The sequence below is a fragment of the Amblyomma americanum genome, chromosome 2 (genome assembly GCF_052857255.1).
Source record: "Amblyomma americanum isolate KBUSLIRL-KWMA chromosome 2, ASM5285725v1, whole genome shotgun sequence".
Lineage (NCBI taxonomy): Eukaryota > Metazoa > Arthropoda > Arachnida > Ixodida > Ixodidae > Amblyomma > Amblyomma americanum.
The window spans coordinates 39716591-40171569 of record NC_135498.1 but is presented as its reverse complement, the minus strand read 5'-3'; the positions used below and the strand labels follow the sequence as shown (position 1 = coordinate 40171569).

General features: G+C 46.7%; 14 protein-coding genes, 1 non-coding gene and 1 pseudogene across 22 annotated transcripts; 7 read left to right on the top strand and 9 right to left on the bottom strand.

Annotated features, from left to right (window-relative positions):
* Window positions 1–1758: 1758 nt before the first annotated feature.
* LOC144121067 (methionine synthase reductase-like) lies at window positions 1759–7965 on the bottom strand. Its single transcript, XM_077654001.1, has one exon. The coding sequence runs from the start codon at window positions 7809–7811 to the stop codon at window positions 5664–5666; it is 2148 nt and encodes a 715-aa protein (XP_077510127.1). The 5' UTR covers window positions 7812–7965; the 3' UTR covers window positions 1759–5663.
* Window positions 7966–8169: 204 nt separating this feature from the next.
* On the top strand, window positions 8170–10212 carry Ctu2 (Cytosolic thiouridylase subunit 2). Its single transcript, XM_077653999.1, has one exon. It carries the CDS (start codon window positions 8265–8267, stop codon window positions 9528–9530), a length of 1266 nt encoding a protein of 421 aa, XP_077510125.1. The 5' UTR covers window positions 8170–8264; the 3' UTR covers window positions 9531–10212.
* A 7542-nt stretch (window positions 10213–17754) lies between these two features.
* Window positions 17755–23104, bottom strand: LOC144121065 (uncharacterized). Of its 3 annotated transcripts, XM_077653998.1 has the most exons (5): window positions 21645–23102; window positions 20760–21569; window positions 20507–20614; window positions 20191–20326; window positions 17755–19670 (listed from the first exon to the last, which is right to left on the bottom strand). In XM_077653998.1, the coding sequence occupies exons 1-5, from the start codon at window positions 22218–22220 to the stop codon at window positions 19633–19635; spliced, it is 1668 nt and encodes a 555-aa protein (XP_077510124.1). In that variant the 5' UTR covers window positions 22221–23102; the 3' UTR covers window positions 17755–19632. The 3 variants fall into 3 exon arrangements, with proteins under 3 accessions (XP_077510124.1, XP_077510123.1, XP_077510122.1); XM_077653997.1 differs by having other exon boundaries at window positions 20516–20614; window positions 20760–23104; XM_077653996.1 differs by having other exon boundaries at window positions 20760–23100.
* A 1355-nt stretch (window positions 23105–24459) lies between these two features.
* Window positions 24460–31312, bottom strand: BCAS2 (BCAS2 pre-mRNA processing factor). The gene is made up of 6 exons (XM_077653995.1): window positions 31173–31312; window positions 30905–30997; window positions 30699–30769; window positions 29988–30200; window positions 26166–26246; window positions 24460–24777 (listed from the first exon to the last, which is right to left on the bottom strand). The coding sequence occupies exons 1-6, from the start codon at window positions 31245–31247 to the stop codon at window positions 24522–24524; spliced, it is 789 nt and encodes a 262-aa protein (XP_077510121.1). The 5' UTR covers window positions 31248–31312; the 3' UTR covers window positions 24460–24521.
* Window positions 31313–44151: 12839 nt separating this feature from the next.
* Window positions 44152–254137, top strand: LOC144121061 (uncharacterized). Of its 2 annotated transcripts, none has more exons than XM_077653993.1 (12): window positions 44152–44341; window positions 145101–145173; window positions 217968–218146; window positions 236947–237183; window positions 239453–239671; window positions 241411–241628; window positions 242806–242996; window positions 243680–243834; window positions 246856–246998; window positions 247845–248063; window positions 250091–250964; window positions 252002–254137. In XM_077653993.1, the coding sequence occupies exons 3-11, from the start codon at window positions 218021–218023 to the stop codon at window positions 250206–250208; spliced, it is 1626 nt and encodes a 541-aa protein (XP_077510119.1). In that variant the 5' UTR covers window positions 44152–44341; window positions 145101–145173; window positions 217968–218020; the 3' UTR covers window positions 250209–250964; window positions 252002–254137. The 2 variants fall into 2 exon arrangements, with proteins under 2 accessions (XP_077510119.1, XP_077510118.1); XM_077653992.1 differs by having other exon boundaries at window positions 246802–246998; window positions 252002–253368.
* Window positions 96072–96143, top strand: TRNAT-CGU (transfer RNA threonine (anticodon CGU)). Its single transcript has one exon. It is a non-coding gene; the product is annotated as a tRNA-Thr (tRNA).
* Window positions 254138–256984: 2847 nt separating the features above from the next.
* Window positions 256985–275561, bottom strand: LOC144121060 (tRNA (uracil-5-)-methyltransferase homolog A). Its single transcript, XM_077653991.1, has 13 exons — window positions 275135–275561; window positions 274958–275049; window positions 274820–274895; window positions 274582–274688; window positions 271790–271939; window positions 269793–270012; window positions 267204–267350; window positions 266642–266794; window positions 264306–264488; window positions 262797–262872; window positions 262194–262313; window positions 261966–262062; window positions 256985–261428 (listed from the first exon to the last, which is right to left on the bottom strand). The coding sequence occupies exons 1-13, from the start codon at window positions 275420–275422 to the stop codon at window positions 261299–261301; spliced, it is 1839 nt and encodes a 612-aa protein (XP_077510117.1). The 5' UTR covers window positions 275423–275561; the 3' UTR covers window positions 256985–261298.
* A 192-nt stretch (window positions 275562–275753) lies between these two features.
* Window positions 275754–288682, top strand: LOC144121062 (ran-specific GTPase-activating protein-like). Its single transcript, XM_077653994.1, has 7 exons — window positions 275754–275897; window positions 276360–276410; window positions 278444–278550; window positions 278928–279085; window positions 283293–283421; window positions 284336–284407; window positions 286312–288682. Exons 1-7 carry the CDS (start codon window positions 275883–275885, stop codon window positions 286461–286463), a joined length of 684 nt encoding a protein of 227 aa, XP_077510120.1. The 5' UTR covers window positions 275754–275882; the 3' UTR covers window positions 286464–288682.
* A 4356-nt stretch (window positions 288683–293038) lies between these two features.
* Window positions 293039–295170, bottom strand: LOC144121059 (endoplasmic reticulum resident protein 29-like). The gene is made up of 4 exons (XM_077653990.1): window positions 294939–295170; window positions 294617–294755; window positions 294338–294499; window positions 293039–293721 (listed from the first exon to the last, which is right to left on the bottom strand). Exons 1-4 carry the CDS (start codon window positions 295038–295040, stop codon window positions 293396–293398), a joined length of 729 nt encoding a protein of 242 aa, XP_077510116.1. The 5' UTR covers window positions 295041–295170; the 3' UTR covers window positions 293039–293395.
* A 460-nt stretch (window positions 295171–295630) lies between these two features.
* On the top strand, window positions 295631–322983 carry LOC144121058 (uncharacterized). Of its 3 annotated transcripts, none has more exons than XM_077653986.1 (7): window positions 295631–295795; window positions 304533–304856; window positions 305149–305586; window positions 313612–313654; window positions 313924–315531; window positions 318102–318134; window positions 319758–322983. In XM_077653986.1, exons 1-7 carry the CDS (start codon window positions 295637–295639, stop codon window positions 319835–319837), a joined length of 2685 nt encoding a protein of 894 aa, XP_077510112.1. In that variant the 5' UTR covers window positions 295631–295636; the 3' UTR covers window positions 319838–322983. The 3 variants fall into 3 exon arrangements, with proteins under 3 accessions (XP_077510112.1, XP_077510114.1, XP_077510115.1); XM_077653989.1 differs by lacking the exon at window positions 295631–295795 and adding an exon at window positions 296171–296529; XM_077653988.1 differs by lacking the exon at window positions 304533–304856.
* Window positions 322984–331370: 8387 nt separating this feature from the next.
* Window positions 331371–341704, bottom strand: LOC144119639 (neprilysin-1-like). The gene is made up of 3 exons (XM_077652209.1): window positions 341498–341704; window positions 339803–340033; window positions 331371–333335 (listed from the first exon to the last, which is right to left on the bottom strand). Exons 1-3 carry the CDS (start codon window positions 341702–341704, stop codon window positions 331371–331373), a joined length of 2403 nt encoding a protein of 800 aa, XP_077508335.1.
* A 3336-nt stretch (window positions 341705–345040) lies between these two features.
* LOC144118495 (neprilysin-1-like) lies at window positions 345041–350438 on the bottom strand. The gene is made up of 3 exons (XM_077651420.1): window positions 350100–350438; window positions 348655–348875; window positions 345041–347489 (listed from the first exon to the last, which is right to left on the bottom strand). Exons 1-3 carry the CDS (start codon window positions 350286–350288, stop codon window positions 345740–345742), a joined length of 2160 nt encoding a protein of 719 aa, XP_077507546.1. The 5' UTR covers window positions 350289–350438; the 3' UTR covers window positions 345041–345739.
* A 4950-nt stretch (window positions 350439–355388) lies between these two features.
* On the bottom strand, window positions 355389–362819 carry LOC144121057 (uncharacterized). Its single transcript, XM_077653985.1, has 3 exons — window positions 362682–362819; window positions 360502–360799; window positions 355389–355574 (listed from the first exon to the last, which is right to left on the bottom strand). Exons 2-3 carry the CDS (start codon window positions 360770–360772, stop codon window positions 355486–355488), a joined length of 360 nt encoding a protein of 119 aa, XP_077510111.1. The 5' UTR covers window positions 360773–360799; window positions 362682–362819; the 3' UTR covers window positions 355389–355485.
* Window positions 362820–368234: 5415 nt separating this feature from the next.
* On the bottom strand, window positions 368235–395813 carry LOC144121055 (uncharacterized). Of its 3 annotated transcripts, none has more exons than XM_077653983.1 (3): window positions 395663–395755; window positions 370537–370997; window positions 368235–368605 (listed from the first exon to the last, which is right to left on the bottom strand). In XM_077653983.1, exons 2-3 carry the CDS (start codon window positions 370958–370960, stop codon window positions 368415–368417), a joined length of 615 nt encoding a protein of 204 aa, XP_077510109.1. In that variant the 5' UTR covers window positions 370961–370997; window positions 395663–395755; the 3' UTR covers window positions 368235–368414. The 3 variants fall into 3 exon arrangements, with proteins under 3 accessions (XP_077510109.1, XP_077510108.1, XP_077510110.1); XM_077653982.1 differs by lacking the exon at window positions 395663–395755 and adding an exon at window positions 376220–376350; XM_077653984.1 differs by lacking the exons at window positions 368235–368605; window positions 370537–370997 and adding exons at window positions 386648–387036; window positions 388471–388900 and having other exon boundaries at window positions 395663–395813.
* Window positions 379000–379112, top strand: LOC144122284 (U5 spliceosomal RNA; annotated as a pseudogene).
* A 16026-nt stretch (window positions 395814–411839) lies between the features above and the next one.
* Window positions 411840–431641, top strand: LOC144119638 (uncharacterized). Its single transcript, XM_077652208.1, has 6 exons — window positions 411840–411976; window positions 413802–414236; window positions 415870–415932; window positions 416558–416667; window positions 427979–428160; window positions 430853–431641. The coding sequence occupies exons 2-6, from the start codon at window positions 413816–413818 to the stop codon at window positions 431247–431249; spliced, it is 1173 nt and encodes a 390-aa protein (XP_077508334.1). The 5' UTR covers window positions 411840–411976; window positions 413802–413815; the 3' UTR covers window positions 431250–431641.
* Window positions 431642–454979: the final 23338 nt, after the last annotated feature.

Below are 454979 nucleotides of genomic sequence, written 5' to 3'. Positions count from 1 at the left end.
CGAGGTCCATTCGCACAGTATGCACTGCTCACACATTGCATTTCCATGGCCTGCGCCTTATCACCTCCAGTCCTCGTTATCAGTGGTAGCCCGATATGAAAACAGCCGCGCTTGGTCCCAATAATTGCACGCCGCGATTGTGCTGCAAGCTGAAAGCAAAAAGCAAACCGAAAGCTACAGGCCAAAAAAGAAAAATATTGCCCGACGTTGGCGTCCTACGTCAGCGACTCCAGCTGTTTACGTTGCAAATACAGGAGTGCTATTAGAACAGTGAAATTGGGTTTTACTTAAGATAAGAAAATATTGGTCAGATCGACAACAGCCACTCTTAATATTACAGGGATAAGTGGAACGAGACACTAGATCAGTTTCCGCTGCACCGCGGTTGAATAGCACCGTGTCTCATATTCAGCACCCATATCTCTCTCAGACCGCAGAGATGTTTATTTAAAACTTTCTCGATTGAAGCATCATTGAAAGATATGACACAGATTCAACAGTACTTGACCAATAGCACATAGCAGCGTAGGTACTGGATGTGGCGATGTTGTTGTTGTCCTCTGTTGGAGTTGCACATACCCATAGTGAGGGTGAATTTCCCTGCTTATGCTCCCTCGGTGTTATTCTTCTTTCATGTCAAAAATACACTACGTGACTGTCAGTTGTTAGTTCTAGGTTGTTAACTATACATGCATCACCACGACTGACCACAGCCAAACTCAATGTATACGCATGCAGTCTGGTTACAAACACATACACACGCGTGTTGTGGACAGAAAGAATGAAAAATCTGGCACGAATACAGGGCGCTTCACGGAACTTGAACCAAGGAATGGATTAAAAAAAGGCGGCGCACCAGAGCTGGGTGAGACCAACGACATATTTTTTTTCTTGTCGTGTGGCGCTCCCTGGAGTATTTTTTTTAATTACACATAGTTAATTTATTAGCTAAGATAATTATTCAATGTATTTAATATTCACTTTAGGGTCACTTGCGTTTCGCTCAGTTGTAGAGAGGGTTACGAAACAACCGATCCAGTTTATTTTTCTTTGCAAAAACGTATCTTTTACACGGCGTTTTTTTTTTTAGAATTGAAAGAAAGCCCGCGAAATTTGAAAGCAACGACGTGATTGTGCTCTTGCACGTTACCTTGTTATATAGAAATTGAAAATCGGTTTTTGAGGAAAGGAAATGACGCAGTATCTGTCTCACATCTCGGCGGACACCCGAATGCGCTAGCAAACCCCCCCCCCTCCCCCCCGACGACACTCTTGCCAGCTCCCTCGGCGGAGGAATGGGACAAGCTCCTGGCCAGGTCAAGAAAAACCACGCAGCTGGCCCTCATCACGCGAGCTCAAGAGGTCGCCCCCGGCTGGAGGCCACCCTTGACTCGCCCCAGCCCCAACAAATCCCTTCCATTTTGTGGCATTAAAGTTGCAACCACCACCACCCGCGCCGTAAGGGAAGGGATAAAGGAGAGAGTGGAGACGAAAGGAAGAAAGAGGTATCGCAGTGTAGGGCTCCGGAAAAATTTCGGCCACCTGGTGATCTTTAAAGTGAACTCACATCGCACAGCACAAGCGCTGCCAAATGCGCTTTCAGTGAGCAAAGCGGGCGGGCTCACAGCCTCAAAGTGAGCGGCCTATGCAGCTCTCAGCAAGGAGGAAGCAAAAATCCTCAGCGGTGCATCAGCACATCCTTACGAAACATGGAAAGCGGGCGCCGTGATCAGCAATGAGCGATGGTAGGCGACCGACAACCAATTCAAACGGAGCTTTTATTGAATCCTCATACAGACGGAACAAAAAAAAAAAAATGAAGGGAAATCAGCGAAGCCGCGTATTTAAAAGCATTCTTAGTTTTCTTTGTGTCATTATGCGTGCACGTTTCGTTCGTTCAAAACACGCTTGGGAGGGCTAGAATACGGTAGCGCAGTCACGTTTTTTTTTAAAATATTTCGCGGGCTTTCTTTAAATGACGGGAAAAAGGATTATGCTGGAGATACTTTTCCACAAAAAAACTGCATTGGTTGTTTCTTGACGCCCTCTACAACCTAACGAAACGAACGTTACGGTAAAGTGAATAATAAAAATTTTGCATAATTAAACTCAGGTAATTACCTAATTAAGCAAATTATAAAAATATACTCTAAGGAGCGCCGCACTACGGAAAACAATATGTCGTTCTATTTACCCAACTGAGGTGAGCCAGTTTTCTAAAAATCATTGGTTCAAGTTACATGAAACACACTGTACATACCGAAAATGGCTCATGTGTCTAAAGTCAGCTTTTAAAGAAAATGTGCTACGATCTGCAAGGAAAAACTCAAAACTGTTACTGTTTTGCAGTCTTCAAAGCACGGCAGTAATTTATGTTTGTATAGTTGCCGAATGAACTGAAACAATTTTTTTTTAATTCCACTTGTATTGATGCTGGTTTGAATAATTTAATTGACGTCTCAATGCTGCACGCGTGCATGAAAGACGCCATAGTGGAGGGCTACGCGTGACATCGCACAACACAAGGGCGTGCTTGCATTTCGAGATGCGACCACCGCGGCTGAAACCCAGTCGAACTGGCGACGACCTTTGGCTCAGCAGCCAAACTGTATCCTGCCGAGCTCCCGCTGCAGGTTAAACCACTGCCAATGCGTGAAAAGCTTCGAGCTCTACTACTTCATCAGAAATAACGCTATCATTTCCAGGCAACTTTGTTTCAAACACTTCAACACGGCCCAAAGAACAACCGTGAAAATTCCTGGCAAGGAAGTGCCCTGGAGCGTGTGCCTAATTTGCAGTCTCGAGCTCTTTCCTTTGTGGGAAAAGCATTCAGATCCAAGCTACGGTTTTATAAATCTTGGCTGCTTCGTTTCTTTCCAAACATGAAATCATAAAATGCTGGAAATGAAAATATTGCGAATATTAAAGAGAAACTAAGAACAACTCAATCCAGTTTCCGTTCACCGTTGAAATCTGTTGCATGGCTTTTTCTATGTGAAAGGAGTAGAGAAGCTTAATTTTAGTTGCGTTATAGTGCTCACTGTAGTTGCGTGTTTTCTTCTTTCAAATGATGTGCTAGACATTAGGATGCATGGATCACCGCATGGTATTCGCCTACGGCCACTGGATAGTATATAATTGAATTTCTTCTATCGTGCTGTTTCGCTTTCATCAACCGAACACTCGCTGCGATGAGAGTTGAACTTCAGGTGACATGAGACACGAAAAAACCTGCAATTTAGACACTGATACGCAGTTTTAATTCAAATTTAAACAAGCCTGCTTCAAGAGCTGGAATGACAACAAAACGATGTATCAGCAGTTATACTGCCGTTTCCTTCATGCCTCAGATGACCTAAAGGACAACTGCACTTAACGGCCATCATTGGGTTGATGAAACTGAAACCGAAACAGCGTCAAGAAATTCCATCATAAATTATTTAACGGTTGTACGCAAATATTACGCGGCGATTCATCCAAATTAAATCTCTTTGAAAGAAGGAAACACGCAAGCAAAGGTTTAGGCGGCAGCAAAAGAATGTACTGCTGAGAAAATTTAACTCAATGTCCAGAATTTTTTTAAGCCACTCGATTAAACTCATGGCGTTAAGAGCGAAAAGGGCTCCGTGATCCCTGCTCGTAAGTGAATGGCAGCAGAGTCTAGACTCGAGGTTTTTCACACAAAAAAAACTGTCTTGACGTCACCACAATTTCCGTTTAAGAGCCAATGGTGGCAAAACCTGTGATTAGTCTTTTGACCATTTCGAGGTTATGACCTATAAAAGCTCAGTTTTCAGTGAGTGTCGGCTCTTCGTTATTAGAATGCGGCAATTTATTGATACAGTTCACGAAAAGGGATGCGAGGACGCAAAGAAGGAACAAAAGGTCATGTTATCTGTGAAGAAATCAAGAGGACATGAATTCGGGCAGAGAACTTAACGCATGGAAGAAATAAGCGGTGATCTGTAAGGGTAGCAAAGAAGATTCCAAAAGAAGGGAAACGTAGCTGAGCACAACAGAGTCTGGTGGAGGTAGAACATCAAGAAATCTTCTGGAATAGGGTGATCGCAACTGGAGTAGCCGGGGCTGAATCGGCATCAATGTAAGAGCCCTTTACTTTGTAGTGGGTGTGTTTAACTTGTTACAACATTAACTAAAACATTTCGCTACCTCCAGCAGTTCATATGTAGCAGGTATCACCTATTGTTTAATTATTAGAAAAAAGAGCCCTTCCCGAGTTCAGCAACTTTCATAATACTGCTCAAATTCTATTCATATGCATTCCAGTAATTTCTGTGCACACAATACTTCAGTACATAAAAGGTTGCACTTCAAATGCAAGATATGTACAAAATGTTTCGCAATAATGTTTATAATATACTCCCCTGTCTAATGAAAATGTGAAATCACCTCGGAATTGCCATGCTGACTGAACCCAATGACTCATCAGCTGGCTTCTGTAGAAACAAGCAGTGGATACTCCTATGAACAGTGGCAAAAACTTGCGATTGCAACAAACATTTTTTATTTTAATAAGCGGAGCTGTTGCTAGATATAAAGAGAAAAGTAGAGCATTAGGTAAAGGTTAACACACATTTAGTGCACAAAATTTAGTGCCAAAACAAATAAGACCATTGAATCAGACAGTGAACAAAAAGGAAAAAGAGTGGACTTCTATCTTAGTATAATTAAAACAGTACAAGAGAATGTCTGGAACAACAAAGCCTAGCACTTATGTGACAACTACAGTAGCGGTGGCCTAGTGGTTTCATCATCCGCCTCGCATGTGGGAGGTGCGGGGCTCAATCCCCAATGTCGCTGAGTACCCACCGGTGATTCAATGGGTACAAGCTTTCTTCTAGCCTGGTGCTGAATTTATCTGGGGTGAAATGCTTAGGAAATTGGTCTCTGACCCCACCTTGAGTAGACAAAAATACCTTGTGCCATGCCACTCTTTGGCAAAAACTGTTCTTGCACCATTAAAACATATCATCATCATCATCATCACTTCTCTTGAAAAATATATTTTCAATGCTGGATGCTGTCTGTCATAGCTGCAGGGCCAACTAACAATGCATGGCGAGTGCTTTCACATTATGCTAGAATAGACTGTTATATTTATGCCACTAACTTAGTAACAAATGCTCTAGAAAAAGATGTGCACTCATCACAAAGAGATCACAGTACACTTCAATGTTTACTGACTACTCAATAAATATTATGTATTTTATCCCCTGCTCTCACCAGCTATTTCAATCTCAAAAACCAAATTAACTTTTGCAGATATTTAGACACTAACAAGGCAGCGCTGATTCAACGGCTCCTTGGCAAAAAAAAAAAATGTAAAAGGCATAGTAGAAACGGCTAACACTGCATAAAATGTTCAACAACACAACATGAAAATGGCAACATGACAGTCATATCAAAACAATACAAAAGCAAGCATCCATCTTTGTGCTTACATGCTAACAACTCATTTCCACTCTGCAATTTTGCAATGACAAGTGAGCCATGCTGCACTGTCTGAACAGCTAGTTAAAAATCAACAGAAGAGATAGCCCTAGAGCCTTCTTCATTGTCCAGTACAAAAAAAAAAACCCCACAAAAGTCCTACAAAATAAAAATAACAGATAATGAAGAACTGCAGCATTGCTCCAGGAATTTCATGCTGTCCAGATGTCTTCCAAATACCGTCCTTGTTTTTGCAGTTCTTTTACAAACACAACACCATCTTCCTTCGTTGCTACTGTGCCTTCATTCACTAGAATTTCTACAATTGTGTCTCTCACGCTAGTTGCCATGCTGACTGCATCCCCACACACACAAACATAGGAACTGGGCAAAGAAATAAGCTGAGCTATATTATGACGCCAGAGACGCATGCTGTCTTGAACATATTTTCCACCAGTGATCCAATTTGACACAGCTGAATCATTTTCTTTCGTTTTGCAATCTTCAGTTCTTATTACATTGACAGCGTTCACATGAGACCCAGAATCAGTGCCTGCATCACCAGAGGAGCATGAAGCTTTGTTCTCCTCTGTTTTGTCTGCATCCTCTGATTTATCCGTTGCATTTCCGCATTCAACATCTCTTGAAAATGAAACAATTAGCTTTGATAATGCACCTTGCTTGAGTAATTGGTTCAGCTCATCTTCGTACAGAAAGTCCAAGTGGCGGTGCCGACAGCCTGTAAACAGCCATGTTTCTGAAATATCAGCTTTATCGCTTTGCGACATGGCCTCTCTTCGCCACTGTAGGTACGAAAGAAATGGGGCCACACCAGTGCCTGGCCCAATCATAATGATTGGTACATTCAATGATTCTGGGAAGCGAAAAGTTGTATTTTTCCTCAGGTAAACAGGAACCTTCTGCCACTGCATCTCATTCAATGACAAAGATGTCATGCTTGACACAAGATCTTGTTCTGCAGACCATTTCTTAGCAAGCTCTGTTAGCCAGCCAGTACAAAGACCCTCTTCATTGCTTCCTGGTATGGGGCATCGTTTGTAGAGGATCTTGAACCGACGAGGAATGTTGCTGTCCTCTTGGGGTGACCAGTTGCATACCGAATAATAGCGTGGCAGTAGCCGGGGTAAATGCTCGAGTAACACAATGAGAGGAGGCTTGCAGCTGGAGAAAGCCCTCAGGATGTCAAGAAAGGTATTCCTTGCTTCGAGGATGAAATGAATGTAGTCCTTGCTGCCTTCCCTGGAACTTAGCTCCAGTAGGCGCCTTTTCTCACTAGCATCGGAAGTATATTCTGCAAGTGTCCGCAGAAATATCTTTTTGGGGATGCCTCTAACATCACAACAGGTCGTCAACAACCTTCTCACGGCCAGTGGTTGTTTAGGCAGGTGTTCCATGTTTCGAGCAGTCTTAGAGTGAGTCACAGAAACCAGCTGGCTATCTAGCACACCAAGCCTTTTAATTACGTAATCTACTTCGGCGAGCCGATTTATACATAGAAAGCCGAAGGAGTCGCCCGGTTTGATGCTGACCTCCGATCTAGAGTTCGCTGGAAGTTCAAATTCTAGTTCCCAGGCTTCTTTAACCGCTTCTGATGAGGTCAGACATTTCGCAGATGTGAGAACGGCACAAATTATTCGTGACTCTTGAAAAGGCAGTGGTTGACCCCCTTGCCAGACGTCAGTGTGCGAAATTCTATCCGTTTCCGAAACGTCGAATTGCACAGATACCAGCGGGTCTTTCATCAACGGGAGCGTGAGCTCCGTTGACAACGGTAGACTACATCTCGTCAGACTTTTTTCCTCCATAATTTGTTCCGACAAGCACTGCTGGATCTGAGCCGGGTTGGCAGTGGGGGAAGACAAAATGCGGTGCAACGCTGGCCACAGATCAGCGATCCACGGTTCAATGACAATCTCCAAGCCTACGGCGTCGTCGGCGTAGCCCGTTTCGTAGAATCTCACGGCACCCAAAGCTTCAAAGTGAGTGTCGAAGGTTCTGGCACCGTTGCAAAAATTGTTGTAGTTAGTGTCGCCAAGACCAAGCACGGCGTACTTAGATCTGTTGAGGAGGCCAGCCGGCGCCTTGCGTAAGTAGCGGAGAAAGCGGCGCGCCTTTTCGGGTACTAGTCCTTCGTCTGTGGTCGACGTAACAAGAACAAAACAGTTCTCCTTGACAATGTCAAATTCACGGTCGAAAGTGCTCACGCAGTGCAGATCGGGCAGAAATCCTTGCTCGATGGCAGTGATGTTGAGTCGGCGTGCTACTGCCTCTGCCTGTCCAGTTTGCGAAGCATAGAGAAGAAGAAACCGCATACTGTCTGCCCGTTCGTCCGAACACATTGCTCCATGGCTTGCGCAGACATCGACGGGTACCGGAGTTTTATCACAGCACTAAAGTAGCGGATAGATAAGAAAAGGAAACAAGGCTACAAAGGCGTGAAAAACGCACGTGGACTTGTTTGTGAATCACGAATCCAATGACTCCGGCTCGCTTCGACCACCGTCAGCTGGCTTTGGCTACAGTACAAATGACATCCAAAGTCAGCAAAATTAATGCCTGCAAGAACTTAATCGTATGCTACTTTAATGTTTTTAGTGTTAAACAATTGTTACTATTTGTAATAATTCTAGAAACATCAAACCAAATAATTCTAAAATTATCTCACGACTTGTCAAGTCAAGTCAAGCCGTAATGAGTTCATGATGGCGGCGGTGTGAGTTGTCGCGTGTTTAGTTTAGCACATGTTTAGTACCAATTGCGCGCTACCGGCGTCTTCTGCATAAACAAATACAATGTGCTCTAATTCGTGCGATTGCGAAGAGCTTAGTCAGCCTGACCTACTAGCGAATGGTACAGCAGAAGTTACTGCGAGCGGCAACACATGCAAGGCCTGTGGAGAGTCTGCTCACCTGGTGCTTCGCAAGAAGGATCCGTATTGCAAGACATGTTTCATTGCGAACTGTACGCACAAGTTTCGGTCAACTTTGGGAAAATCCAAGTTGTTAAAGCCTAGAGACAAAGTGCTGGTTGCGTTTTCCGGTGGTCCTTCTTCGGCTGCCATGCTTCAGCTTCTCCGCGATGGATTCTCGGAAGATGCCCACAAGCGACTTCTTTTCGACCCTAGTCTCGTCTACGTTGAAGATTCAGATGTGCTGGATACCCAGAACCCTGAAGTCGCGCTTAGGGAGTCTATCGACCTCATGAAGGACTCTGGCTTCCCGTACTACGCGTGCCCCCTGCACATGGTATATTCGGCGGAGCGCTTGAAGCTAGATGCATCGTCTCATAGCACCCAGGTAACGGACGCCGAAACGTCGCGGTCCGCCTTTACGGCAGCCTACCAGGCGTTCAAGACGCTAACAGACCGCGAGTCATTTTACAAGCTGTCCATGCGTCGCTTGCTCGTTAAATTGGCCAAAGACAACGGCTTTGTCAAGGTCTTTACTGCCGAGACCGGCACCTTGTTGGCCGCCACGCTGTTGTCAACTATCGCTCTAGGACGCGGAGCGCAGCTGAGGGAAGAGGCTGGCTTTCTCGATGACCGCGATCGTGCAGTGCTTCTCCTGCGTCCCATGCGGGAGTTCACCAGCAAGGAGGTCGCGTTGTTCAACGTGCATCGCAGCGTGCCCTTTCGCGTGCAGACCACGCCAAGCACAGCCCGTGAGGCGCGCGCGAGCATCTCCAGGCTAACGGGAAACTTCGTGAATGGTCTGCAAGAGGACTTTCCGGCGACGGTGTCGACTGTGTGGCGAACGGGCGACAAGATCGGATCGCGTCCACGTGCGCGAGGCGCTTCCAACTCCTGCCGGCTGTGTTTGTCGTCGCTTGATACCGTGGATGTGGCACCCTGCTCGGCGGTGGCAGCGCTGCAACTCACGCGAGACGTATCGAGGCTGCGAGTAGAGGATGCAGAAACGTCATGTGGTGTTGCCAGCGACAGCGCTGATGTCAGTTTAGTCTTTTGTTACGCTTGCCAGGCCCTCGTTACGCAGGGCGATTCCACTGTTCTTTCAGTGTTGTGTGACATCACTGGGACGAGTAGTAAGAGTAGCAGTTGATTCAGGAGTGCATTTTCGCGTGTCTTAGGATTGTGCCTCTATACTGTGGCCGTGAAACTGTACAGTGGTGTTGAGCTTTTTGCTGGACTAGTTGGTGCATGTCGCAGAAAGAAGCCCAACATGAACAAACACAATAGATTGACATGGACAATTGCTTTCCATGTCACTCTTCAGGATTTGTTCTTGTTGGCACTTCTTTCTGTTACTTTGTTGTGTCGACCTTGTTGCTATATGGCTCCCACAGTCTTTGTAGTCCGGAACAGAAGTGCGAACCTAGTAGACTGCAGTGTGCAGCACAACAAGGACAGGCATAAAATTGGAGGGAACCGATGTGCTGACTCCCAACTGTAATGCAGCTTAGTGTTGATCTACAACAATCATGTCAAACCAACTAGACCCTGCATCTATCTTGCAGGACTAGTTCGGCGCACAAGAGGCTTGGATAGCAACTCAGTTTATGCATCACAACATAGAGCATGTACTGTCAGCATCAGATGAAATGCGAACGAGACAATTGAAGTGGTGAAAGCAAAACGAAGATTTTGCCGCTACGGTGGCTCAGTGGTTATGGTGCTCGGCTGCTGACCTGAAAGATGCGGGTTCGATCCCAGCCGTGACGATCGCAATTCGACAGAGGCGAAATGCTGGAGGCCTGTGCATTGTGCGATATCGGTGTACAGTACTCACGGATTGAAATAGGACATTCGAAGCCAAGCCTTGCAGTGCCACGCAGGCATGTGGTAAACCACAGGCCGGCTCGTTGGCGGCTGGAAGGAACAATTCTGCTTTGTAGATGTTCTCCCCCTCGCGCCATACCACAATGCACCACCTTGGTTCCATGAGCATCTACGGGCGGCGCTCCATGAAGCGACGGCCACGCGCTCCGAATGTCCTATTTCAATCCGTGAGTACTGTACATTAAAGAACCCCAGGTAGTAATGCAAAAGTATCGGAAAATTTACTATCGATGGTATCGATAGTTTTTTTCAAGCTGTTGATAGTGTAAAAAAACTATCGATAGTGATACTATTAATAGTGCGACCCTTGATTGTAAGACTATCGATAGTAACACTATCAACATTCTGCATTCGTTGCCCAGCGATATTGCCAAAACATTTGCGATACGTTGTTGATTTCATGGTTTTATGAGGCTTAATGCCCGAAAGAGACTCAGGCTATGAGGGGTGCGTTGTGCAGTTCTCCGAATGATTTCGACCAGCTGTGGTTCTTATGCGAACGTATGCGCTAAGAGCGACACAAGAAGACAATACACACACGACACAAGCGCAATGTTTGCGCTTGTGTCGTCTGTGTATTGTCTTCTTGTGTCGCTCTTAGCGCATACGTTCGCATATTGATCAACCAACTGGCCCCGGTATTAGCTTTGCTGGCTTTGTGGTTCTTTAATGTGCAACGAAGAATGCAACAAGACGATGCAAGAAGAAGAATGAACGTTAATTGCTGTGGCCTCATGATAGCATGGCACATGCACTGTGCAAGCCTATAGTGCATTTTTCTTCTACACGCTGAGCTGTATACAAGTTAACCAAATTTAAAGATAACTGTCGGGGTTGTGAGAGCTTGCTAGAGTTAAAATGACTACCGCTTGAAATTGAGACACAAAAGTGGGGCAATTCAGCTTAAAAGGTTGCTGGGACAGGTCAGAAGTATTATCAATAGTAGTATCATACTATTGATAGTTTCTTTTTACCATCGATAGTTCAATAGTCGCACAACTATCGATAGTCTTCCATCACTAACCCCAGGTGGTCGAAATTTCCGGAGCCTTCCACTGCCACGTTCTTCATAGCCTGAACTACTTTGGGACATTAAACCCCATAAAACCAAAACAAAAGTTTTAGTTGAGGGAGGCTGAACACTAGCACACTTTATTTTTACTTTGATGGCACGAAAACTGATGCATGGATGTATTGATGAAACCTGTCTGTACATTTCTTCTTTAGCAGCTAACATTTTTGCAATCGTGTTCACATTACAGTTGTCCTGTTTGTGTTTCATCATGACATTGATATTATATGCATGCTTATGTATGAGATGCCATCTCATCATGTCAAGTTCACTTGCCACTTGCAGCCATATGCAATGGTGCACTCTTTTTCACAGGGGTTGATTGAAAATAACTCATTGTCAAAAATACACAGCCTGCCTTAAAACTGGCCTGAACACTTTCTAGCCTGCCTTATTTCAGCATTGCCTGTGGCTTCTTGAAACTAGATGTAGTGAGCTAAAGTATTCCCTCTTTGTACAGTCCGGGAGCAAAAACATTGCTCAGGAACTTCAGATCAAGGCACAGCAACTTTCTGGCCAGCTCTCAATGTGGACCGAGTATTTTTTAATGAAACTGTAAGCTTGCACATGCGATCTATGCTAATTGTTGATGCCCATTATATTTACTCATTTTGTTGTCAGAGTGACTCTTCCTTCCTTTATTTACATCATCAAAAAGTGCACTGCAGTGTTGATTGCTACCTTGAAAACTCAAATCTTAGAAGCGGCATACTTTACAACCTTACTGATCAGGCACCTTTCAGAGTTTCAATATGTCTGTTGTTTTATGCACAATGATAATCTGTCACTGATCTTGCCATTGGGGAGTGCATCTCCCTTATGTGCTTAAAATGATGCCTCAAGTATGCTGATCCATGTTCATGATGATGGTACATTGTACAAGTTCTGTTTGGGGCCACATATGTTCAAGGTCTACCTGGAAAAGATATATCTCTAAAAACTAGGGATGTGCTGATATTATAAATTTTCGTATACCAAATTGAGTAAATCCTATTCGATTCATCAAACAAATCAAATAGTTCATATTAAAAATCTGAAATGAATTGAGTGTGTTCCAAGTTTTAAAATACTTTTGGAATAATTGGCATAAAGTTCGAATAAGGCCTGCTGTAATTTTCGACGGCCGTTTCAAGAACAGGGTACACACCAATGCTGCACAGAGCGCAGGATGAAAGGTTGAGCGATGGCTCTCAAGATGAGACATGACAGCTTGGGCAGGCTAGACAATGCCAGTCTTGATCCCCGATCTCAGAGGCCATGGCTAATACATACCTTGCACACCTTCATCTACTGAGATGTGGTCCTAGATTATTTGCTGCCACCAGCAGCAAACGGTCATTGCCCTAAACATACAGCATGACCACTTAAAGGGGTCATGACACCACTTTTCAGGCTCAAGCTGTTTATTGCTTGTTGTTTGCTATGCGTCTCGGAACAACTGGGCAAACTATGAGGTCATTTGATGCACTCAGTAACTTGCAATCGAATTTTTTAAAAGGTTTCCTGAACCTTGTGGCAGTCGGGCAACACTGGCGAGCAGGCAAGTAGGCTGCTCGTTCAGGCTAGGGGTGCGGAGTGGTGACGAGGGGAAGTAATGACAGGGGAACAAAGGCCTCTGTCCTCCCCTTCTGTGTAGCGTGTTGCCACACATGCACGCAAGGTGCTCGTAAGCATGGCATGAGATGGAGAATCCTCAACTGCGCACCGACAACAAGCTCTCCTATGGCGCTGTTGAGCCTGCTCACAGCCAGGAGCGTGCCGAGTGCGGTGCGGTGGCCACTCACGAAACATCAAAAATACAGCCATCCGCTCAAACATAATCAGAATAATGACTGCATGCTCGGGTAATCCTATCTTAGGAATGAAAATGTGGTTCAGCAGTTAACGTGCCTGTGCCCTGTGCCACCAGTGGGGCTCTTGAGACCGAGGTTGCTTTAACCGAGCAACCTCGAGGTCACCGAGGGAGCCTTCGGACAAACATCAGTGAAATCTGAGAGTGGAAGGGGTTTTAATGGTAGCACGAAGTTGGGTAGAGTTGTCTTAAGTGTTCCTTAAAGGGGCTCTGAAACACCTTCCGAGGAGAGCACATTAACTCGCATAATCACTGCATTGTGTTGTCACGAAAACTTGAGCCAAATAATACACTTCTACACGTAGCAGAGCACCCACAATCACGCGCGAAAGTTGAGGAGGCCTTCCCGGCGGCTTTTTCATGCTCGCACCCTCCTCCGTCGCTCGCATCTACATATACATGTTGAGAAGTGGCTACTGGTTAGATTTTTTCAGACGTTTGGCAGCTACCAAGGCCGCGGGCAATGAGCCGCGTAGCTCCGGCGGGTGAAGAGGCTCCGCTCCCGGAGGTGGGGCCGGCAAAGTACCGCCGACCTTCTAGCATGCAAAAAGTGACGAGAGGAGAGGGAAAGGCGCGAAGACGTTGAAATTCAAATTTTTACTACAGACAACTCACCTTCTAGAAAGCGCATTAGAAAACTTTTTGTTGAACAGTATTCGTGAAGAGGCGTGCTTTAACATCCCAGCCATACTGCAACTTTATTAGAGCCCAATTCAGAGCCCCTTTAACATCTATACAAATCTAGGCCTCTACCTCGAGATTTGTGCCTGGAACATGCAGAGAGATGCGACCGGCGCTGCATGGGACATTCTCGCATCTTGATTAGCGCCAACTTGGCAGCAGGACTATGCCATTTAATTCCGAAGATGCAGTTTCATGGCGCTGCAGTATTGTATATGCACACCAAAACGCAAGGTAAGGCAATAATTTATGAGTTCTGTGTTCACTCTGCAGCAATATATGGCTCCTATTGGCCACATGCAGCAGCTCGCACCACATGCAACCTTTGTTGTCACGGGGTGGGATTTGCAGTCTTAAAGCATTGCCAAATGTTTCGCACTGCCTTATGGATGCTCCTTGCATCTGTGTAGAGGCTATAAGTGGTGGAGAAAAAAGGTGCGGTAGCAATCCTACAGTTGGTGAACAACTGGACCACACTGTGAAGAAAGGGATATAGAAAGGGTGGAACAGATAGACACATTAAAAAAAAGATGTTAACGCTTTCTTTTTGCAAAACCTTGTGCAGTCTGGAGCAAAATGTCGGCACACTGCACTTGTGCATTAGTAAGCTTCAGCGCAGCAAAGGCCTGCTGTCATTTTTTTTTAACTTCACATTCATTAGAAATCGAAATGTGGTTACTGCAGCTGGAATTGGACCTGCCAGCTCGTGCAGCAAAGTTCCAAATCCACTCAATCTTTACAGTGTGTGCAGCTCGCTAAGAGAAGCAGTGACATATATGATGGCATACACACGTTACATCAGGGGTGTTACGAAAGTGCACCGCACATAGCTTCCACCAAGCATTCACACAACTGGTGCGACTGGTGGGAATAAGCACATCAGACAAATGAACAGGTTTCTGCTGTGCTCCTGGCCCAGCAACAAGGCAACCAGAGTGAGGTCAATAGAAGTAATCTATTACATAAGGCTAGTACTGCCATAAACAGCGCTGGGTTAAGCATGTCAATTTCCAAGAGGGTTGCTTGAAAAAAAAGCAACAAATTTACCTTGCTTGCCTGCTTCCTATAAGACAGACATTTCCTGAACAGGCCTTGTTTCAGTGGAATTTATGGTGATGATGGTTTTTTATGGCGCAGAGGCATCTGTGGCCAAAGATGCGCCATGGCACAAGGTATTTTTCTTCTTCTGAAGGAGGGGGGTCAACAACCCATTTCCCAAACGATTCACCCTAAATAAGCCAAGCACCAGGCCAAGGGAGAGCTAATACTGATTTTATCACTGGTGGGTACCCGGCGGCACTGGGGATTGAACCCCGCACGTCCCGCATGCAAGGCAGATGCTCTGACCACAAGGCCACCGCTGCATTTTTCAGCGGAATTTAGTGGTTTGATGCAATAAACGTGTTTGTTTCATGACAGTGGTATTTGAGAGTTTCCTGCAAGTTTTTACTCTTAAAGCTTACCTACAAAGCAGTCGGCTTGTAGTAGCCACCTATAAGTTCCATTTTACGAGTGGAGCAGTTGTCAGAAATTTTCATTCTACCCATTTATACTAAAATTAATGTCTTCATTGCTTCATTTTTCCAGCCTTCTTTCAAAGTCATATCATCGTGCATTACATCATGAATTTAAATATTGAATGCTACATGAAACATAACTGCACCATCTGTGATACTGCAGCTTTTACCTAGCACCTATGTAGGGTTCAGTGTCTTCCATTAACGCTACACCTTTCGCAGTTTTTATCTGATAAGCAAAATTCTTGACTAACTTTATCACCACATAATTTCATCACAATAAAGCATAGCAGGTTTTTCAATAAACATCAGAGTCCCACTTGTGTACAGCAACATTTACAGTATTATTATACATTGAAAGCCAGACTGTACAAAGAGCTACACTGGTCGCACTCACCGTGGTGCTATCGTTTTCTGCTGCTAATACAAATTTACGGCTGCAGCAGTTGCATTTCGAAAAGGCAAATGCAAGAAAATGGCAGCAAATTCCGTGCGTGGTCGACTGCCATTGGCTTGCCCTGCCCTGGAGTAGTGAAGTAAAGGTGAGAGGGGCTATGTGTTGCCTGCACTTGTGCATTCACTGAACTGTTATCACTGAACAATCATTGTCAGGGCAAAAACTATAGTACGTGCACTCACCCCCCCCCTCCATATCTCAAGCCAGTAAATTCACCAAAGTAAAATAGCCACCCATCATACACACTGAAGTCTTGCGAGCACAGAAACACACCCACTGTTACAGATATCAGTTCAATTACCCATGCTTAGCTATTCTAACCTTTTTAATTCAAACAAAACTTCAGAAGTTCTTCAGCTTCAACTGCAAGTGCTCATTCTTGGATACATGGAACTAGATTATCAGGTTTTTGCAGTGCACCAAGCTTTGAGCATGTCATCACTGCTTTCAAAAATTTACTTTGTGAGCATACGTGTATGTCTACTGCCAACAATTTTGACACCTCGGCTGATAGCATTGTCATCGCCAGAGTCCCGAGTTAAGTACAGAATAAAAAGGCCAAACATGCATATTTATTCTATAGCAAGCATAGGCATTCTAGAATCATTCGAGCTCTGCTATGCAATAACTGAAAAAACTGGGACTGACCAGATACTGAGAGTAGTGCCATATCTGGTGCAGTGGACACTACAGAATATCCATATTCACTTTGACCACCAATGCTTGCATGGTTTTTATTAACTAAAAAAATAAATGGAACTTGCCAGTGCACTTTTTATTTCACCATACTCATATAATTTGCCAACACTGATCTTTAGACTTTAAAAAAAAAACAAAATCGTTTTCATAACTTGTTTTTAATATGGTAATGCTCAGCTGTAAAGTCCTTCACCCATAGTTTAAGCAGCACAAGTCGCAGCACACAGCCATGCAAAACTTGGAGAAGTTATTTGCACTGGTATGCTGCTACCAAAAATGTCGCACCATATCTTACAGGTGATTTTAGCAGCGGTTAGTATCATGACATACACATCCAGCAATGCAATGAAGTGCCTCTAGAACCACACGTTTGTACCTGCGGTGAAGAAGTGCATTTATAACAACCTTCATTTACTTTTGTGTAGGTGAAGCTGGAAACGATGTGAGAAACAGCTATTTGCCCTATTATGTCGATAATCAAGGACAGCAACATTCTATATTTATCTGATTTATTTATATGCGCTGGAGCCCCTAGTAAGACTATACCAAGTGTAGGAAATATGAGTGGAATGCACACAATAAAACAGGATGCAATGCAGGAAATAAAAATAACACTAAGAAATATAATATATACAGTATAAAAAAAGGTGCAGTAATATCAAATACAACATGACACAATAAATACAGCACAACTCTCTACATCACACATCATGGCCATCAATTGCCAATAAAAATGAGTACAATGATAGTGAGCAGATTGTTCGGGGAATTGTTTTTCAGTGCTCAATTATGCACGGAAAAGTGATGTATTACTAACCCTAGCTCTAAAAAAATACTGGATAATAATAACAGCCATTCACTTTCAACTTCCACAATGGGAAAGTTTCTGCCAGAAAATTAAAGATGGTCATGGAGCCCACTGCAAGTTCCTGGAAAAGTTACATGAGGTGTTAACTTTGCCAACCAACAGACAGCTAGGCAGAGGCAATCAAAAGTGTGTGCAGTCACCTTGGATACTACAGCTTCTGCCCCTCATTAATGTTGGTCACCATATCCACAAATGCTGTGTGCAGCTGCAGTCTCCACACAGACAGGAAGCAAGATATCGATCTCATCTGGTTCTGTATTCAGTCATCACTTTGCAATCAATTTGCTTCCGCTATCCATATCTACCGGTGCTTATGTATTTGCTACCTCTTCCTTTCATTGTTTACTGCATTTATTCAATACCTTTACCAAATACCCTGTAAAGCATCCTTATGGGCTCAACAAATCGTGAAGACTTTGACGCATGAAAATTAATATGCCAGAAAATCTGAGCTGTAGCCAGGTCGAGTTAAGTGTTTGTCCCTACACTGTTCCATGTAACTGTTGGCTAGAGATGTTGGCAGTTTTTTGGGGGGTTTTCTTTTTAGATCACCTCAGATCATATTGTGTGTCAACGCTGCAGTCAAAATTTTGTCTTTTCTTTCTCCTTGACCAAAGTACGATAAGCCAGTTTATTCATTCCAACATTCTGCAAACCTTGCATACCTTGGAACTGTGAGTTCATTTACATTGCGCCTGAATTTGAAAGGCCCAGAAAGACCCAGCTGAATTTATATTTCCTGAAGAATAGTTTACACTAGTTGCAAGGACATTGGACACACGTGTGTGGCTGCGTAACTAAGTTTAAACAGTTTACTTTCCTTATTCATGACTGTTATAAACAGGAATTTAGCTCAGCGAAAAATGGCAGGTTGTCTGCTATGCTGACAGCAGGGAAAATGTGCTCCTTCAGATAATAAAAACTGGAGGGGACACTTAATAGCATTAATGGGCAAACCCCCATAAATGCAGAATAGGTCATTCTCCACTTTACATTCATAGATTGCTAGGAGACTTCATACCACTTCTGGCGCACTGGTGCAGTGGTTAAGCGATGCACTTCTGGCCCGGCAAGAGCTTTTTCAAACACAGGCACCTGTAGGGTTTGTGAGACCCAAGTTGCTCTTCCCGAGCAACCTCGCGACCAATCATTAATTTAACTGCCACCTGCCACAGTCGACAGTTCACTCACAATCCCGCGGGCAGGTTGTGATGTCACGAGGTCACGTGACCCACATGGCAGGTAGGCCACCTGCTTCTCTGGGGAGTTCCTGCTCACGCTGCCACAGGCGCAGATGCCAGGTTTTCTGCTGAATGGGACCCTTAACGTTACCGCTTTAAAACCCAATGGCTCTAATTTTCATCGTCTAAACCATCATCGTCTACACCACCCTGCGAGTTTTTCAAGAGCTGACATCAGAAAAAGCAGGGCAGTAGCAATCGTTGTGTTTTGGCTTCCTTCAAACCAGAATGACTAGCTTGATCAGGTATCCATGTGACCACTGGAGCATCCAGTTCATGTAGCAGTGCTTGCTCCACAGCCAACTTGCTTCACTTGGTAGCAGCAGAAGAGACATCATGTGCACTTTGAGCAGCAACATGAGGTAAGTGGGAAGACAAGGTGGTAGCTGCTGTCCTCTGTGTATCCATTAACAATGCTATCCCTGCAAATGTAATGCTCTTTGTGGAGCCAAAAACTTAATGACCCAATGGTGCACCCTCGAGAACTGTTCCTTTATGCGAGTTGACATACAATGATCAGCGCTGTTAACATGAACAAACTGCCCACAGAGTGTTAACAGCACCATGTGCTACCATTATTGTTTTGAAAGCTTCGAGAGCTTGTCCTTGCATTCAGTGCAGTTGTTTAGAGGTAACACCTACTGGCATTATCACAAGCAGCCATAAAGGAATATCTGTGACAGGCGCACAGGTTTCTGAAACAGTTGTCTTTTTAGGCAGACAACAGCAGAACCCAAATAGGCGTCTAAAATGGTATGTCTTCCTTTGGGACAGCTTACTGTACTTACTAATCATCCAGTGCCTCATCCATTGCCCAACATGAGTCATTTAGAGCACACTTGAGGGCACAGTCATTACTTCAATGCACAGGCTAGACATAAGGTGGCATGAAATATAGCTACATTCCTCCTGAATGTGTAGGGCATGGGCTTGACATGTGTTGATGCGAGTTGCACCTCTTGAACAGCAGCTCGGAGTCTAACTTGTGTCCTTCAGCAAAAGGTTCACCTGTACTCCTGAAATATTAAAATGATAACAAAGATTACCAGAGGAACACAAAAGACACCAAGCAGCATATGATTAGCAAATGCCAAATGCATTATGTGGTGTGGTAGTTCATGCTTCTAGTGAAGAACAGACTAGACTACAGTGATACTACGCACATACAATCAATAATATTTTTGCTAGTATAGAATTGACTTCGGCTTGTGAGTATGCATGCAATGGAGTGCTAACTCAAACGTGTGGGCACTTGCATGCATTTATCCTACCTCACCTGCCTTAACCCTTCGTTCTTCATTCATTAAACATTTAGGCCATTCTTAAATGAAACCTCCAGGCCAATCATGGTAACACCAAAGCAAGTCTGCGGTGTAGTGTACTTTGTATAGTAATGGTGTTCTGCTCAGTGCAGTAACCTCACAGCTGTCTGCTATACATCTGTAACAACATAAATACAAAATAATAAGCATACATAGCAAAAGCCCAGCTTGCATCTGATAACGCCATTTCACTTTTATAAGCACCCGAGCTTACCCATATTCCGGCCACGGAGACAGACTTGCACTGATACATCACGCCCAATTCTAAAAATGGATGTCTGCGTTGCAGCCTCTTTTGAAACATCAACCTCTGTCTGCGTTCCAAAGCTTTGCACGGCATTTGTGGGCACCTGTAGGATGTAACAACACCTTGTGAAATTGCAGTTCCGCTTCACTTTCGTTAAGCACAATTTTTAAAAGTAGAATGCACGACTTGGCAAAAGCGAACGAATGATGACGCCTGGTAATGCTCAAGCAGTAAACTGCGCATCATGACAAGTTTAATTAATGACACACCACCTAGTACATACCGTGCACACCTTTACAAGCCTTGCAACAAATATGCGAGCTTCGTCTGTTTTGTCAACGTTTTTCTGGTTGGAAGAGGCGCTATCTTGGAAAGCCGAAGAAGCCACGTCCTACGAGAGCAACAAAATTCACATCATAAAAAGTTTTACGAATGAGAATGATACACGAGCTGCGGAAATCAGACCAGCAGCGCCAGCCGGATCCATGCCACTGGTATGTTCTTTATAGCCAAAGAAATAGCAGTAGAGCACTCACAGGGCTGCTGCCTTCTTGCTGCAGCGACAGCTGTGGCTCACTCGTCTCCCTTACTGGCAGTATGGATGGCACCGCATCGCGAGATAACTTCCGAATCTTCCAGGAAATGCCGAACGACTCGGACAAGGATGCATTTGTCACGTAGTCACCAGGATGAAAGTGGAGCGAGCACACTTGCGCGTACTGAGATATCCTGCCTTTTGCTTTTCGCAGCGGCACAGCATCCAACCAAGCTGTCCGCCGGGGCCCATTTGGCGGCACTTTGTGATAAAATATCTTAGCACCAGCAGTACTGCCGTCCTGTGACTCCGCTCGGCTGTTAGGACAGCCCAGGACATCACATCGTCTTGAGAATTTCTTTGCATTAATTGCAGTTGCTGCAGTGTTGGGGTGTGTCACGTATGATCGGCTGCCGCCCGCTTCGGGCTCGGGGCCCGATGCCCCATCGAACACACCAGCAACCAAGACCAGAGGAAGCGATGGCAGCGGTGTCTCGACCTTCGTTGGTGTTGCAGGGCTGGATTGTTTTTGCAGTAGTATACATCGAGGAGGAAGCGATGGCAGCGGTGTCTCGACCTTCGTTGGTGTTGCAGGGCTGGACTGTTTTTGCAGTAGTATACATCGAGGAGGAGGCGATGGCAGTGGTGTCTCGACCTTCGTTGGTGTTGCAGGGCTGGACTGTTTTTGCAGTAGTATACATCGAGGAGGAGGCGATGGCAGCGGTGTCTCGACCTTCGTTGGTGTTGCAGGGCTGGACTGTTTTTGCAGTAGTATATATCGAGGAGGAGGCGATGGCAGCGGTGTCTCGACCTTCGTTGGTGTTGCAGGGCTAGACTGTTTTTGCAGTAGTATACATCGAGGAGGCGATGGCAGCGGTGTCTCGACCTTCGTTGGTGTTGCAGGGCTGGACTGTTTTTGCAGTAGTATACATCGAGGAGGAGGCGATGGCAGCGGTGTCTCGACCTTCGTTGGTGTTGCAGGGCTGGACTGTTTTTGAAGTAGTATACATCGAGGAGGAGGCGATGGCAGTGGTGTCTCGACCTTCGTTGGTGTTGCAGGGCTGGACTGTTTTTGCAGTTGTATACATCGAGGAGGAGGCGATGGCAGCGGTGTCTCGACCTTCGTTGGTGTTGCAGGGCTGGACTGTTTTTGCAGTAGTATACATCGAGGAGGAGCCGATGTCAGCGGTGTCTCGACCTTCGTTGGTGTTGCGGGGCTGGACTGTTTTTGCAGTTGTATACATCGAGTAGGAGGCGATGGCAGCGGTGTCTCGACCTTCGTTGGTATTGCGGGGCTGGACTGTGTTTGCAATTGTATACACCGAGTAGGAGGCGATGCCAGCGGTGTCTCGTCCTCTGTTGGTGCTGCGGGTCTGAACCGTTTTTTCCGTTGTCCTACAGGAGATGGGACTGACCGGATAAGGCAGTAGGTCTGAGTACCACGGCTGTGACTGGCGCACATGAGGCTGAACGTAGCAAATAAGCGTCGTCTAACTTCACCCGGAAAACCGTGTTAACTTGAATATCCTGTTATGCTCCGCACAAAAAATACAAAGCACATCAAGAAACGAGAGTCCTCGGGCACGATAAGCTGTACCAGCGTCTTTCAAGTACGACTGCACAACAACGGCCCAACCGTGATGATGATGATCCAAGCAACAAATGGCGCATACCCACCCGAAAACTAACTGGTCCCCTTCTCACCCTTGTGGCGTCGGCAAGCGCGGACTAATTTATTTTCAAGGTTTAGCGACCACTCTGTTCTTTCTTGTTTCGCATCAGTGCACCAGCGGTTGCTACACAAAACTTACCATAACGTCCAGGAACGCGTACTACATACATAAGTACACGACTGCGCTTTAGTTGCAGGAGCGCGTTGCAAAATTGTTACGTTAGCATGCAGCACATTAAAATGAAGCTAAATGAATGCGAAATTTCATAATGTGCATTTCTAATAGTGACGCTGGGCAGCAATGTGAAATTTTACTAGTGTAATCATGAGGCGATGCAGATTATGGTAAATATATTTAATCATTTTAGATTTATAGCACAAAAAGTCAATCCTTTATAATTTCGAAATTCAATAAAAAAAGTTGCTTGTTTACCACAAACTAATACTCCGAGCTACAAAAATCCTTTCCTACCTGATAGCAGGAAAAAAAGCAGCTGTTTCAAGAGGTATTACAAAAGGTTGTTTTTCTCCACATTTATACAGGAAAATGCCAGGAAGTACAAAGACACCTACTAAAATAATGTTCTTCTAAATGATATACACTATTGTGCGTTTTTATCGTGAAGACTTTCAAAAGTTTCCCCGCCTCAACCGCTAGCTCATTTGCGATGAAACCACACACAGAGCTTGCGTATTATGGTAACTTTTGTATCGTAGGAAGTTTGACAATGGTACTTACTTAGTTGAGCCGTGCATGATGCGAAAACATAATCGTCTACGTAGAGATCGGCAACCAAAACCCGCAGACGACGCTTTTTCACTGAAGGGCGGCAGTGGCGCCATCTGTTTGCCATAGCGCAAAGCGTCACGACAAGGCCGTCGAGGAGAACAACGTTGCAAGGAGCGCGGGCCGTTTGAATATGCCGTTCCTGTCGTTTCGTCTGCTTCTACTGAAGCGCTTACAACATTTTCGACTAATTAAGCGGAAAAATATCAGAACAAATGATTTAACGAGGCTTTACCTTTTAAAGAATATTGTTTGCAATGCTCGTCTCGGCGGCCTTGTCGTGACGGTTTCCACTGCCCAAAACAGATGGCGCCACTGCCGCCCTTCAGCGAAAAAGCGTCGTCTGTGGGTTTTGGTTGCCGATCTCTACGTAGACGATTACGTTTTCGCATCATGCACGGCTCAACTAAGTAAGCACCGTTGTGAAACTTGCTACGATACAAAAGTTATCATAATACGCATGCTCTGTGTGCAGTTTCACGGCAAATGAGCCAGCGGTTGAGGCGGGGAAATTTTTTAAAGTGTTAACGATAAAAACGCACAACACTGTACATATGAAGCAAGCTTTAACGAGCCCCTCAATTTTGTTTCCCTTGCCATCTGAATGAGAGACATTTATTACAGTGCTATAATTCACAAGGAAATTTCACACTACACAGATTTAGTGAAAATAACAGCAAAACTTCAAATACTATGATGGTTTATGTTTTCGGTTGGTTTTGTGGTCTTCATTGTAAAAAATAAAGGCGGACTATCTGACATCCTCCCGAGGCACACTGTTACTATTAGCAACAAAAAATAAGTAGCTCAAAGGCAAAAGAAAAAATGCACAACCAAGGTCCTTTGCAAGACTGTCTGGGTGACGGAATTTTTCCATGCTAAGAAAAGTTGTGCGTCGCATTCTTCACTCCTGAGAATGGGGAGCACTAGACTCTAGACAAGAATCTAGCGCTCCCCAGTCTCAGTATGTATGACCAACTAGCCCCCTACAAAGCTTTATTGACGAATTCTTCAGTTCGGCACCAAAATTCACTGCTGCATAGCAAAGAAAAAAATTATTTCAACACTGAACGTTTACTTCTTGGACTATATAACTAACAACATAGCAAGTCGGAATGTGCATTGGTAGCTTTGAAATAGCATGCCATATTTTTGGGGCACCGACGACCCATGCTTAATGGGCACAGTAGGGAAACTAAATTGTCCGTTAAAAGTTGGTGACAGAGAACGCTCAATGACACGTTATCAGTGGATGAAAGTGATGTTTATTACAGAGCCTGATGCCGTGGAAGCAAAAACTCAATTCAATCAACTTCTGTTACATCTCGCTGCGTCTCTCCATTCACTTGCTGTTGGTCAGCATCGTCCATCCGCTCCTCTTTAGGCTGTTCTTTATCCTTACGATCTTGCGTGTGGGCAGCCTCACTCTGCGCTTGTGCCTGCTGGTTCTGCAGTGCTTTCCTCTTCAAGTCATAGTCAGCTTCCAAGACGGCGATCTCCTTCTCCAGCTCCACACAAGCCCGTTCGATTTCGAAGTTTTTACTCACCAAACTGACCCAGCTGAAAAGACACAAAATATTGTGTTTTTGTTATGATTATACGGACAGTGTGTTTAAATGACACGGAAAACATGCCATTACTGATGCCATAATGAGACTGCTAACATTTCTGAAGACTCATTTGAAACTCCAAAATTTGCAGAAAACTGCACTCTAAAGAGATTCTCGCGTGTTGAAGACCTCGTGTGTAGTAGTGAGTTGGATTTAACATCTCAAAGGAGCACATAGGCTGTGAAGGGGATGGCTCCGGATTAATTTTGACCACCTGGGGTTCTTTAACACGCATTGATGTTACACAGTACACTGGAGTCTTGAGCTTCGCCTCCATTGAAACAAGCCAATCGTGACCAAAACTGAACCTGTGTCCTTGGGCTTGGCAGCTGAGCACCCAACCACTGAGCCACCACAGCAGGTGTTCTTGAAGGGTAACAGTTCAAGGGTTATTGAAAATGACACTTAAAAGTTACAACTCACAAACTTATGTTCTCGTTTACAATGACCGAAACAAATCAAATATCATTGCTTAGGACAGATTTGTAGACAAACGTGTTAGAATTTTAATAGGGACACTGAAGACAAATTGATGTCGGCCTGTATTAAAAGATTGCGGCACTCTAATGACAAAGAGATGATTTTACCAAAACGGAGCTTTTATAAACTAGAAAAGACCAAAAAAACAAAATGCAGGTGTCCATATCACCGGCTAATTTTGGAAGTAAACTGCATGCGCCAACACCGAATTTCTCGCGCAAGTCCCAGAGGTTATGCTACACTAACATTCACTTGAAAATGGCAGCGACCAGACCTTCCTAGTGCGCATGTCACGAATTTGGATCAACTGGTGGGAAGATAATTAAACCCAATTTTCTTTGCGATAAACAGGTTTCTCGCTGACGGCCAAATCTTAACATACCCAGAGAGAGTCGGAGAGTCAAGTTTTACTGAGGACTATAATAAGACAGGGTTATCCTCAGTGTCCCTAGTGAAAGTCTATACAGTCTACCACCAAGCACATGCACTTCCAAAAGAACTTCTCTTCATACACGAACTCTCCATACACATTTTTTGCATGTATCATCTGTCACAAAACTTCCGAGGCAATTGTGCCAATGACTGGCAATGCTATAGTCACTAGTACTCACTACTTTTCCAGGTTAAAGAGTGCGAGGAACAATTCTGCCAGTGCTCTCAAGCCTGTCCACACAAACTGACGCTGCTATTTTGTCTACATACATGTGCACACCTGCTCTAGCCACAAGCACGTTGACTAGGAAACATTTGTGAAAGATGAAAACTCTACAATGAGAATATGAACAAGAGAATTTTGCACCCCTCCCAACCTTTGTTTCAGAGATGAGGCACTGCTTTTTCCCCAAACAAGTTATTTACCTTGCCTCCAGGTGCTTTAGCTTCTCACCGGCCTCTGTCTGGGTTGTCTTCCGCTGCCAGTTCACTTCCTGAATTTGCTTTCTGAAAGGGACACATGCAAAAGAGTTAGAATACTAGACTACACTAATGAGAGCAAATAATGGCGATTCCAACACTTCCTGAAAAACACGACACTACACTAATAACAAATAATGGCGGTGCCAACACTTTCTGAAACAGCATTAAAGAAAAACAGACTAATATGGGTTGCTAATAGAAAGGAAAATTACTAACACAGCGCTCACTACAAGCATGTTGAGTGGTTCTGTTTGGTGGGAAAAATTTGTGTGCAGGGCTTGCAACTGTCTCTTTTTGAGAACACCTTTGCTGCACTGCACGGGGGTGGAGGAGGGGGATTAAAGAGATAGAGTAGAGTACAGGTACGGATGCGGATGGGGCGGCAGGAGCACGGCACAATGTGGCACAAAGAGCGTGAAAGACGGGCACGAGATACTGCGGGCACACACAGCAGAGCGAGCGCTGGTGGAAGTCAGAAGACGCACATGCACTGCACGCAATGCACACAATGTGTCTGAATGCAGGAGGAGGGGAAGTGGAGACGCAAAACTAGTCTCTGGAGGGAGTTATGAGGGCGTTATGCGGGCACTCACAATGCAGCACGCGCTGGTGAAAATTCAGCACACATGGGCGCAATGCACGGAAGGTGTGTGTTCACAGCACAAAGCAGCGGGATGACACTAGATGCCCCTGCGGATGCCCGCCTTGTCCATGAATGAGACTAGAGCGGACAGGGCGGTTTTTCTTTTGTGCGGCGATGCATCAGGAAAGACTAGGCCGCCAACAGTGGCAGATGGCAGGCCGAGCTTGTTGTATTTGGCGCGCATGTTGGAGCGCTCATTGGCGGGGCGGTCACAAAGCAAGTGTTCAACTGTTTCTGTGTCGCCGCAGTCAATACTGTTTGTGTCGGCCTCTCCCATGAGGCGGTGGCGTCAGTTTTCTGCCCAGACGCATCCAATCCTGATGCGCAGGAGAAGGGAGTATGCCTCGCGTCCGAAGGCAAGATACGGGACAGGCCTTGGGAACTTGTCGAATGCGATGCGGGGATCTGGGTGGCATAGGGCAACCTTGTAGCGCAGAATGTGACACTCTACGTCAAAGGCCGAGATGGCCTCACAAACTGGAGCTGTTGGGTTGGAGTGAGCTGCCTTGGCAAGTCGGTCAGCAGCCTCGTTTCCTGGCACTCCCACATGGAATAGGACTCACTGCAGCAAGATATCACAGCCGCGTGCACTGAGAGTACATAGTTTGTGGTGCAACCACTGTACACACGTCGCACTGTGATCCGAATGGAGGAGTTGCAAAAGAGCAGCACGAGAATCACTAAAAATAGAGACTTTGGTGAAGTTAGTTTGTTAAAAGATTACATCAGTGGCGAGGTGTAATGCGGCTATTTCGGCGGTGGTAGGCAAGGTGAAATATTGCAGTCGACATTGCTTCTCGATGACCAGGGAGGGGACTATGCACGTGGCGGCGGCCTTGTTCCCGTCCTGTGTGACTGACTCATCTGTGTACAGGTGGGTCCTTTGTGCGTAATTCTTGTGACTGAGGAGCTCTGTTTCTTGCCGTAACGTGCATTGTGGCGTGCGGAGCTTTGAGCGGAGGCCGGGAGTGCTCAGGTTGATGGTGAGAAAAGGCTCTTGATGTAGCGGTGGCACTGGTGGAGCTGCGACAGGATCAGCTTGGACGACAAATTTGAAGTTGTGCGGGGCCTGTGCCATGCGCGAGTGGGGCGAGGCGCGTAGGTCGGCTAGGAGCTGAGTGGTGCCGGGCGCACAGTGGAGGCGTTCAATGTGCTCACTACGAGCAGCCTGCAGTGAAGTTTCCCCCTCCTGATCACAGTCTTGTAACACGAAGCCCAGCGAGAGGACGAAGATTACGTTATTTCAGGTGCATACGCAGAGCTTCGCCATGCCATTGGCTGCACTTATCCCTTTCAGGCATCGCTTATTGTTTCTATTGAAAACATATTTCTCCACCTAAATATTATATCGAGGACACAGTGACTGTTATTTTTTTTAGGCATGTGTTTATTCTGCTCTTGAAGCAGTTTACAACATCATAGATGTTTCAAGAGCAAAAGAAGTTCAAAAGAACCAATTTAAAAATGTTCTTATAGAGAAAATGAATGTGTTAAAAGTGGCAAAAAACGTATTAAAAATGGCCGAGAGAAAAACAAATGGCAGAAGCGCAAAGCCGTGTTTACGGTCCCTTTTAAGAGTTTGAATGTGTGTTCAAGGACACATGAAAAGCAGTGTGACACCCTGGCATATAGTGACAGTTTCTGAAATGAAATGAACAGTGCCATTAGTGCCCATGGACAATTTAACGGAGCAATGCTGTCTGTTAGATCTACCTGCTTAACATTATTTCAACTGCTCTTTTACCTGCTGGGCTCCGATTTCTCCTGCAGAAAGGATCTAAGTATCCCTTGCTACACTGCACAATAGGGAACTGTTGATGATGAATTTTGGGGGGACACTAAATGGAAACAGCAAGATTAGAAGCATGAATAGCATGTCCTTCGAAAACACTGCCAACACTTTTTCTCAGTGGAAAGGTGGCCACATTTCTTAGACAATTTCATTCGAAAATGAAATTCCCAAAATCTTTCCACTTTCCACATTCGAATTTCCCTAAAAATGTCCTCACGCTGACATGACGCCTGGCAGCTATCGTGACGCTGACAGGTAGATCTCCGCTGGATCGCATTTCGCGGCACGTGTCAATCCTTTTATGTTCAGTGTTTTTCTGTGTTTAGGCATGATCCGCCATCACTGTGGATTTTATCGATGCATCAGTGTTCTGTGCACACGTGGAGATCACCAGGTTGGTGGTTTCGATGATAAAAACCACACGGCAAGAGAGTGAACCAATGTGGTGGTAGGCCTATTTCTGCATCAAGAGAAAGTAGGGATGCAATCTTCTGCAGTGTTTTCTGCATTGTTTAGCATGACTCACCAAGTGTGATCTTTGCAACTGGCTAATGAGTGTACCGTGCGTCTATGGCTGCACTCTCGTTGCTGTTTTTAGTGAGGGACATCGCACAGCAAGCAAGTGAAGTGGTTTGTTTTTGGACTTGTTTCTGCATCAAGCACAGGCAGTTCACCGTTTGTGCACATCAGTGGCTGTTAAACTCAAGAACAAGAGTGCCTGCTTGCTCATCCGCATACCAACCTCTCGCACAATGCATTAAAAAAAAGTTTCTACAAATGCACGGCCAATAAGACATGGACAATTCTCCAATGGTACTTCCCCACAGCCATCAAAATAGCACTGCATCATAAAGTGATAACCAACTGCGGCCGGCAGAGAACCAGCTGGGCCACGAGCAGTTGCAGGAATCCAGAAGTGGCGACACCTTGCGTAGTTCACTTTTACGCACTTTTACACAACTTTCTTACTTATTATCAGTGCTCTGTTTTTTTGGCAACAATTACATATTTGCTATCACGTGACACCAGCCTATTAATACAGCTTGACTTAGTATTCCATTTTAGTGTCCCATTAATCGCGCAAGGGAAGCTCGGCCGAAGAGCGCCACAGCACAATGTCCTTTTGTCTCCACAACGTGGGGTCACCGACCCCTTTTTGAAGTGTTTCACCCAAGAGAGGCAGAGCACCAGGTCAAGTGAAAGCTTGTAACGACTGGAAACTGCTGGGCACCTGGTGGCACTGGTGTTCAAGCCTCCAAAACTCCGGCATACAAGCACCAGGAAACTCTGGTTTCCTTAAAATGTTATGTTCATCAGTAATTATGCTCACCGCAAGTCTTGCAGCTGCCGCTGGAGTTGGTGCAGCATACGAACGAGCGCTGCATTATAGGCTTTCCAAGCCTCAGCACCGTATCGGGCCATGAGCTCCAGGTTTGCAATACGAGTGGCCTGATGTTCCAACTGTGCTGATGAGTTGTCAACACATTCAGCCCATGAGGCAACATCCGTTGTTTTGCCAGCAGGAGGCTGTGGAAGCTCATACCTAATAAAGGATGTAAATAGAAAAATGCAAGTCAAGAGTATATTCTAGACGGCAGTGTTTTCTATCTAGTTAAGATAGGCACCTCAAGATAGGCATCACTTCGCTTCAAACATGGCGGTCATTTTTAAATGACAAGCTATTAAGACGACACGGACCAAAATTGATGCCTAACAGCAGCGAATATGCCTGACTCCTGGTGAAAATCTTTGGCACTCCGATTGGTTTATGAAACAGTTCCCAGTTGATTACAATTGAAACCAATTGGGAATTCAACTGGTCTTAGTTGTAACCAACTGCAAGCAACTGGGAATTGTTCCTTAAATCAGTTGGACTGGGAAAGAGTTTCAGCAGACGTCGGTTGGGTCTGGCCGTAGTAAGCTAGAATTTAAATGTCACGGTTGTCAACTCGCACCCTAAAATTGGTGGGCGCATACCCATCACCTTACTAGGCTTAAACACAAGATATGCAGATGACACAGCGTAGACGACGCAACTCACCGCTTCATGCTCATCATTTCCATAGGCAATCTTGACTGGAGACGTTCGAACTCTGTCTTCATGATTTCCGACTGCAAATAACAGATATACATGATCACTCTTCAAACCATGTACAACACCAGCAGGGCAAACTCGAAACACTGGCCAATCCCCCGTCGTGGGTATGTGCCATGTCACGAAAGCGACAACAAACGCGTCTTCCTCACCTCGAACTGATGAAGTGAAAGCTGTGGCAAATGTTCCAGATAGTTCTTAGTTGGTCTGTACCTCCTTGTTTCTTCTTCGACCATAGCCATGACCTGAAACGGAGAAGCTTAATTACGTTAATGATAAACAAAACTTCGGCATCGGCGCCCCGGAGGCAATCAACAATGACGACGTTATCGGTAAGGCACAAGCACAACTCGTAGAGAGCTGAAGCAAAGTTAATGCAAAGTGCTGGCTTGTTATTAAAGGTAAAAGCTAGTAACTTACGGCTTCACGAATTCCAGGCTCATCATAACCTTGATCAATGTACGGTAAAGCGTCAACAAGAACTTCGCCAGCCATGTCGCTGTCTGTTTCGCGTGTGTTCTAGAAACTCGACTACTTTCTTACGCGGAGGATTGATATCGGATTCAGCGAAGCCAAAACACTGCTTGAACCGAAACAAAAATGTGCTACAAAAACTACCTTATTTTAAAGTAATAATTTAAACTAAAAGGTTTTTAATAAAGTTTATTAACAAAATGTTTTAGTCTCTTTTCAGTACTACGTAAAGGGAACAGATGAATCGTATTTTCTGCCAACGCCGCTCCGAGGCAGCACTAATAAGAAGAAAGAAGGCGGCAAATTTGAACGCAAGACGCGCAACTAGCAATTCTTGGCCGATCCCCAATGGGGGTATGTGCGATCTTTTGTAAAGCCAACAGCAACAACAGCTAGAGAGAAATGACTAAGGAGCGAGAATTCGCTAAGCCCATTGCACCCCAGCGGTCACGTGTGGCCGCAACGTAAGACCAGATTACTGATCATGCATCAGGTGTAGAGGTGTGGAATATGATTATTGTGTATGTGACAGCAGCGACGTGGCAGCAGTATTTGCATTTTATTTCCCAGCATCACTGCACATACGGTCAGTTTTTCGGTTACACTTTTTGCCACGTACACGAAAGATATGATGAAGAGGCTTAATAAGACGCAGAAGGATAAAGCAAATGCGGCAATGGCAACAGGAAAGCTGCTGTAAAGATTCCCTTGCGCCTCCATGAAGCTATTCCTGTCACAAGAACTTCTGCCAAAAAGCTTTCTGGCTGCTTTTCTTTGGCTGCCAGGAGCGTTGTAGAAGCTGTGCACCAAAGGTATAGTTTACGGTACGTGGGGTTTAATAAGGTGGTGATAATAATAATAATAATAATAATAATAATAATAATAATAATAATAATAATAATAATAATAATAATAATAATAATAATAATAATAATAATAATTGGTTTTTTGGGGAAAGGAAATGGCGCAGTATCTGTCTCATATATCGGCGGACACCTGAACCGCACCGTAAGGGAAGAGACAAAAAAGGGAGTGAAAGAAGGAAGGAGGAAAGAGGTGCCGTAGTAGAGGGCTCCAGAATAATTTCGACCACCTAAGGATCTTTAACGTGCACTGACATCGCACAGCACACGGGCGCCTTAGCGTTTTGCCTCCATAAAAACGCAGCCGCCGCGGTCGGGTTCGAACCTGGGAACTCCGGATCAGTAGTCGAGCGCCCTAATCACTTATCATGAGCCACCTCGGCGGGGCTTTTAATAAGGTGCCAAAGCTGGGCATGGGATTTGAGAGATGCAAAAGTGCAGGCCTCCGGTTCAATTTTTGCTTACGCACATCGGAAAACATTCAAGCCCCGGTGCTGAGGATGTGCGTATGATTGCAAAAATGCACCTCTGTCCACTGCCCAATAGAGTAAAATCGCGTCTGCCCTGTGTAGGCCTATTTATCGCACAAACCATTTCGAGTGTATTTAGGCCTGCTGACTCGACCCTACCGTTACCCACTGTCGATGCGAAAAAATTTCGAGGAGTTTCTCAACTGCTGTTCGACGCTTTGAATACTATATACCACAAGGTTTTGCTCTACCAAATCATATCATCAAGCAACGGTGGATGATGTCTAATCATGGCTAAACCTTTGGTAAGCTTGCGTGTTATTGGCATACCAAAAAAACCGTTGCTACCAGTCTCCAGAACAAACCAGTCTACTCTGGTGTACATCTCGTCAAGATTATGAACTGTATCCACGTTTATGGCGACAAGTCTGTGACAGGGGTAGATGAATGGATCACACTTGAAAGCGGCGGCTGTGGAAGGGGGGGGGGGGGGGGGTGTTGGAGGAGGGAGGGGCCATTTTTGAACCACGTATTTCTTGGCCTTTTTTCGTGAAAAAAAATAATTTCTGCTGGTTTTACAATGTAAAATTACGCGCCTAGGGAGTAGGCTTTTTGGTTTCAGAGCGCAATAATAGATAGAGAAATTTTACGTCATCAACATTCAAGGCGAGCCCAGTTTTTAAGCTTTCTGAATCGACATTGTGGTTCGAAATATCGAGCGCCGAAAATGCGCTCGTGAAAGCACGCTGAGTTTCCTTCCTGCGTTTCTCATTTACAAAATGGTGTCGCTGCGCGTGGTATCGTCTCCGAAATCATGTTAATTTCTTCTATGCCATAAAATACACAAACTGCGTCTGTATTTACAGCATTATAAGTTTGAAGGACGCCATTTATGAACGTGCAACGCCACAAAGAAAATTTAACTATCTCTGAAAGGCGCATTATCATGTTCAGTATTTTGAACCATGACATTTTGATAATTCGAAAACCGCGGACGTCTGGACACGTGGACCCGTCGCGGTGGCTCAGGCGCTCGTCTACTGAGCCGGAGTACTTGGGTTCGAACCCTACCGCGGTGGCCGCATTTCGATGGAGGCGAAAAGCAAAAGGTGTCCGTGTGCTGTGCAATGTCAGTGCACATTAAAGACCCATCCTTCCCTTACGGCGCGGTTCGGGTGTCCGCCGAGATATGTGAGACAGTTACTGCTTCATTTCCTTTCCTCAAGACTAATTTTCAATTTTTATTTTCCTGCACATGGTGCACCTTATAATCAACTAAAAAATATATATTTTTTTGCTGGATTGCATTCCTAGGACAGACATACCAGCCGCGGTGGCTCAGTGGTTAGGGCGCTCGACTACTGATCCGGAGTTCCCGGGTTCGAACCCGACCGCGGCGGCTGCGTTTTTATGGAGGAAAAACGCTAAGGCGCCCGTGTGCTGTGCGATGTCAGTGCACGTTAAAGATCCCCAGGTGGTCGAAATTATCCCGGAGCCCTACACTACGGCACCTCTTCTTCCTTTCTTCTTTCACTCCCTCCTTTATCCCTTCCCTTACGGCGCGGTTCAGGTGTCCAACGATATATGAGAGAGATACTGCGCCATTTGCTTTCCCCCAAAAAACCAATTATTATTATTAGGACAGACATGATTCCCCGATTAAAAATTCGCTGTTGAGCCGCTCCCTGTCACGCGCGTGCCGGAGACGGAAAGCAGCGTAAGGAAACCGGCTGCGTGACGTCAGAGCTGCGGCTGGGCTGCGGTGCCTCGCTTCCGCACCTCCGCCAGCCGCGCTTGCTTCTATGCATCTCTCGCTCAACCTAAAGGGACTTCAGTCCAACCCAGCCCGGCATCGGCTGCGATGGACTCCGCTTTCCTCGTTTTTTTCATCAAACGAGCGGATAATGTCGGTGGTCGGCGCAGCCTTCCGCTGTACGACAACCAGCGGCCGGCATGAAGCCGTCTTTCACTGCTACCCGCCAGAGAACAGGCTAGCAGAGTAAACCTTAAACAAATTCTCACCCTTAAGGGTGCAAATCAGTTGTCCCCAGACGAACACCCTTTTGGGTGTTAAAAAGGGTGCAGAGATCAGCACCCTTAAGAAAGGGTGCACAGCATGAAAGTTTAGAGGGCGCGCATCAGTCGAAGGATTTTGCTTCATAGGTGGATCAATGTGGAGCACCCTTCCAACATGCATTCGTAGAGGTGTTATGGAAAAATAGTACCCTTTAACGAGGGTGAAACACCATTACATCCTCTAAAGTATCATGAAGTGCACCCTTCTTTAAGGGTGCTGGTCTCTGCACCCTTTTATAGCACCGAACAATTCGAAAAGGGTGCTCGTCTGGGGACAGCTGATTTGCACCCTTAAGGGTTAGAAATTGTTTAGTGTGTAGCCGCTCGCGGCTTTGAAAGGGAACAATTTCAAACTCTCGATCGCTAGCAGAGCGAAGCCCGATCCGTCACTGAAGTGATAATGAAACGTATCATCAGACCTTCTAGATAATGCTCGGTTTATGATTTATGGGGTTTAATGTCACAAAGCGACTCAGGTTATGAAGGACGCCGTAGTGGAGGGCTCCGGATAATTTCTGCCACCTGGGGTGCCCTGACATCGCATAGTACACGGGTCTGCAGCCTATCGCCTCCATATAAATGCGACTGCCGTGGCAAGGATCGAGCCAGCGACTTTCGGGTCAGCAGTCGAGCGCCATAACCACTGAGCCACTGCGGTCGGCTTTTCTAGTTAATTCGCCACTCCGTTTATTAGCAAAGTCGGACACGGACGTCAGATGCACTTCGCCTCGCGAATTCCGTGTCAGTTTGGTGGCATGTTGCTATACGGGGAAGAAAACTGTCGTTCATTATAGAACTTTTCTAGTAACGTACTGCAAGAGGGCGCAGGACAGCGTGATGACGATGCCCGATATGGAGGCCCCGACGTCGGACGCCAGCAGCAGCGAGGGGAGGAATGCCACCACCACGCCACACAGCACCAGAAGGCCGGCCACCATCTCGCGGGGCCCGCACCGCTCCTCCAGGATGGCGCAGCCTGCGGATCGTCAACGAAGCCGAGGAGCGTCAATCAGTTTCGCGTCGTGGTGCTCGAATAATAATAATAATAATAATAATAATAATAATAATAATAATAATAATAATAATAATAATAATAATAATAATAATAATAATAATAATAATAATAATAATTGGTTTTGGGGGGAAAGGAAATGGCGCAGTATCTGTCTCATATATCGTTGGACACCTGAACCGCGCCGTAAGGGAAGGGATAAGGAGGGAGTGAAAGAAGAATGGAAGAATGAGGTGCCGTAGTGGAGGGCTCCGGAATAATTTCGACCACCTGGGGATCTTTAACGTGCACTGACATCGCACAGCACACGGGCGCCTTAGCGTTTTTCCTCCATAAAAACGCAGCCGCCGCGGTCGGGTTCGAACCCGGGTCCTCCTCGCTACAGTTCTCGTAAGACGGAGCCGCCGCACTTGTTCGCCCACGACAGGAGTTTCTTCGAGCACTTGAGCAACGAAACGACTAACTTCGGGATGATATATTAGGCGTAGTACTAGCATCTTCTAGGCTGAGTTGAGTTGAGGTGTTGAATGCCACAGGTGGGGTTAGCCTTGCTTTATCTGCCGGCAATTTCTCCACCGTAGCGTCCCTTCTATATTAACAATGTCCTAAAACCTGTTGCATCTATCCCGCTATGCGCACAGTCTCTTATAATAGCACACATTCTCTCCCGCAGTCATCATCTTAGCATCTTCTAGGCTCACACCGATGTACACGTAATTTACGCACCGACATCAGTCGACAAAAATTAGGTCTGGTGCGACAGCGTCATTAGAGTCGGAGAAAAGCGGACCAAGTGCCACCCTGTGAACGCAGACACCGTTAAGTGTGTTTAAGCCGAAGCGTAGTGAATTCGCCCAACTCACTTTGCGCCGAGTACATTCTGCAGCGAATATTCCTGAACTGCATCGCGTGAAACTGCGCAGATGACACTTAAGACGAGTGTCACACGTTGAAAGTGACACTGGACTTGCCCGCGTGACAAGGATTGCAATATTAAAGGCCCCGCTTACAAAAAGAGTTTGTAACTGACTCTGTTAGGCGCTTTCGCGAAGAGTAGTACACGAAAAAGAGGAGAACATGAAGTCATAGTTAATCGCTGTTTTTACATCTCGCCTCTATGGATATGCGATCGCCGCGGCCGGTATTGAGCCCATGTACTTATGGTGAGCAGAATGATGCAATAGCCTCTGATACACTGCGGCGGGTCATGTGTTCATTGCACCACCGGCTTAAACATTGCAATTTGTGGGGGATATTGCCCCGCTTCGTCTCTTTTAGTTTGCTTTCCCGCAGTGCGCCTTCCCCAGTTAGTTACATTAAAGAGACACTGAGGAGAACCCTATCAAAATTTTTTTGTTAGCAATATATGATAGTTCGGCATTTCATGGTTTTGTTGATGCTTGTCCGGGAGCGAAAGATGCATTTATTTCAAAGAAATTTGGATTCGAAGTTGAAAAATTTTTTCCCGCCGCTCCGATTCAAACTCGAGAACTCTTATGACGACACGGAGAACTCTTATGACGACACAGAACGGAGTGACGTGAAACGTGACGTAAACGGAGACTCCGTGATTTCTGGAGGCTAGCGGTGCGGTGCGCAACCTTCCTTTGCAAGCCTCAGAGATTCGTGACATCGATGAAGTATGGAAAATTCCTCCATGGTGGCGCCTCTTGTCCTAGGAAGTCATCACGCTTGTACTTGCGAGATTGGCCTGTGGCGGCGATACCTGTATTTTGGTTCTTGCTATTTTCTACATTACAAGAGCTTTGTTTTCAGGAAGAGTGGCGTTTTTGTGATCAGGAGCTGGTATTCTATGGATACAGGCCAACTTCAATTTCTCCTCAGTGTCCCTTTAACTAACAAGAAAGAGAGCCTGCGTCTCAGCGACACGAGCGCCACGGACGACGTGACTGCTGCGCGCTGACGTTTCTGCGTGACGCTCCGCTCTTCGCGGGGGGGGGGGGGGGGGGGGGGGACGTTTTCCCGCATCTTGTCCCGTCCGGCCGTGGCGTATCTCCCAGCCCTAGCGTGGGCGAACATTTGCTCGAAACCTTGCTGGTGAGTCGGAGTCGGACGACCCCGATTCCTTAGCGTATTTTGTTGCCAGCCGGCGTTATTGTAGTTGTAGCAATAAATGCCTTGTTTGTGTCAGCCAGTGTCGTTTCTTTGTTTCTCTCAGAGTAAGGCCCGCCGTGGTCGGCGTGCGCTCGCTAGCGCCGGCGATCACGTGGTAGGGTCGGTGGTTTTGAACTGTGTCAGCCGCGGTTAAGCGGGGAAAGCGTGTATTTATCCCCCCCCCCCCCCTTGCACAACCCCATAAGTTCCGTCACAGAAACGCCTAAAGAGTAAAAGTAATTGAAAGAAAAAAAAATGAGCGACATGCGACGAGAGTCGCTTCGTCCCTGCGCGTCTCCGATTGGTGTATTATTTCCGGCCCCGTTGCTTGGCCGCCATATGACATCTCTCTAATGCAGGCTTTTCCTCCAATCTTGCATAAAAGCTATGAAACGCAAGCACAGGTGCTAACTTCCTACCAACGTGCAACAGTATTTCACATCCAAGCGCCTCGGGGCATCAGAAGCGGTCCATAACCGGAGAGGTTGTTGTCAGGATGGCCACGAGTGGCCACGGCTGCAATCTGGAGCAGACCCCAGTTCTGACGTCACGGCTGTCGTGGCCAAGCGCAGGCGGCAACCAGATCCGCTGTCTGGGTGGGGCCACGCGCGCTCATTTTTAGAGAATTAAATCTGTTTCCGCGTAGTTTTGGCGTGTTTGTGCATTCTCTTCGCGTTGGAGAGGAAAAAATAGATCGAATGAAAGTTTTAACTAGATCATTTTTTTAGAACTCTTCAGTACACCTTTAAAGCCGCTGGCGCCAGGCTTTATCGCCTTATTTGTGACGTAAGATGCCTCCAGATTTAGCTGCGTGATTGCAGCCACTTGCAGCTGCTTCTTGGCTGTTCTTTTCTGCTATTTCGCTTCCATCGAAATGCGACCGCCGTGGCCGGGATCGAACCCACATCTTTCGGGTCAGCAGTCGAGTACCACAACTACTGAGCCACTGCGGCGGCCGTTGCGTTCATGATGACCACAAATAATTTTTATTCAGTCCAACGGCAATGACCTTGTCGTGCTAGCGCTGTTACTATATACAAGCAGACTCATACAAGACGGTGAATGGACAGGGTCAACGGGGACTCTTACCAATTGCTTCAGTTCTCGGCCGAATCTCTGTACACGGAGAAGTATGCAGATGTTTATTTCAGTTACATTGAATTATTTCCCTTTTATTAAAGAATGAGGCCACTTATAATCAATCCACTCATTGTCTAGCTTAACAAGTTGGAAGCCTGGCTCCGAGAGGCTATAGCATTCTTAGAAGGAGCCAGGACACTTTGCCTAAAGAGGAGTTAGAAGTTAATTGCTTCAAGGAAAGAAGCACGAACTGCAAAAGTGACAAGCTTGTTCCGATCTAACGAAATTGACTGCTGTTTCCTTTAATTTACGCTGTGAATATGGCTCGCACATAGACATGCTTCGTTACGCGCTGAAAACATCACTTGGGAAATAAATAAAATCGTGGCCAAAACCCTGCCGTGGGTATATGCCATGTCAGCAGAAGCCAACAATAAGAAATATTTCAGTAGGATAACAGCGCCCGTCCATACCGTTCATTTCATTTCTAGTTCACGTCCGAGTAATAACGCTTAGGTGGTTTCTTGAGCAGCATGGTGCATGAGAGCCCGCATCACCAGCACAAAAGATGCCCTCAAAGCTCATCTAGGAAGCAATCACTTTGTGAATAATTCACTGAGTGATTGATTGACTGATTGATTGATTGATGTTTGATTTTAATGGCGCAAAGACAGCCAGGTTAAAGAGCGCCATGGCTGGCTAAGATTGATTGATTGATTCGTGTTTGATTTTAATGGCGCAAAGAAAGCCAGGTTAAAGAGCGCCATGGCTGGCTAACCTGTCTGGTCTACACCGCCATTTTCCTAGGCCTTACACCAAAAACAAACAGTACCGGTCCGAGAAAAGGCTTGCACCCATGGGAAACCGGTGGATACCGGTGCCAGTGGTGCTCGAACCCGCACCTCTCGCGTAAGGGGGTGGATGCTCAAAACACTAGACGCCACCGCTGCTTTCCTCATTTGTTTATTTAATTTGATGTGCCGAATAAACGACGCGAGCTCTGAGGGAAGCCGTAGTGGAGTTCTCCGGATTACCTTCGACCACCTGCGCTTCTTCAGCGGCGGCGAAATTTGAGCACACTGATGATCCTGCATTACACCACCACCCATGTGCAACCGCCGTGTTTGGGATGAGACCCGCTATTTTTCGCATAATGAGCCGAACGCCATAGACATTCCGTTATCGAGGCGGTTGCTTCGCGAGTCAGGTGCCTGTGTAATGCTGCTTATTGTATAGTAAGACCCACTGGGCAGAAGAACCTCGAGAGGGCGCCGTTTTCAACGGCCGTTACCCAATATCCCTTGCGCGGCTCGGGATCTTCTTTTCATTCAAGCAGTCAAGCAACAAAGCCGGAGTAGGCACTGCCGTCGCAGTGCTCGTTCCCGAATGCTTCCTGTGCGCTATTATATAACAATCGTAACGCCTTTATGTACCGATACGGCATTCGAGATCGAGGCTTTATGCCAGACGGCAACACTAACTGCTACACTGAAACTACTGTAACCACCCTGACGTAAAGATGAAAAAAAGAAGAAAAAGAACAAGTAACTCCCGAAAATTTCGCCTTCCTTCTTCAGCGTTAGATCCTCCCCACTCCACCCCGCTTTTGCAGTTTATTTCTATGTATGCTATAAAATTTTTTTAATTGGTTTTTGAAGAAAGGAAATGGCGCAGTATCTGTCTCATATATCGTTGGACACCTGAACCGCGCCGTAAGGGAAGGGTAAAGTAGGGAGTGAAAGAAGAAAGGAAGAAAGGGGTGCCGTAGTGGAGGGCTCCGGGATAATTTCGACCACCTGTGGATCTTTAACGTGCACTGACATCGCACAGCACACGGGCGCCTTAGCGTTTTTCCTCCATAAAAACGCAACTGGATTCGTACCCAGAGGCTTGTGGGGTCCAAACATAAGATGCATACAGGCAGTGATGCAGAACTGAAATGAAATGAAAAATGAAAACAGAAATACAGGCACAAGGCCAAAAGAAGGCAAACAGAGGACATGAGTATGGCCGTTGTAGTACAGACAAATATGCAAGAAATAAAAAAGTGGAAAAGACCATTGGTCGCACGTCTTCAGTACATTAGAGGTGTGATGGGACTGTTTTATCTCTGGCGGTAAACTATGCCAAATCTTAGTTCCGGCATATAGTGTCAACCGTTCTCGATAATTATTAATATGTGGCAGATTAGAGCTGCCGCATGTGAGCTTCCTCATGACTCGAGAAGAAAAGCGAAATAGAGACATATTAAACTCAGGTGGCACTGAACATTGAATAATGTTATAAAAGAGTTGTGTAAATTCAAATAACGTACATCACATGTTAGACTGGGACCCTATACTAATGTTAAAAATTAACAATTAACGTTACATGTTGCAGTGTAAACATTAAAGTCAACTGTAGGCTCTACGTTAATGCTGTGTCCAAAATGTTGTTTTAATATTCAATTAATTACAAATCAAAACAAGATTAAAATTCTACTGTTGTCAATACAGTGGCGTCACTAGGGGACGCAAGAGGTGTGGTTCGCACCGGGTGCACCGCTGGGGGAGTGCAGTTCCAGTGTATGGTGGAGGGGGGGAGGACGCAGTGACCGTGGCGTTGACACTGTACTTGTCGAAGAGCCGTAATTAATTTGGAATGAGTTCAATGTTCTAATTTCGAAACTCGCAGCCTCCTATAACTAGTTGTCTGAGAGCGCATTTTTCTTTGAAAGAACTTGTCATAGAGGCAACTCAAAGACACAGGCATTGACCTCGAACCGGCCAAGCAAATTGGTCCGCACTGGACTTCGTCACATTATTTACGCATTAGGGTTTTATTGTCTACGCACCTGCAGATGTTCCTGAGGATACTCAGTCTGTGGTGTCACATAGGGGGGGTTCTTACTTTGAAGCCTGTCAGAAACTGCTTGACATCTAGAGTATAAACGTGTGGGTACTCAGTCCTTGCACTATTATCTGTTGAAAACGAACTGACAAAAAGCATCACCTCATTAAGAGAAGTAAAAATTTGATTCCCACGGCTCTTTTCATGCTCCATGCACACTCCCAGTGAATGACTGTGTTCATCAGGTGCTTCTACAATGTGTACATCAGTTAGTTCCTGACAAGGGTAAGACGAGGGGTGTTAAATTAGTTGTCTACCTCACAAAGAAAACGAAAATTTCGGAGAAAAATTTAACTTGCTACTAACCAACTTTACAATATCAAAGCATTAATTCCTCTATGCTTCCTACGGTTGCCCTAACAAGTGGAGACTTTTTGATGCTGAAGGAAGCATGTTACCGCTTCTTTGACTGCAGGACATTGTTGCACACGCAGAATTCTTTTTTTGTAGCGATAGCTACATTACGGTAGCATTTCGAGCCTTCAGTGTGGCGGTGGCACGTGACCGTGGCGGCGCCGTCACCGCCACGTGGTTGGTCACGGGACTAGCCACGTGGTGCGGAGCAGCTGGTGCTGCCGGCGGCGCGGCGCGCCGGCGAAACCGAGTTGCAACAGCTGTGCGCATGCGCCGTGCCAAGTGGGACGGAGATGAAGAAGGAACTCCCAGCGAAACGGAGCGGTGAAATACTTACTTTCCAATTCAACTGAGCAAGTTCCACTCGGCCAGCTGTAGCTATCGCGTCACTCCAGGTTTAACCAGAGCTAAACCACCGCCAATTTTTTTAGGCTACAAAAGGTAAAGTACTCCTCGTGGCCCAGGTCGAATAGTTAAGCTTCATAAAGCTGCATTCCCAAATAGCAGCTTGTGATATGCGAGACTTGTGAGTGCGCGCTCTGTCGCGAAGCAACAGCAAATTTGTCGACGAGTTCCCTACGAAGTCGCGCTTTAAATGCCCACGTGATATTTTAATTACTGAAATTGTCGCCATTCATTGCCTTTGGTGGCATGAATTTATTAATATAGCGCCTCCTGTACCCAAAAAAAATCTGTTCCTTTAATCCTTACAGATGATAATAAATCACGACATTTCTTTGCATTTGGTGACCTTTGTGCTTTTATTGCACGGATTTTTGTTAGGACTGTGGATCGTGGTGGTGGACTAATGTTTCTTCACCACTAAAAATTCGACAATAGAAGTCTTCTATATTTTTTGTCTAAACATGGCTTAATTTTCTTTGCTATATCAACACGAGATTAATTGGGACGAAGCAAAGATAGTGGCAACAGAAAAGAATGCATGAGCCCGCCGAGACCTTGAATAACTTATCATCCAGGCAACGCCTAACACACTGCACCAGAACGGTGGCACCCTGCATCTTATCTACTCAACATCACTAAAAACACTACTAAGTGCTACAAAAACGGGAGGCGTCCAGTCAGTTGCTCTATTGTGAACAAAGGAGCCGTAGGGCTCCCGAAACGTCATTTGTATTTGACCTTGGTCAGCGGCCAGTGAACTTCATCAGCCATGATTCCTGACCAAACGGCATGCTTTCAAACCATCGACTAGACACATGGCTTGCTTAGTGACGGGCACCAGTGAACGAAAGCAATAACGTCCTCCACGAGGAATCACTCAAACCTGTCATGCAGCCCACCGAAGCGAGGATTCCACCTCGCTTCACCTCACAAACGGTTAGAATCTGAGGACAGCTTAATTTAGAGGCGAGCCCAGGCTAACTCCTACATCTCGCCCAAACACGTGCGCATTTTTCATCCCACATTTCCAGCAGATTGTAGCTAATGCCAGCATCTGGGAGCGGATCTGTGTCACTACGTATGGGCATGCCCAGCATCCAGGGCTGCCCCGCACACACAGTCTAAACAGAAGGGAGTAAAAAGAGAGTGCGCTAGAGGTGAGCTTACTCCCTTTTTACTCCCAGACAGGCGTCTTTCTGTTTAGAGTGCATTCTTCCCTTTTACCTCATTCACCTGGAAGGAGGCCATGCGAGCCGCGGACCTCAAGAGCCAGACCACCCAGGTTTAAAGGATCCGATCCGAGGCTGCCTCCAGAGAGCTGCTAGACTAGGAGGCCCTCCTACACAGGACAGCTTCGTCACTTTCTTTCCTAAAAAAGAAGTTATTCTCTCTCTCTCTCTTTCTCTCTCTCTCTCACACACACACACATCAAAGCGAACCGGTTTTCTTTTTTTCCTCCTCCACCGTCATCCCTCCCTCATCCCTGACTTTGCTTCCCTGACACCACGCGGCACCAGTCGCGCTACACACATTTCCTAGCCCCAAACTTAGCATCGCTCCGTTTCACGACCCGGTCTCCAGATGGCGCCAGCGGCGCGCCACAGCCGCGGGCCCGGCTCAGAACCGCGCGGTGCCGGCGCGCGCTATGTTTTTGCCTGGCCAGTGGCCGATCCCATCTCGCCCCGCGCTCGTTTCCCGTTCCCTCTCCTCCCAGAGCGAAGACCCCGGAGCCGGTCGCTGCTGTCGGTCGGGGCGCCGCGGGTGGGAGAGACGCCGAGAAGCCGTCAATGGCAGACGCCTTCCGAGCCGCCGCCGCGACCGCCGGTCGCTCAAGACCGTCCCGACATGAAGGTGAGCGGCCCCTTCTTTGCACCACTTGGACGCCTTCTTCTCCTCCGCGAACCCTCCTGCGCGCGTGGCGGGTTGAACAACCCTGCGTCCAGAACATCGACGCTAGAACAGCCCTGCAGCAGCGACGGCCTCGCGGTGGGTAGGGCAGCCGGGGAAAGCTGCTCGACGAAGCAGACGACAGCCTAAGCTCGATTAGAGTACAGCGCAGCGACGGGGCTTGGAAACCTGTTTCGATCGCGCCGCACTTGAGAGGACCGCGCTCGCGCTGTCTCTTGCCATGCACGCACGCAAAGCAAGCACGCTTGTGTAGCGAAGCGGCCGGATTTTGGTCCACGTTTTCTCAGCTTTTTTTTTCTCTCTTTCATTCTTTTCCGTGTTCACGACTCTTAGTTTCTTACTTTGCTCCGTTCGCCTCGTCCGTTCTTGAGGCTTCTTCTTTCGCTTCGCTCTGCTTCCTTCGCTCGTTTCGCGTTCCCGTTAAGTCGTTGCCCGCGGATAAGCCGACCAACCGCGCCAACCTGTGGCCATGCCCCGGCGTGGCTTTGGCGCACGCGGGAAGTGGGGCAGGTTTCCTGTTTTTTTTTTTCAGTTTTTGTATTTTTCTCCCTCGTTTCGTTGGCCTCCAGCAGGCGTGGATTCTTTACCAGAAGGGCGCAGCAACAAACGTCTTGCTCTTTGCAAGGCGCGCGGTTTGGAACGAACCAAAAGCGAGAGGTTGTTTACGACCTTCTGTTACAGACTTGTGTGTAACAAGATGTGCCGCGTTTTGAATTGCTCCCCCCTCCCTTCCTTCCAACCCTACATGCAAAATAATCGCATGCTTTTCCACACACGCGCCGTACTTCTCTGGTTTCACTCAACGGCTTCTGTTTAACTTGGCGTTGAAAGCATCGCGAGGAACGTAACACTTAACAATACCACAAGCAAGAGAAAGGTGTCAATGTACCTTTCGCTTTCCTGTTATTTTAGTTACTCGGTTCTCACTCTATAGCAGACCGCTCTATAGCGGTTTTATTTATAGCAGGCCGCTCGAAACAGTCGCGAGCGTGATTGTGTGCAGGCGCCAGCCTGCCGACAGCACCGCGTTGCCTCCGAAGCGTGGGGGCATACAGCCTGTTGCGCGTGTCATACTAGGCCAGACGGGCGGGCGGCACAGCGTTTCGCCACGCTGCGCTAACAGGACTAACGAGGCTCTCGGAATGGATTTTTCTTCTCTTCTCTTCTGTTTTTTATTTCTTTTCTTCTTAGAAGCGGGAAGCTGCAACCAGCGCGCGCACATGCGTACGAAGCGTTCGATGAACTTAGCCTTTCCAACGACCAGGTCAAGTCTGTTTCGAAATTTCGTGAGTCGCCGACGCAAGAACGCGAAAAATTTCGCTGGAACTACACGGCGTCTTCTCCGAGTTCAAGAGAGGAAAGAAGAACGTGCATACGGTATGCCGCGTGGATGTTAACCTCGTCGCAGTTAAGAGCAGAAAAAAAAAAGAGAACTGGCAGTGGACGCTGGCTCACGCGTCGCTGCCCAGTTCACGGGGAACGCCATGATCACAGCGCCCGCAAAAAACATAGCGCTTTATATCCAAGGTTGAAAGGAAACCTTGCGTAAACCTTGTGAAACCTTGTATGGGTTCAGATCGCGTGACTGATGGCGGCGGCGTCGGTCATCTCATCCTTTTCTTCAGCTGAACACACAGATACTCTGCCGCTGAACATATTTGCAATGCGTGTTGCCAACTTTACAGGCGGCAAAATATTCCGCACACGCGCGTTTGACGCTCAGGTAAATGCGAATAAACGGAAACTGTAATGTCTCTCCTACCCAAACACTCCTTTATTATATTCTGTGTTTCTTTTGTTATTCAGTTAAAAGTGTATGTTAGCGTGCAGAACCAGTGATCGTCGTGTACACGACACGATACCGAAATCGACAGGTCGCTGACAGAAAAAGAATAATCAGTCACAATATTAAAGTTGTCATTTTGAAATTCTTGTCTAACGGAGCACAAACTTTGCTGTACATTAATGATGCAACAGGTTCCAGCCTCTCTTTAATGTTGTTACACGCTTACTTGGCGTTCGGCTGTCGTGAGAAAGCACGCAGAGATGTGTGCACTGTCAGTTCTTGTTTCCATATGCGCATTGACCACTGAGTTTCGGCGTTGCCATTTCAATCCTTCTCCATTGGTGATGCAGATATAAACGCACGGTTTTTTTATCATTTTCTGTAGTGTTAGAACTTTTCCTTCCATTCATTGCACAGGTCAAATTCCATGTAAATAAAGCATATGCTTACGTGATGCCTGGTAGCCGGTATCTAAAATTACAACAAAAACGTTGCGAGAACGCAATGCTAAAGCTTCACGATGACATTATTGTACGCAAACAAATACCACTTCTTTACATTAAATTACTGTTAAATATAAAGAGCTGCAAGAAAATATTTGAATCGAGGCAACCAAATGCCACAAAATTAACAAGCAACCAGTTGAGTGAAAGCCAAAGTTCGTAGTGCGGTGTGATAGAAAGCTAGAAACTGCACTAATGGTTTCCCGTTGAATTTCCAATAGCCTAATAGAGAAAGAAAAAATAGAAAAATACCTGGAATAGCGTGCTAACATAGTATAAAGATACCGTGAACGGAAACTGACTAAGCATTTCTGTTTTTGCAAAATCTTGTGCAATGAAGTATATGCATCTGCTTCCCATTTTCGTATTATTTCTTTAATGCATCCTGCCACGCTGCATAGTTGAAAGAAGCATAGAAAAATGTGAGAGAAAAATAAAACAAAAACATTGATCTTCGTGGAATGTCAGTGCTGAATTAGGTGCTTTGTAAACATGGTTATCGCTTGCATTTTCGTTTTTTTTATACATACACTCCGAGGCATCTTCTTTTTCTGCCTTGTTCTGGAGGGAACCTGCGTCAACAAGTAACGAAAGCGGTAAAAGAGTGAAGCAACTGCGTTGAAACCGACAGAAAATGTAATAATTAATCTGACTTCGCAATAATGAAAACTGTCGAACGTCATTTCCTGTCACGCTGCAGCCTCCTGAGTTGTTCAATAAAATATAATGATTACTGAAAACAGCCTAAAAGGGGCAACCATCGCCGATTTAATTAAAACACCTGTCGCTCTTTGGGTACCTAATGAGATATTACGCAGAAATATTGCGATGGCCTGAAAGGAGGCGGGAGCCACGTGGGCAGCTGGTGTGTGCGACGAATTTTGCGGGAAATTTATAAGGCTCTCACCTCTCGCGCAAACTTTCGCAAATGAGCTTTGTTGTTTTTATTCAGTGTTTTTTTTTTATTTCTTCTGCCTCCTAACGGCGTCAATTACAAAGAAAAACACAGGCTGTTTCGCCGTAGCGCCTTATTGTCTTCTTTTTCTTCGTGATAGCCGTCTTTCCGGAATGAGTGGAAGTTTTAAAAAGCTTTCCGCGCGTTGTGAAAAAATCGATTCCCGGTGACATAGTTGTCGGTAATGCGCAATGAAAAGCTGTGTATAACATCGCTATGCCTAAGAGTGTCTTACACTTTATTCTCATGCAAGTGAAGATGCGTAAAAGTGGAGAAGGTTTGAAATATAACGTTCGACTAAATTTCTTCTTATCGGTTAGTAAGTTCATTTAAGCAGAAAAATAGGCAACGCCGACCAATGGTTTTGGTCAAAAGAAGACGTTCTGGGTCAAGAGAAGACGCTGCAGTGAAAAAGACTTCCGTGCGGAAGCCAAAACGTCTTCTTTTGAACCAAACCATTGGTTAGCTTTGTCCCTTTTTTCTGTTGAAAGGAGAGGGTGTTTGTTCACAAGCAAAGGGCAAATATGTTGAGCTTTGTGAACCTGTTTGGTGACCTAAGCCATCATTTTTTTTCAGGCAATTAATCAGCTCAAGTTCTTTCAACACGTGTTGTAAGCGACATGGAGTGTTCTGGTTTTCAAAAAAAAAAAAGGAAGCCACGAAAGCAACCGCTTGTCGTTGCAAATTTTTTTTAGTGCTGAGATGAGATAATACAGAAAGTAGTCCCGGAAAAGAAGTGCACTTTGTTCCAGCGCAACGCACCGGTAAAAAGCTCATGAAACCCGTGTGAACCGATCAATGTTTTCCATATGTCGCGCAGGACTAGCTGGGGCTATTAAGGTAAACAATGTGCTTTCTGCACCGGAACAGATGCAAGTGCTTTTGTGGAACCCAGTAATAACGCAGCAGACTCATGTTACTTAAAAATCGGTACGTCGCTCATATTACTCAGGTGCGGTGATGTTTATTGCATACGAGTTAGATGTCAGGCACGAACAAGCCCGTGCAAATATACAGAGGTGCGTATTTTACCTGTATTTTTTCAGACGTATAAACCTGCCAGGAGCAATTGGAATGACTTTAGTGAGTTCTAAGACCATTTCGCCAAGTCCAATCTTTTAAGCCGCGCAGTGCCCAAATACGGAAATCAATCGAGATTTACCCACTGTTTTGCAGTGTCGTGCGGATGTATTTCATCACCCTCCCTGTAAAAATTAAGAGTAAAAAACATGTACGATTAAGTACCCTAGATTAGAACAGCGGACCTTTTGATTTGCAGAATGGTGCGCTGGCCACTAAGTCATAAGCATTTTGCTTTTCTGATTTAAGGAAAAAACACAGAAACATGAGTTTCATTTGCAAGTCCATACATTGCTTACACTGATTGGCTGTCCACATCAAAACCTAACGGCGGTAGTACACTTCGATCAAGAATGTGCGCCCAGTCGGTAAGATGACTTTGCGCCATATACATGCTACAAGCCAAAGCACATTGGTGGTAACAAAAATAAGGCTGCATCGAACATGAACGTTTTACATATAGATCTATCGTGCGACTCTTCCTAAGTCCGAAGAGTCTAGTATACGTGCAAAAGCCACACGAGATACTAGAACAGAGTTTTCCTTCAATGGGAGGAACCAAACGCTGCGATTTGTGACAACGACATCACTTTTCTTTCTGTACTTCGCTGGAAACTGTTTCCAAAGACACAATTTTACAAGAAAACAAAGAATAGTGGTGAACAGACTCGGCCTGATTGCACAAGCGTCCGTTCACAGACCACGGCGCCAACATTCCCCATATACACCGATCCAATTAGGTTGCAACAGATAAGATGGATGTACGTAACCCGACCAAATCGGCAATAACCACTAGGAAGAGGTCTCGATGCGGGTTTCTGCATTAGAAGGAAGCAGACGGCACTCGGATTTTGTGGTAGGAAAGAGAACGAAGACAAAGCCACTATCTTTAGCATAAATTAAGATATCTGACGATGATGATGATGTCGAGTGCAATGGTGATGAGAAAAGACGACAGCCAGCATGCACTAGTTCCACTGGAACCCAGTCTGCTTCCGGTTGCGAGGCAGGCTCTAAGGTTCCCTATTTCCGTTCGGTTACTGCGCGGTGACTTCAGCGGGAGCAATATTTCCAGAGCGCAGAGCTTGGAGAATGCATTTAAAGATGTCAAGAAGTGGTCAGTAGTGGTTATGTCCGCGCAGGTTTAAAGTTTAGGCGCGTTCCACGTGGTTAATTTCTTCAGTCTTAGCATGAAGCAAGATAGGAGTAGCCCGTCCAGTACAATTAAGCGCAGCCGTAGTGAATTTTAGTCGTTCGGAGGGACGGGAAATCTGCTGTTTCTTTTCACGAAGCCGAAGTCAATTTGAAGAAGTTGGAAGTAGAAGATTGAAGAGGTTTGCTTTTTAAAATAACGCAACTCACATAAATTGTACATACTGCTGGGCGCAGAGTGAATCGCAGAGACCCATTGAAACATGGAGTACTTGTTTGAAGCTTCACCTCAGCGAGAAAAACTTATATAACCAAGAACCAAGAGCACGCTCGGCAGTAGAAGCTGTACACAGTTCTGGATGCTTACTGAGTCCGTGTACAAATGCCCACCTCCTCCCCCTCACGAAAGGAGAAATAACAAACAGGAGTTCTCAAATTTGCTAAGACAAGAAGAACTGCGCACAGATGGCGCTGGACCAGCAACTATAACGGTTACTTTGAAACAATTCTTCCGGAAACTCTCCGGAAAATTCTTCCGAAAAAAAAAAGCACAGGAATAGAAAGCGCCCGAGTCTGTCTGTCTTTATTGTCCTGTGTTTTTTTGTGCTGTTTTCCTACAGAATGTCTCACCAACTTGCCCAACAATACACCTTGATGCACTTCCGGAAACCATCAAAATCTCATCGCGCGCGTGCTTCCTGCGATGATTTCTAGTGAACGTGTTTCGAAGTCGAACGTTTTGGCTTTAGTACAGTGCTTTCTTAAACCTACTCACACATTCTTCCATTGTGCGAACTAAAAAAAAAACAAAAAAAATCGAGGGTCTGTTTCTATTTCTTTTTTCCCCCAATTGTTCGCCCATTCGTCCCTCGAACGCAGCGCAGTACTGCGACTCAGCGATGCAAAACCCGCACGGCACGGCTTCCCACGAAACATTCTCGGCTGGTAAAAACCAGTACTAAGCATAAGCGTACACACGCAACGCGAAACTGTTTGGGAGAACGCGAAAAGGGTGCGAAGTTTCAAAATTTCTCCAGAACTGGGCGAACGTATGTACGCGTTGTCAAAGTATATTGCCTGGCGCTGTTTAAATTGGAACAACATTAGCGCAGATGTGGGCTGTTGCGCGAGTCCTTTGAAACCTTGCTACATTTTTTTTCCTACTCTGTTTTTCGTTTCTCCTGTCCGCATCACGAAAGCGCCAGGCTCCCGTTCGAAGTCTAAAACTGTTCCCTCCCCTTTTATTACTCATTTCCCTTTCCTTGCGGCATAAGGACCCTCAAAAGGACGTACAATTTGTGCAAATTTTAAGGAGCAATATTCCCGTCTAGTACGCGGCAGAAGTTTCGACATCGACGTTTGCGTGCATTTTTTTTTTTTCTTGGGGCCTCTTTCTCTCGCCTTGAAGCGAGCTTTCGAGCGAGTAATCTGCATGCTCGCGAAAAAAATTTAAACGGGCGCTTTTGGACTTGGCGCATATTTATGAACAGACAGCGGAAGAAGCTTTTCCGCAGGTGTTATATTTCTTGAACTTCCAAGTAAACTGGCGATTGGGCACAAATACGCCTGTATGGGAGTAAAAAGGTAGTAAGCTGTCCGCTATCGTACGCCTTTTTATAAAGCAGAGTGCGCTAGACGACAGTTAACTCCCTTTTTACTGCTTCATGGTTAGAGTGTATTGGACGAAACATTTCCAAAAGAGTGGCAGTCAATGCATATGGTCAGAATCAATTTCAACGACACGCTGCTATTTAGTGCGCAAAGATATCTAAGTACACGGGTTTCTTTTTTTTTTTTTAGATTGCGTCTCCATGAATATCGTCTGCCACTGCTAGATTCGAGCTCACGACCTTGTGCACCGCACAAGTATATACGCCATAGGCAGTTAGTAACCATGCGCTGTGAACCGTTTGACTCCCTTAAATATCTCGCTCGTGATGTTGATTATCAGCTGAAGTACGTGAAGTTGAGAAATCAGATTCTTACTCAATACGCGTTCACAAAGACGTTGAAAGATGAAATAACCTCAGCCTGCGTCTGCGCAGCATTAAACTCGCTTCTTTTAAACGGCGGTTTAAAAGGTGCGTTTGGATCCCGTTGCAGAACTCCTTCCACTCCTCGCATATCGGCAGAGGAAACTGAATGGAATAGAAAAGAAGAGAAAAAATTCGGCAGAGGCACTTACGACTGCTTACGTGTGGAAATGCGGAAGCATTGCAAAGGCTGTCGTACTTCTTTGGCGTTTGCGTATTTGCGCGGACGACCACGTTTCACTTCGGGTGGTGCCGATGTCGAAGCTGCATACGTTTATGGTTCCCTTGCTCACTGCGCAAGCACACACGCACACGCGTATGACCCCACCAGGAATGCTCTACGACAAACGGTAGCATCACAATTTTGATACGAAAGTCTGGAAAGGCACACAACTGAATGCTCATATGTCCTCGGTTCGAATCCCTGCAGCAAGCTAGCCACCAAGTAGACTAGCACATGTAAGCTATATACAACGAGAAATCGTATAACACCTCCCGGGACGCTGTGCGAGAAACGGTTGCGTCACAATTGCGGTACGAATGTCGAGAAAACAGGCGCCACATGGAGGTCGGCCAGAGGTGAGTGTATGTGGACGCGCGAGTCGACGGCTTTTTTTTTTTTTTAATGGGTCAAGTAATGCTTTCGAACTAAAAAATGCCCCGCCGCGGTGGCTCAGTGGTTAGGGCGCTCGACTACTGAACCGAAGTTCCCGGGTTCGAACCCGACCACGGCGGCTGCGTTTTTATGGAGGAAAAACGCTAAGGCGCCCGTGTGCTGTGCGATGTCAGTGCACGTTAAAGATCCCCAGATGGTGGAAATTATTCCGGAGCCCTCCAATACGGCACCTCTCTCTTCCTTTCCTCTTTCACTCCTCCTTTATCCCTTTCCTTACGGCGCGGTTCAGGTGTCCAACGATATATGAGACAGATACTGCGCCATTTCCTTTCCCCCCCCCCCCAAAAAAAAACCAATTATTAACTAAAAAAATATAGTTGGATCAAAACTTAGAGCTTTTCAAATTCTCGTATCATCTGTAGGCGAAGTAGCTGAATCCAGAGCGGAAGTTTGCTGAGCACTGTGGGCGAGTATACGCACCTCCAGCGCATTGTTGCAAAAATCTGGTCGCAGGGAATGGTCGGATACTGTGGTGGTCGTATCGCAGCCAACGGTTTTAATTAAAACCGAACGCATGCGGAAACGGGCACGCACTGGTGGCATTTTCAGCGCGGGGTCGTGAGCTACAATGTGCGGACACCCGCGTGCATTAGACAAGCGTGCGTTTCTAAGAAGCCTTCGTTGAAACATGCCATTATTTAATGCTTTCCGTTCAGTTATAACTTCCGCGAGATTCCTCGACCGGAAGAGAATTGGGACGCTTCCGACAACAAGCCTGGTAAGATGTTACCGAGAGTTTCACCCGTATCTTTCCACTCCGCCCGCATCAGTCTGCGCGTTTGGGACGGCGCTAGAATTGTCTGTTCGCAATAAACTGTTACATGTAGCACAGAAAGTACACTCTAAACAGGACAGCTTACTCCCTTTTTACTCCTTTCTGTTCAGAGTACAGAGTTAGAACGTATCATGGAAAACCACACGTATTGTTCTCGCATTGTGTCTCTGTGCATTTAATTCCATCTGCGTTGAAAAAATGACAAGTGTAACGTCAATAAGCAGGAAGAGGGCACAGTGGGTGAGGGAACATACGCGGATTAATGACATCCTAGTCGAAATCAAGAAGAAAGGGGCATGACAGGTCATGCAATGCGATGGCAAGATAACTGGTGGTCGTTAAGAATAACGGACTGGATTGCAAGAGAAGGAAGCGTAGCAGGGAACGGCATAGAGTTAGGTGGGCGGATGAGATTAGGAAGTTTGCAGGGATAAGGTGGCCGCGGCTGGCACAGGACTGAGTTTTTAATTAGGGAGATATGGGAAAAGCCTTCGTTCTGCGGTGGGCATAGTCAGTTTGATGATGATGATGATTATGCATTGCTCCTGTGAATTAAAGTAAAGTGTACTCGTGACACTGAAAGCCCGATACACCGTGCCAGACCCAGGTGTAGAAAAAAGAAAACGTATCGAACTTGAACACACAGTTGAATCTTGCAAGAAAAAAGCCAAAGCACGCCTTAATATTTCCGGGTTCGAACCCGACCGCGGCGGCTGCGTTTTTATGGAGGCAAAACGCGAAAGGAGCCCGTGTGCTGTGCGATGTCGGTGCACGTTAAAGATCCCCAGGTGGTCGAAATTATTCCGGAGCCCTCCACTACGGCACCTCTTTCTTGCTTTATTCTTTCACTCCTCCTTTATCCCTTCCCTTACGGCGCGGTTCAGGTGTCCTCCGATTTATGAGACAGATACTGCGTCATTTCCCTCCCCCCCCATAAAAACAATTATTATTCCCTCCAATACGGCACCTCTTTCTTCCTTTCTTCTTTCACTCCTCCTTTATCCCTTCTCTTACGGCGCGGTTCAGCTGTCCACCGATATATGAGACAGATACTGCGTCATTTCCCTCCCCCCCCCCCAAAAAAAAAAAACAATTATTATTATTAATATTTCCGTTGTAACGGCTGTTTCCTCGCAATCGTTATATCCATATGTGCTGTGACGACCATACACGACCTTTTCTTCGGATGTATGCTATATCACAGGTTCAACCTCGTTCCAACGTGTGAACAGAGGTCGACACAGCAATATGTACGACATATCTAAGACAGCATTCACGATAAAACTGTACTGACGCCAGGTTGTACACACCGCACGAACACACAAGAGCAGGAAGTGAAGAAGACGACAGCCATTACTTTACTAGGGTGACCTTGCACTCGTTCTACTGATATGTCTGTTGTTCTTCGCGTCGTATTTCACCGTGACGGCATCCGTAATCATTCTCAGCTGCTGCTTCTCCTCGAAACAAGAAGAAAAAACGAGAAAATAAAACTAATTTCGCAGCGCCAGGCGCTGTACTTCGCCAAGACCATTTCCTCCGCTTTTATGTGCCCCGCAGCTGTTTCCCAGCAGATAGCGCACGTAGTTTGTGAATTTAGCGCCTGTGACGACGTTGGCACGTCTGACGTGGGATCGTACGGTCGTCTCACAGTACTCAACCCTGCCCTTTCGGGCGCTCACATTAGATGGTCTGCTGTTATTTTTTTCTTTTCCGGCTTCTCTTAGTCCCCGCGGTCACCCCGTTCATCCACTTCTCCCTTGTGGAAACAGTGACTCGAGTTATACAACAATGCGCCGACGCCGTTAAAACTGTACACCACGAAGAAACAATCGTAGCGCCTTCGTACAAGACTGCCACGCAACTGTGACGGACTGTCGCAATAGACGTGCTTGTTAGCGCCCTCCAACAAATCAAACTCTGCGGCAGCTACAGCACACCACACGCCACAACAGAGCGACTGAACGGACGAGTTACAACGAGCAGCATAGTCAGTTTCTCTCCTTAGTTAACTTATTCATTCATATTTTTTTATTCATACACCGTAGTGTACAGGAGGCCAAGGTAAAAGCCGTTCTACGACGGCTTGAGGGGTCCCTGGCTCCCAAATACAGTTGTAGCGTAAAGCATAAACATATCAAGAAGAAAAGATTACAGCCTTATGCTACTTGTATGTGAGCATGTGTAAACATAGAAAGATTATACGGAGAGATAATACACACAGAGATTATGCAGATTTATACAGATTATACAGAGAGGATCTATGAAGTATATACATGTATGGACAAAAAACAAGAACAGAAACATCCATGATGACAATCAGTTTGTAAATAGCTGTTTAAACTCAGACAACTTCTTGTGTGAGTGAGAGTCGTTTGCGAGCTGTGCGATTGGGTAAAAAAGGATTTTTTTTTTTGCAGTAGTTTACGAAGATCAATTTGCTGAGAAGATCCGTGAAGTGATTTTTCGAACAGTTAAAAGGAATCGGGTTAGGTGCAAGCAAAAGGCAATCGCGTTACTGCAGTTTCAATCTCTAATGATTGGCGAAAAAAAAAGTGAAAGAATTAAGCTGAATCCTCCGTGCTAGTTACGCTATTTTCCTAGGGAAATTAGCCTTCTCCACAGTGGACAACGTATTGGCCATAACACACGGGCATTATTTTGAGGCGGTTTCACTGTGTTTTACTATGCGCATGTACGCAGGATTGGTGTATGTGTTTAAACTGACTTGCTTACTTCCAATAAAATTCGGTTGTAAGTTCAGCGCCGTGTGTCTGTGTCCCTTCTCGTTCTATGTCCTGGTTCCGAAGCACTATTTGAAATATTATAATATTTTGATTCCATTTCAATTCCATTCTCATTCCATTCAGATTTCGTTCTCACCATGATTCCATTCTGTTTTTTGTATTTCCCGCCTTTCGTCATTTTCTGAAGCGAAGCCACACCCCTGTGATCGCTGGGCTTGAGCAATGCCACCTAAATGACTGGAGTGCCATCTAGGCTAAAGGTATTGGGGTGCGATCAGCTTGATACAACAACGCGAGAAGCCAGTGAGGTGCGCGGCGTCGCTTCAACAATAGGGAATTTTAGCTAAGCGTGCACCATCAGCGCTACCGCTTACCGCGTATGCGAGAATCCAGTGCGCATGCGCGGACGATCCCGACGAAGAAGCTGCGCGCGCATCTGGCCTGAACCTGAGACCATCTGCCAAGGTGCATTGCATGACGGCTCAAGGTAAATGATGGCGCTGGCTGTACACGTTACGCTAAAGTTCTCTAATGTTGGAGGACGGGCAAATACAGAAATTGAATGGCATCGGAATGAAATTTATATTATTCCGGCCCGCCTCCTTGCGAGCGATCTAGGCAGAGTTAATATAATGATTAATTTCCATTTAGCCGTAATTTTTTTCGGTATCCGTTCAAAACTGAAGCGACACCATACAGCTGTTACCACCCAGATCTTACAGTCGGGTCAGCTGATGAAGGGACCCCGTAGAATATCTGATACGGGTCCCAATTGGACTTATTTTTGGAAATGTGGCGGAGAGTTTGAAGGTTGCTTCACTACCGCCACCGGCTGGCCCGGTATTGCACTGCCTCCGGGATTGGCCTTGGTCTTTATACCGCGCGTCTTTACTATCTTGTCTTTCTATCCCATCGAAATTTCAACTCTCCTACTATCTACACGTGGCAGCGATTGTGGCTCGGCTTGAGCCAGGGAGCAGGCCTGTGCACTTTCCTTTTCTTTCTTCCTGGCAACAGCAGACAGACAGACAGCTGATGAAGAAAGAAATAGGAAGAGCATCAAAAGAAAACAACGCCTGCCTTTTCGGGCTTTGGTATCGTCTAGAGAACTTCCGCAGCCTAACTCACCTTGCGTTACTAACAAAAAGAAAAACATCACTTCGTGCGCCAGCGGCGATAAATAAAACAAATAATAATTGATTCGAGAAGTAAACAAGCTTCGGGGTACAGGGTGCCACGGTCAGCGCCGCTGGCCTTGGCGATTCCAAACGCGCCGCATGATATATATGGCGCGTCTCTTCGCTGGCTTGGCGCTCTGCCAAACTGCGCGCAAGGCGCGGGAATATTGAACTGCCGCGTCTACTGACGGCGTCTTGCATGGCCGCCGCTATTTATGGCCAAAGGTGGCACTGATGGACACTGCCAAGCTTAGGCAACACGCAGATACATTCCACAGTAGAAGGCGAGACAGGCGCCGATGCAGCTCAATTGGTAGAGCACGGCACGTGGCATGCGGAGGTCGAGGGTTCGGGTCGGACCGGAGATAAGTGATTATCGTTTCATTTAATTTGTGTAATATTACCTGGTATCTAAAACTGTGACGCCAATAATTTCTCAATAAAATCAATACCACCGAAACAAATAACACTCCCCGACGCTTTCCTTGGTTTTACTGACCGTTTTCTCCTTTCGCGTTACTGTAATGGGCATGTCATCTCCATTCTCTTGCCTGCTCTGTGGCGTCTTGCAGTACTGCGCATCATTTCTTGGCACATTGTCAACTCAAAGCGATTGGTTATTTCCTGCTTTAAGAGAAGAACGCGCTTGGCCAACGTCCACAGGCGACAAATTTCGCTTCCTTGATAAATATATGTATTGAACTGACGGGGCTTCAATTGGTACTTTCGAAAATAATATTCGAAAATAATATTGTTACCTTCGTTGTATCGGACCGTTTAGTTACAGCGAGTTTCAACCGTCACGCATCCTGCGGTCTTTGCTTCCCATTTGCCAAGTGTTTAAGAGGTGCTCTTATTATTGAGTGTTCGCTGTGGTGCAATGCTGCAACTCGATTTAAACAGTTGTTACGAACATGTTCCCCTTTTCCCATCGCGCATGGCATGAAAAAGAAATATATGTTGCTGACGGAAAGCTCCCGCTGTCGAAGAACTGCAAGCTTTGCTGTTGCCCGAATAAATATTCTGTGATGTTAAAGTTCCCGAGGAACCTATAATCAGGATTCTATAACGTAAACCGCGCGGTCACAACATACGATTGTTTCTTTGCTTCGCCTCCATCGAAATGCGTCCGTGCGATGGCCGGGAATCGAACCCGCGACTTTATTTTCTCCTGCAAAGCGCCCATGCCCAGTTTTCCTGGAGTTCAGGAACTATCCTCATTCGTTGGCTACCAGCAGCGATCACCGCGTAATTGAGTGGAAATATTTAAAATTTTTAATTTTGAGAAAGTTGGAGAGCCGCGAGAGATTCTGCGCGAACATGGTGATTATCGTTGCCGAATGTTTCTCCTCGCTGCTAAAACTGACCGACAAAAAATACCTGCGCTCTCACCAACTATTTCCGACGGCCATGGAAAATCAATGGGACGTACGCAACATTCAAAATTCCCACGGTAAAGAACGGATGGATGGATAAGACTGAACCCTTTAAATCTGGCGGTGGTTCAAGCCACCTAGCCATGACTTGCGAAATTTTACTCTTGTCTTGATTTTAGCCACCAATCAGATAACCTTCGCTTGGTTACTTCTACCCGATTAAAATCTACTTTCCCTTCACTATCCCTAAACCCCAATGCCTTGGGTAAGTCAGCCCCGCTGCTTTCCACTGTAGGGTGAAGGCCTTTACAGAAAAGTATCAAGTGTACAGCCGTTTCCTCCTCCTCTCCGCACGCAACGCACAACGTGTCTATCTCGCGATACCTGACTAAATATGTCTTAGTCCGCAAAACTCCCGTCCTGGCCTCAAACAACAAAGAGCTTCCCCTACAATTATTATAGACATTTTCTTTGGCAATTTCCTGCTTAAAGACTCCTGAGTGTTCAGCGCCACGCGGCACTTGGTGGCAGCCGTATGAACTAGAAGCGTTTGTCCAGACTCCCATGGGCACCACACAGCGGCTGAACTACCATATACCACTGAGCCAAGGCAGGAATATGGGTATATTTAGTAGAGGTATAGTACCCCATTTTCTTTCGTTGTCATTACGGGACTTTTTGCATGACCTACAGCACACCCATTACCGGGTGGCAAGGACAGCTGTCGCTTATGAAACGTGAACGGTTACGTAAATGTTTTCGGCTCTGTGCTGTGTCGTCATACCTGTCTGGTTTTTGCTAGGCTACAATCACGGGATTTGCCTCGCGCGTGTGCGTGGATGCTCCAGCACGCCGAAAATCCCTTCAAGCTCGTAAACACGCGCGGTCGTGTATCATCAAAACGATTTTTTAACGAGCGGATGAGCCCTGGCACTCACAGGCTGTTAGAGGATCACCATCCTTCAGTTCTTAATCCCCTCGTCGGTGCACGTAGCATCTAGGACGCCACATGGCAAAATCCTCTTTCGACATCAGGATTAACGATGTGACGAAGGGAAAAATAATTGCCTTCCTACTTGTTTCGGGCAAAATGCGCTGCATAGCGACTGGCTCTTAAAGTCGTTTGCTTGCATAAATCCTGTCGACAGCGCCGTGCGACGCTTTCACCCACCATGTCACTTTAAAAAGTTTTTGTTTTCGTTCCCATAAAAGCCGGTTCCTGTATTAAACGACATTACCCCGTCCCTTTTCGCGCCATAATTTGTATTTTATTCTTCCCTTCAGCTAACGCTGTTATTTTATTTCAATAAGAGAAGGCCGCAGGTGCGCTTGTTGCGAAGTAATTTTCGCGCAAGCTTCCAACTCAGCGAGATAAATTTCATCGTACTATATTTTTTATGCATAAACTTCTCGTTATATATATATATATATATATATATATATATATATATATATATATATATATATATATATATATATATATATATATATATATATATATATATATACGTATGTATGAATGTATGTATTGACCATCTCCCAGTCTCCAGGTTGGGCTCAGGAGTCCGGTTGGTGGATTTCAGGCACTAGTTGTTGTGCGTCGTGGTCTATCCAGTTGGTCATCTGTGGGTGTTGAAAATGTATAAAGGACAATGAGCATTTACTAAATGTAATTTTGGTTATACTATCTCAGGTTGTATTTGGTGCCTTTCTTTGGTTTGCCGCCACACTGTTCTGACACCAGAAGTTTTGTAATTAGTGGGCGTGACTGGATGCGTGCGACAAATATGGCAAGAGTTCTGCGACAGGTTTAATTGCACATTAGATATCAAAGAAACCCGAAGTCCAGGGTAGCTAAAAAAATTTGGAGGGGACATTTCAGCTCCGCCTTAAGGATATGACGCGGTAGCTAATGGGTTAATGCTCATATATGCAGAAATGGTCATTTTCTACTTTGCATTCATAGATCCCTGGGAGTCATCATACCCCTCCTGGCACAGTGGTGCAGCGGTTAAGCGATGCGCCACTGCCCTGCGATGGCAGGTGCTGTCACCGGTGGGACTAGTGCGATCCAGGTTGCTCTCCCCAGCAAACTCTCACGACCGACCATTAATTTAACTTTAACTGCCACCTGCCACGGCGCGCAGTTTGATCACAATCCGGTGGGCAGGTTGTGATGACGCCGCGAGGTCACGTGACCTACGTGGCCCACCTACCTGCCAGGTTGCTTCTCCAGTGGGCGTGTAAGCACTTTGAGAGAGAGAGAGAGCGTATGAAAGATCCAGTAGCAATAATGCCGCTCTGTTAGGAGGCTGAGCAAGTTGCTATAGAAACAGGCGGGTCGAGCTGCGCGTAATGCTGCTGGCAAATGCTCCACCCTGGCGACATTTATATGACAAATTCAGGCCTACCATTTGTGGTACACATCTGAGACCTAGCAGACCATTCGCGTAATCGCCCAGGAAAGTCTCTAGCTACCACTGTCACTACTTGTAGTCTGCAGTTTAGTGACATGGCGGTGTTTTAGAAGCAGCTGTGTAATCCGGGTTTTTTGCTCGCCTACTGTACTTACTATTCACCGAGCAACCTCAATCTCGTTTCCGCACAAAGAGCCTCCCCCACATTTATAGTCTGCTTCTAATTTAGTCAAGCCATCACTCCTCAAGCTACGTCACCGTTCACATGTGCCTGACGACACCACTCACGCGCCTGTTTGTATGAGTGCGTGCATGCGTGCACGCGTGCATTTGCTCGCACGCGTGCGGGCTCGTGTTCCTGTGAAAATACAAATTGAACTGCTTTATGAGAAAAAGAAATGCACGGCAATCAACTCTCACTCGGTTGACACCTCGACCACGCGATAAAAATCGTCTTTGAGGAAAAGAAACAGTGGTTAGGGCGCTCGGCTACTGATCCGGAGTTCCCGGGCTCGAACCCGACCACGGCGGCTGCGTTTTTATGGAGGAAAAACGCTAAGGCGCCCGTGTGCTGTGCGATATCAGTGCACGTTAAAGATCCCCAGGTGGTTGAAATTATTCCGGAGCCCTCCACTACGGACCTATTTGTTACTCTCTTCTTTCACTCCCTCCTTTATCCCTTCCCTTACGGCGCGGTTAAGGTGTCCAACGATATATGAGACAGATACTGCGCCATTTTCTTTCCCCCAAAACCAATTATTATTAGGAAAAGAAAGGCGCAATAACTGTCACTGCAACGCGGACACCACCACCGCGCCGTCGGGGACATGGGAACGAAAGAGGAAGGACAGAAAAAGGCGCCCGCCTTGAGGGAAGGGATGAAGGAGGGAGTAAAAGAACGAAGAAAGAAAAGATGCGCCGCAACGGGGGGCTCGAGACTAACTCCGCCCCCTGGGTTCCTCAACTTGGGCTGATATCACACAGTGCAGAAGCGTTTCCGCATTCCGCCAACGTCGAAATTCGAGGCCACCGCAGCCGGGATTCGACCCCACGACTTCGTATACTCAGCAGCCGGACGTCTCTACCACACAGCTAGCCACCGCGACGTATACGCGTACTAAGGGATACGGCGTGCTGTTCATCTCAATGTTCGGTGTGCTCCCACTGACTACACCATCGCGCACAGACACAGAGAGAAGAGATAGCGTTCGCGGAATCCGGTTCTTATCTTATTTACCGAGTGAATAAGTGGCAGTATATACGCAGGTGGGTGTCCACACTCGTTTGCCGCTGACGTGACGCAGCAGCCTGCGTACTTACGTCCACTAGCGTGCTTCGCGTAAACAGCCAACCGACGACGAACGAAGCAGGCGGTCTCTGTTAACGTTCATTAGCGCGGCAGAGTCCCTTAACACGCTGCAGCCACTGCGTGTGCTCCGACCGAAGCGTCTGTTTTTTGTTTCCTTTATCGTCTATTACGCGCTTCGTGGGCCGACGCGAAAGCCAGACCGGTCGAGAGACAAGCTGATCGGATTAAGCCAATCCGAAGAGAGCTGCGAAAGTTGGGCCTTCAACTTCACTCTCTCTGGCGAGGACGACAGAGCGATAATGAGCAGAAACGCGCAGCGATGCATGACGATTATCTGCACAAGGCGCTGCCTGGACGCTGACAGCTGTAGAAGTAAGGATCAGATGAAACTACTGCGGCGGGAGAGAGAATGAATGAATGAATGAGTTTAGGGTTTATGGGGGTTCAACGTCCCAAAGCAACTCAGGCTGTTAGGGACGCCGTAGTGAAGGGCTCCGGAACTTTCGACTGCCTTGGGTTCTCTAACGTGCACTGACATCGCACAGTACACGGGCCTCTAGAATTTCATCTCCATCGCAATTCGAATGAATGAATGAATGAATGAATGAATGAATGAATGAATGAATGAATGAATGAATGAATGAATGAGTTTAGGGTTTATTGGGGTTCAACGTCCCAAAGCAACTCAGGCTATTAGGGACGCCGTAGTGAAGGGCTCCGGAACTTTCGACTGCCTTGGGTTCTTTAACGTGCACTGACATCGCACAGTACACGGGCCTCTAGAATTTCATCTCCATCGCAATTCGAATCAATGAATGAATCAATGAATGAATGAATGAATGAGATCAGGGTTTATGGGTTTTTTTAACGTCCCAAAGCAACTCAGGCTATTAGGGACGCCGTAGTGAAGGGCTCCGGAACTTTCGACTGCCTTGGGTTCTTTAACGTGCACTGACATCGCACAGTACACGGGCCTCTAGAATTTCACCTCCATCGCAATTCAAATCAATGAATGAATCAATGAATGAATGAATGAATGAATGAATGAATGAATGAATGAATGAGATCAGGGTTTATGGGTTTTTTTAACGTCCCAAAGCAACTCAGGCTATTAGGGACGCCGTAGTGAAGGGCTCCGGAAATTTTGACTGCCTGGGGTTCTTAAACGTTCACTGACATCGCACAGTACACGGGCCTCTAGAATTTCATCTCCATCGAAATTCGAATGAATGAATGAATGAATGAATGAATGAATGAATGAATGAATGAATGAATGTAGGGCCGCCGCAAACTTCCTAGGTGAGGCGAAAAGATGCTACTGCCATCTTCATAGATATTAATGGAATTGTCACTGCCTGCGACTTTCTTTTTTTTGCAGAATGTCGCTCTAAAAAAGACATTACACAGAGGAGTTATATCAGTGCCTTCCTAAAACCCAAGGAAAGCGTCACAAGTGGGCTACAAAGGCCGTTTTCTATAAGCTCTCCATTTTCCGTTGTCCATTCGCCGTCCGTTCGGTCTTCTGCCAGTGGTTACTCAGATATACACGCGGCTTTCAAGCGTCGGTGGCAAGCGACCCCGCCATTGGGTGGTTGGCGACTGAACGTCACCATTGGCTGCGTACTCCTTACTCCCCCCCCCCCCCCTCCCCCTCCTTTTCTTTTCTCTTCGTCACCGTCTTCCCTCAAGAGATTTGTGATGTAATGCAGCAAATTACACACTCCTAAAGCGCTCGAGGTTAAGCTCAGTACTTATCTTGCAATAGCGCGTTTACCTTTTTTTTATTTCTTTTCGTAATATTACAGTGAAATGTTTTCGTAGACCTTTTTCTTCAAAAACTTAATTTGTGCTCGACGGTTATTCGTAAATCTCTCGAGTGGTCCTGGCTCTTGAGACGTCCCTGGTGTAAAGTTTCGCCGTAAGTCTGGTGCGTTCTGCTTCGGTAGACGGAGGACCTCCCGGGGGCCAAATAACAGGGTTAAGCTCGGTTTATGCTTAAGACTGGTAACGCTAATGCCGGGACAGGCTGCGTTACTGCTCTACGAAAATGTGCTGCGCGTGGCTTTACATTGTTATTTATCACGTCAGGGACTAAACTTCTCGCAACCACAGGTCAGTTTTAACCGTTGTTTGAGAAGAGAATTCTCTGCTTTTCAGCTGAAGTTGCTATTTCGGGATGTTTTTTTTTTTTTTGTCAAGACGGTTTTACCTCAGGCTGCTGAAAGATGATTTGTGCCATGGGGAGGGGGGGGGGGGGGGGGGAAGCTTGCAATCTTCCCTGAGAAGAGAATTATTCTCTGCTTTTCAATGTCCTCTGCTGAAGTAGTTATTTTGGGATTTTTGGTTTTGTCAAAACGGTTTTGCCTCACGCTGCTGAAAGATGATTTGTTCCATGGAGGGAGGGAGCTTGTAATTTTCCCTCTTTGTGTATTAGTCAGGAACAGCAACATGGCCTTTTCTTACCGTGGTTTCGCGATGCATAATTCAGCCACTGTTATGACTGTGCCGATATTTGCAATATAACTAGACGCGTTTGTTAAGTCAGATTTTTTTATTCTGAGTGTCAGTGGCTCGCCTGCTGTCCTCATTTTTTCGCATCAATCCCACCTATCCTACTCTCTCTCTCGGCACAAATTACCCCATTGTATTCTTAACGCTAACGTAGTCCCGGCAGTTTAATCACAGACACTAATCCAACCGAATGCAGTGGCTACACACGGCCGCACTGAAGTCCCGATGCGGCATGGCTGCATGCATCTAGAAGGAATGGATATCCATCCGCTCACAAAACACAGATCAGCCGTCGCTGCTGACTGATGACACCGAGCGCGATGCTAATGACTAAATAATTAGATGCTACTGGCAAACACACGCATCTCAGCTGCCGGATGAAATGAAACCCGATAGGATCAAGTTAATCCAATTCCGGGTTAATACTGCCATACTGCTAAACCTTCGACCGCAGCTAGCCAGAAAGCACGGTGCGTGCGGGCTCGTTTCATTCAGGCCCTGAAGACGTGCCTTGCGTATACAGGCAGCGTTGAAGCGTATAGGAGGCGCTGACGTTTGTAACGTCACCGGCTAAATATCCGCTGAGACTTCGCCCCCTTTCCCCGCTCCTCCTCTTTTCTTGGGCGTTGCGCAGTGCTGAAGGTGGGGAATAAAGCTGGCGCCCGCGAAGAGGCCCTCTCGCACCCACCGGGCGAGTCAGAATGCAAATTAGCGGGGACTCAATTAGCCTCGCAGCAGCGAGTCGCATTGCTTTGCATGCAAGCTGGGTTTCGAGGCAGGGTATCAGAGGCCATGCACTTACGCCCTGTTGCCTTCGGCACCGCGCTTCTCTTGGTTGTTGTTCCTCCGCTTTGAGCTTGCTTTTGTTGCTGGCTCACCAGGCAGAAATCCTTTCATCAGCTATTCGATTCCTCTGTTTCTATGAAAGCTTCTTTTATTCGCCATGCATTAAAGTATATCCTTGGTTTTGTTAGTTTCTGGGCCTGTTTCTTTAACTGTTTGTGCAAGTGTCGAAAAGCCGGAGGCGTCAATGCAAGCGTCGCAGTATACGTTAAATTGCTAAGAGAGCATTAATGTCAAGTCTAAGCGAGTGCGTTAAAGAAGTAATAAAAGTGTGGTATAGAGGGTTAGGTGGTCTCGCAACGACGACTCTTATGCTAAAATATTAAAACGGGGGCTCTAAAGTCACCTCAACCTGCACCAGCGAGATATCGCAAGTGAAAGGAGTCAGTAAAATCACGAACAAAGAAAGCATACGAACAAAACAAAATATGATATGGCATGAGAAAAAAAACGAATATATAAAACCCGCGTGCAAGGCCGGGATGACCAGAATTATCGATGTGACCAGGGTGTGGACGGAGTGTAAAATTCATTGATTGCTTCTCTGTTTACAAGCTGTGCGTTTTTCTCTCATCGAATGTATTTGCAATGTGTGCAATATAGACTATAGTATGTAATATGGTTGCGTTCACTTGCTTGAATTGTAAGCAACTTGAATAGTTTTAACAATGGGATTTTCGGAGGTCTCGGAAGCTTAGATCGATATAATATGTAACACGCCTTGCGTGAAGTAAAATGCTGATCATGGCAGCTTTTGGAGCGGCAGTTGGGTTATGAGTAAAATAGTGTGTATGCCATCAAGAAGTTAATTTTTTTAAAATTTAATTTAATTGATTTTTGGGGAAAAGAAATGACGCAGTATCTGTCTCATATATCGTTGGACACCTGAACCACGCCGTAAGGGAAGGGATAAAGGAGGGAGTGAAAGAAGAAAGGAAGAAGAGGTGCCGTAGTGGAGGGCTCCGGAATAATTTCGACTACCTGGGGATCTTTAACGTGCACTGACATCGCACAGCACACGGGCGACTTAGCGTTTTGCCTCCATAAAAACGCAGCCGCCGCGGTCGGGTTCGAACCCGGGAACTCCGGATCAGTAGTCGAGCGCCCTAACCACTGAGCCACCGCGACGGGTATGCCATCAGGAAAAGGCGACGTTCTGGAACGAGTCGCGCATTTAGATTTAGGGTGTGCCGCAGCAGCTCAAAACCGCGCATAGTTTTCTGCCGTTCATATATGTATCTCGCGACGGAAGCATCGTTTTCGCGACAGACGATTCGTTCTCGCGAACCCGAGTCTAACCTATTCTAACGCAACTCTGCATATATCTTTGTACAGCCGCAGGCAGCAGCAGGCCTTTAGAGTTCCACGTAATCATTAGAGCATATCCTGCTACTTATACGCATAATTGGTTTTTATACAGCAACTTTTCCACATGGTAGTTCAACTCATCAAGAATCCGCCATATTCAGGCCTTGGAACTAGTCACCTGCTCTTTAAGGCCGCTAGTCTGAAAATCTGTATAACTTTATATCGGTGATAGGTCTGTGTATGATTGTAATCCCTTCTAGCCTTCACCACAAGTGACGAGCTCTCTCAGACTGCAAGTCTGCAAGAGTCAGACTCCCACTCTGAAAGAGTATGTAAGTTTATATGAGTTTATACGACTGAATATAGATATAGTGCATTGTAAGCCGTAGCACATGTTACGTGCTCTCCAAAACTGCCTGTGCATATCGGCTACATCTACTTCATTATATAATTACGGATGAAAGCGGGAAAAGACGGAACGATATTTAAAGCCCTTCAGATAGCTTAGTTTTTTTAGGAATGCTTACCATCAGTATTCCCTGTTTTCAGCAAAATGGGGCAGAGGGAAATCCTTCTCTCCACTTGTATGGTAAGTGCGGTCGTGCATGGAAGCTCACAAAGAGGTTCACTTGCTTTCGCATTGCCACTGCCAAAGGTAATTAGGTGTCCTCAAAGTTTTCGGTTACGTCGACCCTCTTTCGTGCTTCTTGGTCAGCACATGCGCATTTGCATCAGGATCAAAGCGGTCGTTCCTAGTGCTGACAAAAAAAAAGCCACTTCGTTATTTTCGATTTGCGAACAAGTACACGTACTATTTGTTTACTTGTTTGTTTACTACGGTTGTCGTCAACATTTTTTTTTCTTTTTGCAGTGTGAACTGTTGTTATAGCCAGTGCCTCACCTCCCGAGATCTCAAGGTCGTCGTTCGCACGAATGACGTCATCATATAGCGAGATCGCATGGTTCATTGTCATTAGTGAAATGACGGATGTGCCAAAATACCCACTTTAATGGCAATGTGACCCATTAATTCCCATGCGACGAATTAATTGTCAGTCGTCACTTTAACTACAGTTGTTGCTATTAAATAATCTCGCAATTGAACTCCCAAACACATTCTATTTTCACATTATTTCTTGCACTACATCCCCCCTAAAACATATATTTTATGATGGAGCTCGCGTCACATTAGATGAACACGCTTTCTCCTGTTTTTTTAATTATTATTTTATCAACAGCGGTGGCTTAGACCGCGTACATATTAGCTGCAGGACCGACAAAAATAGCCTCGTTCACCGCCTGTCTCTAGTTACACAGGCCGCCTGGCCCATGCCACGTGTCATTCTGACGAATTGGGGAGCACTGCCGAAACGCCGTCCGCCCACCACCAACGGCAGCACTATGGAGACGCCGGCAGAGAAAAAAAAAAAAGAGCCCCGTAATAATGCCATGTTTGCCCTGCGCTCTTCGTTCCACCATTTTTCTTCATCTTCTCATCTCTTTTTTTTTCTTTTCTCCGTCTCACCACTTAAGCGCAAGTGGTGGGGAGTTTTGTTGACACGTCTCGGCTTACCTCCCCTCCCCGCGTATGCACGGCGGTGATTCGAGCTGCAGCCTGCTTTGCTAATGCGCCTGCGTAACCGCCACCAAGTGCGGCTGTTGTTGCTGCCACCGCTCGAATTGCGCAACGCGCTGCGGGAGCCCGTTCCATTTCATTGCCCCCCCACAGATTGAGAGAGAGAGAGATGGAGGAGGGGGAGCACCAATTATACCACAACCAACCGCAGTAACCGTCTGCACACGCCATCATTTCATGGTCATCGTCTGCGTAGACGAAAGAAACTCGAACACACAGACCTCTTGTCAGCGCGTCGAACCCGATTCGCTCTGGGACAAGCATAAACATGGCCGATGTCAATTTATGCACGTGGAGCCAGAATGAAGGGGGCTGTCCCCTTTAACAGTACAGTTTTTCCTACGCAGCTACGTACGCAGCATTCTTTCCCTCTACACACGTGTGTGTATGAATGGTTGCTAACGGGGGGGTGCTTACGCAATGAGGCAGCCTTACGAAGGAGGCCTTTCATGAGCATAGCTCTCTGCCTGCATGCGCCTTTCGTCTTCGGCTTGTTAGGTATGGCCTCGGCTTATGGTGGTGCAAGTGGAGGTCCAGAAGGACTGCGTAGATTGTCCTCACGCCATGCACACTGCTTCAGAGAGGACGAGATTGGGTTTGACCGTGACCGTGGCACATTGTACTTACTCGGGCGAGAGACACTTAGGACCTCCTGAACCCCCCTCCCCCCCATTTCCACCCTGCGCGCTTTCAAGGTCGGAGGAATGAGAGTCGTATCTCTTCACATGACAGGGAGCTAAGCCCAATGATGATGATGATGATGATTATGATAATGTCCTTAGGCTGAATGGCACGTACCCACGGCGCGGGACTGGCCAGCTAAGCCCGTTGGTAAACTTCAGCTTCCTCATGGCCAGCGCAACTACGTCATCTGCAAGGCAAACGCCCCTCCTTTATCATCTGCAGTTAATCCCGTAGTGCACCAGCGGCTGCCATCTTATCCCCTAAAACTTCCTAACCTCATTCTCCCGCCTGACTCAGAGGCTCCCCGCTCTGTTGACATTTTTTTGGAATTCATTCAGTTGGTTATTTTGTTCCATCGTGAACACAAGTGCAGAAGAAGGATATATTTGCATTATACTAGTTCTGCCCATGTGGGCGTAATTGCAATTAGGATGGGGGAAACGAACCGTACACTCGGGGAAGAATAATTAGATAGAAACGACTGGTGACGAAACAAGCGGACGTCGGCGTAGGTGTATACATACGCTTAATAAGCATGCGCTGTGGTAAAAAAAAAAAAGCACCGAGAACTTTTTCCAGACTGATTAGTGTGCACCATGCGCATCGGATAATGTGTAACTTGCTATTCGATTATCTCAAAGACAAGGTGCAGACGTAATACTGATTTTTGGTTTTGTGGGGAAAAGAAATGGCGCAGTAATTGTCTCAGATCGCGGTAGATAGCCGACCGAGCCGTAAGGGAAGGAAAGAAGGTGGGAGTGAAAGAAGAAAGGAAGAAAGAGGCGTGGGACCCACCGCGGTGGCTCAGTAGTTAGGGCGCTCGGCTACTGATCCGGAGTTCCCGTGCTCGAACCCGACCGCGGCGGCTGCATTTTTATGGAGGCAAAATGCTAAGGCGCCCATGTGCTGTGCGATGTCAGTGCACGTTAAAGACCCCCAGGTGGTCGAAATTATTCCGGAGCCCTCCACTACGGCACCCCTTTCTTCCTTTATTCTTTCACTTCCTCCTTTATCCCTTCTCTTACGGCGCGGTTCAGGTGTCCAACGATATGTGAGGCAGATACTGCGCCATTTCCTTTCCCCCCAAAACAATTATTATTATTAAAAAAGAGGTGCCGTAGTGGAAGGCTCCGGAATAATTTCGACCACCTGTGTGGGGATCTATAACGTGCACTGACTTTGAACAGCACACGGGCGCCTAATATCGACGCATATATCGAGTGACATGGATCGCCCAAGAATCGAGTGGTGATGGCGTAGTGCTCGAAACGAAGAACTTGTAAAATTGCGTGTGGCAGCTTGTAAAATGGAAACAAATTCGTGAGACAAGTAACTGAATAATGGCAGAGGACTTCGGGAAGATCAGATTATGAAAAATAGAAGGAGTGACGCGCGGACATGGGGAGTAATTAGGGGGAGCAAGAGTGAGAGCGAAATTTTACTGCCTCTCCAAACTCTGCATGGCAGAGCAGATTTTCCAGTGTCCAAATAAGGAAGCTATACGGACTGGATAGTTAAGTAGGCGGAAGGGATTAAGATGTCTGCCGGGATAGGGTGGCCGCTGCTGGCACAGGAACAGGGTTAATTGGAGAAATATGGGAGAGGCCTTTGCGCTGGAGTGAGAGCAGTTAGGCTTATGATGATGATGATGATGATGATGATGATGAAGTGAACGATATACACTTACCAATATATATTGGCGTCTGGTTTCTCCTGACGTATTTTCTTTCAGCTTTCTGTGACTGTTCCTCCAATTTCTTAGCCACTCATCATCACTAATGTTCTTTTATGTTATTTGGTTTTGAAATGTGAAGAGGGGAACAGAAACACACATGTGCACGTTATTACTCTATGCGATGGCAATGCGATGGCATCAGAAGCTGTGGGTGCCTTTACCAGAAGTGATGTCATTTCCTTACAGCCAGTGGAAATTATCCGCTCTTGTGACGTCACATTTTTTTCACGATGACGTTCTTAGAAGTGGAAAATAGCACGGCGGTGTAGCTTCCACCAGTAGCAACGCAACGCGCGTCATGTCCAGAAAGTTGGGGTCCGGAAAATTATACGGAGGAAGTAAAAACAGCGACAAAAGGAAATAGGCAGGCACATTACAGACGTGCAACACGCTCCAAGAGGCTAAACTCGCTGCACGAAAAATGCAGAATGATAAACTGCATTTAGCATCGCCAGCAGAGCCTACGCGTGACAAAAAAAAAATGAGGAAAAAAAAAGATTGTGTACCGCTGCATCATTTTTATTTTTAACGTTTAACGTTTCAATCCCTTCAAGGCAGCCGCGCGAGTTTTAGCAGAGCCACACGAGACCGGTCACTTAACTCATCTTTCTTTTCGCGCTTATCGGCATCTTTCATTCTTCCGACCCGCGAAGCTATAATGAGACGTTGAAAAGTAAATAAACAAAGCAACGACAACTACAACACCGAGGCGTACAGACACACCAGAGAGCACACAGGGAACATTACTAATATATAAAGCAGCAGCAGCTGTTATACACCCATAACCCTCCTCAGAGATCAAGAAAGAAACATAATCCCCATGGATCATCGGACCGCTTAATGGATCTAGTGGGATTAACTTTTTTTTCTCCTTAGGGACAAAGCAATCGGAGGTGGTCGCCGCGGTTGTTGCGCAACCCACAACACGCACAACAAACAAACAAACAAACAAACAAACAAACAAACGCACGAGGCTTCCTCGACTGGAGGCCGTGAGGCGGCGTATTAAGCCGCGGCTACAGTGTATAAGTAGAAATCTGCGGCTCGCGCTCTCGGACGATTGAGTTTTTGGCTTTGGAGAATTGTTTCGTCATGCTCGTCGTGCGCGGTCCAAGGGCGGTGGCGCCAGCCTTTTGGGCGCCGCGAATCGATTAATCGAAGGAACGGGTCGCAGTACACTATACACGGGCTCTGACTTTTCCTTTTCCCTCAGCACCGCCCCGGTAAAGCGCGTGGCTCTGCAACGATCGTGGTCGGGTATCGGCCCACTGCGCGGTTTCAGTGGCCACGCCAGGAGAAACTGCACCGATGATCTAAAAAAAAATGTTGAATAGAAGTAGCTCCTGAGAAAGCTTGGGCTGCTTTTAGAGCCGGGACCGTGGATGTATAGAGTGGAAGCCATTACTCCCGTTTTAATCCCTGGAGCTCAGACTCAGTAAGCACAGCGCCGATTAAAAAAAAAAAGTAGTAGTGAGCAGAATCTGCGCACGGAAACAGCATTTAAGCTGAGCGTGCGACGTACAAGTTTTACAACTGCGCTTTGCGGTCGGCTTATACTAAGAGGAGAAGTAATAAACATGCCGAAGATCTTGGCAGTGGTTGAGTGCACTGGAAGCGGTCTGCGTAAAGACGCGCGGTAGGAAGCTTTACTTGTCAGGCTTATTGTGATACACTCTAAACGCAAAGGAGTAAAAAGGAGTAAGCTATCTTCTAATGAACTCTCTTATATGAAAGCGAGTGCGCTAGAGGACAGTTTACTCCCTTTTTCTACTCCCATAGAGGCGTATTCGTTTTGGAGTGTGCGCAGAAATCCCCAGCGTGAACGCAGCGAAAATAACCAAGTTGTTTATACAGTCAGGAATTAGAAAAAGGTAGCGTTAGGAGCAAAACACGGTCTCCACCCAAAACACTGGATTTAAAAGTTGAGCTCGAGTCGGACATATTTGGCGCAGCTTTATGCACTTGGGCTAGTAAGTGAGGTAGAAAGGAACACGGAAAATTTGAGAGCCGCGAAAGTGCCCCGAAAGCATGTTTCTTAAAATATATATAAAAGAACTTTAAACACCCGAGCAATCTCCCAATCATCCTTGTAGTCTGAAAGCGCGTGTTAGCCTAAACCGGGTGCTTTATTGAAGATGTTATGGAATTTTTAAATATAGGCGTTTTGAGTTACTAGGCTGGTCAAAAAATAGAGTTGTTAACTTTCGGATGTTACTGTTAGTCTATTCACTGAGAGGCCTGTAGTCCACCGTAACTAACATCTATATCAGTCTCTAGAAATAAGAAAATGCAGTAAACCACGGCACTATGGCCCAACAAATATTGGTTACATCGCGCCAACATACAGGTACTTTCGAGAAGCTTGCCGGCAACGCGACCTCTCCAGAGCACGTAACTCTTCGGAAGGCCAAAATTTGTCGGCCACAGCACTGGTGGCAACTGCGTTTTCGAAATCCCAGAAATTGATATGGAAATTACCTACGGCTGGCTACACGGCTCTTAATAATTATAGAGAGACTAACAGTAATAGTTAAAAAGTTAACTATTCATACTAGTTAACCAGCCTACTAGTCAGTACGCCTTAGATGTATTCAGATGCGGTGCACCACTGACAATGCTGTGCCGAAAAAAGCGGCCTCCTAACTCAAAAATCTTATTTTTAAAAATTGCAAAACATCTATATAGGTGAAAAGCCCAGTATATGGACTGCGTTTATGGATGCGTACTGAGTTGAGAAACGCCGACTGCATGCTACATTCTTTCTCGGAAGCGGAAATGACCACTCCGTGTGACAACTGCCATTCGCAACCTTCGTCCAGCACGTGGAGTCAGCGTACCTGCAAAAATGTACACCTGATACTTTCTTCTCGTTACAAAGTGCAAGCGCGTATGCGAGTATTGTCCATGGTTCCGCTCGTTTCTTCTCTCATTCCCTTCGTTGTGATCGTCCGGATGAGGACGCCACAAGGCGCAGATTACACCAACAGCTGACTGACGATAGCCGTGCTTGCTTCTCTGCATCGGGTTTCTGTATCTGCGCTGTTGAGTGATTTCAGGGCACCTGGGAAGGGGCACAATGGTGCAAGGTTAGGTTAGAGCAGGCTGAAGGTGCCACTGGGTTTGCTGTGTCCTCTGGCCATGTTTAATGACATGCCAGCACACTCAAATAAATTATTCCGGAGCCCTCCACTACGGCACCTATTCTTCCTTTCTTCTTTCACCCCCTCCTTTATCCCTTCCCTTACGGCGCGGTTCAGGTGTCCAACGATATATGAGACAGATACTGCGCCATTTCCTTTCCCCAAAAAACCAATTATTATTATTACTGTTGAGTGATAAGCAAGCCGTACAACAGTGCTCTCTCCACGTCTCTGGTTTATATTTAATATACTTATCGCAGGCTAAACACGAGTAAGCCAATATGGGAGTAAAAAGGGAGTAAGTAAACTGTCCTTTAGCGCGCTACCTTTCGGGGCCAGGACAAGCTGCCCAAGTTCCGGAGTTGATTTCTATCACTAAATATACGGAATGCTTACTCTTGGCAACGGAGGCATATCCATGCCCAACAATTCTAGACAAAAGCAGTTTTGAGCGGGAAACCGTTTATGAACGCAATTTTTTCATATAATGTAAGATTTCACTATAACAATCAATATATCCGCAGATCACCCGACGGCAATCTTGTTTTTTTTTTCATTAACGTTTTTGCTATCGTCAAAATAATTCACCATTGGTTTTCTATAGCAGTCTTAACTGTTCGATGTGATCGATTGAAACAGTTTAAAAGAAAAGTTTTGCTACGTATCAAAAGAGTAGACCGTTATCTTCAATAATTCAATAACAGTATGGTACAATTTCCCGATTTCCAAAATTTTTGTCCAAGAATGTTGGACATTCCCCCAGCACAGCTTCGTAACTTAATGCAGTTAGCAATGGGAGGAAGCCTTTAAGCACGGCGCCGGAGGTCTTGACGCTAGCACATAGAGAGGATTTAAACCTCGATCACAATCTTCTTAAATGCTAGAACTTCGCATGTTTTGGAACCCCGCCGCGGTGGCTCAGTGGTTACGGCGCTCGACTACTGATCCGGAGACCCCGGGTTCGAACCCGACCGCGGCGGCTGCGTTTTTATGAAGGAAGAACGCTAAGGCGCCCGTGTGCTGTGCGATGTCAGTGCACGTTAAAGATCCTCAGGTGGTCGAAATTATTCCGGAGCCCTCCACTACGGCACCTCTCTCTTCCTTTCTTCTTTCACTCCCTCCTTTATCCCTTCCCTTACGGCGCGGTTCAGGTGTCCAATGATATACGAGACAGATACTGCGCCATTTCCTTTCCCCCCAAAAAACCAATTATATAATTATATATCCTGTCTTTCTATCCCATCTTTCAACTCTCCTACTATCTGCACGTGGTAGCGATTGTGGCTAGGCTTGAGCCAGTGAGCAGGCCTGTGCAGTTTCCTCTTCCTTCTTCCTGGCAACGACAGACAGACAGATAATACAAACGTGAGTGGATGGGTTCGAAGCCCGTGGGCCGTTTTCGGTTATAGAATATCTGATACGGGTCCCATTTAAACCCAACATATTCAACTTATTTTTGGAAATGTGGCGGAGTGCTTGAAGGTTGCTTCACTTCCGCCACCGGTTGGCCCGATATTGCACTGCCTCCGGGATCGGCCTGGGACATTATACCGCGCGTCTTTACTATCCTGTCTTTCTATCCTTTCTTTAAACTCTCCTACTTTCTGCACGTGGTAGCGATTGTGGCTCAGCTTGAGCCAGTGGGCAGGCCTGTGAACTTTCCTTTTCTTTCTTCCTGGCAACAACAGAAGAAGAAGAAGAATAATAATCCCTGGCTCACATACTTGTTGGTCAGCAGGTGAGCGAGGGAGTTTTGGGAGATTATATGCCTCGCCGACGGTGCTGACAATGGTATAAACTCCAGGGAAAGTCCCTCGACAAGATATCGCAGCAAAAATAAGCGTACGAGTCTTGGTGATAGTCCAGCGCGTTTAGGGGAATCTCTCAATTAATAAGCAGTAGATTTCAGTCACAGGAGTAATTAATTACTCATTAGCAGCCACCTGAGCACCACTTCAGCCGCATGGCTGCTCTAAGGTAGATGCTGATGTGTAATTACTCCCTCGATTGGATGTGCTATCACTGTAAGAAAAACTTAGAACATGCGCGTTAAAGGGGCGTGATTAATTAACAAGAACGCCCGTAACGAAGGCAGCATCCAGTGTCATTTATTTCATCTAACAAAAATGAATACACAAAATCATTTCGCGAAACAAAAATAACGAACAGCTACTTCATCTCCCTGGAGATATTTCGCCGTTGAAACGAAGGTCGCCGGGTCAATATTCCACTGCGATTATATGCAGTACCATCGGATGTCACTAGGTGGCGATATCAGTGGAAGTGAAAGCATCGAGGCACGCCATAGATAATGAAACACAAAAGTGGCCTCGTATTCCGGGTTTCCGATTTCTCACATTAAAGTATGGCTGCACTAATAATTGAAGGTGGTCAGTTCAATTTTGTTTATAGCCGGTGCCCGACTAGCAATGCCCCCAGCTTGCAAAAAGTTTACCCTTTGTGGAGTGTTGAGCGTTGACACCACGTTGCAAACCACAGCCGTTATGTTCAGGAAAGAAAAGACACAGTACAGCGCAGAGGCGCAGCAGAGCATTTAGTGTGCTCCTGCCTCAGTCTTGTGCTCCACAGACGACACAGACGTTTGAGCAAGCAAAAGAGGAAGTGCTGAATGGAGCGAGCGCGAGAGAGGAAGCAAAAGGAAGGAAAGAAGAAAAGAAAATGAGAACGAAGGAAAGAAAGGCAGGAAGAAGCAATACTGTTAAGAAAGAAAGAAAGAAAGAAAGAAAGAAAGAAAGAAAAAGAAAGGAAGAAAGGAAGAAAGGAAGACAGAAAGGAAGAAAGAAGGAAGGAAGGAAGGAAGGAAGGAAGGAAGGAAGGAAGGAAGGAAGGAAAGAAAGAAAGAAAGAAAGAAAGGAAAAGAAAGAAAGAAGGAAGGAAAGAAAGGAAGAAAGAAAGAAGGAAGGAAAGAAAGGAAAAGAAAGGAAGAAAGAAAGGAAGGAAGAAGGAAGGAAGGAAGGAAGGAAGGAAGGAAAGAAAGAAAGAAAGAAAGGAGAAGAAAGAAAGAAGGAAAGAAAGGAAGAAAGAAAGAAAGAAGGAAAGAAAGGAAGAAAGAAAGAAAGAAGGAAAGAAAGAAAGGAAGAACGAAAGAAAGGAAGAAAGAAAGAAAAAGAAAGAAAGAAAGAAAGAAGGAAGGAAGGAAGAAAGGAAGGAAGGAAAGAAAGAAAGAAAGAAAGAAAGGAAAAGAAAGAAAGAAGGAAGGAAGGAAGGAAGGAAGGAAGGAAGGAAGGAAGGAAGGAAAGAAAGAAAGAAAGAAAGGAAAAGAAAGAAAGAAAGAAAGAAAGAAAGAAAGGAAGGAAGGAAGATAGAAAGAAAGAAAGAAAGAAAGAAAGGAAAGAAGAACGAAAGAAAGGAAGAAAGAAAGAAAAAGAAAGAAAGAAAGAAAGAAGGAAGGAAGGAAGAAAGGAAGGAAAGAAAGAAAGAAATAAAGAAAGGAAAAGAAAGAAAAAAGGAAGGAAGGAAGGAAGGAAGGAAAGAAAGAAAGAAAGGAAAAGAAAGAAAGAAAGAAAGGAAGGAAGGAAGAAAGAAAGAAAGGAAGAAAGAAAGAAAGAAAGAACTTCTTCCGATTGTTCATCAGACATGTCCCCGGTTTTCACACTCAAAGGTCACCGCGGTCGAAAACGCACTGAGAAACACGTTCCAAAACTACAGCTTATTAGGTGAAGTTAAGCTCTGTCTTGTGCAGAGTAGGGAGAAACCAAGGCGGACGACGCTTCTGTAAAAGCGAATTCCTGTCTCTCTCTCTATCTCTTTGTTTTGAGAGAAATAGCCGAAAGAGAACGGAAAGTAAAATGGGCTAATAAGGCTTTTACACGCTCCCAGTTCCACGGAAAAAGACCCCCGCTATTCGATTTGTCGCTCCACTCGCGAAGCGTATAGAACGGATTCCCACTCGGCCTCTTCATTTGTTCGCCCACTGGGGAGAGCGAAAAGGGAGACCGCGACCGACCGAAAGCGGTGCGATAGAGCTCCCCCTCCCTGATTCGTCGGCGCGCCTACGCGCGGAGATCGGCTGTCGCGGCAACCAACGCTCTCGCTGGCGCCACCGAAGACTCCAATTTCGGGCTCGCGGCGTCCCGTCTCGCAATCCCGCCGCTTCTTTCCAACTCCTTTTGCGTCTTTTTTTCTTTGCCGCTAAGCGGTTGCAAAGAACGACCGCGTTCGGAGAATGCCCCGCAGTAAAGCCTCCAATCCCTCCGCTCCTATTTTCTCAAAGAATCCTTGTTTCGTTTCGCCTCTCTCCGACTCTCGGTTTAAATGGAAACAGACGCATAGCCAATCAACGCGCTGTATTAGGCGTTCTACGTGAAAACTGGGCCGCTCATTTGCGCGTTGTACGGGCGCTCACTCTAACAAGGTGGCTTATTCTACGGTCAGGGTTTTCTTTTTGGTGCCTCGGACGTGAGTTTTCTCTAACGAGCGCGATTCAAAACGCGCAGTTTAAACGAATAACACTTCAATTAAAGTATTAACGAGGCCAGCAGTCTTTGAGACCAAGCAAACCATTGAAGAATGTGTTGTTTTTTAATTTGTAGTTTTTGAATACTGGGAAAATAGCAGTGGCTTAATGGCTGAAGATTAATTTATCAGTCATTAGAAGGAGAAACAACCACATGCTGCCGAAGTGATCCGAACCCACGAGCTTCGTATAAAAAGTCGTACGATTATACGACTGTCTGCGCAGTGCAGGAATAAAGGTGAGTCTCATGACGGGAGGTCGAATGACAGCCGTGGTCAGCGCGGCACACAACCACGAAACGAAGGCCACGGTGTCGGTAAGCTCTATAGTGAGATACAACTCAAGAACGCAGCGGCGAATGGCCCTGAAAAGACGCCCTCCAGCCAATGACGGCGATTGGTTCCTATTACGTAGCGGTTAATCCCCGTGGCGCGAAATCGCTTATGACTGACAGGTGCGTGAAATGCAATTAACCGCTACGGCACGACAAGCGGTCGACGCCATTGGCTTGAGGGCCTCCGTGCATGGTACTTGCCGCTTTGCTCACAAATTGTATCGCACCATAGTTATGTCGTCCATAATTTCATTGCGCTCACTATGCCTTTTAATCAAGCGCCTAAATGAACTCCATGTCACCGGCGTCTCAGACGAGATGTGAGGGCACATTCTCAGAGAGTTGCTGCACGTATGTCACCTCCTGTGCTCTGTTTGTGTTTGAACAAGACCGCTTCAAGGCGACAGTTGCGAAGGGCCGTAGTCACTGCCTCACAAAGAAAGACGGACGAATGGAAAAGTAGGTATAAATTTCGATAAAAAAAAGCGATGAAAAAAAAATGCTTTCCGTTCGACGAGCGAAGTGTGTTAACGCTCTTCGAATTCTGTAAGTGCCCCTTTGTCGACGGATTGCTGGAGCGAACAACTTTCTGAAAAGGGCACGAGACTCTTTCTCGAAGTGGCCGTTGGACGGCTCTACCGAACGTTGTAGCCAAACAGAGACGTTGCGCTTTCCGCCATCCTATTTGTCGATGCTCCTCCAGAGTACTTCTCTCTTTTCGATTCCTGTACTCTTTGACATCGCACTCGAATCACCGAGGCTGAGGAAGCGGTCCGAGTCCTCCATTTTGTGTTGCTTCTATTATTATTAGTATTTGATAACAAGGGGGAAGCAGCGTCTGTCACTCTAGGAGGGGCGTGCGCACTTACCCCAGACCTTTACTTGAAACTTGGAGCCGTGACTCGACTTTCCTGCTTGGTTCCTGCCTCCTTCGGGCTTGTATACTGCGTGCTTGTTGTATACCCTTTTTGGCTGCCTTTCTACAAGCTCCGTTCTCATTGCGTTCTTTCTTTCGCCTGTTCTTAATTTTGTTTTCTTCGGAGCACTTTGACGTCAGGCAACCCGAAAACATCACATTCGAAAAGGAAGTACAGCGGGCTGCTATAGAACTTTTTTTAATATTAAGTACACGGTCACAACGCGGAAGAGGCGAGCCGTGACAGCAAAAGCGCTGCTTTTCCTACCATCTTCGCTATTATTATTTTTAGGTCGCGACATCAGAGTGTCGAGCAGCTTTTCTGATCTTCTTCTTCTTCTTCTTCTTCTTCTTCTTCTTCTTCTTCTTCTTCTTCTTCTTCTTCTTCTTCTTCTTCTTCTTCTTCTTCTTCTTCTTCTTCTTCTTCTTCTTCTTCTTCTTCTTCTTCTTCTTCTTCTTCTTCTTCTTCTTCTTCTTCTTCTTCTTCTTCTTCTTCTTCTTCACCCCAGGTATATGGCACATACCTGATCTTTTTCGCCGCCCACTGCTTCTTCTTCGGAACAGTCTCATCCGTGTTAGGCCTTCAAACCTTCTCCCTTTTCATCCTTGCCTTCTCCTTTTACCACCTATAAGTCAGAACACGACGAGTTTCCCGGAGGCACAGATATTGCGTTTCACGCTCTAAGAATTCCCCTACACCTCGACCACTGCTGGAAGCCCTCCGGCTCTTTCCGCTCCATCCTAAATCCGAGCGATTTTGCCGATATTTTTCGGCTAAACGAACACAACACGTGTCCCGGTTTGGGGAGCTCTCCCTTTATTAGGTTGCTCCTTAAATCCTTGTAAGATTTCCCCCGCACGGTCAGGATCAACGCCGCACACACACACAAACGAGGTTTTTCGTGTTTGCTAGCAGTGTAAATAGAAAGAAATCTTGACCCCAGTGTTCGGCGGCAGAATACATGTTTGCCCTCGACACGACAGGGCCGAGTAGAGCTTCGCTGTTTTTCATTTCTTTTTATTTTGCTTCAATGCAGTCCTCTGCGGCCTGGTTTCGTTTCCGAGGCGTCTCGCGGGAACGAGCGGGTGTGCAGTCACATTGCCACCCCAGTCTGAGGAAAGATGTCCCCACTGCCTGGTTTCTTTTTCCCCATTTCCCCATCCCTCTGGAACTTTTCGTGGTACGTGTGCAACGAATGTAATACCGGGAAAAAAGAAGCGCGCATCCGCTTTATATTTAAACGTCTTCGCAAAATCCATCTCTCCGAAGCCATGGGCACCCGGCGTTTTTCCAATCAAGCTGCCGGCGAACCATTACGGTATAGACTTCCTCCCCTTATCTCCTTTTTTCCCCATTTGATTGGAACAGAGATAGGGTGCAATGTCATGTTCCCTTTCGCTGTGTTATTATACCTTGATGGGGTCCTTTTTCTTGTCCCGTAACCTTTTGTAGAGGTCACATGCAGTGTCGATGCTTATTCCATTTGGCCACTTTGCCGCGCTTACAAAAAAAAAAACGTTTCTATTTTTTACCCTGGATCCGGACTTTGTTTTTGTTTTCTTGTTCCAATTTGCGCGCTCGTAATTTTTCTCGCTCTGCTATGGGCAATCTTGAGCACTGATTTCGCAATGTTTATTTTTCCGCGCATTCCTTCCTAATTACCCCGCGCAGTTCACGCTTGTTTTATGCTCGCTTGTTTAGTCGTTGGTCTACGTTACTGTCGCGGCTTCTTCCAAACTGATAACCTTTCTCCTCGTCCGTCTCATGGCCTTCGCGTGAACTTCATCTCAAAAAAAAAAAAAAAAACAGCGGGCTGATGAGAGGTCAAACAAGTTTTCATTTTTACTAGATTTAAGTTCTGATTTTAATGCGCTGCGGCCTTCTTAAGTTTTTGTGTTTGCTTGCTTTTAAATTTAAAAATAAGAGCGTTTTTTTTCGGTGACAGTCCATTTCCCTTTCATTTTTTTTTACACTTAGTTCCTTTCTTTCTGAACCAAAAGCGTGAGTAAAAATTCGAAGGGACACCTAATTCCCTTAGGGGCTGGCAATGCGACAGAATTAGCAGCTATTGATGCCTTTACCGGAAGTGACCTCACTTACAGTCTAATGACGTCACTTTCCTCCAGCGAATGGGCGAAGTTTATGACCGACGACACATTTGGGCCCCATGGGACTTCTAATGAGGTTGCATTAAAAGAAAGTATTGTGCTATAGACGGGGCAGATTAAAAGAAAGAGCGACGCTGAAAGCGGAGAGCTAATACTGGCTGTTTGCAGACCATCCATCCCGAGCGAAGCCTCTTAGCGAATTAAGAAGCAGCAACCGACGTATTTTTATTAACAAAATTGCTAACTACAGTTGAAACTCGTTAGAACGAAGTTCAAGGGACCCGGCGATTACTTCGTTAAAGCCGTAGCTTCGTTATAGCCCGTGCAGACCAAGCTTCCAAGGGGAATCGTCATTCCCTCGTTCAATTCAATTCAATTCACCTTTATTTTCAACATTTCCCAATGTTGACGGTCTTCCAGGCAGAAAGCTGTGGGGACACCTTGACGAGGCCTGAAAGCCGGCGGCAGGCAACAGTGACAGCAGTAAAAAAAATCATTATTCGTTATAAGCCGTTTTGCTATAACGAGGTTTGACTAAATAAGGTTACTAGATTAGTAAAGCTCTGGGTTATACCCCTGTCACACAGGCACCGTGAAGGACTTTGAGAATCGGGTCCTTATATCCAAAGGCGTAAGGTGTGCAGCTACACGACACAAATGTTGCGCCTTTGCCGCTAAAGGCCATGGAGGCGAAGGCCACCTGTCCGAGACCTTTGGAGCCCAAAGGCGCGGCCTTGAGAACCTGCGATCGCAGTGCCACCCAATGTCAAGAAGTAAAAGCAATGAAAAAAAAGATAGATGCAGCCAACAGTGTTTGAAAACATCTTTTAAAAATACGAAAGGTGTGTCTGGCTTTGCTTTTTCTACGGGTGTAAATATTGTACAAATGCCCAGATTTTAAGACAGTAAAGTGTTGCAGCAACACCGAGTGCCTTTGGTGGCTAAGGCAATACACAAAACCTACTGCTGATGATGAGAGCAGCTGTTGCAGTTCTTTCAAGGAAGCAATTAGAATAAAAAAACTGCCTGAGATCAACGAATGAACAGAATTCTCCACATTAATTTTAAAACACTCACTTCAGTCGCCTCGGCCACAGCAGCGGGTGCTAAGTCTCTACGACTCTTTTACCTTTGGGCTGCAGCGTGTAGCAGCGTCGCTGCTCCTTTAAGCTTTCGCTCCTTTGGTGAAAAAGGTGCCTTTGCTGGAAGGTTCTTAGAGGAATGCCGTGTGACAGAGGTTTTAGACGGGTAAGACAAATTTTCACTAGTGCACGAGGAACCCCGACATGCAGGCGCTCAAGCCTGCTCACTACAACCGTAAGACGGCTATGTCCCGCCACCATGCATCCGAAAGAAAACACACTCCAGGAGTGGTTTCATTTTTTAACTCTCAGCCGTTGCTTACCTTATACTTCTCGCACCATTTAATAGTTATGTTTGTTATGTTTACACACACGTTAAAGCTAGCAGCCATACTGCGTCTCTGTTCCCACGTACGTTTCCGTCCTTTAAGCGACATTTTCTTCATTTTGTTAGCCTGCCATATGCACGACACCCTAAGCGCTTCGTGTGTTCAGTATTTCATGTTTCATGGTTTTTGAAACAACAGAGCACACCCTGAGCGTCTCCAATACTCCCTGAAAGCTCGCACTTGCGCAACCGCTTGGACAACAGAGAACCAATAAGGAGGGTCACGATTTTTTTAGCTTTCTGTCTTGTACTGTTACAGCTTCTTACATATCTCATTGCAGCTGACCGAACATAAAGCGAGTATACAGCTGGTGTCGGGAACAGACACAGGCACCTCCTTTCTTATAAGTTCAATTAGAAAGACGGAGAGGAAGTCCAGCAGCGAAATATAAGGGAAGCAAACTAAAGAGAAGGATTTGGGGGAACACAAAGGGAAAATTAAATGAAAGCCGCGGCCCAACTTTCATTTTTCTACCTTTTCATCGTCTGCTCCTTTTTCAGCTCCACTTCAACCCATCCCGTCCCCTTTCCGGATCCATCTCTCTGCTCCCTTTCCGCGCCAAGCGTGTCCCTTCCCCCGCCACAGCTCCCCATCCTCCCTAAATCGATCCCGCACGCCGGGAAAGGAAAAAGAGAGGAAAACGCGCGACCCGCCTCCTTCGAGCTCAGCGGGAAGAGGAAAATGAGGCCAAGGTCCTCTGCTCGATCCCAACCTCCTCCTCTTCCCCATTCCACCACTCCCCATCCCCATCCGCCGTCCTCTCCTTCCCTGTGGCGCTCCCAAATTCTCCCCCACATCCCCACCTTGCGCTCCCCGTGACCGGAGATTAATAACCGCAGCGTCAGGCGCCTGCAAGAAAGGAGCAACACAATGCTACGCCAGCAGCGGCGCCGGACACATTGCGACTGTGAGGAGAGGAAGAAAAAAGGGAATAAGGGAAGGAAATCAGGAAAAAGGGTAGAGCCGTCGGCGGGCCTGCGCAGTGCGCGCCGCTGTCGCATGGCTGGCCCTGGCCGGCTACTCCGAAAGAAAAAAAAAGTATTTGGAAGGAGCGCAGCAAGAAGGCAGAATGTTGTGGCCCGTGGTATATACATACGAGCGGCTGCGGCACATCTGCGAAGACGTACCTCTCCTCTATCTATCTCTCTTTCACTTGATGCGGGGAGGGGGCTAAAAAAACATGGAAATGGCGGTTATATCCCTTCCCACTCCCCACGAACTCTGTCTGGTATTGGCGACTGGCGATGCTTGTCCCGCAGGGCGCTCTGTATTTCTCACTCTCCTGCCATTATTTCGCTATTTAAATGCTACTGCGAACAATCGCAGCTTCCACTCCCCTACTCCACCCTGGCTCACGTGATAACGCTATATAGGTTCGCCAGCGAGGGCAATCGGTCTTTAAAGTGCGTTTCACAGTTACTTTTGTGTCCACCATCGGCCCGACCAAGATTTAAATGGCCACCGGCTTGTATAGAATAATAATAATAATAATTGGTTTTGGGGGGAAAGGAAATGGCGCAGTATCTGTCTCATATATCGTTGGACACCTGAACCGCGCCGTAAGGGAAGGGATAAAGGAGGGAGTGAAAGAAGAAAGGAAGGAAGAGGTGCCGTAGTGGAGGGCTCCGGAATAATTTCCACCACCTGGGGATCTTTAACGTGCACTGACATCGCACAGCACACGGGCGCCTTAGCGTTTTGCCTCCATAAAAACGCAGCCGCCGCGGTCGGGTTCGAGCCCGGGTACACCGGATCAGTAGCCGAGCGCCCTAACCACAGAGCCACCGCGGCGGGTATTGTATAGAATGGAAGGATAAAAAAAAGAGGGAAAGAATGAGAAGTGAACGAGACTGGGTGCGCGAGCCTTCATTATCTCTAATTGCCTAGGTTTCCTTCAACTTTTTCCATTCAATTTCTGAGCCCGGATTTTTTTTCAGTTTCTTTTTGTTTGAAATGTGCGCATTTTTCAGAAATAACTCCCAAAAAAAATCTAACGGCTATCTAGGATTTGCTGACCTTGCAGTCAGCTGTCGAGGCGCGAAGGTTTGAGCTTTTACTGTGTGTGACAACATCGCTTCTCTATAGGAGATGCGGCGCTATGGAGAGGACATTTTTTATTATTTATTTATTTATTTGTTTATTTTGTAAGACGCGGATTTATTTAAAGGAACTGGGAGGACTGGAGCAGCGGCGAAAACAGTCCGAGGTCAGCCAGGTCGAGCACAGACATTCGTGGCGATAGCAATACGGCTGAAGCGAAGGGCCATCTTCTTCTTTACAATTTATTTATTTATTTATTCTTGTTGTGGGTGCGTGCATTGTTCATTTTATTTGTATCAAGCAGTAGTTTCCGGCGCTCAATTCCTGAAATTAAGTCATTCATTCAGCCAAGGAAGTTTTATAGCGAAAGCTCTACTTCGCGACCAAAGCCGCAAAAGCCATTTTTATCGCTGAAGCCTGACCTTGCATAAAGAAATAAATATTGCCACGACTAAGTTTCGAACCCGCGACGGCGCGAACAGATCAGCTTCCAAGGTTAGAAGGTGAGGGTAGTTGGCTATAGCGCTGTGTGCGTCCCACTCTGTCCGCGTCCGTGTCTTTCGAGCTGTTTTAAGCAGATCAGATTCGCTGGCAGCTGCACGAGAGCACTACGATATCACCGTAGACGATCGCGCCTCGTGTTAAAATGCAGACACCCGCCGCGGTGGCTCAGTGGTTAGGACGCTCGGCTAATAATAATAATAATTGGTTTTGGAGGGAAAGGAAATGGCGCAGTATCTGCCTCATATATCGTTGGACACCTGAACCGCGCCGTAAGGGAAGGGTAACTGATCCGGAGTTCCCGGCTTCGAACCCGACCACGGCTGCTGCGTTTTTATGGAGGCAAAACGCTAAGGCGCCCATGTGCTGTGCGATGTCAGTGCACGTTAAAGATACCCAGGTGGTCGAAATTATTCCGCAGCCCTCCACTATGAAACCTCTTTCTTCCTTTATTCTTTCACTCCCTCCTTTATCCCTTCCCTCAAGGCGCGGTTCAGGTGTCCAACGATATATGAGACAGATACTGCGCCATTTACTTTCCCCAAAAACCAATTTTTATTATTATTTTTAAAATGCCGCACACTCTCGCGCTGTGCGCTGCAGGTCGTCCTCTTCATCAACTAATACCACTATCGAACTAATATCGTCGCCAGACGTGCCGACTACCGAGCAAAGCAAAAGCACGAGGCAACCAGGCTAAACACACGCTTTCGCACGTCTACTCGGTTTAACTTTGTTAACAAACCTTACCGCTTTTATTTTTCCTGTTTATCTTTAGCTGGCTGTGGATGGCTATAAATATGGCATTAGGTGAAAACCGAACAGAAAAAGTAAAAACAAACAATCCATCACTCTGTGGTGGCTGCGTCTCGATGGAGGCGAACTGCACAAGATGCCCGTGCAGTGTGAGATGTCAGTGCACGTTAAAGATCCCAAGGTGGTCGAAATTATTCCGGAGCCCTCTACTACGGCACCTCTATCTTCCTTTCTTCTTTCACTCCCTCCTTTATCCCTCCCCCTTACGGCGCGGTTCAGGTGTCCAACGATAGATGAGACAGATCCTGCGCCGTTTCATTTTCCCCCAAACCAATATTCAATTCCTCATCGCTCCCAGTGGACCACTTAAAATTGCCATTCGACGACTGCAGTGACTCGGGCGGATGCCATTTAGGCCTGGGACTGTGTGCAGCAAAAAATACAGTTCAAAAGTAAAGTCCATCATGTCAGTTGGGGCCGGGGATGTGATGAGTAGTTTCTTGGATGCGCTAGTATCAGGAGTAAACAAAAATAAAAAAATTACAACCAAATAACAGCCGGTAATCGGAGGCTAGTTTTTGGGAGTATGAATCGAATTTTCTTTGCGCTGGAACTTCTGTAAAAAAATACAAGGCATAGCACATCGAAGCACTGATTCCAAAATCAATACTACACGAGTTGATACAAAACTGGCGGAGTGCATCAAAAATAAAATGAAAACGGTCAACAGAAGCATGGTAAACACTGCGTGTGATGCAAAAGAGTAACCCTGAAGTATGGTGTTGGTACCAAGTACTTTCAAATTTTCTACAGGTTTCCTATAATTCTTTTACTTGGCATTTTAACAGGCTTATTGGCGGGTAAACACACGGGCAGCCGAATGGGTCTGTGCCCCTGGAAGGCAAAAGCAGAGATAAGCTAGTTCTTTTTGTTAATGAGCGGAGCAAAGAGCTTCTCACAGATAAAAACTGCAGATCCGCAACCGTGGAGCGGCTACTCCCGCATACACATGAACACCACCACCACCCCACCAGCCACGCCGGATTGTTTAGGAAGAAGGCTTTTAAGGAAGGCAGGGACGCGAGAAACGTTTGTGCCGAGCTCTCAAATCTTAAACAAAATAATACCTCTTTTAATGCAAACAAGAGCAAGCTATAGCTACACACTGAGCGAGGCTCATAAAAAGACACCGGCGCCTAAACACCGTATACAAGACACAGTAACACGGGAAGAACTTCTGAAAAAGATATCAAAGAAGTATTATGATTTTGGTTCGAGCTTGGGTAATGGATCAAGGGGTGCAGGTTAACCAGAAAGCAGGGAGGAAGAAGTTGCAATACGAAGAAGATAAACGCGCCACATTCGGGTAAAGAAGGGAGGCGATACGAGGGAAAATATGACAGCTAACAAAAATCTTGAAGGATGTGGGAAAAAAAGGCGGTGGTAGTGGCTTTATTAAAATAATAGCAAAAAGGAAGGAAAAGATTTTTGCTAGCCCCGGCATCTGCCATCGGTACTGAAGCACCTGAGCTGGGGCAGCGGAAATAAAGGACAGCAGGCAGAATGGAGAGATGAAATGAAAGAGGTGAGGGGACAGGAAGAGAGGATAGGGGGAGCAGTAAAATGTACAAACTATTTACACAATAAGAAATGTGTCCAGGTTGTGCGCGTGATTAGTTCATTTTAGAGGAATTAAATCACACACGCGCACAGCACTGTGTAGGTTACAACTGGAGTGGGGCGTCCAGTTATTAATCGTTCAAGGTAGAACTCGCGGAGCGTTCGGTGACTGCGTGTAACTACCTGACGGAGAACAGACGGGACGTCAAGCCCGTGTGTTCGAGGAATGCACAGAGGCTCACCAAAGTTCGCTCACGAGTGCGCGCACTGCCCTGCGGCCACAATAGCGTCTTGATGGAGTCTGGTAGTATGCCCTGCGCCCTATAGGCCGCGAGCATATCGCGACGAGCATCGGCGAACGCGGCACAGTGAAGGAGCAGGTGTTCTAGTGTTTCCACTGCACCGCATCCGTCACACACATCACTCGTCGCGATTCCGTGACGCACCGAAAAAAAAGCCAAGAACTGGAAAATGTAGGACATTCAAAGTTGCTCTCAAAGACAGGAAAATCTTGCGCAATAAGCATTCTTTCCCATTCTTTCCCTCGGAGCTACTTTTATTTCCTTTTCTCCACCTTCTCAGTATCGCGTGAGTCTCCCACTAAAGAATCCTTTTCCTCAATTTTCCCGCGTGCTTCCGGGGGATGCGTGGTTGTCCGTTTACCCCTTAATTTCTCATTTATTTTCAGACAACCCGTCCGTCTCCTCTTGTTTACGATCCACCTTCGCTGTGCCACTTTCACGGGATAGACGTCGTTTATCCCTGTCGTTCCTCTTTTACCCAAACTGCCGGACTGTCTTCCTCCCTCCTTTCCCCCCTTCAGCGCCATCGCAACGGTCACAAGCGGGGCTGCTGCGAATACAACCTCTTTCCGCACACTACCGGCTCTTGCGTGCACACATTTGAAGAGAGTAGCGCACAGCGACCTTACACAATGCAAAAAAAAAGTTGTCGGAAGCGGGATAAAGGAGGAGGGCAGAGCGTCAACATCGAGAGCACCAAAAGCAACAACACCAAGCACGCAGGCAGCAGCGGCAGCTACGAGGGTAGGACCCAAAAAGACACGTCGTCCTTCATCCACGACAACGCACGCGACGAAGGGTGCGCGCTCCTAATGGAGTCGCTGTATGGTCCCGACCCGCTTGCGTGAACCTCCGCCGCTTCCCTGTCTTCTCCCCTTTCCGGGACGACGAGGAGGAGATACTCCGTTCCTATTTTTTTTTTCCCCTCGGCGCGCTCTCGTGTGCTGGCGCTCCTTGTGTGCGTGTGTGTCTCTGTGTGTACCTAGGAAACGACCGTCCGCTGCCTGCCTGGCTGGCCTTGTTGGGAGACGCCGAAGGGATATATTTCCCAGTCCTGCTCCTCCCTATGCATACTTGGACTACGACTATGCGGAGAGTGAGACGCGACAGAAGCAGCAGCCGCTTATTGCTTCTCCCTTCTTCGATTCCAAATCACGATCCTCTCTCCTCCCTCCTCCTCTCGCCGACTACTCCTTCTTCCCCTTCTTCCCAATTTCCCTCTACTCTCGCGAATCTCGCTGCTGCCCTTTCTTGCGCCTGCAAGTGGACGCGCGCTTTGGGAACGCGTGCAAGACGTGTGAGGAAGGCCTGCGTGCAGGCAACCATTTCTCCACCCCCCCCCCCTTACTCCTGTCTCTTCCCCAGATCCCTGCTTTTTTCCCTATTTGTGAAATCTTGGTCGCCAGCTTGTGAATAGCTGCGACGCCCCAAGCCCTTCGCTTAGTGGTCTTGCCAGTGTTTTGAAGAAGGCCGTGGATTTCTGAACCTCAGCTGATCGAAAACACAAAGGTCCTGTTGCTAAGGGAAGGCAAACAGCACGAAAGGAGATGGAGGCGGTGGAGTAATGTAGGGAAAGAGGGACTAAATCATGCATGAGAGCGCAAGTGACGGGAGGAAAAAAAAGCGTTCAAACAGCGATCGGTACATGCAGCTTCGGATTGTGTTTGCGGCGCTTTCTCGCCACTCTGAGCAACTCTGTTGACCTTTCATGCTGTGAGCGCCGGCGAACTCCTTGCTTTGATTCTATCTTTGCCATCGAACTTTGGCTGCCGAAGGGCCTTTGTTATTGCATAACCGACGCTCGTGTCGACGCACGTTCGCGCCACAGAGCATGAGCGCGCAGAATGTGTTCGCGCTTACACCGCGTCGCGAGACTTGCATATTGAATTTGGTTAGCCTGTCAAAAAAAAGTACGATACAAGCCAGGTGGCATGACCTTTCGGGAGCTTTCGTATCCGCCGTGACAGCCGAAAGGTCACCTATGCATCTGTGCTTGCGTATGAGAGCAAAACCAGCTGGCCCTCATTCCCACCGAATAATCGGGTCGTCCATGGCTGTATATAGATGTATTGAAAATAAAAAAAAAAAATCCAGCCTATACGCATATTGCACACGGTTAAATGGACGACCTCTTCGGAGCTACTAATGAGAACTTAAACGCTCTTTAGAAACCTTTTAGGCGTCACAGACACGTGCTTTTAATTCCTCATGGTTGTAGTTAAACTGAGTAATTTGAATAAAGCTCATGTGAACGCTTTACAATCTATATGTATACGTATCTCACAAACATGTCACAGGGACATAGTTTAAATAGCAGTCGTAATGATGACTCTTATGCGGTAGTTAGAATGCACTCTTGCTGACGCCTTCTTAAAATAGTCGCTCATCTATATACTATAGAGCTCAACGCGGAGGCGGCGTGGCTTTAGAAACAAAAAAACAACGAATGACTGAACGAATGGAAAGAAAAATGGGCTCTGTCCTTCTTGTGTCGTAAAGACGTTCTAAATAGTCGGCATTCATAGGGACTCCGGAAGCAGTACCTACCGGTGAAACTATCGGATGAGGTTTAGGTGTACAGAAGAGAATAATTCAGAGCATATACTACAACCACACATATTATTGTGCTGCCTTCTGCCTGCATTCTACACGTCGCCCTGCTCTGCTTCGTATTGTTACGTGACGGCAAGCCGATGAAGATATGACTACATGACAGATTAATTTTTTATTTATTTATTTTAAAATACTGCAGCCCCATTCTAGGCGCTATAGCAGGAGTGGTTACATATGATGTGGTACAATTCCACGCATAAAAGTGTACATGACAAGAATTTACAGATATAAACGCTGCACACAACACCATACATTGCTACGACTCAATTGCCGACTCAAAATCCGAAATTGGTAATGCACGAATATTGCCATGCAACATTCGTGCATTGCCAATTTCGTTCCAACTCTCCACGATGGCGATGGAACGATTTAATGGCGGTGGGCCTAACGCCAGCACTCCGTTCCGCGCAATTGCCCACTTTGCCGTCTTCTAGTCCGTAACACTACCCGGGTCTGCCGAGCGATGGTGCCGATCGTGCGAACAAGGAGAATGCAGTGACGATGAAACCTAAGACGTGGCGATGGGCGTAGTAGAAGGTATGAACAGAGAAGACTATGGGCTTGCCGTCACGATGAAAGAGATGAGCAGATGATGAGCGGCTGAAACCAGGTCCACGAAGACTGAGTAGCCACCGGTCTCAAGAAGTGAACGCCGAGGCCCGTGGACGCACCCAACAGCAGGGGCTGGGGTACTGTGTTCTCATGTGTGGGAGGGCGGTCAGTGGAGTGTCTGGTCAGTAGCGGCGGTCTCGGTTCAGTAGGCTCGTAGGTCGTCGGTTCTCATGTGTGGGCGAGCAGTGGGGTCTCAGGTCAATGGCGGCGGTCGTCGTGTCTTCTGGTCGGGGCGTGGGGCGGGGCGGGGCCGAGGAGAGCGGCGGCGTCGGGGCATGCCTGGCAGGCTGGTGAAAGGTCGGAAGATGCGAAGCCACGAGCACTCCACAGAAGACCTCGGTGGAGAGCAGGCTCCTGAGCTCCGGGACCGGGAACGGGAATCTCGGCGCTCACACAGCTGCCAAAGCCCTTGTACCCCGGGCTCCTCACATACCCGGCAATTCTGGACAAAAGCATTTTTGAGCTGGAAACCGTTTATGAAGGCAGTTTTTTCATATAATGTAAGATTTCGCTCTAACAGTCAACATATCTGGAGATCACCCCGACAACAGCCTTGTATTTTTCCTATTCACGTTTTTGCTATCGTCAAAAGCGTTCCCCATTGGTTTTCTATGGCAGTCTTAACTGCTCGATGCGATCGCTGGAAACGCTCTAATAGAAATATTTTGCTACATATCAGAATAATAGACCATTACCTTCAATATTTCCATAACAGTGTCTTAGAATTTATCGATTTTCAAAATTTTTGCCCGAGAAAACTGGACTTTATATACAGAACACAACTATACGCCAATGCACTCATCGCCTTATCTAATGCGTATCAGCAATATAGACTTTGGAGGAGGGAACTGGCCCCACGAGGAAGTGATTAAATAAAAAAATAAGAAATTATTTGGCACAGGCTGTGAACCAACTCGCGCTTAAACCCCAGATGGCTACACGCAATGTGCCCTGAAGAATACGGACTCAACTGAGTTCATTGCACGATCACTGAATACCTGTGCCACACCGTGCGATCCAGACAAAACAACTCGAGGCTGTCCCATATACTGTTGAACCTATAGTTTTAACGAAAATAATGAGTACAATGAACAAATTAGGATTCCTCTTGGAAGCTCGGGCAACCCGGGATATAACGAAGTTACGGCTATAACGAAGTAATCACTGGGCCCCTTCCTACTGAGACAGCATCCGCCTCGCATTCTGGGGGTGCTGGTCTCGATCCCCAGTGCCGCCGGATACCCACCTGTTTTCTAATGGGCTCATGATTTCGCCCAGCCTGATGCTCGGCTTTTCTGGGGTTTTCTGCTTGGGAAAAGGGTCTTCGACCAAACCGTTGCGTTTACGGGCCAACGTTTCGTTCCGCCGTCAAGCAACCCTAAATCCTAAACCGTTATTGTGAGCAAACCAGCGTGGGAGGTGGTAGTTAAACTAACGATGCCAAAGGTTGCTTAAGGAGGGCAACCTGGGTCTCACAAGCCCCACCGGTAGCTGTGTTTGAAACAGTAACTCGTCGGGGCAGGGGTGCATCCCTTAACTGCTGCACTACTGCGCCAGGAGTAGTATGAGGTCTCCCCGTGATATATGAATGTAAAGTAGAGAATATCATTGTCTGCGAAGTGATAAGCTGACCGTACGCCAGGTCACTGAGGGTCCGGACCCATTAACGCTATCACGTCATACCGTTAAGGCGGAGCTTCCCACGTCGTCAACCTTTGTCTTGTATATCTGGCAGTGCTACTGCGCAGCACCATGCGATCGCCTCGATCGCTTATTTTTCTGCTTCTTACTCCCGTTCTTGTTCTTGTTGATATTTTTGTATTTACGCTGGCAGCATTGTTTGGTTTGGTTTATGGCGTTTTGACGTCCCAAAGCTACTCAGGCTATGAGAGACGCCGTAGTGAAGGGCTCCGGGAATTTCGACCACATGGGGTTCTTTAACGTGCACTGACATCGCACAGTACACGGGTCTCTAGAATGTCGCCTCCATCGAAATTCGACCGTCGCGGCAGGGATCGAGCCCGCGTCTTTCGGGCCAGCAGCCGAGCGCCATAACCCCACAGCCACCGCGGCGGCTCTGGAGTCAACATGTTTTTTGCCGATCTCTACAGTAGAAAACCTACCACTTCGCGCGCATTGTAGACCTCGCAAAGTCTAGCAAAATGTCTTTGGGAGGTTACTGGACATCGAGGCTATGTTTTCGAAGACTGTCCAGTCTCGCAAAGCTTCGCGGCTAGCCGCCGAAGGAGGAGCGAACACTCCACTTTCCATGTGGCCGGAACTTTGCAGGGAGCGCTAATTTGTGAGATTGCTATTAGTGGGACTAATCTACAGAAGCGTAACCGAACCCCTTCTTCCAGACACCATATAGACCTCGGGCCAACGTTTAACAATTCGTATACTCTTCAATACACTCTTCCTATAAACAACACACCAGGTGTGTTGCATTCTTCGAGTGGCGGTATATAGGACATTGGTTGGTTTTTTTTCGGGGGGGGGGGGGGGAGGAAATGGCGCAGTATCTGTCTCATATATCGTTGGACACCTGAACCGCGCCGTAAGGGAAGGGATAAAGGAGGGAGTGAAAGAAGAGAGGAAGAAAGAGGTGCCGTAGTGGAGGGCTCCGGAATAATTTCGACCGCCTGGGGATCTTTAACGTGCACTGACATCGCACAGCACACGGGCCCCTAGAATTTCCCCTCTATCGAAATTCGACCGCCGCGGCCGGGATCGAACCCGCGTCTTTCGGGCCAGCAGCTGAGCGCCATAACCACTCAGCCACCGCACGGTCTGCTGGCAGCATTGTGTTATATCAAGACCCAGTTGAACTGAACCTATTAAAAGGCACCTCTTGGTTTTTATTTTAAAACTCAATTGTTTTTTCTGAAAGTATTCAACCAAAAGGTTGAATAAATATTGCAACTTAGAGTATTCAGCCGTGCACTTCGTAAAGTCGCTGCAAAACATGCGCGAGAAGAAAGCTTAATTTTGCTTCAAAATAAGGGCGCAGCAAAAACTGCGGCGAGGGGAAAGATCACCAGTTTACCAGGTGTGTCAGGAAAGACCGCCACTGATATTTAAAAATGCGTTGTTTTTTTTTTTTTGAGGTAATGAGAACCTCTATGCGACATGAGAATACCAGTCTCGGCGGACTTTAGGAAAGAGGCGAATCGTATCGAATAACAAAGTGATTAACTAAATTTAATACTTTTTTCTAACTATTACTGATGAGCACTTGACTGAAATTAGATATCTGTAGCAGGCCGTTAGCAATAACCATGCCCGTTTTTAGAATGTCGAAAACGCGATTATCCCCGCCGCCGTGGCACAATAAGTAAGGGCCATTTTTCATACCGTTCGAAAACCGCGCGCCTGAGGAAAGCGCACAGCGACGCCCACAACAAATCGCGTCACACCGTGACGCACATGCCACGTGACATTATGAGCCCCGCCCTCGTTGGAGCAGCGAATTGGCGAACAGCGGTGAGCACTGCAGCGCAGGCGGGGCAGAGATTGTCACGTGTCACGTGCGTCACAGAGTGACGTGTTTGGTGGACGTCGCTTTGCGCTTTCCGCAGGGGCGGTTTCCAAAAGTGAGTTTGGCTTCCATGTTGGCCAAGTCACTACACGAGAGGAATTTACGTGAATCGGACTGAAATGCAGTGGGTCATCTTTTCGGGTAGCAAGAGGTTAGTTCAGTTCATACGAACGCTTGCGGAACGTTGGGCCGAGGCGCAGTAGCCTAATGGCTTGGGTCAGTGCCTCCGCAAGGATTATCTTTACACACTGAAACTTCTTGCAGATGTATGCGAACACTACCAAGTTGGTGCTGGGGTCAATCTGGCTCGCGTTGGTATCGTGCTGAGCAAAGGACAAAAAAAAAACTTACAATCGTACTCTCGGCTGTTAGGCAAAACAACTGGTCTTTCACTGCGGATTTCACAAACATCACCGAATACCTTGAACACTGCCGCCCCCCCCCCCCCCCCCCCCTCAATATACATTCCTCAAGAACAAGCAAAAAGAAAACAACAACATGCGTTCTTGTATGCCGCTGGGAAGAACATTGCCAACGTCCGCCGCTATAGCTCAGCGGTAGAGCACTGGTCTCGTAAACCAGGGGTCGTGAGTTCGATCCTCACTGGCGGCACTATTTTTTTTTAACGGTCCGAGTACTCGGAAGGGGAAAGACGGAAACAGTGCTCGTGCAACAAAGAAGAGCCGCTCTTGCATTTTTCAAGGAAATCTTATTCTCGCGTGAACGATGTTTCTACTTTCGACGGAGCCAATATTGGGCGCAGTATTGTACCGTGCCGCCATCAAACGCCAACGCGCCCTTGGCCTAGTATGTCGTACAACGTGAAGGAAGAAACGGAGAGAAAATGAGAACTGAAAACAACAATGGCTTTGTAATCTCAGTTTCGAAGCGGATACTAGCCGTACTTGCTGCAGGTATAGCGTAGTGCGCATAGCGTCGCTACCTCGTCGTGCTTATTGCAGGTATTGCTGTGCGCTGGCTTCGGCAACGATTGTGGTAACCTCCGAGTATTGTGCTGGCAAGAATGGAAAGGTGAATCCTCTCCACCAACACTCCTTTATCCTAGAAGTGTCTCTCACGTCAGCCGCGCAACGTCCGCACGTTAATTGCGTCTTTCGATAGAGTCACACCAGATTATGTTGTCTTCTGATCTGGTACGCGGCTATGTTGGTATACTGTGTCAATATTCTTCCCACGGTGGCTATGGCGTTGCCATTTAGCACGAAGTCGCAGGTTTCAAGTCGGCTGCGGCAGCCGCATTTCGGTGCAGTTGAAGTGTAAGGACTCCCGTGTTCCAACATTTCAGTGAAGGTGAGACAACTCTAGATGGCCGAAATTATATCCCGAGCTCTCCATTACAATGCATCTAGTCCACAAGCCAGTCCTCGCAGATTCAATGTAGTCCCATTCAATGCAGTGCCGAAAACGAAGCAACAAATTTGTGGAGCAGCACGCGGGGCTGCGTCATTAACTCTGAGTACGAGTGACGATGGGCGAGTGAGCAGACTTTTCATCACTGGGAATTTTGGACAGGCGCGTCTAGTTCCCTAGGCTGCCGCACCATGGTGCATGGGTCTGATCGTTAAAAAGAGTGCGCTGCCATCCTCCGAGACACAAGAAAGGAAAGACAGAATAAGTGGCTGCACAACAGAACGTGACAGGCAGCATGGCTTAGCGGCTCTGCCTGGGTGCAGCTCCGAATTTCTCGCAAAGGTGTCTTGAAGCAGAGGGGTTTATAGCGCAAAGGCAAGGACAAGAAAGGCCCTCTTGTCCTTGCCTTTGCGCAATTAACCCCTCTACTTCAAGATGAGATACCAACTCGCCCAACAGGAAGTTTTAATCTCGTAAAGGTGGTAAACAAATTTCAGCGACGACTCCGGTGCAGCGAAGTGCTGCTGACAGTCGGGGTGGTCAGTAATTGACCATGGATGGATGGATGGATGGATGGATACGGCTGAACCCTTTACATCGGGCGGTGGCTCAAGCCACCTAGCCATGTCTTGTGAAATTTTACTCCTGTCTTGCTTTTAGCCACCAATCAGATAACCTTCGCTTGGTTACTTCTAACCTCTTAAAATCCACTTTCCCTTCACTATCCCTAAACCCCAATGCCTTGGGTAAGTCAGCCCCGCTGCCTTCCACTGTAGGGTGACGGCCTTTACAGAAAAGTATCAAGTGTTCAGCCGTTTCCTCCTCCTCTCCGCACGCAATGCACAAAGTGTCTATCTCCTGGTACCTGACTCTATACTTCTTAGTCCGCAAAACTCCAGTCCTGGCCTCAAACAACAAAGAACTTCCCCTACAATTATCATAGATATTTTCTTTGACAATTTCCTGTTTAAAGGTCCGGTATGTTCATAGTGCCGAATTCGTCAGCATCCCTGTTTTCCACAAAGCTCTCTCTGTTCCTTTAACCTTTTTCTTAACCGATAATTGCTGATTTGCCCCCTTACTGCTGTCCAGATATTTGCTTGTCAATTTTCTAGTTCGCTTTCTCCATTTCGTGTCAACATTCTTTATATACAGGTATCTGAAAAGCGAGCGCCGCCTGTCGTGCAAACAGAGAAGCTCCGCCGGCACTTATGGTTGGAAAGGGGCTCTCGAGCAAGCATGCGCAAGGCAGCGTTCAGCAGTTCACGTGCGCTTGCTTTGTTGTTTTAGTGTTGTTTATTTGCCGGAAATGTGTGTCTGATAACGAAAGAGTATGATGGAACAGGAGAACAACCCATTTCCGTTTTTAGAAACGGAGTGGGGCGAAGAGTTTGCGCGTTGTAGCCTGAAAAACGATCATGTGCGGCAATACCTGCACTCTGCTACCTCACCGGAACGCCGAATGACCAAGTGAAAATATGCGTGAATGTGCGCCTATGCGCGGGCGAGTGTGACATTATAATGGGATGCACTTTCCTAATGCGCACAGACGTTTACGTTTGCGCTTCCTTGATAGGGCCGGAGTTTCTGCTAGCTTAACACAACACCTTTTGCCTCAGGGCACACTTAGCTAATTAGTAAACGACCCGTTGTACTATCTCAATCCCGGCTCGTGCTGATACGGCAAAGCGTTGCTTTGCGTGCTAACGGGCCGCGGGAGCGTTAGAATGAGCGGATTAAGGCGAGGCTGCGCTCGGCCGTGCTCCCGCTGTTCAGGTAGCACATTGTAGCATTAATGGTGAATGTTCATACTAACATATATAATTCGGTTTTCCTGCGTCGGTGGAAAAACTCTTCTAGAACGACCGAGCAGTGTGTACTTGGCAGTAAGCGCGAAATAAAGCAGCAACACCCGTTTCGAAACGTGCTGGATGTGCGCATTACTGGTCCCATCAACGGGTTCGTCTTTTGCGCCTTGTATCTCGTCGGGGCCTTTATTACGTACAAGTCTCGCTGTTGCAAAACGCGTGGTTTGCTTAGATAAAACGCGTTGCAGTTACATGTCAGTTACGTGACAGTTACAGCTCACATCAGTCGTCGCACTACAGCGCAGGAATGCACGGCCGGCTCATGTTTACCAACCAAAAACCAAACCACCTATAGAGGGCGCTGCCTGCGCCTTCACCACGCATGCGCAGAAACTTTTCCGCAAATGGTCAATTCTGAGTCGGGGTGTCGGGTGAGGAATAGGGTTGACACGCGCTGTCACGTATGGTCGCTGCTTCACGGCACGCTGCACGTGTCGTATCTCTCACCATGACGTCACTAGTGACGAAAGTGTTCCGACCAGTCAGCGTGGGGCACCACAACTCTTACCTCCACCCCTCCCCTTTCTTCATTTCATTCCTTTGAGTTACGACGCCAACAATGCGCTACCGGGAAACGTGGCCTTAACAGCTATCGCTGTAAAAAAAAAAAAAAACGCGAGCACATTTGCGCTGTCGCGTAGTGTGTATACCAAAGCAAAAGCTGTCGGGTCGCCGTGCATTCGCCAACGCCGGTAAATCGACCAAATTATGTGCGTGGCGTGAGGGTGGCATGAGTGCTTTGAGCTGGACTTCACAGTCAGCACTGGACCTCTTCATCTCAATGTCGTTTAAAGTGGCACCCACAAGAAAAAAAAAACATTTACAACTAACGCGTAGTTCTCACTGAACGACCCGCATCAATCAGGAAACCGAGAAGAAGATCCTCAAGGAAAGCAAAAATTTGAAGTTTCAAACCCCGAATCAAGGGACGTGATATCAGCCATGCTTGCCAAGTCTGCCTCTCTATCCAGTGGCTCTACCTCTCGACGGGGTGTAGCGCCCTCACATTCGACAGCACCTCCAGCGTCCCCATTTGTTCAGTTGGTGCTAAATAGGAGCTGCACTGTGAGTGCGCGCGCGTGCGTGTTTGTGTGCCTCCTTGATCTTCTTGCCTGTGATGTGATGCGTTGGTAATGCGTTCGTAAATCCCGACGAGCACAGGAAGTACCGTTTGATCCGCACGGGGAAAGGCGGGAACAGAGCATTGTAAGCGAAATGCATGCGATATATGGGCAAAAGAGCGCTAAATAATTCGGATGCACATGCAGACGCACCCACACGCAGTTATGAAAACGGAAATGTGGCCTGAATCTCGTCTGACGCGTAGTACATGCTCGACGCGCGAACACGACAAAGGGGCGAGCGCTGGTTGGTCCTACAGCGGCGTGTTTCGAGGCCAGCGAGCCTTTTGTTCGCGGCGAAGCTCTCTACGGGTTCCATCACCGCCTGTAATAACCCGACGCGCGCGCGGGCGACGGCGACCTAGGGGTAGAAAGAAGACCCCCCCCCCCCCCCCCCCCCCCCGCTCTCTATCTGACGCGTGATTACGAAAGCCAGCGCTTTCTTTCCGCCTTCACCTCCTCTTCGTGTCTGCGGAACAAACACGCCTGTCTTTCTCTATTATTCGCTCTCTATCTCACGAAGACGCGCTTAGCACGGAGAACACAGTAGCGAGCCTCGCTCGCTTCATCCCGGTCGCGCACGACAAAAAAAAAAAAAAACAAGATGCGCTCCCTTGACGCCCCGAGCGAGAGCCCCACGCCTCTTGGCTTGGGCAGTGTGGGCATCAGGCGAGGACGAACGAACAAGCGAAGCGTGGAAAAGAAAACAGAAATGAAGTGACGAGGCGCGAGACGTATTTCTCGCGAGGGACGGTAATTAACGGGACCTAGAACGACCGGCCGGCTGCGGTGCAAGAGACTTTTGAAGCTGGCTAGAGCTGCAAAGACAATGAGACATGGGGTCGTCTTTGAGGTGTACAGTGCGTTGCACCGTGCAGATAGCTATAGCTAGCTAAACGCGCTGCCTCACCCTGCAGGCTGCAGCGTTCTGCGAACGGAAGCGTCGTTTGCTGCGGTTGCGAGCGCGGTTACGCGACGAAAGAGCTCACTGGCTGGCCAAGCCAGGCCGGGTCGGGCCGGGCCAGACTGTCTGGCTTGCCTAACCGCGGGCTAATCACACCGAACCGCGGGAGGTCGTTCTTGCGGTCGCAAGCTGCAAGTCGACGACTGTAGCAAAAGGCGGCTCTTCTCGTGAAGTGCAGAAAAACTGCCACGCGAGCGTGAAAAGGCGGTGACAGATAGCTATAGCTAGCTAAACGCGCTGCCTCACCCTGCAGTCTGCAGCGTTCTGCGAACGGAAGCGTCGTTTGCTGCGGTTGCGAGCGCGGTTACGCGACGAAAGAGCTCACTGGCTGGCCAAGCCAGGCCGGGTCGGGCCGGGCCAGACTGTCTGGCTTGCCTAACCGCGGGCTAATCACACCGAACCGCGGGAGGTCGTTCTTGCGGTCGCAAGCTGCAAGTCGACGACTGTAGCAAAAGGCGGCTCTTCTCGTGAAGTGCAGAAAAACTGCCACGCGAGCGTGAAAAGGCGGTGACAAAATGACAGGTACAGGAAAGAGCGAAAGAGAGAGACAGTGGTTCGGTTTTCTTTCTTGGATGTCTTTCTTGTTCTTACTAGCAGAAGGCGCAGAAGTATGGGAGAGGGGCGACAGACGTAAATGGAAACGCTCGACTTTCTTTCCGGAAAGCGTCGTTTCCCACTTGAGGGCGCCGATTTTACGCCCGCGAGAACACTGGCGCCTCTCTGTGGAGAATGCGGTCTGCAGCGTCGAGCGCAGAGCGTCGAATTCGTCGCGCACCAACTGTGACGATGGAAGAGTGAGGAAGCGCGTAAAATTGGGCTCCCTAAGCGCGGTTTCTTGTCGCCTGCCTCGCAAGCTTCCAGAGCGCCCTCTAAGCACCAACTATAGAGCAAGGAATTCGGTTTTTAAGTCAGACGATTTTGAGATCTCCTCGCTTTTTTCGAAAAGAAGTTTATTTTTAGAAGTCAGAGCAGGATGGAGCGTAAAATTGGAGAGAAGGGTCAGGCTGCATTCCTGAAACGTGCTTATGAGGTCATTTTGTCTTGAATTTTCTTTTAAGGATATAACGGGCAAACTTTTATGCGCCTCACTCACACACTGCACGTAAGCAGACAGAGCCGACGTTAAAGTGAAAGGGTCCAATTACTCTCATACGTCGAGCGGGGCTATGCGTTTTACGCGACCTGTCCTCGTTTTACAAATGTTCTAACGGTTTCCTTACAACACTCATAAATTTTCACTCTCCGGATCTGTCCCACTGGCGCGTACAGTCAATCCATACCTAACAATTATATATATATATATATATATATATATATATATATATATATATATATATATATATATATATATATATATATATATATAATTGTTTCTTTTTGAGGAAAGGAAATGGCGCAGTATCTGTCTCATGCATCGTTGGACACCTCAACCGCGCAGTAAGGGAAGGGATAAAGGAGGGAGCGAAAGGTGAAAGGAAGAAAGGGGTGTCGTAGTGGAGGGCTCCGGAATAATTTCGACCACCTGGGAATCTTTAACGTGCACTGACATCGCACAGCATACTGGTGCCTTAGCGTTTTGCCTCCATGAAAACAAAGCTGCCGTGGTCGGGTTCGAACCCGGGAACTCCCGGATCAGTAGCCGAGCGCCCTAACCACTGAGCCACCGCGGCGGGTCTAACAATTCTGGACAAAAGCATTTTTGAGCGTGAAACCGTGTATGTACGCCAGTTTTTCCTGCAATGTAAGATTTGACCATACCAATTAATATATCCGCAGATCACGCTACGGCCGTCTTGAATTTTTGTTATATTAAAGTTTTTGCTATCGTCAAAAGCGTTCCTCATTGGTTTTCTACGGCAGTATTAACTGTTCGATGCGATCAATGGAAACACTTTAAAAAAAAGATCTTGCTGCATAAACTTCAATATTTCCATAAGAGTATCTTATAATTTTCCAAGTTTCAAAAATTTTGTCCGAGAATGTTGGACATGGATATTCTTTGGTAGTATTTGTATACCATGCGGCTTTTCAATTTATCCAGCTTCTATTCAGCTAGCACTTGGGGTCCAGTTTCTTAACTTCTTTTTTTAATTCTGTGGTAATTACAATGGATCACAATAAACATAGTTTACATTGCCTAATCGAGCAAGGTAAACAAGTCGCTGGCATGCTTGAACGATATGTTTGTACTGTTGTGCGATCATTTAATGATTTGAAGATGAATTACCTTAAACTTCAATCGCATTCTGCATTACATTTGACAATTACTCTACTAATTATGAATATCCGGCTCAGAGTATCTGCAGCAATTTCGCGATGTGCGGTTGCAGTGAACCAATTATAGCATTTTGTTTTGCTTTTAAATTTCGTTTTAAATATCACATTTAAACGTCAACTTGGAGGCACATTCAGATTTAAGCATCCCGAAGAAACGTTTTATGGAGGCTATTTTGTCCCTGGCATCGCACCACCTACAGAAAATTACACGGCCGCGCAGAGCCTGGTATCTGAGCGAATCAATTTAAACGTTCATTTCGTGACCTCATTTGAAGATAATTTGTATCGACGTCCATGAGAATTTGCTGCGCGAAACCCAGCCGCACAGTGATGCCCGCTCGACGCTTGCTAAAGGAAAGCTTTGTTGGCTAGTTTTGAGACGTCATCGCTACTCATTGCAAATGACTGACTTCTGATGTATGGCATAGTTCCGGCCGTCGTCGTTTTAATTTGTCTGGGCGACACAGAATTCCTTCCCTTCAGGCAGAACCAAAATTAGGGGGGCACTTAAGCTCCGCCTTAAGGGTACGACGCGACAGCGTTAATGGTTATTCACTACTTTTTCTGAATTAGTAGATCTTTCTAATTACTCACAATCATTAATATGAATCAGTAGGCATACCATACCACGTGAAATACCACAAGACACACAAATCCCCCCTTTAAAGAAGCTCTCGAACCCGGGAACTCCGGCTCGACTACTGATCCAGAGTTCCCGGGTTCGAACCCGACCGCGGCGGCTGCGTTTTTATGGAGGCAAAACGCTAAGGCGCCCGTGTGCTGTGCGATGTCAGTGCAGGTTAAAGATCCCCAGGTGGTCGAAATTATTCCGGAGCCCTCCACTACGGCACCTCTTCTTCCTTTCTTCTTTCACTCCCTCCCTTATCCCTTCCCTTACGGCGCGGTTAGGGTGTCCAACGATAAATGAGACAGATACTGCGCCATTTCCTTTCCCCAAAAACCAATTATTATCATTATTAAGAAGCTCAACGAACGTGCCTCAGTGGCCTAAGGGCCGCGTGTCTGACTCGGGACCCAAGAGTCGTGGGCTCGATTCCCAGCTAATTACTCCAGCTTTCCTTGAACGTAAATACATAACTTTACGCCCTTATATATGCTGCGACATTATAGTTGCAATTTGACTCGAGTTTCATTCAATTGCACATCTTCACGTGTGACGTCACAACCCTCTCGACCAATCCTGAATTAGCGTGACAACGCGTACGGCTTTCCATTCGAATGTCCGCTCTAACGCTGTCGCGTTAAAAGGCTCTGTATTGGTCCTCTTTTCAGAGGGTACGCGCAGCAATAGTAATAATAATAATAATAATTGGTTTTGGGGGAAAGGAAATGGAGCACTATCTGTCTCGTATATCGTTGGACACCTGAACCGCACCGTAAGAGAAGGGATAAGGAAGGGATTGAAAGAAGAAAGGAAGAAGGAGGTGCCGTAGTGGAGGACTCCGGAATAATTTCGACCACCTGGGGATCTTTAACGTGCACTGACATCGCACAGCATACGGGCGCCTTAGCGTTTTTCCTCCATAAAGACGCAGCCGCCGCGGTCGGGTTCGAACCCGGGAACTCCGGATCAGTAGTCGAGCGCCCTAACCACTCAGCCACCGCGGCGGGGAGCAATAGTAATGCAGCAGCAGTTTCCATCACAGAACAGTACTAATGTAACAAAACAACAGAAACAAATATGCGTGTATAACAACGCCCGCCGCGGTGGCTCAGTGGTTAGAGCGCTCGGCTACTCATCCGGAGTTCCCGGATTCAAACCCGATCACAACGGCTGCGTTTTTATGGAGGCAAAACGCTAAGGCGCCCGTGTGCTGTCCGATGTCAGTGCACGTTAACGATCCCCAGGTGGTCGATATTATTCCGGAGCCCTCCACTACGGCACCTATTTCTTCTTCTTTCACTCTCTCCTTTATCCCTTCCCTTACGGCGCGGTTCAGGTGTCCAACGATATATGAGACAGATACTGCGCAATTTCCTTTCCCCAAAAACCAATTATTATAATTATATAACAACACATTTCACAGTTCGGAACTTTAATTCACACAAAATTATTCTAACAGTGGTGGGCTAAAAGAAAATGTTTTCGGTTCAATGATTTCTTTTAGTTGATTTAAGATAATTTCATTGGGTGTCTTGAATAACTATTCTTGCGAAGATGAGACGGGGCTCCAAGAAATACAACGCAGCGATCAACGCGCAATATTAAAATAGTACGTGTAGCATTGCAGTTTAGAAAGGTTACGTTAGAGCGAGCGCACTGCAAGTGTTTAAGTGCGCCTGGTTGTCGGCTGCGCTTTGTGGTTTCATTTCGCTCCCCTATATATAACGCGTTTTGCGAGACATAAATGAAATTTGTACGCTGTTAACTTCTCCAGAATTCCTGGTAAAGCTTAATTATAGAAAGAGGTTTTGCGAAAGCATTTTATTGCGCATTCAGAAAAAAAAAACGCGCACAAAAAATGCTAGTTGAGAGATTGTCACGTTCCTTTACTCTTAGGCGGAGCTCTGAAAATTGGTTCACGGGAGCAGGAAAGTGGTGCAAGTGGGGCGTTTCTGATGCATGAGCATCTATGAACGATCACCTCGTCGACATGGAACGTATAGTCACCCAACTGCTGCTTGCACGGGTCAGCGGTACAGCGTACAGGCACTTGTGAGTTGGCAATGCCCGGGGAAACAATCAATTTCTCCGCTTAATGCGTCTATAATGTGATCTAACTTACATGAAAACGTTTACACGCCGTCACTTCAACAGGGCAGACAATCTGGCCATTACATTCAAACAAATCACCGATTACTACAAGGAGGAGCACCGGCGCTACCCGGCCCCTTGTAAGGGTCTGGATCGCGCTGACGAGCGCCTCCTCATCAAAATTCTAACACTGTACTGTGCCCGGCGGTGCTTAAACACTTCAATACATCCTTTGATGGCACGTGCCAGTTCTGTGGGGAGGTGTCTGACACCTTCCACATGGTTTGGGCGTGTCAATCTAACCCATCTATCCCCCCCAACCCCAACCCCACCAGAGAGGACTGGGAGGCGGCCCTGCTCGGCTGTCAAGACCTGAAGAGCCAAAAGGCCTCTGTTCAACGGACGCGGGCGGCGTTGCTTGCCAATGGGGCCCCGGAATAGGGGCTCCACCTAGTATTGTGAGGGGAACGGGCCAATAGGGTCCTACCCCAATCACCTTTCTGTAAAAATTTAATTGCTTATAAATGTTTTTCACCACCATCAACAGGGCATTTATCCAAGACTGAAAAATAAGAAAAAAGAGGAAAGAGGAACTATTCAAAATAAACTCCGAGAACATCAGATCTGCGCAGGGTATGTGAGCTAGGACGTGTGAGAAAAGACGAGATCAATAATAGAGAGTTTTAGTTTCTTTTCTTCTTACACTCCCTCCTTTACCCTTGCCTTACGGCGCGGTTCAGGTGTCCAACGATATATGAGACAGATACTGCGCCATTTCCTTTCCCCCCCAAAAACCAATTAATTTTATTATTATTATTATTATTATTATTATTATTATTATTATTATTATTATTATTATTATTATTTAGTTTCACGTACGTAAAGGCTTCACGTACGTAGAGCTCTTACGGGTGACCAGTGCGCATGCGCAGAACGCAAAGGGTATGAGCGAGTCTCACGTACGTACGTGAGATTCGGATTCTTACGTTGCGGTCTTTGCGTTGCTTGCGCACGTAGCGTTGACAAACACGGCGGCACCCTGCCCGCCGCTTCACGGCGATAACAGCTTCGTCGCTAATCCCTCGAGGCGGTATGGTGTTCTAAACTGCTGTATTCGCCTTCAATTTGCCCATTCTTACCCTCGCATAAGGCTTCAAGCGACAAATGGCTTTTGTTTTTCAGACAGAAGGGCGATTTTTCAGCTGCTAAGCCTGACGAAGTAGCGTTGGTCGTCGTCATAGCAACGGTCTCGCTATGAATGGCTTCGCTTAATGACTTGTCTTGGATGATTTTGGCTACAACCAGTGTCTGTGTTTCTTAGTAGATGGCGCTAGGCGTAACGCGCGGCGTGTTTCGCGTACGTGTAACTATAAGGGTTTCAAACCACCTGCGTGCAGGCTACGTAGACTTCTCACGTTTGCGTACGTGAACCCTCTGCGTACGTGAAACTAAAACTCTGTAATAAACCCAGGACGTCGCGTGGCGCTTAATGATTCAGTGACTAGAATTAAAAATTTTTGCGTGACACACACACACACACACACACACACACACACACACACACACACACACACACACACACACACACACACACACACACACACACACACACACACACACACACACACACACACACACACACACACACACACACACACACACACACACACACACACACACACACACACACACACACACACACACACACACACACACACACACACACACACACACACACACACACACACACACACACACACACACACACACACACACACACACACACACACACACACACACACACACACACACACACACACACACACACACACACACACACACACACACACACACACACACACACACACACACACACACACACACACACACACACACACACACACACACACACACACACACACACACACACACACACACACACACACACACACACACACACACACACACACACACACACACACACACACACACACACACACACACACACACACACACACACACACACACACACACACACACACACACACACACACACACACACACACACACACACACACACACACACACACACACACACACACACACACACACACACACACACACACACACACACACACACACACACACACACACACACACACACACACACACACACACACACACACACACACACACACACACACACACACACACACACACACACACACACACACACACACACACACACACACACACACACACACACACACACACACACACACACACACACACACACACACACACACACACACACACACACACACACACACACACACACACACACACACACACACACACACACACACACACACACACACACACACACACACACACACACACACACACACACACACACACACACACACACACACACACACACACACACACAGTTCGGCGAGCGTCATTAATAAACCTAACAGTGCGGCCCAATTATAAGACTCCCGTCACGCGTCAACGCAATTAAGGGCAGCCGAGTTGACGCGCAGACTCCGATATGCAGAGTGTAAGAGCCTCCATGCACGCCCTCTTCCTTCTGCCGTTAACAGAAGGATAGAACGAAGGCGGGGAAGAGGCCACAAGGGAGGGTGCGGTGATGAGCGAACGAAGAGAGAAGGGCTGATAAGCGAATGAAATAAGTGGAAGCTAAAAGTTGCATCGCCCGATGGCCTCGTGCCGGCCATTAGGAAGAGAGCGCCTGCCGGCGCGGATTTATAATTTAGGGCATTTTTAATAACGTCTCGTCGCCCCTCGGAGAAGGCTCGGGCGGGTTCCTCCCTGAGGCGACAACTGGCACGGGGCATAATTATTTGCCGCTTAGCGCCGACACCGCTGCGCGATATCGCCCTTCGATCACGCGCCACAGGACTCCCCGTAAGGCTGCGTTGTTAAATGAGAAAACGGAAATAATGAACTAGCTTCGATTCGCGTTCGAAGCTTATACAATAAAAAAGAAGAAGAAAAACTCGGATGAAACATGTCTTTTTCTGGATACTTTTTTTTCTTGTTGCTCGCACGCCAGAGATAATGGCGTGAGAATAGCTTTAGAAAATAAATTTTCTTTTTTGCATAGAATCGCAGCTCTCATAAGATGACTCCTCCAACTTATGGCTTATGGGGGCTTAACGTCCCAAAGCGACACAGGCTATGAGGGACGCCGTAGTGAAGGGCTCCGGAAATTTCGACCATCTGAGCTTCTTTAACGTGCGCTGACATCGCACTACACACGGGCCTCTAGAATTTCGCATCCATCGAAATTCGACCGCCGTGACCGGGATCGAACCCGCGTCTTTAGGGCCAGCAGCCGAGCGCCATAACCACTCAGCCACCGCGGCGGCTCCTCCAACTTAGCCGCGCACGGCACAGAACTACTCCACGCACAAAGGTTATCGCTGTAAAAGAACGGTAGCAACAGTGTTACAAGATTAATCGAGAGATCGATCGGTCAATGAATGAATATGTCACTCACTCACTCACTCGCTCACTCACTCACTCAATCAATCAATCAATCAATCAATCAATCAATCAATCAATCAATGAGCAGTCAATTAGTCAGTCAGTGAATAAATCTATGAATCAATCAGCCAGTCAGTCCGTGACTCAATCAGTCAGTCGGTCAGTCAATCGACCAATCAATTAATCAACCAGCCAATTAGTCAGTCAGTCAGTCAATCAATCAATCAGTCAGTCCGTCAGTCAATAGACCAGTCAATTAATCAACCGACCAACCAATCAGCCAGTCTGTCAGTCGATCAATCAATAAACGAAGTCGATTTTTCTGCCTGTCAGTCGACTACATTTTGTCTACGCTGCCTGCTAGCGCCACATTTCCTGCTCGAATCTGTCTATACCGACATAAGCTAAAGAAACGCCGCCGGTGCCGAGAAGAGAGACCGCTATGCACCGGCAATGTGTAGCACGTGTGCCGTCCCATTGGCGTTGCAAGCTATGAATCCGAACGACTACGGACGGCGCGATCAATGATCGGCGTACCGGCATTCACAGGCATAAAGAAAATAATGAAACAGATGAGTTAGACAGTGACCTCGGGCGATCGGTGTTGCACAGGGCTGAGCCACGCAGCGCTAATTGGAGGGCCCAAAAATGACGCAGTGCATAGGCGCACGGTGAGGCAATGCCAAACTGCCGTGCACAATGGAATGGAGCAGCGCGCGGGCCGGGATTGCGGGCAGTCAGAAACTGCGCCTGCAGCTGCGGCAGCTCGATGAGCTGCCGTTGCGGGTTACAATGGGGGCAGTCGAAAACGCAGCCGGCTGGCAAGGCCACGAGCGAATTATTTCGTTCGAGCTCGTACAGGAACTGAGGGCTTGTTCTGGTTAAGCGGTCCGTTAGTGCCATTAGCAGCCTTTCAGGGCGACTTCGCGTAACGAATTTTTTTGCTTGAGAGTGACTTTATTCCTCTTACTCTCCACCCGCGCGCGGTGTTTTTGCAGGAAGCCCGCGTGCTGCTACAAGTGATACAATGAATCTGACTGACTGATGCTCCCATCTAAGTGGGATATATAAAAGGGGCCGGCATCTGGAGTCGATACTCGAAGTAATATGAGTTACTCCTTATCCAGTTTCACCTAATTAGTTCCCATTACTTGTAGTCACTATATCCACAAATAATTCAGGCAAACTCATCTGTAAAATGATCAATCAGACGGTCGGTCAGTCGGTCGTTCAGGCAAACAATGAATGGGTCGCTCGATAAGTCCGTCGGTCGTTCAGGCAATCAATGAATAGGTCGGTTGATCAGTCAGTTGGTAAACGATTAAGGGAATCATTCAATCGATGCACTGATCAACCAATAAATTAAACAGTCATTAAATCAGATGATCATTGGAACCGTCGATCAATCAGTCAACACTACACTATCGGACTCACTCACCCAATCAATCAATCAATCAATCACAGTCAGTCGGTCAGCAATTAAGATAATCATCCAGTCGAAGGACTTAACAGTGAATAAACCAATCAATCAATAAATATACCGATCAGTCGTTCAATCAGACAGTCATTGAATCGGTAGATAAGTCAGTCAGTCACTCAGCCTTACTCACTCACTCACTCGCTCGCTCGCTCGCTCGCTCAATCAATCAATCAATCAATCAATCAATCAATCAATCAATCAATCAATCAATCAATCGCACGTCTCGCAGTGTAGGAAACGTGTAAGAGAATACTCGCGAAATGATAGTTTGCAGTGTTGTGCCACCGCGTGTACAGGAAATACGGCGTTGCGTTTCCGATCGCACGTCCGATGGCCGCCACCCCACATAAGGCATCATCCGCGGAATGGCTCGCACCGACAAATTGCTGGGCGCCCTAATGCTCCCCGCCGGAGACGGCCGCTCCGGCGGTCTGAACTGGAGCAGCCGGCCACGTACATATATATACCATAACCCGCCGCGCCCCTCCGCACATACACCGACGAAGCCTGCCCGTCCTTGCCGTTAACGACCTCCAGGCTTTCTTTTCCCTTTTTTGCAGCCCGCATATCTTCTTGCTTCACCCCCATTCTCTCGTTCCCTCACTCCGGCCCCCTACCCGCGCAGAAAGAGGAGGTCACACCCTGTTGTTCCTCTCGCGTCTTCGTTCGCGCTTCGTCCTATTGCGTCTAAACGGATGCTTGGCCACTCCGTTCGTGCCCGTGGGTATCGTGTGGCTCAATCGCTGCCTCCGCCGCTGATATCGCTGCGGGCGTATTGAGGATCAATAACGAAGCGTTCGCGCATCTATCTCTATTTTCTCGGCTCCCTTCCTTTTGTACCACGCCTTCTGGTTCCTTTTTCTTCTTCTTCTCGTTAGCCCCTCCCGGGAAAACAACATCCTCCGAGCTCGACCGCACTTCCGCAGTCAGCGTGTGGGTCGGCTGGCCGGGCAAACAGTGCGGCCAGCAGCGTGGATGCATTACAAGCGACGAAAGAAGCTTACGATTGATACGGAGTAGGCGACTGAAACCGCCTTACGTACGAAAGATGCAGAAAGGAGCTGGGAGGGAGACGAGAACGAATAAGGGAAAGTAAAGGGCAACCCGAAAGGGAAACGTAGGGACATATGTCAATGAAGAAATGGGGAACGCAAGGCAAGACCGAAGGGAAAACGAAGGGTTTCCCTTTCCTTGGCTTCATTTCGAACAGAAAGGAAGAAAGGGTAGAAAAGAATTTCCCTTTCCTCCTTTATTTCTCTTCCAGCGAAGGGAAACTAATAAGGGAGAGGGAAGCCTTTCCCACGTCATCCCTCATTTTCCTTTCAGCTTCTTTCTGCACTCTTCACTGGTTTCTTCGCCTGGAATGGTTTTTGAAAACAGTGGGCTCTGTGTGCGCTCATGGATAAACTGCTGCTTGTGGTCCTCTCGACAAGCTTGCTTCGTGCCGGTCCATGAATCTCCGGGAATCTGACAATGGAACTATCGCTTCCCGTGTCCCCAAAGGCGAAGTGGCTCCCTTGGTTGTTTGTACACGACAATAGGCCACGCTACCAGAGGGTCGACGCTGATTTCCTTTTAGCTCCGAACTCTGCCGCTTTGACCGAGTTTGGAATCGAGCCAGAAGATGATGAGCGCAGAGGGGCAAGAGCCAATCAGGGACAAGCCACACGGCTGCACGCGGAGTCCACTTGTAAACAAGTGTGTGCTTGGGCATTATAGTTCAGTTCGAGAAGATGCTTGACTCTCAGACTTCGGAAACGTCAGCAAAATACGCGTTACAAAGTCAGCGTCGAGAGTTGCAGCTACATTATAGGGGGAGAGGCAAAGCGAATAGACCAGAGCAAACAAGAAACAGCAAAAGTTGTACCGCGATAGCGCTAAGTAGCCTGCGTAGCAGAAACGCCGGCGTCTTCTGTTGTCTGCGTCGTTGGCCGTCAGCGAAAAATCGGCGAAAAATCCCCAGAGAAGCAACCTAAGGCGCAGGTGGGCCACCGAGGGCACGTGAACTTGTGGCGTCATTCCGAAACGGCCACCGGATGGTGAGCAAACTGCCCGCCGTGGCTGGTGGTTGCAAGGGTTGCTCAGTATCAAGAGCAACGTGGGTTGCACAAGGCCCACCACTGGGACCACCTGCTATCGCAGGGCTGTGGCGCAGTGCTTAACAGCTGCACCACTGCGCCAGGAGGGGTATGAGGACTCACAAGGATATTAGAATGCCAAATCAGCATTAACCCAATAAAGCTATCACGCCATATCCTTTAGGCCGCACTTAAGTGTCCCCTCCAAACTTTTGTCATCTCTTCGCGCAGCCTTTTTCTGTCATGCAAGACTATCAACCCCGAAGTAAGATTCAAATACATTAGTGTGTCGCTTTATGTCTGCAGTGGCGAGGCTTCCACTTCGCAAACGAGAAACAAAGTCGTGTCTTCCACCCAAAAGCCGACGTGGTGTTCCTCGTAAACATTTGGCAATCTCGGCAATCTGCACGCATCTAAAGCTATAGTGAATAACTCAGGAGGTGAGCCGACACAGCAAGTGTAACGGCACAGTTGACGTATATGTGTAAAAAAATCCGTATTGTTATGAACTTCTTTCCTCATGGAAGTTAATACGGAAGTGTACGTCACACGGAAACAAATTTACTGGTTCTATCCCACGTAGACATCGCCCGCTTCATCCGTAAAAATACGTTGAGCCAGTACAATCCGACAGACCATTTGCGAGCAGAGTATACGACAGCTGAACGTGCTTTTTCCCAGTAAATCATTGAGCCTTGAATAATTCTACAAACAACGCGTCTCCTGCATATACTCTCGGCCGGAGAAGTAAACGGACCACGGAAGCGGATTTTAAAATTGTTAAACGCCATTAGCGCAAAAAGTGTCTCACGTTGGCAACGTGTGCAGCCTTTGGGAAGAGGAGACAAAGCGGAGAGAAGAAGAGAAAGGAGAGGGCAGGAGAAAGTGTTGGTGGTGGTAGTTGTTTTTTATTAAAATAATAGTAAAAAGGAAGGAAAAGATTTTTGCTAGCTCTGGCATCTGCAATCGATACTGAAGCACCTGAGCTGGGGCAGCGGAAGCAAAGGATAGCAGGCAGAATGGAGAAATGAAATGAAAGAGGTGAGGGACAGGAAGAGAGGAAAGGGGGAGAGGTGAAAGTGGAAATAGTGTGAATTGGTGGGAGGTCATTAATGGCGAGAGGAAAACCTCGGTCGCCAATCAGAGTCGAGGATTAGAGAGAGTGACCAGAGGGTACGGAGTGGACACATAGTGACTGCTGGATTGGAAACGGGCGAGTGGAGAGGGCGTACGAAGTGTAACACTGCGATTGGTGAACCGGATCACGCCATCCGCTACCGCCGGAGGGAGCACTAATGCTAACGCATACTCTGCTGCGTGAATTTCACCGCCTGTGACTTTTTTTTCTTGAAAAATGGAAAAGCAATAAAGGTTCGCTCTGTCGTTAGATAATAAGCATTTCAGAGCGTGGTTACCACACTGACCATTTTCCGACTTTAGTAATGCGGTTTTCTTGATTTTTACCTTACAGACACTTTCGAGGACCATTAATTTTTGCTGCCGCCTGTACAGCCACGCTCATATGCCCATATGCGCGCGAAAACGAGGTATGCTTTAATTAATTTTCATGTCGTAAGCACCTGGGGAAGATGCCGCGAAACGAGTGCTGCAAAATTAATTACTGTTCTGGCTGTCGTGATCCAAGCGAACCTCGGCTGAAGGCCAGCAATGCTCGTACGGAAAATTGGAGCTGGCGGCACGATCTCAGCGTTCCGCTTTTTCCTTCAGGCGCACAGCGGACTGAAATCACCGCTAGGCAGTACTAACCTTCGCTTTTCTTTACATTTGCTCTCTTTTTTGTTTTTCGAAGCGGGAGCGGGTGATCAAACCTGCGAACTATACAGATACCACCGCGTCGGCTCCGCTATACAAGAAATAAATGTTTCTGCTAGTACTACTACTGTACTATTAGCCCGTGCGCCAGTTGCTCATACGGAGTCAGATCAGGTTCTCATCTGGGCCGACCTGATGCGCGAGGTACTTGGGAAGATTGAAACGAGCGAAAACACGGTTCCGATGCAACCGACACACACAACAGCTGACTTACAAACGATGTGTTTATTGTCGGACCACCACACTAGCGATGCACTCCCAAGGAAGCTAAAACTACGCCCTTTTTCCGTCTAAATCGGTGCAGCGTTTAAGATGCAATACAGGCGGCTTCAGCTGCAATCAGGCCATGCACATTCGAAAGCTTTTTCGCCCGTAAAAAAACGGCTCATAAGTGACTGGTGTGAAGCAGTTCCTGCCAATCATGACAGCAAGCGATTTTGTCTAAACCTCAGACGTAAATACGTGCGGTTAGCTTGGCGATTGCGGCCGTGATTGGCTTACTGAAACTGCGGCTTCTAACGGCGTTGCACTGTTTGATAGTTAGGAGGAGTGCAGAGGGGCTACAGGGAACGCTGTACAGGCATGTAAAGGCACCGGAGTGGACAAGCTGTAGCTTCTTATATATGGCTGCTTCGTGTATAAAGGAACGCGGGAGGAACAACCCCGGCGGACACGGCTCCTACTTGCTGATGAATAATGTATAAATCTCTCGTGTAGATCTGGAGCTCCAACCCCCTGCCCGCCTCCGATCGCGTCGATAACCTCCAGCCCCTGCAAGAGAGGTCGGTTGCAATCAAGCAGCGAGAGGTGATGTTGCGTTGCTGTTATGTTTTCTCGTTGCTTCTAAGCAGGGAAACAAGAGAAAACACGCATATATAAGCAGCACAGAAACGAACGAGCGAACCTGAAGGAATTCGTCCTGACGTATTCTGGTCTTAAAGGGGGAGAAAAAAAAACACCCCGCGAGGTTGATTTATTTATTTTCATGTTTAATGCAGTAAGTACGCCGTGCCCGCAGTTAAACAGCCCCTTTTCTTTGACCTTTGACACGCTCCGACCTCACATGAGGTCACAGCAGTGACAGTGGCAGTTGAGTAATTCACCAAGTGAAAAAAAAAACTAATAAAATTTACAGAAATAGTGCAACAGCAGCAGCAGCAGCAGTTTTTTTTTTTGCAGTTCCGTGCAATCAATTCCACGACAAGAGAGAATGCATAGGATGTCGCACTTATACGAGCTCAGAGAGCGCTGGCCTGTCTTTCCAGTCGACAATGCAAAAAAAAAAACAATACAGTTGGCTATGAAAACTCAGTCAACTTCACCAAGCTCCGAGTGACGAGATTAACTGATTCCAGGGATGTTGATTCAAACATACGCCCACCTTGATATTCCTGTTTCTTGAACGCGGCTTAATTGACAGGAGTGAAGCCCATCTTCATTGCTCAAGAGGCAGCAGGGTGGTATTATGGGGCTACATATTTGTAAGTGGTTCACACTGACATCGATGTCGCATGCACCAGAAAACGTTGCTCGGAGAGGCGGCATCCACAACACAACAAACAAAATGAAAGAAAGACCTCTGAGATTTTTAGCGTTCTTCATGGTGTGAGCAAGTGGACGTGACAGATATCGTTTCTCGAAGGAAAGCTCTATTTCACGACAAAAGCTGCAAAAGATGTTTGATCGCTGAAGCCTGACCAAGCTTGAATAAAAAATAAAATGAATATTGCCGAAACTCGGTTTCGAATGCGCAGCGGCGGCCTGTGCACGAGAGCACTATGCTGTCGCCGCTGCCTATAACGCCTCGTGTTAAACTGTAACGTACTCTCGCACTGTGCATTGCACGTCGTCGTCTTGGTGCCTCTCGTCTCCTCAAGGGAAACTTCATACGTTTAGTGTCTCTCTAGTCCCTTCCCTTTCTCGTGATTCACTTGTTGTTCATCTCGTGCTCCCTCGCTTTTTCCCACCTCTCCCCCACACTAAGACAACATCAGACAAGTTACGACACAGTGCTAGTTTAGAAGAACCGAAAATACCGTCCAAACAAGAAAACGGGGCACAACCACACGCAAAATAAGTTAATAATCCAACATAACTCGAGATAGAGAGACAGGGAGAGAGAGAGAGAGAGAGAGAGAGAGAGAGAGAGAGAGAGATAGATAGATAGATAGATAGATAGATAGATAGATAGATAGATAGATAGATAGATAGATAGACAGACAGACAGACAGACAGACAGACAGACAGACAGACAGACAGACAGACAGACAGACAGACAGACAGACAGACAGACAGACAGACAGACAGACAGATAGATAGATAGATAGATAGATAGATAGATAGATAGATAGATAGATAGATAGATAGATAGATAGATAGATAGATAGATAGATAGATAGATAGATAGATAGATAGATAGATAGATAGATAGATAGATAGATAGATAGATAGATAGATAGATAGATAGATAGATAGATAGATAGATAGATAGATAGATAGATAGATAGATAGATAGATAGATAGATAGATAGATAGATAGATAGATAGATAGATAGATAGATAGATAGATAGATAGATAGATAGATAGATAGATAGATAGATAGATAGATAGATAGATAGATAGATAGATAGATAGATAGATAGATAGATAGATAGATAGATAGATAGATAGATAGATAGATAGATAGATAGATAGATAGATAGATAGATAGATAGATAGATAGATAGATAGATAGATAGATAGATAGATAGATAGATAGATAGATAGATAGATAGATAGATAGATAGATAGATAGATAGATAGATAGATAGATAGATAGATAGATAGATAGATAGATAGATAGATAGATAGATAGATAGATAGATAGATAGATAGATAGATAGATAGATAGATAGATAGATAGATAGATAGATAGATAGATAGATAGATAGATAGATAGATAGATAGATAGATAGATAGATAGATAGATAGATAGATAGAGAGAGAGAGAGAGAGAGGATGTAAAAGAGTCGAGGGATAATTGAAGGAGACTCCGGTTTATTCCCTTGCTCATGTCTACCATTCACGCTTTTTATCCTTATTTCATCTTCTTTTTTGCTCTTTCCCCATTCCCCCCCCCCCCCCCTTCTTTACCTTCCGCCATTGTAAGTTTGCACTATAATGTAGGGGAATGCTACAGAAGTATGAGCATTCGAGCTGTATACCTAGCTGAAGCAAGTTGACTTTTACTGTGGTCTCAGGTGTGTTTTTTCTTTGTCCTCTGTTGCTTACTTGTTTTCTTAAGCTATGCCGGAAAAAATGGTTGAAAAATTACGGACACACTTAAGACTGCTCACGTGCTGTGAAGGCTAAAGCATTTGTGTCCTCGTGGGCTTCCAGTTAACTATATTTTTTAGCAGTTAGCACTAGCAACTAGTACTAATGACTCAAACGAATTTAGGGTGAAAGCCTTTGGGTTGAAGGTCTTTACGGTAAAGGCCTCTAGGTTGAAGACATTTCGGGTGAAGGCCTGTAGTTTGAAGGCCTTTACGTTAAGGCCTTTAAGCTCTGTTTACTCTCTTACGGTTGCTATGGCAGCTGCGCTGATGACGTCATTAGACTTCTCGAACCATTTCGTCTGGACAACGATGCGTGGTTTCGCTGTCGATGACCCATACAATGCTTCCGCATATTAATGCAAACACAGTACTAATGTCTGATTACCGCCTAACCAAGCAGACAGAAATAAGAATATCGTTTCTCTGTGTACGCCAAAGGCTTAAGTGGCACTCTTGTGTTCACCACACGGTGCATTTCGGCTTCACTTCAAACTCCTTTTCTAAATGTAGTGCGCTGTACGGCGTATGTAACGGCAACAACGTCCACAAAGAGGCACGGCACAGCATATCTTCGTACCAAGCGAACACAGAAAGGAAAAAAAAAACACTGCAAGAACAAGAGCAGTGCTGAATGCACAATAAAGAAAGAACAAAGGGGGAAACCGCGCCTAGCAGGTCAACAACAAAAATTAAAAAGAATGTCTCCACTCGCGGTCTTTCATCTCCCGCGGAGCGCGTGTAGCGGCGTTTTTCACGGAAAGGAATGCGGTACGGTTTCCATCCGCGGCGACAGATGGAGAGGGGAAAAAGATGAAGACGAAGCGGCGGTGGGTCCCTTTTGACGGCCGGCGCACCTGATCCTATTCAAAAGCTCTGCGCAGCGTACAAGCCCCTCGGAAAGAAGAGAAAAAAGGGATGGTATAAGGACGAAAACAGCAAGAGAAACAACGCCGTGTTCCCTCCACAGAGGGGGAACTGGCACGTGCCGGAGGTCGTTTTCAACGTGGGTGACCCCAGATATTAAGGCTGATCCCGTCGGCTCCGTTGTCTCTTGGCAGCTCAGGGCTGCGCCACGTGCGTCTACTTCGGAATAACAGCCAGGTGAGCTTGCCTGTTAACGCCGGTCCTTTTCAGAGCAGTTCGACCGGGCAGCAAATTGACTTAGCTGAACCGACACAAGGGAGGAATGAAAAGCAACAAGGAAAAAAGACTCCCCTTTTTTCCACCGGCCCTGGGAGTCGTTTTTATTACGTTCCTTTATTCCGAATAACAATTAGCTGCCAATTGAATTCCGCTTTCAGTTTGCTTTTAATTCTTTCCTCGGTGTCCGAATGACTTCTATCGTACCACACGCATTTAATTAACTGGATTGTTTGTCTCTTGTCGGAACGCATTAAGGGCTCCTTTTTGACTGCGCAGAAATACGGCGCGGCAAAAACACGAGGTTCAATGCACGCTCAGAGGCCGCCGCCTGTGTGTTGTTTTTGTTTTTTTTCTTGAATTCGTACCCGTTTGATCTGATCGTTGTTACTGTATTTGGTTTATTGTGGTTTAACGTCCCAAATACAGTAGACACGGCACCGTTTCCAAAGGTCATGACATCATTTTTCAATGGCTGCCAGGACACTGTGGTATTAACGGTAATCACCAGGCCGATGCGGCTGCGCGTTCCGCTCACAACGACGGACTTCCAGTGAGGATCCCAATATCAAGACCTGACGCTGCGTGTGGGCTTCGCCCTTTGGCGCTGGAGCTCACACTTTCAGCGTGGAACACGGGAGAGTTTTGCAACCTCCGCCTTAAGGCACTGGACCCTGGACTGCGCCTTCGTCTTCCACGTAACTTAGCACGTCGCGACGCAACATTGTTATGCCGTTTATGGATCGGCGTTGCTTTTACCAACCACTATGCTTTCCGGATGGGGATGGCCGACAGCCCTGCCTGTGAGAGCTGCGGTTGTGAGGAGACCATCGTTCATCTTCTCTGTGAGTGCCCTGCATTTGCGAGTGCAAGACATACACTGTGTTGTGCCCTGGACCGCCTCGATCCTCGCCCATTAACAGAGCAAAAGATCCTCGGTCCGTGGCCACATCAGTCGATTGCCCTCAAGACATACAAGGCACTCTTTGCCTACTTGAGAGCGACTGGATTGAGTGACAAATTGTGACAGCGTTGTGCGTGTGTGTGTGTTATGCCTTTTTCCCCTTCTCTCTTCCTCCTTTTAGTCCCCTAATCCCTCTTCCCCAGTGCAGGGTAGCCAACCAGAACCCCTTCCTGGTTAACATCCCTGTCTTTCCCTCCTCCTCTTTATCTATCTAACGTCCCAAATAAACTCAGGCTGCGAGAGACGCCGTAGTGAAGGGCTCCGGGAATTTCGGCCACCTGGGGTTCTTTAACGTGCACTGACATCGCACAGTACACGGACCTCTAGAATTTCGCCTCCATCGAAATTCGACCGCCGCGGACGGGATCGAACCTGCGACTTTCGGGTCAGCAGCCGAGTGCCATAACCACTGAGCCACCGTGGCGGCGCCGTTGTTACTGTAGTGTATTCGGCTTTCTAGTTTGTATCTTCTTGCCTACCTGTGCTGTATTAAAGATGGAGCTTGCTAGGGCCTTTGGGCACCCAGATAAAAAAAAATAGCGGCAAATTCTTGCGTTAAAAATGAATCTACTCGGACTTCATACAACGTCTGTGACATGTCCAAAATTCTTGGACAAAAATTTTGAATATCGGAGTATCGTTTGTTTTTGTTATGAAAATATTGAAGTTAATGGTCCATTCTTCTAATGCGTAGCAAAATCTTTCTTTTACAGTGTTTGCATCACTCGCATGAAGCTGTTAAGACTGCCACAGAAAACCAACGGGGAACAGTTTTGACTACAACAAAAACTTGAATAGCGAAAAATTGCAAGCCTGCCACCGGGAGGTATGCGGATATATTGATTGTCATAGTGAAATCTTACAATATATGAAAAATATCGCGTTCATAAAGTGGTTCCTACTCATACATGCTTCTGTCCAGAATTGTTGGGCATGAGGTAATGAAATTCCCGTAAACACTGATATGGTAAAAGCGCACGGCTATAGGATGAAGACTGGCAGCGTTGATGAGATTAAAGCGAGAGACTGACGCATGTCAGGCGCAGGTTTGTAAGAACAAACTCTAAGCCGACACGTGTGCCGTCTCTTTGTTAAGCGCTCCTTAATTTACAAAGTACTGCTACATGAGTTAAGTAATATCTGAGACTATTGTTCATCTCATCTACATTGCGTCACAGTTTCGGCGCGTGCATGGAACTCTGCCCTTAACGCACTGGCACAGTCCGTTAACAGTCTCTGGCCATTGTAAAGAATCGGGATGACGGATCAATAAGCAGACGCGCTAACCACCCCTGGGGAAATGGGATCCTGCAATTATGCCTACTGAAACCTTTGTGACGCTAAATTACAGTGCCGAGTGCCATACGTGATTTACATATATGTATTGTGACGCTTACGCACAATGCATGGGCCACCATTTCTGAGGCAATTGTCTGTGACACCACCAGCGCAAAACTGGTCGGCTGAAGAGGACACCCGCACTTAAACTCACTCGTACAGTTATAATAGTCGGAAACAAGTGATGAAAAGCGCGGCTTTTTCCCGTTAAAAGACTCCCTTCCAGGCAACGGCGTCTGCTGATTCTCTGAACCTGCTCGCGTGACAATGAGGAGAGTGGCGTGACAATGCAGGGAGGGCCTATATCCGACAGTGCACAGAGGGGATTTCACCTCCCACTTCATACACTGTCACGCTATAAGCTCACGAGAATCGGCCGACGCCATTGGCTGGAATGGGGTCCTTTGACCGGGAAAAGCCGAATTTTTCTTTACTTTTGTCCGACATAGAAAGACCAGGCTACTGGAGATAATTAGAAATTGTTGGCGCTCTCTAACACGTGGTATGCCACTGTGCGGACAATGTAAACGCAGCCAGTACATTTGTCAGATACTGTAAACTACTTTCTTGCTTTTTGTTTGTATTGGCAAGCTCGATTTTCGGCGATTTAGAAAGTTCGGAATAATTTAGAAATTTACAGAATTTCTGAAGTCTCGCTACGGTTAGTAGGAACTGAATTGTACGAGGTGGCCGGAGAGGATTTCGACAGATAACCACAAGTTGCGCAAAACTCGGGACCATCAGGAAGACAAACTGCGTCTCTATCGCAGCTAGCTCACCGTAGCTCAAAATTATCAGAACATTGAAACAGCAAAGATGAACCATCTTATATGCACTGATATATGCTGTACACGTATGGAAAACCCTGAAGGAGGGACAGAGCAAGTCGATGTCAAGTTTTAATTACAAGCCGGTAAAATGTATTCTGTGCTCATGTCATACCCGCCGCGGTGGCTCAGTGGTTAGGGCGCTCGACTACTGATCCGGAGTTCCCGGGTTCGAACCCGACTGCGGCGGCTGCGTTTTTATGGAGGAAAAACGCTAAGGCGCCCGTGTGCTGTGCGATGTCAGTGCACGTTAAAGATCCCCAGGTGGTCGACATTATTCCGGAGCCCTCCACTACGGCACCTCCTCCTTCCTTTCATCTTTCACTCCCTCCTTTATCCCTTCCCTTACGGCGCGGTTCAGGTGTCCAACGATGTATGAGACAGATACTGCGCCATTTCCTTTCCCCAAAAACCAATTATTATTATTACTCATGTCATGACTTATTATGTGTAACTGATTGTCCGGGCCCTTGAAGACACGGTTGGTATTTGTTACGCTTCGGCGGAGGTTGTATGAACGCGTCCACTTGCAAACTTGTCACATACAAACATTAACATGCCGTGGAACCGTACATTTTCATTTTTGTCACTACTTCAAAAATTTTAGTTACAAGAAATGATTTAACACAGTAAATAATATTACGAACGGTCTTTCAGAAAGCAAATTTAAAATCCTTCTAAACAAGAGGACAGCGGGCGTATATTCGAAGATTATTTATGTGACTGCGGGACATGTTCGAGGAGAAAAATTTTCGCAAGTGCCAAATGTTTTTTCATGCCTTCAAAAAAGAAAAGAAAAAGGCAAAGGTTTTACGAGTGAGTGCACACTTGAGGGCCTCGAGTTAGTTTTGAGCGTACGCATTTCACCCCCTGCACCACACACGCCATTTCAATTAAAACCTATATCCTCACCGCGATGTGTCTAAACAAGCGCCGAGAACTTACGAGTGTGCATCGCAAGAATTATTAAAGAACCGTTTCAATTTTTTTTGCTTTTTTTGCAAGGGATCGTCTCACAACTTGGCCAGGCCGACTCGCTTGCTATCCTAATCCGCGGAGCTGCCGAAACCTTTCGAGCGAATAACGGGGTTCCTCTTCCGAATTCCTTCCCTACGTCTCTTCCCTCGAAATTGATCTCATCAGTGCTGTTTATCCACCGCGCTGCGAGACCGAATCGCCGGCGAAATTTATAAACGAGCCCGAAAACGGATTCCAGAAGTGCGCCCGCATTTGATTCGCTCGGGCAGACTAGAGGATTGGGAATAGAGAGAAAAACGAATCGCACTTTTTGCCCGCGGTCTGTTGGCGGCGCCTCGAGCGCTGCTGTGGCTGCGACGCGTACCATCATTCCGGCGTCCGCCCGTGTGCGCAACACCGCACAGGAAAAATCGTTGGCGGCACATCTGCATCTTGGCACCGCGCCAACAAACGCTTGGCTTTGACGTAGCCGGAGGCGCGCCGCTCAGGGGGAAGAACGGATGTGGAGTGGCACTTGCGTTCGACCAATGGAAAAACAAAGAAAGAAATAGCGGGGTGTAGGAGGGGGTGGGAAGAGGAAATGCATGTTTCAGGCCAAAACATCGACGACGTTTAGAGAATCGAACAACACATTCATAAATTCTCAGTGGCGCAGTCGCGCGAAATTCTTGTCCTGTTTTGCGTAGAAAAGTATGGAGAACACGTTTTAAAACATGAAATGTAGCTTTCGCAATCTCCGTTACACGTCTTTTCTACCGCCTTGATTTGCCTTTCAATTTGCGCGCGCTTTGTTACTGCTTTGTTACACAATGCATCGCTGTGCCGAGTATTTACTATACAAGATGCTGGCCTTGTCGTGCCACCTTGGATACGAACATGTATACGACGTTTGCCCTTATACGCGAAAACACCGCAAAGAGACACTTAACAAGCTACAAACACAAGGCTTATGCGTACCTATGAGAACAGAATATACGTTGGAAAGATGCTTTCTTTGCTCGTCACGAATGTGCTGCTGGCAGCAACACGCGAGATGTTAAGTCATCGCAGAATATAAGATGTGGTCAGAGAACAAACGCGGTCTGACCCGCCATTGTTGTTGACATGTGCCGTACTTTATCAGAAAGGCGATCCCGTAATCGAAATGAAGCCAAAAAGCGGTTATTTGTGCATCGGAACGTGTTACGTGAGTTAAAATGCAGGAGGAGGTCCCATAGCTCATGGCTTCATCAGGGTCTTCTGTTAGTGTGAACGTGATAAAAAGGAAAAGAAGCCGTTACAGAAGCCATCTTCTGCAATATTTATGTTCTGGGTCTGTTCTATTGTTATTCTACGATTACTAGTTAGCAGCTATATGGTTACCCGGTTGATAGTGATCATGCGACGTGAGGCGTCGTAGCAATACACACCCACACAGAGTTACTGTACAAGTACCTGGAGTTGCGCGTATATCTGCCTCGATGCCGCAGAAAGCATCCAAGTTATGCACAAAGCCGAACTTCGCATTTGCAGGCGACGCTGTACGGTGCACCTCAGACGGGAAAATCACCGAGCGATTACCTTCGGCAATCACATTCCGCATATTTTACAATGGGCACTGCTTATTTATATACGTATACAGAGCAAAAGGCTCGGAAAGCTTGTCTGTAGGTACTTATACGATAAATCTACGCCCACATAATTTCGTATTCCAATATATAAAGCCAGCGCCACCTCGTGGTGTCGTCATTTCCTTCAGCGCTTGCCTCGTCTTCTTTCTATTTTGTTCATCACCATCTTCTTCCGCTCGAATGAAATACGGAGAGAAATAGTAAGAGCGAGAACTCTGTGGGGGCGCTGCAATCTCTACTTCGTTCTACCTCCGGGTCATTGAGGCAGCATTAACGCGCTCTGCCAAGCAAACGAAGTCAAGCGAACGACACCAGAAGGGGTCGTTAAGAGGTGCTCGCACGACTTCAAATGTCGGTTGGCGGCGCAAAAGAAACAAAGTTAGTGCACAGCTCTCCGAAGAGAAGAGGCCTTTGGAATGAAAGATGACTGCCGTAAGGAGGTAACAGATAGGCATTAAGGTTATTTATGGTCCCCCGCGTATCCCAGTGTGTAGTATATGATGCGTCCGTGCGGTGCACTATTAAGGAGGGGGTGGGGGGGGGGGGGGGGGGGGGGCTACACGTGCTGAGAGCGTTCTGGATTCAAGAAAAGAGGGGAAGAGAAAATAATGTTACCGTTATATAAATTGTATCTCTCTCTCTCTCTCTCTCTCTCTCTCTCTCATTTTCTTCTTTCTATGCAGAGCATGTAAATTTTCTAAAGTGCGACTCAGTAGCGGATTATGTTAATTACCCTGCTACAATGCTGACGTACACTGTCGCGCATGAAATTTTGATTCAAATGCATTAATAACAGACGCTGGTTTCTTTCAATGAGTTCAGACGCGCCAGTACTGAGATGTTAAAGCTCTTCGTTTCAGTTAACAAAGGTAACCTTTCTTTTTCTGCTTGTGTTTTTTCGACGGTTGATTCACTGTAAGGACGCGTGCGTGATGCATTACAAAATGCACGGCTCACGTGTCATTCGAGTGGTCCAAGTGCTTAAGAAATGTCAAGTACATAGCGTCGCGCAACTTCCATTGCGTCAGTTAATAGTAATGGCGTGCACTGCAGTGTACATAGTGATACCATGCAAAATTGAGAGCAGTCGGGTTCGGCCAAGGCGTTATGTTATTTAAGCCGGGAGGCATTTTTCGCGGTCGATCCTAACGCCGTCAAAGGCGATTGAGACATGGAAACAGCGCAAAAGACAAGAACATGACACGACCACGCTGGCGTTCCCTATGTATGAGTTGAGCATACGAAACTAAGGCATGCAATGAAATAGAAACACTGAAATCTGCACGCTTTCCATATGCTTTCTGTATAGTTCTACGTCTTTTTCATAAGGTTTCCATATGATGAGGAATCACAATACTAGGAGTCAAGCCATGCAGAGTCCGTATATATTGCGACCTTTCGGAATGCGTTGCCAACATAGTCGATATGAGCCGCACGGAAAAAAAAAATTACGGGAATTTTCATACGAAGCAATGGTTAGATATAGGTGTATTGAGCGTTAGAAATCCAACTTTCAGTGACAGCAGAGTCACGTATCGAGGTGTACAGGTTAGAGTATTCATGATCATCATCATCATCAACCTGACTACGCCCACTGCACGGCAAAGGCCTCTCTCATATCTATCCAATTAACCCTGTCCTTTACAGACAAACATAAAACAAACAAACTGGAAGGATGTCTTTGTTGGACTCTATGTGTGCTTGTGTGCGTATCTCGTTCTCTTTTGTTTACGTCTTCAGTTTAGCATGGGTCGCAAGGTTATGAGATTTTTTATGCTGTTTTATGTGCACTTATGCCTATATACATAAATTTACACGCATATAATCGCTGAGGTGCTCACATTAAGACACACCTGCAGCAATCTGAACAAGATTTACGGTTTTAGGAGGAAAAGTTACGAGTACGGAAATAACATCTATATGAGCCTTCAATGTTTATAAACTATTTTAAGATTGAGAACTCAGAACTTTCAGTTTGTCACGCGCGCAGTTCCGTAACGCAAACAATTACTACAACCAAACAACTTACAGACAGCGACTGAAACACACAAAACTTACGTCGCAAAATCGTTGCGTGTCAAACCATTATTTCGTTTAAAAAGAGATAAAATGACAGTTTTGAAAACGTTTTAATAACACCGTGGACCACAGTACCAAATTTGAGACTTCAGTTTTGTCCCCATTAAAAACTTTATTAGCTATTATCGAAGCAACACATGCATGTTTACATTATGGAGCAACAAACCTTCAAGAACGGAATATAAAACATATCAGATCCAGCTATCTTCGACTCACTGTTAAAGAAGCGTAAAGCCCGAGTTGGAAATTACGCATCCATCAGTCAATGGAGGTTAAAATTTAAGCTCCTAATTCTTTTGAACGCAGCAGATTTAATCTGACTCGCCACATCGGCTCCGGACAAAACCGCTTCTTTGCTCACGCATGTTTACATAGGAACACCGAGCCAGAGCGTTTGTCTTAACCAAGGACGACCGGAAGTTAGTGCAGATTTATCAACAAAGCGTAAACAATAAATGAATCGCGAAAAACGCTTTCTTCCGATGTCACTGTTCGTGTTTTGTCCTTTTGTTCGCGAGTGCTTCTATTTGCCTTTCTTCGCTTCCTGTTGGAAAATTCGCCGCGGCTTTAACTAAAGTCGATCGGAGGAAACATGTTCAAACGCTATACGAGGAGGATACAGCGCGCTTCCTTTACGCAAACATGCCGCGCGGCGCAAAACATTTGCATTCCCGGCGCTGCACAAGCGAATAATGAACAAAACGGTCACGGTCCTCTCCTCTCAACTCCGAGAGCCGAAGTTGCTTGCGTAGAGCCCGCAGACGTCGCCAGTGCGGACAGAATCAAAAGCGAGCTCTTAGGCTGAAACACTGCCGAGTGCTATCGCAGCTGACGCCCCCCCCCCCCCCCCCCCCCTCCCCCCCCTTTCGAAGAGAAATCTCCTCTTCGGGACCCCCTGTCTTACGCCCTTTATTCTTCTTCTTATCGCAGGCGAACTACTCGAATCTCTTCGTCAGATAGGCTCGAGCTCTCGAAGCAAGCGCGCCAAAACGTAACGCTTATCTAAGAGAGACACTCGCCTGCGGCCCACTTATGAAAAAGAAGAAAAGACGAAGTAAAAAAAAAAAAAACAAGCGCGAGCGGGACGTCGGAGAAAGATTTGTCGCTGCATTTTATGGCGGGAAGTTTCTCGCTGGTCTTTTTTTTTTTCATTTTAGACGCGGTTCGAACTGATTTGTCCTTGAAGTGTCTGCTATAGGCTGCGTCGGCTGCCACTCTTACTTTTTCCTTCTCAAGATATCTCTCGTTGAAAAAAGGATAAAGAACAGAGAGAAAGATAGAAAGAGAGTAAGAACGGAAGGAAAATACAGGAACAAAGAAGAGGGAAGGAAAACACAGGAACAAAAAAGAGGAAGGAAACAAAAGGAAAAAGGTAGAGTCGAAAGGTAGAGAGGTGAAAAGTACAGTCGAGAAAGAAAATAGAGATGTAAGGAAGAAGAAAGGAAAGAGATAGAGAACCAAGGAAACGACGAAACAACTATAAGGAAAGAAACGAAAGAAAGAAAAAGTAGAAAAGAAAGAGAGATAAAGGAAGCAGTATATGAATATATGAAAAACAAAAGTGGACATATTCCGCGCAGCTTTTCTCCACACCGCGAGATCTCGCAGATGGAAGAAAGAGCTTTTATTTCACTGCTCGCGCAGAAAACGCCGCTGCCGGAGCTTCGCACACGCACCGGCCGGGGGAAGAAGCTTCGCACGCGCGCAGCGTCGCATTCCTCCCGCGGAGCTCATTTTTCTCCGCGGGCTTGAATGCAGCTTTCAGCTCCGTTTGCGACGTGAAAAGGAGCGAGCGGCGGCGAGCGCCTCGGTTCGGGAAACGCAAAACGACTCGCACGAAAGAGCGTGCAGGCATTTGTTTTGTCCGCGTTGTTCCGAATAACTCTTGAGCCCAGCCAGCTGTCGCACTGCTCCTTTTCTCTCTCTATTCCCGTCAAATCTCCTTCTTCCCTCGTCCTTCCTTCCTTCCTTCCTTCCTTCCTTCCTTCCTTCCTTCCTTCCTTCCTTCCTTCCTTCCTTCCTTCTTACACCTCTCTTCCGGTCGAATCTATTTCTTTCTTCCCTTTTCTTTCTCTTTCTTTCTTCCTTTCTTTCGTTTTCCTTCCTTCCTTCCTTCCTTCCTTCCTTCCTTCCTTCCTTCCTTTCTTCCTTCCTTTATGTCCTTCTTTCCTTTCGCTTTCTTTATACCTTCCTTCCTTCCTTCCTTCCTTCCTTCCTTCCTTCCTTCCTTCCTTCCTTCCTTCCTTCCTTCCTCCCTTCCTTCCTTCCTTCCTTTCTTCCTTCCTTCCTTCCTTCCTTCTGTCCTATCTATCCTTTCTCTTTTCCCTTTGTTCACTTCTTCCTATTCTTCCTTTTTGTCATTTATTTCTCTTCTTTCTATCCTTTCTCTCTCTCCTTGGTTTCTCTTATTTCCTTCTCGTTACATCCCGTTAGAGTAATACCTCCCGAATTACGAGCGCCGCTACTCCGCGCTCGAGCTCATGTTTTAATAAATAAAGACCCGAAACGAAAGTTTCTCTCAAATGTAAATAGAAAAAAAAAGTGATTCGATTGAAGATCGCGACGGGAAATGGAGAACTTACGCATGAAAAGGCAGAGAGGCTAACCACAAAGGGATTCCGGTTGGACGGCCTTGCAGCGTTTTCATCTGGAACGATGGTAGTGAAAAAAGAATGGGGCATCGACGTTGAGCACGCATGCCTGCCGTCTTGGTATTGAATAGTGGTTAAATTAAGAGAGATCAAAAGGCTAACTCAGCCCCGCATCTGAAAAGCTAAGACCGAAGTAAATCGGTTTCTGATATTCAAGGAAAAAAAAAATACTTTAGAGAGACCTAAAGGAAATGGCGTTTTCATCTCAAAGGAGACGTTGAAACGTGCGCCAGATGATACGACTTCCGGCTCGGTACGTAGGGTTGCGGATTGTTTGATTTAAATTTAGAGGGAAAATGATGCGCGTCTCGCGGAAACGTAGCCCGAAAATATAGCGTCCGTGGCGAAAGCCACAAGAACAATAAAAGGTATGTGCTAGAAAAGATGACGCAAAAGTTTCCAACTTGCTTCAATGCCAATGGCGCTCCAAAAGCAATGCACGCAGGCCCACATGCACGCATAGAGATGAACTTCACCGTTGTTATTATAGTAAAGTTTACCTGCTGTATGCGCTCCAGCGCCAACCCTTTTGAGTCTTGGCACGACGGGCAGGTAGATTCTGTACATGGGCTCGCAAACAGCAGTAGCAGAAACTAGGTTCAGAGGCTTCTACATATAGAGCTGGAATATGAATGGTATTCGCATGAGTATAGTTAACAGCCACCCCGTTATTCAGCGAAAATTTGGTCAAAAATGATGTGAAATAACAGTGTTTTCACACATGTATACTCACTCCGCACGGTATGAGTCACTCCAACTGGAGAGCTCCAAGTTCATTTAGAACAGCTGGCCTTTTTTTTTTTGCTTTGATTTCTTGCGTATTGACTTATCAACCTTCGAGCGTTTTTGCTTTTCGTTTCCATTTAAACGCGGGTGCATCGTGGCCAGCGTCGAACCCAGGACCTCGTGGCTAATAGCGAAACACCACAGACACCGAGCCGCTACGGCGGTGAGTGAACCGCAAACAAAGAAACAAATAAACAAAGCCAGAACAAAGGCACCAAGCTGAACCGGCACTGTGTGCATAACACAGCGTGCAGAATCAGCTGACCGCTAATTGAATTTAGCGTCAGTGGCGCCCACCGCGAAGCAATGAAGCAGAAGACCGCTGGGTTAATGCGTTGTTTGCGCACGCCTGCCGGCGGGGAAAGCCTCGCCAAACGGATGCCGGCAAACGTCGTGGACGATTACTGGCCCAAAGCACGGCTGTTTTAAGGCAGGAACAAGTGGGAGGAGAGGTAATTAACTAAAAATTATTTGCTGGCATTCTTTTTTTTTTTCAACTAAAATCACTAAAACACGATCCCTTCGGCTACAATCACAACGCCTTGTTGGGGCCTGCAGGACATCGCATGCCCTTGCTGCAGCCCAGGCCAGTCCCTACCTTTGCCTAGACGGTGAAGTCTGAGCTGAGCCGCATGGCAGTGTAGCTGTAGAGTGCGTGAACTGTCTTGGAATAGCCAAATCATCATGTAAGATTGCCTTCTGCCCACATGTGTTACAAGTGGTTGTGTGGCGTGCCGGACACATTTTACTCATAAGTGTTGCGTGTGGGAAGCTATTAGTTTGTAGCTGCCTGCAAGGCCACTTCTGTGACCTTGGAGAGAGTCTTGCGTGCTCCCGGATATTTAGTTCTTTGTATTCTGTACCGTTGTAATAATTCCCTGAAAGCGTTTAGATGCTCACATCCGTAACTATCTTCCTCACCATGCGATCGGTCGGTGAAAGTTCGAGCGCCAGCGTGTGCGCTGTCATTACCTTGTTGGGAAGCGTGAGCCGGAGCCTAAGCAATCGTAGTCGCCTGTACGGCAAAAATTACGCAGAGAACTCCTAATTTCATTATGTGTTGGGAAAGTTGTAGCATAGGCAGCTGTTGATGCCTTTACCGAAAGTGGCGCCACTTCAGGTCTGATGACGTCACTTCCCTCAAGCCAATGGGGATGTTCCGGTCTTGTGACGTCACTTCCACCAGCCAATGAGAATACTCCGGTCGGGTGACGCCACTTCTCTCCAACGAATAGGCAAATTTTATGAGCGACTACGCATTTTGGCCTCATGGAGCTTGAAATGCCACCACTTTAAAAACGAACCTGTCGTCACCTTGCTGCTACCACTGCGGCATAACCGTGATATAATAACCACATTACCCAATGTTACCCCTGGGTAAAGATGCAATTGCTGATATGTCTTGTGTTTTTAGGGCTTTAAGAGAGCATGTTTTCTCGACAAACTATAATTTTTTAACCACTGCCTGGCTTCATTTTTTAATGCACCTCAGCCGCCTTCTAATTCGTGAGAAGGCTAAGGTTTTTATTTAGCTGGTTGGGAGGGTAAATATCCTTGCCCAGCCAAGGATGGCTGCTGAGGCTACCTGACCTTCTTTAAAGCTTTCACTATTAACCACTTATAAAATTCCGTTCCTATGTCAACACTACGTAATGCATACCAAGGTTATGGACCCTCTACACCCCCGCTGATTTTAATACTTCTATAAAAATCTGCACAAAACAACTTCCTTATACCTTGAGCTTGGCGCATGATGGTCTTAGTTGCCTATGCGCGATAAAACACAACACAACAAAACACATAACCGTGAGAATGCCAACAATTTTTTGGCGCACTTTATTTGCACTGAACCGCCGATGCAACCAATATTTCTGGACCCCTTTAAGTATACCTGTCAACGGGTTGACTGTCTCTAAGCACTTCGTTCTCGTGCCAACCAAACAGCAACCTCAAGGCACCCATTGTAAAGCCGCCGCGGTGGCTCAGTGGTTATGGCGCTCGGCTGCTGACCCGAAGGACGCGGGTTCGATCCCGGCCGCGGCGGTCGAATTTCGATGGAGGCGAAATTCTAGAGGCCCACGTATTGTGCGATGTCAGTCTACGTCAAAGAATAATAATAATAATTGGTTGTTTGGGGAAAGGAAATGGCGCAGTATATCTCATATATCGTTGGACACCTGAACCGCGCCGTAAGGGAAGGAATAAGGGAGGGAGTGAAAGAAGAAAAGAAGAAGAGGTGCCGTAGTGGAGGGCTCCAGAATAATTTCGACCACCTGGGGATCTTTAACGTCCCCAGGTGGTCGAAATTATTCCGGAGCCCTCCACCAGGTGGCCGAAATCTCCGGAGCCCTTCACAACGGCGTCCCTCATAGCCCGAGTCACTTTGGGACGTTAAAAACCCATAGACCAAACCAGCATCCACTGTACGCCCTTCTTTACTTTGTTTTGAGTCGTGCTGTATCTTTTCTTTCCTCAGTTTCTCTTTTCCTCCTATCTTTTCTCTCCTTTTATCCCTACCACATTCCATCGTCATCATCACCCTCATCATGGTTGCCTCCACTGCTTGACAAACGCATCTGCAGATGCCTCCGATTAATGTCCAAGCGGCACAGTTCTTCGCAAGCCGCGGCCTCCCTATACCACAAAGTTTATTTTATAATAGTAATTAGAAATAACAATTGATTCCTTTGATTTCTTCCCAAGAGAGATATGAGGATGTCTAAGCCACTTTTGGTGCTTTTTCTGTGCCAACAAACAGCAGCAGCAGAAAAAAGGACAACGAAAAAAAAAGATAAGTTGGTGATGTACGTCACTGCTCATACGTGATACACCGGTGCACAATATTTGAAAGAGGGACAATATATACACGTCCTCCTGTTATTCAGCCGTCCTTCATGGTGCAGAATGGCAGTTCTAAGTTCTTTTCTATAGGTAATCCCTGCGATCCGTAAGAGGTTTGCGCTGCCACCGCCTTAGCCAGATGACCATAACTTGCCGCTTCTCTACGATGACCAACCCGCTTCGTGGAGCGCCTTCACAATGTGGCACAACGATACCGACCTAGCTACTAGAAACGCATAGTACCGGATAGCAATCGATGCTATGGTATGGTACGGTGCGGTCCGGTACGGTATGGGAACGTACCGTAAAGCACGGTATAGTGTGGTACGGTATGATGCGGTATGGTACGGTACAGTACGGTCCGGTAGGTATGGTATGTCGTGTTTAACTTCTATAAGCTGCACATAGGCTAATTTACGAGAGACGGCTCCTGATAACCTTCGACCAAGTGGAGTTCTCTAGCGCGCACTGACATCGCAAAGAACGCGGGTGTGACCTTCGGCAGAAACTTAATGTGTCTATCTTTTTAGCCCAAAGTTATTACCACGGGCACATCGGCATAAAAGTAAAAAAATCGCAATCTTCAGCCTTCATCAGCGCTGTTCCTTTTAACGACCTTAGTAGCGAACGGACAATAGTCACCGAGTGGCCTTGCTTTTGGATTCATTTGCGATTACGACACGGCCATTTAAGACGCCCTTTCGCGCTTCAGCAAGACAAAGAAAAATGGTCGAGACTTCTAGTCCTGTTTTATTCCTTTTCTTTCCTTTCGTTCTTCTTACTTTCCTCAAGTTGCAGCTTATTAGTTTCTTGGTTCGCTTCCTTATCTTTGTTTCTTATCTCCAACCCTCCTCTCTTTAGGAGCCTCTCTTTATCACTTCCTTGTTGTCTTGTTCTTATTTCCCTCCTGTTTTTATTCCCTCCAAGAATACGACGCTCTCCCTAGGGTCGGCCTTTTGTCTGCAAAGCCCTCTCGCCATGTCGCTGGGCTACTTTTTTTCTCTCGCTAGCGGCTCTTGCTTTTCCGGCATAGCCGGGTCATCATTTCCTTTCACTTAGCCCCGGTTCCGGCCACGTGCTTCCGGCGTTTGCTACCTCACCTCACGGACTGTCTCCGGTTCTTCGTCTTCTGTTCCCCTTTTTTTCGTTTATCTACGTCTTCCTCTTTTCCCGCCCTCGGCGACCTCATCAAAGGAAGAACAGCACCTCTGGTGCCCTCTAGTGGCTAGAGTGATTTTTTATTTGTGGCTCCACATGGCCCTTAATGCTTGGTCGACACGACTGAGATAGACTTGAACTTCAAGGTCAGAGCATTTCTCTGTGGCCGCACGCTCATTATAGTTTGTCTTGCGTGCCACAACGCCTTCCTTCAGGCTTTTGTTCGAGTTTCCCGCTGGATGGCGCACCTGTAGGTGGCATGCGCCGCCGGCACATTGGCCGCCATATTGGTGGACCTGGAGCACTGCAATAGTCGGCTCCTTCGTATGATACTCTTATCGTCCCTTGGCCCGTGGAAGCTTGGTGTAAGCTATTGGTGGAGCATCATGACGGCGCCCTTGACGTCATGTGCAAGCCCTCTGCACCAAGCGTGATCGCTAAAGACACTGGAGGAAAGGCTACGATACTCTGTGAGGGTCACAGGAATGCAGTTCGCGCGCATGTGCACATTATTAATGTGTTAGCATTAGAAGCGTCTGTGCAAGCGGAAATGCCGAGCGCCATCTGTCGGTAGCCAGTGAGAGGTGGCCCACTGAACACATGCTCACCGGGCTACGAACGAACGTTGTATACTAAGTATACGTGATTAGTATATATCTACCTGATATATAACGAACCTTAATATGGCATCTGGGATATAACCACCTTTCATGTATTATAACGGATATAACGAACCTTAGTACGTTACCTCGGATACAACGAACGTTTGGCAGCTAACACATCCAAGCGATCCAGCGAAAATGCGTAAGAGCTTTCTTGCTTCTTCGTGAAAGTGTTAGAAAGCTGGAAGGAGAGATATAAGAGGGCTAATGAGTCAATGAACGAGAAAGCGGGTGAACGAATGTGTGAGTAACACCCACTAAAAAAGTTATCGGGTGACTGGGTAAGCAACTGCTGTATCGTCAGTCTAAAATCAGTCTACTGCTGGGCAAATGTCTCCGCTGTGGTGTCCGATATTCCTGAGCTTTAAATTACTGCTGTTTTGCGCCAGCTGCAGACGCAGTAATTCTTGAAACTCTGGCTAGTTCTCACTCCGTCTCGTTCGCGACAGCTATCGATTACGATTCAGTTCTCATCTCTCCATTCTGTCACTCCGCGTAACTCCGATTGAGTGAGTGAGTGAGTGAGTGAGTGAGTGAGTGAGTGAGTGAGTGAGTGAGTGAGTGAGTGAGTGAGTGAGTGAGTGAGTGAGTGAGTGAGTGAGTGAAGTAATGAGCGATTGACGGAAAGGATGGAATGAAAGAATTAGTGAGTGATTGATAGTAAGTGTAATGACCGGATGATCGAGTGCGCATGCGCGTCGAATATACGCAACCACCGCGGAGAGATGTCGTGATGCGGCTCCCGATAACTCCAGTCTTATTTTCGCGTTCAAAGTGGGCGGCTCCGAATCACCACTCGTTTGCAAATTTCCCGCTTCCGAACCGGCGAATAATAATAATAATAATAATAATTGGTTTTTGGGAAAGGAAATGGCGCAGTGCCTGTCTCATATATCGTTGGACACCTGTACCGCGCCGTAAGGGAAGGGATAAAGGAGGGAGTGAAAGAAGAAAGGAAGAGAGAGGTGCCGTAGTGGAGGGCTCCGGAATAATTTCGACCACCTGGGGATCTTTGACGTGCACTGACATCGCACAGCACACGGGCGCCTTAGCGTTCTGCCTCCATAAAAACGCAGCCGCCGCGGTCGGGTTCGAACCCGGGAACTCCGGATCAGTAGTCGAGCGCCCTAACCACTGAGCCACCGCGGCGGGTCGAACCGGCGAAGCCAGAACGTGCACCTGCGCTCGTGAACAGACGCACCCACTTTGCCAAAAGTAACCGGGCAACGGTGGTTCCTTCCTTAGCCGCGTAGCGAATCACTTATGGCAGCCCTTAAGCTCTGAATCTGTGCAAAGTAAGCTGAACCTTTGTCTTCAGTTTATCACACCTTTCGGTCGGTCTTTAGGGGTGCCGTAAAGGCTCAATTATACAGCTGAGAAGCAAAAACCTGCGCTCAGCTAGTCTTGGCAAAGGGGGTACATGGAGCCCATTTTATGGTCCGCGTCGTGGTTATTCACCTACAGATGGTGATTTTCTGGCAGCACACCTTCACTAATAATTGAGGCTAATCACCTCTGCACTTTTATCATTCACGAAACAATTCAATGCCTGCGTGGGCTTTCCAGACAAATAAAAGAAACTTCAGCCAACGGTGATATTTATTGCCAGTCTTTCAGATACATTAAAATAAATCCTCTCATCCTACTCTATACTGCTATTTTAATTGGTTTTTGGGGAAAGGAAATGGCGCAGTATCTGTCTCATATATCGTTGGACACCTGAACCGCGCCGTAAGGGAAGGGATAAGGGAGGGAGTGAAAGAAGAAAGGAAGGAGAGGTCCCGTAGTGGAGGGCTCCGGAATAATTTCGACCACCTGGGGATCTTTAACGTGCACTGACATCGCACAGCACACGGGCGCCTTAGCGTTTTTCCTCCATAAAAACGCAGCCGCCGCGGTCGGGTTCGAACCCGGGAACTCCGGATCAGTAGTCGAGCGCCCTAACCACTGAGCCACCGCGGCGGGTCGCACGGAAAAACGGCAATATACATGACTGCTTACACGCCGTTTGTTATAATTCTAGCTTTGAAGCAGGCTGGTTTAAGCGCTGTAGTGAGTTAAAGCTCCGTACCCGCGCTTATGCTGCAGTTTTTCCGTGCCTCACGTGACCCAAAGTTCAACTAACTACACGGCACAGCCATCGTTCAGTAGATGAAACCAAAAGGGAAATAGCAGGAGAGAAGGTACACAATTACAAATTATTTAGCGTAAGAGAATACCACGTGGTGATCCATGTCATATAATGTATAACGCATTATTTGAGAGAAGAAAACACGCAATAAAATTAGGTGTCTATATTTCTTTTAACTCCGCGTTAAGAGCATGACGCGACAGCGTTAATGGGTCAATGTCCATTAACGCGGAAGTGGTCATTCTCTGATTTACGTTCATAACTCATTGGGAGGCCTCATACCACTCTTCGTGCAGTGGTGCAGCGGTTAAGCGGTACGCCAAAACCGATCCTGCATCTTCACATAGCAGCCCAAGAGGCATGCGGCTCGAACACACGGGACACAGTTTAACAGTTTACACTTGTGTCTGCGAACACTGGGCTCTTAACTTCGGGCTTGGCGCCGGGATCCCCTACCGTACAGATTTGTCGAGACATCGAAATTGCAAACACATTTTTTTTAAAACGTAATGAGAATTACCGTGGGTTGATCGCAGTTCCTTTTCTGCTCACTGCCGCCTAATAAGATTGGGTTGCTTGGGTTTGATAAAGTAAAAAAAAAAGTAAACATGGTGACGACGAAAAGAGCTGCTATCATAGGAAATAAATAGTCTTGAAGACCAAATCAGCGAACGACTCAAGTAAGGGCGTTATAGTTCGACAAGAAAAAGCTGACGGGAAGTTTCTTCTCGATCTGTTTCAGTTCTTTCTTGTTTCGTCGTTCGTCGTTTTTTTTTTTTCTTAGACTGGGGGAGGGGGAGGGGGTCTGCTAAGTTTTCATTGCAGGTCTTCTCTACAGCTCTCTGCTTGCTTCGTACCCTTCAGCTTACAAGTTCTTTGCTCACGCTCCCTCGCTGTCTCGGAGTCTAATTTGCCGTATTTTTTCTGCACCACTGACTTCTCTGCGCGGCTGCCTGTTTTGCTCGTACGCTCTCAGAGCTTTTTACCCTTATTTATTTTCATCGCACTGTCGTCTGGGTCATTAGGGTCGTCCAGAAAAATGCCTTCCGCTGTTCCCTCTTCTTATTTTGATCCGGAATGGCTTTTCACATTTCCTTACCCTCCTTTCTCATTCACGACTGCTTTGTCTCACTTTTTTTTCTTATGCTGAAGAGTCACGCTATATATGATAATGGTCGTCTTTACCGCATACGTCTCTTCCTTAATTGTGTGCAGTGTTCCTGTTGCTTGCATCATTAACCAACTTTTTTTTTCTTTTATCCTACGTATTGTCTTCGTGGACAGGCCAAGGTCTCCGCTCGCTAATTTTTATTAGCGCTAAAACCAGCGTCGTCAAAGAGAATGGGAACAGAAAAAAAAAACTGCCCCTGATTTACTCGGTTACACTAAATGCGACATAGGTGGGCTAGCAGGTTTGCCCCCGTTTGGCTTTGTTTATTTTTCTTTAGCTTTTTACGAGCTCGAACATTCGAGTTGCACCCAAATGCCGTTGCAGTTGTTCCTCGGCTTCCATCTTGCGATAAACCGCCCGAGCTGCATATTGCGATTCGAGTCGCCGTTCCCTCTTTTAAGCAGTCTCTAAAGCCACTTGTACACGCTTCTCTACTGCACGTTTCTCCGGCGCCTTCATCATTCGCCTCTTATTTCTTGATCTTCATCTTTCCGCATCCCGTTGAGCAAGGTTATGCTGTCTTCTCTGCTTCGTCTTGCCGCATCGCTTTATCTCCAGGATCGGTTGAGTCACAGTGGCGCCCTCTTCCTTTGCTTCGCTGTTCAGCTCGCCGTGCATGTCGTTCGGCTTCGGAATCAGTCGAAGGAGCGGCTTCGTCCATGACTTACCGTTCGCTGCACTGCACGGTACTCCGACGACTTCAATCTTCGCCTCTTCTTTCTGGCATCTGCATGTGCACGCAATCGCGTTTCTCCCTCTTCATCTCCACACCCTCTCTCCACACGGCTGCAGCTGGCGCGACGCTCTTCCGAGCTTACCCGATCTAGACCCGAACTTCCTCACTTTGGCTGCAGCTGGCGCGACGCTCTTCCGAGCTTACCCGATCTAGACACGAACTTCCTCACGTTGGCTGCAGCTGGCGCGACGCTCTTCCGAGCTTACCCGATCTAGACACGAACTTCCTCACGTTGGCTGCAGCTGGCGCGACGCTCTTCCGAGCTTACCCGATCTAGACACGAACTTCCTCCCATTGGCTGCAGCTGGCGCGACGCTCTTCCGAGCTTACCCGATCTAGACACGAACTTCCTCACGTTGGCTGCAGCTGGCGCGACGCTCTTCCGAGCTTACCTGATCTAGACACGAACTTCCTCACGTTGGCTGCAGCTGGCGCGACGCTCTTCCGAGCTTACCCGATCTAGACACGAACTTCCTCCCATTGGCTGCAGCTGGCGCGACGCTCTTCCGAGCTTATCCGAGCTAGACCAGAACTTCCTTCCAATGGCTGCAGCTGGCGCGACGCTCCTCCGTGTTTACCCGAGTTGCTTCGAGGCTTCAACATGACGAGCGTCGGCTTTTTCACTAGTGATCCATCTAGTGCACTAGAAAAGAAGGCAAATGATCAGTGCATAAAGCACGCACCGCTGATGGCAGGAATAATAATAATAATAATAATAATAATAATAATAATAATAATAATAATAATAATAATAATAATAATAATAATAATAATAATAATAATAATAATTTGTTTTTGTGGAAAGGAAATGGGGTAGTATCTGCTTCACATATCGGCGTACATCTGAACCGCGCCGTAAGGGAAGGAATAAAGGAGGGAGTGAAAGCAGAAAGGAAGAAAGAAGTGCCGTAGTGGAGGGCTCCGGAATACTTTCGACCACCTGGGGATCTTTAACGTGCACTGAGGAGCCGCATCAAAATACAGGCTCTAAGCTCCTCCACATGTGGGAAGCGCACGCCAGCCTGCTAAATCGCTGGAAGAAACAGAGACACAACTGAAACTTACGCAAGCGTATGGCGCAAATAGAGCGCCAAATCGAAACATACACGCTAGAACTGCAAGAAAAACAATGGGGCCAAATTTGTGATGATATGAATGGGAAAATGGGATGCAAAAAGATATGGCTCTTTCTCAGCTACCTGCTCGACCCAACACACACAAAATCCACACAATGCGACCAACTCACGAGACTAATTCACCAGTATCAGGGTACAGACGCAGAGCTACTCGCCGAACTGCAAAAACGCTACCTGAACACGTCGCATACAGACCCCCTACCCGCATACGAGGGCCTCCCCAATGAGACCCTGGACGCGGACGTAGTAGATGCCGAGGTCTGGTTTGGTCTGGGTCAGCTCCGTACCACCTCCGCGGCGGGATCAGACGGAGTGTCGAACAAGACGCTCAGAAACCTAGACCCCAAGTCTGTCGCGGCTCTGACAGACCTAATGAACACCTACTGGAGAGAAGGCGAGATCCCTCAGGAATGGAGGCATGCACGGGTGACTTTCATCCCGAAACCAGGAAAGAAACTCTCCGTGGCCCATCTCCCTCACGTCTTGCATCGGAAAACTCATGGAGCATGTTATCCTTAACCGATTGCAAATTTACGCGGAAGACCGCGACCTACTTCCTCCCACAATGATTGGCTTTACGGCTAGCCTGTCCACGCAGGACGTGATGCTCCAGCTTAAGAAGGACGTGCTGGATCCTCCACGCGGGACCGGGACGAATGCAGTGCTCGGGCTAGACCTGAACAAGGTCTTCGACAACGTCTCGCATGCGGCCATGCTCACGAACCTCTCTCAAATAGACCCGGGAGAACGGACATTCAATTACGTCCGATCATTCCTATCCGAGCGGACCGCAGAGCTTGAATTAGGTGGCCTCAAATCGGAGCCCATTCCTTTGGGAAGCCGAGGCACGCCAGAAGGCTCGGTACTCTCGCCTTTCCTCTTTAACCTTGCACTCATTACACTACCCCCCAAACTCGCCGCCTTGCCGGGGCTGCAGCACACCTTATACGCGGACGACATCACCCTGTGGATAACCACTGAGAATGACGACCAAATAGAAGATACACTGCAGCAGGCGGTTGCCATCATTGAAACTTACGCGTCGGGAGCGGGCCTTGAATGCTCGCGCTCGAAATCGGAACTGCTGGTTCTTAGGGCCAAGCCACGCGGTAGAAACGCAAACCAGACCCTGCCCACCCCTCTGAATGTATATGTGCAAAAACTTCCGGTCAAGAAGGTCCAAACCATACGCATACTGGGCATGCACATAAAGAGCAATCGCAAAAACACCGAAACAATCAGCAGGCTCACGACCACGGTCAATCAGACTGTGCGGCTAATCAGACGGATCTCCAATAAAAGACGATGCATGAAAGAGAAAGATCTATGTCGACTTGTGCAGGCTTTCGTGCTGAGCAGGATCGTCTACTCCCTCCCTTACCTGCAACTGCAGCTCGCGGAAAGGAACAAGGTCGACGCTGCAATCCGGCAGGCCTACAATGCGGCCCTTGGGCTCCCGCACAGTACGTCCACGGAAAGGTTGCTGGCCCTTGGGGTACAAAACACACTCTCGGAGCTGTGCGATGCCCACCTCGTTTCCCAGCTCGGACGACTCACTCGTACGAGCGCGGGAAGGGCCATCCCATACAGACTAAAGATGTGCGAACAGCTTCCAGAAAGGGACTCGGAAACGCAATTACCCACGCACATCAGGAAAGCTCTTTTGGTTAAACCCGTACCCAAGAACATGCACCCCACGCACCACGAAGGCCGACGCACAGCGAGGGCTAGCGCCCTACACGCCAAATACGGCCGGAACGACAATGTGGCGTACGAGGACGCAACTGAATACCGGCAAACCCAGAGAAAAGCGTTTGCACTTGTCGCGGTGAGCGGGAACGGCGCCCCGTTGGCGGCCGCGTCGATAGAAACCACCTCCTCTGAGACGGCGGAAGAAGCGGCAATAGCCTTAGCTATTGCGAACACGCGTGCTGGTATTATATTCAGCGACTCCAAAACAGCCATTCGCAATTTTGCGAGGGGCCGTATCACATCTATCTCACTCCGCATCCTTCAAAACACCCCCCTTCCGATTAGAGAAGCTGAATTGATCTGGGTCCCTGCCCACTCGTCTAATCCATGGAACGAGGCGGCTCATGCGCAAGGCCGAGGTTTAGTCGACCGGGCAGTGAGCGCGCCCTCCGACCCGAATTTCACGAGGGACGGGTTGATCTCATTTCATTACATCACCCATCACTTTAGGCTGTAGAGGCGCGCATATCCCCCTCCCCACAAATCGTTAACAAAAGCCCAGGAAGTTACCTGGCGCCGACTGCAAACACGCACCCTTCTGAATCCGGCAGTGCTTGCCCTCATGTACCCTGGCCAGTACGACCCAAACTGCCATAAATGGGGTGAAAAGGCCACATACGACCACATGATGTGGAAATGCGCAAATGATCCGCCTCCGGCGGAGTTGATACCACTCCCTTCGCCCTAGCGGTGGGAAGCCGTGCTGGTCAGCTCGGACCCTAAAATTCAAGTACGGGCAATCGAGTGGGCCAATGAGGTCGCCGCCAGCCATGGGCTAGCGGCCATCTAGTATGTGTCTCCTGCAACCTGCTCTCGAGGCAATAAATGTTTTACAATCCAATTAACGTGCACTGACATCGCACAGCACACGGGCGCCTTAGCGTTTTTCCTCCATAAAAACGCAGCCGCCGCGGTCGGGTTCGAACCCGGGAACTCCGGATCAGTAGTCGAGCGCCCTAACCACTGAGCCACCGCGGCGGGTGATGCCAGGGACCTGAGCACATTTCGGGGCGTTCGCCGAAGTGAAAAAAATTGAAGAAACCAAACTGTAACCGCCAGCTTCGTTCTCCTACTACTATTTACTACTACCATCAGTACCACTACTACTACTACTGCCACTATCACTACTAATAATATTAATAAAAGCAATAATAATGCAATAAACTTGTTCGCAAATCAATGGTTGCGAAGAATAGCGGGAGGACGCAGATACCGAGGAGTTCCATAGGTTGCGCCTCACCGTTGTGTTCTGGTGGCTGCTCAGTGCAGAACAGTACGTAATGTCGACGCTTGCGCTGTTGCTAAAACGACGCACACTTAATACACTAAACTTATCCCCGTTCCCATTTCTACGTAAGCGAATTTCAATGCAGGAGAAATTCTAGAGGCCCGTGTACTGTGCGATGTCTCTGCTCGTTAAAGAACCCCAGGTGGTCGAAATTTCCGGAGCACCTCACTCATAGCCTGAGTCGCTTTGGGACATTAGACCTTCATAAACCAAACCATTTCTACGTAAAAACGACGGGGCAAGACATACTTTTACTAGAGTGTAAAGTTCACAGCGTGCCCTGGATCATGTTATTTATACCCAGCAACTACTATACGGGCCTCTTGGCCGCTATGGTCCGAACTGTGACTTCCGCATGCTGTATTGCCTTGACAAACGTGGTCGTGCTCGCCTAAGATGTATTAAATTCAACTTAGCTTACGCTAACCGGTTTTTAATAATAGTGACTAGCTGAGCATTAGGTTGTACCCGGCACGCAAATAATACACGAACGAACCTCCATGTGCTGTCAGTGTGCGCCATCACTGAGGTGTTTCATGATATCACTGCGAATGCGCAGAGACTCAAGCGTGGATGTTCAAATCGCTCTTGGACTTTTGGGCAACGTCAAGTGTGCTTTACATGAGGCGAAGGCACTGCCAATTTTTCTTATGGGTACAAGAGTACTCTGTGCCCGTGTACAGCCCGTGAAAATATTTGTGTGTGTCTGTATCATCTTCCATAGTTATCACTTGGAATAACAAGCCAGGAGAAAAGGCAGGCTAACATCTCCAGCTGAAGTGCAAAGTGCCTCTCTATCACTCTCTGTCGACGACCTCAAATAACTGTTCATGTGCTTACAAATCTATACATTCAGTTATGCGATCAGATGTAATTTTTGTCTCTGGCTGCCGGGCTTGTAAGAAATTAAAATTTAACCACCTTGCAATACATTTAAGTATAAATTGGACATCTTAAAAACATGCTCCACTTTCAAGGCTAATTCATTCATTCATTCATTCATTCATTCATTCATTCATTCATTCATTCATTCATTCAAATCAGTGGCTTTGCATTCTGCGTTTCATATTTGCTATTAACCACTGCATCGCTATTAACCCACGCGTCATGGAGAAAAAGTGGGAAGTAGACACAGTACGATTAAACTCCGGAAAAGAGCGCTTGTCTTACACTCTTCCGTCCCTCCTCAATCACTATGACCTTAACAATTTTGACTTATTTGATTGTTCATATCAGGATATCCGCAAGCTATACACAGTGATGTATAGCTCTGATATTTCCACTACTTAACACTGTTTATACTGCAAACTTTGTCTCGTTTATCAAATCCATAACCGTATTGAATTGTTTCATCTGGTTGTATGTGATTATCTGTAACAAACTGATTTATATATTGTATTTTCCTGTACATTCAGTGTATTTATTCTACACATTTTGTAATTTGATAGCATTTCAGATGTTCATTTTTCTAAGAAACTGTTTTGTATTCATTTTTGACGATTGTAAAAACTGCCTTCTGTATTACCTTAGCATTTCCTTTACTTAGTGTGTGCCCTATAGTCTGTTAAGTTTCAATTTTTGATTTATTTTACGGTAGTGCTGTTAACGCTCCGAAATTTTTCCATGGGGCTGTGGCCTAGTCAAGCTGTTCTGAAAAACAGCTTTTTGTCACAGTCCTTCTTTCTGTATCACTGACAGAATGAAAATAAAGATTGATTGATTGATTGATTGATTGATTGATTGATTGATTGATTGATTGATTGATTGATTTTGGGCTTGCAGGAAAGCTCCCTTCACGGCCTCGCATTTCGCTCGTACCTGCATTCCCGTGACTGTGGCTGCGCCCTTGAAAGAGGTAAGGCACGCTCTTTGTTCTGCACTGGTCTCCTTAGACGCAAACAATACGGCAATATTTAGAACTATCGATCAGCACGGAGCGCTCGCAACGAAAAATGCGCACAAGAACGAGTCGCGTTGCTATGAGCGGTCATAATCCACTACTCTGCAATCATAGCAGTTTATAGCGTCTAGATCTTGGCCAAAGATAAATTATCCCGCCCCTATTGCGCCGAAGTATATTTAGCCTCGGGATCGATTCTCGCGTCTCTTGAAATTTTCTAACAATGTCCGGTGACATTTGCACTGTGTGACGAGTTTCATTTCCAGGCATTATCGATATATTTTGTTCCGTTGTGCTACTGATCGTTTTCTATTCAGCCACTCGGTGCTTTTGTTCCAGCTGCTTCGTTCCTATTTCTTACCTCTTGTTTCCTTGCCTGTTTTTCGTGTTGTTTCTTCCTTTGTGAAATCTTCCACCACTCAGTAGGTATTCATACACAGGGCACTTATGCCACAATATTTAGGAGTAGTTCTATAAAAGATATTCATTCGAAAATGCTGACACGAACACCAAAGTGCGCGCACTAACGACTGCAAATATAGGCCATCTAATGAAGTGAACAAGCTGAATCAATCAATCAATCAATAAATAAATCAATCGATCAATCGACTTGCTGATTTAGTCATTGTGTTTGAAAGAGCGAGTGAAAGGAGCTTTGAACGACGCTTCGACAAACACTTGCTGCGGGCCTCCGCCTCTTCAAGAAGCCGTCAGTGCGGTGGCGAATATCATTTACTATATCCACGTCAATTTAAAACCAACGTGAAATCGTTTTCATGTTACCAACGTCTGGAAGAAGTTTCGCATCAGCGTGAAATTTTGGGAGCTCTGCCTGGCGACCTGCAAAGTCCGGTTCGAGGTAAAAAGCGCCAGGTAAAGGTTATAACCTAAGCGAACAGCGTGGAAAGGAACGACCATTCCTTACCAGCGCACACGGCCTCCAAGCAGAGTTACAAAGCGTACAAGAAAAAGCGATTTAAGCGCTGCGCGACAGTTCCTACTTGACCCCTGCAAGCGAGGCCACGTGTCGGGATTTGTAACACACAGACGCGGAGCGGGCGATGCTCTCGCAATGGCGCCATCTTGTGGCGTTCAGCTAAAGTGCCTCCAGAATGGGCTTGACCAGACGCTAGCGACCGCAAAGCCGCATACCTGTCATACTGTCTGTCAACGCTGACTGCGAGCGCATTCCATTCCTCGGGTTCAACACACGCGTGTTGCAACAACGCAGTCTTGCTGGAATTCGTGGCATTCTATATGGTCACATCGCACACCAGTGTTTCTCTGCCCCGCTGATGGAACTGCCTTAGGCCTGTCGCTTTTTCCTTTGACGGACGGCTAGCATCTGCACTTGGACTCTTCAATTCTGAATGACGTCACCACTCGACAAATCGCGCCTACCTGATGCACAGCCAGATGCAGTCTTTAACTCTGGACCCACAGGAACAATGAGAGCATGGGCGAGTCAACTCCTGAACTCTGTGAATTGTGGAGATGGAAATGACGCGCATGTTTACGCAGCGCTGGAGAGCTGGCGTTTATCAAAATGACATATGAATGTTAATGACGGGTGAATGCACGCTATCATCATGAGCAGTTCAAGCTGGAGCACTTTTGTTACGTTGACAACTTAACAACGGGTACTCCCTTTAACTTGGTGTCACCCCGACTCCGCGCCAGCAGCTACGGCTTCTTCATCCCAGCAAATTTCGCAATATCATCTTCCAACACTACTCTCTACCGGGCCCGGTTACTTTGCTCTTCCATTGGAATTTACTATGTTACCACAACGTTACCAGCACGATACCGTAGCGTACCATCGATCCACATTTAATCGCAAAACGAAATAACTTTTTGCCTAAAAAAAAGCTCTAAAAATCTGGATAGTGCGTTTATCACACGAAGTAAAAAAAAATCAGAACAATTGTACATTTAGAGAACCAAAGCAGGGGGCGCGTTCAATAAACGAGTGCGTCCATTATGTGTGCAAATACGGTATCTATCCTACCCATTACATCAATAGCCCAACTTCACTTCCCCCATTTTATGTCAGCCGTGTACTGTGTATTGTCACTGCACGTTGAAGAACCCCAGGTGATCGAAATTTCCGGAGCCCTCCACTACGGCGTCCCTCATAGCCTGAGTCGCTTTGGTACGTTAAACTCTCAAAAATCAAATCAAATAATTTTATTTCAGCCAGGATACCTGCGATCTTTAAGCCTTTGTAGCCAACCTCAGATGTTTCGTTTCAACTGACAGTGCCTGGAAGAACAAGAAAAACATACGTGGTAAAAGACAGAAAGTTGGCTAGACAAAACGCAAACCACGCTTGTCCGTATTCGTCGTTTCAGGAACTATTTGCTGAGCAGTGAACTAGCACTCACGTTTACCGCAGTGCCTGTATCGCTCTCGTTTTTAACTCTTCGAGTCGAAACCGATGAGCGCGCAGCTTGTCGAGAAAGAGGGAGAGAAGGCGCCGTTTACCCTACCATAAGTCTGAGGGCTATTTGGAAGTTCAGGCAGCGCCACCTAGACATAGCTGCGGGACCAAAAACATGCGCTTCAACTCCTGGTGGTTTCGCCAGTGACGTCAGCACCAAACGTGAAAGGTTCCGCCTGACTCGCGCAGTCTTGAAAACGGGGACAGCCTTCGGTGACGCTCTGGGTTAAGAAACCGCGGCTATTGAGAACTTCCGCGGTCGCTCTTGTACTGCACGCGCCCACACGCGAACCCTTTGGACACCAGGGGAGAGTTAGTTTCCTTTAACTTGATCTTGAGGATGGCTGAAAATGAGAGAGAGAGAGAGAGAGAGAGAGAGAGAGAGTGAGAGAGAGAGTGTGTGTGTGTGTGTGTGTGTGTGTGTGTGAGAGAGAGAGAGAGAGAGAGAGTGTGTGTGTGTGTGAGAGAGAGAGAGAGAGAGAGAGAGAGTGTGTGTGTGTGTGTGTGTGTGAGAGAGAGAGAGAGAGAGAGTGTGTGTGTGTGAGAGAGAGAGAGAGAGTGTGTGTAGTCGAGGGTTTGACGGCATACCGTCTGGTCAGGAATCATGTTGATGCAGTTTGCTGATAGTGAACAAGGGAGCCGTAGTGCTCCCGAAACGTCTTTTCATCTTTTGACTTTGGCCACTGACCAGCAATCTGCATCAGAGAGAGAGAGAGAGAGAGTGTGTGTGTGTGTGTGTGTGTGTGTGTGTGTGTGTGTGTGTGTGTGTGTGTGTGTGTGTGTGTGTGTGTGTGTGTGTGTGTGTGTGTGTGTGTGTGTGTGTGTGTGTGTGTGTGTGTGTGTGTGTGTGTGTGTGTGTGTGTGTGTGTGTGTGTGTGTGTGTGTGTGTGTGTGTGTGTGTGTGTGTGTGTGTTTGCATGCACGTTGTGAAAGCGCGTGTCAACGCAAGCTGACGCTCTCTGCTGCCTCGAAAATAACTGGCTTTACGCGCGCACTCTGCCTGCGCACTCTGACTTCGCGTACCGCGCCGACGCGAAGCCGCCACCGGTGCTTCGGTGATTTCTCAACTACTGTCGGTCCCTTTGTGCGCAAATAGCCCGCAACTCGGGGAGTGAGAGCGCTTTCAGCACGAGGGGACACTGCAGCAGCCAAGCAAGACTTGAGTCGCGGTTGCACATCGCGCTTGGGAGGCCGTGTAATAGCTCGGATGAATTTCGATCCAGCCTTCCTCCGCACTGGTGCTCTTATGAACCAAATAAAATACCCCTACATAATGGTGCTTTCAGCCTGCCTCATGCTTAATGGAACTGTCCAGGTCAGAGATCACGCCTGGGATTGCGGGCTCAGTAATTGAGCTCGCGATACCTAATTACTAGCGACCGAATGACGGCTTCAAAAGGTCGTCATGCATCGCGTAGCGCACGTAAAATAAAGAGATTTTCAGAAATTGGCACCGTACTGCGAGGACAACGGAGCGTTGCGGCAGGACCCTATGAGCAGAAAGGTTCAGAGGCTGTCTGACATCTGGGAAGTGAGACAACCTTGGGCGCGTGTGTAACACGTGTACAAATTTTGGATACCACAGAAGTGTATTATGGCAACAGTAGGTTACGATATTCAGTCGGAGAGAGATACAAGCACAAATTGAGCCAGCAAAAAAAAAAAATAAATTACCGCTTATGTCACGACTATCGCCGCTCCGGTTTGAACGTGGAGATAGTAATGTAATCTTATCTATCTTTCTGCGCAAAGATTGCACTGTAATTAAACTATCGAGGACAGTTTTTGTGTAAGCAATTAGCATTGTTTAAACATTACGTGCAGTTTAACTTTATTTGAGTAGCTCCTGCTTTGTTTCCAAGTCGTCTCATTCCTATTCTAGACACAAGTCATAACAGACTGTAGTTTCGCAATCCTCGTTTCCATTTCTTGTTATTAACTTTTTTCTCTTAACGGTTCGACTCACGGCTGGCCCAAAGGCAACGCAAGGTTTTCTTCGTTTTATACAATGACCCTTGAGTCCAAAGGGTATGCTAATATCACTTCTTCTAAACCGAATAGAATACGGGCAGTGTAGATAAAACAATACAAATCGAACAGTGGTGACCCGCCCGAATACGAATCGAATAGTGGTCGGACCGAGTCAAATTCGAGTCAGATATTTTTATGAATATACTGGGTGCTCGCGCTAATATTCGCCCAAAACGACTAATCGTGCGACACCGCTTAGCACTAGCGGAGGAGCTGTACTATAGCTTATGGAGTTTTAACTGTAGCTGTCAATTAAAAGACTCAACAATAATATTCACTAAGCTGTACACAACACTGAAAAAATTCGCGTTTGTTACTGGTGACAACACCGGATGATGATGATGATGATGATGATGATAATAATAATAATAATAATAATAATAATAATAATAATAATAATAATAATAATAATAATAATAATAATAATAATAATAATAGGCTTTTTGGGGAAAGGAAATGGCGCACTATCTTTCTCATATATCGGCGGACATTTGAACTGCGCCGTAAGGGAAGGGATAAAGGACGGAATGAAAGAAGAAAGGAAGAATTAGAGGTGCCGTAGTGGAGGGCTCCGGAATAATTTCGACCACCTGGGGATCTTTAACGCGCACTGACATCGCACAGCACACGGGCGCCTTAGCGTTTTGCCTGCATAAAAACGCAGCCGCCGCGGTCGGGTTCGAACCCGAGAACTCCGGATCAGTAGTCGGAGTTCCCAGCGCCACATATCCGTGGATTAGGTGGCGGGGGGGGGGGGGGGGGGGGGGGGGAGGAAGAGGCAGCTACGAATGAGTCATGGATTCCCAGATCGGGAGTCAAAGAAGGATTTGCTAAACCAACACCCGTCTTGCCAGGTTTACAGGCTCAATTTTCGATGCAACGTGGTAGCATTATGACCACCGCCACACAAATGCACCACGTCGGGGCGCTGATTCCTCTATCCTGCACAGACCGATTGCGGCAACGCGCTGTGCGGCGCCGGAGTGGACCAAGTTTTTGAGATAATGGTGGAAGAAAACCACGTTCAGCTTTATTGGAGCTTCGTGTCAATTATTCGAAACTTGAAATCATGTTTGATTAATTTAAAATAACTTTGAAAGTGCACGACTTGATTTGTTCAACGAATCGATAACGGTAGGACCTTGCAAAGGCTTTGAAGAGGCCTTGTTGATTCTCTGTGTAAGCTATAAATCCATGCTTAAGAAGGTCAGGAGGAGTGGGATACAACCAGAAGGAACCCTTAGCGCCCACATCTCGAGGGTCGAATTCGTGTTTTCGCTCCTATGGGCGCCTGTTGCATGGCTTGTTTACGGAGCGATTTCTTATTCTTGGCAGCGCAGGGCCATTCGTGTAGCGAGCTCGCATAATCTAATCTGTTGCCAGAGAAGTTGACGGAACCCGCGTCCACAAACATGGTCGTCGTCTGGGCGCCCGAAAAACAGGAACCGCTGGCGAACAGCAAGCGTGTGGGAAAAATTACGCCCTTGTTTCCACTATATATACTCCGTCCTCGCTAGAACCGTGCAGTACTGTGGAAAACGTAGAGAGGGGGTTTAGCCAATCACGGCTGCCTAATTCACGCTAGGACGCTTCGCGATTTGCCCACGGCTTGGGCGTTGTGACGTTGCGCATTGTGACTGGCCAGCCACCGCTGTCACCAGCCAATCACGGGCTGTTCTAGTGTAAGAAAAGAGAGAAGAGGACGTTTGGGATGGGGGGGGGGGGGGACGAAAAATTTGAAGTCAGGAAGGCTGGTGAGATCTACGTCTATGGAGATTGTGTCTCCAGTCTACTACGTCACACTAGAGGAAGGGAAAGAATAACGATAAAAAAAGGAGCGAGTGAAGATGTAAGATAATGAGGTCATACTACAATGAGTTGCATATGCGGTGTCCGACCCAATGCACATGTTTACGCACACATGCCCTACAACTCACACATCACGCATTTCCCAGCCTTAACACATGCATCAGTGACGGGCTCTCTGTAAACACACGGGACAGCCGCGCTGCTTGCCGTTGCATTTCTCGAGATTCCTTGTTCATGGAGTCCCATTTTCGTTCGCTCTCGCATATACAAACCGCTCCATGAATGCGGCCTCCCCAGAAACCGCGCAGCTCCTACAAACATCCCACAGACATCCACAGCGCACTCCCAAGACGGTGAGGCCTCCCATAATGCTGCACGGTTTTTGGGCGAGACGGAGTATGTTGTGGTGGTCCCCTCCCGGGTCAGAGCTGCCTCCTCACGCGCGGAGTTTGATTTATGCACTCGCGTTTCCTGTTTACGCCGCGGCTCAGGCGTGTCTTGGAAGAACACACATCGCGAAGGGGAGATTCGAAGGAGATGGGAGGAGCTTAAGCGTTGCTGAAGAATAGAAAGTAAAAGTAAAAAATAAGCCCTCCCACCCCCCCCCCCCCCCCCCCCCCCCCTCTAGCCTTTTCTCCTTTTCCCCTTTTCTATCCTCGCCTACGGACAACACCCTACCTTAACACTTCGACGTTTTACTTATGTGCGCACTTCAAGCTCGATAAAGTAAGCTCAATAATCAGAATCTGCGGAGTGGTTAAGATTTAAAACAAATGATGACGATGGTGATTTGATTTTAATGGCGCAAATATAGCTTGGACATTGAGTGTCATGGCTAACATGGCTTGAAAGAGGCAGGAGCACGCGCGCAATTCGAAAAAAAATCATCAACAAACAAACAAACAAATAATAATAATAATAATAATAATAATAATAATAATAATAATAATAATAATAATAATAATAATAATAATAATAATAATAATAATAATAATAATAATAAAGTAGGTACGAAGGAAATAAGACCAGCATGATCAAAAACTTACATGAATCCGCGGCATATTCCATTTGCAGTGCCAACATTAGCAGGAAGAAACAGCAGACAGACCTAACCACGTCAACAGGTTCGTGAGGTAATTGTAACCAATGCAGGCAAGGGAAAAGAAAAAAGCTCGTTATGACTTACAGGACGGAAGCCAACAGTCGCAGAAACCAAAGAGCTTAGGGGATGTTTTTTTTCTGTTCATCAGTGGCATATGAATGTAATTATTAGTTTTTTAAAATCATAATTGATTAGAAAGCAGAAGAAAAACTATCAAATGCCTCCGGTGGGATCCGAGCCCACGACCTCCGAAACGACGACCCTGAGGTCGTGGGTTCGGATCCCACCGGTGACATGTTGTTTTTCTGCTTTCTAATCAGTTATCTTAAATAATGATAATAATAATTACCCCATTCATATGCCACTAACAGAAAAAAAAAACATCTCCTATGCTCTTTGGTTTATGTGAGTGTTGGCTATCACCAATGCACCTCGTTAAAAACCTTGTAATGCTTTGTTTGCCGTGTGTGTTCGTTCTTGTGTGTGCGTGCGTGTGTGTGTGTGGGGTGGGGGAGTCTTCAAGCTACCTTTGAAGCTTTGAAGACAGAAACTAATGGAAGGAGTCTCCGAGTGCATCACATCTAGTGTTGTCTAATGAATGAATGAATGAATGAATGAATGAATGAATGAATGAATGAATGAATGAATGAATGTCAATAAGCCTCAATCGCCGTGGCAGTGAATAGCAAAATCCGCAGTTATCAAAACCAAACAACGCACAACTTAGAGCGCTGCACTAAACTATCCTGTGACGCAACAATAACAGCTTATACCTATCTGCGCTCGGAAAAAAAAAAGATTGCCCCTGCATTACTCACCACACTGCTCCATGCCATTCGATTGGGTAACACCGGCGCCCTCTTCTCGCCTTTCGTGATGCAAAAGTCGAAAATGGGTGCGCTGTTCCCTCGCATACTGAGAAAACTTCTCTCGGCACACAGGCGTATATACCAGGGAGAAAAAAAGAAAAATCTAGAAAACATTAAACGCAACACTCAAATAGGAAACGTCGGAAAGCATTTTCGCAGCAGGCTTTTTGCATCGGTTCGAGCCGAGCTCGCTTCCACGGTAGAAGTGGCAGCGACAAAAAAAAAAAAAAAGACAGTGGCGCAGTGGGGCACACTCAACGCCGTGTGAGACAGCCCGTCTGTCGCTCTCAACCAACGAAACAACAACAAAAAAAGGAAAACCGCGGTGGAGGATGTTATACGGAGAGGGGGGGGGGGGGGGGGGGGGCATGTTTTACCAGCTGTTCAGGTGCGCGCACGCACATAAAAAAGAAAGGTGGTATGTTATACTAGTGCGAGAGCTCTGTCTGTTTGGATTCGTTCACTGCTGTAGTGGGTTGGACGTCCCCTTTAACACGAGCTTCACTGGTCTGCGTGTCTGTTTCTACACGCGGCGGAGTCGCACACGGACTGCTGCCGAGAAGTAAGGGAAGGAAGAGAGAGGGAAGGGGGCGGAAGGAGTGAAGAGCAGAAAAAAAAAAACGAGAGGCAAGGAACTAAGGAAGGAAACAAATAAAGAATGAAAGAACAAAAAAGGGAATAGAAAGAAGGGAGGACGAGAGTAAAGAAAAAATAAACGAGGAAAGAAGAAAATGAAGGAAATAAATAAAGAAAGAAGGAAGGAAAGAAAGAAAGAAAGAGAAAAGAAGAAAGGAAGCAAGGGTAGAAAAATGAAAGACAGAAAGAAAGAAAGAAAGAAAGAAAGGAATAAAGAAAGAAAGAAAGAAAGAAGGGAAGAAAGGGAGAAAGAAGGAAAGAAAGGAAGAAAGAAAGAAAGGAAGGAAGAAAGAAGGAAAGAGAAAAGAAGAAAGGAAGCAAGGGTAGAAAAATGAAAGAAAGAAAGAAAGAAGGAAGGAAAGAAGGAAGAAGAAAGAAAAAAGAAAGAAAGGAAGAAAGAAAGAAAGAAAGGAAGAAAGAAAGAAAGAAAGAAAAAGAAAGAAAGAAAGAAGGAAGAAGGAAAGAAAGAAAGCAAGAAAGGAGGAAAGGAAGAAAGAAAGAAAGAAAGAAAGAGAAAAGAAGAAAGGAAGCAAGGGTAGAAAAATGAAAGAAAGAAAGAAGGAAAGAAAGAAAGGAAGAAAGAAAGAAAGAAGGAAAGAAAGGGAGAAAGAAGGAAAGAAAGGAAGAAGGAAAGAAGGAAAGAGAGAAAGAAAGAAGGAAAGAAAGAGAGAAAGAAGGAAGGAAGAAAGAAAGAAGGAAAGAAAGGGAGAAAGAAGGAAAGAAAGGAAGAAAGAAAGAAGGAAAGAAAGAAGGAAGGAAGAAAGAAAGAAGGGAAGAAAGGGAGAAAGAAGGAAAGAAAGGAAGAAAGAAAGAAGGAAAGAAATAAAGAGAAAAGAGGAGGAAAAAAGACTGCAGCGGTGACGTGCAACGCACTTTTTGGGCATGCTTCGAGCCGTGTTGTGTCCCAGATTTCTGCACCCTTCGCCCTGGTATGTTTCCCTTTTCCTCTCACCTCCCTGTTCTGTCAAGAGAGAGGTCACAGGATACTCTCATGCATCCCGAGCTGCATCAACACGAACCGGAGGAAAACGGGGCGCAGGAGTATCAGGAGAAAAGAGGAACAATTCTGGCGGTGTTGTCGTTCGCGCTCAAAGTTCTCTTCTTTCTCTTCACGAAAAATAAGAGACAAGACGTGACTGGGATCGTGTTCATTTCCGACGACGTATACACGAAAAAAAGTGGCGTATAAGACCGAAGAAAAATGCGCCGGGGCAGGCGTGGCATCGGGTTTCTCGAGTATTAAAAGCGCGCACCTCGTAAGCTTCGTTCTGTTTTCTGAACCAATCGTTCATTGGACACCGGGAGCCCGGAAACTTTGGTTGACGTCGCACGTTAAGCGCACAAACAAATGCGCGCTTTAAATCTCAGCGATGGCTTAAACTCCTTAAAGTACCACAGATACAGAACACTGTCTAAAAATAAGACTCATGTCGAGAACAATTGGCGCCGTAGTTCGACGCTTCTTTGTTTCCTGTTTGATTTGAAGTCCCTAATTTTGAAGCGAAAAGCTTCACTACGTTAGGTAAAGCAGTCTTCGGGTATGCAGCACAACGACCTTGAACGACCTTCAGCCCAACCAAAGATAGCCGTGTATGACCATATGTGGTACAGTTATGGTGTCAAACCCTTCACCCCTGTCCTTGACCCATGACCTTTAGTTGACCTTTGGGCTTTAACATTGGGTGACCTTCGGGTTGACCTCTGACATTAAGAACATCCGATGGGGTGATGTGAAGCCACGTGATGACATCCGATGGGGGTGTCGTGAGACCATGTGATACCATGTCACAGTCACGTGGTCGTGTTTATACATATATAGAACGGCTGTTGCGAGCGTGTAGCGGAGCTGCCATGGACGAGCCTCAGACGCTTAGCAAGCGTGCTTGCTACTCGCGGAATTCCAGGGTTGGCCAAGTTAAGCCACTGCCATTTTTTTCTACTCTTGCTATTGCCGTCGGTGTCTCTTCTTCGACACGAGTAACAACGAAAATTCCGGGACCTTTTTGTATTTCTATGCTGAACAAAAAGTCACATGTACTGAGCGCTGAGAAACTCAAAATAATGAGAGTAACTTGCGCCATCGATGAGAATAAAGAGCACGCCGAATGCATTCACGCGCACGGAACAAAATATCGCAGACCATCAGAAACGTGCGTACAGCCGCATTCTATAGCATAGGCTGCTTCGTGTATATTTATGCAGCCCCGTGGCATTGATGTCCGCGAAATGTATGTCGCTTTGTGTACGCCCGCCGAACGACGCTTCGCGAGCAAATGCGCAATATTTATGCCGGATGTCGACAGCGCTCTGGAAGCGGGCGCCCACACGATGCGTGCATGCAATATGGGAGCCGTCACCGCGAGCCGTCGAAACGCATTTCCCGTCGTGCGCAGCGCGCGGTCTACTCATCGCGCGTTGTCAGTCTCTCCGATGACGTATGGCGAGAAGTTGCATGATTTATAATACTCCAGCAGGAAAAGGTAATTTCGGTTATCGCGCCCTGCACCAGCCGCTTCTCATCCCGACAAGACAGGGATATATGTAACCCTGGAACATGTGAGAAATTCGTAAGGTGCGCCTTTTCTCCGTGAGCGGTCGACTACTGATCCGGAGTTCCCGGGTTCGAACCCGACCGCGGCGGCTGCTTTTTTTATGGAGGCAAAAAGCATAGGCACCCGTGTGCTGTGCGATGTCAGTGCACGTTAAAGGTCCCCAGGTGGTCGAAATTATTCCGGAGCCCTCCACTACGGCACCTCTTCTTCCTTTATTCTTTCACTCCCTCCTTTATCCCTTCCCTTACGGCGCGGTTCAGGTGTCCAACGATATATGAGACAGATACTGTGTCATTAAATAGATGGAGTGCTGTTCCGGTGAGCTTGTAAAGAGGGGAAAATGAAGACAATGGAGTGGTAGACTAGCGAGAAGACAGGACATAACAGCAGCAACATGGGTTTTTATGTAAGCTTCAGTAAGAAGGTATAGAGCAGGGGAAATATGCGGCAATCCATCAGCAAATCAAACACAAGCGCAATCGATGGGAAACCAATCCATTTCTGTGAGTGTAGCACTCAGCGTTTCGTTGGTTCATCTGCAATGTTTTCTTCTCTTTTTTCTCACGCTCTTCATCGCCTCTCTCCAACTTGCAGAGCAGAGCATAACGCTTAGCTCAGCGAGCCAATTATTAACACGTCGTCTCAGGCCAACTATCCCTCCCCCTACCCCTTTCCACCCCACTCGTAAACAGGGTATATCTTCGCGCCCGAGCCTTCACGGCAAAGCACCGGCCGACAAGAGCCTTCCACGCGGCTGCTTGCAACACGTTCTCGACCGAGCAACGCCTCGAAGCTAACCGGAAGAACGACTTCCGCGGCCCACAGCCACACACCCACAACACGGTTAAGCAAGCCAGATCCCCACGCGCGCTTCTGGTCTGGCTCGGCACGTGGAAAAAGCTTCGTCACCTCAGAGAGCTGGCTGCAGATAGCGCCCCTAGCGGGAACCCGGTGAACCCGAGAGTGGGCGTAGGAGACAGGAAGGTAAAGGCATTCAACGGAAAGTGCGCGTATGTGCCTGGTTGCTGTAGTCAGCGCGTGGAGAAGGGAAAGAGGAAAGGAGGTGTAAGGGTGGAGAGTGGACGGTCGGCCCTTTATAGTACACGCCAAGAAAGGGGGACTCTGAGAGGAGGATGGGGGTGTGGCTGCGAGGTCGGTAAACCTGGGGCCCGAGTGGAAACTTTTTCTGCGCTTTGTTGTCACTGGGTCGACTAACAGCGCGCGCATAACACTAGCCAGACAGGCAAGCTGGCACGCTGTCGGCGCTGGGAGGATGCTTGGCGCCTCGAAAGGCAGGCGAGCGGCTGGGAGCCCGAAACACTTGCGACGTTGGAAGAACCGTTGAGGCGGGGAAAGTGAACGCGTAGGTGAGAGGAAGCAGGAAAAGTCCGATAAACAGAAAGAAACGAACGCCGAATCAAGAAAAAGAAGAAAAGAAAAAAAAACGAGAGAAACTTTCGGCCTCGGTCTGTCTGTTCGTATGTACGTCTGTCTGCCTCCCTCACTCTCTCTTCCTCCCCCTTTCTGGAGAAGGCAAGTGGGGAAAGAAGCATGAAATGAAGCTTGCCGGCGGTTTTCCCCGTTAAGATTTGAAACACAGCGAGATAAATAATAGCGTTCCAGCGCCGTGCCCATCGCCTTCAGCTCGTCTCTTAACCGCTGCTGCTTCCTTCGTTCTATACGTTGCTTGCTATTTTTTTTTCATTTCGACGTTTTTTTTCTCGGCTCGGGGCGGCGTGGAGCGGGCCCGGGTGGGAGGCGAGCGTTTTCCGAAAATAAACGCGTTTCTCGCGGCTTCCCGGGAGGTAAAGACAACAAACAAAACGGGCGAAAATTTCGAGCCTCAAGAGCGATCAGTAGCGCGCTCCAAAAAGAAAATTCGTGCTTCTCAGTGTGCACGTTCTCCCAGCTTCGCACTCTTGCTCTCAGTGTTGTTATTTTATTTTTTTTTCTGACTTAACTCGGGGCTATTTGTAGAATGCCTTGACGGAGCGAGGCCTATTATATACGCTTTGGTGTTTCGCAAAAATATCGCCTATTATCCCTGAAAATGGTGGAGTGTGGTTTCGGCCCCCAAAACAGTAAAAAAGTAAAGTAACGTTTCCACGCAGTCCAATGCCTAAGCTCAGCCGCACTTTCCGAGTCGGTATGCACTTGAAAGCGGGCATTTCAAGGAGGGCGATTTTAGAGTAGCTTTCAGACGTTCCAGGAAGGCTAAACATGCCTAAGCAGTGAGTGTAAAAATATGCCCCCCCCCCCCCCCCCCCCGCAACCTGCACATTTCCGCATCTTATCGTAAGCACTTCCGTTTGCCCTGCCGTGCGGAAGAAAGTGTTAAAAATTAATGTTGTACTGTTCATTTGGCATCGAAGCTTCTGAGCACTTTTGCATCCTAAACCGGCGTCAATTCATCCTTTAGTCACCCTACCTGGAGAAGCTGCTGGAAATAACTACGAAATGCGTTCAAGCTATAACAACTCCGGTTTAATAATAATAATAATAATAATAATAATAATAATAATAATAATAATAATAATAATAATAATAATAATAATAATAATAATAATAATAATAATAATAATAAATTGCAAATTCGGAAAGCTCCAAGTGAACTTCATATTTCGTCATAACCAGTCGGCAAGGTGACATTTTTTCACAGTGGTAATGCCACGACTGCTTGAGTGCTGCAAACGCTTCTTTAGGGGTTTGTTTCAGCCACTGTAATATCACTCATGCGGGATCAGAACGGCTAGAAAATGTGAGACCGCATAGAGAGTCGTTAGGTGTGGGGGAAAATTCAAGATCCGAAGGTGAACGAAGCCGTGGAGAAACCCTCAAAGTAGTTTGAAGACAAGCAACCCGATGAGCCGCAACGTTGTCTTGATGGTAGCGGCCAGGAGAAATCCTTTCTTACGGAGCTTCTTCGAATGATAGAACTATAGATCTTCGATCGCAGAATGGTCTGCATAGAATTCAACCGTTAGTCCTGCACCTTCGTGAACGCAGTGAGTAATTCTAACGCTTTCGTTATATATATTTGCTTTTATAATTGCTTTTTTTTTGGGGGGGGGAAGGAAATGACGCAGTATGTCTCATATATCTGAGGACACCTGAACCGCGCCGTAAGGGAAGGGATAAAGGAGGGAGTGAAAGAAGAAAGGAAGAGAGAGGTGCCGTAGTGGAGGCTTTCGTTATGCACAAAAAAAATGGCGACCACTATTTTCGCAGCACCAGGGGTAAACCGAAATTTCTGAGATGGTGATGAGCATTCGCCTGCTTGCGCAGAGCCGATTGTCCTTGGTTTGGGCACTGAAAAAAAAACGGAATCCACGCCTCACCCATGGTGACCATGAATGGAATAAGAGCCCTCTTCACACCGCCTCTGTGTGTCAGCGTTACCTGGCAACCGGCCAGGCGCTAAACCCAGTGTTCATCGCTCAGCGTTCGCGGAACCCGGATGGAAGAAATGCTAAGGCGCCCGTGTACTGTGCGGATGTCAGTGCACGTTAAAGATCCCCAGGTGGTCGAAATTATTCCGGAGCCGTAGTGGAGGTCTCCGAGAATAATTTCGACTGCTTGGGGACCTTTAACGTACCCGCCGCGGTGGCTTAGTGGTTAGGGCGCTCGACTACTGATCCGGAGTTCCCGGGTTCGAACCCGACCGCGGCGGCTGCGTTTTCATGGAGGCAAAACGCTAAGGCGCCCGTGTGCTGTGCGATGTCAGTACACGTTAAAGATCCCCAGGTGGTCTAAATCATTCCGGAGCCCTCCACTACGGCACCTCTTTCTTGCTTTCTTCTTTCGCTTCCTAGCTCCCTTATCCCTTCCGTTGCGGCGCGGTTCAGGTGCCCAACGATATATGAGACAGATACTGCGCCATTTCCTTTCCCCCCAAAAAACTAATCATTATTAGTTTATTTATCGGATATATGGGGAAGACCGCAGAATAAAGCTGCGCAGGGAGCTTGACTAGACTATCAGTCTATTCTACACTCGAAGCAATCGGCAGCAAATGCACACAACACTACACAATAGTCCTATTGCTACAAGCAAAACAATGATTGCTACAAGAATCAAGCAACAGATATGCATTCACACAATGGTAAAAAAAACTGCTGAAAACTCGATAAAAGAACTCGTAAACTGGGCTACGGCTTAGAACATTCGGCGAAAGCCGCCATGTCTCTTCATTTTTTCTCCCTTCTTCTTCCCTTCCTACACTCTTCTTTCATTGGGCCCCCTTGGTTTTTCTCTTCTTCAACTTTCTTTTCTTGTTCTTTAGCCTCTCCTTAATTTATTCTTTCTATTCTTATTTTCGACCTCGGCTACGATTGGCTTGCTGAAGCAGTTTGCCACGGCTTGCGGATTCCTACAACTACTCCTACAACGGCCTTCAGTTACGCTACGACTCAGAGTTGGGTCCCAGTAACGGCTTTCGCCGTATTATGTGTATTATGATGATACTCCTAATTTAACGAGAGCACATCAGAAATGAAAGTGCACTCAGAACGAATGAACAACGCAACCTCGGATATGCGAGACATAATACAAATGCATTCAAAATTAAAGGCAGACTAAAACGAACTGATTACACTGAGCTACTTTTATATCAAACACTGCACAGACGTATACTAATTTCATCGATATAATTCCAAATGGAGATAAAGGGTCGCGGCATCCTATAATGACGATAACAGGCGCTGACATCAGTACCGATGCGTGTGCTCTCTCTGATCTCGCACTGAGTCTTCTTTTCTCTGGTTCCACCAGCGTCATTTCATTTTGCTGGGCATAAGATTTGAGATGTTGACGCATATGTCTTACATATCCAATGAAGATGCTAGTCGCGCTGACGCCTACGTGTTCTACGGTTCTCAATATCTGTTTCTTTCACTCCAAAAAACCATCGACTACCATAGACTAGTATAGACTCGACTACCATAGACTCCATCGATTACCATAGACTGACGCCACAGGCGTGGCGTTATCGCCGTAAGGTAAAGCCCCTTTTCGTGGGTGGCAGGCACCGCGGCTGCGGCGTCTTTATCGCCCATAGCAACACATGAGTCGAAAATGAAAGATGAAGGAAGGAGAGATGTTCGGTTCACGTTCGCTCTTTGCGCGCCACTATGTCGCCATGGTAACAGCACGGCCGAAAAAAAGAGGCGGTAAGGTCTCCTACTCGGCTTTATTTGTGCTTTTGCCCGCCTTGTCGTTGCTACTGCGGCATGTGCGGCTGCAGGCCATCCTTTGTAACCGCACTGGTGGAGAAATTTGTAAGAGCAGTAAGAACAAGTTTTCCTGCCTTCCGCTTTCGACTATCTGTAGCAGAGAAATATTCTTTTTAAAATAAAATAAAGAAATATGAAAACGTTTCGATGCACCATAAGCAATTTATAAAACTGCGTCTAAAGCATGAGCACAGACAGCAGCCGGCATGTTAACGGACACAACTGTGCTACACTGAGTGCTTATAATTTAATACTTGCTCAGTTTACTTACATATTGTGGTTAATCTACGAGAACTGTTCGGACTTTTAAACTTTGGATATAAATAAAGATTACGAAACACTGTCACTTGTATCCTGATTGCAGACATCTTAATGTATACAACTGCAGTAGCATTTCTTTTTTTTTTAAAGGTACACTAAAGAGGATTCTGAACTGGTCTTTTTATCGCGGAAACTCGAGGTACACGCTGCAAGCCTTCTTAGAAACTTCGAATTATTGTCCTGTGCGGTTGACTCCCATGTTAAATCAAATTAAACGTCCCGGCTCCCCCCCCCCCCCCCGCCTTTTTTTTTTAAATTCACCTCCGGAAGTGGGCGCAGTCAAGCAACACGTAGACTGCCTCCCAGCCAGTCGCGCGGCGGCTTGCCGCACTACCATCAGCGGAGTGATACGTATCGCAAAGAGCCCACGCGTATTTTTATTTCTGTGGGCCTAATTTGCGGCTATGTAGTATGCGACTGAAACTATTTATTCAGAGAAACCTAAAAAAAAAGCGCAAGCGAAGCCGCCACGCGAGTGGCTGAAAGGCGCTGCACGCGTTGGTTGACTGTATTCTCGGAGGTGAGTTGAAAAAGAAAAAAAAAAGGCGGCAGCCGGGACGTTTAATTCGATTTAACAGAGGAATCGGACGCAGGGGATGATAATTCGAAGTTTCTAAGAACTCTTGGAGCGTGTACATCGAGTTCCCGTGGTAAAAAGACGAGCTCAGAACCCTCTTAAGTTCACCTTTAACATACGGCATTCCATCAGTTCCCGCTGTGCGTCCAATTTTATGCTGATTAAATGTTGATAACTGCACCGTCGGAAAGAGCTATGATGCGTTAAAGGGCAACTGCATAGGTTTGAAACTTGCTGGTAAAGCACGCGAAGTGTTTTTTGGGCTAGCACTTGAAACAGTGTAGTAATCGATGATTAAAATCGCGGCGCCTTTCAAGCTTCTCCGCAGCGCACAACGCCAATTGGGGGGGCATTATTACGTCATCGAAGGTATCGGTACATTTCCAACGCATAAACGCCTGCTTTGAACGAAAAAAACCAACGCCATCGAAGAGAAATTCCGCAGAGCGCTGTTTGACAGCTTTCAAAGAGGTACGGCAGGGTGTGGCTGACGATAGTGGTAATTTGAAATCATGCCCGGGTTCGAACCCGACCGCGGCGGCTGCGTTTTTATGGAGGAAAAACGCTAAGGCGCCCGTGTGCTGTGCGATGTCAGTGCACGTTAAAGATCCCCCAGGTGGTCGAAATTAATCCGGAGCCCTCCACTACGGCACCTATTTCTTCCTTTCTTCTTTCACTCCCTCCCTTATCCCTTCCCATACGGCGCGGTTCAGGTGTCCAACGATATATGAGACAGATACTGCGCCATTTCCTTTCCCCCAAAACCAATTATTATTATTACATTCGGTGACGTCACACTAAACTTCCCCGCGCTCCTCCGGTGCTTCGAGGAGAAGCTCAAAATTCATTCGTCGATTACGTCGCTATTCAAAATGCTAGTGCAAAAACATTTGTCATGCTTTACCTACAGCCTATATATATTTGAATCCTTGTATATAGTGAAATTCTCAAAAAGTTGTGCAGTTGACCTTTAAGCTGTGAAGACGCTACTTGAAATTGGCTCCTTTCGCTGAAAAGCCAGCACTATGAAGCCGATCCATGGTGAGCCGATGTTGGATGTTACAGTCCGGCACAGCTGTTAGCCATATAGCGAAGGTCGCCAACCCCGAAAGCGAACACCTTCGTAATTGACTCCGCACCGACTCAGCCAGCACACAAAGGATTAAGGGTTTACGACCTCAAAACGGCCGTTGCCAAGCAACACCGCCGCCAGAATACCCCGAGGCAGCGGTTTCCGCTGGTCAAACATTCAAGAGTCGAACGCAAAAGGCGTTTGTTCGGAAAGGAAAAAGTAGTACGGGCCCCCAAGCTTAACGGCCCTAACTGCCTGTGTCGCAAGCGATAGTTCGGCTTTCTCTTTCCGATGGTTCGACGTTGTTTGAATTGTCGTACCTAGGAGCGAGCATTTCTCACGTCCGTGACGCCATCACCGCCTGAATCTCTCATTCAAGTGGCGGTCGAATTAAGTGAGTTGTGACGCTCCACGCGAGCATAAATGTCGTGAATCACCACTCGCTATCTTGAGTGGGAAACAGCTGCCATTTTCAGTGTCTATAAATCGCTCCCAGCCGCCGCGGTGGCAGAGTGGTTGCGGCGCTCGGCTGCTGGCCCAAAAGACGCGGGTTCGATCCCGGTCGCGGCTGTCGAATTTCGATGGAGGCGAAATTCTAGAGGCCCGTGTGCTGTACGATGTCAGTGCACGTTAAAGAACCCCAGGTGGTCGAAATTTCCGGAGCCCTTCACTACGGCGTCTCTCATAGCCTGAGTCGCTTTGGGACGTTAAGCCCTCATGAACCATAAATCGCTCCCGGCGCTAGAAACAGTCGTGCGGCTTCTACTAACTCAAAACGGTGCTTCCATCTAGCTGACCAAGTCTGGCGAGTTGCCGCGTCCTTTAGAATCAGCCGCAGTATAATAACTACGTGCTTTCATTGAAGAAGAAAAAAAGTCAAGAGACCATATACGTTGAATTCCCGAGTGTTGTGCCGGGGTATCACCTATAAACCGGGCAAGCACGGCGCAATTCTAAATGCGTGGAGGAAGACTCGTTAGCTATAAAAGGCTAGCATCGAGAGTTCCCCAGAAGAAGGCTGCAGTAATGAAGCCAGAGTGTGCACGGCCCCGGCATCGTAGAAACTGACGCTCTTTTAGCAGTAGCAGACATACACCTGGAAACAGCGGTGCGTTTGCAAAAAAAGGGGCGAAGGTTGTGTTCAATAATGGCTGCATTTGGACGAGTTGGTTTTCCATTCTGAACGTAAAAGCGCAAAAACACAAGGACACAGACTAAGGCAGACAACACGAGCGCTTACTTCCAACCGATTTTATTTCATGCAAGAAGCGAAATTTATACTCTTGATAAGTGTCTGCGCATGCTTACAGGGCAATTACCACAGAGTTATGACTGATACTAGTTATCATGTAACACATATGAAAAATGTCAGATATGCCATCTCTTTTTGTGACAGCAGAATTGATGGAGCACTTAAGCAATCATCCCCAGCTCGCGCTATCTCCAAAGCTTCAACAATTTCTCGGGTAATTTGGCATTTGTGCACGTAAAGGACTTTGCACTTGTGAAAGAGAGGACGACAACTCTCTTTACTTTTTCTTTTGCACTTTAAACAATGAATGCTCATGTGCCCCCCTCTCATGTGTGTTCGCCATGTGTGTTCATGTGTGTTCGCCAGGCTTTGTCTCTTCTCTTCCTGTACCAACACTTTGGCAGCGATTGTATAAACAAGTCCAAGCTTCCTGCATTGCAACTATGTTTCACAAGAATGAGGACCGCTAGATAAGGCGAAAAAGAAATGCTATCAGGATGCAGAAACACCCAGTCATAAGAGGTCTGGGCGCAGTACATATAGGAACCAGAATGAAAAACGAAAACACTTATAACGACATATGTACCCCAGGTATCATTCATTTCGATCGTTTTCTACTGATGCTAGTCAAGTTTGCGTTGCGCTAAAGGATCTTATAGGGTGCAGAACCAACTAGCACAATAACGCGCAGATTCTGGCCAGTCGGTTATCCCTTCTACTGTCCTCTGTATATTACATCACCACTAGTCCCGCGTGTCCTTTCTGTTCGGCTTTTCCAATGAGACGTCTTGAATGACACTAAACTATCCCATCGACTTCTTCAAAGACATCTATGCCGTTCGTGAACCGTTTCTGCAGACACATCCCACTCATCACCGTGTCTGCGAATTATCGATCGGTACAGCGAATCTCGCCAACGGAAGACCACAGAGCGAGAAGCACGTTCACGCTGTCTCCCACGCTCTGTGTACCCGGCTGATTTTCTCATGCCAGCGAGCGCGCATCAGCCTCCTCGGCCAAAGCGCCATCTCGCCCCAGAACCCCGCGGCAAAGTGCAGGGTCCCATGGAACCAAACAGCGAGCAGAAAGCGATTCGAGATGGGGCTGGCAGAACATAAGTGCCTCCTTCACGCAGCTGTTCGTGCATGATGATACGGTAAGTGCAGACGCGGGAAAAAAAAGAAAATAGAACGGTGCGAGAATAGAGCAGGGAGAGGAAGGTGTGGTCCGTTCACCGGTCTCCGGCCGCGTGAAGGATCGCCTCCTTCCATGGGCCGCAGGCCTCGGACGCCCGCCGCGGCGCTGATGATCTCGTTAGCTATTCCGCGGGTCCCCCATTACCATATATCGACTATCCCGGCCGCCAACAAGGCTCGCTTCGGCTTTGGAGGGCCGATGCGTCCTTGTGGAAGTGGTGTATATAGGTGAAGACATATACGCCAGTGGCGGCGGTGGTATTTCGCGCGGGAACATGGTGGCCGGGCGAGAACACGGTGGGGATTCTGACGAAGCTTCATCCTCCCTAACAAGGCACCTGAGGCCTAGCGAGGCCCAGGTATAGGGCTAGGAAGGTCTCGTGGCGGCCTCAACGGCGGCGGGAGACGAAGGTCGACATTGCATCGCCTCACATCACGCAGCCCTTAGCGGCGGCCGCCGTGTCGGCCTTGAGGAGAACTCTATAGGCCCCGAGGCACGCGAGCCATGCATGCATCGCCTTCTCTTCCGGGCCTCGCCTCCTGAGCGTAGGAAACCGGGTCCGCTCTTAACAAGGCGCGGATATCGCCTGGAGCAATATGTCTTCGGCGGTAATCTCATTTGCATAATTCAAGCGGACTCCACTAACTCCTCCGTTGCTGCCATAGTTATCGCGTGCGTACTCGCTGCTCTCGCCCCGCTACTGCGGTGTAAGTACTGTAGAGGATATGTGGTAAGTGCTGCAGAAGTATTAGTGGGGGAAGAGTGCGCAGTGTATGGTATAAAAGCGTCATAGTGGTAGCAGTAATAACAGCCGGGCACCTAACCGACAGCGCTTGCCTCCGGCTGCCTTTTGTTTGCTGTTTAATGTCTAAACGTGTCTGCAAATGGAACATCCCTTTGCATTAAAAAAAAAAAAACCAGCAGTACGGTCTGTGCCGCTTTTTCATGCCGTATATTTTTTTCGTTCGGTTGGTTCCTTACGGTTTATTACATTTGCAAAACGTTTTCGAGGTTACTTTGTTTAATCGTGATGTAATGTAAGCACGCCGCATGGAAATGCTTGCAAACGAAGAAAAAAGGGGTTTCTTACTTTCTTATAGACATTATGCTAGAAGCGTAAACACGAAATGGCGACATCCTTACTGGTTGCAGTGAAACCGAGAATATTTGGATTTTATAGTCAGCCGTGGAATGCAATTCTCTCGTAGGTTCTGACGAGCTGCGGTCAAAAGTGGATTGGGAGGGGAGGATGAATACTGACGGCTTAAATAACGCGGCCAGTAATGAATGTTCCACTCACTCACTCACTCACTCACTCACTCACTCATTCACTCACCCGCCCGCCCGCCCGCCCGCCCGCCCACCTACTCACTCACTCACTCACTCACTCACTCACTCACTCACTCACTCACTCACTCACTCACTCACTCACTCACTCACTCACTCACTCACTCACTCACTCACTCACTCACTCACTCACTCACTCACTCACTCACTCACTCACTCACTCACTCACTCACTCACTCACTTGCTCGCAAAAGTAGCAGAAGAGCAGACGCTCATTGTCTAAGCCGCCGTAAAGTACAGAAGATGGAATGTGCGTAACGAACACCGGCTACAGGTCGACATAAACTTCCGGATTACCAAGAAAGAAGTCGAGGCCATTATTATTGCGGTTGTTATCGTCTTTCCTAGTTGGTAACCACCTTTGGACACATTCATTCCTCCACTGCTGACACTCTCTGCTGTCCAGCCATAACGAGATGCAAATTCCAGCCTTGAATACCAAACGCGAGCAATGAAGCTAATTTGCATGTCTTCCTCGAGCGCCAGGCACGTGATGAAAATTGGCCGTAACGTGGCCTTTCAATCTCGAGCGTTTTTCACGCAGGCGCACAAAGAGGCAGAATAAACTGACGCCGCAGTGACCGAGTTTCGAGAGAACACTTCTTGGACCGCCGTTCACATCGCCTAGCTACTTCATTAGCGTTACTTTTCAGAACATTCAAGATACTTTTATTTTTTTAGCGTAGCGTAAAAGTTTCTTCGAAGCGCCTCTTCCAAAATTAACGCCTTTTTCCATCTCAACAGAGCTTATCTACAAGGTCACACGCTCGAATTGAGTCATTAGCATGTACATCCTGCTCGCCTTTGCAAGCACTCACTGCGGATGTACTGTTTTCCCGATCTTGAGATTCAGGTCTACGCGGGCAGATGCTTTCAGAAGATGCTTAGCATCTGCATTGCTAAGTCACATGAAGCCGAAGCAGAACAAATGGTCAAAAATTGTCCCGCTATATTTATTGCATTAGCCAGCTGTCAAAGAGGGTCACACTGTTTTGACGAAGAAATAATAGGAGAAACTTACAACTTGGTAACTGCATGTGCGACGGCTGTATACGCACTATGCTTTCCGTTGGCTTTCTTAAGGTACAGTCATAGAATTTTGCGGGATGTGGATTCGCAGAAAAAAAAAATTATTTCTGCGTTTCCTAGCTAGGCAGTCAGATAGAATCCGTATAGCAGATGGAGCACGAATGTATCCTCATTCTCCTATGCATTTCATTGAACGTCTTTGAGTGAGCGCTCCAAAATAATTTTTTTTCCCGCGAATCTGCATCCAGCAAACTTTTGTTCATGACTGTACCTTAAGAAAGCCAACGGAAAGCATAGTGCGTATACAGCCGTCGCACATGCAGTTACAAAGTTGTAAGGTTCTCCTCTTATTTCTTCGACAAAACAGTTTGCATCAGTCTTTTCTGTAGTGCCTTCGGGTCCTGCAGCTTCCAAAATGAATGAATGAATGAATGAATCAATCAATCAACGAGAGCCAGGGATGATAACCAGGTAAAATATCCGGTTGACTCCGCTATATGCACTTGCGAATAATTAAATACTGACCCTTTGAAGGCGCTTTGTACACAATGTGCATGTTGCGAAATCGCAGTTTGTTCTCAGTTTCGTGTGAATTTAGCATCCATCATATTTCAAACTGGGCGCTTTTTTATGCCAACTAGCGAACGCAGCAAATAATATTTCTCAAAACATCCTCCATCCTCCACCTTGCCACTAGCACTAAAGCGAATATATATATATATATATATATATATATATATATATATATATATATATATATATATCTGAATTTCCAGTCATATGCACCTTCGAAAAAGAAATTGACTGCACGATCCTCCGGGAGTTCATTTCACAATTCCTGATGTTTTAATGTTACCGTTTCCAACTATTTGAAAATTTCTTCGAAATTTTGTACATTCGTTTGAGAAATAATGAATTGTCTTTCTTGATGCCTCGATATACTGTTTAGGCAGAAAAATATTTACCTTCAGCTCAAATGATAAATGGCGCCTGAAAGGGTTAGGTTAAGAAATACAGAGGTACAACAAGGGTACCGAAAAAAATAAAACCCCGAACGAGAGAAGAAGCAGCCTAAACAAATATTACCATGGTTCGTCATAGCGTCCATCAAAATCTCCACGTGCGCAGCGAATTACGCACAAAAATAGCCGACGTGCTTACTTCTGCATGCGCACTGACACGAATAGACGCAAGGACGTCTCATCTAGAAAACCGTTAGAAACAGGAAGAGAAAAATCCTTTGAAAAAATTTGCCCGATATACATAGTAACAAAAGCCTTTCTCGCGCACTGAATCTGCGCCCACGTTTCCCGCCTTGGTGGCGTTCGCGGTTCTTTGAAGCAGTTCAGATCGGCGCTTATATAGAAGCACACACCAGGGATGAATTCGTTTCAACCGTCCCTAATTAATTCGGTTTCTCGATAGCCACACTTCCCCCAGCTTCAAAAGTTGTACACCAAACGGAAGAACGCAGAAAATGTATTTAAAAAAAACAAAGAAAGTGAAGCGCCTTCGGCACGTGGCGGGAAAGCAACACAACCCTAAAACGAACAACCCTTTACAACGGGATCACCCAGAAACACGTGCCGCTCATGCAAAGCCGAAGCTTCGTCTCTTTTCCACTTTTGATTTCTCATCGCGAACGTTTCAGCCTCGTAGATTTCGGTGCCCGGGGCCTTTTCATCTTCCGAGTCCGCAAGAAGCTAGTTTAATTTTATCCGACCATAAGACCGGCCGCCCCCGTACTTCTATTCAAAGGGCACATAACGCACGTGGAGAAGGCAGTCCTAGGGACAAAGCGAGTCTTCTTCACCTTGCATTTCATTATTTTTTTTTTTGGCAGCTTCCCGAATTTCGCTTAGAAGAGAGCATCCGATTGCCCGGAGCTGTCTTGAATTCTTAAAGGTGGCACGACTTGAATCCCTGCGGGAAAGGTCACTGAAGGAAGTAATAATATGTGGATCGCGCCGAAACGAGACAGCACCGTCGGTTGGAGTCCAATTCGACTGAAAACTACGTGGGTGAGGCTGCGAGCCCACACGCCCACAACGACTTCGCAGTTCGGAGGATTCGGCGGTCACTTTTCAAGTCTGCGAGCGACACCCAGGTAATCAGGCGTTCTTGTACCGCTTATTTATTGCTTGCAGGCGGGTGCTTTCCCTTCCAGCGGCCGAAGCAGGAGCGGTCACACGATTTAAAACAGGTACATGAGCGTACAGTCTTCGTTGAAGTTAAGCAGGCCACGACACTACGTATAGGTGACCACAGGTCAGCGTTCGCTATATAAAGTGAGCTGGACAATCTCCTCCGCCCCTAAAAAGGGTCCCAGGGTTCTATTAATTTGGAGCGCACCGGAATTCCATGATTTCGATAGTGTTTACAGCCCGGTCAGTTATACATGATGATTCATGAGGTTTAACGTCCAAAGGCGGCTCAGGCTATAAGGGACGCCGTAGTGGAGGGCTCCGGATAATCTCGACCACCTGGGATTCCTCAACGTGCACTGACGTCGACAGTATACACGGGCCTCTAGCATTTCGCCCCCATCGAAATAAGACCTTCGCAGCCGGGATCGAACCCGCGTCTTTCGGGTACCGCAGCCTAGCTCCATAACCACTGAGCCACCGCAGTGGCTGCAAGTCACAGATGAACGGAATCATTTCGTTAATATGCAACTAACGATATCTATTCACGTGCGTGTGAAAAGCTACACCCCTTCTTTTCACTAAGTATATTTCGTCCGGACGAATGAGCCTCCGCCAAGTGCGACGCAGAAACCCATTTGAATCCGGACCTTCAAGCGTTCCCTTTTATATTTGCACCAGACTGTACATAACAACAAGGATGTAAGGAACAGAGAGAGATCAGATGGAAAACAAAGGGAGGAAGGGCGGTGGATGAACGAAAGAAAGCATAAGGAGTCAAAATATGGAAACTTGAATTGCAGGGCTGTAAATATATAATAAAATTGTAAAATACGAAGCGCGGTGAGGTTATTACGTAGTTCAGAGACGTTGTGACTTCAGTGCGGAGCCCGTCAGAGCGATGATGAGGCTAGTGCGGGTTAATTTTGAGTTATCGTTTTGACGGAAACTGAGCGGGTGCGTTTTTCTGGTAAAAGAAGATAAACACCATACAATTTTCCGGGGTAGCTGATGATTAAGCACTCAGCTAAACCTCCTTCATTTTATTTTGGTTGCAGAACTATGCGGCAGTACAGCTAATAACTGGAGTTGTTTGCAAAAGCAATAATCCTCTTCGGTGTCGAACGCTTCAGGCTTTAGCATGATGCACTTGCGTGAGAGACTAGTGCTTGTAAAAGGATAAAATATAAGCTCGGATGGGAACGGGGGGGCGGGGGGAGGCGGAATACGAGGCGGACGCGAGTTGAGGACTTTCAGCGACTGAATTCCTCTCTGCTTCCTCATTTACCGCCTCGCGACTGGGAGACCGAGGCCACGACAAATTACTTGGCACAAAGTCCGCAAGCTTCCCTCAGTGAAAGCTGCGCCTTGCTCGCATACACTATCCCCCGTCCTTGAGCTTATTTCTGCAATCTTCAATTTTTCTATTTATCCTGTTGTCCAAAATAATTTTCGTCTCATTTGTTTCATTAACATCTTCCTTCATTTACTCGTTTCATGCCAGCGCCTTGAGTGCTATGCCTTCTCAAGCCAATATGCGGTGTTTGTATACGAAGACGACGGTGTTGAAAGCGGACACGGTGCTCTTTTCTGTCCTCCGTCCTATCTGCCAACTTTTTTTTCATTCCGCCTATCTCTTTATATTTTTCTTCAAGCGTTCCTTTCTTTTTGGTCGGCCGTTGTTTGGGTTCCTGCCATGCATAGGAGACTGTTAACGCAGCCAGCGCCCCCTACATTCTTCTTTTCCCATTATAGCTATATCAACACCAGCACCGCACGATGCACTGCTACCACAGTGAACCGTTTTACCTCTCTATAGAAATTGATACCTCACACGTATTCTGAACAGCGTAATCCGTCTCACGCTAATCGTCTTGGACAGATTTAGCCAAGCTTTCAAGGAACACCGAGTACACTTAATGTCCCAGCTCTTCGGACGAAGCAAAGAAAGGCATCCCCTGACCTCCTCAGCCGGGAAGAAAAGAGCGGGCCGTAAAAGGGCGGGCGCAAATTGCATCTGACGCGGTTGCACATAAACTTTACGACGCCATGAAACCTGGGACGATCCAGCTGTTGCCGAAAAGGGTTGCGCTCCCCTTTTTATCATCTCCTTTTCATCTTTGGCCTAACTGTTGAGATGACCGCGTGGCCCGCCACCCTGCGGGCTCTGTGTGCGTAATCCATAATACGCAGAGACGTCCCGAGTTGCGCCTTCTTCTTCCGTGCGAAAATCAATCATTCTCTCAATCGATACAGCCACGCCACGACAGTCCCGCGCGCTCCGGGCGGCATGACGCTGTTCCATCATCCCTCGCTGCCATAATTGGAGGAGGGAAACGGATGTTGTTGGCGATAAGGAATAATTTAAAACCGCCGCGCACTTTTCCCCCAGCTTCTTCTTTCGAGAGTTGCTGTATGTTGTTTGAAATAAATTACGCATCCACGCAGCCAATGAATAAAGTGCTTTCCTTTATTACTCCGAGCGAGTAACGAATTTTGGAAGCCAAGAAAACTATTAACGCTATCAGTCTCTCGTAATGGGCGCCTTGGGGGCAGAGAAGACTTCATTTTTTTATCTACTGTCCGCCATGATATACAGAAGAAGAAAAGAGAAAAAAAAGGGCGTCGGGCGAAGAAGGCCAACCTTGACATCGTTTCAAGCTCTACAAAACATCCGTACGTACACTGAAGCGTCCATACCATCGTCCATGACCCGATCAATGGTTTAATGCAGTTCTTTGTACCCATAATGACAGCTAAGCCGTCGCAGTGGCTCAGTGGTTATGGTACTCGACTGCTGACCCGAAAGACGCGGGTTCGATCCCGGCCGCGGCGGTTGCATTTCAACGGAGGCGAAATTCTAGAGTCCCGTGTACTGTGTGATGTCAGTGCACGTTAAAGAACCCCAGGGGGTCGAAATTTTAGGAGCCCTTCACTACGGCCTCCCTCATAGCCTGAGTCGCTTTGGGACCTTAAATCATATAAAACCAAACCAAACCATTACGAAAACTGAACAAACGAAATTTCGCCGAAGTGCAGACTGTATTTTAGCTACGAACGTATGTGTTTTGTGTCCTTCCAAGCTAATGATAATTAAAATATTTGCATTTTGTAAAGCTTCAGCGAGTCCTAATACGAATAAGTTAGTGTTTCTGGCGTTCAACTGCTGGTCTATAGGTCGCAGATTCGACACTAGTCATGCTGGCCATATTTCTATGGAGACGAAATACAAAAAATGTTCGTGTTCTATGCGATGTCGGTGCACGTTAAAGGGCCCCATATCGTCTAAATTAATCTGTATCCCTCCACTAAGCCGTCCCTCATACCATATATATGTCTTTTCGGGACGTTAAACCCCATAATTTGCAGTTTACAGTTTAATCTGGATAGCTGTGACTGTACATATATCTGTACTTTCTGTAGGCAAGGATTCCTGCCCTTACATATGTGTAGTGCTACCCATGTTGCTGTCGCTTGTCAGTCGTTGTGTTTCCGTGCCGAAAGTCCTAAGAGGAAACCAGTCTTCCTTTCGCCTCATCTCACGGACACTATGGCATCCAATATATACCTAATAATTTTAACGCGACAGCGTTAAGGGCCTCGTGTCGCAGAAAAGCCGGTGTCTTCGGCGTCGGCGGCGTTGGCCGTGAGCGAAAAATCCCTCCTCTCCCTCCTCCTTGCAAGGTACGCCACTGCCCCAACCGATAGCGCGCGACTGCAGCGCCTCCCGCTCGTCTCGTTCGGGCGCAGTGGGGCCGTGCGGGCACGCAGGAATCAAGCGGTGAGCGGCGAACAACGCAGCGCACATACAAAGCTTGCGGCTTGCTGCCCGTTCGTTCGGAGCGGAAGCTGTGCTGGCGTTCGTGGCATCGGGTTTGTCGAGAACGATGTGCCGACAAACTACGCCTGCAACTTGAGTCCCGCGCGTTTCGGCAAGGCGCCTGGCAGCGCTTCTACGTGGTTTGCCGCTCCGCGCGTCCGTTTCACCTTACGTAGCAGAGCGATTTTTCTAACGGGCAAGGCGTCGCGCCGAACGGGCGATGGCGTTCCATGAACTCACTGGCAGTGCTGCAACACGCTGTCGCGTTCGATCCACTCTTAAAGGCGAAGCTTAAGCGTGCTACATTTTTTTTTAATTTGTAAAAAATTATCACTTTTCTTTTTGTTTGCCTGCTATCCACTGGACTACGTCCACATGGCAGCCTGTTGCAAATATAATGCTATACCAGATTGTCAAAGGAACACAATGGTCGGGTCCGACAAAGCTGTACACAGCGCATGCCCCGTTTATCATCACTGACAAATTATGCAGCATGCGCCGGACACGGCAGTGGTTCGCGATCCAGCCAGCGTGCCGACGATAAGCTTCATTCCGGTCTCGTTCTCATTATACTTAGCGAATTGACCTCACTACCGTTTCCAACTGGCCAGAAAGCCGGCAGGTATATTATTTGCTCGTTTGCGCGACTCAACAACAAAATGCGTCCACGCGCGCTGCATTTTTCAGCAGAGCGGAAACAGGGGGCTGTCTAGAACAAAAGGGAAAACTATCCTTTTTTTTCCCTCTGGCGGGCGCCCTGTTTCGTTATTGTTGTACTCGCCCGAGCCCGAATGAAGGGCGTTGCTCACGTAGAAAAGACCGTAAGCACGTTGTACGCGTATTACTGTACTACGAGAATACACACAGACGTGTACGCGCACTTCATAACCAGTACATAGTAAATATAGGCCGTCAAAGGCGGTGTAGAACACGGGGTTTATAGGGTCGCTAGGGAAGAGCGACTGCCTTTTTTCGGGGCGGGGCCTGCAGCGGGCAGTGCCGTCGTGTGTACGGGTAGGGGGTATCGAGCCTCTCTCTGCGGATACCTATACATGCTGGGGTTCTGGATGTAGCCGTTCTCGAGTACGTATACCACCACATCGTTAGCGCTCCCTTTATTTCCTAAACGGGCGCGGTTGGCACTGCCTCCCTGAGCCTGGTACCAAGGGCGCGGGAAAGAAAGGGTTAAGCTAGGAAGAGCCGCGGAAAGAAAAAAAAAACCAAGTGCACAGAAACGTGCAAAGAGTAGATAGATAAGCAGGAGGAACTGGATGGAACACGGAGAGAAAAGGGGGAATATATCAAGGTAGGGAGAATGAGGAAAGAAGGACTGCGTGCCAGCTGAAAGAGGGGAAGAAAAGGAAGAACAAGGTTAATGATTAACTTTCAACGTATGTAGTTCTGTGTACGCACGTGCATGTAGGTACTACACCGGCCTCGTCGCGCAAAACGTTCGCGGTACGGCCATGGCCCTTAGGGATGTTTCCCCTTTTTTTTGCGCGCGGAGAGTTCCCGGCGTGCGTGAAAAATGACTGATAAGAATTTCGCTGGCACAGTACACACGAGCAGGCTAGGAAGATGTGCAGAGGCGTGAGCGAGGCCATCATCTCTCCCTCCATTTCTTTGCGCACGGCAGAGGGAGATAAGACCTTTTTTCCATAATTTTTTAAATACGAATGCGCGCGCATTTCGCACCCACGCAGAGCAGTTTTCAGGGGACGAACGCTAGCCGCGAGAGAGGATAGACGCACTGCAATTGCGCATCTACGCATGTGTTTTTGTATGCGCGCGTGAGCACGCGTGCATTTTTGCGACAGCTGAAACTGCAGCCATGCAAAGCCTTTGGCGCGGCACTGTGTAAAGTTGGCGTCTGTGCGCAGCGTGGATATAGCGGCCATTAATGACGAGTCGTTTGTTCCAATCGAGGAATATCTGCTCTTCGTTCGTGGGAGGGCTCCTTTTATCAGCTGGCTGCATTTATGCGCTGAGCCTCCCTCCGCAGGCAACCGCTATCGTCGGCCCTATAATGTGGGAGTGGGTTTCGTTGGAAGCTCTTGGCGTCTCGTTTATGGCCCCCTATATCGCGGGTCATGAGAGAATGATTCTCAGTTTGGTGTTCGTTTTCAAGGGGAACGATTCAAAGGAAAAAAAAAGGTGATCTATATAGTGATATTAAGTTGAGTTCTCACATTAATGCATACCTTCGCAAGGTTTACAAGATCGGTTGTTTAAACCACCAGGGTTATTAAAATATTTACGGCGAAATTCTGGACGCTCCGTTTTTGGGAGAGGCGTATAATTAAATAAACGGTGCGATAAAAATCAAAATACGCACAACTTGAACGAAGTATCGAAACGTAGCGTATAGATAAGTCTACACGTGCTTTTATTGAGGTATGCGTACTATTCGAGCAATAAAGGTCATCCTGCCACGACCTCAGCGGCTATTTCTGCATTCCGCTGTTGATCAGGTGATCATGCACGTTCGTTGCCGGCAGGCGGCAGCACTGGATTGACGATCACGTCGAAATTACAAAAATATCCTTGTACTCACATTCCGCCGAACGTCGAAAAAAAAAAGGACAGTAAAATTCCTTCTGGTGTGCAGAACGGCCACAAGAGGGCGCAGCTGGTCCTCATCAGCATGCACACGCTTGTCTGTTCCCTTTCACGTTGTTTGCGGCTGTACAAACGAGCATTATAATAAGAGCAGATAAGGCAAGCGTTTAAAAGCACTTGCGAGTTCCTTACAATAGTGTAGAATCGTAGAGCCCGCGCATGCTATATTTTTACTTACTTGCGCAACCGACCTTCTGCGTCCGCACTAAAGAGCTCGGCTGGATGACCAAGCTAACTCATGTCTTAGAAAATACAATAGAATAAGTCCCAAAATGCGGCACAAATTTTTCTGTCGGTCTGTTCACAGAATGTTCTGTTGTATTGTGTCACTCGTCTGTCGTAGCAACAAAACTTGGTTGGCTGTGACAAGTGACTGCTGAATATTACAAAAGGCGCTGCTGTTCCGACAGGAATTTCTTTTGTTACGACAAGAATTTCTGCTGTCCCGACAGAACTTTCTGTTGTACTGCGCAATCGCCATTCGGCGCAACAGAGCTGGGTGTGTTGTGACAAATGACTGTTGAGTATCACAGAAGGCATTGCTGTTACGAAAGACATTTCTTTTGCTACGACAAGAATTTCTCTTGTCAGCATAACGTCGGGTCCCAAACTACTATTAGAATTCCTGTTGTAATAACAACAAAAAAATTCTGTCTGTCATGCTTTTGTATCTGTCAGGAAGATATGTTATGCCGTGTTGTCCAAGTTATCCAAGTGTTGCAGGCAACCCGTAGGAATGCATTTCTACGGCAGTTGCGCAAGCGTTTCGTGTATGCGTGTCCTGTAATCGTCGTAACCATCAGGCAGGAACGCGCCATTGGCGTAGATTTATCAAAAAATGTTGCTGCCGTCAATGAGTAACCTGTGGGACACAGTTTCCCTCGAGAGACGAGCTGTTATTGTCCGGAGAATGCGATAGATACGCACCGTTTTAAAGTTTGCCCAAGTAATGATCAATGAAATATCCACGCAGTAAGCAAAGACCTACAATGCGTCTATCCAAGCGGCTCCACATCGCGCGAAGCGTTTACGATTTCATACTCGCCAATATAGTTTACTTTCGTTAGACGTCACGGCAGTGGAAGGCGCCGAGCAGATACAGTCGGACCCTATTATAACGAAATAATGGATATAACGAAGGAATGACGATTCCCTTTGGAAGCTCCGTCAGCACGGCCTATAACGAAGTAATCACCGGGCCTCTTGAACTCTGTTATAACGTGGTGCAACTGAATTAATAAAAAGGGCGTGACCGGGTGCATCCAAAGTTTGAGGAATGAAGACGAGAGAGGCATTAAGAAATAAGGTGTAATTAACGCCGACTACGCTCCCGGTCGCCTTCTACAATCTACACCCTAAACGAAAAGGAGTAAGAGGGAGTAAACTGTCCACTAGCGCACACCCTTTTATCAAAAGGGAGTGCTCTAAAGGACAGCTTACTCCCTTTTTAGTCCCATATAGGCGTATTCGGGTTTTGAGCATAAGGTTGTTCAAGGCGATCCGATATGCCAACCTGTAGCAGTGTATCTGCATTTTGCATTCGTTTAAACAAAGCAGGGTATCGAACTTGCGACCTCTAGCGGGACAGCAGAATGTCGAGGCCTCTCGGGCATCTCATCCGGTGCCTAAAAAGATGAAGCAGCATGTATGTAAGAAACGAAATATGATTGCGCGTCTTTCTTAAAGGAACAGTGAGGACGACTCCATGCAATTAATTTTCTCATAAAAAAAAAAGTGATTTTTCTGCCTCTTTATGGCTATGTTGACGTTTGTACGGCAACGGACGATGAACTTATTGGCGAAGAAATTGAATACAAAAACATTCCCAACAGTCGACTGGAACTCGTAGTCCTCAGCGAAAAAGATGAACTGCCACTGTTTTGAAGCGAATGACGATGCAGCGTGCACTCTCAACAGGAGTGCGACTATATGGGAGTAAAAAGGGTGTAAGCTCTAAGGGGTGAGCTAGAGGACAGCTTACTCCGTTTTTACTCTTTTATCTTTAGAGTGTAGCCTTTGGAATCCACGCACAAAACTCGGTGTCGATGCACGTATTGTACTTGCATAATCTGCCGCTGATGGCGACTCCAGCGTTTTTTTTTTGTTTTACACCTTATAAAATCACCATTTTGGCAAAAGTGGTCTCTTTGTTATTAGGACGCGGTATCCCATTGATATATGAAAACTTTAATTTTTCCTCAGTGTTTTTTTTAAAGGAGAAAAAAAGGGTAGTGATTTGCAGATTTTTTTCTTAGTTCTTTTGTCCGTATAGTATTGCCTTTCAGCTCCTCTGACGTCACCGAAGTTCTAGCAAGAAAGTCAGACCATCATCTAGCTGGCTCCGCTGTCAAAAGCGGCGCTGACCAATTGAGGCGAAGTAAGACAATTATTTGGGCAAAATTGCTTACAAATCAAATGGCACCATGTTGCAATTTTTTTTGCACTTCTAAGCGAGTTGACACTAATAAGAGAAAACGCTGCGCAAGAAAATTTTCGAGACATTTTGTAGCAATTAGTGTGGGCCAAGCCGTAGATGCAATAATCCTTTACGACGTGTGCGTTCTACACTTCCAAACTGTCATCACATAGTCCTTCTCGGTCTTGAGACACGGGTGTGAATCGCGCGGCGTAGGAAATATTACATTTGGAAATTCACTTTTCCACGAAATAAATGCTTTTGCTTGTTTGTTTGTTTGTGGGGGGGGGGGGGGGGCTGCGACCACTCCGATGGGAGACCTGTCAACGGGATGCTGGCAGAAAATAATTACGCTTTCGTAACGTACACCAATTCTCCCTTGTTTTAAAGTACCTCTCTAACGTGCGCCACAGTTAAGGCACACGCACTGAACACGGGATGCTTGATCCGTCAGATTTTTTCTAAAAAGATTACACCGTAAGCTGACCCACTATTGTACAGGGCTCGACCCCCCACGTGAAGAAACTGCATTATTATTTCAGCACCGATCAAAATTCAACAACGGCTTGCTGGTAGTATCTCAACCAAAAACGAAAACACTTCTATTTCGAAATGTCCCGCACTGCAGCTCCCTCTTGTGTACAGCACTTACAATAGAGAATATGTTAAAGAATATATTAGCCGCACAAGCATGCGCCTCTGCCGATACGACGTAAAACCCGCTCTAAATGCTCCCGGATCGGCTTCTTTTCCGAACCGCTTCCGTGACGCAATACACCCCCCCCCCCCCCCCCCCCCCCCCCGCCCTTTCTCTCCGCAAACCTTCCTTCTAGGCTTCCTCCCTCCGCACGTTTCGCGCTGCATTCATCGCGTTTCCCATTGCGTCACGTAGATCTCCCACACTTCTTGCAGCCGGGATTACGATTTGCCCATAGCATAGCTGTCGTTCCCAAGGCACCGGTTGCTCAACGTATATAAGAGAGCCTAAGGGGAGCGCGTAGAGATATCGGCATTCCCACCAGCTGAATGACCCTCTATGCCGCATAGCACTTGACGCTGTCGCGCTATATATGCTTCCATCTTTTTCCGGCTTGGGATCGCAGTTGGTAATTACTCAATCGCTTGTGTATATAGATCGCAGCTCTGCGTGTGTTTAGATGCCTTTTGAAGCACAGGGGCTAACAGTCAGTGGAACTAAAGATTGGGACATTCGTGGTACATTATGAGATATGGTATGCGGCGTTAAGGCTCTGATGTCGCCCGTACGCTATGAGGGGCCGCCGTAGTGAATGGCTTAGAATTCATTTCGACGCATGGGGTTCTTTAATGTGCAACGATGGTCCACCATGCACGGGCATTTTAGTACCGTGCCTCCATCTAAATGCGCCCTCCAAGACGCTATTCGATCTCGCGACAACGGACTCAGTACACTAATGCCAAAACCCACTACTTTCCGGGGTCGGCTTGCTATACTTGTGGAGCATTCCGATCAAACGTCTATTCAGCGTTTATTCCTTATTTCTATCCTGCAGAAACGTCCTCACATACGCAGTTGCCGCCGCAATAAAGAGGCCATATGGGCGAACTCTAGTCGTAGCACCACTGTCAACATACACGCCGACACGCACGGCTCACATCTCTGCACTTACCAAGTAACGCCATCTGGCAGCGACGAGGGGAGTGACACGAATGCGGTCGTGGCCTCCTGTATGGGAAGCAATATAGGCGGCTATGATGCGGCGAAGGCACTCGACGGCAGGCAGAGACGTGGCTTGCTGCGGCAAACACGGAGCACCGCAAACAGGAGGAGAAACAAAAGGGAAGGAAGTGGGGAAGCGTAGTGAAAAGAGGAGGTGCTCAGGCGGTAAAAGGATGTGCTTAGGGGTGTAAGGGCCTTCCCCCCTGCGCCCCTCCTGTTCTATGACAATGCTGCTAGTGTGCGCATACATGGACGGAAACGAAAGAACAAGCGTCGAAAGAGGGTTGCAGACGAAGCCGTGAGAGCCGCAATACAAGAGGTGGGCACGCAACGGGGAGGAAAAAGGAAAGGCTTTGGGAAAAGCAACTCGGAGAAGGAATAAGGTGAGTGTGTAAAAAGCCTGCTTCGCGTGCAGGAAACAGTGAGCTCACACACAGGTACGCACACACAACACGAAGTGGTCGGGAAAATAAGCTGTAGCAACTGTGTGCCAAATGTGAAAATTTGTCGAAAAGAAAGGAAGGAAGGAAGGAAGGAAGGAAGGAAGGAAGGAAGGAAGGGAGGGAGGGAGGGAGGGAGGGAGGGAAAGGAAGGAAGGAAGGGAGGGAGGGAGGAAGAGAAAGGAAGGAAGGAAGGAAGGAAGGAAGGGAGGGAGGGAGGGAGGGAAAGGAAGGAAGGAAGGGAGGGAGGGAAAGGAAGGAAGGAAGGAAGGAAGGGAGGGAGGGAGGAAGAGAAAGGAAGGAAGGAAGGGAGGGAGGGAGGGAGGGAGGGAAAGGAAGGAAGGAAGGGAGGGAGGGAGGGAGGGAGGAAGAGAAAGGAAGGAAGGAAGGAAAGAAGGAAGGAAGGAAGGAAGAAAGAAGGAAGGAAGGAAGGAAAGAAGGAAGGAAGGAAGGAAGGGAGGGAAAGAGGGAGGGAGGGAGGGAGGGAAAGGAAGGAAGGGAGGAGGAAGGAAGGAAGGAAGGAAGGAAGGAAGGAAGGAAGGAAGGAAGGAAGGAAGGAAGGAAGGAAGGAAGGAAGGAAGGGAGTTGGATTTATGGAGCTTACCGTCCCAAAGCAAGACAGGCTATGAACGACTCAGTAGCGGTGAACTCCGGAATAATTTCGACCACGTGAGTATCATTAACGTGCACTGGCATCGCACAGCACACGGGCACCTTTTGCGTTCCGCCGCCATATAAATTCGGGCCCCGCGGCAGGTCTTCAAAACCAGTCTTACACGATGCGGTTGTTGTGCCTACCGAGATTGAATCAATGACTGCGCATTTCCTTTTCTCGTAACCAGTTTTCAATTTACGCTACACTGCTGTAAGCGTAATGGAAATTTAATTTTATGATAATTTAATTTTCGTCGCTTGACTTCTTCGGTAAACTTAAGCAAAGGGAATCAATAATGCAGTCCAGCATATATCACGCCGATGTCATCATCTAACGCAAACAATCGCATGTCCACTGTTCAGCTGTAAGTTGCGTAAGCGTAGAGTTTTTTAAGCTTAATAATAATAATAATAATTGGTTTTGGAGGGAAAGGAAATGGCGCAGTATCTGTCTCATATATCGTTGGACACCTGAACCGCGCCGTAAGGGAAGGGTAAAGGAGGGAGTGAAAGAAGAAAGGAAGAGAGAGGTGCCGTAGTGGAGGGCTCCGGAATAATTTCGACCACCTGGGGATCTTTAACGTGCACTGACATCGCACAGCACACGGGCGCCTTAGCGTTTTTCCTCCATAAAAACGCAGCCGCCGCGGTCGGGTTCGAACCCGGGAACTCCGGATCAGTTCCCGGGTTCGAACCCGACCGCGGCGGCTGCGTTTTTATGGAGGAAACCAGTTCCCGGGTTCGAACCCGACCGCGGCGGCTGCGTTTTTATGGAGGAAAAACGCTAAGGCGCCCGTGTGCTGTGCGATGTCAGTGCACGTTAAAGATCCCCAGGTGGTCGAAATTATTCCGAAGCCCTCCACTACGGCACCTCACAAAATGAGCAATTTGAAACACAAAGTGGCCAGCTGATTTCAATGTTCACCGTAATCCTTCTGACCAACAGTCTTAGAAGTTAATCTGTGATTAAAGCTAATCATAGATTCAATTTGTATTTATATTTTAAAATTATTCTTAAGATTTTTTTTAATCCATGATTACATCTATGATTATCTACGATTAAACTTGATTAAATCTAAAGAAACGGAGATAAAAGACGGGTGAAAGTCTAATCAGCTACAAAAGTGGTAATTATAATCGTCGCCCTCCTTGGCGGGTTGCCATTCGTACCTCATAACGCGGGGACGGCAAAAACGGGCGGTGGCCAAACAACAGTCGTTTTCGCCTTGAACCTTGACGACTGGCTGATCGCAAAGTCTGTTTGCAGGAATGTCATTTCCAGCCTGTGCAGAGATGAGAACACTACTTTCGGCGCCGGTGCGTGGCACGAATACAAATTATACAAACGCGACGAAATAAAAAAAAAATCAACTAAAAGACGTCAAGAAAAACGCCCGTCGTACTTTTTAACAAAACTGTCTTTCTCACTTTCATTTCGCCCTCGTTTAAGGCGCAGCAAAAGAGCTTTTCTTATCTTCTGCTGCCGAGCTAGTTTTGCGCGCCACCTGTCAGTCGAGAAACGTGCCACTAGATGTCTTCCCTCCCTCCTCTCTCTAGAGTGGATGAAACGGGCTTCGAGTCGGTCGTTCCTTTTCCTTTTGATTTTTTTTTTGCTGCTTCCGGTTCTATTTGTTTCGAGTACCGCCCACCACGTCGCCACCGCTTTGTCAGCACCGACGGAACGTGCCCTGGGTTCACCGCCGCGTGGCGCGTTTGCCGCCAGGGCGCGCTCGCGAGGAGCGGAGAAAGGCGGCGAGGCGAGACGGCACCGTTACACTCCGTCGCCGTAATTCTGTGCAACACTGCGCAGTGTAATGCATGGGCTCGAGCGTGCCGTTGCTGCCAATCTTGAAAATATTTGTCCATCAGCATTATTCCATCAGCATTGTCCATCAGCATTATGCTTATAGTTTGCTTCGTATCTCGAAAATTCAACTTTATGATCTCCGTTAAGAGCGAAATATCTTCACGGGTACGAAACACTTCACGTTGTAAGTCATCAATGAAACCTATAGCTGTTTTGTTGCGATGTTGTTTATAGTATTTAAAAAGAAAAAAAACTAATGTGCGCTGAGCTTACTAGTAGAACGGTAGGATTGCTAGCTATGGCTATCACGAGCGCGGTGTCAGAGCATCAAAAAAAAAAAAGAACGATTACGAGCGTGTAGCGCGAATTTTTGAGCGTTAACAAAGCTGTTACAGCAATAAATTTTTTACAGACACTTTCTGTCTTCATCGCGAAGTCAGACAGCCGGACGTGAGTCAGGACTTGACCAGGAATACAACGATACTCTGCAGTGGGTTTCGGCCGGTTTTCCGCCTCACCCTCCTCAGGTGCATTCCGAATTTGCTCGGGTGGGGGGGTAAAGCAGCTGAATGGGCTAGTTGGTTTTGCATCTTAGTGAAAAACAGCGCACAAGCAAACACAGACTGAAAGAAGGGGACAAGCGCTTGTCCCCTTCTTTCTGTCTGTGTGTGCTTGTGCGCTGTTTTTCACTAAAGGGGGGGGGGGGGGAATGAAAAAAAAAGTGGTGGCACAAGTTAAAACCACCAGCGGCGCCTCACAAGAACGTTTCTTTAGAGCAAATAAGAGATCGCGGACACTGTCCCAGAGAGCAGACGAAGCCGCCAACCCTGTTGTTTTCTAACTTCTTTTTGTGATGTACACCTCTGCTGTGCGATGCCAGTTCCTGGTTAGCGCAGACGAATTAAGTTTGGAGCAAGCAAAGCTACAGGAACCGGCGTTTTGCTATGGCACTGCTGCTCAAGAAGCGAGCTGCAGTCCGACTCTGTAAGAAGAGTTCAGTATCAGAAGCTTCGAGAATTCTCCACAGTCCTCCACAATTCCGAAGTAATCAAGAAAACAAACAAACAGAAAAGTAAACTGAAAACATGTTCGAATAAACCGGCACAGATTGCAACAACGCTCACGTATTTATAACAGCTTGCAGTGAGCACGTTCAGCTCTTGCCTTCTAAACTATACCCATGTCATTGTTCCAAACTTAGCTGTCGGGCTAGTTGGTATAAATGTTGAGAAATATTAACACCAACCAGTAATTTATTTTCAACCCAGCATTTCTAGACCAAGCCGGTGCCTTCTTCAGAGGCGACTGAAATGCGGGCCAGCTGCAGCTTTCGCTTTCGCCTTGGCATTTTTTCATGAGTTTTTCTCTCAGCACAGCGCATCAACACAAGGACTACTTGACTGAAGTACTATTTCTCAATTATACGGCCGCCCTAATTCAGTGCATAAAAAGAAAAAGTTATAACAACAATGCCTGAAAAAAAAAAGGTACTTTCTAACCCGTACAGCAGGAGCACATGTGTCCCCCCATAGCTTCGCGCAGCACTGCACGGAACTAGTGGAGCGGGACGTATCGGCTCGCATGTTGCTTCCGGTTTTGTCGTATCCAGACACATCGTTGCGTTAAAATGGGCGCGCCAGTTCAGCGAACACCCCTGCTGTTTTGTATGAGGGGTAAAATGTTCCTTTTTACCCCTCTAAAATGTTCCTTTTTACCCCTCCCACTATTTGCGCCAGTCACGCCACGTTGAGACAAACAGGCAAGTCGTGTAGCGTCATTTTCTGGTCGAAATAGCTCCGCTATTTGCCCCGCAAAAGCAACAAGGGAAACTCCAATGTCTATTGGCTTTTCTTCGTGTATGTACCCCGTATTTTTGAGAATCGAGCTAGTTGTATACACCTTAATGTCTTCGCGCTATCCTACACCATAAACCCGAATACGCATTTATGGGAGTAAAAAGGAAGTAAGGGGCAGCTTACTCCCTTTTTACTCCTTTCTGTTTAGAGCGTTTTTTTAAGTATACGTATAACGCGCCTCTACACACGCGACAAAATTACTACTTCATGAAAGTCTCATTCCGAATTTGTAACTGCACGCGGTTTACAGTTTTTTTTTTATGAAGACATGTTTGTTTCAAAACTCTTTAGTTTAGGGCACGCAAAGTGGGACCGCTTCGTCTGACTCGCCTTCGGCAAAAAATTAAATTGGATGCGCGCGCTTTCAGTTTGCGAAAACTTCGAGCGTGAAATTGAAGAACTTCCGGGGACAACTTGGACGAGTCTGTTTTCGATTTTCCCTTCTATCCCAGCGAATCTCTGCAGGATCATATAGACATATCTGACTTTGCATTTTGTTGACGCACCGCTGTTGGTAAAAACCAGACCTTCCAGCTCCCTTTCCTAAGAATTGCAGTTTGTTTTCAAAACAAGTTGAACGAAGTGAAAGAGAAGGTCGTAAGAGAAGGAGCATTGTCATTACGAGTGAGGTGTGCGAGCTCTCTAAAAAAAAGAGGAAATTGTCCTGAAGCCTAACGTAGTGTTGGTTAGGAGGCGATCGCAGAATTGTATGTATTGTCACATCAAGGGACGCTTGTTTAGTGCACTTTCGACCACGAACTTTCTGCCATCAGATTTCATTTTTTTATGCCAGTGTTCTTTATGTTTGCGTTTATTACAATTTTATTGCTTTATATCGCTCTGAAAAGGTGAAAAAATGCCATCTCAGAGGCCTCTCAATTTAGCCAGAAAACAAACGAACCCCGAAATCTCCTAGCGTAACTTGATATAGACATAAAAACAAAGCGAAGTGAGAATAAGCGGACCCATCATGAGACGATGCACAAACAAAGAAAGGCAGCACGCAACTTGAAAAAAAAAGTAAAGTAATAGTAATAACGTACCGAGTAAAAGCACTTCAGTTAAGAACTTCCGCGCTAAAGATGCGGGGAAGACGCGAAGAGGAAGCGTTATCGTCTCCCTCCAGCTCGAGCAAATCAGAAACGATGGAAGCAGTTAGTGCGAAAGGCCGGTCATCCATCCACTTTGTGCTAGATTGACGGCGCTGGCACTCGAGTTGGGCGTCTCCGACAAACTCCTGCCAACGAAGGAGGGAACGGAAGAGCAAGAAAAGATGAAGGGCATCTCTTTTTGCCGACGCACCGGCGACGCTAAAAAAGAAGAAAACTGAAGGAGCGTTTACGTAGTGTTAAAGAGTTGCGGCGTCAGCTGCTAAGGCGGTTACGTTGTGCAAGGAAATCATGGTGGCCATGTGTAAGTGGTTTGATGGGTCATTTAATATGACCTATAAATCGATATATATGACCCACTGACAATTAATGGGTCACACGACTCACGAACGTAACCAATTGATCACCACTGATCACGTTACACAGTGACAAGACATTTATTGAATGGGTCATATGTATTAATGCGACTAGTCGATCATGTTGCATCCTTAAGGTGGCCAATAATTAAGGGTCATGTGACGTTGATAGCGATTACGTCATCACATGCGTAGGACAACTACGAAACTACCGAGGGGGATGGAAACGGAGTCATTAACAAGTGACATTCAGCGATTAACAAGCATGATTGCCAGCGGTGTCGGGATTAATTGGTTGGTTTACAACGCTGGTCCCGCGAAATGCAGAGGCGACACAGTTTTGTGACCTAGTTGAGTTGGCGTTCCGAAGTTTTGGAAATTCCGGTTCGTAAAGTACCTAACCGCACAAATGTGGCATTGAAGTACTGATTAGTTCAAGCATAGTATGTTTGCTAAGATGCGCTACTATGTCGCTCGTCAGTGAACCTTTAGAAGTTGGAACCCGTATTTAGCTTACTTCTATGGCAACCCGTACTAAACTATGGCCATGGCCGAAAGACGCGACTCTAATAGACAGCGAGCACTAACATCGGCTCTGCACGTCACAGAAAAAAACATCTTTTCGGTGTCAACAGTCCTAACCTAGCTGTCGAGGTTCCTTTACCTTTCTGTTTATTACAGGGCTGTCAACAGCTCAACATTTAAGCGCAACTATCCGCCCACTTTTATTACTTTTGTCGGGCGCTTGTGAAAGCTTCACGGCCGAAGTAGCTCGGGACCATGTTTCGAAGCTGCCTCTGGGACTTTATTCTACCACGGTCCTATTTCATCCTACAGCCTGTCCAGAGCTATCCGATGCCCCGGAGGGGCCAAATGTCAGCCGCTGTCATACAGGAAAAAAGATGATGAAAGAAAGAATGAGGTGTCGAGAGAATGTGCGGGACCGAGGACGGGGTTGTGCTGAAATAGGGAAAGGAAGGAAGAAAAAGAGTAGAGAGAAAGAATGCGGGAAAAAGGAACGGTAAAAAAAGAAAACAAGAAAAAACGCGCGCCAGAGTGCTTCGGGAGCCACGCCCACTTCGTCTTGTTCCGAATGTGCCTTAAGTTGTAACGGCGGGCCGTTGACACTCACTTATCCGCCCCCTTTCTCTCTTTCTACATCTTGCTCTTACCTTCTCTCTCTGTCTCCACCAATCGCTAGTTCCTTTTTTCATCGTTTATTTATCGCTTTTTTTGGGGGGGCCTGCCATTTGCGTCATCTTTCTACTTCCTTTTGCGTCTGCCCCCACCGCTATTTTTTTTTTCTTCTTTCTATCCTCTTCGGCCTCTCCACGTGTTGTAGGCTTCGCGTGTATCCCAAGTACGACTTCGGAAAAGGAATAGCGCGAAGGTGAAGAAAAGAAACAAAATAAAAAGAAGAAAAAGTGAATACGAGTAGGACGTCGGTCGAGATCTATAGATCTTGCTCGATACGTATACACTGCCCGACCGATTTCCCGACGGAAGCATGCGCTCTTCGCTCTCCCTGCTGACGTAAGACCCTGCGAGGAGGCCCGTACATCAGTGGCTAGAGTTTTTGGAGATCCCCGTTGATTGTTTGACAGAATCTTTTGATAGTTTTAGTAGGGGTTAGCAGCCTCGTAGACCGGAAAGAAGAGATTGACCTCTAAGCGTGCATAGCTTGAAAATACCTCTAACCGATACTGGTGAAAGTTTGAACTGTTCTTATTGTGAGCATCGAAAGCATGTTCTAGACACTGACATTTTCAGTAACATTGTATTTACGTTTTGGAGATGTATTTAAGTTTTAGACACTTCGGTACTGATCATGGGGGGACGTTTTGAAGAAAAAGCAGAGACCCCGGGTACGTCAAGGCAGTGGATATTCGATGCGGAATAACCCATAACTGATTTGGCGTGACAGGTACACTCAGTTTATGGAGATATTAATACTGCGCTGAACAATACATAAACACGGCAGTTTCCACGTTCCCCTCTGTAGGCCGTGCAGCGGGGACCCGGAATTACTATACGCAGGATGTTGCAATGCAAACGCGTGTGATTTGCGAGAGCAATGGCGTCGTCTAGATTCGCCACCTTTGAGAGTTTCCCAAGCTTGCGGGAAAAGGCCAACCAACCTTATCCAAACCAAAGCAGACCGCAATCCTGATACGTCTGCTAGTCTCATTATGCACCGAGGAAAGCAATTGAGTTCCAACTAACCTTTGCCTGGTGAATTAGTTACATGAGTCATGATAGCAATCTTTTTTTTTTCTTTTTTACCTAGTGATGCGTTGGCACAGACGTGACACCCATATGGCAAGAACGAACATGCAGACAAGACCACGCTTTCGAGATTGTGTTTACCAATTCCTCAAACGCATATAATATATGTGAATACAAGTTCGCATTTCGATAACAAGTGTACATACGTCGTCATGTGGTTAGATAAGACTATTATATTTTAAAATTCTTTATTAGAATATTATTTCGTTTTTCGTCTCAAGTCAGAAAACAGCAACACATATTGACTGGAAGGAAAAAAAAAACTGCTAATGGCACAATGTTTGATAATGATTTTCGAACGCAGTGATCGTTCATCATTTCGCCAGGAAGGATATTTTATTTCTGGGAGGAATGGAGAGAAGAAAAATTTAACAGCTCTCATCCACAACACTGCTTTTTAGTAGCGAAGCAATCTCATGTAACGCCGGCTTGGGTATACCAAGCCAATCGCGCATTCTGATGAAGTGGTGTAAGTCACAAAATATTTTTCAAGCACGAGTCTTCAGAGTACGCGTCTTCAAGGGGGTCCGCGCGCGCGGGGTGTCAGTTTTCACAGCAAGCCAGAAAAGCTGAAATTACCGTAGCTACATGACGAACGAATGCTATGGAACTCACCGATTTTTTAGTGGAACAACAAAATAAAAAGGAAAGAAGCAGGAATGTTCCACTCCTGCGAACTGACAGGTGACAAATGGCTTCCATGAAGCCTTTAAAAAAATCGATCGGCGACAATTCCCCCGTCGTCCCAGAAATGAACAAAAAAGGAAAAAGGAAGCCTCCCACTCTGCGTCACCCACAATCAAGCGAACGCACCACAATTCTTCCATCAGATGCCGCAATTCCCTGCCTCCCACGCACCGCCTCCCTATTCCTCGCGAACATCAAAAGGTGCCTTTCCCTATGGGGAGTTGCATGCATCGTGTGGCCGGGAAATAGGGAAAGGGACCACACGTGCTCTTTCACTTTTCCTCCCCATTCGTACGCACGTCCCGCGGGGGCACAGAATAGGCTGCTCAGTGGACCTTTCGGAAAGCTTTCCGACTGCGCCCGAGGCCCTCAGCGTGGTTTTACGAGCCCACGTCTATAAATCGCGACGCGAGGGAAGTACTACACGAGAGTGTGCATGTACAGAGGCGATAGAAGAAGCCTGGTGGTGCACAGTGTGGCAAGGGGACGCCGTGCGGTTCAGTGCGAGGGAGACAGAGTGGCGATGGCCGCAGGCATGTGGGAGGCGTATAAACCGCGTACCCGGATGGTGCGTGCAGTGCTCAGGAGGGCAAGGGCCTAGCTATACTTCGGACGGTGCGCCTTCACCGCCGTTACTCACTACAAGCTTCTCGTGACAGCGGCTATTCCTTTTGCTTATTTAGGCGCAGGGAAATTAAAGAAATTTGAAAAAAAAAACAGCCTTCTACTCATGTAAACAAATCTTGATCACGCCATTAGTTTGTGTTAATTCCATCAGGTGTTGTGACTTGGGTGGATCAAATTTTAGAGCTACAGCTCTAATTCACGGCCAAGGCTACTAAGCCGATTCGTCGCTGAAGCCCTGACCACGAATAAATGCATATTGCCGAGACTGGGATTCGAACCCTCTGCGGCGCGAAAAGATCAGCTTCGCTGGCCACTGCACGACAGCAATAGGCTATCGCCGCACCCGATCGCGCCTCGCGTTAAACTGCAACACTCTCTCGCGCTGTGCAGTGCACATCATCGTCTTCCTTAACTTACATCTGCGGCGCGAACAAATCAGATCAGCTTAACCTCGATCAGATATTAACCCGAGTCTGATATCGCCGCCTTACGTGCTGACAACACAGCAAACCATGAGCCAACCAGGCTAAACACATTCTTTTGCGTGTCTACTCGGTTTAACTGCGTTAAAACCCTACCATTTTTTTCTTGCACAAGCTCAGTTATAATGGCAGCCGTTTTCTTTCGAACGAAGTTGACAGCACGACTGAGCTACAAACAAATACTAAAAGTAAAAGAGAAACATGTAATTCTCTACTACGGTTGTCTAACCTGCACAACGAACCGATGAATGCCTTCCACATGTTGCACAGGTTCAATATGGCGGTAGAGGGCAGATTTCCAGAAGTGATGCGTATGTACTCTTGAAATCCACGATGGAATCTTTCCTAGCCGTGAAATAGGCTTTACTCGGGCATATACCGCAGCCATAAACTATATATGGCCAAATGGGTGTCTTTATCAGTTGCTCACTTTGCACACGGGAGAAGATTCGCCCGGGCAGTTCAAAGAAGTGCTCGTTTTGTTCCCAGTTCATGTCAGCCGTTCAGTCCTGCTTCTCACACTCGCGTAGTGTTACTGGAAAAGTTTTCAGACTATACCGCTACTCCTTTTCGCAGTGAATTTTATTCTGCTTCGTTTGAAGGACCGCAGCTCTTATTATTAGCTCAGTTTATGAGAAAAAATCTGAATCACAAGAGTCACGACACCAGGCGCAAGGAACGCAATCTAATGGCGCACTCAACATAGGTAAATAAGTATTGATGTAAACTGAGAGAAACCTCCAACCGAAACATTTTTTAATTTAAAAATCCCAACGTTTAGGAGATGGCTCCGATCCTTCTTCACCGGTGACGGGGCCGCTGGCTTGAGTTTTTAGTACACAGTGGGTAGGGAAGGAAGAGGGCTGCGTTATGAAGGGTGCGATAGGGGTGCAAAGTGATGAGGGGGGGGTGTCAACTTGAGGTTTACTTGAGGCGACTTGAATTTTCTTCTTATGTTATGTGAACTGCGGATCGAAGTGCCTGCAAATACACCGGGGGGGGGGGGGGGGGGGGGGGGAGTTTCATCCTTGTGCGGTTGTCATTTTTTGAAATGGATTGAATATGCCAAGATTATAGAGTATAGATAGAAAAATTTAGTCCTCATTTTGTTTAATTTTTCTGAGCTTAAGTTAGGAAAAGGCAGATCCGTTGTACGACGATTTAGAAGTATAGATATCAGATAGAGACCAAAGAAAAATGCTAAGACAACGAATCTTTCGAGTAACATCAGGGGCGGCCAATATAAAGAAAGTAAAAGGAAAAGGTTAGCCACACTTCCAAGCTAAAATGCAAACAGCCCATCCCTCGTCACCTTTCTTCTTTGGCCTGATCGGCTGTGCTTAGTTTTCCTAATCAGCAATTTATCATTTAGCCCCCGATACTGCACCGATAAGCGACGCGGCGTACGAAGACCGTCTCTCCACTGTTTCAACGAGCCACAGTAGCGTCATGCCCATCGCCACTGCACGCAATTGGCGAGAGGTAATTTCCGGAAGACCTGCCGCAAGTTAGGAAGAAAGAACATGACGTCAGTTGGGGAAAGGAGTGGGGAAATAAGGAAATGTGATGCAAGGAGGGGGTGAAAGCTACGTGACCAGAGAAGGGCGGGAAACGAAGAAGAGAAAGAGAGTGTAAAAAAAAGTTAAAAGGTAACCTCCCTCGAAACAGTGCGGAAGCGGTTATTTGTCTCTGCCTTGCGGGGAATATAGAAGCTCTCCTTCTCACGTCGTCAGCGGGCGTATAAATAGCGCGGAAGATAGCGGGAAAGAGAAAAGGAGAAAAAAAGGCGAAAATCAAACAGGCACGCATGTCCGGGCTCTTGTATCTTCGGGGGTGTTCAGCGCGTGTGCGAGGCGTCACGTCGACGGCAGTCCTCTGTTTCGTTGCAAAGCTGCCTATACGCTTTTCGGTGCGAGTCCGGGACCCCCGGGGCGTAGAGCGCGCTGCAAGGTCGGGCGCGGAAGCCATTTTCCTCCGGACACGCAGGGTGATAAATCTCGTACAGCGCGGGAATTGTGCTGGCAATTGGTATACTGGACTCGTGAGGTAGTGTGATGCGCGCGCAATGTTTATATTCAGGGCGTTGCTTCGCTTTTTCTAAACAGTTGTCTGAGATGAAAGCCTGAACTGTATACGTTGAGCATCACTAACGTACACGATGGACTTAGATACTTTTAACCACTGGCGATGACATGTTCGGCAAACCGAACTCGCGCCTTAAAACGAGAAGAGCGAGCTGGAAAAGATTAAAATTTGTCAGTAAATGGTGATACAGTCGAACCTCGCCATAACGAAACGGTCTAAAACAAAATAATGAATATAACGAATGAATGACGAATCTCATCTCCTTGGAAGATCGCTCAACACGAGCTATAACGAAGCCAAGGCTATAACGAAGTAATCGCCGGGCTCCGTCAACTTCGTTATGACGAGGTTCAACTGTATTGAGGCAGAAGCTTCTGCTGTGTACTTCGTGGAATCGCTGAGTGTAGATTGTGCTTCGAGGCCGGTTAATATAGGCGGCGGCGAAAACATGCTTACCGAGAAGTGTAATTTTCAAGTAGCTGGTCGTTCCTTAACTGTCTTCGAAGTATATACATCGTTGAAGTGTGCTATGAGAACGTACTCAGCTAAACCATAGAGAAAGCTAGGCTTGAAAATCCGCTGCGGGTGTTTTTTTAGGACTATTCAGTATTTCATTATGTTTTGCAACTTAACGTTCCCGGTGCTATGCACACGATTTCTCTCCGTCCTTTACACCCACTCCGTCCTTTACACCGTCCTTTACACAAGACACAAAGCCAACAACGGTGACCGCATCGCTGCTCCACAGCCGTAGCGTGCTTTGTCGAAAAGGCTTTCACAAAAATGACCAAACGAAGACGTGTTCCGCGTGTATCTGCATTGGTATGAGAGCTACAACGTCCTGATGTTCCACATATGAGCTATGAAGTACGCCATGGTCGAAGACTGTGGATATATTTAGTCTATCTGGGGTTCTTAAACGTGCACTTGCGTCGCACAGTGCACGAGCGGGTTTCTGCATTCTCGTCTCCATCGAATTGCGGCCACCACGGCTGATATTCGAACACCTCTTCGCATGCGGGAGGTGCGGGGTTCGATCCCCAGTGCCACCGGGTACCCACCGGTGATACAATGGGTACAAGCTTTCCCCTGTTCTGGTGCTCGGCTTAATCAGGGTGAAATGCTTGGGAAATGGGTCTTCGACCCCACCTTGAGAATTTGAAAATACCTTGTGCCATGGCGCTCTTCGGCCATAAATGCCCTTGCGCCATAAAAATTCATCATCACAATCCATCATCATCCAGATATTCGAACACGCGGCATGGGGTTCAGCAGACGAACACTAAACCTGCTGAGCCACCGCGTCGTTTTTTTATTGTTTTTTTTTGTTTTGCTTATATAAGTCTGAATACCACACCATGAGTAAAAGTTTGTTGCTAACGAAGAGAAACTTTACTACGACCACGAAGGAAGCGCCGACGAAGTATCTGCTTCCAGCTATCCAGACCGCAGCAGCAGACAGCCACACAGCGCAGCAACAACGCGCAAGTAATTGGCATGCAGGACGAGGATGGGAAGACGCCAAATGGGGAAATCACGCCCGACGCCACTCGCGATTGCGTCAACCTGTCATCGATCCGCTACGCCCGGGCGGCTAACCGAGTGTCGACGTAACCGAAGGGATGCCTTATCCGACAGGAGCCAGCCGCTCACGTTTACTCGGCTCTTCGGGCCAGACAGTTGCTGCGCGACTTTCTTCACGATCGCGTCGCTGCTGTTCTTGAGGGCCGAATGTCCGTCCGTACATGAAGCGCTTGCTTCCACTCAGTGGCGGTGCTGCAAGCGAGTGCAAATCACGCCCGTCCAGCAATGCGTGCATCTTATCAGACCGCCGTGAGACGAATACCGCTTGTTGGCAAGAAGCAAAAAAAAAAACAAGACAAAATGAGGTATATAGGAGAAAGAAGCAACAAGTGTTCTTCGCCTCGGGCACCTTATCAATTTTTTATTATTTTTTTATTTATGAATACTGCGATCTTGTACACAAGATCATAGCAGGTGGGAACATTGTGTTAATATACAGAATTACAAACAAAACAGAATTGCACATAGAATTTCAACAAGAAAATACAGCGACAAGGTCAATTAACAACAATCAATGCAAATTCTTTTGAAATGAATGTAATGATGTCTGCCTGACAACATCATCCGTGAGGTTATTCCAATCAATGATGGTCCTTGGAAAAAAGGGATATTTAAAACAGTTAACTCGCGAATTTAATGGTGTTATGGAAAGAGAATGGCGATTTCTAGTTTGGTACCTCGAGGAATAAGTAAGGGCATTGGAAGTGTCAACTTTGAAATTATTATTAATTAATTGATAGAAAAACATTAAGCGATATATGCGATTTCTGTTATAAATAGAGGGTAAACCGCTTTTTTTGAGGAGGTCACTGACTGATGCTCGCCCATAAGTGTTATACATAAACCTTACTGCTTTCTTTTGGATTCTTTCAAGTTTATTTATGTTTACCGTGGTAAAAGGGTCCCAGATAATTACTGCATATTCTAAGATTGGTCTAATAATAATGTTGTAGGCAAGGAAGCGTGTACCAGGGGTTGCTAACTTAAGCGAGCGTCGTAAGAAAAAAAGCTTTCGGAGAGCGTTTGCTGAAACATAGTCGACATGCTTGGTCCAGAGATCCATAGACCTAGATACTTATATTCTGTAACTTTTTCTCCCAACTTTACTGGCTTGCTTTGCGTTGCACAAGTGTCTTTGTCCCTCTGCCACATGTGTGCAGTCGGAGGATTGAGTTCGATGCGTTTTCCCCTATTGCCTCATTCGACCTACTTCATATATCTATTTTATAGCGTACTCCAATAGGCGATCCGGAGCAAGTTTTCTTTCTCAGCGCACCGAAGAGCGTGTTTCAATCGGCGATTTGGATTCAGATTCGGAGTTGCGGTTGGAGCTCGACTGTATGGATGCCCTTATAAAAATGGGCTATAGTCTGTCTATAGACTCCTTATAAACTCTACTGCCTTCCTATAGATATTACAGCGAAGCTGTATACCTCTACACTCAAAGAACTGATACTCCCTTTGGTAGAGTATACCGGCTACTGTACTCTCTACAGCAGCATTCTACTCCTCCAAATTGCCTAAGGAGTTAAACGCCTTCTTCGGCAAAGGGTACAACTGCCAATGCACTCTCTCTACCGCCAGAAGGAGTTGGGCGATGTTTTTTTTCTTTTTCGCTGTTGTAATTCAGCGGAGCTATATAGTCACATACGACCCGTATCTCACGCAAACTAGGCCTGCCTCTGGTTCCGCTTAACGTAAATAAAGAGCTCTCCTTTTGAGCTGCAGAAAAGAAGCGATATGCCTGAGCAAAGGTTCTGAATAAGTACCATTAAGCGAAAGCATGCTTTTACCTACATGCATATGAGAAGTGACTGTCTTGTAACTGTCCCAATTTATCCCAAACATAGCGCTATCGCTAAGTATTTTACGCCCTCCGGAGCTGCCATTATCATGGTAGTACATCTGTTTCAAAACAGCGACCTTAAACACGCTTCGCTAAAACGAGCGATGCTTCAGTTCAAGGAACACAGTTCTGTCAGATCCCGTAAACCTTTTCGATTCGTCGCTAAAAGATTAGGAAGCTTGCGGGGATGTGCCACAGCTGATGCTTAATTAAGCCTCGTTTCAAAGCTTATATAGCATTCATGCGGATTTGCCAAGCACGGACGACTTGGCGCACAGTGGACGCCATAAACCTGGCTGCTTGTTTGCTTGGTTTGGTTTATGAGGGTTTGACGTCCCAAAGCGACTCTGATGCAAGGTAGAGCTAATGAGAGATCACTGGTGAGGCCTACGATTTTTTGTTTGTTTGCTGCCTGCAACCATAATTTCTTCACAGAATTCATGAGGCGTCGCTTATTGAAGGCGTTGGCCACTTGCGAGTTATTAACGTACACTGAGCGAACTCAGTAGGCTACCTCTAAAGTAAAATTTTGCCCCCCTCCCCACCCACACACTTTTTATTTATTGCTTTCCCTTAAGTTACATAGAGCCCCCCCCCCCCCCCCCCCCCCCCAATAAGTCAACGTATATCAAACTGACCGTAGCGGTGGCTAAGTAGTTGAGCATCCGCCTCGCATGCATGAGGTGCGAGGTTCGATCCGCAGTGCCGCCGGGTACCCACCGGTGATACAATGGGTACAAGCTTTCCCCTGGCCTGGTGCTCGGCCAATTTAGGGTGAAATTCTTGGAAAATGGGTCTTTTACCCCACCTTGAGTAGTCGAAAACACCTTGTGCCATGACGCTCTTTGGCCTCAAATGCCCTTGCGCCATAAAAATTCACAATCGTCATCAACATCGTACACCGAACACACAGAAACGTCGGGCTTAGCATGTGAGCGCCATTCAGTGGCGTCGAACTGCAAGCACTGAGGCAATTTGTTGCTTTCGAAAGCAGCTGGATAAGCTACTTCGAAAATATCTCAGTGCAAGATTCGGGCGGATAGTTTCATGCAAACAACGCGGTAACTAGCATCGTAATCATTACCATTTCAGACGGAAATTTGTCTAAGCCACCTTCACGTTCAATGTACGTGCTCCCTTTGTTCCCCAATCAGTCGCTGCTTTTTCAGGAAGTGTCGCTACGCAACGCACTTTTATGGAAACGACCCCCACGAACCTCGGCGGTCTTGCATTAAGTTTCTCTCGTCGGATGAGACGATACCCGAGGGAGGCGGTAGCGATTCGAGCGTGAAATTGATACGCGCAAGCGGAAGCCGTTATTTTTCCAGAAGTTAATATCGGTGCGGTAGAAGAAAAACATTAAGCACGAAAGCGTACAGAGCGCTCGTAGCGGTTAATTTCCTGGGCCCGCCAGCTGCCATCTTATCCTTCCCTTCGAGGAGCAGAGCTTAATGCACTATAAAAAAAGAGGCGGAAGTGGTGATAATAATAATTGGTTTTTTGGGGGAAAGGAAATGGCGGAGTATCTGTCTCATGTATCGTTGGACACCTGAACCGCGCCGTAAGGGAAGGGTAAAGGAGGGAGAGAAAGAAGAAAGGAAGAGAGAGGTGCCGTAGTGGAGGGCTCCGGAAGAATTTCGACCACCTGGGGATCTTTAACGCGCACTGACATCGCACAGCACACGGGTGCCTTAGCGTTTTTCCTCCATAAAAACGCAGCCGCCGCGGTCGGGTTCGAACCCGGGAACTCCGGATCAGTAGTCGAGCACCCTAACCACTGAGCCACCGCGGCGGGCTGGAGTGGTGATGTGATGGCAACCCTGATACATTAAACTGGTGCAAGTATAGACAGCCGGTGATTGCGGACAGGCGAATCAGTGTCGCTTTTCACGGGAAAAAAAGAAACAATGATGGACGTTATTTTTCCTATATAAACAACAACATTTACGGTTCTATGTCAAAAGTAAATGTTAACATATATAACGTCTTTCTGGATCAAGGCACCGCCTGAATATTTTATGACTCGATTTGTTTGCAAAACATGTAGCCGCGACTGACGGAAGTGTTGCTAATAAAATTGTTGCGAACACTCAATAAGCTCTTCGTGAAAAAAACCTACTAATGAGCTTACCTAGAGAGGGGAGTTGAGCTTTGTCTTTGCTCGTTGACTGCTTCAGTCAGTCAGAAACAAGCAACTTTTTTTCGCCCGTTGCATTTTTGACTCGCTGCGCATCATGCATGAGCTTGGCGATGTCGTCAGAGAAACCCTGCCGAAAGCCAGTTCGTATTCTTGCAAAAAGAGAGATACCAGTATCGCCATCTTCCGTGTGGACGTTGAACCATGTACACACTCTGTCTCACGACGTTTCTCGAGTGAAGCAGAAACGCGAGCCGACGCCTTCCGGGCGTGCTGTTGTTTCGCAGCCGCATGATAACAGCACCCTTGTGGAAGCCACGGAAGCCATAGCCTCGCACTCGTCGGTCCTACGCTGCTTCAGCACCGCGCTACGAACGGATTGTGAGACAGAGCATTGGAATTCACATGGAGTCCATGCGATAGTAGCGTACACTCTAAACAGAAAGGACTAAAGAGAGAGCAAACTCTCTTTTTTATCCCATTCGGATGCTTTCGTGTTTAGAGAGTAGGGTTCTCACTCCCACAGGACAAGAGAAAGTTGAAAGCGAGACTCCGGTCAGAACTGTAAAATTCTTGCCGAAAGTCAACGAATCCACTGCGCAAACTGAACGCGGCTTGTATGCTTTTTATGGTTCACAGCAGAGTTGATAATAATAAACAATAATAATTGGTTTTGGGGGAAAGGAAATGGCGCAGTATCTGTCTCACATCTCGGCGGACACCTGCTGAACCGCGCCGTAAGAGAAGGGATAAAGGAGGAAGTGAAAGAAGAGAGGAAGAAAGAGGCGCCGTAGTGGAGAGCTCCGGAGTAATTTCGACCACCTGGGCACCTTTAACGTGCACTGACATCGCACAGCACACGGGCGCCTTTTGCGTTTCGCCTCCATCGAAACGCGGCCGCCGCGGTCGGGTTCACAATCGCTATTTCAGACACAAGTGAATGACATAGACTTTATACAGTTACAGCGTCAGGCAGTTGCAAGAAAAGCGGTTTTACGACAGCGTATACAGAGAAACCTTGCAACCAGACTGCTTGACGCAATGAATACATGTTGACGAGCTCACTTTACTATATAAACTTCAGCCTCTGTCACTTTCAGTGCTCATCATGTGTCTATTCCGACGCAAACGTCTTTATTTTCATCCACTACTAAAGACGAAAACATCTGTTTATTATCATTATCCTTGCATTTTCATCTGTTGAGCGCACGTGCGTATAGCGGTTGGCGTTTACAGACTTTTTTTTTTCTTTAGTAACTTCTGCGGTTTTTCGTTTTTTCCCGCTCTCTTCCCGTCATTAATTTCTTCTTCCTGGAGCCGCAAGCGCTGCGCGTGGAAGTCGTAGCGGTTATTTTTAACCTAGAGACCACTTATCATCCATCTATCTTGGTGGGCACACGGCCACGAATGACGCAATTAGTCACGTGACGGCCACGATCTATTTAGATCGCGGAGGGCCTTTTTTCCACCAATTCGCAAAAAATTAGCCCCCCCCCCCTCCCCCTCACAATTAAGCATGGCTGGCACGCAGCGGCTAGAAGGGACTCGAACCTGCAACATCTAATTCGGCGTGAACATCTCAAGACGTCTCGAAATCCAGGGGGATCGTGAAATGCGGAGGTGCGGATTATTTAGTTATACCTCGACTGCATGTCGCGTGTTCTTTCTTTTCTTTTAATGCGATAACGCTGTAGTCGTATACAACTCAAGAACTAAGCGGCTTTTCCCTATCAAAGGACCCCCTTCAAGGCAATGGCGGCGGCCGATTCTCATGGCTAGGTGACAATATAGGGAGCACCGGACGCAAATTTCCGAGGTCGTGTGTTCGGTTCCCACCGGCGGCATGTGGTCGTTTCTTTCTTCTACTTTTATTACTTTCACAGTGATAAAAACTACAAAATTATAAAAAAGTCCCCTATGCTCCTTGGTTTCCGCGACTGTTGTCTTCCGTCATTTATGTCATAACGAGCATCACTTTCAGGAATGCAGGCAGAGGCAGATGAAAGGGGATAGTCCTCTTCCCGCATGGTAGGGGATAGTCCCTTGCCTGCATAGTCACGCTAGCAGGTGCATGAAAACCGGCCGACGCCATTGGCTGGAAGTGGGTCCTCTGACGGGTAAAAGCCGCTTCGTTCTTGAGTTGTATCCGACTATAGTAGGACCATAAAGGCGAAAACTGCCCGGTGCCGTCGGTGTCTGCGCGAAGCCTCCAACTGGTAGGTGGTGTTTAGGCAGATTTGCCTCTCTTACACCTGCCACCTGTCGACCGTCCCCCTAACCTCTTGCCCATCTCCCCTTCTCTCTCTCCACCTATAAGGGAGAAGAGGGAGACGCCGCACTATGAATGACTCAGCAAACATGAAAATGACTAAGAAGAAAATGACTCAGCAGCAGGTCTACGTGCAAATGTACAGCCGCCCGATGACCTATCTGTGCAGAAATGAAGCTTGCGGGAGCTACTCCTTCTAGAATTGCTCGGAAAGAGCAACCTGTGTCGCACAAGTCCTGCCGGCGGCTGTGTTTGAAAAAGCCAACTGCTAGTACAGTGGCAGTACATCGATTAACCACTCGCCGCGATCGATGAATGTGACACATTTTGCGCAGTCCACACTCAATGAGAGTCAGAATTGGAATATATTGGGGAGTGAAAGACAATCAAGTGAGAATTGGAATAGGATCAGAACCGGAATTGATTGCCGAGTGAAAGAAGCAAGCTATCGCATTTCCTCCGCATCGATCAAATTGACCGTCCCTAAATTTTTGTAATCTGACTTTATTTCGCCTCTGTGGGCTGGCATGCACCCCGAGGACAGCCACGTGGCTGCGTCATTATTATCCTCATGATGCGATTAGATATCATTATTAGCCTCTTGTGGGGCCAGTTTGTTTCTGTTTATCACGTGATGATGGCAACCTAAAACTAGTCGTGTGGTTAAACAAACAAGCAGCAGTTCGTGCCTTCCTTGTACCACATCATTGTGGGTTTCGAGCCCTACAGCCAATATACCTCGACTGCTCCCCACTCCAAGCAAAATATCTCCAGCAGCCACATTGCGACGTCACAGCCTCTCGTTAATCCGGTCTACTTATCAGTTATCCAGTTTTCAGGGAATCTCTCGCTCCTAAACGAGTCAATAAAACGTTTTCATCACCACCACCATATATACATAGGTTTTGAAAGACGTCATTGGCAGTCGGCCGCGGCTTGGTCAGACAAAACCGTTGTCTAGTTGCACCAGCTTGCCAGCACAATAGTTAGTGAGTTATGCAGGTCGTGAAAATGCATTACCGTTGGTCGACGTGTACATCGTATTGCGTGATTTTATAGCACGAACTGTGATCGCCATGAGACGCTCTTTTAACGAGTTCAAAAAATTTCGTTCGAGACAAAGTGTTTTCACAATATTTGCTAGAAAGATTCGATTAATAGACTGACATCTCTGTAGTATAGTAAGCAGAACAACATGCGAGTCTGGTGTCACCCACGTACTGATGAATTTGAACAGCTTTATGAAAGACACTTTATTTGTCCGTCAGTAGGAGGCGTAGTGATGATCTACAAAGTGTAAAAATTGGTTTCTTGGAAACAAGGGGCCTCTACAACGATTTCTACTAAATTTCTTCGTTAAGTTTAATGTAAAATAAAGGTTCTTACTGCTACCACAGCCGCCAATGCGATTGTTAAAAGTCAGCGCCCAGGTATAGCGCCGAAATGCACCAACCACATATTCTTTGAAATACCCATAAAACCAGAAAAACAGATTCATGAGATAGAGCATCGCGAATGTGCTCGATGTTGAGCATATACAACAGAAACAGCACAACAACCGAGGCGTCGAAGATCAGGAAGGAAAAAGGAATTCGATCCAGCGGGTAGTCAAATCCAGCCCACTAAGTTCCCTCTATTTTTCATGCGCGAGGAATTAGGGACAACCAGTCAAGACTTGGCGAGCATGCGCGCTCGTACATTCAGAGAGGGAGAAAGAAGCTGTCTCTCGTTCTCTCTCTCACACACACATATACGCTCATAGACTAAGACGCAAACACAGACACACAAGGAGAAAGGTCAGCAGCAGTGTGCCGACACTGCTCGAAATCGCATTTCGGGCAATCGATGAAGCTCGCGGCCGCTATTCGTTTGGGCGAACGATTACCGATATCCGCTGCCCGCCAAAGGAGGGAGTCGCCGAAGGAAGGACGTCGCAGATTTGCGAGAAGTTTCTATCGGCAGGACCGGCAAGTGTGGATACAATTGGATTTTGCGCCTCCGACCGATGAGTGCCTCAGAAGCGTGTTGTAAAGACTTTAATATTAATCAGCACGGTGTCAAATAATGCGACGAAATCAAATTGCTCGATTTCCTTCGCCATAATTAAATCACCTTATTTTTCGTTTAGTTGCGTTATGCGTGTTCAACGTCGCCAGGCTGTATACGTAAGTTTAACTGTGTGCTGCTGATATGTTGCTTAGTCACGTTGAATACACGTAAGGTATGCTGATGTACAAGAAGCGGCCTATGGACGTGTACGAAAAATCTATGTCCGTCTATGGCCTTTTATTAGCGTCTATACACGCTCAAAGCGGTGCTTATTGCCACCTATTGAACAATCTATGCCACTAGAGCTATAGCTTCGGAACCATACGACTATTTCAGCTGTCCACAGAAAAGTGCATCCGCCTGAAACTACAGTTAAAGACGGCCACAGGAAAGGTTTTATAGATATTTGGGCCAATTACTTATAGCCGGCCACAGGACATGTTTGTATACAGCCGTGATTTGTAACGATTTCTTTTTCTTGATTTGTAATTTCGCCCGTTTACCGCTGAGAACTGCCGTCATGATGACGTCATGACTGTGATGTCTGACAAGCAGTGCCAATTGCGCTGGCTTCGGTATCAATGACGGACTTTAGAGATAGCAGAGAGAGAGAGAATGAGAAAACAGTTAATCGCAGAAAAGAATCTTTACAAAATATGACTTCTCATCTGGCCACATATATAAACCATTATTTTTCAATTCATTTTTTTACCTCTTAACCATTAAAACCAGCAAACGTGTGTGGTCAGGCACGATAGTAAGTACTGGGGGTCGCCGCCTGTGGTTTGAAATCTACGGCAAAATATTGCACCGCAGGCCAAACGAATTGAATCAGGGCCTGAGCAATATAACGATTCCACTGGAATGACATTCCAGTTTCATTCTTTTCGTATTCTAGGGCCGCCGCAGTGGCTGAGTGGCGCTCGGCTGCTGGCCCGAATGAAGCGGGTTCGATCCCGGCCGCGGCGGTCGAATTTCGATGGAGGCAAAATTCTAGAGGCCCGTGTGCTGTGCGATGCCAGTGCACGTTAAAGAACACCAGGTGGTGGAAATTTCCGGAGCCCTTCACTACGGCGTCCCTCATACCCTGAGTCGTTTTGGGACGTTAAATTCCATAAACCGTAGACCATCTTTTCGTATTCCGTCTTTGAGTAAAATGACGTCACGCCCTCGCTGTCGCCAGAATCTGCCAGTCGGTGCGGCTGATCTCAAGGTCAGAATCGACGGAATATAATCGCCAAGAAATATTGGTCCATAAAAACAATCGGTGCACTGTGTTTGGCACACGGAGAGTGGTAGATGAATCTGTCTATTGATGACCTTTTACCTTCGCGACCTCCGTTCCAACGAGTTTGAATGTGCTAGTGAAAAAATGTTCACGAGCGCACGGTCGTCTTTACTAAAGAGAAGAAAAGGAAGGGGGGGGGGGGAGGCAGAGGGCGTGTTAGGGAGATCCTCCGTTGTTTAGGCAACGAGAACTCGCAGTCTAGTTTGTCAGCCGCACCCGACCAGCGAGAGAATAGTTTGTTTACGGCTGATTTCTTTTCTATCTCAACCCTGCCGCACCCATCGTGACTTAACAACCCCTACCCTCCATTTCTTCCTTACATACTTGCCCTTAGTCCCACACTGTTATACAAGTAGTCGATTTCCGCATTAGTGTAACAGTGCGCATAAAAAAAAGCTATGCAAGAGCATTATGAAAAACGGAGCTTCATATCGACAAATCTGACTGCGCGCACCGCGGAAGTGAACAGATCTGCACACGTACGCATCCAAAATTAGAAGTCTTCAATTCACGTCCACTCAAGAGAAATGGCATTCTCCCTCGTAATGAAAGCCTACAGAAAGGGCAAAAGTTAGGAGCCGGGGTATGGGCGACTATACATGGAAACCTGTGGGTGAACTAGAAGCGTGCGCCTTTCCCTCTGCACTGTCCTTTCGCGTAGATTCAGTTATATGTCCTTATCTCGTGGCAGCATTATAAAGATCACTGCACGCGTGGGATGCGTATTCCGTTAGCGTTTCGGCATCATCCCAGTTGCTTCTAGTGTAACATATGTGTACAACGACTGTTTCAGTGGCAACAACTATGATTAATCAAGACACATAAGCGGCATAAATAAAACGACATCAGCCTCCAACGTCAGTATCGATTCGAGACTTTCAACTCCCCCCGCCCCTCCCTCCCTCTGTAACTCCTTACACGTTGATGAGTTCGATTCGAGGGTGCGACCAAGGTTCAGCGCGAATCTCCTGACAGGTTTTTTAATATTCCCACACAACACCCACGCCCTGTCTTCTGCTCGTCATTTTTCCTTTCCTTCATGGCAATGAATTCATTTTTTTCTTTTTAAAACAGTCTACAAAGTGCACTCGAACAGTCCGCCATTCCCTAACAATATACGCTTGACCATGGCTCATTTGTCACCATTCGTCCTCTAGAACACGGATTCAACGGAGTACATTCCCGCTAAAGGGAACACGCGTATTCAGATGCGCCAGCAACTCCTATGCATCCAAGCGCCGTTCGCAGACTCCCCGTGGAATGCATGAACAGATTTATCTGACGACGCGTCATTCAAAACAAGGCAATGACCCGGGGAAAAAAATGTGCGCCAGCTTCCCGAGCAAAGTCTTCAGCCCGCGACTGAATGGCTACTTATTCACAGGCATATTTTATTAATGCGAAACCATTACTATAGGCTATGTCGGCACCGGAAGTGTCCGAAAAAATTGTCCGAAAAATGTGTCCGCAAAAAGGTGGAAGCAAGAGTGGTGTGGTGAAGTGTATATAAAGCCAGTGATTAAATAATATCAAGTCAGAGTCATTAGTCATTGGCAATTAACATCACACGTCAATTAACGACTCTAATTAAATAGCGTGAATGATATAACTAATTAATAGTGTAAATTTGTAATGCTGTTGAGGTTATTAGCGGCGTTAATTAACTGTACTAATGGCCGTAATAATTGGGCTTATTAGTGATGCCATGTGACGTCGTAAGCGTGACGTCATCCCATACGTCTGATGAAGTCACATCTGCAACGAATTGGAGTAAAGCAAAAACGGAGCCCTGAATATCAGTATGTGAGAAGTAGGATGATATGCAGGTTTTTCAAGTAGTTCTAGAAAATTCTATATGACGTCATACACTCAGGAGCTCACCAAAGTCGACTAGGAGCCACCAACATCGCGGCAAACACTAATGCTTTCGCATTTCTCCAATGCAGTCTCTGCAGTGCTTTGTAATTTAATTAAGTAAAACAAGTAATTTAAATGTTGGAACAACGTCGTTGCGAGGAATTCATTAGTGCTAGTCTGCGCCAGTTCAGGAGGCATGCTGTTTAACCAAGAGCGATGATTTATAAAATCACGCGACGCGTGAAACGTGGGAGCTCAGTTGGCCTTTCTTCGTATTATTTTTCTGTATATACTTAAACGAGCGACTAACTCTTTCCGTACCATGCCCCTTGAGCATAGGTAACCGGTGACCCGTACACACTGCGTGTCATTTTAATGCTACCAATACACTTACCCAGTTTTTACGCTATCAGTTATGTAATGAAAGAAGTCAACTTTGAGTTTCAAAGTAATTTGTAACTCTGCTACGAAGCTGTGAATTTTGGTGAGGCACTGAGGAGCGCGGTGGGCAACTATTCTTAGTGAGCTTGAAGAACTCCCCAATGTCCGGACCGACTTGCAAATCTGCTAGGTTCTGTCGTATTTTTTTGTTGTTTTTTGGCCGTCGTGACGGTATGTTTGGATGCAGTGAGCCTCAGGATGATGTCGGACAGCCTAGTTTTGCTTTTGACGATGAATAGTGCTTCAAGAAACCAGCCCAAAACATCAACTGGTGCCCACTGGGAAATATTGTTTTCTACACACTTCCACTGTACTAAATTTTTGTGCCGCCGAAAATATAATAGGTATACTCGCGATAGTATGGCTGCTATTTTCTGTCTGTCCACATTACGTAGCCAAGATTTGGTAGCGCGATCTCTACAGAAACAGTCGTTCTGTCCAAAAAAAAAAAAAAAACCTGCCTCCCGCATGGTACTGCGCAGTGAAGGTAGTGATCCCTGGGCGGTGAAGCGGAGGTGACGGGTGTAACCATGTTATCGAGCTCTTTTTCTCAACAGCGGCAATGGGATTTCATTCAACATGAATAAGTATATCTGGCTGCTAATCCTGAGCAAACAAGCTTGAAATAAAACCCACAGCTCATAAAAAAAAGGGGGGGGGGCGCAAATGAAGAGGCGTGTCGTCCAATGCCTCGCTCATTTCAAGGAACGTCGACTACCACCTACGACTGCATCTCTACTAGAGTAATGCCAACTTGTTCTCAGGTTTTTTTTTCTTCCCAGGTTAATGTCCACAGAGAATTTTACTGTTCTTATGTGCTTGTTGGATGTCAAAACTCTTTCAACAATGAGGAGCTGTTTAGCGCAGTGATACATGAGCCTTGGTTTGTGAGTTTTTTTTTTTTTTGTAGCTGAACACATTACCGGGATGCAACGCTATAGTATTTTTGTGAACAACCTTTAGTCCCTGTAATTTTAAACATTTTTGCGCACAAGATACATACTAGCATTTTTTTTTCTTTCACGACATTAGTATTTATTTTTTTCCAGTTCCGATGTCATCGTGGCAAGACTGTTCCACTTTACAATTTGTGTTGTGGCTTACAAATCCGCATTTACTCTTTTAATGCCTCTTGTTCAGAACAACACTGATGTTAGTAGATGTGCTTGTACCTCCCAGCATTTTCGAATCAAGATATTTGGAGCAAATTTAGATTTTGCAACACGTCCAAAAACTAGCTGCTTTCTTTGAAGCAGAAAACCTTGTCATTTTTATGGCGTGAGGCATTTGTAAGCCAGAAGCATTGTTTGAAGGAGCTTTCAGGTGCTTTACACAATAAAACAAGCAACGTTTTGCATATGCAAATTTCTGCAATATTTTTTCTTCTCGCGTTATGAGCCCAATATCATCAATATTTACCACAACTTTCACCAAACTTTACAATAAAGGAATAAAATTTCACACTGCTGCCCAGTAGTTCTACTTGAAATGCACACTACCAAATAGTATATTTATTTAGCTTCATTTCAATATGCTGCGTGCTAATGTCACTAAGTAAACTTTCCAGTAAAAAATAATAAAAAGAGCTTAGAAAAAGGCTCAATTTTCTAGTGTTACGTGACAGTTAAAACTGTTTCCACGAATGAAAGGGAGAATTATAATCAGGCAGTGAATGTGTGACCATAATAGTTAAGAAAGCGAAATCATGGAAAAGTTTGGAGCCGGTGTGATATCAATTTATAAAGGTGGAAAAAACAACAACAAGATACTATACTGCCTGCGGTTGACGGAAAGTACACGTTAGGTTAAGGAATAACTCCACCAACTATTACCCGACACTAGACAGTAAGCTCTCAGGTCGATATAGTTTATGTACTGTCGATATTACATCGATTTTCGTGTCGCCTTTAACCGACTTTTCGTTTATCTGCTCCCTCCAATTACATTTACTATATACAGCCGGATGCCCTCCACATTGGCAAGCCCTTTAGCTCAAATTTGGTCCGATGTATTGCATTAATATTTAATTACTACCATCATTCGAGCGGTATATGAACAAATCAACCCAGAAATGCATGTGCCTCGCCACCAAAATTCTTGCTGCGGAATTCCCTTTTCATTACTTCATCGCCATCTGACTGAGCCCACTGCGTCAAAAAAATAAAAAAGGTAACTTAATACAAACTACGGCCAACTTCTCAATTTACTTCGTCACTGTGTGCCTGCTTTGAAAATGAAGAAAACTAATAGCATAACAGAAAAAATTCAACGAAAAATCTATTCCGACCGTTCCTCTCGATACTTTAGCCTTCTGGCCTCCCGCCTCTTGATCTTCTAGTCTTCCCGTTTTAGAGTTGCTTCGCGTTACTCCTTTGCAATCCAAAGAACTGGTGTAGGAGATTCTTTTCATTGGTTCGTTTCTTTTTTTTCGGAGAAAAGAGCAAGACACTCGAGAAGCGCAACGAGGGATTCACCTCCGCCTTTCATCGAGGAACAACAGAGGAGCGTATTCTTGTACGTATATCGGGAGCGGCGGTGGTGCTCCGGCTGATTACACGCTGGCGCTGACGGTGCCGCCCGTGTCGGTCGGTCGCGGCGAGGGCTCGTTATCTGGGCTCCGCTAATGATTTCGCCTCGCCACGGCGAGTGCCGCGCGTATCTAATTACGAGGCGCAAATGAAGCCGCCTTCCTCGACAGACGAAACCAGCTCCGCAGCCGATGAAGCGTGTCGTGTTCGAAACACGATGTGGAAAGGAAGACGGGAATAAAACGTTAAGGACGATTGCAGAAGACGAAGCCGAAGAATGCGTGGAAAATTTAAAATTAGTGAAGAGAAAAAAAAGGGAAGAATAAGCGATATACAGGGTGTTTCACCTAAGAGTTTTGAACAATTTTTAAAAAAGGCTTTTTGAGTTAGAAGAGCGCTTGTTTCAGCATAGCATTGTCAGCGGTGTAGTACATCACAACACTGTTAAAAGTTGCTAACAAGCGGGCTGGTTAACTGATATTGAATAGTTAACTTTTTTTCACTATTAAGGCTAGGCTAAGTATTGAGAGGCGTGTAACAAACCTTAATCAACATTCATACTAGTTTATAATAATAATATTAATAATAATAATAATAATAATAATAATAATAATAATAATAATAATAATAATAATAATAATAATTGGTTTTTGGTGGAAAGGAAATGGCGCAGTATCTGTCTCATATATCGTTGGACACCTGAACCGCGCCGTAAGGGAAGGGATAAAGGAGGGAGTGAAAGAAGAAAGAGAGAAATAGGTGCCGTAGTGGAGGGCTCCGGAATAATTTCGACCACCTGGGGATCTTTAACGTGCACTGACATCGCAAAGCACACGGGCGCCTTAGCGTTTTTCCTCCATAAAATACCAGTTTATACAATTTCGGAAATGCAGTTAACTTTGACCTCCTCTCCACCTCTCCAGTGCACGTAACGCGGAGAAATGCACAAAATTTGTTGGGCCACAGCGCCGAGAATAACGGCGTTTTCGAAGTTATAAAACCTGATCTTAATATTACTTACGGTTGGCTACACACCTGTGAATAATTAAGGAGCCTAGTGAAAAAGTGAAAAATAGTGAAAATAGTGAAAAAGTTAAGTATTGACCATTAGCTAACCAGCCTGCTAGTTAGCAAGTCTTAGCTGCATTCTGATGTACTACACCGCTGACTGTGCTATGCCGAAAACAGCACTCTTCTAACTCACAAAGCCCCCTTTTTTTTTAATTGTGCAAAGTGTTAGGTGAAACACCCACTTCACATGCAAATATGTGGACGCGTGCAAGCGAATTAGGCAAGAACGCGCGCGTGCGGATTACGCGACTGAAACTGAATATCCGAGCGACGCCTCGACAAAAGAAAGACGACACCATGGACTTATACGCTTTCGCTGTTCGTATAGTTCTGGATGTCGCAAGCCGTTGTACAGGAGTGCGAAGCCAGGGAACATTTTTTTTTTTTAGTTTCTGGAGGCGGGGAAATGTTGCGAAGGACATAACCATAGAACCAAAAAGAATAGTAATCCGGGATTTTTGATCACCAACTCGGAAGGAGTTTAGTTAATGAAAGACACGAGAAATTAAGCCAGCGCAGAAAAAAGCTGACAAAAGACAAAAGGAAATACCGCCATGTTAAGCTGCCCCAGTTTGAACATTTTTCTACAAGCGAGGCATTTCGGTAGCAGTAAATAGCTATCAAAGCAACTTTATTTTTACTATTTGCGCAGAAAAAATTGTGAAAATTCTGGCGAGAAACAGAGGGGAAAAACGAGACACGGACTGCATTTTCACTCGCTTCCTGTTACTCATCCAGCCCACGAATGAACGCCATACGTGCTGGGACCGAAAAGCATTTCTCTCCAGATCGCAACATGCCGCGGATGTTTGAAGCTGCGGTCGCTTCCAGAAACAAGACAACAGAAAAATGAAACAAAGGCCGAATTTTCATGCTTTCGCAGTTTTTTTTTTCTTTCAGGTTATCTTATTATGAATGCCAAGTAGGTTGCATATACTTGCTTTTCGCCAAACTCGGATCCTTCTTCCCGGTGCTGTCTTTGTTAAGATTTCGCCTGTTTTGATCACCAGCCCCCTTAATCACCCTTTCCCACGTGTGTATATGTTGACAAAAAAAGACAGAAACAGAAAAAAAACAAAAAGAGAAAAAGAACAGCGCAAACGCACAAAAAAGCAAGGACGACACAGCTAGGCGCGCATGTTTTGGTGCAAGGTGGTGCAATTCTGGCGCAGTTCTAGCGCAGTTATGGTGCAGTTCTGGTGCAGTCTGGTGCAGTTATGGTGCAGTTCTGGTGCAGTCACAATGACGAGTGATCACTCCCATTCGCTTTTTCTATCCCGCACATTCATCCCGTCCCGTCTCCTCCAACCTGTCCCAAGGGGAAGTGAAATAACGTGTTGCATTCCTGTTTGTTTGCTTGGTTTCTTTTTCTCACCTTTTTTGTGCCTTTCAGCCCTTTTTTTCCCCCTGACTGCATAGACGCGTACGTGCGTGTTTCCACATTATAGGGAACCACGCGGGCTTCTCGGCGCGTCTATCAATTGCGCGTCGAGCGTTTGCTCCTGACACTCCGTCGCTGCGTACCGGGCTTCGCCTTCGAGAGCTCTCGCTCCTCAATTTCCCGGCTGCTGCTGTGATTTTGCTGGAGCCGCAAGGATCGCCAAGCGGAAAAGGGGGAAATAAAAAGACAAACACTGAGGAGGTCACCGACGCGCGAAAGACGAAGAGGCCTCCATTTCACAGCTTATTACTTTTCCCCATCCTCCTTTTCCTGCCATCCGAGTTCCCTATTAGGAGATTCGTTTATGTATTTATTTATTTTTTAAATTTCGCGCGTCTTCCATCGAAACTCCCTCATCGCGCTGCGGTGCGCATCGGCAGCCTATTGTGCGAGAAAGTGTAATGTCACTCCTCATTTGTTTTTTTTTTTTTGCTCTCGTAAATTATTCCGCGCACGCATTCCATACATCACTGAACGGTGTGTGCACCGGACGCCGGAGTCTGAACATATCGTAGTGATAATTCTGTACCCCGTCTTTCATCTTTATTTTACTCTTTTTTGTACTTATTTGTACTTCTGAGCGCACTGGTCTTAGAAGACACGTTGCAGAAATGTTGGTAGCAGCGGCCATCACGTTATCGGTTATAATCACTAATCTCGAAGCACCGTTGTTGCCAAACTGACCCTGGAGTTAGGGCTGGTTATTAATATGCGTCGCCATAACGGCTGCCGCCATGGTTAGCAAGAATGCATAGAGGGCATGCATGGGTGTGCGGCCGCCTGTTTCAGCGTGGAGTCAGTATATTTAAGTTTTATGAATTCATGAGGCTTCCTTTTTTTCTTAAAAAAAAACTATCACTGGCACCGAATATATTTGTTTTTTTTTTTCGCATCCGCAGCTTGGTTTTAGTTTACTGTGCGCAGGCGCATGTAACTACATAAGCTAGAACGCAGTGGCGCTGTTTTGGTTTTAGAGGAGGAATTATTCCTTGTAGCCAAAACAACATGCTTGGTCAGGATTACGAACGGCAGTCGACTCGTCAGACAAATAGTACATTTATAAAACAAAACATAAATCTTTTACTTGTCGGTCAGCCCGTACGTATTCCAACCACTTACGTTCTTAATGACAATACTGTACAAATGTCGACAACCTACAAGTACCTTGGGGTGCACCTTCACTTTGACTTAACGTGGCGTCACCATATCGATCTCACCCTGGCGTCTGCTAACCTTTTGCTTGGTCTCTTCAAAGACAGCCTCTAAGGCGCCCCCATTAACGTCAAAAAACTTGTCTATACCCCCTATTTATTTTGTCTAAATCAGACTTCCTGCCCACAGAGGCCACACAACTTCCTAGCTCCTCCTCATTCGGTACGAAGTCATTCGTAATTTTTATTTAAATATATGTCGCCGCGTACTTTTTTAGCACAACATACGTCATAAGACGTTTTTGCAAGTTTCTGAAAGCCCAGAAACCCGTAGCGCACAGCACGACGAAAAGTCGTATGCAAGGAACAGTTGGACATATGACGGCTGCAAAGCGTTCCCTCTACGTTCATGGGAACACACTGGCTCCAGAAATACGCTGCGATTAACGCTTACAGACCGAATTTTCGGTGAGTAGTAGTAGTAGTAAGTGATTTAATAATAAAAAGGAAGGAAAAGATTTTTGCTAGCCACGGCATCTGCCATCGATACTGAAGCACCTGAGCTGGGGCAGCGGAAATGAAGGATAGGCAGGCAGAATGGAGAAATGAAACGAAAGAGGTGAGGGGACACGAAGAGAGGATAGGGGGAGAAGTAATACACACAAAAACTATTTACACAATAATAAATGTGTACAGGTTGCGCGCGTAATTAGTTCATGGCATAGAGTTTCTTACTATTAACTAGAGGGAAAGCTGGCGGCGCTGCACCTGCACCTCCATGGGCGCGCAAAGCATCATGGGGCGATGAGCTACTTGCTGGGAAACAATAGGCTTTTTTCAGGAACACAGAGCGGCGTTACTGAGCTGTCCCATTCCGTATCCACGGGGCGCTCCGCGCAGACGACTTCGGCGTAAAAGTAGTGTGCAAAAGCCATAGTAGCGAAAACGCAACAGCACACGACGCCAATAAAAGGTTTTTGTTTTCCGAAATGCCGTGGAAAAACCTTTTAAAATGTTAAGGCGGCAACATCTTTTTCAAAGACATTTCGTTTTAAAAGTGCGCCTGTTAAGCACTGAATATTGGATTTTGTGGTCTGCAATGCTTGGTCAATAGGAGAGCAAGCCATCGCTTATTTTGAGCAAACTTGGCATGTATGCTTTTCTACTCGTTTGTTACGCTTAATAGACAGGATATTGAATAGGACATTCTTGATTATGGAACGTTTGTTTTTTCATTATTTTTTGACAAGTTGTAGTTGTGCAGTCGGTAGCTCACCGCCCCATGATGCTTAGAGCGCCCATGGTGGCTCAGGTGGTCTCGAGGAAGCTCCATGCTAACTCCCATAGTCGGGGCGCCAGCTTTCCCTCTAGTTAATAGTAAGAAACTCTATGGTTCATGGTGAAGCATCGGTCAGGTTTGAAGATATACGAATCCAGAAATTTCACTCGGCGATGTCAGCCGATCGTGTATATAGGGGGACGTTAGTGGAGCTTGCTCCCAGCACACCCGGGTACATGAGGCACTACTCCTTTTGAGTGATGGCTCGAGCGGAACCGGGGTGCGGATTAAGCGTGCTTACGCCAGAGGCGGACACTGCGAGTCCCCCCCCCCTCTCTCCCCCTCTCCATCCCTCCGCCTTCCCGTATCCGTAATGCCTGCGGGCACACGGTCGCCGCGCGACTGAGCATTTTTCTTCCGGCTTTCTCCCACTATCGGCCAACCGTCCGTCCACGTCGTATACCGGGCAGTGCGCAGTATAACGTATGAGCAACTTTTCCGAAGGCTGTCGTATAACGCTTGGCGAACGCGATATATGGGACATACCAAAGCCGTGCCTCGTGGGAGCCGTACTCTCGTTCATAGAGGAGGACGAGGAATAGAGAGAAGAGCAGAGCGTAAGGGGAGAGGGGGCAGCAAGGTTGAAAGAAAGATGAACAAATGCTTTCCTCTTCTCGTCGATGTAAGGTCGCTAGCGCGAACAGCGGTGCTCGAGCGCTGTCGCTGGTTGTATGTTCTTACACTTATTTGGCGTTCGACTTTAAACTAGCCCGCCTTTAAAGTCTAACGCGTGTCGTATTAGAGCGGGGTTAAAGCGCTCTGTGCTGGTTGGCTTCTGGGGGGCAGGTTAGATTACAGTCGCCGAAAGCCGGTCAGGAGAGGATGGAAGCAGAAAGTAAAAAAAAAAGGTATCAATGCAGGCTAAACAATCCCATATGGTTCAATTTAGGTCAATACATTACTCTTAGCCGTTTTTTCGCACCCTGGCTTGTTAGTTAGAGTTTTTTATCCATTTTTTTTGCGTGCTCAAGACAGTTATGGACCAAATTGCTTCAAGAGACAGGACAAAAAGTCCAGAAGGATAAATGTCTGTCAGGACGAAGCCATTACTGACGGAAGAGAGAGCATTTCATTCCATTACAGAATGGCTGCGAAACATGAACAATATTTGCTTAATGTTGTAATTAGCCCTTACCGCCCCCCCCCACCCGAAAATAAAAAGAACATCAGTACCTTATCAGCTGAGCTGATGGATTTCCTAGTGTCAAAGCAACACTGTAGGCGCGATAGACGTGTGGCTGACGTATTACATTTTTTTTTTGCTAACCAGTAGGCTCGTTCTATTTCCCTCTTTGTTTGGTCACGGTGTTTAAGGACAGAAGTTGCGCTGAACAGAAACAGCAGCGACACTCTGCGGTGTGCGGATAAGTGCGAGCAGGAGCAGTAGAAAAAAGCAGTTGATGATTATTTCATTCCTAATTTAAATTAGCCGGAACAATGCTCTGTCAGAGCTTATCATATTCATTTGCGTCTTTTCTGAAACAGCGGTTCATTTATTAGGAGTCAGTGCTCACCCTTTACTAATGCGCGAAGAATCGGCAGTATCCTTCTTGTTATGGTCATACCCAACGATTATGGACGGGAGCATTTCTGAACGGGAGATTACGAACGCATTTTTTTTTCACACATTATAAGATTTCACTTTAACAATAAATATATACGCAGATCTCCCGTCGGCATGCTTGCATTTTTTTGCTATTAAAGCTTTTGCTATCATCAAAAGCGTTCCCCATTGGTTTTCTAAGGCAGTCTTAATTGTTCGATGCGCTCGACGGAAAAACTAAAAAAAAAAGATTTTGCTGTAGATCGGAAGCATGGACCCTCAATAGTTTCATAACAGCACCTTACAATTTTCCAATATTGAAAATATTTGTTGTTCCACATGTAATCGCCACAATCCGTATGCACGAGCCGAAATACGTCGATTTACGCACAAGAAACAAACACGAAAAAATGTTCACGAATTCTTTGCACTGATAAGTACCTGTCTTGCCTCATTGTGGGATCTATCCATCCCTTTTTCCCATTGTCAAGGAACGCCAGGTCAGCCTTTTTTCTTCCCCGCTATCCCTCACCCAAACCACGCCGCTTCGAATGGGTGACTCATCAATTTTGCCCTCACAGACCAGAAATGGCTGGCTGCCACCACTGGGGTTCCAGACTAGGGTTTCTTCCCTGGGAGGTTTCGTTCAGTTCAGTTCAGTTTAATTCATTCATTCATTCATTCATTCATTCATTACCTTTCCATATTACGACATAATACCCTGTTCTTCTTTGCATTTGTAACCGCTCCTGCAATGTCTCTCACCAGAGATAGCAGTATCTTTAAACAAATAAATAAACACCGGGAAATTAGACGCGTATTCTCACGGTCAACTTTCCCTACCATTGAAGTAGAACCTATACGAATGCGGGGCGACAGCTTCCACAACCGTGCAGTTTTAACGAGCTCTCGAGCCAACCACGGAAGCCTGGCAAAGCACACTGAAGGCTCGCTCTTGAAGCTACCGGTGCGCCGTCACATAAAGCTGACCAAACAAAGGGTATGACGGGATAGCGTAGTGAATAAGCCCCGTATATACAGAAGGTCTTTCTGTGTTTTACATTCATAGGTCCCTAGGAGTCCTCACACCCCTCCTGGCGCAGTGGTGCAGCGGTTGAGCGATACGCCACTGCCCTGAAATGGCAAGTGCTCCCAGCGGTGGACCTTGTGCGGCCCAGGTTCCTGTTCCCAGGCGACCAATCATTAATTTAACTGACTCCTGTCATGGTGCGCAGTTTGCACACTATTCAGTGGGCAGGTTGTGATGACGCCGCAAGGTCACGTGACCTAGGTGGCCCACCTTCCTCCAAGGTTGCTCTCTGGGGACCACCTGCCAGAGCCATGCCAGTGACTTTTCGCTCACAACACCGACACCGGATTTTCTGGTGGACGGGGCCTTTAACGGCATCGCGTTAAAACATGGCGGACGTTCAGGGAAGCCTGCTCGTCGACTGTGTCATTCGGAAACGCATTGTATCTTTTTTTTTCGCATCCCATATCAATTCATATTGTTTTACGGGTCCTGTTGAGGTTATTCTCTTTCCTCTCTTAACCCGCAGCTTCTGCTAACGCTTTTCGTTGATTTATTTCGCTCTCTTTCGTTCTCTGAAAGGAGAGCGGCAGGTGTTCACTGATTCGTTCTCCGCTTCGCAGGCGGAGGCGCCTCTGTAGCCGTGGCTGCGTGAGTAGTCCATCCGGCCGGCCCGATGGCGTCGGCCGACGTCACGATGACGTCAGATGCCAACGTCAACAGCAGCAGCAGCGGCGGCGGCAGCGCGGGAAGCAGCAACGAGACGCCCTGGGCCGACCTCTGGTGGAAAGAGCGGGTTCAGGTGAGCAACAATTAAGCTACCACTCTCAAGAGACAGGCTTGTAGAACGATAGCAACGGCTGCAGCTGTTAATGGGTCTTATCATAGCGCGATTCACATTCCGCCAAAACGGTCCAGTTCAGCGTGGTGCCATTTGTGCTTGCGCGATTCCGAGACGCAACAACTGCTCATGCGCAGACGGCTCCGAAGGGCAGGGCGCGGGCACACGCATCACTGCACAGGCGCAGTTAAACTCTCAGATTAGCGAGTCACCGTAGCGGACTGCGCTATGCTAAAACTCTCTAGAAATATATCAGCATAAGGCGATACGCTTCCACAATGTTGATCTGCGCATACCAAGATGGCTCCAAGGGGCCGCCTGCCTCTTCGCGGAAACGCTTTGATCCTTGCGCAAGCGGATCATATAGCAGCGGGTCGTGAATAGCGCTAAACTAAACCTCTGATTAGCCTTCTACGGGCGTTATTGATTTGTAACCAGCCGAATGCAGGAAAAGTAGCAAATGCTGTCCTTATTCGTAACAAGGAGTTTTTTAAAGCATATCTGGCACAAGTTTACCTTTTTTTTTAAACGTTACAACGCTTATAACTTGCGAGCTTCGCACACGAGCAAATTACATTCTAACTACGATTCTTATGTCATCCCTCAGATCGTCCAGTTTTTTCGCATTGTATTAATTGGCGGTACCAATAATATTGTTAGCCGGTTTGTTGCTGCTGACTTCATACACTTTCATTGCAACAAACTACTTTTAGGAATGTGCTACATTCTAAACTATACAAGCCCTTCAAAAATACACAGTTATGCTGAAGGCTTAAAAAAAATTGGCAGTGGTTTAGCTCTGGTTAAACCTGGAGTGACGGGATAGCTGCAGCTGGCCGAGCGGAAATTGGTCACGTGACCAACCACGTGATGAACCACGTGATCAGCCACGGCGCCGCGCCGCCGGCAGCTGCTCCGCATCACGTGACCAACCACGTGACAGCGTGGCGCCGCCGCCACCGCCACTCGGAATGCCGAAGGCTCGGAATGCTACCGTAATGTAGCGAGCGCTACAAAAACGTCTTCCGCAGAAATACACTGTACCGAAAGTCCGCCGAAAGTTCGTATTTCTCGCGTAGCCTGTCAGCTCGCCAGAAAGTAGAAACTAGCGAAAAAAATGCAGATTTCTTTACGCAGGTAAAAGGCCGCCCTGTTTATCTTTTCACGGGGGACGTTAGTTGAACCTAAAATGCGTCTGTAGCCAACACAACAGCTTGTTATAAACCATTCAGTAAGTATTCGAAATACGCTGAAGCACTGACCCTGTCTTCAAACAATGGGGGCTCAAACAATGGGGGGGGGGGGGGGGCAGTGTTCATCGATAATGGTCCTCTTTCAATCTGTTCCGGAACTGCGAGGCACGGCTTTAATTGCTTATTGTACACGCAGAGGAGTTCAAACCAGCGATCCGGAAGAGATCGCCCCCCTTGAAAGCGGCTTTCATGCGCTGCGCACGTTTGCACGCCATTCTTATTGTGTAGCGCTTTCGTTAGCGAGCCCAGCTGGGGCGACAACAGCGACAGTTACACGGTTCGCCCGCTTTCAACAAGCTCCGTTTTTGTTAAAAGTTTTAGCACAAACAGACCGCGAGAAAGACTACTAAGCTCCGGTTGTTTTGGTTGGAGCGAAGACGCTTACCTATATTTTTGTATCCGTATCAATTCAAATAGATGGCACTAATAATAATTATTTCTGGAAGTTTTAATGTCGTGGCATTATATTTGTCACACCAAAACCCCGCCGATGTCCGGTGTCACAAATTCGCTGATTGGTCGAGAAAGGTCCCGTGACCTTATGACGGCATCACAAACTGCCAACCCCATTGTGAACAGTCAAGTTTCTAGACAGTAACCTAGACAGAGAGTCGAGATCAAAATTTAAAAAAGAGTTATATACGTGCAAATGTCGGAGCCGTCACAGCATAATGAATACTTGCTACTGCAGCTTGCATATGGGGGTTAGTAGACAGACAACTGCAGAGAAACTGACGGAAACATACAGAATTTGCAGCAGAAGTTGCGACAAGTCTGAAACAATGCTACCGCAGCGTCTCCTTAAGGTTTTTTTTAATGAAATAATACATATAGGTAGGTTTGCTTTGTGGGGGTTTAGCGTCCCAAAGCAACTCATGCTATGAGGGGCGCCGTAGCGAAGGGCTCCGGAAATTTCGACCACCTGGAGTTCTTTAACGTACACTGACATCGCACAGTACACGGGTCTCTAGAATTTTGTCTCCATCGAAATTCGACCGCCGCGGCCGGGATCGAACCCGCGTCTTTCGGGTCAACAGCGGCGGCTTAATAACACGTATAATCAAACAAAGAATATTTACTTGTGTCATCGTCATATCTGCTGTCAACACATTTCTTAGTGGCGTAGTTTGCTATACTGGTTTTAGCGGCACATAAGAGCCTAACACAGGGTTCTATCTCGGTTGAAGGCCAGACGTGCTCATCGCTTTTAATTCCTAAAGGTTGCAATGTTCACCTTCTTTATAAGAAGAAGAAATAACTGCGCAAAGAAGACGGGACAAGAGAGAAGAAGCACACGGGACAAGTGCTTCTTCTCTCTTGTCCCGCCTTTTTTGCGCAGTTATTTCTTGTTCTTATAATGTCGTACCAACTAGCCCCTCACCGCAATCTTTTACATTTCACCTTCTTTAACAGCCTAAAAATACTTGAGGGGCTTGGTGCTAAAAACAGTGAACCTGAGATGACCAGGCAACGGCTTCGTCTACTGCAGAAGGACAGGAAATGAGAAGCCTGCTGATCCGGCGGATTTACAATGTACCATCCCCACAGACTACTTCTGAGCCCCGCCGCGGTGGCTCAGTGGTTAGGGCGCTCGACTACGGATCCGGAGTTCCCGGGTTCGAACCCGACCGCGGCGGCTGCGTTTTTATGGAGGAAAAACGCTAAGGCGCCCGTGTGCTGTGCGATGTCAGTGCACGTTAAAGATCCCCAGGTGGTCGAAATTATTCCGTAGCCCTCCACTACGGCACCTCTCTCTTCCTTTCTTCTTTGACGCCCTCCTTTACCCTTCCCTTACGGCGCGGTTCAGGTGTCCAACGATATATGAGACAGATACTGCGCCATTTCCTTTCCCCAAAAAACCAATTATTATTATTATTATTACTTCTGAGTGGAGAGAGAACGAAATGTGCGGAGAAACACAACGGCAGTGTTAACGAAACTATAAAGCAATGCCTTCTATGGCTAAGAACACTGCATTATGAAACCACTGTTGAAAACCTGTGCTTTCGCAAAACCCGTTCTTTGTTTCTGACTCTAGTTTTTTCGAAGCAGATACATTCAACTGGTCGTAAACTGACACGAAAAGCAGTGGTGTGGCCACGATTTTGGACAAAATGTGACCGGCAATGTGTATCATGTTAAGACGATAGTCATCATATCGCACTGACTCATATCTATGACAGCCGGAAGTTATTTAAGGGCACTATTGTGAACTATGAGGGGAAACAAGAAGCTGAACTGGACTGATAGATCAACCTTCAGGGTGATTACCGGCGTTTTTTTTTCTTTTCGCGAAAAGATGAGCGCGTTGCTGAGAAAAATGCCGAATGAGGTCTCCGATTTCCACAGGCATTTATTTTTGCACGAGACGCGGACGGTGTTACGTCATCTTTGCGACGTGTCCCCGTCCGAGCTCCTCCGCGAATCAAAGAATTGAATAAAACCAAAAAATTGGCTGGCAGTTTATCATTGCTCATCACGAAACATGGCGCGAAAGCGCTTTTTTTTGCAGGTGGACACCGCCGCCACCTGAAAGCGCGATTGAGGTGTCCACTGACCCAGGAAGACAGTTATGCGTGCCTTCAACTTTTTCACGGTCAATGCCAATTTACCCAATGTACGCCGGCGGCCTGTGCTCGAGTGCCGCGTTTCTGCAGCAATGTTGGCAACGCCAACGTGTATTGCTCTAGTGCAGTGCTTCTGCCACAATGTTTTTCATTCCAGCGCGTGCAGCGCACATCTCTCTGTCGCTACCGCCACATATATCTCAAAGCGTTAATATTAGTTTGATATAGTAGTATTAGTTGATGAGGACGACGACGTGCAATGCACAGCGCGGTAGTGTGCTGCATTCTTTATTCTATTTCACCCCTATTTTTCAAGCAGTTTCTAGCAATTGTACTTGCTCTACGTAAGCTAGACCCCTCTATTACAGCAGTTGCAGTAATTACTGATTCTTTATCTTTGTGTTCGTCCCTCGCTGCACAGGTTGACGGTCCCATTTTAACAACTTTCTTATCCCTACTTCCTCCGCATTTGAGCCTTGTTCATTTAGTATGGGTTCCCGGTCACAGCCGTGTGACAGTAAATGAGATTGCTGACAATCTCGCAAAGGCTTCCCTCAGCGGCCCCGTGTTGCCAATCATCCCGGCTACAGCCTATTTTACAGCATCTAGATTTCGGCGACGTGCGTTTTTAAGCACGCAAGACACATCACTTTTAACATCGGCGGATTATGAGCACCTTAAATATTATTGGAACAGGAAAATTTGTTGCTCTCGGCAGGTTGAAGTATCACTGACAAGGCTGCGCTGCCGCATCCCCCCTCTAAATTTCTATTTACACAAGTAGGGTTTGGCGCTCTCTCCCCTTTGTGCATTTTGCCGTGAGCCTGAATCTATTGAACATTTTTGGCTGCATTGTCGCCGATTCAACTCACTGAGAAAAAGGTTGCTGGAGGAGCCCTTGCCGCATCTTGGCCTTAGTTTGAGCAGCCCGCTCTTGCTATCATTTGGCGCCAGCACATTTGGGTTCAGCCACCGATCTGTTTGTACCGCTGTTCTAAATTTCCTGATAGAATCTCACCCACTGCCTTGCTAATTGTTCCAAAATTTTTCTTTTCTATCAATTATTACATTTTGACTAAATCATTTTTATTTAATCCCTCTCTTTATTATTATTCATATAATTTTGAAATCAAAACTCTCACCCCTTTACTGTTCATGACGAAGAATTCACCGGTGTTGCGCTTCCACGTGCTTTTGCTTTTTATTAACTGCGTTCAGGTGAATAGCCACCCGATTCTTGGCCGATCCCCCAGTGTGGGTATGTGCCATCTTTTGATAGGCTAACAACAACAACAACAACAACAACAACAACATAGTGTGCTGCAGTTTAATACGGCGCGGACTGACGTAATATCGACCCAACCTGCCCACTCTTTTTATGCCTGCATGCGTTTAGTGCTAGCGTTCTCTTTGAAGCGCGCGTCGACAGTCTACCGTACCGCATTCACTTCGACCGTTACGCGAGATACCGATTTCTTCCTTGCCTCTCATTTATTCCACTACACCCTCCATAAACCAAAAAAACTATTTGGCTCAAACCAGATTACGTTCACTGACAAACAAACACGAGTTTATCGTGAAATTTTAAAACAATCGTGATTCTACATGGGCTGACCCCAGAAGCAGTCCTAAGTAACGCCGTCGACCCGCCGCGGTGGCTCAGTGGTTAGGGCGCTCGGCTACAGATCCGGAGTTCCCGGGTTCGAACCCGACCGCGGCGGTTGCGTTTTTATGGAGGAAAAACGCTAAGGTGCCCGTGTGCTGTGCGATGTCAGTGCACGTTAAAGATCCCCAGGTGGCCGAAATTATTCCGGAGCCCTCCACTACGGCACCTCTTTCTTCCTTTCTTCTTTCGCTCCCTCCTTTATCCTTTCCCTTACGGCGCGGTTCAGGTGTCCAACGATATGTGAGACAGATACTGCGCCATTTTCTTTCCCCAAAAAAACCAAACCAAACCAAACCGTAACGTCGTCATATTGGATCACTCGAAGCGCCTTTGTGGGTCGCGAAAATCGACAGTAATTCAGAAATACCGCGCATATACCGCGAAAGCACAAGAAAGAGCGCGACACACGAACGCCGTGTGTTTATAGTTTAGTGTTGCGCGCGATTAAATGATGAGCCAGTCCTGTCTTTCCTAGAATTTTGATGGCCAGGGACAGCTATATACCGAAATTTTCGAGATGCGCCTCTACATGCATTTTCTTTTTACGTAATTTTTTTTATTTATCTTAGTTCAGTTTTCGGGAAAGATGGCGTATATAAAATCGCGGAAAGCCAGTCCCTCAATCTATCTAGCTGGACTTAGTAGTCTCCTTTTACAAGCCAAAATAACAATTCAAAGATACCCGTTGCATGCAGGATATTCTTAGCTCTTTTAATCCCGGTAACGACGTCTACTTCCACAAATGACCTTCGTACACGAATGAGTTCGCTCAACTGACCCTGCTTGCGGCCATTGAGGCTTCGAGGGAGAAAAAAAAAACAAGATGCTCCAGCTGCAGTCGACGTTCTCCGTCTAGCGCTATTGTTCCGTCAACAATACCCATTCATTACAGCGACTCAGGCTGACTCCTTTCCAAGCAATCCTGGTAGCCTAATCGCGCGGGTAACGTCAAAAACGGGCACGCCGTTTCCACCGGGTTCAATGTTGCCGGCAACTTAACTGGAAGCTGTCAGGAGCACGCCGCGTTTCTAAAGTCACGTCGTTATACTGCTTCGTTGAAATAGCCGGAATCTAAACCAAGCGGCCGCGCAGAACGGGAGAGCTTCCGAGAGTTCGCGGAACGCTGGAAGCAAAGTGCTGCCGCTAATGCTAAACTCGCTTACGGCACTCGAAAACGCGCCTTCGTGTGTGCCTTCAAAGCTTATATGATGTAGCAGAGTAAAAAAAAAACACTTTCGTGCACCCATTAACACGTAGGTTGGTACGTTTTTACTTCCTTGAGACGAGGCATTGAATGCAATTTTCTTCAGAGAGAGACGGCGGTTATTTCGTTATAGGCGTTAATGGCTTACAGATTGCTTAGTTGAAACGAAGTTTAGCAGCATTTTCAAAGGCGCGCTGGGATCATGAAATTCGATTCTCTCTCATCTCATAATCTCTGTGAAGGCGGCGCAGTACAAGAGCGTTATTTTGCGAGTATCCTTTGGGACCTGCATCCCTTTTGCTAAGGCGAGGCAATCTGCGCCGTACATGGTAAACAAAGCCACTCCCAAGACGCAAACCTTATTTGCATTTGCAAACAGCGCCGCTTCCCGACTGCCCATCTATTGCATTTCTTTTATACGTATACTATTTTTCTTTCCGCCAGCGCTCGCTGCGGTTTCTGTCTTTGCAGAGTGCACCGCTCTGCTGCTATTCGCGCCGGTTCTCACGGGACAAGCGGCTTACAAAAAATTTCTTTAGACAGTCTATAGACTGTCCATAGACTTCTGTCTATAAAGTCTATAGACACTCTATAGATAGACAAGCCCTAGAGAACAGTCTATAGGCAATACAAATCCTACAGACAGTCTATAGACAATCTATAGATTTATGGCCATACACATTTAGGAGACTTTTGTCTATAGACTATGAATAGACAAAAAGAAATCTTCATACGAAGGCAATAGAGTCTATAAGAAGTCTATAGACTGTATATCGACCATTTTTGTAAGACCGGTGCCCTAGATAGACCATGAAATAAATAATAAATGAATAAACACAATAACAAGCATCTCTCGTATTGTAAGTTCACATCCCTGCCTAGGCGCAGAAAAGGGTCAGAATTTAACGCTATCACGTAGAACAGTTTCATTCTAGCCTTGAACTGGTTTGCTGATAGAGAAACACGCTCGCGCGATCTACTGCATGCATACAGTCGCGGCCATAATATTATGAAGAACGCCTTGGTAATCAAACTTAATATCATACGTAGTGGCAATTAAGAAGTAATTTATATATCTACTAGCAAATACCGCTTGTATGCTCGTGTATGATTTATGATTTGGTTTATGGGGATTTGACGTCCCAAAGCAACTCATCCTATGAGTGACGCTGTAGTGAAGGGCTACAGAAATTTCGACCACCTGGAGTTCTTTTCGACCACCTGGGGATCTTTAACGTGCACTGACACCGTGTGCTGTGCGATGTCAGTGCACGTTAAAGATCCCCAGGTGGTCGAAATTATTCCGGAACCCTCCACTATGGCACCTCCTTCTTCCTTTCTTCTTTCATTTCCTCCTTTATCCCTTCCCTTACGGCGCGGTTCAGGTGTCCAACGATATATGAGACAGATACTGCGCCATTTCCTTTCCCCAAAAACCAATTATTATTATGGGGTTCTTTAGCGTGCACTGACATCGCACAGCACACGGGCCTCTAGAATTTCGTCTCCATCGAAATTCGACCGCCGCGGCCGCGGGACCATGTGCTTGCGTATGAACCAAATAAATCTTTACGTTGTCTCCACCGAACGCTCTAGAAAGGGCTCCGTATTGTGTCAAAACCTTCTTTTATTTGTCTACCGCGGCGTCGAATTGTTGTTATTTACAAACTGGGTACAGAGAGAGGTGCGTGCCTGATGTCAACGCCACGAAGAAAATAAAGCCCGCCCCGTGCAGCGCTCGGTCGATGAAATCCCGTCTCAACGCGAGGGAGAAATAAACACGAGTGTTCACTAACACCCGGAGAAGAAAAGTGCGAATGCGCACACAGCGCCGAGCAAGCGTCAGCACCTGTAGGAACACAATAGGAACACAATTCAACGAAGCCACCCGACTCCGCCCTCCACGCGGGCGGCGGAGCAAACAGGAGCACAAAGGTGCGAGCCAAGGTGACGGTGCGCGTCGATTCTGCAGCTTTCAATGGGCGGGAATTGTGCTCCCGCAAATCCCAAATCACCGAGCACGGCCAAGCGCAAAGTCAACACTGGTGCAACGCGTTCCGTTTCCCCGGCGGTGGCGGCAAGTTTACATACATTTCTCCTTTGGCAGTTGTTCGCAACGGACTGAAATGTTGCAGTGAACAGAGCGGAGAATAAAGAGAAAGAAGGTAGGAACAATCATCTTCCTTTTTATTTTCGCGTACGCTGTTGTCTGTCTCATCATTTCATTTCTTTTCTTTGCTTCTTTCTTTCTTTCTCCTTCCTTTTTTCCCTCCCTCCTTTCTTTTCTTCTCTCACCCCAATTTTTTCTTTCCTTCCTTTTTTTTTCCTTGCTTCATTTTCTCTTTTCCTTCTTTCTTGCTTCTTTCATTCTTTTATTCATTGTTCCTTATTTTCTCCCTTTGCCTTCTTCCTTTCTTCTTTTCAATCCTTATTCCTTCTTTCCTGCCTTCTTTTCATTGCTCCTAATTTCAAGCTTTAATCTCCTTTTCCCTTTCCATTCTTATGACCCATCCCTACAAAAAAGAAGCTTGCATATAAATATACGTATACAATTCTGTGGCGGTTCATCTCGCATCATTTGCCCCTCTTTTTTTTTTTTTTGCTGTTGTATTCTTGGAATACCTCGGCGCGCCCGTAACAGAGGTCACGGCTGCGCCGTTCTCTCAATGGAAACCCGGCAGATTTATTCAATCTTCTCATTTCTGTCCCCCCAGCCGAACTTCTGTAATGCCTCCGGAAGAAGCACGCACAGAATCTCATTTACTCTGCTCGAACAAAACGGCGCACGTGCCGCGATTGTTGCACCCGCTACCGCTGCTGCGTTTATGCGTTTCGCAACTAGCACGGTGTATATATGCTGTTGCGAAATGTAGCAATAAATAACCAGCGGCCGGCACTAATTTAAAAAGTAAAGGTCGGGCATCCCCCTCGCCGTGAAAAAACAAAGAAAAAGACCCCCCCCCCCCCCCTCCTTCGCTGAGATGCACCGGCGTAACTATACGTGGGCCAGCTCTCCGCTGCTTGGCTGATGAGTCGGCAGAGAGTCGGGCCGAAGCATTCGGAAGGTCGGGCAATACCCCCTGCCGTTCAGTGCCTTGACTCGAGACGGGATAGACTGTTTGTTTGAGTAGCTAAGACGGGGAGGTTGCCCCCTTAAGACAGCACTTTTCAGTGCTTGCGTAAACGCATCTTCTGAGGTTATGGGGAGAACGACCTTTGGCACAGGTGCTTAGCTGACTGATGGCTACACCGTCGAGGTAGAAAGAGCTGAGCGTAAATATAATAACAACTATAATGTAAACATGGGCCGAAACAAATGGTATGACGCACAAAGCCCTTGCACGTGAGCGTCTTCAGTCTCTCTGCTTGCCATCAAGGCTTCTTTTGCGCACTGAAATACTTATCTGCTTCCAAATACTACGCCGTGCACTACATGAGGGACGTCGTGATGAAGCTCTCCAGATTCTGACCATATCGGATCATTTAACGCTCAACTATTACCCATACAAGCGCTTTTAGGTTTTTTTCCCCTTTAATTTTGACTTTATTTAAAATCGATCGTCCCGGCCTGTATCGGACACGTGTGAACTTGTGCTCAACAGCGCGACGTATTGTGACTGCATTGACCAGGTCGGTTGTTTCACAAATCCTCATAGTCCGTAAAAACGGCACAAGAGCTTGCGAATGTTGGTGCAATTGGTTGCACACACCAACAATGACTGTTTGCGGAGAGCACATCTCGCTATTTACACGCCTCAACAGCTGAAGCCCATATACGTCCGTTTGACACTATAGTGAAGCTATACGGCTGTCACGCTGAAAGGGTCAACGGGGTTTATGTTTTTTTCCTTACAGAGGAATGAAAAGATGGTAAGTCATGTGGTATTCATCAAAATCCACAACCGGCTGAACTGCATCAGATGTGTCCCTAGAGGAAATTTCCCGACCTTAATTGCTATAAAAAAAATTCCCCAATCTAAGCCAGCGTTTTCGGCCACTGTAATATCTGCAGCCTTTTTAGCCCGCTTCGGTGCTGGACACAAAGGTACTGTCCATAGCAATGCGGTCACAGTAAGAAGGCCTCACTTTTTTATAAACGCTTTAATTTTCTCTAGTTCCATTTAACTGCGTGCATTTATACCCCTTAGGCAACGTACCAGGGGTAGGAATCTTCCATGTACTCCACAGTCCAGCAAATGCCGATGCCAGCGCCAATGTTTCCATAGCGGCCAGAGGGAGGCCAACTGGAGCATCGTATCGTGGCCTTAATAACGGTATTCAGCAAAAAAAAAAAAAAAATATCCCCGAGCAGGATTCAAATCACCGCTGGCGAAAAGACAGCAGCTTCGTATCCCGGACCACTCAGACAATTCGGCCACCGCCGCAGCCTTATTGCGCAACGCGCAGGAACCTTCAGTCTTAAGAATCACTCCTCCTCCAGTCGCTAGGTGCGCTGAAGTAGTTGAAACCGAAACTAACCCGAGTTTCCTACCCCGGACCGTACATCCTGTGCGCAGCTCTCTGCATTATGACGTCACCCCCTCATATCTTCACTCTCTCCCATTTTCTGCCACCCTCCTTTCCCTCTCCCGCGGTGTGAGCTGCAGCCCACTGACACGTTCCTCTTACCGATATTTCTACTCTTCCCGCCATCAAAGCTTTCTTTTTTTTCTCTCGGTATTCCGCTTGAACACTCGTCCCTCCATAAGCTGTCCTCCGTCTACACTCATTTAAACACACTCTCCGCGTTTCCACCTCTTCTGCGCATGCGCCAGAACATTGCCGCTGTGAAAAAACGCACCATTAATACGCCCCTCAAAGGCCGGATGTCAAATGAACATAGAGCGCAGCTTGTCCTTGCCTTCCATCATTTTGGCCAATGTCACATGCACCACTTACACACCGCGTCCCGGCTGTGCCACCAAGTCAATACGAAGCACACAGTCAGCAATATACTACATATGCATGAGGCATATAAGTGAGTCGTGGGGAGTGTCAGTATACAAAAGTCGCTATAGCGAATCCATACGAGACATATCTCTTTAGATGCGACAGCCTCGCTGCTCCTGGGTAATATATGAGGCCAGGTCGTTATGGTTCCGAGCTGCTATGTGTACCGGAAACGCGCGGAACGTCTCGTAGTATCACATAATAGCAGTGAAATGCGCAGCAGAGCGCACAGAGGCACAGAGATCGGGTAGGCGAGAAGATGAGCTTAAAGTGGCTCGCGCGCTGACCGGACAATCAAAGGAGCGGCGAGGTTTAATTACTTTGGATGAGGAGGGTATATATCTTGGCGAAGTGCGGTGCTTCTGTGGCGTGTCTGGAGCAGCGCGCGGTCTCGGACACGCTGGTTGATTTCTCGGGCACAGCTCCAAGTCGAGGGGGGCGGTGAAGAGACGCTGAAAGGAATTTGGGTAATGCGAGAGGACTCTAGAGAAAGAGAAAAAACAGCGCCTCTAAATTTCACCGGGTCCGGTGTAGTCCGATCCTCTGGAGGCCTCGCCTTCACCAGTACAGTCTGTGTGCAAGACCAAAAGCGGCTAGAGGGTAATATATTCTTGATGTCTGAGGAAAGTGACCCAGCCTTTTCTTTTTTTGCTCCTCAAAAAAAAAAAATTGCGGAGTAATAGTTAGGTGAAGTCACTGGATTTCAGGGCCAGTTTTCATTTCATCGGGGCCTTTTTAATTTTTTTTACCTTCCTGCCCACTTTGCACAAGGATTCAAGAGCGCAGCCAGGTTAGCTTTTTTAACCGAGTAAATATTTTAAGGAAATGATATATTTCGCCAAGGAATAAGCGGTTGCTTCTTAAAACTAAATGCAGCTCATTCATGAAGACGCCAGTTTCATCCTGGCAGGGAAGAATTTGCTCAAACGTAGCGCATCAATTTCAACGCAAAACCACGCTGAATATGGTAGACGACTACTTTATCTTGCTTTTTGTTTATTATTCCTGAAAGCAGTGGCGAGCGATCGGCCCATCAGTATGTTTGTCTGTGGCGCAACGGTGGACAAGAAGGGGGAATGAATGATGTACTCAGAGAATAACGGATATTAGAGTGGGGCAAAACGCGATACGAATTTGTAAATCGCCGCCTTCTTTTTATTATTCACACGTGTTAACAAATATTGCCGAACATCACCAAGAATTCGCGACAACGTCCAGCCAGTGCTGCTAAGCGCAGCGGCCTAAGCGTAGCAGTCACGAATGATGTCAATACGCTATTTTTGAATGTTCAAAGCAATGCGTCAAGTGGTGACAGCCAAGGCAACTAGAAGCGCTTTCCCCGAGTTTCTGGTAATATTTTTCGATACCACCTGGAAACATGTTCAGGAAATATGAAGAGGCCAGGTGAATCCGAATGCAAACTGTCGCAATTTGCCCCAACAACTGGGGCGAAATGAGAAGTCGTTTCAAAATTGATAGTCCCGTATTTACCCGATCCTAAGGCGCATTTTTTTACGAAAAAAATCGAAGCTCAAAACGGCATGCGAGTTAGAATAAGCTGCCAAATCGAAACCATGCTGCGAATAGCCCCAGCGTCATTGCCATCACAAAATGGCGGTTAAGCTTTTTTTCCCCCCTGGAGGAAAAAAGGAACTGAGGACAGGCGGTTACGTCACATTTTTTGAAGCCGACCATGAAGGCTCCCTTCTCAGTGGCTTCTGCAGAAATTATGCTTCTTCCAATTTCCCGAGCATGCAAATTGGTGCGCATTATAATCGCGTAATTGCGGTAAACTGTGCCCACGAAGTAGGCTCCATGAGGACTTATCGCAATCTTTGCGATGATACCCGCATGACGATACTTTTACCAGCGCTGCGACAGGAGGCTGGGAACAAGACGAAAGGTCATATCGTCTCTTCTTATTCCCCGTCCCCTGTCGCAGCGCCTGTAAAAGTTTCGAACATGAACCAAGTAGCTCAGATTTCCGTGTTAGCCGCATGACAAACACTGTATCCAGACAGCACCCGGCACTGTTTTATTTCATGATCCACTAGAGAGGCAAAGCAGTTCCACAGCCAGTTTTCGCGTAGGCACTACCTACAGATAATATGTTTTGTATTTCCCTGCCTTATTCGTAACTTTATTCTGTTTTAGTGGCACAGCTGTTGCTCTTTCGCTTCGGCTCTGTTGAGTCGACGTGCGATTTGGTTCGATTCGCAGTACGTGAACACAAGCTTTTGAATGCGTCTTCAGGTCAGACTGAACAAAGCTTGTTCCACTATCAGAATGTGTTGTACAAGTAGCCGTTCTTTCTCACCTGAAATAGTGAGCCACTCGGGTTCCATAGAAATTTTGTCATAGTTCCTGCCTTTCACACTTTCTCATTTTCTTCAGTTCCCTGGAGGGTGTCTTTAAGAACACCCAAATCACTGGCGACACCGGCGATGCTTGGTGCTCTCTGTAGTTTTCTTCGCGACTTTTGCGCGCCATTCGGCGATCAGTGTTTTACTTTTATACTTTCGGACTATCCTGGGGAGAGATAAAAGAAGTGAAGAGTTTAGAGCGAGCAATAAAGCCATTACCTTAAGACACCGAAAAGCATCACGATGTCGCGTCTTGCACCGCTTATAGCCTGCTGTTAAAATAAATCTCTCTTTAAGAACGCGAGCCGCACTCTTAAGCTTTGCATAGTAACCGATTATAATAACTAAACGCTTACGTTAACCCACGACGCTCGGTCAGATGACCTGCACAGTACCGAAAATTGTGGCTTGTAGAAATTCCCGCCTTTTTCGCCATTTTCCTGATCACCAAGTTTCAATTCGCATTTTTTTTTCTCTGCTTGTAAAAACCACCTCGTCAGCCTTACCTTGCATTGCAGTGTACGCGTGGCGGATCATTCCAGATAAATATCCAATAATTTGATTGCACGTGTAAACGTTAGGGAGTTAGGAAGAAATGGGTGTGGGCAGGTAATGCATGTAATGCGAAGGCAAGATAACCGCTGGTCCTTAAGGGTAACGGAGCGAATTCCAAGAGAAGGCAAGCGTAGCATTGGGAAGCAGAAAGTAAGGTGGGCGAATGAGATTAAGAAGCTTGCGGGGACGGGGTGGTCGAAACTGGCACATGACAGGGTTAAATGAAGAGACATGGGAGAGGCCATTGCCCTGCAGTGGGCCTATTCGGGCTGAAGACGATGATGATGATGATGATGATGATGATGATGATGATGAAGTATCAAAACGTCGCATTTTGTTCAATGCCGCGTTTTGCCGCACTCTCCCCTACGTCGTAATGGCGTTGGGTTTGACGTGCGATTAGAATGCAATTTAGCTTGCCTGACTTTGCACTTTGATTACATAAGCACATATATATTTACCCGTTCGCTTATTTTACATTTTACCTAGGGACCGTACGTTTCAGGCAATGGACACAAATTTCGACACGCAAAAAATCATGTGCAGCAAAAGACAAAAATGATAGATCAAAAGCAGTATTATGCAGGCCCCAGGTGAATAGTTCTAGCTACAGCAGCTAGCTGTGGCTTATGAATTAATGAAACCGGGGAAGTACTCAGTTCTCACTAAGGCCCCTTCTTCATTCTTTTTTTCCTCGCTCTATTGAAACAAAAGTAAACAAGTTTATCCGCCGCGGTGGCTCAGTGGTTAGGGCGCTCGACTACTGATCCGGAGTTCCCGAGTTCGAACCCGATCGCGGCGGCTGCGTTTTTATGGAGGAAAAACGCTAAGGCGCCCGTGTGCTGTGCGGTGTCAGTGCACGTTAAAGATCCCCAGGTGGTCGAAATTATTCCGGAGCCCTCCACTACGGCAACTCTTTCTTCCTTTCACTCCCTCCTTTATCCCTTCCATTACGGCGCGGGTCAGGTGTCCAACGATATATGAGACAGATACTGCGCCATTTCCTTTCCCCAAAAAAACCAATTATTATTATTATTAGAAAGAAGACATTAAAAAAGACAACAAAAGGACTTTCTTGTTGTCCTAAGGAAGAAAAAGCAGAAGATGTTGCACCTCTTTTTTTTTCCCAAGGCTACACTGTAATATTCATTATAGCCCTAACTGGAATACCTTTCCATATTGCAACAATTTTTATTTACAGATAGAAAGAGAAAGCTTTATGTCAGGTATGGTAAAGAGGCCGACCAAAGGTACGTATCATTGGCTTGCTGCCCCACATTAATGAACGGGAAAGGGGAAAGCCAAGAGACGGGACAGAGTGAAGGTGCGAAGTGACGATGTCATAATTCGGCAGCCGGTTGTCATGGGGCTCCTTGTCCGATGTCCATGATAATCATCACCATCAACCAGGTAATGTGTTCTGCCGGATAAAGACGTCTCCAACGGATCTCCAATCAGTCCTGTCCTGCGACAGCCGCGGCCACCCTTACCCCAGAAAAATTCCCCTATCTCCCCATGCTCCCTATTCCCTGCTGCATCCAGTTACGTTTTTCTTGCCCTGGAATGCACTGTTATTCTAACGGACAATTGATTACCTCTACTCCGCACTGCATGCACTGCTTAAGTGAAATTTCCCCTCTTTATCTCATTGAAGATATCACTAAGATATCTAAGATATCTCACCTAAGATATCACTAAATCGCATTTGTTTTGCTCCCTCTTTATGTTACATAACGTTACCCTGTCATTTTCGTCCTTAGTTTGATTTCAAGCACTTTTAGTACGGCTTCACAGGCGAGTACTGATGGGGTACATGGGTTTCGTACTTTTCGTGTGACGGATATCGGTAAGCTGATGTTCACAAATTTATGTTCACGCGTGTTGGCAATGCTATAGCATTAGAAGCTGTTGATGCCTTCACCGGAAGTGACGTTCCTTCCAGTCCGGTGGCGTCACATCTCCTCGTCACATGGTCTGATGACATCGTTGTGATGCCACACCTCCTCGACCAATCAGCCATTTTTATGACACACGGCGCCGCTTTCTTTCTCCGGTGGGGATTCTAATCATATCACATTAAAAATGATAATAACTTTACCATGTTATCACCAGTTCAACACAGCACGAAACGGCGGCCGACAGCATAGCAGCACGCGCTGTTCGGCACTAGTATAAGGGTGTCAGACGGACGGGCGAATCAAGCACTACTTCCCGACAAGGGCTCTTCGCCTCGTGAAGTGTGCTACACGGTTCGGTTCTACACCGTGTAGCACTCTAAATACAAGGTGCTACACGGGGACGGAAAGTGTCATTCGGATTGGAGCTTTTCCAGAGACGTTCTGCGCATGCGCTTTGATTGCCTCTTCGCCACCGTTTCGCAAGGCGAAGCCGCCGCATTTTTTCAACGGCAGGCGTTTCCTAGGGCAACGAAATGACGAACTGGGGGACGGTGTATTAAATGCAGTGTAAGCAAGTTCTAGGCCCATGCAGATGCGCACGTAGTCTCCGCACCGACCTGAATCAAGAAAGGAGAGGCTGTGTAAGTTGAGGTAAAAGATGCAGTGAGCTGCCTTATGGTCCTCAACCGCAGTACAGTGACAGCAAGGCAGATCATAGGTGTACCTTTTTACACCTACCGGGATGCACAAAAAAAAATGAATCAGCTCTCAGTGACACTAAACTTGCCCGTATAACAACAGTATTAACAACACCACTGTCAGATGGGAAACCCTGCGAAAAAGAAGATACTCCGCTGGAGATCGCCTTGCAAGCCCTGTAATTCATCTCGGATTCATCCCATGACATTACAGCAGTTTCTGAGCCTACTGCGCAAGAATTACTGCTATGTATGCAGATAAGACGGCAGGAATACATCTTATGCAAGCCTATTCCGCCTTATAATTGCTTCTCGTACATGCTGCATTCCATCATCTACTTCATCACTGCGGTGCAGCACGCCGAAAGCTTTCTCTCTTTCAGACCGGCATTCACCGACGTTTGTGGAGTCGAAGCTGGCTTCCTTTCTTCTTTTCACGTTGAGCTTACAAAGCAATCACGCCGCTCTGGGTTCATACATATACGCAACAGCGATCCACCGAGTGGCACGCAGCAAAAACTCTTTTGTGATTGTTCCCCGACCCTGTATAGCGTTCGTCCCACACAATGCGTATGCGTCCTTTTGTAAGCGTGCTCGCGCTCCGGCTATAATCGGCTCATTTTTCATCGTTCTGAGCCGAGATGCGACCTAAGCATCTCTTCAAAGGGTTAATACACAAAAATACAGAGTGCAAGCTGGCTCATTCAATATGACGCGAAAGAGTGGGCAGACTCGAAGGCTGGCTTCGTCATTACGAGCGGCTTGTCTTTTAAGTGTTTATAACTGTGTCTTGAAAGAAACAGGAAAGCTGTGGGTTGCCTGTATCGTTAAGATTTTTGTCTTATTTGACCACCTTTTCTGTTTCGGCCTCACATGCGTAACATTTCCCGCGATTGCGAGAAGACTGAACGAACAGGCAGGGCTTTTATTTCGAGTATCACGAAACAGTGTCAATACAGCAATGGTATAGTACACGTTCTAGACAGATACTAGCTAGTATATATTGGAAAGTATGAGGAATAGGTAACTTCGAAAGCTGCGCGGCAGCATGGATGTCTATGGCCTTATGCATTAATGCCACTTGCACGAAGGTAAGAGACGACTGATTGAATGAACGAAAGGGCTCAGTCAGTGTGTGAATGAGCGAACAAGAACGTAAACGAACCGGTGAGTTAGCGTATGGGCAAGGGAGTAAGTCGTTTGATGAAGTGATCAGGCGAACTACTGAATGGATGAGTGCCCGTACGACTGAGTGAATAATGACCGAGCGAATAATGACTGAGTGAACGGTTCAATGTGTGAGCGAGTGACTGAGTGAAAAAGTGATTCCGAGAGTGATTCAGTAAGTGAGCAAGCGATTGAGTGAGACAGAGTGACCGAAGATATAAGCGATTGAGTGAGCGAGTGAATGAGGTTGAGTGAACGAGGGATAAAGGGACAGACTTAACGGAGTATTTAATGGGTGATTGAACGAAAGAACTAACGACCAAACTAGCCAGCAAGCGAGCGTGCTCCAAAAGCACTGGGTTGCCATGGCCGGACCCTAGACTGCCGCATGGCACTGACTTACTGCACAGCACCACCTCACCGCACTGTCTAAATCGCAGGTGGCCTCGCCGGACTGGGCCGAGCTTCGGCAGCGCGTCCAGTGGTTGTGGCCCGTGCACGCGTACGGGCTGGCCTGCCTCTTTCTCGGGTTGGCCGTCACCGCCTTTCTGACCGCCCTGGGGCTGCGAGCCAGGCTATCGGCGAGGCCGCACCTGTCCACGCTCAACGTCTTCCTGCTAGTTCTCGGACTCACACGATGCCTCTGCCTCTTCCTCGACCCGTACGGATCTAGGCAGGTGAGCAGCTACCCGCCGCGATAGGCTGCGGGACGTGGGTGAGAGTCGGCTTCCCGGCGATCGGTGTAGACTTTGCATGAGGGCAGGAGAGGACCTGGGACTCAAGGATACGCGGCGCAAGGCCTCATTCTCAATGCCCATGTGGTGTCTCGGTCAAAATGTATATACAATCTTTTGTAGGCAAGAATAGCCGAAATAGCAAACACTGGCTACGCTGCAGCATCCAACGACTCATCTCATATATCTATTCGCTTTCCTGCAGCTAAATCCGATGCCTTAATTTGTAAGCCAGTCAGTGCAGTGGGCTACTAGTGGTTGCAAGTTTAGACCGCGGCGCGTTTGTGACCTAAAAAGAAAATATATTTGCCGAGAACTGCCCGGCATTGTTGGAAGGAAAAGGCGCACAGGACTCACGCTGGTAAGTTCCGACTGGTTTTGTGTAATACAACCTTTGTCCATAAAGTTCCGAGACTGAGTTCATTTAAAAAGATGAGTTTAATATTCAAATCATTTGTGCAGCACCCCTTCGAAATAGTCTCCCTTGCAGTCTATACACAGCTTCCAACGCTTCTTGAGGTCTTGGAAACAGTTGGAAGACGCTTCTTTTGGCAGGGCTGTCAGCTCCTTTGTCGTGGCGCCTTGAATGGCCTCCACGCTCCTCATCCAGCGACCTTTTAGGGCTCTCTTCACACGAGGAAACAGGAAAAAATCGCATAGGGAGTGGTCAGGCGAGTGTGGCGGATGGGGAAGTACAGTAATGCTGTGATTGGCGAGAAATTTTGACACGCTGAGGGCAGTATGCGGCCTTGCGTTATCGTGGAGAAGGCTCCATTGTCCAGATGCCCAAAAGTCAGGGCGACGGCGTCGCAGTGCATCACGCATGTGTTGGAGCACGCGGATATAAAACTCCTGATTCACCGTCCGCCCTTGTGAGACGAACTCGTGGTGTATGACGCCTCTGGCATCGAAAAAAAACTATCAGCATCGTCTTTGTTTTGGTCTTCTGTCGCCGCACCTTTATCGACGCCAGAGAGCTTGTGGACCGCCATTCGGCACTCTTCTTCTTTGTTTGAGGATCGTATTGAAAACACCATGTTTTGTCTTCAGCAATGATGCTGTCGACGAATGCAGCATCCTTCTCTGCCTCGGAGAGCAAATCAGCGCTCACTGATGCCCGCGTGTCCTGGTCCTGTGTGAGGGAGTGCGGTACAAGCCTGGTATTCAGCTTTTGTTTTCCCAAGTTCTCACGCAAAATTTGGTGGCATGTTGTCTTACTAATGTCGGGAGCATCTGATAGTATGCGGACTGTAATGATGCGGTCGTTCTGAACGATTTCCCTGATCCGATCCGTGTCGTTTTCATTCCGTAAGGTTTAAAGGCACCTCTGCCTTGTGTCGTCTTCCACCGACGTTCTCCCCGAAACGAACCTCTTGTGCCACTCGAAAACTCGCGCCCGCGATAATGTCGCGTTGCCGTAAGCGTCATACGTTTGTGTGGCAGTCTTGCCAAGCTTCACACAGAATTTTATGTTTACGCGCTGTTAGAGATGGACGTCCATCTCTCCACACTAACTCCCACTAGAATGAGCAGACGACTAGTGACAACGTATTTTGCTACATGTAGTGCCATCTATCAGCTGCCACAGCTCAGGTTAGCCCGAAAAGATGGCCCTACACATACGCACCAACACTTGTTTTGGGGAATCATTTCTAGAGAAAATAAACCAGTCTCGAAACTTTACGGACAAAGTTTGTATGTACGCTAGGAAAGAACTTCCCTATGTAAAGTGAAACCAAGCAACGTCTCTGCATCCTTCATGCACGACGCATGCAGGATGCAACTACCACGATCGGTGCGAAAGTCGCCTCTTCAATCACCCTTGCCTATCCGCTTCTAGCTGCGAATAGGCCGGGTTAGGTACAGATGGCGACACTATGAAAGCGAACACAATATGTGTATTCAACCAACGATTACTTTAAGCTTGAGCGGCACGCACATTTCTTTTTGCTGTGTATAGTTTTATTCTGGACGAATAATACACATACGACATTTTCTGCTTCAGTCCAAGAGTAACTACAAAATTCGTTATTTTGTGCGAACTGTTCCCTTTATATAGGAAGTGCCTGTACGTTTGAGATGAGTGAAGTCAGGAAAGCAAGAAGAATATTCTTTAGATCCTTATACTATACAAGATCACCTCGATGTTTCAAAAAGACCTCGAGGTCATTCCGCGTCCGACTCCGCTGTTCGGTGCCCTTAATGTACGCAGCTGATGCCGAGCGTGATGCTGGCGATGCTGTGGGACCTGGCCTTCCCGTGCCTGCTGTCGGCCTTCTCGCTGCTGCAGCTGGCCTTTGTGCAGCTCACGCAGGCCAAGCCCAGCCCCGCGCGCGTCGGCGACGAGACCTGCGTGTCGCTGGTCGTCGTCTTCCACTTCTGCCTCGCCATCGCCTCCGACCTCTTCTGGGCCATGCAGAACTCCTTCCGGGTACGCACCCTTCAGTTTTCTCCCCAAAGCGGACAGCATTGGGTCGAGTCGAGTGTCGTACTGAGCAAAGTCGACCCGACACGACTGAACTGATCACGCCGGGGTCAACCCGTTAAGCTTGCAATTCAAAGTAGGTTTATAATGTCACATAAAAGGCTAAGCATACCATGTTTTCATGATAGCCTCAGCCGCCTATAAACTAATATCACAACGTAACTGATCTCGACACTAGTGAGTCAAGCTTGTCGAAATTGCAGCGCCACCTCGCGTCGAAGTCAGCAGTGCGAGTGGGAAAAAACATGGCGTCCAAGATTGAGGCATGGGCTCAAAGTGAGCTGAAGATGATATCTGCCCTCTGAGTCCTCGGCGCGGTTAAGGTGTCCACCGAGATCTGATACAGATAATGCGCCATTTCCTTTTCCCAAAAACCAATTTTCATTTTTTTTCTGATTCCGTGTTCTCATCCTTACCTTGCGTTACTCATGCCGTAGCCAACACCTACGTACTTTGTCTGAAGCCTTCAAAAGACGTCCACTTGCATCCCGTTTGATTTCCCCTTGGCAAGCCAGCTATATTTACTAGACGAGTCTGGGTCCCGTCTTGTGTACTCCCATTCAGGGGACGCCTCGAGAAGTACTAAGTGGCTCAGATTTCGACTCCTTAAAGGTTAGTCTTCAAATACGAACGAAAAGTATGATTTGTTTTCTTTTTCTATTTAGCTTTCCTTGCGATGAATCCCTACGTGAATATAATTCATATGTGGTCTCTATTGAATGCTCTTCCAAATTCCGTGCAGAAAAAGATGCTTTCTCAAGTGCGAACTCAGTTTCCCTTTCATATAAGACTTTCAGCGTAGCTCCGCTGCTCGCCGCGTACAGCGCGCTGCCACTGCGCACACGCAGATGGTCCCGATGCGCTGCTGACTGCAGCTGGCAGCCGCCTAGCGCCATCTGGCAACTACACGGTGATCCGCGCATGCGCAAAAACGTAGCGCTGTAAGCGCTAGCGGTACGCGGCACGCTGTTTGCTAAATGTACCTAATGCTTGCAACGATCCTCGTGTGGTTATTTCCCAAACACAGACTTCGCCCTACCAATGAGGCCATTTGGCCCATAAAGGCAGCATGTTCGTTCAGCAATAGTTTTAGAGTGAAAGCTCTACTACTCGAGGTACAACTCAGAGTTTCGCCTGACTTTGCGCGTTTGATGTTTAAGTCCGATCAAGGTTAAACCAAGCACACACCCCCAAGCACCCCCCCTCCCCTCCATACTTAAAAGACGCTAGCTACTGCCCTCAGTCACCTTTGATGAAGGAGCCGAGTCGGCTTCGAAACGTTGGGCTAAAGTTAAAATTTTGGTTGGAGATGTGCAGTTTATTATAAGTCTTCAAACCCAACCAGACAGGCAAATCTGTCAAAATGTTTAGTTTTCAAGACTATCAATGTACGACTACGTGGCTTGCTGCGCATAACCATGATATGCCTGCAGGTATGGCCATAGCTAATGACCAGTGACCACGTGACCGATGAACAGTGGCCACTTGACCCTTGACCTTTAGAGCTGAGATTCGCATCGCCTGATGTGACGTCATGCGATGACGTAGCAATGACGTCACACCATTAATCGCTACAAATCCCACCGGATTTGCTTTCGCTCGTCTACTAGGTTCAGCCGGGTCGAACATGAGCCATTTTTTTAACAGCGCCCCCATCTTATCCGCGCGCCCCCTCTCCCTCGCAGGTGGTATGGCTGTTCACGCAGCTGTCATTCACAGCCTGGGGGCTGTTCCTGTGCTCGACGTGCGTGTGCTCCTGCCTGCGGCTGCAGCAGTCCATCTCCCAGCTGCCCATGCTGCTTTTCCTGCCCCCGCAGGGCCCCGGGGACGCTGTCGGGGAAGTCGTCGCTTCGTCGGCCTGCTACGACAACAAGGGCATCCTACCGCTGGGCACGCTCGAAAGGTGCGCCGCACGCCGAAAGCCTTCACAGTAACAGCTCCTAAGTCATCTGGGCGCTTCGCAGCCCTGCCAGTTCACGGGGACATGCAAATTATGCGTCGAAAAACTGAAAGCCCCATTTATATGGTACACTTTTGGTCAAAAGCCTTCGAGACCCATAGTTCGCTTTTCAACCCTATAGTGTGGCACCTACAGAACCCTCAAATACCATAAAAAAAGCCTTGAAAGGTGAGTACAGGGCCTAATAATATCAAGACCTTCAAGGGTGCCACAAGTGCTGCACTACAGGCCGAAAAGCTAACGGTGTGGCCCGAAGGCTTTTGACAGAGGCTGCGCATACTAAACAACATCAAGCTCACATTAAATACGAAGAATTTTAAAGGGACACTGAGTAAGAAGAGAAGTTGGCCTGTATCGACAAGGTACAAAAATACCAGCTCCCACCGAAAACAGAGGTTTATATAAAAGCTAGAAAAAGACCTAAAAACGAAATACAAGTGTCGCCATCACCGACCGACTTCGCAACTAAAATGCGTGCGTCGACGCCGACTTTTTTTCGCTGATCCTTGAGGCTACGCTACACCGCCATTCACTTCGAGGTGGTGGCAGGCTGGCAGCCCGTCTTTTTCGGTAAGAACGTCACGAGTTTGAATCGACTGGCGGCAAGATTTTTAACTTCAATTTTCTCAGCAACAAATGCGTCTTTTGCTGTCCGACGAAGGTCGACATAGACAGAAAGCCAGGGGATCATTTTTACTGAGAACAATAATTAGATCATGGCGTAGTCCTCAGTGTCCCTTTGTAAGGTGCGTATGCAAAATAACCTACGAGCATGGACGCGAGAAAATTTTCTAACAAACTGCGAACTAGGCACCTATAGTGAAATCTGGTGATTCAAACTCGCTCAGAACCTCGGGAGATAAGAGTGGGGATAACGGGGGAGCATCGAATGGCAACGAGGCGGGAGAAAAAATGGACATAAGAGAATCTTTCCGTACATCCCCGCTACCGACTGTTATCTCAACACCTCCCCCAGCTGCGCATCCATTCCCTCACCGCAAACACCTGAATACACTCACAGTTCTTTTGCTTTTTGATGGATGTGTCTGTGTGCACGTCTGTGCTAATGTGTCTGAGCGCAATGTGTACCGTGCGCTGCTGCTCCCTGTTCCCGCCGCAGGCCCAGCGGCGCTGGCGGCCACCAGCGCTCGCTGAGCATGCCCCGTAGCGGCACGGCGAGCGGCGGCTGCCCCATGAGGGGCGCCTGGGAGGCGCTGGCGCCCAGGATCCGCGTCACGGACGAGCACCAGCGCACCGTCAGCCTCAGCGTCCAGGGCCCCTCTTCGCCCTCCAACGAGCGCAGGACCGGCAGTGAGTGTCCGCTGCACGGCGCCACTGTCCGCATTATTCGCTGCTCGAATCTAGTATCTCGGGTCGAAGCGGTACGAAAGCAAACAATGCACCAGCGGGCAGTCGGCGATAACTCCCAAGCGCCGGTGAGGAAAGAGTGTAGGGGTTATCTCTTTGGGGAGTAACGGCGTTCCAAAAACCATTAGTGCGTCGACATTATTCCGGAGCCCTCCACTACGGCACCTTTCTTCCTTTCTTCTTTCACTCCTTCCTTTCCCCCTTCCCTTACGGCGCGGTTCAGGTGTCCAACGATATATGGGACATACTGCGCCATTTCCTTTCCCCAAAAAACAATTAATTAATTAATTAATTAAAAAGAGCAACCATTACTCCCTTACAGCCCGACTGCAAAGAAGCATAAGTGACAGATCTAGTCTCCCCACGGACTAACTATTCCTAACAAGGACTATTCCCCAAGGACTAATCCCCAAGGGCTAACTATTCCTAACTAGTCCCATTCTGCCCATCTTTGGCTTAGAGTTTAGCTTTTATCTGGACGTGTGATCCACAAATGCTTTACACCTTCCTCGTCAGGAATAAGCGATAGCGATAGGCGCACATGAATCACCCCTTTGATATATTTAATGTGTTTCACCTAATTACCATACTGCGATTCGGGTAACTGAACCCACGCCTACACGCAGGTTCTTCGTCGTCATCCGAAGGTCCGGAACCAGAACCAGAACCGGAACCCGAAGCGGGACCTGATTTGCAGAAGAGCTCCGGCGGTCTGCGCTCGCAAACATCGCTGCCCCTTTGCCCATCACAGCTCACGCGCGAACAGCAGCAACCGCTCATGGTACGCGCTCGATATGCACTATGCAATTCTGTAGCCGAACAGGAGCGTCTCTGTACGGCTGCAGTGACCAGTTTCATAAGGCCGAAAATAGGACTTAATTTAACGAAGTAAAGGTTGGAAAAGTCTAGCCCTTCATACCCTGGACGGCATGCATGCTGTACCGCCAGCAGCACGCTTAACACGAACGCTCCAGCGTGTGTCTTCCACTGACATCAGCGCCGCTGGACGTCGGCGGCTGGATCTGAGACAATATTAAGGTGGATGCACGGCAGGAGCTTCACTGCAAACACACCGTGCAGCATGGTCTCGGACCCAGCGCCCAGGGGCTTTAGTGTCAGTATACAGGATGCTTTTCAGAACGCAGCGCCGACAGGAAACGCACTTATGCAAAAGCAACTGTAACGCGAGAATTGCTGGCGATAATGGACACTCTTCGAGGCGTGATACAGCCAGCACAGCTTGCTCATTGGTTCCCCGAGCTGTTTCGTCAGTGTCTGTGTTGTTGCAGAGATACTAGCGCTTCATACGAGGCACGTTCGCCTCTTCCTTAGTCCTCGTATGATGCGCTAGTCTCTTTGTAAAAAAGATGAACAAACTAGGCCAGCTATCCACCTTGACGTCAGTGTCCGGGAACCAATGGGCGAGCAATGCGAGCTGGGCACGAAATCGCGCTAACGGTATACCAGCATACGTGCAAACAAGCGATCAATGAGGCAATAAATAAGCGCTTAGAAGGCTTTAACGCGAGAAACTGAAAGTTAACTCCGTCTAGTCAACTGGAACATTGCTCGAAGTTTTGCTTATGCTTAATTTCTGACAGCGTAAGAGACTCGTCTGAACGGCTTGTTAAGGAAGTATGCGATTCGCGTACGCAGCTAAAGGAGAAAGCATCAGGTAACGGTACCATCACGGGCTACGCTTTTGCTTGGCTTCGTTTGGGCGAAAAGTAAACGGTGACATATCCTTTGTGCCGTTATACGGAGCACACCTCGAACCGGCGCATGGACGAAGCCCGTCCAAGGTCATCGATCGAAGCGGCCAGGAGAGAAAGATGAGATAAAGAATCGAGGGTTGGCGGTGGGAGAAATCAGGGAAGCAGGGAAAGAAAATTAAGGGACGCTGCTGTGACAGAGAAATTACTACGAGATAAACGCAGTGATGCCGCTCGCTGTCGGAACAGCGAAGGTCGTCCGCCATGTCAGCCGGTCTAATCGGTTCTGTGTTTCTCCCCCCGAGCGGCTGCAGCTCGGAAGCGCAGTGCTCGGCGTGAGGGAGCTCAGCCAAGATTCCTTCTGCGAGCGGCCGGAGAATCAAAATAACAATAAAGAAACCAGCGCGCGGATGGCTCAGCAGCTGCCCTTTTGTTATCCTTTTATTAGTCATCTTTATTAGTCGTCAAGAGAGAGACAAATATACATAAATGAAAGAGAGAGGAAGCCCGGATCAGCAGAGCCTTGTCGAACTTAGAGTGAATACAGAATAAATTAAAAGGGCGCTCGTCACACCGGTGCTTGACGTCGACAAGACCCAGTAGTGCTGGCCGCCGAGCGAGAAGCCGATCAGCGGCGTAGCCAGAGCGAGGAGCAGCTGGCCACAAAGACCTCACAGCGGCGAGAGCGGCGCCATGCGACAACGCGTAGAGGCATTACCCCCTGGTAGAGGGCGGGCCTTCAACTTCCGGAACTGCCGTCTCGGACGAGGTTCGTCCTAGGCGGGCCGCGCTGCAGCCAGAGCGCAGGAAGTGTCAGCGAAAAGCAGCCGCCGGCTCAAACCGATTGCCAAACTGGCCCGTTGCCTATTTCATCCATCTTTTTTTTTTGTCGCTTGCCTGTCGAAACAGATGCTCCTCTGCAAGCGCGAGAACTGTGCAAATGACACCACGTGTTTATACGTCTGGTAAAAAAAAAATGCAGTCGGGGCTTTCCAGCTATACAAAACTTTTTTTTTCCGTTTTCAACAGTACAAAAATATATGTGAATGAATTAAAATTTTCGGTATTCAGAGGGTTTAAGCACGGGAACGCTGGACCGAATGACTCATGTATGAATGTTGGCAATATGCAACAAGATTTCTCGATTGAAGCGTAGTTGGGGAACTGCGTCAGATGATCTAAATTCTGGCAAGTGCAGCACATGCACCTAAAAAATTGCGTATAGAGGATGCTATGATGAGCGGCCATGTACAGTATTTGCCAGAAGTAACCAGGCTAGACGGTTTGCTTCTCAGTGTTATATTGAAGTTATTATGCCAGGCTTCAAGCTCTAAATATCTGTATGGTAAGGAGAACCCTTGTCCTCACCTTCCGAGAACTTTTTGATCTTTAGGGAAGCCGTAAGGGCTCTAATATTCGAATGAGAAGCAAACCATGCAGGCTGGCTACTTTTGGCAAAGGCTGCACCCCCTTCCTAGGGAGCAAGTTGCCCGCCTCGAGTCCGCCATGCATGTACAGTCGCCCACAGAAGTTTTCGGAACACGCAAATTGCCACAAAGCCTAATTACTGCGCAGCGTAAGCATGCAGCCATGAACTGAAGGGTGTGCTTTGCAGTTCTCAGTGCGGCCTGCACAATACACCCTTCAGTGCCCGGCTGCGCTTCTAGATTGAGAGGAAATTAACGCTTTTCGTGATTGCGGCGTTCCGAAAACTTCTGTGGGCACCTGTACTTGCATGCATACTGTATAGCGGACTTTCTTGATGTCTAGCGCGGAACACCAATTTCTCAGAGCTTGCGCAGATTTCAAATGAGTACTTCCCAAACACATTCAAAAGCCCCGAGTGGGCCTTCTGACATCACGTCGTTTTCTAGACCTTTAGGGAGTTGTTTTTGCTTGAAGAAATGAACAGCAGACGCCGTCATCGCATATTTTCCTGTCGCAAGCGTTTTCTCTTTCCGAGTAAATTCTTTTCTTTAACCTGACGTTCTCCGAAAAGTGCACACCCGAGCAGCACAGCACCTGACTTTCCGCAGAACACTCAGGTGTTACCAGACCGAGCCGCACCGCACTGTCTCCGTCTACCGCAGTCCAAACTAGAGGTGGAGTTCGGCGTCAGCGAACAGCAGCCTTCCTCGGCCGTGCAGCGGCAGCTGAAGCGGAGCACCCTGCCAAAAACCGGCGCATCGAGTCGGTCCTGGACCCGTTCCCGGGAGACCGCCGGATCCTTACTGTGAGTGGCCTGGCCCGCATCAGCTGGCTCGACATTATCGGTCATGGGAACACATGTCATGAAGATGAAGCAAAGAATTGAGGCTTGCGAAGAGAGGACACTTAGAGGTACAGAAACAAAGCTTTGGGGCGTCCGTTTTTTTTCTTTAGATTTAAAGAGGCCCGCGGGTCTGGTAATCATGAAAATCATGAACCACGTGTGCGCTCGCGCGCCCCGTTTGACGACGACGAACGTAACGCGAGGCATGAGCAGTGGGTGCGTGCGGACAGGGTGCTACGTGTACGTTTCGGTGGACGCCGCATTTAACAGCTCTCGCTGTAAAAAAAAAAAGGATATTAGAAAATACTGTGGCACCGATCTCAAGAGGTGACATCATGAGGCCGATTTATGCAAGCCAAGCTTTCTTCAAGCCGTTCCCTTTCCTCCCCCTCTTTTGCCCGGCACATCGAAGTCGGCTCCACGTGGATGTTGCGACACGACCCTGGCCAATAAAACTCACCACGGGTCGTCACGCGGGGCCGACTTTCTCCCCAATATTATCTTTTTTTTACGACGATGCTTCAAAACCATACAGGTGCGCTTCCTCGTACTTTTCTTCCCTCCATGACCTGATGCTGGCATAGCCGTCTAGTGTCACCCGGTTCCAAGAACCACATAGTTCCCCACATTCAAATAGCTACGCCGCGATATCGGTCACGCAAAGTCGAGCCTCGTTATAAAGATATATTGCATATAACGAATGAATGATGATTCCCCTTGGAAGATCGGTCAACGTGGGCTATAACGAAGCTACGGCTGTAACGAAGTAATGAGGTTCAACGGTACTTCCTTTCCCTTCTTTTCCAGACTGACGGCGGCGTACAAGGGGGGCCGGGGCCAGCCTCAGCCGCAGAAGAAGCGCAGTCGTGTCGAGCGCCTGCTGCGCCAGACTCTGCTGGCCGCCGTGCTGGGCATCGTGCTCTGCTGCCTGCAGGGCTACGGCGTGGCCGGACCGCACGGCATGTTCGCTGCCACGCCACGCGCAGCCGCCGTCCTGCCCTGGTTCGCCTACCACACGCTGCACAGGTACACTACACACGCACCGAGTGCACACCAGTGCTGCACCGTGTGAGGCCCGTACCAGAGGAGAAAATGAGGATTGCGCCGGAATTAAATATATCGACGGATTCCTCGTACATTTATCGAGGACATTTACAAAGCACGGAATGCTAGTAGCGACCCCATCGTTCTGCATCTGTCCTCGCAAAAAGTCTCCCTGCAAAGAAGAGAAGAGATTCCTTGTTCTCGCACAATTTAGTTAGCCTTGTTACATTATCGCCCGGTTGCCAACTGCTACTGCGCCATTTCATTCGATGCGTCTCACACGTGCGGAGATTCATTGTTTAACAGAACTCTGCGGCCCCTGAAGTTACTTCGCGATAACCACACCAGTGCCGAGTTTTGTAGCGATAGCTACACTTCGCCGCCTCTTCGACCCTTCAGCGTGGCACCAAGAACCACGGCCGGTCTCGAGAGGGGCTCGCGCAGCGCGTGCTCCCCTCGATACCGGCCGTGCCATAACTTGAGCTCCGTGACGGCGCCGTTGGTCACGTAGTGCGGAGCAGCTGCTGCTGCTGGCGGCGCGCAACAGCTGCAACAAACAGCTGTGCGCATGCGCCGTGTCAAGTGGGATGAAGAAGGAACGCCCAGCGAAATGGAGCGACGAAAGACTGACTTTACAATTCGACTGAGCTGGTTCCACTCGGCCAGATGTAGCTATCACGTCACTCCAGGTTCAATCCGAGCTAAACCACCAGCAATTTTTGCGAATAAATTATGAAACTGAAAAATTATGGTTTTATATAGAACGTGGAAGTACTATCGGTACTATCGTGCGCAAAAGTAAGACCGCCCCTCCAAGTTCCGACCTGTGTCCCTGAGTCCACTGCACGATGCAGTGTAGGCACCAGAAGTGCTTTGCCAAGTAGTGCCCCCCCCCCCCCCCCCCCCCCAGCGCGCCGACTGGCACGGGTGCAGTTTCTAACCTCGTTTATCACCCTGATTGAACATCCCGCGCTTTCTGGCGTCGTATTTGCATGCCATGCAAATGCGTCACCCACTGATGTTACGACACTAGTCTCATCGGTGGGTGACGCTCCAGTGAACTTGTGGGCCGGTACTTCGAATACCCCTTGAATATGCTTGCCGCCCCGTTTAGATGTGGAGTGCAAAAAGCCCAGATGGGATGCATTACTGACCACATACTTTACACATAGCCTTGGTTGGTTGATAGGGTTTAACGTCCCAAAGCGACTCAGGCTACGAGGGACGCCGTAGTGAAGGCCTCCGGAAATTTCGACCACCTAGTGATATTTAACGTGCACTGACATCGCACAGTACACAGGCCTCTAGAATTTCGCCTCCATCGAAATTCGATCGCCGCGGTCGGGATCGGACCCGCGTCTTTCGAGTCAGCAGCCGAGCGCCATAACCACTGAGCCACTGCGGCGGCTTTACACATAGCCTTGATTTCTGAAAAGTATTATCTACACTGGTCTAAACATTCGCTTGCGGCGAGACAAACTCAGAGAGCCGTCGTGGAAAGCGAAACTTCCTGCCCCTATACCAGCGATGGCGTCAGGCCCATTTCTTTAATTGTGTGCGCATAACTCTTTTTGGAACAGTGCAGCTGTAGTCTCTAAGAAAATCTTGAAAACAGACCGCCGCGCCAAGTCTTCACTGCATGTGATGAAACGGATGGGAGTAGCTTTTTCTTTCGCGACCGAAAAGGCTTCCTTAAACTGGCATGAAAGAGGCTGCTTGAAAGAGAGCATAGCAACTTCCTTCTTGGCCAGAGCGCTGCTGTGCTTTTCGTCTGGTCGATGCTTTGCAGCGGCCAGCTAATTTTTCTTCCCACAACCTCTGCTGCGGACAGGACTGAGCGCCTGGCTATTTTTCGCGCAACTCAGACCCCTTGGTTTTCGGCCAGCGCTTCCACAACGCGCGAGCACCGGGAAGCACTGGCTGCCGCTGATTTACGGCTGCGTGTTGTCGCGTCTTGACGTCGGCTCAGGTGCAGGTGTGTTCACAAGTACTGTCGACTACTTCCGCAGGTGCCTGGAGCTCGCCATGGCCTGCACAATGGCCAGCGTGACGAGGAAGTCGCTGTACAGCAACTGCTACAGGTCACACAGCTGCAACGAAAAGTACCGTGGCTCCCTCTTCTCCTGAGCGGTTCCGCAGCCCTCGTCGTCTCTCTTGAAGACACCCTTCTCGCACACCGTGCGTCGACGGCGTGTGCACATCTGAGCCAAGTGCGTGCGCCGCGGCGTCAGAAACACTACACGCCGCTCACACCGCACGCGCCAGCCGTCCCGAGCGCACTCTAAGCGTACTACACACATCAGTGCCACGTTACAGCCCCTCTCTAAGGAGGAAACATGTGCCATCACCGTTCTATATAGTAGACGTGTAGTGGGGACAGCTCTTTCCATGCTCGGCCATGTAGCGTGATTCTGGAACAGCCACCGTTGTAAGGTGTGCTTTTGTCTCCGCGCGGGCCACTCACTATCGGCCCTAGTGGCCAGGGCGAACGGCTCTTAACCCCCCTCTGTGTTGGGACAGGTCTGCCACTGCCACATTTATGGCGGCGCTTATGCAGAGGCGTCACAGGAACTGCGTGCATTGCGGGATCGCGACCACGATGTGGACGTCTACAAGCACCGACAGGTGGTCATGATATCTTGTACCGAAACCCTCGAGAAGAGCTCAGCAGAAAAAAATTGCTAGCCAAGGTGCGGATATGATGCGGAAGAAAAATACCTCTAGGCCATAGGTACGACAGTCGGTACGACAGTGGCGTTTCGTACCATTGTGCGCAACAGAAATACTGATAAGCGAACCAGGATTATGAGCAGCCTGCTGACACTAAAGGTACGGACACACGGCGGAAAACCTAGTCGCCAGTGACTTTTGAAAACCCTAAAGGCGCGCTCACACTAGCGGGAAGCTTCCCGCGCCGGCACAGCGTCAACGTCGACGCTGCCTCGCAGCTCCTCGGAATGACGCTCACACTACGCGCGTTTTCTCGCTGCGGTTGTCTTGGAATGTGGAGAGAGGAGGCGCTGAGGGAGGACCCGAACGAGCAGAAAGAGAAGGAGATAGTCACGTGACACTAGAGAAGACTGGAAAGCGCACCCTGCTAGCTCCCCTCCCGTCGCCCTGGCAAAGCAGCCGCCGAGTGCCCCGGCCGGCCGGGGCCGGCCGGCCGGACGCGCGCAGCCTCCGCCGACGGGGTCACTGTACTGGGACCGACGTCACGGTTCACGGTCGGCGCCCATTGGCTGTCCTTAATCACCGGCACGGGAAAAATAGGTACCGAACCCATCGCTCCGCGGGACGGGAGAGCAGGCTGTCCGCGGGAGAAAAACCGGCTTGGGCGGGAAGCGGCACGCGGGAAACGCCCGGCGTTGCGCGTTTTCCCGCTAATGTGAGCGCCCCTTAAGGCGCGCTCACACTGGCGGGAAGCTTCCCGCGCCGGCACAGCGTCAACGTCGACGCTGCCTCGCAGCTCCTCGGAATGACGCTCACACTGCGCGCGTTTTCTCGCTGCGGTTGTCTTGGAATGTGGAGAGAGGAGGCGCTGAGGGAGGACCCGAACGAGCAGAAAGAGAAGGGGATAGTCACGTGACACTAGAGAAGACTGGAAAGCGCACCCTGCTAGCTCCCCTTCCGTCGCCCTGGCAAAGCAGCCGCCGAGTGCCCCGGCCGGCCGGGGCCGGCCGGCCGGACGCGCGCAGCCTCCGCCGACGGGGTCACTGAGCTGGGACCGACGTCACGGTTCACGGTCGGCGCCCATTGGCTGTCCTTAATCACCGGCACGGGAAAAATAGGTACCGAACCCATCGCTCCGCGGGACGGGAGAGCAGGCTGTCCGCGGGAGAAAAACCGGCTTGGGCGGGAAGCGGCACGCGGGAAACGCCCGGCGTTGCGCGTTTTCCCGCTAATGTGAGCGCCCCTTTAAGAAAACCGCGCGCGGCGCGCCGCCGGCGGCAAGGCGCTTGCCACGAAACCTGCCGCGGCGGCAGGGAGACCAATGAGAGGCGCCCAGCTTAGGTGGGGAGCGTCTGTGCCGCCGCCTCTTGGCTCGTACTAAAGTTATATGCCAGGGGCGGTGCGCGCTCCTGCAGAATCAACGTTTGTAGTGCAGAATCACGGACCTCAACCGGTCTGGCATGGAGGGAGCTTTGTGCGGCGGCGTTTTCCCGCGTACTCTTCGCCGCCGGTGTGGCCGTCCCTTGTGCGGGGGGATTTGTACGGCCAGCGGCGTGCCGCGCGTTATTCAGCTAGTGTGTTCGTACCTTAACGAAGCACTTTCAAGATAATGATGGTGGTCACCTCTCTTTAACTTGGTGCACTTGTGGAAATCCACCCTTTTCAAGTTACGCGAACATACCCATTTTAATACAAGTGGCTTTCTCACGACGAGTCCGATCACGCCGATCTATAATACGAGAGAAAAAAAAACGCATTTTAAAGGCTAACCGAAAAAAAACGCATTTTGAAGGCTAACCGTTCGCTAATCACTGACTGCCTGTCACCGTGTGCAGACATCGGGTCTCTATAATCACAACTCAGAGCTCGTCCTGTCCTTCTGTTTATAGGAGGCGGAACCAACCAAGAAGTTGAAGGAAGGCATTATGCAGTTAAGTGCCGGGTCAACACCTTTACTTGAGTGCCAGCCGCATAGCTCATTTAGCTATGGAACCTGTTTGGTGACCTCGCTTTGTTTACTCATCAAGATGTGGTGCCACTTACGTGGAGCAGCAGCTTACCTCACAGCACGAACTGTTGCGATATTCACGACGGAAAAGACAATTCGTTCATTTGTTTCCTGTAGTACGTCGCTAGCTATGGGGCACTCTCTCCATGTCACTGCCCGTGCAAAACATGCGCGAAGGTAGCCAAAGGGTACAGCAGAAGAAAGACAAGTAGGAGAGGGCTCAATTTGCCAAAACCGGCCGATTTTGCTGGCACTGCAATCAAGAAGGTGTTGGCTGGGTCAATATCACTTTCCTATAGAAAAGCGGACTCTAGTCGATTCCCCAAACCGCACTGACGTCGCAAGGAGCTAGCGAGCATCAGTCTCCTTGACAAAAATGCCAAGTTAGGACTAGACGTTGCCTCCAACCACGAATAGCTGTCATTGGCCATTTTCCTTTCCCTACTCACACAACATACACCTTTCATGCCCCGCACAAAACTATGTTCCACGTAGACGTGGTCGGGTCAATGCTGTACAAAGATGCCGCCCGTGGTCACTCAATGTAAAAAAAAAGAAAAGTGTGGTGCCAACTGCTCACTGTCCGTTTAGCGATAGTGTAGCCTCGAGAAAAAAAATGAAAACACAGCGGCAAGAAAAGTGTGTGAGTGAGGACGAGTGCAAGTGTTGTATGGAAGCTGTACAGATATTCACATATTGCGTAAGTTTGTGTGTGCGTGCGTTTAACATGTCGTCACGAAGCTGCTTAGCCTGTGTATAAAGCATTCTCTTGAATGGAGCCGGCGACATGCCAGCCCGCTTCCTGTTGCGTCTCTTCATGAACTCTCCATCGCAGATGTTTAACGCCCTAGCTACTTTTTCAGCATGAAATTCTTTCCTACTCTTATTACACAGTGATTTAAATCATTAAAATCACTGCGAATGAAAACCAAATTCTGCGCAGGTCCCCACATGCCCTTTGAAGAGTAAATATATACAGAAGACTTTTCCGAGCCAACCTGAAGTTTTCAGCGAATGAGAAGCATTGTTGTATTTACCATGTCAGATCCGAACACAACCCAATGAAGTTTTAGCCCTGCTCTCAGATATGAGACGAATTTTCTTTTTTTCTTTTTCGTTTTAAGACTTGCTTTTAATAACTGACATGAAAATATCAGTGACCTCAAGTGAATCAAATACGCAGGTATTAATTCGTTTCATTTCAGTCTACGTCGTATCGTATGACACATGTTGGTGTCTACGCCTACTAGAGCAATGCCAGTAAGAGCGGTGGACGGAAAAAGTAAAGTGCCAACCTCTCTTTTGGCGGTCACGTGACCTCCTGAATGTACTGGGGACATGCTGAGGTGAACTGGGTTAGGTAAATTTGTATTACAGTAAAAAAAATTTTTAAAAAGGCCACACCAACAACCTGCCTGTTAACCAGTGTGACACAGAGCGAAGCGGTCCGGCAAGTTGCGGTCATCTTTTGTACATACACACACACACAAATATATATATATATATATATATATATAGCAAGTCTTACAAGAAACGTCCAAGAACGAAAACGCGTCCAAGCATACTACATCAATTTATTTCTCTGTGAAAGAAAAAAAAGGTAAATGCATTTAAATGCTTCCTGTCAGTGTGGTGTGTGAATACGTAAGTACACATGAATATACGTTATGAGATGACAGCGACCGCCAAACATATATTTTGCGAAAGCTGCCACGTGCGTGCTACATAAATCTTCTTGCTCCTAAAGGAATATTCAATGAATGGGGTGAAACCAGTTAAAAGGCCGTTTACCACGTTACGATGTGCACAGTCACCTAAACGAAAAGAAATAACGGCTTTCCGGTTAGCTGCAAAAAGCACAAGAAAGAATTAAGAAAAAAAGGCAAATGTAACAGTGCCTTGAATAACGTTAACACGCAAGTTACTGCAGACTTGCGGCAGGATACAAGTTGTCATATCTTTCAGCATAACTTGGTTGAAATCAACGAAAATTTCCAGCACATTTATAAACACTATAACACCAGCTTCCAATGAGGAAACAGGCCATTGTGAGAAGCCTGGAAAGACAGGAGAAGATGCAGCTTTCTGCCCATGTCAACAGCTCTTAGGTTCAGTGATTGGTAGATTCGGCCGCCACTGCAATGTTAAAGCTCAGAAAGTACCTGCATATCGTTCGAATCTTGCTGCAGCGCTCAATTTTTATGGTAAGGCAAAGATATGAGGACTGCGCTCATAGGACTATAACAGTCAAAGGAAAATTTCTCGAGACTGAGAGGTGGAAATACACACACATACACACGTGACCTAGACTTTACTTCTGGCCAGCTGCGAATCCACATGCAGTTGGGGAGAAAAGTCTCTTGACTGCGTGCGCCATAAACGAAGCCGCTAGTTCTAGTATTAGCCAGCGGCTGGAAGCTACACTTGCGGAGGTGAGTCAGTATCCTATTCTTTTATCTCCCCAAATGTGGTCTCCAGCCGGCGGCTAGTAATAGAGCCAGCATATTCCTTTACGGCGTACACGATCCATGGACTTTTGCCTCCAACTGTACTGATAAATGATGAACGCACACAAAAAATAACGCTAGATTTTCTCTCTTTGAGCAAGCCTCTATACTCGGTCAAGACAGTGGCCATAAAGAGTGAAAGGGTAATGGTGAGCGAGCGCGTAAACCTTCGCAGAAATTCGGGGACCCAGGCTTTCAGCACCAGCATTTCAAACACACAACATATATGCGTGGGTTGTCTATGGTATGGCTCGCATATGTGCACAGATGCAATGCTTCTTGCACGCAAAACATAAGCTGAAGGCTGGCGGGCTCTAAGGCAAGTCCAGGCAACGTTCGAAGCCTGTCAGATTAAACGAATCGAGCTCCTATAAGGATTACATTAGGCTTAACGAATTCAGCACGGCTTGCGGCGTCATGGGCACGACATACAGCTTCTTCATTTTTGCAACCCATGTGCCTGCAGCGTAATTGGCGTAGCTTGGTTCTGTAAATGTACGAGACATGTACACTAGTGGCGATCACCGTTGCCATGAACACGCGATAGCCTAGATCATTTCGACGCTAACGCGGTATCATATCACTAAATTCAAGAGACCGCCAGTATCAAGAAAGTAACCCAGAGCAGCTGTTGCAGTAGTATAACAGATGACGTGGGAGTGTCTCAATGACGTAGTGCACACGAAATACACATGTGTTCACAGTTACGATGACCATCATTGTACTTTACATCTGCAAGCTAGCTTCATAAAAACAATGCATGCGCCCTAAGAAACGAGTTCTAAAGTACGCAGAAAAAAATGATGGCGGATCAAGCTGCGACACATTATTATTTTAAACATATAGACAAAACATGTACACAAACATGTCAACAAAATACCTCTGTCAAGGCTACCAGCTTGTGTAATGTGGACATCAAAACACTCAATGACCTGAATTTGTGCTTCTATACTTATAGCAGTGCAGACACTATGTTTCCAGGTTTTGTTTTCAGGTGATAACCATGCACTAGGCTTTAGAAAAGGCAGAAATAGAAAAGATATGCTCCAGTGCGGTTTATATTTCATTACGGTACCATTTTTAACCTGAGGTTCCCATTTTGGTTGCCGTGGGCTGTGGCGTAATAGGTCAGTGTACAGAACAGTAACAAGCCATGCGTGCTCACAGAACAGTGACTCATTCGTTGCCCCGTCATATGCTGCGTATCACAAAACCCCCATAAATTAAGTGCGCTTGCACCAGATGACCGTGCAGATGACCAAAACTACAAGAGAAAAACAGTTCTGTAATGAATTACCTAAAGCACACTCAGCCCATATCGCATGTTCTCTTGTTCCTAAGGCCCCAAACAAAAATGCTCCCTTAGCAGTGCAGTACGTATTTATGCAAGGAAGTTCGACTATATTTCTTCCACCTTGTAAAGCTATTTTTCTGCTGAGGCACCAAGGAAGACACTGTCCAATCAGCTTTCATGGTGCTTGCACAAAAATCTACAGGCAAACAAAATAGGAAACAGTTTATTTGTGAAATGCGACATATGCCTCCTTCCTTAGTTACCCTTTTAAAACCTGAAAACAGTGACTCCTGCAAGCAGCAGTGAAGTCAAGCACAACAGCAAGGCTAGGATATGGATGATATTTATAAATATACCTAACTGTCATTGCAATGAGTATTTCAGATAGTAAGATACATAAATAACAACAGAAAGGTTTCATAACAACGCAAACCAAAGGCCTTTTGGCATTTAATACTGCAGCACATTTGAAATTACGGGATTTAACAAGACAAGTATACTGGAGTTTGTATACAGTTTACAGTAAACATCGCACTGCTGTAGATAGGAGCTCTTGGGCTATGGTTTCTGTTTATAGTGAGTGATGTGTCTAATTGCTTGTGCAGAGCCGGTGAGCAGCTGATAAAAAGTAGTCTTGGTCTCGGGCGCGCTATTCAATGTAATGACAGTAAACATTCCGTTAGATGAAACTCTAGGATACTCACAGTTGTTTCGCTAAATCCTCAGTTTACAACGCCTGATTGGGCTTGTGATGACACAAATATATATGCTTTAGTGAGGCGCTGCTGCACTTATAAGAGCAAAAAACATGTTCGCTTCAACAACCGGGCTCCCTCGGCAGTACCATTCAAGTATAAAGAAACAAAGCTGCAAGCAGCTATGGCTAGGCACAGTGAACTCTGCCGTTGGAGTTTGTTTTTCTGCAAAACCAAGAAATGCCCACTCAAATCTGTCACATGGGAGGCACTATAAATTTGCCTAAGTTACCTAGTACCAGGATTGGCAGCTACGAATTTATATGCAGGTGCAAACCGGATGCAGTTTTCTGTTAAGAAGCCAGATTTCCAAAAGAAACCACAACTCCATTCGAAACATGATTCTGAAAAGACTAGTTTCAATAAAAAAGAACAAGGCTGATGTTCTTCCCTTTCAGGTTCACTTAACCAGGTATCAGTTCCCATATTGGCAAACAAAGCATTAAACTGTGAGCAAAATTTCATCCTCTCCTGAAGTTTTACCACAAAAGTCAGAGTGCTTTTAGAGGCAAAAAGGAAAGAAGGAACTTCAAGCAATGGTGGCACTCACTTCACTATGTGCATTATTTGTGCAATGCTTATTTTAAACTGGTGCACACAATGCTTGTCACTGCAATATAACCATCGAGAGTCGCTTCAGCCTGATGACAGTACAATACGGGTCTGTAGACAATGTACCATAGTAGTACTGGATATTTTAATGCATTTGCTGTTCAAATTGACAGCCAGATGACTAATTAAAATAGCTCTTTGTGAGAACAGCCCACACCCACAGGTGCATCAAGGTACACTTGGGAAGTGCACTCCATGTTGCTAAACCCCTCCAATGTTCTCAAACAAGGAACTGACATCTCCTGGTCAGAAGCTGAACATACAGATAGCACAGCTTACACAGGAAAAGAGAGTGAACTTAGAGGAGAGCAGGGAAGTGCAGTAACTGGCAAACACATTGATCATCACTCTGCAGGGTTCTACAGTTGGCAAACATATGGGAAAGGGGGGCTACCAATGATCAAGCGATTACAGTTTTGCAAATTGGTCCCCCGAATAGCGATTGCCCCTAAAATGTTCATAACACTGCTAGGGTTTGGCAAACAGGAATAATATTGTTCAGCTATCTACCATCGCGACATGAATTCTGTGAGTAATCAGCGCAGCTTCACATTCACACATCTTAATGTATGCTTTGTGATAGAACGTATAAGTTTCTGGTTGCCTTTACTTTAAGGGGCGAGGGCAATGAATTCCCAGTGGAGCTGACAAAACATAAAAGAACTGAGCATGTGTGACTACCAGATCTAAGCAACCTGCACACTTCCCAAAGTCTGTGCTGTGTAAGCACAGGCCACGAAGGCAAGCCTCATAACAACTGTGGAAGGGTGTCAACACAGATGACGGCCTGCACCACAGTTACAACTCGTGCTGATCTCTACCACGGAGTAAGATCTACACCAAGCCCATTCCCCACTCTGCGGCAGATTACGGCTTCAACCAATGCCAAAAGCATCAAGGTGTAATAGAGGGCACAGTTATTTTTCCCCCCAGTGTGGAAGCGAGAACCTACCAAGTAGCAATTATGAATCAATGACAATGCTACATATTTGTCTGCATAAGACAACCAAAGTGAAGACATTCGTCAAGATAATTCCACATGCACAGCTTTTAAAATGAAAGAAAGCATGCTCCCAACCCTACATTTCATTCATGTAGGCAACGTCAGCAATATGGTAGTTGTTCCAGGAAAAGCCACTTCATTAAACCCAATGGAAAAGCTGAAGGTAATGCGTGAAGGCTGCCACGGCCAGGGGAATGGTGCAGACCCTCCCCACCTCTCAATATTTTGATGGGAATCAGCAGGATGCTCAAAGTTCCACAAGTTGCACAGCCCAGTCTTAATACAATGGACTGTAATTTATTTGAGTCATTTAGTTTAAGCAACCAGTTCAGTGCCCCTAACAACAAGCACAATGGAAATGCTCCCTCTAGTTCAAATTCTTCACAATTCTAACATTGGTCCCCCTGGAGTTTGATTTATCGATAGGCAACTGCACCTTGGTCACAGCACCACGATCCAGAGGCTAAAATGAAAGTATCCTCTTTACCAATTTGTTACAAATGACTGTGCATGTTCCAACAGCTTGATCACATACAAATGAGTACCATGTATAATATTAGATTTGACTCAATTACCAGCAATGCTTGCTTTGCTATGAAATGCCAATTCTAAATTGTGCCGATGCGTGACCCGGAACAGCAGCTGCTAGTTATGTAAAAGATTACAGAATGGCATATGACTGTGTGACACCTCAAATACTGACCACCTCTCCAGACTACTCTTCTTGGCTGGAACCACTGGTGATTGTCCTAGGGTTGCATCACGGCATTCAGTTCTGTACTTTGCTTCATTGTCATCAGCACACTATTCTTGTCCACTGAGTGCATTATGCATATCGAGATACACGTGGCCACATTTGTTGGCTCAATAACAGTTGTGTTCACAACATTCCATCTAAGCAAAAAATAAACAAAAATAAAGCTTCGCAGAGGAACCTGTGCGAAACCTAAACACCCAAGCACACAAATACTTTCACGCTACATGTCAACACACATGGGCACTCTGACCATTTGCTGTGTGCCGGACAGATATGACACAAGGGTTTGTGCATGTGTTTGGTGCCAAATATGTTGTCGTAAAATTGTTAACGCTGTCACTTCAGTGTATATATATAGCCATTAAAGATAAATATTCAAATTGCTGAAACTTTTCCATGCTGCCTCTATCGATGTTCCTTGCAAGCACTGACCTGCTATAAGCAATAGTTCACCTCAGCGGTATTCAAGCATAAATATAAAGGAACAAGCACAGGCCCAGGTAAGTAAGCCATGCTTTACCATTATTTTGTGTACACACAGCTTTTTTAGAGAGCTAATGCCATTAAGAATATATTTATTTGGAGCACTTAGACTCTGCTTTTCGGTGAAATATTTCAGCACAACACAGAAAAAGTGTTGTAGATGGCAAAAAATTTAAATTTCAAAACTCGACTTTTTTCACAATTTTCCTGATCTGATCCCCACTTCCTCCTTAAGTGAGGCATTTTTCTGACAGTGCAAATGTGCATAAGATCCAAACGTTATCACTCTCTTCAAAAGTGTTGCACACATTTCGGAAAATTTATGCATTTCGCCTATTCCCTGTTACAATCAAACCCAGACAGCTAGTATAGATAGAATTGTGTACAGAAATCCAGAAATATTTTTTGAGCATGGGTACCATCAAAAGAATAACTTCTTGCCAGTAAGCTGGGTGTGCTTATGTGAATGTAAGAGAACTGCCTCCTATAATCGAGTACTCTGGAACTGAAAGAAGATTACACATGTGGGCGTGCAACTACCACAACGCATCGCTTCATTTTAGACAGCATGCTCATACCAAGAAGAAACTTCGTTTTTCTTTTTGCATGTTTTATAAACATGCAGCTGGGCATAAGACGAAATGTCATAATATAGATCTACTCTGCAAGCAAAACATCCAAGTATATATTTGACACACAAAGTCATCCACAGTGGCTGCTCCATCTAAGGGGAATACTAATGCGAGCGCATACTCTGCAAAATGAATCGCAGTGATTGCGAATTTTTTTTTTTAACACACGGAGCTCCATGCAACCTTCCAGGAATGGGCACCGGCGAGGAGCACACACTACTCGCGGCTTGGCCAAAACAACCTCAGAACCTGCATATAGGTCGGTGCCACGTTGGACCCGAAATTTAGGATTGTCATTTTTGTAAAAAAAAAAAAAAAGCCGTGGAGTTAAATGCTGCAGGACATAGTAATCGAATTTGCATGCCCGATGGTGAAAGACCTCCTTAGCAATGTTTTCGAGCTCTTACAGCGGCTATAAAAAAATAAGAAAAAAGAAAGAAAATGAGGAATACTCTTTTTGAGGAACACAGTGTTTTCATCCCAAAAAAAGTTTTAATCAGGCACTGAGACGCTCCATGAGTAGCACAAGCTCACAGTGTGGTGTGTGCGGGAACATATCCACCGGCACAGCCCTGGTCAGCACAAATGGATCCCCTTTGTAGTTGTTTGATGCAGCTCTTGCCAAGCTGAAACACCAGAGTGTTAGTCATGAATGACGATTTTGTCATGCCAGTACAGAGGTGAAGTTCGCCTTGCAGCAGCCAAGTGATGCCCTGCTTGGCTAAACTTGCTTCATACACAACACAAAAGCACAGAATAACTTTGGAAAGCGATCAATGCACTTACAATGGACAGTACTGCTAATGGCCAACCCCTTCAATTTTTTGTCCATGCACATGTGGCCCGGTTTCTACACTAGTACCAAAGTGCACTTCTAGACTGCATCAACTGCCCCGTAGAATGGATGTAACGAGTGCTCTCTGACGATACCAGCTGTGAAACTTCCCACAAGTCCCCTGCGTTAAAAATACCACAGCCAGATACAACAGCCAACAGACAGTCAGCCAGGGGGTTGGCTGACTGTCACAAAGCTTGTGGACAGTAAACAAAACTGTCCATCCACAACATGCTTACTTTTCATATTACTGCATCCAGTAATGGTACATGCATTCAGAACACAGCCAGCGGGGATAGACAGGTTTCCTCAATAAAATTAAACTTACTCTAAAAAGTTCTGAAGCGCTCCGTTCGGGTTGCACGAGACGTACACCAGCTTCTTGATGGACGCGGTGGCTCGAAGCGTTCGCAAAACTTTATTGTCTGCAGGCCAGAGATCAAAACATGCAAAGAGATACAAAATCTTGTCTCAAGGGCATAAATTTTCACCGAGCAGCTAAGAACTGAGCAGCTAAGGTAAAGGAAGAACAAAACAAGAAAAAAAAAACACTTACGCAGGCCCTGCCTTGGAGGGTCCACGATGGCTACAATTTCGTTGCAGTCCCTAACTGTGCGAATTACATCCTGGATGACATCTTCAGCTTTTCCTTGCACAAAACTGGCATTCTTAATGCCTGCAATTGAGACCCAAAACCATGGGTTAGGTTTTGCGTCTCTAAATGAAAAAATAGAAAAACCAGTGGGACTGCACAAACCTTTCTGCATTACACACATACAACATTTTAATTCTGATGACTTGAGCATGTTGGTCTAATAAGTGACTCAGTCAAACCAAAAATATGGATCTATCATGACAAATACACTATCACTGAAACTTCACCCATCAAGGCTTTCACATTGGTCCACAAGTAGCACTTTCAGTCACACTGGGAAGACAGAAATTTAGGAGAGCATCACTTAAGAGGCTCTCGTAGTGCAAAATGCACCTAAAAGTACATGACATGCAGTGAATATAGTGTATAAAGCCTAGACACGCGTTTATGAAAGCAGACAGATGACGCACGAAGCCACGTTTAATATGCCTTTAAATGAATGAAGATGGTGTAAGCTTGAGAGCTACAACCTTCCTTTCAACAAACAGCAAGTGCCAGACTCACCATTCAACTCAGCATTGCGCTTGGCATTTTGCACAGCTCTTTTGCACACCTCTATGCCATAGACTTTGTTTACTTTCTGCAAAGACAAAGTAGAAAGCACGAGACAGGTAAACAAGCTAAAAGAACTGCGTGACAACAAGGCTTCAAGGAATGTGTTTTCTGCACTTTGTTTCTGAACAGCTGTTTCTGTTCTTGATGTGCCATAGGAATGAATGAATGAACTAACAGAAAGGGGAAGGAAGAGTGAGCAAAAAGGCACTGAGTTGCTTGAATAACAGTCAAGCCTAAGGTCTGGAAAATGTAGAAAAAAAAAAGTCAGGCATGTTTCCTCAGTAAATTTTCTTATGTCTTCTCTCTACATTGAGTTCACTCATGCCCTAAACACGTGTCAGAACAGCAGGTCGACAATGCAAGCACAACTTATCACTCATGCCATTGCATCTTTCACATTCATAAACTTTTAACAAAGAGGCCACTTAAGCCTACAAGCCTATCTTTCATGGAAGTCAAACAATTTTACCATCTGATACCACTAAATTCGACAAACTGAAGAAGACGTGCAAAGAATGTGCAATGCCTTGCTGAGAAGAATGAATGCATGCTTCTGCCTTTTCTGTACTCAGATTCATTTAGGCTAATTATAAATCCTGGTTCCTTATCTCCGGTATATCAAAAACTAAGAACAAACATGTTTCTTAAAAGGGACTTTAGGAGCCAACATCATCAAGGCAGCACACACCAGAACCATACTATAGGAAGGCTGATGACACTGCCAAGACCTATCAATGGTATTTTCAACTAGTATGCAGGCCATACAAGTGTTCACATCGTAATCACACCACAAACTGCTCTTTTTGCAACTGCTAGGAAAAATAAGCAGTGCACATTTCTCAAATTTCTGGCAGCACTGACAGAAAACTAGCGCCGCACCATTCGAACGCTATGCCGGTATGGTGTATAGTAAAAGCAATGGCTTGGCAAAACTAAATATGTTGCAGGCAATGTGAATGTCTCGTAGCAGCTTGGCATTTTGTACATTAGGCAATCGCTGAGAAGCTGCTAAGAAGCACATATGTAATTGTCTATGTTACATTTTGCTCACCAAATTAAATTGAATGTCAGATTACAACAAGAAAGCAATATATGTCATGTGCAAGAATAAGTTTCCCACCCCACCAACCAATATTGCTGCAGCCTGTCAGTTCTGTGCTTTCTATTATGGCAATTTAAATTTCTACCATTGAAAATAATGAATATAGACAGGGCTTATTACGACTAGACAAGAAAATTTCAGCCAACAACTACTTTATACTAGATTTCGTTTTCTTCTCTCTAATATACCCTTTATTGCTTATGATGCCTGTTGGCAATGACCAGAGAGGATTTTTTTCTTCTTCTGGTTAAGGCTCTTCATTTAATTCATGAAAACAATAACTGAAAATGCCCAGAAAAAAATAATAACGTTGTACCTTCCAGTTATTTCACAATTCTCTGACGTGTCACACTCACCGAGGCAAGAGAGAGTCCAATGGTTCCTGTGCCACAACACACGTCGAGAAGTGTTGTGTCAGAAGTGAGCCCAGCAACTTCTTCTGCAGTTCTGTACAGGACTTCCGCTGCCGGTGTGTTCACTTGGAAGAATGCGTCTGGGCTCACTTGAAAAATCAGGCCGAGGAGACTTTCTTCTATGTCCTTCAGCCACAAAACAAATCGCAAGGTTTGATGCATCACAGAAAATAGCCTTGTCAAAATTTCCTGGTATCTGCATTAACCTACTAAACCCATTAACCCACTATATGGGCATTAATCCCACTAAAGATACGATGTTATGCAAAGATTAGGTGCCCCCTCCAATTGAAGAATAAACACCAGCATTCGCACGTCTACTGGTTTTAACTACGTTAAACCCTACCAATTTTTGTTGCTTTTTTGCACCACGACGGTTTGTGCCCCATAAAATTTTGCTGCTACTTCAAGGTGCTTGTGCAATCCATTTTGCACACAAATAACACAACTTATCGCACAATATCATCATCTTACCTGAACTGCAGTTGACTAATAATTATGTCTGAATGTTTACTCAACACCACCGTACCTACAGTGGCGACACTCCAACTTATAGTGCGCAGCAACATAACATTACTCCGGCCAAGGAGGCCTTCTGCAGCTCACTACTGCCTGGCCGCCATTTAGCACTATATTCGAAATGCTCAGACCACACCAGCAGCAGCAAACAGCATAGTTTCTATTTCATGCATACCGCATGCTGCACTGAGCTTGATACAAAATTCACTGTGCCATGTGCGGATTGGTCAGCTGGACCACGCCGCGTGCCTCTACTAGTAGTTCCGTTTCATCTCACAGCTGTTCTGTGCATGTGCCTTAGAGCTGCGCTGTACCACTAACCTGACGTATATCCGACATGGGTCACCGTCGTCGCGCATGCCAGTGAACAGTGAACAGGTTTGGCAATAACCAATTTACAAGAGAGAGACGCATGACCATGTTCTGCGGACATCGAGACCTGTGTGATCGAATTTCGGGTGGCCAGCAGTGATACGGCGGCAACGAAGAGTCCAAATGAGTTCCCATTGAAGGAGAAGTCTGCACCATTTTTGAGTGCAATGCAGCATCTCCTTCCTTACCGTGCCATAGGCCATGGGTCATGTACAAGCCATGTTTTAAACAAGCCATCAAACATTCAATTCAACACTTGCAGACAAGCTGTGCCATTTAGTTAGCTTCTGTAACACCACGTCTTTGGTTTTTTGCTTTATTTTCTAACGCAAGGAGGCGACGTGAAAAATGAAACTTTCCACTTGTCGCTGATCATGGGGTCCGTTTTGCAGCATGCTCCTCAAAGTCAGAGGTGAAAGGCTACACAGAGCACTTTGAGAGAGTAGTTTTATTTAGTGCCTTAGGGTCTTTGTAGCATACTGCCAAAATATTTTACCGAATGTGCCAGCAGATTTTTTAATATGATGATGTCAGGGAAGGCCAAGCCACCTTTTAAGGCCTTTTCTGTGTTCTTTTTATTTTTTATTGCTATCAACCAGAAAAAAAAATTTAAAAAGTACTAACTGCAAGCTCTACTATAAAAAACACAAGAACTGAACTCAGAACAAATGTAATGTGCAGCAGATCCCATATCCACCTCCACTTCATGCCCCCATGTGACTGCTTTCTCTGGTGCACAGCAGTCGTATTGCCTAACTTGAAAGGCCACAGAAAGTGCAGTGTATTATGTATGCAGCTGAAAATCACAAATGGTAGCTAAGAACATGTGCAACTTTGTGTTTATTTAATTACGTTGAAATCAATTTCTGGCTCAGTGCAGCGGATTATTTTTGTTTTGCTGGTATTCCTTTTTTGTTACCAGCATATTTAACCAATAAATTTCCAAAAAGTTTTGCACACACCACTCCGGCGTTTTGCTTCATTCAGCAGCGTAATTAATAAGGTACAGTTTGATGTATTACAATTCGCAGCGCATTCAGTACTTCTCGAAGAAGTAATTTTTATTCCAGAACACTCAAAATAGGTCACTTTTTCGCAATACGGAAAGAGTTAAACTCCTGCAAACAGTAGAACAACTTTCGCACCTGCCTTTATTTTTCTGCTTCAATTTTGGGCAATTCGAAAACCCACTTAATTAGAATATTTTACGCAGTCCGACGGCCTTTGAATTAATGAGCTTTCACTGTATGTAGATGCGCCAGACAGTGAAGTGTAAACACATGAAAGACTTTTCTTACACTGAGCTGATTGCCTTCCCAACAATGATATGAAACTTGTAAATTTTGTGTCAGTACTCCATTAACATCACAATGAAAAAACTGCCTCACCTCTGTTCCAAAAACATGTTCATACTCTGGCTGTTCTTCATCAGAGCGTTTTTTGTCAAACCTCTGAAAATGAAACGAAGTGATGCCGCTCGATTTTCCAGGCCCATCGGTGAAAAAATTACGTAGTTTTTCTTTCTCCTCCGAGATTTCTTCCTGAAATTCCAGAGCGGAGAAGAATAAAAGACGGATGGCAATACAGGTTAGTACTGTCAGCAACAATAAAAACCAAAACTCTTCAAAAGCAACAATACGTTGCAATAAAGATAACAAAACATTTAAAAGAACTCACCTGCTGGGCATTTCATATCAAAAGCATGATAAAATAAAATATTAGGGTCCCCAATATGGTTATCAACCCGTTATTCCGATTCGAAAAGATCTTAACTCAAGAGGACTACCTCACGCTACAGTGCTTGAATTGCAACGTCAAGCGTTATAGTTTAGTCCGCATCATGACACACATTATCCTGACATACAGACATGCATATGTACATGTAATTTAACTGGCCCACATGAAATTAATTAGTATATGCGATAAAGCAAAGACAGGGAAGGAACAAACCTCAGTGAGAGCTTGAGGATGAATGACTGCGATAGCCATGATGTGTCCTTGCTTGGTAGTACGCACAGTCAGTTGCCGCCAGTACCCTTCATGCGTCTCGGGGTTGAATGGTTCCTTGCCAGACTGCTGCACATAGTCCTGGAAGCACTGCAGAGTGATTGGAAACCCTTAGCATGGCCTCTACACCCACAGCAAGTCATTGTGCTCCCTTATGCAAGATGATACTGCAGCAAAACCTCGTTACAGCGAATAAGTAAAAAGTCGTAAAATAGTTCGCTATAGCCGAAACTAATAAAATTTCGTCATAAATGCGCATAACAGCAGCGCAGTTTAGTTATTGAAGGGGCCGCGATTCTGGCGATGCTTTCTAGTGAAACGGAGAGACGTTTTCCTAGGCTACGGCGGTATTTCGAAGGCCGCAAAAAACTGAGCGCCAGTTAGGTTGGCTTCCCGCGCAGCACCACAAACGCAGGCTAAGCGCCGCCTATGGTGGCTTCCCCGCATCACAACAGTGTCGCGAGGAAAAGAGTACGTCAGAGCGAAAGCTATCACCGCCTACACCACCTCCGCGGCAGCCGACGTGAGCGCAGGAGTGTTAATTCAAGCTCACAATCGCCTGTGCTCCTGCTTCCAGGGCGCAGTCGACGGATGCCAGAGGCATGAACCCGTGCTGACTGCTGGACTGCAACCCTACATGCCGCTGCTGGCAAGTGCAAGATAAAAGTGCAAACGTTGGCACGAACGCTTGTTGCATCACCACCAGTCACTTGTGCAGTGCGGCGAAGCCTGCCGCCTGCCATCCGAACGGGCACAGTTTGGCGCTGGGGAGCTCGATAGATCCGTTTCATGGTCAACCGCATTCGATATATAAAGCAGAAATTGCATGCGTTTGTCAAAAATATTTATGAAGAGTTCGATATAGCCAATAATTCGTAATATCTGTGTTCGTTATATCGAGATTTGACTGTAGAAGCATCCTACTTCAGGTCCTGCTTGTGCAGTGCATTAACAAAAATAAATAAATAAACTTCTGGTGAAGCGAGTCCCTAGCTAGAAAACAAGTACTCTTACAATGTCCACCAGAGCAATGTCCTACAGCTGCATAAAAAGATGTACAACTTTCTTAAAATCTTGACTGCCTGAAAAAAATTCAGTATGCTGTGGAAAAAAAAAACACGACTCAGTTCCAGACCAGAACAAATTTTTTCATCCAGTCTCAAAAATTCCAGATGGTCTTATAAATTACAGGAGAAAAAAGTCATGCCCTCCTTGTCAAATTGGTTTTACCTATTTTGCAACCCAACAACGCACAGCTTTTTTTTGAGCCCATGTGGCTTCATTGAGGTAAGTGCTCATTCTATCACTCCTGGCTATGCCCCAGCAAAAATTTCCATAGACAGTCCATAGAAAGTACAGTCTATGGACTGTTTAAATATGCCTCATACCACAGCTACAAAACCTACAGAACCTCCACATGGCTTCAAGCAAGAGTGGGCCCTCAGTCCAGGGCTCCACTGAGTTGTGCCGCTTCAGTTGCGTGCTTTACCAAGGCCCTCTGGACCTCAAGCTCGCTGCTGAAGAGACAGCTCTCCCATTGCTCCGCACTCGGTGTTTGTTGATTGTGGAATGCTATGTTTCTCTTGCATTCCCAGGTGATGTGATAGAGTGTGGGCGTACTGCCGCACCAGGGGCAGTCTGGTCTGAATTGCGTTGGTGATATCTTGTTGTATGTGTGTAGGTTAGGGAAGGTGTTCGTCTGTAGCAAGACGACCAGGAAGTCTTCATCCCCGCGAACCTCTTGGAAAGAAATAAAAGTTTTCTCTCTCTCTCTCTCTCCACATGGCTTGAAAACTCCTCTGTCTTTTCCCTTTCCTCCAATGGCATGCCAAGTAGCCTAAAAGCTTTGCGCCTCAGGGGCACTGCGAATCATTATTGGACATTTATTAAATCGCATGAGCACTGGTCTACACACTGGACACGAACACACCTATATGGGATTAAAAAGAGAGTAAGCTGTCCTCTAGTGCTCTCCCTTTAATAAAAGGAAGTACTCTAGAGGACAGTTTACTCCCTTTTTACGCCTTTCTGTTTAGTGAATAAACATGGTGAAACTCGGGCACAAAATTAGATTCTGCCTGGTATTTTATCAGGAAGAAAAAAGATATCTGTGTTAGCACTCCTTCCATCACGTTGGACGAAGAAGAGATAGGATTTTTAGATTCCACATGATGTGTCACCTGTTGATCTGTGCCGCAAGTGTACTTCGGTTGGTTTTTATTGCACGTTGGAGTTAATAGTGCCCACTACGCTATCTATGCACTGCATGCCTTTTGCACCTACGCCGTCTGTGTGTATATATTGCGTGCCTTCGCAATAAAATTCAGTTGCCAGACAGCACTTGTTTTGTCCCCCTTCCAGTGTCTTTCGTCCTTCTGCGCTGAATTTTCCGCCAGAATGAACTACATCCAACTTGCCCAACTCACCATTCTCCTGAAATAAAGAGACATCTGACACGGGTACTATTGTTGCCGGCCAAATCATTCACCAATTTGAAGGGTGGCTAAAAAACAAAACAAAGTGAAAGCATACCTTGGCCACCTTTTTTGCCGATTCTGGAATATTTGAGAGCTCGTCTGCTGAAGCAACGCTCATGGATCCCTGCCTATAACTGCTAATGCGAAAGCCCACGGTCGCCTCTCCTGTCTCCAGGTGCCTGCCCACGGTGAACTCATTCTTGTTGCGGTAGCCATCTACAACTGGGGATGCCTTGATGGTCTCAAGGGGGCAGACGCCAAGCTTGTGAGCTTCCCTGCAAACAAATGAGTTCACGTGGCTTTAATACAGTATGTCAGACTTAACTTCCGAAAGCTACACACGAAGCTATCTCCGACAATGCAGCGGAGGGCTCCAGATTAAAAAAAATTGTAAATTGTGGAGTTTTGAAGGCCTCAAGCAATACACGGGCTATGATGAACAAAGTGGTGGAGGGCTCAGGATTAATTTAGACCACCTGGTATTCCTTAGCATACACTGACATCACATAGCAAATGGGTGCCTTTTGTGTTTTGCCTCCATTGAAATATGGCCGGGACTGGCTCAAGATTAATTTCAGCTACCCGGGGTTCTTTAATGTGTGCCAACATTGCATAGAACAAGGGTGTTCTTGAATTTCCCCGCCATCTAAATTTAGCAACCTAGGTCGCGACTTAAACTCTACGACTTTGGGCTGAGTAGCTTAACACCATAGCCACTGAACCACCATGGCAGGTCACCAGGTGACTTTATGAAAACCAAGTCTCTGTAACGAAGCAATCAAGCAGAAATGTCAGAATTCTTGCCTTTACTTTTAAAGAAGTATGTGAGTAATCATTTTAGACAGGAGACAATAAAGCACCTAAAACTAAAAAACAGCATGTCGCCGGTGAGAGCTGAACTCCCGACCTAGTAATATATCACAACTTTGTTATTTCTCAATGTTATCAAACATCAAAAAAAGTTAAGTTTCAACAGCATTATGGACATTTTCAGGCTCCATTCATTGAAAACCAGATTTCTTGCAAAACCACTGAAATGTTGTCCTCACACTAGAAAATCTAGGGGCATGAAACATAATTTTTATTCAGTTAACAGGCACACTACTGCATTATTCTTTGCAGCAGTGAACATTTCTCACAAAACAGTTGTACACTTAAGTGGTGAGACACAAGCTTCCCACAGTGTCAGCACCAACAAAAAATTGGGGGAAGTATATCTCCTACAGTCTATGAAAGGGTTAAGAAGCATTAACAAGAGCTCAGTGCAAATTCATTTAGCAATTCCACTTTATTTTGCAAAAAAATCTTCCTCCCCACCCCTTCAATGAAGGATGATAAAACTAGAGCAAAAAAGGTCATTGTGGAATCAATTACAACTCAAGCATTCTTTATCTTGCGATGCTCAGCGTGATAAAGTTACGCAGTGATTAAAATAAAGCCAGAACGCATCCTTTTCCCTAAAACATTAACAAAACAAAATAGCAATGACTTGCTGAAACGAGGCAGAATGGCCACTCACATAGCACTAAAAACTTTTGACATCAGCTATCAACAGATGAGTAATGTCAAGCACAGTGTTCACTGCCGTAATAATAATAATAATAATAATAATAATAATAATAATAACCAAAGACAACTCACGTATTATAAAACCGGAAGCACTTTTGTCGGAAAGAAAACTCACAGCAGAAATGAATTTTCTACCTCGACTACCGATCCCGAGTTCCCGGGTTCGAACCTGACCGCGGCGGCTGCGTTTTTATGGAGGAAAAACGCCCGTGTGCTGTGCCATGTCAGTGCACGTTAAAGATCCTCCGAAATTATTCCGGAGCCCTCCACTACGGCACCTATTCTTCCTTTCTTCTTTCACTCCCTCCTTTATCCCTTCCCTTATGGCGCGGTTCAGGTGTCCAAAGATATATGAGACAGATACTGCGCCATTTCCTTTCCCCAAAAAACCAATCATTATTATTATTAGCTCTGCACATGTAGCCATTGACGGCTTCAATTTGACTGCTCTTAGGTGTGATTTCAAGACCCACTGTTTCTAACCGTTGCTTGCTGATCCATCGTTTGAGTCCTGGGTTGACTTGCTCAAGTTTTCGGGCATACTTGACCATGATCTTCCGCATCTGCTCCTCTTTCTGCTGCAGCTGCTGCTCGTATGGAAGGTCTGACCAGGAAGCCACCGACTCCTTGATCCTGTCAAGTGCATTACAGGTGCTGTCAACAGCGGTTGATGGCAGTGCACGCAGAAGGTATGAGGAAAATTGCTTATCGGCAAACAAACTGCAACTTTCTGACAGTGCACTATACGTTACAGGACACTTTTGGCAAGCTCAATCAAGTTCATGAAGAATGATCCGCCCTTTTAACAAAGACAGTGTTCTATGTTCTTCACTGATGCTTTCTCTTTACCTTCTTCTTTTATCCAGAAACTACAATCACCATACTTCGTGCAAGTTTTATTTACTCCGCATTAAAGATGTGCTACTGCTGCCTACCATTAAAGTGCTAGTTAAAGAGAATATGGAAACGATTAAGATATGTTTTAAAGACATTTTTCTTTCCCACTTTCCCTGTGAAATGTTGCACATATTATGGGAGGAATTTAAGTACACTAGCTCTTGGAAGGAAATGATACTGAACAACAGAACACCTGATAAGTGCAACTGTCTGTCATCGAATCAGACTGTAGAAATTTTGAATAATTACTGAATAAAAATCTGGAAATAATGAGAACGCACCACATTTTTATTCAGAAGATATGATTACCCAAATATATAGTCATCATTGTCGTCATTTTTGAGTGGACGGCTATATTTTTGACGTGTTGTGAGCAGCCAACGGACCGTACTCAGCGTGTCCTGCCTACGAAATGACGGACACAACGTCAAGCCTACCCTCAGCAACACCATAGGCAAGCTGGCTTGCCAGTACACAGTTCAGGTATCCCCAACCGTTCGTTCCAATGGCGGGCGTGAGATGGCACTACCGGTACCATTTTTGCAAACTGTTGCTCTTTTAGTACGCCATCGCTGCAGACAATGGCGATTTCTGATTAATTCTGACCGAATCAGGCAAGTAGACACACAAAAGTATACAACCATGAGACGCAGGCAGAGAATCTTAAGTGTGGACATGAAGAAGCTGAATGAAATGGGCTGTACAACGAAGCAAAAGCACGTCAAATGCATTCACTTTCGTGCAGTCCGAGCTGGTGTTAGCTTGCAAGAGGTAATGTTGACGTCACATCCCATATTGTGGAAGCTTCCATAGGCGGTCGCTATGAGTGGCGGTTCTTTTTCTTCTTTATTTATTGATACTGTCAGCCCTGTTGAGGGCCCTTACAGGAGTGGAAACCGTAAAAAAAAAGGAAAACAAGCAATTCCAACAAATCGAATAAGGCTAACGTGCAATGCATACAAACAACTGATCACACTGGATAACCGAAGTATGCAGTTAGTTATATACGTATAAATCAACACTGATAACACAGGACAGCAGCAATATTTGCAATCCATACATTACACTATGGCACACACAGGCACAATGTGAAACTCAAGTGCCCTTAAAGATATTTGAAGGATAATGCTTTACACAGACAAACAGTAAGCGCAAATTGGTTTGAGAAATATTCATTAAAATAATTACTTTCTGCTCATTTCTATAGCAAAACAGTGTTGTTTCGTCACTCTCAGTGCCACAGCTATCATTTGGGCCACAAATTTCGGCGGCAAAATTTTTGTTCACTATCTCTTTAAAAAGCCAGAATCTCTGTGCATTGTCAAGCATTCCAGTGTAGGACTTGTGGAGATTCACATTATGTTAATAAAGTTTCACAATCATTTATCCATCTGTCCCTAACACCTTTATAAGCTTATATTAGGGAGGGGAGGGTATGTATTACAGATCATATACAAAACAATAATGGTCAAAGAAGCTAAATGCGGTACGTGTACCACACTTCTAACAAAACTTCAATTTGTATACAAATCGTCAGGGTTTTGAATGGATACAGCTTCATGGTGAAGCTCATTCTAGTGATGAATAGTAAGGGTGCTAAATTATAAGGTAAGTTAGTACGAGCAATATGGCTATGGTCTGTACTACTTTAAAGCTGATATGAACTTCAAGCTGACATGAACAACGCAACAGTGTGAGTATGCTTAGCTTTGAGGCTGCAAAAAAAAAAAAAAACATGTTTTGCAAAAGATCAGTCTTGGAATCATGGTACACAAATGCAACAGAACAAGTGTATGACAATTTGAGTTTTTGCCTTCATTAAGTAAATGACAGGCTAGATAACAGTGCTGCATGCAAAAAAGAAAAATTATAGCAAGAATACAAGTCGAATGAAGTAGATATATAGTCTAAGATGTCCCCAATGTTTTGAGTTAATGCAGAGCATATCTACAATCCTGCATGGCAAACCTTAGTGCGAGCAACACAGAGACAAGCAGTCGCAGTCCGAGAGGCACACCATTCAGGGTTATGAGGTGAAGGAAGGCCTTTTATCGAGAACTAAAGTTTAACACATAGCCGTTATTCCATTTTACCACTTACGAATGCATCTGCTACAGCCAAAGAACAAAACAAGAAGACGTAATTATTTTTATATAAGAGTGCACAAGAATGCCTTGATGAATGAAGGACTCCGAGACATTGCACTTTCTGGAACAGACGTCCAAATTTAACTTTACATGGATATCTGAGAGCAAGGGGACAAATTAAGTAGCAAATCTCCACAAGCCTCCGCTTTCAGTTCTCAAAAGCACACGTCCATAAAATGTTTACGTGGTTGCATCATTTTGCACCCACTCGTAGAAAGTGGAGTGACAAACCTTTCCGCAATACTGGTTTCATCACACAGTTTTTTCTGTGGTGTGACATCTTCAGCTTCGCCAAGTTTTCGCTTTTGTATCAGTGGATCTGCCATGGGATTTGCTTTCTGCAAGGTTTTGAAAAAATTTTAGGATGAGTAACTATTTGCCTCCCCCCCCCCTCTTTCTTTTTACATGGCAGAACAATAGCAATGCGACCCCGAGGGGTGGCGTTACTGCGAAATAAATTTTGGGATACCTTGACTGTCAGTGTGCACCCTTTGAACTTGTAGCCTTGAATCTTTTGCAGAGCGTTCTCACGGTCTTCCTCGGACCTGGAGGCGACCAGAAAAGTACGTAAGAACTCTGCCACCTAGGAAAATCCGGCTACCATTACCTGAACGACACGAAAGCGAACTTCGCGTTGTTGACGATTTTAATTTTGTGAGGACTCAATTGCAGTGTTTTTGACAGGAGTTTCTTCAGTTGCTGAAGAAAATAAAAAAAACGACGAGTTGCAATACACCAAAAAACAGCGCACCACACTAAAAAATGTAGAAGCGATGAACCTTACTCCATGCCCGAAAATCTTGGGGAGATTGCCAATTTCAATCTTGTGAACTTCTGAGGTGAACTCATCTCTTTTGGTGTAGAAATAGGGGTCGTGCACCTCGTCTGCTTCCTCGGAAGCTGTATGTTCAGCACTCGCGTTGTCATTGCTGGTAACATCGTCGTTAGTTTCTAAGGTGGTTTCACTAGTACATGTACTCTCCGAAGTCGGACAGTCGGTGCAAGTCCTACTTTCGTCAGTTGAGTCTTGCGCCAATTCAGCTGGGCCATCATGATTGTCTGAAGTTGACATGACTGGGCTTGTATTAAGAGCCGTTCAATTTTTGCACAGAAATCGAGTTTTCAAACTTCGTTCAAGCAGAAGACGCCCCTACTGACTGCGTTCTTCAAGCTTCCCTAGCAAATGAAACCGATGAAAACAGCAAAGCACGTGGACCGCGCACGCATAGTTGCCGCAAGAACCAAAACGCCGGCCAACCTCGGCGCTTCGTCGTACATGCAATATTTTAAATTTTGTTGTACCCTGCATTAAGCATTTAAATGTGATACACAAGTTATTTTAATATAAAATTTATTATTTTTATTTTGCTGGCAATGCGTATGCATTATTCTTTGAGCGTCGTTGGAACTCTCTTGATGGGCGCTGTGTCCATTAACGGTGCATCGTCAAAACATTTTCTGCTGAGCGGGAAAGCTAGCAAGAATATTCGTAGGAGATCAGCCTTTTAGATCCATTTTAATCGCACGGAATAATGGGTGACGAACTCGTAAGTGTGCCTGTAAAAATCCCGCGTCGTTTATTGAACTTGTTTCAAGTGGTATTATTCGCCCTTATCGAAACCATGGGTCAAGAATGGCATTTATTTTTGATAGGCTTATACCTGTTGTTCTTTAAGAAAAAAAAATCATGTCTAAAGTGCGCTGCTAATGGTGATGTTTAAATGCATACAAATAGTTGCAGCCAGAGCTTTCTGCTTTTTCTCCGGTCTGCGAGACCGGTGCGAGTATCCGTCATGATTACTAAGGTGAAGAAGAAGGGTATCCGTCGTGTCGTCTGTATGCTTCGCAGTTCTGTAAATCGAGTTCGGCTTTTCGACCTTGCTAATTATTGACGCGATAACTTAGTCTATAATTTTGTGTAGCGTTTACTGATGGGCCCTTTGAAGTTGTTACGATCAGTGTTGCGTCGGTAGTCAAGGTAGTTGAGCTACTTTTTCTTCCCCGGACAGAATGACTCCGGTTGCCTGGAGAAAAGCCGGAATGACAGCGTCAGTGAACATGTAAGTCCTTTTTTGCTTAGAAAGCGGTCTTTGATGCACAGTTGCTTTGGGATTTTTATGTAGCTTTAAAATCTGGAGTTGCGCAGATAATAGATGCTTCGGTAGTTGTACTGTCCCCCTTCGGCTAGACAGAACCTAGAGTTCAGTCCAAACGTAGCATTTCCTGCCACTGCAGTTCGTTCGTACAGCCACTTTGGCGTTCGGGTGCTGATCACTAGGTCGCGGATTCGATCCCGGCCGCCGCGACCGTATCACCGTGTTTCGTGGTAGATGAAATACAGAAACGCTTGTGCGCGGTGCGATGTCGGAGCAAAATAAAGAACCCCAGGTGCACTAAATTAATCTGGAGCCTTCCACTACGGCTTCTCTCATAGCTCGTGCTGCTTTGGGACTTTGAACCCCACATCTTTACCGTTTACAGTTGTTCTTCCTGGACGTCTCCAAGCGTTTTTTTTTTTTTTCCAGAATGCATAGTGTTTCACCCATACAGAAAAATATAACTGCCGCTAGGAGCTCGATCTGGATCTTCCAGCAGACGATATCACAAAACATATCAATATTTGCTTCTACGTGGTTTTGTTTGATTCAGTTAGGTTCGTTGTCTTTAGTGAAATAAAGTGACAGTCACTCTTGAGTGTGGACTTAACTGAGAGCGATTTTGTTACGCTGGACGGAACACCAGCAGCAGTTCTTGTTCCATGCGGACAGAATTCTAGCCATAGCCAAAGCCGAAATGACAGTCACTGAGCGTGTCAGTCGTTTTTCACGTGTTTCTTGAAGGCAGACCAGTGGGTCATGTGCTTCGTAGAGCATGTTCTCTGCCTCGATAAGGGTAACTTCCGTTGTACAGAGGTGAATATGCTTGTCTGAGTACTTGAGCAGTGTGCTACGAAGCAAATGAGGTGAATTCTTAATGCAGCTGCTTTGCTAGGTGTAATGCGCTTGTGCCTGCATTGTTCATACGTCTATCCAGCTGCACTCGAGTGCAAGTATTTTCGGGGAAACCTTGTACCCGCTTTAAATTTCGCATCGTTTTCTTCGTAGAACGCCGCTCAAAGCGCTCTAGACAAATTCAGTAGCACAGACTTTTGAGTCGGTTGGTGAATGGCCCTTGTAAAAAAATATTTCCGCACAACAGATGAGGCTTGGGAGAGAAACACAGGCAAGTGCTTGTCTGTGTTTCTTTCCTGAGGCTTGTCTGTTCTGTGCAAAAATTACCTTGCAGTGATTGGTCTAGACAAGTGTGCTCACCTCTGTACCTGTTCTTTTGAACAGAAATAAATCCATGTTGAACTTGTTGCAAGAGGTCTCCTGCAGCATTTGGTTTTGTGACAACTATGGTCTGGTTTTTCTGTACCTCCAGCGTCTCCAGTCGCCCTGTTAAAAGAGTTGCCGCGGTGGCTCAGTGGTTATGGTGCTCAGTTGCTATCCAAAAGATCTGGGTAGAATCCTGGCCACGGCAGTCGCATTTCAATGAAGGTGAAATACTAGAGGCCCATGTATTGCGTGTTGTCAGTACACGTTAAAGAACGCCAGGTGATTGAAATTATCCAGAGCCCTCCACTACAGCGTCCCTCATAGCCCGAGTTGCCTTGGGAAGTTAAACCCCATAAAACCGAGCTAAATCCAAACCATCTTGTTAAAAGAAACAAATAGTTTAGTGTGTTAGTTAAGGTAAGGGGCTAAAGTTGCAGCTCTGATTTCTCAACTGTGCAAACACATGAAAAGAAATAAAGGTGTTGCCGAGTGTTTTCTTCTTCCTTTTCGTCTCCTGTTATCGCCGTTTCAAATGCAGAGCCTGCTCCAAGGTCTCTTGCAGCCTTTTCTTGTTATTGGTATCGCGCATTCGTGACAGCAGCTAAACTTTATAAGGGCAGCAAGTTTAATTCATTCCAGTATCGAAGATAAGTTTAACCATGTGTGTGTCAAAGTCGTCCTTCCCACTGACAGAAGTGTGGTAGCCTGCACTGCTTATGCAATGCAGGTGGTGAAGTTCAGTTTACTTGGCTTACATTTTGCCTTGTTTGCCATAGGAGGATGAACGTTCACACAGTCCAGACATCCACTTTGAGCCAGTCATGAAGTTGCCATTGATAGACGTGAAGACTCTTGAAGAAGATGAAGAGGTCCTCCTCCAGTTGTGAGTGCAGTGTTCTGTCTCTGCACGATAAGATCACACGCCGGCATTCATTCAAGCCAGCCAATGCATGTCTGGCATCAAGCCTGGTTTTAAGTGCTGCTTGTCTGTTGTTGATTCACATTGTTCACCTGTACCACCTTGTTGATATGCTCAGTTGCTCGGTAGTCATATCTCTCATTGCGTAAATCTGAGAAGCACTTTCCTAGGGAGGGCATTTTGTTTTTTCTTTTCACAATTTTCATTGTGTTATTCAGATAAACATTTGTGCCTCAATAAATTGTATAACTTGCTGGAGTGTACTTGGTCGATTTGCTCCCAGACTCTTTTCATCTAAAACAACTTGTAAAGACAGCATTGCATTCTCCTTTTCTACAAAGGCGAGGCAAGCTGTACCGGTATGTTACAACACCAGGCGAGCCACCAGAGTGGAAAGAGCGTGGCACGGGTGATGTGAAGATCCTCCGCAACAAGGCTGGTTATTGCCGCATTCTGATGCGCCGTGACAAGACCTTCAAAGTGTGCGCCAACCACTATGGTCAGTGCACTGCTTCCGTATTGTATGTTACCTGTGTGAGCACCTTGTGTGGGTAGCATTTTAAGCTTGGAGGTCAAATATTCCATGCCTTAAAGGGGCTATATTGGTATTGCATTTTTATGTGTGTTTATTAGCATATAATTGCAAGCACAAGTATAAAACCTGTCTGCTTCTCTGCACGCCACTAAGCCTTGCGCGGAAATTCCATTAGGTACAAACAAATATCCCAATTAAAGGCGCTTTCATCGTTGCGCACCATCCTTGTAGCATGTAGGAATCTGTGGATGCTGATTTTGAACTTTACCTACTGCAGTGGCGCAGTGACTGAGTTGTGCTGCTAGAGGGTATGGGGTCACAAAGCTTATTACTGCCTTTGGCAAGTGCATTTCACTAGGGGCTAAGTCATGAGAATACGTCTGTGCTGACATTTAAATGCAAATTTAATGACTGTAAGCACTGGCAGTTTAATCTGGAGCCCGGTCTTAGGCCATAGTGTATTTTTGGAATGTAAAAATAAGTTCACTTGAAGTTTTTGTGTGCTGATTGTAAATGTCTCACCGCTGTCTTACTGTTACACTACTGTTACACTACTGTTACATATAATGATTATCTGTATTATTTATTGTATTAATTCATCTACTGCGCATAATTTCACATTTGAAGTGGGTGCAAAGACAAAAAATGGTGTGTTTTAGCAAAAAAAAATTGCTGGTGGTTTAGCTCTGGTTAACCCTGGTCGAAAGTGAAAAGCTGCATCTCCCTGGCTACATTTGTGGTCAGGGACTGGCGGTTTCCATAGATAGCCATACTGACACACACACACAGTAGTAGGCATTTTTCTTTCTTAAACATCTTGCTTTCTTCCAAACGACATTAAAGGCACTCACACAAGACAGTATATATTTAATATAGCTTCGGTAATATTTACAACTGTAATATTTACAACTTATTATTGCTCATTGTATGTGGAGATATGAAACCAAATCTGGTTCCAAAGAAGCCAAACCCTGCAGATAATTTCAGAAAGCCAAATTGAAAAAGAAATTGGTTTTCTGGGGAAAGGATATGGCACAATGTGAGGTGTCATTTCCTTTTCTTAAAACCAATTTTCATTATACTTCCCTTAAGGGGCTACTCTACCCTGATATGTGAGACAGGCTTCATTTCCTTTCCTTAAAACCAACTTTAATTTCACTTTCCTTCCCTTACAGGGTGATCCCCTGTGAGGCAGGATTCTGGTGTGAGACAGGCCTCATTTCCTTTCCTTAAAACCAACTTTATTTCACTTTCCTTCCCTTACAGGGTGGTTTAGGTGCCCATGGAGATATGGGAGACAGGCTTCATTTCCTTTCCTTAAAACAAACTTTATTTCATTTTTCTTCCTTTATATGGGGGGGTTCAAAACAACCAAGATATGTGACAGGTGTAATTTCCTTTCCTTAAAATCAATTTCATTTCATTTTCCATCCCTTATGGACTGTGGGGTTGGGGTTGGGGTGGAGACAGACTGCAGGGTTGGGGTTGGTCTCCACAGACTGACACAGCAGGCGTCGCATCCCATGGCATGATCACACCTAGGGTTCTGCTGAACTGTCAAAGTGCACCGGTGTTTCATGCAGAACCCACTTTCATGACTTGCGCATGCATGCGATGTCAAAAGTCAAGGTCAAAGTCGAGATGGTTTAACAGCTGCTGGCGTTGCTGCTGTAGCTGAGGTCGTGTGTCGAACCTGACTACCACCAATTATGCTCATGGTTTGACCTCTACCTAAATTCAAGGTGAAACTTGCGGCCACCGTGACCTCTATCTACATTCATGGTCAAACTTGCGGTCCCGCTGACGGCTCGAAAAGTTGGCGTAGTGAAGCTTTTCGCTTAAAAAAAAAGGGGGGATCACCTTGTAAATCTAATGTTTCCATTTTGTAGATGCCTTGGGCTCAAATTTTGCCCAGTTCTCGAGTTGGCATTTTGCTTGTTCCGCTGTTCTAACTCTTAGATGCCCAAGGTGCGAAGGTATCGGAGAAAAAGATAACTGCCACATTACACAAGCTAATGTTGTCTGTGGATTCAAAGGGCAACAGTATGATAAAAAACCTCTTGAAAAAATGTGGTTGCGGCTTTCTTTGTGAAAAAGCTTGCCGCATTCATCAATTTTAGCAGCTCAACTCTACTTTGCATTTTAAAAAATGCGGTTGTGCAATTTTCGTTCGGTATCGTTTTAAATTTACACAGAAATCTCGGTACACGGGCGCTATTGCATTTCGCTTTCATCGAAATATGGTTATTTTTGCTGGGTTGTAACCTGTGATGTGAGTAGTTAAACACCATAGCCACCTCAGGTGTTTCTCGAATTTTTATGGTAACCTGTATACTTCTTTCCTTATACCACTTGCAGTGTAGAAAGGAACATGGAAGCCTGATGTTTTCATCCTGGCGTAATGGTAGGCTGTTGATCACAAAAGACAACATGGTGAAAGTTTTCTGTCCTCCAGAGGTTCCACTCTATATTTAAAATAGTATTCTATTCCTTTACAGTACTGAGATCAAGGTACAGCTGTCACTCATTTCTTCCCCCCATGTAGGGCTGAGAAGATTGGGAGCTTTTCTGATGTATGAAGAAGTGGCATGCTGTCAGTGTCGTGGGCAGCATTTGCCTGTCTTCGGTGCTTATTATGGACATGAATGGGTCGAGCATTGAAGTTTAACTGCTGTGATGCGAATTCTAGTGTTTATTGATCAGTTTCTTGGTGACAAAAACTGCTTTTCTGTCAATACTAATGGGGGAAATAACTGCGAGTTAGGCGCCATTGTTGGACTGCATTAAGGAGTTAAAGTGCGCAGGGATTGAGTTTGTAATCAACTTAACGGCCACCTGACCAGGTTAAAACGTGTTAAATAAACAAGCTTAGTGCATAGATCAGGCCGCGATGATCACCTTGTTGAGAATGAACAATGCTGCACATATGGGCATTAACTCAACGCTATTGCATCATACCCTTAAGGCAGGGCTTAAGTGACACCTCCAAATTTTTTTTGATGTGCTAGCATTGCTGGCCGCGGTGAGCGATTTCAGCGATGTGTGTGCATCACACAAACAGGACAAAATCCCAGAAATAAAGTGCCACGGGTCGGATTTGAATCCATGAATTTCTCATGGGAAGTGAGTATGATGGAACTTCATAGCCACGACGAGTGCTGCCGTGTTACATGATGTATGGAAATGAACACAGTCTGTGCGGCAAGGCAGCAGCAATGGCGGCAGAACTCTCCTTGACGTCATTTAGGCTGCATGAGCGAACAGAAGGCGGATAACGTATACAAACTTTACCTCCGTTGACATCATGGAAAGTTACTTTGCGCTCACCCATAAAATCTCCGCGAGTCGCCCTATTCATGTCGGCCTCGTGCAAAACATGGGCCAGGCAAAGTAAAAGAACAAATTTAAAAAATAGAATAAAAATAGAAGGCTTTTGCGGTGGTTTGAAAAATAACCAAGCAGTCTAGTCACTAGTGGGGTGAACTGCTTGCTAGCACTTTCAAACATTGCTGTTGCAGAGCATGACCTGTCATTTTTTTTCGTACTGTGGTGATGTCTGCACTAATTTTCCTGAAAGCCTGGCTTTCACCGCAGTTGTGTATATTGCTTCTTCAAACAAAAACCTCAGCACATAGAAAACTGGATAGGTCTTCATAAAGTCATCCATTTAAAATAAGTATAAACAGAAACAGTGTTGTGGTCACTGCTCTTGAGCAGAGCTGCTATGCAACCGCAGTGATAAAGCAAGAAATGAATTACTGAATTTGGTGTGTTTTGGTTGTGTTGCACGTGTCGCAATTTTAACAACTGGCCCAGCGACGCTTGGTGTTGCACCTGAGCGCTACAACTGCTTCCACCGCTTCGGCCAGTCGTTGCGTAGCTTCCGGTACTCAGTCCACGCAAGGGTCGAAGTTAAAATGTGGACACCAGTTGATGATGTTCTGGCATTGTTCTTTCTGGGTCATTGTTCTGTAAGTGACAGCGGAAGGATAAAATGGCCCTGAAACACGTTTCGTAAGCATGGGCGTTGAACTTTTTTTTTTTTTCTTTGCGCCGTCATCCATTATGCTTTGTCTTCCTGTTCTTCTCGGGTAGGGGGGACGTGCTAGTTTTTTACCTGTGGGTATTGCCTCTCTTAGCCTGGAGTGCATTTACTCTCGTGCTTTTGCAGTGAGCGCCAGCATGGAGCTTAAGCCAAGCCACGGCAGTGACAAGGCTTGGGTATGGAGCACGCTGGCCGACTTTGCAGATGAGGAGCCGAAACCAGAACTGCTTGCACTGCGGTTTGGAAGCGTGGAGAGTAAGCCTCTTTTTGGTCACCTTGTCTTCTTTCTCTCTCTATTTTCTTGACCCTTTTATGGCCGGATTTTTTTTTTTTTCGAAAAAAAAAACTTTCAGATGGTCTTGATTATTTTGTTGCCAGTATCACCGAGAACTGCAAGAACGTTTAGTAGTGTTGAAGAGTGTGGCAGTCCTTGGATCTTGGCTCTGTGCACAGTGCCTTGTCACAGTCTGCACTCATAAAACGAGTGTCTGTTCTCCGCTTGGGGTGCTGAGTTGTGTTGGTGCACATGACACCTTCGCTGCACCTTCGGCAGAGGTCTGGGCACTCAGTAAACCAGGAGAGTGATAACACCCCGCAAGTGTTGGTAACAGGCAAACCAAGTCGAAACCAGGTCAAAATTCTTTTTCTCCGCATGAAAGTAGCATAAGCAATACTCTTAACACTTCTTGTGAGTCCAAGGTAGTGACAGCACCTGCCAGTGAGCATGTATTGTCAGCATTGGCGCAGTATTTCAAACCTAAAGCCTGAACCGTTCCGTACAGTGAAAACCCTGCGGGACAGAAATTGGCCACCATTTGTGAATGACAAATACCATCAAAAGGTTAATGGAAGATTACAGGTGCATTTGATCTTGCACTGAAGGGACTGCATTACGACTATTGGAAAATTCCCGATAGCCCTTTGTGAATGGGTCGTGTCTTTAGTTATTATGTGCCGTAAACAAAGTTGTCAACCTGTTAGGTCACTTTGTTCTGAGGTATGTCTGCATATTGTGCTAGCGTATTTTTTTTACGTTGCAGCCTGAGCTATATTTTTCATTAATTTGAGCTCATGTCTGTGTGAAATGTCATTTTTTTTTTTTTACCAAAAGAGGCATGAATGCTGGTATGTTGGATACAGTAAGCTTCACTGTGCTTTTGTTTCCCCAGATGCCCAGAAATTCAAGGAGAAGTTTGACGAAGCGAAGAAGATGCAAGTGCAGACAATCAAGGAGGGCAAACGTGCGTACGACTACGTATCTTTGAAGAAAGATTGTGTGATGAGTCGTTGCAGACTGCATGTTTTTCATTTGGCTTATGGTATGAAGTTCAAAACATGCTATATGCAACATGATGCTATGCACATGCTACAAGACTAAATGTGGCAATGCTTTTGACCTGCTTTGTCTGCCGTGCAGGAGTTTGCAGGTTCAGTTGTGTACATGGCAGCCTCATCCTCATGGAGTCAAAGTGTAGAGATGCCTATGTACCGAGGTTTCAGTGCATGTTAAAGAAAAGCAGGATGGGCAGTCATAATCTGGAAGCCTCCACAGTGGTGTGAACCTGTAGGACAAACAATGCCACCTTCGGCCATTCATTTGATTGTCCATTGAAGCGGTTTCAATGCCTGTTTGTGCTGGATACATGCCAAAATTAACGATTGAGCTACTTTAAGTAGACTTGGAGCCATAGATAGAGTTTGGCTGTTGGCCATGGTTGGTCAGGGAGCAAGAATACATGGCTTTGTGAGAAAAGGGAAGGTATGCTAATTGCAAGTGCGATACAGTTTTACCTTCCGGTCCTGGCAAACCTGAAACTACTCTGGAACCCTCCAGTATGTCGTGCCTCAAAAGCGTACTGTATTTACACGATTGTAAGTCGACCTATTTCTCACAATTTGAGAATCCGTAGTGGGGGGGTCAACTTAAAATCGAAACCAAAGCATTGCACTATAAATAAAGGAGAGTCAAACGAGATATCAGGCATGCTACAGCATGGTTGCATTTTTGCTGCGCGGCTCCGTCGCATCGCTCTTGGTGCTGGCCTTGAGAAGCTGCTATGTCAACGCGCAGAACCAGCATCCCCACCCCACGCGAGGCAGCCGATGGTCGCTGTCGATAAGCAGCAAACCTGAATCAGCCCACTCGCCACACGTGGCCGCAAATTGCGTCTGCTGATAAGCGGCAGCGGGCTGATAACGCATTCACGTTCTACTCTTAATAGGCTTCGTCCAAGTTTTTTTTGTTTACTTTCAACCACGCACTCGGCGCTCAAGGGAGCGTCGATAGTTGATGGAAGGGCCACTCTTCCAATCACGGCAGCACTGCCACTCGGAATCGCAGCGGCACCGGGGAGTGTCGATAGCCGACGGAAGAGCCTGCGCCGATCACGTGTAGTTTCTCTTTGGCTCTGACGCATGTGACTACTCCTGGCTGCGTTTCACAAGTTTTTAATGTAGTGCTTTGGCTCTGACGCATGTGACTACTCCTGGCTGCGTTTCACAAGTATTTAATATAGTGCTTTGTCATTCGTCCCTTGTGCTCCGGGTTCGGCAAGTGACCGGCACTTGTTCACTGCTACATTCAAGATGGCGGCCATTCTTTCCGCTGAAGAAACGAACTGCGCTCCTGGCGGCAAGTTCGACATTCGCATCGGGTGATACAGGTGTGGCAGCTGCAGCGAGGCAAAATTTTCAGCTGTTTCCCGCAATGTCGTGATGTGGCTGTTTGCTAAGTGCGGGATTTCGCTGCATGACGATGTTAGAACGATGAGACGGGACCGCATTAGCGATCACTCCGGCAGCGCTAGTGAGGACCATGTCGCAAGTGTGGACGAGTAGTCCAGTGACTAATACATTTTCGTTTTGGAATGTGCCCACGGGCTCCTGCGCGCTGCAGCCGATAGCAGCTGGTATTAAGCAAAGGCCGCAGGATAGTGCTATCGTTTTATGTTATTTAAGGCGAAGCGTAAACGACCTCCAAGTTTTTTTTTTTTTTTCCAGAAATGTGATGTGGGAGGGTCGACTTACAGTCATGTAAATATGGTACTGCGCGACTTTGGCACGTAAAGACCTATTACAAAAGAGCTTGTGAACTGCTTTCAGTGGCGGTGCGACCTAGAAATTTTTGTTGCACACTTGCTTGCAGTAGCGGCTGCCGAGTCTGAAGCGCCCACGAAAGAGCTCGAGTCGTTGGCCATCAAAGACGAGGGAAAGGAGGCCAAGGACGAGGAAGAAAAGAGCAGCACCGCAGTGCCCGAGAGCCCCTCAGGAGACGCAGCGGAGTCACCCAAGCAGTGAATGGGGCAGCAGAAGGCAGCTCAGTGTCTTGTTAAGCCGTGTGCTCACACTGTGGTCAACTTCGACTTTCGCCTTTTCCTCATTGCAGGGACCATGTTCGCACTTCTCACGTGGCCGGCAAAGGTACATTGGGCTCATTACACAAAGCCTCGAAACCCCCTGAAACTGTGGCAGGCCTACGTGCTCCCATTTCATTGGCTGAGGCAGCTGTATAGTGTGCTGCCAGACAGTTCCTATCTCACAAAGAGTGAATGTGTGACGGATGGTGTTCGGGAAATTGGACTGGGGTAGGATACAGTGTTCAAGTCTGCCTTATGTGCTGCTGTCGCATGTCTCATTTGGCAGTGCTGCCCACAGACGTTGTTGCCTTAATGAGTTCACTGGCTGCTGCTAAAGGTCCTTACTGCTGATAGGCTTGTTTGTCTGAAAGAGAAAACTTGTTTTTACGGTAGAGCCATATCTGGGCTCTTTGTAAACATATTTCGCTAGAAGTGTCTATAGCGGAGTGCTTGTGTTAACAACAGCTGATCTTGTACACAGCTGTTTGTCTTGGTAATTTTGCTCGCTAAAAATGTTTGGAAGCAGTGTATTTCATGATTACTGGACTTGCATTCAAGGCTGCTGCCATGCTCTTAGAGCTCACTTTTGTGCTTATGGAAAATCTATGTGGTGTCAACAGTCTTCCTTGCATGATTGTGCAGGTGGAACCTGAAAGGCTAGCTATTTCTATTTCACCTACTGAATGTAGGAGACTTCCAACTTGTGTGGTCAATTCTTCAGAAGTACTTTTTTTCCTCTGTCGCCGCATTTTTCATGTAGTGTTATGGTTTTGGACGCTTAATTTATGTATGCGCACATTATCGTTGCAAATGGTAGTTGTGATTGCAATGTGGTTCACCTCACTTTGCACAAACAAGAAGACAACACATGCACAAAAAAGCTTAATGACTCGACCAATTTGGTAATTGCAGTCTTATTATCCATGGACTGGGTTCGGCTCATCTCGCATGTATGTTTGCTGCCCATGGTCTTCTTGTCTGACTTCACTGTTAGACATGGCCGCTGAATGCCCCAACATGTATTTTGTAATGTGAGGTGTGCCTGTTTAATGGTTATTGGTGCGTACACCTGTGGGAACGATGAACGTTGGCTGGAAGTGACTGGGCCCTTTTTTTCGTGTGGTCAACACAGTTTCTTTTGCCGCCAAGTTTGTGAATATGTATTCAGAGGAGATGTCTAGGTTGTGTTGCTGCGTTTTCATGTGTGCATGTGAGCTGGTAGTGTGGCATGTCTGCCGGCAGGCTTTGAGAGTGACTGTTCTAATTGTGCCTGTAACTAATGAGTGTGGCTTTGTACGTACACCATCACATGATGTAAAGACTCCAGTAGGTCTCACCTACGTGCAGTTTTAGCTGGCACTTGGCTGAAAGTAAAGGTTATGGGTCATCATTGCCTCTGCTATCAATGTTTGTTTTTCTGGAAGTGCTTGCAGAGAATAGGCCATGTGCTCTTGCAAGCGCTAGCTAAAGGAAAGTGTTGCCAACTAACTGACTCTTGTTTAAGGTGTTGTGCTTGGTCACTTCAGGGTTGCTTTTTTTTCTTCCTTTCTGATTGGGTACCCTGGGCCAACGCGCTGAGGCTGGACATAGTTTTTTTGCATCCACTAGTATTATCATGGCGCTGCTTAACTGCTTGGCTTTTGGAAAAGTTTATGAAGGGACAACCTTCTTCTTATTTGACTTGTGTGCGGACTCAAGTGCACGTATGCAATGGGATAAAAAAGACTGTATGGAGGGCATGTGTATAAATTGCCTTCTGTAATCTTTTTATTGCATTGTGGTCATAATATTCCACTAGGATGACCAAGTAGCGAACTTATATGCTTTCCAGAAAAATGTGCACGCTTATTTTGCAGATCATCGGTGGTTTCAGTGTTGTCACGTTCTTAGGTTTTGTGAGCAGGTGCTAGGCCCTTGTGTTACTTTATCCTGGTTAAACACTGCAGGTTACTGAAGCATATTCTTGCAAAAATAATAATAAAGGAAATGGGTGCCGAAAGTGGGTGGGCATTTTGGGAAAGGACTCAGCAGAGCTGTCAACAAATCTTCGACATGAGGGTTTGGGCATCTGCCTTTCTTCCGTTTCGCTGTATATACCATGGCACATAGTCTGCAGAAGACAATGTATTTGGTGAGCAAATATTAAAATCTCCTCACAAATTTTGTCTTGCTGTGTGGTGACATGCAGCAGGGTTTTGCTGCTAGCATTGGCATTCTGAAATGTCAGGAGGCCGCTGGTTTTGGAGCCACCTACACTATTTTATTTTTGAGCAAAACGATGGAATTAGCCAGGTTTCCTATTATTTTTACAGTAAAAGCTCAATTCGAACTTCAAGGGACTGGAAAAATTGTTTGAATTGTCCGAAAGTTTGAATTGTCGAATAACCCCGAAGAAACTAAGAACCGCTTGCATCATAGTAATTTTATTTGGTGAAAGACGTACTGGGCAATAGTTCGTTGCTTTTGAGATGAGAACGGCGCGACAACGGCTACTTTTAGTGGTCACCTTCCACCGCCGCCACGTTGCACACCTCACAAGCGGCAGCGTTGCATGTGAGGAGGCTTCACTGCACAAACTGCGAACGGCGCATGTCTAGTGCGCAGGTTCGGCGCAGTGGAAGAATGGAGGAACTACGGACGGAAACGAAAAAAAAAAAATTTGGCGGTGGTTTAGCTCTGGTTAAACCTGGAGTGACGCGACAGCTACAGCTGGCTGAGTGGATCTTGGTCACGTGATCAGCCACGGCGCCGCGCCGCTGGCAGCTGCCCCGCACCACGTGACAGCATGCGCCACACTAAAGGCTTGAAATGCTACCGTAATGTATGTAGCTGTCACTACAAAAAGGGAATAGGTATACTAGTGAGATTCGCCAATCTCCACCCAAAAGGGTGCACGGCTGGGCTTGGCTGGTTAGCTGGTGAGAGCTCGAGGGCATAAAGCGAAACCGTAACTATGCAGCTGCCCTTGAGGCGTCATACTTGCGCTAGCAACGCTGCAGCATGGAATTTAGGTTTGTGTAGGGCTGTTTGGATGATCGCTTGCCGCGCCGATCGTGCCTAGACGCGGCCTCCTTTCAGGAGCCCGATCGAATTAGCCAGTGTGAGTTGGCAGTTCGAATTAACAGGATTCGCTTTTTCTAATGCATAATTCTGTTGCTGTTCAGTGGTCCGAAATCATTGAAAAATTGTTTGCAAATACAACAAACTAGTTGTAAAAGTAGGAAAATTTTGAAGTGAATTGAATACAAATGTGGTAGAGCCTTGTCTAGTGAACCAACGGTAACTAAGCGATATGGTTTAACTGCATTTTTTTGTATAAGCAGTCTCCTTCCAAAAAATTAGCAAGATTTCTTCAAGATGATGTAAAGTTCATTCATGAGAATGCGGAAAAAGTTTAACCATAAAGGCACCTGATGTAGTGCATGGAAAAAGCTCCCAAAGCCGCTGCAACCCAGAAGCCAAAAAATGATGAAATCCTATGAGTTTCAGCATGCTTGCATGTTATCGCTAGGTATCGCGTGTTCAACCCGAAACCTCCCAGAATGTGACAATTAAGCGCTTTGCCCTCTGTACATGTGCTCAAAATAATTGCCATGCACGTTGCGTGCTGTCATTCACTAGAGCTGACAGCCCTCGGCACTTTACAATGGCTAAAATGTCATGTCGTCCTATGCCTGGTACAACCAAGTACTATACAGATGCCACCTTATTATTTTTCTTTTTATAATCTCGAGTCTGTTCACATGCATGTACAAGTGCTCTGTGATCAACTAGCTCTTGGTCCATAATTTCGGTGCTATGTGCTCTCTCTGCATGATGGAAATGGGAGCACCTGTTGTTGGAGTTTGCATGGAAGACAGTTCATCCAAGGGCGAAACAAAAAAATTAGTTGTTAAACTCTTCCAAGCCTCGTATCCACGTCGATGCATCCACTGATCTTACAAATTGGGAACAGGAAACTGCTGCTGTATGTGTAAGGTGTATGTTTTCGGAGTTTTTTTAACCATTTTACATGGCTTTTGTTCTGCAGAAAATTCATCGATGGCGACGGCGCGAGTGAAAAATTCGGGTTAATCTGGATTTTAAATTAGTGGTTGGTTGCGAAAAGTTGCTCGGGAAAGGCAACCTGGGTATCTCAATGCCCATAGAGGTATCAGCTCTCAATATCCATAGAGGTACTACAGAGAGAAACTCTATGCGCAAGACCCACCGATGGCAGTACCTGCCATCACAGGGCAGTGGCACATCACTTAACTGATACACCACTGCGCCAGGAGTGGTATGACTCCCAGCAATCTATGAATGTTAAGTAGAAATAGATTAGTTCCACATACGTTTATACGAGAATGTAGGCAGAACCTGGCCGGCAGCGGAGGAGTACTTGCGCGGGAATGACCTCTAATGGTACCGCATTATACGCTTAAGGATAGATTTATTTGAATACAAAGACAGCTCTAACAGTTAATTGGTATTTAAAGATGCACCAACTGCCTAAAATTTCCCTTTCACTGCAGTAAAAGGGGCTCTGAAAGAGGATCATAAGAAAGGTATTTTATTCCTGGGGTGTTAGACTGCGCTTCACGAATGGCCTCAAGGAAGAATTTTTTAATGCTTTTTGTGGAAGCTGGGTTAGTCACAGTCAAAATTCGAATTTCAGCGGCTTCGTGCCTTTCCCTCTCATCACTTTGGCGGCCCCACCGGCAACGCACTCGGGAATTCCCCAGGTATCCCCGGGGGCCGGACCTTCCTGACCTGCTGGAGGTACGCACTGTTGACTGCCCGCGGCCATGGTAGCTGCTAGACGTCTGAATCTCTGAACAGATTTAGGCGGCCACGTGCGACGGAGGGTGCGAGCATGAGAAAGTCACCAGAGAGAACGTGGAAAACTTTTGCACGCGGTTGTGGGTTCTCTGTTGCATGCAGAAGTGTATTATCTGGCTCGGGTGTTCATGATGAGAGAATGTAGTCATTGAGCAAGTTTGTGCACTCTTCAGGTGTTTCAGAGCTCCTTTAAACGTTATGTGATGGTGAAAGAATGCATAACGCATAAAGAGGCCCCCCAGCTGCTGAAGGGACCCATAATGTGTACCTTGAAGTTTTTGGGTATCAGTTTTCGTTTTATGCTGCACGAAATTCAGTTTATTCGATGCCAAAAAACTAGTAGATTAAGTGCGCAATGAGGAAAGATGGGCTAGCTGTAGCAATTTCGTGCACTAGGATGATGCTGTTTCCGCAATGTCCCCCACGTCTTGCATTTGAAAACACAAGTGCTCTGGTGCTAAGCAGGAAACATCTTTTTGCATTACCTGTTTTGAGCAATAACCCATGCCTCACACAGATTTTAAATATCACAAGCTCGGAGCAGTTCAGGAACCAAAGAGTTGAAGAATTCGTAACTTTTTGGCACTGCTACCTAGCTGTGGCTAAGCAGTGGGGCTGGAGAATGAAATAATGTGAGGGAACTGCAGAATACCTGCGAGCCATCCTAGGGCCAAATTATGGAACTCTCTCAATCTGAAAACGGCCTCAATACATTCTCAAAGCCCCACTTATATTGATTGGTTGTGACCACCGTCAACGCATGGTCAGGGCTGACCAATAGGAGCAGGGCTTTGAGACAGTCTCCAGATTGACTGTTCCGCAGTGCAGCCAATGGCACCAGGTCCAAATCATAAACCTGAATCGAAAGATGGAAGTGTCTCAAATATCATAGACTTGGGAGCTACTGTTCACTCGTTATGCAAAAAAAATGTTTCCTGCTTAGCACCAGAGCACTTGCGTTATCGAACGCAAGATGCGAGGGATGTTAAGGAAGCAGAGAGAACGTGCAATGTGTGCTCCACTTTTCATTACCAAGAGAAGGCCATTTTTGGTGCAGTTTATTACACCCAATGTTTCACCATATGTGATTGTTCAAAAGTACTAAACATCAAATAACTGCATTCCTAGCCAATTTTATTTCAGCACTGAAGTGTGCAAGTGAAAACAAAAGTTTACATGTGTTAACAGTAGCAGAGCATTCTTAGAATACACTGAAATCTGCAAGCAGCACAGAGTGCTGGAACTACCAGTGAAATAACGATAAAAATGCTTTGCTTGAAAGGCGAATGACCAGATTCTGCACTGAACCATCGTCAATGTTGCATAAAAGGTGCTAAACAATGTTGACAGCATTCCGCTCAAATTTTGTAATCGTGCTTAGGTTAGCAAGAATTTTTGAAATCTCTCAAAAGGCACGCTTACAGCTGCAGTATGTCCATAGATACTGTTAAGTGTCATAAAAATGGGAAAAAGACTTAAGAGTTTATGGAAGGAGCCGAAGCTTTGCGTGCCAAGCTGAGAGTCTGAACCTAATGCACTTCTACAGCAGGATGTGTAGCAGCTGTGTTGTACAACAGGAAATGCAGGTACCATCACGTCGAAACATTTGTTTCATGTCAACAGCAATAAACCTAGCCTGCAGCTGCGGTGAAACCACAGCTCCTAAAAAGCAGGGATAAAGAAAGGATACAAAGCTTGAACAAGAAACCTTTTATTTGTTTTTGCCTGAAAAACATTTGTCCGTTGCTTGTGATGATGAAAAAAAATGACTCGAATTCACAAATTTTACAAAAAGGAGGTTGATTGAACAAAACCAACATGCACTCCCTCAACTGGCAGGGTGTGCAAAAACAACTAGACTAGCAGCCACTGAGAAAAAGAGACCGGAGGGAAAAGAAGAGAATACTCCCCTTTCAGGAGAGATAATGACAAGAGTTTCCAAACCCTCAAATGTTCATGACTGTCACTGGATGAAAAGAGTCCACCAATTGTGAAGTAATGACATGTAAAATGGTGCAAAAAAATACCCATGGTGTACGATGTACTACCTTCTCATAACTCGTCCTTGACAAAAGAACCGATGATGTTAAGACGACCCTGCAGTTCCTCCTTTTTGGCAGGAGTGATCTTTCCGTTGCGGATGTTTTTCACTCGCTCCGTCTCACTGTCAATAAAGCCCTTGCCCCTCTCGAGGACCTTCTGCATCATCTTGATGTAGACATCGGCAGACTTCTTGTCGGCGTCCTTCTCAAGAGACTCCTGAAGTTTCTTGGCCTCTGATAGAATACCTTCCTGCTTGGTCTTGTCTTCTTCCTTCATAAACTTGGCAGCCAGTTCATCAAACTGTGGTAGGCAGTGCTTCAGCTGCAACTTGATGCCTGCACACGCAAGTATAAATTCGTGTTCAGCACAAGAGGATAACGATGGCATCCAACAATGAACGTTATGCGATACAACATTAATGAAAAAACGTTACGGCAGTGTTTGCGTGCAAGCAGCAGAGGCGAAAATTCAGGACAGGATCTATCAAAAAGTGACCCCACAGGAATGAGACAAGCTGCCAGAAAGAATGTAGGAAAAAGAGCTGTGTCCTGTTCTTTCTGACATTGAAGTGTGTGCTAACAGCCCTCGGTGTTAAGAATATAAACTTCCTTGCCAAAGTTGCGTTCCATACATTCTGGAATACATAACTGCCACAGTCTTCAAAGCTCATGCCCAATTTAAAACTGCCTACACAGCCACTGCACTGAAAGCGCTTTGAAGTTCTTTTGCAATGCAGTGCCAGCATAAGTGCCAAATAAGCACCCACATGTTCTGTACTCAGTAGCCCCCACTGCAGACCTCGATTGGACATATGTGCCGGCTACGAAAATTAGGTGCACCGCTCCTGATCGAGCGACGTATCTAAGCGCTGGCAGCCATACAACCCCAAAAACGAGGCCTTGCAGGTGAAAGCAGGATCACGTTCTTTGCGCAGCAGATGTGCGGTCTTACCTGTGTTTTTCTTGACGAAGGCCTTGATCTCGTCCGCCTTGAAGTCTCCCTTGAAAGTCACCGGCTCGTCCTGACCGCTGATAAACAGCTTCAGCACGGGGAAGTCGTCCTTCTTGACACCGAACCGCTCGGCGAGGTCCGAGTTTTCCTTGTCACCGTAATCTGCGAGCAAGGAAGAACAACAATCAGCCAACAAGCTCTTCGCGCTGCACTGCTTCCTGGGCGGGGGACCTGCACACAGGAGACGGCGGCAAAGGGCGAGAGCGACAGGTTTCCTACCTTGCACACCAACTTCGGCGACCAGGAAATCTGGAGTGTTCTGGGACTCCTCGGCAACCTTCACAAACTCATCGTGCTTCTCTCCGTAAGGGTAGGTGACATCAAACTTGACCAGGGTTACCTTGAACTTGGGGACGATCTAGAATGGCAAGGAACAGCAGAAGCCTCAGATGGGTAAAATGCACTGGACTCCGTTGCGACTCCCTGATTAGGTGCTGAAGCCTCTAGCAGGCCCTCACCCTTATCTCTAACAGCACCTCGCCTCTAATGAGCAACGGCGGCGGATGGCCATCGATGCTCAATTTGCTCGAGGAGCACATACCTTGTCGAATGTAGACGTCAGCAGGGGAACACTGCCCTTTGTGTTTGAGGCATAAGCGGTGCTAGCAAGAGCCACAAGGAAGAGGATAGACTTCAGCCACATACTGAACACACACGCAGGTCCGTAGGCGCGAACAGAACTGAATCGAAGCGAATCAATCGCAGACTGAATATCACAGGACCCGTCCCGTGGAACAAACTCAGCCGTCTTTGCTGTACCTCGGCGATTGGTCTACAGACAGAAACGTCGCGTGATTTGATTGGCCAGAGTAGCCCAAAGTCACATGCTCTTGATGGCATTGGCAATGTGGGTTTGATTAATATTTTTGTTTGTATTTCGCTCACTATTCATTAACCGTGTTGATTTTGCGAAAGTATTGATTCTTTCATTTTAATAAGGCTCCATACACATTAAACACAGCGCGTTTTGGACATTGGTTACATTACTTGTAGTTCGTCCGAGTAATTCGTTAGCACGTAAAAATGCCAAAGCTAAGTGACTATGTGTCAGTATTGAGACTGCAAATGAATCTTACTAATAAAACGTACAGAAAACACGCATAAGCCTTGTTAATTTAATGCGAATTATGCTGAAAGCAGGCAAACGCAAACTGTCTTATCTAACCAATCATAGAGCAGTTTACAAATGATGAGACTTTCAGCCAATCATGAGGCAGCTTTTACTTCGGCGTATTCAAGATGGCAGCATGTTCCGAGCAGGAGATAGACGGGATCCTATCGACGGATTTACGCTCAAATTTTCCCGTTTCTCCTGCGCCGATTCCGAACAGTGAAGTGATCTCTAAGCATTCACGGACCAGGGAACGTAGCCTATCAAAGAAGGTCTCCAACAACGAGGTACAGTCCCACAGTTATTCTTTATTTGGTGGGTGTGTTTTGAGAAATTGTAGAGCTCAGAAGCAGGGTAGGCTTATGGGTTTTAGGCTTAAATCTGGAATTTAACCCAAAACTGCGCCTGGATCCGCGCAATTTTGGCCACTTTCGCACGCTAGCGGCCGTCCTCAGTGCCTTGGTGTGGTGCTGCCCGAGCGTTAACGCGTTCCGATACCAGCTGAGCGTTTTAAGCCGACGTTGATGTGGAGGGACCACCACTCCTGATCTCCCGAGTCATCGTATGGTTGCATCGTATTCCGTCATGCTTAGTTTTGGTCACGCCGAGAGACGAAAACGAGCGTGGTTTTTGCGCCGCGTACAGTTTCTCGCCCCACATTCGGTGAGTACGCGCGCTCAAAGGGTCAGCAGTCGCTTTGTACTGCGCGAGATAAACTACTGGGCTTTTCTTTTCCTTATCGCTGTGTGCGCCCAGCGAGCGAGGTGACATTGGACGGTGCGGGCCGGATCGGCGTGTTGTGCGTAGCCTTTCCGCATTCGCGAGCACTGCAGCAGCACTGCAAGTGCCGGCAGGCAGGTGTCACCAGCCTGGTCTAGGATGCCACGCGCGGTTCGCGCATCCAGCGAGGCAGGTCCGCATCCGTAGCGGCGGCGTGCCTGCAGTGATAGGCGCCGTCGTGGGTGTGTGCGGTTGTCGTCTGCCCGAGCACCGGCGGCTTACGTGGTGTGATGATGCCCGGGTATGTGCAACAAATCGTCTGTCTGGAACTCGTCTCGCCCGTGATTTGTGTAGGCCTAGCTAATTGACGAGCGCCATAATCTTTTGCCGAAATCTTGGCCATTCTCTTTCTGCATCTTCGCCGGCTACGCAACGACGCCCAGGAGCCACGGCGTCGCCCCACATTTTTTTTCTCGCCTTCCGCCGCAGTGGTGTGCGATGCCGTAGTAGCGGTCCGGTCACTCCCACGTGCTCGTTACCCATGTCGAGAAAAAAAAACGGAGAAATGCGAAAAAAGCGGAGGCTGACCCTGATAATGCATTACTTTTCGGGAAGCTAGGAAAGCAGTATTTCCCGGCCGGTGTTGAATTTTTTTTTTGTCAAAACCTGCCCCCGTTTTAAGTTTTCGTCTTTTTTTTTTTCTTGCGTATGTCACCCATTCAGTTATTCAGAAACCTCGCCGACCTGCTTAGGCTTTCTGCGCGTGACCGCAGGCTTTTTTTTTTTTTTTTTCCGTTTCATCACGCGTTTTCGAGATTGCTGTACCGCGCCGCTTGGGATCAGGCATGGATTCATGTCGAGGTAGCGTGAAGAATCTGCTGTCTGTATTGCGGTGTCCGACTGCCGTTCGCCACCCACCGATCCAGCGATTGGGCCCGGGTAAGCGAGAGAGAAAAAAAAACAAGGAGCTGTATTCAGTGGTGAGGTACTACACCTTATCTTTATCTTTGTAAATCACTTTAAGGCCTTGGGCGGGGGCCGTGCAGCAAGCAACCGATAGGCCGATCGCCACCGCCCGGCTGCACAGTCGAAAGCGAAGTCTTTGGAGTCGTCCACATCCCGTGCCAACTGTCTGCTGCCGCTTGTTCGGCAATATACGGCCACGTCGGCCTGCCGGCGCCTGGTTTTCGAAGCCGCGGGTCGCATTTTTGGCCGCCAGCCTCCTCCTTTTCATTTTTTTTTTTCTGGTCGTTTCCTCGCCTTCTCTTTTCCGTTTTTCCCCGAGCGTCGAAGTGCTTTCCTCTTAGCCTTGCATTGTGTGCCCTGCTCGGTGCCGGCTCCTGAGAGGCGGCGTTTTTTAATTTTTTTTTTTCGAGGCGCCGGCAGCGGTGGGGTGAGGGGAGATGCTTTACGAACGAAAGAAGTGTATTACACTACCCGGCGCGGGAAGCTTGCACTTACTGGACTTCGCGTTGCGATTGAAAAGAGTTGGGTGTAGTCGCCTGTGTTTGATGCGCTTTTTTTGACAATTGGGTTAAGGAGCTCTGCATCGTGGGGGAAGCCACACCGGAGTCGCACTTAGCCGAAGGTGAAAGTGCATCGTCTGAGCTTCTTCCGATTTAGCGAGGATAATGCGTTCTTCTTTTTTTTTGCCATTTTTGGTGAGGGTCAACGCCAGGAAATGTAAAGGTGTGTTTCTGCATATGCAAAAACTGTCTCAGTGCAGACCACAAGGCTTGTGAGGGAATGTGGAGAATTTAAGTTCTTTTTCGCCGTGCACTGCCTGTTTTGGCCACCAGTTACGTCGGTGTGGCATTATCGCAGCAAAGTGTAGCGGGGGGGGGGGGGGGGGGGGGCGAATATTTCTGTCAAAGAAAGGAAGTGTCTGCAGCTGAGGGCAGCAGTGTGTGAATATTTTTGCTTCTTGAGTCCACCCTGCCCTCGTGTTGAAGCTTTTAAAAATGTGCTCCAACCTGCTACTTGAAGCATGGAATCTGCTGTAAGCTCTGTGCGAGCTGTACTTAACATCACTGGAATTATACAGATTGTGTGCGGTTGCCTGGACTTGCATTTGTGGACTTGTGTTGCACATACTGTGCAACTAAATTACTATTTGAAAAACGGCCGCGCAAAAGAGCGCTTTTGCACTTTTCTTCTATTTTCATTTTGTTCAGTAGTGCTCACTACTGAACAGTAGGTTGAAGGGAATTACCTTGTATTTTGCAGAAGTTTCAGATTCAGAGAGTGTAGGTGTATATGATGGGTGTGGCTAGTAGTTCAGCATGCTCGGAGAATTCACTTTTCTTCCTTCTCTAATGTTTCCTTTCGAGCTAACAGGGAAATAATTGAGTGCACATTTACTGTGCCGTGGCCAGAGATGGCTGTGTGTGCTAACTTCGCAGTCAAGTTTTCAGGCATTCAATCATTTGTATATCATTCAATGTTTGTGCCACATATTGTCAGTATTTGAGTGTCTGTGAACTTGTCTTTTAGCTGCCTTTATTGCTGTAACCACTTGTTTTTTACATGATGGCATAAGGCTCCTGGTATGCACAAAATCCAGTGTTGGTGTTGAGCGAAAAATGTGGATTGGTCGAAAAGGTGGCTACATCGCACATCGAGCAGCAGATTTGAAGAGCAATTAAAATATTAAGCTAATGATTAGAAGGCTGCAACATGACCCAAATGTTATTAGGACATGTAAATATAAAGTAAATTGCGCGGGGTTGCGAGTCAAGACACGCTACTGCTAGGCCCTGCAGGTATGAACATACCGGCGGCTTGGTGAAACTGAGGCGTTATGTCTGTCGTGTGATCTTTCACATAATGATTGGGATAATGCAAGGGAAAACAGTGTCCATGTCTGTGTGGGCAAAAGGAACCTCTGATGGGACTCACTAACACTGTCGCGTCAGCTTGGGTGTCCCACAAATTTGTTTTTCGTTCCTTTGGTATTTTCCGAGAGTGTACAGCTTGGTTTGTATTCTAATGTTTTCTTGTCATTACGTTTAGTTGTGCAGATTTGTGGTAAGAAGCGCCCATTACAGATAGGGTTTAGCTGGTATCGCACTAAGTATGCACAGAATCCAACTTTGCCTCGTGCTATCATTTCAGGTCTGTCATATCTATTGGTTGTGAAAGTATGTGGTTTCACATTGATGGCCAAGATAGCCTTGAGGATATAAGAGTATTCTCTGAAATGAGTGAGCTGTGGCCAGTGTATCTTATTATTGGGGGGATGCTTATCTGATCCGGAGTTCCCGAGTTCGAACCCAACCGCGGCGGCTGCGTTTTTATGGAAGAAAAACGCTAAGGCGCCCGTGTGCTGTGCGATGTCAGTGCACGTTAAAGATCCCCAGGTGGTCGAAATTGTTCCGGAGCCCTCCACTACGGCACCTATTCTTCCTTTCTTCTTTCACTCTCTCCTATATCCCTTCCCTTACGCCATGGTTCAGGTGTCCAAAGATATGAGACAGATACTGCGCCATTTCCTTTCCCCAAAAAACCAATTAAAAAAAATCTTATAGTTCATCAAGTGAGTGCTCACAAAAGTGTGCACAGCACTGAGGTTTATGAATATTCTTTGAGTATTAAATTCCCGTGCTTCTTTGCATACTTTTTTTTTTGCTTCGCAAGTGTATTGAGTAAAGTCCGCAAATCCCAGGCTGTTGCCTGCTTATTTCTTGTGCTATTCATGCTCTGTTTTGGGTTTTTAAACACACGAAGAGGCTTTTAAATGTAGGGGTAATATTGGTGGTTCCATGAGAAGTGGGGAAAGCTTGAAGCATCATAAGGTGAAATGACTTAGGGTGGATGGATCTCTGTACTCCGTGTTTGAAGATTTCCAACTTTAATCTGTTGTAACAAGTGTAATGCTGTTTGAGCCTCCCCGTGCACACGAGCACACACACCTACTTTCACACTCTGTCTCACGCACTCTCTCTCTCTATTTCTCTTGATTTCAGTTTTCAGTCACTGTTGGCTGCTTTTGTGTGTTTGTATGTGTGAATTTGATTACCAGAGTAAGGTAACAATAGCTCCCATGGGTGTGAATGTTTCTTCTCTCTTTCTAATATCCCTCTGGGGGTTGCAGCAGAAAACTAGTTCTACTGCACAGCTGTTAGGTGCATGCATATGCTGTATGAGGTCCTCACAAAAATGACTGTGCTAGCAGATATGTGGCCAAATGTGAGCGTACAGGTAGAAAACGGTGTAAAGAGAACACTCGAGCCTGTGGCAATATGGGCTGTTCTGAGCACGAGCGCCTTTCCAGTTTTAGGAGCAGCAAGAATTTTAAGAATGGCGCCTCCAATTTCAGAGGCGGTATATGTATCGAACAAGCGGTTTAGTGTACATAGCTCCCGCACAGCTTTCTAAAGCAGACAGCATGGCACACCAGTGTTTAGAACAGTCGTAAGCATTTGATCGGCCCGCATTGCCGCAGGGTTGTGTGCTTCCTTTCATATTGCTTCTACTTGTACGTCGGGTTATGTTTTTGCATCATAAAGGGCACTTCACTAGCAGAAATTCATCAGATTTTTCAGGCATGCAGTATTAATGCCTTGACAGGGAAACGCGTGTGGGTTTGGAAAACCGAGCTGCATACTGGCGGGACAGATGTGCAAAATGCATAACAAACCGATCAGCCTAGCGCATCCACCACAGATAACAATCTGTGCTATATTCTCATGTCATATTCATGATGATAGGCACATTCAGCTGGGCAATATTGCTGAATGGTCCTGCATCTCAGTAGGATATGTGCACAGTATTGTTCACGAGCAGTTGGGCTATTGAAAGACGTACATACTGTTTGCTGAGGCAGCCCACTGAAGGGGCCTGATGCAGAGGCATTGGTATCTAGGTGGGCTGCTGGAAAAAGTGTTTGAACAGGCATGGCAGCTGAGTAATTTCGCGCATGTTAAAGAACACGAGCTAGACTAACGGGCTGCCACGGTGGCCCAGTGGTTATTGCGCTCGGCTGTTGACCCGAAAGACGCGGGTTCGATCCCAGCTGCGACGGTCCAATTTCGATGGAGGCAAAATTCTAGAGGCCCGTGTACTGTGCGATGTCAGTGCACGTTAAAGAACCCCAGGTGGTCGAAATTTCCGCAGACCTTCACTACCGTGTCCCTCATAGCCTGAGTTGCTTTGGGACGTTAAACCCCCATAAACCAAACCAAACGAGCTAGACTAAATTAATCTAGAGTGCTCCACTACGTCGTCTCTCGTAGCTCCTGTGCAGCCTTGTTGGGAAGTTAAACCCCGCATGCCACCATATGTTCGAAAGTAGCGCGTGCTGGTGGCATGCTGTTGTGTATCGGTACAATCTCCTGCGGAGTAAGCAAATTTTTTCCATGCGAGCTCTTGTTACCTTGCTTTGAATCTTCCTCGTATATCTGAATAAGCCCCTCATCTTCCTGTCTTTTTCTCATAAGTGTAGAGGTAACTTTTACAGCGAGAGCTCTTAACTGCTTGTTCCTGGGTTTCATGTCGTAGTCGTCGCCGTAACCAGTGGGTGCGTTGCCATGGTAACTACTTGGAGGGTGGATACAGCAGAAGGAGGGTATGGTGAGAGTGGAGAAATGCATAACCGGTGGGTGGTTAGCACTGGAACCATCCAGATAGTGGTTATTGTAGGAGGAGAGTATGGTGGGAGCATAGGAAAGTGTATCTGGAGGGTGGTTACTACGGGAACAGTCTGGAAGGTGGTTAGGGTAGGAGGTGGGTGTGGCGAGAGTGTAAGAAGGCGTGACAAGTGGGTGGTTACCACGGGAACCACACATGGGGTAGTTACCCTGGGAGGAGAGGGGGTTACTGTGGGTGGAGGAGGGTATGGTGAAAACGTAGGAACTCTTAATCAGAGGGTGCTTACCAAGGGAGGAAGAAGATATATGGCGAGTGTGCAAGGCGCAAGGAGGGTGGTTGCCTTGAAAGGGGGAGGGTATGATGAGAGCATAGGAATGCCTAACCGTAGAGCAGTTACCATCGGGAACCATCTGGAGAGTGGTTGTCAAGGAAGAGGGAGAGTAGGATGGTAGAGTAAGAGTGTAGGAATGTAGCACAGTTCATCTGCGGCAACTGCAGCGAAACATGCTGCCCAAGGAGCGGTTAATTGGTGGCGCTGCACGCCTTGAGCGGCAGGTAGGAGTCAAAAAATGTGCTTGTGTGGAAAACTAAAAATGGCGCTCTAGTACTGTACATATGAGAAGTCACTCTCACATTCTCTACCGCAACATATCGGGAAATATTAAGACCTTAACAGCTGTCGCTGAATCTTGCATTACAGTGGTAACCATCCTGTGAATTTTTTTTCTCAGTACCAATACGTACAAATAACGACTATAGGGGCTGCTAAAAATTTTTTAAAGAGACGCGGAAGGCTAATAGAAGTTGGCCTGTACATCCGGATAGGGTACTTTTTCTAATTGCAAACAGGCCACTCTACTTCAAACGCAGCTTTTATAAGCTATGAGAGACAAAAAACAAAATACTGGTGTTGCCCTCACCAAATGATTTCGCAAGAAAATGCATGTGTTAGCACAGATTTTTTTGGGTGCGGATCCCAGAGGCTATGTTGCACCACCATTCACTTCCAAACAGTGGCAACCCGTCCTTTTCCATTAGAATGTCATGAATTTAAATGGATTGTAGGAAGATGTGGAAATCAATTTTCTTGGTGATAGATGCGTCGTTTGCTGCCGGGCAAATGTCAGCATAGCCAGAAAGAGCCAGAATATCAATTTTCACTAAGACGAATAATCGTGTAGAGTTGTTCTCAGTGTTCCTTAATGGGTCCCAATGAACGTAAACTAGAATATTCTATTTTGACGGCAGCAGGAAATAACGCCACTGTTTAATACAGAACAGAAGTGATAGACACAGAACACTGGTTGAAAGCAAAGAAAACTTGTGTGCCTCTCACATTGTTTGAAATACAAAACTCCTACTTTGTATTATCTTTGCACAAATTCTGCAGTTGCATGGCTCTGCCTGTAGGCTGGAACTAGTTTATCGCATAGATAGCTGTAGTGACCCAGTTTTTGCATGATTGATATGCTCTTGCATATTACTGCAGTCTGCTATGCGAGCATGGCATTCACTATTCAGGGCTGCAATCAATTTGGAAGTGGTAACTGCCATGAAAATTTCTGCCCATGGAATCCTTTTATTGGGCCTGCATTCAAGCCCTTTTTCCTGTGCTGCACAAATTATTCAGTTGCTCTCTGCAGGGATTCAAAACTCCATTAGCCTTTCAGGCTGTATTAAAACCTTGTTCTTTCTGCAAGGCGAGAGGGAAAATAAGTTATCAACCAGTCTGTCTAGAGAACTGTTTATTTCACTTCGGTTTCATCCATGTAAATTTAGACTGTCAGCAAAGACTGTCTAATGCACTGCAGCAAAGCTGCTGCATTAGACATGCAGCAGCTGTCATGGCTGGGAAGTCGGGTGTATCATGTTTGATGAAACCCTGCTTTCTGAAAAACTTGAGCTGTTGTTGATTATCCGTGATGTTCATGTTGCTGCTTGTGGAGTTTAAGACTTCACCACAGCGCATGGCTTTTTTTGGCTGCGTTTTCATTGCCCCTTCAATTTTGTGGGCGTTTTGCTCTGATGAACTGCAGCATTTTAGACAGCAATTTTTTCATTGCCTTGCAGTTGCCCAGCTAGAGATGAATAAAAAAAAAGAAGCTGCTAGTATTAGCCAGTTATTCATGAGGGTGATGCTTAAAGATGCATAGAAACTGGATCGGGCGCCGTAACATCAGGTTCAGATTTGTCTCCTTGATGAGGAGTGGTTCTAATGGTAGTGTTGAATAATTTTGTGAGGAGCCTGACTGTACTGAGCAGCGTTGATTCATGCTCAAAGCTGTGAGGTGTCTGTAGGTATTGGGGGCGAGAGCAAGGTCAGACATTTAGAATACGGGGCTGAAAAAAATACTAAAACCATTCTTTTTTTCCCCTTACGCTGCTAGGAGTCACACCTAGCGTTCATTGGGATGATAATTGAACTTTTCTTCAACAAGCTTACCGATTGTTTGCTCGACGATTACAAGTTGCTAGCCTCACCAGCGTTCTAGGTGTGATCATGGTGCTGCTTTTTAAGCCTTTCTCTCGTGGGAAGACCCTACATCTGCCCGAGGGATGTTTACATCCTAATTTATTACTCAATGTGAGGGGGACACTGGACATTGGCACTGAGCATCCGGACTGGTGCTTTTGAGGTATACATGCTGCGTCTGCTGTTGTAGACATTCAGAGTGTGCAGAGTCAGAGCAGGGTGTTTCTACCTGTGCTGTGCAGAGGCTAAGCAGTAGCAGCAGTGGCAGCAGGAGTGGCGGCGTGGCGAAGGGGCCGTCCCAGCAGTGGCGGGAGGAGGGTGGGGAGCAGGACATTACCAAGCTCTCGGACGACGCCTTTGAGAGCGTGCTGCGGGAGCTGGTGGAGTGCAAGCCACAGGCGCGCTCAAGCTCACTGGTGCGCAGCCTGCGCCGCGAGGTGCGCGACCAGGAGGAGCTGTTTGATGGCTCGCGGCACACGCTGCCCCTGCTCTCCTCGTCTGCCTCTTCCGGAGGGCACCACCAGCCGCGCCACCACCACAGGCCGGGTGGCTCTGTCTCGCTCCAGGTGTGTGCCACGTTGGCCCTTCTGTGGCTGTCATTCTTAACGAGGAGGGTTAAGAAGCACCGTGCAGGTGATTGAAGGCATTATTGGGCAGGGAGCTGTCATATCTTTATAGTGACAAGGGATAAGCTAAGTTCTGGTGAGCACGTACGGAACCTCTTCATTGCTTTAGATGTGCTGCATAAAAGAGCGCCACAAGAAACGCATTGCAGCGGCTCATTTTGATAATTGACTCGTGGCTTTGTGCCAGTGCTCTGTTACAAAGCAGCGACATATGTTGTCTTTCTTGGCCTAGGACCTGGCCAGCTCTCCCATGCCGTCGTCCAGTCTGGCACGGCCCCGTGGGGGAGGTGTGCCGAACCCAGCGGGCCGCGGAATGAGGCAGGTGACAGGATCACGCCTCGTGGAAACCCGCGTGGGACGCCTCGACCACAACAGTGAAGCGTCAGCAGGCGGCGGGGGTGGCGGTGGTGAAGCATCGCGTGCAGCAGCGGCCGCCGCTGACGAAGACAAGTCAAGCGCGGCAGCAGCTGCTGCGTTTTGTCGAGTTGACGAGCCCTCCTCAGTCAAGATGCCCCTTCTGGTCAGGCCTAAAGTTGACCTGGAACTGGTGACCATGAAGAATGGCAGCATCTTTGCCAACGATGACAACGAGGTGGCGGCACAGGACCACTCTGCCACCCGCCGCATCACTGCTACATTTGACCATCACCACACCTTCATCACAGCAAAGGTGCGAAAATATGTGTTAACTGGTCCTGCCAGTGATGAGGGGCGGGAAAAGTTGAATTCATATAATTTGTTATTCCAGGCCTCATTTTGCCTATATTCCAGCACGTAACTTCTTGTAGTGGAACTATGGGATCAGTTAAAGTAGTCAGTCCCTTTAATGAGCATTGGATATGGTGAGACCGTATAGACCAGAATCAAGAGCCGCTCTCGGGCGCGACCATTTTCCACCGACTGGCGCGCCGCGGTGCGGGCGTTTCACTGGGGACTGCGGGTCTGCAGCAGCTCCGCTTGCCGCGCCTGCATATAGCAGTGAATTACTGCCCTGCGGGCGCTATAAAAACCTTGCCCAGCATACTTCCACAGCGTGGTTGTATTGCAGGAAGTCTTGGCGTTATCAAAAGGATAAAAATTGATGACGTTTAGTTCGGCATTCACGATAATTGTGCCGGCGCTTAGCACGTACTCGCGCTTATATTGCTACCGTCTTGGCGCTCCATCGCAAAGAAAGAATTTTTTGGTCAGTATCAAGCATTATGTGCACAGCTAGCATGCAATTCCAGCTCTAATGCGCTCTTAATCCTTCCTGCCGGCCATAAAGCACCCACCACAAATAGGGATTTCTTGCCGCCAGCTACGTGGTGCGCCAGTTACATCAGCAATTGTTGTGAGCTCAACTGACTGGCAGGGCTAACAGAAAACAGTTTTAGTCATAATTTATGATATCTGGTGCACAAAAACGTATTTTGAATCAATATTGAATCAATTGAATCAATATTGAAAGGCTGAATCAATATCGGCAGGGATGCCAGCTTTCACTAATTCTGCGGCCTGAAGTCGCGTTTATTTTATTCGGAAGCTCTTGGCGCGTGTGACAGTGTCGTGTGGCCACTTGGCCAAGTGTCACACAATGTAATAAAATCGTGCATATATTGCTGTGGTTCAAGCAAGTACCAACAGCAGAGAGATACTACGGTCAGCCCTTAACGTGCCCATCCCTCTGGGATAGACATGGAAATAGCAACTTAAATTCGTAGCGGTCGTGCTTACGTCCCCGTGCACGAAATGTGTTTAATGGAAACAAGAGCAAGCTCAGCGCACTGATGTCGAAGATGTACTGGCGATTGAAAACGCGCTTCGCCTGGACAAACTTCGGTCTGCAGCTGGCCGATCCCGTTACAGCTTGCTCATCACTCCACCATCGAGTCAAATCAATAAATATACATCCTGATGCATAAAATTATCATAGATGGAAGCGTACGTAAAACACGGCGACAAACGACACGCCAGCGCAAAATGTGCTTGTAAGTACCTGTTTCGAATCCGCACCCTACCTGGTTGACTACCCTCGGATATGTGTGTAACTAAATGTGTCAGATAACCGTGAAACGGCCTGGGGAAATTTGAGTAGTGATGCATAGAGCGCATCAGCGACGGAAGCGAAGAACGCGTAAACACTCATTCTACGCGCCGCCGGAGCGACCCGCCCACAGTCCAACGTTCCGCGCGCGCCGACAGATGGCGACTGGTGTCGAGAGTAGGAGCGCTCCAACAGCCTGCGTGCGAGGGTAAAAGAATCTGGTCTATAAAAGAGTAAGAATAAATTGCCTCTGCCCACATCATTGCAGTGGAATGGGAGGTCACAGCCTGAGGTCACAGCTTTCAGGTGGGCTTGGTTGACCTGTAAGCGTGAAAGAGTAACACACTTGTGAAAGTAGTCACATTGCACTTTCACTCCACTGTAAGAACTCTTGAGTATGCAGTAAAACCTCGGTACTTTGAACTCGTTTAATTCAACATCCTGGATAATTCAGAGTTTGTGCAATCCTGTAACTTCTAGTGTAAATTTTACCAGGTAATTCGAACCGGCGGCCTGCACCAGCCTGGTTAATTTGAAGAGCTGGGCTGTTATGCGTAAGTGAAGCTGATTTCGCCGCAACCCTGGTAAAGTGATAGCTGTTCAGAGCCAGGAGGCAATGTCGATTGTTGATAGGGGAAGTGGCCCAGCCCCAGTACTCCCAGAACAAAAAACAGCTCGCAGTATGGCTTGCAAATCGTTGAAGAGTGTACCTCCAGAAGAGAAGGCTTGCATCACTGCAACGCAGCGAGGGATACCGCTTTGTGTCACGTGCTCTCAGTGCTTTGTCAAGGCAGTGCCTAGCAGTTTGCGGGTATTGAAGTACAGTTAAACCTGGATGTAACGAACCTCCATATAGTGAATTCCTCTATGTAACGAAGTTTAATTCCCCAGCGCCGCCCCCATTGAAGTGCGTGTATTGGAGACCTCCATGTAACGAATGCGCAGCGGCGGTTGACTTTGATATAACGAACTCGCTAAGCCGACCATCTGTTAGCTCGTGCTGAATTACGAAATTTGGGCAAAAATTTCACGACGATAAAGCACGAATTGACATGAGAGGAACGCCAACGATTGCAACGAGCGGCCGCAGATGACTCAACGCGTCGTGCTGGATTCCAGCGCCGCCGGCGCATCTCGGTTGCTTTTGCTTTTGGAACGCCATACCACGTGGCACTACAACAGTTTGTGCTCAAAAGCAGTGAAAGATGATAGGGCATAGCAAAAACGAAATGGCACAAGCAGTGCGCACCAATCATCGCTGCATGGTACGTTGCTCGCATGATTCTGGTGCTGATAACTCTTGCGCGTCGGTACTGGGGACAGCTGAGAGAGCCAGCTACACAAGGCAAAGAGTCCGTTTCCTGGGGCAACAACGGCGATCAGACCGAGAGAGGGAACATGCAGGAAGAAGCATGTGCCTCCGCGGCCGGTCTGCGATTGCTCGCTCTCTTCTAGCTCGACCGGTGCCCCCACCTCTCCCACTCTTCCCACCCCACTCGTGCTGCAGTTGCCGCAGCAGAGGAGGCAGTGGCGGCTGCGGCAGTCGCACTATCAGCGTGATCGCGGAACGGTTCTCCGTGTTTACGACTTCGAGTACTGGGGAAAGTAAACATCTTCAAGGTGACATCACCTACATTTATTTATTTTGGTTTCCGTTCTGCATTGTTCTTTCAAATCTTCTTGCAAAAACTGCATGTAATGAGAACCTGGATGTAAGGAAAAATCCCTGACATTTTTCAACTCCGTTGTATCCAGGTTTAGCTGTGCCACCCACCCCTAGCAGGGTTGGTGCGTATCCCGTTGTGTGACAGTTCTTGCTCTGTTCCATGGACGGGTGGACTACACGCCAGGCCAGCTTTTTGTTGTGGGCTGCGATTAGAGGGTTAAAGTTAAACTTCCTGCCCTCCTTCTGATGGGATGGCCGGTTTGGGCTAGTCGGTTGCTCCTCGCGAGCGGTGAATGATGATGGCACGCTGGCCGGTGATCGAATATACGGCGGTTAGCGGTACGAAGAGCGCTTCGGTTCTTCGTCCGCTCGTCTGGCGACATGTTGCCGGTTGGGGCAGCAATTCGAACTTCTTAAGACAAAACTTCTTTATTAAAGACGGGATTGATAAAAAACAGGCATATAAGCAAAAGGCTGATAAAAAAGGGACATCGGCGCCGTGGGTTTCTAACTTAACAGTCAAGTTAACAAGATCAAATCATTCAATAAAGGTAGCTCGTTTTTGTAACAAAATTTTTTTCCTGGATCCCATTTCAGAGCACAGCTCTTAGGCGCCCATTCCTGGCTTTTGCGTCGTCATTGTTATCGTTGGCAAAACGGGCAGAACTGTAAAACAAGGCTTAAAGCACGGTGAAGGATGAAAGTAAGGTGATAAGGGAGGGCATTGCGATGGGAGGGGGAAATGTGGAAGCATAAAATGGAAAGTGGATGAGGAGGGTACGGCGGGGACAGGTGAAATGGGTCCTGCTCGGTTTGGACCAGCTGTTGCGTAATGAGTTTCTCAGACAGCAGTCATGTTTAGAATGTGCACCGCATTAGCCTATGCAAAAGTGACTGTGGTGGATGCGATAGAAGACAGATAACACAGCAGAACCTTAATTTCAGGCAGCACGCATTGGAGGGTTTGTGAAAAACAATGCACTGCCTTGCCGAAGTTAGGCGATATCTAGTGCAAAGATTGCGGGCCCCTTAAGTTTTGAACATGTGAGTGGCTCATCGTTCGAACCACTGTAAGATTACAACAAAATTGCTAGCCACAACTCGAGTCAGCCATGAACCGGCAGTTGAACCATCAATCAGCACATACATGGACTACTGTGGGGGCTGTTTGTGGAGTCCACGTCATTTACCATGGCAGTGGGCATGTGCTACTCTGAATGTGTGGGCCACGCACCTTGTGGTCTGCTCCAAACGAAGACACATGCTTTGTGGCTTCAGCTTTCCTCCTTGAAGCAACGAAAGAAGCACATTGCAGCACGCTCTCGCGGGGAGCGGCAAATGCAGGAGAAGACTCCGCAACCAGCCAAGGGTTGCACCGCACCGCTCTAAGGGTTGCACTGGACCGCTCTACACCATTGAGTGTTTGTTCACTGCTACAGTTGAGGCTTTGTTCCACAAAGTGGCAATGCGTTGCATTGTACCCTTAAGGGTAGCTTAAGCACCATCAGTTTTCTACCTCCGTATATTGAAAAATCAAGCTGCACTCAAATTTCTCATTAGGGAGTACCGTAATTGTTAATTTTTTTTTTGCTGTGCTCAGTTAATTCAAAGACCTACTTAAAATGTTTTTCATGGTCGCAATGACTTCAAATCAGTGAGGTTTTACTGTAGTTATACGATAAGGCGCACTTATAACAAACCTAATGGTGGGAAGAGTTGAGTTCGTTGTATCAGATTTCGTAATAAGAGGACTTTGCATGTAACAGCCAAAAATGGTGTCTGAGAGTGCAGTATATCTTACTTTAAAATGACCATTGTGCACGTCTCCTTATTCAAACTAGCCCCTATTACGGTGCTTTCCAAGTTCTCCAGTGCAGTCACATGCTCCTTTCCAATACCCTTGCTACCAGCAAGCTCTTTTACGGAAGTGAAATAACTACAGTTAAACCTGGTTATAACGACATTGAAGGAAGTCCGACATTTTTCGTTACATCTAGGTTTTCGTTCCATGCAGTTTTCACGAGAAGAGTTTAAAGGACACTGCAGAAAGGAATCCAAAATAAGAAATAAATTTAGGCGAAATAACCTTGAAAATGTTGACAGAAAACAGCGTTACTCGAAGTCTTGAACCCAGTGCAACGTTTCGCGATAGCACGACTGCGGCAGCAGCCACCACTACCACCTCCACTGAGGTTTGCACAGCACCACTATGAGTGGGGTGGGGAGGGTGGAGGAGGCGGGGACACCGCAACTGAGCTAGAGGAGAATGCACGTGACCGCGCCGCCGCCGTAGACATGTGACGCCGCAGAGGCATGCGCATCTGCCCGCACGTTCCCTGTTTTGGTCTTCCCTTCTATGTTGCCCCAGGAAACGGACTTCCTACCTTGTGTCGCCGGCACCCTTCGCCGTCCCCGCTACCGGCGCGGGAATCTCGCGAGCAACCGCGCAGCGGCGAAGGCCGTGCACTGCTCGTGTCGTTTCTTTTTTTTTTTTTGCTATGCTCTATTTTTCGCTGCTTTCGAGCATGAACTGTTGCAATGCCACATTATGACGTTCCAAAAGAGAATGTGCCGAATGATGGAGCACGGCGTGTTGTGTCAACTGCAGTCACTCATTGCAATTGGCATCCCTCTCATGTCAGTTTGTGCTTTATTGTCACGAAACTTTGGCATGGTTCTGCCCAATTTCGAGTGCCTCAGCACTAGCTAACAGATAGGTGGCTGAGCCAGTTTGTTTACTAAGGCCAACCGCTGCAACACCTCCGTTACATGGAGGTCTCAAATACGCTCTTCAATGGGGGCTGCGTTTGGGGAAACTTCTTAATATCGAGGAATTCACTACAGTCGCCGACCGATTTTTCTGATTCGAAGGGACCGGAAAAATGGTCCGAATAATCTGAACGGTCCGAAAAATTCATGAACTACAAAAGAATCACTTTATTGAGATCAAATCAGCTTTAAAAAGTCACTGATTTTACCTTGCGGCAAATTTCTCTTGCTGGCGACTGTTTGCGCCTGTATTTATGCCAAAGCTGCAGTTTCGCTTTACACGCTAGACAGCAAGGTCATGGCGTTTTAGTTGAATACTTCCCATGCTTCTTTGACGGACCCGGCGGCAGCGGCGGTGCCATGTTGTCCACAACCCGAGTGTGCATCACATCGCTCGTCAAATACATGCAAAGACAAGGCACTTTTCGTTCAAAACGGCGGAATCGCTGGACGCAGTCACAAAATGGCTAACGGATGCAACTTCGTGAGGACTGAGCGCCGCTCTGTCGACGCGGTCGGAGAAATCCAAGTGACGAAACGGCGAATGGCAACGAACGTATGAGACCCGCCACGCCACGGTGGCTCAGTGGTTAGGCCAGTGATCCAGGGTACCCAGGTTCGAACCCGTCCGCGGCGGCCGTGTTTCAATGGAGGTGAAACGCAAGGGCGCCCATGTGCTTTGCAATGTCAGTGCACGTTAAAGATCCCCAGGTGGTCGAAATTGTTCCATAGCCCTCCACTACAGCACCTACCTTCTTTCCATTCTTCCCTCCTTTATCCCATGTGAGACAGATACTGCGCCATATCCTTTAGCCAAAAACTAATTTTCAATTTTGAACGTATGAGGCAAGTGATAAGGTTGGCGACAAAAGCAAGTTGACAGCGATGACAATCCGGCTGCCACCTTGAAATGTCAGAGATCGCAGGGACTTCTACTGGCAAAAATGAGGTACTGAAAGTATGTCAAGCCAATCCAACTGCAGAGTAAATCCACCTCAATCCAAGATGGCGCCTTTTGCGCACGCGAAAAGCCGATAAGTTGGCTGATTTTGGCCCGCAGGCGACTGAAATTAGTCGGAAAAATCGAACTTTCGGACTTTTAAAGTCCGAAATATTCGTTATGCGCTTCTATGGGGCGACTGACGGTGCCTCATAGAAGTCCGAAATAACAAGTCCGAATTAATTGGAGTCCGAATTACCCGTCGGCTAATGTATATGGAGGCTCATTACATACAGGTTTAACTGTAATCGCGGTGGAAGTATTCACGGCAACTTGTGGTAGGCAGACTTTCTTCAGACTTCCTTCAGATTCAAGTAGTCTTCACATTTCTGGCAGCAAGAGAGTGTTCATGCTTCAGGCATTATTTTGGTCAGTGTACAGCTCTTGATTTCAGCGTCATCGCCTACAGCAACGAAGTCATCCCAGACATCAGGTCGGGCCAGCGATTCATCAATGACACATTGCCACAAATGCACATGCATACGATAACATGGGTGTTAGACAGCATCCTCCATCATTCCTGGGTCCGTAAGCCCTGCCTTGCAATAGCAATTATTTATACACTCAGCTCCATCCAGGTGATCTTATCATTCCACGGCGGGGAGTAGAGAACCGAATTGCAGCTCTGTAAATTACTATTGGCATGCGCTGTTGGCTCGACCTCTCAAAGGTGATTGCAGACTCACAATTTTGCGAGAAATGCCCTAATCCGCAGTTTTTCAGTGAATTTCAGCACTGCAGAAAACTAGGTGCCTTGGGTGTGTGTGCTGCCACACTTGCTGTGTGAATGTTATGCCACTGCTGTAAGTATGTTCGAGAAAAGGGGCATGGAAGCTTGTTTTGCAGCGATAGCTACATTACGGTAGCATTTCGAGCCTTCACCGTGGCGGCGCCGCCACGCTGTCACGTGGTTGGTCACGTGGTGCGGAGCAGCTGCCGACGCCATGGTGGATCACGCGGTTCATCAGGTGGTTGGTCACGTGACCAAGTTCCACTCAGCCAGCTGTATCTATCGCGTCACTCCAGGCTTAACCAGAGCTAAACCACTGCCAATTTTTATTTGACATCTTCGCTATCCAATCAAAGAAGGTCTTTGATGTCTAACTTTAGTGGCGTCTTGAAAATTATGATCGTGAACACCTTATAAGAGGGGCCATTGTTGTTGTCGTGGGAATAATCGCGCATTATTCTGTATAGGCATTGTCACATGAGATTCATATTGCCTCTTTTTCAGGACCTTTGCATGGACAAGGATGGCAGGATGTCAGTCTTTGGAGGTTAGTGAATTTTGCTATCTTTGGGTCAAAGGGGGATACTAAATATAGTGTCAGTTGTTTTACTTGCGCATATTACTGGATGTTTAGTTCCGAGCATGCTGCAAAGATGCAAATTCGGGCATGTTACTTTGCACGTTGCTTTGTCATTTTGCGTACATCCAGTGCAACAATCAGTGCTCTGGAAATTGTTGTGCATTTATTTTCGTATCTGCTGTTTATTGTGTGGTGCGGGTGCTTTTGTGCTTAGTGTGTTTGTTGTATATGCACAGGGGACGCAGGAACTGTGGCCACCTTCACACAAAGCCATAATCGGGATGGGGAGCCACACAGTAACAACGGCTCTTATTCAACACGCAAGACAAAAAAGTCTCGAAACCATGTGGACCCTACAGTAATGGCTGAAGATATGACCGGACATCGTGGCAGTGACTCCATTGACACCCTGTTGGCTTACATCTACTCGGACGACAAGGGCGGTGCACCGAAGAGTTCAAATAGCAACGGAGGTAATGGCATGGCCCCTGGCAATACAGAGAACCGCAAGGGTAAGAACATGCGCAAAGGAGTCACGTCGTCATCGAACTCGAGTGGTGGTACCAAGAACTCCTCCCTGTCGAGTCCACCTCCAGGGCAAACCGAAGAGAAGGAGGTGCAAGAGGGGCTGTCGGAGGATGTTGTCAACAACAACTTCGACTCCTCCCATCGAAGAGCAGTCTTCGAGGACGCCCCACTAGTTGGTGGTGATGGCAACAGCCCCGGTGAGAAGGAGCGCTCTTTCTCGCCGAGCTTCTACTCTGACTACGGCACTGAGACCGAGCCCGCTGGCAGTTACCGTGTGGACCTTTCGTCCTTCTCGGACGTCGACCAGATTCAAGAGTCTGAGTTTAGGCTAGTCACAAAGAAGCAGCGGCGGAGAGCTCAGCTCAAGAAAGCAGCGACGACAGTGTGCGAAAGCTTCCACAGGCCGCTTGGTGGCGGCAGTGCTGGAGCAAGTGGCTGCTTGCCGAGTGCCTTCACCAATGTGAGTGGCAACGGATCGGTTGAGGACTCTGTGCGAAGAGCTGGCGCGCACTCCCTGGAGAGCCTGCCTCAGTCTCAGCCGCATCAGCGAAGTGGCATCGGTCCTCGGAGCATGCGCCACGAGCCCCCCGCCAGCGTGGCGGGGGGCGGGCGCCAGCACAACTACACTGGCTCGGCGCCGCCTTCCGAGCCGTCTTCGCCAGAAAACTCGGACCTGGACAGTGTGCACTCGCTACCCGTGAGCAGTGGCAGCACCAGCGTGGCTGCAGCCGCCACGGCAGTCTTGCAAACATCGTACGCCGACATTGCCCGAATGTCTTGCCGGGCCCGCGCTGGAACTAATGGTGGTGGTGCCGCAGTGAGTTCGACGGCTGCAGAGAACCCAGTGCCTTCGCAACAGCAACAACAGACGCCAGTTCGGCCGACTAGTCAAGGGGCAGAAGCAGCAGTGGCTGTGATGGCACCTGCCACCACTGCGAGTCTAGCAACCGCTGCCGGTGCTGGCAGGCAGGAGGACGTCTCTTCTTCCGGGGAGTGTTTTCAGTCTAGCGGCGACAATGGCCGGTCAAGCCCTGCCGTTGTGCTCATGGACGATGTTGGTGGTCCACCACCTGTGGCACTGGGTGAAATAACTTTTGGTTTTGATGTAAATGAGCAGCTGGTGCGAATGAGTCTGGACAGTCAGTTCCACTGTGTGCCTTCGGGGGGAACTCTCGGGGAACGGGGAGAGCCCGCGCCAGCCCCTGCGGCAGCTGCCGCCCCTGTCACCACTGCTGCTGCCTCGCCCCGCTTTGACGGGCGGCCCGAGGAGCTGGGCAGGTTCAACCACAGGGACGTGGTGGACTTCTTAGACTGGGGTGAGCATTTGTGCTGTTCTTTGTCCTGTTCTTCACAATCTTCCGCTTCTTTCTGTCGGTGCTTATGGTGTGCTGGGGAAATAGATGCTGAAGAGATGTTGCTGGCAGTGACAATGTGGAGCAGAGTCAGTAATTTTTCCAGTACTTGAGCTGGAAAACAGTTGCTTAACCTGTGTAGAAAGCTGGGTTAGCTGCATGTTTGCCTCTTAGTATACAGGTGTCCACAAAAGTTTTGAGAACAGGGAAGCTATGAGCATGCAACTTATTTGTAGCCCAAGCATGCAGTCATGATTCAAATGTTATGCTCTGAATTTTTATGCATGACTCTGAACAGGTTAGCGCACGCCATCAGGTAGCAAGAAATTCAGCTTTATTGTGGATTTTGTGGGCACCAGTGCCTTCTACCACTAGCTGCTCCAGTGGTCAAATTTTAAAACTACCAGTCTTTGCCTCATTGCTAAGAGCAGCATGGCACTTCTGGCAAAATGCAAAGAAAGCTTAATGTATTGTTAATACTTCGGCATTGTGAATGAGCTCGTGCAATTCTTTCCATGTGGTTTGGGCCGCCGCTGTGGCTCAGGGGTTATGGCGCTCGGCTGCTGACTCGAAAGACGCAGGTTCGATCCCGGCCATGGCAGTCGGATTTCAATGGAGGTGAAATTCTGTAGGCCCGTGTACTCTTCGATGTCAGTGCATCTTAAAGAACACTAGGTGGTCAAAATTTCCAGCACCGTTCACTGCGGCATCCCTCATAGCCTGAGTAACTTTGGGGCGTTAACCCCATAAACCTAGTGGTTTGGTAGTCTTAAAATCAACTTCGTGCTTTGAGGGCCTATGCCTGTTACTGTGTCTGTTTCTAGTTGTACTGTTTCAATCTCTTTTTGCTGCACACTATAATTTGGCACATCCGGCAATGATTTTTTGGCTCAATTGATTTTTATGCTTGTTAGAAAAACTAAAACTGATTCAAAAAACCTAGTCAAGACAGTATTTGACCATTTATGGCCACGTTTTCTTCTATAGCTGAGAATAGCCAAACACGCGTAACTACTTGAGTTGTGATTTTTTATAAAAGAGGGCACTAGAAAGTACAGAAGTTCCAAGAATTAAAAGAATTAAGTTGTATGCTGCATTTTTATCTGGGAATTATTGTAGAGCTGCTTGAGATTGCAAGTGATTCGGCGGTTACATTTAACTGCTCATAACGCAAATTTTTTTTTTTGTAGCTGTCAAATGAGATTCGTTTCCTTTTTCCTTCCTGGACCTTCATTTCTTGTGCGAGTGTTATGCTACTATCAGGACGAATTGAGAATGCGAACACACAAATGTCGTATTTTTCTGCTGTGAAGAGACATTGCTTTGCAGTCGGTTCATGAATAGTATCTACTTTATTGGCCGCTTTGCACAGAAACATGAACTATGCTTGTTGTGTGCAATAGCAGAAAGTAGAAAGGGAAAATATTGTGCTTTGTTCATAGGTGCTGTTAGTGTTCTATTTTGGCTTAATGGTACATTGAATTATTCGCGTCTTAAATTTCCCTGACAAAGATGCAGATGTTTTAAATGTGCAGTGTGATTGGTAAGTGTTTGTCTTACTGTGAGGCCATCTGTGTCGACACGCACGGTACCTCTAGGAAGTTGCGTTCTCAGTAAATGTCTTAGCTTGGTCTCCAGAATTTGAGAACTGTACAGACTTCACCAGGTTGTGGTGCACTGTGTCTTATCAGCTGACAGTGTGTGAAAAAGCTGAGCCGACCTCCCTCCTTACCCAAGTGGAAGGCTGGCTATGGGCTGACCCGACACTCCAGGAAATAAGGAAACTGTTGGCAGGCGCCAGAAAATATCATTGTTTCCATACTCTTCATTTTGAAAGGATGTGCTTCGTCTCCCTATTTTGTATGTATTTTCATCGCTTCCAGCTTTCTTGAGTAGTTCAAGAGTGCACATCATCAATAAGTTATTGGAATACAGTTCAGCTCACCAGGTTCCAGGTTCTCACAGTATTTACTGCCTGACATTTCTTTCTGGGTAAAAATAATGGCATTTATTTTTGCGGTTAATAGATTCAGTACTAGTAAATATTCGGGGTGTCAAGCTGGATATTGTTCTGTTTGTGAGGTGATGTAGTGGACTGTAGTTTCAGGAAAACTGTTGTTTGTGTACTGCGCCGTAGTGGTGCTTTTGCCATTAGGTTTTTTTACATTTAATCTTTTCACTCTATGGCGGGCAGTTTGATGTGTGCCTAGGTGTTTTAGGTAATCTGCTGTGGTGTGCGTGTTCTGGGTTTTGCAGTCACAGCGGGAATTGTACGGAGCAGGCTTCAACATTCCAACTCTTCTCTCGTGCTACCTAACAAAAGGAAATGTAGGGAGGCTTGCTGCATTTATGTCGAAGTGTACAAGCAGGACTTATTCGTGCAACTATAAAACGCCTTCATTTTTGCTAGGTAACTCATAAGAGGAGTGCTCCATATTTTTATGACCATGTTGGTACACTGCCTTAGATGATGTGAAGTTCGACTGTTGTGGTAGTGTCTGAAGTATTTGCTGCTACATTTTTTCCATATGCAGAGTGGATGAGAGCCTGCCAGAGCTACGAAAAAGGTAAGCATAATGTGATGCGATTCAATGCATTCCTAGACATATGGATGGAAGATATTGGTTATAAAATTTCCTAAGCCTCTTGTGGGAAGTCTTGACTATTGAACTTGTCATTTTGTATTGTAGCGAAGACACTCACAGATTCGTGCTTCCCTAGAGTAAGCTGAGGCTGGTGCGCCAACACTTGCTTGGTTGTTGCTGATTGAATGATAACGTTCGTAAATTCTTTCAAAATCTACTGTGGCACAGTGCTCTTTAGCTCTTAATTCATGATAAAACTGAAGCCCTTTTGGCTAAGACATTAGTATTCATTTGTTCGATGCTAGCAACAGCTTTTCTTGTGCAGTGGCTTGGGAATAGTCGTAATCACGTCATCTGTGGATTGGCTGTCAAGCCTCTACTCGTGTAACGACTGCACTCTCCTACTTGGCAAGGTGGTAAATGAAAAAAGGACTGTCTGCCACAGGCTAAAAGCGGCCTGCAATACTCGACAGGACTAATATGAGCGTGCTGTCAACGTGTTGACTTTGTTCCATGAACGAACCTCTGCATAGAGCCAAACAGTTGTCTTACTTTCTGCTGTGTCTTGATTGAGGAGCTGTATGTGCAGAAAACTGCTGTACCTTGCATTCTGATGGTCAGCACATAGTTTTCATATAAACACAAAAGTATAGCATCCAACATCATTGCCGACAATACAAATGCAGACGCATGGGCATTTTTTCATCTCACTGCAGGCAAAATGCTAAAGTGTCCTGTGCTGCGTGGCGTTGTTCAGATCAGATTGTTGTTCTTGTTAAACATAAATTCTCTGGATCTTTCTGGCTATGTTGACAGGAGCGGCCGTGTGAATAAGGCGGGCTACGCCTGTATGCAGCAAAGTGCACATTCTTAAAAGGCAGTGCGTCAGTGTAGTCACATCAGGCTGCGCACAGAGCTTTCCCATAGCCTTAACACAAAAGCTTCAGGACTGATAGGAAAGGCATTTGAGTAGCCTGGTTGCATCCTGCTTAGGCACTGGCACTTCCTACTGATTCTTTGTTGCCCGCCATATGTGCCCTGATTCATTTTGTTTAGAAGACAAATTATTTGAATGGTGACCAACTTACTTGTACAGCCTATTGTTCATCTTGGGCAAATCATTGTTGTGCATTCCTAAGGTATGAAACCAGCTTTAAAAAGATGCAATGCCTGTAGTTTCTATTAAGGTCACAAATGGTGCAACGCTCATCGTCAGAAGTTTATGGAACGTGGCTTTGCCAAAACAATGCATCAGAGTTGTAACCCTCAATATTCAGTGGTGTGCTGTTTAATTCAGATGGTGACAATTAATCTGCTTATATTTATTCCAGGATACATTGAAAGACTGGGATGAAATGAAATCTTTTCACCAATATTGCTGTCCGTAAACTACTGGTGTATGCTGCCAGTAAAAATGGATGTCATTCACGATTTCACACCATCCGGTCGATAATTAGCATTTTTAGAGTACCGCCAGGTATGAAACAAGCAAAAGCTTAGTAAGATGATGTACAGGGCAAAAGTTGATGAGAGATCAGGCTGCCACATTGCATTACGTGTTTCACAGTTAATTGATCATGCTGGTTCACCCTTTGTCTGTTGCAGAAGGCTCCTCAGGCACAAAGGCCAAGGTCCTCTACTACTGTGATGCATCGTCTGCTGGCCAGTGGCAACAGAACAGCTAGTTTGTGCGTGTGCACTTGTGTGCGGGTGAAGCCCGAGAAGAGGCAGCGGCGACCCACAGTTCCGCTGACAGTTGATGACGGCGCGTGCGTGGCAGACTTGGTGGTGGCGCTTGACCCACTTCAGCCGTTTTCCTCCCTCTCGGCTCTCTCTCCCTCTGCGGTACTTCATTGCCTCTCACTGGTTCTACGGCATGGCTCTCGTCGCATCTGCAATGTCTTCCGCTGCAGCTGTAAAAAAAAGACAACAGGGCACCCTCCTCCACGTCTGGGCTCTCCATCGACGTTGCCTTTCGTTCACTTCTCCCTCGTTTGACAAAATGAGGCAAGACTGTGAAGCACATAGCAGCTCGTCCATTTTTTTGCACATTCAGCCGCTGCTGCGCTTTTTTGCCCTTGCTGTGAGCTGACTGACGTAGAGATCCCCTCAGCTCAGAGCTGCCGCCTGCCCGCGTGGGACTGATTCTTTTCCCAACTCGCCAACCACGAACACATGCTGCTGCTGCCGCTGACATAAAGCGTCTGCAACTGACCAGTGTGTGCGCTGCACATCCTCGGTTTTGTTTTCTGTGATGCCATTGCAAGGAAAGGTGACGACGTTGACATGTGGCGGTACGGTGTGGCTATGCACAGACTTCTTGCAGGCGAGATGCCACCCTCCTTGTGCTCCATCTTATCAGTGGGAAGGTGAACTGGTGGTAATAAACGTGGGAGTGTGCTGGGTGCAGCGAAGAAGAAAAAAAAAGTGTGCCTGTTGTGCCCTTCCTGCCCCTTCGTGTCTCCTCTGACCCTTGTTGATTGCTGTAGGGACTACAATAAGCTCTTGCTCAGCATCACGCAGACACTCTACTTGAGAATGGTGGTGCCTGACAAACTACAGATTGTTGTTGTTGCTCTCTATTTCTGTTCCCTGAACACCTCTCTCTCCCATTTCCTTTGGTTTGAAAGTGACTGTACTGCTCCTCGAAACATTGAGAGAGCTTGCACATTCTCTTCGAAGGGGCAGGAACTGCAGCATCACGGGTAGGCGTCTCCTAAGGAGCGTGACTTACACAGTGTGGGCAGTGTGTGGACAGTGATGCCCTGGCATACTTTGGTGGCAGACTGCTTAGAAGGATAAATGGGGTGGATAGCTGTGGCTGTGAACGATAGGAGTCATGCAAGAAATCTTAAATTGCTTTGGGGAGGGGGGTTGGCAGAAGGGAGGGGGTATTTGTTGGAATTAGGCGGTGCAGAGAACGAAGTTCCTCTTTGGTTGTTATGTAGGGGGAAAAAAGATGCAAGACCTTTCCTCGGCGTTCTGGAATGGCTCTGTCCTGCCGCGTGATGTGTTGAATGGAGTCACTTTGCGAGTGCGTGCGGGTTTAGCTGTGTGTGCATGTACCTTATACTCTTGCGGCACTTCAGGCGTAATGTCTGCATTTTTTTAATTGTGATTTATTGTCAGCGGACTGCTGCCATAATTCGTCTGTGGGCTTAGGGGGTCAAAATGTCTTTTTGTAGGTGTGGGAAAGTTTGCATTGCATGTGTGACAGGTCTCTCTTGCCTCATCATGATTGGCATAGGGGAAAAAAAACGCTCAAAGCTTTTTTTTTTCTCAATCGTATTCCGTGCTAGTTTTTTGGTGCAAATGTGTTGCTGGTGTGGTCAGGTTGAAGGATGAATGCTTTTTCTTTTTCCATGCCTTCCCGAATGCCGGACTGAGTTTTTATGCACAGGTCAAGCCTGATCCTTTCCTTTTTTCCTGTGCTTGACAACGTTGTGATGACTTTGCCACATTTTAATATTTTTTCTTCTCTATAGAGTCTACTACCAGCGCCATTTTGCAAAGTGGTGTTGCACATTATTTATTATATAATTATTGTTGCCCTAGTTGAAGATGCCACTGGTGGGGCAGTGTGCTTCTTGTAGTGACAATGCACAGGTTTCTCTGGTGGTAACCTGTGATGGAACAAAACGAAGAAAAAAATAGGTCAGGGTAAAAAATCCTTATTCTCCCCTCTGCAGGCACTGTTGTGGGCTGCCCTTATTTGAATTGTGATGAAGAGATGCAGAGACTCTTCCTTTCGGTAACATATCGGAGTGGACTTCTGTTGGCATGGTTCTTCCAATTGCAGCTTGTGCTGTTCGTGGTACTACATCTGCGACAGCCGTGTTTAGAGTGCTCTACTGGGAACAGGTAGCTGGAAGCTGCAGCCACCGGAGAAAGCAGCACAGTTTCCTCCTGGGATCGACTCTGTACTCCCAGAGTTACCAAGAGGAACACGGAAGACTCAGTGTTCCCCGGGTTTATGGAGAGCGAAGTGAGTTTTGGCACCCACCGGCCTTGTTCAGTCTCTCCCTGCACTTGTTTGTTCTTGCAAGTCATTATTTTCGTGGGCATGGAAGAAGCTATGGACTGCCTTGGCTCTGTCGTGTCTGATGCAGAAACAGAGAAGCATAATAGAGTTCTTGTTTTGTTTTGTTTTCAGTGTTGTTTGAGAGAGAGAACGTTAAGCGAGCGTATAAAGTATTCACTAGTCTGCGACGAGGCGATTTAAAGGAGGCACGTCGGCTGATGTGACCTGAAAGTAAAGATAGTACGTAACAGATGCGTGTACACGAGCGCACATCGTGCATTTTTTTTTGACCAGGGGCTCTAATTAGGCCTCTACCGTTATGTCGCGCCTGAAGGCAAGAAGAGAAAGTATGCGCGTTACGCCACTGGCCGGCGTGTTCTGATAAAAAAAACGCAAATTCTGGCCATCCTCCCATTGGATGTGGTGGTTTAAAATTAGACGGAGGCTTTTTCTCCTTTTCTTACACGCCCCACTGCTTTCCTAGCCAAACTTCCGCCTGTTCGCTGAACATTCCACATTCGGAGAGCGCGCACCAGGAGCGCGCTGATGCGCTTGCTGCTGGAGTGTTGGCGTACCCGTAGCGAACGAAGGACGTTGTTCACCGGCGCGCTGTGTACTTCGCCTCGCCCGATGCCAGAGACTTTCTGACGCGATGCGGTTCGTCTCTCGATTGGTTTGGCCTCTTCCGCGCAGCAACGACAGCCCCCCCCCCCCCCCCCCTTTGGCCTCCCCCGTTGCATTTGTGGAGGGGATGAACGGGCCCAAAAAGATAAAAGTGCAATGAAATAAAACAGTTGCTTGAAGAGTTTACGTGCGTGGACGTTTCCTTGCGGCGACACCTGTATATGGCTATTCACTGGGTGAACGGCGTTCCGTGTAGACAAGGACGCCTGCTGCCAAGTGAGGTTTCCTGGGCCGGCCTTAAAGTGACCCTGAAATGATTTCGATGGGCATATTTCAGTGCAGCAGATCTGTAGAGCTGGCCTTTCTGGGTGTTCCAAACTTAAATGCCCTGAGTGGACCTTATAATAGAAATCATTTTTAAAAGTGTGCGCAGTGGCCCACAACCGATAAGGGCGACACCTCTCCGTCATGCGTTCCCTACCTGGATGACGTCAGTGGGCAGACTGGGCGAGCCTTTGCTCTTTGTCCACTGACGTCATCTGGGTAGGGGGTGCGCGGCGGTGAGGTGTCGCCCTAAATCGGTTGCGAGCTAGTCTCTATAGTCGGATACAACTTAAGTCTGCAGAGAAGCTCCGCCCACATTTGCGACCGCCGCACAGAATTGTTGCACGACAAAAAAGTTGCTAAAAAATTTCTCACCTGTCGAGAAGCTAACCACCGCAGGTTCGGTCCCGGCCGCGGCGGTCGAATTTCGGTGGGGGCGTAATCTAGAGGCCCGTGTGCTGTGCGATGTCAGTGCACGTTAAAGAACCCCAGGTGGTCGAAACTCCCGGAGCCCTTCACTACGGCGTCCCGCATAGCCTGAGTGGCTTTGGGACGTTAAACACCATAGAAGCTAATCACAAGAAGAAAAATAACGAATTCTGATACCTGGCTTGTTTAATCATCAGCCTGACCACACCCACTGCAGCGCAAAGGCCTCTCCCATGTCTCCAATAAACCCTGTCCTTTGCCAGCTGCGCCCACCCTATGCCTGCGAACTTATCGCCCACCTAACCTTTTGCCGGCCCCTGCTACTCTTGCCTTCACTTGGAATCCATTACCCTTAAGGACCAGCGGCTTACATGCCCTGCCCAAGCCCATTTCTTCCTCTTCGATTTCGGCTAGGATGTCATTAACCCGCGTTTGTTCCCTCACCCACTCCACTGTGCCCGGTTTCGTAGCGTTACACAAATTTTTTCTTGCCATGGCTCGCTGCGTTGTCCTTAAGCTGAACCCTTTTCGTTAACCTCCACGTTTCCGCCCCGTTGGTGAGTACCGGTAAGATACAGCTGCTGTACGCTTTTCTCTTGGATATTGGTAGACGGCTATTCACGAAGCACTGCTCTAATATGGTCCACGCTGAGCCTTCCATTTCAAATTCGACTGCAATGCCCACAAAGACCACCTCTACAGATCTGCACTGCAATTTGCGCATCGAAATCATTTCAGGGTCCCTATGAAAGGTTTGTTGCCGACTTCTAGGTGCATGTACATTCGGAGTAAAAAGCTGGCGAATTTAGCAGCTCTGGCTCACATTGTGGGGGAGTCGTATTGAAAACGCGAGTGCGGCTTAGTTGGCACTTGTACGTGTGAATACAGAGCTGCTCAGATGCGCAAGAAACTGAACTCGACGAAGTGTGTGAATATTCGAATAAATGAAAACTATTGCGCAGTGTTCTTTTTAGGCGTACGGTCTTCTATGCTATGTTCGGATTCTTTTGACATGATACCGTGTGGTGTAGGTATATTTTGTTACAAAGTTGGCAGTTAGGTGAGGCATATTTTACGAGGTAGGGTGCGACGTTATTGATCACTGTGATCAATAACGTCACATAGGGATTGTTGAACGTTTTCGTTTGATGTCTTCTCATGTACTTCGGTTAAAGATTTGTAAATTATGGGGTACACCAGTTGTCTGCCTTGATATGAGAGTACCGTACTCGAATGGTAATAGCGTAGCGGGCCATCTTGGTCACGCAACCTTGCGTCATCACAATCTTGCCCACCAGAGCGTGAAAAAAACCGCACCGTGGCAGTTAATGGGTGCTCGAGAGAGGTTGCCAGGGAAGAGCAACCTTGGTCGCTGAAGCACCGCCGGTGGCTTCACCAGCCATTGCAGGGAAGTGGCGCATCGCTTAGGCGCTGCACCACTGCCAGGAGTGGTATGAGGCCACACAGGGATCTATGAATGTTAAGTACAGAATGACCAATTCTGCATATAGCATTAACCCATTAAAGCTATCGCGTCATACTCACGGTCAAAATTTTTCTTACCGTTCATAGAAGTGAAGTCGCCACACGCGTTATAATCGAATATTCGCATTAAAAGCAAGTATTCCACAGAGATAAAAACACATTGAGCCGTATTTTTTATTGTATTGGCTTATGTGCCGTTCAGGTCTGCCCCAATTAAGTTCTGGAAACGACAAAAAAAAATTAGCTGTGGCTCAACCCGGCTCAACCTATTAAGACTAGTGAAAGCTCTGTTAAGCATGGTTAGGCGTGGTTTAGCTTCGATTGAACTACTGCATGTAATGGTTTGTCTTGGACGGCGACAATAGATCGTCGAAGCACTATTTCCGGCACGTTGCTCATCCATGGCTTTGTGTGAAGGTAAGCACACGCCACAGGCTTTCAAATGGCGAACGGGACATGACGCGATTTCCAGCAGTTGCAAGAGTGCCGTCGACTCCGCATACGCAGCTGTGGCGAGGCGCAGTGAGTCGCGGGATTCGATAGTTGCGAGAGAGCACTGTCGGCTCAACGTGCGCAGCTGTGGTGAGTCACGTGGCATGACGTCGGAGCCAAGCCTCCGCTCGTCCTGATTTGCAGGTCAAATCTCGGAGCCTCGTGACCTTCAGCTTTGCGCGGGAGTAGTAGAGCTTTCGCTCTAAAAATGCAGCATTGGTCAACTAATGGCAGCTTCGAGCTGCAAACACCGATCAACACATCGGAGCAGCGGCCCAGCAGTCGGAAACTCGCCGCCGGAGACAGCGCACTTCCGTACCGAGCGCAGATTCGAAGTATCGTTAGCATCGTCCTTAGGACACTCCGTAGATTACGCGATTAATAAAAGTTCCGCAGGCTGCCCCACAATTCGCAGCGCTACCGATTTCACGCTCTAATGGCAGCAATTCGCTTCGTGTGCACGGAAAGCTTGGCGTTGCGAAAAGGCGGTCTCGCTATTTTCCTTGCTATTGCTATCTGACGCACTCAGCTCACTAATTTGACGTCCCCGCGCAAGACGACGACTCGCGTAGATGTAATTGCCGAGAACGGTCACCGACGTTCGGGAGGCGTGACCCAACGCTTGGTTGGTTCGGTCGAGACAACGGGTTAAGTTTCGTTTTTACTAGACATGAGCAAGTATAGTACATTTTCCAGACCGAATCGAATATTATTACGGATACTCGCTACTTGTGCGAATATTGTCGCGTAGCTGTGACGGCAGTCAGGAAGGCAGCGGAAAGGCTTCCAAAAGAAACCCTTCATTGGGGCCGACTTGCGCCGACAAAGAATTACTCGGAGGCGGCGCAAACGTGCTCGGCAGTTGTCGAACAGAATGCCTGCCGCTCTCGGCCGCGCTCAATTTTAAAGCTGGTTAGGTACCATCGAGATAAGGCGCCAAAGCAACTACGACAATCGGGAACAATGCGGAAGCAGTCCCCCATGGCTGCGGCCATTCGAGATAATGTTTGGTATACCATGTCGCGTCACAAACAAGTGGATAAAGCCGTGCCGGCGGCTTTGAGCGTGAACGAACAAACTGTATATGCAAAGATTCGTGGCAACATTCGTAACAAACGAGCAATCGTGAAACGTCAGTGGCGGCACTGCTGCATGGTGCTATAATTACGTTTCAGACTTCCGAAAGTAAAGCTATGACAGCTAAAAGACTGAACACTAATCACCACTAACTGGTCGCAACACGAGGTTACTATATTATCTCTAAGACCGCCCAGTTATAGGTATAGGAGAATTGAAAATCGGTTTTGGGGTAAAGGAAATGGCGTAGTATCGGTGTCGCATCTCGGCGGACATCTGAACCGCCCCGTAAGGGAAGGGATAAAGGAGGGAGTGAACGAAGAAAAGGGTGCACATAGTGGAGGGCTCCGGATAAATTTCGACCACCTGGGGATCCTTAACGTGCACTGACATCGCACAACACACGGGCGCCTTTTTGCGTTACACCTCCATCGAAACGACGCCGCCGCGGCCGGGATCGAAACCAGGAACTCCGTATCAGTAGCCGATCACGTCCTAACCACGTAGCCAGTAAAGCAGCTGAATGGGCTAGTTGGCTTTGCATCTTAGTGAAAAACAGCGCACAAGCAAACACAGACAGAAAGAAGGGGACAAGCGCTGAACTAGCAACTGAGGTTTTATTGAGAAGCATGGCGAATACAGCATTCAAAAAACATATAAACAGCACATAAAAGGCGGATAAGAAGCCAGCATCCAAACTCATCGCTTCTTTCTGTCTGTGTTTGCTTGTGCGCTGTTTTTCACTAACACTTAGCCACCGCGGCGGGTTATGAAAATTACCATTTGCTTAGTTTGGTCAAAGGCCCATTTCCCAAGCATTTCACCCCAGAAAAGCCGGGCACCAGGCCGGAGGAAGCCTTGTAGCCATTATAAAACCGGTCGGTACCCGGCGGCACTAGAATACACCGCAGGAAATGAGACTGCAGTGGCACGTATACGTACGAGTCATGGCTTCCGAGATGAAACTTCGAGGCAGGGTTTTCCTGAGTTTGCCCGAGCCCTGCCGCGTCGTCCCGTCTTATAGGCCATGTAAAAGCATTATGAACGACGGCCACCACACAAATGGACCGCGTCGTGGCGCTGAACCTTTCGTCTCTGCCGCACTTTTCGCGGAAGGATGATACGCGGCGTCGGTGTGGGTCGCTTCTGGAACATTCGTCGAAGAAAAATACGGCAGGCCTTATTCGAACCAGCTGCTATTATTCGAAAACTATTCGAAAAGTTGAGAACATATTCTATTCGCTTCGCTTCGAATAATTTTGAAAATGCATTATTTGATTCGTTCGAATATTCTAATAAATGGATATTCGATTGACTATTCTAAATTTTCGAATACTCCCACTCCCGTAGTTTTTACGACGAGAGGCGTCTAAGGTTGTTTTTCAACACGATATACATCTTCCAAATTGATCATTTCTTACCGCAGCCTGTATTTAAAGTTAGCTGATTAGTATTTACTAATTAACTCAATTAAAAAAAATCTTCCCTAGGCCACACTGTTCTCAACTGCACTGAGTTGGTCTCACACGCATATATAAGCAAACCTGTCTTTTTAAAAACAGTTACATTTAAATGGAAATCCCGACACATAAGGGTTTGTTATATTTACTAAGAACTTGTGGTCTTGTGGCAGGAACAGCGCAGCACGAGACAAAGAAGGGAGAGGCGCGACACGACGCTGACTAACAACCTTGCTAAGGAACTTTACTGACGCACATATTAGGCGATAATGCTGGGAACAAACCTAAATTTTCGAAACCCACTTCCAGATGCCATCGAGGCTGTCCCGGAGTCGCAGTAATAATAATAATAATTGGTTTTTGGTGAAAGGAAATGGCGCAGTATCTGTCTCATATATCGTTGGACACCTGAACCACGCCGTAAGGGAATGGATAAAGGAGGGAGTGAAAGAAGAAAGAGGTGCCGTAGTGGAGGGCTCCGGAATAGTTTCGACCACCTGGGGATCTTTAACGTGCACTGACATCGCACAGCACACGGGCGCCTTAGCGTTTTTCCTCCATAAAAACGCAGCCACGCGGTCGGGTTCGAACCCGGGAATTCCGGATCAGTAGCCGAGCGCGCTAACCACAGAGGCACCGCGGCGGGACGCAGTAACCAGCTAAGGCGCTTTTAAAGCGAAAAGCTTCACTACGCTAGTCAACATCGTGCTTCGCGCGAGCCGGCGTATGTCGGTGCACGAGTGACGTCACGCGCAGCGCAGGTGGCCACTGCCGCGCGCTATGCGTCATCGTTTGACGCTCGCCGCAAGCCCGTGTTTATCGCGGAGGCCGACTATATAACTGCTTGCCAGAGAATAGGCGTGCGCATTCAACACGCAAGGAGAAGAGAGTGATACTACCGATACAGAAGTGCTACCACGGGAGTTGGCTGAAAAGGAGCGAAGAAATGAAAGGCTGAAAGCTCAACGAGCAGAAAACCTGAGAAACTAAATTTGTCCGACCCAGAAGGACTCGCTTGGCAGTTGGCTGCACAGCAGCGAAAAAAATGATAAAGCCAAAGCTAAACGTGCAGCCAAAACGCCTGAACAACGGGAAATACGCCTTGCTAAACGACGTCGGAAAGAAGCCGAAAAGCGTGTCTTGGCCGCATCTTCAGCCAGCAGCAGCCAAGCGAGTGAGGAAGAGGAAACAAGAGAGTCAGAAGAGGAAAATCCCAAGACTCGCCGTTACAACGACCACGTGGTACGACTTAGTGGTACGACTGGCTTTTCGCTTGTATATCGAGGCTTAACCAGGGCTAAGCCACTGCCTAACTTTTAACCAGGCGTTCATCCTGAAGCGGCCGCACCTCCAATTAGCACCCAACTTCAAAATATATTTTTACTGAAGTAATGTTCGATGCTACACTGAAACGTTATTAGCAAATATTATATGTTGCATCATAAACATTAGTTCAACACACAATGTAAACATGGTGCTAATGCAGCATTCTAAATGTGTTGAAAACAATATGTTGCATCGTAGACAGTAACGTTCAATCTAAGCATTGTTGTAATATTGCATTCTAAACGTTATTATAATTCTTGAATCATGAATATAAGACATTGGAAGCATGTTTCAAGCACTGTGTCCCAGAATTTTTCCACGTATTTTTTACAGCAGCACTTTGCAATTAATTGGCCGGCTTGCATGCACTTGCAAGGTAAGTTCCCATTTTAGATAATGTTGCATTTATGTTGTTCCTAACCTCTACATTTGACATTTCGGAAACGTTAGAAGAAAAAAGACGTTAGGAACAAAACGCTAACATTCGACGTAAAACAAAGAGAAAGTAACGTAACGTTTCGAGATTACCCGGAGTGCCGTACATGCTGTGTATGGTTGTCTCCATGTTGAACTACACTGAGACGGTTTACGGGGGTTTAACGTCCCAAAGCGACTCAGATTATGAGAGACGCCGTAGTGAAGGGCTCCGGAAATTTCGACCACCTGGGGTTCTTTAACGTGCACTGACATCACACAGTACACTGGCCTCTAGAATTTCGCCTCCATCGAAAATTCGACCGCCGCGGCCGGGATCGAACCCGCGTATTTCGGGCCAGCAGTCGAGCGCCATAACCACTGAGCCACCGCGGCAGCTACACTGAGTCGGGGGCGCCTCAGTGGCACACATAATGCAAAAAACCCCCGGCAATAACTCAGAATTGCCAGTCCCAAACGCGTCCCAAAGGCACTCGCTGTAAGAGAAGCCTAGTGGAGGGCTCCGGAAATTCCGACCACCTAGAGTTTCCAATGACCACGTGAGATACAGTACATCCAGCAGACGTGCGACCAGCATTTGTATTGCCGCGCGTTATAAAAAAGCAACGCTATACGATAAACAAGGTCATTGTGTTGTGGAAGCATAAATACTAAGTCCGAAAATAACAGCTGCTTTCTAGGAGGTCCCGGAATGAGGGACTCCGCTTTCTATTGTAAGGGGAGCGACCCACTAGGGGCCTCTCCCCGAGCACCTCTCTGTACATATAGATTTTATAAATGCTTTTTACCACCACCACCCGCGACTCCGCATTTTTCACCGCACTGTCACAAAGACAAGCAGCGCTGCTGAACGCAAGTTTGGGGTGCCTTGTAGAGAAACACCACGAAAATAGCTACTACGACGCTTACTGAGTTCAGGTAAAGTTGCAGCTCGTAAACAGTTACAATCGATTCATACTTGAAAAAATGCACACAGCAGCAGTAGCGGTAGAATGAAGCTGCCGGCAAAGAACCAAGAAAAAGGCTTCCACACTCTGCAACAGCCATGAGCAGGGAGGAAAGATAACCGCTGGTCCTTGAAGAGTAACGGAGTGGATTCCAAGAGAAGGCAAGCGTAGCAGGGGGCGGCAGAAAGTTAGGTGGGCGCATGAGATCAAGAAGTGTGCGGGCATACGGTGGCCGCAGCTGGCAAAGGACAGGGTTAATTGGAGAGACATGGAAGAGGCCTCTGCCCTGCAGTGGGCGTAGTCAGGCTGATGATGATGATGATGACGATGATGATCTTGCAGCTTTCTTTCAAACAAGCAATTGTTTAAACCGCTGCGCCTTTCGAGCACCCCCACTCATAGCCAATCAAGTATGTCTTCAAACAGACGGGAAATATGCTAGACCAACCTAGTAGCACAGTGGTATAAAAATGTATGTATCTTTGTAGAAGGCATATTGGCGCGAAATATTGAGAGGTTGAAGCGGACAGGCGTTTCCTAAATGTTTCGAAACATGACCACGTGATGCCCTGTCCGGCAGGGGAAACCCATAGACGCATTAAAAAACAAGGCACTTGTTCATTGGATTCAGCGACGTCTCTGCCTGACAGCCGAAGGCGTCCGAGAATCTCTGCACGTGGCGCAAAGGAGCGGAGCAGCGATCGACGTCTGCTGAGCGAGTAGTGGCCGGTGCGGCGCACTTGGTGAAGCACCAGGAGAGGAAAAAGGTCTCGACGGCGGAGTAGACTGCAAGGCCATCTTGACCTTTCCTCGTGCCCTCCGCAGCCTCCTGGAACGCGTCCAGTGCGGCCTCCAAAGCGACAGCTTCCAGCAAGACGTCGTCTTGCGGCTCGATCGACATAGTTCGAGAGTCCTCGACAAAGCATTTTAGAGCCTCGAACACCCGCTCTGCCGTAGACGCGTGCGCAGCATAGTGGTTCAGTGCAATCTCAGCTGATGCGCGCGCAAGTAGCGTGCCCAATGTGCCGTACTTCAGGGCGATCGACATGTCCGCGTCGTACATTGGGAACGTCAGTGCCAGCGGCAGTAGAGCGAAGTCCTTGGAGCTCTTCAGGATGGAGTAGAGGTCGCCATTCATGATGGTGTCGACAGCGTAGTGGTGGACGGGTTCGGTGTCATTCAGGTAACGGGATCTAGACAGGATCCTCCAGTTGCGCACGAAAGACGTCGTCAAGTCTTGGTATCCCCTGAATGGCAGCCTCAGGTCGTGCTCGAAGCGGTAGTCGAACGCTTTGAAGACGTCGCGCACTGACGCCCACTTCGTGATCATGGCCATGTTCGTGGAAAACAAGGGATCCTTGTGGAAGCGCTGCGTGAACGCCTTGCGTACGGCCATCACGAGCTTGACGACATCAGAGCGCACGCCAGACCGAAGAACCTGAGCGCTGTACGGTACGAACACAGCGTCCCCTACCATGCCGTAGGTAAACAGGAGGCATGTCATCGAGGAAATACTCGTAGAATAGTGCCTCTGACCGACGTTGGTAAATAGCAGTTGCCTGTTTAAGAACCGTGCCACGTACCGCACAGCGCACCAGGAGACGTAGAGGTGCATCTTGGCCTCGCCGTGCTCTTTCCAGAGCTCTACGAATTCAGGTACAAAGGAACGGCTATTTGACATGAAGCGAAGGCTGCCCGTGATGTTCCGCTTAGCGAGGGCATTGGCCCAAACCTCGCCGCCGGGGTACAAGTTGTTCATCTCCATCCTCGTCCAGTTGCGCACTAAGGCGTCCCTCAGCCGCTTTCTCATGATGAGATCGGCGTCATGTACATCACTGTAGGTCACGGTGGAAGTGCCGCCGCCTATCGAGAACAGCAGGACGAGTGCGTCGAAGTACCTCTTCCAGGCTTCTTCACTCGACACCTGTAACTCCGCCCAGAGAACGAGCGCGAAGCTCCTTGCGGGGTCGATGACCACGGTAGATGCGGACGAGTCGCGCTCTAACTTGAAGTCCAGGACCGCTGGCCAACCCAATTCGAAGGCAAGGTACATGCTCGTTTCCAGCACGTCCGGCTGAGCGGGAACCCACGGCCACGTCACGCCAGCTTGGTTGAGGTACTCCCTTACAAGTGAGGGCTCGTCTGAACGGTCTTGGGGTGCGTAGCATGAGCGGAAGAGCGCCGCAGTCTGCTCGCCGGCGTTCTGGTGCCTCTCGGGAATGGCGGCCTTGGCCATGGACTTCACGATGGCCTCGAGCGCCGTCTGGTAGATGACCTCCTGCACCGAGACGGCGTTCCTGGTGCGCCAGCCGTCGCAGACGTATCTGCCGAAGCTGTCGCACGGGTTGACGGATGCATTGACGGACTCGCCGAGCAGCTTGGCGAACGACTCGCAGGCTGCCGTGGTGCACACTTGCCGCTTGAAGGTCGACTGGACGACGTAGAAGACGACGAGGACAGCGGCGGTGGCGGCGAGAGCGATCGCGGCCAGTGACCAGAGCTCGCCCTCCCTGGTAGCTTCCTCCATCACGAGTACTGGGCCCGGAACGCGTTCTTGATTTACCTGCGATAATGCGCGAACTTTTATGGTCAAGCTCATCGGTATACACTCTTGGCCATCGCTTGCTGGAAATAAACAGAACATATTGTTTAATGGCGGCCAACTGTGTTGACTTGCTGGCTAGGACAGGAGAGGCCCCTTTTCTTCACAGGAAATCGGCCGGCATACAAGCGTTCTTAGTTTAGAATGTACCACGAACCAAAACCTACAAAGTATATATACGCGATCGACGCATACATGTATTCCTTCCGTCTACTATGATCACCAGATTTTCATTAATGGGACGCTGATAATAAATACTAAGAGACGGTATAATACGGTACAGTATATTTCGAGGATTTTTAGAAAGCTGCAGCATCTCAAACAAATAGACCAACAGCAGGTTGATTTTAGGCCTTCAGGAAGCGTGAATGCCGGTGTTCGGGACGTTCGACTTCTGGAACGGAGGAAAATAATCTGTTCTTATTTCGTTCACCAAGCGCGCATTAAGCTAGAACTAATGCAGTTTTATCACAGAAAGCATACCACTCGGGGAGATATTTCTGTGGCAATGCAGTGTAAGATATATGCGCGCGCCGCGATCTTACAGGCGGCTTACGTCACAGCACGCTTGTGAAAGCCTCGTGTTCGTAGCTTCCACTGTATAGCCACAGAAATCAGTCCTAGAGTGTAGTGGATAGGAACAGAACTGCAGTGGTGCAGGGCCTTTGGAATAACGGTCACATTTCCACCTAAGCTTATGACCCATAAATGCTATGAATGCTCTTCGCTACCGCTGGCATGCGTCGATTGGTTCGATAGCTGCCACTAAGTGCGGTACACGCTTCTAAAGAGGAAGAAATAAAGCTGGATAACTTTTTCGTATCTTGCAAGGTTGGTCTCAATGTTAAGCATTTATAACGCCTCCGCGGTAGCAACACCTAATGTCTCGTATTGCGTGGTAGTAAGAGACATCAGTATCTTATATCTGTTCCACCTTGCCTCTACGCATGTAGAGGCAAGGTGGAGGCAAGGTGCATGTAGCAGCGAATGCAATGCGTATTAATTAGTAGAACCAGCTGTATGCAAATCAGTAGAGTAATTACGAGCGTGTTATATGACATTTTAGTGCCAATATTGAACAATGTAATAGTACTCGGGTTAGAACCCGGCCGCGGCGGCCGCGTTTCGAAGCAGATGAAACGCTAATGACACGCGTGTGTTCTGCGATGTCAGTGCATGTTAAAGATCCACAGGCGGTCGAAATTTATTCCGGGGCACTCCACTACGGCACCTCTTTCTTCCTTTCTTCTTTTACTCCCTCCTTATTCTCTGCTCAGACCTCTGGCCACACGAAATGGTAGGTTTCAGAGCGGGCCTCTGCACACAAGATGTTATGCTCAGTCATAAACATCGACATCCTCGATCAAACCACCAACGACACAAAGGCCATCCTAGGCCTAGACCCACCCTTTGATAACGTAAAACACGATGCAGTACTCGCTCCACTTCAAGAAATTGGAGTCTGTGAGAAAACATAAAACTACATCAAAGACTTTCTCTCAAACAGACAGATATAATCAAGACCTAAAGTTCAGCATATACGCTGATGACATAACCTTTGGATCAATTAGGGTAGCGACGCGGAGATAGAACAGAGTTTGCAAACTACCGCACACGTGGTTGTTAAATACGCGGCTGACAGAGGTCTATCATGCTCCCCGGAGAAATCGGGATTTTTAATCTGCAACCTGAGAAAAAAGAAAGAGGTAGACATGAAAATTAAGGTAGAAACACTATCGTCCCGACAGTAGACGAAATAAGGATCCTGGGAATGTTCATTCAAACCAATGGACAAAACACAAACTCCATTAGGAAGGTAGAAAGGTGCGCGACACAAAGTCACGGGCATATTCACGAGAGTCTCGCTCAGAGGCCACGGCCTCAAAGAGCGCAGCCTCCTAAAGATGACCCAAGCTTACATCATTAGTCGCATCTGCTACGCCACACCCTTTCTAAACATTATGAAAATGGAGCGCGACAGAATCGACGCCACAATCAGGAAATGCGTCAAGCGAGCACTAGAACTCCCCATATATCTACTTCAGCGGAAAAGCTGGAAGGAATGGGAATTCACAATATATGCCAGGAACTAACAGAGGCGGTAAGAATCGCGCAGCTAGAAAGACTGAGCCAGACAAAAACGGAGAGAAGAATCCTCGGGTGAATAGGCCTCCAACCAGACAGAGACCAACGCGAAAAAAACAGGCAGTCCCCTAGAACGAGGAAGTATTTATTGATCCCACCTCTACCGAGAAACATGCACCCGATACACAATAAAGAACGCGGAGAACACAGAACAGCAGTCATTGCCAAAATATGGAAAACAAGGCAGCCGAGGAAGTAGCCTTGAAGCGAGAGACATGGAGCGGGAGTACCGTAGTGGTAGATGGAGGCGGTATACCCAAAATTACGGCTTCGTCACGCACCCGAGACATAGTTACGGCCGAAGAAGTTGAATTAGCGCTCCATTGCGTCGGCACCCGAGCATACATAATAATTAGTGACAGGAAAACAGCCACTTGGAATTTTGCGAAAGGTAGAATTTCAGAGGAAGCGAGACGCATCCTCTCAACAAACCCAGTTGATCGAAAAATATCTATCATATGGATACCAGCGCACGAATCTGTTCCTCGCAACGAGGCTTAACAACCGCTCGCTCGAGATCTCTACTAGCGAGCGGCCGTAGAACAGCCCGGATGCAAGAAAATAAAAGATTGCATTAAATACCACGAACTTGCCGAACACTATAAATCACATAGAAGGATATTTCCACCCCAGATCGGTCTCTCTCCAATAATGAGGCGCGCATTTGGAGTCGGTTACAAGCTGGAAATTACATCTGCCCAGCCTGGGTCTACCTGACACAGAGCGCGGATGAAAAAGATTCTAAACGTAAAAATTGCGGTGAAAGGGGCAATCTTGATCACATAATTTGGGAATGAAGTTGAGCGTGTGACGGAATCCCGTCTGGCCAGGAGCGTACATTTGAAAAATAAGAGACGCCGACAATGAAGAAAAGATTCGTTATTTACGTTTCGGCTTCCACAGGGGAGCCTTGTTCACAATGAATTCATCACCAAACAAGGGTCGTTTAAATATGGTTGAATAATCGGCGCAAGGAGCGTACGTATATCGGGTTTAGATTGCCGTCGTTCTGGTTTAACGTGTGTGATGTAGTTTGTATGATTAGGGATTCCAGATGAAGTCGTGATGCTGCTACTTTTTCGGTTGCGATGATCCTTGCCTTGTCACAGTCAATATTGTGGCCATTCACGACGGCGTGCTCCGCTGAGGCGTTGTTGCGAATGTTTTCATTTTTTACGTCCCGAGCGTGCGGCTGTAATCGCTTCCGGTAGTTTCCAGTTTCCCCGATATACACACCGTTGCAGTCTGCGCAGGTAATTTCGCAAGCAACTTCGGGGAATCTTTCCTTTGGCGAATCACAAGTCTGACCTTCAACGCAAGAGAGGTGAGCTCGCCCACGACAATAAGCTGACCAAGCTTTTTTCCGAGCAATCAGTCAAAACTAAGGTGACTTCACGAACCACATCGCATAATTTATCGTCGTGCAGTCCGAGCCAAGCTGAAAAGAATGTGCTGAATCTTGGGTTGAATGTCAACATAGGACCCGCACCGGACAAGAATAAACTAGTGTGCGCGGTGGAATATGCTGTCGGCCAAGTCGAAAACACTCGCCGCGAAGAGGCCCGCACCCGCGTGGTGGGCATACTAAACGCCGTTCATCGCGGACTTTCCCGCTCTGCGTTGTCACGTGCAGAACGGGACGCTATCAAGAGTCTCCGTGAAAATGAACACATTGTGATTCTACGAGCAGATAAAGGCAATGCGACTGTTCTTCTGGACAAGGCCGACTATGAAAAGAAGATGCTATCTCTTCTGGAAGACGGTGAAACCTACGTCCGCCTCAAGAAGGATCCGACACTAAAGCTGGAAAGAGAATTCCAAAAGCTGCTGTCCGACGTTTTTCTTCCTCCGAACCATAAAGCTCTCTACTACAAACTGCTTAGCCACAATGGATCCGCACCTGCTTTCTATGAATTGCCCAAAATCCACAAGCCAGACGTTTCTTTGCGTCCCATCGTGGATTACACTCCACCCCCCCCCCCCCCCCTGCAAAACCTCTCGAAGTTCTTTCACAAGGTCATTTCTCCGCTCGTTGGTCAGAGTCCCAGTCACGTCCGCAATTTGTTCGACTTTGTCGAGAAGAACCGCAGCACCTCAATAGATGAAGGTGAGGTGATGGTGTCGTTTTACGTTAAGACCCTGTTCACGAGCGTCCCGATAGACCTTGCTGTCAGCGTTTGCACTACTGCCCTCGAGGCTGATGTAACTTTGCCGGAACGATCACCGATAGGCGTACCAGACCCGCGCAGGCTTCTAGACTTCTGCCTAAAGGACACGTACTTTGATTTCATAGGCAATTTTTACAAACAGGAGCACGGTACCCCCATGAGCGCCTCAGTTTCGGTTACGGCTGCCAATCTCACCATGGAAAAGCTGGAACAGCGGGCGTTGGCCTCCTTTGTCCCTTCCCCGAAGGTATTTTTCCGCTACATCGACGACTGCTTCTGCATCATCCAGAAAGGCGTGGTGAGCAAGTTTCTGGCCCAACTTAACAGCCTGGAAAGAGCCATTCAGTTCACTATAGAAGAAGAATTGGACGGCAAACTACCATTCCTTGACGTCCTTGTTTCGCGGGAAGGCCAGGTTATCTTTCAGCGTATACCGAAAGGAGACGCACACTGGCCGCTACCTATATTTCAACTCAGTGCACCCTGCCAGCCATAAGAAGGCCGTTGATAGCCCGTTACTGCAGCGTGCGAAAAGGTTGTGCACAAGGCACGAGGATGCGACCCTGGACGTGAAAAAGGTACGGGATGACCTCAGAAACCGTGGATACCCTAGGCGCTTCGTCGACGCGGTAGAACGTCAGCTGTCAAAACAAGGACAACCGGACGCCGGCCCTCCGCTCAAGAAACGGGCTTCTGTGCCGTATGTCCTGGGTACAAGTGAATGCCTGGCACGTGTCCTACGGGAATATGACGTGCAGGTGGCACATGTCCCGGCCAGAAAGATGTGCCATCAGCTTGTAAAGGTGAGGACACACTGTCAAAGGAAAGATTCCCCGGCGTTGTCTACGAAATCCCCTGCGCAGACTGCAACGGTGTGTATATCGGGGAAACTGGAAGCTACCGCAAGCGATTACAGCAGCACGCTAGGGACGTAAAAAATGAAAACATTCGCAACAACACCTTAGCGGAGCACGCCGTCGTGAATGGACACAACATTGACTGTGACAAGGCAAGGATCATAGCAACCGAAAAAGTAGCAGCATCACGACTTCATCTGGAATCCCTAATCATACAAACTACGTCACACACGTTAAACCGGAACGACGGCAATCTAAACCCGATATACGTACGCTCCTTGCGCCGATTATTCAACCATATTTAAAGGACCCTTGTTTGGTGATGAATAAATTGTGAGCAAGGCTTCCGTGTGGAAGCCGAAACGTCAATAACGAATCCTTTCTTCACTGGTCGGCGTCTCTTTTTTTTTATAATTTGGGAATGCGCCGATTCCCCGGGCGCAGACTTAAACATCAACAGTAGAGAAGCCTGGGAAGTTTCGCTGCGGAGCGAGGACTCCGCCATCCAGCAGCAAGCCACCCGCCTTGCGGCTGAGGCCGTGAAGGAACAATGCCACTTCACTAGTCCTTATTCTGCGGATCATCCCCTACCGGCGTCCCAGGCCTGCGTGCCGGGACCGGGGATTTGGGGGCTCCTTCTCGATGGACCAATGAAGTTATCATTCATTCATTCCCTTACAGCGCGGTTCGGGTGTCCGCCGAGATTTGAGAGACAGTTATACTGCGTCATTTTCTTTCCTCAAAAGCAATTTTCAATTTTAAACACTGTAATGCCCAAGAGTGCACCGAAATGACGCAAGCAAAATCACTTTTCGACCGGATGTTGAACGCCCCCCCCCCCCCCCCCCCCCCCCAATCGAGACTATAAGGCGGACCTATGGCGATTGTAGCATTTATCTGGCAAGCACTCAGAGGTAGCCCCACACACAGGATATGTATATATCCATGTACTGTGCGATGCCAGTGCACGTTAAAGAACCCCAGTTGTTCCAAATTATCTGGAGCCCTCAACTACCGTGTCTCTCAGAGCCTGAACTCGTTTTGGGACGCTAAAGTCCATAAACCAGCCATCTGGAGCCCGCCACTACGGCGTCCCTCTAAGCTTGACTCGCCTTGCACGCTAAACACCATATAAACCAACCAACCAACCACACACCCCGAGCATCTGAAACGAAATGCGCGTTCACAATCAGTTCTGGGCGTTAAGTGTAAATTCTCGATACATTCAATCCAGCAGAGTTCGCGAAGTCTATCGTACCGCAGTGTTTTCGGAAGCCATCCTGACGTCCTCTTGGGTGACGTCGCGTCCTGTCTTCTCAGGCTCCTCTACCACCACTGGCGCTGTCAATGTAGGGATCTCCACGAGAGCCGACGACTTTGACTCCAGGACCTGGCCCGGAATCTCTGAAAGCGCAGACTCTTCTTGCGGCAGTTTTTGAAGTTTCGTCACTGTTGCTTCGCCAGGGATATGTGGCGGAATTCCCATTGCCTGCGGGAGATTTCGAAGATTCGTCCTCATTATAATCGAAACTGTCATTGGTACAGAATGGTATGGTATTACGCGGCGTGGCATGATGTGGTATAATATGGAAACAAATGTCTCCCAAAAGCGCTAATGGCGGTTAAGGCACACAGTTGCGTGTACGAACGATAGCCCCATTTGACCGCCAAACTTGAGAGCAGGTGAGACGAGCTTTGACCTCCACAAGGTCAGTCTCGAGTCATCGGCTGATAAGAAAGGTGTCGGCTTCCCCTTAAGCTCACGTGTCAAGAGACTTATCCCCGATAGTAGGCTACGGTATGGTGCAGTAAGATTGACATGGTATTGTATAATTGACTATAATACAGATGATCGATGTGCGCAAACCATTAGATGAACCACGTACACGGGAGAAACACAAGGACTCTCCCCCCTTGTGTTTCTCCCTCTGGACTGAGAGCCTTCCTGTGCCGAGGTTGGCTAATGTGCACTCTTGTAATAAAGGCTATATTTCCTGCAACGCGTCCCGGCGAGTGATATAGCATTCTCTAATATGCGCCAACTAGCCCCAATTACACTTTTCAAGGAACAATGAAATACCCAAATGCTTGTCAGACCTCTATTTCGCTTTTAGTGACAGGCGATCTGCTACGATGCAGCAAGAATTGAGTTAATTTGGTGGTTTATCGTACCAGACTAACTCAAGGTGAAAGGGCATAAGAAGAGCCATTTGCAGTCGTGTTACCAGGTGGTGTCAGGTCAGATAATGATACAGCCCAATACTGCTTAACTTCGGTTATCGAGCCATAACCAGCGATTTTGATCATGCCGGGGACAAGTACCGATTGGCTAAGTAATTTTTTTTTTGAGGAAACGAAACGGCACAGTAACTGTCTCGCAGCTCGGTGGAGACCCGAACCGCGCCGTAAGGAAAGGGGGATGGTGGGAGCGAAAGAAGAAAGAGGTGCCGTAGTGGAGGGCTCAGGAATAATTTTGACTACCTGGGGATGTTCAACGTGCATTGACATCGCACAGCACAGGGGCGCCTTTTTGTTTCGCCTTCATCGAAACGCCGCCGCCGCGGTTGGATTTGAAGCCAGGTACTCAAGGTCAGTAGACGAGCGCTTTGACTACTAAACCGCCGCGGCGGGTTTCGCCTCCATTGAAACGCGGCCGGGCTCGAGCCCGCGAACTCCGGCCCAGTAGTCGAGCGCCTTAACCACTGAGTTACCGCAGCGGGTTTCGCCTCCATTGAAACGCGGCCGGGTTCGAGCGCGCGAACTCCGGCACAGCAGCCGAGCGCTCTAACCACTGAGCCATCGCGGTGGGTCCCCTTTCTTGTATACGCTAGAACTGCAACTGGCCGAAATTAAATAGCAGACCTCAAGCTCTGTTCCACCGCACGCTATGCCTCACGTATAACCTTTCGTTGCTGCCTTGGGACGTACGAGTGCTCATTAATCGGTTCGGTACCTGCTGAGTGGTAGCCGTGGATGCCTCGTTGGCCTTCGCCTGGGATGCCTCCCCGTTCGTGGCCTGCGTCCGCTCCGCCTCACCCCGCTCGGCTTCGTCGGCGCTCCTGGGCTGCGACCGGTGGCGGAGAGGCCTCTTGCGGCGGTCGCTTTCCCGAGACCGCTTGCTGCTGCCGGTCAGCTCGCTGCCCTTCTCTTCCTTGTGCATGCCGGAAGACACAGCTGACGATGGCCGAGTCCTAGCTTCTTCTGATCGACGAACGCGGAATCGGGCGCGTGGGCAGCCTCTGCGAGCGTACTCCTCGTCTTCTTTCACCTTTGCGCGCCGAGTGGCAAGTTATGGAGGTAACCGAAATCTACCCCGCCCCGAACAAAGCGCCAAGCAAGGCAAAGGAACACACAGTCGGACGCCTACAGACAGACATTTTCTCCGCACCACATAAACTGTACCTGTGGTACCAGACGCCACACACCCCGCATTGCCCAGACTGTGGAGAGGTAGCCAATCTGCACCGCATGGTCTGGGCATGCCATTTCAATCTCTACCTAGGCCCCATATCCAACCGCTCCAAAGAACCATGGGAGGCCGTTTTGCTCGGCGATGACCCTGGACTGGTAGCGAGGGAAATCGCGCCGGTCACGACCAATGAACTGCTTTACTAGGAGGTCCGCCCAACAACTTTTTCGTTCATCTTTTGCTTTTAGTAAACATCAATCAATCATACCAACACTTTTCGTACGGAGAGCTCGAACATACGTTAAATCATCACTCCATTCACGGGCTCAATCTCTCGAGGATCTGCCAAATGCCCTCACTGTGGCGCACTACCCTGGCGTGCAAATCAACTGCTAGACCTCGCCCCACTCTCCTTGTCCGCACGTCTTCCTATATCCTCAGCATGGTCAGTAGTGACCATGTATTGTATTAATGCTTAGGAATTATGCTACGTTGTTTTGTAATAACGCACTAAGGAGTGTGTTATCCCTTTTTTACTGTGATCCACTTTGATATTGTAACGTCCCTTGCAAATGTCCTCTGGTGCCTGTAAAGTTCATCGTATAAATAAATGTTTGGAGATGCAAACTGTTTGCAGACTTTTGCAAGCCTATGGCCAAGTGCTAACGAGGTCCTGCAACAAAAGCCTAATGTTAAAATGCCATGAAGTGGCCAACGGGTCTTTCGTGCCCATTCATGAGGCAATCGGCGCGCTTCTGTCGCCGTCCTTCTTATGCGCGTGTCCTGGTGGAGCTTCCTTCCCAAGATGGATCATTTACAACTTGCACAACTCGCGATCTTACAGCGAGAAAAGCGAAATAACGTGGTCCACAGTTTCGAGCAGGTAATGAGCGACTAATTATCACGACATCAGTCATGCAGAACTGTCAAAAATATTGGCGAACATTTAAGAAACCGGCGCGGCGCAAACGAAAACTCGTCCGCACACGCAAGAGAACAGCGGAGGGCCTTAACTTCGAGACTTATACCCTTGCTCTGGGTGTCAAGTCTGCAAATCCGGGAATACTGAGGCCGATATGCACCACCTGCTGTGAGTTTGCCTGGCGCTGAAGCCGGGCAAATCTATAACGTGCACTGACATCGCACAGCACACGGGGGCCTTTTGCGTTTCTCCTCCATCGAAACGCAAAAAGGCGCCCGTATTATGCGCAATGTACCGGCTACGTTGGCTCAGTAGTTAGGGCGCTCGGCTACTGATCCGGAGTTCCCGTGTTCGAACCTGACCGCGGCGGCTGCGTTTTTATCGAGGCAAAACGCTAAGGCGCCCGTGTGCTGTGCGATGTCAGTGCACGTTGAAGATCCCCAGGTGGTCGAAATTATTCCAGAGCCCTCCACTACGGCACCTCTCTCTTCTGTTCTTCTTTCACTCCCTCCTATATCCCTTCCCTTACGGCGCGGTTCAGGTGTCCAAAGATATATGAGACAGATACTGCGCCATTTCCTTTCCCCAAAAACCAATTATTATTACGCCGGGGATCCTATAGACGAACGCACCGACGGCGCCCGCAGTCAGCGCTTACTAACTCAAGTAAGGAAGGAGTGACTCAGAAGGATTCAGCCTTCTTTGAGCTTTGATATAGCCCTGAAGTGGAGACGAACATTTGGGGTAGATTCCAGAAACGGTGACTCGTCTACAGTTCTTTCGTATGAGAGGCAGCGTTTTCCCAGCTCTTTCTATATGTGCAAGATTTTGTGTTGTTTCTTCTCTTCGGCCGCGGCGGCTGCGTTTTTATGGAGGAAAAACGCTAAGGCGCCCGTGTGCTGTGTGATGTCAGTGCACGTTAAATATCCCCAGGTGGTCGAAATTATTCCGGAGCCCTCCACTACGGCACCTCGTTCTTCCTTTCTTCTTTCACTCCCTCCTTTATCCCTTCCCTTACGGCGCGGTTCAGGTGTCCAACGGTATACGAGACAGATACTGCGCCATTTCCTTTCCACCAAAAACCAATTATTATTATTATTATTATTATTATTATTATTATTATTATTATCATTATTATTATTATTATTATTACTTTATTTATTATTATTATTATTATTATTATTATTATTATTATTATTATTATTATTATTATTATTATTATTATTATGCGGGCATACCACACACTGGGGTATGATGCAATATGCGGGCATACCAGACAAGTGAAACAGACATCCGCCTGCGCGCGATCTTCTCTACAGCGCATGCGCATCAAAAGAATATTTGCAAGAACTGTTAAGACCACAGCTGAAGCCTAGCCTACCCTTCGCTTCTGTGGCGTAATGGATTACCGATGTAGTATTTGAAGGCTTCTGACGGCGGTTCGAATTCCCTCTCTACTGATACTTTTTCGGTTTTGTTTTTAAATAACGCATAAACAACACACGAAACATTTGTCATCCCCTGTTTGCATGTTCCCTTTCAGGTTGCAGTGAAAGTTGCTCAAAATTATTTTTTCTCTTCTCTTTTTTTAACCAACTATTACCAGCACGCAGACATTTACCGTCCCACGAGTATAAGCGTTACCTTCCAGGTTGCGTTCTGAGAGGCTTTGGAGCCAGAATTTTTGTTTAAGAAGTTCGACTCAGGCAGAGGCGCGAAAGCGGAAGTTGGCGCTCTGTATCGCTGCGTGTGCGCAGTAGTGAAGATAGCGCACGCTGGTGAACGCCAGGAGGAAGTGCTATTAGTTAGGAAACATGTTCAGAAATTTTTTTCAAACACACTCTCGCTTGGTTTACCATGGTCGAATACAGTGTGTGCGGCTGTGCGCTTGCACTGGGAAAAAAAAGGAGGAAAACTACCACTTTGTTGATTCTCATTTCCTCGATGGATGCATGTATTTTTTTTTTCAAAATACGCTCACTTCAGAAGCCAAAACTATGACAGATTTTTCGTCTATTGGAAGGGGTCAAGAAAGGATGGCGAACACCGTAATCAGATCGAAAAAGTTCAATTTTAGTAAAGCAGTCAGTTCAAATAGTGCTTTGAATGAAACAAAGTAGAGTTCAAAGCTATAGTTTCAACCAATACGAACTAAGTCCAGAGTCTAAGGGGTGCCTACTAGGACAACACGTCTATCAATAAACTGCGTGAAGCTCTAACCATATTCCGCCGGAATAGTGGGTTCCGAGCGGGCCATCGTTTATTTATCGATACTGTTCTGGGGAGAAGCTAAACGTGCACGAATAAGCGATCGACGTCATTGAGTCCCGAGAAACGAAGTGAACGCGCCGCACGTAACGTGGAACTTTCGGAATGCTTGGTGCCTCTCATTGTCCTCGAGCCCGTAGTCCACGCATGCCCCAATCGTCACTTTGTCGTTCAGGCATTTGTCGTCGCTTGGAGGCATACGTGCGCGCACAGGTTTGCTGCGATAACTCAAAGCAGGATGCACCATTGGTCCCAGTGAAATGTAATGAAAGGATGAACTAATATTTAATGGCATATGCCTTATATAGCGGGGTATAAGAACAGCGTTGTGGATAGAACTAATTAAAGTTATGGTTCAGAGAGCATGAAAACCCAGCAGTAGCAATTCTCCCTCGGTGGCTAACGCCGTATTTTCAGCCCGAGGTGACAAAAACAAATTTAGAACGCGCGCGAAAAACAGAAATGAAATCAACTACAATTACTGCAAATACTTGACAACTGTTCGAATAGTATACGTCTGTTCTGAAAGCACACACGCAACATCACGCCTGCGAGCGTCCGCGCCGTGTCTGCGTATATGATCAAACCAGCCATGCTCACAAGACTTCGCAAGTGGAGGCCGGATTGAGTAACGTGTGCCTCGGGCAGTGGAAGGCTTGCGAGAAGCGGCGCACGTTCCTCAACGCCAGCGAGCACGGGTCATCTTCGACGCCGCAGCGCATAAAGCACCAGGCAATGAAGAACATCTGCGTCGCCGTGTAGTCGCCGAAGCCTTCGAGCTCTCTGTGGTCGCTGCCGTCCGCTGCCTGGAAGGCGTCCACTAGCGCCTCCAGCGAGGCCAGCTCTGCGAGGACATTGTGCCGGGCCTCCGGCAGACCCCTCCGCGACCGCTCGACGCAAGCGACTGTCCTGCGCAGGGCTGCGCCCGTCTCCGAGTCGTTCCGGCCGTGCTGCATGTAGCGGTCCAGCAAGATCACGGCAGATGCGAGCGCCACTTCGCTGCCGAGGCCGCCGTACTTGAGGGCCGCAGTGAGCTCCATGTCGTACAGAGGGAAGGACAGCGCGAACGGGGAGAGCACAAAGTCGCCGTTGAGCCAGTCGACGCTGAAGAAGTTGTAGCTGAGGATGTCCTTGGCGGTCAGCTGGCCCTTGACGAAGGCGCCCGAGCGCCACGCCCTGGCCACCTTGCGCCAGTTGGGCACGAAGTGCGTCCGGTTCATGTCGGGGAAACCCGGCGCGGGTGCATTGTAGTCGAAGTAGCGGTGGTGCTCGAGCACTGAGAAGACGCTCTCCACCGAAGACCACTGCGTCGTCATGTCCAGCTTTTGTGCGAGCGCTTGCCTCTTTGCCAGGCGATCCGTAAAGCTACGGCGCACCGCGTACACGAGGTTCATGACGTCGTCGCGGGCGCGCTCGAAGAAGACCGCCTGGTCGAAGCCGGCGAACACGAGGTCGCCCATGTGCTGGTAGATCATGATGAGGCAGAACTTGCGGAACTCGAAGCCCTTCTCCGGCGTCTTGCCGTAGTTGTTCATCAGCAGCTGCCTGCTGGCGGACAGGGCGGCGTACTGGACGGCGTTCCATGAAACGCACATGTGCATCTTCCGCTCGCCCTGCTGCCTCCAGATGTCGAAGAAGTGCGTGAAGAACCGAGCCCTGTTGGTGTCGAACGTGACGTCGGGTAGCATCGTCGGCAGCCTCATCCTGAGCGCTTCGCGCCACTCGCGGACGCTGGGGAACATAGTCGCCTCGTTTATGGGCTCCCACTCGGCCTTCCCGAGGAGGCTGGAGAGCCGAGCCGTCACTTTCTCGGCTTCCAGTATCTCCTCGAAGGCGGTGTCGCTGCTTTCCCGACCCGAGTAGTGTTGGTACAGGGTGTCGAAGTAGGACCGCTTGCTCTCTCCGGAGAGGCGCGAGTTGGTCTCCCGAATGACATGGAATGACTGCGCCACCGTGATGGAAACGACCGACCGACCGCGCTCCCTCCTTTCTCGGATGCGCACGAAAGCCGCCCAGTTCAGCTCGATGTCGAGGTAGAGGATTGTGTTGAGCACGTCCGGGTTGGAAGCCCTCTGCGGCCACACGACTCCGGCCTCGGCGAGGTACCGCTTGACTATGTCGATCTCGTTGCGCTCGCCGTTTTTGACGCTGTCGCAGGTGGCGAGCAGAGCGGCCGCTTGCTGCTTGGCGTTCTGGTGGCTGGGAGGCACCCGCAAGTACCTGGCCGCCCGCATGAGCGTCTCGAGGGCGTTCTTGTAGTAGAACGCCCGCACCGACTGCTCGCTGTGGTGGTGCTTCCAGCCGGCGCAGACGAAATGACCGAAGTTGGTGCAGGGGTTCGCGGACCTGGAACGATGCGGCGCGCTTTGTTGATGCCTGTTTCCTAACGCGCACATGCCGAAATCACGGCAGTGTCTCAGAACCCTGCGCTAAGCGGCGTTATAGTGAACTCGAACACACCGTAAAAGCCGTCCTATTGATGCCAGAATGTGCTGTGCTGCTCACGTGTCATAGTTGGCGAAAGTTGTGCTGTTTCAGTTCTAGCTAGGATAAGGGAATCCCGATCTGAAGATCGGACACTAGGCTGCTCAAATATTCTCAAGACAATGACCTAAGTCAAAAGAACAATAAGGAGCCGACCTGACACATCCTCTGCCACTGCATTGCCGAAAGGGCTAGTAACATCCTTCCGAACATATAGTATCCGATGCTCCTTATGCACAGCTTCGAGGGAACATTTGGAAGAATTTAGGCAGGACACGTGGTCCAGTGACAAATAACGGGACGATTTAACAATCAATGTTTCAAGTAACTATTCTGCAATACAAACATGAGGAAGTGATGTCATTTGCTAAGACAATCAGCGCTACCATGCTTTGAACTTGCGGCATGGAATATAAAAGCTGTTATATCTTAGTGCTACATGGTGCCTAAGCATCACGACGATTGGAGCAGTGCTGATTTCTGTATACGGATAAAAGCATGTGGTCAAGCTATAACAAAAGGAACACAGACGATGAAGTTTTGGTCGGATGGAGAGCCCCGATTATAACGTAGAATGAATTCACCCCAGAAATGTTATGAGCCCTTACTAACAACATTGCTTTCATTGTGAAACAATCACACATAGTGCGATCGACTTAATCGTGATCTCACAAGAGAGTCAAGGAAGGTAGGTGCCCTGACGTGAGCAGAACGAGAAAACGCGCGGATGTTGGCTCAAAAAACAGGGCGTAACGTGAAACTCTCCACAATCCCGCTCGCAGCTTGCAGCGTTGCACTTCCCAACGACGTCACAAGTCGAGCTAGAACGTGGAAAATGCTAACAGTTTCATTGAAGGCACTTTTCTCGAAAAAAAATAAACTGGAAACGAAAAGAAAAGGTTAAGCGAGCTTATAGTGGTTTAGAGTCAAGTTTCTGGTAACAAATGGAGGATGTGTAATAACAAACGCGACTTTAGAGTCCCTTAAGGTGCTAGAATAATGTTCGCTGAAGAAACGTTTGTGGCACCTGTTCACCGATGACTTGAGAAGCTTTGCAAACTCTGCACAAGCGACGGTTGAGCACGGGTTGTGCTTCCACGGTAACAGGTACATGGCGCCGAAGGCGATTACGACGCACAAAAGGCCCATGCTCGTTATCGCCACTAACACGGAGGTCATTCGCAGCTCTGCCAGCCCTTCTTTGATGTCTGGCGCCGCTGACTCGGGCGGAGACACGTACATGGCCATCTGAAATGAATAAAGAAAAAACGCCCGCCGCGGTTGCTCAGTGGTTAGGGCGCTCGGCTACTGATCCGGAGTTCCCGGTTCGAACCCGGCCGCGGCGGCTGCGTTTTTATGGAGGCAAAGCGCTAAGGCGCCCGTGTGCTGTGCGATGTCAGTGCACGTTAAAGATCCCCAGGTGGTCGAAATTACTCCGGAGCCCTCCACTACGGCACCTCTTTCTTCCTTTCTTCTTTCCCTCCCTCCTTTAACCTTTCCCTTAAGGCGCGGTTCAGGTGTCCAACGATATATGAGACAGATACTGCGCCATTTCCTTTCCCCCAAAAATCAATTATTATTATTAAAAAACGCCCGCAGGCTTGATGAAATTCGAACTTCATACAGCGTTCTTCCAAACGATCTAAACCAAACGACTGTTTGAGGTTCAGAAAGATGATTGTGGTAACTAAAATACTTTTTCAGCGCCGGCCGAGTTGGGCCTATGTCTCGTGCTTGCGTCACGCGATTCGTTTCGTCTCCATTTAGTTCACTCCTTCTATATATACGCATAAGACGGAAGCGAATATGTGAAGAATGGTACATGCTCACTGTAACTGTGGCTCCGTGACGTATTATTTCAACAGCACGCAGTGTTAGGGCGAGTTGGCTTTTGTGCATCATATTCTTCCAACGCGTCGAAGATTGGGAAAGCAATGTTCAACTCCTGTGTCGTCTCTCTTCCTGTTCCTGTGTTCGTCACGCTGGAACAATATCATCTAATATGATTCACAATAAAAATGCTTCCTTTCTTTAATAACTCAAAATTATGTTCGCCATTTCGATTGCGGCTTCAGAGGTAGGGCTTAGTGTTGGTGCTAGCTTGGACACTACATCTATACATTCGCTTGTTTGAATGGTAAATATGCTCTTCCGGGAGGTGAATTTCAGGCAGACATTCGGTTTTACTCGAGTGCGAAGTCCCAACTGTGCGTATTGCTCAGTGCTGACCGAAGGTGCTCCGATACTTTTTGGATGTGTCACTCGTCCGCCATGCCACCCAGATATGACAGATATCTCTTCCTACCCTCTTGGACAACCGAGTAGAGAAACATTTGCAAGGCGTCCGAGATAACTGACTAAGCGATGAGGGACAGCGTTGAAACGACCGATATCTGGCTGTCCCGAATGTTTAGTGGCATTGGAAAGCTGACCTTCAAGGGCGCGCAGCGACGATATGTAGAGGAAACATACCTGCACTGGCACCTCGGTTGACTTCGTTGCTGGAACCATCTCTTTCGCAGGCAGCAGAAGGAAGGCCCAGGCCACGATCGAACGCACCTTCGGTGCCCGAAGAGCGCAGCTCGGTAGAATGCATTGGGTCAACGCCATGCGAATGGTCTGCACGGGTCTCGAGCCTTGGCGCCGATGCATTGCTCGCATAACGTGACACGTGCATGCCTTCGGCGCTCTGTGTGAGCTGGAAGAAGGCGATGAAAACGAAGTTCTATACTTCGGACAAGTTGAAAGTTCAGTTTTATTTTTTTTTTCGCGGTGTGTTTATTGGATCTTCTCGAAACGTGTCCATGTGGTTGAATTGGGCTGCTCGGTCAACGCAGACGACTGGGATACCTGACTGCATTTCATCTTTGTTTCAGTTGCGTAGTGCGGTTCCAAAAAGGTGTTCACTGTTCTGGGCACTCAAAGCTCGAACCCAAGAAGACAATCTAGAGGACAAAAGCGCATTTGCCATTAAGACTCAGGAGCGCCGCCCAGCTATTCTTAAAGTCTGAGCCAGTCAAAGCAGCCGGAACCGGAAATGAACTTCATATGAAACTGGTACAATCGAGCGATAAATAAGGTTATAAAAAAACAGATTATCCCAGACTCGCCGGATGCCGTCAGCTTGATATGCAAGCTGGGTATAACCTAATGTGGTTATACAGGCATTTTCAAATGGAGAGGAACAATCAAACCCTGGCGCACATAAGTACCTAAGAAAACTGGACCCAAACAATATACGCATAGACTACAATAGTTACCGTCTGGAACTTGACATCAGAAGCTCATACCCACGTCGTCACCTTCGGAATAAGGCAAGTACAACGATCTCAAGACCTTAACAAGCCCTCTTATGCTTATTCTCGGCAATTGACAGACCCATATTCTCGCCACAAAGCAAAATAACTTGATGCAGTTAAGAACGGGAGGAGGCCTTTATGCGCGGCACCGGTGGTCTTGAGGTTTGAAAATAGAGGGGATTGAAACCTAGGTTATAATCTTCGCAATTACTAGAACTTCGCATGATTCGAGGAGGGAATTGTTTCCGTTGCCAACTGTAAGTACTCCATATTTTTAATGAAGGAAATCTACTGAAGGGCTTGGTCACCTCCCCCAGAATGGAGTGCGGCAGAAGACAGTCTATTCCCTTTTCACTCCCGTGCAGGCAAATTTGAGTTTAGACTGCTATTCCACAGAAACCACGTAGTGAGCATACTGCAGTGTCACCTATACCACCGGGCCATTCGGTAGCAACAAAGCGATTACTTTTTCTGCACCAAGAGTGTCGTCGACGGTCTCAGTCTTCCCCACGACTAGACTCAGCAGCATCTGCGGCACCTCCACAATAGCCCTTCAAGGCGGTGGGCGTCTGACAACTGCGAGAGCCTCGGGCGTCTCAGTTCACTGATGGGCAGTGCTCATGCACCCAGGAGCTCTCTGCAGACTCCGAATTCCGCACCAAGAAGAACGCAGTCAGGGCTTAGCCAGGCATTACAACGCAATCCGTCTCCAGAAGGCCGTCCTACAAGGACAAAACGAACGCCTTCATGGTTGAAAGACTATGCCAAGTGAATTTTCCGTTCAGTGAGGCATATGATAAGTCATTTTTCATTTGAACTCTTCGGCTGTCATCCAATTGAGATTTTTTAAAAATACTTATAAGTGCATTTTCGCAGATGCCTGGCGGCAGCACAGTGCGCGGTTATGTTCATCGGTGGGCAGTTTTAGCGATGACCGAAGCGGCCACGTGGTTGTCTAAAGGCGGGGAAGCGCCATGCTTTTCCCGCAGACTTTATGTGCTGTAATTGGAAGTCTAAGCGCATGGCAGGAATAGTTCAAGGAGAGTGAATGAGGGTACTAGCAGCGCCCGCGAGGAAACGAGCGTCGCGGCTTCGTCGTTTCGATCTTAGACCGGTACCCCCGCTAGACGCGAAATTAAACAGCAGACAGGCAGTCGCATGGAGGTGACTGCAAACCTATACTTGTCCGCACCCAGTTATGGCGAACCACATGTTCCCCGAGGCCAGGAGCGATAGGTGTAATCTTTGTGGGGCGCTAGAGACCCTCGACCACATAATATGGGAATGCCTGTACTTTCCCGGGGAAGGGGGGGGGGGGGGGCGGCGCATAATATAGGTAGTCGACAAACCTTTGAGACCTTGCTGCGCAGCTCGGACGCTGAGCTCCAGCTCCTGCTCATCCAACTGGCTGAAGAGGACGCCTGGACCCATGAACTCCTGGCAAGCATCCAAAGCGGCACCCCCTGCCCCGCCCACCATGTGCCGCGGACTAATGAGAGAGTTGCCTTTCTCTGTTGGATAAAAAAAGCTTACACTACTGCTACTGCTACTACTACTACTACTACTACTACTACTACTACTACTACTACTACTACTACTACTACTACTCGTCGTGCCTGATCAACGGCTCAGAATTCTGCCGCTAGGGGAGGAGCACGGCGCTGCCGTCGTGCAGCAAACTTTAGGTTGGGGTCCCTATTCGCACTACGTTACCTTGTAAATCCGCTGCCATTGCGAAGATGCAGAAGTGGTCGAAACGTGCTAAAATAAAGCTAACCCTTACCTTACTTCTTGCTGAAATAATCTCTACCGAGTACCTTTTGCAAGCCCGTCAAATTTTGCAATACGGTGGCGCCTGAGTCCTGTGGATACTTGAGGCAAAGACGAAGATATATATCTTTGGCGGGCGCCTCGTACATTTAAACGAAGCCAGGTTCCTGTGTTCACCTTTTCTAACGACTGAAATGACTATAGCGACTGCCGTGGCAAATGAGAAAGCATTATATGGACGAGGTCTGGTATCCGGCATTGTCCAGCAGCAGTGTTAAAAAAAAAACCCAAATGGCGTCACCATTGTCCCGCATGATGTCAGCAGTGTAGACCATAAGGTTAAGTGGCATCCAGAAACACGGTGATGTTATCAGCAAAGAAGAATAAAATTTGTTTCCGAAGAGGCGGGCAATCGAACGAAGGACTTCCAAACTGCGAGGCGAGTACGCAACCCACAGGTCACAAAACCGCGCTGCTACTTGGCAAACAGAGGTGAACCTATAGTGTATGCGTCGCTTTACGACTGTATGCTAATGAGTAGGTGTGCCATTATGCAGGAAAGAATCTTTAATGAACCTCGCAAGAGAACTCACAATGAGACAATGCTTTTGGATTCGAAGCACGCAATTAGTCTTAAGTGTCTTCTGTAATATTTGTGTTGCATATCCAATGAATTGTTTTCTTTATTCTTTTATTTCGGCATCAGACGAAACACAGAGCCTGATGCAGGAACAGAAGCTAAAGGCTGCTGGTACGTGACGAGGCCTCTGACCCTAAACAGTCCACAGCGGTACAGACACAAAACAAAAGAATAAAGTGTGCCTCTTGTAATCACAAAAGACAAAAAAAAACGCAACAATTGACACTTGTACATAACTTGTACATAACATTTGAAAAAAGGGTTCCTCGCACGACATGCGGCTTTTCTTGTACTAGCTGTGCGGTTCGTATCCTGTCTATTTTATACATGTTTTTCACATTTAACTGTTCTCCTATGTGCTGTTATGTTGTTTTCCACGATGATTACACCTTGACTTGATGTATTCTTTGTGTTGCTGCTTCGTAGGTATTTCAGTTACTTTGCCACGTTTGCTATCCTTTTAATGTACGACCTTTTTGCCTTGTACTTTTTTGGTGTTTGATCTACAAGTACCGTCGGGCCTGAGATTCTCGCTTATCTAATTGTTCTCTCTCGCATTTTGTTTAGTCTGATCTCTTCCTTCTGGAGAAGGCAGCTATGATTCCATTCTCTCAATGGTCCAATGTGCGCATAGATCAGCGGTTCGTTTTTGCACGCTTAATATCACTCTTTCAGTCCCCTCAATAAAAGGAAACTTTTCCCAATTCGTTATGTGGGTATAGACACCAAGTTTTCGCTTGCATGTTTTCTTTCAAATGACGCTTTTGACGTTCGTTACATATATATCACACGCAGGTGTTCGCCTGTGACCTCTGAATTTACAATTGCATTTCTTCTCGATCTTTCTTCTTCGCCGATGAGGCTTTCTTCATCTTCTGGTGCTTCACGAATTGCGCCACACCTGAGCGCTCCGCGCTCGTCAAACGTCGATCCCTGCTCCGCCCCTTCACGCCACGTGAAGATGTTCTCGTACGTCTTCGGGTGTGAGCCGGAGACTTCGCTAAAATCCTGTGCACAAGTGTCATGTTTTCTAGCGGCGTCTGCTCGGTGCAGCCTCTCTCCGACGGCACATGACGTGGGCATGGCTCTTTTCCGAATACTATTGTCGCCTTCTGCCGCTAAGAATTTCTCGTCATGGTCTCCCACAGAGAGATTAAATATTCTTGCATATTGATATCCTTAACGCTACGTCAGTGCGCAATATTTCCCATCCGCGCGAATGTACTCTGTTTCCAGCTGTGCGGAATTTGCTTATTTGTTATGACTGTCTCCAACGCTTTTATCAGCGTTTCCTTGCCTCTTGGACCAAGTTAATTAACCAGCATGGCTGAAATTTCGTCTGTCCCCGTGGGTGTGCATTTTGGAATATTTGCTTCCGCCTTTTTCCAGTTAAGACTGGTCAGTTTTAAGCTGTTTTCTATTGTTCTGTCCTGTGTTGCTCCCTCATTTGGGGAGTTTACCCTATCGTCGTTCTTAGGTGACTCGTATACTGTATTGGCTAAAAAATGGAAGCAAGAGACGCCATGACCGACTATATATATATATATAGATCGACAGCTGCTTTGTGGAACACAATCTTAAAAAACGCGCAGCAGTTTAACAATTTGAACTATGGAAAGAACGCTATGATGTAAAGCGTCGCAGAATGAAAATCATCCATTTTTGTCCGCCGCGAGGAGCGTTCTGCCGGCATTGCATATGCGGAAGTTTTTCTGTGTATGTAGCCGATTATTGTTGTCTATAGGCTGCAACTTCACACAAGAAGAGCGGAGGCGTCGTAGTAGGTACATCATGGGTGTGTCTCCAAAGTGCCCGAACCTTGCGTTCACCCGCCTGCTGGCCTTTGTGACAACGCGGCGAGAAGTGCGGAGTCACAGGACCTCCCATGGCGAATAGGGGCAGTAATTTTGGAACTCGCGTATTGAATAATGGACTTGTTTGTTTTGTTGATGCTGCACTTTTTATACAGTGCGATGCCAACACAGATTCCGGTCGCAAACCTGGTGAGTGTACTGGTTATCTTACGGGCGGCTCACTGAAAAAAAAGCATCGTTTATTGCGAGAGGATTCTTTATTGCGTGTACCAATGAGGCGCCATTCCAGCAAGGGTATGGTGATCTCAGAATCGTTTAACATAGAGACTTTAACCCTACACAACAAATGCAGCAGGATCGACGGCTGGTTGAGGAGCGGCTTCCGCTGGTGCCTCCGGTGTCTCCGGAACAGCTTCGGCGGCACCTGAGAGTGGGTTTTGAAATTCCTGTTAGCTCGCAATATAAGCTAATATTGCGCAAGTGAAGTTTTAGGGTCAGTCACATCTGCTGATAAACTGGACGCTGTGTGATAGTTATTAGGCGTGTTTCAGTTCTGTCAACGGTAGAGTGCCTCAACTACGGGCTTCGCTTCCCGCTGGTAGCGAAGTCGTTTAAACGACGATATTGGTTCTAAGGCATGTTATTATGCAACCTAAACGATAACGCACACGCCGAAAAGAAAGGTATATGGTTTGCGTGCTGGTAATTGTTTGTTAAATACTAGAAAAGATGGAATTCGAGTAATGGGTTTAAATGATGAAGTTTAAAAGCGTCTCTTAATACAGCATAATAGTTGACACAGACTCAGCGTAAAACTATTAACGATTTCCGTGCTGTTGATTCTTGGTGGAAAAAAAAGACGAGAAAAAGTTAATAAACGTATTGGAACTGGTGGTGGTGGCGGCGATGAAAAACTTAATTTTTTTTGGAAAGGGTGACTATGGCTCCGGTCTTTGTGGGCGGGCTCTTCAGTCCTGGACTCCAATAGCTTATGCCATCCTGCGGGCCCGCGCGATCAGCCGTTGCTGATCACTCTAGAGTCCCTATAGAACAGATCTAGGGACTTTAGATCACTCATGCTAGAACTGGACAGAGGGGCTTCCATGAAGAGGGAGGGGGTGGGGTATTGGTAGTTGCCACGGGTGGCTTGGACACTCTTACATGGAGCGGTGTAAAATGTGCTGGACGCAGTTGCATGGAGGGCAGTGCGAGGGGCATTGTTAGGGAAGACGGTGTGCTTGTGGTGGAGGTTCGGGAAGGATTTCTTCTGGAGCTGGCGCCACGCCGTCGCGTCCGCTCTGGGTATAGTTGGGGGGGGGGGGGGGGTGAAAATGTCCTCTGGAGTCTGTAGTATTCGAAGACGTGCGAGCGTTTGAGTGGCTCTGCCGGTAGTGTTCCGTTGAAGTATGACCACCCGTTCCCAGGAGCCCGGCTGAAATGTGAGACGACGCGCACCATGGGAGTGTGCTGGTATCGTCGGGGAGATTCTTCATGGGTACCCGGCACCCCAACCCCCTCCGCCACTAAAACTCTACCTTACACGTTAAATGACATTATTTTGTTTTCCGCTACGTGGCGCTACTTAATTTCTTTTCGCGCAATTTCTGACACTGTTGAATTGACGGTGTTGGAACGCGTTGTTTTTCTCCAGAAGCTTTCTCGTCCTCGGTGGAGACTTATACCCCTGTCACACGGGCACTCTAAAGGCACTTTGAACTAATGCTCCTTTACGCTCCCAAAGGAGCACTACTTCAAGGGAGTTCGTCCGTGCTACACGGTCGCGGAACGACCTTCGCAAGAAATTTTTAGCGCCCTCATCGGCGAAAAGAGTTATTTAAATTGCAAACCTCACTGCACATGTAAATGCATAAATGTCACATGTTTTTTTAGTAAATTAGCTTTATAACCGTATTATGTTAAAGCAACGCAATTTTAACTGCAATAATGACACGATTTTCCAAGTACAGAGCATAACATCACAGTGCTGGCCACACTGAGCCCAACACGCTCGTATATCTGGAACGAGAGTATGGCGTGGTGAGACTGCCACAAAACAAATGGTCTTATATTTTAAAACACCACTAATCTTATGAAGTGAATTTATAAAACGAAACTTGAGCGTTTCTTTTCTCAATTTATTTATGCTGTTAACTCGCTGGGAGAGAGAGTACTCCCTTGAAGTCTCAAAGGACGAACTCGAGCTGCTTTGTTTCGAAGCTACTTTGAGCTGGGTGTCCTTTGGCGCGTCCGTGTGGCAGCGCGCGTTCGTCCTTAGAGTAATGGAGCATTAGTTCAAAGTACCTTTACAGTGTCCGTGTGACAGGGGTATTACTGACTCATGGAAGAGGTGCTTATGAAAACAAATATCAGCAATGTGCAACTTAAATGCCTCCCTCCCTCCCTTGCCCCTGTTTAACGTACATATAAATCCGTTAGCATTGCGAAGATACGATATGCATAAGTTTTTGAAACGATCTAATGCTTTCTTGGTTACCTGCTGAACAGGTGCGGTATCTTAATAAAGGAACCAACTTGAACTACACGAATCTCTTGTAGTAAATTCGTAAACTCACTAAACACGATTAGCGCTTTCGCTCTGCGGTGTCGGCTACTTGGTCCTCTTGTTGATATCAGCGTGAGGCAGAGTCCAAGCTATACGGCTGTGGCAGGCGCCTCGTACGCATAAACAAATCCACTTCCCTAGTTCACTTTCACTTACTACTGATCGAAATCACGACAGCAACTGCCGCGGTGCCTTTCTCTTAAGTGTGTATAACATCGTCATACGCCTGCGAAAGTTAGGCTTGTCAACGTTAATCCAGATACATATTCGTTAAGCGTCGGTGTTCCCATGAATATGCGCACCAAAATTTTCAGCGAACCCAAGTCGGACCGTTTTTCGTCAGTGAGGCTTCTCCAAGATCTGCTACGGGCCTCTGTGCCTACTGAAACACGCAGCAAAGCTTTATGACGTATATGTAATTAAATACGTGCAGGACAGAGCACGCACTTACGTCAAAATTATGAGTAATCTCATAGCAGAGTACGAGAAACTCGGGCGCTGTTTGGCTGATAATAATAATAATGGTTTTTGGGGAAAGGAAATGGCGCAGTATCTGTCTCATATATCGTTGGACACCTGAACCGCGCCGTAAGGGAAGGGATAAGGGAGGGAGTGAAAGAAGAAAGGAAGAAAGAAGTGCCGTAGTGGAGGGCTCCGGAATAATTTCGACCACCTGGGGATCTTTAACGTGCACTGACATCGCACAGCACACGGGCGCCTTAGCGTTTTGCCTCCATAAAAACGCAGCCGCCGCGGTCGGGTTCGAACCCGGGAACTCCGGATCAGTTGCCGAGCGCCCTAACCACTGAGCCACCACGGCGGGTCTGTTTAGCTGCTGAGAGCCAAAATCTGATTTGGACGAATCAACCAAATTGAAATGCGGCTAAGAGCACCACTATTGCTATATAGTCCTTGAAAAGCTGACTACGGGGAGAGTAGTTAGTAGTCTCTGATTCAACCTAGGCTGCAGAAGTGATGTTTAAAAAAAAAATCCCCTAAACAAAAGGGAATATACTTAAGGTGCGCGGAGTCTGATGACGATATCGTGGTTTCCGAGACTGCTTTATGTTCCACATAGATTGAACTGTTTTGGAAAGGAGCTTCTTCGTGAGACATGCACAATAACTTAAGGAGGGACTACTTTAGTTATACTAGCTGTGCGGTTCCCATTATGGCTATTTTTTTCACTTTGTTCAGATTCATGTGCTGTGTTCAGTCTGTTGTCCAGTCGTCCATAAAGAGGAATTGAGGTTGGCTTGCATCGATACACTACCACATTAATTGTAGCAACAAAGGCGCTACTTTCACCTGAAAACGGAGCTTCTAACAAAATTCCATAAACTGAAATACACGTGTCGCCATCATCGGCCGATTTCGCAACTAAACTGCTCTGCGTCGACACAGTTTTTCTTACGCAGGTCTCTGATACTATACTACACCCCGGCTCACTTCAAAACGGGGATCACGGAGTCCTTTGCGGTGTAGATTTCATGAGTTTAAATCGAATAGCTGGAAAATTTTGGATGCTAATCACGTTTAACATTCTCGCACAAAAAGTATGAAAATTAGAAAATTGAAGATACTGTTATGGAAATACTGAAGTTAATAGTCTATTCTTCTGATATGTTGCAAAATCTTTCTTTTAAAGTGTTTCCATCGATCGCATCGAACAGTTAAAACTGCCATAGAAAACCAACAGGGAACGCTTGTGATGACAGCAAAAACGTTAATAGAAAAAGAAAAATACAAGACTGCCGTCGGATGATCGGCTGATTTATTGATTGTTATAGTGAGATCTTACATCATGTAAAAATATGGTTTGCTAAACAATCTCCTGCTCAAAAATGCCTTTGTCCAGAATTGTTTGGTATGCTCAGCAATAAATGCGCCTTTGGCTCCGGGCAAACAACACCAACGTAGCGAGAAAGAGCCAGAGAAATTATTTTTACTAAGAACAAGGTTTGGATGTAGATGTCATCAGTGTGTCTTTAAAGGGGCTGTGAAACGGCGTCTCAACAAAGATGCGATGTGCCTAAAATGCTAAAGGACGCCGCTTCACAAATATCCTCCAGAAAAAAAAATCTTAGATGCGTTTTGTGGAAGCTGAGTTATCTGTAATCAAAATTTGAATTTCCTTGTCTTCGCGCCTTTCCCTCTCCTCTCGTCACTTTTTGCACGCTGAAATGTCGGCGCTCCTCCACCGGCCCCTCGCACTCGCCCCCTCCGCCTGCTGCCAACGCGCGCGAACCAATGCTAGCAGTTCGCTGCTGACGTAACGAGCGCTACATGACGTAACGAGCGCGGATGCTGACGTAACGAGCGCGGATTCGGGCGAAAGCCCAGCACCGCAGGTCGCTGCTAGGCGCGGAAGCGGTTTTTTTTTTTTAAATTGCATTGTAAATTATCGACTTGCTTTTGAGTTCTTGTACGCGTCATGAACGCTCGTTGGCCTGCACTCTACATAATGCAAGCAATTTATAGACATTAATAATAATAATAATTAGTTTTTGGGGAAGGAAATGGCGCAGTATCTGTCTCATATATCGTTGGACACCTGAACCGCGCCGTAAGGGAAGGGATAAAGGAGGGAGTGAAAGAAGAAAGGAAGAAGAGGTACCGTAGTGGAGGGCTCCGGAATAATTTCGACCATCTGGGGATCTTTAACGTGCACTGACATCGCACAGCACACGGGCGCCTTAGCGTTTTTCCTCCATAAAAACGCAGCCGCCTCAAATCCCCTTTTCAGTGTGCCTTTAAGTTGCAAATGGGCTCGTTCTGTGCACGTTACCGGGGTCACAGCCGGCGACGGCGATGGGCAGGCACTGGTTGGCCGCTGCGCTGAAGTGCTCTCCCTCGGGGCAGTCGAGCTTGAAGCCGAAGAACTGCAGGCAGAGCGAGTACTTGGAGCAGTCGTTCGGGTCGGGCACCTTCAGGGACACGCCGGGCAAACCGGGCGTCGGACAGTCGGGCGCAGATGACAGGAAGGAGGCGAAGCTGAATGACGTCACGACGGCCACGCAGATGGCCTGCATCACCATGACGACGACGATGACCTTCATGGTTGCACCGGTGGAGTTCTGCGAAGACTGACAGAGCGCGGCGCCTTTTGCAGCTGACAAGGCAGGGGTTTTCCTCGAGGCAAAGGCCAGTTGAACGTCTCAGGAACACTTGTCTAAACTATTTACAAATGGCTGCGAGGCCAATCGTGATGATATGGTGCGGATAAACTAATTTTACTGGCTGGAGGGGAGTTAATTGGCCAAACAATGCCATGCCTGATGTATTCGGTGTGCACAAGTGGCATGATGGGGCTACCAGTCATCTATCGCTAATATGTTTGCCGTTTTATGACAGGAACAAGTTTGTTTGAGGCTGAGAACAAACTAACGGAGGTGGTGGTTGTGATTATGATGATTTGATTTTAATGATGCAAGAGCAACTTGGCCAAAGTGCACCGTGTCTTATGCATTTGGCGTGTAAAAGGCGATGACATGAAGGTTATGGCAATCATCTTGCGCCGTGATTCTTCTCGTATATAAATAGGTTGCTTCTGTGCTACATGCAAGTTAACGATGGTAAAGATTCGTATTTAGCGGTTTAATGGAGCTTGGAGCAGCTTATCCAAAGAGCGCCATGACATGTCTTTGGTTCACACGAGGTGATGATGCGAGTGTGAAAGCAAGCTAATCGTATCGCACTATTATTCTTGTTGCGTTCATAGAGAAATAGGTTACTTGAGAGAAATAGTACTCAATCTCACAAGCTGGCAAAGTTATGCATAAATTTCGCTGGTTCTGCATCATTCAATAGTGACGGCAGCCTGCAAACGGCGAGGTGCTAATGGTTGCGTCCACGCTGAAGCAAACAGTGTGTCGAAGCAGGCGGGAATATTGACAAATCTACACTTGCTTAGGTATATAGATTGTGTGCTTGTGAGCACACGGTTCTGGAAGGTTGTTAAAGGTTCACGCCTTCTCTGGTCGGGCTAGAGACCCCTCGCCTCACTTGCAAATCAATCTGGCTTGCTTTTTTTTTAATTCTGAGCGGTAGTAATTTGAACTTATTTAATAAATAGTTTTTGCCTTATAAAACTTGTGGCGGCACAGCACAGAAGTAACGTGGACACAAAAAAGAACACAATGACACTAACAAGACCACAGCACTCGAGTCGTCGTGTTCTTTTCTGCGTCCGTATCTTTTCTAAGCTCTTCTGTCAAGATAACTAACTGCCCACAAGCTTGTTCTGCCGTCTTAGCAGCTTTATAAGCAGCTTTTTGGTTAGGTTTTCTCAATAGAAAATTGTCAACGCGTTAAATTCCGATTCTAGATATTTCTACTGCTTACAACGTGACTGAGCGCTGGTGCATTCTGGGCACTCTGGGCTATGCCGCGCACGCGCAGTAAACTGTCACTATGCGACTCAGGCTATGTGGGGCACTGTAGTGAAGGGCTCCGGAAATTTCGACCACCTGGGGTCCTTTAGCGTGCACTGACGTCGAACAGTACACGGGCCTCTACAGTTTCGCCTCCATCGAAATTAGACCGCCGCGGCCGGGATCGAACCCGCCTCTTTTGGGCCAGCAGCCGAGCGCCGTAACCACTCTGCCAAAGCGGCGGCTTGAGTTACTCGTATATTCACATAGGGGTCACAATAAAAATCGTTCCGAATATCATTTGTTCGTTGTATAGTTGTCGTACTGCTGCATCAATTTAATCAACGTTTCGAAACAGGATATTAGATGAGCAAAATACCTCGCTTACGCGACGTCGTAACAGTGCGTCTTTTGCTTTGACCCTAGACGAACACTGCTGGACGGGAAAAGACCCTGGCACCCTTGCGAGCTAACTTTGAAAAGCTCAGATCCGTTTCTCCGACGGTAGTCGCGGACGGTTGGACAACAACGGCTCACCAAAAACAAACTCTTTCGAAATGACAGCAGAAGCAACTTATCCGGACTTCCTCCTTACCTAGTTTTTGCGTGCTTCGTGCGCTGGCGATGCTGCTCGCTATCTGAGTCCCCTTGCCGGTGAAGCAATGTCCTTATAAGAGCGACGTTCGTGTCTGGAGGGATTATAAACAGCTGCCCATCGCCGGATGGCCCGTTATCTGCTGATTGGTGCAATTGGGAGAGCTCATTTCTCGCACAGACAAAAAAAAAAAAAGACGTGGTAGAGAAATAAAAGAGGCGGACGCGTTTCCAGACGGCATGTCATCTTTATGGCTGCACTGTTAGTGCTCTGCGCAGATCCAGTAGTCCTGACGTCATGTCCCACTAGGTGTCCGGTTTCTGATAAGTGCGGCTAAGGTACGTTACACCACAGCTAGGGACTTCTTTTCTTTCTCAGTATCTCGGTTTTATGCGCGGCATAGGAAGGCCTCTCGTTGCCGAGGATTCCGAAAGGAATTATTTGGCTGCCATCCCCGTGTGACGCGCAACGCTCATGCGGTCTATCTGCAGGATTAAGAGATTTCCGTACGAAGTGCCAATGAAGCCGGCCAGTTTTTCCGAGTAGGACAGGTTTGAGCCTGCTGGAGATAACTGATATTACAGCAGCTTTCCTTTAAATTGCTACCTCGCGTGCAGCCCAAGGTTCGTCTGCACGTGCACGTCTCATGTGACACTCGAGTCTGTCCTTTTGTACAAAGAGAACAAATGAAGGAGGCAGAACGTCTTGGGATAAAAGAAAAATGAAATAATGTTATGCTCATAGGTCTTCGATAAATAAACTGCCCTCTTCGCTCAAACAACCTAAATCTTTATCAGTACATACCTGCTGCCCGTGAAATAATTGACGACGCTTGTAGGGTGGTACTAACCAATGTAACAAAATAAAACAAAAGAAAAATACAATGCACAACGCTTGAAAACACAAGAGAGGACAATTGCACATACTTTTGGGTAGTTTTGGTATCTCACAGCAGAGCCTGGAGCACCGTTTCAAATTGACACCCGACAACTTGTTGAGGCAATCGATTCTTGTCGTCAGTCATGGAATGAAAGCATGCGCTTTAAAATGCTTCAGCGCTGCATTTCACAAATTCATTTTTACCCGTGATCGCATCATAAAATGCAGGGAAACAAATAAATTCCTTTGCTTATTTCAATTTTTGTAATCATAGCCACTGTGAAGCATCTCTAACTGAAAATACTTTATACTTGTACGTACTTTGTGCCATCCCGGTGTTGCTTTAATATTAGTTACACAGCTCGTGAAATCGTCAAATACAATTCGAGCAGCACAGTTTACTACCTGTTCTGGTATTCCAAGACAACGTTGAAGGTCGCGGATGCCAAAAGACACAATTTTTCAGCGTTGGCCGAATGTGAGTGAAATATGAGAGCTCGTTTACTTCAAGAGTACCGCTGTGAAGTTGTGTTTTGTAGTGTTAAACACGTTACAGGCTTTAGGTGCAACACACAAGACAATCGGACCGAATTAAATCATCTTTCACACATGAAAAGATTATGATTTCCTCCTTATAATGAAGCGATTTGTAACTAAATAATACGCATCACAAAGGAATGATGATTTTCCTTGGAAGCTCGATAAACACGGGCTATAACGAAGCTACGGCTACAACGAAGTAATTGTTTGGCTCCTTCAGCATCGTTATGCCGAGGCTAAACTATATTCATGTTCAGGAAAATTTCCCGCTTCAAACATCAACACTGCAAAACCCTCGAAATGGCTCCATAAGTTGCTAGAGTCTGGAACCCGTTTACAGCGTTATTGATGACGAAACCATTCGCTTTTAACATCCTGGGCAAAGCTAACTGAAAGCGCTAAAACGTATTTTTTATAATGTATACTAAATACAACAAAGGCTCTAGAAAAGATACGCGGGATAGCACAGAAGAACGCACTAGCATAATCGGCCCGAGACCGATTAATCAGTACGCGTTGCCTTCGGCCGTGTAAATAACATTAAATCCAGTTCAGTATTCAACAAGAGAAACCAAGAAACGACAGTTTTCTCTGAATTTGCTTAAATCATTCCGTTTGCTTGAAATTATTGCGAAATCAAGAAGCCTGGGACGAGGCGATTGTACTGTGTATTTGTTTCACTCAAGACAACGCTATTCTTGGAAGCCGTGCAAAGGAAAAAGAAAAAAGAAAAAAAAACTTGCCTCAAAGCAGCTTTTTGTCCCCGCTCCCTGCTTTTGTATCTGTATAAATGCAAAATAAACATTAATTTATTGATTAATTGATTAATATAGCTATCGATTGCCCATTTGGAGATATACTGCCGATGTATTATTAACCTTAGATTGCGCGAAAATACTGCGTCAGGAGGTATGCTTCGCAAACACACTATGCTTGGGAGGTTTTGTGTCTACCCTGAATGTGTTGATGGTGTTATTTTCTGAGGGATTTAATCGTTCACTATAGGCGCAATGCTGCCCTGACAAAGGCTTAATGGGACGTGTTTAACCAACGTTAACGGTCACCGAACATCGCATCTACATGTAGGCCTTGTATTCAGGAAAGGCTCATCGCCTCTATGGTTCACATAACAAGAAACGTAACGGCCTCGATCAGACTTTCACACGTTTTCTTCAAATATTGCTCTTATTTTTTGAAACATGCTCGTAAGCTAGTCTTTGTTGCTATTAATGGCTTTCAATGAAATACGTTTTTTCAACGACCACAGGAAGCCAGTGGTATTGCCGGCTAGGACTTGCTTCAGTGTGGGTTGGCGTTTCGTCAGTGTTCACGTGCCCCTTACTTGCATTGTACTTTTATTATCAGTCGCTATTCCTGGAAGCGAAAAATGACCTGTAAACAAAGCAAGCACACACTCTGCAGCGCGATGCCCACGCGCTATAGTGCAGTCCTTCCGCTATAGTCCACGCCATAGTCCCGCTATAGTTCACGCGTTATATCGCGTGAGCATAGAGAAGTGCCTGGAGGACTGTACTGCAATTTAGTGCTTTCTGCCTACTGTCCCTTTTTAGTGAGCAACTATGTCAACCACAAACGTGTCAAAGTACAACCTCTTGTGTCCCGTATGTTTATTTTATTTGCTCTTATCGCGAAAGGGCTAATGTACTTATCGCGTTTTCATTCCCGTGGAAGGCACTCACGCAGTATCAGACTGCTCTCTTGCCTTGGCGTTTAGAGAGTTCCCGCAGAGCAGTTCTGATAACCGCTATGCCAACCGCACTGTACGACAGCCTACCGTAAACACCGGCATTCGTTTTCTACCGTCGCGGACCATGCGTATCATGCCTATCGGACATGCCGGGACCAGGCGGACCATGCTTATCACTACCGCCACTGCTATGTTGTTTTCTTTGTTTCCGGGCGCAGGTTTTTCAAACGATCGTCCTGCTTTGTATTTCCTCTATGGTCTCATCGCTCTATACGTGTCGCTACATTCACGTGACAAATGTCAAGTCGCTTTCCTTTTTTTTTGTCACTACGGTAACTGACTGATTTTTTTAGACAGCAGGTGTGCCGGCCAAAATTCTACTGACTTCAAACTCCAAGCTGCGATCATCGCACACAAAAACAGCCTTAATTTCACAGTATCCACGTTCGCATGAATAAAGTTTACTGATGTGCCGACCGATGCCTTGCGTCATAAATTTCTGGAACACCAGAAAAAAACAACAAATTTCCTTTCTTCCGAGATCGAATGAGGTCTGTGCGCGACTTAGCGAAGACGGCTTTCGGCAACTGGGCCCAAGGGCGTGGAATCAAATCTCGACCGCGGCGGCCGCGTTTCGGTGGAAGCGAAGCGCAAAAAGACGCCGGTGCGCAGTGGGATGCATCAGCGCACGTTAAAGAATCCCAGACGGATGATGACCATCATGGAAACAATTGATTTGGAGCTGAAATTGGTGGTCGGTCTCCCAACTCCCGGAGCCCATGAATCTTGCAGCCCTTTCGGCGAGCTCCTGCTGGACTTTCGGTTCTGAGCTGAACAGCATTTCCTCCACCGCTCAATCGTCGGTTGTTTTGCCCTTTATATCGCTGTGTTGCTTTGGCAGGCCCATACCATGTGGCATAGGCCCGCCTCTTCGCCACAGTGTGCTCATTGTGGCTGATGGCCTTCCTTCTAGATTGCGTCAGGTCTTTTTGGGCACGAGTATGTGTTTGTTTGCATCTTTATCAGTGTTATTTCCTCTTACTTGCCCAGTTCTTCATCTTGCGGCGCGCATTCCGGTCAGTCTAGCCCGTAGTGTGGTAAGATTTCTGAGTACGTGGTGAGCACGTTTGAGTAGTTGAACTCGTCCGTGTATTGGGGTGCCTGCGGCAGGAGTGCTCGCTCTGCGGTGTGTGCCCCTTCGTTCCCCTCTAAGGACTTATGCGCTGGTGTTCATATTAGTTTTCCTTGCCTTCCGGCTTCCCTTATGTCCTTCAGGAACCTGATGGCTGCATGTTCTATCCTGCCACTGATGTAGCTTGTGCAGTCTTCTTGCGAATCCATAATTATATTCGTTTTTTTTAACGCGAAAGCATTATGTGGGCCGTCGGCAACTAAACCCGGCGTTGTTGTACAGCAGCAGTGGTCCGAAAAGCCATGACGTCACCATGGTATCGCAGTGTTGCCAGCAGTACATCATAAGATCGCCGACTTTTTTTCTTTATTGCTGCACTGTTATCGCCGCATCCAATCACGTCTCGTGTTACTGCCTTCGTGACATGCCTCGTGTTAAACTGCAACAAACTCTTGCGCTGTGCATTTCACAACGTCGTCTTCATCAATTTCTGTTTGTGGCGCGAACAGATCAAACCAGCTTAGCCTGATGACAACTTAACCTGAGTCTAATATCGTCGCCAGACGTGCCGACGATCTCGCAAAGTAAAACCATGAACCAAACAGGCTAAACAAATGCTTCCGCACGTGTACAGTACTCACGGATTGAAATAGGACATTCGGAGCGCGTGGCCGTCGCTTCATGGAGCGCCGCCCGTAGACGCTCATGGAACCAAGGTGGTGCATTGTGGTATGGCGCGAGAGGGAGAACATCTACAAAGCAGAATTGTTCCTTCCAGTAGCCAATGAGCCGGCCTGTGGTTTACCACATGCCTGCGTGGCACTGCAAGGCTAGCGCTCCGAATGTCCTATTTCAATCCGTGAGTACTGTACTTGGTTTAACTACATTAACACCCTGCCATTTTTTATATCTGCATTTGTGAGAACACCCAGACTTCAGAATTGTAGTTTTATTAATGCTGAGAAACCTAACTTTTGCTCAGGTCAAAAGAACATACGCGCAGATCATGCTCTGATCGAAGAGATTTACCTTTCTTTCAATTGACAACAATTGCACGTTTCCGCTGTGTCTGGCATGGTAAATTTGTCATTATATTACATGCCCTTTGCTAAAAAAATAACCCCACTTTTTGCAATTCTCAGATAAAATAATCCTATAGTAAGCGGCGGTTTGTTTTCAGTGTTTTATTATGCGTCTCGTTTTTTGCTCTTCTTTTCTGTGCATTCTAGAAGTGCGGCAGCCACGTACGTATCACTTAAACTATCTGGAAACCGAGGAAGGAAAAGAGCAGCGATTTATTTTATTTTCTTTATTTAAACACCGGTTCACTTTCGGCTCAAAACCGACTTGCACAGCTTTAGTATACATATAGATTTCACGCGTCTTTCACATATGTGTTTAATGAGCAGTTGAGCCAAGAAGACCCGGCGGACATTGCGCTCTTACACAGTCTCGAGCGCGTATCAAGTGGCATCTAAGCCTCGTCGACGGCATCGTCAGCGGATTTCTGTACATCCTCGGCTCCCTGTTCGGCGTCGTCGGCGACTTTTTGCACTTCATCGGCAGGCTGTTCAGCTTGATCAGCGGATTCAGCATTGGCATCTGCAGAGTCTTCAGCAGCAGCTTCAGCAGCGTCTGCAGGGGTGGGAGCAGCCGTGGCAAAAGCTGCGGAAAATGAATACCGCCGTCAGTCCAAGCACTATACTGCAGTGCGAGCAAAGTGGGAGCATATCGAAACCTTCGCTTTGGGAAACGAAGTGTTTGTTTTTTCTTCACAATGCCGGTATTGGAGAGAGCGTGAAGATGGGGACGTTGTAGTACAGCTAAAGGCCTGTGTGGAACACCAAACTGAACCCAGCCCAACTACAAAGCGGCAACTTCCCCTCATAGAAGTCCCTCCAGCAAATTGCCTTGTATTACAGTCACGACCAACCACTTTAGACTTGTCATTGCCGCTAGCAGGTGCGCGCTACAGGGTACATGCAAGGCTACTGACTGTGATGGCATGACAATGAGTCGATGCCATTGCTTTAAGTGTATCCTACAAGGGCTATTTGCAGCTTCTACTTTGAGTTGTATCTGACTGAAATGTTTGCCCATTGCATTCAGTTAGCTTGCTGACAGGATCCTTTGTAAACAGAACCACGCATGCTTCAGGCAGCAAAGTTACTAGCGTGCGAAAAGTTCATTAGCTCACGATGACTGCACATCAGTTCCTAAGAACCCGCCAGAAAAGCACCGTAACACACTGCGACATTTTTGGGTTTGACAAGAATTCCTCTTTCGCCGAAGGCACTCCAACGCGTAGACTAGCAGTAACATTATGTTTATGATTAATGCTTTAGCATTAGAAGGATAGGTGCAATCGGAAATGGCGACCGTCGTCGTGCGCGAATCGCTGCAAACCTTATGACTTCATCGCAACGTGCCCACCTTGACAGGCGCTATTAAATCAATGATTAAATTAATGGTCGGGAAGAACAACCTCACAAGCCCCACCGGTGGAAGCACCTGCCATCTAGGGGCAGTGGCGCATCGCTTAACCGCTGCATTACGGCGCCAGGAGTGGTATGAGGTACCCAGCGATATATGACTGTAAAGTAGAGAACGACCTATTCCGCATATATGGACATTAGCTGCATGGGAATCAGCAGCAACAGAAAATGCAAACGTATTCAAATGATCCACTGAGGATTGCCTAGCAGTTTTTTTTTTTTAAGGAGTGAGGCTACGGCTGGGGCAACCTTCACTCCACGATCCTTAACTGAGTGCGAGATGTTAGCAATGCAAAATAATGGACTAATTAGAGCGCTATCACTAGGTTGCCACTACGGTTATGGCCCCTTCTAAGAACTAACCGCATTCACTTGAAACAGCCCGCACCAACATCGACTGGTTGAAACGGTAACGGCTCCGGTAAATGGTCAATGCAGGCTGTATTTCTATGTATAGCTGCAATGTGGCAAAAGGTGAGAGCATAGCCGGGCCCTTTGGTCCGATCTTCTGTTCTCCAGGGCTATATCGAGCAGCAGGTGACGTCGACCACGCGCAAGTTTTGCGAGGTTAGTGCGCAGGAAATTATTCTGCCGCGCCATGACCATTTAATCGCTTCCAGCTTCAATCGGCATGTCATCGACTTAGGTCGCATTGTTGCGAACCAACAGAAGATTCTTAACGTTCCTTAGAATCGACGGAGAAGCGTCTCAGACAAAAGTCACCGCGAATGACGGCGAGCATTGCGGGCGAAAGCATTAGCGCAAACGGGACGACGTAGTTGACAGCGTCTTAAATCTTGCGACGTATAAATGACGTCTTTGCGATTGTAAAGCGCTAGCAAGGCTGCAGACTGGGTTATTCGATATTGCATGGCTGACTGCAGTACTGCGCTGCTTTGGGTGCTGACAACAACATGATGACGTAAAAACGAACCTAATTGGCAGATCACGATATGTCAATTCTCCAAGGAAATTAATCGCTTGAACGTGCGCGCTGCCCGTCATGCATTAGTACTTGAAGTGCCTGCTAACTAACCAAATGCGCAAGTAAATGCTGCTACACATGCATATCTACACATGCTGCTGCATGAGTTCATGTACCTGGGTCGCATCCGGCCTTCTCCGGGGATGTGCAGAAGCCTTCAGCGGCACTGAAGTGTTGTCCCACTGGGCAGTCGAGCTTGAAGCCGAACGTGGTCAGGCAGAGGGAGTACTTGGTGCAGTCGTCGGAGTCGGCCACCCTCGTGGCACCTCCCTTAGCCACCGCCACACCGTCGCAGTCCGAGCTGGGCGCTGGGGGCAGTCCGAACGAGCCTGGGCCCTTCTTCGCCTTCTTCGCCACGACACCCGGGACGCTGACGCTCACGACAACGAACATGACCATCACGACGGCCCAGACCATGCTCATACTCACTCCCATCCTCATCCTCATTCCTATCTTCGGCACGTTGACTACCCCGTTGACGGTCCTGTTGACTTTCCTGTTGACGACCCGGTTGACCTCGGTGACCACCCCGTTGACCATTCTGCTTACTATCGGGACTTGGAATCGGCACTCGCACCTGCGTTAAACGACCAAGAACGATGAAGCACTAGCTGCGGTGGTTCAGTGGTTAAATGGAGGTTGGTTTGTGGGCAGAAGGTCGCGAAGTTGACCCCAGGTCACGGCGACTGCATTTCTATGCAAGCGAAATGCGAGAACACTCGTTTATCGAGTTTATGTCGCGTTAGATAATCTAATGCAGTCGCCATTAAGGGGACGTTCAGTACAGCTCCGTCGGCGTTATCTTTTGAGTAAAATTGGATTGTTTGTCTTTCTGTGGCACTGCCGACGTTGTCTCGGCAGAGAAATCTGTGTTTATTGGCGAGAAACTCGGATTGAAAAATATTTTTAAATATTTAATCGAACTGGTCTCTATTTAAAAATGAGAACCGTGCTTGTCAGAGGCTTGTTTTACAAACTGATGATCGTATATTCGGAGTTAGGACCGTGATACTGCATGAAAAATATATAAGCTCAAGAGCTCTTAAGACAGGATTGAGGTGTATACGTTTCATTTTCTATATATGGTCCTTTCTTGAAGGTTTCCAGCCCACCGGGATTTCTTAAGGGCCGCGTAGCGAAGGTTTAGTTCAACTCTGCTCTTGAAAATTCTGAAGTGTTTAGGAGGGAATTTCTCGCTTTCCAAAGATTGCACTGCCAGAGAAGCGTAGGTTTAAAATAGCACTGAAGGAAAATTGAAGTATTCTTGGATTAATAAATTACCACTTATTAGTGAGAAAAAGACTACCTTCACAGAAAACGGAGCTCTGTTGAGCTAGAAAACTGTGAGAAATGAAATACAAGTGCCGCCGTCGCCGACCGTTTCTACAAGTACTCTTCCGTGACGGAAGGGGAGAATTTTTCATGAGATCAAACCGAAGGATTGCGCTCCTAATTATTAATGTAACTTGGTATCATCCCCACTAATTATCGCTGAAAACATACGAAAACACATACTATAGACAGAAAACTAAGCCATACGAAACAACAAAACTCGACGTCATTGCCAACGTCACTAGTTTATGTCGGAACGGCGGGAAGAAGCGTTTCAAATTTGCCTTCGAGATTCGGAGCTCTGCAAGTGTATTTCTCTCTTGCCTAACAAACGTTAGCGGAGTTAGGAAATGCTTAGCTATCAAATTTCGACATTAACTAAAACGAGATGGAGTTGTCCCGAGTACCTGTTTAACAACGCTAAGACGGTGGGTGGACAAAAAGGGAGAAGCAAGGTGCTGTCTGTCCGTTGGTACTAAGAGGAACCCGCTGACCTAGAAGAACATTTGGAAAGGATGGCAGGTATTTGTAGCCTGGTCAGACATTATGTACAGGCAGATATGATAAGTGTGCTGGCCGCAAAAAACTTTAGGGGGGCACTTTTTCAAGGAATGCAGCGCTGAAGCAGGGCGAAAAAGGAGGAAAGGTCAAAAGAAAAAGTTCAGCCCATCAGGTGATTTCCACGATGTGTACGGCCGCTGGCGCTAAAGAGGACGGCTCGGCGCGAGTCTGACGTGGCCACAGCGCTGATAGGCGTTTAGTGCATTCTGCTTTTTTGCCGCCTTTGCCTGGCCTGTCGTAAAAATACCCTCCCCCACTGTAGCCCCGTTTACCTGCGGACGATTAGGCTATTAGTCCTTGCTCTAATGAGCCCGAAATCTCCGCAGGTACAGGCGCGGCATGCAGCTACTGCGCGAGAAGGGAGGGGGGGGGGGGGGGGAGCGTGACGCCAGATTTACTCAGAGCATTGGACATACTTCGCGCGGCCTACAAAGGAGGATTCGTCCGTTCATTGTAGCTCTACCTAAGTCGTTTGGGACGTTAAGGTGTTACGTTTAAAATAAAACCAAACCAGCCTCTCTAAGAAGATAATTACAGAGCTGCTTAGTGTAATTGGGAATCGCAGCGCATCGTTTTGTATACATTTTTTCTGCGTCATTTCTGACCGTTACTGGCTTTTTTTTATGTTTGCACAAAATATTCTAATTTCTTTCATTGGTGCTTTATGTAGAGGAATTTTTTACTTCTATGATTAGTTACCTTGATGTTTCTTATTTCTTCTTACCATATTGCTTAAAATTGTCTGCGCTTCCATGCACTGATAATGAGACTTAGTTGTTGTCAAGCGTGCTGCACGTTATGTCTTGCAGAAGTTTTCTGGACCGTGTAAGGCCGCACAAGGAGATTTTACCTACTAAACACTCCAGTCGTATCCGGCAATTATGTTTATTTGAAGTTGATTGAACGCCACCGAACCCTGCATAAAAATAGCATTAACATCGCAAGTTTTGCACAAAAATCCATCCTTGTCCACCATGCAAAATGAAGCGAAGGGGCTTTTGCCTGCCTGATTCTCGAGTTGCATACAAGATATATTAGCTGAACGCCAAGTATGACACTGCCGAGAACTCTAATTATAGGCAGGGTTCACTGTTTTCCATTTACATTGTTCTGAGGTGTCGTCCTAGTTTTGGTTGTTAGACGCGGAGAAAAATCTAGGATTTCGTTTTCGAAACAAATTTCCTTCAGATCAATGCGAATCAATTCTCTGAGCGGGTCTGTATCTTTTTTTACATCAAGGCTTAATGCACTTCTGATTTAGATATTTTATGGGAATATTTGCAGCGTCATTTTTATGCGCTAAAGGAGTTATTCCACAAAATATTTATTGCCTCTCTGATCTATGCTTGAAGACAGCTCTCGCTCCATAATTTCTGCCATATAAGTCAGGCTTTGGGAACATCCATGGAGCCTACTGCTGCTCTCTCAGTAGACGTGCTAATCTCAATCGTCTCCGAAGCAGTGCCATTCCTTCGCACCTTACACGAGCCCCGTGAATCAGAGTGAATATTTATCGTAACTGCAATGAGACTTTCAAGGTGGCGAGTTGTGTGGACTTCATTGTGTATCATGACTAAAAATTACCGCTTATTCTTGCTTTTCAGTGAGAATGTTTTCTATATGAATCACGTGACCACACAGTGCCCACTATGGGCCACGTGTGTAAGGCCTATCCTTATCCATTGAATATCCATCGATAAAATTGTCTGTGTCCTATGCCCACATGGGCTAGCTTATTCATGGCCTAACTACAGATGGGCCATAGACAGGCATGGAGACTGAGGCCTTTGAATAGATGGGCCTAACCGTGGCCTATCCATTCATGATTAGGCTTAGTTTATTAGATCCTTAGAGTGGGCGCTTTTTTTTGGGGGGGGGGGGGGTGGGGACGTTTTAGCATGGTAATGATATCACTGTCACTTGCTTCACCCCGAAGGATGACAATATAAATCTGAAACTGCTTCGCTCTGGGCGCCTGCTAGCACAAACTTAACCGCGACGAAAACCGGGTGCTTTATTTTCACCGCGAGAGCTGACATGCAGACTACGTTAGCGTTCCTGGACAATGAATACGTCAATGTTGCCACCAAGAGGAGATCGCCTCGACAGCTCCGTCAGACTTGTTTTAGTTGGGCCGATATTTTTTTTAACTTTTATGTTTTAGGCACTTTTTTACGTTTTAGGTATTTTTACATTTAGGTAGTTTTATGTTTTAGGTGCTTTTACATTTTTCGTTTTTAGATGTTTACCAGTCACACCACTCTTTATAATTATGTTATATAGCACAGGTGTCTGAGTTGCATAAGAGGTATCTTTGTGACATGTTTCGGGCTTTACAAGAGCGCGGCTGTAACTTTAGCGGATCACTGCAGCAAAAATCTGCTTTGAAATGTCTTCGGTTTTCACGAAGCTTGCACAAGTTTCTTCTTGTTCTCAGCTACAGCTAACGTAAGAACAAAGTTTGTCCTGCACACGGTCCTACTATGTGTCTCCTCTGTCGTTGTGTTACTCAAAGTTGCACAACTCAGAATGTGATACACTTACAAAAGAGAACCTTTGCAAAACCTGTTGACGATGGGACAAAACAGCCGTAGACTTTATACAACAGTATGTGCTGGCTCGGTTCCCATGCCATCTTCGACGTAAACCTGTATATTATGAAGCGGATTTAGAACCACTAGCACCAAGAGATGAAAAGCTCCTTTCTCTTTTTTTCTGGGAGGCGAAGTACGTTGACGATTAGGGCGTAGACATCGCCATTACAACATAGTTGCCGTTTTTTATGCAAGCCGCGTTGTTCATAATAAACTTAACTCAAGGGCTTTCTTTTCTTCATTTGTTGTCCAAACAGTTGTTCGTAAACAAGATCTGTTGCGGTACATGAAAGCAAGCGAGTTTCTCTTGGGAGCATGCGGTGTCTCTTTCTCGTTAGTGTCCGTGTTTGCGCCGCCGTTCATTTCATCATGCACGAACTCGCCCCTCAGGCCGTTATTCTGGAGTTTCTCTTCTGTCATAAATGTCGTATTGTTACTGCTATATTTTTATTTAAGTAACTTATTGAAAGCCGCGTTACCACAATTGACATCATCATCATGCTCAGACAATCTGAGTCCACTGCAGGACAGAACTCTTCTCAATGAGCTGCAAATATTTGTTTTCGTAGCCAAGCTTCCATTTTTTATGAGCGAATTTCTTGACCTTATTACTTCACCTGACTATCAGCTGCCCTTGATAAAGTCTTCCTTCTCTTGTTATGCCCTATCAGCTCAAATAAGCCACACGATGTTCTCAGTTCGGCGCGTCTCCCGCCTTGCCTATGACCACCATGTCTTCCATTACGAGGAGTTCTGGACAAGCGCTTCTAGTTCTCTTGGCTGCCACAATGTGGCGCACAGCTTTGAACATCTAAAAACAGTTCGTTGACATCTTCCGTAGCGCAAGAAAGAAAGTGAATGGTCTCTCGCGATGTAATGCTAGGCTTAGCGGCACTGACTGAGCGCTGTCCCAAATTCGTTGCAATGTTTCTAAGCTAAAATGTCCTCAACTCTTGTTCTTTTTCTGACAAGCGCCGCGTTCCCGCTTATCACTGCTCTTAGGCTTGTGTCTAGCCTTTTTGTTACCTTTCAAGTTTCTCTGCATCTAATGCACTAAAATATCAACTGCCGTATTTTTAAATCTACGAATTTATTGAACATATAAAACTTCTTACTTGCGGCGCGTTTGTCCTCTTGTCATTCTTGTGAAGTTAAACCATGAAATTCACTTATTGATTCACTAGTGAAGATTTCTACGTGCTTTAACAAAATCCCCAACATAGAGAGACAAAAACCACTGAGTGTCATTTAGATATGCTCTGCATGGCTGCTCGTGCGAAGCTGGAAAAGAGTTAACGGCTGGCGTCCTTACCTCAGGCTTCTCTGTCTCCTCTGGGCTGGCTCGCGGATGTTGCGAAAGCAATGTGACTCTAGAAGGGTGGTACCAGCAGCTTATAAAGCAGCTGCGTGGCGGGCCGAAGAAAAATAAAAAAAGGATTATCGTTATCGTCGCGATACTAATTACCCTCAGATAGAAGCAAATACGCGAAGCGGAGCGCCGTCAGCCAAAGCCCCTGTCTGCATGCTGCAGCCTTTTACGACCGGACCCGCGAATTGCGTGCTCTTGCTTCATGCACTGACCTGACCTCAGCGGAAGTTGGTGGAAAGGTGTAATGAAAGAAACCTACCAAATTTTCGTTTTATTTCAGTCTTATCTAATGCGTACCGCAGTGCGTCAGGGGTTGTTGACAATTATATCGTCAGTATACTGCTGGATTCTGGGATTTAGCCCTAATTTTTTTCTTGCAATCTGATGCGTCATTGCCGTCTATCTTGTTATACTTCTTTTTTTAACCGAAGCCAGACACTATTGAACATTCGGCGCTTGAAGTTTAAGGATCACGCCAGTCGTGAGTTAACAATATCTTCACGGCGACTTTATGCGGATTTAAACGGTCCGGGAAGTGGCTTTGGTGTAAGAACACTGGTATTCGCTTGCGGTTCTCGGGATGCGAACCCAGGTCGCGAAAGGAGGAGCTCTTTTCCGTGGCTTCCGCGACAGCTATCGCTATCTCTGTCACTCTTTCGTCCGTGGAGAGAGCGAAGAGTTCAGGAGTCTTTTGTTTCTTTTTTTTTACTTCAGGGCAGCAGAGTTGGTCATTTCTGATGCGTTATGTTTCTTCCTTTTATTGTTGGTCTTCTTGTTATTATCAAGATTCATCTACCTAAACGTGCCGGCAGGCGAACATCAAAAAGAACATTGGCCCACAAAATGCACCGCAGATGTGTTTGAGCAGGCAAGCGAAGGGAAATGAGGGGCTCGTTGTACATGCATGTGAAGAAAGCCAACAGTCACCGAAACCAAGCAGGATGGGGGAATGTAAGTCAGTGGAGTCCTTAGTCCCGGACCCCATTGGAGATGGCCGCCTCTTTCGCCCGTTGCACCAGTGCTTTCTGGTCCTACTGGTGTGAGCTGGTCAGCATCACCTCCCACTCTTCAGTTGTGGTGCTTCTGATGATCGCTGTCTCCTGTGTTTTTTTTTTTTGGCATGCCCAAACCATATGAAGTGTATTCGAGTATTCTTCACAAAATGGACATTTATCTTAATATAGCGTGCGATGCATCCTATACAGAAGGCTGAGGTGTGGGTATGTATTAGTTTGTAGTTTGCGTAACATTACTTCTTCCTCCTTAGTGAGTTCTTTGTTAGCCTGTGGGTATGGTTTTCCTTTCCAGTCGGTAATGCAGTAATAGCTCCTGGTATGTAGTTAGTCGTTCCTTCTTGTCCTCACTGACCTCGGCTAACGACCGGTGAGCAAGTTCTCGGGTTTCGGCGTGGGCGCCATTGTTACCTCTAAGAGTATCGTGAGCAGGTGTCCATATTACGATGACCATTTATATCATTTTGAAATTTTCATTCAAGATTGTTGCCGCCTTCTTGGCGACTCTCCCTTTGACGAGATTTCTGCAGGCGGCTTGCAAGTCTGCTATCACAGTCTGATTATTTGGAACTACTATGGCTGGTGTTATCGCTACCTCTTCGGCTTCCTCACGTTTAGTTCGTTTAAGCTTTACTGCCGATTTGAAATTAAGTTTAGAAGAGCGAGTTGACGGGCTAGTTGGTAATGCATGGTGAAGGAACAGCGCTAAGTACGGGACATGAGACAAATAGGGAAGCACAAACACAGGCGCTGACTATCAACTTAATCTTTATTTCGGAGTACAAACATATATCAGGTGGCACCAAGGGGGGCGGTACATTGAGGCATGCGCGGTCACATAGAAACAGTGGATAGTCACGTCAAATAATGAATTTATAAAAATCTGAAGCTGAGAAGGACGGATGGGTTAAGGCGATAAAACCGATAAAAGCTGCACGCTGTAGAGGACCGTCACGCGAACTAAGAAACAAACAGATGAAGGATTAAACAGGATGCGAAAGTATGGCGAAAAAGGGGGTTATGAGTGTTTAAAACTCGTGGAAACGACAGTAAAAGAACGATAAAAATGTTGCGGTGTAGAGGCCCAAACACACAAAACGGAAGGAAATTAAGCAATTATGAAGCGGAAAGGTGGCGAAAAGGTTCAAAAGTCTGCTAAAAAAACAAAAACAAAAAAACAAAAGACCAAAAAACGAGGAAGGTTGGCTGCTAAAACACATAAATACCAAGAGTCAAGCCACCGCTCAAAAAGCATGGCCAGCTGCCCTTAGGAGCACCAATTCTTTCTCAGATAGGCAGATGGACGGAGTGCTAACACGGTATCCTTGGCACGACGGATTTCAATGGCTTCAATTATCTCCCTTGATAAACGATCTCGTCCTTTGCCGATAATCGCGCATCCGTGGTGCACTGGGGCGGAGGTGTCGTTTTTACATTTCTTCCAGTGTTTGGCAAGGTTCCCGGAGACAGCGATACTGCTCCTGTTATTATTGTGGTCTTGCAGCCTGATATTTATGCATCTACAATTTATGATTTCACAGCGCCCGTCCTTGTGCTTCCATGTTTGTCTCCTGTCCCGTACTTAGCGCTGTTCCTTCACCTTGAAATTAATGTGGTTATCTACCACTACCACAGTCATGGCATCTTTGTCTTTGTATTCAGCCGCACCCATGGATGCAACTCCTGCCTCTCAGGCCTCTTCAGGTCTCAAGGCTCAGGCCTCTTCTCACCCCACGTACTAATCTTTCGCCTTTTACTAAAGATTACCGTGGGGAGGGGGCACTCCAATGAGCCTGTAGGCCAATTTTTGAGAGGCTCTGCCCGTTTATATTTTTCGTGCATCTGAAACGGTGGATCACGAATGGGTAGCCGGTGATGGCGACCCAGGTTGGTGGAGGTCAGGGTAGGGCGGGTGTACCTCTGAGCCGATAGCGGTGTACGCATGTATATATTACATTGTACATGCGTCAGTGTGGTGCTCTAGTGTATGTAACATGCTTATGTTTCATCCTCATTTAAATAAAACATGCTTGCCACATGCAACTGGTCATTTAAATAGTCACCGCCTGGTTATGGCCAATCCCCCTTGTGGGTATGTGCCATTGTGTGAGGTCAACAACAACAACAACAACAACAATCATACCTATCCTGAATGTATCTTGCTCTTTCTGCTCAACGACGTGCCACCGGCGGGATTCGAATGCACCACCTCCAAACCTTGCCTCCAGTGCTGTACCAATTGAGCAATGTTTCTATCAATAATATTCCTGTGATAAAATAATCATACTATAATTTTCCATTAATCAACGCCACAAATTAAAAAAATGAGGCTATGCTGCTTGGTTTCGGTGACTGTTGGCTTTCTTGATAAACAGATGTGTTCGTAGCGTAATGTTGCGTTGAGGCTCCCGAAGATGCACCCAGGGATATGAGGGACGTAATAGTGGAGTGCTGTGCACGAATATCGATCACCAGGGGTTCTAAAACATGCATTGACATCGCACAGAACACTGACGTCTTTCTCCATTTCTCCTCCATCGAAATGAGGCCCCGGACTGAGCATTCGAGCCATTTAGTTCTTATGCCAAAGCGCAGAGGCGTTTGCACGAAGACAAATAGGGAGTTCGGACGGGAGACACCTCTATAGACATTTGAAAATGAGCCTGCTTCCGGCGGTGCCTGATTTCGAACCCAATACCATACGCGAAGGACGTAGGTGACCTTTCTACATAATTTGTTTCGTTTTCCTTTCCATAACACATTATAATAGAGCGTGAACGGGTCGAAAGGCAGCGCATCGGGCTTGCAACCGCTGCGAAAGATTCTGCTAATGTTTTGCAGATCAGGCGCGTGCTACGCGGGAAGGGTACGGGTTTGTCAACAGAAACCGTGAGCACCAATGAGTTCTCATGTTTAAATATAGCGGCATCAACCTCACGTCACAAAGAAAATATTGCGAACTGTTCCTATAAACAGAAAGGAGGAAAAAAGGAGTAACCTGCACTCTAGCGAACTCCCGTTTACATAAATCAGTGCGCTGGAGGACAGCTTACTGCCATTTTACTCCCATATAGAAAAAGTAATTGCCACATCATGCGAGCTATTATACCCGCATTCGAAAGCTGATGTAAATTATGTTAGCGCCGATGAAATTTCAGGAATGGGTACGCCGAAATTGCGGGGCAATGGTCATGTGGTCCATTTTGCGGATTTGACCGCGAATTTTGCGCGAGATAAGCCGAGATGCCGAAATTTGTTGTGAAGATATTACAAATAGTTGTTCTTGCTTAAATAGCGGCGTAGAGTGCAGTTAGAGCCACAGAAATGTGTCTGGTCATAGTAATTCAGGGTTTCTTTTTCTGTACCTTGGCAAGGTGATATATTGGGGCCTGTCTGTCCTTTCAATTATTGTCTTGTATAACAAACTCAAAATATTGTTGGCTTTTGAAACTGTTCTGCCCATAAGCACTGCTCCTGTTACCCTTATGCCATCAATTATGGTGCAACATATAGCCCATTAAACACTACATGTCTCACGTACAGAGATATCACCGCCTTAATCAAGGACTGACCTTGTTATAAAACATGTATGCATTTTGGATGATCATTGTCGCTATCACCCGTGTACAGCAACGGATAAGTTCTAAGGTTTATGGGTGTAACGCCCCAAAGCGACTGAAACTATGAGGGATGCCGTAGTGGAGGGCTCCGGAAATTTCGACCCCCAGGGGTTCTTTAGCGTGCACTGACATCACACAGTACACGGGCTTCTATAATTTCGCCTCCATCGAAATTCGACAGCCGCGGCCGGAATCGAACCTGCGTCTTTATGGTCAGCAGTCGAGCGCCATAACCACTGCATCAGCCACCGCGGCGGCGAGATACCGATAAGTGAAGAGCGAGGAAGATGGTCCTCCAAGCAGAATTTTTGAATACAATAGCATAAAAGTTGTTGTCAGACCAGAACCTCCCAATGTCCGAGACAAAAATTGCTGATTGGTCGAGAGAGGCGACCTAACCTTGTGCCGTCACCACGAGCAGCCCACTATGACGCGTGGAATTAAATTATTGATTGATCGAGAGAGACCCGGTGACCTTGTGACATCATCACAACCTGCCCTCCGTGTTGTGAGGCAATAAAGGTTCCAGTCAGCAACCAACATAGAGAATCGAAATCAAGAATATGGAAAAAATGCGATATATGCCACTTTCGGCAAGGCCACAACAAAGCCAACACCTGCTACTGCCACTAGCAGTGCAAATATGACGGTTGTTGAATCGACAATTGCAAAGAAACCCACGCAAGCACACACAGAAGTTGCAACACAAACCGCGACAAATGTGAAATCTAATGTTATCGCGTTCCTGTCTTAAGATTACTGAAGCGTCCCCATTAGTTTCTCTTCCATTCCAGGGGACATTAAGAACGTGAACGGCGGGAAGACGGAAAGGAGTTTCAGACTTCCGATGAAGGTTTCAACAAAAGGATTTTACCTTCGTGTGGGCGATATCGGCCATTGCTTTGAGTTATATAGGCTCCTCTATCCAATAAGGCAAGGCCGGGGTGGCACCAGAGATAGAGAAGGGTGTAGCAGGAAAAGGGGGTGAGAGGACAGCGCGCCTTGCTTTAATGGGACGCTCACAGACAGCGAGGAAGTTGGGAATCGATCGATCCTTAATCGACCGATTACAGCGTTATAATAGAAAAACAGGCTACTTTCACTGAACGTGTAACTTCCTTGCTTGTTGCACTGTTCTTGGTGTTGTTGCCTTGCTTGTTGCTTATGAATATTCGCACAGACGCTCGGCATGCTCGGTGTTCTTTTTTTTCCTGGAAACAACCGAGATCATTATTGGAGCGAATGCATCCCTTTAAGGGAGGAAACGTCTATCGTGCTAAACGTTACTGAAAAAAGAATACTCACATACGTAATTGACATGCATGAAGTTGAGCGGGCCGTTATATGCGCTATAGAATTGATCTCGTTTGTTGGATCGCAGCTGTGTTCTGTTTTGAGCGCGCAAATCATTGAAGTCTTTAGTCCGTCGGTCCCAGTAGTCCTGTTTGTACAACATTTGAGTTCAATCAAGCGCGTCATTGTATGCACTTAATCACTTTAAACTGAAAACTTCAGTTGGTGCAATGCCGATGCGTTGCAAGTCATATTGAGCGCGTTGGTGCAGTCTTGTTTAAAAGTCTTGAGGCCACATGGCTTGTTCATCGGCTTTGAAAGTGAGGGCTAACGACATCGTCAAAAGACAGAAAAGTCTTGAATAGGTTACCACGACGGATTTTCTCCCTTTACTGGGCTCGAAATTCGGAGGTCTTGGGTTCGGATCTCACCGGCGGCCTCACTACGCCCACTGCAGGGAAAAGGCCTCTCCCATGTCTCTCCAATAAGCCCTGTTCTTTGCCAGCTGCGCCCACCCTATGCCTGTGAACTTAATCTCATCCGCCCACCTAACCTTCTGCCGCCCCTGCTACGCTTCCCTTCTCTTCGAATCCGCTCCGTTACCCTTAAGGACCAGCGATCATCTTGCCTTCGCATCACATGCCTTGCCCAAGCCCATTTGTTCTTCTTGATTTAGACTAGGATGTCATTAACCCGTGTTTGTTCCCTCACCCACTCTGCCCGCTTCCGATCTCTTAACGTTACACCTATCATTTTACTTTCCATGGCTCGCTGCGTTGTCCTTAACTTAAGCTGAACTCTTTTCGTTAGCCTCCACGTTTCTGCTCCGTAGGTGAGTACCGGTAAGATGCAGCAGTTGTACACTTTTCTCTTGAGGGCTATTGGTAAACTGCTGTTCATGATCTGAGAGAACCTGCCATATGTGCTCCACCCCATTCTTGTCCTTCTGGTTATTTCCTTCTCATGATCCAGATCAGCTTTCACTACCTGCCCTAAGTAGACGTATTCTTTTACCACTTCCAGAGCCTCGCTTCCAATTGTGAACTGCTGTTTCCTTGCTAGACTGTTGAACATTTCTTTGGTTTTCTGAATATTAATTTTTAGACCTACCGTTCTGCTCTGTCTATATCATTGATCATGCTTTGCAATTCATCTCCTGCGTGACTCAGCAAGGCAATGTCATCAGTGAATCGCAGATTATTTAGATATTCTTCATTTAGTCTTATTCCCAACTGTTCCTAATTTAGGCCTCGGGATACCTCCTGTAAACAGGCGGTGAATAGCATTGGCGAGATCGTGTCTCCTTGCCTGACGCCCTTCCTTATTGGAATTTTATTACTGACTTTATGGATGAGTATAGTAGCTGTGCAGTTGCTATATATATATCTTCCAGTATGTTGAAATAAGGCTCTTCTACACCCTGATTACGCAATGCCTGTATGACTGCTGAGGTTTCCACTGGGTTGAATGCTTTCTCGTAATTAATGAAGGCTATATATAGCGGTTGGTTACATTCTGCGCATTTCTCTATCACCTGATTGATAGTGTGAATAGGATCTATTGTGGAATATCCTTTACGAAAGGCATGCTGATCATTTGGTTGATTAAAGACTAACGTTGCCCTGACTCTGTTAGCGATTACCTTAGTAAATACCTTGTAGGCAATGGATAGTAAGCTTATCGGTCTGTAATTTTGCAAGTCCTTGGCGTTTCCCTTCTTATGAATTAAGATTATGTTTGCATTCTTCCAAGCTTCTGGTACAATCGAGGTCATCAGGCATTGCGTATACAGGATGGCTAGATTTTCTAGCACGATCCCCCCCCCCCCCCTCCCATTCTTCAACAGATCTGCTGTTACCTGATCCTCCCCAGCTGCTTTTCTCCTTTCCATTGCTCCTAAGGCTGTCTTTACTTCCTCTTTCGTTACTGGAGGGAGGACGCATTGCTGTGCGCTAATGTCTCTCTCATTAACGCTCTGATTACATTGGCTACTGTACAGATTTGTGTAGAACTATTCGGCTACGTTAACTATCTTATCCATATTGCTAATGGCATTGCGCTCCTTGTCTCTTAACGCATGCACCTGGTTTTTACCTATGCCTAGGTTCCTCTTCACCGCTTTTGGGTTACCTCCGTTCCTTAGAGCATGCTCGATTTTCTCCATAGTAAACTTCCTTATGTCGGCTACCTTGCGCTTATTTATTAACTTCGACAGTTCTGTCAGTTCTATTCTGTCGGTAGGGTTAGACGCCCTCATGCTTTGGCGTTTCTTAATGAGATCTTTCGTCACCTGAAATAGCTTTCCGGTATCCTGTCGAACTGTCCTACCGCCTATTTCTACTGCGCACTCCGTAATGATGGCTGTCAGATTATCGTTCATTGTGTGAACATCAAGATCGTCTTCCTCGGTTAAGGCCGAGTATCTCTTTTGCAGCGATATCCTGAATTCCTGTACTTTCCCTCTTACCGCTAACTCGTTAATGGGCTTCCTCTTCACTAGCTTCTTCCGTTCCCTCTTCATGTCTAAGCGAATTCGAGCCCTTACCATTCTGTGGTCGCTACATCGCACCTTTCCGAGGACGGCCACATCCTGAGCGATGCCAGGTTGAGCGCATACTATGAAGTCGATTTCATTATGTCTTACCATTGGGGCTCTTCCAGGTCCACTTCCTGTTCTTTCGTTTGCGTTAGAAGGTATTCGTGATCCGTAAATTATTTCTATCTGCGAATTCGACTAATAGCTCTCCCCTGCTATTTCAAGAACCTATCCCAAAGTCGCCTATCCCGCGGTCGCCAGCATGCTTCTTGCCCACCTTCGCATTGAAGTCACACATCAGTACAGTGTACTGTGATTTTGCTTTATTCAGTGCCGATTCCACGTCTTCATAGAAGCTTTCAAAGGTCTGGTCATCATGGCTGGATGTAGGCGCGTAGGCCTGCACCACTTTCAGCTTGTACCTCCAATTGAGCCTAATTGCAATAGCTGCTACCCTCTCGTTAATACTATAGAGCTCCTCTGCGTTGCCGTCTATACCCTGATTAATGAGGAATCCCACACCTAGTTGTCGTCTATCCGCTAATCCGCGATAGCACAGTATGTGCCCGTCCTTTAGCACTGTATACGCCTCACCTGTCCTCCTCACTTCACTAAGCCCTATGATATCCCATTTAATTCCCACCAGTTCCTCGAACAGCACTGCTGGGCTAGCCTCGCTAGATAAAGTTCTAGCGTTAAATGTGGCCAGGTTCAGATTCCAATGGCGGCCTGCTGGAGCCAGAAATTCTTAGCACCCTCCGCTGCGTCACAGGTCTTGATCAAGTACTACGACAGGGTGGCCAAATCCTGTTCTGGTGAGGGACTGCGTTGTCGGTTCTGGTCACCGAGATCAGCCCGCACCCCAGGCCTGGTTATGCAATTACATCGACACGCGGTTTTTTTTTTTGAAACCCGGTGGAGAATTGCGCGGCACCAGGATTTGAACCCCGGTCCTCTTGCACGCGAGGCAGACTCTCTACCTCTACGCCATCGCTGCGCCTGACAACATGCCACCAAATTTTGCGTGAGAACTTGGGGAAACGAAAGCTGAATGCCAGACTTGTGCCGCGCTCCCTCACACAGGACCAGAAGGACACGCGGGCATCAGTGAGCGCTAATTTGCTCTCCGAGGCAGAGAACGATGCTGCATCCGTCGACAGCATCATTTCTGAAGACGAAACACGGTGTTTTCAATACGTTCCTGAAACAAAGAGACAGAGCGCCGAATGGCGGCCCACAAACTCTCCAGCGTCGAGAAAGGTGCGGCGGCAGAACACCAAAACAGAGACGATGCTGATAGTTTTTTCAATACCATAGGTGTCATACACCACGAGTATACGGTGAATCAGGAGTTTTATATCCACGTGCTACAACACATGCGTGATGCACTGCAACGCCGTCGCCCTGACTTATGGGCATATGGACATTGGAGCCTTCTCCATGATAACGCAAGGCCGCACACTGCTCTTAGCGTGAAAAAATTTCTCGCCGTGCACAGCATTACTGTACTTCCCCAACCGCCACACTCGCCTGACCTCTCCCCATGCGATTTTTTCCTGTTTCCTCGTGTGAAGAGAGCCCTGAAAGGTCGCTGGATGAGGAGCGTGGAGGCCATTCAAGACGCCACGACAAAGGAGCTGACAGCCCTGCCAAAGGAAGCGTTTTCTTACTGTTTCTAAGACCTCAAGAAGCGTTGGAAGCTGTGCATAGACTGCAAGGGAGGCTATTTCGAAGGGGTGCTGCACAAATGATTACAATGCTAAACGCATTTTTTTAATGGACTCAGTGATGGAACTTTACGGACAAAGGTTGTATGTATCATTCCTTGCTCTGCTTTTCTGAGTATTCGTGATGTGTGACAGCTATGCTTAAAGTAAAATATCGCTGAGCCGAGAAGAGAAAAGAGCTTTGATTGGTTTTAGTTCCTTTATTATAAGACCGTTTAAATTTTAGCTCAAAACCGACTTGCACAGCGGCTTCCATTGGTTTAGTATACATCGTCTTCATGCGCATTCACATATGGGGCTAGCTTATGGTTGAGCCATGAAGACCTAGCAGTGATTGCGCTCTTATACAGTCTTGAGCGTGGCTCAAGTGGCTTCTAAGCCTCGTCGACGACATTGTCGGCGGATTTTTGTACGTCCTCGACAGCCTGTCCGGCGTCGTCGGCGACTTCCTGTACTTCATCGGCAGGCTGTTCAGCTTGGTCAGCGGAATCAGCATTGCCATCGGTCTCCTGCTTGGTTTCGGCAGCGTCCTCTGCAGCGTCTTCAGGGGCGGGAGCAGCCGTGGCAAAAGCTGCAGAGAATGAAGAGAGCGGTCCGTTGTGGCCCTACTGCTGTGTGAACGCATGCAGCGAGGGCAAAGCGAAACCATGCTTTGGGAAGGGAAGTTTTTTTTTACGATGCTGGAAATGGAAAGGGTGGGAAGGTAGGGACGCAGTACAGCTACTAGCGCTAGCCGTGAAAGGCGCCTGACCGTGACGTCATGACAATTGGTCGACGCAGTTGATTGGAGGGCATCCTACGAGTGTTATTTGCAGTTTTGTCATTAGTTGTGTCTGACTTGAATGTTTGCCCTTTACTTTCAGTTGCCTTGCAGCTTGGGTTCATTGTAAACAAAACAAAGCAAAATTCAGGTTTGAAAATTACCCACGTGTGAAGCATTTATAAACTGAATGATTGCACATCAGTTCCTTAAGGTAGCGACGGAAAACCATTGCAACACACTGCAACATTTATCGAAGCAACACCAACGCATGACCTAAAAGTAGCGATATTTTTATTACTTTGAAGGATCAGCTGCAGCATGGGACGTCGTTCGCTCTCTCAACTGAGTTCACGTGAGCTGCTAGCAGTGTGAACTGTTGGAGTAAATGAAGCACTATAACCACGCTACCACTACGGATACTGTGCCTGTAAAGAATTAACCGCATGCACGCGTAACAGCCTGCATGAACGCCGGCTGGTGGAAAGGGTAATCACATCGATAAACGATAATCGTAGGCTAAATGCCTGTGTCATAGGAATGCGGCATAGGGTGACAACACAGCTAGGCCTTTTGGTTAACCTTCCTGGCACCTGTGCTTTACCTGGGAGCAGGTAAGGTCGACCACATGCAATCTTAACAATGTTAGTGAACAGGAAATTATTCGCTCACGCCAGGACCGTTTAATCGCTTCCTACGTCAATCGGCAAGTCGTCGACTTAGGTGGCATTGTTCACACACAAATAAAAGGTTCTTATGTTTGCTGGAATGGACGTGAAAACGTCTCAGAGAAAAACTCATGGGTATGATGGCGAGCATTGCACGCGAAAGCATTAGCGCGGACGAAAGAATGCTGTTGACAACGTATTAATTTTACTGACGTAAAGCTGACGTCCTTGCGTATTGTAGAGCACTATAAAAACTGTGAATGGGGTTATTCGATTGTAAATAGTAAACAACGTTACTGCGCTGCTTTAGGTACGCACAGCAATAAGGGGACGTAAAAACGAAACAGGCGGAGAACGATGCGTCTGTTCATTAAAGAATTCAATCGCTCGAAAGTGCGCGCTGCCTGTCATCTAATAGGAGTAGTGAGTGCCTGCCTGGAAATCAACTAAACAAACAAGTAAACGCTGCTTTATCCATCCAGGTAGATTTCCTCCGAACACGTTTGTCTTGTAGTCCTGCTAGCAGCTAGTTGCTACCTAAATCCAGCTACACATGTTGCTGCATGAGTTCACGTACCAGGGTCGCATCCGGCCTTCTCCGGGGACGTGCAGGAGCCCTCGGCGGCGCTGAAGTGCTGTCCCTCGGGGCAGTCGAGCTTGAAGCCGAACAGGGGCAGGCAGAGGGAGTACTTGGTGCAGTCGTCGGGGTCGGCCACCCTCGTGGCACCTCCCTTAGCCACCGCCACGCCGTCGCAGTCCGAGCTGGGCGCTGGGGGCAGTCCGTACGAGGCTGGGTCCTTCTTCGCCACGACCACCGGGACGCTTACGCTCACGACCACGAACATCACCATCACGACGGCCCAGACCATGCTCATACGCACTGTCATCCTTGGTACGGTGACCACCTTGTTGACGACCCTACTGACCTTCCTGTTGACATCCTTGTTGACCCCGCTAACCACTGCGTTGACCATCCTGCTATCTGTACTTTGTGTCGGCACTCACACCTGCGTTCAACGACCAAGAACGATGAAAAACACCTAGCAGGCGTTCAGTGCCTGCATGATGTTCGGTCACAGGGCAGAATGTCGCGTGGTTGACTCCTGGTCACGGTGGCTGCATTTGTATGCAAGCGAAATGCGAGAACGCACGTTAAGCTAGCCCTGGTCCTGTCGTGTTTATTTTTGTCTTTTGTCTCCGTTTTTCGCGTCTTTTTCTTTGTGAATCATGAACCAACTAGCCCAAACTAGTGTTCTTCTTGAACAGATTTTCTGGGGCGTTAATCAACCCCGAGAGGTACAGATTAAGAGAACACTCAGGACAGCGTTGTCGGCATTATCTTTCGAGTAAACGTGGGTATCTTACATACTGTGGTTTTGTCGACGCTCGTTCGGCATCGGAGTTCGAATTTAGTGTTGAGGAACACGGATTAAAAGACATTTTATGTTTTTTTTTCAGCTTTTGATAACAGTAGCCTTCATTTAAAAACAAAATACGTGCTGGGGTTATGGCACTTGTCTTGCGCAATCATTGCAAATTCGTGGTTGAGTCAGTGGCCAACTAAGAGATCTTAGCAGCCCAAGAGCTCTGAAGACGATCATGGTTCATGCGTTTCATTTTCTGTATAGGGTCCTCTCTTAAGGTTTTCAGCCCGCCGGGTTTTGAAATGTGTTGTGCAGGGAAGGTTTCGTTTAACTCGAACGCTTCAATGTTCTCAAGCATTTATGAAGAAAGTTATCGCTTTCCAGAGATTGCAGTGCCAGAGATGCTTAGGTTTAAAGTAATAATGAGGCCAAATTGAAGAATCCCTGGCTTGACGAATAACCACTTGTTAATGGCAAACAGTCTTCATAAATATTAAACTCTTTCTAGTTAGAAAGGAGTGAAAAGGGAATACAAGTGCCGCTATTGTCAGCCGTTTCCACAGGTAAACTGCCGTGACGGGAGGTGAGGAATTCTTTGGTTTGGTTTGGTTTATGAGAGTTTAACGTCCCAAAGCGACTCAGGCTAGGAGGGACGCCGTAGTGAAGGGCTCCGGAAATTTTACCACCTGGGGTTCTTTAACGTGCACTAACATCGCACAGTACACGGGCCTCTAGAATTTCTCCTCCATCGAAATTCGACCGCCGTGGCCGGGATCGAAACAGCGTCTTTTGGGCCAGCAGCCGAGTGCCATAACCACTCAGCCACCGCGGCGGCTCTGAAATTCTTTACAAAAGGAACCGAAGGATTGCGCCCCAGATTACTAATGCAGCATTGTGTTGTAAGCGGGACTGACCTTTTATCGCACCTTAAATACCAAAACAAAAGCTACACTTAGGGAAACTAAAAGAAGAGAAGCACCATAGCACGGTGTCATTGCCGACGTCACTTATTTTGGTCTGAGTGCCGGGAAAAAGTTTTCAAATCTTCCTTCAAAATTCTTCAAACCGATACGTGTAATAAGCTGTCATTAATTGATCGGAAGATTGATGAGATTTCGGCCGCGGTGACTGATTGCACATGTAAAGTAGATGAACTTCACTCAACTGTCGAGAAACTTGCTTTGAAAGTAGATGATTTGGAGAATAGGAGTAGAAAAAAACAAGCTGATTGTATATGGCATAAAAGAAGAGACAGAAGAAAACCATCAGAGCCTTGAGAAGATCGTTTGCGAAACCATTCTGGCCGACACTCTGACGGTTCCAAATGTGGCTATTGAGCGTATTTGTAGAATCGGTCGCCCTGCTGAAGACAAGTGCTGACCTGTCATTTTTAAGCTTGTGGACGGCACAAACAAGGCTAAAATTCTCATGAATTGCAAGATGCTTAAGGGCACAGAATATAGTATATCGAAGGACTTCTCCCAACGGCTACAATCAATCCGGAAAAAAATTTTGGATTGCTACTGCTGACAACAGAGCCAAGGGAGACAAAGTCATGCTGTCGTTCGACAAAATTTAAATAAATGGTAAGCTGTTCCGGTAGGATGAAGCACAAAATATATTAGTTCCACTTCGTTGAAGATGACAGCCTCAATACAACTTCAGAAGGAAAGATGGTGGTGTAAATCGAAAACCAAGCCGCACTGATACAGTTAAACAGGAATTTCGTGTTTTGAATATTAATGTTCGCAGTATTGTGAATAAAACTGAGGAACTAGAAAGTCTTTTTGCGTACGAGCCGGACGTTGCAGTGCTCACTGAAACCCGGCTGCATGATAACATTCCTGATAAAGACGTGATACCTGACTCGCACGAAATTGTCCGCCACGACCGCAGCTCCAAAGGGGGAGGGGGGCGTAGCCATTGTGATAAAGAAAGGAACAGATTATACACTTCTACCACATGACAGTCGTGCAGAAATGGTGTGGGTTCTGCTTCATATTTCCAAACGCAGCATTCTTGTTGGTGCCGTTTGCAGGCCACCAAATTCAGATTTGAGTACACTTGAGACACTACGATTTTCTGCATGAACTCAAAAAGCGATACGCGCATATCATTTTGTGCGCTGATTATAACTTGCCAAAGATAAACTGGGAATCGTTGAGCGTCTCGTCTTCATGCCGGCATTCTGATTTGCTACTTAATATTGCTTTTTCATTTAACTTGAAGCAAGTCGTGGTTGAACCTTCGCGAGTCACTGCGACTAAGAGCTCGCTTTTAGATCTTGTGTTTGTATCTGATGTTATTGAAGGGCTGTAGTTTACGGTAGATATTATGCCTGGTATATCCGACCATGATCCAGTGCTCTTCAAAACCAAAATGGCACGTCCAATTACACGCAGAACAACGAAACAATTTTCTGACTTTTATAACTCTGAGGATAAAAGTATTCTAGATCTTCTTTAACAAGACTACGACAAATTTTCTGCTACGCATATTGACAGCGACATGACTCCGAATGACTTGTGGTTGTATTTTAAAAATACCGTGCACAGGTGTACACATTGGTCGTCTCGCTAAGGAATAAAAAAATCCACAGCCAGAGCCCTTGGATTACACCTGAAATACTTCATTTAAAGCGCCGTATAAAACGCCTTTCCCACATAATGACAGAAATCGGACACAGTACTCTCGCATCACTTCGTAGGGACTTACGGAACAAAATAAAGGTATCAAAATTTCAATACTTTAATGTTAAACTGCACAAATTTCTCGTTAATCACCGGCGAAAATTCTGGGCTCATCTAACAGAAAAAAAGACGCAGTAAATAAACTGACAATAAATGGTGTGGACGTTAGTGATAACCAAAAAATAGCTACAACATTTAATGACTATTTCTCTTCTGTGTTTCTGGCGGGTGATGACAGGACAACTGATTTCAAATCAAGCAATCTTCATGTACCCGATCTTACTATAAGTGAAGCAGGCATTTTCTCCACTCTTCTTCACCTGCATATAAAGAAATCATCTGGGACGGATGACATTCCGAATACGTTTATTTACAGCTACGGGGAATGGTGCGCGAAATACCTCTTTATTATTTTATTTTCAATGCTAGTCTGCATAGAGGTGAGGTTCCCAATGATTGGAAACAGGCTAAAGTTGTGCCATAAATCTAGTAATAGGCTCCGCGTCACAAATTACAGGCCAAAATGTTTGCTCTGCACTACAGGTAAAGTAATGGAACACTTCATCTCTAAGCACATCACAACGTTCTTAGAGTAAAACAACTTCTTATCAGAGTCCCAACATGGTTTTCGCCGTGGGTTATTGACTACGACACAGTTGTTACACACTACCAACGATTTCTTCTCAACTCTTGATACAGCAGGACAAATTGATGCCATTTTTGTGGACTTTGAAAAAGCGTTCGACCGAGTACTCCACTGTAAACCTTTACTTAAACTTAAGCACATCTTAGCAAATAAACAAATTCTGCAATGGCTTGATTCATACTTATCACGCCGACAGCAGTCGTGCAGATCTCTGGTATCAAGTTTGTCGATGACTCCAGTGCTCTCAGGAGTGCCGCAGGGCTCAGTCCTGGGGCCACTTCTTTTTCTTACATATTTAAATGACCTCAAGTTCGATTCTCCTGTGCAGGCTCGTTTTTTTTTTTTTTGCAGACGACTGCGTAATTTATCACACAATTCTCTCCGAAGGCAACCAGCTAATTACAGATAACTATTTATGTGCTGTTAGTAATCGTTGCAACAACTGGAAAATGTCGTTAAATGTTAGTAAGTGTTAACAAGTGACCATAACCAGGAAGAAGTTCCATTGATGTACTCTTACAAAATTAACAGCGTCTCTTGAACGGGTAGATGAATTTAAGTACCTTGGCGTAACGATCAGTTCGAATCTAAGTTGGAGCCCGCACATTAATAACATAACCTCAGTGACATCTAAAAGTCTATGGCTATTAAGATACCGGCTAAAACATGCTTCCACTAAAGCAAAGCTTGTGGCGTATGCTTCCCTAGTGCGTCCATTACTCGCATATGCTGACGTAGTATGGGTCCCGCATACGAAAACGGATGCCAAAAGTATAGAACGTGTCCAAAGAAGAGCATTACGTTTCATTTTCAACGCCTACGGAAGACAGGTATCGATATCTGTTCTTGTTAGCCGTTCCGGTTTAGCCATCTTGGAATCTCGTCGCAAAATGCATCGCTTGAAAGTGCTATTCGACATCATCAATAATCACGCCATAACAGACTTTCACACTTATATGCAGTACAACAGAACACGATAAACTCGGCACAAACACGATAAAACAATCGTAGTGCCCAAATGCAGAACCACTGCATACAAGCTGTCGTTCTTCCCAAGAACGATAGCCGATTGGAATGCGTTACCTCGCGAATGGGTCACCTTATCTTCAGCCGAAACATTTTTATCTGCAAGCAACCCCAGCATCTCAAGTTAGGGTATTTGGTTCGATTCTCAAGTGTTGCCCTTGTTGAGTTTGTTTTGGATTTTAATGTAAAGTGTTTGTTACTCGTCTATTATTTGAGTTGTTCCACAGAAATTTTGCTGCCTGCCTGCAGGCCTCTTTTTTCACTTTTTTTGCTGTTTGCTATTGACAAAGCACTGTGCAATTGCATCCCCACTCCTGCCTTGGCCACCAAAAGGCGGCTGGCAGTATTGAATAAATAAATAAATAAATAAATAAATAAATAAATAAATAAATAAATAAATAAATAAACCAACAAATCTCACGTTAACAAAAAAAAGATGGAGTTGTTCCCGGTACGCCTTAAAAAACAATAGCGTGGTGAGTGGGCTCAAATAAAGAAGCCAGGCGCTGTTTTTTCGTTTCTTCTAACGGAACCCTAAGGGCCATAGAGAAATGAAGCATCTTTTATCCACTAAACGCTCCGGTCGTATATGTTCATTATATTTAATTGAACTTAATCGAACGCCAACGAAATCTACAATAAAAACGCATATAGATCATGAGTCTTTCTACTCGGAAACCCTGATCGGCTTGCTGTTAACTGAAACCTTTTCTATGAAAATCACTGTCCGCCTTGCGAAATGTGGCAAAAGCTAGTCTTTAGCCTGCCCGACTTTCGACAGTGGCATTCAAGATTGATTAGTTTATAGCGAAGTATATCACCTCCACACTGTTTTTCACTTTCACGGTTCTGAGGTTTGTGCCTAATTTTTTGCAGATTTAAAACGCGGACCAAAATCCGGGAATTTGCTTTCGATACATATTTTCTTTACATGAAGTCACATCCATCTTTTTTTCCGGGATGTGTACTTTTTTACATCAATGCTTAGCGCAGTCTATTTTCGGTCTTTCATGAGAATATTTGCGGATCATTCTTATGCGCCAAGAGTGATTCCGCTAAATAACTTCTGCCTGTCTGATTTATCCTTGAAGACATTTTTCACTCCACGATTTCTGCCATATAATTCAGGTTTTGGGAACATGCATGGAGGCTACTAAGATGTCCGAGTAGACGCGCTGAGCGGAATAGACCTCGAAGCGATGACATCCCCTCGGAGCCTATATACACGAACCCCATGCACCGAAGTTATTATTTTTGGTAGATGCAATGATTCTTTAAAAGTAGCGAGTTGTGTGGGCTTCGTAGTCTGTCGTAACTGAAAACTCCTGTTTACGCTTGCTTGTCAATGAGAGTTTTTTCTATATGGATCACGTGTCCCCACAGCGCCCTCTTCGGGCCACGTGGGATATATATGCCTAACCTGTGTGGTACTAGGCCTAACTATGGCCTATCCATCCATGAAGAGACCTAGTCCATGTGGGTCTTAGAGCGGTCGCTTCGTGTAGCTTTCGGGGGGTAGAGCTCTTGGAACACGGCAACAATATCGCTATCAAGTGCGTTGAAATCTTTCGTGGGGCAAGAAAGTGACTCATCTGTCGCTTTCAGATGCTAGGCTTAGCGGCTCTGGCTGAGCGCTGTCCCAAATTCGTTGCAATGTTTCTTTCTAAGCTAAAATGTCCTCAACTCGTGTTCTTTTTCTGACCAGCGCCGCTTTCCCACTTATGACTGCTCTTAGGCTTGTGTCTAGCCTTTTTGTTACCTTTCAAGTTTCTCTGCATCCAATGCACTAAAATATCAACCATCGTATTTTTAAATCTAAGAATTTATTGAACATAAAATTTCTTACTTCCGGCGCGTTTGTTCTCTGGTTATTCTTGTGAAGTTAAACCGTGAAATTCACTTATTGATTCACTAGTGAAGATTTCTACGTGCTTAAACATAATCCCTTGCATAGAGAGACAAAAACCGCTGAGTGTCATTCAGATATGCTCTGCATGGCTGCTCGTGCGAAGCTGGAAAAGAGTTAACGGCCGCCGTCCTTACCTCAGGCTTCTCTGTCTCCTCTGGGCTGGCTCGCGGATGCTGCGACAACGATGCGACTCCAGAAGGGTGGTACCAGCGGCTTATAAAGCAGCTGCGCGGCGTGTCGAAGAAAAAGAAAAAAAAGGATTATCGTTGTCGTCGCGATACTAATTACCCTCAGATAGAAGCGAATGCGCGAAGCGGAGCGCCGTCAGGCAAAGCCCCTGTCTGCATGCTGCAGCCTTTTACGACAGGACCTGCGAATTGCGAGCTCTTGCTTCATGCACTGAGCTGACCTCAGCGGAAGTTGGTGGGAAGCTGTAACGAAAGAAAGCGGCCAAAGTTTCGTTTGATTTTCGCAGTCTTGTCTAATGCGTATCGCAGTGCTCCAGGGGATGTTGGCAATTATATCGCCCTTATACTGCTGGCTTCTGGGATTTAGTCCTAATTTTTTTCTTGCCATCTGATGCGTCATTGCCGTCTATCTTGTTATACTCCTTTTTTTAAAATCGAAGCCAAGCACTCGTGCACATTCTTCGCCTGAAGTTTAAGGGCCACGCGATTCAGGAGTGAAAAGCTTCATCGTATCACTTTATTTGGTTTTGAAAATCCTGGGAAATTGCTTTGGCCTAAGAACACTGCTGTTCGCTTGTGGTTTCCGAGTTGTGAACCGAAAGGGCGAAGGAGTGCACATGTGGATCATGTGGTTAGCAAAGCTGGTAAGGCGCTGAATTTCCTTCAACATAATTTAAAGTGTTCACAACCAAACCTCAAGAAAACTCCTTTCATGTCGTGTGTGCGACCTATCATGGAATATGCCGAGATTTTATGGATCTCTGCACAGCAATCGTTGATTGACAAGCTGGAGAGAATCCACAACAGGGCAGCAAGGTTTGTCTTGGGAAGGTACGGCGGAAGCGATAGTTGCACGGAAATGAAAAATTATTTGCAATCGGAACCCTTTGCTTCTCGTAGAAGGAAGTTAAGACTAAAATTATTCTACTCAATATTTCACAATAGAACAGGCATAAATCGGGAAAATTATTTTAAACAGCTCTTTTACGTTTCAAAACGACATGATCATTTTTGCGAAATTCGAGAGTACCGTGCCGGGACAAACTTGCGTGCCAATTTATTTTTTTTCAAGACTGTGCAACAGTGGAATCGCCTATCGGAAGTGCAAGTGGGCTCTGTAAATGAAGATGTCTTTTTTTTTTTTGCAAATTTGCAACCCCCCTGCTGTAACGCCTTCGGGCAATGCGGGGTAATTATTGAATGAAGAATAAAGAACTGTTTTTCTGTGGGTGCCACTACAGCTATCGCTATCCATGTCACTCCTTCGTCCGAGGATGGAACGAAGAGTTCAGGAGTCCTTTTTTCTTTTTGATTTCAAACAGCAAAGCTAGCCACCTCCGATCTGCTAAGCTTCTTCTTTTTAGTATTATTAGGACTAATCTACCGTGAACATGTCATTATGCGTGTGCCAAAAACAGCATAGGCGCCAGAACCGCCCCGAAGAAGCACATTTTTTGAGTTGAACGCCCCGGAGATACACGCCATGCTATGAACGATGTCGTAGTGAAGGGCTGGGTGTCTTTTTGCTTTTCGCTTTCATGTTGCCGCCGCCGCTGTAAATCGAGCGCAAGACCTCGAGCTGAGCATTCGAACGCCTTACGCCTTGCCCCATCGTTAGAGCAGAAAAACAGAGCATTTCGGCGGGGGACAATGGTGCTCAGCTTAGAGCGATACCGCTAGTGGCCTTTTTCTCCAGAAAATCCGGCGTTGTCGGCGTCGGCGTTGTGAGCGGAAAATCACGGGCGTGGCTATGGCAGGCGGCCCCAGAGAGCAACCTGGGAGGCAGGTGGGTCACCTAGATCATGTCAACTTGCGGCGTCAACAAAACCTGCCCACCGGATAGAGAGCAAACTGCCCACCGTGGCAGGTGGACAGTTAACGATTGGTCACTCGGGAATAGCAACCTGGGTAGCACAAGTCCCACTGGTGGCAGCACCTGCCATAGCAGGGTAGTGGGGCATCGCTTAACCGCTGCACCACTGCGCCAGGAAAGGGTATGACTACTCCCAGGGATCTATGAATGTAAAGTAGAGAATGACCTTCTGCATATATGGGAAATGACCCATTACGCTACCGCGTCATACCCTGAAGGTGGAGCTTAAATGCCCCCCCCCCCCCCCCCCTCCCAATTTAAAAAAAATTATAACCTTGATCCAGGTGGTGCCTGAATTCGAGCCCGGTACCTCTGGCGAGGGATATGATGTGGCTGATCTTTCTGTCATTTAGTTTTTTATTTGTCTAACACATCATAAACGTCAAGCTGAAAGGCAGCACAGCCAGGTTGCAACCACTGGAATGGCACTGCAGTCCCTACCAGAGGGTCAAGGCTACGGCTAGGGTCTTGGTATGCAATGTTAAGTGACCTGAAGGATTGCTTCGGAATAATGGTAACGGATTAGCAGAGGGCGCTAAAATGTACAGCGAGGAGACAATTAACATTAAATGTCTTCGCTTTCTCAATAAAACTTGCAAAAAGCTATTAATGATGATGTTGAATTTCGACGGTTCAATGGCAGCTCTGGCCAAACAGTTCCATGGCGCAAAGCACTTTTGTGTCCCCTCGATCGATCATGTCAAGGCGCCCATGCGCTGTTCAATGTTAGTGCATGTTTGAAGATCTCCACGTAATCTAAATTACTCCGGAGCCCTCCACTACGGCGTCCCTCATAGCATCTGTGTTGCTCCAAGACGCTAAACCCGACAATTACAAACTTGCAAGTGATCAGCAAGCAGACGGGTCCGCAGCAAGCAACAGCTGTATTGTTTCGAGGTAATTATGTCAGCTTTGCATGTCAACATAAGAGCTGAGCAAGAACAGTAGATGGGAGATTTTTAATGGAGACTAGGATGAAAGGAAGCATTTGGAGGTGAAAAAAAAAGAAAATGCCGCGAATGTCTTGCAGATTAGACACGTGCTACGCGGGAAGGGAACGGGTTTGTAAGCAGAAACTATTTATCCTATGAGATTTCATTTTTCAGTAATGCGCCACCAACCTCAAGGAAAGAATAAAATTTTGCCAACTATTAAATGAGGCTGTACAGAGCAGAAATTTAACTCTTTGGATATTAAGCGATTGAGAAATCTAAGAAAAAGTAATTGCCGCGTCCTTCGAGCGGATATAGCTGCATTCAAGAGCTAATGTTAGCGCCACTGAAATTTCAGAACTGGGTAGGCCAGAAATTTCGACAATCGCATTAGGTCCACTTTGGAAAATTAATCCGAGTTTTGTGCAAGAGCAGTCGAAAGGCCGACATTCTCTGCAAGAATAGCTCAAGAGTTGTTCTCGCTTAAGTAGCGGTGCATATTGCAGTCACAACAACGGAAATGTATCTTTTCATTGTACGGCAGTGGCCTTTTCCCTATTGCTTGGAAATGGGACATTTCCGGGCCTGTATTATCAGGTATACTCCGCTCGTTGTTTTCCACTGTTGCGCTGTATAACATGCTCAGACCTTTGTTGGCTCTTGTCACCGTTTTCCCCATCATCACCATTTGCCCTCGACTATGGCGTCCATCCCAGCCAATATGTCCCTTTAAAACGTTAAGCCCCACATACCGTGCAGCACTATCGCCACCAGGTTCAACGACTGACGCATTTCTAAAACGCACATGCATTCTAGGTCATCACTGTCGCTGTCAGTCATGTACAGGGTCCGTCAAAGGTTCCCAGGCCACAGGGTCTGCTTCCGAGCTCTGTAGTCGGGCAGTTATGAAAACCCCGAAGCAATAATAATAATTGGTTTTGTAGGGGAAAGGAAATGGCGCAGTATCTGTCTCATATATCGTTGGACACCTGAACCGCGCCGTAAGGGAAGGGATAAAGGAAGGAGAGAAAGAAGAAAGGAAGAGAGAGGTGCCGTAGTGGAGGGCTCCGGAATAATTTCGACCACCTGGGGATCTTTAACGTGCACTGACATCGCCCAGCACACGGGCACCTTAGCGTTTTGCCTCCATAAAAACGCAGCCGCCGCGGTCGGGTTCGAACCCGGGAACTCTGGATCAGTAGAAAACCAAAATCTCTTTAGAGTATAGGGCAAGTATCATTTTCACCTCTGAGAAAATTGATACATTTCTTACTGCCATAATTGGCAGAATATGCGGATGAAAAGCAACCCCCCCCTCGAAAAAAAATCACTTCACGTGCCTGCTAACGGCACAGACAGTCGTCAAGGATTCGGAGGAGGCTTCGATTTTTTGTGCAGGAAAGTTTTGTCACATTCTTTGCGAAACAGTTCTCAGAAAATGAGACTCGAGGAGTCGTTGAACGCTGGCTGAGCAGTCACACATTCTCGAACCCTTTTCTTTCAGTCAGCATCCTCAGAGCGGTACCACATATTTTCATATAAGATCGCCTGCTACTGGCAACGTATCGGCATAAAAATTTGTGCCCTGAGCTCTACGCGGAAAAGAGCACACGGAGCGCATTTGGTATGTGGTTATATTTCGCTACACTGGGCGGTGAACGGTTAAAAGGGCGCTGAGGACTGCTGTATCCTATATATATTTTTTAAAATACGTATTGAATTCTCAGAAAACTTTCTCCCCATGAAGTCGAGGAGATTCTGGACTCCGTAATCACTAGCCGAAAGTAAAAGCAGGTATGATCTAGCTTCAGAGATCTCCGTTAAAGGAAAATAATTGGCATCATCGTATCTTCTGTGTGAACATGGCGTGTGCCGACGATGCCAGTATTTAATTATTTCTAACTTCATAAAAGCTGCGTTTTCAGTGAAGGAAGTCTCTTTAATTCCCGTTCGTCAAGGTAGACGCACTGAATGATGTCAGCATCGATTCTTGTGCCGTCATCGCCACAGCGTGGTGCGGGAGGCGCAGCTTGACGCCGTAACGACTGCGATATGCGCGGGGCTTAGCGCTGGAGGCAGGGTCAGCCTACTGCCGCACCGCAGGCACGCAGTGGATAAGGACGCCGACGCCTCCGGTCCTGAAGTGCAGCGAGTGAGAGAGAGAGACAGAGAGAGAGACAGAGAGAGAGAGAGAGAGAGAGAAGAAAGAGGCTGTAAAGCCGGTCTCCCCATCATGGAAATCCTTGCTATTTTTTTTCTTTTATTTTTCTCGCTTTTTTTTTACAGTGACAGGCCATATATAAGGCTTCCTGCAGGAAAGACAGCGTAGACGACTAGAATGACTTGGCATAAAATTCGCGAGTTAATCTGCTGCAATGTAGAACGGCAGCTTAGAGCATTCAGAGACGCGCTGGGCGGCTAGAAGCGATGAACCACATGTGCACAGGCGAACGGGAACCAGATGAAGGCCTCTTTTAGCAACGTTCACACTAAACCAAGTGAATTGAAAGGTAATTAACCGATTTTGATCAATTCACAGACGGACTGTAATAGTTGCTCGCCATGTATAAGGTCTTTCGAGCGGGGCATCGGGATGCACTTGAGCCCTTTCTAAAACAGGCCACCTCGTAATACGCACACGCAGCCACACACACCAACCTGCACGGGCATGCGAATATGGCCAGAAACAATTGAGCTAGCATAGGAAAATATAAAAACTACAGATCACCGCGCAAATAGGGACAGCGGTAGCGGCGTTTGGTTGTTAAATACAAGCTTTTAAAAGTGGGAAAATGAAGGAACGTCCGAATACAAAGGGTCTCGTGCACGTTTAATCTCGGGTGGTCCAAGTTACCTCTCTGCAGGTGCTCTATCCATCTCCTGTGTCTGCCTAGGTGCTATGCGAATGACCCATTCCATCGGTTATTTACTCGTTCCAATTAGCACGAAATCAAATCCTGCTTCTGAATATGAAAAGGTCACGTCACGGTGCTAAGAGAATGTTCATTCCTAACGTTTTCTTACATGTCGAACATTCTTGGATGAAAATTTTGAATATTGAAAAATTTTGAAGTGCAGTTGTGGAAATATTGAAGGTAATGATTCATTTCTGCAATGTGTAACAAAGTTTGTCTGTTAAAGTTTTTCCATCGCTCGCATCGAGCAGTTAAGACTGCCATAGAAAACCAATGGAGAACGGTTTTGACGATAGCAAGAACGTTAATAGCAAGAAATGGAAATTTGTCGACATGAGATCTGCGGATACATTGATTGTTATAGCTAAATCTTTCAATATATATCAAACTGCATGTGTTCATAAACTCTTTCCTGTTCAAAAATGCTTTTGTCAACAATAGTTGGGCATGATCGGGAAAGGACACGATAGAAAATTTAGAGAGGTAATCGAGGCCGTCCAAATTCATCGAGCAAATTACCAAGCACAATAGCCAAACGGGCGGGTTGGCTATTGGCTACCAAGGTACAAGCGCACCGTATATCAGTTTATCCAAGAAAGAGCTCGAATTTTTGGGGCGCGGCTCGGCATGCGTTTTGAGCGCGGTCACCTGCCTCGTAACTGCTTGGTTGTGTTAAGCATACTTTTTCTCAATCAGACCGCATTCGAGCCTCCGTAACGAGTCTATAGTCGCTAACGCTTTGTTGTTTTTAGTCAATTCAAGCCCGTCCCTGTATGGCCACGTTTTCGTTGTACTTTCTGATTTTACTATATTTGCCTGTTTTTTCCGGCGACGACAGTTTACATTTTTCGAATTTTATTACTTTTAACTTCATGTTTTGTTTATGTACATAACTACTAAAGAATCCGGCGACTAAGCAGCATTCTTTCTATGTATTGCGTTTTTTTTTCCGACTGTATAATGGACTCCGAAATTAAATTCATTTGGTCGTCGGCTCTCGTGTGAGTCTTCTGTGTCGCTCTTTGTTCTTGTGCCTTGCGCACCGTTTTCACACTGGCTTCGTCACTTGGCGCAAGAAAAACTTTGGGGCAAGAAAAGCGCAAGAAAAGTTCACCATAGGAGTGTTACGTGATAGCGCCAGAAGGTTAAACTACTTAGTGTCATGAATTAGCGACAAAAATTAACTACGCTTTGTTCTACTGTAATCTGCATCATATCTGGGATCATCAAATCCGCCTTACGGAAGCAGTTCTTGATGCACTTCTCAGTCAGTTACATCCTTGCGAACTTCACGGCGAGGTTGCAATTTGCGCAAGTGTTCATACAAGGCCCCCGTTTGTGTTTAGAGAAGGAACGTTCCTTGGTGGCGTAAAGTGGTACAATGTTCTACGTACATGAGATATTTACAATGCCTTTTGCAAGAGTTATCAAAATCATCCCATAAGCAAACACTTCGAGGGCACAAACTCCTAGAAGTGAATTAAACCTAAGCATGCCATCGTGACGGAATGCCGCTCTTGTTCGAAGTACGTCTGGTTATACAGTGAGTAAAGATGAAGAATCAGTTCGATGGAATAGAATTTTATAGAAAGAACAGTATTGACAGTGCCGGTCTATCATGCGAGTTTTCCATAGGTGGTGTGGACCAATTAGAAAGAACACGTCTAGGGGCCCTTCGACATATGGCAAAACAGTGAAGTACTGGAAGGCTGCGCCTCGTTTGCGGCCTCTTTAGTTGTTGCTACGTTCAGAAATAAAATCAATTCGCTGCTTCAATGACAGCTGTAGCACATCCCAAAATAATATTGCATCCTTGCCATCAATAAAGCAATGTTCGTTTGCTTCCGGTAGTTACCTAGACGGCAATAAACCGACGACGCAAAAATCTTGGTTTCTGTAGCCATGTCATACGGGCAAGCTCTCAGTGTGCAGCTTGCCAAATAAAATCTTGGTGCACGCTAAACTGGCATTTTACGAACCCATACAAGTACATGCTGTCCAGCCAATGTTGAATACACGGAGCGGTAAACTAGTAAAAACACCACGTTAAAAAAAAAAAGGGTTCCATCTTGGGGCAGAAACAGCACGCCTGGCTCGTGACCAAAGGGACAGAGGTTCGATTCCAGCGCTTGACAAAACAGTTTTTCTTTCAAGCGAAATTGAGATGGCTATCACGTGACGGCCCCGTTGACCGAAACAAAAGAGGATACCTGCCGCGCTGCAAGGAGGCAGAGAGAATTTAAAGTGGGCACTGTATGCATTACAAGACGCCACCAGTGGACGCTGCGTTTTCACTGAACTTTCCGGGTGCCTCGTGCGTTCAATTTAAATTTATTGGTACGAAAAAAAAAACACTTCATTGCTCTGCAGGGCTTTGTAGAATGACTTTTTATCAATTACTTCATTGCTCTACAGGGCTTTGTAGAATGACTTTTTATCAATTGCAAAAGCTGTTACAGTGTCGTGTTGTGCGTGGCTTTCAACTCACCATTGGTTCTAACCACCCGACTACGCTAATTTAGAAAAGTTTATAGTCAATTCTGTCAATTAATTACCTAACTAGGATGGTTTCTGTAATAGCTGACGTCCACCGTGGTTGACAGTTTCTTCCTGAAAAGATTTCCAGTTTCTTTAAACCACCTACCACGATGGGTTTCTAGCAATCCGGTGGGCAGATTGTGATGACGCCAAAAGGCCACCAGGTGGTCCACTTGCCACTTAGGTTGCTCCTCTGGGGATGTTTTGCGGATTTTTCGCTCATGGCCAACGACGACGGGGCCGGATTTTCTGCGACACGGGATCATTAACTCTATCGCGTTGAAATGTGTTTCTTCTGCCACTCCTCAAGAAGCAGCCAGCCAGGCATGCCAGGAGAAGACTGGGGATGAGGGAGAGGGGAAGAAAGGGCATTGAACAGCGAGAGGTCACTCGAAGAGTCACTTTACAAGATCGGCATCGAGTTCAGGGCAGTCGAGGCAGGAGGAGTCAGACTGGAAGCGGTACCAAAATGTCTTGCTGCTGTGAAGATTGTGTTTGTCTAAATTCGACGAAGGGTATGAGCATGCGAAACGAGGAGAGAGGCTGTGGGACATGGAGAGTGGACGTGAGACTACGATGTTGGTTTTCTTGATGAAAAGGCCCTCGTCATGTCCATGATTATCCATCGGCTGCCATCGATGAGAGTAGAGTGTCATCGTTAAACCAAGCTTGGTGAACGAGAAGGATGGCCTTCAGCTGCTCGATGAGGATTTTAGCATACCAGATGTCGAAAATTTTTCATGTTGACAGCACCAAGATTTTATTTATTCGCACTATTTATATATATGAAAGCATTACATGGCCCGTCAATACGAAAACCTGGCGTCGCCCAAAAAGTGACGGCGTCAGTAAATTGCGCAAGTGGTCGAAACGATGTGACGTAATCAAAGGCTGCAAAATTCGACATGTCAACCACTAATAGTCAGTACTAGTACGTACAACTCCACTAACTACATCGGAATATAATAGAATCAGAATAAAATTGAATAAGAATTATAACAGAATTACATTGGAATTAGAACAGAACTAGAATAGAATTGCAATGCTTTCGCATTACTCGTACGTAGTTTCTTAAATCCGCAAGATAATTTCTTATCCTGGTTGGCTTAATTGTTTTAACATATCCTATTATTCGCTTGTGTGCCATGACACCATTGGGATGTATTCTAATGTTTCAGTAATGATGTAGCATGGTTCGTTCGTCGTTATAGTGGCGTCTTGCCTGCAGTATTTCGTTTGTCTTTTCAGGTTATTGTGTTATTGTACGTATGTGCGCATCCACTTGTCGTGGTCTTTTTTTTAAGAGCACAGCATTTATAAATAAATAAATAAATAAATTACCGAAAGGTAAGTTGGCATAATTAAAGGCCATCGAAAAGGAGGCCTCGAGACCATATGAAGGTAATTCTTTTTCCCCAACCTGTATTAGGAGGTATGAACTAAATGCTGCTCAGGAACTAAAGCTGAATCGAACTTCAGGAGCCTGCACCTGAATTCGAACCAAGTCCGAAAAAAAATTTCGCTTGGACAGGCGGAGTGCAGCTCCTGAGATCTAGTGTTTACAGTCGCAACAAGACTGCGTCTGTAGTGTAGCTTCGTCGCACTAGATGGCAGCAGGCGCTTTGTTGCTGCACTCGAAAGCAAATGAACAGCCGTGGAGTATAAATGTTTGCGAATATGGGGACTCCGCTGCTACATTCAGAGGTCTCGGGACGCAGAAATCGTGGATGGGTTTGAGCAGCCCTTTATGATCATTCCAATGCGCTTGTTACAACGTGATATCAGCCTTTAAATAGAGTGCGCCTGCTGGAGCTGCTCCAGCTGGGTGTTTCCACTCTTGCACAGTTGTTTCATTGCCGTTCCTTGAATTTATATAGATGTAGCGGTAACCTGTGTCGCTACAATTTAACCGACTAGCTTCGCCAGGTATACGTGTTGATGCATTCTCAGAACGCAGGTGACAACTCTGTGGGAAACAAAATTTAAAAAAAAATGAGTCACGGACAATTAGAGCGTCGGTCTGACTAGGCAATGAGCCGTTTGAGAATAGGCCTTTATATATAAAGGCCTAATTTACAGAAAGGTCTACTTTTTGTGGAATAAAATCAAGTAGAAGTCCAGCATCCGTGGTGTATATTGTCCCTCTGTCCATGTGTTTTATGTGCGCTGAAAAGTGGGTCATTGTGTCACAAACCACCAACTAGCACAGCTGTCTACGCTTATTAGTATTCTTTGTGGCAAAGGTTGCGCGCGCACAAACTGACGTGACAGTACGCCGGCTTCAGCCGGGATTGATTTTGATGAAAAAACGTGCGCGCTTCAAGCCACGAACGGAACGAACTAGACAACACAGGTGCGAACTTTCAACTGATTTTCAGCACCAGATAAACTTGCAAAACTGCCCAGAAGGTCTGACCTTTTTGCCGTTAAGAAAAATACGTGCAAAACAAAGCACCAAACGAAACCTGTCGAATGCGCGAAAGAGATTGTATGTCCCCTGCCAATGAAATACGCAAAATTTTATATAGTTCAGACCGGTAGGTTTCTGGCGTGAGGCTGAGAGAACATAATAAAAATATTGAAAGTAATAAAGGGAATTAAACTTGCCGGACATTGTTTAGAGTGTAAGCCGGATGCATGCCATACGGTTTTCAAAAAATTATAAATTGTAAAGAGGAATGAAGAATAAGTAACGCGTGAGATTGTGGAAGCCAGAAAGATAAAAAAAAGCTGAAAAAGAAGTGTGTGAGTGTTTCACCTATACCGCTCTAAAAAAAAAAAAAGATTCGCGTTTCTTGAAAATGAAAACAAAAATTAAGGTGTTTGATTGTTCTGACGCTCTCTGATTACCTGCTGGAATTCAGCTATGTCCATGCTACAAGAGGTTATAAAAAATCTGTACTTGCAAAGCATAAAAATCCGGTGAAAGTTTGCGCCCATGTTATCTATTTCGTTCTGTCAGTCTCTTGAAGTGCTACAAGTTTCGTCATGAGGATCAACTCGCCTGCATAACCACCCTGGTTTTGATATTCATGCGAGTGCAACGGCCCCGCCGCGGTGGCTCAGTGGTTAGGGCGCTCGACTACTGATCCGGAGTTCCCGGGTTCGAACCCGACCGCGGCGGCTGCGTTTTTATGGAGGAAAAACGCTAAGACGCCCCTTTGCTGTGCGATGTCAGTGCACGTTAAAGATCCCCAGCTGGTAGAAATTATTCCGGAGCCCTCCACTACGGCACCTCTTCTTCCTTTCTTCTTTCACTCCCTCCTATATCCCTTCCTTTACGGCGCGGTTCAGGTGTCCAAAGATATATGAGACAGATACTGCGCCATTTCCTTTCCCCCAAAAAACCAATTATCCCTCCTTTATCCCGTCCCTTACGGCGCGGTTCAGGTGTCCAACGATATATGAGACAGATACTGCGCCATTTCCTTTCCCCCCCAGAACCAATTATTATTATTATTATTATTTATGCGAGTGCAACGGCACGCGCTCCTCTACAAGCCAATACGCAGACACATACACCTCCTGTAAATCGAACATAAGTGAAAATATTGGTGCAGCGTTTCAGAATTATTCATAATTTTCACAGGGGTGTACAGAATATGCGATATAAGATAAAAGCTCAGAAGACAATATTGTGCCATACAAGATGTGCATGGGCTGCTGGCTTCACAGTCCTTGGGTTCCTTACTTGCGTCCATATAGCCTACCTCCTGACGGCTGCCCCCTTTCTCCTGCCATTGCGCACTTCCATTTCCAATCTCCATGTGCATTAACATCTGAAGTATCACTTCAAAAAGCTTGCGAGCTTCTTTAGAGGGTTCTGTACGCGACACCTGAAGTGCCATTTCAGGCTCTCGTCTGTTTGTTGCCTAGATATTATAACAAATGAGGGCACAGGTATTATCAAGGAAATGCGAACCAGTATGCGTAAAGTTGTAATTCTAATAAGAATAAAGGAATTGTCTTACTGTGCTCCACTCAAAGTTTATCTTAATCCTGCTTCAACAATCTTTGCCGATTTGTTGAAATGTTCATGACGCGATTTAAGGAACTTGACCCTCGCCTACAGCACACACTCAGAGATGACGGAATTGCTCCACTTCGCGACACTCTCTTGACGTAGCTTATCTCAGAAAATGACAGTGGCGTGTGCGTTAGAAGGACGTGATCAGCACCTGACGTCTTCTGAACACCGGAGTCTTTTCAGTGTTTATTTGTCGATCTAGGTTAAGATTTTCTTTCGCAGCACTCTATAACGTGAGACTTTAAAGGGTCGATTACGACGACTTCAGCCAAGCATTGTTCCCAGTAAAAATTGATTCCTTGGATCGTTCAGGTTAAGGTGACGTTTGTAACGCAGCAAAAGACGCATTTATCGCCACAGGAACTAGATTTTCAGATCTTCCCGCCAAGTCGATTCAACTCGTAACGTTCTCACCGAAAAGGATGGCTTGCCACCGTTTTCAAGGGAATCGCGGTATATCGTAGCCTCTGAGATCCGGGGTTACACCGGTGTCGACGCATGAAGTTTGCTTGCGAACTCAGCCGATGGTGGCAGCACCTGTATTAGTTATTTGTTCATAGCTTATCAAGGCTCTGTTTTCGGAGACAGTGGTCACTTTGTTATAAGAATGCGGCAGCCTGTCAATACAGGGCAACTTCAATTTGTTCTCAGTGTCGCTTTAACATGGCAAAAAAAGTAAATATTATTCTTGCTTTATTGTTTGCCATTAAAAATTGCACATGCACACGGGGTACGCTGCGCGTAACTGCCGCATAAATGCAGTCTCAAGGGTCGTACACAGAAGCCTCGAGCGCTCTACACAGGCTATCTTTTTCCCCTTCGCCAACTACTTATTAGTTGTATTAATTTCCCCCAAGCTCACCTAAATAGCACCGATATTTCATTACACACGCGGCTATGGGTTCAGTGCGCACTATATGTGGCCTTACAAGCATTGTACTTACATGTTGCGACGCCGGTGATCTTCGTTGCCATCATGATAACCTATGAAGTATTAACGTCCAAGGGGGTGAAAATCTGACGCGCAAACCCTTGAATGTGATTCTTAATTGAAAAAAAAAAAAACATCTCGACTTTCCGTCCTATCTCAGGATCACGAACCTGCCGTGGTAGCCATAGCTGTACAGCATCCTATCGTCGTACGTAACTGCGTTCACCTAGACTATGTGACTAGTGGTGGAACGTTCTCAACGAACGGCCAGCAGGACCTTTGTGGCACAGGGATTGCATTTTCCTAGCAGTAGAACGTGGAGAGTTTTCGGTAAAGATATAATTACTACGCCGATGACAGCGACAGGGGACAAGGTATGTAATGAAGCACCAGAAATATCTCTCACAAGACGTGTATATTTTATTTATTTAACAATACTGTCAACTCTCGTGCTAGGGTCCTCACAGAAAAGGTGATGAAGTAAAACTTCAGACACCCACACTTCTAGCCCTGTCCTCGGGTGAAGAAGCACACCATCTATGGCTGTAATCTTCTTCTTGGCATTCTTTCAAGGAAGGTTGCTCATAGGCCCACGTATTGCAGACCTGAATCACATCGCCACAGATCGCCCATTCTCGATGGCACGCTGTTGAACAAGCCACTCTCCGTTATACACCGTATTCGCTTCTTAGTCGGTGGTCACGTGTGTCCGGACTGATGGCGTCAGTTGATTTTTGTTAGTATATATATATATATATATATATATATATATATATATATATATATACTAACAAACTACTAATACTAACCACACTTACTGCCACTTTTCCTGCTAAAACAGCCACTACTATTAGTATTACTGCTACTAACTATACATGCTCTTCTTTAAGCCTCCTACAACCTAACGCGGTACGTTGCTCAGTGACTTGGCGTTCGGCTACTACGGCACCTTTTATTACCCATGTGTTGCCTCGGAGCATTAAACATCGCTATTTACAATTTTGGAGTATCTCTGCTACTACTGCTGCCATTATTACTACTGCTACTACTACTACCGCTACGACTGCTACAGCTACATATTCCTACAATAACGGGTACTACTACTGATTTTAGACTACTACTTCTACGAAGACAACGACGCTGAGGCACCAGCAAAAATATTCATAATATAGCTATCGTTGTGGAAGAGAAGACAATGAAAAAAATGAATATTATTTTCGGACGACAGCTGTGATCCGATCTTTAAAAATAATCCTGCACATGTATATGATGCTTATATACCGCGGCGAGACCCGCTAAGAACGAAGTGCGGCTCGCGCGAAAAATACTTCATTTACAAGAACTACGATTATTGAACTTTTTTTATAGGCACTAAAATTGACCGAAAAAGAAAACATTGTACCGCTAACTAGACTGCGAACGATTATGGGACTTACGCTTTTAATGCAGAATGACTTCAGGCGGTGCTGATTCAGTGGAGGCTGCGGTCATGCCTACGCAGGGAGTCCCTCTAGACGCCATAAACGACGCTTCCTAATATTTGAAAACGAATTACGAGGAAGCCAAGCACGGGGAAACAAAGGCAGCAGCAACCCTGATGTAGAGAACCCGATCCGAGTTTCATATATCCGGAATCCAGTTGATTGCTCTTTGTGGAAATATTTGTATCTTTAATCTTTTGAACAGTTGTCACTCTTCGATATCCGGCGAAATTCACTGTAGTTCACTTCGTTATAAGCACATTCCACTTCCAAGCTCAGTTGGATGACCTGCCCCGCTACCTACGCTGCCGTGCATGCAGTGTATGCGCTCTACGCGGTCATACATACTGTGTACGCATATAAAAACATTGATTGTCTGTACTGTTAGCCATTTGAGCTCTGCAGTGCAGGAATACGAGTGTCACCATAATTTACGAACTTAGATTTGAGTTCTAGTCATGTATTTAGGTGTTCAAGCACTATAGTGCACTTCTGGGTCAGAAGAAAAAAGAACAAAACTAGGATTGCTGAAAGCAAAATTCGATGGTCACCGGACAACTGCAACTTTACCGGAAGTGTTCAGCCTAAAACCTAGCTAGTGCCTACCGATGTGTATCTCAGGTGACCAAGAAATATGAAACTTGAAGGACGGCTCCGAGACCCGTGAGTGAGCTTGGATGTCACAGAGGGTACAGAGGCTAACAGAAGTGGCCGCGGAGCCCGCAGAATATTCTTAGTCTCGCTCATGCGTCGGCAACGTTACTGCTCCACATTATGCTCACGACAACTATGCATAGCGACCATTGCACGGTGGCTGCTAAGGAAAACGGCACAAGGGTCCTTCGCGGAAAGCTCACTATCTGGCAGAAAGGGCTGAAACGCGTAACCTGCAGTCATAAAGCGCCATCTTGCAGAGTCTCGCAGGAATTCGGAACGCATTATCACCGGAAAAGCTCTCAGAATATAAGCTTTTTTGTGTGTGTGCGCTAGCTTTATAGCGCAGCAGCGATACTGTAACTGCTATACTAATAAAAGTACTGCGCCGCGAACACAGCCACGAACTTGACACTTATGCCGATGTGGTGCGCAATAGCTTATTTTCAAGCCTCATTCTGCTTTTAAGAAAGGCCGCTAAATTCGTTCTTTCTTAATTTCTTTTCGGGTAATATGGTAAGCTCCGGCCATCCGTTATTTGCTTCGGTGTTCGCGTCACGGAGGCACCCAGCCAACCAGCCAGCCAGCCAGCCAGCCAGCCAGCCAGGTTTATGGCTTAACGATGGCGCCATTGCGTCTGGGTGGGCTTTTGTGCTCGCTACGTGTCTATGCATGGCAGTTTGTGCGCAGTAGACTTGTATGGGCGTCATCGACGCCTCGGGAGACGTTATCTAGAACCGGAGCTGGTCATAGGTGGCGGTCGTAGCGAAAACCGCGAGCCAGTGGCGTTTGTTGTGGTAGCTTATAAAAACTGGACTCAGGGGACCTGGCCCAGTGGGCCAGGACACGCCGTACGTTGAAGACGTCCCAAAGCCGTCCCAGCACACAACGTTCTGCTCATTACTGAAGGTAAGTGTGAACTATTTGTCACTAATCCAGACATGCGTCTCGGGGCGTTGCAATTATTGACGTGATTTTGAGAGGAATGAACTTGATAGTGGGTTCACGGGAGGAATTTGGTTTAGGTGACGAGAATGGCCTTTGATCTTGACCCTGATACTACGTAACGTTAATAGTTTTTAGGCCATTTGCCACAATCATTAGAAAAAATTACGCCCCTGGCAAGGCAAAGAGTCTCACGGCGCCTTGGAAAGAAGTGGGAAGACTAATTGCAAACGAAGCGAAAACCTATCATTTTCACTGAACATCCGCGTTTAAATTAGACTTTCTAGCATTTAATTAAACGAAGGAGTTTATATGACGAAAATCTGGAGAAATGAAGGGCGAATGTTTTGAATAACGATAAAAATTTTGCACGCAAACCATTCATCTATAATTGGAGCGGCCATAATGCTTTCTTGACTCTTAACCCCAGGCACTTGCCAAAGCGTAGGCCTGAATAACTGAATCGTTTAAGTTTTGTTTTATCCCTCGAAATGTTGGAGAAATCCCAGCGCATGTACTTTCTGACTGCGAGAAGGCACGTGAAGTGCTGTATTTTTCAGTATACGTAGATGGAGGAACGTGTTGTGTGAGTCACTAGAAAGTTTGCTCTATTAACAAATATTTCCCATGTTGAGAGACATAGTCTGGCCAGAAAGTGTTGACTGGCAGATTTATTATGCTGGAGAGAAAAAATGGCTTACTGGGGAAGGATGCAGCAAAAAATGAAGATAACAATCGATAAATTCCTGTAGACTTTGTTCGCATTTGTGAGTATGCCAACGACTGGCGTAAATGGGGCCTGCAGTATAACAAAACTTTACACCATTATCATTTTTTGCGCTTAAATTCTGTTGTCCTTTCTGGCGATTGCAAAATTGAGACTCAGGGTACTGAGCGAAAGAGCAATAGCTCCCCAAGACTCAAAGAAGGCAGTTATTGCGACGTCTGTGATAGTAGCTAACCCCGAAGTAATCACGCTCCTCAGGATCGGTATGGTATGGTATGGCGTGGTATGGTATGGTATGGTATGGTATGGTATGGTAGGGTATGGTATGGAATGGTATGGTATGGTGTGACATGACATGGTATGGTATGATATGGTATGATATCGTATGGTATGGTATATCGGTTTAACGTCCCAAAGTGACATGGGCTGAGGGACGCCGTCGTGTAGGGCTAAAGATTAATTACGGCCACCTGGGTTCTTAAACGTGCACGGAAATTCCACTGTAGACGTGCGCCTTGCGCTTCGCCTCCATCGAAACGCAGCCTCTCATTATCTCTGTACACAAACAAGCTATGTTAGTTTATAAATAGTCAGCCCGTATAGGCTATGACGTACCACAGCCGTCGTTTACCTTCAGAACTCACTGAAGTTAGCAATTGCCGAAAGAGGAATGAGGAATCAAAGACCGCATTCACCCAGCTGCTTGTTCGTAAGCTCCGTTCAGGATCGGCCAATTCACTCTCGCTGGCTACTCACGAAGTCGAACAAGACGCAACACAAGGCGATACGACGGTCAGTCATGAATCGGTGTACTCTTCAAATCTGACCACCGGTAGGCAAGTTCAGCCGCGAGTCGAAAGAAAGAGACGCGTTTGTGGGCCTGACAGTGGAAGAAAGGACGGGGCTTGTGAGCTTTCGATTGCAAGCAGTGCATCTGGCCTAAAGTGAGCCCTACATATAACGTCTACAGAACACTAACTTTACGGGCCCCCTCACTGTTCAATGCGCGCAAAAGCCATTGTGAACACGCTGTTTCTACTTTCCCCTCTTGTGTGCTTCCAGAGAAGGAGAGCATCATGGTGTCCGCCGTACTCCTTCTAGCGCTTGTCGCTACGTCAGCCGTTGCTGTCCCAGCTCCAGCCCCTGCCAGCTCCGGCAGTGGCTATGCTATTTCGCCGGTAGCTGCGCCCTTCTCGGCAGGCGCACCTCCAGGCGGAGCAGGACCGGCGTTCGGCCCTCCTGGAGCGTTCGGCCCTGCTTTCCCTGGCTTTCCGGGCGCGGCGGGCGGAGCACCACCAGGAATGGCCATGCCTTCCGAGCCGACCTGTCCGCCGACCAACGGCATGGTTCCGCTGTACGTGCCCGACCCCGACGACTGCACCAAGTACACGGTGTGCAGTGGAGGCTTCGGCATGAAGCTCGACTGTCCGCCGGGACTGCACTTCAACAAGGTCGCCAACCACTGCGACTTCCCGCCGAATGCCCAGTGCGAAGAAAGTGCGTGGCTGATTTGAAGCGACTTTTTCTCTTGATCGTTTCCTACTCTCGCTTTTTTTCCCACAGAAAGTGTTGTTAGTGTTATTTGTACTAGATGATTAAAAAAATAGGGCGCAGATTTTACCAAATAAAGTTCTTCTCCGCCGCTAACGATCCGTCTTGGCCAAGCACGTTAAAGGAAAGCTGAAAAGAATCCCATCCAATTTTCGTTTTGAGTAAAAATCAACTCTACGGCTCTCTTTGGGTTTGTCGATGTTTTTGCTGATAAAATTGTCTTTAATATTTTACCGCCGCTTGATTCAAAATTGCGACATTTAAACTAAAAAATGATTCCGTGATCACTATTTCCAAGGGCTTGGCGAAGTAACGTAGCCTCCGGGATTGGCTCTAAAAAAACTGTATCGACACGTCACACTTTACTTGCAAAATCGGTGAACGGTGGCGGCACCTGAATTTCATTTTTTGGCCGTTTAGATATTATAGAAACTCCGTTTTCCGTGAAAGCAATGTATTTTTCCTAAGAATACCGAAATCTTTAGAAACAGGCGAAGTTCAATTTATGCTCAGTATTCCTTTAAGAGTCCCAACTGTACGGCGCTCCACCGCAGCACATGCTCCGGACCGAACAATTTGAAGTTTTCTTCGCTTTTCGCTGCGTGAAATGAACTCGACAAGATACGTTGGAAACGAAATCGACACTGTAGCTGTGCACGTGGAAAGATCAGCGAAGGAGAGGGTGAGTTTGGTGGTGGAAAACGTTTGTTGTCTGTAATGGCGCTCCCCAGTGCGGATAGGGGCCCATGACCAGGGCCTCTATGGCCTTCGCTGTTAGCTGGGAGGCCCGGTCCACTGGATGCTGTTAGTCTTTCCGGCAAGAGCTGGGCTACGCTGCTTCCCACTGCTCAGTGTTGGAATTGGGAATTACTGGGGCTGCTTTCCTTTTTGGTCAAACACATGCGATGTGATTAGGGTGGGATATGTGCGTCGCAGAGTTTGGGATTTATGATGTGCTTGAAGCTAAAATGTGAGTGATCAGACAACGAAGGAATTTCAGGATGAAGTTCGACTTATCCAGCCTCAGCAGTCGGCAGTGGCGGCTGAAGGAGTTCGCTGTCGTCACCTTTACAAATGCAATCTTCATTTTGAATAACACATTCAACGAAGAAGAGGTACAGAGTAGCAAAGATTCTCTCAGAAAGGTTAAAAGTTCGCCTGTAGACGATGTGCCAGTATTCCGACTGTCCCCGAGGAGACACAAAACTTGCTCAGAAGTAGACGAAATAAATGCTAGTCATTTTGCATTTTGAAACAGGTAAGAAAGAGAGAGAGAGAGAGAGAGAAAGTTTAATGTCTGACAGAGCCTGCTGCAGGACGAATGCTACTCAGCAGTGAAAGCATTAAGTAGTGCTACTTTCATTCCATGAATGTATTTGCGCTATTTAATTGTCTATTTGGCGACCATGCATGGTTTAGCAGAAAACACGAACATCTTGTTTGTGCAAATGGCTTTGAAAACTAAAGCCAGTTAACTGAACATTTGCACACCCTTACTGAGACCAGGAAATATTTCGATTCCATATTTCATGTACAAATGTTTCACCCAGCTGATTCATCTCACCTGTAACCTCTGCAGTCCCGCCTGAAGACCCTACAACACTGACGGGCCCTCCTGGAATCAAGAAGGATGCCTACTTCGGTAATTATAATTTAATTATAACCGTTTCTTTTCTCATTATAAGCTATGACGTGACCTGGTTGTGCTTGCTCGCGTTATTGAGGCGTCATTGGAACGGATATTTAGACAGACCATGACAAATATGACTGAGGGGCAGAGGGCTATGCATTACTACGATGCACTTCCAAATGCCTGAAGTTAATGAAGGAGTAGTATGCATCTTGGTGTGAATACGTGATTTCGCTTGTCTCTCCGATGCTGTGCTGGATTTGGTTGTGCATAAAGCAGTAGATATTGAGTAAAACCAAGCCACTGATTTACAGTGTTTTCCCTGTATGTAGAGGAGAGATTTTTATAGTAACGTAGCGAAATTTCTAGCGAACACTCATTCGAAACGGTGGTTTTAGAACAACAGTTCATGATTCAGGAGGTCGTACTCGCTTAAGGACAGGGTTAATTGTAGAGGTATGGGAGGGGCCTTTGTCCTGCAGCGGGCGTAGTCAAGCTGATGAGAGCTACTCTATCTATCAAGAAATTAGCTGAATAATTCCACTGAGTCATATTTGCCTGCATGGATTAGATACTACATCACACAAGTACCAAACATACACCTGGCATACCCTGGACTCACCGCACGTCTTTTCAGATATGAGCCTGCTGAGCGGCCCAGGCTTTCCGATGATCTTCGGTCAACCAAACCCCGGAATTGGACAGCTGAAGAACCCGCCGGGCCAGCCGCCGAGCGCTTCTGCCGCATAGGGGCTCTGGCAACACTGAACTGTGTCATTGCGCACATCAATTTGAGGCAAAAGGGCAGCTAGCAAAGAAATCGCTGCCACGCTCGCCGGCTTAGAGTCCGTTTTGTTTCTGCAGGACATCTCGGTCGCCGTACGGCGAGATTTTTCATCCCTACACACGAAGAAAAAGTTACATTGGCCATGATGTGGGCACTCAGTAATCTATTAAATAAATTTCATCCATTATTACGTGGCCTCTATTGTTTCATCGATATGAAAGCAGTCAAGAGCCACTGAAACCCAGGAAAACACTGAATTTTTTCTATGGTGGTGTTGATCACAGTTGCAATATTCAGGTGAATTTTGTGTCTTCCATAATTTTCCATAATTCCGTCGTGTTCTTCGTGCTTGTTCATCAAAATGTTAGTGCAATCATTTTTAAAATGAAACATAATTCGCCACTAAAGAAGACAGGGCGAACAAAAGCGGCTGGTGCAGTTCGAGGTCCATGATCGGGCCACATGCCGCTTACAGTGCTCTACCAACTCAACTACAACAGCGGGTGTCTAACCTTTACTTTCTAGTGTATTTTGTGTTGTGAGCAGCCTAAATTTGAATGTTCATTAGCGCTCCACCCAGTCGTAACGGCGGACGTGGAATCTCCTATCATGCCGCAAGTTTATTGCATTTATTTCTGAAGTACTGTGCTGATATTGTATATCTAAGTTGGAGAGGGAAAATACAGTAAGGAATACCAGTGAACCACCGAGACAACCGAAATATCGAGAAGTGCATTCGTGAAATCTTGACAATCAGACGGGATAAATCGAAAAATACATAATACAATCATACACAATACAATTCTATATTGAAAAAACGCAATAATACTTCTTGTACTTGTACTTGTACTTGTAAACAAGCGCAACGGCTCGAAGCCAAACAGAAAGGGACAAAACACAGCGCTGAACTAACAACAGAATAGATTTATTCAGGGCACCATGCAGTGGTTAAATACACGCTGGTATCACAGAATAACGGAAAAACAGAGAAAAACAAGACAAAATAAGAAAAAATATATCGTTTCACAGCCTATCATTGTGATTTTGCGAAAGCTTTGCCGAAACACGTAATCTATGACAATAGGTATCCGTGTTCTTTTTCCGAGATAGCAACAGAAGGGGTGCTTATGCATTGCGTACCTATCCTCATCATTTCTGATGCCTCAATTATCTCCCTGGTGAGCTGGTCTTTGCTTTTTGCTATAATTGTACTGCTCTTGATCATTGGGCGGCATGAGCAATCACGACAGTGAATCCCGATATGGCGGACGGCATTCTTCACATTATTGTTGTGTTCCTTAATTCTTTCATTTAAACACCGACCAGTTTGGCCAACGTACGACCGACCTCAAGACAGAGGAATTGAATATACCAAGTTGTCTTGGCAATGAACATATTTCTTCTCATGCTTCTTCGTGCACACAGGAACATCGCGACGTGTTTTGTTTGGCCGATTTACACGCGCACATAAGGTCCTCAGTTTTACACGGGCTGAAAACACATCTACTCCAGCTCGTTTTCCAATTCTTTTCAAATTGTGCGATAAAACATGAATGTAAGGATACATTTTTTCCTCGGCTAACTTGGTTGGGAGTAGCTCCAAGTTTCAACTTCTTCAGCATTCCCTCCGCTACCAAAGTTAACAAGCGAAGCGGGTATCCTGCAGCAACAAGCCTTTCAACCTGGCATGAAAAACTGTGCGTGGCCTTATGCCTACAAGATTTTTTCATGGCATTGCCGAAACAAGATGTGGCAATGCTTCGTTTCACTAGCTTAGAATGTGAAGAGCAGTATGGAAGTAGAGGCTTCCTGCTTCTAGGTTCAAAGGCCCAGCATACATGAACATCATTAAAAACAGAGTCAGGTCTAAAATTTTTATGGAGTCATTAACAGGCACTTCATGAGTTATTTCCAGAGGCGACAGAACGTCTGCAAAGACAGAACAAAGTTTAGTCACCTCTGCAGGAAGATTTTCCGGTTCACATTCAAGTAAAATAAGGTAATCATCTACAAAGCGGAACACTTTTTTAACATTTGATCCCTTGAGGCGAATATCGAGTGCTCTGTTATTCATAGCTAAATACAAATCGGTGAGCGATGGCGCTATACACGTTCCTATGCACATTCCTTTCTTTTGAATGAAAACACGCCCATCCCATTCTGCATAGGTAGACTCTAGGTAGGTTTGTGTCAGTTCTAAAAAGTTTCCTACGGGAATGCCAGAAGCATTCTGAAACGCAATGGCACCATAATCGTCTATGACATCACTAATGCACGGTAACATTTTGTCATGAAGAATGGAGTAATACAGGTCTTTGATATCAATTGAAAAAGCGCGCACCTGCTTGCTGCTATGGTTATTTTCTAGAAATTCGATTACATCGTCTGATTTTTTCACCTGATAAGGATCGTCAAAGGTTAGGAGAGTTAGGCACTTTTGTGAAAACCTACCCAGGCACTGTTGCCACGCGCCGTTTTCTGAAATAATCGCCCGTAAAGGTACGTCTACTTTATGAGTTTTTGCTGTGAAAAACATGTCCAAGCTCAACTTTTTTCATTTGTGTATTGCGGACACCAACGGCTCTAAATTGAGCCTCTTACACAACCGTTTTGCCTTCTTTTTTGCTTTTATGGGGAGCTGCTTGTTCTCTCTTTGAATAAAGTGCTAATTGCTGCGTCTGATTTTTGTTTAAAGCTATCTTTTGAAAGTATTGCAAAGCCCCCTTCTTTGTCAGCAAAGTCCCCTTCTTTGTCAGAGCCGTTGCGCTGGTGTACAAGAACTATGTCTGACCAACTCGCCCACCAGTTCATGTTGTACAGCAATAATACTACAGCAAACAGCTGTCGAGCTAGCAACACATCAATCAAGGAGGATGAAAGTAGTGGAATCGGTTGGTAAAGCTCTACAATTTCCGAATGCAACGCTAGCGTTGCATTCGGAAATTGTCTTCGAAAAAAAAAAAAAGAGAACTTATATGTATTGAAACGTACAAAAATAGATTTAGGGCTAAATCTATGCTTATGCACGAGGCTCGCGCAGAAATTTCGGCGATGTATATTTGGGGTCGGATACCAAATGTCACGTATGACGTGCCAAGTATAATGTGATTTAACTGGGAAAGCAGCAACGGTGCAAGAACAGCCTTTTGCTACTTACGACATCAATACTTGCGAACCGAGACCCCCGTCAAGCTTTTTTGAGCGGGCAACGGGCGGAAAATGTACACGAACGCAGCAAAGTATCCCTGAAAGCCGGGAAAGTAAGGTATGGGTGGCTGCTGTTCCCTGTGGGCGATCAGCAATTGAGAAAGCAAGCAAGAAATCTGTGCTAACAATTATTATCCATGGAATTGAAATAGATTTAACGAAGACCAAGAGGACTATCACGGTTGCTGGCTAGATAAAGGTTTTAAGCTCAATCCCGGCCTTACCGATTGCACTTCGCGCATGCAGAATCACAAAAACGCCTATTTATTAAGGCTTCAGCACATATTAAAGACCGGAGCTGAATGGTCCAAACTAATCCAGAGCCAATCACTCTGACTTGCTGCAGCCAGCAGCGCTGCTGTGATATATTAATATCTATCAGTGAATCAAAACCAAGGAGGTCAATGAAGTTAAAAGAAGCCGAGTCCAATCTACTGCACATCAGAAGAAACGCCAGGCAATTCAATGAAACAGAGCGGAAACTAGGAAAATTTCGTCCGCCTTCTATGGACAAAGCTTGCACAGATTCACTCTTGCAAACGTTTGCGTAAAGCCCAGTTGCGAATGTTCTTACAACACTCAAATAATGGCGCTGCGCCTTTCAGCACCAGCAAGAGCATTTGGTGAAGGGCTTTTCGAGATGCAAAGATTATTTTTCAGGCTATTTTCAAGAGAACGCGTCACTCAGCAGTGCAGGTGTCACGTGTCCACCTGGCCACTGATAGGTACTGCTTGCCGCTCCAGGCATCCAGCGTGTGTGGAGTTGAGAAAGCCACGACACACGTAACCTACGTCGGCGCGTGATGTATGCTCGTGCATGTGTTTACGCGTGCGCTTAAGTTTTATGATTGTGGTCTGGTGCGCACAGGAGGCCAGTATTCTAAAAATATCTCCATTTTCTGTCGTCCATTTGGTCCTCTGTCAGTGGTCACTCGGATATAATAATAATAATAATAATTGGTTTTTGGTGGAATGGAAATGGCGCAGTATCTGTCTCATATATCGTTGGACACCTGAACCGCGCCGTAAGGGAAGGGGTAAAGGAGGGAGTGAAAGAAGATACTTGTGCGTTCGTATGCAGCATCACATACGCTCACATATGCTTGTGTTTCTCGGATATACGCGCTGCTTTCAGTTTCTGGGGCAAGAAACCCGGCCATGGGTTGGTTGGCGACTGGACCTCACGACTGGCTGCTTATTTCAGCCAATGGAAGCCAGTGGTCAGGTCCGGTCGCTTGCTGTTGACAGAGCGCTGCGATGCACCTCACCATTGGCTCCATATTGCATCCAGTTACAGCCAATGGTAAGGTCCGGCCGCCAACCACCCAATGGCGACGTCGCTCTCCACACACGCTTGAAAGCCGCGTGTATATTTCTTTCTTCTTTCACTCCCTCCTTTACAGATACTGCGCCATTTCCTTTACCCAAAAACCAATTATTATTATTATTATATCTGAGTGACCGCTGACAGAGGACCCAATGAATGCGGAATGGTCAATGGAAACTGGACATCTTATAGAATGTGACCCCTGACGTCTCCCACTACTGGCTCTACCATGCCCCTAAAACCTTCTTTATGCATAAAAAATGAAAATGGAAATTGGTTTTGGGGGAAAAGAAATGGACCCGCCGCGGTGGCTCAGTGGTTAGGGCGCTCGGCTACTGATCCGGAGTTCCCGGGTTCGAACCCGTCCGCGGCGGCTGCGTTTTTATGGAGGAAAAACGCCAATGCGCCCGTGTGCTGTGCGATGTCAGTGCACGTTAAAGATCCCCAGGTGGTCGAAATTATTCCCGAGCCCTCCACTACGGCACCTCTTTCTTGCATTCTTCTTTCACTTCCTCCCTTATCCCTTCCCTTACGGCGCGGTTCAGGTGTCTAACGATATATGAGACAGATACTGCGCCATTTCCTTTCCCCAAAAGAACCAATTATTATTAAAAGAAATGGCGCAGTGTCTGTCTCGCATATCGGCGGACGCCTGAACAGCGCCGTAAGGGAAGGTATAAAGGAGGGAATTAGAACATAAAGGAAGAAAGAGGTCCCGTAGTGGACTGCTCCGGAATAATTTCGACCACTTGGGGATCTTTAACGTCCCCAGGTGGTCGAAATTATTATTTTGGAAGTCAGGAGATTATTATGCGCAGCTCAGACTCTGAGACTCAGCTTAGAACCACCCGACTGGTCGAACACGCCGCCCGGGTCCACGGATTCCAGGCCCTCGTCTTGCTGGTTTAGCTCAAGCCCATCCTATATCCGTTGGGAAATAGAGTTATATACTATTAACTTCTTTGGAATATTGCGAGAAGTCCTTGCTGAAACGTCCGGTGCGTTTTCAAAAAAAAAAAGAAGGAAAATGGGTCCACACTGCCGCTTCTTAGCGGGATGTAATAGCGAGCTCATGAAGCCCAGGCATTGATCACTCACGTTTGCGTAGTCAGCGATAAATAGGTATCGCCAAAAAGAAGTTCCCTTTAAGTGACCCATTCAGCCACTTGCGCTACCTTTCAGCGTGGTAGTAGCTTCAATCAGGGGTCAGCAAGACGCTTTGGTTTGTCCCTTCTATGCTTGTACGAGCAGGCATTAAGCATCTTGTGCTTGCATTTGTTGACAGGTTAGAACGGCGAACTTCATTAAGGCGAAAGCCTTACTTGCTCCGTTAAGGTGGTGGTGGTAAAAACTTTACTTTAGTCAAGATTCATTCAAGGGTGCTCTTTCGTAGATCGAATGGGGTCTCCATTTCGCTTTTCTTCTTTCCCTGCTTCACTACTGGTCGCGTGATGTGGCCAGGAGTCCTTGGCGCTCGGCGACTTCTAAAGCTCGGCTCACGGCTTGGAATTGGGTCCTCGGGTCGGAGCTGAGCACCGCAACCTCCCACTCTTCGCTGTTCGAGAGCTGCAGGTCCATCGACGGTGTGTCCCGTGGACATTCATGCAATATATGAGCTAAATCGGCCCTATCTCGACCACATAGCTTACACTGGGGCGAGAATACTCCCGGATACATAATGAAGTTTTTATAAGGGTTGTGGAAAACGAAATGTCGTCGGCACCGTCCTTGTTGAGGACGAGATATGCCCCAAATAAAAATCGTCGCAAACGCCGTCGCCTAGCCACCGAAGCGGCTACAGCATGTATACAATAGACAGTTTTAGCTGTGCGTACGCAACGGTTTAGCGTACGCAAGGAGTTTGCGGGGACTGTAGTGCGCATGCGCAGAACGCAAGCCCTGCGTCTTGCGTGCGTACGCTAGCCAGCGGACTTTGCGTTGCGGCGCTTGCGTGGCTTGCGTACGCTAACTTTGACAAGATGGCGGCGCCCTGCTCGCCCGCTTCGGAATAAATACATGTCGCCGCTGGATTCTCCGACGCAATAGCTCGCTCAAATGGTAGCGGTTCGCTTTTATTTCGCCTGCTCTTGCCCACACGTAGCGGTATAAGCGATAACTAGCCCCTGTTTTTCAGATGTTGTTGTTGTTGTTAGCCTATCATAAGATGCACATACCCACACTGGGGGATCGGCCAAGAATCGGGTGGCTATTCACCTGAACGCAGTTAACAAAAAGGAAAAGCACGTGGGAGCATAACACCGGTGAATTTTTCGTCACGAACAGAAAAGGGATGAGTGTTTTGATTTTAAAATTTTAAGGTTAATAATAAAGAGAGTGATTAAATATTAATGATTTAGTCAAAATGTAATAATTGATAGAAAAGAAAAGGTTGAAACACTTAGCAAGGCAGTCGGTGAGATTCTATCAGGAAATTTTGAACAGCGGTGCAAACAGATCTGTGGCTGAACCCAAATGTGGTGGCGCCAAATGATAGCAAGAGCGGGCTGCTCAAACTAAGGCCAAGATGCTGCAAGGGCTCCTCCAGCAACCTTTTTCTCAGTGAGTTGAATCGGCGACAATACAGCCAAAAATGTTCAATGGATTCTGGCTCACGGCAAAATGCACAAAGGGGAGAGAGCGCCAAACCCGACTTGTGTAAATAGAAATTTAGAGGGGGGATGCGGCAGCGTAGCCTCGTCAGTGATACTTCAAGCTGCCGAGAGCAACAAATTTTCCTGTTCCAATAATATGTGTTTTTCTTGTAACAACGACACCTGGCGAAACAGTTTTCTAATTTTAGTCAGTTCTTACATTTTCTTAGGTTTGCATAGTTTTTCTTGTAACAAAAAAGGCTCCCAATGCGCTCACCCTAGTTATCAGTAATCACGGATGAAATTTTCTTCAACCGAGCGTTGATATGCTTTGACGCCTTGTCACTCGATGGCGCTATACTGTTTACGCGTGCGCTTGAGGGACGCTACGGCACGGTCAGATAAAACTTAGGAGGTTAGAAGTGTAGGCCAGTTGGTGAGACATGAAGGAGCTAGACATCGCAGCGGACACGGGGCAGAGAAAGAAGACGACACAGGGCGGTACTTACAGTAAGTACCGCCTTGTGTCGTCTTCTTTCTCTGCCCCGTGTCCGCTGCGGTGTCTAGCTCAGTAAGTACCGCCCTGTGTCGTCTTCTTTCTCTGCCCCGTGTCCGCTGCGATGTCTAGCTCCTTCAGATAAAACTGTACTTAGGAGCGGACCGCGTAACGCACGCAGCGCCGTAGCGCTTTGCGTGTGCAGGCACTTGCGTACGCACAGCTAAAACTGTCTAATATACGAGGAGGAGCCCCCACCCCCAAATGCCTGCGACGTGCCATTTGCTTCTACGGCACAACTGTCGGACCTCCAAGTGGCGTCAGTTTTCTAGATTTGCCTATCAAAATTGTGACTCGACAGATGGTCGTACAACGTTACCTTTGATGGCATACGATTTCTCGTTGCACATAGCATATATCTTAGTCAAATGTTAGGCTAGCTTACGATAGGGATTCCAACGGACTGCATATAAACACACCATGTTCCTTGAATTGTATACCTTCCCCTTGATTCGTATCTAAATGTGACGCGACAGTTCGTCATAGAGCGTACCGGGTTTTGTCATGCGATTTCTCGTTGCACATAGCATACGTCTCTTAGTCAAGTTGCAGGCTAGCTCGCGAAAGAGATTCCATCCGACGACAAATAAACTCATCATGATACAGTCATGAATTAACCTTCACAGCACATAAGGAGTCTCAAAAGCCATCAGTATTTTTTCTGAACAACATTCGTTTCAATGGGCCGCATGCCTAGCGTGCAAGGTAATGCTCTGCCACCAGTTTATTATGGTGTAAGAGACTCAAACTTCGTTGCTCGTGAAATGAGCCGAAAACTTTTACAGGGCTCTCAACCTACGAGAAAAAGAATGTTTTATATACTTCAATACCTCAGGGCGCTTTATAACTCCAAGACAATAGACAAAACTATCCTGCATCTTGCATTATCTTTTGTTTTATTATTCAAACTATTCCAGCTACGTTCCGAAAAGAAAAGGAAAAATTTCTACCTTCGCTGGAATCTAAAGCGTCCGCGGACACAAAAGAGTGTCACAAATCTTCCGCCTCATTCGCGCGAGCTGTCATACCTACTGAAAAAATAAAAAAAGCAAACTCTCCAAGAGTGCCGTATCCTCTGCACTAAAGAGCACCTGTTTGCTTTGTGAATAGGAGAAGCATGAAAAAAAGAGGAGGCACCCTTTCAGATGGGCTTCGCGGCGCTTTCTTTTTTAGGCTTGTTTATTTCAACCGTGCTGACTAAAGAAGTTCAAGCCATTTGCATCCCAGCGCAGCTTGTTGCTCCATTCCTTCTCTTAGAAGCATCGCTGCCGAAAAAACAAAAACAAAAAGCAAAACAAAAAGCACACCGATTCCGCTGCAGCTGTTTGAGAGTAAGCTATGTTCCGCCTGACACTAGCAGCTGCGCTTGACCCCAAATTAAAAAAGAAAAAGAAAGTTATTGTCGTTGCGAAGTTGTTTGCGGTTTGCACGAGCATCTAGATACTATAGCAGGACCAAGCAAAGAAAAAGCAAAAAATGCGTGCTTCGTTAGTAAGGTATAGAAAACGAGAAGACTGCTTCCGTATAGACACGTCTGCCACCACTCGCTAACAGAGCCAGGTGGTCTCATTCCCGCTTGCAAACTCTCTCGCCTGCTAATGTCCTGGGCTTGTAGAAAGCCCCCTTCGGAGCTGACTCATAGCGCACCCAAGAAAGAACGTAATTGCCGTGCAGTAAAGCTTGATAAAAAGACACGCACACACGCGTGTTGGCGTCACCACAGTAATTACCCCGCAAAGTCGTGCTCAGAAAAACAAACAGCGAGAACTGTAAGGATAGTAATAATATACGAACAAAAAAAATTATGGTTGATTTGCGCACTTTGGCTAAATGTGAATTAGATGAGGTAGCATATTCAGTTTTCACTTCGGTTCCAGTGTTCAGATCCAGTGTTCAAGGACGGAAGCTGTTCGGATAGCGATCGTGGGTTAATGTCCCCATATTGGTCATTCTCTCCTTTTACATTCCTAAATCCCTGGGAGTGCTCATACCACTCCTGGCGCAGTGGTGTAGTGGTGCAGCGGTCAAGCGATACGCCACGGCACTTCTGTAGCAGGTGCACCGCCAGCGGGACTTGGGTCGCCGTCCAATTCTGGGTTTTCTTGGCATTTCCAAACTATGTGAAAGAGTGTGCCAACTGCTCCACAGAAGGGGCAGGACGAATCGTAGGTGTCTGGATACCAGCACGCCGGATCCGACATATGAGCGCTGGGAGGCAACCCTTCATAGCCACAGTCCCCTCGACCAGAAATCGCTGGTTGAGAGGGGCCGGATTATGATGATTATGATGGCGGCCAGTTGATTCTCCTCCTGAAGTCACCCAGCATTTATGCTTTTAATAAATGTTTTTCCTACTCCTCCTTGAGATGGATGGAGACCCAGGTTGCCCTTCTCGAGCAGCCTCTCGCGATTGATTGAGCTGCCATTTTTTTAATGTGTGGTGCTAATCAGTGGGATAATGATAATAAGATTAATCTATCGCTTAAAGAAAATTTCTTATAAAGCAGTAGAAAAAACAACCATGCCGCCGGTGGGATCCGAGCCCACGACCTCCGAATATCGCGTCCGGTGCTCTTACCAACTGAGCTACGGCGACGGCTGTCCAATCTGCTGCTTTCGTGGGTATATATATATATATATATATATATATATATATATATATATATATATATATATATATATATATATATATATATATATATATATATATATATATATATATATATATATATATATATATATATATATATATATATATATATATATATATATATATATATATACCTGGGCAGGTTGTCCACTACCCGATGGGCAGGTGAGCAGTCTGGCAGAAAGCAGGCGTGAGACATACAGACTTGTGGAAGCTATAAAAATTTATTGGCCTTATGGCTGTCAAAATACGATGTTTGGACAATCTACTGCTCCAATCGCTTTTTTGCAGCTGATTTAAATCTTTAAATAAAAAAGGGACTGGGGTTTCCACATTGTTAAATGCCGTATTCGTCGAGACAAAGTAGAAAGTTGTCCCAAATTGAGCGTTCACTGTATCACAAAGGAACTCACATAGGACCACCCCTACCGGTGTGTAATTTTTCTTAAGAAAAAGCACTGCCATTAGTTTCTTCTCGTCTGCCAAGTGGGGTCCAATCAAGTGAACTAGACCCGGCTGTCTCAAGTAACGAAGCAGACAAAGCTCATTGATTCCTCGTTGAATCCTATTTGGTGCAGCGCCTTAAAGTCGGACTGACCACCCTTCGCGGCACCAAGTTACCGCCCTGTTTATCACCTTCTCTGAAGCTTTCTTTGTCCACGCGCCGACCGGGAGCAATTATCAGCGCTTTTACGGCTTAACAACCCTGTCTCAGGACCTCCGCAACCGCATCCGGCCGCGACGCATGTGCAACCGCACGTCGAGAAACGTACACGCATGGAAAGCCATCGTTGACGTCACGGACCTCTTATCATGGGTCACGGGCCTCGGGAGCTGGTAGGACCCCCAAAAACCATGGCCGCAGGCGATAACAAGAGGACGTGGACGTCGCGGTGAGGTAGGAGTCTGGGACTGTGTACCCATGGAAAACAGGTGACAACGTCACGCTTCGCTTATCTGTCCCCTTTCTGGCGAGTTGGTTGGGCCCACGAAAACTGATGTCGCTGATAAGGAGGGGACGTGGACACTGAAGAAAGGTAGAAAAGAGGGAACGAGAGCCGCCACTTTTCACCTGAGCTTCGTCAACTGCTGCCCAATCCACGCAACGGCTCCTGCGAGAAGGTAAGAACTCTGCGTTTAGTTGGGTGCTCTCTAGAAACTTATTCTCACGGTCTATCGCCCTTGCTGTATGCTAGAAGTCGGCTTAGAAATTTAGGTTGAGTCTGTGGTGTCGCTGAACCGCCGAAAGCAAATTGAAGTTTGTGCCTGCAGCGCCATGTTCAAGGCAGTGGATTTGAGAAGAAACAGGGTAGTTTGGTATTTACACTGAGGACTTGCTACGACTATGCAGTGCTCTTCATAGAAGGAACACGGACGCTTAAGTACTCTTTTTTCATGCCAGGTTCATGGAATCTTCGCAATGTACAGATACAGGTGTAACTCGAGATCATTATAATAGTTCTTTGCTTTGCAGAGTAGTCAGCTAGGCTTGTGATCATTGTAGCGGCGATGAAGATACCCGCGAATGACTAAAGGAACCAAACGTAGCTTAAAAAAGAACCTTTCAATATTTCCCAGTAGGGCCATAGCCATGTCGGAGACCAATGCAGCCCAAGTTACTGCAATGAAAAGTTGTGTTTGATCGAGGGAACTGCGCAATGTTTGTTTTTTGCACCTGGATTTCTCACCATAGCTTTTCTCGCCCGGTCCAAGGAAATGCGCTAGGCTTAAGCGTCCAGTTTTTATTTGAATTGTTACCGAAAACGAAAGGCGTGACAGCATCGTTCGTGCATAATCTCTTAATAGAGTCCGCATAATATTTTTCTTACTCTGTCACTCGTAATTTTTCTTTGAGGCTTACAATTTGCAGTGCGCGTGATCATTAAAGCCCCGAAGAAACCTGAAGCTAGCCCAGAGGGAATCAAGCTTGAAAAGAACCAGGCGTACGCAGTGAGGGACAAAGGCAGCAATGTATCTGGCACTTTGAAAGGGATAGTTATGCATAAGAGAAATTCTGTATTGATTTGTGCAGTAGCGGAAATAATCATTGCACTAACATTAAACATTGTGCCATCGAACAACTAGACTTCCGTTTGTAACTAAGATGAAAGTAAAGAACACTTTACAGGCGATGCACAGGAGCACGGTGTCAGAAAAGGGCCGAATAGTTGTACAATTACTGAAGGGTGACGGATGTATTCTGCTTGAAAAGTTTGTCACCCTGCGCGCGCGGTGTCTCGTCATCTGAACAGCACTAGAAGCACGGATGCCTGCTGACATAATACTAGATAATCAATAGCGATGTGAAAGGTTTGAACAGTTACAGACTCATGAACAGAGTGATGATGAACAGACTGATGTCCCGCTGGTTGCAAGATTTTTTGCTAAGATAATTGTTATTAACACCTGAGCGACGCAAGACTGCGACCAAGCGAGGAAGCAAGCTTGTTCTCGGAAATTTTATTCGACACTGGACAATATTAATGCAAATGTAATCAAGTTGTAAAGGGATGTACCAAATTTTATAAAAATGTATATATAGCCTTCACACATATCTAGAATATTTGACACAGCTGAAACCGCGACACTCATTCAGGCATGGTGTGACCGTAGCGTGAAGGAAGCGCATGTAAATATGCTGGAAAAAGTCAACAGGGACTGCACAACGACCTCTGCCGCATGAGCAAAGGCGTACAATTCGGAACGGGTGGCACCGACGGCGGCACCATTTCTACGTTATTCACTGCGTGCTTAAGAGGCATTCAGACAGTTGGTTGGGTGAACCTTTTTCACTGGTCGGCGTCTCTTATTTAAAAAAAAAAATTGGTTGGGTGTAAGAATTATGGTACAAAATTTAATGAAGAACAATTTAATATTCTTCGAGTTGCTCACGTCACCACCCTACTCAAGTAGTCCTTAACAAAGCGAAATGACAAGCTTATAAATTAAGCTGAAGAGGAGTAATATTCTGCAATTCGGGTCGTCAGGTATAGCGGGAGCACTAAGGTGATGCATTATTTAAGCTAAGTTGTGACTGCAGTTACGTACCATTGGAAAGAAATGGCCAGCAGGACAACTATATGGGCTGAGTGCATTTCACAGGTACCTAAAGTTAAGAACAGCTTAAGGATGCCCATGAAAAAGAGAAATAGCGAATGATTTCATCCTCTCAGTGATCACGCTTAGGGCTGATAATTGGAGGCTAACTAGCAGATTTAAAATTGAGGACAAATCAAGAGGCAATGAAAAGCAGAAATAAAGTAACCTTGTGCCACCGAAAGAGAGCAACATGAATTAAAGAGGATGCTCGAGTTTGTGATATCTCAGTGTAAAGGAAGGGGGAAGTAGGCTTTGGTTGGGTATGTAGTGTGGAGAAAAAAGGCTCTTTATATTCTAGCGTAACGGATTTTAATCCGAGGAAAAAAGCCGGTAACCGGAGTTGGGTGAAGGTCACAAGCGAATAGGTGATAAGATAACCTGCTGTGATAAGACGGGCGCGGCTGGCTTAGGCAGAGGACAATTAGAAATCTTGCGAGAAACTTCTTTGTTCCATACGTGATATGTTTACAGCTGACAATCGTAAAATGAAGTACATAGTCTCGGTTCTTACAGCACAGGAAAAAAAAAAAAGCAGCGCTTACCGATCTGCTCAAGATATGTCCACATATTTCTTGAAGTCGCTGAAGTCCTTCGCTTGGTTCACACACTTATGATACCAGCTATAACCATCTTCTGCGGACGCACATGTACTGCAGATATTCAGTAAGTCAGGTAATTCGGGGTACTAAGTGTGCTTCGGTTTCTTTTTCAACAGCACCAAGAAACGCACCATGGCGTACCTGAAGTTCTTGCTGGCTGTCTTCGCCCTGACGTGCGCTGTAGCCGTGACGTCAGCGGCCACCTTCGCTGGATCTCCGGGCGTGGCGGGTCCACCGGCCAGTCGTGGTGCATACGTCGCGTTCGGCGGTGCACCTCCGGCATCATCCGGAGCAGGTGGTGCGCCGGCTGCGGGCCCGCCAGCCGATGACAGCTGCCCTGAGACCGACGGCATGGTTCCGCTGTACGTGCCCGACCCCGACGACTGCACCAAGTACACAGTGTGCAGTGGAGGCTTCGGCATGAAGCTCGACTGTCCGCCGGGACTGCACTTCAACAAGTTGACCAACCACTGCGACTTCCCGCCGATTGCCCAGTGTGAAGAGAGCGCGTAAACGCCCGCAGTGACAGCGGACTGCCAAATGTAGTTTTACATAGAGTGGCAGCTACGCTGCGAATGTGTCCACAAAGAAGTCAAGACATGTACAAAGAAGCACAGCATACATAGTACGAATAAGCTGTGATATTAGAATCTGTATAAACTTTGCCCGATATACACAACAGTAGAAAGAAAACTGGTTCACATATAAAAAGAGGACCGCCATTTTTAAACTGTAAAATAGTGCACACGTATCGCCACATATGCACCTACGGAACAGAGCATCCAATATATCGAATGAGCACGTCTCGGGAACACAAACACAGTGTGCAATGTAAGTGCTACAGTGTGCATATATAAGAGTGAAAAATCAATTTTTCATTATTAAAATAATAAAATTAAAATATTTGTCCTTATTTTTGTCGTTTTTCAGACTTTCGCCTTGCTGCGATGGTGTTTAACGGCTGTGTGTCCTGAATTAAAAAAACAACAAATAAATGCAACTCCACGGAAACATGGAGCTCTTCTTGGCCCCGTCTTGTTGAGACATATGAGAAGGACATTACAGGAATATTTCGCAGATAAAGCTTTTGTTAGGGCTTCACTTGCCGTAAATTTTTTGCTTGTGTAAGTGTTAACTTGTCTTCCTGATTTTTTTCGTCGGTACCCCCTGTTTGGTTTTAGATTATTTTTTCTTTGCTGCATTGCAGAGCCAGTGAATCCATCCTATGTAAATTTATGTCCACGTGATCGCCCATGCTTGTAAATAAATTAGGAATTAGGTGAAAAATCCTGGGCTTTTAAATTTTAGTGGTTGTGAATGTATGCACTGCTGCTCATGTGTGTGCCAATTTCTTTTTTTCGGAGGGCCGTCATGTCAGGTGAACGCCGGGTGAAAAAATTCCGGCTCACGGCATAATTCCAACACGCCTGAATACGGCTTTCAATGCACGTGTTATAGGAGTATAATCTTTCGAACACGCTAGCAAACTGATACAGAAGTAAAAAAAGGACTGGAAGTTTGACCACCTGCTTAAATTCTTACTTTAGTTATTTTGGGTCTCCGGAAAACTATTAATACAAGGGTCGTTCCAAGCCAAACGCATCAACGTTTGCGCTTGACCCTCCCCGACTCTTTTCAGGAAACTTGTGGCTATTTAATGTGATGTAAAAAGACTTGTGCAGGAATATTTGGTAAAAAAAAATAACAATATTGGCTCATGTGACAGTTCTTTGCATTTCTCAGAGGAGTCCGAAATTCGCTCTCAATAAAAATTAAAAAAAAAAGTTATTTTGTTTCGTGGACGCTTCACATATTTTTCTCAACAATGCATAAGCATTGTGCTTTCGTATCGGGTACAAACGTAGCCTGAAGTCTACACTTGTATTTTCGCGTCCCTACGCAAAAACTCTCAATGCCCATCCATGAGTGTGTACTCGAACTTTCGCTTGTGATGCAGAACTGCATTGTAGGGCTCTCCCGCAGTCGGAATTTCACGTCAGCACTGCTGATCGTGCTCCCTGGGCAAAAGTCGCCGTCTAAGTTCCAGCAAATAAAACCAAGAACTCCTCGTCTTCATAAATGAACACTGCATTCATGACCGGATAGGTAGGATAACAGCTAATTCGTGTTAGAAAACGAAGAAACGTGACTTCGTAGTTGTTGTTTGAAATGTTTATTGACCAAACTGAGTGTGAACCTCGTGGTTGGGGTCCCTATTACAACAGTCTATTGGTTGAAGCTACAACGGTGACCCTGTCTGCCAGCTTTGTTGATCCCTAAGGTCTGCGTTGAGCAGAGTGGCTTCCCACCGGTTATTTTGTGGGAAATTAACATGCAAGTGTCCCTACGGTGGGAAAATTGCCGGCACAAAATTGGCCAGGCCAATACCACCAGTAGCTATAACAACCTCATTTACACTCTCCTCAACCCGTGACACTGGTTAGGGGTTGGGAACGGTTAGAGGATATGTCCTTGTTTTTCTGGCAGGCCCATATTTGCTTTCCCGAATGAATTGCAGACATGGGAGCTCTTGACCTGTTTCTGTGTAGGAAGGCATTAATCAATTTCTATTGTTTGTATATGTTTTTCCATTGCTGTTTGTTCTGTTATCATAGCACTTTCTCTTTGGTGTTCTTAGGAACCCACACAGTAGATTTTAATAGTTCTTATAACGCGTTATACCTTCAAATTAAATGGCTGCTTTTTGCACTTCTTTCGCGGGTTATCTTCTTTATGAAACTATTTAAAAGGCTGGAAGTCATCCATTAGTTCATAGGAGCTTAAAATTTATTTTTACGCGTTGCAATCGTAGAACACTCATTAATTATTGCATTTGAGATAATATGAAAGAAATAATCGAAGTAACTATCAGCAAAAATTTCGATAGACGTGGATTCAGTAAGCGAAGGAAAACGCCGCATCTGTTTTTCTTGTTTCTTTTTTCTCATTTTCGCCTGACTTACCAATGAATTCGCATTGTGATGCTCCGCAGCGTATCAACTCTCACACAATAGTGTAAGCAAGAAATATAAACATCGCTGTTGCAAGATGTAATTCATATATACCTCAGTGGTGTCACGGGAGTCGTTCTTGCGGAATGTTTTCACTGCGTGAAGGGAACGGCGATGGAGAAGGGAAGTTGCATTCAACAGCAGCTTGCGGGTAAAACATCTGAGCCACTACACCAATCAGTCACAAAGGCGGCTAGTTAGCGAATTTTATTGATTAATATGACTGGTAGAGAGGTGAAATACACATTTTAGGTTGAGGTCGATAAAAGAAGGTCTCGCCCACACCAGTGGTGTGTAATGAGGCAAACTAAAAACAGAGAAAACGAATATGCCTGTGCCCGCAATCAAAGCAGCCCATTTCTTATTATTTTATTGCCAGAGGACGATGAGGAGGTTAGGGGGGAAGGGAAGGCATCGGGTTGACCGCTGCTTGCTCGAGACAAGAGAAAAAAAGAAAAATTTCTGGCAGTTTAGCATTGCTAACCACGAAATATTGTTCGAAAGCAGGTTTTTCCAGGTGGACACCAATACGACGTACCTTAAAGCGCGATTGAAAGCGCGTTTGCATTGCTTTGTTGATTTGAGCACAGATGGAAGTTTATGAATACGACGACGTGCAATGCACAGGCGTGATCGGCTGCGGTGACAGCCTTGGTGCTCTCACGCAGTGGCCAGCGAAGCTGATCGGTTCGTGAAAGAGAACGCCAGAGTTTTGTTTAAACGACAGCTTAATTGCCCTCGATTTTAAAAGCGCTTAGCTAATTCCTGCCCTCAAGAAAGGGGATAAATTTAGCATTTATAAGTACTTCCCGATCGCCATTCTGTTATTTTTCATTAATTTCTTGTTGTTCGATTAACAAGCTATTTAGGAAAGTTTGACATCCTTTCATCTTATCAGTGTAGATTTTAGAACGGGATATCCTACCGAGTGGGCTTTAATCACTTCCAGTGGTGAAATTAAATTTCATATCGACACTGGTAATTTGTCTGGGGCATTATTCAGTGACGTCTGCAAAGCTTTTCATTCAATTATTCATGCAATATTTAATTATTCAATAAACTTTACGCTATCGGCACAACTTGGCCACAACTAGCAATGATCAGGAATTAATTATTAAACAGAAAACAGCCATATTCCTCTGAGGGACGTGCTCGCCATACATAACTACTAACATTGGTGTTCGCCAAGGTTTACTTCTTGGCTCCCTCTTATTTTTAATATATATTAATGACCACCATACATGCCTTATTCCAACCACTTTCTGTATGCAGACAACACAACTATCTTAACCTCGGTATCTCATCTAGACAAATTGTTATATAAACTTGATGCTGATGCCGAGAACATATTTAACTGGCGCCTGAATAATCTGCTATTAATGCATTCAAATATAGTTTTATAATTTTCAGCTCGCAACGCAAATCGATATTTTCGGAACCCGTCTGCGAAACTTGGCCCGAACTCACTCATTTCTTCGGTTATGCGTCATTCGTCGGATGGAATTCGACAAACGCGTTCAATGTCGCTATCATGTCGTTTTTATTTTAAAAAAAGAAAAGGCTTATGGCATTAGAATATTAATCAAAGTTGGCCCGTATTTTAATATAATCCCGCGCTCATTTCACTTTATTGCGCGTTTATTCACAGTTATATTTCATGTTGCGAAAATACGTACCATTCGCATTAATGTTCCCTGCAAATCATTCAAAATCAAATGGCATGCATCATAACCCATTAAATACGCTCATTGAATCCATATGTGTAAATTTGCTAAAGAACTTCTCTTACACCAGTGACCAAAAACATCACGGCAAAGACGCTCGTTTTACTCACAATAAAATCTCCTTACTGCCTAAAACAAACACAAATTACGACAAACAGCTCAATTCTCTGCTACCACTCATTGAAATCTATTACCAGTTACTATAAACAATCACTGAACATTTACAGCTTCAAATCCACTATCCGTCGTTTTTTACAATTACCCTAATCATCATTCGCATAGTATATTTGTACAATATTATTATATATATCATTAACAATATACATATAAAGTTCGCTACGTGACTAGATGCGTTTGCTAGTTTTCTATCAAATTAAAGTGCTTGTATCTTACCGCATTCTACGTTGTAAATTATTGTATAATTATTCGAAACTGCTAAACGCATATTTTTCCATAGTTTTTACAGGAGGTCTCCCCACAACCCTGGAGCTTGAACCTTCTACTCTATACACGTCTTATTTAACCCGTGCTTCGCTAACACGCCATAGAATCGACTTATACCTCAAAATGTCTCTACCCTGGTATTTCCTGGTTAAATAGCCGATAGGTTCACAAACGCTGTAACGCTAAACGCGAATAGTCGATGAAGAGTCTCAGTAATGCTAGTTGAAAAACGCTTCCGTTGCTAGCACGGCCTTGAACGTATTTCCCCCACTGGCCGCTTTTAAAGGAACTGCACCAACTCGGACGTGGAGTCTAACCTGAGAATCGCGTTTAACACATTCCGTCATCCCTACAGCTTTAGAACATTGCGCTGACTGCTGAGAGAGAGAAAAAGAGAGAGAGAGAGAGGGAGGGACAGAGAGAGAGAATGCCTGTTCACCTCCTGTCTATTTGGTCAGTTCCGTATGCTCGCCTTCTAAAGCGTAGAAACACCGGATGAGGGAAGGCTGTCGAGGGTTACATCAATTCCTAGATACGAAAGCTCTCAAAGTCAGCGGCCAGCTTCCATCCACGGGTGCACCTTAGTTCCAGCCGGTTGAAAGTTTTCGAAAAGATTGTATCACATCTGAGTGGCTATACCTGGCCATAACCGGGTTCAAGCATGGTCTCTGTGCGTAATACAGCTGGCTCACTGTCAAATAAGCTGTAATTTTTCCTATAAAGCCCAACTGCCGTCCGAAGACACTGATGGCAGTACACATGGTACATAAACTGGCTGACTACGGTTTACATAGCACCGTAACAGAGAGCACCTCAGGGAAGTGGCATCACAGAAAGAATTCTTAACTTGAGCAAAGGCTATCTTCATCAGTGATCACATGCTGTGAGAAAACGATGAATAACCTTTCAAGTAAAACTAAGTCGTCGTCCTACCTTAAGGCTCAAGTTACACCTTTCTTTTTCAGCTGTGGACTCTGATCCTTGTGCATTGCTCATGACCTGCTTATGTGCCATAAAACCCAATACGACAATAACATTTGAATACGAAACCGCACCTCGACGTCGCAGCGAATGCAGATGTGACGCCCGTCACGATCTGGCCATGCTTGGGCAATTACGAAGCATAGCGTGGCGCCTCTAATATGCCCTGTCCCGTGACTTTCACTTTCTCTCTCTTCCTCCAATTTGCACGCAGGTAGTGTGGTATAGTGGCGAACTAGGCGTCAGTCACAGGCCTGAGCATTTTCATCATCCATTTCCATCCAACACACTCTCTCATCTCCCTTCATACCAGGCTCTCTTCTCTTCTGGAGGCTATTGTTACAGTCTCCTGAGGCAGCTATTAAAAAGGCTCCTGTATTTTTGTAGCAATAGCTACATTACGGTAGCATTTCGAGCCTTCTGCGTGGCGGTGCAGCCACCCTGTGGCTGCGCCGCCGCGCTGTCACGTGGTGCGGAGCAGCTACCGGCGGCTGATCACGTGGTTCGTCACGTGGTTGGTCACGTGACCAAGTCCCACTCGGCCAGCTGTAGCTATCGCGTCAGTCCAGGTTTAACCAGAGCTAAACCACCGCCAATTTTTTTTAAAGGTAGAGAGATCCATTGACTTTAGATAGCGATGACTACACGCGCGCCCTAACGGCAGCGCCAAGAAGCAACGCTAGCAGCGAGCGGCTCTCTAGTTCTGCGGACGCCTGAAACCGCGCTCGGTGCGCACATGAACCAGATAATTATACGCATTTGTGGCCTGTGCTGCTCAGGAAGGTTCAAGAACACGGATAAATACCTTGCAAGAGCTCGCACAACGTTAATCGTTGAAATAAAACACGTGCGTTTCCGTAGCGTCCGAACCATTCTCCACAGAGAAATTAATACAGCGACTAGGAAATTTTAACGCGAGAGCGTTAAAGCTCCCGTTGTGCAGGAAATGCGGCGTAGTCAGCGTTGTGAGTGAAAAATCTCCGTAGGAGCATACAGGTCGGCCGACTAGGTCACGTGAAGTTGTGGCGTCGTCACAGCCTGTGCACCGGATTGTGAGCAAACTGAGCACAGGGGCAGGTCGCCGTTAAATTAAAGACTGGTCGCTCGGGAAGAGAGGCTAATGCTGCAGAGCACTAGGTTATCACCGCATTTTTTTCTTTATTACCTGTTGCGGAAGTACAACTGAGAACGCCTCGTGTTAAACTGCAACAAACTCTCGCGCTGAGCATTGCACATTATCGTCTTCCCCAACTTCCATTTGTGACGCGAAGATAGAGAGAGGATTCTCCGCCTTCATCGTCGTCGTAAGCGCTCATGCTGTTATGCTTTCGCATGTTTATAGAATTTAGGCGAAAATTCTTCCTAAAAAAAAATAAAGCCTTCCTGTCCAATTTCAGTGCGTAATTGAAAAGCCTTCCTCCATCTGTATTGTTAGGTGGGAAATAAACTTTGATTTGATTTTATTTGATTTGATCACGGGCGCGGTTCTTTCGATGACAGGCACGAGAAAGACTCTAGGAAGAGAAGTCTTCATCGTTATCAACACCCGCCAATTCGTGCACACTGCCGGACAAAAGCCTCTCCATCTGATCTCCAGTTAACACTGCTCTGCATCAGCTGCGGGTACCTTACTCCTGCGAACCTCCTCATTTCATCCGCCCACCTGGCTGACGCTCCCTGCTATGCTCGTCTTCTCTTGGAATCCAACCCGTTACATAAGAGGGCGATTATTTATCTGCTCTTCTCATTGCGTGCCCTGCCCATCCCCATTTAATCTTGATTTCAACAAGGACTTGACTTCCTCTCGTTGGGTCACTGACCCACTCTGCCTTGTTCCTAATTACCGGAAATCGGCCACAATAAGGCACAGCCAATGCTGTTATGTTCAGGGGCTTATCACGTTATATTCTGCAGCCACTCGGTAATTCATTTTCTTTCTTAGATACCGGATTGCCGGATTGTTCCCTTACAAAAATTTCTTTAGCAAGCGTATCGCGACGAGCATCCGTGAACGAGGCACAGCGGAGGAGCAGAGCGATGTGTGTGACGGATGCGGTGCAGTGGAAACACTGGAGTACCTGCTCCTTCGCTGTGTCGCATTCGCCGATGCTCGTCGCGATATGCCTGCGGCCTACAGGGCGCTGGGCACACTATCAGGCTCCCTCAATACGCTATTGTGGCCGCAGGGCTGTGCGCGCACCCTTGAGCGAACATTGGTGAGCCTGTGTGCATTCCTCGAGCAGACGGGCTTGACGTCCCGTCTGTTCTCCGCCAGGTAGTTACACGCAGTGGCCGAACGCTCCGCGAGTTCTACCTTAGACGATTAACAACTGGACAGCCCACTCTAGTTGTTGTCAACATAGTGCTGTGTGTGTGTGTGTGTTTTTATTGCTTCACCATGAACTAATCACGGGCGCAACCTGCACATATTTATTATTGTGTGAATAGTTTTTGTGTATATTACTTCTCCCCCTATCCTATATTCCTGTCCCCTCACCTCTTTCATTTCATTTCGTCATTCTGCCTGCTATCCTTTATTTCCGCTGCTCCAGCTCAGGGGATTCAGTATCGATGGCAGCTAGATGCAGGGGGCCAGCAAAAATGTTATCCTTGCCTTTTTATTATTTTTTAATACACCACTACTATTACTAGGCAGTGCATAGACTGTCCATGGGCTTACTTCTATAAATTCTATAGAATTTCTGTAGACAAATTTTCTAGACTATAGGCAATGCCATACATATCTATAGACAGTTTATAGAAAATCTATAGATTTTTGGCCATACACTTTTCGTAGACTTTTATCTATAGACAGTCTACAGACTACGAATATAAAAAGGAAATGTCTACAGGAAGGCAACAGAGTCTCTTAGAAGTCTATATATAGTCTATAGACAATTTTGATACGGTTTTCAGAGCACTATTTTTGATTGTTCAATGCCATGCGCCCTGTGGTGGCAGCCAAGTTAACTAGAAGAGCTTGTACCGAATTTCTGGTAGGCATAATGGCTTTTTAATGTTACATCAGTTTTCTTTCCCGTTGCTCAATGCGGTAATCTCAACTTAGTTTCAAGCCATTTATTTCAGCCTTCATGTTACTGACCCATAGGCGAGTTTTGGCAAGAAGAGAGGTAGGGCATAGTGGGTGTTCCTTTCAAAAGGGACACCTCAAGCATGCCGTGACTATAAGGGGTGGCGGAGGGGGGTTACACGGAGGAAATAACACAGAAAAAGAGACACCTCAAGCATGTCGTGACTGTAAGAGGTGGCGGAGGGGGCTGACGTGGAAGAAACAACACAGAAAAAAGGATCCCTCAAGCATGCCGTGACTGTAAGGGGTGGCGGAGGGAAATGACACGGAAGAGAAAACACAGAAATACTGAATTGCGCCCGACCTTGGATGTGGGCAAATTGCTCCAAGCACAATCGCTCGAGAGTGCACAAGTTGTAATATGCATTTTCCCGTTGCTTGTACTGATATGAAACTGCCCTGGCATCACGTCACGGCTGTAACGCCCAGTTTATTTGAATATGGCTATGCAAACTCTTGCCTTTTCGTGCCTGCTATGTAGCTATGAGCGCTTATACTGGAGGACGCTCTGCGCTGGTGGGCTTCCACTGAACGAGACAGCGAACGCCGTAAATAGCTTGCGATGAAGAAAGCAGGGTGCAAGACACGTGCAAGCAAAACGCGAATGCATTGAATGAAGCGAGGGCTGCTGTGGAGCTCCTTCTGTTTTATATAGCGATATCCTTCCTTTAGACTTGAATGCCGAAATCCCGAGTGAGTATACAATGTCACCCTGCACTAAACATATACCTTTTATGGTATCGAGCCGGAATTGTTGTTAAGCACTGCACATGAAATGTACCGTTCAGATCAGTATGTGGCAATTAAATATGTAGCTCCGTAACAATTTAAACCATTCAAATTGTGTAAATAGCTGCGCTGATGCCAAATCGCGGCTGGCCATTGTAGATGAAAGCCACATGACGTCAGTATAATAAAGCAGCGAATATGGTCAGCAGATTTCCGGCCTAGAATGAATTTTTTTTACAAGCAAATATTGCGTCTCGTCGTATAGCTACATCGTTATTCGTATTAGCTAGTGAACGCTTTCTTATTTTGCTTCAAAGTTGTTGATCGGTCAGTATGACATCATCTTTTTGCTTTTAATCATTGAAAAACGGTGTTATAATTATGGGTTAATGCACGACATAATTCGAGTACATAAATTTGCTTGGAATGTATTTAACGTTTGCAACAGGGACATTCAGTGGGTGCTTTAACGTGGACGCCTGTCTCCACAAAGCACGGCAAGCTGTCGTCAGACGATAGCACTGCTTTCAGGATGTCAGGGCTCTACAGGGCTCAGCGAACTCATCGAAAGACAGATGCACTCGGACTCATACTCACCTTAGCTCCTCAGCACTCCCATAAGTGCGCTCTCTGACTCCTACTCACCCGGGCTAAGCTGGATTCATATTAATTAACACCTCACTCCAGCTCACTCGTGACTCACTGCCACAAATGAATGCCCTCACCAAGACTCACTCAGGATCAGTCGGGCTAACTCTCACACATGAAGTCTCCTGCTTAGACTCAGTCTGACTTAGCTAGGGCTCATCCATTAATTGAACTCCCTCATTAAGACTCCTAAGGGTTGGTTCGGCTCTCTCACACAAACGAATTCCCTCATTCCGTATCACTAAGGCTCGAACTCGGGTAGATTCACTCATTTTAATTCTTTACCGCTCAGGGTTACTGCACAGACTCTGACTCAGCTCATTCCAATCAAGGCTCAAAACTGTCTTACAGCTCTTAGCACGAATGAGCGTGAGTCAGCGGAGTAAGCAACCCGACCTACGCCTCTGTGCGCGCGTCTTCGCGACCATATAAAGAGCCCTCCTTAGCCGGAATTCATCGCAGCGAAGTCGTTAATTTGTGGCCGCCGTATTTCCCCCCTTCCCCCTTTCTCAGTCCCACCGACCTCACGTTCTCGACCGCGTGCCGAAGAAAATAGGTAAAAACGAGAAGAAAAAAAAACGCCTCGCGATTCTCCGCGCAGCTGTCGACTCGCACGACGCTTCTGGAGCGAGCGTCGAGATGCGTGCGCGCAGTTTGCCAGGAGGTGCGAGAGCGCTTTTTACTATTTTTTCTCGTTTATTTGCTTTTTGCTCCCGAAAAAGTGGCACAACCGGAACCGTCGTCGTGGTTGCATGCTGGATGCACCGTTAGTCCCCTACCTATACACACCCTCTTGCTCGAGCGCTGCAAAACCCTCGTTAGCCGACAGGTGCCCCCTTCGAATCGTGGTCGGAGATCAACCGGCGTGACGCGACGTTGTTGTACTACCTAACCGGCACTTCCAGCTACCCTGCGTACTGAGGGGGGGGGGGGGGGTGAGGGGGGAGAGAGAAATAATATAGGAGGCTACGGCGAGGCCAGGTGCGACGCGTTGCTCCGCATCGAATAGCGCCGCGCGCGGCCAACTGACAGCGCATGTCTATTCAGCTGTGAGCAAAGAGGACTTGGTTGGTTGGTCGGCTTGAAGGAGTGAAATTTGGTGCATCGCGTGGTGCCTAGGGTGCATTGCAGCTGCGGTTATCACACCAGGAACAACCTGTGCGGATCTTTTTTATCATGAGACACCTAAAAAGGGTGAGTACGAATGGAAGAGGCTTTGGTCGGTATATTTTTGCATTTGTCGGGGCTGTCGATTCGTTTTGATTGTGGAGGTCTGCAATCGTGTAGCGCTGTTCCGACTGACTGTACATGTTGATGTTAACGTAGTACCGTAGTAATTATATGCCGTAGCTGGGGTGTCAGAAGAACTAATGCGTGGGGAAACGAGCAGTCAGGGCTTTTTCTGATCGTCTGTCAACGGGCATATCGAGGCGCTGCATTTATAAAGCAGACCGACTTGTCTGCTGTAGCTATAGGTGGATCCCCGAAAAAAAAAAAGTTATGCGCAAGAAGTTTTATATATTTATTTATTTACAATATCCTGCAGACCTTTTAGGTCCAAACAGGAAGGGCAAAAGAAAAATACCAAAAGGAAATGGCTGCATTGCTTTGTGAAAGTAACCTTATAGAAGAATTTTTTTAAAATTCATTCATGAGAACATGAAGATATCAAACATTTCGAATGCAACTTCGGCGCCTCTAAAACGATCACAAAATGCAAGTGGCAAGAACTATCTCACAGGGGTTGCAAAAATATTCGTGATGGCCTTTGAAAATCTCTTCAGGCAGTTAAGCTTCGTTCACAGATTGTTTTAGGAAAAGATGTGAGATTGTGTGTGTTTGTTCACGCAAAGTGAGGAGTTAAGCCATAGTTGCGTGTGTGTGTCGTGTTTTGCGAGTTAACGACGGTGGGACATAAGATGTTGCCGAGATTCCGACCTTTCCATCAATCAGTGAAACATTTGAAAGGGCAAACGATGCATCGAATTTCAATACCTCAAACTGCTCTAGGAAGAAATATACAGCCTGCTTTCTGTGTCCGAACTTACGTAACATTTTCATTACAACTTTTTTTTACCGCTGCGCTTTCGTCGCCTTATTGCATAATAATTACGCCCGGTGATTTAGATTCAGCTATCAGAACCGTCTTGCATCTTTATTTCTAAGAGGACTGTTTCGCATGCTGTTTGCTCATCCGATGGAAGAAAAAAAAACTTTCTGTTAGGTCTTCCTCGTTTTCGCTAGCATTTTGGACGTTGATCTGCTTTCCGTCTGATCACAGAAAGGGCAAGGAGTGCACTAATTCTGCAGGGTTATCAACAGCAACTGTGGTGCTTTGAGAACCGGATCTATTTTACAAGCTCGCGTTCTTAAGCAGTAGGACGTCATTCCAGGGAATTAATTTTGTAACCATTGTGCTATTGAGTCGGGCTGTCAGGACCTCTTGCGTTGCATGTTCGAGTGACTGAGTACAGCAGGGGATCCCACACCCTCTCCAAATCGGATATCCTCTACTCCCTCATCTCTGCGCAAACCGCGTGACGCCTACCTCACTCCCTCACCTCGATCCCCCTCTGACCACAAAGAAAGACGATTCCTTTCCCTGAAACTTGACAGCGGCGTTCATCCCAAAATCGCTGGGATGCCACCCTGCCGCCAAAATAAAAATTCCGTGGAAAACCATGTTGCAGGCCATTGGTCTCCGGGGCCAGCAAAGCACAGGAAAAATTTCGCACGCCATCACAGAATTGTGAAACATAACTGCTGTTTAGAGACACATCTTTGGAGACTTCACTTGTGTTGCTCTCAGGTTTCTGCTGTTCACGGTCGAAGATAAGGATTAGGGTTGCTGCTCGTTCTTTTAAAGTGCACCTGAAGGATGGAGTGTAAATTTACTTTAAAACAAGGAACGCCGGATAAGGAAAATAGAGTGAGGAGAGAGCGTGCGTATGTGGCAGGGGAGGAGACGCGCTTGTATAGTCCCTCTTGTGTTGTGTTGCTCTTAGTGGCGCATAAGCATCTAAGGCTATCATGCGCCAAACTCAAGGTTTATAATATCGTTTTTTGCACAAAGTCTATAGAGCAGCGCAGACTTTCAGCAAGCATAACTTGTCTTTCTAGAACAAGGAGGGCTGTGGTTTTTACGTGAGCGCGGAACGTAAGAACCAAACTCCCTCGATGCCTCGAATAACATGCACAGTAACACTTTTAGTAGAATAGTTTACCACGGCTCCGAGCTGCAATGAGCGCCAGCATGCGATGGTGGGAGCTGCATAAATTGGCCTTTGTGGCGAGACTTTCATATTGTGAGCAATCCCGCATCATCAGAGCATTGTTCCCGTTAACAGTGTTAAATTATGACCGCCTGTTTGCAGGCAGTCGTCGTTTTTTTTTTTCGTGCTGTGAACGAAGTCATGGCCATCTGTCGAGGATCGAGCGCATGGGTTCAAGGCCTGGCAGACCTGCTTCCCCGCAAAGTTTGCCCAGCTGCAAGCTCACATCCACAGTGCGTTGCACCGTACGAAATTGGAATAGACGCAGCTGGCTGCTCCGGCATTCAGTGCTGCACACTTTGGAGAATTTGTGAACGAGTAACCCGATGAAGTCGCAGCAGAGAGGGTGGTTTCGCAATTTGACACGTGGGACTGAAGTTTTACTACAAGATACTGATTAATATTTTTTGCGTGTCTTCACATCAGTAGAGGGCGTATTAATTTAACTGCAATGTGTGTGTGTGTGTGTGTGTGTGTGTGTGTGTGTGTGTGTGTGTGTGTGTGTGTGTGTGTGTGTGTGTGTGTGTGTGTGTGTGTGTGTGTGTGTGTGTGTGTGTGTGTGTGTGTGTGTGTGTGTGTGTGTGTGTGTGTGTGTGTGTGTGTGTGTGTGTGTGTGTGTGTGTGTGTGTGTGTGTGTGTGTGTGTGTGTGTGTGTGTGTGTGTGTGTGTGTGTGTGTGTGTGTGTGTGTGTGTGTGTGTGTGTGTGTGTGTGTGTGTGTGTGTGTGTGTGTGTGTGTGTGTGTGTGTGTGTGTGTGTGTGTGTGTGTGTGTGTGTGTGTGTGTGTGTGTGTGTGTGTGTGTGTGTGTGTGTGTGTGTGTGTGTGTGTGTGTGTGTGTGTGTGTGTGTGTGTGTGTGTGTGTGTGTGTGTGTGTGTGTGTGTGTGTGTGTGTGTGTGTGTGTGTGTGTGTGTGTGTGTGTGTGTGTGTGTGTGTGTGTGTGTGTGTGTGTGTGTGTGTGTGTGTGTGTGTGTGTGTGTGTGTGTGTGTGTGTGTGTGTGTGTGTGTGTGTGTGTGTGTGTGTGTGTGTGTGTGTGTGTGTGTGTGTGTGTGTGTGTGTGTGTGTGTGTGTGTGTGTGTGTGTGTGTGTGTGTGTGTGTGTGTGTGTGTGTGTGTGTGTGTGTGTGTGTGTGTGTGTGTGTGTGTGTGTGTGTGTGTGTGTGTGTGTGTGTGTGTGTGTGTGTGTGTGTGTGTGTGAAAAACTGGGCAGATTATCTTGGCGATGAGACCGGTCTGCAAGAATATAATGTACGTAAAAGTACATTAAATGTACGTAAATGGCAGAGGGCACAGGCGAAAATCAGTTGATTTTCGGCGGCCGGGATCCCGCCTTTGTCAGAGTGAAATTTCGTGAGTGGTATTAGGCTTTTATGCCAGCAAGAGCACTTTTACATATCATTCCCAGGAGAAAACAGGTAATTGCCCTGGCTGCAATATCGCTTCCGCGGATGCAATGGGAAATCGCAATGAAAGGTGCATGAAAAGAGGGGAAATTTCTAAACAGAAACAAGCACGTGGGACACATAACTGTTCCCGGGGCAGGCAATACAGTGCACCTGGACTTTCATTTAAACCAGCAGGCACGGTGTTAAGTTTGTATAGTATAAGATATGACTCTCTTTTCTTTCATGATGTGTTTGTAAATGATGTTATCTTTTATTTTATCCAAGGAGTGACCAGGAAACTTGACGTGTTTGGAGATCGGGATGTTGGGGAGGGAAGCGCAGTGAGCCTTGTGATGGCTGGATCGTAATTGGAAATGGGTACCGGTTTGACTTACACATTACTGCAGACAGGCCTCCAGCAGATAAACCACGTTTCAAGTGTCACAACAAAATGTTCCTTTAATTTTGATTTGATAGTTGGAAGCGGTCCTGGTGGCTGTCACTGAGGTAGTCATATGTGCGCAGATTTTGCATCTTGGCTTACTGCAAGGGCGGCAGCCTTGTGATAGACGATTACATATTTCTGAACAAGTTAGCAAGTCGCGTGAGGTTTTCGACCGTAGATAGACTGCTCTGGGTGGATCTGAGAATATCAATTTCAGGCGTTCGCTTTGCCCGATGATGTTTTGAAGCCTACGAAAAATGCCGCTGATGTTTGGAATGAAGGCCATATGGTTCAGTCTCAGATTAGTTAGGTGAACTACGTTAGGGCACGGGGATGCGTCCAAGAGTGCTCTACGGTCGAGTCGATGCGCATTTGCAAACGCGTCTTCATTTAGTGAATTTGTGTACTTTTGTTGGATTAATGCTTTTTGAGGGTCCTGCAGTTCTGATTAAAATCGGGTTACACAGAACAGATTTGTTTGTAGAGAAGTTCTTCAATTTAGGGAATCTTTGTCTTACAGTGGTTTATGTGGCTGTTGTGGAAGTGAACGTAGCGGTGTTTATCAGTAGGCCTCTTGTAGAGCATATTCCAACTAGTTGGCCATCAAGTAGGAGCATTGTCACATCCGGAGAGTAAATGCGTTAAGCTGAGTAAGCATGAGAAAGTGATATATAAAAATGCATGACTTTAAAAGCATAGATAAAAGAAAGCAGTTCAAGTTCGCCATATCACCATCCTAATAATATTCGTCTGTGTAGCGCTTGTAATCAAAATGTTTTAGTGAGCGATCGGACAAGAAATTGTTTTTTAGTACCCCCATGAATATGTTTGAGTCCTTTGAACCCATCTTAGTGCCGATCTAGGTGGCGCTGATTTGAACGTAATGTTTCGTTGTTGAATTCAAAACTGTTCAGCTTTAAAAATTATGAATTCAGAGCATATACGTACACGTGCAGCCTCTAGAAAATGGCATGAGGAAGACAAGAACAAAAAAGAAGCGGAGACGTAACCATCAGGCAGTTCACAGCGTGCTATCTTAGTTCATTTCATTCTGTACCATACAATAGACGCACCCCACCACATATATTTCCTTTATTTTATCCCGACTCAGGATTACAGAATTTGCAGCACGACCCCCGTTCTTACCTCTTCACTTTTCTTAGTTCCTCAAAATCTATGCTGATAGCAAAATTTGCCCGTATTTGTTTCTTGTCTTTGTCTGGGTGTTGTCTCGCAGATGCACCTAGAGCACATCAAGATCTTATCAAAGACGTGCTGCTGACGGTATTCGCGTAATTAGTCAAGCGAAATTAAAAACTATATTAGTCATCCCGTTTTAATGCTCTAGTTTGTTCCTTACATTCTATGAAATTGCTAATTCTGCATACAAATATTCACTATTTCTGAAAGGCCTTTTCTATGGAGACCGCATTGAATTAACAAGAACTTAAGACAGAAAAGACACCGAACAGTCGAACTACGGGAGCAGGCGCTTGTACTCTCAGGAAACTGCCGGAAACGTCGTGCTCGTTGAAATGCATCTTGCGAGAGGATAAAGCACGCCAAATAGTACAGTGGCTTGTATTTTACATTTGGGGACTCTGCACTTGCGCTAACTGCAGCACACATGGTGTCTGATTGACACGAGTATGTTTCAGCGAAAGCCTAAGCATATGCGGTTGCTGTAAAGCTACTTAATCGAGTAGAGAAACAAAATTTTGGGTGCGTGTTTTTTTTTCTTTCCAGTGAAGCGTTGGAGAATAGTATAGAGTCACGACGTTGAATTCCTCCGTTACAGCTGAATAATTAAAGTATAATTTTTTTTCACGGGTCGTTTTGGTTTCGGTTTCAATAACCGAGTGGCGGCAGTGATGCCAAAGGCAATATTATGACACGTGAGGCATACAAAAACTGCGATATAATGGCTGCTTGAATATTTTTGTCATTTCATCTCTTGGGCCGGCTTGCGTAAGAGTGCATGCGAATTAAAACGAAGAAAGCAGAGTTCGTACTGTTTGTTTCGCATGCCTCACGCAACCTGAACGCGTCTCTTGCGTCAGAGTCAACGTCTGTCTGTTGAAAACAAAACCAAACCAGCATGACAGAAAAAGAAATATTATATATACTTTGCCCCTTGTTGGCGCAATATACTTGGCCGTCTGTGTTTCATGATGCGATGCGCATCGTTCCATAGTATTCGTAAAAAAAGATTAAGATTGCATTAACGGCAAGTATACTCCGTTTGCAGAGAGAGCTAGAATATTTGGATTTGGTTTTTGAGTGTAATACTTTGCTTTTTAATTTCATTAGGCGTTCTTCACCGAGAGAGATAGCTGAGAGTTAAGGCCGATCCTGGCCTTGATCGTTTGTTGCGGAACAGGCTTAAAATAAATTTTTAATAACTAAAAGCTCTCACGCCACAATGACCGAAACACTCGTATTTGGCCATATTAGGCTCGATGTTCGTATTTCCGGATGATTTCTTCTTACAAAAGCCGATACATCAGAGCACTATAGTGCGAATGCGGTCACTTGCAAATTGTGAAATCCGCCAACAAGTAATGACTGATGTAAATGACTATTTTCAGAACTAAACTTCTATTGCTCAACATATCTGACCTGTTCTAACTATAACTGTTCCAGATAGCAATTTGGCATCCCCTTTATATTGGTGTGGTGGTGAATGCCACCTACCGTAGTATTTTATTGTGGCTGCTTTATCTGTTTCGTACTTTTTCTTTTATTTCGAACACTATTCTGTTTATCCTCCCCACCACCTCCTCCCATTCAAGTCGACTTTTCATTTTCTAAGTTCTGTCTGATTTATATGACGGCTCATTAAATTTAGCTATTCCGCTTTTAAACCACCACCAGCACTCTACTTTTCTCCTGCTCTTCTCTACTGCTGATGCGCTATTTTTTTCTTTCATCTCCCACATTTGGGAATCTCTTGAACGTTGCTTCTTCCTTCTCTCCCTCCCTTTTCAATTTGGTGTATGGCGGTGAAGTGAGACAGCATGCTCTTATTACCTCATGAAAGTAGAATCCCGTTAATCCGAACTCCCGGTATATTTGAACTCTCGTTATTATTTTTTTCTGTGCAGAAGGCCCGCATCACTTCTAGCTCCGCGTAATTCGAAGCCATTTTTGGGCCCCTTCGGGTTTCTATTATCTAGACACGACTGTATTTTGCTTCATCAGCCCAAGCACCGTTTTGAAAAGCTCCCAAAGACTCGCAAGCAGCGAGTCGTCAAGCTTCTAACACTTTACAGGTAGCAAATACCTGACCGAAACGAAACGTGTCACTTGAGAGGAAGCGCTCACTAAATGGGTGCGAACGAAATTGTAACTGCGCGGCGCATCGTACCAAGGATGGCCTACCACATGTCTTGCACCCATGTATATCTGAGGAGATCAGCGAGTGGCTATCATTACCAGAGACAGAAGGAGCATTCTAAAGGATTCAGAACAAAGCGCGAAGCATTTCGTGTAGTTCTGCGCGTAAGTAGCGGCCGGAAAGCTTCGCCAGAAACCAATTAGTAGCCACTCTTTAAATTCGAACTCATTTTTTCGAACTGCCGTTTGCTCCCGTCAACATCCCGTGTAATACGTTAAAGGGGCGTTGATTTAATGGGAACTGAGTATCACCTTGAGCTGTGAAGGAGATCATAATTAAATAAAGAAACCATATTTGCCGATGTCATTGGGGTTTAATGAGACCTGAGTATCAGCTTGAGCTGTGAAGGAGATCATAAATAAATAAAGAAACCATATTTGCCGATATCATTTGGGTGAGGTAGTATGTGATTGATGTCGGTTGTACTAACGGCTCACTTTCGCAAAGCACTAAAGGAAAGGGAGAGGGGATTGGAGAGACGTGCAGAAGGAAGCAAGGGAACAGAGAAGTAGAGAGAGAGAGAAGGACGTAGTTGAGAGCACTCAGCCAAACGCGCAGCGGCCTTGGCTCCGTGGACGCTGCAGGACGTCTCCCCGAGAGATTACAAAGAGAACGATGTCATGCAAGTACTTCGGAGCGCTATTCCACAAACCTCAGTCGATGTCACCATCGGCAGAAATATCTGCCAGACCGAACCTTCCGGCACTGTTGCGCAGGCTGACTTCGGCGTTAAACAAAACGGGGGTATTGTTTCAGAACAGGACACGAAAAATTCCGCACTGCGGCTTACAGGCCCGAGAGAAATGTATTGTTTTTATAGACGTCACTGTTGTCTCTCACCACGTATTGACGCGACTTTTGACATTAGTAACTGTGAAGTTATGCAATTCTCGTTCACCTGCAGTTACCTCTAAAACAGCGCCGAAAAGAAGGCACCTGCACGGCAGTTATTCAAATCCGCCGCCTGTGCTTTCTGCTGTGTGCTTCAACATTTATCCGATAGATGGCACTTCCATCTTTGATCCACCGGTGTATCGCGACAACCCAAAGGGCTCCATGAGATCCGGTGAGGTTACATAAGTACATAAAAACCCGCAAACAAAGGTTGACGCGGCAGGATGAGGTGTGTTCGGGTTGCGGAAAAAAAACCGGAAACGATGAAGTCTATTTTAAAAGAATGCGAAAGCATCCGACCTCTCCTCAAGGATGGGAAAGCCCAACTTCCTGACACATTGGAGTTAAAAAAAAAAAAGACGGCAAGCAAAACTGGTTTGCCTTGAAACCCAGAATCAGTAGATTGGATTGCTACTATAAATTAAGTCGACAGGCTGTGTATTCAACCGGGAGAAGATTACAATTTAATTCGGGTAAATGGATTAGTGGGAAACTTAAATGAGAGCGTTTATGAGACCCTAATTGTTGACTATACGCAGCCCTTCGGCTGGCAAGCCGGTAGAAACTACAAGAAAGAATGACCAAGGAAAAGTGGCGTTTACCAGCTCCTCTTCAGAGGCGAAGCCTTTGTGTATCCTTCCATTCACTGTCTCACGCCTACCGACGCAGGAAGTTTGTTAACGTAGACAACAGCGAGATCCGAAGTGGACTTCATAACAAAGGGCAGACTGATTCATTGAGGCAGAACAAACAAAACTTTCAAATGCGTTGCTTTAGTTCGTGGAAAAATATATGTTTGCGTTCCGGCCTTTTTGGTTTGCTCCTTCCTTTCGCTTGCTCTTCACAAGCGGACGCACATGTTTAAGAGCGTCAAAATTCATGCCTAAAATTACTCGTCGTCTATACCCAAGAATTCCGACAAAAAAAAGCATTTTTCAACGGGAAAGAGCTTATGAATGAATTTTTTTCATATATTTTAAGATTTCGCTATAACAATCAATACAATCGCAGATGTCTCGTCGCGGGCTTGCATTTTATCGTTATTAACGTTTCTGCCATCGTCAAAAGCGTTCTCTATTGGTTTTCTATGACAGTCTTAACTGCTCGTTTCGAGCAAATGGAAAAACTTTCACAGAAATATTTTGCTACGCATCGCAAGAATGGACCATTAATTTCAATATTTCCATAACTGCGCCTTGTAGTATTCTAATTCTCAGACTTCACCAGTTCGCTGATTACTGACATTTCAATACAGAATGTTTTGTATTACTATGGCGCCACGGAACGTTCACCTCTGCTAGCAAAGGTTTGTGAAACACTGTCCCACATGGTTCAATGTCATAATCACTACAACTACACCTATCACATTCATCAGCATTAAATTTCCATGTTTTGGGAGGCTAAAGTACCCAAAACGCGCAAAGCGTTTGCTTGCATTGGCGATAACACAATTATAATCGTCAGCTGTTCAAACTTCCCTAACAAGCACAGAGACAAAGTCTGCTGTCAAACAGCATTTATTTGTTTCCTTTCTACCCCGCTGTGTTCTGAACCATAGATCGAACCTTCATATGGTCCAAAGCTTATACTTCGTGAGATGACGCATACTGTGAGCTCGCTTCTCATAACGACGAGTTCGCGCAGCGTGTCTTTCCGTAATTGTCATGACATGAGATGGCCTCGTACGTGGGACTAAATCCGCGGCAGCTTTCTTGAATGATAAGATTTGCTCGAAAGCAAACTGCAGGTTATCCTACCTTCCCAACCACTGCCACTTTAGGGGGCGCATTACTATCGTAATGTATGAAATGTTGTACCCTAAGGAACAGCGCAGAATAAGACAGGACCGAAAAAAAAACGCGTACTTTACGATGATAGTGATAGCGGTGCATCCGCAGTGTCAAGCCCTCTGCACCTATTTCACTCTCCCTCTTCTAATAATACTAAGCAGCCACTGGCAAGCTTCGCGCTGCTGTCTCAAAATACTTTCACCACGAAAGCCAAATTAAGAAGATTGGGGGGGCTAAAAAAACGTGCTTAGGTTGCTGCTCCCATTTGTAAAATTGCGTAGCGTACAAACCTCATGAATTGCAACAAATTCGTGGTGGTCGGTTTGTTCCATATCATATTGCTGAATCTGCGAACAAATACAATTAATGGAAATGCTTAAAGGTGAACGATCCACATTTCGCCCTTTCAGCACTCCAAGCGGAAAGATTGAATGAGATGCGCATACTAAATGCGTCTAGCGTTCCTTGACTAACAGGAGCCCCATACCCAAGCTTGTGTTCGCGCCAGAGGAATTCTCGTTTTCGCATGCAATGAAGGATCGGCGATTGATGAACGGTTCAGTGATGTTGTTTGTGGCTCCGTGTCCTTTTGCTCATGCTAATCGCAGCTCAGGTGCTTCAGGATTCGATGGGAGGTGCCGTGACTAGCTACATATTTTCCTTTCATTGTTATTTTAATAATAAAGAGCAACTAATAGTTGATTTGGTACGGGAACCACATCTCGGAGAAGGCAACGTATTGTCTGCGGCCCGTTAGCATTCTGCGCCCATATATACGAAGGCCCGAGATCATTCAGTAAACATAACTCACTGAATTCAACGCGACATAAAGCTGACTGAGTGCAGGCACCGTTCCCAAGAGCGGCAACTAGCACATTTACGCCCATGCCTTCGAGGTATTTAAACCTGTGGAGGCGGGACATGACTGCTCACAAGAATCTCACAGCCTTGAAAGCTGTTTAACTTAGAAACCGCATTAAGTCGCCCAACCTGAATGTCCGCTGCACACTGCTAGGCAGGAAGCGCGCGAAAGAGAGAGAAAAAAAGATAGGAGAGCATGAAGAGCGTAAAAGAAAGAAGAACGTCGACGTAGCGATGTGCAATGCACACCCGAATTCTTTGCTATGGGCAAATGTTCTACGGGTGCATATACTACTCTCTCGCATTCCAAAATTCATAAAAAAAATTTTCAGCGTTCTTGATTTTTAGGAAGCACGCTAAAAAAAAACGTTGTTGTGGCTTGACGATCAATGTGGTTTCGAGATGTGCATGTAACAGCGAGACGGCGGTCGCTACGGACATAGCCGTTACGTTGTTGTTGAAGCGTACTGATACATTGTTTATAAAGTTGTACAGGTACGTGGATCCACTGCAAGCAATGATCGTAAGAATCGGTGATAACGCCTTTAATAAAAAGGAGTAGCAATAGGTTCCTGCGATACAGGTTAAATCTTCCCCATATGGTCGAACGTAAATGTGACAAACTGACGTCATCTGATTACAGCGTGCCGCAGATAACGTTTTACAACGACAGAGAAAAAAATGGTAATAAATGGCGGAGGATATTTTCTTGAAAAGTGTGCGGAAAAAAAAAGAGAGAAAAATAATTTCATCGTGGTGGTGAGTGTACCTTTTTTTTTATTGTGTTTACGATTAGAAGCTGTCTGGAAGACCATGGTAGACCTGTAACTAAAGCAACAGAAATAGTTTGTTGTTGTGGGGCTTAACGTTCCAAAGCTACTCAGGTTGTGAGAAACGCCATAGGGAAGGGCTCCGGGTAATTTATACCACATGGAATTTTTTGACGTGCACTGACAAATCACATCGCACCGTGCACGGGACTCAAGCATTTCGCCTCCATCAAAATGCGACCGCCGCGACTGTGATCGAACCCGCGTCTTTCGGGCCAGCTGGCGAGCACCATAACCACTGAGCCACCGCGGCGGCCAGCAGAAATAGCATAATCTCATAATTCACCACCAGATCAAATAGCTGTCTTAACTCGCAAACCCCACCTTATTTGATTTGGCGTCAGCGATTACTGACATCTGCTGTACTTCCGCCAATGTGTTTAATCGTTGTCGTAATCACAATAGGCACAGCGCGTTTAAAGTTAACCAGCTTTACGAGCTGAAAGTTTCCATATATTTTAGAAATCAAACTATACGAGATTCATCTAGAATATCCGACTAGCGTTTGCCCCAGTATAAGACAGGGTACAACATGAGACACAGCTTCTTCAAACTTCCCGCTTTGAGAACAAGTTATGGTACCCAAACAATGATGTACTTAATCCCTAACTTTTTGAACACCCGTCCATCTTTCCTAGATATCGTACAGGAATTTAGATCACCTGGGAGCTTTAAAAAAGCCTGAAAACTTACATGCTGTGTTAGTGTTATTCAATGTCTTGAGTATTTTCTGTCTTCTTTCAC

Coding starts and splice junctions, on each gene's coding strand:
- LOC144121067 (XM_077654001.1), bottom strand. CDS start 7,811: ATGTGTTCGGACGAACGGGCAGACAGTATGCGGTTTCTTCTTCTCTAT.
- Ctu2 (XM_077653999.1), top strand. CDS start 8,265: ATGTGCTCTAATTCGTGCGATTGCGAAGAGCTTAGTCAGCCTGACCTA.
- LOC144121065 (XM_077653996.1), bottom strand. CDS start 22,220: ATGTGCGCCAGTCACAGCCGTGGTACTCAGACCTACTGCCTTATCCGG. Junction 20,327..20,506: donor GGCTTGTAAAGGTGTGCACG/GTATGTACTAGG, acceptor TACATCCTACAG/GTGCCCACAAATGCCGTGCA. Junction 19,671..20,190: donor TCTCCGTGGCCGGAATATGG/GTAAGCTCGGGT, acceptor TTAATATTTCAG/GAGTACAGGTGAACCTTTTG.
- BCAS2 (XM_077653995.1), bottom strand. CDS start 31,247: ATGGCTGGCGAAGTTCTTGTTGACGCTTTACCGTACATTGATCAAGGT. Junction 30,998..31,172: donor AGCCTGGAATTCGTGAAGCC/GTAAGTTACTAG, acceptor TCTCCGTTTCAG/GTCATGGCTATGGTCGAAGA. Junction 26,247..29,987: donor CGGCAGCTGCAAGACTTGCG/GTGAGCATAATT, acceptor TGTCCCTTTCAG/AAAGCAAATTCAGGAAGTGA.
- LOC144121061 (XM_077653992.1), top strand. CDS start 218,021: ATGGCGTCGGCCGACGTCACGATGACGTCAGATGCCAACGTCAACAGC. Junction 239,672..241,410: donor CCATGCAGAACTCCTTCCGG/GTACGCACCCTT, acceptor TCTCCCTCGCAG/GTGGTATGGCTGTTCACGCA. Junction 242,997..243,679: donor CAACGAGCGCAGGACCGGCA/GTGAGTGTCCGC, acceptor GCCTACACGCAG/GTTCTTCGTCGTCATCCGAA.
- LOC144121060 (XM_077653991.1), bottom strand. CDS start 275,422: ATGTCAACTTCAGACAATCATGATGGCCCAGCTGAATTGGCGCAAGAC. Junction 275,050..275,134: donor CCAAGATTTTCGGGCATGGA/GTAAGGTTCATC, acceptor TATTTTCTTCAG/CAACTGAAGAAACTCCTGTC. Junction 266,795..267,203: donor ATCCTCAAGCTCTCACTGAG/GTTTGTTCCTTC, acceptor CTGGAATTTCAG/GAAGAAATCTCGGAGGAGAA.
- LOC144121062 (XM_077653994.1), top strand. Junction 278,551..278,927: donor GAAGAGGTCCTCCTCCAGTT/GTGAGTGCAGTG, acceptor TTTTCTACAAAG/GCGAGGCAAGCTGTACCGGT. Junction 279,086..283,292: donor AGTGTGCGCCAACCACTATG/GTCAGTGCACTG, acceptor GTGCTTTTGCAG/TGAGCGCCAGCATGGAGCTT.
- LOC144121059 (XM_077653990.1), bottom strand. CDS start 295,040: ATGTGGCTGAAGTCTATCCTCTTCCTTGTGGCTCTTGCTAGCACCGCT. Junction 294,500..294,616: donor CGCCGAAGTTGGTGTGCAAG/GTAGGAAACCTG, acceptor CCTTGCTCGCAG/ATTACGGTGACAAGGAAAAC. Junction 293,722..294,337: donor CTTCGTCAAGAAAAACACAG/GTAAGACCGCAC, acceptor TTGCGTGTGCAG/GCATCAAGTTGCAGCTGAAG.
- LOC144121058 (XM_077653986.1), top strand. CDS start 295,637: ATGGCAGCATGTTCCGAGCAGGAGATAGACGGGATCCTATCGACGGAT. Junction 315,532..318,101: donor GGTGGACTTCTTAGACTGGG/GTGAGCATTTGT, acceptor TTCCATATGCAG/AGTGGATGAGAGCCTGCCAG. Junction 318,135..319,757: donor CTGCCAGAGCTACGAAAAAG/GTAAGCATAATG, acceptor TGTCTGTTGCAG/AAGGCTCCTCAGGCACAAAG.
- LOC144119639 (XM_077652209.1), bottom strand. CDS start 341,704: ATGCACAAGGAAGAGAAGGGCAGCGAGCTGACCGGCAGCAGCAAGCGG. Junction 340,034..341,497: donor CCACGGCTACCACTCAGCAG/GTACCGAACCGA, acceptor AATCTCCCGCAG/GCAATGGGAATTCCGCCACA. Junction 333,336..339,802: donor TGGCTTCCGAAAACACTGCG/GTACGATAGACT, acceptor GCATTATCGCAG/GTAAATCAAGAACGCGTTCC.
- LOC144118495 (XM_077651420.1), bottom strand. CDS start 350,288: ATGCGAGCAATGCATCGGCGCCAAGGCTCGAGACCCGTGCAGACCATT. Junction 348,876..350,099: donor CAACCGAGGTGCCAGTGCAG/GTATGTTTCCTC, acceptor TATTCATTTCAG/ATGGCCATGTACGTGTCTCC. Junction 347,490..348,654: donor CTCAAGTCATCGGTGAACAG/GTGCCACAAACG, acceptor GCATCGTTCCAG/GTCCGCGAACCCCTGCACCA.
- LOC144121057 (XM_077653985.1), bottom strand. CDS start 360,772: ATGAAGGTCATCGTCGTCGTCATGGTGATGCAGGCCATCTGCGTGGCC. Junction 355,575..360,501: donor CGTCGCCGGCTGTGACCCCG/GTAACGTGCACA, acceptor ACCCACTCTCAG/GTGCCGCCGAAGCTGTTCCG.
- LOC144121055 (XM_077653983.1), bottom strand. CDS start 370,960: ATGGTCAACGGGGTGGTCACCGAGGTCAACCGGGTCGTCAACAGGAAA. Junction 368,606..370,536: donor GAAGGCCGGATGCGACCCAG/GTACATGAACTC, acceptor CATTTTCCGCAG/CTTTTGCCACGGCTGCTCCC.
- LOC144119638 (XM_077652208.1), top strand. CDS start 413,816: ATGGTGTCCGCCGTACTCCTTCTAGCGCTTGTCGCTACGTCAGCCGTT. Junction 416,668..427,978: donor CGCCGAGCGCTTCTGCCGCA/TAGGGGCTCTGG, acceptor AACAGGTGACAA/CGTCACGCTTCGCTTATCTG. Junction 428,161..430,852: donor GCAACGGCTCCTGCGAGAAG/GTAAGAACTCTG, acceptor CTTTTTCAACAG/CACCAAGAAACGCACCATGG.